This window comes from Rhinolophus sinicus, linkage group LG03 (assembly GCF_036562045.2).
Source record: "Rhinolophus sinicus isolate RSC01 linkage group LG03, ASM3656204v1, whole genome shotgun sequence".
Lineage (NCBI taxonomy): Eukaryota > Metazoa > Chordata > Mammalia > Chiroptera > Rhinolophidae > Rhinolophus > Rhinolophus sinicus.
Window position 1 is genome coordinate 65,869,669 of NC_133753.1, and position 576,716 is coordinate 66,446,384.

At 38.9% G+C, this 576,716-nt stretch overlaps 3 protein-coding genes and 2 long non-coding RNA genes across 8 annotated transcripts; 3 read left to right on the forward strand and 2 right to left on the reverse strand.

Moving 5' to 3' along the window:
- The first annotated feature begins 18,538 nt into the window (after positions 1–18,538).
- LOC141570362 (uncharacterized) lies at positions 18,539–254,413 on the forward strand. The gene is made up of 3 exons (XR_012494363.1): positions 18,539–18,629; positions 146,134–146,205; positions 254,339–254,413. It is a non-coding gene; the product is annotated as an uncharacterized LOC141570362 (long non-coding RNA).
- Positions 254,414–271,897: 17,484 nt separating this feature from the next.
- RASGRP1 (RAS guanyl releasing protein 1) lies at positions 271,898–348,182 on the forward strand. Of its 2 annotated transcripts, none has more exons than XM_074327920.1 (17): positions 271,898–272,018; positions 276,933–277,114; positions 315,627–315,732; positions 321,414–321,476; positions 322,392–322,523; positions 324,483–324,636; positions 327,795–327,968; positions 329,374–329,490; positions 332,195–332,470; positions 333,945–334,025; positions 335,313–335,417; positions 336,224–336,333; positions 337,053–337,197; positions 337,911–337,947; positions 338,659–338,811; positions 340,013–340,389; positions 345,530–348,182. In XM_074327920.1, the coding sequence occupies exons 2-17, from the start codon at positions 277,039–277,041 to the stop codon at positions 345,662–345,664; spliced, it is 2,241 nt and encodes a 746-aa protein (XP_074184021.1). In that variant the 5' UTR covers positions 271,898–272,018; positions 276,933–277,038; the 3' UTR covers positions 345,665–348,182. The 2 variants fall into 2 exon arrangements, with proteins under 2 accessions (XP_074184021.1, XP_019581073.1); XM_019725514.2 differs by lacking the exon at positions 271,898–272,018 and adding an exon at positions 272,149–272,450.
- A 140-nt stretch (positions 348,183–348,322) lies between these two features.
- On the reverse strand, positions 348,323–383,084 carry FAM98B (family with sequence similarity 98 member B). The gene is made up of 8 exons (XM_019725518.2): positions 382,931–383,084; positions 375,835–375,980; positions 374,129–374,263; positions 369,282–369,460; positions 362,956–363,036; positions 362,255–362,371; positions 354,083–354,250; positions 348,323–351,969 (listed from the first exon to the last, which is right to left on the reverse strand). Exons 1-8 carry the CDS (start codon positions 382,999–383,001, stop codon positions 351,610–351,612), a joined length of 1,257 nt encoding a protein of 418 aa, XP_019581077.2. The 5' UTR covers positions 383,002–383,084; the 3' UTR covers positions 348,323–351,609.
- A 53,298-nt stretch (positions 383,085–436,382) lies between these two features.
- Positions 436,383–551,478, reverse strand: SPRED1 (sprouty related EVH1 domain containing 1). 2 transcript variants are annotated; one of them, XM_019725519.2, is made up of 7 exons: positions 550,258–551,478; positions 501,551–501,725; positions 479,470–479,638; positions 476,816–476,865; positions 464,382–464,534; positions 442,609–442,710; positions 436,383–441,428 (listed from the first exon to the last, which is right to left on the reverse strand). In XM_019725519.2, exons 1-7 carry the CDS (start codon positions 550,287–550,289, stop codon positions 440,778–440,780), a joined length of 1,332 nt encoding a protein of 443 aa, XP_019581078.1. In that variant the 5' UTR covers positions 550,290–551,478; the 3' UTR covers positions 436,383–440,777. The 2 variants fall into 2 exon arrangements, with proteins under 2 accessions (XP_019581078.1, XP_074184023.1); XM_074327922.1 differs by lacking the exon at positions 550,258–551,478 and having other exon boundaries at positions 501,551–501,763.
- A 139-nt stretch (positions 551,479–551,617) lies between these two features.
- LOC141570600 (uncharacterized) lies at positions 551,618–574,819 on the forward strand. 2 transcript variants are annotated; one of them, XR_012494787.1, is made up of 2 exons: positions 551,618–551,929; positions 574,544–574,819. It is a non-coding gene; the product is annotated as an uncharacterized LOC141570600 (long non-coding RNA). The 2 variants fall into 2 exon arrangements; XR_012494786.1 differs by lacking the exon at positions 551,618–551,929 and adding an exon at positions 565,507–567,835.
- Positions 574,820–576,716: the final 1,897 nt, after the last annotated feature.

A 576,716-nucleotide genomic window follows, 5' to 3' on the forward strand; every position in this document is an offset into this window, starting at 1 on the left:
TTGATTTCTGTATCACTGGATTTCCTATAGTCCAGAGCTATATAGTGAAGAATGTTCAAAGGCTATTTCAGTACAAGTTGATTCTTAAATTATATTTGTTACAGTTTAATCTGTGATTAAAATTTTGATTATTTTTAATATTGCTCCTTCTACTTTTCCTTATGCTACTTTGGAGTCTACCTAAGTGAAACAATGGTACTCTGAAGTAATAGGTATCAAGTTCCCCTTCTTCTGAGTTAGATATAGTTTTTAGAAAATATGGGAAGCATTCTAGGAAGCAAATAATCAAAAGTGTAATAAACTAATACCAATTTAAAATTTAAGTTGCAGTATTTTACAAGCAATTTAAAAAAAGATTTTTTCTTTTCTTTTCCAGTTTCTAAATATAAGAAAACCTTTATTTTACAATCTCGGAGAATCTATTTTTTAAAAGTTTATAGAGTATATTTATATGAATTATATGTATGTATTTATATAATTTTAATTATTTGTTGCATGGGTTAATTCCATGGGTTAATGCCATATATATATATTTTTTTTTTAATTTAAATAATTTCTTCAATTCGGTAATAGACTTTTGTCTCTGACCATAACTGTTCAACATGAAGTTAAAAAAAATACAAGTGACACTAATTCTGACAGAATTCTTGACTTCCAATCATTTTTAACAGCATGTAGACGTATAACAACATAAATATCTGCATAGTAAACTGTCAGAATATTTTCCTTTGCAATTAAACATAAACTTAATGAACAAAATTATCCATTTTAATTTAATCTGAAATGAGACCTAGATTATAAATACCATCATGTGTATAATTTCTAGTTATAATAAGGTAATAAAATTTTTCTATCTATTTTCAAATTACCCTCAAAGTATTTATTTTCCTACTGAAATGTTTATAGTAATTATTAAGTAAAATACTTAGTAAAAGTTTTCTCTCTATACCATAATTCCCCAGAAATGCTCATGTCTGAAAGGGAAATGTTGCAAGACAAAAATAAGATTTTTAGACAGTCATATAATGAAGTTTCCATGAAAACATTTTCATGAGTAATGAAGGAAATATTATGAGCAAGTTCTTAAGCATATTCCTTGGGAAGTGGTTTAAAAGGTGTGAGAAAGCTAAGGATACTCCAGAATCTACTCCCCTTTTCCCAATTTAAATCTTACATACTATGATATAAGCCTTTTTTTTTTTTTCATTGTTTTAGGTGCAACTCCACTACCAAAAGTCACCCTGACTCTTAAAAGTTCAGACACATTTTGATAAACCTTTAAAAACAAAATGCTTCTTACAAAATTATTATTGCTTTAAAAAAGTTGGCATTTTTAATGTAGAACTTCCTTAGGCACATGGGAGATTGTTTTAAAGGATCACAAAGTATAACAAATAAACCCTTAAAAATTGTACCTATATTAGTTTTAGAGAAAACATGTAAGTAATGAAAATAACTGTTAGACTATGACTGTGACTGTGGAGTCTTGCAACTTACATACCTAACATAGATAGAAAACAAATAAAAGGACATGAAACACATCCTCACCAAAGGGTTAAGATTGGTCATAAATATCATACCAAACCAAGGAATAATGGAATCATTTATTGTCTGCAGACATGTGCCTCTGTGTATTATGAAGCTTGATCCTAGAGCTATTAGTAAGTTGAAGTTTGGCTCCTGAAATGGGCTTCAGTTCAGCCAATTCATAATTATTCATTTAACATGTCAAATCATTGACTCAACTACACAAAGACTTGATTGATAAGTGCTGTTACTAAGACAACTGCCAAAGGTATGTTTAGTTCAAGGTATACCAAGTCAAGACCGAGTCTCTCACCGCAGGATTTGTAACATTAGGCCAGCATCTGCTTAGTGAGCTGGTCTCTAGCACCCTTCAGAGATGGATTAACTTTTCCAAGCCATCAGAATCCATTTCCACTTGCAGCCTGCTGGGAGACCAAAGAAAGTAGAAAAATCAGTCCTTTGCTCTTAAATTGATTAAAATCTGAGTAAGAGACAGCAGCTATACAGTAAAATATATTATCCTTCATGGTTAGAAAGAATTCTAGATAAATATTATAGTCAAGAGTCCATGTATGTTTAGGGAATTAGAAATAAAAATATAGTCTTAACTCCACATGTCATAACATAAAATATAGTAATAATATATATCTGTAATGATTCAAAAAGCACTTCAGAATTTTACAGTCTAAAAGTCACCATTGCAACCAATTGTCATATTTATAACCAGTTCAGCCTCAGTGGAAACTGAGCCCCTATTAAAAAAAAAAAAGAGAGCAGACGTTGTGGAGCTTTGCCTCAGGGGTTGTCTCCATCTGGGCCTTTATGACCTACCCCCAAGGAGCAGCCTCTCTGTGAGCTGGTGCCCAACTGTGACTCCTTATACTGTGATCTGTTTTCTGTACCTCTAGGCCCTGTGGCCCTGTGATGGAATCTTTTGTTGGAAAGGTGTCAGTATCTTGCCAGTCTCATTCTGTTCCAGATGCTGTCATAGGTGCTTCTTTTGTTCTCTACATAAGGCCTCCAGCCAGGCTTTGTTCAATTGCTTGCTGATTTCTGAGAAATGGAGATTGGTGCCCTAGGAGGAGCTGTCCTACATTACACTGCTATTGCCATGCTTTAACAGCAACGGGATTTCCTATGGCTGCACAGCAAAAGACAGACATACATGTGGGAAGGAGCTAGGGAGCAGAGTAACCCAGCCTGACAGAGCCAGCTTGTCCCACAGCTAGTGCCTCACACTTGAATGTATATGGAAGCTTAAACTTTATACTTGAAAAGTACACAGGGTGCAGAATTAACAATCATCAGCACCATTAATAAGACAGATTTGCTGCATAGCTGCATATACCATATATGGTACTAATCTGGGGGTGACATTCCTTATCACCACACCTAGAAAGTGACAGGCGTATATGGAATTTTAGAGGAAATACACAGAAGAACATTTAGGGAAATGTTCTCCTAAATGCTCTAGAATTTAGTTAAGAAGATAAATGGCTAAAAGTACTGGAAATATTCTTTGGGATTAATTCCTTTGAAGAAAGTATTCATTTACACTGTTTCAGAATAAATACAAGAAGACTCAACTCCTTGTCATTTTATTATTGTATTTCTCAAATTATCAAGTATGTCTCAAATTATCAACAGCGGTCTACATCATAGTACCGACATATGAATGACACTTATCATTCGTAAGATTTTTTTTCATAAAATATTTGAAAATCAAATGCAGTGCAGGCAATGTTTTTATCATCATTGAAAACTGACGACTTGTTTCCTTGTGAAAATCCTATTTACGTATGAAAACAGCACTCTGCCTGTCTCCAGAGGAGAGAAATAGTGTTCAAATTAATAAGACACTTAGATCCCAGCAGAAAATGTCACAAAGAACATGAACAAATCACAGCTGAGAACAGTTCACAGACTAAAACACAGTTCTTTAAAAAATGTCCTTCCACAGTAATAATAAAAAACACTGAATAAAGATAGTAATAATCATTTTCTTCATTTAACAGTAGCAATTACTTTTTTTTAAAAAAGATAATACTTTGTTCTTGTAAAGATATGGAAGATAAGAACTGCTAGAAGTGGGAACTGCTGAACTCTTTCTGGAAAGCAAGTATGCAATTTTTATCAAGAGCATTAAAATGATTATAACTTTTGATGCAATAAATCTACTTATGAGAATCTATGCTAAGGAAATAATCAGATGGTGACAAAGATTAGTACAAAAATGTTCCTTTATGCATTGTTTATAATAGCAAAAAAAAAGTAGCCTGAGTGCTTAGCAATAGGAAAATGGATAAATAAATAATGGTAATTGTGTAAAAGGAAGTGTTATTCAGTCATGTATAGAATTAAAAAAATCAGAGACATAAAGAAATGTTCAGAATCTAATATTTGGTTTAAAAAGCATATGCATATAATAAAAAGCATGTAATATAATTAGTTATTAATGCATAGTATATATCATATTAACATTACTGATTATATTAATAATGTCTTAATTATATTATCTATATATTATATATATATGTGTATATATATACTCTTTGGGGAAATGTAGCAGAACAGCGCTCTTGATTCTTACTTTTAATGGATGTCAGTTAACAGTACAGTGAAACAAAATATGTTATATCCTGAGGAAATTTAAATGTAATAATGGCATGTTTATATAAGTCTTGTTGTGTATCCCTATAACATGTTTTCATCAAATGTTTTTTTAAAGTCAATACTCAATTACTTTACACTTCCTCTGGGCCTAATGTGAGATTAGCTATATTTGCCACCATTTGGGAAATATCAGGAGAGAGAAGGAAAAATGAAAGAAAAACAAGCACTGGAGTACTAGTTTGTTATTCTACTCTACTAAATGGCAGTCTCACAGTATCATTTCTCCTCAGCATCTCCAGGTTATAAGGGTTGGGAAGAAATGTTTCTCCTTTTAGTAAAATGACAGTGGAGGAATTTGCTTTGTAAACGAAGTCAAAAAATTAAGTGAGGGAATGTATGTAAAGTCAGAACATATGCCTGTAAGTATGTAAAGAGAATAAGGTAAGAAATGAGAGAATGTATGAGTACATTGCCTGGCACAAACCATGTATCAAAACCGTCAGTAACTATTATTCCTGAAGCCAGATGGCTTAATGCCTTTGAGGTCTGGGCTCTAATCCCAGCTCCGCGACTTGCCTGCTGTGTTGTCTGCAGCAAATTGCTTTATACATTTTAAGCCTTACTTTTTATTTTTTTAAATCTGCCTAGCTCTGAGCACTATGATAATGATTAAATGAGATTATTTATACTCTCACATATATCACTAGAGTGCAATATTATAATAAAGCCATGTTCAAGATATGAAATATTTTATGAAAAAAATGTTGTTTTGTCTTATAGAAAATACAAGTATTGTTTTAGAAATCAAAATTTATAAACCTTGACTCTTCACTAATATACATTAGTGACATTATGCATTAAAATGTTTTATTTGAAAAATAAACTTTTTTAAAATTAAAATTTATTGGGGTGACAATGGTTAGTAAAATTACATAGGTTTCAAGTGTACAATTCTGTAATACATCATCTATATATCACATTGTGTGTTTACCACCCAGAGTCAGTTCTCCTTCCATCATGATGCATTTGACCCCATGTACCCTCTTCTCCCATTTTTGTCCCCCTTACCCTCTGGTAACCACTAAACAATTATTTGAGTCTATGAGTTTTTATTTCTTTATTTGTTTGTCTTGTTCCTTTTTTGCTTTCAGTTTTATATCCCACATATCAGTGAAGTCATATGGTTCTCAACTTTTTCTGTCTGATTTATATCACTTAGCATAATAATCTCAAGACCCATTCATGTTGTCACAAATGGCACTATTTCATCTTTTCTTATGGCAGAGTAGTATTTCAGTGTGTGTATATACCAAATCTTCTTTATCCATTCATCTATTGAAAGACACTTTTGTTGTTTCCATATCTTGGCCACCGTAAATAAAGCTGCAATGAACATTGGAGCATATATGTCTTCATGGATAAATGTTTTCAGATTTTGGGGGGTAGATACCCAGGAGAGGGATTGCTGGGTCATATGGTAACTCTATTCTTAATTTTTAGAGGAACCTCCACACTGTTTTCCATAGCAGCTGCACCAGTCTGCATTCCTACTAACAGTGTATGAGGGTTCCTTTTTCTCCACAGCCTCTCCAACACTGGTTACTATTTGACTTGCTCATGATAGCCATTCTAATTGTTGTGAATATTTGCATTTCTCTGATGATTAGTGAAGTTTGGCATCTTTTCATATGTCTATTGGCCATCTGTACTCATATGTCCTCTTTGGAGAAATGTCTATTCAGGTCCTCTGCCCATTTTTTAATTGGATTGTTTGTTTGTTTGTTTGTTGTTGAGTTGTATGAGTTCCTTATATATTTTGGATATTAGTCTCTTATCGGAGGTGTTGTTTGCAAAAATCTCCCATTTGGTTGGTTGCCTCTTTATTTGTCGATGGTTTCTTTTGTTGTGCAGAAGCTTTTAGTTTGATATAGTCCCGTTCAAAAAATGAACATGTTTAAAAATTAAACATAAATAATAAATAATTTTACTTGGTTAGATTACTGGAGTCTAATTGATGGAGTTTAACATTAGTGGGAGGGAGAGAGGAGCAGAGATGGGAAACATACCAAAATTGGTTTTTCTGTAAAGTTATGGAATAGTTAGCTTCTTTTATTTTCATTTTCTTTTTGTGATTTTGTTTTATATTTTCAGGAATATTTTAATGACAAAGCATTGCTATTATAATTAAAAAATGGCAACTAAAATGATCTCATGTTTTAAAGTATATTTCTAGATAAATTACCTTTCTATAGGCCACAAAAAATAGCTCCTGGATGAACTGAATATGCTTTAGTGATCACTAGGATGCCTGAACTCGGTCCCCCACACCACCTCTAATTCATAAGCCTTCACTTCTAACCCTCTTGACACCATAGTTTTCCCTGTACTAAACCAGGGGCTTTATGGGAGGTGTTGGGTTATGTAGCAGGTTGAATGGTGAACCCCCAAAAGATATGTCCATATCCTAACTGCTGGAACCTGTGAATGTGACTTTTTTGGGGAAGGTTTTTACAGATGTAATTAAATTAAAGATTTCAAGATGAGATCATCCTGAATTATCCAGGCTCACCTAACAAGTGACAAAAGAGAAGAAGGCACAGATGAAGAAGAGAAGGTCCTGTGAAGACAGAGACAAAGAGTGAAATGAGGCAGCCACAAGCCAACGAATATCTATAGTCACCAGAAACTGGAAGAGGCAAGGAAGGATTCTCTTCTGGAGTCTTGGGAGGGAACGCAGCCCTGCCAACACCTTGACTTTGGACTTCTGGTCTCCAGACTAAGAGAATGAATTTTTGTTATTTTAAGCTGCCTGGATTGCGGTAATTTACCACAACAGCCTCAGGAAGCTAATATAGGCTACCAGGAAATTCACCTTATGAAACACATGAAATAACTTCTCTAAGTTAATGCCAAGTGAGCCACCTTTGTAGTTTCATTTTTAAAGCAACTATCTTCTTAGAGCTTCTCTCCAAGGCTGACTGCAGATCAGTGAGTGTCTCCTTATTCTACTCGTTTGTCTTGTTTCTTGATCTTTGAAACAATGGTTCTTCACCTGTGTGTCATAGATGCTTGGGTAGAGAATTCTATTATAGTCATGTGTCTGAACCCCTCTAGGCAGGCCTTTTGTGTAATATCTAATAAATGCATTCAATTTCTGCCACTATTAGTAAATGAGGTTATTGAAATTACAAAATTTTATCAAATGGTTATCACACTACGGTAGATATGTGTTTTCTCAATTAAAAGATATTAAACATATAGGTACTATCGTGGGGGAAAAGGGGCACCCAAATCTTTTTAACAAAGAAGTTTTTACATTGAAAAGATTGGGCCACTACCTTAAAATCACCACACTGAACTTTCATCTTATGTAGAATGAATCATTGTTTTCTGCACCAACATAGGACCTATTTCACACTAGTATCAGATGTATTATTAATTATAGTATTGAAGGAAGTGTGGATAAATGAACGAACTTCAAAAACCAGTGATTTCTCATGAGTAAGTATTGTATGTCTGTTAGGTCCCAGAATATACAAAAGTTAATGTGTGTTAAATTGAATGGATTGAACATTGTAAATTATCATTTATCATTGTAAATTGATAAAAAACACAATAGTATTACTGTATATTGGACCACTTTTTAGCTCTGGGGAATTTGGGGCTAGCTACTTAATCTCTTTCAGCCTCAGTTTCCTAAACTGTAATATGAACTAGTCTTACTGAGTGTGGAGAGGACTAAGTGAGATGATAAATGTGAAAGTCCCATCAAAGGGCCCAATACACAATAAATAGGATAAAGTCACTCCCAGTCCCTTTTGTCCTGTATCAATTGTGCTCATGAATGGATGACTTTGCACCACCAGAGTAACTAGGGAGAAACGCAAACTCTCCCAAACCAAATGTTAGAGTTATTACTTGGTCCTATTCAGTGCTCTTGACCAGGCAATTTACCTGAACAGAGTTTGTTTCCTTACTCTTTCTTAGGAGAAGGTCCAGAATCAAGTTCAAGCCCATGTTGGTTCCCATGCCATTAACAAGAAAGACCTGCCTTTATCTAAACATGTCCTTAGAAATTCTAGTAATTGAAAATTGATCACTTTTTTGTTTGTTTTCTGAATAAACATGTATTCAAATTTATACAAGCATATCAGTTTCAGAGACAAAATAATTGACTAAATGTAAGGCCGATGGAATGATAGGGTGAGGTGAAGAGTTTTCTGTCTCAAATTTATCGAACTCGAGGGCAGGTATATGCTTCTGGCCTTCTTCTTAGTGAGACAAAACTGGTCTGTTTATTTGGTTTATTTAAGTAATTAGTTATAAAATTAGGTTGGGATTTTTTTAAGCCTATGGTAGTTACTCTTTATGGGTCTGGGCCCAGAACAAAAATATTTCTTTAAGTTTTTTATTTGAGAATTGCTTTCTTCAGGTGAGCTCTGGCAAACACTGTTAAAATGTATAAATCTGGAATGCTAGGAAGTATAGAAAAGGGAAGGAAATTACCTCAGTTTGGCAGGAGGCACAATGTTACTTTCTTTAATAAAGTGTATCCTCTGTCCTGACTAGGCCTGATGCAGCCCAATTGAGCATTTCATTGTATTCTGTCACTTAGGCCTGCTAGCCAGAAAAAGCAGCTGACACTGTGAACCTGAGGTTACAAAGAACCTATGTGTCCCCACTCCGGTTTTCACATTCCTCAGAGGGTTTGAGGGGAGAGCTGCTTTGTTATTTTTCTCAAGTCCTGTCATAAATGGTCTTTGACAGGCGCCCAGAAGGTCTGAGCAAAAACTGCTGGAGCTGGTTGGCGCCAGAAGTGCCAGTGCCCATGGGGGTGGGGGTAGGGGACGGAAAGCGATTCTGTCTGAAGGAGCCCAGTGACTGTCCCCTGGATCTGGCAGAGAAAAGCCACTTTTTATGGGACAAGCACACATCCCTGACTGGAATGGAAAGGAATTACAGAGAGGAGGACAAGGCCTGGGACAGTACAACAACAGGTCACAGAAGCCTCTTGATGCATCAGCTTCTGGTTTTGGGCTACTGTGGTTTCCAGGACATTCCAGCCAATCAAGTGGCCAAGTTTTGCAATGGGAGAACATTTCCCTATGTATGCTTCCACGCATTTTCCCTACAATTCCAAATGAGTCTTATATCTAATGGGTACAATGATAAATAATGTCACACCTATATTAGTACCACCTGCTACATGCAGCCAATCTTTCTTATTAATGATTCCAGTGATGATAATTATGCACCCTTGCATTTCTGCATATTGTGATCAGCACAATTCATTGTAATTTTTATTAAGAATTAAGCTGTTAAATACAAATCTTAAACATATTCCGTCGTTATCAGACTGCATTTAACATATAATACTTTCTTAATACACAAGCGACCTTCTTCTGTCTTGAACTCCCTGTTTTAGTCCTAGAGGATTAAGTGCAACCAAATCTATCCCAGCCTCTGATAATGTGATTTAAGGAGCATGTGACTCACTTTACCTCCCCATCTCAGCCTCCATACTTGCCAGTCTTTTCTCACCTCAATGTCATTGGCATGTGGTAAGGATGACTGAATGTCACATGCATTTATCCAGGCTGGGGTACACTTCTGAGAAACAGGCAATTCTTTCCTTTACCAGGGAATGTGTTCAACAAGTCTCTTCATAGAAATGACAATCTCAAGATAGCAAAATATTTACTTACGTATTATTGTTGAGGATTTCATGGTCATAAAAATATATATAAGTAAATTGTCATGAGAAGAGTCCTTGTAAATTTGACAAAAGGAAATGATGTTTGACAGTAAAGGTGATTAATGGAGCAGTGAAACAGGGGCCAATGGAATCCATTGCTTCTCCTTTCTCAGGAGAGTTGTAACGAAGTCAGTGACTTTCTCCAGTTCCTCCAACAGTGCAATTTTACTTTGTCAATCATTGACTTCTCTCCTAATGAAAACAAAATAGAACACAGTTATTCGAATTCTTGTTACGAATGCTCCATTTGGTTTTACAAGGCATTCAAAGAAGAATAATCAACACATCCACTATGTGATAGCAGAATCATGAACAGAACTAATGTATGTACGAAATGACTTCCTTTCCCTCATTTAAAAAATCTGCTTTATAACTCTGAGTGAAATTTGATACAAAGTGAAGGAAGTAGTGATTATATCCCTGCATCCATATGAATTTATATGAACGTATTATGGAAGAAACAGGTGTTGGAATGGGCATTAAGACATGGGTGGGATTTTGAGAGTTAGAGATGATAAGGAGGGAATTATGGAAATGAGAATAATATAAACAAATATTCAAGATGGAAAAGTATGGGGATTGTTGATTGAGGGAATCCACTATATGTGAATTGGAATATAGAAGTGCGAGATGAACGTAGATTGGAGAATATTGTGGCAGACTTTGAACGTCTAAGATAGAAGGCAATTCTTTAGGAGGCAATAGGAAATTAATGAAACTTTTTGAAACAAGAAAGTGATATTTTTGAAGTGTTACTACATGTTGGCAGCCATGGTGTAGAAGGGAGAGATCCGGCAACAGTCATAGACTCATTTTGAGATCTTTTGAAATAATCTGAGAAGTAATCAGGATTTGAATCAAGATTGGAATGATGGAAATAAAAAGGAAAGGACATAGGTCTGAGAAGTTACAGAGTGAAACTACCTAATTGTCTTCTTCTTTGATCCATATCTTCCTTCGCTTCTCTACATCCAAAGATAGCTCTATAGCTTAAAGATAGGAAAACTAAGGGCGCTATGGGTGAGATCTTTAAAAAGGATTATGAAAGGGAGAAGGTGGACGAAGATGATTTCAATGGTAAATTTTTATTAACTACTGAGTTCCAAATCATCTTGCGCAATTGTGCTAAGTCCAACAGAGATAGAAGAAAGCATGCTATGCGTTTCATGTTGTGACATTTGACTACCAATATTGTACATGATACAAAGCCAATATTCTGCACAAATTAAAAAAGCAGCAAAGTAAATTTTTCTACACTCCTACTAAAGTATAGATGTTGAAAATGATGTGAAGTAGATAGACAAAGCATAAACCATTCTATACAGGGATACTTAGCTGTCACCTTTTTTTGTTGTAGGACGAGAGAATTCAGGTCTAATGTTGCCCACAGCTCTGTTCCATCCTGCTGAGGGTACTTTGGATAATTTTAGACAAAATGGAGATGACATATTCACTTAATTGTATTAATACATACTTTCTGTTTATGACAAAGTATGCTGGCTTTATATTTATAACATAAACATAAAGTTTTCTTTGTAGACAATTTTAAGTAAAAAAGTGAATCAATTTAAAGGAAAATGTTAGATAAAATAATAGTACAAGAATATGGCAAAAATATGCAGGTGGTTTTCAAATGGGTAACGTTTGGAAAAAACATTGATTTAGATAAACAGGACTGACTTTATCCCCTAATATTATGTTTAGCTGCACTATACCCGACCTGTGCAGTGATCCTCCTCAAATCTTAAAACATGAGGCTGTCTGGGTGGGGCAGGGTCTGCTACCAATTGCTTCACAAAATAACAACAACAAAAAGGTAAAGTAACCACTGCCAGCACTGTAAAGTTAAAATTAGCATAAATCATATGTTCTGTTCTTATATTATTCATAAGATTACATTTTGTCAACCTAACGAAACTGTCATCGCCTTAAGGCGAGGGTAGGTGGAAGCTGTGGTGGACAAAGCAGAAGTTTATAATGGAGCGCTGGCTTCAAATCCTGGTTCTGTCACTTACCCTCTGTACTGATGCCAGAAAGTCACCTGGCCAGTTGGAGCCCGAGTTTGTATAGCTTAAAGAGGATAATAATGCTCTAACTCTGGGGTTGTTTGTCTGAAGATTAAACGAGATGACGCATGATGCACTTACTTGGAGGTGCCATCAACCATGCTTAGTCCTTCCTCGTGGCGCTCATGTCAGGCATGGCTCCTTCCTGCCTCTCTGACTCCATCTCCTCCAGGAAGTTGGTCTCACTGTCATTCAGCCTCCCTGGTCTTCTCCCTGTCCCTTGAGTCGCCTTCAGATCCCACCCTGGGACATTTGCATTCTCTCCTGCTTAGAATGCTCTTTCCCAGATCTTTAGGTCTCTGGCTTCCTCATTTCAAATAAGCTTTCCTTTAAACATGATCCCCTCAGAGAGGCCTTGCCTGACACTTTATTAAAAACAGCCTCACTGCCGTCACCCCCAACACCCCTCATGATCCCCTCTCCCACTTCAATTTTATTTCTAGCACAGATTACTACCTAAAATTGCATCCTGTATTTATCTCATTAATTGCCTTCCCCCATTGAATACAGGTGTTTGTCTTGCTCATCACTAAATCTCCAGCCCCTAGAATAGTGTCCGATGTATTTTGGGTACTTGGTAAATATTTATTTAATATTATTATTATTAATGAATGAATAAATAAATGGAGTAATTCTAAAGGAATTTTGAAAAATCAATATAAAATTGCTAAGTACTAAGTGGAGGGAGATTCTGAGGCAGTTTAAAAAATAGTTTGCCCTAGACAGGTAAAGAAAATAAAAGCATAAGAAATCATCTTATAAGTGATATCATTTGGTATTTGTCTTTCTCAGTCTGACTTATTTTACTTAGTGCCCTCTAGGTCCATCCATGGATGGATGTAAAGTACAGTATGGGGAATACAGTCAATAATATTGTAAAAACTATGTATAGTGTCAGATGGGTACTAGACATATTCGGGGGAATCACTTTATAAATTATATGTCTAACCACTACACTGTACAACTGAAACTAATGTAAAATAATACTGAATGTCAACTATAATTTAAAAAATAGTCACAGGGATATATAGTACATCATAGGGAATATAGTCAATAATTTTATAATAACTATGTACGAGGTCAGGTGGGTAATAGACTTATTGGGGTTATCGCTTTGTGAGGTATATAAATGTCTAATCACTGTGTTGTTTTGTACACCTGAAACTAATTTTTAAAACGGTCAAAATCATTAGAAAAATAAATCGTCATATGATATTTTGGCCTTGTTTTCTGATTGGAAGTTAATTGGTGGAATATTCTAGACTGTAACTACAGAGGGAGTGCAGAGAAGACACAGAACATGCAGAGGAGCCTGGGGAGGCTTCAACATGGAAAGGATGGGAGGGCACTTGAGGAGGGTCCCCAAGCTGGTGATCAGTCTCTTTAGAGCACTGTTGGAGGTCCTTATGACAGATCGCATTGAAGCCACACGTGCCACCTCTCTGCTGACTGCCTGGTAATGGCACATCCGTGGGTGAGAGGATGGGATGTGAACCTTTCACGCCTTGTGTTTTCCACATGTCTCCAGTCGGGCTCTTTGGGAGGTGTGTGTGAGTGTGTGTGTGTGTGTGTGTGTGTGTGTGTGTGTGTGTGTGTTTCTTTTCCTTGGCTCCCAAGTCACATCAGTCCGCTCCTGGTACTTGGCAACCCCACACACTTCCTCCCACTAACGACAAGCCTGTCTGCAAAACAGAACAACATCTTTGAGATGGGGTGTTTATCTGGGCAGCACACAGCTCCTGCAGCCCACAGGGGCCCCTCCTTCAAAGGCATTGCTGAACGGGGCTCACCTGATGAAAGCCTGAACTGTGTATGCTTGACTTGATTTACGGGCAACGGCCAGCTCATTAGGCGCTCTGGCCTGAGGAAGCCAGTCGGCTGTGGGGACAAATGTTTGTGTAGCTCTGTGGTGCCCACAGGACCGTTTGCAGCTTGGGGGCTGGAGTACAAAGGGGGCAGTGATAAGGTGCTCTGGAATCCATGCCTGGCTCAGGGAGCACTAACTGCCCAGGAGATTGATATCTAGGGTGCAAAGGCTAAAAAAATTAGATTAATTTAGCTCAGCTGTGCTCACTGCAGGATTGGATTGCAGCTGGTGCTGAAACATTAGCCATCAGACCTCAGAGATCAGGGGTCAAGTCTCCAGTTGGAAGGAAGGGAGTAAGATGGATTGCCTCTCAGCATGCCTGCTCCCCAGGAAAACGATAGCCTACAAAGGCAGCCCGGCATTACAGATAATTCTATAGAACACCAGTCTGAAAATAAGTTATGTGCATCTTGAGATATGGCACTGGAAATTGGGAACAATGTCTTCTAATCCTGAGAAATTCACCTAGGGCCAACTACGTTAAAAATACTCTCAATTTAAGTCTCTTCCTCCGTGAAATAAGACTAAACAATAACAAATAGTTTGAGGTAACCTGAAAAACAAGACTCTTCTCTGAATTTTAGTATTTCATTATGAGATATTATTTCTAATATCCCTGATTGTATGATTATTTTTTCTGTGGCCCTGTCTCTTAGTCTCTCAGTTCATGTCCTTAAAACATATCTTCAGCTGTAAGTTTGCCTACAAAAATTCTTCATACTTCCATTTTGGTTCCTAGGTAGAAAGTCTACTAGACTTCAAATGCCACTTCACATACAAAAAAGAAAACTTTGTTTTTCACCAGAAACCCATTACCTCTATGTTACTTTTTAAGAGGCTGACTCTTAAATGTACTCTTTAGTAAATTATCAACTCTTTTCACCTCTTTTGATAACTTTGCTTTTATAAGTTACCATTTACTGAACACTTTCTATTCTGCCAAGCACTGTGAAAACACTTTAAATAATGAAGAGTGTCATTGTCCCAATTTATACATGTTGTTTAAGACTAATAAATAATCTTGCTCCCTGTCTCCAAAGGGTCTAGGTTTGGATGATAAATTTTATGTGCGTCCTATAGATAATTTTAGAGATTAGAGTTTATGTGTATTGTTATCTAAATGCTCAACCAGTGGTGACAGAGTGAACTCTGATAAGGTCCCAACTATGAAACTGACCATGAAAAATGGAAGAAACAAACTAGGGGAATAAAGACTCTCTCCTTGCAATGTTTCTCATTCAGATTGTGAATGTCATTTCGGGGTTAGACTGAAGCTGATACAAAAGACCACATGGGCTTTTAAAACAAAGAACTGTAAAAAGCGTAACTCAAACAAGGCAGTGTCTTTTGAGGAATGCCGTATTGCATGGTGGAATTAAGACTAATCTGGGAACTAGAAAACCAAGATCCCAGCCCTAGCTCATTCATGGACGAGTCCCATGATACAAGGCAAATCACTTCTTCCTGAAAGTTCCTCTTTTGTAAAACATAGATATCAAATAAGATAATACACAATGAATTTCAGTAAAAATTGTAAAGCCTTAAACCGATGAAGAAATTATTTTCAACAATTGTACATGTCAGAAAATTTTGACATTTCCAAAGTCACACATTTACTAAGTAGTGAAGGAGGGAACCAACACTCATGTCTCCCAATCACCAACTCAGTACCTCTTCTGTCACACATTCCACATCCATGAAATGACTGGTAGAAGTCCAGGTCCTTAATGGAATTCAAAGTGAAATCAAGGAATAGCCACAAACCACTATTTAAATAGAGCCACAAAATCAAACATTTACAGAGGGCAAAATTAACATTCTTGGATCAGGTTCAGTGGCAAGCAAAAGGGTGTGTAACCAGAACTGCTTTGATATAGAAATTTATGGGATGATGATCCAGGGATAATAGGAGATATGTTACCTCTCAAGAACAGGAATCTCATTTAAGTGGCCCCAAATTCAACTAGCACAGAACTATAAGAAGGAAGCCTCTGTCCAAAGGTCTCTAATGATAGCACATAAGAAGCCACTCTTAACATTTAGGCAAGCTGAGTTGTAGTGCAGAAATCAGACTTTGGAACAGGAGATTTAAACCCAAATAAGTGCCTACAAAGACCAACCATTGCATAAGTGAATGAAATAGGCTGAAGGTAAGAGACAGAGAGAATGTTTGAACGGAGGCAAATTGGAAAGAATATGCCATATCTCTACTCAGCTTCAGTCAACTGTAGTCATGTCAGAATGAATGACCAGTGTGGTTTGAGCTTACCATTTTTCCAGAAAAGACAGAAATGAGGATTTTTATGTGAATCCCCTAAGTTTATTTCAATGCTCACAGCAAAACACTCTTCAGGCCAAACAAAACACAGGATTTGAGCATCAGTTTTGTAACCTTTGCTTCTGAAAAAGGAGAGGAACTAGAAGAGCATTGGAATTAAAAGAGCAGGAAATGGATTACCAAGGTTTGAAGTTGGGTAGGGAAGAATGAAATGAAAAGTTCCAGGAGGAGAAGTAGAGCCAAGCCCAGGTTGTTAGGTAATATAGAAAACTTATTTTTAATTGATTGAATCTACGCCTATATATTATGTATAAGATGTACACAAATATAAAGAGAAATCTTCAACCTGTCTTAATTGTTTTTAACGAAAAAGATATAAACTATACATTTGGTTAGGAAAAAAGTTTCTGAAGGCTAGATAAATGTTTTCTTCCTAAAGTAGACTATGTTATTCCTGTCAATGGTTCATAAGTATTCTGTGGAGCTATATTTCGAATTAAACTGTCTATTAATTAAATATACTCTTGGTTTAAAAAAAAGTGGTAAGTCAAAGCTCTACATAAAGAATACTAAAGTTTTAAATTGCTTATAACAGGCAGACTAAATGAAATCTTTAAAAAACGGTGCACCTTTAGAAATGACCAGAAGTTCTTTCTGAATAACTCCATTGACTTTGGGTATTTACATTGGCTTTTAAATGCTGGCTTCCATTCTTTCAAAATGATGAGGACAACTAGGACGAGAAATGTTATAGTCAGAAGGTAATTTTATTAATTAGCGTATTTGCTTATCTAGACTGAAACAAGGAGTCTTTCTCCCTAAAATAGTGTTTTCAAAATTACAAAATAAATATAAGCTTAAAAAATACCTTTTTGTTTTTCAGAAGGTCTCATAGAACGTGGAGTCTCAAGGTTGAAAGCAGATAGAGATACGTTACAAATCTGATACTTAAATTTCTTAGTGCCAGTTAATTGGAAATTATTTTCCAAATTTTTGTAAAATTTATGTTTTTCAGAAAACACATACTTGGAGGCATTTATAGGAAATATATGTATAAATAAATATTACCTTGGGTACATATCCTTCTAGAACGATTTTGTTTTTCTGTGTTTTATGATTGATGGTGGTGGCTTGATTTAAATATAGGAATGTCAGGGCTGCACCTTCTCTGACTTTGGGACTCCAGCCTGTGTTGCCTCTCAGTCAAGAGTGTACTGTGTTGCTCTAGTGGTGGTAAACAAAGGAACCAAAATAAAAGGTCACTCCGTAAACATCCAGGTGAATTTCTTCAAACCATTGCTCACTGGCTTTCCAGAGGAAATTGTATCGATTTACAATTCTAGCTGCTACTTTAAACTAACATTTGCCTGGAAGTAGGTGAGCAACATTAAAAAGAAAAAATACACACACACACCTTGAGGGAAGAGAGAAAAAGTTCACTGAGCAAGTCCTGTTCTTTCCCTAAGAGAATGGACTTGCTGTCGTGACAGTCTCACAATTAACCCTCTTCAAATTTATGAGGATTCCAAGAAAACATACTATAAAAATGGTGCATTTTAATGTATTTGTGGCTTTAATTTACTAGGGGGTATTTTCTTTGTGCAGTTTATTGTACACTCATACACAACTATGGGAAATGTGAACAAATTCAAAAAGTTCTTCAGAGTCAGGGTTGTTATTTTTATTACACACTGAGGTAAATTTCTGTAAGACTATATTACCCAAGTTAAAGCATATATAAAGTGGGCATGGTAGTGATTCAAATTATAAACATAAATTTCCTTTCCTGATAATATTCAGAAATGCATCTAATAAATAAAGTGAAGTCAAATGTACTTTACCATATGGTACAATCACTGTCATGTAAAAAAATAGCTTGAGATTTAACTTAAAGCAACAGTTTAAAAACTGTGAATTAAAAGTATGAATAAGATAATTTACTCTCTTTCTCTCTGTTTTTCTTTCTTTCCATGAAATTTAAGTTGTTTTACTAAATTATAGACAATCTCTCCTTTTCAATTGTCCACTTTCTGTTACTATCTCTCCACGAATATAGTATTTCATTTCATTGGGGGATGAGAGCAAACATAATAATCATGTGACTAGTTAGTTCTTTTTTGAAGAGGGTATCAAGAATCAAATACCTAGAGTAAGATTTGATTTGGTTAAGAATACTTCTTTTCTCTTTGATGATTGGGTGTTTTTATCATTCTTAATTTTCTTATCTATTAATGAGGTTTTTTTGGTGATAACTCCTATGCCCTTGTGATTGAGAATGCTTTGCCTTCACCTAGGTGATAGGTAAGATTTATGTAATTGTTGATATTTATCTGTTTTAATCATACAGGTGCTTCAAATACAGTTTCTCTGATGTCAGACTGTCAAGGAAGCACATATACGCCTCTAATTCATGAATTTTTGCTTTGTGTCACAGGTTGCCAAGAGCTCACCAGACCAGAATATTATTATTAAAGATGTCCAAGGAGAAGCACCTGGAAACAGGAGGCAAGACTCATTGGACAGGTACACGGTTCTAGTTCTCTTGCCCCAGTCCTGTACCCATCATGAGGTGCGGGCTGTTAAGGTGATTGAAGGGGGTTGTGAATGGCAGTGGGAAGAGGCATTAACTTCTATTGTTATAAACATTGTCTGGCAGGAACCATGGCTTCATTACTAGCTCTGTCGTCCTTGCACAGCCCTGAAAATAGCCAAAGGGCTGTGGTGACCAAGGGGAGGGTGTGTTGGTACTGGTAATATTAATAGCTAATTCAGTTTAGACCATAGTCTTTCTCCCTGCAGGCTGACTCATTCCTATCTAGTATGAAGTTCAGCAATATGTTAGGAGAAAATCTAGTATCCAGTTCCCACACTCATGGAAGTAGAAGTTGGGGTGGGATTGGGTTCAAATGGGAGTGCCATATGTTGGGAGGCAAAATCAGGGACAAAGCAACACTGGGCCAGAAACTGGTGCTTGAAGTCTAAAAAGTAATTCAGGAGGCAGGGAACTCAGGAGCATCGCCATGAGGATGGGATCTAACAGCAGAGAAGGGTACAAAGGTCCCACAGAAGGTAAGTTCCTCTTCATTCTCTTGATAGTCCCCATTCCCACCTTCATGAAATGAGAGTGGTTAAGACGCTTGAACAGAACTGTGAAGTGACAATGGAGGATTTTTCATTTTTGTTTTTAATTTCACTAAATGTTGCTTACAATGTGCTCTCTTGATCAAAACTTAAAATGTATATAATGTGTCCTCATGGACCAGGGATGGAAAAGGGTCTGTGGAATAACTGGTCTGTACGAATGTGCAGCTATTGCTGCTTTGTATATTGTACGCAGCAGAGCCAAATGGAGAAAACACTGTGATATTGTGATTGTAACCCCAGAGATCTTTTCCACGATATATATTTTCTTCAAAGCTATAGCACTAGCCTAGGTACCTATATGAGAATTTGATTTCTGGTCTTCCCACTGCACAATCTTACTATATATACAAATAACTACTGAACCCCAAGCTGATGCCCCTGTCGTGCCATCCTCTGAGTTGTTTACTTAGTAACTAGAATGACTTTGTTCTGATCGTGCCAGCACCACCTTAGGCAAAACCCATGCAGTCATCACATGCCGTCCCCTTGCCTTAGGGTCCATCTCCCCTGATGCCACCTTCAGGCATTGATGTGCTGTTTGACCCACACAGTTATTCCTACCGCCATGTTATACTCAAGGCAGGATCTTTCAATTTGAACCTCTTTATCCAATCAAATTGTGTTTATCCAATTTTCACTTTCTTTGGGATCTTCTTCAAAAACAAATCATGGAGAAAAGTGAAGCCCCATGTGAGAATGAAATGTGTGATTTTGGCCTTATTAGCACAGCTTTCTAACCTGCTAAGCACAAAGGCCACATTTAAGTCCAATACAAACACCTTGTCCTTATATGCCCCAGCCCCCACTGAGGAGGTTAAAATTGTGCTGATGTGTTTTAAGACTGAAAGTAAAGGAAGGAAACCTTAAGCCAAAAAAATTGGAAATAAATATTATCTTTATCTACGGCTGTACCAGTGTGAAAAATCTCCTTTCAAGAAACAAAGTTTGCTATTAGTTCTCAACGTGCCAAAAAGTCAGCAATCGTAGTCCCTATTCCACACCTCTCCTAAAAGAAGTCAGTAGATGTTTTTTCTCAGATTGTAAACTCAGCGTTATTTAGAATCTCTTGTAAACTTCTAGCAATCTAGTGTTCAAAAATATTTAAGTTTCCAGCTCAAAAATAAATAAAGAGGGTTGGTTTTGAAAATCTTTTTGGCAGCTTCGTCTGCCTAAATAAAAGTTTAGAAACCTTAATTTTATAAGTCAAATTCTTTATGGTAAACTTCATAGAAACACATCTCAATGCCTGAGTAGCATTTTAAAATGACTGGAATGGTGATTATGGCCATTGGATCCAGGAACACACAAATGTCAAAACACTACATGCAATTGACTTTTGCTTTCCTGTCTGAGCCCAGGAAATGTACAGAAATTAAATATCTGAATCAAAAAGCATAAGTTACCTAAGGTTGATGTGGCTCTTGACTTTTCTCAAAGCATTTGGGAGGAGAAATGGATAAAGCAAAAGTAGGCTGACAGCAAAATACTTTTCACAGTGGGCAAGAGGGTGTTCTTCTCTTCCCTTTATTTAGTGAGGCTTCCTTCCTTGCTGCCATTTATTTTTCATTATCAGCTAAAGTTGGGTACTAGCTTTCCAGTGTATTCACTTTGTGTATCGAATGAGGGAAGTAACCTTAATTAGCCTTCTCTCCAGATGTACTTTACTGATTTCATAAGGAGATCTGGAATAAATGTTGCAGGAAGATCACTCCTTCACACAAACATGCCCCGCTTGCATGTTTGGGTTATCTGTAGCATTCATTCATGGCAGGGTCCTCCATCTCAACAGCCAATGAGCCCATGGGAGGTAGAGGTCAAACTGTTTCCTTCGGGAGGCTTGTCATTTATAACCACTGGAAATCTTTCCAGAGACACTAGTAAATTTCTCCATCTATCCTACTTGTTCCAGTTCTTTTTCCTTGCATTTGGTCAAAAAAAGTCAATTAGTTAACTTTGAAAGTTGTTTGACATTGGAGATTATGAGACAGATACTCTTTCTTTATTTGGGAAAATGGTAGCTTCTTTGTTTCTGTTTAATAGCAACCCATTCCTGATTTTAAAAGTAACACTGTCCTATTATTGACCATAAAAAAGGAACAACTACAGGTCATTTTGTGTGTGTGTGTGTGTGTGTGTGTGTGTGTGTGTGTGTGTGTGTGTATTTGAAGGCATACTGAAAATGTGATTTTGAATACTATATGTTGTGCCAATGTATGAGCATTTACTCCCATCCCTAAAAGCAGTCTGTATAAATGATATTTAATGGCCACATAATATTCCATTGTGTTTCTTCTACTGGATTGAACCATATGAAATTACTGACAATCTTTTTAACCTACAAAAAATGGCAGTTTGACACAGCTCAAACTAGTAAAATTTACTTAGAATTTGTTCTCCAGTTGGATATAATGTCTAGCTTTTTTAAACTATTAAATAACAAACAAATGAACATTTATGAACATAATGATATTTTTCACATATTTAACCATTTCCACAGAATAATTACCAGAAAAAGAGAGAATTGATTTGTAAGGTATGAAAAACATGGAGACACTTAACACTTATTTTGAAATTCCTTGCAAAGAGTTTGTAGCATTTTATGTTCCTTTTGATTATATACAACAGTGCTAATTTTACCCTATCATCATGAAAATTGAGAGTTATAACATTTTTTATCTTTGCTAATCATATAGGTAAATATTAGAGGTGATATTATTTAACTATGTCCAAAATTAGCATAATTAATATTTGCTCCAATTTTAGATGAAGATGAAAAAAATACAATTGGTATTTTTGTATGAAATTTGTTGAGAGGCAGAGCCTAAAATCTAAAATGGAATTGGGTTTAATGTCTGATGTTGAGTTACTCTCCTATTACCCTGATCCATGATAACAGAATGTCTTTGGTGAAATATAGGAAACTATAGAGGTGACAATTTAGTTGATACTATCTTTGATTTGATATGAGAAGGATGTCAAATTTCACATTGCAAGTAATTTATTTATATGAAAAATACATGTGTTTATTTGCTCTATTTCTTCAGCAAATGAGATTTTTGTTTGTTTGTTTTTTGTTTTATTACAAATCCTCATTTACAATATACAGAGAGTGCCAAAAAATGTATTCACATTTTAAGAAAGGAAAACACTGTATTAAAATTACACCAATAGTAACTTTGAGCACCTCTTGTAATTGCAGAAATCAAACGTGACTTGTATTCATGTTTTATTATTGGTATATATTATTACAATTTTTATACAGTGTTTTCCTGTCTTAAAATATGTATACATTTTTTGACACCCTCTGTATGTTCTTTTCCTGTCCTTTGGAGTTATTTTAACAGTCAAATAAACTCTGAGCATAGCTGAATTGTGATATGAGTTGGTTCATTGAAAAGATAAATAAAATTGATGAACCTTCTAGTCAGATTGATCAAGAGAAAAAAAAGATAGACACACAAATTACCAACATCAGCTAGTAAAAGAGGAGTAATCACCCTGGATGCTACAGATATTAAGAGGATAATGAGAGTACTATGTGGTGCTTTATGCAAACACATTTGACAACTTGGATGAAATGGATGGATTCTTATAAAGCACAAACTACAAAACTTAATCAAGAAAAAACAAATAACCTAAAGAATGCTATATCTTTAAGAAATTCTGAGAACAAATCTTCTCATATTAAATATGTACTATATATTGTACATTGATTATAATACAACAAACAATCAAACACTAAAGCAACACTTCAGGCCCAGGGGATTTTACTGGTGAGTTCTACAAACATTTAAGAAAACAAAAAAAATCTACACAAACTCTTCCAAAAAAATAGAAGAGAACACTTCCCACCTAATTTTTGAGGCTAATATTACCTGATACCTAAACCACAGCCATTAGAAAATAAACTATAGACCAATATCCCTGATGACATAGACACAAAAAACATTAACAATATACCATTAAATTGAAACCATTGCTACTATATATAAAATAGGTAATAATACATCATGAAGAAATTGAGTTTATTCAGAATGCAAGATAAATTTAACTTTCAAAAATTAATCAATATTTTTCTTCAAATCAACAAATAAATAAAAGAAAGGAAACTTTCTCAACTTGATCAAGGACATTTGTAAAAAAAAAAATTTGCAGATAACATTTTATGTAATGGTGAAACAGTCATTTCTTTCACTCCCTAAGTTCAGGAACAAGGCAAGAATGTCCATTCTTACCACATGTATTCAACATTGTACTATATGTAATAGTCACTGAAATAAGACAAGTTAAAAATAATTAAAAGCAATACATATTGCAAATGAAAAGATAAAATAGGCTTTATTCACAGATAACATGATTGTGTGCATAGAAATTTTTTTAAAAATCTACAACAGATATTTGACCTTGAACTTGGCAAGGTCAAAGAATATAAGGTCGATATATAAAATCAGTTGTATTTCTATATTGTAGCAAAAAACAATTGTGATATGATGTAATAAGTATTTGTTTGGTTGTTTTTTTTTAAATCTCTTTTGTTAAATGTGGATTGTGGCAGGTGATGGGGTATTCAGAAGAAGTGCATTTAGGGAATTTCAGTGTTTCAGCAGGTAGTAGTAATCAGTCGGCCTAGAGTGATGGTGGAAGTTGAGAGTAGGCTGGCTCCAGAAATGCGTAGGAAGTAAAATTAGTAGGACTTGGAGATGAATTAGACATAGATGAAAAGAGAGGTGTTAAGGACCACTGCTTTTCCTGGCTTGTGCAAATGGATGGAAGAAAGTGCAATTCATTGACAAAGTGAACTCTAGAAAAGAACCAGATTTGAAATTAAGATGATGTGTTCAGTTCAGATATAACCAGCCCACTGTGCCTTTGAGACTCTAAAAGAAGGAATCGAATAGATATCAGAGGATTTGACTTAAAGTCAAAGTGAGTAACCACCAGTTGTGGTTCAAACGACCTAGGTAGAGAGGATAGAGTTGAAAGAGAACATAAACCTAGGACTGAGCTTACCAAAAACAAATTTAAAGGCTGAGTAGAGAAGTATAAAATTAGAAAAAAGGAAAAGAAATAGTTCGCAATTTCTTGGGGGGAAGGGCATTATTTTGTCTTAGAGGCTAAGGGAAAGAGAGTCATGAAAAAGTTAACTTTTGTGAAAAAAATGTGCTCTAAAAATATCTGTTTGATGCTTTGCAATATCATCTCAAAAATAAGAGAAATTGGAATGGGAAATAAAGTCAGTTAAGTGAACAAGGATAAATAAATGAAAATAATTTTAAACATCAGAGATGATGTCATGCAGATTGTGCTTTTTTCAAAAGAAGATGACAATTTAAAATTTTATTTAATGCCTTTACTTCTTGTCCTAAATTATACTTTGTGTAATAATAATTTTCCTAATGCTGCTTTATTTTTTTCCAATTGTCATTAATTTATAAATTTTCTTTTCAAGTTTTTCTTTTGTATTCTATTTTGTTGCTGTAGGTGTAACTACAGAAAATATTTAGAATAGGCAAAGGAATAGTGTTGATGGGAAACAGAGGATCTTCTTTTGATTATTAGATAACCATAGAAAAGATATTAAACAAAATTTAGCAGTGACCATCTCCGGGTGTTTAGATGTCAAATATAGTTTTCATGCCTCTTAGTATTCACTAAATAGCTTAAGATGAACATATATTAGTTTTATAAATTAAAATATAAATTATAAAGTGTTAGTGCAATTTAAAACAAGGAGACACCATTTTCCACCCATAGTATTTTCTTGTTTACTGATTACTTGTTTCTCGTTTTTGAGTTGTGTGCTGTAATATTTTTCCACTGGATTTTTGGCCTTTTCCAAATTTATTTAAAGGCACTCTTTCTATATATTCTGTTTATTGCCTCCTTTCTGCTATACATATTGTTTATAATTTCTCCCAGCTTATCATTTTGTTTTAATTTTTTTCATGTAGTTAGCCATATAAACGTTTCAATTTACATTTCATAAACTCTATCTTATTGCTATGTGTCTTACTGGTTTATATCAATATTATTTTAATAGTAAAAGGATAATAAATGCTTTAGATGATTGGTCACATAAATGGCAATATATCTAACTGACTGAAAGCTAGAAAGCAGACAATCATTTAGTAGCATTACAAATACTTACAATTTTTTTTACTAAGTAATATAATAAATGTAAACAATATGATTACATATTTTTACCATGTATACATATAGATAAACACATAACACATAGGAAACAAAGACTGAAAATACATAAATAACAATTATCTGTATGGTATAATTATAGATAACATATTTTCTTCTTTATGCTTTTCTGTATTTTTCAGTTTTTTTTCCTTCAATGTACATACAAATGGCTTTTAAAATAAGTAAAAAACTAAAAAAAAAGTTATTTTAAAAATAAAAACAACATATATGAAAGTGATTGTAATGAAATAATGTACAAGAGAAAGTTACTGAATGAATAAATGATGATTAAGGGAAAGAGACTAATCTCTTCCTAAAGTTTTGACTCTGGAAGCCTAAAAGTCAAGAACCCTTGACAAATAGAGTGTGATAGGAGTCCAAATGAGGAAAAAAAAAAAAAATGAAGAGTTCTGCCTTAGAAATGTTGAGTTTCTGTTGACAGTGTACTGTCCACATATAAGTCACTAGGAAATGTGGGACTGAAATTCAAGGTGAGAGATGAAGAAATAAAAAGCCATGTGAAAAGAAGTGAAATGTAGAAATTCTGATAATAGATGATTCCACAAGGAGATATATCAAGAGAAGATGCCTGAGGCCTAATGCTTAAGAAACAGTCACGTTGGAAGGATAGAAAGAGGACCTAACTAAGGAGACAGAGCTGAGGAAGGAGAATCTGGGTGACATAGACCTGAGTCATCCATTTTGTGGATGATGGAGACAGAAAAGTTTTCATTGAGCATGTGAACATGCTGCTATGGTTAAGAATGTGACTTTATTTCTGCTCTCATATTTCTGAGTGAGAATAAATATTCCAGATCGCCCCCATCACCTTTCATCCTAAAGGTTCCCACCTGGACTTTTTTTCCTCCCCACCACCTCCATTTCCTACAACCAGTATGTTGTATCATTGAAATCAAGAATAACAGAGGAGCATTTGGGGATAGAGATCAGGAGAGTTAGGTTTAGCTGGTGCTGAGGCAGTGAAGCTCTGTGATTAGCAAAGAGAAGGAACAACATTTGCTCTTGTCTCCTCGCACCCCATTAGAAGTAGCAAACTTTCTCAATGACCTGGGCCAGCTTCTGTAGAGAAAAGGACTGAGAAAGAAGAGAAAAGAATCTAAGTGATGACAGAGAAAGACTTAGAAGTCCATTACTTAGAAGGATATGGAAGACCAGATCTCTTCTTTGAAGACTCCTGTCAGGGTAGAGACATCTGAAAGCCCTTTCACAGGTCTTTCATGGGAGAGAAGTGAATCACCTACCTCTTGCTTAGAACATTTGTCCACAGAAATGTCAGGCATTGCTGGGCAGTTCTGTGTGAGCGTGGCCAAGGCCAAGTCCCAGACTACTCACCTGAGTGACCAGTAACTCCTGTGAGACCAAAGCCAGCTGAGGAGCTCTCCTCCCCTTAACAAGATGGTTATCAAGATGTCTGGATGTTTTTATTTTGTTTTTGTTGTTTCCTCCCCTAATAAAGAGAAAGGGGACAAACAAGTGCTCTTTTTCTTAACCCTCTTTGGAAGTTAGGAAAAGATCAGACTCTCTGAGGAGAAACAGGTGGCATCAGAAGATTCCAGCAAGTTGTTAAAAAATACTAGCTAAAGAAAGAAGTATATAGATCCAGAACTGAAAACAAATTTAAACATTTCTCAATGAGATTTATGAAAGAAAATTTGTTTTACAATTAAATGTATACCTGCCCTATAGATGACATGATAAACCATTGTCTGATTGGATATATTATAATTGGTTTTCTTGGGGACAGAACAAGAGTCAAGGATCAGCCTCATTGATACAACTCAGATAAGTTGAAGGCAAAGCAAAAAACTCAGTGGTCATGATTGGAGCGACAGCCTCCTTAGGAAAGGAGGGCGCATGCATTTTTTCTCTTAAATTCAAAATGAAAAATAAATATTAAAAATGGACAGAAATTTGATTTTTTTAAACTAGAGTTGCTCTTGGAAACAGGTAACAGGACAGTTTGTTCATTGCAGCAGGCCTAATAAATTTAAGGCACCAAATGTGTAATTGGAAGTTTGTTATCATTTGGAAAGATCTTTCTTTTAAAAAGCACAGGCCTCCTCCAGCAGTAAGTTGGTGTCGAGCAAACAGCCAAACCAAATAGTGGTTGCTTACTGTTTGGCATGTAGCTGATGGGGCCATCACACCATTTCGCAAAGTCCAGACTCCTGGGGAATGCCTGGGAGGAGGAAAGAAGGCAGGGCATTCGAAGGGAGGGTGGTGGGGCCATAATGGATGTGTGGAAAGAATGCCAATACATGTATTGGAATTGGGGACAGAGAAAGTTTTACAACTTTTGACTCTAAATAAGAAAGCCAAATATTGCTTAAGTAGACACTGATACAGGCGATGACTTATAATCACTAATCATGGGTGACATTTATTAAGTATTTGGTATGCACCAGATAATATGCTAAGCACTCTAAATGTCATATTGAATTCTCAAAACAACTCAATTTTGTTGATGAAAATTATGATTCCTGGTGTGATAGATTAACTCACCCACATTACATAACTAGAGGCAGAACCAACAATTAAACCCACATTAGTCTGGCTTCAATACCACACTTCTTAAAACCACCACTTCTTCCCCACCACACACTCAACTAAAATGAAAGGGTTTTGTTTGCATCAATTTTGTTTTTATTTTCTGAGATACAGTGAAAGTTGTTTGCTTATCCCCTCTTTTTTTAGAATCCACCAAGAATAAAAGGATTTTGTCAAAATTGCTGAGACAAGCTCCTCTGGTTGAGGGAGAGATAATCTGGAAGTTTTTGCTTCTTTTGAGTTGTGCTTCTGTTTTTGCTTTTTCTCAAAGTCAACATGTAAGGCAAAAAATAGAAGTATTTAGTATCATATGGTTTCAGTGGACACTCCTAAAGCAAGCAACAGAAGGGGCTGTAAGGAAAGCAGACATGAAGATAGATGGGACTGTGGTAAGAGGCGTTGGGGCTTTTCCTAAGGCTCAGTGAATCCTCATGTCTCAGGTATGTCTTGACTTCCACCAAATACATCACAGCAACGGCTGCAGAGAGGTTGGAAAAAAATATCCCACGGGAGTAGTCTTTTCTTTCTCTGCTCCTTCAGCTCCAACAGGAGACTCACTGACAAAGTGTGTGTGTGTGTGTGTGTGTGTGTGTGTGTGTGTGTGTACGCATATGAGTATTGCATACGCGTGCATGAGTGTATGTTTGTGCATGTGTGTATGTGCGTGTGTGTGCATGTGCGTGTGTGTGCATGTGCGTGTGTGTGCATGTGTGTATGTATGTGCGCATGCATGTGTGTGTTACTCCATGATGCATGCTGCTTCTTATCCTGTTCATGGGCCTTTCCTAGAACTGATCTAAGGCAGAGGATGGAACATTAAGCACAAGGGGTAAAGCTACTTCCCAACAACGGTTTCCACAACAGTTATGACGGTGACTAAACATGCACTGTCTCAGGAAATGTTGGGAACATTCAATCCCTTGCACACAATCACACAGTTAGTGACGGGTGCACAGCTTATTCACAGGGCCAGCTTACTCTGATGCCTGACCTCTTAAACACTGCATCATACTAGTCTCAATTGTCAGTTGCAAAGGAAAAAATGAATGTCATATCACATGCAGAGAGAGTGCCTATATTCATGAGAGGAGGAAAGATGAGTCTCCACGCCTCTCTGCATGCTCTGTGCCCTGGAGACTGACCTGTGTGACCCGCTGCAGCTCCTGTCTCCTTCTCCACCTGATGTTCTCCACTGGGGTTCCAATCACTACTCCCCACTGCCTTTGTCCCATCTGGCTGGGGTGGAGATGCTTCCCCCATCCGCGGCCCCCTGTGGCTTCCCCGCACTCCGCCCACACCTGTGAACATCATCTCTTTGTGAAACTCTCCTATGTTACCCATTTTAAGGATTCCATCTGTTGCTTGCCAATACCCTGACCGATTCACTCTTACCATATTACATTAAAAATAGAAGAACTACTTTATACCTATTTTCTGACAGTCAAGAAATGTTATACCAGCAGGGACTATATAAAGTCCTCGCTTCCCTTCATTTAACCCCGCCTTTCCCACTCTGCCCTTTCTCCCTCAGATTGCGTACTTCACACTCACATCTTTGTCTTGTGCTCTTACCTCTGTGGGACTTGATCTATATATGTCAATGCCCCTAACTTGCATCTTCCACCCCCTCTCTCACCACGTTCCTCCCAGATTGCCTATGGAACTATCCACATGGACTACATTTTTTCAGATCTCTGTCAGCTTCAGAGTGCTGCCTTAGAGGGGATTTGAATTTGTCAGCACCTCCCAAGGACTCTGTTCCTCCCCACTCCCACCACCAAAGCATAATGATTCCACCCTTAAAATTCTACTTCAATTACAAAGACTCTATTACAGAAACAAGGGCTGTTTCTATAAAACATGAGGTTCTTTCACACTGCTAACCTCTATACAACTAAACAGTCTTCTCCAGCAAGTCATACCTGTTCCAAATTTGTACTCTTAAATGAGTTTTACACACGAATTCAAATCTGTCCATTTGCTTATATACCTGCATACACTACTATGTGTTCTTGGGCTAGTCATGCTTGTTTTTTAATGTGGTGCACTGTCACTGGCATTGGGGGCTCAGTATCTGCTGATCAGGGGAAAAGGAAATACATAGTTCAGGTTTCTTTTTTCTCTCTCTCTCTGTCTCATTAAAAGTGAGTCCCTAAGTGTTTGTCTCACTAGGTTTAGTTTTCAATATATAGGTCATTCAAATACACTTTCTGCATTTGAATTCAGCATGGAATGTGTAATAACAGGAAAGAGAAATATACAGACTCTCTGTGCTGAGCATGGCAATGTGTCATGCGGCTTGGGAAGGTATGTCTGGGAGTATCATATGGCTGGTACTCAACCTGAACACAGAAGAGCTTTGTATGGCATCCTTCACTGTCTAGCCCCAAATAACAGACATTCAGCTGAGCTGGCTCACATCAACTGTGAGAAGTTTCAATCGAGTTCATGAGATATTTTTTCAACTGCAAAATATTCATTTTTTTCCAAAAGAAAAAATTCAATCCCTCCTTTATCCTGACCCCCAATCCAAGGTCATTTTTTACTTTGTGGGACCCAGGTTTACACTCTGAATATAACAGCTCAACTTCCTCAGTTCTCACAGCACATAAGTGCCTAGAGTGCTTGCCTTTATTTTCATGCTATAATTAGCTACCGTTAATTGAATGTTTGTAAATGCTACAACAACCCTATGAAGGTGGTACTATTATCACACCCATTTTATAAATGTCAAAAACAAAGCTTAGGGTATTGGAGAAACTTGCCTGAGTTCACAGTGTTAATATGTGGGGATCTTGAATTCAAACGCAGGGCTAATTCCACATACCAAGTTCTTTACCATTACACTATACCAGCATGTTAGAGCAGACCAACATTCACTTTTTTCAGTGAAATGAAAAACTAAGACAATGTATTCCAAAAAGTCTCTTAAGACTCTTATTTTTCTAAGAAAGTCATCAAGAAAGCTATACCACGTAGCAGTGGGATAGATTCATGAGCCAAGGACAGTACTTGTATCATTTCAGACAAGGATAAGCAGAAAATTCTTGGAGTAGTTTGTGAACCTTTAGCCAGGAATAGCAAATCTCCCCTGTCTGCTTCATATCAGAGGGGATGGGGAGCTTCACTGCCTCTTGGATCACGTACCCCAAAAGATTTTCAATGATAAGGATTTTCCATGATGGAGTCAATTTCCAACAATTTCAGATTTTTAACCAAATCTCCGATTTGTCAAACTTTGTTGAAGAGTTCTGTCAAGTTAAACTGGTTTGGGTGAAGGGAGAAGTCATCAAAGCCAGTGGGATCGTCACAAAATGACAATGGCTGCAAATAAGGAGAGGTTGCAATTATGTGACTCCAGATCACTGACTAGCCCTTGTAGTTTTCTCTTCAAAGATCATAGCCACGGCCGTGAGGAACAGGACCCAAACACAACATCCACAACAGAATTTAAGTTGCTCTAAAACTTGGCTTCCTAACTGCCAGGGCACAGGAAAAGAACCAGATCCCATCCACCTCATAGCACCCAAAAAGGGATATTTGTGTCCCACAGTTTGCAACTTGTGAGGTTCTTTCCTTTGCCTAATGATGTGAGAGAAATAAATTCAGAGGCTGTGTGGTTAACCCCCTGGCACTTCCTGTTTTGCACAAATGCAGCTATGGATTTCTCTAAGAAATCAGTTGGAACCATTTTATCACATGCTTTATCACGACAACTTGGGGAACAATAAAAACAGCTATCAGGTGGTCCCAAATCCCAATTATTTATGTCTCTAAGCAAGCTATTTTAACTGACACTGAATAAACAATTTAACCATGAGAAATACTTGAGACCACCCAGTGACTGTCCCTCTCTCCCCAATGGTATATGTAATCACATGTATTCATTGTATATAAACCATCTTTCAGAGCCAAAAGACCCTCCCCATGGCATAGTCTGCATGTAAGTGTGATTGGATGCTCCAAAGCCGTGCTCTCCTCCCTCGGGGTATGTGAGCATCCTGAACTGATGTGACCACACTGGAGTCTTTTTGGGTGGCCTGGCTGCTTGCCACATTGTCCTATAGTGGCTTTCATTCCTAACACCCCACAGTTTAGTCTTTAAGCCATTAGGTAAGCTTCAGTATTGTAGAGCCTGTCTACATATATAGCTATGATGTATCATGCCCCTATCACACCCACTAACACATTTTTAAGCCTCACAATACCTGTTACAGTCACAACCCCTCCCAAGTTCTAAGGCCCAAGCTTAGAATTTGGGTGAAACTAGCCATTCTCCTGCTGACGGTAACAGCAATCAGGGCACAAACCAAAGTAACTCTCTATACGCCTCCAAAAACTATAAATAAGAAAGACCCATAGCTCAAAGCTGGCTGAAATGCTGCCATACCAGGGCATTCCGCGTCAGATAAGCAAAAACCAAACCACATCCCATATTTGAAGAAGTATAAATACCTGGTGAACACAAAATCAGTGGATCACATAAGGTCAGGCTGCTGTAGCAAGAGCAGCAGTTACTCTGTGGAGTCTTGAGACTCCTTGAGAGCCAGAAGGACTGGGCTACTGATGAAACCATTTCTCATAATACCCCGCATTTCAGAGCATCTGTGCAGCAGATTGCCATTGTGAAGCAAACCTACACATTTCATTTTAAAGAGCCTGATTAAGACAGTATCTATTATCTCACTTCAACCTAAAAAAGATAAGCAAACAAAACCATGAAGTAAGTGTTCGAATGCCATTTTAAAGATGCAGAAATTGCCTCAAAGCTAAAGTGGCTTGCCCAAAGTCAAATAGCTAGAAAGTAAAAGAAATTCTAGGTGCCAGGCCCTCCATTTTCTTCAAAGCCAAGAGGCTGCACCCGTCTCAAAGGCTAGTCCAGCAGGAGTGCTTTGTCTAAGACCACCCCAGGGCTCACCTCCTGGTCCCGTGTTCTCCTGGGAATACCTCCTCCAGAACTCCAGCTGTTGACTCTATTCTGGAATGTTTTATAGACCGCTCTTTAATGAATTCAAGTCCAGTTATTTTACGCTTGGGAGATCTAATCAGCTAACTACTGGTAAAGACATCGAGATTGCTGCAATGGTGCAAAGGAGCCCTGCCCACTCTCCTACCTTGGGCTGTCACACTCCTCCAGGAGCCCTGCCCCCAGTTCTGTGGTTGGACTTTTACTCTAATATTGCCGTGTCAGGTGTGGTGGAGAGGAAGGCAGTGTGATTCCAGGCTGATGGTGCAGATACTATTTTGGGACAAGTGTGATCCTATAATGTGCTCGGAGAGTTTCCTGTGTGACTACCTTAGTTGTAACAGATTTTAGTTGTTGAGCCTTTTATCATCATTCTCAATGAGATATTCATTAATAAATATAAGGCATTCTCACCAACACTTAAGTTTTGGGAAGGAACTAGGCTTTATAGAGAAAGAACCTTGAAATATTATTTTTGTAGGACAGCCACCTTTGCTGGTTGCTGTGAAGAGAGACAGCTGTTAGCTGGATATCGAAGCAGCAGGAACAGACAGTCATCCTGGACTTGTCTCCTGCCTCTGAGAGGAAGAAGATGGTCCAGGTACCTTCCAAGAAATAAAAGAATCGGCTGGGAGGGAATTCTGGTGCTTTGAAGGACTCCACCAGCATCTGCTAAATGAGGTTAAGAGAGGATCTATCAAAAGCCCGACACGTGCTGGTCCCTTGACAAATGGAAGTTCCCTTTATTTCTTCTATGTTGACAAAAAGAATAGAAGAGTCTCACATGGTGGTTTATACATGAAAGCACTTAGTAGATTTTCACTGAACAACATATATTATGTGAGCATCCAGAGAGAAATAAATCCTAGGTAAATATTGGAGGACCAATGAAATAAGAGCAGCTATCTAAAATGTAGTTGTTACCTCCAGTCATTCCTATACCATCATGTTTATTTGTATAGCCTCTGTTGCAATCTTAAATTAGCTGTTTTGTTCACTGTTATATCCCAGAACCTAGAACACTGCCTGCCTACCATACAGTATTTGCTCAAGAAATGTGTATTGAATAAATACATATATACATACAGTATTGAATAAATATATATTGACTCAATCAATAAAAGTAAACTATTAAAAGACCTATGATACAATAGGTTAGTTCAGAATATGAGTTGAAAGGACTTTTTTCGGGGCCTAATTAAGCTACGTTCTGAATATGTAACCTTGGGTAGATCACTTGATGTCTCTTTGGTTCATTCTTCATCTATAAAATAACAATAATATCTATCTCACTAGGTTGCTATAAAGATTAAATTGTTTAACACACATAAAAATAATGTATAAACCATAGACACCATACAAATATTAAGACTACTATCATGGTAAAAAAAATAAGCAGTGAGATAATAGGGTTATTACATACTTAAGAGCCCAATTTAGCACAACTCATACCCCTGGAAAGTAGACCCTCGTTCTGTATTCCATTTTTCTAAGCAGTCCTTTCAGCTTACTCCTTCCTGATCTCTGAATGTATATGTACACTTCCCCCACCTACTTTAGTGATGTGCATGAATAACAATCTTAATATTTCTCTACCTAACTCTTACTCATCCTTAAAGTCCCAAGTCAGGTGTTGCTGCCTCCTGGAAGCCTTTGCTCCTGTTGTCCTGTAAGAACATGCTGTATACACAACATACCCTAAATTACATGTTTCTCATCTGTCATCAGATAACAATCTATGCATATGTCTTTGCTTGGTCACCTGGGACTGAACCATAAACTTCTCGAGAGTTATGTCTTTCCTCTGATTATCACCTGTACCTAGCACAGTGTCTGATACAAACCAAGAATTCAGTAAATATGGAATGAATTAGCTATGAGTGAACGAGACTCAGAAAGGTTGTACCTTCCATTGGTTGGCATCGCATAAAATCTCCTTACTAAGGCAAGTTAACAGTTAATATTCCAAATATATTCTAAAGACTAACTCAGACTACTTCAGGAATGTGTGTCTTTGAAGGATTAGAAAAATGTCAAGCTGGGCATGACTGTTTATCTATTAAATAATATTTTCTTCCTTTTATTTTCCTTATATGTCTCTTCTTGTAATAAACAAGGTCTCTTTTCTTACCATGGCATGAATGCAGAATTAACCACAAACTCCACACATTCCTTTTACTGAAGAACTGTACGTGTTTTCCCAATGACAAAAAAAAAAAAAAAGTTAGACACAAGATGTAGAAGTCATCAACAATTTTGTAAGGTCCCAAGCATCCCGAGAGAAATTAACATTTGCAAAATCACTTTGAACTCTGATGTTGAACAGCTTTTTAAAAGTTCCATACAATGAAAAGTTCCATTCCCATAAAATCAGAAATACCTTTCTGGGCTCATTTCATATCAAAATGCAATAAGGTTCATAAGTGTCTCTGTGAAGTTTGAGTATAATAAAGTTTAGCTATAAAACATTTAATACGCAACAGGCTTCGAGACCAGTGGAAGTACTGACTGTGTTTAGCACGGCTCCCTTTACAACATACTCCATCAATAACGAGAACAAACATAAAAACAGCGCAAGAATAATCTATAAATGTCTGCACTACAACCATCAAAGGCTTTTACTCTTATTACTGATCAGGCTGAGGCAAGCTGACATTCACAATCACTTCACCCAAAGTCCATGCATAGAAAGCTCTGTAACGCGGTCCCCAACGAGCACGTAAAATCCACTTTTTATTTGGATATGTCATTCAGCAAGTGATAGATATTCTCCAACAGCTTCAGCAGCAACCTTTCCTTCCAAATTAGTTTTTCCTTTGGAAACCAAAGAAGCAGGTTCCTTCCAATTGTCCCAAGTTGTCTGTGTACCTCCCGTTTAACCCAGACCCAGGGCCACCACCAAGCCACTGGACTCTGGATGGAGCAATTCCATTCACAAAGTTCAGTGTGTAATTCTAGTTTGCAACTTGGGCTTGCAGGCTCAGGGTGTCTCTTTCCTAGAAATGACCATCTCAGTCACCTGGGGGATCCCCTCTCTTTTCGTGCTTCTCCAAAGCTAACAGGACTGCCTCTATAAGGGTTTTAAGGAAAAACAATATCACACCCAAAACTCACTTTCTCACTTCATTCAGATTTCTGCTGAAATATCTTCACCATATACAGTGCTTTCCTGACCACCCTGATTAAAATAGCCCACATATTATTCTATATCCCCTTACCCTAATATTTACTCATTAGTCGTCTGTCTCTCCTCACTAGAATATAAGCTCCCGAGGCCAGAGACTTTGTTTCACCCACTCATTTCTGTGTTCTTGGAGGCTAGAATTATTTCTAACACATGGTTGATGCTTGAGAAATACCTATTGACTGTAGCATGAATGAATAGATGGATAGGTAAAAAGACAGGAAGTTTTGGACAAGTGGGAAACATATATTGTAGTCAGTCCATTTTGAAAAACAACATACAGTCACATGCCTGTTTCTGTTCATGTTGGTCCCTCTGCCTATGATGTCCTGAGTCCCTGAAAAAGGACCTCCCCTTAAACACCCGGTGCCAATTTCCCCTACTCTCTGGAGCTGCCCCAAACCTCAAAAGGCAGAGTCAATCATGTTCTGCTCTAGGTTTCAAATGCATTTTAAACATACCTCTATGAAATCTTTTGAACTAGTTCTCCCCTTCCTGTTTGCCTCCTATATAACACAGTGTATTTCCTAAAGACATGGTCTGGCAGAGTCACACAACATACATTGATTGTCTCAGGTGCCTAAGATACACCAGTGAGGAAAGTAGACAAAGACCCCAGCTTCACTGGCATTATATGCTCATAAACGGGTATTAAATATTTGTTTAAAAAATGGATTTTCATCACTGATATCTGACTCCACCTTCTTATCCATGAACCTCAGTATTTTACTCTCTATATCAGAACACTCGAGAAGGGCAGGTGCTTATTGAGTGGACAAGGAGAAAGACAAGTCTTCGTTTTCAGGGATTTCTGCTATTTAGTATCATTTTAGAGGTTCGATTGAGAAATCCAGCTTTTAGTTGGCAACAAAAGAAAAAAGGGAAGTGGGAAAGTCAGAGATTTCCTTAGGAATAGGGTAATGTCCACAGCATAAAAGGCACCCAAGACAGCAGGACCAGAGTAGAAAGTTGAAGTAGAGGGCGTTGATCGGCTGCTCATTCCAGTACCTGCCCTTACCTACAGGAACCAAGCATTGTGAGTGGTCCTGTGGCAGCCATAGAAAGCAGCCTGAAAATTTGCTACAGTATCTGTATATGAGGCGTGGGAAAATCACTCCCGACTAATGGCAGCTAGTTTTTAAGTACACGATCATCACTTAGACAATTTGGTGTGGAACTTTTTTTTTATAAAGAAAGAAGCATTAAAGCAGGGGTGTCCAAACTATGGCCCGCAGGCCAACTGCGGCCCATGATCCATTGTTAATTAGCCCGCAGCAAATTCCAAAAATATATTTAGTTTACTTAAATAAACTAGGTGAGGCAATACGTGCTTCACCTCGAGTGAGTGGCCCGGCTGTTTGTATATTTTACCGCATATGGCCCTTTGTGAAAACCATTGAAAAAAGTTTGGACATCCCTGCAATAAAGGAAGAGGTTTCCTTTGGTTTGAAATAATTGAAGGCCAAAGGAACTGAAAATGACACAAGACATTAGGAAATCTAATCTCTCCTTCATAGCCTCTACATGTAATGGCTTGCTCTTTTCTTCTCTGACTCCTCCTTGCGCTGTCTGTAACTTGTATTAAATCTCAAATCAAAGTAAGTCAGGTGTCCAGCAGAAGTGGCCTCACCAACAGAAAGTGAGGAAGTTTAAAATCAGAACTGTCCCATAAGATATAGGGTTATGGGCACCTTACCTATAAAAGAATGACCCAATCTTACAACAAGTTTCTGCTGGGGAATATGGGCAGCAAAATTCATGCTTTATCCAGCATCTATCTCCACATCCATTAAAAATGACAACACACTAGTTCAAATATTCAAACAGACATAAACTAAGTAAAATAATAGAATTTTTTACCTACAAGGGATTTTAAGTCATCTCGTCCATCTTTCCAACTAGAGCTTACATATTCCTTCTGAGTGAACACTCAGCTTCTCCTTGAACATCTTCAGAGATTACTCTTTGTTCATTTGTCTTCAAACATCCTCAGATAGTCCCTGAGGATATTTCATAGTTGATGTTTAGATATCTGCAATGACATATGCTGTTAAGAAAGAAAGAAAGAAAGGAAGGAAGGAAGGAAGGAAGGAAGGAAGGAAGGAAGGAAGGAAGGAAGAAAGAAAGAAAGAGAGAAAGGAAATGGATGGGAAGGGAAGGGAAGGGTAGTAAAGGAAAGAAAGGAAAAGGAAGGAAGGAAGGAAGGAAGGAAGGAAGGAAGGAAGGAAGGAAGGAAGGGAGGGAGGGAGGGAGGAAGGGAGGGAGGGAAAGAAAACAAGAAAAGAAAAGAAAAGAAAAGAAAAGAAAAGAAAAGAAAGAAAGAAAGAAAGGAAGGAAGGAAGAAAGAAAGAAAGAAAGAAAGAAAGAAAGAAAGAAAGAAAGAAAGAAAGAAAGAAAGAAAGAAAGAAAGAAAGAAAGAAAGAAAAGAAAGAAAAAGTTTTAAAAGTCTAATTCCAAATGTTCCTTTAAGAAAGACATTTTAATAGTCTGATTTCCAAACGTTTCTTCAAAAGAGAAGTGTGCGGTGAAACCGAATGGTAAACATCACTGACAGGGTGGAGGCTGCACAAGAAGCCGGATCAAGAGGTCCCAGCACAGTGCGCCCTATTGTGCCTCATAATCACAAGAAGAATTCACTGGGGGTTAATTCAATCTGTGTAATGTTCTCAGAGGAGGAAAGAAATAACTTTTCCCCTATTTTTCAAGCTATTTACCTTTATGTCCCCTGGAACCTTTTAAATAACATTGCTTGAAAATCCAGTCTGTAAGCTGCCCTTGGCTCCAAGAATCGTTAAAGAATTTATAAGCTGTTTTCTCTCCTATCCCAGGAGCTACTGCCAGGGGAAGCAAAATCCAGACGTTTGCAACTCAACACCAGTGAGTGCCTGGCTAATCTGATCAATGAGGAGGCAGCAGTCACAGTCACCTCTGACACAGGGCACCTGACAGGCATCCATATTCTGCCCTTGCTAATGCTGCTTCTGGGCACCCACCCATCTCTTTTCCACTATGGTGGAGCTCTGGGCTTTAGAGTCATCCAGGCCCAGGTACCAATCCAGACAGCTGACTTCTCATGTCTGCCAGGGCTCTCTGGAAGGCTCAGGAGTACAGACTGTCTTGAGACGCTTCCAATAGTTCCTGCTGGTGACATCCAAGCAACGATGGCAGTGGCGTGTGATATCCCCCTGAGGCCCTTGGGGTAGTATACAACCCTGTTGATGCAGTTCACACAAATGTCCCAATTTAATCATCGAATGCTGGTGGTGGCATTTGGAATCTCATAAATCATGAAAAGAAAAAGGTTTTCCTGCATGAGCTCCTCACAGAGTTTCTAACAACAGAGCTATAGCCAGACTTATGCAAAGCCAAAGACTTCTTTTTCTCACCTGTGTGTGATGGCAAACCTGGGGAATCCCGAGTCCTGGGAAATAGCCAGTAGTTCCATTACCACAGTAGTGGAGGCGGCCATTTGTCTATTCATGACGGGCATCTTGTACCCCACCTTCCTGACCCTCAGGTAGGGAAGGGTTTCTCAATGGAGGCAGCAAGGAGACAGGCTACAGTGGTCTGTCTTTTAGGTTCTTTTATTCCTTTTATATTTTTAAGTTTTCTTATCCTTTCTTCACTTAAAACTTATCTAAGAATTCCTGTGGAAGTAAGAAGTAAGGATCTTGGAAAGTTCTAAATCAAAATAGGATAGGACTCTCTACTTCTTTCCCTGACCAAAAATAAAAGCCTGTTCATTAAAGTGTGTATGTACACACACACACACACACACACACACACATACACACACACACACCACTAAATTAATTGGTCTGAATCAGCTCTTCTATTTTTCACCAGTCTTTTGCCTGATTTATATTCTTCATGCAGAGGCAATAGCTGTAAGTGTTCTTTGGCTATAAGAATGGCAATCCACATAGTCAACAGTATTATACCAATTTACTTTACTGAATAAGGTGGAAGAAGTAGTTAGGATGGCCCACCTAGTTATTTCACTGACATACAGCCAGGACCTTTCCTGGGGCTGAGCATGCTTTTTTAAAAAAAGTATATGAAAGACATTAAAGGACTAACATCCCACCTTTGTACAAAAAAGCTGTAACACACTGTAGCTGTGATGATATGAATGGCCCACTCCATACATTCCATCAAACCCCAAGCCTTGACCATCTATAGTTATGGGCTATTTTCTACTTGCTTCATGTACATTCATCTTGTCAAAGAAATTGCTCAAGTGCCCTGAAAGCAGGAATCAAGACTTCTGTTTCTTGTCTTTTCTAGTAGCAAAGTATGACAACAAAGGGTCTTGCGACATCCTCCATAAGACATATCAGGGACTCAGTAAAGGAAAACACCTTCTAGGAAGGGAACTTTTCTCTCTGAGATGAATTCAGTGCATTTCTATCTAGAAGAATGAACCAAGGGCCTAAAGAGAAATGTGGGTAGGAACTAATGATGCAGCGGATTAAATAGTGAGCTGATTGGGACTCTTTTACCTCTACAATTATCCTAAAAAGTGTTTGCATCCTCTGCCATATGTCACCAAAACTCATTTCCTTTTCCTTCTGGATATATGGTAAACTGTATTTTCCTGCCTCCCTTGCACTTATACGTGACCATGTGACAGAATTTTAACCAATAGAATGTTGTCAGAAGTGATGTGCACCACTTAGCTGATAAAACCCTTCTATGTGCAATCCTGTCATTCTTTCCCCATCCATCAGATAAAGAGAGAAGACTGTGGATGTAGACGAGATTGGAATTCAGAGATATATGAGTTCCTGAATTACCCTGTAATACTGCCCACCAAATACCCAAGGGTTTCATGAGTGAGAAATAGCCTCCTGTTGTTTTAAGGCTATCATTTTAAATCTGAGCTTGTGTGCTACATCAATTAGCCTACTGTGGCTAACATATCCTATATGAAAGCAGATTTCTCTTCTCAGGCCAATGACATGAGTCTGTATCTTGGGTGCAGTTTGGTGTATACTGCTGATATTACTTTCTATCTTCCCATGTTTTTTCTGGCCCTTAACCAATTATTTTCAGTTAGGACTCACCCTACGTAATACCCTCTTCCCTTCTTCTAGGCATTTCTATAGTTTCCTTGAAACGAAATATGGTTATGAATAACATTTTTAAAAGTCTCTATGTTCTGTAAGCCTCGTCTTAATACTGTTAGGAGGGAGGAAGTGTTTGGGAGTAGAGGTGAGGGAAGGGGATGGTAGGTATAAAAAGCCATACAGAATAGCTATGCCTAAGAGAAAGTTGAAAAGCTCTTCTGATCGTTACAATAGACATCGATGATAAACTGCTCTTCTTACTGAACTATGGACCAGAAGCCATGACTCAGATCAGCACTAATGAAAAACGATTTGGCCTTTCCTTCTATTTTTGACAAAGGAAGAAAAACCACATATCTTCTTCTTTGAGAACAGTTAGAATTCCACATCTTATTCCAAGAGTCAAATCACCCACTTTATGAAAAAGAGAAAGATATAAAGAAGGAATATTTGTGCTTGGGAAGACTGTGGTTTTTCACAGAGTCCACCATTTACTCAATCTTCCTAGGACAGTGCATGCAGGTGGGAGATGGGAGAAAACAAAAATAGACTCAATAAGACACAGGGCTTTTATAAGAACTAAGAAGTGCCAGTAAAATTTACTCCTGATCCAGTTTGCTGTAAGCTTCACATCCTTCACACTGTCATAAATAATGAACAGATTAACAGAATGTCTATAAACATAAAATCCTTCTCAGAAAGCAATTTTTATTTTCAGTCTCCGGGAGCCCAGATTCTTGAACAGAATTCTCACTGGGAGCCAACTCAGCCTGATATGTTGGCATCTCTCCAACATCAGGAGTCAACAAAATGGTGTTGACTTGAAGACTTGACCAGGGCTGCAGTTAAAGTTCATCAGGCTTTTGTGGGGAGATTGTTGTCTAAGAAAACAAAATTCTGAGTGCTCTCATTGTGAAACTAGGGTGGCAAAATGCAAAACTAATAAAAGGGAAAAAAAAATGTCTTTTCCTTTCACTCCCCTGGAAAAAGTGACCCATCATATTGTTTTGATATTTCTTTTTCAGTATTTGAAAACTAATTCCATTGTCAACTGGGGAGGAAAGGATAACATGAAATAGATTCTCAACTATTGAGATGACTCTTCTCGACACTCACCTCTTCATTTGTTTATCACACAGGGACTGTTTTCTATGGTTTACATCTAAGTCCAGCCCTGGAAAATGTTTATGTGGATTTATCTCAAGGTATTTCCACCCCTCTATACTGTTCCTAGTAAATGTTTCCATTTGATAATAAATGAGTTGGGACACTAATGACTGAAAGAGCATCCAGGCAGCCCAAAGTACTGATGGGGGATGTCTCACCTAAAGAATTAAGTATCACACAGCTATTTGCCCCTCCAGACACTACACTGTACCCAGAAGTCATGTTGGCCTTGAGTGGCATCTTGTCTGAGACGTACTGCTAACCAATAAAACCCTGAAGATTGCATTGCATAAGGCTAATAAAAAGCAGATAATGACTTAAGAAAACATTCATCCTATGAACTGTTGAAAGACACACTGAGGCATTTAAAATGTTTAAGGGTTTATCTGAGCAAAAAATTGATTAGAATCTGGCAGCACTAAACCAGAAGTGGTTAAGAGTGCTCTACCAATAGGAATTGGGGAGAGACTTTTGTAGAGAAAAGAAGCAGCAAGGTAAAGAAATTGTTGATTGGCTATAGCTTAAAGCCTAGTTGGCTGTTTATGATGAGTTGTCCTTAGGTTTTGATTTCGTAACCTTGAGGGAGTTATACAGGCTTAGATTTTAGTTTGTTTATGTTGGCTGCCATAGCATCAGAGCCACTTCAGTCTAATGAGCTCCTTGCTTAATTAATTTAACAATATACATAGAAAAAGAGGGAAGACTTTAACAGTGGATTTTCCCTGAGAGGAAGAGTTATCAATAGTTTATTTCCCTCTTTTTCTTAAGTTGTATTTTATTTTTTTAAGCAAAGAAAATATATTATTTGAACAATAATATAGGTTATGAAGAAAGAAACAATTATTCTCCCTTTTTTCTTTGCTTTTCTAAGTGGAAAGTTGGCATATGACAGTTTCTGAACTGACACCTGCATTTTCCTAGCTTAGGAAGATACAGTGTGCTTAAGGAGGGCGAGGAATAAATGGTTTTAATAAATGTAGGCAAGACCAATGTACCGTTGGTGGGCTCAGGCCACAGATCAGATTTGTTATCTGTGCTGGTACCAGGGTGTGGTATGGAGTTCTTTGTTTTTTTCTGCATCTTTAAGAAAAACCTGTATACTTTTTTCTAAATGCATGCAGGCACATCCAACTGTCCAAACTAAAAGTACATCCAGGATTGAAGACAGCCTGGAAAAGATCATTTTGGGTTCCAGAGGCTCTGAAGTAACACAAACACACACATACTTTTGAAGGAAAGTGAACTGGATGTTAAACACCAGTAAAACTTTAGAAAGAGTTCCATTATACTCAGAAAAAAGATGTGTCACTTTTACCACTTTTATTGTAATTGTACTAAAAGACAAGTCAAAATGACAATAATAGTAGTAGTAGTAGTAGTAGTAGTAGTAGTAGTAGTAGTAGTAAAAGGTATATATAAGACTTAGAAAGAATCAGAAAAGACTGGCCCCATTTTCAGATGTTGTGATAGTGAACATAGAAACTCCAACTACAAACTAGTACAAATAATAAGAGAATGCAGCAAAATTGCTGGATATAATCAACATACAAAATCAACAGTATTTTTAACCAGTATTGTTAATTAGACCTATTGTGGTGATCACGTCACAATATACACAAATATCAAATCATTGTGTTGTACACCTAAAACTAATATAATGTTCGATGTGAATTACACCTCAAAAAAAAAAATCAACAGTATTACTATTCATGACTAATCACTAATTAGAAAATGGCATAAAGATAAAAATAAAAATCTTGAATAAATGGAAAAAGTCATGCACATTGGGCCAAAGTAGATGTCATAACTTAAATTATAAAATACAGAACTAAGTGACATATAATACTACACTTAAAAACATGTAGTATTATATACATACAGCTAAAGCACCACTTAAATAGAAATTTATAGTCTTAAGTGCATGTATTGGGGGGAAAGAAATACAACTTAATGTGATAGTAAGCACCCACTTAAGAAAAAGTAGAAAAAGAAAATAGCTATAGCAGAAATTAATGCAATATAAATAAACATATAAAAGAGAGGATCAACAGGTCCAAAGTTGGCCTGGTTTTGATCTTTTTTTTAAACTCGCAAAATAGGCTTTACCAAGATTAAACAAGAAAAAAGAAAGAAGCCACTAATAATTATTAGAAATGGAAATATGGATATAACTAAAAATGCTGCAGATATTCAAAAGATAGTAAAAGTATTATAAATAACTTTGTGACAATGTATTTGAAAAGCTTAGTGGAAATAATCAAATTCCTAGAAAAATATACCTCATCAAAATTGATTCAAGATAGACTATTAAAAAAATTAATCAACAATTACAATTTTTTTGACAAAGATAACATCAAATGGTTTTACCAGCAAGTTCTGCCAAGCATTCAAGAAACAAAGTAATTTCAATCTTAAACAAATTCTTCCAGAGACTAGAAAAAGGGGGAATGCTCATCATCTTATTTTATGAAGCTAGAGTAAATGTGGAGGCCAACATTTGACAAGGGAAGTATGAGAAAGGAAAATTGCAACCCAATCTCTCTCATGAATAGAGATAGGGGAATCCTAAAGAAAATATTTGCCAACCAAATCCAAAAATAAAAAGAACTGTGTGCCATGATCAAGTAGGGTTTATCCTAGGAATGTATCCTTTATGATAACTTGCAGGAAAGCAAAATATATGGATTCAGATGCAGTGAAGTAGAGGATTTGGGGTTGGGAGTCGGTGGAAGTTCTCTTCAAATTGCTTCAATTTTTTTCCCCAGTCAATTAGGAAAAATGTTATTGGTTTTAGATGCAGATAGAGGAGCAGGTCTCAAAGATTTGAGGAGAAAGAAGGTATGAAATAGTCTTCTAGGAGAGTGGGAAAATAAATGGGGGATGGTGTGATTGCATCAAAACTCATCTGAGGTTCATGAATTTAAAGATCATTTACTAGAGGCCCCACCTTGCACAGTAAGAAATAAAAAAGAAGGTCTAAGGATTAAGAAGGAAGACACAAAGCTCTCATTCTTGCAGGTGATATGCTTATTCCTAAGAAAACCCGAAAGAGATTATAAGATCAATATATAACAGTCAGTTGCATTTCTATACACTAACAGCAAATAGTTGGAAAATGTAATCTTAAAGAGGATCCCATCAATGTGTATATATATATATATATATATATGAGAAGACCTAAATATAGGGAATGATATAACCTATTCATGAATAGATAGAATCAGTATCATAAAGAAATCAATTCATTCACCCCTAAGTTGGTGTATAAATTCAGTGCAATTCTAATTAAAACCTCATAAAGCTATGTTGTTGGTGGAAAGGCAAGAGAGGCCTACCAGAAACGAAGATTTATTTTCATGCTATCATAATTAAAGGGTATTGTTCCAGGCATAGACAAAGAGTTTAACAGAATAGAAGAGAAAGTTCTGGAAAAACAAACAAACACATATATAGATATTTAATTTATAACATCACTGGAGGAAGGTAGGAGCAATTCAAAAAATGGTACTGAGACAACCAGCTATCCAGATTTCTTAAATTAAAATTAATTCCCTACATTATATCACACATAAAAACATCTACATAAATTAAAGACTTAAATGTAAAAAGCAATTTTTAAATGTGTCCTAGAAATATAGATCATTTTATGACATTGCAATACACAATATTTTCATAAATAAGATAGATAATGCACAAAAAGAGAAATATTTGAATTCACTAAAATTAAATTTTTCCATATGATAATGTGTCTGGGCTTCAGCGTTCAATAGACTTGAAGCAGGAGCCCAAATAGGAAAAATTGAGATCAGCTATAATTTTAGCTATGTTAGAAACTATTCTACAATAGTCATGCATAAAAGAGCAATGTTTCTCTACTTCCTTTTGGTAAGATCAAACAGCTCGTTTCCAAAAGGTAATATATTACAGGCAAAGGTGAATTATAAAAAGAAATAGAGATGTACCTTTGTAGCAGTTGAGAAGTCCTTGAGAATCCAAATGAAGGAAGTTAGATCTAGATCGTAAGCACAAACAACTGAGAACTGAAAGAGAAGCTGGCTTTTAAGGGAAAACCAAAGAGAAATGGATAAATGATAGGATGAATGTGAATGGATGGAAAATAAATCCAGGAGATATTAGTCCATCCTTTATTCAAGCCATCATCCTCTGTATTTCCTAACTTCTCACAGTTGACACCCCCAGTGAACATGAACCAAAGGTCAATTCATGGCAGTCCTGCAATAATTCTAGCAAGGGTTGAGTTAACCTCAACCCCATCATCCATCAAGGCTTAGACTGAAACCACTCACTCAGCCACGACCAGTGGGTTATATTTGCTTCCTGAAGTCCTCCACTGCTCAGACTTGGGACCCAGCTAGTCCCACTCTGTTATACATATTAACTTCTAAAATGGAGACCACCGTTCCCTCTACCATGCCCCTACCCTCTGCCACCGTGTAGTTCTGACCAGCTTCCAGTATTGGTAGCCAAGTCTTCCTATTACACCTGAGTCCCTGCTGCCTCACCTACCCTCTGCCTAAGGCTGAATTTTACATCTTTCCCTTGCTGCCAGAATACCACATAAACACTCTTAACTCTCCCCGTTGTCTTCTTCCTAGTGGAGGCACTTTCTGTTAAGAGGAGGAAGAAGTCATTTAAGCCAAAAAGGAGAGTCTGCATCTCTGAGACAACTGTCCCAAGGCAGCAGTGATAGAATTCATAGATCCCAACAATCAGTCTCCCTTACCCGATTATCCCCAGAGCATCCCACAGCCTGCCAATAGAATGCAATCTGCAGATAAGAGATATTTGCCAGGGATGGAGACTCCTGATTCAGGCATCAAGAGGTAGAAATGCAGTACACCACAGTTAACTCAACTAGACATCTTCAGAGTTGAAATGTCTCACCTTGTGTGTCTGCAAGCCATCTGCTGGCCCATCAGGACCAGTTATGAGAGGGAAAAACATATTTTCCAAAAGCTTTTCTAAGCGTTTGCATGGCTAGCTGCCCTTGCGTATTCTTCTGAGTACTCGGGACACTGGAAGCCACAAAAACCAGCTGGTACCACTTCAATGACTGGTTCCCCAGGGAAAATGATGGTGTGAAAGGTAAAAGGAAATTATGGAAACCAGCTGAGTCTTCATGGAAGTATCACCCTGGGTCTGTACCAAGCGTTCAGTGTTTTCCAAAGTCTAATTTTCTCTCCAGCCTCAGAGCCAAGGACAATGTCTTAAGAGCCTGAGATGGCCCTAACCAATTCGGTGAAGTAAACAAAATGTGACCGCTTACTATGAACTGGACCCTTCTTTTTATTTCAAGGTTTATTTATTCCACAGATATTTCACTTATTTCTATACTATACCACTGGGTGATTCCATCTGGGAACTATCAAACTCTGAAGCGCTTGGGGCAGGGGCAAAGATATAGCAATTAGTGTTATCTGCAAATTAGCTGGAAATTCAAAGAGATATTTTACGGGAAAGTCAGGTCTGGATATGAGAATAATACCCTGGCAGAAAGAAAGGCTGAGAACTACTCCCTGGGAACCTTCAACATTCAAAGAGTACAAAGAAAAAGTAAATTCAAAGTAAATGAGAATGAGTGCCAATCACAGGAGAATCACATGCGTGCAGTTCCAAGACGTCGTTAATGCCCCCAGTTATAACACATGGTCACTTGAACAATGCCTTCCAACCATCTCAGGCACAGGTGCCTTTACTTCCCTCAAATTATACTCCATAAGCAAACAGCCACTTGATCTAGAAGTGAGTTGGGCCTGTATACTGTCCTTCCTAATGGGAAGTAACCAAGGGTTGAGGATTCAAGATGGGGCCCAGCGGCCTTCCCAGGGAACTGTGCGTTCGGACTGAGGGCAGGGTTGGCTCTGTGCCAGGAGTTCAGATTTCAGTTGTTGGCTGCAAATGTGTGCCACTTCCCAATGGAATGTTACAGTTCTCCAACACACCCTCAAGTCGTAATAGGTCACAATTCACAGAAGTTTCACAGTGCCTTTCTGTGGATGTTTGGAATCAGAAGTGCAGAGTCACAAAATATCTGCAGAGGATTTAGAGAATCTCCAGAGTTCAGGCTTCTCATTTGATACAGGAGAGAGCTGAGTCCAAAGATTATTAATTTGGCCAGGGTTACATCACAGTTCAGTAGCATAGTTAAAGCAAGTAGGCTTTAGATTGAGAGTCCCTGGGAACCTTAAGCTGTGTGCCTTTGGCAGGGCTCTTAGTCACTATGTCTCAGTTAACTCTTCTGTGGAATGGAATAAAAATAATACCTATGTCACAGGTTATTTATGATAGGAATGAGATAATGAATGCAAAGCTCTTAGCATAACAACTAGCATAGGATGGAACAGCCAATTCTGAAAGCCACGCCTTCTGACTCCTAGATCAGAGCTTTCCCTGAGCCATGCTCCCTCCCTTATATAGAGAAGTTAGAAATGAATGTACAGAGGCACTGCGCATGTAAAAACTCATCACTATGGTACATTACTTATGCATTCATTTTTTTAACAAGTACATATTAGTCGGGCATCTGTGTACTGGGTGCTCTCGCTGAACAAGGCCTGGTCTCTCCCACTAAGGAGAGAGATTGTGCCTTATGGTAGCCAAAGGTGAAGTGGATTTTCATGGAGTCAAGAAGAGTGGGGAGAGTCTACAGGCAAGGAGATTGATGGGAGATTCTTGCCATAGTCCAGGCCTGAGGCATCAAGGTTCTGAATGACCCTGGCGAAAATGAGAATTAAGGGAAAGGAGAAAGTACTGAGGTAGGAGTATAAGACTTACCTCTGACACATTATTATAACCATTGTAATGTGTCTTTGAAGCATTTGTTTTTATGTGTTTCTGACAAGGAGTTTGCTTCCAGAATTCTAAAATGAAGCCAGTGGTACTCCGTATGCAAGAAAATGTTGCCTACTGGTTGTGCACAGAACAGGACAGGGAATGCACGTTAGGCTTCTTGCCCGGGGGCTCACACAGGATGCAAGAAGGCCCACATACGAGTCAGAGCTCCAGACCTGAGGTCTGTGTAGCTAGGTCTACCTCTTGCTCACCCAGCAAATTAATTGAGGACATGACTGACCTCATTTAGGTGATAACAAAGTAAGAACAGCAGAGCTGAGCAAAATAGACAAAAGTTTATGTTTTGCAGGACTGTGTGTTTGGCTTTGGGGGCTGCAGCTGTCCATTGGAATCCATACTTGGTAAAGTCACAGAAGGAAGGGGCTCAGATAACACCCTGAGTTCTTCACCTCCACGAGTTTAGCCCCACGTGCCAGGATTCCAGGCTAAAACACGTCACGCTAACGGCATCAGGCAGAAATGTCCACTGGTCATTAAGCCTCTACACCTAAACACTGCCCACCCTGCCCACCCTGTTCTCATTATGGCCTTGCTTTCCCACCCTCCCCCACCCCAGACCCGCTGTCCTCCCCAGAAAAGGGAGAATGGTTAGCAACTTTCAGAAACTAAAACAAACACCAAAGTTTGCCAACATTAAAACGCTGCTTCACAGCTAAATGGACCATAAACTTTCAGGACCTGGAACAAAACTCTGATTCAACCCCCTCTTACAGGTGCTGTGGGCACAAAGACTGCACAGTATATTTTGCCCTGGAAAACAGTCTCAAATTATTTTTGTAAAAAAATAAAAATAAAAAAAGGTTGCCTGGAAGAAAATTTTATCCTGTGCTTAGAAAAATAAGCCCAGAGGCAATGCAGCCCCCTTTCTCTTCATTCTCACTTCTCACTTCCCTGCACTCCCATGAGAAGGTCCTGCCCCACCTGGAAGCCCACAATAGATGCTTCAGTAGAAGTCAGACATCTCTCAGGTTTCAGATGAGCATCCAGGGTAAGGCGCGCGCAGACCACCACTGCCAGCCTGCAGTCCACCATCTTCTAAAAGGCCCCCAGTCATGATACAAATTACATTAGTAGAAAGCATGGGCCTGAGAGCCAGAATCTGGGCTGTAGTTCAGGTTTACCATCATTTCCTATGCGACCTTGGCATGTCACTTCATCTCTCAGGTCTCACATTCCTCATCCAAAAACCTCAGGATTTGGACTTAGGTCCCTCCTGCCCCTAAAATTCTGTACAGGAGTGGCATCGATCAATAGAGTAAGCAGATAAATTTTTCGTTTAAACCAGGAGAGATGTATGAATACAAGAGGTAGCTATTAATAATTATGCCTGGCATTAACGAGGAGTGTGCTGGGGAACCAGGACCCATGGTTCCCGCAGTCAGTACACCCCTCGGGCAGCTGTCCAGAGAGCTCCGCTGGCCCATTCATCCAATACAGGCTTTGTATCCTGGAGTCCAGTAAAAGAGGACCAGAGAAAGTTCTTAGTGTCCAGTGCCTTTCCTCCATTTCCAGCTGTTTCTCACCCATACTCTTCCCTCTCCACACTCACACCCCATCCTGGGCTCACCACATTCTAAGTTACCTTGGCAGCAAGGCAGAGGGATTGAGAGCCAGGTTGTGGCCTCAGACTGTATGGATTCAAATTACAATTTTATAATTTACCATTGATCTTGGGCAAGTTATTCAAACTCTCTAAAGTATACAAGCTTTCAAATGTTTTTTAACTTCAATGCATAGTAAGAAATATATTAAACATAGTACTGTATATATATGCACATATATACATATATGCACATATACTCATAAATTGAAACAGAAGTATAGTATAACAATAATTATTTTTTATATGTTGTAAGCATTTACTATTTATTTGATTGATTCTATTCTATACATATTTTTGTAAATGCTACTCATGACCAAGTAAATTGACTTCATGGCCTATTAATGGGTTGAGACCCATAATTTGAAAAATTGCTCTAAGCTTTAGTTTCCTCATCTGTAAAATGAGGATAATAATAATATTATCTTTCTCATGGAGTTGTTACGAAGATTGACTAAAATGTTCATATAAAAGTGTTTTGCTTGGAACATAGTAAGTGCTCAGTGAATATTAAATGTTATTACTCACAGCAGGGTACTGGTAGGAAATAAGTCTTGTCATACCTCAAGTCCAGAAAGGAAACTCCCAGCATTCATACCCCTCACGAACCTGTGTGTCAATCAAATGGATTTTCACATGGGGCTTGTATGACAGCAAACAAGACTGAATTTAAGCTCCTCTCATGGGTGCAGTTAAGTGAGGACAGGATGTTTGGCACTGTGGCAGCAACCATCTTGCAACCATAAGGTGACACACCTGAGGAAGGAAAAGCAAAATGATGGAGGGCGTGCATTTTAATGATATTTCGAGTTGCTGAACCAATCCTGGAACTTCCACCTGAGTCTTAATTTTTATTTAAATTGGTAAAATTCTCTAATATTTAAACTTCATTTTTGTGCATACCAGCAGATTACTGGCCGTGATCTCCTTTCTCTCCCCAGCAGGGAGTGGTCCCACATTTAAATTGCCCTTCAACTCTTGAGAATGACCATTCCCTAAACCCTCACTCTGAGTTCAGGATTCTGAAACCACAAAGATATCACATAGTAGGAAATCCCCCTTTGGTTCCTAGACCTTCTTTCTTTTTCTCACCTTCTCTATGCAAGGCTCATAGAAATAAAAGGAGTACCTGGGTCCTCTCATTTAGCCATGGCCAATGGTACCACTGCACTTCTTCAGGAGGGAGATGGAGGACTCAGGAGCCCCACCGCCACTCCTCAGTGAGGTATCACTGACTCCTTCAAATTCTGACAGCTAATTGAACCTAAGCCACTAAGAGGAGAAGCTCTGTTTCAAGACGCAGGGCTAGGCTCACCCTGGCCAGCACTCAGTGGACAGAAGAGAAAACAACTTGTAAATTCTTCAATATTGCTTGGCTCAGAAGGCAATTAGCTTGCTGGCTGGCTGACTTTGCAACTACTTTTAGTTAAGGGTTCTAAGGGATTGGAAGGTAAATAACCAGTGAGGTGTCATAACACTGAGGACAGAGGAAAATGTTATTTCCACCCTCCTGTGACCTTGGTGGCCATTTTCCAGCTTCGGAGCAAATTTGCACATGACTGTGAGTGGCATCTGAAGGTTGGTTCTGGCACAGAATGCAAGCGGGTGACAGTTTAGGACTTGAACCTTCTATCTGAGTCATTGGTGATCCTTGCCACAGATTCCAGCCAGGGGAGTCCAAATCTAGTCTGTCCTTTCTTTCCCTTATGCTGTAAACTTTCCCCTATTTTAGTCAAAGTATGCCAGCTCAGTAATTCTGACAGCCACAGACCAAATTTTGAACCTCTTCAGTTTCCAAATAATTAAGACAGAGAGAATGAGTTCAGTGATCAGATTAAAATAACCGATTCAGTATTGCAGAAGGAGATTTAAAGCTGAGTCTAAGATAAATGCCTAGCCCAGAACCCTGCAGTGGACATATGATAGACATTAAGTTGTTTTTTAAAAGGTGCACTTTAAGCTGCATTCGATGAATAAAGAAAGGGGAGATGGGAACAAATATTTATCAGGCACCACTTATCTATAGGGTGCTATCTATATATTCTCTCATTAACTTCTTACAAAATACATGTATCCTAGCTATTATCATTCCTATATTTGAAAAATGAAAATAAAAAATAAGTTGCCCAAAATTGTAAAGCAAGTATCAGAATTAGGATTTTACACTTAATCTTTCTCATGCCAGAGTCATGCTCTTTCAATTACACTACACTGCCCCCCAGTAAAAAAAAAAATGTAGAGGAGTGCAAAGAAGAGAAAGGGGAAGAATCTAAAAAGAAGGGGCGGGGGGGGGGAGAGAAAACGGATAAAAATAAGAAATGAGAAAGGAAGAAATAAGAAAAAAAAAAAAGAAGAAGGAATAATGGTTGATGAGTGCCTTGACTTTTTGGCGGAATTTGATGATTCAGAACTAGAAATGTGCAGTAAGTCCCTGCGGATTCCCTGGGGAACCAAGAGAATTACAGAGCTGTTCTTTCCCATGTTCCAGGTTTAAACGCCTACATTTGAAGCAGAGCTGAGAGCCCATCCTATCTTCTTACTCAGTCATGACCAAAAAAAGTTCAATGGAGTTTCAGACAGGACTGAAGGAACTATTTCTTTAGTTTATGGTTACCAAAAAGGAAGCATTTTAGGACCTGCCCATACTGGACCTGACTTTTTCTCTGAGCTCAGCCTTCCTTTGACTCTTTTATCTACAATGAGCAGGTGTTTAGGGCAAGAAACAGGAACCAGCCTAAAATTTGCTTAGTATCTATGTTAATTACTAAACTATTGCATCTCTAAGCTCCAAATTCAGCCTTCATCCTGGGCGGTGTGATGCTGGGAGTAGGCCTCTGCAAACCATGTTTCTGAGTTACCCGCTGGATCTCCATTAGGATCTGTCAGTAGGGGGCGCTAGAGAAAGACTGGAAGACAGGAAGAGGAAGAAGGGACTTGTTCCTTCCTATTTTCTTGCTGGTCTTGTCAGTTCCACCTCAGCAGCAGTGAGATCCAGTTTTCAGTTTCTTCTTCAATCCTAGAACCAGCCTCAACTCACTCCTTCAGTGATAGCATCTGTTGTTGGCATCCCCTCCTAGATGGTGAGTCCCTGCTCTGAGAGTCCTTCCCACCGAGTTCTCAAGGCTCCTGTGCCAGCCAGCCAGGCAACACACCTCCTAGTTCTGGCTTTCAGCTCTGCGGGGCCCTTCTCCCAGCTACTATATGCCAGTGGCCATAACCTCTTCTCTTTGTTCCCCTACCCTACCCTACCCTACCCTACCCTACGCTACCTTACCAAAATTTTATCTTATGACAATTGTTTAACATGCTTGTTTTAGTTAAGTAATTAACTTAAAATGTCAAGAAATGCTATTCTGAACCAATGGAATTTAAATTTTAAAATAACCCCTGAAAGGAAAGGAAACTATAAACATACTTAAAACCAAATTAAGTAATAGAAACTCTGTGGACAACTTGTATCTGACAAAAAGGAAAAAAACCTACCCAAGTTGTCTTCTCAAAATCCTATTTTTATCACCTCCAAAAATGTTCTCATGCCCCTTTGCAGGCCATCACTCTTTCTGCCCCTGTACCCAGGCAACTACTATTTTGCTCTCTGTCACTACATATTACTAGATGTAATTTTCTAGAATTCCATATAGATGAAATCATATAGTACGTGCTCGTTTTTGTTTAGATTCTGTCACTAAGCATAATGATTTTGAGATTCTTTCATATTGTGTGCATTAGTAATTTATGCCTCTTTGTTGCTAAATAGTATCCATTGTAACTATATTTGCTTTTCCATTAGCCCATTGACGATAATTTGGATAATTTCCAGTGGTTATTTTAAATAAAGCTGCTATGATCATTCATGTATAAATCTTTATATAGACAAAAGATTTCAGTTCACACACACAAACAGATTAATGACTTAAATGACGTTTAAAGATAGTGATAGAAAAGGTAACAACAAATACTATAACTCAAAATTACTTTGTAAAATAGAAAAATGAAGCTGTTGCTATGATGATTTGGATAAGCATTAAAACAAGAAAAGGGTGAGCAAGAAAAATAACAATGAATTTCCCAACATTTAATTTCAGTAGACTTGTGATCCATTTGTCCCATTTGCACTTTCAGTTGTGAGTCTCAAACAATGGACATGAAAGCATCAAAGCTTTTGTAACATTTTTCAAACACAGGATAACAAATTCTCTACAAAATCAATGGAGTTTTTTTACAATAAAAAATACAAATTAATGCTCTCCATTTCAAAATGGATTAACTTACTCACTAAAGGCATGGAAGAGAATTAAACTACAGATATGTCTTCCACAGTTGCACACCTCATAGCCAAAAAAAAAATTGAACTCACACTATTGGTAAGAAATGTATTAAGCCAGCCACAAAGATAATGATTACTATTATGTTCAGAAATAAATCAGAATGAACTATTGGAAATTACTCTTGGAAATGACTCTACTACATGTTGCCTAATGTCTCTGGCATACATTGTAGAAGAACAATTAATTAGAATTATATCAAAACATAGACATGATAAATATGGTCAACACTTAGCATTGTAGGGCTCTCATATGAAGGATGAGTGCTTGATAAATTTCTGTAATTTTAGTCATTAAAAAGCCAGACTACAGAATTAGAACTTTTTTCACTTAATTGACTCTTGTTTTATGTGAGATATATGTTTACATATTTGAAGATATAGCTACTTGAAGAAGAGCAGTGGCTCCTGAATGATTGACTGCCTGCATGTTATTGACAGAAAATAATCACTGGCCAAGAAAAAAAATCTCCTGATCTTCATTTAGTGTTGACGGAAATGGTGAGAATATTCAATATTATTAACTTTCAGGCACTGAATATACTTATTTTGAGAGCACTATTCAAAGAAATGAATGCCAGATATAAACAGTGCTTTTTTCACACTTAAATATTCTGCCGTTGAGGAGAAAAATACTCATACATCTTTTTGAAATGAAGAATGAGATAAAAATATTTTATCATGACTACAATACCAATGAAGAGTAATACTGATCTCAAGGGACCTAAAGAAATAACATAGCCTGTAAGATATTCAGTATTATGAACCTTCTAAATCTGTCTTTCAGAGCCAAGGTTCAGGATTAATATTGAGGTAGTTGGGATTTCTTAAGAAGGACCACCATGAGGGCCAGGGCTTGATTGCCCAAAGATGCTTCCCCAGAGCCTAAAGATGTCCTTCCTTCTTCAGACAACACAGTGGATAACTCCACTGGACCTTTCAAACACCACATCCAAATGCTGCAACAGACGATGGCACTTTCTGGGGCAAACACAAGTAAACAGTGTATTCTAAAGCCATTGCTACAATTTCCAAGGTTGAATCATTCTACTTTCCAGCTTGGAAGGGTGATATTCTTACCAATCCATGATCTGAAGAAGCTCTAAATCCTCCAGTAAGAAATTATCCCGTAAAACTCATATGAGAACATCAGGAAGACCTAAGACTCAAGATGAAATTTTTGTCCTTGAACTGGACAAAAATTCCTTGGTAAAGGATCACAAAACAACTATTTTTGATAAAATTTTTAATGTTATTTTATTTGAAAAGGTTCACATATTAAAATTCACTTAAAATTGGTAGGTTATTAATGCACTAAATGTTAATTAAGTGATTCAGAGATGCTGAATATTTGGAAAGCACTGAGGTATTCCAGGTGGCTGTTGGGGAAATAAAGGAGATTGATCTGAGATATTTTCGTGAGTAAAAGAATGTGAAATACAATACTCTTCAATCAAATAGGAATGTCTGGTCATAGTAGTGCCACTTGATGGGTGAGTGTCTCAAATTTGGGTATCTGGGTTTGCAGCTGTTCAGTAAGGGTATGATTTCCTGTGACTCCATATAATGGATGACCCTGGACTGGATCTACCAGGGTGCACACTCCTCTCTCATCTGAGCAAACACAGATGAGCCCTTTGTTTCCACTTAAGCCCCATAAGCCTTCCTAATAACAAACTGAAGTCAGCTAAGTTCAGGTGGCTAAAATGGTGCTTTTGTTATGAAAGCAGTGGCCAGAAAATGCAAACTCTTTGAGTCACCCAGCCCAGCTATTTCCTTCAGAATCCAACACTGAGCCAAGCCATTTTTATTTTGTCTTCTCAAACGAGGTAAAGCTCCCTTGTAATAGACTCTTGGATAACCACAGGCAGCTGGGGGCACACCCCACTTTTGGTGTGTGTGTGGCGGGGGGGCGTTCAGACCAGATTTAAAACCAATTACCAGGCTTATGTAAGTGAGGGCATCAGCAAGAGCCTGGCATGAGTGGGGTAAGAGGCATTTAGGAAAAGAGGCACAAACAGCTAAATAGGAGAAAGCCATTGGAGAAAACAAACAGAAGGAGCCGCAGCTGGCGCCAAATAGAATAGAAGATTGTTTTCTGACAGAATTTACCGACATCAAAAAAAAGAGAGGGAGAGAGCAAAAAAAAAAAAAGCAATTTCGTCTTTTGTCTTGGCTCAGCCACATGGCTGTTGCATGGGTCCAATCTAACCATGGATGTTGATTGTTTCCTTTCCTTCATTTCTGTTAACATTTTCTTCTTCTTGGCCTGGGGCCGTTTCCTAAATTTGTTTGTTCACTGAGGCACAGAAAGAACCAGCATTTCTGCTCTCAGGCTTTTCTTGAAGAGTTGGGGAGAGAAGTGAGTCAAGGAAGAAAGACCACCTCAACTGAATAACTTCTCTGCCCACCCCGTGTCAGGCCCCAGGGCCCCAGATGTAGAGCTTTGGATTATAGGAAGTGCCATATCCTTCTTGCGGGCCTTCAGTATTATGATTTACCTGTAAACAAAGCATTTGCTAGATATTTAGCACTTAAAATAATTTCCCCTGCTTTGAGGTTATAAGAATGCTATAGTGGCCCACTAGTTTCCAGATTCTCAAAGAACAGCACCAGAGGAAAGAATCTAACATTTAGTCCTTACCATTCAGCAAATCACTCACTGTATCGTCTTCTTCCCAGAAATCTGTAAAAACAAGCTACAGGGGTAAAGACTATGTGGCTATAGCAGCAGGCTGGTGTTTTTCCCATCTCTTTACTTCTGGTGATACCCTCTTTTGAACACTGTTTTCTGTAACAAAGAGTAACAGGGTGGGAGGTGATTTTGGTGGGGGAAGCAATTCAATGAATGTCTTTTCAAAACACAGGTCTTTTGCTATTATTGTCAGAGAAAACTTTGTCCCTAAATGTTCAGCACACATGTGCTCCCACATAGCTATAAAAGCGTCCGATTCCAAATTCTCTAGCAACTAGGTCAACGGGTTGGCTTTGAAGCAGAAGTCCTGGTAAAAAGGAGCAAAGGTTGATTTTCAAAGTGAACAAGTCCATAGTGTTATTTGGTCAGGACTTTTCACGATAAAATGCAAAAATGTCAAAAAGAAAAAGCCACTCTTTTCAATCTGGCCAGTAGAGAGAGTTTATTACTCCTGCACTCATTCCATAAGCATGTTTTGAGCATGCCTAGAGAAGGCATGGACACTCTGTGCCCCTGACCCCACACCTTGCCCTATGCATCTCTTCCATTGAGCTATTCCTGAGTTGTAGCCTTTCTAATAATCCAGTTATAGTAAGTAAACTATTCCGGAGTTCTGTGAGCCATTCTAGCAAGTTATCGAACCTAAAGGGCAGGGGGGTCATGTGAACTCCCAATTTATAGCTGATTGGTCAGAAGTACAGGAGTCTGATGACTTGTAATTGATGTCTGAAGTAAGGGCAGTCTTGTAAGACTCTGCCTTTAACCTGTGCGGGCTGCAGTAACTCAACGTAGCTAGTGTCAGAATTTAATTGAATTATAGGATACCCAGTTGGTGTCTGGAAAGGTGGACAAATAGGTTGGTCTTGGGGGGGTGGAAATTGCTACACATTTGGGGTCAGAAGTGTTGTACTATTGCAAAAATGGTCAGGAAGGCTATACTTATAGATGAGATCAGTCTTCATGAAAGAATTGATTTGTGCCAACCGAAAAGGGACCAGGTTTGGAAAGTCATGGAGATATCTGGGAGCTTGTCACATTGGGGGATCAGTGAGACAGGTGGAACATAGGGGTGTGTGCCATGGGAAACCACTGGGGATAGGCAGGAAATGAATCTGAGTGAGAAGCCAGGACTTGAGCAGGACAGACTTCAAATGCTGTACAAGAGGGCAAATCAGTAAACAGAGGAATGACATGGAATCTGAGATTCAGAGAACTCATCCTGACTGATCACATGGAAGAAGTGGAGAGAGACCATTTAGGAAACCACTATACTGTCCAGGTCCTTCCAATTTGTTTTAATGATGAGGGCTTGAACTAAGTGACTAGCTATTGGATATGAGGAGACAGGTCAGGAGATAGTAATGAGTTAAAATCGATTATGGCTTAGTGGCTGATTGGACATAGGAGGGAGGGAGGAGGAGGAGTTCACTGGGGTTCACTTTAGACTTGAATTCTAGGCAAGTGGCACCTTTCCCTAATATAGGAAATATAGGAGAAGTGTGTTTTAAGAAACTGTGAGCCTGTGTTGTGCATACCGAGTTTAAGCTGTCGGCAGTACATTCAGGAGCAGATATTTCAAGATCTGGACCATGGACTTAGATCTGAAAGAGATTTGAGTGCAAAGACCCTGTGAGTAGATGAAATAGATCAGAGAGCCCAGGAAACAGTGCATAGCGAGCATGACTTCAGACATTTGAACACTGCTGGGTGATGATTTTTTCAATAATTGAAAGAAACTTGATCAGTGTCTCAGAGAAAGTTCAGACAAAATGGCTAAAGAATAAAGCAAAGGAACTCTGGCCTGAGTTCACTAATCGTCATTTCTGGCTGTGAGCTTTAGGGCCAGATCGATAATGAGTAGCATCTTGAAATCACATATGCCCCAAATTAGATCATCAGGTACATTTTTGAAGCAACAGTGCTTGTTCCCTTAGGCCCCTTGTCATTGCTGGGATGTCCCTGGGCCAGAGTCTGTTGGCCAGTTGGAACTTTCCTCTGTTTGTTTAGGCTTCCCAGGCCCCCTCAGCCAGGAGCCGCCGCTTTCCCTATCTTCCAAATCCCCTATGTAAGTGAGAGAGTTCCTTTACGTGCAGGGCCCTCTGAGCCTCATTTCAGAGAAGTGACTCACCAGTCTTCCGATTTTCTAAACCAGGACTACATCATATTGAAACCAGAAAAAGTGATCCCTCTTTTTCCCAGATGTACTTTCTAGCGGAAATGGGAGGAACCAGTAAAAATTAACCTCCTCATTTTGACCCGATGCCCTGACTACAGTACGTGATCTCCCTAAAAGATGGATTCTTAACCTCACTGATCAATCAACATGCAGGAAAAGCTTGACCCGGGCTCTGAGCAAAAGTGGCGGCCTAAGCTCCGGGATGAAGGCTATGCCACGTTCTTTCTGTCCCTGGAGTCCCCATGCTGATCTACAAAACCTCCTGGGAGAATGTCTCTAAAGGCACATCTCCAGCCAGGAGTCTTTGTGTATCAGTTTTTCTATAGTGTATGTTATGTGGACAAACGACTCTGCTTTCCCACTGGAAGTGGCTTTTGGACTCCTGCTGTGGACCCACTTATGGAAGAAGCAACTCAGGCTGACCATGGTGTGTGCCCAGCAGACGTGGCCACTGGCTTTGGGTGAGAAAGTATTTCTGATCCATCAGAAGAATGATTTCAGTGTGTTCTCAGCAGCTTCTCAATGTGATCCCGCGAGGGTACCCCCATCCCTCTGCACGGTATGTTGTACTTGGAGTCCTTCCCCGTTGCTACTTCAGTATCAGTCAGAGGGAAATAGCAAAACAGCATTCCTTCATGTAGATAACCAGTAGGCAGCTGGCTACTCCTGGTTGCTAACATAACTCCACCAGTGTATTCTGGCAGCTGGGTTTACTTAAGGGAGAAGACAGACAGTCCCCTGCTTAGAAACAGAGCTGCTAAACATTACTCCCGTAGCCTTCTTGCTGTCTGCAAAAAGTAAAACCCTTAGGAAAAATACCAGTAAGGGACCTGTCTTTGATTCAGCCCAGCACAAATCTCAGATCTGCCACTTACCAGCTGTGCGGCCTTATTCATGCATTTGTTCACTGAAGAAATATTTATGGAGCACATAACACGTGTTAGGCACGCTTCTTAGGTATGTTAGCTGATCTCATTAAACCTCAGTTTCCTCACCTGAAAAACAGGGATAACAGTACATACCTCCCAGGGCTATGTGACAACAAAAGTGAGGTCATGTGTGTAAGCATGTAGCACAGGGCTCACACGAAGAAACTCCTCAGGAACTGTGACTGCTGCAGGTACTCTTCCCTTTAGCCCAGCCTGTGCCAACTTCCTACCCAGTGAGGAGCTCCTGAGAATGCCAGCACCTCTCCCAGCCCTCAGCTGGTGTGGAGTCCACCTTTTCATTCCTTCTGTCTTTCTATAACATGCATTGACCTGGAGTTGCCCACACTAAGGGCCGTGTAAATAATGGCGGAAAGCACAGTCTCTGCCCTGGCCTCAGAGCTCACCCTTCTGTCAGCCGCTCACCATGCTTTTCTGATGGAATCTCTCCAGGGTCAGCACCACATATTCATCTGACACAACTAACTACAGATATAGATACACAGATATAGTTTCTAGGTATTACTTTTTTTTTCCTGACCCTAAATTGAGTAGATTTCTCAGTGATGGGCAGGAGAAAGTGATAGACATTTGGAAAGGAAAAGCTGACCCAATTAGCAAAATTAATACAGAAGCTAAATTAGGCTTCAGCAGACTCTAGCTTTGCCCAAAAATCTTCTCTAAATATCCTCCAGTCCATCTGGGGTGATATTATAATGTGGAAGCAGGAATAGCAGATCATACTGAAAACAGCGCTGTTACAGCCCTGACCACCCTTCAAATTGTCCAGTCCCATTGGAAGTGGGACTAAGGTATATGCAGGCAGCGTGGCAGTGATGGTACCTATTAAACCAGAGTGGGCCAGATGCCACTCCAGTTAAAACCAGCCTTCCTGCAAATGTCACTAATCTCCATAACGGGCTCAGTTGACTGCTACTGCCAAGCACAGGTCTCCCCAAAGCTCTGGGTGAAATTCAGACCCTAATGAGATGACTTCCAAACTCTGGTTCAGTAGTTCTGCTCTGAATATCAATCGCACTTATTGTAAATTTTATTCTGGTCCTTTTATTTATTCAGCAGATATTTATTGAGCTCTTACTAAGCACCAGGCATTGGATCTAGTACCGCAGTTCTAGTCATTTCTTCAACTCCTTAGGCACCTGTTGCAAGTCCCTGGGTCTTGTGTCCCCAAGACTGAATTCTGCCTTAATCTTCTATCCACTCTCCAGCTCCTCAAAGGCTTGCTGTCACCCACTCTTTTCACTGTGAACCTCAAACTGTCTGGGACTCTATGGACACCATCGGCTAGATTACAGGTTCCCCTGTTTCCCCTTATGTCAGGCTCTCCATTTCAAGCCTCCTCCCATCTGCAGAGAAATCGCTAGTTACCCCTTACTGAGCTGCCCCACATTTGATTACCTAGACAGAGACCTTGCATATAGTGAGCACTTAATCAACATTATTTTCTCCATTTAGTAAAGTAACCCACTCGAAAAGAAGCATTTGTCTGACTTATTCACTGATGTGTCCTTACCACCTGGACTTTGTTTAGCACATAGTAGGCACCAGAAAAGTGCATGGAATGAAGAAGTTTCATTCTAGCCTTTTTTTATTTTAAGAAAATGTAGAACTGTAACCAGCCCCTTGCCACTCAATGATGCTGCTGAACTGGAAGCAGCAACTTCTGCCTCTGATGCCTCTTTTTATTGAAAGCACCCCTTAAAGACACCAGAAAGTGGGAAGTTCATCCTATTCCAAATTAACTGCAACAGTGAGTACTACACCATCTTACTCAGGGGCGAAGCAACCTGGGTAATGTGGTTTCCTGCTCAACTAAGCAGAGAAAGGAGGGCTGTGCATAAGAATGGAGACTATTTCAAGCACAGTATTGCTCTCCTGTGCTTTTTATCCACTGCAAATGTGCACAGAAATGACAGGTAGCAATTTCCCTCACCTGGCAACTACACTTTCAAATATATCCTACAGAAGAACATTGGTCTCCGTCTCTTTTCTCCCTGTCAACTGTCAAGAGAAGTTCTTTGACAATGAGAAGCCATGCACAAGATCTGAGTTGAAATCTTGAAGGAAGAGAATTAATTAAATGATGCATCACTTTGATTATTTTGAAGTTACTTAAAGAGAAACTAGATATTTCTCTCCAGATTTGATAGAGTTGGAAAATCTGTAAGGTAACGGGAAAATGGATTAGACTGGTTTGTGCAGATAAGCCTAACTCTCCATCAATATATAATTCCCAGTTCACTATCTTCTCAGGCTTATCAACCTGCCTTATTCCAGTAAATGCATGCATTGAGCAGACTTCACTGTCTAAGGTATGGGTCAGCCACAGGGGTGCGGGAAAACATGTGATGACAAGATAATGCTGAATTGCCATGATAGTCACACATTAGATAAATTTTTGGCATTAGTGAGGAGGGGATCTAGAAGCAAAAGAAAGAGAATAGAGTTTATTATGTGCCAGGCATGGTGCTGGGTGCTTTATATGTAATACTGCAGTATATCTTATTTATACTAATGATCATATAAAGTTGGCATTACTATCTTAGACATTAAAAAATTGAAAACAGCTCAGAAAAAGACAGTAACCTGCCTCAACCCCACAGTATTTGAGTTATACTCCTTTCTCCAAAGCAAAATTTCCTATATCAGTAAAATAATCACGACTTCTACCATGTTGCTCTAGCTCTTTGTCCATAATTCTATGGTACCAGGTGTAAATTCCATTTTAATTTTCTATATTTCCATGTCCCCAGCCAGCCTTATCCCTTGGCCTGCTTTATTTTTCTTCATAGAAGTGCATCAGTTAGGTTTCAACCAGAGAAGCTGAAGCAATAGAAAGTAATAGGAAGAGGTTTACTGCAAGGAATTGGCTCATGTGATCACGTGGGCTGCTTATTACTTAAGCATATCCATGTCCATAGGACAGGTCAACAGGAAAGGCATGGGCTGCAAGCTGCTGTCCACAAATGTATTGCTTCTCTCAGGGAAAACTCAGCCCTGCTATTAAGGCCTTTCAGCAGAATGAATCAGGCCCTCCCACTTTCTCTCGGATAATCTCTCTTAAACTGATTACGGACTTTATCTACCAAATGTCTTCACAGCAACATCCAGATTAGTGTTTGTATAATTTGGGACTACAGTCTAACCAAGATGGTGCATCAAAAAGACTATCACAACCTGATATATTTTACTTATTTACTTATTTGTTGTTTATTGCTGCTCTTCCCTCACTGAAATGTGTGCTACATGACGACATCAGATTTTTTAGTTTTATTGACTGCTGTATTCTTCAGCAGCTAAAACACTGTCTGGTGCATGAAAAGCACACACACACACCCACACACACACACATTGAACTGAATGAATGAATAGCTGTCTTGCAGGAAGGAGCCTCCCCTCTTCATATGGTCTGTCCAGCATCCAGCGGTTCCCAGAACACAGCAGGCGATCATGATCATTTGGGATTAAATTGCCAAGAGAAGCCCAGTCTATTGCCTGCAGAATCCCACCACTTGGTGCCTGGGTGTTGTGGCAAAGATGGGCATGGAGGGCCAGAGGACAGTTCACACACCTGATATTACCAAGGTGAGGAAGGAGGGGCGTCAGCACCATCACACTCCTGCTGGGACTGTGGGAACTGAAGACAGGAGGGGATGTAATCGCAATTTGGCAGTCATGCTTGGAGAGATTCAATCTGGCATTGGCTGAAGGGGAGCAGGAAGGGTCATAGAGCGCATGGCTCCTGGATGCTTCTTCTGAATGAAAACCCCCTGATTCTGGGTGACAGCTAACAGAAAAGTCACTGTCTTGGAGTATCAATTCCGATTATTAGAGTCAAGAGAGGGAATGGAATGAGTGTCTATGGTCCAGCTTCAGTTCTGTGGTCTCTGGACAGTTGTCCTTGAAAGAAAAGGGCATCTGATACCATGGAGTTTTGTTTCTTTTGGAGACCCAGGGCTGTGAGGCGCTTTCTCCTAACCACGGTGGAGTATTTTTATTTATAGCTGGGATGATAATTATATGTACCATGCTTTTAATATGGAACACAATTCCTACTTTTTATTCTTAAAGAAGAAAAAGTTTTCCTACCAAATCTGTTATTACCAAGTGGTATTTTCTTCTTCCCGATACACAGTGGACCTTCCAGTCTGCCAGCTCAGCAGATGCATGCAAATATGTGCAACACACAAACACACACACACACACACACACACACACACACACACCTCACAAGCAATAGTAGAGAAGTAAACAGGAATAGAGATGGAAACGTGGGAATGACCAAGGAATAGAATGCTTATTTAATGCGAGTTCTGGTGTTCTCTGGACTATAAGGAAAATGCACTCAGAAAGTTCAAAAGTAAGTTGGCTGAAACATTTGTAGACATAAGACTATGAGTTTGGCACTAAAAGAGGCAACAATATGTAAGATGGGGTCAGTGGACAAGAGAAGCAATAAACCAAAATATCAGACCATAGAGCCAGGCTAGGAAATTCCCTCCTTATAAAACTCTATGAAGGAACTAGAACCAGAGCCAAAACTCTGGGAGAAGATGTGGTTAGCACCTAATACAATAGTCACCAAATAAATGCTTGCTGAAGGTAAAGTCCCATAACACCTGTGAGAACAGATAGATAGGCTTCAAAGAATATCACTGGAGGATTTTGAAATGCAAAACAGATGATGCCTCTGAAGAGATGTAGATTTCTCAGCTCCATGAAATTTCAGCAGCCACCACCACCACCACCATTCCATAATTCTTTTTCTGACAGCTCTGTTGATTGGTATTTTACAGCAATCAAGTGCTCAGAAGCATCTGCTTGCTCTACTCCTCCACAAGCAAAACATGACGACACAACATCATTCTTCACAATCTAAGGAAACACTTCAGTGAAGCACTGAACCAATTAACAATGAGTGTTAGACTTTGCCCCTAGTTATTTGGGAAGAGAATACTCATTAAGCTGAACCAGAAGGCTCAGGGATCAGTAGAGTCTGGTCTCTGGCTGTGTTCCAGAGACAAAGTAGCTGTTCAAAATTATGGGATTAATTTAAATACAAATTGAAAATAAAAACATCTGAAAAATAAGTATTAGTAGAAGATGGCAGTGATAAAAATAATTTTCAAAAATCATTTATGTTGGACTTTGCCATGTTTTCATGGGTTGCATGAACCTGAGTGTTTCTAAATTATAAAACTCTATGTTTCAAAGCAGATTGTACAGCCAAGCAGGAATTGAATATTTTTGCAGGATGTTATTTGTTTATCTATGCCCTACCTTGTTGCTAAAATGATTTAAGAAATTTATAAAGATGCATACAGTGAGGTAAGATAAAATAAATTTAAAACAACTAACAGGGGGAAAATAAGGTTAGACAAATAAGATGGAGCCAGAAAAGAGGTTAATATCCAAAAATGAGTTTTCTAGACACTAGATGACATAGGAGGATAAGAAAGCTCTCCAGCTTTTCCTCCACCTTCTACCATCATCCAGTCTCCCCATTAGTTCTCTAAATGTTGTGGACGGATGGTATAAAGTCACAACACCAAGCTTCTCTATCTCTATGGTAGCCAATTCTCTCATTTCTTTCTGGGGGAAGGGGTAGAGATTAAGTGGTAGCTAGATGAGTATGGCAGGAGAAGGGTCTCAAATATCCTTCCACAATGTACACCTCCTTCACATAAGAGTTAATAAATGAATTGGATCAATAAGTATGAGTCTTCCACCACAACTAGGCTTTAGAAAAGACAAGACAAAACACCAGTAATCCAAGTGTAGATAAGAGAAAACCAGTGATCCTATCACTTGTAGGTGTTCAGGGGTTAAGTGATAACATTTGTTTATTCCCCTGTTAAGTTCAAAACCAAATAAGAGATGGATATTTTAATTTCCATCTTTCTGATTCCAACCTCAACAGGAGTCAAAAAGATCGAAACTGAAACATCAACTCTATTCCTGAGGTGGCTGAATTTGAGACCGCAGCTTGACCTACAACCAGATATGAAATTTAATGAGTCTCTTATAAACAGACTGTGCAGTTTAAAGCACAGTTGTCCCCACTGCAGAGTCACAGTATAGCTGGGTGAGCTCCAAATTCATGAGCAGAGTGGTGGGATCCTGATGAGATGTGGCTCCAAATACTAGAGAGGATCAAGAAGAGGCCGAACCTCATGTATTCAGAGCCTCTGCTCTATGTTGCCAATCAGATGAGTCTCTCCTCTCATTGGTGGAGGCGGAGTTGTGGTGGTAATGAATGAGGCAAGAGAAGAAAGAGCCCACAATAACATTTCACATGCTTCTCAAACCTCCACGGGGTGGGACATAATCATTGTCCTCAAAGGACCACCAAGCAATGGTACCATCCTCAGTTGCATCAGATAAATAACACTGGGATGCATAGAAAAAGATGGAAAGCAAAATTGTACAAGTGTTGATTCATTTGTAAAGTCTATATCCAAAGCTGCAGATCACATGTACCTGAGTGTGCGCTTGAAGAGGTACATGGAGCAAAAGTATTTCTGGGTTCTTCTATCCCTAGAAGGCTAAGAAGCATGCGAATGCAGCAAATAGTGCATTAACATAAGGCATCTGTCAAGGGCTCTCTTCCTGGTGCTGTCATCCCAGGATAATTGGAGCATTAAGTCATCCTTCCCCATGAAATCCTTCAATTCTCTTCGTTGTTCTCAGGTTTAAATTCCAACCTCTTAGAATATCCTACAAAGCTTCATCCTGTGGTCTAAGACCTGTCTACAATGAATATCTCATTCCTTAAGGCTGCCTCCCTCACCCTCAACTTCACGCTATTTCTCGGAAGTACCAGCACTGTCACATGGGCACTCTCCTGCACCTGGAACATTCTAGTCCTTCCACTTGCTCCAGGTAACATCTGCTTGGTTAGGAACACCTCCTCACGGGGTTCCCTTGTACCACCCCTCCTTGTATCACACTGATGCTCAGTTCGTTTCTCAACATCTCTTATTAGAATTTACACTTCACAAAGTCAGGTACCATGTCCATCATTTTATTGTTTATTGCCAACATACAGCATAGTTTGTTATATCGAAGGTGCTGAATAAATATTTACAGATTACATACTGACTGTCCCCCAACCGTAGGACCCCAACCCCCACCTCAGCTTCCTTTCCCTTCTGCTAAGGGACTTAGATTCAAAGGAATGAGAAACATAAATTCCAAGATACTGTTTCTTAATTAAGTGTTTTTATTGTTGTTACTGTTGCTGGGTAAAGTCTCCAAGGACAAGAGAATTGGAAATCAGCTGTTTTCCTTCTGTTCTGCCAAGTTAAGGGAGTTATAGTTCTCTTCTCCCAAAAGGACACCCTCCCAAGTGGCTTATTAGCTCCAGTAGAACCCAGGAGCCCACAGATTGTCTTTGTTTAAGTGCACAGCTATTGCTCTGTTTCAGCCCTCATTAGCCTTGCCCTTCTCCCTCCAAGGATGACTTTAAGAGTGAGTGCAGTTTTCTGTCAAAGCTCAAGCTCCTAAAATATTTAAAATCCAAAAGTTTCTGCCCCTTCCACCCCCCACCCTCCACCCTCTGAGCTGACCATATGACCACTCTCTTTCTGCTCCTGCTCCTGCAACTCCCAGGGTAATTCTCTAGGGAAAGTGACCTTCCCATGTATTACCTGCTAACTCAAAGAAGAGTCTTGCCTCTATAGAAGGTTCTTAAATTGATTCAGAGGTTGGCTTCTAGGTTATCTACATGCATTTGCAAAATTTGTGAAAACATACATTTGTCTTGGGAGGGGAGGGGTCTGTAGCTTTTACTAGAGCAGCCCAAAGCCCTACTGCCCTATCAATTCAACTGGATGCTCCTTTCACAGCATCTTCCAGCTGATCCCAACCAATGGCTTTCTCTTTCCTAAACTGTCTTTAAATGAGGCCATAGGCTTGGAAAACCTTTCATCATTCACTGGATTCTTTGTCTCAGCTCAGTTTGCTTCCATCTTAGTGTCCCTCCTAAGGGAGGAAGCCATGAGGGGAGAGGCTGAGTTGCTGGAAGACCCCATGGCATCATTTTATGAAAGAGCCCACTAATAGAAGTTTAGGGACCTGGGTTATACTGTGGACTCTGCCTCTAAATATATGTGTGACCATGTGCAAGTTACTTATTCTCTATATTCTTCCGTTTTTCTATCTGTTGAAAAGAAAAACAGTATGGACTAGATAAACCCTAAAGACTCTCTGAGCTCTAAAGCATCTATAATCACATGAAATCAGACCGTATGGCAGAAGTGATACTGTAGGTAATGAGCTGTACAGGTACAAGTTGTGTTAACATATTCTGCTGTGCTCCCTGGTCTAGAAATGCATGCACGTGTTGTATATCTAACAAAGTAAACTTAGTCTGTTTCTTCTGTGTTCCTCTTTCTCTGTATTTTCTTTTTTGCTGTATCATTTTTCACATGCTTTAGATGTCAGCTATGGCAGAAAGATCTCAGAAGAATAACAAGAGTCAACTTTCAGCTTTTTAGGTTTCAAAATAGACTTTGAAATCTGCAGCCTAGAACACAGGTTGAATAGATTTATAAAGAAGCCACAGTAACACAAGAGCTTTATTTTATTTCTTGCTCCAGACTTAATAAAGATTCCTCAGAGTGGGGAGGGAGAAAAGAGATGACGAGACTACTTAGACATAAGCGTGTCCTTGGGGAAAGGGACCTTCACACTGTCACTTTTCCCAAGGCAATACTGGATTGAAAGCCCAAATGCAGAGAGGACCTGTGTTAGTTTCCTGGGTGGGTCTTGGGAGAGTGAACAAAGTCCTAGGGTTCCCCTGCACCCCAGCAGTAGAGCACATGGAGAACCTTCTCTGGAACTTCCCATTAGATTAGCAGCTTCTGTGATCTCTTCATGCTGACAAGAGAAGTGGGATTCTAGCTCCTAAGTAACTGCTCTTTGGTGGCCAGTGACAGCTTATTCTGAGGTCAACATAAGATATATTGAGAAAGATGGCGTTACCAAAACCACCTCTGAGCCTTTCATATTTGGCAGTTAGAGATCCATCTTCTTAATGCAAAGAGTTATATTCAATGAATAACACGTCCCAATAGTTATTTTTGGAAATACTGACTTTTCTACACTAAAATCACCAGTGGGTAATTCCTTTTAAAAGCGCAAAATGTTTCATTGCTTTTTTACATGTATCAAGATGTTAATCCCATGCACACACCATAGCAAAGCCTTGGCAGTTAATGACACAGCTCCTTCGCCGTGTCTGAGCTCAATAGAAAAGTACCAGGCTCTGATGCCGACCATGTCTCTGAGCGCTGCAGGCTGGCAGGGCTGGTCCTGGGTTTGAATTTATCCACACACCCAGAGAATATGCCACTTGGTACAGTTCTGGCTGCGGCCATAGACAAGAGGCGGCTCCCACAATGCCTCTCCTCCAGGGCATCACAAGGAAAACAAGCTGGTGGATTGAAACTACACTGATGCTCATTATTTTAACACCACAGGGACAGAAATATTCATCCAGTAATGTCACGTTTTGAAAAGATCCAAAGTATGAAACCTGGGATTTTACACTTGAGGAAAGAAATAGTATATTTGCAGGCCCACATTTAGACCCCCTGAAGAAAAGTTTAAAAATGACAAGTACAGGACCTGACAGATCAAGGTCCACAGAATGTATGTTTGGCCTCTTGGGCCACCTCGAACATGCTCTTGCAAAGAGAAGGAACATAGTGGAAAACATCTCTCTGCCACCATAATGCACTGTTTATGTCAGCAGCTTCCTTGACTTGGGAATGAAGAACACATTTTTGTCTCTGTAGTTCTGATTCTTTAGGTGAACAAACCAAAGTATACAACCTTTGTTTATGATAGTTTTTCTTACTCTTTACCCTCTTTTGTTGTTGTTGTTTTTTTTGTTTGGTTTTTTTTTTAGAAATCTGGCTCTTTTCTCATTAAATATCATGTAGTAACTTTGGCCATGTGAGATTTTTGCAAGGCAATTTAATCTCCTTCCAATATTCCCCTCATCCCCCTCTCCAAAAACAGTGACCAAGATATCTCATTGTCAAGATAGCTCACGTGGATGGGAAATGTTATGGGAGTTAAACAATGTTTGTCAAAAACCTTTAAAAATATGAAGTGATTATTACCATGTCCCAGAAAATCACAGCTTCCCAAAAGCCAGCTGGTTACTTTCAGCATGAAGAATAAGGGGAGGCAATCGTGGGACACAAAGAAGGACACCCTACAAAGAGGCAGCACCAGACAGCCATGGGACCTCGTCCAGGGAGAGGCTAGGAGCCGGCAGAGGTGTGTCTCCACATTCTGGGTCAGCATTTGTGCTGACAAGGACCAGCAGCTCAGCAGCAACTTCACTGGGGGACCCAGACACTCACCTGGGGCTGAGCTGGGGCTTCGGCCTGGACCCAGCCCCACTGTCTGGGATTGGCCCCTGCCTACCTCTCCGACTTTGTCTCCACTCCCCTTAGCCAGCCTGCAGTTCTTGCAGGTCAGAGAACACACCAGGCTCAATCCTGCCACTTGGCCTGTTGTTCCCTCTGCCAGGAACACTGTTTCCCTACTAGATACTCAACATGGTCACTTCCTTATTTTGACTTTTTCCTCACATGTCACCTATTGATCTTGATCGCAAATGGTAAGTGCCTTCCCTGTTCACCCTATGAGCAACGCCACCCCACACTAATCACTCTTTATCTCCTTACTCAGCTTTATTTCTCTTTCAAGCCCTTAAAGCTAGCCAACATATAAGTATGTCAAATATGTGCATCTTGTTGTTTTGTTTTATTAATACTTGTCTTTCGCTCTAGAGTGCATACTCTGTGAGCTCAGGAACCTGTAGGTGTTCGTCTCTTTATCTCCAGTGCCTACTGTGGTACCATGTGTACAACGGGTGCTTAATAAATATGTGTCAAATGAAGAATGAACTAACTGATGTCTGTCATTCAGCATTCTTCTTGCTCACAGTTTCCCTTAAGGGGAGGGAGAAAACCATTTCCTAAAGAGACGTCCTCCCCAAACTGAGGCCTGCAATCCATTGAGTTATTAGTTAAAAAGTATTTATTGGCCATAGACCACATACAATGATTTGTTAATGCCTGTTTTGTGTGAGGCTGATGTCACCCTACAGAGTTTACTCCTTATTAAGACCATCCTCATTTTCCATTTAGCAAAATTGTTTAGAGCATTCAGTTAATTGTCTAATGCTTCCCTTCCGTTGCTCAATTGTGAATGAACATCCGCCTAGGTTCTATATGCCTATGTTATAGCATTTAGGGATAGACCAGAGGATATTATTCAACCCGGGGATATACACTCCTGTTTTTCAATTATAACAACTTCTTTTTTTAATATATCATCAACAAAATTCTGTCCTCTGGTGCCATCTCAGAGTTATCACAAAAATGCTGCATGTACTCTTCAGGGAAGGAATGCCCAACTCTACTTTGGGTAATAATGCCATTAAACTTGGCTCCTTTGCTCCTTAAATGCCATTAAAAGTGGCTTCCCAGTGGCCTCACCTTCTGTTGGTGATAGCAGGTTCTATCCACGCATGGTGGGGTGACTGCCCCCTGAGAAGGAGTCTCAGCTGGGGCCCAGAGTCCTTCTAAGCACCTCCATGGCTGTCTGTGCTCTCCTACCCCTGTCTGCGTGTTTCCTTGGCATGAGCTGGTACTGGCATGAGTCAGTGCTTGTAATGAATTTAGTAAGTGACACCAGTAGCCTCTTCCAGAATCTCTGATTCCTTTAAATGGACATGACCCTTCACTCACCCCACTGGGCACCACATAAGCCAACACCCCCAAGTTTGGAAGCACAGCTTCCACTTGGTGCTTCCCATTGTTTATGGCTTCCTTGCCAAATTCTCAAGCCCTGTGAACTTGTTTTCATCCAAAGCAATTGAATCCATTCAGCAGGAAACATTTCATGACGTAGAGGAGTTCTCCAAATACGTGTTGCCCTCAGCCAGGACTGAGCTAATTCTTTTAAAAGCAGGTCACTCAATGGTTTTTGCTGCTATTTCAATACAAAATCAGGAAATAAAGATAAATCATGGGTCCTGTGAGGAAGACAGGAGGAAGTATAGCATTCTTATCTCCCTCTGCTGCCGGCTTATATATGTCTTCCAGTGAAATGAACTTTTGGTTTGGGACAGTTAGTAAGATTTAAAAAAAAAAAAAAAACCCTCATAAATAAATCAATTTTAAAAAAAAATCCAATGCAAGAAAAAACAGACTAATCTATATGAGAATGTAACCAGACAAAGGGCTACTCTTCAATTTGCTCCATTACTTTCTTAACTTACCAAATGAATATCTAATTCTCAAATAAGACAATATAGTGGAGCCTAAACTTTCTCTCTGAGCAATCTCATTGGGACCAGCCTTACTAAGTCCTGGGGAAAGCCCTCTCCCAGATAGAGCCTTTGAGGTCAGCAGTAGTAGAGGATCTATTAGAGCATCACTGTCTGGTAATCACAGGCTGAGTGTCTGGGAGAATGCCCTTGTCAGCTGTCCTGTGTATTCATAACCCTGGTCACAAAGGGGATGAGGCCACAGAATGTGAGTTGCTAAGAAATCGCACCACAGTAGAAAGACCAGTTCAGCAGGTATGCGCCACTCCCGGAGGTATCTTGTTTAAGAGAGCTGAGGTGTTAAAAACAGGATGCTAGTTATTACCTCTAACATCCCTGACTACACTTGAATTTCACAATGTCTTTTTAGTGTCCCAAATAGGATAGGTCATATTTGCATAATTCCATGCAGGAGAAACTCTCCACAGAGGGAAGGAATGATGGTGACTTAAGAAGGAACAGAATTAAATTTCACTTGGTTCTTTTGTTTACCTAATTGCCTGAGCAGGTAGCTGCATGCTAATCGTCATACTTCGTTTGCTATGATTCCCAGACCCCAGGTTTGATTTGGCCAATGAAGAATAAAGTTATCACCAATGTTCACTTGAACCCTTCTTAAAACCTGTGACAATTTTATGTGTTGGCTTGGAAATCTATAACTTTATAGGTCTTAAACATGCTAATAATGCATTTTTTTTTTTTGCTTTCTTTCTTAAACAACATTCTCACCCTCTCCCCAGTTGTAAGAATCCATTTTAGAGATGCATAGTTCATCCAGTTAATTATCTTTCACATCAAAATCTGGCATTAAACTGACATGAGCTTTCCTTACAAGTTTTATTGTGAGTATATATGTGTATACTCTTTCTGGGGAATGTGCAGTGGAATTGGGGCTGGGGTGGAGGCAGGGATTGTCAAGAGCATCAGCAGCATGCTTGCATGTGAGTGAGCCTGGATGTACCTGTCATAGAATTCTCTCTAATCCTTAATCATAGAAATGTTCACTATTTGAACTCTTTTTCCCCTGAGGTGTGGTAAGTCAGATATTTTCTATCCTAACATGAGCAATTAAGTGTTGAGTTGTTTAAGTATCCTCATTTTACCTCATTTTATTGGAAAAGGTTAATGACATAGATCATGGAGCCACACAATTGTGTTAATCAAGGCAGGCGCGCTCAGTGGCAAAACTAAAAACAGGAAATGGAAAACTTGTCTCCTACTTGAATCATTTGAAATGTATGAAAAAATCAAGCAGTATATATCAACCTAAGATTAAAGCCAATTAAAGTGTTAATGACACTAAATCTCTTATGTAGACACAACTCTTGTAAGAGATTCAAAATAGACTCATTTCCAGTGAGTATGTCCTCAATCTATCCACCACATAAAACAATGTATTCCGATACCTTTTCCAAACACAAAGTCTATCTCCCATTTTTTTCCCTTATTGCTCACAATATTTTCATGCTGGCATGAATTGAGAAGTGTCTGTTCCACTCCAATAATTTCAACACTTTTTGTATTTCTACTTTTGCTACCAGGAAATATTTTATTGCCACCTGAGAATCTTTCGTATCTCTGCATCCAAAATGGAGAAAGTGATAGAATCGTAAATAGCCAAACCACTAAAACTGTAGAAGGCAGCTCAAAAACTTGGCAATGTCTTATTTTCAAGTGCAACCATTATTTTGTTCCTTCATTATTTTGTTCCACTTTAGAGTGACCCATCGACCATCTACAGCAATTTTCCAATGTGAAACTGACCCATCCTCTGCCAGATGGGAAGGTTTATACCTTTTTTTCCTCCTGGAGAGAAGAATTTGAGACTAGGTGGTAGTGGAAGAATGCAATATTGTTCTTCCAAATTGTGTATATTTCTACAGAAGTGTTTGTACCAGTCCATGACTTCAACCCACAATGCTTCCAGCCAGCATGAAAGAACAAGTTAAAAAGTTACTTAAGGACTTCAAAGACACAGACTCAACTTCTCTCATTCTCTACTTGACCTGTGGTCAGTTTTACAATTTAACATACTTTTTGGGGTTAGGGATTAAGACGAAAGGGCTAAATCGGGTTGGATAAAATGTTTAAAGAATGGGAATGATTTTGCTTGATGAGGGGAACTATCTTCAAGGCAACCAAGGGGGTTATGATGAGAATGATAACCGGGAGTTGTACATTTTCCTTGAGCACCAGGCAAAAGAAATAGATTAGCTTTTCACTGAAAACAAGATAGAAGTAAGCGAAAACTGTCTTACTTTATATTGTTAGGCTTTTCATTGTGTTAAAGATACTTTCTTCGTCATTATTTTTTTTAAAAAATCTGTATTCTTTTTTTCTTCGGTCATATCTCTACTTAAGAAAATGAACTGAAGGATTTTTCAAGCTTCTTTTTTGCTAGCCCTGAGAAATAGTCAATCTATTGTGACTTCAGAGTTTCAGAAGCAACTAAGAAATAACATGCATCCTGAACTAAGGCAGGCAGACTCATATGTCCCTTTCTCTAGCTCTCTAGATAATTAATTCTAAGAACAGGAATCTTTGGATAGAATTGGAGAGTTTTATTGTCCTAGGCAGATGGGCTCCCAGCCTGAGCTTTAGGGCCGGCCTGCAGAAACACCAGTTTCCATTCTCTTTCACCATTATCAGAAACAGGCAGTAAAATAAATTCAGGCTCGGCCTTGAAATCCAGGGTTGCAAGGCACTTTACTCACAGGTTGGCCCCTCAGATTCCATCACACCACAGTTGGGTGGCAAGAGGTCAACATACAGCCATTTTTAGGACTAAACGATAGTGAGCCCATAGAAATTGCAGACTATTTACTGTTGTCCCACAGTAATTATGGGAAGAGTTTTGGAAGATCATCTGAGAAATCCAGTGTAGTAAGAATGGAGAGAGAAAGCCACAATTTGAATAAAGGAAACCCAAGAGGGCTGCAGGAAATAAAGAAATGATGTGAGTTTCTTCTCCCTTGTGGCAGGGCCTGCAAATAGCCAAGCTTTCCGGTACTGACTGACAACACCTCATGCTTTGGATAATTATTTAACAACTTTGTTCAGTTTGATAGACATTGAAATGTTCTAGGTACCGCACAAGTTTCTAGGGATCTAATAATGAATTATGTCCAATGCCTCTCCTCACGTGACCTAAACTCTAAACAACGCTATGGATGTATTTCAATAATCCGTCTTCCCCTTCTGTCTCGACCTGGGTAAGTCTAGCTCAGCTGTCCAGGTGCAGCTTACCTGTCACCTTGTCAGCAAAAAGCTTCCTTGACCTCACTCACCAGGCTTGGTCTCTGTGCAAAAACTGAAAAGAAAAGGAAAGGAAAAGAAAAATAAGGAAAAAAGAAAAGCTTTAGAATCCAAACTGGGGTTACTTAGATAATCCCAGAAATGACTAAGTCCTGGGCTTTGTTTTATCAACTGAAATCAGTCTTTGTTTTCCTGTTCCTATTCCTCAAACTCATTCGCTCAATTACTTAACAAGGACTGGCCTTGCACTTGACCAGAATTGTGCTAGGTGTCAAGAATACAATGGAGAGGGAGGGAGCAAGTTCCCTAACTTTGGCCCCGGTTTGGTGTTATTGTTGCAGTCTGGCTCCGTTGTTCCACAATAACAATAGCATCAGAGAAAGTCCCCAAAGGTGCCAAGCAGAGTCCATTGTGTGTGCTGTTTCCAGATTAGCAAAGCTTTCCCGCCAGACCCCTCATTCATTCAGTCCTTCTCTGACCACTCTGTCATCATCTCCTTAATTCTTCCTTACTTGTGTCACTTCTTCATCTGCCTCCACGAGAACAGGGACTTTGGTTTTTCTACTGGTGTATTTCCACCACATAAACATTAGCTGACACCTGAGGGCTCAGTAAATATTTGTTGAATGAGTGAGTGAATGAGTTAGTGCTGTGAAAGGGGAAGGACAGGACGTTATGGGAATGCAAAGTTGGGTACAAACACATGCCTGAGGAAGGGAGGCAATAAAGACAGGCTTCTCTGCGGAAGTGACACTTACACAGGCACCTAGAAACCAGTAGGAAACGTCAGGTAAAGAGTGTGAAGGTAGGCCTACTGTGTGCAGGAAGATGAAAAAACTGGCCTTGGTCAATCAGAGGTCACTGCTTTCCTCAGCGTATCTTTTGGTGACCCCGTTCTATTCTGTGACAGTACCCCCACCTCTCTCTTCTCTGTGCTCATTCTACCAAAAGTGTCAATACTAATCTGACCTGTGAGGCAGCTTCTCCTTCTTTTAATCTGGTCTCAGGCTCCCAAGGCTGACTAGGAATTATTCCCTACAGTGTAGGGCTAGGAGCTTGACATAGGAATTCAAACCCCCATTACATCACTTACTAGCTGTGCGTCCTTAACTAAGTCTCTTCACCCCCTGAGACTCTTTCTTCCCCTAAGAAAATCTGTCTGATAAGAATTCTTATTTCACAGAATTGGAGCAAAGACAAATTTATACAAAAGCACTATAGAATCTGCCATTATTTTGACCACACAACCCAGACATAAGGCATGAGCTAAAAGATGGCAGTCACAGGAACGAAGGTTGTCTGTAGTACACAAAACAACTGCACCTTGTCAGCAAAAGACCCTAGAGAGAAGATTTGGGTTTACATTTAAAGGCTTTGTTTATCTCTACTGCAGTACAGTGAGGATCACCATATTTCACGAGGAGCAAGTTTGCTGTTTAATATTGCAGCGTTCTACAGCTGCACCCGACAGTCCCCTGTGACTTAGCCCTTTCTTCAAAGGGTAATGTTTAACAGTGAAAGTGCTTGTGCTTTCACACTGGCACTAGCATTTATTATCTGAGTGGCACAACTTCTCAGTGCCTCAGTTTCCTCCTCTGGAAAATGATGCTAATGATACCTACCTCGTAGGGTTTTTGTGAAGATTGAGTTAATATTTATCAAGTGTTTAGAGAAGTATCCGACAAATGGAAAGTGCTTAAACCATTTTACCTATTATCCTCCCATAGTCATTGTTTCTATACAAGCCAAAAACTGTTTTGTGCCCTAGAGTTAATTCACCGTAGCACAGCATAGGTGTCACTGGCACTCACTGCCCCACTGTCAGTGCCAGAGAAGAAGGGACAATCCCGTTTGAACCTGAAAAGTGGTGAAAAAAAGAAAAAGAGAGAGAGAATTGGAATTTCTCACTCAGAATGTGTGGCTGGGAAGCAGAATGCAATGAACTTACTGCTGTTTCACCTGGGCTTTCCCACCTTTACAAGGGGACTGGCATCCAAAGGAAAAGAAAAACATTCAAAGACCAATCATCTGCTATTAAAGAAGTTAAAATTGTATCAACTTTTATTAGATCTCTCACATACTCTTCTTTCCAAAAGTACTTGAAATTTAATTTAGTCAATGGCTGAGCAAAGGGAGAATGTGATCATTGTAATGTATGATTCACCCAGTAAAAATTAAACTAAATGTGATAGCAAGAATAGTGATAGCTAGCATTTATTACATACTGATTGTGGTCATTGTTTTACCATAAGTGCTTTTACAGACAATAAATCATTGTAAACCTCACAAAAACCCTAAGTGGTATTATCTCACTTTACAGAAAACTGTCTCCATGGTTCCCAATAACAGGAAATCAGGGAGAGTTCAGTAGAATAGTCAAACCAAGAAAAATATGAATTCAGCACACAGTAGGAAATCTGACAGGAAATGACTCGGAATGCCCAGTCACTTTATCCCCCCACACCGAGAGCACTTTGATTTACTGTATCAGTTTCTAAGAATGAGGCAACCCTTTCAGTCCTCAGAAATGTCCTGATAAAAAGCACGTTACATGAAAGGCTATTTAAGGTTGAGTCACTTTTTATTGCTTCAAAATGTAGATACATCTTTCAAGATTGGTTCTGGCATGTCTACGAGTATATTAACAGGAGTTGTACTCTTCAAGTTGTTTGGAAGTGGTGTTGGTGATCAGTCACACTTGTATAGGCTTTTCAATGTACAAAGCACTTCTAACACATTTTTTAATCTGATCCTTTCAATGATGATGAGTAATAGGAGTTTTTATTTCCTTTTTACATATCATATTGAAGCTCAAGGATGCCCGCAAGCACCAGAGGTAAACAGAATTGGGTGTAAAAGCCATGTACTCACTTAAGTCCACCTTATTTCCACTTGTCATGCTTTCATCTTTGTTTGATTATTAGTTAAGTATAGTTGGTATACAATATTAGTTATATTGCTTTGGGTGTACAATATAGTGATTCAACAATTTTTATACCTTACAGTGTGATCACCCCACTAATTCTAGTAATCATCTGTCACTATGTAAACTTATCACAACATTATTGACTATATTCCCCTTTACCTTTTCCACCCTCTCACCTCTAGTAACCATCCCTTTGATCTCTGTTTCTATGAGTCTGTTTCTGTTGTGTTTTGTTTGTTCATTTGTTTTGTTTTTTTTAGGTTCTACATGTAAGTGAAACTATACAGTATTTGTCATTCTCTGTCTGACTTATTTTCCTTGGCATAATAGATCCATCCATATTGTCTCAAATGGCAAGGTTTCATTTTTTTTATTGCTGTGTAATATTCCATTGTGTGTATGTACCACTTCTTTATCCATTCATTTATTGATGGACACCTACATTGCTTCCATATCCTGGCTATTGTCAGTAATGCTGCAATGAATATAGGCGTGCATATATCTTTTCAAATAAGTGTTTTCACTTTTTTCCAGACAAATGGCTTTTAATAAGATGGAGAAATCAGATCTCTACACAGAGTAAAATTCAGTTTCACAGCCCAGCCATACGCTAAGTACCCTAACTGGCCAATGAACTTATAAGAAATGTCACTGGCTAGAGGGGAAGTGTATGAAACAGAAACTGTGGATGAACTGGTGTGTCAGACTGGGGCAAACCCCAAACTCTCCTGCAAACAGTCAACCACATCATTATGACATGTAGATGCTTTTTATGTTCCAGGAAACAGAGACTTTGGAAAAACTCAAAGGAAATTCTGTAGATATTTTCCTTTTTCTTCTTTTGGCTTTAATCCAATTGGACAGTAGCCAAAGGAACAAGGTAGTCACCTCCTCTTCTGGTCCCCAACATTTCAACTGAAAAGACAAGCATTTACATTGCATTTTATAAAATAACACTGAGTGATTTGGGGCTTTGAGACCTTCTTTGAGGTCTAGCAGAGAAAAGAAATGAAGGCTCCTGAACCAGGAGTCAAGCCACAATTCACTCATCCCTGATAGGTAAGCAGAAAAAGAGTTCCCATTAAAGCTGTCCAGTTTCCCTCTGGAATGCCCCTCTGAGGCTGTGGCTGAGTGTGGGGAAATCCATGTCATCACCCTCCCACCACTGAATAGTCACAGTTATTAGTGGCTTCCAAAGGCACTCAGAGCCAGGGTTAGATCACATGGAGCCAAACAATGGGATTCCTGCTCCCAAGGACAGAGGAAGACTTTAATTTCATTTCACAGTCAGCACGCATACTACTTTGTGTCCAAAGCACTGCCCAAAGTGAAGTGTCGTCGTGTGAACTATCTCTCTGTGGCCTCTGAAGGGACTGGGGTGTGACCCTGCCTGCTTTTCTGCTCAACAAACAAGGACTTCCAGCCCTGAGCTCTGCTAGCTTCCAGGATCTTGTACCTTCCAAATGACAGGTACCTAGAAAGGCCCTGGCTCCTTCTGCGTGTGGTGTTGCGATGCTGTAAGACAAGAGCTTCAGTGGACTTGGAACTTGGGATTCGAGCACTTCACAGCTGGGACCTATGGCTTCTTTAGATGGGGAGCAAATAGGGGAGGTGGAGAGAGGTACAAGAGACAAGTGCAGCTCTTGGGAAAAACTTCGTGATCTCTGGTTAGAAGGATTTCGTTTTGTTGTTGTTGTTGTTCTTGTTGTTGTTATTTTAAGGCCTTGTAAAGAAAGCGCAAAAGACAAAGCATCACAAAGAAACTCTTGATTGCACGTACCGTGACAATATTCTCCTCCCCGCCATATCCTCTGCCCTTCCCCTTGACATAATGTCCTGGCTGATGGTAATGCTGGTGATAAACCACTTCATTGCCACAGCAAATCACTCCTGAGCAAGTTGCTTTAACTTATTTAGTTGACACTTTAGGACCCTTATATCTCAAAGAGTGATACTCTTGTGAGTCTGTCCTGTTGTTTACATGTCCATATTGTCCAGACAATACCCATGTAGCTGGTTTAGCATATCATCCAACACAGAAAATCACTCTCCCATGCGATCTAAATCCCCCTTCTTTATGTGTTTTCTTGCGTGAGCCCAAGTTAGAAATTATCAGAGGCTACTGTGCACTTTTTGAATCCCATTAAGCTATCACTGATGCTAAAGGGAAACAGCCCTCTTCAGCTGCCAGTGAAAAACCTTTCTTTAGGCAAATTCCCTGTCTATAATTATCTCACATTACTTTCAAGATTTGGCAACAGTAACAAATGGGTCATTTCACATATGAAGATTTTAAGACCAAGGAAAATGAAGGTAGGACGACGTAACTGTTGATAGAGACACCCACCTCCACATACTACATAGAGTGTACGTCCTGTCATTTTCTTATCTGTTGAAAGGAGGCAAAGAACCAAGAAACAGACATGGCATCTGACTCTGAATTGCAGCCATATTTTTTTAAAAAAACACTTGCCTGAGAGATTGACTGCATCATAATAAAAAATCCTGTTCTCCCACTAGAATAATCAGAACTGTTCTTAACACATCGCAACTGAAAATCCTTTTGCTTCAATACTCCATGCCAGATTCTTCCTCCAGTCTCTCTTGTCTCCCTAGAATGACTTAAAACAGAGCACCAATAAAACTCTGATGCTGCATCCAACCTCCTAACCCAGGGGAGCTTCAGAGCATACAAGCACATCCAAGATTTGCCAAGCCCCTCCCAAGCTCAACTAGGGAGGAGGGTGGAAGGAAGGGAACTAACAGTCCTTGAGAAACTAACCTGTCATGTTACAAGAGCTTCAGGTACACTGTCCCATCAAATCTTCACAACCACCTTAGGAAGTAGAATTTTCTCCATTTTACATATGAGAAAAATAGTCATGAAATGAGTTGAATAAATTGGCCAATGTCACATCACTCAAGTCTAGGTCTAAGGTCAAACGCTCTTTACAACCGCACCACACTGCCCGTGGAGCACATGCACAGGGCACAGGAAAATAAGAAATGCTTAGGCATTGATACCTTGTCTCCAAAGCAAGAATAAATCAGCATTTAGTTTAAATATTTTGTCTTACATATAACACTCTGGAAGAATGTAGAGAACTTATTGAAGAAGGGTAAAATTGAACATAAGGAGCCCAGTAAAAAAGGCTACTGTAATATTCCAAGAGCGTGTGTGTATGGGCTGAAAATCAAGCATGCACCCTGTTTCCCTGAAAATAAGAGCCGGATAAACAGCTCTAATACGTCTTTTGGAGCAAAAACTAATATCAGACCCGGTATTGTATTGTATTGCATTGCATTGCATTGCATTGCATTGCATTGCATTGCATTGCATTGCATTGCATTGCATTGCATTGCATTGCATTACATTACATTACATTACATTATATTATATTATATTATATTATATTAATGACCCATTCTTATATTAGAGTAAAATAAGACCAAGTCTTATATTAATTTGTGCTCCAAAAGATGCATTAGAGCTGATTGTCTGGCTAGGTCTTATTTTCGGGAAAACATGGTATCAGTTAGGAGTGCATGCTTTTAAGCAACGTAAACAAAACAGACATTCAGACCCTTTGGCTCCTTTGGAACAGCCCTTATTGGAAGGATTTGGTGGGCTCACAGGACTGCCAGGAGGTTGGAGAGTGAGACTTGAGAATGTACCGTAATATAAAGTTTCAGAAGGCCAGGGCATCGAAAAAAGAGAGACCCCCATGTAGTAGGCCAATCTGGGATGCTTCTGCCATCACCCTGCAAGAAGTGACCACCAACCATCTTCTGTCCTTTGTCCCCTCACTCAAGTTTCAGAGACCTGGAACAGAGCAGGTACTGGGCCAAACTTCGGTCACGCCAGAGATCTAGTCGGGGAATTGGGAAAGTAGAGGATGGAGCTTGCACTCTTGGATTCCACAGTGGAATGCAGGTACCTGGAACAATGAGAAGTAATGAGCCCCAGTGGAAATCAGGGTAATAGGCAGAAAGTGTAATAGATGCTGGACAGCCAAACAATGATTAAGAAGCTCTCACGAGGAGTTTACAAGAAGCTCTACCAGCAGATTTAGGGAGGATATAATGGCATTTGAAGTGGAGGATATCATCAGCATTGAACACTTGAGGGTATCTGTGCAAAGCAATGAGCTAGGTGCTATTGAGATAATAAAAAACTCTAACGCTCGCGTGGAATATGAAACTGAAACACAAGAAAAATAAATGACAATACTGAGTCACATACGTTAGGATGCAGATGATAAGGCATGTAAGATTCAGAGAATGGAGATCATCAAATCTAACGTAGCTAAGAAAATCAACCCAAGCATTGAGGAACTTGCACAGTGTGTAGAATGTGGGCCAACAGACAGGAAAAGAGAGAGTGTTCTAGGCAGGGAAGTGGATCTGAGCAGAGCCATGCAGGTGCAGTACAAGAGGGGGCACTTAGAAATCAATTCATGCCCCATGGTCTAAGGGGAAAGGTTCATATAAGGAACCATTCCTGACTGAGTCAGTGATATCTAAGCGGCACAAAAATGCACAACTTCCCTCTTCTTGTTTAGCTGAACTTGGTCAATCACTAAGTAGTGCTGTTTCAAGTCTTTAGGGAGGAAAGGAAGGAAGGTGTTGTATTTGCAGGACTGAGGGGTTGGGCTCGAATGTGTCAGTGGTAGTGAGAGGAGAAAGAAAACAGACCGAAGGTGGAGTGGCATTACACTTCAAGTTCCTGACTCCCCTTGCTGGACCCGGGCCACTTGGGTTGGGCTGAATCCATCCAACTCATTGTCACGCTGCCAAAAACCCTGGACTCCTCCAGCTGCCCCATTATCCTTCCTGCTCCTCCTGCTTCCCACTCTTCAGCAACATGTCTCTTATTAACCTGCAAAGCCACAGCCCAGAAGAGGAGTGGGTCCAGGTCAGGGAGAGGTAACCTGGCTCCTCCTGGATCCTGGCTCCCCAGTGTCAGGAGTTTCTTGCCCTGGCCGCTGCTCCAACACCCGTACCAGACCTAATGGGACCACCACTCCACTCCAGGGTTTGTTCACGTTTCATGTTCCCACTTGCATTAAGTGATACTATGGATGGTATAAAGGGACAATGTGCTATTTACACCCCCAGCTGATACTTGCAGGAGTCATTTAGGCCTCCAGAGCCCAGTCAGCAATTCTATTAATAGATGCTTTCGTTTCCACACACCTGCAGACTCCGGGAGGTGGCCATCTGCTTTTCTCTCCCAGTTCTGGGGCTTGACACACCAAGCTCACTGTGTTGGGTCATTAAAATGGGATTGCAGAGAGTCACGATGTGCAGCAACCACAGGCAGACAGGTAGCGCCAGGAGTAGGCCTTTCCTTTAAGAAATCTCAGAGGAGTGGCAGGATGCGTTTTTCCATCAGAGAGGGAGGGCCCAGGCAGCTTATTCCCTTCCCACCTCTCTATTTTCCCTGTGGGTCACGGTGACATCAGTCACTTTAAAACCTAAGCCCGAATTTGTAGCAAATGCTAACAGTAGAATATGTAAAGGCTTTCCATGTTTTTAGTCCTTTGCACCAGTGGACTGATCAAAAGAAGCCAGAGATTTGGTTCAGGCCCTCAAGTAGCCCAGTGGAGAGACAAAAATCTCATTGCACAGAATTTACCACTGAGCCCAGCTTGGGGACATCCTATTCCATTCGATGACTATTTGATACCTTATCTAAGGGGAGTCACAGAACTCTTGGGCACAGTTGGAATGGAAACAAAGCAAGATTTGTACAATTCACCATACAAGTGCTTCTGTAGCTGTTGGCTATACAAATACAAAAATGCATAGCATACAAACATATATACATATACATACACACCAAAATATATAAACAAACAAACAAATAAATGGGTTTCTTAGTAGAGCATCCCAAATGTCCTCTGCACTCTGACTGTGCTAGATTCTATTACAAAAATGTCCTCAATTGTCACACTCTTCACAATGTGACTTTGTATCAATAGCTCTTCCCATGAAGAACTGGAGACTATCTCCCTCCTCCTTGAATTTGGGCTTAGCAATGTGACTTGGCGTGTCTGATACAATGAGGTAAAAGCATTGGTATTCCAGTTCTAAGCCTAGGCTTCAGAAGCCTTGCATGTTTCTACTCGCTCTTTTGCAACCCTGTCTCCATCATGAAAATCATCCCAGACTTTATTGTTGGATAATGAGAGACTACATAGAAAAACTGGGATGACAGGTTGAGGCCTCCCAGGCCAGCGGCCCCCAATTGACTTAGCAGCTGACCACAGACACAAAAGGGAGCCCAGCCAAGACTAGAAAAACAATCTAGCCCAGATTTCTAACCCACAGAAACATGAGCTAGATAAATGGTTGTTTTAAGTCAGTGATTTATGGGTTGGTTTGTTACACAGCAATAGGTAACTGATACACCCATCCTTAGGTTTTTAGACACCCTATTTTTTTTTGGACATCAGGAGTCAATGTAATTGTACCAACCACATGCTAAACTACTACCACTTTACAAACCTACCCCATGAGCTCTGCAGATACATCCAAATCATTTCTGAACTTTACAGTTAACACGTCTGAGATTTCTATTTAGTTTTGCCCATGTTTCCTTTCCATCCCTATTACCATCAAGCCTTCCTTTGCTTTGCTGGACACTGGAAAAAGGATTCTAATTGGTCTCTGCATATTTTACCTTGTTCTTTCTGTGATCCCTCACTGTTCAAAGGATTCGGTCTAAGTACCTTATTTCAGGTCAGGACAAAACAACAACAGCAAATGGTATTGAGTACCCACTATGCATCATACCATGTTGAATGAGACAGAGAAGCTTAAGTCTACTGGGGTGATAGAGGCCCTCTTTCATCTAGTCCCATTCTCCCTCTGCAGACTCCTATTCCACTATGTAGCTACTTAAGACATCTGCCCTGTCCCTTAAACATGGAACCTCTATATTGGCATTTTTGCTCATGTCACTTAACCCAAAACCTGCCACCTAACACGTCCTCCCAATTTTTCACAGCTTCTCTAACTCTTTGTTTTCCTTCAAAGTCCAGCTTAAGTCCTATCTCCTCTGAAGCCTCCTCCTGCTGCCCCTGCCCAGGTAATCTTTCTCTTCTGTCTCTCTTGCCTCAGTTCCTATAGATCTCTCTTAGCTGTCAGCTATGGCATCTGCATGGCTCGTTACAAACTCGCCTAGAGATTAGGGGCTATGGCCTGTCCCCTCTCCAGGACCTAGCACAGTGCCAGACATACATGCCTGCAGGTGGGAATAATGCTAGATAAAGATGGATTCAATTAAGCAACTCTCTCCCAAGACAATGGAATGTATTGGCTCTTCTTTCTTAATTTGGGCTATTGGATTTGAGGAAAAACCATAGACTCTCACCATCTCTGTCACGCCTCACAAGGAGTCAGATAATGGAAAGAAACTATTCCTGACATGTAACTACCCCTTACTGAACACTCACTAAGTACCAGATACCACCCTTGACATTTCATGTGTATTATATCGCTTAAATCTTACAATGGTCCTATGTGGTACATATGATTGCCTCCATTTTATAGTAATGGGAACTTATTAACATGATTGAATACCATCTAATATCCCACATCCAGCAAGTGGCAAAGTTAAGATTTGGCTTCAGGTCTGTCTGAGTACAAAGTGTGTGTTCTTAGTAAGCTATAATGCCCCTGACTTATCTAATTATTTTGCTCTTAGGATATATGAAACAGCCTTTTATCATTGTTGCGTTTCCTCATCAGTAGTCCTTAACGCCCAACCCAGATTTCAATTCCATGGAGGCTACCAAACCTAATACCTTCTGTAATAGGCAGAATAATTCCCTCACCCCAAAGGTGTCCATGTCTCCCTTCCCAGAACCTGTGAATATGCCATGTTACATGGTTTGGGGGAAGACTGCAGATGGAATTAAGTTTGCTAATCAGCTGACCTAAAGATGGGGAAATTACACTGAGTCATGCAGGTGGACCCAGTGTAATCACAGGGGTCTTCATAATCAAAAGAGGGAGGCAGGGGGTCAGAGGAAGAGGTATAAGAGAAGCACAGATGAGAATGATGCAGTTGTCAGAAGGGGGTACCAAACCATAGAACACAGGCAACATCTAGAAGCTGGAAAAGGCAAGGAAACAGATTCCCCCGCTAGAAACTCCAAAAGGGATGTTAGGGTTTACTCCAGTGAGATCCACTTAGGACTTCTGACCTCCAGAACTGTAAGATAACAAATTCCTATTGTTTTGAACCACCAAGTTTATGGTATTTCTTACAGCAGCAATAGGAAAACTAATAAACCATCCCATAAAAACAATTAGGGCCACTTCGTGTCCAATAGCATGTCAAAACTTCTCACAGCTCAGAAGCTGCAGTCTGAATGATTATAAGGAATTGTTTTTGATTAAACCCCTATTATGGAGGCATTATTAATTGTTCCCACAAATAAACAAGAAAGTCTTTGAAGAGCCACTTCAAATTGCTAAAGAAAGAAAGTTGACCCCTCTCTGTTCTCCTGGGTTCATACATGGTATAGGACCACGTTCCATTAAGGTTCTGATTAGCTGAGATTTCCTGTAGAACTAATGTGTTCTTGCTAGTTTCCAAATGATGTCTCTCTCTCTTCTCAGTAAACTCAAGAACTGCCAATAAGGTAGAGGCCAGCCTCTGGGCCCCCTCTCCCTCACACATACCACATACACAAATAGGAAGATGGTCTCCAAGGCTGTAATTTCCTGGCCAGCAAGTGTCTTGGGTTTCACTTGAGTGGTTAATGATGATGTCACCCGAGTACCTTAGTATGGGGCATTTCCAACCTTCAATTAAAGGACTATCATTTACTCTATATATTAACATCCAGAACAATAAACACAGTGGAACACAGTCATTAGAGGCAGCCATAATCCATGGCCTGCTGTGTATTGATGTCAACCCTGCTGTGTTTGACATCTGAAATAAGTCCAAAAAAAGCACTGCATTTTCAAAGCTGGGACTACATTGAGATAGATATCCACCCCTGGCTGTATTCCATCTTCCCACCTCCATTTTCTAACCTATCAACATCTTGGGTTCAACCCCAGAGTTAAAATCCCCTTGTCTTTTACGAAAGGACAGCCCGGCCAACATCTCCCTGACTGGGAATACGGCCACATTGAACCTAGTGGGCCTTCGCTATAAGATAATAAACCAATTCAGGATGTTATGATTCCTAATCTAAAGAATGTCCAAATGTAGTAGGCCTGAGATATTAAAAAAGTAAAATAAAAAACTGATCTTACGATGCACAAAGGGAGCAGAGTAGATAATATTGAAAACCAGAAAAGCAAATGAACATTTTACTCAAACTCAGCCAAAATAGCTTATCTCCAAGTCCTCTTCAGTTTTTTCCCTACGTATGTTTCCCACATTGATTCAGTGCATATTAACTGATCACTTATTGGTGCCAGGAAGTAGAGATATGTTAATAGGATCACATAGTCTAATGGAGGAGACAGTCAGTCACTATCAATATTTGTCATTTATCTAGCACTTACTATGCCTGGCAGTCATCCTGCTAAATGTCCTACACAGATGATCTCATTTAACTCTTAGAACAACTTCCTAACCTAGGTACCATGAGTCCTGTTTTGCAAATGAGAAAAGGGAGCCGTAGAGCACGTAAGTCCCTTTCACAAGGGCTAGAACTGGAATTCAAGCTCAGCTGGGCTCCATAATTCTAGAAGTCATGTGAAAAGTGCAGTGGCTTTTCCTGCACCTCAGGACCCATGCTGTCTCATCCTGTCAACACAGCACGATTGCAATTTCTGGGGGTCTAGCCATCTAGATTTCTGAGGTGAACTCTTACTGCGGAGGATGCAAAATTAAAACAGAATTCAGAAGGCTCCTCTGTCAGGTAGTGCGGGTGCCAGGGCAGGGAAGTCTTACAGTGTTTATTATACACTTCAGGTTGCATGGAGAAGATGTACTTGGGTCACTGAGGCAATGGAAAGATGCTGTCGAGTTAGTTGGGGAAATGGGGATACAAAGAAAGCCCTCTCAGCAGTCTAGGGTACTCTGGGACCCATTGACTCCATGATGAGGATACAAAGCAGGCCTTATTTCTGTCTTCAGGGAGCTGGCAGCAACTCCCTACTGCCTGACTGGGTGAATCTTACACATGTACTTCCCCAGGACAGCACCTCATATGGTCAGTCATCACACTGAGTCTAGTGCACCCCTGTGGGAGGCCTGATCAATTCATAGGCAGAGTCTGCCCTCAGCCCACCATAGGGCTGCCGATGGCTATGTTGCCAACAGCTGGCCTGTGGATGGCAGCAGAGCCAGTGAGCTCCCAGGACACAGCACAAGCAAACAAGATGCCCCTAGGGCAACATTCGTTAGGAGGCTTTTGAACACAGCAGGCATGTATGCGCCCTGTGTGCATGTACCTTTAGAGTCAAATATAACTGATTTACTGCTCTTCTAAATTATCTGTGCATTGGTTCCTCTACACCTAGCATTTTGTTTTGTTTTGTTTTGTTTTGTTTCACTTTGTTTTCAGTAAAGTGCTATTCATTATCCTTGGGTTTGTAGAAGCAGATCAGAAAGTCTCAGCACACCACTCAGCATTTCTCCTCTGAGCACAGGCTCTGGGGACTTTCTGGAAATGACTGTCATCATGCTGTGTTTGGAAGAAAGATTTTTCCAAGTTGCCAAGTGCACTTTTCTTAACACCCAGGAGCCCTGATGGGGCTGGAGTGGGGAAAGCCTCCCTCTGGTGGAGGCTACCTGGGCTCTCCCGTGAGGCATTTACTACACTTTTGTATGGGTCCCTGTGCACTTCCAAACCTGGTAGATTTGCTTTTTCAAACCATTCTAGCTAGCTAGACCCATGGGCTTTCGCTGCGTGTGGCTGCCACCTGCTGGAACCAGCCTGGAACTGACTGCAGGGCCATGTGAGGCAGACACCTGACCAACTCAGGAGGTGTGAGAGAAAATTGTCAAGGTCCTTCCATGGCATTCATTCCAGAGGGAGCCTCTAAACAGGACTTGACACACAAGAATCTGTTTTTTAATGGTCTTTTGGAGACCTGAAATCTACAAATCCCTCTGATAACTCATCTGAGAGTTTAATCACCTTCTCTCAGAAATTTTTCTCTATATGTGATCTCAACGACGCTTCTGTTTAGGTTAATTTCCTGCTGATCTGTCTTGATCAGGGATGAAAAGCAGCTGCTGTCAATTCTCTTGTAAAAGTCTTTCTTTATAGGCCTGGAGAAAGAGCAATGAATGTGCCTCACTTCTCTGGCAAGGTCCCAAGTTTTGCTTTTCATTAAATTGACTTCCTTTAGCCTACTTTAAAACTTATTTATCTTTTCTGTGGCTCTCCTCTGAATGCTCTCAACTTCTCAACATTTCTTCTTACTTGAGGACACAATACCCTTAGTGTGGATCTGGCTAAAGCCAAGTGTACGTGATGCTTCCAATGTCATGTATACCTTTGTGGGGGCAGAGCCCCAGAAAGTAGTTTCCAGGCTCTCGGCCTCACATAGACAGGTGCTGGCTCAGGTAGTAAATGGCCAACTGTGATTGCATGGCCATCAGCTGTGGCTAGTTGGCTGTCAGCTGTAACCAGTGAGCCATTGGCCACTAATATAACTGCTGTGGCTACGCTAGCAGAGAGAAGGGGGAGAAGAGAGAAAGAACGGAGGCTAGCAAGAAGATGGTGGCTGGGCTGGCAAGTGTGAATGGCGGTTTGCGGACAGTGTGGATCCAGCCTCCAGTGAGAGTATAGTGCCGCCAGAGAGAATATAGTGGTATGACTCCCCTACCTATGGCTCCGTGGGTGTTCCTCTTTGGCCTCACCATATCCTGTGTTCTTGTATGGGGAGCGGGAGCAGAGACCCTGCAGGCCACCCAGCACGACAACCTTATTTCTCTTTTAAGGGAAGAAACTATATTTCACAGTTCTTTTTATTATAGTTAGTATTTGTTATGCTTTAAGTTCTTAAAGAACTCTGTGTAGTTGTGACCCATACAATAATGCTGCAAGGCAAACAGTGTCTTAGGACTTCTTTGGTTGCATGTGAGTGAAGCCCAGCTTTCTGCTGCTGAAGTAGAAATGGAAATTTAGTTCACTCATAGAACCAAAGGAAGAATCCAGAACAGATTTGGTGAGCTGAGGGACTAGAGTATGAAATTCAGTGCCTCTAGTACTTCAATGATCATTCCTTCTCTCGGTTTCCCTCCTCATCTCTCTCTTACTTTTGTGTGTTGCCTGCATCCTCTACTGCTTCCTTTGGCTTGCTTTGAGGTGGAATGCAGATACTCTTTTCCCATGTCAATGTGCATAAATCCCACAGCCTCAACAGGATTGCAGGGTTGGATGAAGGAATAATTCTCAAAAGAAAGTCAAGTTCTGCACCAGAAGAAAAAAAGGAGGACACAAGCATACAGAAAACAAATCTCCACTGCAGCAGATTGCAATTATTATTATCCTCTGAAAACTACACTGAAACTGAAGTTCAAACAAATAACACTGCTACTCTTTAGCACATTCAAGATGAAAAATTATTTACCAGAGTTCTTTCCCCTACAATACACTATTTCAGTAGCTAACATAGGGTCTTCTTCATAGTAAAATACTCAAGAAAAATTAGTCAATAGAAAACTGATGAAAGGCATCTCTAATCCCATGTTTCCTTTCCAAATTGGAGTATTTAGGGCTGTAAGAGAAATCCCTATAAGATAATGAATCTACTATGCAGTAATTACAGTGAAATGTAATTTGGAAACTGTTACAATAACAATTATAACAGCAAAAACAACAAAATCTGACAATTCAAGTGTTCAATGTATGTCAGGAACCATTGTAAGAGATTTGCATGTGTTAATTCAGTTATTCCTCACAACGCCAATGGGAAAATACTATTATTGCCATTTTACGGAGGAGAAAAGCGAGGCTTAGAGAAGTTAAGTCATACCTGAAATCACACAGATAGCTGATGGCAGGACAGGAATCCAGAGCCCTGACTGTCTGACAGTGAGCAGCCCTGGGCTCCTGTCCACTTGCTCCATGGGCTTCGCATAGGACTGTTCATCATTCTAGTCCAGTCATTGCCAAAGAGGGACACTTCCACATGGCACTCAAGCCTTCCCCTTTTCTGACTTGAATTTTTACCAGTCTGATTCCCGGATCACCTTTAGATGTGGAGGAATTTGAAAGGAAATTGAAAGGAAATCTTTGGAAAGATAGATGATACAGGCAATAGACATTCCTAAAACTCTTATATTTACTTACTTTTATTCTTTTGCCCAAGCTACTCCCTCTTCCCGAATCTTTAATCTCTCTGCCTAGCAAAATTCCACTCACTTTCAGGTCCCACTCAAACATCTTCTCTCTGGCACTTTCTTGACTCACCCAAGAAATCTCTGATTCCTGTATACTCCAGCACTGGTCATACACGCTTCATATATATAGCCTGGCAAGACTATGAGGGCCTCTAGGGTAGGGGCTAATTCTCCTGTGCCTTATTGGTATTTGGGTCTCCAGTGCCCAGCACAGAGCCTAGTACAAAGAAGGTGTTCAATGAATGCTTATAGAATGAATGGATATGTAAATGACAAGCACATCGCGATTATTTGCTTGTTTGGACAATCCACAAGTGGATTCCAAAATGATTTCCAATTCAGTCTCTTGTTACTTAGAGGTATACCAAAACTGAAGTCCTGGGAAGGAAACCAGTGGTCTTGGAGGGGGTTAAAAAAAAAAAAATAGTCCATGTCTAGTCCCTGGCATTGTTATGTCTGAAATGCCAAAGGAAAAAGAAAGAAGAATAAATATAAGTTAAGCCATGTAACTAGCAAGATGCTATAATCAAATTATTTTGGTCCCTACCTCTCAGTCCTAACCATAGAAATCCACAAAGATCATCTGACTTGTCAAGTACAGGAGAATGCTGGTGGGTGTATTTCTCCTCAGCAGTGTGCACAAGTAACTCTTTAGCTCTCTCATGGGCATGGCCCATATCATTGTTTGTATTTTCCCTGACCTCCTGTGGGAACTCACGTCTCTGGTTCCCATACCTGCACAGTGCAGTTGTATATGATCTCCGTAGAGCATGCTCAAGAATGAACTTCAACTTCGCATATCCAGAAAGGTGAAACTCACTAACTCCAACACATATTGGAAGCAAATCACTTTCTGGGAGATTATAAACAGAAATAATAGAACCATAAAATTGTAGACCTAGAAGACTCTTGGAGTTCATAGAGTATCCCTTATGCACTCACAGAAAAATATTATTTGAGGGCTCAGGTATCTTCCCAGGGTCACACAGCTAATCAGGAGTACTGGTGATATACCCTTTAGAGAAGTTTATCCTTGTGCTTGTAGAAAGAGGACCGTGTTTGGTAAGAATGACCCAGTACTGTTGTATCTTTTCACAATAATACCTTAAAATACACTCTAAGGTTACAAAACTTTCTGATACAGGCTAAATTGAGAATAGTTCATCAGAGCATAGGGTAAATTTTTATTTAGAGTACTGTCCAAGATATTCTGGCCTCTTGCAGAATCTGGATAACCTAACTGTGCTACAAATGAAAAGGTTTAGGAGATTCAAGATGTAGGATCTTGAAAGAACAACCAGCTTGGAGATTAGGAGAGTTTGTGAACAAGAGAGAAGTAAGGTGAATGGATGATAGTTGAGCCTAGTCATTCCGACAGGGTGGTAAAGGCTACTGTTGACCAATATTTGCTACCCAACCACGGGGGAAGAATGTGATTGATTTTTTAACATTAGGCTTGGCCATATGGCATGTGTTAGCCAAAGATCTGTAAGTGGACGTGACATGCGTTATCTCCAGGGAGCAGTTGTAACAGTGAGGGGCTAGTTCAGCATGTTCTCATTTGCCTGACTTTTGAATCATGGAAATCTGTGTTTGGTTTAGCCTCTATGAGCTAGATGCCAAGTGGCTACAGTGAGTAGTCCTTTTGCAAGTCCCTAATGCACACAGTGTAAGAAATATGGCTTCCTATTTTAAGCTTCTGAGATTTAGGGGTTGAGATTTAGCATAATGTATCCTATCCAGTCTAAAAGGAACTAGGGAGTCTAACAAAATGGGGAGTCTGTTCATTCTGAGAAGCATGGTTTATAAATCAAACTGTGTGAGGTTGGAATCCAGCTGGCCTATGTACCTGCAATTTGCCTACATGTATACCACTCACATCCTGAATTTTCTGGCACAATAAAGGATTTCGTAAATTCACTGCAGTGTCTCATGGTGAATGATGACTCTCAACAGAGAAGAGGGACCAGAAAAGACAATGGGGGAAAGCTGGGCACCCTGCCTGCTCAGGCAAAGTCCCTGGACTCCAAACATAGAGAAAACCAGTGTCAGAGCAAGAGGCCACACATCCCATTTACATTTTACCCTCGGCATTGCCATCACATCTTCACACCCATTTCACATCCCAGTGCTTTCCCACCTCATCTTCAGTGGCAATCGATGGGACTGAGCTGGCCACTCTGCTCGTTTGATTGTATATACATGAAAGTATATGTGTGCCTGAGTGAGCACACATGTGTACTCAAATATTCAGAAGGTACTGGCTAGATAAAGAGAATAATACTGTGTACTCTTCTCTATAAATGTGTGCTTGCTAAACTGTCCAGCTTCCACCTAGTCGCATTAACATAGATCTAACACTTAATCGTGGTTTCCTATTAGACTTGGGGCCGTGGTTACAGCCGTTGCCAGTGGCCCAAACCCAGAGTATTATCTCACAACAGGTGCCACCATCATGCAGGAAGAAGGTAACTCATATATCACTTCAGTCTATACCCTCCTCCAAGGAGCAGATGCAGTATAGTAGGCAAGTTAAGCAAGCAGCACTGGAAATTTCTAAATCAGACATTTTAAATACGAGATAAAAAGAACTAGCTGATCCATAGAATTCAGAAGCCAAAGCTGAAGTTCACCACCTAATGGATCCATTCTATGTATTTTTATTCTCGGCTTCACTTTTATGTAGAGTCCACCTGTACGTGAGAATCCCAGAGAGTTAGTGTAGAGAGATGCCCTGGTCCAGGCTCCTCATTTTATTGATGAAGAATCTGAAGCCCAGAGAGGTTCAGTGCTATGCCAGCGCCAGCGGGCTGCTGCATCCACAGGGGTTTGGGAGAAATCCCAGTACCGGGCAAGCCACCATCTGATTTATATATGAGGAGACCAACCTTTGAAGCTGAATCTTGATTGCAATGAACTTGCTCCTTTCTCTCTGGCCTTTTCATCAGCACAACCATCATCAGCCTTTCATCATGTGCCTGTTTACTTTGTGTTTCACTAAATGCCCTTTACAGGACTTACAGAGGCTATTTTTGGTAGCTTCCTGGACACAGAAAATGTTTTGTTTAGGCCCCACCTTGTGTTCAGGGTGTCTGGGGCCTGTTGAAGTTGAGAGAATTTGAGAGAAGAGACAAGGAGTCAGACACACAGAAAGAGATAGTTATAGATCGGTTTTCAAATCTTTCTCCTTCCTGCCCCCCATGCCTCTCTCTCTGCTCCTTCCTTCACCTCTACAGTTAGAATTCTGTATCGGTCCTTGTTCTGGAGCTGAATTGGAAAGAATCTTGGAAATAAAGCTCACATCACATGGACAAAAGAGTCGCCACGATATGAGAGTTGCATCCACTTTTGCGTCTTAAATCAGAGAGCCCTTAGGAAACATCTCTGTCTATCACAAATTATAACTATAAAAGTTTTTCTGTAACAAGTGACTTTCCATGAAAACAATACCTCTTAATCTTTCAGGATTTCCATTGCAGTTGGTTTTTTAAAGCATGGTTTTAAATGAAAAGAAGACTTCAAATTCCCTAAGCATGGTGCTTCCTCCCCTCTCACGCTCCCAGATTTGTTGGTTTAAATGACCTACAGCCTATATTTTTCCATGACAAGAAATTACAAATAAATCATGGTGCTCACTCTGGATCCTTCCTAAAATAGTCAGAACACAAGTCTTTTTCAAGACTTGGAGTTATTTATATTTTCATCTATGATGATTTTTTCCCTTATAAATAGAAACTTTTTCATTTATAGTTGACATACAATATTATATTCATTTCAGGTGTACAACATAGTGATTGGATATTTATATAACTTACAAAGTGATTGCCCCAATAAGTCTAGTACCCATCTGACACCATGCATAATTATTATAATATTATTGACTATATTCCCTGTGTTTTACTTAATCTTACAGAGCTTGACTTCTCAGTAGAAACCCATCTTCGGAAGGGAGCTTATTCCTGGAAAAGTTTTACTGACTTTACCCTCCAAAAAGCTAGGTGGGTTGATTTATGAACTGTTCACATGTCTAGAGTCTTTGGACAGAAGAAAGGAACCAACCATTTTCCCCTTTTGCTGAAGACAAGATGCATTTGGGTCCAAAATGGAACTAAAAATTAAGATCAAATCTTAGAAAATCCACTGTTACGGCAAATACACATTAATATGGATCTCCTATGTTGGAGAGAATGTTAGAAAATATCTTCCTATGCTACATACAATTTAGGGATCTTTAATTTGAATTAGTTCAGATGGAGTCTTGCCTAAAGACAAGGGTATGCATTAGGTATTTCATCACAAAAGTCCCTACGACTCTGATCCCAGATCCTAGATAAAAATAGTAGAAATCAAGACTTCAAGGTAGAAGAAGACCTCACTGAGCAGAACCAAAAAGATCAGTCCTCACCCAGTCAACAAGAAACAGATTCCTCTAGGAAAATCCCAATCTACTCTGAGTGGACACCCTGGACACTAAGGCAGATGACAAGAGTTCAGGACTTCATATTCTGGTGCTTTTTAGAGCTTGAATTTTTTAAGACACAAGAATATAATTTCCCTACTGAACACTAATCAACCAGTGAATCAAAATAGTCACCTGTAAAAAGCAACCAGTAGGCAGTGGTGGGAAATATTTGCATAGCACTTTACTACTTCCCTTTTGGGGCTTAAAAGTGCCTTTATTTTCTCATTGCTAGGAGTTGGAAATCAACTTTTTTTCAATGTACTAAAAATCAATAATGCTATTTCTATTAATGTATACATTTTTTAAAAATGATCTATGTATCTTAACAATAGACGATTTGAACATCTTAGGAAATGCCACATGAAGGTTTTACCTAAAGTCTATGAATAGTTTTCTAAGTTACTAAATGCCACTTTTTCACCTAGAGAAGTATGTCAGTTTCTCCATCAATACATTCTTATTTCATGTTCTGCCCCAAAGAGGGAAAAATAGCATCTGTGTAGAGGCTCAGGACAAAAAATCTATTACTCCAATAACTGGGTCCACAGGTCTCTCTAGCTGACTTTTCAAACTCTCTGTCGTCAGTTTGGCTGCAGTTCTAGTGTATTTTGGCCCATTCCACTGGCTTCAGCTCAGCTCATGCAGACACACATGGAGGGGGCTGAATTCAATATCAGGGTAGACAATTTATAAGCACTTATAATCGTACACCACCCACGTGCAATTAAACCTGCAAAAAAACTGTGGATATCCTTTGCTACAATGTGAAAATCCCTATCCTCCCCACACCTCACTTTTTCCAGATTACCTTTTCCAAGGCCTGAGTGCTCACAGTCTGGAGCCAGGGAACGGGAAGCCATTTTTCACAGCCTGAAGCATTCCTTTGATTTCAGCTCTACTGTGAGCAAGATTTTTCCCCTATGGGTCTTTCCCCTTCCACCTCATGTCACAGTGATTTTTCACACAAAACTACAAAGGGCTGAAAAACACTGACCACACACCAGCCACCCAACAATGAAAAGGCACAAATGGGAGTGTCAGCACGCACATTTTAAAATTTGACCTTGCGTTGAAAAAAACAGTGTAAGGAGGAAATGCCATTGCTGAGACCTACCAGAAATGAGTTATATCTGGAATAAATTACTTTGCTTTCCATCCCCTACTCTGTTGTTTTAGGTTTCTTCCAATTTCCATTTTACAAAATGGGTCTATTGACGCACCACCTATCTGTCCGTCAACAGGACTCTCCGTAGAATGATGGTAGCAGCATGATGAGTGAGAGCTGATTGACAGACATCAGGATATTCACCTAGGAAGTGGAGGAATGGAACTGAGGTGAAAAAGAAAAAGATATGGGCCAGAGAAAAGGAGGAATTAAATCTAGAGAGATGCCTCCATGGGAGGGAGTCCTGTTAAACAGAGGCTGTGAGTTGAGATGCAGCTGAGATATAGCAGACCAGCCAGCCCAGTCATTTCAACAAAACTTGGCCCAGCAGAGAGATCTAGAGCAGTGGGACATGGGATGTGAGATTTTTCCAGAAGAGGCTATTGGGCAGATTCTAACGGACAGTTAGATTGGTATTGTGATGTTTCCAGAGGTTTGACATGGAACTGAGGAATCTAACACCTCATTGAGTTTTCACAAGTTTCTAAGTGCAGATGGTTTGGGGAAGAGAAAGGCCGTTGTTGCAAAGATCACACACCTAGAGATTAAACTGCATTGAGCTAAATATAGGGAAATTCTGTATAATTACCTACATTTTTATCAGTTTTCTAATTCTTATTTTTATTCATTTAATAAGTATTTATTGAACTTCTACCACAGTGCTCATAATATCACAGAGAAGAGGGCAAGGGCTTATTCAATTAAATTAGAACTCCATAATGGTAGGGTCTCTATTTTGTCCAGTTCCATATTTTCAGGGCCTAGAACAAGGTGTTCACTAAATATCTGTTGAAGGAATGAATGGAGCTAGTTTATAGTCTAGTAACAGACTATTGTCACCCCAATAAACTTTGATTGGAAAAAAAAAAGACCATTGTCTTTCCTACCACTGGAATACTATGATAAATTTTCTTTGCTCAGTATAATGCTAACAGAATGAACAATACACCCATTTCCAAGTTCAGAGGACATGGTCAGGCAGGGGCAAACATTTCTTAACCTGTAAGGAGGGAAATCCTTTTCCCTCCTGTAGTGGTGGTTGTAGAAGTGACCATAGCCCAAGGAAGAGAAGCTATCTTTGGATCTCTCCTTCTCTCAGCATAAACACACAGAACCACAGGTAAGCAGTTTGATATACGAGCATATGAGCTGGGTAGAGGTGGAGAAGGAGGGATTCCCTAACCTAAACGAAAGAGCATGACCTTGGGTATTATACTAGTTAGACAAGATGGATCCTACCAATGGGTGACCAAAGAGAGTTTCATGAGAGGGCCATTTTTAGAGAGAGGGCAGAGTTAAGGGAAACTGATAAGACATGGTGTTGGACGCCTTTAACTGAAGACACAAGGAGAGAGAGTGGTTGCTGAGACCTGGCAATAATTGTAGCTATGGGAGAGGACTGTCCCCAAAAGGTGCCCTCACACTGGAAAGAAAAAAGTGGCCACTGCCAAGCTGTGGCCCAGGCATGAATGAGCCCGGGAACAGACAGCTTGGTCTTTCTCGCCTCCAACACTTGTCTGCCATTGCAACTAAAATCAATGGGAATGGGAACCTGGTTAAAACAGTTCAGGGAGATCAACCTCTGTATGCATAGTGCTAGGGAGAGGAGGATGGAAAACAAATCTGGAGAGACAGAGAATACCTAACATATTTTTATGCCTCAGCACCTACTTTTTCCCTTTGGTTGAAAAAGCATCTGTCCCCAGTGGAGGAAACACATAGTTCCAATCTGTGGATGTTTCATCAGAGGTGCTGCGAGTTCTCTCATACCCCCACACAAAACATAAAAAGCAAGCTGCCATCAGTGTTCTCCACATAATGTAACACGGAGGGAAAAAGATGTGGGTGGGGAAAAAAATAACAAACAGCATAACTCCTACTGTGCTTGCTTTTGTACCTGTCATGGGCCTAAGTTAATAACCATAGCTGCTTCTACTACTCTTTCCCTGCCCCTGCCCCACCCTAGAAGCTCCTTGGCCAGATAAAATCTTTACCTGGTGGTGAGACTCAACCTTATTTACACAAAACCCAAATCCATGGTTGTCTTATATATATTTGGATGCTGCAGTTTTTCATAGACCAGTATGGTAGGGAAATGCTAAGAGGAGCTCCCATACATTCTCTGTGCTCTTTTTTCTCCCACTGGGTTTCAGCAATCCACATTTCCTTTATAAGCTATTTCTGCGAATAAAAATGGCTATTGCCTCCATGATGAAAGGGGTCTAATAATATGACAGTAGGTTGGTCCCCCTAAGGAAGGATGCTATATCAATGGTTCAGCATTGGTCTCTGCTATGGATAGGTTGGATACTGAGCAGTGGCCATAGACAGATCTATCTTGAGGAGGGAGACCACATTGATGGACTTCAATTCCTGCTACAATAGCAACTTTATCACAGGACCCATTGGACAAGCACCATGTTGGCTGAGAAATATTCTGACCAATAGCCACGGGATGATTTCATCTTGTCCACCTTATTATCAAGAGCCTCCCCACAATGAAATGCTCTCTGGTGGACATTTAGATAATAAAAGAATATTCCGTGTCCATTATGAGAAATCTATCCTGATACATTTCCCTTCATCATCAATCTTCAGATCATGTTTTTTGAAAGTTCCTGACTGACTGGTTAAGTTTTTAGCCACTTCCTACATAGACGTAGGTACAAACCTCAAGCCGTCTTCTGCTGGCTTAAGTAAACAGTGCAATGTACTGAGTAAAGCTCTACTAATTGAAATAATTCCTCTTCACAAGGGTCTTTCAGAGCCATCCTAACTGGGACTCTAACACAGTGGCCTTGTACTTCTGGCTTTGACCACATATACAGTTGAGCCCAAGTTTTTTCTCCCAAGTCACATTATTCTAAGGGACTCCACATAAGGCCAAAGATATGAACTGAGATCGAGGAGGCAGTGCACCAGAAGTGGGTGTTGAAAGAGTGAGCCATCTGCTCATGTTGAACCCAATCTTTTATATACCATTTCCACTTGGTGGGTTGCTGTTGCACATTCCCAGTTTTATGGATGGTGGGTCAGATAACACCTAGTTCATTAAGGGCAGCTCAGGTCACATGGTCACATGATTTTCCATAGTCAGTGTAATGGTTTGAATGGTGCCCTCCCTGCAAAGATTTGTCCCCTAGAACCTGCAACTGTGACCTTATCTGGAAAAAGCTTTTTTTGCAGATAAAATTAAGTTAAGGATTTTGAGATGAGATCATCCTGGATGACTGGGGTGTGCCCTAAATCCAATGACAATGTTCTTATCAGAGACAGAAGAAAAGACAGAGAAGGCCATGTGAAGATGGAGAGCGATTGGAGTTATGCAATCACATTCCTGGAATGACAGAAGCCAGAAAATGAAGGATTCTCCTCTGGAGCCCTGAGCCAGAGCGTGGCCCTGCCGACACCTTACCTCAGACTTCCAACCTCCAGAACACTAAGAAAACCACCAAGTGTGTGTTAATTTGTTAATGTAGTCACGAACTTAGTTTCTGCTAGGGCCCCGTGGCAAGGTGGAAGCTGTTTAAAGGGAGAATAGTTATCTGCAGAAGATTCTTTAAACATTTCCAGAGAGGCTATTTGATTTTCCACTTATGCCCTGAGGTGGGCATTCGAGGCTGAACTTTGTCCTTTCCTCTGTTTATGCTTTCTGGAGTTTCATAAGGAGCCAGACTGTGGCACAATCTATGTAACCTAAATCACCTGACAAAACAACAAATGTCTCAGTCACATGATCTCCCAATGCTTTGCTCTTCACCTGCACCATCCCACACAACAGCTATTGTATTATCCATTTCACCTTGGCAAAGAGATTATCTGTGCCCTCATCAACTATGGGAGCAAACTAATCACAGATTCCCATTCTGAGGATCTGTTTTCAGGAACAAATCCTTGTTTCATTTACTGGATCAGCCAGATTCCCGGAGGCAAAGAGATGTTACACTTAAAAGGGATATTCAAAGAGAGTTTAATGAAGGGACATTTACAAGAGTGTGGGCAAAGTTATGTGAAGCCAGCAAGAAATGGTGAAGCACCTGGCTAGCAAGAGTTTAGAATGCTGTTACCACCCCTTATCTTGAAGGTACCAGGGAGGAATTGTTTGCTGGAATTTGGAGCTGAAGTTGTAGGGAAGGCCATCCAGCAAGGAGCTGTGCCTTTGGGTATAGGAATCCATCTGCTGCAAAGTAGCTGTAACAGGAAATGAACCAGGGAACCAAGTGATCTGACATTTCTTCCCTCACACCTTCTAATCTCCAGCTGATGCTTCCCTTTGGACAAACCCAATCAGAAGCCAGAGGGAAAGGGACTCTGCCAGCTCATAGAATCCAAGGAAATTAGCCTCACAAGACACAAGGCAGGATGGAGAAGGGCAGAGAGTAAATCTAAAGGGAAAAACAGAGCATTTTCAGCAGTGTGTTTACTGACTAGCTTTGGGAGCCAAAAATCACCTATATAGCAGCCGCCACTATGTCAATCCCCTCGTCTCACACAGTCAGTCACTGGGGTGTGAAAAAGGTGTGGTGGAACCAGAGCTTCTGGTGCTTCAACTCCTCATCTTTCCCTCTGTGATCACCAGAACGGGAGGAGGCGAACACCGTGCCACCTCCTGAGGTTGAATATGAGCCTTTGTGTGCACCTTTCCCTACCGTGTTTCCCCAAAAATAAGACCTAGCTGGACAATCAGCTCTAATGCATCTTTGGAAGCAAAAATTAATATAAGACCGGGTCTTATATAAGACCCGGTCTTATGTTATAGTAAAATAAGACCGGGTCTTATTTTAATTTTTGCTTCAAAAGACGCATTAGAGCTGATTGTCTAGCTAGGTCTTATTTTCGGGGAAACACGATATTAAACTAACTTTCAGGGACTGGGAGGTACATGTGCTTCAGAATCAAACATACTTGGACCTGACTGTCAGCTCTGACATTTACAACCAAAATGACAATGGGCAAGTTACTTAGTTACTTTGAACATTAGTTGGTCCATCTGTATAATTTGGAATAATAACCACCCTAACAAAATGTTGCAAAGAGTAAATGAAATAATGGAAAGTTCTTAATAGGGTTTTTCACACATGGTAAATACTCTTTAAATGTTCCTTTTCCATATTGACCTTTTTCTTGTGCTGCTGCAGCCCTCATGTAGAACATATTTGTAACTCTTTTTACACGAGAACACATGCCAAGTTCCAATCAGCTTATAAAACAAAATCCTTTTGAACACCACTTGTTTTTAGTTGAGAGGGGCCTGTGTTTAGACAAAATGGTTAAGGAGTTGATCATATTTTCAGAAATGATAAGATCACATGAACAGGAATAAAGCGAGTTCTCTGCAAGAAGTAGATAATTATATAAGAAAATCTACATAACAAAGAGAAAATAACCTGAAATCTATGCATGTTCACTTAGTAAAATGCTCTGGAAAAATATCCACAAAACTATTCACAGTGGATAACGCCGAGACCATAGTGGGACTGGAGAGCAATAATGCAGACTCACACTTATTTCTCTGCATACTTAAATATTGCTTAACTATTTTACCATGAACATACATAGTTATTCTGTCCAACTTTTAAAAACATTTAAAATTCTTACATGGTTCAAGTGTGAGACAAGATTCAATATTATGGACAAAACAGAATGTCTGTTATAGATGCAGTTCACTACATCTGTAATGAACTACAGATAAGGAAATGATGAAAGGTAATAAATAAAAAGGTATAGAGCTTATTGTTTTAACAAAGAGGGGAAGTATTTCAATGATTTAGCATATGGTATATAAACAAATGCTGCTACTCATTATATTACACTGTAAGCTCCAGGAGGATATATCTTTTTATTCTTATTTATCCCTAACACCTAGTCTAATAAATATTATATGCTCAGTAAGCAAGTATTGTGTGAAAAATGAATAATTTTTTAAAATTGAGAGGCAGAGTGGTTTGTTGAACAGAACACAGTTAAATCACCTATTGTGGGCACTTCTCAAATTTCCTGAGCCTCATTTCCCTCATCTATAAAATGGGGAAGTTGAGAACATGAGAAATTCTGAGACTGTAAGGTTAATAAACCCATAAGTGTCTAAAGTTTTGAGAACTGACATTGAATCTCCAATTATTTATTTTACCAAGTAAGGATTTTAAAAAATCATCATCCATTGTCAATATTATCTTATAAACAAAAGGATATTTTAACATAAAAAATGTAAGATATAATTCAGAATAAAGAGCAGTCCTTCCTAAGAAAGAACAATTGTCAAGTTCTTTCACCAGTGCATGCGCACACACACGCACGCGAGCACACACACACACAATTGTATAATAAATTTGACAGAGACTCACAGCAGATTTTTTAAAATTAAATTTATTGGGGTGACAATGGTTAGTAAAATTATATAGGTTTCAAGTGTACAATTCTATAATACATCATCTATATATCACGTTATAGGCTCACCACCCAGAGTCAGTTCTCCTTTTGTCACCATATATTTGACTCCTTTTACCCTCTTCTACTATCTCCCCTCCCCCCTTACCCTCTGGTAACCACTAAACTATTGTCTGTGTCTATGAGTTTTTGTTTCTTTATTTGTTTGTCTTGTTCCTTTGCTGCTTTCAGTTTTATATCCTACATATGAGTAAAGTCATATGGTTCTAGACTTTTTCTGTCTGACTTATTTTGCTTAGCATAATAATCTCAAAATGCATCCATGCTGTCGCAAATGGCAGTATTTCATCTTTTCTTATGGCAGAATAGTATTCCATTGTGTATCTATACCACATCTTTTTTATCCAATCATGTATCGAAGGACACTTTGGTTGTTTCCATGTCTTGGCCACCTTAAATATGGCTGTGATGAACATCAGAGTACATATATCTTTACAGATCAATGTTTTCAGATTTTCTGGGTAGATACCCAGGAGGGATTGCTGGGTCATATGGTAATTCTATCCTTAATTTTTTGAAGACCCTCCACACTGCCTTCCATAGCTCGATTCACAGCAGGTTTTGAATCAAAGGATTAAATTACTTATGGGGTCTCTTCATCTCTAAGATTTTGTGAATGCTTTTTTATTTTCCAAATTTACTTAATGATTTTATTTTTCAATTAGAAAATATATACTTATTTTTTAAAAAAAATACAAACAACACTGATGAATGAAGCCCATTCAGCACCCTCCACACTCCCCAAGTTAACTACAATTAAAGTGTAGTGTAGCATCCTCTGGGCCGTTTTCTGTGAAAATATAAACATAGTACTACTATAGCTTTTTTCAAGAAGTAGAACATATTCTAAATAGTCTATCAGTTTGCAGAGTAGAGAGCTACATATGTAGTAATGATCAACTGAGTTGGAAATCAATAACAATTAGGGAAAATATTTGTTGGGCTTAATTCAGGAAAGTGGCTTTTGCCATACATTCCTCATAGTTGGGCAGGTTTTCTGATCTTAGCAGGCAAGTTATTCCTGTGTGCTGCATATGAGATCCCAAGATCTTATCTTGGGATAAAGATTGGCCAAGGAAGATAAAAAGATGAGCAGTGTCCAGAGGCAGGAGAACAGGTAGCTATTTGGAACAGAACTGAAAGGGGTCAGTGAAGTCATCCCCCAAGGCTAACCAGAAGTTTAGAAACAAGAACCGGGGTGTGGAAGCGGGGTAATGACCTTCATCAGAGAGCTGGACATCTATGGCTGTGTCTGGGGACATAAACTTAGTGAATGGAAGGAACATTCATATCTGGAAGGTCCCATCATCTAATTCTCTGAATGCACACATCGGAACTAGAAAGCATGTGGAAGTAAGTCCCGAGAGGCCTCTGGGAGGCTGGGGCCATGGCTCCCAAATGCCAGCAGATGTTCATCTTTTCCCTAGTTTCAAAATGTAAAAGCACCAAAATCTAAAAGTTTTCAAACCACTGAGTTAGGGCTCCAGATTTGGTCACAACCACTGGCCATGTTTGCATAGACAAAGGCAAAGACAAGTAGAAGTTTCCTGGATTGGGGCATGAATAATCCCTATTAGCTCTCACCATTTATTCAAATTTAGCAAATGATTGCACACTTTGACTGGGTTGAGACCACCTCAAAGTATACAGTCTACATAAATGTATCCTTCAAATGTCAAGACTACTATTCATGTTTAATAAATGAGAAAGGAGAAAGAAACCAGTCACTTGGTAGGATGACTTTGGGCAAGTATATTCTTTTCTGTGCAAGTAATTTCTTCCCCTACAGAAGCAATGGCAAACACTGCCCTCACACAACACTGTGCCTCCATCTTACATACGGCAGTCCTTTTCAGGAGTCTTACAGAACTTGAATCTGTTGATTTAGGACACAGCCTCAATGTCTTTCTCAGTCCTCTCAATGTCCTTCCCGGGCAGCCTCTGTCAGTCAGAGCTGGAACCACATAGTAAACCTATTTGCTACAGTTGGACTCAGGATCGCTAAGATCCCTCCTAGATTGAGCCTATGGTTATTCTGAGAATAACACCTCAAAAAGGGGAAAAATAATATCCTCAAAATAAAAAAGGGTCCATATCAGTATTTAATCACAGATCATGATTAACAGGGAAATTCAGTCAAGGTGTTCAAAAGGAAATCTGACTTTTCACCAGCATGAGTCAGTGGTTCTCCATCCTAGCTGCATGCAAGAATCCCCTTGAGATATTTTCTAAAACACCCATGCAGGGGACTCGCCAGGCCTGGGCTGGCGCCTGGACACTGGCAGGCTTTAACAGCCACACAGGTGATTTCACTGTGCAGCCAGAGGTGAGAACCGCTCTCTGAAGCAAGGGAAGATTCTTCACTCCTACATTATCCAGCCTCTGGGTCTATGAGTGAAATGTCCAGCCAAGAGGTTTTCCACATGCTAATTCACAACTGAGGTTTGCTCACAGCCTCGCCTTGAGCATGGAGCCAGAGCCAGCAATTCCAGTCTTCCTTCTGGGCTTCTAGTTGCCCCAGGCTGCCTTACTGACTTCCGTCTCCTTCTTAGTACTTGTTGTCAATCCAAAAAAACTGGAGAAGCTAAAGTGAAATCCTTCAATTTGTTTATGTGGCAGCAAGCTCAGAGTCTATGCCGAAAAAATGTCCTTGGCTTTGGACAAAGCCGCCTTAGAGATGCCTCTGTCTGTTTGAAAGACGCTGGAACCCAGGGCCCGCCCCTAGGAGCCAGTCTGCTGAATCAGCCCATAGGAGCAGACAGAGATGGGAGGATTCAAATGCAAGGGTGTTTTTGACATTTTTTGGTATCATTTAGCTTCAGAGGAATTCAGAACTTTCAAGGCAGGAGTGTGGAGAATAGGTCAAATGGAGATTGAGCTGTGAGATTGATATTTTGGAATTCTTGGAATATAATGATGAGGACTTGGAGTAGGAAAGGAATCAAGGCTTTATGACATTTGTTTTAAAGAAAAGGTCTCATTATTAGGAGACCAATGTTTTACCTACCTTTCAAAGACTTGGAGGAGAGTTTACTGCTAGATCTTTGAGCTCTCAGACAGGTATCCAGGAGACAAGGAAAAAGAAAGCATGGCCTCAATTTTACATATAAAAAGAAGGGAAAAACAAAACAATAAAGAGTTCAGTTTCCTGTTAGTTGTCTGACCCATCCCTTATTAGAGAGACGGAATATCTGCCTATTTCAAATCCTTAAAAATTCCTACTCCCTTTGGCTTTTGAGAGGCTTGTACAATATGGCAGAGCATGTCATTTCCCACATTGCTCCTCTTCTGTACCCTCACCTAGGTAGAGAAAAGTCATTGAAAAACAGAGTGGGGGGGGCCGGCCCGGTGGCTCAGGCGGTTAGAGCTCCATGCTCCTAACTCCGAAGGCTGCCGGTTCGATTCCCACATGGGCCAGTGGGCTCTCAACCACAAGGTTGCTAGTTCAATTCCTCGAGTCCCACAAGGGATGGTGGGCTCTGCCCCCTGCAACTAAGATTGAACACAGCACCTTGAGCTGAGCTGCCACTGGTTCGACTCCCACAAGGGATGGTGGGCTGTGCCCCAAAACGGCAACTGGACCTGGAGCTGCGCCCTCCACAACTAAGATTGAAAGGACAACAACTTGACTTGGAAAAAAGTCCTGGAAGTACACACTGTTCCCCAATAAAGTCCTGTTCCCCCTCCCCAATAAAATCTTTTTAAAAAAAAACCAGAGTGGGCCACAGAGACTCATAGCTCTTCACCCTCAGACCTGCCTTGGACCCCTGGAAGATGTCAAAGTAGAGACATCTTTAGCAGTGGTGGACATTTGTCTAGATGGCAAATAAAATATTGTCAAGAAACAAGACTCATAGGTGTAGCATCTGTTTTTACTCCAAGCAGATTGATAATGGATAAATAGTGGCTGTGTTCTTGGGTTTCCAGCAGTTAAACGCAGACTTAAAGAAACGGCAGTATTTCATCTTTTGGGGGTCAGTATTTCATAGGCTTGATTGGGGGTCAGAGCAGAGATCCTGACTTTATTTCTCACTGGTGTCTCTGGTCATAGAATGGGGGTTAGACAAATCAGTCCTCATCGAGGGAGAAAAGGGACCCTGTTTCTATTGATTTGAGGGCAATCTACTGATGGCTCTTGAGGCCAACTAAACTAGAAAATAGCACATCAGCTAATTTTTTTCAGCCCAAAGACCAGTTGTCACCCAATCTTACTCCCAGGGACTTGGCCAGGAATGCTGCCGGACTTGGCAGAAACTTTTCTAAATGGCCATCAGTTTCCTTACACACACACACACACACACACACACACACACACACACACACACTCACACCCTCACATACACACACCATGAAGAAAGATTGGACCTGCTACATTAAAATAATTAAAGCTTTCTTGATTCTATCATCCCAAACCACTAAAAAACCTAGAATTCCTATTAAATAGACTGACCATGTAGACAGTTTTATTTGAAGCCAAGTCTCAAACTTTAAACCTGACTCCAATGCAGTTTTTGCTTTTTCCCCTGGGGGCTTATTCTGTTGACTTCTAGGCAGTTTTACAAGTCTCCTTCCTACCAGCTAAAGATGGTTTCATCAACCTGCCAGCCACCTCCACTAGCAGTAAGTACAGAAACAGAATACTAAATTAAAGCCAAGAGTTTCTCTCCCTTGTTCTAAATTTAAAAATGAGACCAGATCAGCCAAGAAATAAACATCTACCATTCAAATTCCAAATCCCAGCTCTGCACCAATTTAAAGTGCAATTACCTGGTAAACGGGGCAGTATAGAAAAAGTCTAGGTCAGGGCTCCCAACTAGTATTCTGAAGTCACCTGGTGAATGGAAAACCTCTACCTAGTCACTAACTTCTGGGACCACTGCATGCAAGGTCATCATTGTCATGATAAACACACTCAGATGGTTCAAAGTAAGAGCAGATGGAACAACAAATAAGTCTGCTGGATTCAGGTCAGAGAAGGCTTTATAAGAGAGGTGCATTTGAGCTTAGACAGTAGTAGATGTTTACAAAGAGCATTGCATGAGAGAGCATGATTTCCTTCCATGAACACAATGACAAAAGTTAATGGAAAAAATGTAAGCATATGTCAATTATGTTAAAAGTTCCTGATTTTAGTTCCAGAATAGATTAGCTTGTCTCTATTTATCTTTTCCCAGTCCAAACCTTTGTAATTTCTGTCATGTTTAAGGAAGAAATTTTAGGAGAGCTGACAGTCTCATTTCTTCTGAATGTATCCCCCTGGTAATTTATTCAGTTGACACCTTGAAATAAAGACCTGAACTTGCATATCTACAGTCAACCCATAAATATTCCCCTATTTCTATTACCAAAGTAAAGGAATCGGCCATGTTTCTTCTACTCCCTCAAACCACCACCTTCTAATGTGTGTGTCCTCTTAATTTTCTCCTTCCTACTGTTTTTTTGTTTGTTTGTTTTTTGGTTTTTGTTTGTTTGTTTTTAATGTGGAAACTGAGGTTTACAGCAGGACAGTAACTAGGTCAAGAAAATACAGCTGGAATAGAGGGGACGCATATTAGTTTGACTTTAAAGCCTGGTTTAGCCACTACAGTACACTGCCTGAGTTTTAGCTGAACTTTAAAGGCATCCACATGATGATGGAAGGGCAGGGGCCCCAGAAGAGCTTGATGTGAGAACCCTGAAAATTCCCTTTGTAGAGGCTGCTCATGTCTTGTAGTCTCCTGTTCAAATCAACTTGAGTGCCTCACGGTTTCCTTGCATTGTATGCATTTTACTTTGCAGTTAGAATTGGTTGGATAGTACACTTGGCACTGACTTCCTATTGCTTTCAACCTGCCTCGAAGATTTCACAAAAAAGAAAATTAACGTTTAATTTTCAAGGCTATAGAATATGTAGAAGTAAATCCTCATAGAGCTGATCACTTATTGATTGAGACAGAAATGTTAATAATTACAATATTAGGCAGAAAAAATTCTAAACGAGAGCTAGTCTTGTGGACAAAAGAAACCATTAATTCTGAACAGACTTCAAAATATTGAAGATGCTGGGAGTCAAACTCTTGAAGGTAGAAGAACTTTCTTACGGACTGAACCTTCTAGAAATGACTCCGGGGTTAGCAGGGTCCCAAACACAGATATGGGCAAGCCAACAAATGCTACTTATAGAATTAATTATCAATTGATCTGATGTCATTTGCTATTATATGACGGTGACATATTCACCAAAGCATATTTGGTCAGCACTTTAGGTGTCTGGAGGGTCCTCTCGGTAGCTCTATAAATAAGCACATTGGCAAGGAGCTCAAGGGCAGAGACCCCCAGACCTAGGGAGAAGGGTTTTCCTTTAGATGTGATTTGTGGTAACTCCTTTGCCTGTACCAAAGAGCACTGACAAAGGACATTCTTCTTTATCATTAAGGATTTGCTGAGAATCAAAAAGCTTAAGAAACCGAAGTTTCCTTCACAACCTCCTCCTTAGAAGCAACTATGGATAGAATGAGTTCTGTATCCAAGGACCCTCGGGAAAAGTTTCCTTTGGATGAACTCCAAGAATTAGAGAGGTCAAATAAGTTGGAATACTGTCCTCATCACTTTTGGGAGGCTCAAGGCTACCTTCTTTTTTCTTTTTTTCCCCCAAATCTACATTATTATTGAGGAGTCAGAAACCAGCATTTCATATATCCACATTCCTTTCATTGTGAATACCAGAAATGGCTACTCTAAATGGTAACAATGGGACATCTGATGACTTAAGCCCACCTGCATTATAATTCTCCCAGGATAGACCTCTTTTCCAGGAATGATCCCTAAGAGAATGACAAATAAGTGGGCATATAAATCCCACTTATTGACCTGGCACCAAACTCCATTTGCCGCCTACTCTAACTCAACGCCAAGCAGCTCACAAATTGAAAACTCGTTAGGGTGTCTCCAGACGTCTTTGTTCTCTGCATATAAAAAGTGGCAGAGAACATTCTAAATTGGCAGCCCTTATGCCCAATCACAACCCCACCCTCTGTTACCATACACACTGAGTACCTCTGCAAAATTGAGTCAAAGAGCAGCCATAAAAATCTTTTTAGACAGCCACTTGGGACTGCCTACTATGTTGCTCACTGAATTGTCAGCTCTTCATCATCCTTCCATATCCAGAATCCAGCACAGTGCCTGACACATAGTAAGGACTCAAAAAATGTAAGGACTGAGGAATGATTCCATTCTAATAATTCTTTTATCTGCTCTAGTCCCCCAAATCCAGCTCAGTTCAACTGCTGTTTTCCATGTATGGAAGTTACTTAAGTTTATTCGGTCTGACCATATCAGACATGCAGCAAATTTGAAGAAGGTGCCTAGTAATAATCGAGAGCAAAATTGCAGAGAGAAGCCAGTGGAAGTATTAGAGTCTCTAGAGTTCTCTGTTTTAATATTATATTAATCCACCTAAGAGAATCCATAGCTCAATACCATTTATGTATGTATAAATATTAGTTGCCATTCATAATAAGAATTCTTATTTTAGATTCTCAGGAATCTAAACTAGCTTGGCATTAGAATCAACTTGATTTCTCTGGCTTAATATGGCCCTTATGTATCCACTTCAAAAACTGTGTACCACACTTGGGAATTGTGTGTCCAAACAGCTCTAGTAGATCTGAGGGACAGTAGAAAAGAAGAATAGAAGATAACTCTGTTCAGAAAGGAAGATCATAGAATTAAGACCTTGGCAGTAGAGGCATTTCTAATAATGGTCATGTGTGCAGGGAGATGTGGTAGAATGAAAAGAAAGAATTAAGAACAAAGAACCATAATGCCAGGGTATTGAAAGGTCAACAGGATTGCGTTAGTCACCGAGAATAATGGCAGTGGATAGAATAGAGGGGAGGATTGAATCACAGACTCAAAATTAAGGTAAAATTTTTGGGAGTTCGAGAAAGAGTAAGATATTAAGATATGAAATCCTAAAGTGGAAAGATTGCTAAAAGTTTATGGTGTAACCAAAGTTTAAAAGCCACAATGGAGATTATTATAATGTTCTAGTCACAAAATATAATATAATGCTTCACCTATTGTCTTGCCTATACAGCTTCCTAAAAAAAAAAAAAAGGAGTAAGAATAGAAAAAAAGTAATATTTATTAGATGCCTACTGTATGCCAAGTCCTAGACCAGTAATTTTTACCACTATAATTTCGTTTAGGTTATAGAATTGGCATGATTTGTACTTGATCTTCCAATGTGAATAGTACTTCTATAAGTGTCATGTTCTTAGTTTAACTCCTTCATATAGCAATGTAATGTAGTTATTCCTCTCTGAAATGAAGTGAGGAAATGTACTACAGAAAAAAAGTACAAAAAACAGCAATACCAACACCAACCAGCGAACTATTATATTCCTGACACTGGCCTGTGTGATTAACCTAAATTTATTTTCATATCCTCTCAATAGCCTTTTAAGGTAGGTGATATGGTTCCCATTTTATAGACTATGACACTGAGACTCAGAGATTAAGAAATTTGCAAAATGTGATAGAATTCATTAACAGATGAGGGCTTCAAACAATTTTGTTTGATCCCTATCCATGCTCTTTCCAAGATGTCTCACTACCTGTCAACTGGAGAGACTTTCAAAGAAAATAATAATGGTGCTATTTACAGCTACAATAAGCAGGTAGAAATAACTTTCAAAGGAAAAGCTGAAAATGTAAACTCCTCCTCACAATGGACCAGGATTAGTGTTAATAACAGGAAGAGGGAAAAGGCTGAGAAGAATTGGCATTCTTATTTTCAAGAGCAGAAAACAAAGACCAAGGAAGAGAGGTATTCTGCAAGTATGTATTTGTAATCGATAAAGAAGGCTTATTTCTGATAGTGTCTATTCCATCCTGTCTCCACTTCTGTAATACGTCTGAACATAGAGAAGTTTGTCCCATGCCTTTCACCTATGGTTCGAATGGGAAATCAGTTTGTTGTTAACACACATTATTGGTAGTCACCTCTGCCAAAAAGACACACAAAGTGCATATTCTTGGGGGTCCCTGAAATTGTCCACCTTCCTTTATTTCAAGATTAACTATGATCTTGTATCACTTCTCCCAGAAATAGTGCAGGAAGACAGCTTGCTTCTGGGTCTAGTTTGCCTCACTCTTCTAGGCTATTTGTCACAACCCCAGATACACATGAGAAGGACCTAAAGGATGTTTTGTTTTGGTTTTTTTTTAAATACTAAGTCCCTAGGCTCCATTCAAGAAGATTCTGATTCAGTTGGTCTGGGCTTGGTCCTGGCACTGGCATTTTTAAAAATTCTTCCCAGGTTATTTTCATGTGCAGCCAGGATTGAGAGAATCACTGGCCCATGCCCATTGCCTCACTCCTGCCAGACACACATACTCCCACCTTCTAAGATCCCAAGCTGCTGGAAAATGCTAGAAATTAATGAAGGGCCAGTTACCCCTCTTTTTGAACATTTCCCTTTTCACTTCTTTTACTTCCCACATCTCTCTCTTTTGCAAAAACATTTCACTCAAAAACTATACTCAAAAGTTATTACAGACAAGTAGCTCAGAGAGGCGAACAATACCTTGCTTACTTGCCTCAGCTTGTGTCTCCATTCTTGCCTATTTTTATATTTTGGGGTAGCTAACAGAAAAATTAAACTCCCAAGATTCTTTGAAGAAATATCCAAATAGTTTGGAAACTTGTTTGATTGTTCCATGGACTTAATTTCCTGGAGTTGCAATATTATTGTTACGAGCTTCCTTTTGGGGAGAAATGTGGTAAACAAGGCTAGACTGCCTCAATTTCGTGAACAGACAGTGTGTCGTGATGCCAGGCTACTGGGTGGATCCAAAAGGAGAGAAAGAGACACTATAATGATCAAAGTCCAGTCATCCCCACCATCTATATGTGCTGGTGACACCAGGAGATCTGTAGAGTCAGCACAAGATACAGCCACCATACACAGAAAATTCCAGATCTAGGTGGAAATTCCATTTTTACACATGAGAAGATAAATGACAGCATATGCTAAAACTCTAACAACGGAGAGGGAGGAAGGGATTACATATATACATATTTTTAAACACGCACTTTAGGCTTTCTCACTGAATCATTAGGATTACCCAACTATCTCTCGTTCAAAGATGAAAGAACTAAGGCCCAAAAAAGTTAACCTGGAGTCAATACAGCACAATAGGTAGGAAATCCAGGTTCAATCCTGACAGCATGATCTCCTGCAAGTTATGTGATCTTGGGGAAGTTCTTGTTTCCTTATCCATAAAATGTATGCCCTTTTACAGTCGTGGTGAGAAGTAAATGACAATATCAAAGTCATGTAGCAATCACCAATCATTTAGTAACGCCTGGTATGGAGTGGAAATTTAGTAAATGGTGTGGTAGCTGAAATTTCCTCAGATAACATAAGAGTCCCGGCCAAAATATGAACACTGGTCTGTGGAACCCCATTCCCTTTCCACAGCACAAGAGACAGAGACCAACAGAGTTCAAAGGAAGAAAAAATGAGGTGGATTGAGAAATTCAGGGATGACTCTAAAAAACTGAAGAGATAAGAAGTTTAGCTGGGTTTCATAAAATATACCTAAATAACAAGACTTGTATGTTCTGCCCTTGGGGCTGGGTAATGCCAGAAATATTGCTTTTTGGCATCCAACATCAGAAATTATGTTTTAATTGCTCTTTGATATACAGTTACCAACTTTAGCATGATGCTAAGCCGCTATGAGAAAGAGCAGAGAACACAAATTAGGATGACAAATTCATCTATCTTAATTCCAAATCCCTCTGCTAGATCTATTAACACATCGGGCATTTGTTCTCCAAGCTCTGGTCACTGAGCCAGGCCAAAGGGCAAGGTGTGGCCACACTTCCGTCTGCGGGCAGACGCAGACAGAACAGCTCTCGGAAACTCTTGACATCTGTGAAGTCTTTGAGTGAAAGGGCATGTCTTGGAGCGTGCCTGCTCTTGCAGCTACCTTCCAAAGGTGCCCAAGCCACTCCTCTGACTTAATGAACTCCACATGCTGCCACAGCTATTTATAGTATCAGCCCCATGTGTGTGTTTTTGTAAAAGCCTCTAGATCGTATTTCTTAGCTTTGCAAGTTTATTTCCTACAATTGGTCCATTAAATTTTACCTCCCTTTCCTTCTCCACCACATTCTTGGAAATCCACAGTGGACTACACAAACAAATGTGCGGGATTATCAAAATATTTTTAAGCCATTATTTGCCCTCTCTGTTTTTCTTATGCTCCCATTAGTGTGGATTTCTATAGCATCACTCTGCCTGGAAACTTAGATCTGACAGGGCTTTCTGACAGGAGGTTAAGTCAGCCGAAGGGGCAAGGAAGGAATCATCTAGGAGGTTCGCACAGCTGTCACTGAGCCTGCTCCTGACAAATCTTCAGGCAAAATAAAAGTGCAAACAAAAGGAGAGAAAAGGGAAACAGGCTGAAGTAACCAATTAAGAAATGAAAGAAGATTTACCTGCAGAAAATGGAGAAACTGAAATAAGGAGCCAGGTCTATGAGGAAGCAGAAGAGGAAGGAGTAGAGTCTGAGTAACAGAATACACCTTGTCTTGTAAGCGGCCCCTGTCTCCCTTCTCGTACAATCCAAAAGAACATTTTTTAGCCACTATTTTGTAAATGCAAGTATTTTAGTAGCTCTCAACTCGTTTTTTTTCATGAGGGAATTCCACTTCATCCCACTCTTAAAACGTACTTAGGTAAGTTCAAATGCTTTCTGTATAAAGGACGTGAAATCTTGTGCTCGTTGTTTATTTCTCTGTACAATCAGAAAATAGTGGAATACTGAATCACAGGAAGCTTGGACTGTTTTAAGTGTCAACTTAACATTCCTTAGGTTGGGGTGCCTATTGAAAAAGCATAGTAAATGGCAATTTACTGTTACAGTCCTGCCAGTGACCCCTAGAAATCTGGCGTTGTCCATCATCTCTGCCTCTCTCTGAGCATCTACCACCACCAACCACATCCTAACAGTTCAGTCCCTCCACGTGCATCTCCACAAAGGCTTCTCCATCCAATCCCCTCCTTCTGTCTTTTCCCCTTGTCCTGCAGCAGGCTCTCCTGAGTCCTTGCCTAGACCACTGCAATAGCCCCTATAGTTGAAGGAGATCTCAGGATTTCACCTCAACATAGCCAAAGCAACGAGAGCTTGTTCAGAAGGACCCGGACAAAAGGGTGATACAACCTTTGGGCCTTGGGAAGATCTGGAAATGAGGAAGTGAATGTTCGCTCCCCTGCCTCTACACCCTTGTTTTTCTGCCTGCATTCTCTCCATGTACGTGGTATCCCCCATAAGTCAAGAAAACGACCACCTAAGTCTCCCAGGAGTGCCAGCCCACAGCTTCTGCAACCAAAAGAGACACCTCGTTCTCAGACTCTGTTTGGAAAAAAGAAATTAAAAAAGAATTCCAGAGAAGCATACCTCTAGAGCAGTTAAACATGGCCAAGGATCAGGGTCAGGTAAGGACATGGAAACACTTGCTTGAAACTGGAAGAGGGACAGTTCCCAGAACAAGCTGCATGCTTTTTCAATGACTGTGGACTTGCTTTGGTTATTCCCCCCTCTCAACCTGAATGGATAGAAAGCCCTATCCAATTCTCCAGGGCCATCTTACATATAGCACCTGACCAGGAAGCTAGTTCTTTCGTTTCTAAGAGACCTCTCCTTTGAAGCCCCCAACCCTCCCTAGTCGTTTCTCCCCTTAGAGCACTTTTCATTATTGACCTTGCATTAAGGATAGTGTTGGCTAGTTTGCTGGCACAAATAAATTCCTAGAGGGGAGAGGTCAGATCTTAATTACATTTATGTGTGTATTCCCCAAAAATGCCAAGCAAAATATTTACCTGTGACAGGTACTCAATAACAGTTTGCTGAATGGTTGAGCAAATGAATATCAATGACTGAGAAAAGTTTCAGTAACCACGCTGGGTGTTAGGTTCCTCATCAAACAGTGAAGACTCTTTATAGTGTTGCTGGAGTGATGTTCTTTGTTGGGGAGAGCATGCACCATGACTTTTCTCTTAAGAGGGTTAGCAATTTACTAATCTAGGTCAGATGAAAGCATGGTTCAACAACCCAATTCACATATCCATTGATACCAGAGAGATTCTTTTGGATTCATTTGGACTTCAATGTTCCCTTGGACTTCCCGGGGCTTGATGCAAGCTGCATGTGTAAGGTCTCAGTTTCCTCTTCTGCTGAAAGGAAGTAACAGTAGCTCCTGTCCAGCGTGGTTCTTGGGACTCGCAAGATAATCACCTGGGTTGGCTTCAGGTCTTGGGACTTGCAGAGTCACATAGGGCCCTTGAGGTTTAATGCTCTACAGTCCCAGTCCTAGAACTTGAGTTTTTTAAGTGAAGTTCAAAAACCACAGAGGAAGCTTGGTGCCTCTGTTCCACTGGGGTTCTCCCTCCCCCCTCCTCCCAGGGAGGGGTTATTGGCTACCAGCTTCCCCACTCTCTGGTGCCCTGGGCCCTACCTGACCTCCCTTTCCCTTGACCCCACAGCAGGGTCCTACACACCGACACAGGGCAGGTTGGGGGCAGGGCCAGGGCACATGTGCAAGAGTAGCTCTTGGTGACGCCATCCTGGCCCCAGGCTAGCAGATAAAAAGTGCGTTTATTGGGCAACCCAGCAGGGGCCAGCCTGTCACCCACCCATCTAGATCACCTGTCCCTGGATTGGGGAAGGGGAGATGCCTGGCTCGATTTGCCCACGTCAGCTATGGTATGCACATCTGCCCCAGCTGTCAGTGGAACTCAAACACACACACACACACAGAGGAAGTTGTGGAACAGAGTTCCCAGGAACTTACAAGGTCTGTATTCACTCTGCAAGTATCCCCATGCCTAAGTGAGTGTAACATTAAATAACAAATACAAAACCACATGGACAGGTAGAAAGAGAGCCCATGGATGAAAGGGAAACGTTTTATTATTTTTTAAATTAATGTTTTAAATTGAGACACAATTGACATATAGCATTGTATTAGTTTTAGGTGTACAAAATAATAATTTGATGTCTGTATATGTTGCAAAATGATCACCACAATAAGTTTAGTTAGCATCCATCACCACACAGTTACATTTTTGTCTTGTGATAAGAACTTTTAAGATCTAGCTTAGCAACTTCCAAATATACAATACAGTATTGTTAACTATCGTTTTATATTTTAATAACTTTAATGGCACTTTTTCCTTTTTGAATAAGGAGACTCACATTTTTATTTTGTACTGAGCCCTAGCACTATTCCAAGTACTAAAAAGTGTTTAGCAATTGATAGCTGTTGTTTTTTTATTATTAATAATACATATTCACGCAAAGCCTGACAATTTTACAAAATAACAGGTTTCCAAAAATATCACATCTCTAATCTCATTTCATCCTCTGAGTTAAACAGGATATGGATATTGTATCGATTTTGTAAAGGACGAGATAGAAATTCAGAGAAGTCACAAGGCCACAAATCATGTCATAGATTAGTGGCCAAGCAAGGCTTGCATTCCAGGGCTCTGACTTGCAGCCCCATGTTTTTACCAGAGGACCTGCTTGTCAGTGACCCATGGGGCCACTAAGGGGCAGATAAGCGGTCTTTTCCTCACTTCTGTGGAGGGAAAAGGAGCCAACAGCATCTATCCGCCCTGGAAATTCTGCCGGGTACCATGGCGCTGTGAGCATTTGCTCCACCACTGCGACAGGGGTCCGCCTTTGCCCTGCATTTATTTTCTTTCCCAAACCGCACAAAACCATAAAAACCAAAGACGACTCCTAAGAAGCCAACCATCTGACTCTCCGAAAGCCCAGCCCAAGGCCCTGGATGGCAGGGCCACAAGAGCTGTTTCTTTGCTCCTGTTGACTCAAGTCTGTTTACCTGGCTCCATCACTCCTATTTCCTTGCCTCGGAACTTGTGCAGCCCTCAGATTTATGCTCCAGGCGGAGAGGGGATTTATGGTGTGTTCATCACCCATCCCACCCCAGGACACAGCACCTCTCCCTGCAGCTGTCAAAACCACCCACTCGTACCCAGTAGAGTGTCAAGCAGTTCACGGAGGGGAAACTCATCAGAAATAGTGCCCAGTTCTGGTCCAAAGGTTTTGCCCAATTGCCCAAGCCCTGGTGATAAAAATGCCAAATATAATATAGACTGAAAAACAGAGGTCAGACTAGCCCAGAGGGTGGGGTGGGGCAAGAGTCATACACTAGAATTAAGGGATAGAGGAGGTTTGGCAGATGCCATGCTCCTGGCTTTGCCCTTATGTGCCCTGGCCTTGGAGATGTGGGGAGTAGATGGAGTCATACTCCTGGACCTGTGCTGAAATCCGAGGTGCTCTTGGGATGGGACTAAATCCAGATTGGACTAAAACCAGCTTCCCTGGGTCCTTAAACTGGAAAACACGTTAATAATAACAGCATATATTGAATTTAAGCCATGTGCCATCCACTAGTCTTTGCACTTATTGTTTGTACATAGTATTTGTAGTCCTCACAACAGCTCTGGGACCATATTTGTTATTAAGCCCATTTTAGTGATGAGGAAACTGAGATTTGATAGGTAGCAGAATTTGCCAAGTTCACGCAGTCAGTTGCCAATATTTGAACCGAGGTACAACATTTCTACAAAGCAAGGTCAGGGCATGATCTGTCCACTGAGCCTCACATTGCTATCTGTCATGGAAAGAGTAGCAATGGTCACCACTCCTGGTATCATGCGGATTTACCCAACCTGCTTCGCAGGAAGACAGCCAGTCTCTCACATGGCCAATGGTCTGGGCCTCTCGCTGGATGAAGGAAGTGTAACGTAAGCCTCTCTATTGCTGGAGGGGAGCGGGAGCAGACATTGCCAGGTTTCCATTCACCAATTTATTTTGTCCCTTATTTCTTCTCTGCACTTCCAGCCATTTTCCCTACTTATGGTAATGTCTCTACCAGTGGCATCAAATAAAGGCCAAAGAGATCAATTGAAATGTTGTGATTATGTCTGTCACTACGTCTGGTAGGACTTGGCCAGTAGGGAATGAAAATAAAAATCCCACCACCACTATTACCAGGAAGGATTTTTTATCTGTTGAAACAAATTCCATTTTAAAATTATCAGAATTTTATTAACTCCCGCTCTTGTTTCCCTTATCAGCTTAGACAACTGAGAGGGCGATTACATAGACAGTCAATAAGGACGATCCCTGCAGAAGAAGGGACTTTAGGGAAAAATAAAAGATTTCGAAGCCCCACAATGTATGTGAATAATAACATCAAGCTGTAGGGCAACCAGGAAGAAAAGCATCTGCCCTGATCACCCTGTAAAGGATTGTCATTGTGACATACTGCGTGTAAACGTACCCTGTGAAGAACTACACAGAACTAAGGGACTTTCATCAATGTTCTTATTAGCAAGCCTGGTAGCCTCTGTAATCAACCTGCCTGGGTTGGTACCTGTGCTCTGCCACTTACACAATGCAACTGTAGGTAAATTGTTTAACCCTTTAAGCTTCAGTCAATATATGTAAAAGGTTAAATGAGTCAATATGTGTAAAGTGCCTTGCACATTGTTCAGCACAGTACAAGGCCACAGAAATGAGGTGTTGGTGTTAATATTATTAAACCATGTTCACTAGTACATCTTAAAACTGTCATGGTATTCAAAAACAAGGAAGTTTGAGAAACCCTCGTTGCCAAGAGTAGCCTAAGGAGATGTGATTAGCAAACAGAGAGTGGTGTCCTGGATAGAGTGCTAGAACAGATAAAGGGATCTAGGAAAAAGCTAAAGATATCTGAATGAAGTATGTGCTATAGTTAATAACAAGCTAACAATGTTGGTTCAATAAAATTGTGACAAATGTACCGTACTAATGTAGCATGTTAACAGCAGGGGAGCCTGGGTCTGGGGTATGTGGAAGTTCTCTGTACTATCTTCACAACTTGTCTATACATCTAAAACTATTCTAAAATAAAAAGGTTATTTATAAAAAATAGCATCATGAGGATGTAATCATATCAAGAGAGCTGAGGAACCACAAGAGAAAGTCAGCCAAAGTAACCTTTGCCTGAATCACAATTTGACAAGGAGCTAAAACTGCCCAGGAGAATTTTCATTAGGAAGAAAAGACAAAATTAAATGGCCACTATTCACCTATATTCTTTATAAAAAATAAAAACAAATTATAAATTGCCAAGGTCAAATATTGTAGTGTGTTACCACTGGTTATATTACGGCCAATAACGCTGAGAATGATTATGTATTTTCCTCTTATATGAGTAAATCCTCTATCTAAGAAGGTAGGGACTCATAGAAACTAAAAGTCTACCTTCAATTGGAGAGAGCTATTGAGTACATCGTCCACTTTATTTTTCAAGACATAATGAGACTACTCTATTGAGAGGACCAAAAACAGCCCCAACACTTATTTCCCATCCCTGCTTGTTTTTGCCCTTAGAATTTGGGACTGTCAAAACATGATGATTTTAATTGCATTGTTAAAATCCACATCATCTCTTTTCCCATCACTGCCTCCAGCTGGCCTCTTGGCTGGCTTGCTGGGAAAGACAACTGGACACCTCATGGAAAAGTCAAGAAACAACCTCAGAAACAGTTCTGCCTGGAGATGCTGAACAAGAGCTCAACCCCTATCTGCTCTGGATAATCTTGTCATTGTCAAATAAGATTTATGGAGGGGTTTATATAGTTCCAGATGGGATTGTAAATGCTCAAATTTCACAGAATGTTGGATCTGGCAGCAACCTTATAGATTCTCAGTCCAATTCAAATCCATGGCCTACGGGAAGGAAATAGAAATCCAGAAAATCACACAGTAGAAATAATCAGGATGGAAACTAGAGTCCTGTTTCCTGGCTTCCAGAGGAGTGAGGTTGGTGCTAAGAAGACACTTGTTCCTCTAAGCTCTTGAGCTACTAACCAGGGGAACTACTTCACTATGTAAAATTCACTGAAAAGAGTTTTTCTGATGATTTGCTACTGCAGACCTGTTCCTGCAGGACTTAATGATGTTTAAGACAGAGGTAGTGCAAGAGGGAGAAGGGGAGATCTGGGTAGAGGACAACCAGGCCACACCCAGCTAAAGTGTGGATTGGACAATTTATATGTAAAACCAAATTCCAGTTCCAGAAGTGCCCCAGTCGCTCTAACTGAATGACGTTCTAACCACATACTCGTCCGTCATCTCTTCTTGTTCCGCACAGCCATTAATTCTCCCAACACAGTAAAAAAGTAGAGAGGGGGGCGATGAGGAGGCAGAGAAAAGAGTGGGTCATTGGCCTGACCTGTTTAAAAGCCATAATAAGGTTTCAATTTTCAGTACTAGTTCATTTGCTACTATTACAGGTGGCATGTGACATGATTTAGTTCATTGTTGTGAATCGCCGATTTCCCTACCTCTAGCCACACCTACAGCCCAGCCCGATTTGTCTCTTGTGGATCCATCAGCTGCTATCATCACTGGGAATCAAAGTAAACAGGTATTTATTTTTAACTAGTACCAAGAACTCTTCTAATAACATCTCAGGCAGCAAGCGTGCCTTTCTAGTTCCCCTTTGAAATGGTTTCTAAATGCATTAATAATCCGCCCAACTTTGTTTTTCTGTCATACTTTCTGTTTCTATAAATACACAAGCATGTGTCCTAATTAAGTTCTCATGCGACTTGTGTTAAGTCTGTGAGTTTGGGTTACTGTTAAAGTGCTCTGTGGTTTTGTCCTTTTATTTCAAGAAATGCTTTTCTAAATTATCCTCTCTGTGGTTTGTATTCTGTGTGCAGGAAGCGCATTTCGTTGCCAGCTGCTATTGCTCCTTTTCCTCTTGACTGGAGGATGACGGGTTGACTATCCAGTTGTGAGACATAAAAGAGGGAGGCATCTGCCCTCTATAAAAACAGCTTTGGAAAGGACAAACAACACCAACATGTTATCAGTTATCAACTTCCCAGTGGATAGTTGTCACTGATAGTTGGGGTGCTATGAATTCTCTCATCTGGAAACATAAATAGCACAGCTTTCAACTATACGCTATGCAGCCTCAGAAGATTGGCCAAGCCCTCAAGGCAGTGTTTTAAAGTTTCTAGATTTCAATCTATTGTACTTAATCCTCAAATATAAAGATTATCAATTTGGAGTTGCTGAACCCTAAGGCCATGACAACAGAGATAAAGTTATAGTTACTATGCTATTCCCCCAGTCCCCCCTAAAGTAGACATGCAAACAAACGGGTGGGATGGCATTTGATGAAATAATGAATTATTGAATATTTATCACTAACCAAACTCAAGCTTTTCCAGACTCATTCTTTCATTTCTGCTTCTGCATTGGTAACCGTTGATGCTTTTCTAAAAGCTTGTCAATTGCTAAGGGCGAAAGGAAATCCATTTTTATCAAGCCTGAGCCTCTTGAGTCTCTACTTATTCATATCTTTGATCAACAATTGATAGAAGATGTAGCTTTCACCAATTTTGGCTGCATTGCTAAGGCAATCCTTATGTTCCTTTTGCATCCTTATGTGTGGTGGCCGAAGTACACAGAACATTGAATGGGCGGATGGATGTGCTGAGCTCTCAGACCATTAAAGTGATGGTACAAAAAATAGTATAGTGAAAGGGCAAGATGCTAGAAAGGGGAACAAATCATTATTATGGGAATGATAGAATTAAAGGGATTGCCCTCTTCAGGGTGCCCAAGTCTCCAGTGAGCGATTAGGATCTTTAGTAAAGAGTCCTAACCGCACCCCCTTGAAGTCGTTAATTGACTGCAAAGTAAACTGGGCATGAAAATTTCCATCCAAATAGGAACTTGAGAAGTGGAGAATCAAAATATAGTTTATAACTCAAATCTTCCTTCCTTTATTTCTCAAAACACAGCCCCTCAAATAAATTGAGGTTTGGTAACAAAAGCAAGAACATTCTGCTCTCTGACTAATTTCTCCTAGTACGGTGACCAACCTTTCTGGGTTGCCCAGGATTGACCTGATTTTAGTGGTGAAAGTTTTGCTTCTCAGAAACCTGTAGCCGCAGGCAAACCAGGAAGGTTTGTCACCCTAAGAAAGGGAAAGCAACAGTGCATAACTTTTTTGCAACACAATCCTCACTTGCAAGAAAATATAGCAGTTCTGCAGAATGGATTGAGCCTACTCTGATATTTCTGGGTAGCTGAGTATCATGTCATCCAGCTGGCCACAGAAGGTAATGAGTATGGGGATCTGTGTGGGAGTGGGGGGGGAGCACAGCACCTATCTTTTCAAGAGTTCCAGGTATCTGGTATATTATCTCATTTAGATTCATTCTTGTGAGGGACGGAAGGATAGAGATAACTTTCCCTTTCCTTCCATTTATGGATGGGGAATGGCCCATGGGGAGACAGTGCAGCTTGCTCAAGATTTGACAGGCAATAGAGAGCCCATGTGAAACATTTCTTCAGTCAACTTTACAAAGTAGTGAACTATTCTAGTTCCCCTGGTTAGTAGCTCAAGGGCTTAGAGAACAGTTCTACAAGTCCTGAATCATGGTCCCCTGATGAACACTGTGATATGACAGGAACTGTGACTGCCTAGAAAAATTATACCAGGCCCGATTTAGGGATGAAGTGGGTCTGAATATTCAACTTCTAGCCCCTCAGGCACCAGTCTGAGGGCAAAAGCATTTGCTGTGGAGGCCACACATGCAGCCCTCACTCCAGTTTGCCTAAAACAGGCTCTGACTCGAGTTTTAAGTCACACCTTGACACCCTGTATAAGCTGGTCATCATCCTACCCTCAACCTGAGGCCTGAAAGCCGTAGATTGTGTTTAGGAGCAGAGGCCTCTGGGAACGGACAGCCTGGGAGATGCCTGGCTCAGTGCCATGCACAAGTCCACCCTCTCGTGCATCACCCTGAATCTAAACCCCAGGTACAGCCGAACCATGGATCCAGGGGCCAGTGCCCTTCATTCCACCAAGCCTGAGATGGCTTCCCCGCTGGGCACCATGCTGGGATCCCGCTGGTCAAGCTGGATGGGGAGAGTGAGCCACTCAGATTTCCCTCAGAACCACCCAGCTGGCCCACAGGCTGTTTTGCCTCTGGCACAGTTTTTCCACTGGCACATTGTTCCCCCTTTATGTTTTCAAGAAAATGATGCTGAGGAGAGCACAGTGTATTTCCACAGAGGTTAAGCAAAGTTTTCCACCTCTGGAATTCACTTCCACAAGAAGGTGGTGGCTTCCAGCAAAAACATCTGTATGCAAACTCTAAGGTGGCAGTGCTCACATCCTTGAGAGGCTTAAAGGAGGACGGAGAGTGGACCTGGTTCCTCAGAGTGGAGAGGGGCTTCCTTATGAAGGCAGGTTATCCTCAGTGAGTGAATTGAACATTCTTTCAGCATTTAGTGTGTATAGAGCCACGGAACCTTATGCCGTGAGCTGAAGTGTAAGAACTAGAAATTAGAAATGAAAGAATTTAGACAGAGTGTTTCCTCAATGAGTTTTTAATCAAACATTGGGAAAATCAAGGAATAAGCATAGAAAGCATTTGAGAACAGTAGAAGTTACCTAGGTTGACTTCAAAGGTTGCGATGTCAAACAACATAGGGCAAAAATGACAAACTGACTTTACCTCACATGTAAGCTGCCTGGATTCTTGGCCTCCCAAGGGAACTCAGTCCAAACTAGGAAGTTCTGTGGGTCCCTTTGAACATTCATGGCTGCCAGATCCTTCAGGTTTCACATTACTTTTCCCAAGGGACATTTGATACTAAGAGATTAAGATTGTCTGTTGTCCTGCCCTGGACACAGAAGAGAACTTCTTCCTGAGAGAAGAGCCTGTTCACCGCTATGTGTGCATGTCCTGAGCCAGGTTCTATGCTGTGCTAAGGGTGTAGAGATGAAAAGACTCAATTCCTGCTTTTTTGTGGGGTTTATCATCAAATCCTCTGCCCTCAGGAATTCCCTGGCCTGAGATGTAAGACATTAAAACTTACTAAGTGTAAGGGGAGGACAAGGGAGGGAGAATGGAGAGGGAGGCCAAGGGGGCAGAGACTATTGCCAGCCAGAGACCTTCTCTTACCTTCCATCCCGCCAGGGGTCTCCAAGCTATTGCAAAGCTCAGCCTTCTTATTAATACAAATATGTGAACAACTGGTAGGGACAAAGCTACATAGAAGAGGCCTGTGACATTGTGATATAAGAAATAGATACTTCAATGTGGCCTTCATCCCCAGGTCCTGACACAGAGCTCCTAAAACCTTTGTTATCTCCTGAATGATGAGGGTCAGAGGGACATCTTTTGTTATTCATAAGCCCCTTTCAGACATACTGGAGTTTATGCTAATGAGGTGACTTTTGATGAGCCCCTAGTTAGCATCAGGATGGGGGCTGCTTGCCAGAGGAAACAACCCTGTGATTAGAGGGTTGGAAATGTCAGCACCTCCCACCACTCACCTGCCATCCCCAACCTCTCGGGGAGGAGAGAGGGAGTGGGAACTGAGTTACTCACCAATAGCTAATGATTTAATCAATCTGCCTAAGTAATGGAACCTCCCTAAAATCCCTAAATGAAAGTGTTGGAGAGCTTCCAAGTTGGTGAATGCATCCACATGCCAGGAGGGTGCCATACCCCAAACTCCACAAGGACAGAAGCTCCTGTGCTTGGGACCCTTCCAGATTTGATCCTATATAGCTCTTCAGCTTAATTAATTAATATAAGACATAGTCTTATTTTACTATAAGATTTTACTATAATATAAGACCCAGTCTTATATAATACAATATAAGATAAGACTGGGTCTTATATTAACTTTTGCTCCAAAGGACGCATTAGTCTTGCTAGGTCTTATTTTCGGAGAAACATGGTAAAAGGTTTCCCTGGGTTCAGTGAGTCCTAATAGCAAATAATTGAACCTGAGGAGGAAGGGCTCATGGGTACCTCTAATTTGTAGCTAAATCGAACAGAAGTGGGTAACCTGGAAATCCATTACTTGCAATCGGCATCTGAAGTGGGAAGCAGTCTAGTGAGACTGAGCCCTTAACCTGCGCTGTCTGCACTACAGATAGTATCAGAATTGAATGAAATTGCAGGACAGAAAATTGAAGAATTGCTTGGTGTGGAAAACCCACATATGGTGTCAGAAGTGGTATGAGTAGGGCCAGAATTCCATCCATGATTCTGTCATTTGTTTCTCCAGGAGAAATTTGATATCAACAGATAGCACGACCTAGTTTAGTAAATACAGTTTGAGTTCTGACACCACCTTCTGGGACAGGGAAAGCAGTTGGTACCATTTATAATAATGATGGTGATGATAGTTGCCACCTTCATAGCATAACGAAAGACAATACCTGTACTGAATACACTTGATCAAGCAGAGCTGTAAACTGGAGCCATACTATCAGCGTGCATAGCCCTGAAGACCACAGGAAAGGAATTCCTGCTCTACACCCCAAACGCCAAGACTCCTTGTCAAGCTGCAGATGAGCTCTGTGACGCAGCAGCTTGCTTAGGGTCCTCCATGGAACAGCCATCATGTCTCACATTCTCATGTGATGGCTTGTTTCCATCAGAGCACTTATCCTAGTTTTTAATACAGTTTTATCAGAGCAGGGCTAGATCTGTTTTTATTCTCCATTGTATTCCCAAGCTCAGTGCCTCAGGAAGAGTGCACTCACGACAGATGCTTAATAAATGTGTATTGAATGAACAAATGAAGCAACAGACAAGAGAGTGAAGGATTGGTTCCATGAGCTTTCCCAGAGGCACTTCACTAAGAGATGTAGGAGTGATCCAAGAAAATCCCCAGCCAGCCGACTTAGGTAGGCTCTGTTTATCACAGAATGTATGGCTTGGCAAATGTAGCTGATCAGAAAAAGAAAACATCCAAACATGTGCTAGTGAGAAGTAGCGATGAGCTTATTTTTCTTTTAATAAAATCAGCCTTGCCAGGGATCCTGGGGAGCCCACAGCTTGTGTGATGAAGCCACAAAATAACTGCAAGAATAGCAGATGGGGTGGGTCTAGTCCCACAGAAGCCCCGATCCAACCCACCAACCTAATTACAGCATCCACGGTACCCAGTGCTGTTCACTGTTTGTTACCAGAGGCATGGGCCAGATCAATTTAGGGACATGAAAAACAAAACAGCATTTTTGCCAAAGCCTTCGAATTTCCAGGCCTTGTGGTTTTCCTTCGTCAAGGATTGCAGGCTTCCATTGCCTTTGTTATTTCAATCTGCAGTTGAGTCCAACAAAAAGAGAAACCTCAAACCCTCTCCAGCTGAAACTGGGGAAGGAATTCCTGTGCCTGGGCCTATGGGCCGGAGGGACTGGGCCTCTGCTGTAAGCGCCATGCTTCCATTGCTGCCTGGGTGGCCTCAGCCAGGTCCTGTGCAGTTCCTTCCTCTGCTTATTGGCCTGGAAAAAGGGAAGTGAGGTTCACCATGGAGAACCTCTCCAAGGGAAGCTTTGTGACTTAATGAACCTTTGGAAATGGTTTCACTTTTCACACCTGCAAACAGTCCTTGGTCCTTCGGTGTGGGTCATGCGCCTCAGGACTCTGCACGTTTCTTCTAGTTTAGGGTCTGACAGACTTTTCCACTAGGGTCCTTTTTCTTTGGAACTTCTATTCTGCTTATCTGCTGGGACTAAGGAGGGGGCCTCTTTGCTGGACCATAGGTCTTCCCGATATATGCAAATAGAAGGTTTCTTCAAAAGTAAACTCAATTGATGTCAATCATGGATAACTTTTGCCAACACCATCATATAAGAGAAGAAAGAAAAAGTATTTAATCTGTGGTCGTGGCCACTGCTTCCCAACAAATGTTTTGGTCCATATCGATGTGTCTTTGCGGTCCTAGGGTTCTTTCTTTCCCTTTGACCATACTAGACACATGACGGCCACATCAACAAAGGGTCTCTAATTTCACCAATGTGTTCTGGAGTCTTATTCAGAAATAGATTTCACGGTTGTTAACCAAATCTGAAACCGATGAGGAACGGTTGAGTAAATGATAGGGAATCTATGTGATTCCATTTTGAAGAGATTTCAATCACATAGGTAAAAATTTATCTGTTAAGTAAAAAGAAATCAGGATAAAAATAGTATATACAGTATGATCTCAACCATATCCAAAAAATAAGGGAAAACATCAGCACATAATGATGAGATTATAATTGATTTTTCATTCTCTTCTCCCCAATTCTTTTTTGTACTTTTAAACTTTCCACAGTAAATATGCATAGCTTTCTTTAAAAATATTTTCCTGATTATAGAAAAAATGCAAGCATAATTTTTTATTAAATTTATTGGGGTGACATTAGGTAATAAAATGATATAGGTTTCAAGTGTATGATTCTATAGTATACGTCTGTATAACTTTATTAAAAAATATTTTCCTAACTATAGAAAATGCAAGCATAACATTTTATAATTTTTTTCCTAAGGCAATATAACAAGTGACTCTCAAAGATAGTAGAATTTATATTCAATATACTTTGAGAATTGAATCAGTTTTTTAAAATACATAATAAATTCAGCAACTATATTAAGTATGCATTAATATAAATATAGTAGTATTCATATATACTAAATGTCAATATATTAAATCTATCAATATATGTTTAATATATATTATATATTGATAGTATATAATATTATTTCACTACCCAAAATTCTTTTCCCAAAAGTAACCACTGTTAACAGTTTGAGCTATAAATTTTTCCATAAATTTACATATGTGTACATTTTATATTTGCACATATATGACTTGGGATTCTTAACATTAATGGAATCATTTCACATGTGTTGCAACATAATTTTCTTTCTCTCACTTAATAATATACCTTAGATGTTGAACGTGTATCTCTGTATAGAGAGATCTACCTGATTTATTTTTCACTGTCATATTATTACATAGCATAGGTGTGCCGTAATGTTTGCATCCATTTCCTTATTGACGCACATTTGGCCAAGTTCCAAGTTATCAGTACTATATTCTTGAGTGTACAAACAATTACATGTTCAAGGATGTTCACAACAGTATTACAGTGAACCCCCTTTTACACATAGTTTTGTGCACATACGTATGAAAGTATCTCTGAAGGTTAGATTTCTAGAAATAGAAATCCTTGGTGAAATGTCATATACATGTAATTTTTAATTGATACTACTGAATTTTCCTGCCAAAAAGATTGTATTGACCAATTCTCCAATCAATAATAGCATAAGTTCATGCTTAGGAAAATTTTTCTTTTCAGATTTAGAATGAGGGCTTCCTCGCAGATTCTACCTGGTTAGTGTGATTTGGAGATCAAGACAATAATCAAAACAAAAGCAAGTACAGACACCCATTATTACGTTGCTTGAAACAAGATGACGTTACAGTAAACTCAAGAATTAAGAAAATGGGGCTGTTCTGGGAATGACTGAGGAACTTTTAAAGAATTGCAGTACAATAATTAACGGTTTAGTTCAATCAGTCATGATTTAATAATTTTTAAGTGATTCAGAAAATAATATCAGTTTCAGGTGTATATTATAATTCAATGTCTGTATACATTATGGTGTGTTCACCACCAAGAAGTCTGCTTTCCATCTGTCACCATATAATTGACCCTGTTTACTCATTTCACCTGCCCTCTACCCCCTTCCCCTCTGGTAACCACCAACTGGTTGTATCTATGAGTTTTGTTTTGTTTGTTCATGTGTCTCTTCTTTGTTTTATATTCACATGTGAGTAAAATTGTACAGTTTTTGTCCTTTTCTGTCCGACTTAGCGTAATATCCTCAAGATCCATCCATGTTCTTGCAAATGACAATAGTTCATCATTTTTATAGCTGCCTACTATTCCATTGTATATAAATGTCACATCTTCTTTATCCATTTATCCATTGATAGACATTTAGGCTGTTTCTATATCTTGGCATTGTAAATAATGCTTCAATAAACATAGGGGTGTGTACATCTTTTTGAATTAGTGTTTTCATATACTTTGAATAAATATCCAGAAGAGGAATTGATGGATCATAGAGCATTTCAATTTTCAGTTTTTTTGAGTGATCTCCATACTGTTTTCCACATTGGCTGCACCAATTTAAAATTCCACCAACAGTGTACAAGGATTCCCTTTTCTTTACATCCTCTCCGATGCTAGTTATTTTTGGTCTTTTTGATAATAGCCATTCTAACAGGTGTGATATGATATCTCATTGTGATTTTGGTTTGCACTTCCCTAATTAGTGATGTTGAACGTCTTTTCATGTATCTGTATGTCTTTTATAGAAAAATGTCTATTCAGATCCACTGCCTATTTTTTTCATCAGGCTGTTTGTTTTATCGTTCTTTATATTTTTGGGGTATTAACACCTTATCAGAAATATCATTTGCAAATATGTTCTCCTATTCAGTTGGTTGCCTTTTTGTTTTGGTGGTGGTTTCCTTTGCTGTGCAAACCTTTTTAGCTTCATGTAGTTCAATTTGTTTACTTTTGTTTCCCTTGCTATTGGAGTCAACTCCACAAAGGCATCCCTAAAACAGATGTCCAGAAGCTTAATGTCTATGTTTTCTTCTAGGTATTTTATGATGTCACATCTTATATTCAAATCTTTAATTCATTTTGAGTTAATTTTTGTATAGTGTGTAACATAGTTGTCTAGTTTTATTCTTTTGCATGTGGCAGTTTAGTTTTTCAACACCATTTATTGAATAGATTTTCCTTTCTCCATTGTATGTTCTTGGCTCCTTTGTTGTAGATTAGTTGTCCAAATATGAGTGGGTTTATTTATGAGCTCTCAGTTCTGTTCCATTGGTCTACGTGTCTCTTTTTCTGAAAATACCATACTGTTTTGATTACTATAGCTTTGTAGTACAGTTTGAAATTAGGAAGTGTGATACCTCTGACTTTTGTCCTTTTTTCCTCAGCATTGCTTTGGCTCTTAGGGGTCTTTTGTGGTTCCCTACAGTTTTTAGGGTTTTTTTTGTTGTTCTATTTCTGTGAAAATGCCATTGGGATTTTGATAGGGATTGCATTGAATCTGTTGATTGCTGTAGATAATATGTATATTTTAGCAATGTTATTTCTTCCAATCCATAAGGACAGAATATCTTTCCATTTGTTTATATCTTCTTCAGTTTCTTTCAATAATGTCTTGTAATTTTCAGCATGTAGTCTTTCACCTCCTTCATCAAATTTATTCCTAGGCATATTATTGTTTTTGTTCTGTTCGTAAATAGATTGTGTTCTTCATTTCTCTTTCTGATAGTTCATTGTTAGTGTATAGAAATGCAACAGATTTTTGTATATTGATTTTGTATCCTACAACCTTGTTGTATTCATTTATTATTTCTAATAGGGTTTTTTTTTGGGGGGGGGTAGAGTCTTTAGGAATTTCTATGTATAAAAATCATGTCATCTGCAAATAATGACAGTCTTATTTCTTCCTTTTCAATTTGAATGAATTTTTTTTTCTTACCTAATTGCTCTGGCTATGCCTTCCAATACTATGTTGAATAAAAGTCTTAAGAGTGGGCATCCTTGTCCTGTTCCTCATCTTAGAGGTAAAGCTTTCAGTTTCTCACTGTTGAGTATGATGTTAGGTGTGGATTTGTCATGCACAGCTTTTATTTTGTTGAGGTACTTTCCATCTATACCCATTTTATTGAGAGTTTTTTATCATGAATAGGTGTTGTGTCTTATCAAATGCTTTTTCTGCATCTATTGAGGTGATCTTTCATTTTGTTATTGTGGTATGTCACATTAATTGATTTGGGAGTGTTGAACCATCTTTGCATCCCTGGAATAAATCTCACTTGATTGTGGTATATGATCCTTTTAATGTATTGATGTATTGGGTTTGCTCATATTTTGTTGAGGATTTTTGCATCTATGTTCATCAGAAATATTGGCCTGTAATTTTCTTCTTTTGTGTTGTGCTTGTCTGGCTTGGTATCAGGGTAATGTTGGCCTTGTAAAATGAAGTTAGGAAGCATTTCTTCCTCTTAATTTTTGGGAGAATCTTGAATGTGATAGGTATTAAATATTTTTTGAAAGTTTGGTAGAATTCACCAGGGAAACTATCTGGTCTTGGACTTTTGTTTGGGGGAGGTTTTTGATTATTGATTCAATTTCCTCAGTTGTGATTGGTCCATTCAGATTTTGTGTTCTTTCATGATTAAGTCTAAAATGGTTGTATGATTTTAAAAATTTATCAGTTTCTTCTAGGTTGTCCAATTTGGTGGATTATAGCCTTTTATAGTATTCTTTTGTGATCATTTATATTTCTGTGGTCTCCTTTGTAACTTTTCTTTCATTTCTGATTTTATTTGAATCTTCTCTTTTTTTCCTTAATGACTCTAGCTCAAGATTTGTCAATTTTGTTTATCTTTTAAAAGAACTAGCTCTTAGTTTCATTGATCTCGTCTATTGTCTTTTTGGTCTATTTTTTTTTTTTTTTCACTCTGATTTTTATTATTTCCTTCCTTATAACTGACTTTGGGCTTTGTTTGTTCTTCTTTTCCTGGTTCCTTAAAGTGTAAGTTTAGAGTGTTTATTTCAGATTGTTCTTTCTTCTTGAGGTAGGCCCATATTGCTATAAACTGCTTTGTACCACTTTTGCTGCATTCCAAATATTTTGGTATGTCGTATTTTCACTTGTTTCCATATTTTTTTTTATTTCTTCTTTTATTTCTTTATTGACCAAATAGTTACTCAGTAGCATGTTGTTTAATTTCCACATATTTGTGGGTTTTGCAGCTTTCTTCTTGTGGTTGATTTCTAGTTTCATACTGTTGTGGTCAGAAAAGATGCTTGACATAATTTCAATCTTCTTAAATTTATTGAGACTTGTTTCTGTCCCAGCGTATGGTCTATCCTTGAGAATGTTTCATGTGTACTTGAGAATAATGTGTATTCTATTGCTTTTGGATGGAATGTTAATCTATTAAATCCATCTGGTCTAATGACTCATTTAAAGCCAATGTTTCCTTGTTGACTCTGTTTGGATGATCTATCCATTGTTGTAAGTAGGATGTTAAAGTCTCCTCCTATTGTTATGTAGTGTCTGTTTCTCCCTTTATTAATAATGGCTTTATATATTTTGGTGCTCTTAAGTTGGGAATAAATATATTAATAAATGGTATGTCTTCTTGATGATTGTTCCCTTTATCATTATAGAATATCCATCTTTGAATAATTGAACAAAATGAGGTTATAAATTCCAGACCAATTATTATTTACTCATCACCTTTTGGTGTCAGTTCTAAAGCAGAAATGATGTTCCCCAATGTTGGGGTCATGATCAACCATGTACCTCAGATCCTGAAGTTTCTGTTTAGGAAATCATTGAAAGCAAATGTCAAACTGGAGGTAGAGACAGATAATCTTAAATGGCTTTCTGCTTTACTTTCCTGCAAAACGATTGGGGGAAATATTCAGTATTAACTTCAGTAAGAAAGAATTTGTCCACCAAAAAAAAAAAAAAAAGACAAATAATCTTTTAGCTACTGATATTACATAACTCTCAGTAAAACACATGATTATAATTAGACTGTAAATAAAAGGGAGGTGGGGTGAATATAATGGTTTCCACATAGCTGCAACACAAAGCTTGGCCTGAATTTTGAGGTTTAGTGTGCTGAATATCTTCCATTTGTTTTTTCAAATTTACTTTCTGCCCTGCTACAACTCAGGCGGCTGACATGTATGGATTCCATCAAGGGGTTCCATTGCTATCTGACTTCCAATTAGGTTCAGACAATGGAAAGCTCTAGCAAGAGAGCAGATAGCAGGAGAAAAGTGAAGTCAGAGTGTTCCTCCTCTAGCTCCATTTTTGATGGTTGCTCCCTCTACTGAAGGCCACAGTCCTGTTGGGAAACCTTATCTATACAGTTTTTTCCTGTCTGGATTCCAGCAACCAGTCGTTCCCTTGCCCCTTCAGGCCCCCAAATTGACTGTTGCCCCATCTGACAGCTACAGATGGTATATGTTGCCATACCCTTCTATTACTACCTCCCCACCTCCCCATGACCAAAAATATTCCCTATGTGTATGGTAAAAGGGACAGGAAGGAAGAGACATAGCAGTTTACTGCCACTGCTTCCAGCATGATTCTTCGAGCATTCCCTACTTGGGGATTACACAGGTAGATTTCTCTAGGGTAGCAAGACCTCTCATTTTACATAACAGACCCCCAACATTTAGGTCATCTGCCCATGTGGACTCTACAGTTTGCCACATTTCTCTTCCCTGACAAGTGGTGACTAGATGAGGAGTGGACCCAACTGCATATAACAAACAAATCGTAAACCAGGTCAGTAAATCTGAAGAGGCAGGAGAGAAAGTCGCATATAAGACATAGAGCTAAAACCAAGAAATAAGGGGGCTCAATAAATTAGGTAGTTCATAATAGGTAAAAGAGAATTGAGCTGGAAAAGTTTCTCAGCATTTTTTTATTATTATTATTATTTTACTGTTCCCGGATTTACTACTGTGGACATTAAAGAATGGGCTACAGTAACTGCACAACATTTTCCCAGAATTTTCCAATTTTCTTCCTCTTACAAATCCAACATATTTCTCTCAAGCATCCCCTTAGTGGTTTCACACTGCAATTCAGAGAGCCCTGTGTTCCATAGAGATACCAGAGGGGCCTCTTTTGGGTTGAGGGAGCTGAGTAGGTGGGGCACCAGGTCAGCAGCTGCCCCCAGTCCTGTCCACTCCAATTGTTCTTTATTTTTCCCAGTTAGGATTTATATAACATTTAATTTTTGAAAGGCAGGAGGGAGGAGCCTGTCACTTAAAAAAACAAGAATAAAAGAAATGAGAACCACTGCTCCTCTCTCTTCTCTTTGATCCACTTAGTCTCCTTAGGGGTTGCTAAGGTTGAGGACAATCTCATGATTCCTTTTTTCCCTATTTCACTGCCTCTCACAGAATGGGGGTGGAGCTGAAAAATTACTCTGAAGCTGAGCATCTCAAAATTGAAGCAACTCTAGTGGTCATCTCCTGTAATCCTTCATTTTATTACAATATTTTTCATAAGGAAGCAATGAACCTCTGTTTGAACACCTCCAAGAACAGGAAGTTTTCTTTCTCTCACAAGAGCAACACTTATTCAACAAAACGTCTGCAGTTATGTGATTTCGCATTACACCTCTTTATGACTTGGGTCATTTTGTCTTCTGAGTATACAGAGTAAGACTACATGGCAATACTTCCAACATTTAAAATCAGCTTTTAAAGAGTAAGACTTTTCTCCACTCTAAAATTTCCATTTAAGTTCTTCACTATTCTTACATAAGTCCTTGTTTATTCATGTCTACTTCAATAAGTAAGGCCAAAACTGGAATAATTGTGATGTGGTCTGACTAGGAAAAGGAGAATTAACCTAGATACCACACTAGAGCTTAAAATGTTATTACATTATTTTTAGCAGTTCCATCATATTTGGGATTCATTTATACTTTGTGGTTAGTTTATACCAAAATCTGCTTTTAAGCCATATTCCTCTCTTTAGTTCTTAGTCAAATTGTTGGGTATTTTTTGTCTAAATGCAGGATTATCCCTATTCTATTTCATTCCACCTATTTCAGTATATCACTATAGCTTGTTGGAATTTTATTTTTTTAATTCTGTTTCCATTCTCCAACTTAGTTTTGTGGTGTACCCATAGTTAATGAATCAGAAGGTTAATTTATAGTGCTTTACTTCAACTAACATCAAAATCATGAAGTTACCAATCACTGCCATATTGCACATATGTAACAGGTTAGTCAGATGTACTAGAAAATGATAAATAATACCTTCCATTAATTGTTGAAGGGGAATAAATAAACAAACCTTAAATTTAAACAAGACCCCAATACATCATGACACCCAAAGGAAAGATTATCAATGCTCCATTAAGATAGATAAAGGGGCTGGCCTGGTGGCTTAAGTGGTTATAGCACCATGCTCCTAACCTTGAGGTCGCCAGTTCGATTCCCACATGGGCCAGTGAGCTGCACCCTCTACAGCTAAGATTGTGAACAACGGCTCTCTCTGGAGCTGGGCTGCCGCTGGCTGCTGAGTGCTGCCGGGGCTACCAGGAGCAGCTGGGGCCAGTGTGAGTGACCTGCTGCTGCTGTGAGTGGCTGACAGATGACTGGCAACCGACTGCCTCAGCAGGGTAGGGGGGGACGCAAGCCCATAATACCCGCATGGGCCAGGGAGCTGTGTCCTACACAATTAGACTAAGAAACAACGGCTTGAATCTGAGTGGTAGGGGGAGGCGGATGAAGGGAAGAGAAATTTGGAAAAAAAAAATAAAAAGAGAGAGATAAAGAGTTGGGAAACTAGCCAATGAGCTGGACCTGCTATGAGGAACAGGCAAAGACATGAGCAAAAATGTATTTCCAGGCCCTCAGGGCATGACAGTATCAGATCAAACAACAGAGAATGTGGCCTTGATCCTTTCCACATAAATAGAAAAAAAACTATCTTAAAATTCATATGAAAACAGAAACAGACCCCAGATACTAAAGCAATCTTGAATAAAGAAGAATAAATATGGAGGCATCACACTTCTGGGCTTCAAACTATATTACAAACTATAGTAATCAAAATTGTATCGTACGGGCATAAAAATAGACACATAGAATAAGATACTTATGAACAGAATAGGGAACTCAGAAATAAACCCATGAATACCCAGTCAACTAATTTTTGACAGAGGCACCAAGAATATACAATGAGGTAAAGAAAGTCTCTTCAATAAATCATTTTGAAAAAACTGGATATCCACGTACAAAAGAATGAAACTGGGCCCCTATGTTACACCATATAAAAAATCCACTCAAAATGAATTAAAGACTTAAATGTAAAACCTGAAATCATAAAACTCCTAGAAGAAGAGGATAAGCTCCTTGACATTGTTCTTGGCAACCATTTTTTGGATATGACACCAAAAGCACAGGTAACAAAAGCAAAAATATGTAAGACTACATCAAACTGAAAAGTTTCTGCACAGCAAAGGAAACAATCAACAAAATAAACTATGGAAAACAGTATGGAAAACAGAATTTCATCAAAAATTAAAAATAGAACTATCATATGATCCAGCATTTCTAATTCTGGGTATATGTCCAAAGGAAATGAAATCATAATCTCAAAGAGATATATGCACCCTTACGTTCATTGCAGCATTATGTACAGTAGTCAAGATATGGAAATAACGTAAGGGTCCATCAATAGGTAAATATATAAAGAAAATGTGACATATATATATATATATTATAAGAATGGTAGGAAGGAGAGAGAGAGAAACACACAGTATCTGTGTCCCCACAACTTACATTAGTTCATCTGTGAGTTGACTGTAACCTAAGTTCCGTTATCATAAGATGATTCTCCTTATTATGACATTGGCCCAACTTAAAATAAAAAGACTTCTCAAAACTTGCTATGAAAATTTCGGAATTATGGATTTATAGTCGAAGAAAATTACACAAATCTCCCCCACTCTGGCCCTGGATCCAGTCCAGTTCCAAGGCCCACTGTATGCAAAGTCTTGCTATATCACTATACCAACAAATAACTCAAATCTTGAGCTAAAAAAACAAAGCATCTCACTTCCTGACTTCACACTGGAGCAATGGCAGACTGTCTCTATTTCTCTTTACTTTTCCAACAATGACGAAGTACTCAAAGAATAAAGTGAATTTGGTGGAGTTTGTGATGGTTTAGGCTCAGGAACCAAATTGCCTAGCTTTGAGTGTTCTTCCATGACTTTATTAGTGTGATCTTGGATAATGTTCTTAAGTCTTATGATTGTGGTTCCTTGTCTTTAAAATGATAGTAATTATTGTATCCACCTCACAGGGGTTTTGTGAGGATTAAATGAGTTAAAAATCAAAAAGTGCATAGAACAATGTCTTGCCTTTAGTGAGGATTCAATAAAATTAGCTATTGTTCTAATTACAATAAAGTAGCAGGGGCTGAAAAGGACTTTGAAAAGCCAGTCCTCAATTCAGATGACATGTACTTTATGAGTGAAGCTACGGGTAATCATAGGTAAGGTGGATGGAGAGAGGATGACAAGAATAAATAGGGAAGTTCACTGTTGTTAGACTCTGCCTGTGAATTGTCTGCATCAGGGTATCTGGAGGTTACTCAAGAGACCAGAATGCAGGTCGTTTGAGAAGGGATATTGGGCTTTTTTGACCTGGTAGGGTCCTGAAATCTCAACTTCAGAAAAATCAATGAGATGAGTGGTGGTCTTCTCTCTATCAGCCAGGTAATAAGCAGGGTTCTTGTAGCCCCCGTCAAATCTTCCTTGGGATATTTCTTTATGTTTTGTGGTGTTTGCCCATAATGGACAACTGGCAGAAGTTCTAATAAGAGTTGAAGTGATGCCACTACATAAATAAGCTATGTCCTTTTCTCAGAGAGTTTGTAAATGTTGCTCTTTACATGACAGACCTTTAGGGAATGACTCTGGGGTTATTGAGAACAGTTCATTATTGGTTCTCCATACCATTCCTTACGCCTATAATTTTGTGTATCTTGTAACATAGGTGGTGTAATGTAAGGGAGTCCTGGACTGCAAGTTAGAAAGCCTGGATTCCAATTCTGGCTGCTAGTGCGACATTGAAGTCACTTAATTTCTCTAGATCTCCACTTCCAAATGTGTCAAATGTGGAGTAAGACTACATACTTGTTAATGATTCTTGCAGCTGTAATATTTTACCACTCTTTGTATAATATGCCCCAATATCTGGGGTGTCCTGTCATCATTAATTTTTTCATATATTGATTTCTTTATTTAATATTTATTTTTTAATTTTTATTTTTTAATATTGTTTTGCTTAAGTTATGGAAATGTTTATTACACACACAAAAATAAAAAAAATACAAGTATTCATGCATCTACCATCCAGATTTAACAGATGTTAATATTTTGCTATATTTGATCCAGATTTTTCTTTAAAAAGAAATAAAACATTCCAGATAATAAACCCCAGAAATAACCACTATCTTGCAATTAGTCTATGTTCTCAATATATAGTATTGTTTTGAATTTTAAAAATGTGCAGAAATAGTAAACCATAAATTTCTTTAATTTTGCTGAACGTTATATTTTCCAGGTTTAGTCACTATACATTCATTCATTTTAACAGTGGCCTAGTATTCCATCATATGAATATACCACAGTTTATCCATCCCCTGTTGATAGCCTGTTAGATTGTTTCCAACATTTTGCTATTAAAAATAACATTGGAATAACCAACTGTGTAGAAGTCTCCTTGAACACATGTATGAGAGTTTCCCTAGGGTAATTACCTGAAGCAAAATTACTTGGTGGTGGGGTATGTTTATATTCAGTTTTTCTAGATAATATGAAATTGCTTTCCACAGTGCTTGTGGATATTTATACTCTCATCAGTACTATATGATGTCTTGTTTTCCCACATCCTTGCCAGCATGTGTGTTGTGAGACTTAAATTTTTCCAGTCCTATAGGCATGAAATAATATTTTCTTGATGTTTTCATATATTTACTGGCTATTCAGGTTCCTTCTTTGTAAATTACCTGTTCATATCCTTTGTCCTTTTTTTTTTATTCTTCTTATTGATTTTAAGGATATCTTTGAATATTCTGGATATTAATTTGTTTTGGGGGTGAGGTTGAAGAGTTAGAAAGATCTTCAAATTTGTGACTTGTCCTTTGATATATTTGTTTTTTTCACCAGAAAGTATTTAACTTTATCGTAGTTAAATTTACCAATCTTTCCCTTTGTGCTTGGTACTTTTCATGCCTTATACAAGACATTCTTCCTTACTCCAGTGTTATAAAGATATATTTCTGTATATTCTTCTAAAAGTTTTACAGCGTTACTTTGTTCAACATCTAAGTTTTTAATCCACATGAGATTTATTTTTGCATAGGAAACTAATTTTATTGATTCTACATGAATAGCTAATCGTCCTGGCATCATATGTTAAATAGCCTACCCTTTCTCCATTGATTGATATTGCCACCACTGTCATTCACAAAATTTCCGTATAGATGTGGGTCTGTTCCATTAGTGTACTGGGTTAACCCTGTTTGAATTACAGTAGCTTTAGAGCAACTCTTGACAACTAGTATGGTAAGAATTGTTTTTATTCTTTTTCTTCAAAAGTGTCTTAACTGTTCTTAACCCTTCACTCATTCATATGAGGTTTTTGTGTTTTTTTTAATTTTATTAAATTTATTGGGGTGACAATTGTTAGTAAAATTACATAGATTTCAGGTGTACAATTCTGTATTACATCATCTATAAATCCCATTGAGTGTTCATCACCCAGAGTCAGTTCTCCTTCTATCACCATATATTCGATCCCCCTTACCCTCATCTCCCACCTCCCACCCCCCAGTTTTACAATCAGTTTGTCAATTTCCACCAAAAAAAAAAAAGTGTCAAGATAGTGTTTGGAATGGCATTGAATTTTTTGGTAGAATTGAGCAGAATTATTATCATAATGATATTGAAACTTCCCAACCATGTGTCCAAAATATCTCTTTATTTAGATCTCTTTTCTTGTTTCTAATATGTTTGGTAATACTTTCCATAAAGTTGTGTCCATCTTTTGTTAATATATTCCTGTTTACCTGATTTTTTTTTGTTTCTGTGTACATAGAATTGTTTTCTAAAATTATACTTTCAAATATTTTTCTAAAATTAAAATGTCCAGCTTGCTGCTGCTGGAGTAGAGGAGGAATGTCATTGATTTGTGTGTGTGTGTGTGTGTGTGTGTGTGTGTGTGTGTGTGTGTGTATTGATTCTTAACTTGCAATTTTGTTTGTCTCTATTTATGCTAATATTTTTGTCTGTTTTAGAATCTCTTAAATTTTCCATTTAGGAAATGATATCATCTACTCATACTGAAATTTTTTTTTCTTTTCTGTGTCTTGCCCTTCATATTACTTCTCTTTGTCTTATTATGCTGGTTGAGATCTCTACCACAACACTGAGTAGAGGGGGTGAGCAGGCAATACTCAGCATTTTTCTGGTTCCAAAGGGAGGAAGGAAGGAAGGAAAACAGTGATCAATAGCATGCTTTCCAAAAAAACCATCACCAGTCATCTGAAATATGAATGCAAACTCTTGGTAATTTTGTGTCAGGCATCACCTAATTCTCTGGGGTGAGAGTCTTACCTGAGTAATGTGTGGCCATCTCAATGGTGACATAATGGGGCTTAATAGCTAAGATGACCATATATTCTGGTTTGACCATCTATACCTGGCTTATGCATTTCTACAGGCCTATTAGTTAGTATTGCAACCCTTTACTCTAAAAAAATGTCCTGGTTTGTACGATAAGCTGAGCAACTTTATAAGCCATTCTTGGCAATAAGTTACAATTGTCTGTTCACTGACTCCCCTGTTAAAGAGTGAACACTTCAAGGGGAGGGGCTATCTATATCTTATTCATCTTTGTGTACCCAATTTTTATCCCAGTGCTTGGCACTTAACAGGTGCTCAATATTTTAAGAATAAAAGGATAAAATGTTACCTTAAGGAGTCCTTCTTTGAGTATTTGATTAACAAAAATACCCCTGGGAACAACATTTTATGTCACTTTTGAGCACCTGAATGAAGTGCCTAAAACTGGATCATAGGATAAACCACCACCACGCCCTTCCCCAAACAACAAGGAAGGCTATAGGAGCTGTTATAATACATGAGAAAATACTTTTAAACGCTGATATGTAATGAACAGAGGCAAGTTGTATGCTTCACTGTTTGTAGCCAAGGTTAACTTTGAGCCTTTCTTCTTCATGATGCCACTAAAAAAAAAAAGTGCCATAGTAAAAATGATTCATTCTGCCCTTTGAGATATTAAAGAGAGCTCTATAATTCTTAAGGGGCCTCATGTCTCAGCCCTATAGTTATTCTGTCTGCTGTGAGAACATCTGTTGGGAAGGGCACACCCTTTTCTATACTCTGTGCAGTTCTGCAGATAGAATCATAACCCTACCGCTGGAGGTGGCCTTGGAATGTTTAGTTCCAATCTCACCCTAACATATAAAATTGGCTCAGGCAGGTTGAGTGATTGGCCAAGCCCACAGAGCTAGTTCGTGTCAGAAGCCAGTTCAGGTAAAGAAAAACTCTCTCTAGGGTTCCTCCTATCCTCAAATATCATTTTTAAATCTAATTTATGTCTCTTTCTTGAGCATCCCGATTTCAACCCCTTTCCTGCTTTCCAAGACTTACATGGACTTAGGCTTTTCCAGTTGGAAAAGTCATGCTTTGATCAGCAGAACTCAATGTGCACAAAGAGGGAATTCAGGGGCTCAGTGGCAGAGGAAAACATTGCAGACCAATTTCTAAATAATTTTGGAAGGACTGAATGGCTTTGGTTCCCTGCTGACTCTCTTGAAGGGGAGGTTGTTTGTCCTGTACACCAAAAAAGAAGGGTGAAGGGAGCCCTCAGACAATTTGGGGGCGTAGAAGGAATGTAATTTCCCACAGGGTGGGGAGAGGGAGAATCATGTTTCCATATCGCACATATTAAATTGACAACAATTTCCTATGTGGCTCTAGAGGTGAAGGCAAGTTCTTTCCTTTGTGTGTAACCCCAGCATAAAAACTGACAGGAACAGATGTTCCATCCATGAATTTTGAAGTTTGGCAGTTAATAAAGGATCCTGAGACATGGCGTAAATGAAGGGAGATCATCTTGGCTGCCCATTCTGTCATGTGGATGGAAAAATGTGCTGGGTGGAAGTAAACAGGGCTTCAGGATGCTGGGTTGGCTAGGGAGGGTGGTCCCCCAGGTGGGTTGAGAAGCTGACCTTTCCCCCATCTCACTCAGACCTGTCTTTATTAACGACCTTAGGGAATGAGAAAGGACTTGAAAATGAAATTTACAGATGACTCTGAATGGAGAAATGTGACAAACACCAGCATAAGCAAAGACATAACCTAAAGGAATTAGGAAAATGGGACAGGCAGGGACAAAATGCAAATCATCATGGAAAATGCAAATGGATATGTCTGGGGCAAAATAATCCACAAACCAGATATTCATTGGGCAGGAAGATTTTGAAGCACATTAAGAATAGAAAAGTCTGCTCTAAAATGGTTGCTTCTGATAGTAGCTGAGACCAAGGTGGAGTGGGCAGGCAGGGAGGAAACAGGCTTGGAAGATGGGTGGTCTTTACAGGAGGCTTGCTTACAGGGTGAAGTGACCTCATCACAGGTCCTGCTCCACCTTTCTCCTCACCTAATGTGTTCCTGGCCCATTTTAATGCCCCTCTGGGTTGGCTGGGGTGAGTTGCCTGTCTTGCTGGCACTGTGAGATATATGTCTGGAATAAGCAGGTAACATTCCAATCACCAGACATCAGCTTTGGAGTAAGCTTTTCAGACTGTAGTCATTTTTTTCTTTTTTCACTTTTATTTTTACTACTTTTTTCTTTTTAAAAGATAGATTTCACCTATCAAACTATATCCAGACTATTCTTTAGAAGAAAATGAGAACGTGAAAAAGGATTTCTGTTAAAGAAGAAACATATCCTATTTATGTCATGGAGAGTAACAAATCTGGGATAATTTTGTCTTTGTTATTTTGATTTGAGAAATTTGTTACCCAAATCCTTCCTTTTAACCTCACTTGTAAAACTTCAGCAATTATAAACTGATGATGACCAGAGATTCTCACATTTTCCAAAGCAGCCAGCATGTTTATTACTTTAGAAATTGCTCTGTTTTGGAAAGTCCCGCCTGAGACCCTGCTGAAGTGTTCTGTATTGATGTAGGCCTTCAGCCGAAGGAATTCTGAAGAAAACCAGAGGCCTCCAGTCCTATCCTATTATAGTGGAGTCAGAGGCCCCTGGCACAGGCCTACTTTCCCTGAAAGTTCATCAACTTGTTTTGAGCAGCTCTTCAATTTGAAAAGCTAGGCCAGAAATCAAGGTCTTATAACTGTTGACTGAAATCACTAACGAAAGTACGGGAATAACAGTGCGGATTCCTAGGAACGTTTTTTAATCCTCTGAGTGGATTAATCCAGAAGAATTATTGCAAATATATAAGCTGAAATGGCTTATCTAAGCCTGCATAATTGGGGAAGGTGCTTCTCACTGCAACAGGAAACCGTTTAATAAGATTTTTTGGTTTTTGGTTTCAAATCTTTTGCCATCTTCCTTGAATCACATTCATTTTCAACAGGGCAGCAGATCAGAATCACCTGAGGAGCTTGTTGACGACTTAGGACTTGGTTTCATCCAGGACAACGTTGTGGTGAGTGGGATGGAGACTGGTGGTTAGATGTGGTGGTAGAGAGAGAGGCAGGCAGAGTTGCCATGTGCAGCCGAAACTTCCCAAAGCTACTTGACCTCCCACTGATGACCTCACTGGGGCCAGTGGACTAAAGAGTATCTGGATCTAATTACCTGCTGATGAGGAGCTTCAAGGTGCAGCTATAGACACTGATCCCGGGAGTCTGGATTTAAGGCTGACTTGTAAATCATGGCCTAGATAGATGACCTTGGTTCAACTGTCAGAGAAGGAAACCTATTGTCATATGGCTCAGCTTCCTGCCTCTCATTCCCACCCTCTTGTAGTAACCCTGGAGGCGCATTCCTGGTCAGTGGCTGGGCTGGCTCAAGCTAGGGTGGGCTCCCAGGGCTGGAGCTGGGTTGGTTTGAGTGTAGAAGAGGAAGGGGAGGTGAGGGTTTATCTCTAGGAAGCTAGAATTTGTTGTCAATTCCAAGGGGCCAGAAACAAGAGGCAAAACCAAGAGGACCTGAATAAAGGTAGACACTGCAGTTAATGTGGGAATGAAAACATAAAGAGAATTGCTCCGTTTTATGTTTCATAGTGAGTGTGTTTTCAGCTATTGGCTCTGGAGTGGGCATTCTATTAATAATTTACAATGTCAGGGTTAAGAAAACTGCAACTGACTGCATCTCTTGGCTGAAAGCCCAGTTCTGCTTCTGCAGGCCCCACTGAGTATGACCTGTCTGACAGAAAGCTTTGGACCCCCACAGGGAAAGCAGTGAGGTGTCCAGCAGGTTCAGTCCCAGGTGGCCCAGTATCCGTAAAGTGACCCCTGTAATGTGAGCGTTTACACCCCAGGACCAGTCCAAGCAGGAATGAGTAGAACTGAGCTACCTGGACTAGGGAAAATGGGTGACCAGATGGGAAGAATGTGGGAGCCAAGAAGCATCAGTGGGTTCACCATGGGAGCTAGCAGTCATTTGGACTGAGGTGTGGTCAAGAGCAAGATGAAGGTGGGTGGAAGCAACCAGAAAAAGATGGAAGCTGGGACTATAAGAGGCGTGAGAGGTTGAATTCAGCCTCCAACTGAAGGCTGCTCCATCTGCTATTCTTTTCCTCAGTTTACTTGTACGTGTTTCTTCTCCCAAGGTTAAAAGCACTAATTACGGCTCTTGACAGATTCACATGCTTTCATTTTTTCTCCAGAGAGGAGGTAACCCTGGGTACCTGTCTCAACCCTCTTCTTGTCTTATTTTCAATATAGCATGCATGGCTATGCTGATATATTATTATTACTTGTTTCCTTACTGGGACTTCCAACCCCCTACACTGGAATGTTATCTCCATGGAAAAGGAATTGTGACACTTCCCACTGTGTCCCTAGTGTATGGCACATGGCCTGACATATAATTGGCTCCTAATAATATGTTAGATGAATGGTTTGATGCCTTTTGTACTTGTCTCCTTGGACAGAAGGAGGCTTACAGAATGGACATAGAAGGTGCTTTCTTAGAATTTTAAACTATTTGGCTCTGTATGTATTTAGTTGATGGTTTTTATAATCCCAGAGACCCTCTGCCAATGACCTGTTTCCAGAGACAACAATGACCTAGCGGAAGTGTTTTCTCCTGAGGTTCTGTGTGGAATGAGGGCTTTGAGGCCCCCCAGATAGGCACTTCCTCTACTGGGTGAACCTTTACCTCTTTCAGAGGCAGAGGGCGTGGTGGGCCTGAATGCAGACCTCCCAGGTTCAGGCCAGGCTGTTTCTCACTGTGTGACCACTTGACCTCTGTTCTCAGTTCCCTCACCCATAACATGATAACAAAACATTACCTATTTCTAGGATTGACTGTGGAGATTAAATGAGTTAATATGTGTAAAGCACTGGACCACAGAAGGCACTATATATGCATTAGCTCTCATCACTATTAATATGACAATTATGGAAAATATGGACTATCTAATAAAAGCCATTGTCGTACTTAGGACTATTACGTATTGAAAAGATCTTCATGTCCCACACTGCCATTGATATGTATTTGTTTTGTCACTGGTGGAAAATTAATAAACGGGAACAACTTTGGAGCGACTATAGCCAGGAAAGCTATTTAATGAAATTACCTAAAAATAGAATAGAATAAACTCATGGTGTTTCTTTTTGCTTAGTAGGGGAAAACCATTTTCCCAATGAGTCACACACCTGTATGACGCCATCCCTTGAGTATGGATGAGACTTGGGACTTGATGTAAGCCATAGAATATGGCAAACATGAAGGAATTTTGCAAATGTAATTAAGGTCCCACATCAGTTTGAGTTATAAGGGAGATTGCCTGACTAGACCTGACTTAATCAGGTAGAAATCCTTAAAAGTGGGACTGGGGCTCTCCCTGATGTGAGAGACTCTTCTGCTGGCCTTGAAGAAGCAAGAGGCTGTGAGTTGTACAGCTGCAAGAAAATAAATTCCACCAGTCCTCATTCCAGGCTGCGGGAATGTCAGAGTAGATGTTTTCCTGCTCAGCCTCTAATAAGAATGTAGCACAGCTGATGAGCAGAGGACCCCACTTAACCATGTCCAGACTCCTGATCTATGGAAACTGGGATCATAAATGTGTGTGGTTTTAAGCCTCTGCATTTGTGATAATTTGTGAGTCACCAATAAAAACTAATACAAAAAAGCTGATTATTTGATCTATTATATCAAATAATAATATGCCTTGGGAAAAGCATGATACATATTTTTATCTTTATTAATGGTTATTCAAATTTCAGGAAAGTGTAGAAAACTGTATATTTTTCCTGAAGCTTTCACCTCTGGTTTTACCTCATCAATAGTAAGTTAACCCTATGAGGACAGTAGAAATATGAAGTAAATTTTATACTCAATTATATTGAGTATAACACTGTATGCAGAGAGAAAAAATAGAAAAATATGAGTAAATGATTTTTAAAGATGTAATATAGAGCCAATTTGGAAATGACTCTTTTTCCCCATGACGTGGTCTGCAATCCTTCTTTTTATACACAGATATAGAGATCATAGACAGGTGAGAGCACAGATACAGGAGAAAACACTAAGAGGGAAAGCTGTATTGTCAAAAAGGAAAAAACTTTTTAAGTTAAAAAGTAGTATAGGAAGTGAGCATGCCTAGGATTGTATTGTGAAACTGTTGTGGTCATCAGCTGATAAATATGACATTAAAAGTGAATTTTGAGAATATACGTAGAACTCTTGCAACTCAATAATAAAAATAAAAAAAACAACCCAATTTAAAAATGGGCAAAAAATTTGAATTGACATCTCTTCAAAGATATCCAAATGGTCAATAATATATGAAAAAACCCTCAACATTATTATGGAACTCTAAATCAAAATCACAATGAAACACCACTCCATACACACACTAGGATTACTGTAATAAAAAAGACACACACTAAGAAATATTGATGAGAATGTGGAGAAATAGGAACCTTTATACATTGATGGTGGGAATGTAAAATGGTGTGATCACTTTGGAAAACAGTCTGACAATTCCTCAAAAAGGTAACATAGAGTTACTATATGACCCAGTAATTCCACTCACAGATATATACCCAACAGAATTTAAAACATATGTCCACACATAGATACACACACACACACACACACACACACATACACACAAACACAAAACAACTTGTACAAATAGTTTTCATAGCAGCATTATTCATAATAGTCAAAAAGTGGAAACAATCCAAATGTCCGTCAACTGATAAATGGATAAAAAATGTTGGATAGCCATACAATGGAATATTACTCAGCCATAAAAAGGAATGAAGTGCTGATTCATGCTACAACACCATGGACCTTGAAAATATCATCCTAAGTGAAAGAAGCCAGGTGTAAAAGGCTATAAATTATATGATTCTATTGAAATGAAATGTCCATAATGAGCAAATTCATAGAGACAGAAAGTAGCTTAGTGGTTTCCAGGAGTTGAGGGAAGCAGAGGATAGGGTATGGTTGCTAATAGATATGGGATGTCCTCCCATATCTATTAGCCTGGGATGGCCTCCACCCCTCACTTCCACCTGGGAATATGCTTCCTTTTCTCTTTCCCAGTTTGTATCCATCACCATATCAGGATCTGTTTAGGCTTCAGATGTTTGGTGCACTAGCGCTGAATCACAAATTAAACATGTCTTGGGTTCAGTAAGAAATTGAAAAAGCATAGTATGCATAAAGGCTAGTCACATTTCCTTGTTGTCGGAGGCAATATTCTATTGGTTATAGTTGATTTCATCAATGAATCCTCCAAATTCCAAATAACTTACCTCTTAAATGTGTCTACATTGATTTGGAGAACCAATACATATCTGCAAATTAAACAAGTCATTTGGATATTTACTATAAAATAAATCATACATGGTCCATCTTCTTTATAAGCTTTTGTGTTAGTTGGGGAGCTAATTCACAGATAATAATTAGGCGTGGGTGCATGTTACACACAGTGCTAAAATATATTACTTAATGTCACTCAAGAAAGCTATGGCAGCTAAAGGGCTGTAGGGCAGGAAGCTTTAAACTAGACAGCAGTGATCAGGGAAGTTCCTCTGAAAAAGAGATATTTGAGATGAATCTTGAAATCTGGGTTGATTTAAATAACCAGAGAGAATGGAAAGGAAACTCCAGCCAGAGAGAATAGCAGACATAAAGATACAGAGGTCAGAACGCTCACGGCATGTCCTGGGAAGCGTAATTTGAGCAGCTTGCCAAGGAAGGTTTGCTTTGGGAAGTAATGAGAGAGAAGTTTGGAAAGGAACACAGGGGGGAAAGGAACCCTTATTTTGAGATGGAGGCACAGTGAGAGGTATGTTCTGTTCTTTTGTAGGTTGGGGCTAGATTGGAAATGCCATAGGAGGTTCACCCCTTTAATTTGCTTTTCTCTCTCACTTCATAGAGGAAAAATGAATCTAAGCCTTCCCAAACCTTAGCATTAACTACATTTCACCAGAAAAGACTTCCCTGCATCCCCAAGCAAACCTCAGGCAGCACAAGCAGAGCACTGTCTGCACTCATGACGATGTACGTTGAAAGCTTTCTTTGGAAAAGTCTTGGACGGTGGTGGTGTATGAGCCCAGTATTTATTCTATGATGCAATTGTCCTCACACAGGATGCTCTTGATTACCAGCTTTGTCTACAATGATGCTATGCATACACGTTGATGTGGACATATAGACCAGGTTTTCAGCACTGCTGGCTTACAATTGGCTGCCAGTCAAATTCTCAATCCAACTCGTGCACAGGCAGCTTCTCAAATCTCAGACAGAACAGCTTTGTACCTACTGCATCACCTTGAGAGAGAAATGCACATTTTATGGTCTTTCTTGGCTTTCGTTCTTGGCACTTTAGGGCCTTTTTCTTTGGAGACACGTAGTATGTGGCTGTGGCCATTAGGGGAACTCTGCTTTTCAATTCTGATGCCAAGGGGGTGGGGGTGGGGGGATGGGGGGGAGTATAACTTCTTAAATCACATGACTGTGTGAATATTTCCCTCAAGTTAGAGACCTGTTGTTTATTAAAGAAACTTGCCTATCACTTACTTAGCACAGGAAAATTCTTAATTTACAAAATTGCCCACGGAAAATTGATGCTTTAAGCAAAAGATGAGGAAATGAGCTGTTTTCTCCTCATTTCTATCTTTGATTGCCTTATGATGGTGGCAGTGATGGGCGAAGGGCCATGTGAGTTACTTTCTCCATAAGCAAAGCTCTCTGTGAGCCATGGAGATGCTTGGGTGGTTTCTCTGGACAGACTCTCTGGGATTCCATCCAAACAAAACTCAGAGCCCCAGGTGGGCCAGTCTTCTCTTTGACACCTCATGCCACCAATACTTCTTTCTCTACACCTGTACTTGTGCTTTTTCTCTAGTGAAAATACCCTCTCTCAGTCATATTTTATCTCTTTTATGCTCCAAATCCCATATCATCCTCTTTGTGAAGCAGTCACTGGTTATTTCAGCCCACAGGAATGACCACCCCTCTGACTACTCCTAGCCCTCCCCAGATGCTCTCATGTTTGTATGTCGTTGTTTTTTTCTTGAATGGATAGTAAACTCCTTGGTTATGGGATCCTTGATGGAGTGAATCACAATGATTCGAAGGAAAGTGAAAACCTGTGACTTTGTAAGAGCACAGTGAAAGCAGTTACACGTTTGTTTTTCTTCTGGAAAGAAATGTAAGTCATGCAGGCTTTGCAGAAACTGTCACCATTAGTAGAACATCGGCAAATGGCTATCAAAAGAGGGTAGCCTGCAGCACCACATTCTGGTTTTGGAAGCAGGTTCTTTGCCCTTCCCAAACAACTCCCTTAGAAAGGCAAGAAAGGGAGGAGCTGGAGCCAAGGTTGGGGCTGATGCAGCTATTGCTGAAGTCACAGCATCTAGAGGGAGAGAGAGACAAGAGCAGCAATATTGTCCGGCTCTGGAGCCATAGGTGTGGCATCAGAGGGACTCTCTGTCCTGCTTTATGATGATTTTACACTTTTAAGATGCAACGACCTGGGACTCTCTTGCTCACCATTATTTTTCTACTACCTAATAAACAATCTGGCAAATGTTTAGTAAATATTTGTAAAGTGAATCAAAAATGACACAATGATATAATCTACGAGAAAGGAATAGGGTAATACTACTGAAAGTTAAGGAAAGGTAGTCAGCCCAAAAAGTGTTACCGACTATGCTTGAATTGCGGCTTAAATGAGAGTAACTTTTCTAATACATTCCAAGAGAAGAACATAGGTGGCCATTTCTGAGCTTTCCCTTGGGGGAATTTAGGTATAGCATAGGCTTGGAAAGGGCAGTTAAGTCTCTATTCAGAATATCAGCTGTTCAACAACCATTGTTTTGTCTTAGCCCATGAGACCTTGTGAATTCCAAAGAGCCCCATAAGGCCTTTACCTTCAACTTCAAAGAGAGCTAAGCAAATGGTAGTTGATCTTATAAGTCAAGTGGCTTTACCAACAAATATTAAAAACCTTGCTTGTAGAATAAGCCAAAGACACACGATAGCTGCCTACATATCTCTGGCTTGATTGAGATTTAGACTTTCTCTGACATAGCCTAAAACTTTTATAGTTGCTGTATTTGTGCCTTATAGGGAATTTAAGGCTCAAGAATTTCCAAGGATTTCCTGCAACACAAATGTCTTTGTCACTCACAGAAGGCATGGATCCCTGAAGCTGGCCAGTGATCTCGGCAGCCAGGTCTCTCAGGAAATTCCAGGTTACCCACAAGCATTTCAAGAGTCCTGGAAATTCTCTAATGGACTAACCCAAACACACAGGGGCAGGGTTTTAACAGGGCTAGATGGGCCCAGAAGGCATGGCAATATTTACTCTGTCGGGCCGCTGTGTGTGCTGGGGGCCCATAAGTGGGGGCCTCAGGCAGTATGGCGGCTTTTCTTTGGTGTCCAGCAGCTCTCTCTGAGAAAGTCCTGTGCTTGCCTGGTGCACCCCCATTCTTCCAAGATCTCCAGAAAGTGTTTTCAGTTGCTGTTTCTGAGCACGCAGCAAGAGCCAACAAGAATCTCAAGGCTCTTCTCGTCTCAGCTCAGCTGTGTTCGCTGCCCCCCAGCCTGAAACGCATACCTGGGGCGAAGGGTGTCTGGAGGCGGGGAGAGCAACGGATAAGCTTCTCTCACTGTTGGCTTCACCTCTAACCACAAGAAAATTTTCCACCATTTCCATTATTTCTGGCAAAGAGCCACACTGTAGGAAGACAGACTTTCTGTTCAGAGAAGAGGAAAGATGGGGTCTGGTGAGGGAGTAAGTGAGGCAGGGAGGGAGGAAAGGAGAGCTGGAAAGCAAGAAGAGAAAAACAAAGACAGTCAGAGGGAAGCAATGCTTGCTGGTCATTAGTGGTCAGGGCCAGAATGTCTGAACAGGTCTTGGAATAGCAAAGTGTGTGTAACTAAGTTAGAGCTGTCTAGTTTATCATGAATCATGTTCAGGCTGTACATTTGGACTTCACTACACTTGATAGAAATTCTTTTTACTCAAAAAGAATCTACTTTAGAAATTCTGTGTCACTCAAAGTAACTGTAATATTCATGAGGGAAAGGGCTGTGGATCTCAAGCTTACCTGATTCATTATTAAATAATGTCTGGCTTTTTTCTCTCTCTCTCAATAGCTCCATGATACAGTTCCCACCTCCCACTCTGAAAAGTGATAAATAAACCAGATTGACTGTGGGTTATGTTCATTTCTGATTCACTTCTGCTCCAGAAAACATAGGTATGCAAAGAGTAAAGATTACTGATTATAGGAATAACTTGTAATCCTCTCTGATTTTATTTTTTAAGAATCATCATTCACACAGTTCGATGCTAAGATTATTAATGATTGAAAATTATTTGAATTGCACCTCAGAAAGGATTGAGACACACTGCTATGACTTGAGACTTATAGCTCCCACCGCTGACCTTCCCAAATGTTCCAGGAATAAAGATTATTGTTGTCTAGATGTGGGGCACAGAGTGAAATAGTTCCCCTCCACTCTTGCAGGAACTACAAGAGAGGAAGCCATGCCATCCTGAGAGTTAAACTTTAAAATCCGAATGGATCAGGGCAGACAGAAGCAAAATTTTGAGGCACTCTGTGTCCTGGGAAAGAAAAATGAGAGGAAGGCTAGAGATCCACAGTTAAAGGGAAGAAGAGATGCCGAAGCACCAAGGATTTCCACTAAGAAGGGGATGATGGCACACATACAATTACATGGGAAAGAGAAGAATGGGGGGTTAGCAGGACAAACAAGGGCATGGAAAGTAGCTCTCTCCTGCCCTTGAGGAATTTAAAAATTTCTTTAGATCATGAATCATCGCAGTCTTTCAAAGGGTAAATTCTATGGTTCTTCTCAAGACACATCCCACCCTAGCAAGACATTTCTGGAAAAGACTATTAAGAACTTAGTCATTCAGACAATTTTTCCATTATTTTTCTCATTATAGATACCCTTATAACACTTGCTCTCTAACCCGTAAGACTGACATTGTGATTACTTCTGTGAGCTCTTTAGAAGTTTCAAATTTAACAAAATTAATCATTATAATATAATGAAATAGTAAATAAGGCTTTGAAAATGTAAATGATAATTTTAGTATCTATTAATGCTCAAAAAGATATTATCTTAACCTCTCACATCTACCTTTGCTATTTAATCAGGAGATTGTTGGGTGCTCCTTAAGCTCTTAAACCCTTTAGAATCCCATCGGTCAGAATTTCCTAATCTACCCAAAGACCAGTCCTCCTTTGGGTTAAAACTAGGGAGAAAAAAAGAGAGCAAGGGTTTAGCACCTAACACCACCTGGTGGAGTGAGGGCTGAGCTTGAAGAATCCTGACAAATGAAACCAACAAAAGGTGCTAGTGCCAGATCAGTGGGCCAGGGGAATTTTTTAAAATATAATTAGAGTCTGTCACCTTTTATCTTGGGTCAGTGGACGCATTTGCCCCATTGACAGCCTGTTTAATCATTCCCTCTATTCACTTGAATGTTAGAGAATTCTTTGGTGAGGAAGAGCTCAAATAATTGATTTAAATAAAAAGAAATGAGAGGGGAAATGGTTTTAAAAGTCTTATGACAATATATTTAAAACTCATTACCTATTGATAATGATGACATCTCTCCTTCAGGAATTGGGGGTCCACAGACTCTGTCTTCAGCCCTCTGCAGCTCACTCTATACTCACCACCTAAGAGAGGTGAGCTCCCAAGCACACAGGCTCCAAAGTGTATCTCTCACCTCAGGCCATGTTAGGAAACACCAGAATGAGAGCTCCAGGAAGTCCCAGATCAAGCACCTTTTACTTGTTATCCAGCGCCTAGCACCATAACCCACAGTAGGCAGTCAATAGATATTCAGTGGATAAATGAATGAATGAATGCTGTTTCCAGTTGTCTGTGGCTGAGTCTGTTCACCAAATATTTCCAGGCTCAAACTCAGTCTCCACCTCTCTTGCCCCCCTGACGCTATTCTACAAGAACCCAAAATTTGAACCTTGCAGTCAGCTTATGTTTCCCTTCTCTGGGCCCTATATTTGATCCTACCAACTTCTCCTTTCATGTATCTGGTTATCTCCTTTGTCCTCCTGCCAACACCCAAGGCTACAGTACACAGCTCAAGCTTTAATATAGTATAAATAGCTCTCCTTCTGATTTTCTATTTTCTCCCTGTTCAATACAGCCAGAAAACTGGCAGAGCTTCTTAGCTTGCTGACCTACAATGGCTCGAGGTTTATGCTCAGACCAAACACAGGGGCAGGAATGTACAAAGAGCAAGCACTAAATGACCTTCTGCCACGGATACCGTGGGAGACCCTGGGAAAGTTCCCACACCACCCTGAATCTCCATCGCCTCTGTAAGACATGAGGTTTGGAATAGACGATTTCCAAAGACAAGTCCACACTAAAACACTGCAGTTAGTATCCTGCCAATTCCACACCTTCCTCCATTAATTTCACATTCCTCATCCATCCATCCCTACCCCCACTGCATACAGACCAGTGGGGGGTAGTCTATACCAATAGGCTGGATTCCAGCCCTTAATCTTGGTTCGTCTGACTTTTTTTCTCCACGTGATACACCCCATTCCACTTCCTTATCAGTCCAAATTCTGCACCTCCTTCAAGGTCCAACTCGTGTGCAACTTCTATGAAACCTTCCCTACCTCCCCTGTCTATAGTAACATCCCCTTTCTCCACATCCCTGTAGCAAAGTGCCACATTGTTTCCCCAAGGCAGACACTCCTGGAGAAGAAGGGAAATAACAATGAACCTCCAAACAAAGGGAACAACAACAGGTTCTGGACTTCTAAATGCGTGTGCCCACGTTAAATATTTAAAACCAATTCTTTATTTATATTTTGCTTTCATGCTATAGGTATAGATGTAGGTAGAAAAATGTGTCCTCTTGGTAATTAACTATGGAAGAATTTTCCTTTGTAAGAAAGAATAGTATACGAGGTCTGACAATTAAGTTCATGAACTTATCCTAGAAAAAGTGCTGCATACCTCATTACTGAATATCACTATGGTCACCTTAGAAGTACTCCCCTTGGGAAGCTATGCACCAACGCCAGCACCTAGTCCACCCTTCAAAGCAGTTTTGGAACTCTTTTTCTGGAATGACCATCAGAGCTGTCGTCATATTACACTTGATGTCCTGAATGTCATCAAAATGTCTTCCTTTCAATATTTCCTTTATCTTCGGGTAAAGAAAGAAGTCATTGGGGACCCGATCAGGTGAGTAGGGAGGGTGTTCCAGTACAGTTATTTGTTTGCTGGCTAAAAACTCCCTCACAGACAGTGCCTTGTGAGCTGGTGCATTGTCGTGATGCAAGAGCCATGAATTGTTGGTGATAAGTTCAGGTCGTTTTCATCTAACTTTTTCATGCAGCCTTTTCAGCACTTCCAAATAGTAAACTTGATTAACTGTTTGTCCAGTTGGTACAAATTCATAATGAATAATCCCTGTGATATCAAAAAAGTTTAGCAACATCATTGCAAGAAGTTTGCTAACTTGTCAAACCTCGTATGTGTTGCAAGAGATAAGGGGGATCCTGTGAAAGGATGAAACCCCAGAGCATATTCTCAAGTAACAATAGATGGATCCCTAAATGCCATGTCAGAATGCTCATTCCTATTAACTGCAGGACTTTCATTTTGCTGAGCACTAAGGTGAATGGAATATTCCTCTGTAACAGGCTATCGAATGGGTCTTTCCCTGTTGTCTAGAATTTTTGACATTGTCCCAAGCTGAGAACAACAGGGGGAAAGGTAGTCTCACATTCCAAAGAGAGATACTAAACACACACACACAGAACTTATAAAAAAAAAAAAAGGAACACTGACCTGATATTCCTAACCTCCCTACATACCTGCTGCCTATTGGAGCAAAGTATGGAGGCATATCTGAATGCAGAAATTGGAACCTGCTCCCCTCTCACAGAATTATAAGTATGTAACCTTATTTGTGGGGGAAAGGGGAATCACAATGAAACTCGGTTGTTTCGGATAAGTTATTGGCCATTTAGGGTAGGATGGTGTTTAAGAACATGGCCTTAGAATTATATAGGCTGGGGTCAAATCATGAGTCTGCTATGTGCTAGCCAGAGAACCCCAGAGAAATTCCTTCCTCTTTGTGAGCCTATTTCTTCCCCCTTAAAAATGCAGATAATAACAGTACCTACTTCACAAGTTCTGTGAGGAGTAGAAGAAACGATCCGTGTACTGCGCTCAGCATAGAGCCTATCCCTTGTCAATAAGTGTGATCTATTATATGTACCAGACATTCAACCAGCCAGCAGCAGAAACTCAGCTCAGGAAGGCACTTTATTCTCCATCTAGAACACAAATATTTATTCTTTACATGAAAAATCCCTTCCCTGTTTCATATAAGATTTCGCTTCCCAAGTAAACAACCATAAATCTCAAGTATACATCTGAGTCAGAGGCTAATAGAGAGACAGCATGCAAAAATGATGAAAAACCTGTTTTGCAAAGATTTCCTAATTTTGCAGATCATGGGGGCCCTCCAGTGGGAGAATCACCTGCTCAGTACTAAGTTCTTTCCTGATTCTATCAACAAGCATAGTTATCTTTCCCTTTCTTCCTAATTGTTGTGTGTTTCACAGATAGTCACATAGAGATAAAACTCTGAATTAGGAACCATAGATTCACGCTTTATTCTTGGGAAGCGGATTGCCCTATATAGACAAAAACGGCTCTACTGTTGATGATGACATCATTGAGTGACTGTTCTGTTGTGTATCAAGGAACATGGAGCCATGCTCATTATATTTTTCCAAGTTACGAATAACACACATGTTGCCTGGGTTAGAGCACATTCCTCTTGGTGCGTGCAATACGCAGGCTCTCTAGTCTCCAACTTGACTGATCCTGCCGCAGATGGTCACTGTGACCTTGGATGTCTTCTAGCCATACGTAAACCAACTGAGCTAATTGACTTAGACATTCTTAGGGATGATGCCGGGATCCCCACCTCTTCAATAACACGCTGCTTCTAAAATGGCCTGTGGGAAATTTACAGGGTCATGGTCATGTTATTTACATGCAAATAGGAAAAGGAAATCCATTCCAGCAGGCCACATTCTAACTACAAATACCAAGAGAAGTTATAAATACACCAGAGGAAAACCAAACAGTCTGTTAGCATTATCTCAGAATGCCTAGGAAAGTGAGCCAACTGAATTAGTGGTTACAAAGGGCTTGGGCAAAATCCTATAGCCCTTGACATCAGATGTTTTCCTTATACTAATTTTGTAGATAGCAACTTTTGCCTGACATTTCCATGGTGAAACCAAGAACAGAAGAAAACATATGTATTTTTTTGAAACTCCATTTAGATCAAATCACTTCTCTGTGCTGATCTTAGAGTAGCAGGAAGCCCTAGATTGGTCTCCAGGACTTCCTCAAAAGTTTTCTCTGACCTTTTCCGTAACAACGGGAAGTTACCAGTAAACACTCAATTCATTACCTCTTCCAAGTTCAAGTTCAATGTGAAGTTCAGACTTGAGGGCTTTAGAGCAGGGTTCAAAGTCAGTCCATCATAATTCATCTCTAGCTAAAAGTTAACATTTTATTTAAATACTTCATTAACGTGCTGATTTGAGCATTTTATTAGCCCCAAAAGGAAAGGAATGAAAGCTTTATCTTAAGCTGTTTCTCCTGGGTTCTGAGAAAACCACCTGCCAGGCAGGATGCTGGGGAAAGGTTGAACCACAGCACCATCTGCTGGTCTCATTTGGGTGCTGCACTGAGAGAGTGAGAAACGTCAGGGAACTGCTGAACACTTCTAAGAGTGAATTTCAGGCCTTTAAAGTACACCAAGCCAGCAATGGTGTCAATGAACTACACCTAAAATATGGAAGTGTGAGCGTGGCCATCCCAACAATCCCCAGAACATTGAGTGGTGCCAAGTATTACAATCCACCAATGTAATGTGAACCCAGGGACACTAAAACCTGGCAAGAGCATGCAGGTGTTAAAAAGGAAAATGAAAAAACTCCTCTGTAACACTGTGAGAAAACTTCCAGTAGAATACTAGCAGGAGGATAAAAGTAGAGTTTCAATTGTGGTCATAAGCATATAAAAAGAAAGAAATGAGGAAAAGTGACAAGTGGGATGTACGAGTATTAAGATGACAACAATGTGGTTGATTTCTTTTTCTCGTATCACTTAACATTACATGTTGTATGTGCAATCTCACTTCCTGATGGTGTGTCATATTCACAGGAAATATTTTCCAAACAGAAACGCACCAAGTGCACCCAGCTGACACATGGTGACCCCTGTCAACCCTACGCTACCAACGATTCTGTTTCTCCCCTAAATCAGCTGTAGATCCTGTGGGAAAGGACATTCCTGGAACTGAAATCACCTGAGAGCATTAATGCAGTATCACTAACCGCCAGGGATTTTATCTGCCAATCCCACAGTCCCTGCAACAGTCATTTCCAAACCTGGCTTACACAGACGCCCTTGGAGAGCTTTTTAAAATCAGATTTTCAGGTCCCACTCCCAGAGCTACTGCAACAGAATCTCTAGGGCTAGAACCCAAGAAATTGCAGGTTCAAAATGATCCCCAGGTGATTGTAAATGCAACCCTGAGTCCATGAGCTCACAATTGGGACCCTCTGGAGGATCACAGCTGTATCTTACTGAGAAGGGAAGACAGACTCAAAATCCCTGCATTGTCAGTTCGGCACTGCTTAGAAGGGACGTGGTTTCAGCTCCAGGTTGTCAAAGCTAAGCGTTCTTTACTATAAAAGTTTGCTTACAGTTAACAGGTTTTCTTGGGTAGACTATATTCAAATGAAGAAATAACCCAATTTGTATATAATCTGTGGCTACTTTCTTCCCCAAACCTTTTCTTATGAACTATGAAATCAGGATCATTTGAATGTTGACCAAAGTCTGAATCCAGGTAGAAAAATATCTTGGATGATGGTGACTGGGGTACACAGTTACCCAAAGGAGGCACCCCTTTTGACCTAAGAACTATCTGGGTGACTGGAGCATTTGTTGTGGTGCTAGAAGGCTCTTAGTAGAACAAGGCTGGAGGCTGGAAGATTAATTAAATAAATGCACTTGCAGCAAATTTGGAGTGAATCAATAAATGCCAGAACTAAGATGAGAGTTGAAAGGAGGCAAGTTTTCTTCAAAGTAATCCACAAGTCCTATTTCCAAGAAAGTGCCTCCCTATATTGCTCCCTCCCCACAGTATTAGAGTTGACTGGGTGGTATGTATCTCGACTTCCTGTCCATCAGATTCCAGGGTCCAGAGGACAGAGCTGCACTCTCACGTTTGCCTGCCCTGATGCAACTAGTACAGGACTTAGCCCACAAGGAAAGCTCATAAATGTTCGCTGAATTTTTAACAGAAGTTGGTGACTAATTCAGTTAAAGGAGCAAGAATGTGTTGCCACTGAAGGTGTTGATTAGAACGAGCACTGTGTTTTAAACAACCGGAAGTGCAATTCCTAATGACAGAAATTACAAGGGAGATAACAGACGGTCTTAGCAGAAGTTGTCACCAGCAGACTCAAGTACGAGTATTCTTTGGCTGAAGCTCCTTAGCCATGACTGAGAGAGGAATAAGAGCCCAGGACAGTCTCCCTAGAAATACCTTCTCGACTGGGCACAGAGCAGAACAGGGATTATGAGGCTTGAGGAAACCTCTAGATTTCCCACTATCTGTCTGAAATCTCACAACTCAGCCTTCTGACAATGAAAAAGGAAGGGATGCGTGTAGATGATGGGGCTCTGTGAGGCCAAGGGAGGGAAATGAAATGGACTATAAAATAGAGAGAGGACATCAGGGCCCCCTAAAAGCTGAAGTGTTCTGACAGCCAAAGAAGTTCTGTGGGGTCTGTTGAGTGAGCTACTAAACCTTTCTATGATTCTGCTTTTATTCATGCTGGGAGGGGAGGTTAAGAGGAGAACGGAAACTAACAACTAGGAAAAACAGACGGGGCAAAACAGGTAAAGAATTTTCATAACCAGAAATACCATTGTTGTTTTCCTGTCAATCAAAACATTTGTGTAACTTACATATATACAGTTAGTCAATTTCACAGAACACCATTTTCATTTATTTTATTCAATTTCTCTCCAGGAATGTCTTGTAAGCTAGAAGACATTTACTTTAGTCCCAATCCATGAGCACATTCTCTGACCACACAATGTCCTACCATGTGTGCTGGGTACCACAGCTTTACAGAAAGGATGGGCTGATTCTCATCCTAAAGTGCCTTCGTCTGTATCTAATGAGACACATTTATGAAACTATCAGTGAGTGAAAAACACCGCACGGGCTTATTGTGTGATACAGTCGCAGCGCGATAGTAGACTATAAGACATACATTTAAAGTACTTGCTTTTAAAAAGATCATTTTAGGTCACTAGTCACAGAATGATCTCATTTATTATAAATTCATACTATAGGTCTGCCCCTTCCGACATCAAGTAAACCTGATACACATACAAATTTAGATTTACACCAGCTATAAATTAGGGAGATGTAACTCTTTTTATAAAATAAATGTTCACTTTAAAAGAGGATTTATCACAGCTCCTTTGAAATTTTTTGAGCTCACGGGGCAATTTGATAGCAGGTTTTGGTGATTAACAGCACACGCCCCCGAGCCGGACAGTGGGATTCAGTGTGAGCTCTGCTACTTTCCTGCTGTGTGGCTCTAGGCGAGTGAGGCAGTGAGTCTGTTTCAGTGCCTGCATTTGTAAAAAGGAGGTAATGACTGTGTGTCCCCATAGAGAAGTTCCAAAGATTAAATGGGTTCAAGTCATTAAAGTTCTTGGTGCCATGCCTGGCCTTCACCTACTGTCAGGACCAGGTGAGTGGGATGCTCCTGGACTAGATAGAAAATTTGGGGAGTAAACAGAAATTTGTTTTCTCCAGAAAGATCACAACATCATTGTTTGCCTGTCTCCTTGAAAAACAAATGGATTTTATTCCTTTGGGAGATGCAGGAAGAAACCACAAGGTCTATTTCCATACATATCGTTCCCCCTTTTATCTCAATCGTATAGTAGATGGTACATACTTATTGGCATCAAATTGAGGACATGATCTTCCCCTCCACTTCAGAGGCAATCCTAAGATAGACAGATAGACAGGTAGAGACAGATGAGAGACAGATAGGTAGGTAACAGACAGACCAATAGATAATAAATTGCTCCTCAAGCAATTGATGCTGGATGATAATTATATCTAATTTTTGTGCATAGAAAGCTATGCTTTCTGATCTTCCACACATTAACAGTAAGTACATAGCTGAAAAAACAATGATCATAATAATTATTCTTTTCATTGAAATGAGACCAATTTTGAGCTAAACGTAAAGATAAATTTAGCAAAAACTTAAGGCAAATGAAACACTGGTTCAGAGAATACTCTTATGTTGTGATTTTTGTCTGGACCTAATAGAGTTTAAAAATAATGGTCCTAATAATTCTAAGTGCTTCCTTATAAAAAATAGCGGGTAGAGTTCAAAATGAATAATTTCACAAATATTCTAAGTATTGGTGTGAATTCAATTTATTCTGGATTTTTATTTCAGTCCCTGATGCTTGTAATTTTCTTTTGTGTGTCTTATCCCAGCTAAATTGTCCTTGAAAAATCGGTAGGGGCCATGTCTCCTCTATTTTTAAATTTTCGTATTCAAATGTAATAGAAATATGAAAAAAGGTACAGATCATAAACATACAACTCAATGAATTTTCACACACTGAACACAACTGTATAACTAGCACCCAGATCAAGAAACAGACTTCCCAGTACCTCAGAAGCCCACTGCCCGTCCCCTCCAAGTCACTTCCCAAGAGTGACCTCTGTCCTGACTTTTAACTACATAGTTTACTGTGTCAGTTGGCTATTGCTGCATCACAAACAACCACAAAACTTTAGTGGCACACAAAAACAAGACTTCATGGGTTCCGCACCTGGGGTGGTTGGACAGGCAACTCAGCTCAACTTGGCTGAGCTCCCCCATGTCTAGAGGCGGGGCGCATCTCCTTCAGCCGGCCGATCAGGGCATAGCAATGGTGATGGCAGAGGAATAAACAATTGACAGAAATATGCAGGCCTCCTATTTATGCAATTCAGGGTCTGACCGCCAGGATTAGGGTGAGGCTAGTAAAGTGAGTCGTGCAAGTGCAGGCTCAGCACCTGTCTTTATTGAAAAATTTGGGTATTTTGGTTCGCCATGGATTTTTTTTTTCCACATTAACTTTGATTTTTTAAAAAAACATTGCATTAATATTGTACCTTTGCTGACTACTGAGGTTTCTGGCAACCCCTTAAACTTTGGGCCCAGGGTAAATGCCTTACTTGTCTCCCCCTAGTCCTGGCCCTGGTGGGGAAATGCACTCCACATCTCTAGTGAGAGGACCTGCAGTTACATGGCGAAGGGCATGGATATCAGGGAAGATGAAGTATCAGAGCTGAAAAATGCAGCCAATTACCATGATTAGTTTTGGCCATTTTTGTACTTTATTATTTGGAATTGTACAATATGTAGTCTTTCAAGTTTGGCTCCTTTTCCTTAATATTACGTTTGTGGAATTCATCCATAGGGTTGTGTGTAGTCGTCAGTCACTCAGACTCGTTGCTGAATAGAATCCCATTGTGTGAAGACACAACAGTGTTGTTGAGCATTTTGTTATACTCACAGTTTAGAGCTGTTATGAATGATGCTGCTTTGAATGATCTAATGTAAGTTTCTGTTAAATATATATGCATCTTTGTTGGGCATATATAGGAGTGGAAATGCTGGATCAGAGGGTGTGCATATACTTATTTTCAGTCCGTACTGTCAGTTTTCTAATTAGTCATTTCTTTATCTTTATTATAAGTCTTGATATCTGGTAGTATAAGCCTTCCAATTTTGTTCTTCTTTTTCAAGATTGTCTTGGCTATTTGTGGCCCTTTGCATTTCTAAATAAATTTTAGAAGTAACTTATCAATTACCACAAAAGAAAAGAACCTGATAGTACTTTTATTGAATTTGCTTTGAATCTATAGACCAGTCTGTGAAGACTTGACATCATTGTAACATGCTTCCATGTCTTAAGTTTCTCTCAATGTCTCATACCTTTGTATATTTACTTTGAATGGAATAGGTAGCCAATAAATACATAAAATGTGTATGCGGTCAACAAATGCATTGTCAGTACAAAGCTTTAGACTGAACTATATTTGTCACAGCACACATCTCACCAACTCCTGAGTTTGTCCTTCTTTCCCACCCCTCTGGACCTTGCATGTGCTCTTCCTTCAGTCAGGTAGAATTCCCTTGGGCCCTCTATCCCTCCTACCTGACAAAGTCTCATCTTCCTTAACCACTCAACTCAAATTTCACTGCTCTACAGAATTAATAGTTCCTTCTTATAGTCTCCCACTGTTTTCTACTTTACCCATTTTTAAATCATCACAGTGTATTGTGATGAGTTGCTCTAGTATCAGTTAAACTTTTGGGGTGCTGACCAGAGCCAGTCCAGCCCTTGGTAAATATGTGTTGGATAAATGAAAACAGCCATTCTTTTTGTTGTTGTTTGGTTTAGGTGGTTTGTTTGTTGGTTTGCTTATTTAGTTTTTGTGGGACTTTATTTGAATTTAACTTTAGACGAAGAAAAAATTATGTCCTAGTTCTGCAAAGCGGCGTACGAGTATGTCAGTCTGATTTTTGTTTCGCTATTCATTGTGATTTGAAAATATTCATTTACACTCAACCTCTTTCCAGTAACGATTTGAAGCTGATAGGTTGTTTGGTCTGATTCAGATCTCACCTACTCAGTTGGTTTAAAAGAAAACCATCAACTAAATTTTGTTTCAGGTACCAGTAACATGACTTCAGGGAAAGGCAGTCACACCTCCGAAGACCACTAGGTGGCAGTTTCACTTTCAATGGTATGATCAGCTTCACAGTGTCTGGCGCTGTCATTCAAGAGACGTCGTGTAGGCAAGTTGAACTATGGAGTAAAACCTAACTCAGCCTGTTGGCAGAAAAATGAAGGCCAAAATCAGCCCTGAAGAAAATGGAGTTATGGGGAGTACAGCACGTGGAAAATGGAAAGGAATGTCATTAGACGTTATATCACTGAAAGGTTTGCAAAAATCTCAATTAACCACATCCACAAAGTCAGTAAGAAAGACGTGTAAGACCGGAGACAGGTCAGACAGTGTTGAAAAGCAAAGTAGTCTCCTGTCAGCCCTCCACAGCTGGAGCCCAGCCCCTTGGGGGTGGTGGGAGAGGAAACAGGGAGAAGGCAAGTCTGTGGTGGGACTGAACTGCTGCTAATGTTCTTGAATTCTCCTGAGAGGAAGGAAGTTTAAAGGCTTTAGACAACATTGGATAGGACGCTCCCCAACTGTTTGTAGTTGAAACTTCTGTTCGCTCCAAATTTATCAGAGAACCGTGCTAAAGTTTTGTTCCGTGTTTGAGGGGTAGGGCCACAGAACATTCATTCATCACCTACTTGTATTCTGTGTAAGAAACGTTATGGATTTTATTTCATGTAATCCTCACAAAAACTTTATGAATTAGGGAATCTTATCCCCTCGTCACAGATAAGAATCCCAAAGCTCAGAGAGAGTACACAGTTCATTCAAAGCCACAAAGTAAGAGGCTGAGGGATTGAAACCTAGCACTCTGACTGTTGCCATGACCCCAAGCTGATTCCCAAGGAAGCTCACCTCCTTCTCCTGGGAATAACGAGAGCATCTCTCTCCTCAGGTCACTGTGGGATGAAGGGAGATAGTTCTCATAGTGAGCCCCGCACAGCAGCTGAGGCACAGCCAGCACTCAGCACACACGTTCCAGAGGCACACAGTCCTGTGTCACCAGGCCTTCCAAACTGGAAGCTGCAGCCATTTTCTCTGGGCCCTCAGAAAAGACAGTGGCCTGGGGGTGGGCTTCCCTGTTGTACCCATGTTGATCTCACCTAAAAGTGACATCATCCAAAGAGGAACCTCTCAGAGTATGAGGTCCTGGCCGAGGGGAACCGAGCCAGAGGGCCGTGACCAAACTGAAATGACTGACCTCAATTGTCTGTAAATCCAAGACTGGTTGGTTCTCCTCTTCTGGGCAGCCACAAGAGGAACCCCTGAGGGGCTCCAGTTCCGAATCTTATTTTGACAAGGGACTTTCCAGGCTCAAAGTGTAAATCAGGGCCAAGGCTTATCTTCACAGAAAACTGAGGTGGCTCCTAGAACAGCAAATCCAGGCATTTCAAGGGCCTGTGCACAATAGGCCACATATGGACCCTGAGGAAACTGAATAATGAAACTTGAGGAGACTGCAGGCTGAAAGCATCAACCATCTTCTATCAGGACTGGGTCTTTTTTTATGCCATGAATTCCTTCTGGCCTAGAATAGGGAAATGAAGGCCCAGAAGAGGCAAGTCACGAAGTAAATCTAGCCTGTGTGACTGTGAAGGGCACCGAGATCGGCCTGAGAAGACAGAAGCCCTGGGTGAAGCTGTCCCGCTGATGCCCTAGTTGTTATGACACAACATCCACTCATAAGCGAGTGATAGCATTTTAACTTTTGCACACAAAGAACCTGAGGAATCAAATTACCTGTTCTTTTTTTTTCTTTCTTTCTTTCTCTGCTACCAACCCCACACAGACTGCTAAGAACAAAGACACTCTAGTCTAGACCACACTGCGCCATCTGTGAGTTAATAAATAGTAGGGGTTACAGTCTGGGTGAATAGGAGCGGCTTCTTTATTTGTCTACCTGCTGGGGTGTGAACCAGGGAGAGGGACAGAAAAGATTAAAAGAAGAGCTAATAAGGCCGTGCAGCTTCTCCCCTGCCATTCACCACCACCAACATCGACCCTCAGGCCTTGTCCCAAGTTGGGAAGGAAGGAAATAAGCAGGAGTCCCACGAAGGATTTGAGGAGAGAGATTGCATGCTCTCCCTCAGCTGCAGCCCCTACAGACACATCTGCTACTGGGGTCATGGGGAGACAGGAAGTGGGGAGAGGGCAAGGTGCAGGCAGGTGGGAGGGGCCAGAAGCCACTTCCGGACTACCCTGGAGTTTAGTGTTGTAATGGAGGAGGTCCATCAGTTTCCTTGGATCCAGACTGGTCCAGAGGCATTAGCTGGAACCTGAGACAACTTGCCAGTCCCAGAAGGATACTTGGAGGAGAAGAGCATGCGGCGGGGTATGGATCAGCTTCCAGGACTCAGGGGCCCGCAGCTGCCACTCTGAAGCAGCAGAGATAACAGGAAGAAGTAGGGAGCCCTATGTGCTTCCCAAAAAGGCCAGCATTTAGCAACATCTATCCCAGAAGCCAGGCAGGTGGGGATGCCGGCAGCAGATAACAGCAGAGAAGTAAACGTGGAAATGCCTAGAAGCATGTAGGACCAGAAGGAGGCCCACCCTACCCCCAGAACCCACCCAACCATGAAAAAGAACTTATTCACTATTCACAGTCACCAAGGAAATTAAAGGTGTCAGAGGCAAGAAAATTATGTTCAATTAGAAAATATATTCTACTTTGTAGCCGTTTGTATTAGTTTTCCATCGCTGCCATAACAAATTACCATAACTGTGGCGGCTTAAAACACAGATATAGAGAGGGTGCCAAAAACATGTATACACATTTTAAGAAAGGAAAAACATGTATTAAAATTGTAATACTCTATAAAAACCGATAACAAAAGGTGAATACAAGTCACATTTGACTTCTGCAATTACAAGAGGTGCTCAAAGTGGTTACCATCAGCATCCAGACACTTCTGATTACAGCACACTACTGCTTGAGCAACACTGACCAAAGTGTCCACTTGTATACATTTTTTTGTACCCCCAGTATTATGTCCTAGTTCCGCGGGCCAGAAGTCCTATGAATCTCATGGACTACACTCAAGGCATCGGCAGGTTTCCATCCCTTTGTGGAGGCTCAAGGAGAGAAAGCATTTTTTTTGCTCAGTTGTTGGCAGCTCCACGGTGCTGAGGTCCCGGTTTCCTGCTGGCTGTCAGCATGGGTTACCCTTAGTTCCTGGAAGATGATCTCTGGCCGTTGCATGTAACCCCTTACATCTCGGAACCAGCAACAGAGCATTAAATCCTTCTCACGCTGCCATCTCTTTGACTCTTTTCCATAGTTACATTTCTCTCCCTGACCTCACCCAGGGAAGATTATCTGCTTTTAAGGACTCACGTGATTAGAATGGGCCCACCCAGATATTCCAGGATAACTTGTCCTTCTCAAGATCCATAACATTAATCACACCTGCAAAATCCCTTTTGCCATGTAAGGTAACATATTCACAGGTTCAGGGGATTAGGACGTGAATATCTTTGGAGCAACATAATTCTGCCTACCACACCATTATATATTCGACAAGTATTAGTACCTTAATAAGCGAGGTAGAGTGTAGATCCTGACTTAAGATGTCAGCCTCAAGGGTGTTAGGCTGGGGAGGGGAGCTGGGTGGGGTGCAGCACTCTAGGACACAGCTGTCCAGGGCTCCTCTGCAGTATTCCAAGGGGCGCCATTTACATAAAATATGAGGTTGGTGCAAAAGTAATTGCGGTTTTGCAATTAACCTTTTAAACTGCCATTACTTTTGCACCAACCTAATACAACGTGGATTGTACCCTCACCCCCCCCAACCCCACCCCCTTGATTTCTCAACCTTCATCCTTGAATTATGCAGGCTGCATAACTCTGGAGAGGGTCACTCCAGTTCCCTTGAAGCTGGAGCTAAGCTCACCGAGGGACTGAGGTGGAAACCTGCTAGATCCAAGTTCGGCCTTAGCAGAAAGACCAATAAGCATGGTGGGACTTGCAGCATCCCAGAGAGTCCTGGAGACAGATGCTGTCCAGCCCTTTACCCTGTTTCCTGACCTGGTTTTATGGTTTCCCAAGGGATTAGAGAGGGACATGCCCAGGGTCTTCTTAGGCCCTTTGTAACTCCAGATCATTAAAGAGAGATGGGGAGAAGACAGAAAAAGTTTGGTTTCTCACTAACTGAAGCCCCTTCCGGCTGAGGCTGCCTGGCCTATATTTTGCAGCCCCAGCACTCGTAAGAGCCACCAGCTTGCTGGTTTTTTCTCAACCACAAGCATGGTGAGTCAGCACAGCAGTTAGCGCTCAGCCGGGAGGCCACAGCCCCCAGCAGAGTTCCAGGTGGAGCAGCCTCTTGATCAGCCTGGCCCTGGTCTTGACCCCATGTTCCTTCTATCTTGGGCCTCCCTGGATTGGCTGGCACCCTGGCTGCATATCCAAGCAGCCATTCATCTAGCTGAGTGTAGAGCTTCCAAAGCCATGGCATGAAAGGCGAAGGTGGCAGATAAATCAGAAAAGAGTCAACAGCTCTGTCTAACGAGCACAGGACAGCTTTTCCCAGCAGCATCTCAGGTTCTTTGCCCCAGGCCAGACTTGAGCTAAGAGGGAAGGGGTAGGGCGTTGTGCCTTCCTCTGCTCTAGAATCCATGTCTGGAAGCCAGGCCCTGACTACTAGAGTCCTCCAGATACAGTCCGTGTCCCAGCACTGCATTCTGGCCAACCAGACTTCCAGTGGCAGGGACTGCTACCGAGAAGAGGTGCTCAGGACCTCTTTATTAAATGGCTCTTTATTATTCACATCATAAAACCCTCAATGGCAGTGGTGGTTGTCATTTCTGCTCCTACCAGTTGAAATTTACTGGTAGAGGAGACGGGAATACCCTCATGAAATAGCATTTCTCTTTTTATCTTTCCTGTACCCAGCTACAGGGCTACGTCACTCACAGTTGCCGAGTGACACCTGCTTGGTTGGTAGCAAGGAGGAAACTTGTTAGCAGTTACAAGCTCCAGACAACAACTATGTGGCTTGGAAGCCAAGTCTTACTCTAAAGATCTCCCAACCCCACCCAGCTCTGTTTAGGTCTTACAGGGTATGTCCCTGGGTTTCTGTTTAAGGACACTGGTGTCCAGCCGAGCCTGGGAGGCAGCTTTCGTCTCTGATCTTCCCCCAAAGAGCACCATTATAATGACTAGAAGAATAAATGTCTCTAATCACATGCACACTTTAGCTTTAGAAATGGAGAATGAAGGAAAACATTAACAGGAAGAGTTATTTGACCCTCTGAAGTCTCTGATTGCTGATAATAGGCAGATGTGGCTTCTGTTAGTAATGTTACATAATTTCCCTCTCTTGCTCCTGATCTACTTTTAGTAAAATATCCCTGGAAAACTTTGCATCTCCTTAAAATATCCAACACAAAGGTATCTTTACATTTTCCTACCAACTTCCCACATTTCAACTTCAGTGGGTTCCTAAACAAGTTAATAGTTCAACCATCTGACAAGCTATTACATAAGAGGGATTGTACCTCCCAACTCAGAATTGCACTCAGAAACTTGACCCCCACTCACCTTTTTTGCATCACCTCAAAACCGCTGACTTCATCTCAACCCTCTGACTTTCGGGAAATAGGGAGAAATCCTCTCTTCTTTTTCACTGTGGTGAACCTAGGTCCTAGACCCAGTCTCTTTACTGGGGACATAGGCTAGCTGTCTTGAGCACACAAATCAATAGCAAAAATTAAGTTGCATGTCACAGGACATCTTCTACTCAGGAGGCTCAGGAGAGAGCTCATTGTCTGAGAGCATCTGCAGTGCTGTGCCCCAGCCAGGAAACTACAGAACATGCTGCCCCATCCTCTCGTCAACTGAGGATGTAAGACAACTCTCGGAGCACAGGAAAAGAAATTCTATGTCCCATCATGAAGCTAGAGATTCACATATAAAGTATTTAAGAAAACGACAGATTTATAATGAACCAGAACCAGGGTGCCATTAAAAGGAATGTTGCTGTCCTTGGGTTTGAAGGTGAGATCCTTCTAGGTGGGCAGCTGTCACTGAGGGAGAGGCTCATGTGCTGCCATAGAACATCTGGGAAATTTCTCAACTATTCCTTTACCTACTAACATCCAGTCATATCCTGGGGTTGGCCTGATGCACATGCACCCTTGGAGCAAGCTTGGACACTATTCTCTCTCTGCCAGCTTCCTAGCCTTCTCACTGTTCCTCCAACACCCCAAGTTTGTTCCTGCCTTGGAGGCCTTTCCTGCTATTCCCTAGTCTGGAACGTTCCTCCTCCAGCTCTCTGCATGGCTGGGTCCCTCCTGTGATTCAGGCCTCAACTTAACACCTCCCCTCAGAGAGTCCTTCCCCACCACCATCTCTGAAGTAGCCAACCAACCCCAAGAGTTCACTATCCCACCATCCTCTCACGTTTTCTTCTTATCACTGTCTGACATTATCTTAGGTCTGATTTGCTTATTGTCACCCTATACGAGCGTGAGCTCCAGGGAAGCAGGGCCCTCTCCATCCTGTTTGCTACTGTGTTCCCAGGCCTTCAGATGGTGAGTGGCATATAGTTGGCAGCCAAAGACCTCTATTGAAGGAACATTAAAGGTGTAGTCAGATGGATATGTTTGATGGCCTGGGAATTCCCAGAGGAGCCGGATTTGAGAGAGAGAGAGAGAGAGAGAGAGAGAGAGAGAGAGAGAGAGGCGGGCGGGGGGGGGGGGGATCCCCTGAGTGGACAAGGGCTCTGGCAGAGAGGACAGGACCAGGCATCTGGGCTTGGATGTCTTACAAAACAGCTTTCCCAGGTCAAGTATAAGGCTGTGTTATGTCATTCCCACCCCAAAAAGAGCTCTGAAATGCACAATAAAATAGGGCCCTCCAAGACCATGATGGAAACCCTTTGGAAAGATCTTATTTCCAGAGAGCTTGCATGGAAGACCTCCAGGAACAAAGGCACTGGATGCCAGGCGTCTGCATCTTGAAGCATCTTCAACTCGGGACACTCAGGAGAGCACCCCAAGTTTGAAAAATAGCTATTAAGGAGTACGGTTTATGTTCGCCATAAAAAGCTGTCTGTGTCCCTCCCTGCCCATCCCCCGCCCCTGGATGTAAAGCTGCCTAGAGAAGAGGGGGGCAGAGAATGCTTTAGAAGAGTGGTGAGAAGTAAGGTATAGCCTTTCCCCCTGCCACCACCACACCCTGAGGCCTTGTCCTACATGGGGGAAGGGGACTGAGGAAAGGAAGAATGACCTAATGGTGAATCCACGAGGTTTGGAGATCTGATGAGCAGGTCCAATTGGAATTCTTCCCTCTGCCCCATCTCAGAGTTTTCTAAGCTGCAACCCCTGCAGACATGTCCTACAAGACATGCATTATGGTTCTCACTTTCCAGACAAAAAGTTGAAGACTGAAAGTGCAATGGATGCTTGTTTGCCTGATAAATCGCCATCCCCATCTGACCTCCTATCTGTATTAAAACCCTGATTTTAGGTACCAGGAGGGCAGGGCTCAAGGGAGGCTGAGCCCCGCCTCCTGCCCAGGTAAGGGAACCTTGATTAGACTAAGCCAGTGGTCTAAATGCTGGCTGCACATTAGAACCATCCAGTCCAGTTAAATCAGCCTCTCTGGGAAGGAGTCATAGGCCTCAGTAGTTCCATTGCTTCCCAGTGATTCTCTTGTGCAGCAGAGCATCACCCACCCAAACTACAAACAGTAATTTCCATTCTCACCAGCATGGAGGGGAAGTAGTCTGGGGTTTCTAGTAAGGCAGGATTCTTTTCTTTTAACAACACAAGTATTGTGTTGATGAAACAGGCTGTGCTGCCCCTAGATGCGATGCCTGAACTGTGGACACCATCGTAAAAACAAAAGCCAGTCCACTAAGGTTGGCAGAGAAAAAAAGGGGGGTTGGGGGGAAAGCTGGATACTTAAGATGTTATTGAGCAAATGATTTACCCAACCCTGGAACTGCCCTCTCTCTGGATTTTCTATTTAAATGAGTTAATAAAAATTGATTTGGCCAGTTTCAGTTGGGTTTTTCATTACTTGCAGCTGAGAGCGTCCTAAATGATACGATCATACAGAAAGTGGCAGAGCTGAAAGTTAAACCAAGTTTAATGCAGAGGCAGCCAAGAGACGGTAAGGGTAAGGAGAGCCTAAGGGACAATGGGAAGGTATTTGGATCAGATCCCTGGATTTCTAAACAGTTTTCAACTAATGAAAGGTAGTTTGTTAAGATTATGATCTATTACCTTGATTTTTTTCTTTTTCTTATTCATCAGAATCCTAACCTGAAAGTGCAGGTGAATATTATCTAGATAATTAATTGCCAGCTTCTGTTTTAAAAATCATAATAAAACACCAGGTTTGAAGTTTGGAAATTTATCAAAATTAATAGCTAAAATAAGGGATATAGATTGTCTTGGATTTTAATTAAATCTCTACTAAATCTACTCTAACCAGTAACCTCAATGACTAATGAGTTTAACCAGTTATTTCAACTGAATCGAATCTTCAGTCCAGTAATTTTCCACTGAGGGCCCCCAAGCTAAACATTAGAAAGGCCATTTGCTCTTTGGTCATTATAAAATAATCAAATCTCCAGTGAAAAGCAGTTGCCAGAAATACAAGTGTTTCTTGGAAGGTTCTTGTACCATATCCTTTAAGGAGAGGTGGTTGTATGTTTCAGCTCACAAAGTTGGGATGGCTAGAAATTTCCACAGCAGTAGCGAGGGGCTGCCTGAAGGTGGCGCTTGAGGGTGCTACTAACTGCATCTGATCAGGCAATTGCAGCAAGTGGAAAGAAAAGTCAAGGCTAGTCTTTCTTTTCTTGCGGATAAAGTTAATTTCCTTAAGTTAACGCACAGCATAAAACTTTGTGGCACAAAAAGAATAACAAACCTATAAAAGGTATAATTTGGAAGCTTTGTCAAGAGCTGTGATGATAAATGTTCTGAAGCATTAATGCTCAGTGACGAGTGTGTCTGAAGGAGGAACAATGCCTGCATTAGTATTCAGGCTCTGGAGACGAAAAAGCTTTTTGGTCTGCAATTACCAGTCTGCTATTCTTTAAAACACATCTACTTGATGCTTGCTATTTTTTCACACATATTTTTCCCCTGATAGTTTCACATGTACTCATACGTTCACATGAGTAATATATGCTTTTTACAGTTTGCTGGGTGTTGAAGTTGCTGCCTCAGGGAAAGGCTTTGGTCCTCACCTTGCAGTGGCTTTCCCTAACGCTGTGTTTGTGAAGTTCCAAAGTGCCAAACACACTCATCTAGACAATAATGGAAGGCCTCCAAGTTTGCATTTTCTGCCCGACTTCCCAAGCCTGCATCCTCATGTGTATGCCACTCATGTTCTTCGCTTTGAAACCCTATAAAAGGGTGCCCTCCCTGCAGAGTTAGCTGCTTCTGGAATAGGAGCTGCCAGCACTTTCTGTTATTTAGGCGGTAACAGACCTCCCAACTCCCTTCTGGGTTCCATGTCACCACCACCCCATGTTCCAGTACTTTCCCACCTTGGACTAAGACCAACATGGAATTGATCTCCCAGGGTGCATCCCCCTGCTTTTAGAAGTTCCCAAACTCTGAGCTAAGGCTGTTCTGGTCCTTGGCTTGTTCTCCTGAAGATCAGGTCAAATCTTCCCTACTGAAGGAAGGTTCTTTTGAGGAAGAAAATCAGAGTTTACCTTTCTATGGAGAGCATCCCATGGCAGGTCTGAGAAGAAAAGTTGTTCTGATCCCTTTTACCTTCATGGGCCATTGACTGTGATGGACTGTTAATGCAGAAAGGTGGCCAAGATGGAGACTGATAGAAATGGATAGCCAGCAAGCATTGGTCTAGCCTCACACCTCCCATGGCTCCTAAAGCTACAGCTTCCTATAAGAAGGAAGAAGATCTTCCTTTTATCTTATCTTCACCTCCACAGCCTCATGGCTTGGCCTGGTTGGTTGTCTTGGGTTCTGTTCCCTTGGGTTCTTTATCCCAGAGTCAGTCATCTTCCCAAGGTTGCCTCCAGAGGGAAGTAGTTCAAAAAGAGAGAAGTCAGAAGGCAGACTTGTGGAAAGGAGGTGAGCCACAAAGGGGGCTTGAGAAAGAAAATGGCTTTGGTTGAGAAGTGCATTTCCCACCTCAAGTCTCAACTCTTTCCCTTAATTCCCATGCATGTTTTGAGTTAGGTAGATGTCAACACAATCCCCACTATTTCTTCTTTCTGACCAATACATATTACCCAGACTAACTATAGGTCATTGTAGGGGTTCCATTGAACACAGTGACCCACATCTTTATTCTTCTTTGATAGGCCCTTTGGAAAAAGCATCCTTTCCAACACTTTTCATCCAGAAGCAATTTTCACAGCAAGAGGAAAGGCTAGCACAACCTCTCACCTGTGCTGGGCATATGACTGTAATATTTTGTATTACCTTTCCATTTGAAATCCTCCTTCTTCTCCATAAATCTCCTAATCAAATCCAGGGGTTAAGCAAGGCACAGAACACTCACAACTCTCAGGTCCCCTGCAGCTGTGCCCTAAAATCAGAGCCTGTGTGGATGCCCAAGGATCAGAAGTCGCCTGTCAGTGGCTGCAGTTCTCCAGGTCCTCACTAGAGGGAGTCTTAACATATTTGTTCTCAAATGTACTTGAATTTACCTAATGTTTATGAGGCCCAGCCACTCTTACCAGGTTGCTTGATTCCCTTACAACGAATGACTGTAACAGCCTTTTTCTGAGGTGCTTAGCATTCGAAGGGCTTTTACATATTATCTCAGGTGGTCTTCATAACATTATCATTCCCATCTTACAAATGAGGACACAGGTGCAAAGAAGGTGAGCAACTTTCCCCGAATAAGTGACATGATAAATTATGCATAAAGCACCATGAGAACACTGATGAAGAAACAATTGAATAGTCATAACTAATGTTGATTGAGCTCTGTATCATTACAAAGTATCAAGCCCTATACCAAATGCTTCAGAAAACTTTCTTTCAATCCTCACATCAGCTGGTCTGGAAATTACATCAGAAGCATGGGCAGGTTCTACCAGTAAGGAGCATAAACACATTAAAGAAAGGCCTTATTTTTCGATGATCTCCTCTTTTGTCTCTTGTTCTGACCACTAATGTTTCCAATGCACTTTGAACAGACCCAGTTTTCCCACGGCTTCCTGTAATGTCTTGCCATCTTAGTCTTAACAATAAGTCATATCTGGAATAACAGTTGTGCTGCCCCTTGCTTCCCCTCAGAACCTCTAGCTATGCCACTGGGAATTGTTGTTACAGTCATCCCTCCCTTATCCACCGTTTTGTTTTCCACAGTTTTAGTTACCCATGGTCAACTGTAGTCTGAAAATATTAAATGGAAAATTCCAGAAATAAACAAGTCAAATTGTACACCGTTCTGAGTAGCCTGATAAAATCTCACACCATCCTGCCCCATCCCACCTAGCTCATGAATCATCCCTGTATATGCTACTCACCTGTTAGTCGCTTACTAACCTTCTCAGCTATCAGATCAGTTATCACAGAGAGAGAGACCATATTCACATAATTATTATGTATGTATATTGTTATAATTGGTCTATCTTATTAGTAGTTATTGCTGTTAATCTCTTATTTTGGCTAATTTATAAATTAAATATTATCATAGGTATGTATGTATGGGGAAAAAACATAGCATATAAAGGGTTTGGTACTCTCTGTGGTTTCAGGCATACACTGGGGGTCTTGGAACATATCCCCCATGGATAAAGGGGAACTACTGTATTCCCAATTTGGAGATGAGGAAACTGACGCTCAAATAAACTAAATAACTTGTACAAGTTCATTCAGCTTACAAAGGAAGAATTCCAGAGTCTGGGGAGGGAGGTATAAACGTAATGTCCACTCCAGAACAAACAAGGAAAGTTGGAGCATGGCAGCAAAGGAAACAGCCTGGACAGAAGTGTGAAAAAGTGTGTTTGATGAAGAAGCCTGGATAGAGGTGCACAGTGGGAGTACAGGGCACTGAAGGGGTGTGAAGGGACGTGACCTTGCAGTTGGTGGTGAAGGAACTTGCACACCATGATGAGAAAACGTCACTATCCTGTGAGCGAAAGATTTTGCACAGAGTTTCAATGTGATCAGATCTACTTATTACTAAGAACTTTAGCCAGAATATTTCAAAAGTAATTGACTACTTTGAATTGATTTAGTTAACAAAACCCATGTGTGGGGGCAGAGCCCCAGAAAGTAGTTTCCAGGCTCTCGGCCTCACATAGACAGGTGCTGGCTCAGGTAGTAAATGGCCATCAACTGTGATTGCATGGCCATCAGCTGTGGCTAGTTGGCCGTCAGCTGTAACCAGTGAGCCATTGGCCACTAATATAACTGCTGTGGCTACGCTAGGAGAGAAGAAGAGGAGGAGAGTGAAAGAGAGTCGCCGGTGGGTTGCAGACAAAAGGGACAGCAGGTCGCACGTCCAGTGAACCCAGCCTCCAGTGAGAATATAGTGGTATGACTCCCCTACCTATGGCTCCGTGGGTGTTCCTTTTTGGCCTCACCATATCCTGCGTTCTTGTATGGGGAGCGGGAGCAGAGACCCCGCAGGCCGCCCTGCATTACAAATGGCACAGCGAGCAGGGTCTCCCGCACAACAAATGGCGCAGCGAGCAGGGTCTCCCGCATGGCACCATGAGACAGGATAACACCACTATTGCCCCATTGTATGGATAAGGAAACCAAGGCAGAGAAGTTAAATGATGTGCTTAGGATCAGAGCTTGTCAGTGGCAAAGCAAACCTTGTGCTCTAATCTTCCAACTTCTCCTGAGTTCTGTCCCTAACAGTGACCCAATGCTTGACTGCGAGAAAACTGTGACCCTGTGCTGAAAATACAAAGACAGCGGAACCCCACCTGCCCCAAGATCACCTACTTATGCTACTATGTTGTCTCTGTGCACGCACTTCACAGTTTAGCAGAGAAGTTTCTGCCACCCTCAGTCTTTTCTGTGTTTGTAGGTGCAAATGCTTATTTGCACAACAAGAAAGAAAATTCAAAACATTTTTCACTCTGAATTGACTTTTGCACTTTGCCGGTCCAGGTCAAAGCAAAAACAAAAAAGTAATCCTCAGCAAACTGAGTTTCAACAAGTTTAAAGCATTTCACTGAAGAAGATGCGCTTCAATTTGGCGTTGAGCTCCTCAGTAAGACCCTGTAAACTTATAGCACTGAGTAAATTCTTTGAAGAATTCAAAGAATCTTCTCACAGGAAAGGGTGGCTCAGGGGCCTCAGGCTGTTCTCTCTGGGTTTTTTTGAGCTCGGAGTTTTGAAGTGTGGGTGGGGCCAAGAAAAGATGGTTTTGGGGAGAGGGAAGGTAGGAGGAGTGGTGATCAAGCGACAGAAGAACCAACCATGCAAAACCTTGGTTAGCCAAATATATCACTTCTGGCGACAGTGGGCCCCTCCTTCATACATGGCTACATCCTAGCCCCACACACAGCAGAATAAACATATTTTGATGATGTTGATTATGGCTCTATATCACTAACTATGCAAAGCAGAAAGGACGAGGTGCAGGGAAGGCAGCATTGAGAGACAAAATGAGTCACTAGGAATACCAGTGATGCTAGAATCTGGGAGCTAGGATTCAGGGTACGGGAAAGAACAGAGTGGCAGTTATATAAACCCTCTGTGAAAGCCAGGAGTCTGGATACAGAAGGCCCAGAGTGAAATCCTGGTCATACCCCTCCTAGCTGCATGACTTTGGGCAAGTTATAGAACCTTCTGGAGCCCACCTCTCTGTAAAATGGGGATCAAAGCCACATTTACCTCACAGAGCATCCATGAGAATTGAGGGAGTAAACCATATAGAAGCATTTAGCCTGGTACCTGGCACCTACAAAGTACCCAATAAGTGGGAGTAATTTTTAATTAAAAATTCAAGATTGTACTCCTTGAGTCCAAAAAGTCTGTCACCTCAGTGAACTTTGTCTCATAGTTCTTTTCTTTATTATGTCTAGAAATGGTATTTGCAAGGTCTATATATGTTTGTAATTCTTTGTTCCCCACCTTATCCACATTCAGTTAGTCAGTTCCTCATGAACAAAGCAAACTTCTCAGCCCGCTATTGTCCTGCCTCCTTTTGCTCTCCTCGTTGTTTAACTAAGTTTTGTTTCCTACTTTCTGGGAAATGTTCACCTTAGTTTTCTCCTCCCCAGAGTCAGCAGCAGGGCACCACGGTTTCTATCTCACTACGCACATAATGGAGCATCCTGGGGAGATAATGGAATCTGGAGAGCAAGGGGCCACTTACAGGGAAGAGCCCGGAGTCTCTGGATAAAGGGTGACAGAGCAGAAACCCCACTAATGCACTCCTTCCATTACTGCTCTCCAATTTTTCCTGCTGCCCATTATTACATTCAATTAAGCTTTGCTCTTTAAAACCCTTCGTCTGCCCCCCAGTGTCATTCGCTTTCATCTGGCACAGCAGTCAGCAGCCAGTGCTGGCCCTGGCACTTCTCAGAAACCTAAAAGTTGGGGCCCAGATAATTTTTTAGAAACCTCCTTAGCGTGGTTCTTTATCTTGAATGTTTTGAGCTTTGACAAAAGCTCCTTGAACACGGAGCCTGAAGAGGTAATGTACTAGAAGGGGGGGGGGGGGGAAGTCTATAACTTTATTGTTTTCAGTAAATGAGTTTACTTTGCACCTAATTTAGGGTGGAGTTTTAAATTGTATTTTGTATTTTAACTCGTTTTGTCTAATAGGTCTGAAAAACCGGATTACATCAAAAGCCCTTTCACCAGCCTAATTGGGGAAGGGGTAAAACTGGGGTGGGGTGAGAAATGATAGGACAACTACTCGATGACATCCAGACATTCGTACTCTAGAGCATTTTTCTACTGAAATCTTGGGACATTCTCTTTTTCTAACACTCTGTTCCACTTCTCCATACTCTCACTTGCACCCCCACAAAAAGAATTGAAGTCCAAGTCCTTAGTTTTCTCTACATAATTTAAAAGGAACAGCTCCTGTAATATGCATATATTGCCACCAGATGGCATCAAAGGTCACAGTTCCATTGGTGCACTTTGTGCCAGATACCTTGCTGGGCATTAAAAATCAGTGGTGAGTAAAAAGGAGAGTTCCAACATATGCCCCCACCACCACCCCCTAAAAAAGTTCCAAATCTAGCAAGACAGACATTAAACAAAGTATTATAAATAGTTAAATTGCAATGCTGGAAGGAAGTGTCTGGAGACTAGTGCTAGGGGTGGGCAGAGAAGGCAAAGTTCACCACATGCCCCATGGGCTTCTCCACATTCTCCAGCCACCTTGCAGTTAGGTGGGGCCTTGTAACTAGTCCAGGGCAATGAGATATGATTGGAAATCACATGCAACACTTTAGAGCACAGCAGAGAACAGTGACTATAATTTCTTCATGCTTCTGTGTTTCTTTGCTGTGATAGCTGGTGACGTGACAGATAGTAGAGCCTCTGTTGGCTGAACCCCTGAGTGACCACGTGGAGCAGAGCCATCGCTAACCCCCATGTTGCTTGACCGCAAACCTCTATCACTCATGTTGGATAGGTACCACAAATCTTTATTGAATTAAGCCATAGAGACTTGGGGGTTAATGTGTTTTTGCAGCATAGCCTAGTTAATTTCTCTGACTAACGACTAATGTTCTAGTTGCAAAGATGGAACTAAGAGTGAGGTCTTTTTCCTCTAAGTGGGTTGGGCTTTGCACAAGAAGTACAGATTTGTGAGGATGGAGAAAACAAAAGCAAGTTGCATTGCCTCCTCCAATCCTCCTAAGACCAGTGAGAAGAGAGGGAAGCCTCCCTAATAAAAGAGGTGAGGTATGGTTACCATTTCTCACCACTGCAAGTAGGACACTGAGTATACGATAACACACCACAAAGGGATGATTGTCCCAGCAGGCCCAGGGGCAGGCCAGAGAAGGGCAGAACTCTAGGCTGCTGGTCTCAACAGGAGTAACTCCTAGAAAGTTGTCTCAGGCTGGCCACAGAAATGGCTATAAAGTCTCTCTATTTACAATAGCCACAAACAAGGAGAGTCATCAGGGATTTAGTGGGGGGCTAACCAGGCACCAGTATCCCACCAGTCAGCTTTATATATATATATACATATATATATATATATATATATATATATATATATATATATATATATATCACTTATTCTGATATAATTTCACACTTACAGAAAAAAAATAGGTAAAAGAACACCCATTTATCTTTTGCCCATATTCACTAGTCCATGTAAAAAGGGTTTCTAAAAACCAATTGAGCTCTGATAGCTTTAATATCTAACTCAAAACTTTGATATTAAATTCAAGTTCCATAAGCCAGTTTTATACAATTATTTAAGACTTGCAAAATCTATAGAGTAACCTTAATATATACAAAGTTATTTCAAATTCCTGAAGAAAAAGTAATACCTCTTGGAAAAATAGGCAAAGGCCTTAAATAGCCATTTGACAAAAGAAGTGGAATTGACAAAAAAAAAAAATTACATAACACTTCAACCTCTCTAATAGTTAAATATAAATTGGAACCTCATTTTCCACCTAGCAGACTGACAAAGCTTTACACGAATGATAATACTTGTGTTGGAGACCATATGAGGAAACGAACACTCTCACACAATAGCGCTGATTCTGGAAATTGATGCAACACTCTGATTGGCTTATCTGGCAAAAAAAATTGGGAAAGTTTTTTAAATGCACTTACCTTTTAACACAGCAATTTTAATTGCTAGGAATTTATCTTCGGAAATAGGCATCTAAGTGTCCCTGACCCTTCCCTGAGAAGAAGGGTATTATTCATCACCGTTCTCAGAGAAAATATCAAAAAGTAGGGACTTGGGCTAAATAAATAATGGTGTTTCATACAGAGCACTAACACTGCCTATACAGCACTGACTGAATTCTAGGCTCTCTTCTTAACACTTTGTATATGCGTATATTAACGCATCTAGTCCTCCCAACAGGTAGGTCCAACAATTACCATCAGTATTTTATCGAGGATGAAACTTAAGTACAGAGAGGCGCACTACCTCATCCCACATCATAAAGCCAATAAGCGTGGAGCTAACATTGGTACCCGGGCAGTCTGGCCCCAGAGTCTGCCCTCTTACACATGCACTATCCAGTTTCTCATGTGGTGCGTAAGCCTGTCTCTGCAGCCGCTAAAATAACATAGTAGATTTGTATTCACTGTCATGGAAAAATGTGCGTAATGCAGGCATACTTTGGAGATACTGCAGGTTGGGTGCCAGACTAGCGCAATGAAGCAAGTATCACAATAAAGCAAGTCATAATATTTTTACTGGTGGAGGGTCTTGCCTTCAATGTGTAAAAAACACAACATCTGTAAGACACAATGAAGCAAAGCACAATAAAACAAGGTATATAAAGACATATATATGTCTCTATATATATATTGGTATATCTATATATCATATATATGATAAACAGATGATGAAAGATTATGTACAGTGTGAAACCATTTTTTAAAAGGGAGATATGAACACGTTTATATAAGAATGTATAAAACATACTCTGCAATCAAAAGAGTAGCAATATTAGGATTTGGGGGGAACTTCTGCTTTTTTTTTCTTCTCTTTATTTTCTGAGTTTTCTACAATGATCATGTAATTCTTGTAATACAAAAATATGAGTGACTTCTCCCATTACCCAATCCTGCTTTTTCTTCTTCCTTTCTTCGGATATTGGTCCCAGGGACACTCCCTAATAAACATCCTGTACGCTAAACTCTATCTCAGAGTCAGCTTCCCAGACAACTCAATCTGTGAAGGCTGGTGCCAGGAGTGGTCCGAGAAAGAAGGCAATAAAATGATGTTTAGGAGCTGGGTCACGCACCACCCCACTGGCAAGGAGGACCCCATCGCTGGAGGGAGCTGGAGCACAGACAAATCTGATCTGCTATTAAAACTTCCCTGAGGTGAACTGGGATAATGCCTAGGGAGAAGGGACTGCAATAGCTGATGCTATGTATTTGGTGTGAGAAAAATATTGGGGAAAGAGTAACTTTGCAACACTCTGTTGGAACTCTCCAAAAAGAATATAGCTGAACAAAAGGCTGAGAGCAATTAACAGGCAATTGAAAGCCAAGTGATAGAGCCAGAGACTTTCCATGAAGGCAAATGAAGAGGGTTTCCTCCCCTGCACAGGGAGGACAGGGAAAGTGGGGACCCAGGCCTTCATACTAAGTGTACCCCAAACTCCAGTGAAGGTTAAAACTCTCAATCAAGGCAGGTCCATTATGCCAAAGTCAGGAATTTGGTTGGGGAATATGAATCCTGACCCATGGGATGGAATATCTGGGTTTATTCCCCCCCAAACTCTTGAATGACTTCGTAGGTCCTTATAAACTCTCTGAGCCTGAAGAAATGATCCTCCTCTGCTATTAAGAGCTAGAACCACTCCCTTGCTTGAAGACAATGCAGAGGCCTCTACTTTCCTGGCTAGTCGCTTGGCTTGTAACTAGGATTAAGTTGCAGCCTCACCCGGCTGCAGACACGCCTGATAAGGAAGAAAAGGGACTCCACCCCCAAAGGAGCTGCCAGACCTACCTAGCAGGTACACCTACGGGACTGGATTCTGAGGGGACTAAAGCAAGGAGACTAGAACATAATACTGAATAAGAGGAAGTTTAGTGATTTGAGAGTATTCTACTAAAATACGGATTTTAACATCCTGACAAAGACCCCAAGAAATGGTACATACTTGCTACTAAGCCGTTTTCTAGATGTATGGAAAAGCAATAGTCCCTGATAAGTGAGGGTGAAATGCCAGAATTACTGTCGTGGATGCTGGAGGAAAGGAGTGAAAGGCTCATAGAAGTGGGCGTGCTAGGGTAGATATCCTATGTTAAGCCAGAATACCCTCTGCATGATCATATCCCACAGGAGAGTCATCAGTACACGGGTGAGAGGCACACCAGCATAACTATATTCAGTGGTGGCTCTCCTTTGTAGACGACTGGTGGTGGTAGGAAAGGCAATTATAGAACTAAGCTAACCTCCAGTAACAGAGATGGTAGGAACCCCACCCACACCCAAAATAGAGGCCAAGTAATGGTGCCTAACTGTCAGAAATCAGATGGATCTAATTATCATAACGAGTGGCAAGATTGGGGTAACAGCAGAGGGCCTGGCTGAGACAATTATGGAAATAGTTAATGGAACACAGTAGCCCTAGGGGCAAAACAGATGGGATTCAACAAAGGCACTCTTCAGCTTACCCTCAGAATAAACCAAAAATGGGTGATCAAGAAGCTGAGGGCAGTTGCCCCAGTAAAAATCCAAGATCCCTTGCCTAGTTACTGGGCCTAATCTAGGATTCAGATTGGGACCCCATGATGGAAGGAGGTGCTGGGTTCCCAGAAGGAAGGGCTTTCAGAAGAAAATCTACAAATGCCCAATTATTCATGAAAAGCTGCTATTATCACGTGTCATCAGAAAAATGAAAATTAAAACCATGATGAGATACCATTTCATAGGCACTAAAATGACTATTACCCAAAAGACTGACATTACCAAATGCTAGCCAAAATGTGGGGCATGTGATTTGGGGATCAAAACTCAATCTGATAATCAGGTGGTAAACCTACTGCAGTCAAAGCACATGATTAAAGGCTAATATTACCCTTTCCCACATCCAAAGAAATGTGCAAATTGTTCAGATTATAGATGCTTTCTTCCATGGCTTTTTTTTTCTTTTCATTTATTTTAAAAATTTTACTCCCATCAAGAAGATATATAACCTCTGAAAACCTTTTGTGTGTCATCTTCTGGACTTTTTTCCATTTATCCAAGCTGTTTAGTAACCTATTTCTTTTTTTAGACTTATTTTTAGATTTAGAAGCTAGTACAGAGGGTTCCCATATACCCCTCATTCAATTTCCCCTATTATTAGCAGCTTACATTAGTACAGCACATTTGTTATAATTAATGAACCAATATTTATACATTATTATTGACTAACATTCATGTTTTATTCAGGTCTTCTTGGTTTTTCCCTAATGTCCTCATTCTGTTCCAGGATCTCATCCTGGAGACTACATTATATTTAGTTGTCATGTCTCCTTAGGCTCCTCTTGGCTGTGGCAGTTTCCTGGATTTTCCTTGGTTTTGATGACTTTGACAGTTTGCGGGCCGTTGGTCAGATATATCACAGGATACCCCCATATTGGAATCTGTCTGATATTTTCCTCATGGTAAGGCTGGGATTATGAGGCTTCCTTGACTTTTTTATCCTGTTTTGGGTAACTTCAAAAATGGTCCCAATTATTCACTGTATAGAGAGTTTCTATCTTTGGAAAACCCCAGTTTCTTGCTGCTTTAGTAAGTTGAATTAATTCTGAGTAGAGTCAGAAATAGTAGAACGGAAAGTTTTGGAATATTTGCTTTTAAAAAAGACCTACTCTTTACACTGCAGTACCTGTAAAGAACCCTAGCAATTACCTCTAGCTTTTATTTGATTAGCATTTGTTTGAGTGGAATGGTACTGCTTTCCCCATTGCGAGGGCACATAAGTCTTATTTCAGCTGAATAAAGATGTTCTTCTAATCACTTTATAATCCTTGTCTTTTAATACAGTATCAAGGAGCAATTAGTTTTTGTGCAGGAAATTGGCATTAAAATATTACGTGTGCTTGAGATTTTGTTGTTTTTCCTTCTTTAAATACATAGCAGCAGAATCACATGATGGAGAAGGCAAATCTTTGCATGTTTAATTGACTAACAATAGAAAAGCTGGCAGCTGCTCTTCTTGATATACATTTGTGGCACTTCTGTTGTCTTATAAATACCTCAAGCTAAACAAATGAAAATACATTTTTTTTGAGGAAAAATGGTTTGCTGTAGGAAAAATATCTGATTTTTTTTAACATGGAGGTATAACTACATACAGTAAAATACACAGATCAGTGATCAATTGGATGAGTTTTGACAACTGTACACCCATTACCCATTATCCCAAGCGAAACAAGGAATATTTGCATCATCCCAGAAAGGTCCCTTGTGCCTCTTTCCAAGAAATTCACTCTTTCTCCTCCTTAGAGGAATCACTATTGATTTCCATCACTGATTTGTTTTACTCACCCTTAGACTTTGTATAAATGGAATCATACTGTTTGCATGATCTGTGTCTAGCTTCTTTCATTGAACATAATATTTTGAGATTAACTAGCCAGAATAGCAATTTAATGCCCAGCTCAGGACAACTCTCTTTAGGTGAGAGACTGAAAACCTAGAGTGTCTCCAGAAGAAGACTCTGGAAGTCAGTTAAGACTGAGGAGCAGCTGAGAGAATTCAGACCTAAAAAACAGACTTTTATGAGAAAGAATAGAGAAGAAAAAAGGGGACAAGAAAATGGTCACACAATATTAGATGGGTTGTCATTTGAAAGAGGAAATAGATTTTGTGTGTGTTGTTCCAGAATTGGAAATTACTGGGAGACAGTTTTCAGCTCTACATAAAGAGGAGCATCTTTAACAAGATTATTGGGGCACCTGGAACAATAGTTGAGTTTCTCATCACAGAGACTGTTCAAGAAAGCTAATAGCCTTTGATTATGGATGCTATTAAAGCGAATCCTCATTAGGTGGGAGAGGACATCGTCCTATGACTTGTGTTTTTTTTTATTTAGGCAAAACTGGGCTTTACCTCCACTTCATACTAGTTGGTTGGTGTGATTTGTTATCTTGTACATTTCACACTGGCAATGAGGTCATAGGGTTTTCACTCCAAGTATCTCAGTACCAGGTGCTGCCATGAAGACTTACTAAGGCTGAGTAGTCAGGACCCAGCATGGATTTTGTGTTCTTACTTTCAAAGCATCCTTTGTAAGAGAGGGTCCTTCTCTGCCTTGTTCCCCAAGGACCCTGCCAGAGAGCCACAGGCAGTGTGGGGTCTTCATCCCTAACAAATGTGAACATGGTATCCACAAGGGCAAATGCTACCGAAGTGTTTGCCTTATCCTTCTTTAAGTTCCAGCTTGCAACTAAAATAAAAAATCAGAGCTCTGCAAATCTTTTGCAAGATGCCCTCAGTGAATTGGATAAATACAAAAGAGGAAGTGATGAGAGGAGAGGAAATGTTTATGAGAAGGTGGTTGTCCTGTAGGTAGCTGAAAGGTCTCCCTAATCTGCCTACAGCATCGCACACACCCATCTTCCCCCATCTCCCAGACCACTGCAAGTTAGCTGACGTCCAGCAACCTGCATTACTTATCTGAATGCAGGCTCCAACCCCAGGCAACTGTCCTCAGAAGAAAAGAAAGCAGAGGAGATAAGTTGATCATCATTATTAGACCCCAGGTTGGCCTCTTATCACCTTCTACAAATCCCAATTTTAGCAAGCAGCTTCATTGTTCTTGCAGTCTGTCCTTTGCATTTGCCTTCCCTCACTACTTTTAAGGTCCTATCCATCAGAAAAATATTTCAATATCATGCATGGAACAGCCCCTCCTTTCTTTTTTAAAACCGCCATCTCTGAGAAGCCTGCCAGTGAATCTCACCCACTTGCTTCACTCCCTGACTCCACCTCTCAGTTTGTAAACAATCAGGGTACGCTAGTGTCACCTCCTTTGCACAGTGCCTCAGAAACACAACAATGTCATTTTTAGAGATATACGTGATGTTTCATAATACCGACGCAACAAAAATCTCCTTTTTTTTTCAATCTACAGACATTTGACAATGTGAGCTTTGGGATGGAAGCAGAAAGGCCACCCACATTGCAGCCCTAAGTTGTTCACTGACAGAGTACATTTCCAATGCCTTGTTCAAGGAGGCTTGGTCGATGGTGGCTCTCTCAGCCAAGAAATATCTGATTCTGGTAGAGTGGCTGTTTCCTCCCACGACATTTGCATAAGGCTCTGCCCTAGCCACACACCTTGAGGAGAACTGGTGGGCAGGATAGGGCTAAATAAGCATTCAGATGGGCGTGCAAAATAACTACAGCATCCTTGGCTTTTCAGAGCTGAGTCTGCTTTCAGAGACCATCTATCTAGCTGACCCATTCACTCAGAAAGGGGAAGTGGCTTATTCAATGCCTCTTTGTTGAGGAGCAGAGCTAGGGCAGGAACCCTCATTTCCCAATTTGTGCATAGCTTGCCTTGTGCAAGGAGCTAAACAGGGAAAAACAAAGGTTATGGTATCAGTGGGAAACTGATGTCACACCCAAAAAATTGGAATTGACTTGGTCAATTACTACAGTCTGACATTGACTCCCTGAAGCCAGTTTCCTCAACTGTGAAATGCAGCATTAATACCTCACTTACAGCTTCTGTAAAGGATGAAAGGGCATCCTTAAAGGATGTAAATGGCCTACTGTTTATTGACATTTACCACATAAAGATTTTTGTGCCTTTTGTAGTAATGTAGCCAGCCTCTGGCATTCATTCCAGGTTTAATGTCACCCCCAAACATACCAAAATTGCCTCAGATATGGAAATATGAAGCTTAGCTGCTCTGTGCAAAATTAAAATCCTCTTTAAAATGAATATTTTTTATGTTATTTTTCTAGATTGTCCAAGCCAGAGTCAAAGTTAGAGGAAATTTTCCAAAGCATTTCGTGGCTCTTAACTGCTGAAACATCTGAGGTTTGGTTTTCACCTTGGAAGAAGACATGGTCTTGTAATTTTACACTTTATAGGACATCAAATACATGGGTATGTTGGCTACAGGTAGCACACATGAAAAAAGACAATCCTGATTGAGTGATACCTGGATGGAGACTTCTCCTCCCTGAGCATCTCTTGTTTTCATTTCCAAATCCACTTGTAGAGCATAAAGACCCTGCCAGCATGGAGAGGGGGTGGTTGAGACAGAGAAAAACACTGTGCTTTGTTGGTAGCAGATGGGAAATAGTGGGAGTCTGGGGGCTCTATAGTCATCCTTTGGGTCTGGGGAATGGCCCGGAGCCTGGCCTTTGGGACACTCCCACTGGTTCCCCAGGTAAGCAGTGACTGAGAGGCAGGAGGCGTGGAGGAGCTGAGGCCAATAGTGAATGACCTAATATGCCATCAGCCAAAGCCAAATAGTTGGGCCTGCTCTCCCTCGTGTCCTGTCCCCCAATAAGCCCACTGCACACATGTCCCCAAGCTGTAGCCTGTCCTCTTATGACCTCCCCTTCAAGCTGCCTTGGTGTTCTTCATAACCTGATTTCACTTCTAAAAAACATGTTGTGGGGGAGGAAACACCAAGAAAAATCTGCTCCAGCTCTGTATCACCATCCCATCCCACTCCAGATGGTTCTAGTTGCAAAAGTTTACATTCTAGGCTTTCAGATAAGTTTATATTCTGCCTTGAAAGGCTACTGTGCTTCACCTCTCCTCTATCCCTAGCCCTTCAGAAATACCCCACTGTCCACTCAGGGGGACCCTGTATTTGTGCTTCTCTCTCACGTAGAGGACTATTGACTTTGTCTCAGCATCCTGCGTACATTGTCACTTTTTAATCCTGACCCTAAGAAGAATGTACTATTATCCTAATTTGGGGGTGGGTAGACAGAAACTTTAGATAGAAGATTACTCTTTCAGTACAGAAATAGGATTCTCACCAGGTTTGTCTCCATAATGTTGCCCATTCTATAGTCTTTTCTCCATAAACAGAATCCTCAATGAAAAGAAATTTTTATCCTTTCTATCTTAACAAAATAAATTGATGCCATGTGTTTGTTTTTTAAAGCAATGCAATGACATTCCTGGGTGTCTATCCAAAAATCTAGTGCCATCTTCCTTCTTCCTTATATAACCCCAAATCTGTTTCTTATACCACATAGCCGATGTCTCTGAGAGAAGTTGATCCCAGGATGGGACAGACTGATATAAGAATGATCTCATACCTTTTGTCAGTGATTAGTTCAGAAATGGACACGTGACCCAATTCTGGCCAATAAGACATGAGGAGAGATTTGATGGGGCCTTCTGAAAACTTTTGTTCTTAAGAAAGAGCCACATATAGTGGTTCTCTCTCCCATTGAATGTGAACAAGGAAGCAAACAGCCACAATTGTTACTGGCAGCCTTCCTGTCATAAGAAGAAGAGTTTAGAATGAAGACAATTACTGTGAATGTCACAAGAGAGACATGAAAATAAAAAGCCATCATTTAATGATATCACCAACCCTGAAGGCAAAGTTCCACCTCTGGACTTCTTGTCTAATAAGCAAATACATTTTCATATGATATGAACAGATTTTACTTAGTTTTCTATTCTCTACTGAAAGCATCTTTAAGTGATGCTGGCATCTGTCACATCTCCTGTATTCACATAACTGTGCCCTCATCATTCACATCTTGAATGATGGTTAAAAGGTACCACACAACCCTTAGTCAACAAACAAAAGTCAGGTTTGGATATGGCAAGTTTTGTGTGGTGCATAAAGGATGGCCACAAATGCTTCGTCTTTGGGAGGCCATAGAGAGATGAAGTCTATTTTCCCTTTCCTTGAGTCTGAGCTGGCCATGTGACCTATTGTGACCAACAAAATACAGTGGTAGTGATGCTGGGTAACTTCTGAGGCTGGGCCTTAAGAGATGTGCAGTTTGCAACATGCCACTTGGAACACTCCATCTTAGACCTCAGCCACCCTGTGAGACATCCACCTATCCTGTGACCACCGTGCTATGAAGAGGCCAAGAGGGAGACAGACCCTAGCACATTGAGGTGCCAGACATGTGATAAAAGCTTCTCAGATGCAGCCCAGTAAATACCAGCAGATGCCATAAAAAACTAAAGAACTGCACAGCTGAACCCTACCCAAATTCATGACTCACAAACAAAATGCTTGGTGTTTTAAGCCACTAAAGTTTGAAATGGTTTTTCTCTTCAGTAGAAAACTGAGACAGGAGGAAAATATAGAAACTCTTTTTTCACAAACGTCAGTAACAGAAACAAAAAACTTTCTGCTGAACCCTCATTTATCTAGAAACTTCATTTGTCAAGACAATCTATTCCCAAGTGCCTCAGCGAATCCCAGTTCTAAGAATGTGTGCCCATATAATAAGATGTGCACATGTAGCCTGTGAGAAAGGCCGATATGCTTCTACCTTGTTCCTTCCAGTTCTCCTCCATCTTAATCGGGCCTTGGGTTCTCAACAAAGTTTTCAAAAGACTAAACAAAATGTGTAACAGAATGATAGATAACTAAGGGAAGGCCGTTTTCTTGATCTCGTCTGCATTCTCAGTCTTCACACACACACATACACATACACACATATCCCCCAAGTGAAAGTTCTGATCAGTTCCTACCTATTCACTGTGCTTACTTGGCAGAACAGCAATTTTTCAAGCATTTGTGCCATAAAAAGTCATTAGAATTTGAATTAGCCATCAGTTTCTTTTTAAGCTGAACTGACATTTTGAGTTAAATTTATTTTAACTAGGGAATTATGACAGAAAAGGAATACTTCTAATTAAATAAGTATTAGCCTCACACAGTGTGAATAATGACCCGTTGGAAGTTTCTCAGTCCCCTAATAGCTAATTAGCAGCTCATAACTGGGTTCCCTTTGTGTCCCAAGGCAAGTGTGAAAAGGAAGCCTGGACTGATTAATGAGATTGGGTCAAACTGGATTAAAAATGAAAATTGGCTTTATGGACTCCAGACCTGCAAACCCAGTCCATGTGAAAAGAAGAGATTATTTTTAAGGCATCGTGGGCAATCACTGTGGGAACAGAGAGTGCACAGCCAAAGTCATTGATCTGTCAGTACCCTCCAGGTGACCCATTTCACAGCAGGCTGGACAGCAGACAAGACAGCCAGCTGTGAGGAAAATGGCCTCACCATTGTCATGGTGTCTACAGGTGGTTGAGAGGGAAAGCCAAATAGCCTTTGTAAAGACTTGCTCTCCCTTTGTCATGTTTTCATTTCAGATATATATTAAGGCAGATAGACAGCAAATTAGGAGCCAATAAATACCAAGGTCCATCTCTGTGATCCCATATTAGAATGTGTTAGAAACTGTTCTCCCTCTCTCAGAGCCGAAGACCAGCTCTTCATTACTAAATGAGTTTGTGCTTGGCCTTCCTGAGACGATAGTAAGCCTGTACCATGCCACCTCCCACATAACACTTCCTCTGGCACTTACCAGAAAGTGTTTTTGCATAGGCTGTCATGGACTCTGGAAAAAATGCTGCATGTATTTTCAGAAGCTTTTGTCTGCTGGAGAGAACCATATCCTTTTCGTGGAGCTGATAGTTGTGGTCACACTGTCTAAGCCCTACGCAGGCCTCTGCTTTTACCACCACCACCCCTCAGAAACTCTAAAATAGTACATGGAGCCAATATTAATTGCCCAATAGAATTCCATTCAGTGTGTGGGAATTGCTCTTAGTCATGGTGGGGTAGTGGTGGGGAAGGGGTCCCATATAATCATGAAATTTAAATTCCTCTCAGAGCAGCCAACCCGCTCCAATGCCCCATTGGAACTGAGAACATTGTTCTAAGGGTGGGCAGAGCAAGGCCATGGTCACAGAGGTGATGACCTGGGATCACCACAGGAGACTTGTGTATCTTCCTCACATGGTGACCCACAAACTGCAGACTAAATGTAGAGGGCGGAGGAGGAATAACTTCCTTTCTGAGTTTATAAATAAAATTTATGATCTGCCATAATCAGGAAATGAGATGCTTTCTGTTAACCAAATAGATTGCCACTGTTCAAAAACTTAGGAATTGAAAACTTTAGTGAGAAGACTTAGTGAATTGAATCTTTATGTGATTTTTTAAATTAATTAATTAATTTATGTTTGTTTATTAATTTCAGGTGTACAAAACAAGATAATGATTAGACATTTACACCTCTCACAAAGTGATAACCCCCCCCCAAGTCTATTACCCATTTGACTCCATACATAGCTATTACAATAGCATTGACTATACTCCTTATGCTGTACTTTTCATCCTGTGGCCACTTATATATATACAGAGGGTACCAAAAAATGTATACAAGTGGACACTTTGGTCAGTGTTGCTCAAGCAGTAGTTCACCATAATCAGAAGTGTCTGGAGGCTGATGGTAACCACTTTGAGCACCTCTTGTAATTGCAGAAGTCACACATGACTTGTAGTCATCTTTTGTTACTGGTATATACTGAGTGTTATAATTTTAATAGTTTTTTCCTTTCTTAAACTGTGTATATATATTTTTTGGCACCCTCTGTGTGTGTGTGTGTGTGTGTCACTGTGTGTGTGTGTGTGTGTGTGTGTGTTTAGTTATAATTGACCCTCCATATTATTTTATATTAGTTTTAGGTGTATTGCACAATGATTAGGCATTATGTGATGATTTGAAAAGCCAGTGGAGATTCTGTAGCACTTTCAAGTTTTCATAATCATCCTTATCAAAAAATGAATAAGAGATAATTAATAGATCAAAAGATTGGGAGACTGATTTTACCAGCCTGATTGTCTTGCGCCTACCCTGCATCCCAGAATATTCCTAACCTTCCAATATCTTTAGTTTCCTCCCTGCCATCTTACCATGACCAAGATAGAACAAGGCAAGATTACACAAGTATGTTCCCTCTCCTCCAAGAGTATCCCTTCTATTCTGTGCTCTTTACTTTCTTCTACCCACATCAAAAAAATAGATCAGAAACCAAGAACCATCAGACCTGGTATTGGACAACACAGAAATCAAATCTACATCTAAAAAAAAATTGTATGGAGAACACCTAGCCTTTATCTAATCCTTGCTAGGCTTAATGCCAACCTATTTGGTTTACTGCCAAAAAAGGTGTTAACTCTCAAGGGAGGTGGAGAGACACGAGATAGCAGTTAATTAACACTCCCTGGAGGTGAACAGAAGTGCTCTTCTAGGTTGGAACGAATCTCATTTTCTTTCAAACCTGTGACTTGGGACTGACATTTTAAAATTGTCAACAGTGATTTGGGAAAGGGAATGTGTCTCTTTAGTTATTTTAATCAGCAGCATGTACTGAGCACACTTTCATGAGAATCCTATCTGCATAAGCTTCTGTGGGAAGATAAGAAATAACAATTTGTCTGATCGGGTTATGTAGGGAGTTAGGACCAGCACAGATTACATTATAACGAACACAGGTAAGCCCATAAAAAGTAATATTACATTACTGTAATTGTGCACGTATGGAGTAAGAGTAACTAAAAGATGGTCGTCTTTAAAATTGTAGTTAAGGTCTTCAAAGATGAGGGCATCTTAAAATAGAGTATTAGACACCTGAAGCTAAAGCTGAATGATAATGAATGTCAACTATAATTTAATATATATATATATGGTCACAAGATGTGGAGTACAGCATAGGGAATAGAGTCAGTGGAATTGTAACAGGTATATATGATGTCAGAGGGGTAGTAGATTGGGGGAGGGTGAATTATCACTTTGTGAAGGGTGTAAATTCTAGCTATTACTAACCTGAAACTAATAATAAAAAAAGAAAAGAAAATATAAAAATTCACTGAGAAAAAAAAATATTAGTGGAAGTGTTGGATGAGGATTAACAGCAGAGAGGGGGGTACACGAGTAAATCTTGTGCAGGGAGTAGCCAGAAAATTTGATAGAGGAAGAACATTTATGAGGTCCATGGTTTCATAGAACAAGAGAAAGAGAAAATTATAGGATTTAAAGTTATAAAAGTAATGAAAAGAAGAACAACAATCAATAGCATTAGTATCAAAAATTGGAAAAGGCATGGGGAGTTGGGAGATAGTGAGAATGATCTAAATCCTGACCTTTCGTAGAAAGAAGATAAATATTTTATCTAAAGTAAAGAAATCAAGAAACAAAGTCATCAGCATAGTATTTATAGAGGTAACCCCCAGAACAGCTAAAATCATAAATCATTAAAAGAAGAGGACTAAGAGGAGTCAAAAATTGATTGTCATTTTGAATTTTGCTGTATCGACTGATATTTTACCATGTGTATGTATCACCTTGATGATTTTTAATAGACAGTGGCAGCCCCCGATGTTCCAAGAGCCTTTACAATCTTGTTGCATGGTTTACCGTCTTTATGATGACCTCCCCAGTATGCTAGGTATGACGGGGGGTGGGGGGGGAAGGGGGAATTAACTACTTCAAAATCCAGTATTTAGTAAGAAAAAGAGAAGCTTCAAGTGTTCTTTCTATAGTATTCATCTAAATAAATCTTGATATAGGGTGCCTCATGACTGACAGTATGTTTTGAAACCATCACCCTTATTTCACTTTTAAGAGCTATTGGTTATGGCCAGATAGTAAAATTGGGCATTTCCATTTAGAGAAAAGTCAGCAAGATTTCTGGGGGACTTGGAAATATTACCATTTTAGAATCCTTTATCCTGACTGTTAAAACACTAAATCCAAATTGAATCCAAATTGTTCATTTTCTCAAGGTCTACAAAATGTTGATGTGATATTTGGTTTCTAATCATTTTCTTAACTCCCTCTGATATCATATTCCAAGATGATAGAATTCTAGGACTTAAGACTTCATGTTAAGGACCTGCCTCCCTCATTTTAATAAAGGAGCAAAGTGGGTTTCTCTGACTTCCCTATGGGCATGAACAAATTAGTAAACCTACCTCTCTCAGGGGTGTTTGATGCCTATGATTCTGAGGGTCCTTTTCCCCCACCTCAATGAAATCCTAGGAAGAAAGTTCTTAAGAACAGTAAAAAGTTACCTTCACCACAATAAAGAGGTGAATCATGTACCAAAATTTCTCTTCCACCCATCACTTTTTATGCACTTCATCTTATAACATCATTTTTATTTTAGGAAGAAAAAACTGCTTTTATGGGGTCGGGTATTCTTAATTCATTCAATGTGGAAAGGGAGAAATGAAAAGGAGCTCTCCAAGGATAATCACAATGAGAACAAAAGCTTTTCCAAATTATGCAATACATTATAATTATGCTATGAAATTGCTCTTCAGCTGGAGGTGTCAATGGAGAGTGGTGTGGTTTTTAAATAGTTCTGTTCTTGATGGAAATTCACGAGCATTTGAGGTGTTTGTGTGTGCATACATATTTAGGCAAACCATGGTACTATAAGCATTCATCCAGAACTCTGGTATCTTTTCCCACACAATAAAAAATAAAAAAAAAGAGAAAGAAGAAAAAGCAAAAGAATTGTCTAGATGTACGTGCAGGCCTTATGGTAGGATTCTTGAGGGAAAAGAACAGTAGCTTTAAATTTAACACATCTGAAGATATCTAGGGCTTCCCAAAGCTATCTGGTTTGAATGTATTTGCCTTAAACTATCTGTCCACCTGCAGATTAAGCCGATGGAGGAGTAAGCAGTGAGTATGTTCCAAAAGTGAATGAAAGGCAATGCTAGGAGCAAATCAAAATATGAGACTACAAAATATTGATGTTATCTAAGTACCTCTCTTAGCACAGCATTTTTGGAAGTATGAGAAAGAAAAGACTTATCTGTAGAATTGAGGAAGTCGATGGTTTTAGCTACTGGCTCTTGCCATGCCTGTAATAGAGTCGTGATTTACAAAGATATTATTTTTAAGGGTTGTTCTGAGTTTTAAATTCCTACCTTAAGATCGCCCATTTTTTTCTGCCTTACCTTAAACTTTGACTGAATCAACAATTTGTTGTTGTTAATGTTTTTGTTCTTATCTATCAATTGTTCCCAACTTGGCCTCACATTAGAACGCCTTGAGGAATCTTTAAAAAAAAAAAAAAAAAGGCCCCCCCGCTTTCCACCATTACGACTGAGACCAATTATATCAGAATCTCTAAGTCTGCAAATCGATGTTTAGAAATGCTCCCTTGGTGTTTCTAATGTGCAACCATGAGTGAGAACCCCTCTTGTTATAGGTAGTGTAACAAGATCATTCTGCAGAATCTTCAGTTAAAATCAGTTTTGCCTATTAATTTAGTCAAAAGTTCTGGATATGTAACAGGCCCAATGTGGGACATAACACCAGTGGTACCTATTTCAAGATGTGTAGATGTCATTGGATGACTCTAGGGTCCATAGAAAAATCCAGAATTTAGTTACTTCAAGTGTGGGACCATTTTCTGATATGGACAATGCACTCTGGTTTGGGCTACATTTTTATCTCATTCTGTGGTTTTCTAAGACAGTCTCTTGACAAAATCTTTTTTCTGGACTGACCACAAGCTCTTCCCATTCACAATGGCTCTATAAGTCCTTTTGCAAAATAGCCCTGTACTAGCCAGATAGAACTGGTAAGAGATATAATGCATCCTTTCCCAGAGCCTAGGTTTTATGTTACTTCAAGAAGAGGGGCATAAGCTCATGTGATATCAGTTGCCGCTTTCAGTAGCATTTCTCTCTCCACCTTGACTCTGCAAACTGAGTCTACATGGAGTACAGGATGGGAGACTCTGAAATCAGGTGGGGATAGAGGGCATAAGAGGATAGTACTGAGGATTAGAGACAACAGCACGTAATGGTGCCTCATGAGTGGCATGCTATGTGTGAGTGACCATGGAAACCTGAACTTTGAATATTTGTACTGGAATCTCTCTTTTGAATATAATTTTTTATGAATTAAAAAAATAAAAATAAATGAAATAGCATGACATGGGACGGCATGGAAGTGCAGGCAACAAATGATAAGAAACAAAGTGCTATCACAGGACATTTTCTGTGGAAGAATTTTAGCCTTAACTTTACAACTTAGGAGTGTCACACAGTGGATAATCATTTATTTTATCTAGGCCTCAATTTCTTCATGGTAAAATAAACATAATAACTGCCCTGCCTCCAGAGGCAGATTGTTGTTGAAACAGCAAACAATCATTGGGTTGTTTCAAGATTAGAGTAAGAGCTATAAAGGCAGAAGTGCCATATTTTCTAAGATAGAACTCTGTGGGCTGTAAATAATTTCCTGATAAGAAATACAAATCAGGGATCCTCAAGCAACTCTCCCCACCCAGTTTTATAGTCTCAACCTAGAATGACATTGTCTGTCTTCGATTAGTCTGTATGCTTATTGCTTCCAACTTGGTGATGCAATGAGAATTCATGGGGGAGACTCTTAGCTAGGTTGATGTGGACACCATGAAAGGAGAAGAGTAAGAACTGAGACAATTTACAACAGGTTTTGTTTCCCAGAATATCTGAATAATTTAACTCCTTCATACACGCTACAACACAGACCTCAGCTGAGACATTCAGCCTGCTTCTGCAGGAGTTGAACATTTAGGGGAAACATTTGGTATATGTATTCAATATTGAAGGGCTGCAAAAGTCATAAACTGGGGCTCTTGGAGGCAGGGAGTTTTTCTTATGTATGGGTAATTTTTTTTTCCCAAGCACCTTAAATAATTTCTAGCACATGATAAGTATTTAATAAATGCTGCTGAATTAGCTAATGAATAAAGGATTAATCATGTAGATATATATGGAATGGTATAGTTAATTTCCTTAGCTCAAACTGCTAATATGCTGTGTATGTGAGCACACAAAAACTGTTCAAGAATGGGCGAATAGATGAAGGATAAATAAGAAAGTAAAGATTCAAGGAGCTCTCATCCCCATCCTCAATCTTCCTCTGTCATCCTCAATCCAGTCTAACATGCCACTCTGAGCTACCACTGATATTCCTGTGCAGTAAATCACTCCTTAAGCACTGAGTTGAAAGAAATAATTTCCCTATGCATCTCACCTCTACCTGAGAGTAACTTAAGTACTACTTCCTATTGCCCAGGGTATAAGAGCTGAAGAATGGAGAGTATTTGCAAAAGGTAGGAAATTTGTCATGACATCCTACATTTGTATTATACCTTATACTTTTTAAAAATAGACTGCATTTTTTAGAGCAGTTTTAGGTTCACGAGAAAATTGAGAAACTGCAAAGATTTCCCATATACCCTCTTCGTTCCCACATGCAATGCCTCCCCAATTACCAGCATTCCCCCCTTGGTGGTACATTTGTTACAACCGATGAACCTACACTGTCACATCATTATCACCAAAGACCAGTTTCCATTAGCGTTCACTCTTCGTGTTGTACATTTTATGAGTTTGGACAAATGTTTACTTGTATACATTTAATACTTATATACAAATATATACCTTATATTTTTTCAAAATATGTTTACTGTACCATTTCTCAACAATCCTCAAAACAAGCTTACGAAGTGGGTAGGATTTTTATCTGCATTGAAGTATACAGATTAGTGAAGTGGCTTATCCACCATTATGAATGAAAAGAATGTGGTCAAGACCCCATGTCACCACAGTGAGGGGTCTTTCAACCCCTGTCAGGTATTACCTGTGACCTCACTGTACACAGTGAAGGGTCCAGGTGAGTCTGCCCTCAGTTGCCATACCAGGTGTGAAAGCGCTTAGCTAGGGGCTAATGCTGAGGCTCAGACCTATAAACATTACTTACAAATAGATGGCAGAGAAAGGGCTCTTTCTCAATTACTGTCTTGGGGAGGGAAGTTGAACAAAATAATTTTCTTTTTTGTAAACTTCATCAGGTGAGACATTCTGTACTGCCGAAGGAGCTGGGAGAAGCAGGGCGGAGGGGAGACTGACAGAGTACAAGAATAGAGCATTCTAATTAAAAGTTATAAAGTGAGAACTTTTCAGGGCTTTTAATTGGGAGTACCTTTCCTTGAAAAGAGATGTAAATTGGAAAATTCAGAGAAAAACAATAATAGATGTTGGTGTAGGGACTCAACTGGACAAACTGTGCTATGTTTGCATGTGTCACACAAGGAACGCTGGCCACTCAAAATGATCTTTGGGCCCTGGATTCCTCTTGACTCAAACTTCATGAAAAAGGTGACACGAATAAAGGAGGAAAGAGCCTATGCGTGTTACCAATCCATCAGCAGAGCCAAAAAAAAAAAAAAAAACATGGTCATCTTGACTGTCAGAGGGTTATTAACAATTTGAGAAACTGAAGAGGAGCACATTTGAAACAGAACAATGCAAGCCAAGAAGTACTAAGTGCTTTGGAATATAGATAGAACCAAGGTTCTTTGATAGGGAGCGCATGGACCCTGAAGGGAGAGGTGACACTGAGAATCTTCACCTGGAATCTATGTCAGATAGTCAGTCATATATCCTGAGGGAAGAGTGGGATTTTTGCAAGGAGAAAGAGTTGACTGGCTGATCGATTTTTCAATAATTGTGACAAATGGATTTATCTGTTCTTACATGAAAGTATTTACCAATTAGTTAGTAAAAACTAGATAATATAGCTCCCACAAAATGGACAAATGCCATAAAAGTTATTTTGTAAATCATCCATGGACTTAATATTATTAACTTTAGTACAAATTAGCGGTAAGAAAATGGCAGGCTGACATCTTCTGGTAAAAGCTCTTCACCAGTTTCTGGCAGGTGTCAACAAATTTTTGAAATTATTGAAAAAAAGAAAAAACATTTGAAATGTAGATTTACATCCACTATTATTAACCATGTCCCTAAGTGAATATTTTCCCGTGAGAGATAAGCTAATAATAGCTTGAAGACATCACAATTCGTATGCTATTTTAAAATATTATTTCATTTTATCTCATCTTTAAAAATTTTTCTCATTTCTATATAATGTTTTAGAGCAGTTGTAATATGTATTTTTAAAAATCAGTAAATACATATACTGAGAGATATGCTCAAAAATGCTCTGCTGGTAAGGATACACAATCAGAAAAGCAGAAATCCCTGGTTTAATTATGAAACAGTAGAAATTCAGAGGTAGATAAATCTGTAGGAGCCAAAGTCAGGGAGAATTTCATAGAATTTGAATTTGAAGGATTGGGGTGCATAGGAAAGGTGCATTCCGATGAAAGAAAAAATGTCAACAAAAACATAATAAAAGCATAAATAAAAGAATGTTAGATAGCAGATCTAACTGATCTGGGGGCTGGCATTAAGACAGAATGAAGGCATAACAGTTTAGTTTGGGACATACCTGACTTCTAACAACAGGAAGTCAAGAAGTCTTCTAGACTTTTACTGCTTCCAGTCTTACCCTATACTCGCTTCCTTAGCTCTGTCTTTTCATAACCTCAGCTGTCTTCTCTGTAGATGGCCCCACAGACATAGCTTTATCTCTAGGCTGACTTTTCCAGGTACCAGTTGGTTATTTCCTCAAATCTCTACGACTTGTCAAATTTCACAAATTCAAGAAATTTTATTAGCCTGAAAGAACCTCTTCTCCAACCTCCACCTTCAAACAGCCTACTTTTTTGCATGCCATCAAGTAGAGGGATCAGTTGAACTAGTATCTATTTATTGTTCCAAAACCTACATTTAACATCTGTTTAAAGAACTAAAAGCAGTTACTCATTCAACAAATATTTATTAATATCCTACCATGTGCCAAGTACTGATAAAGGCACTCAGGATACATCAGTGAAAAAGAACACACAATGACCCCTGACATTTAGAAGCAAGGACATCTAAATTTAAGAAAGCAAATAAGCAAACATATAGGTAAAATGAAACTTCAAGTTCACCAATTAAATGACCTTTGAGAAAGATTTGTCTGAGCTATTTAGCATTAGCATCTTTTACTTTACAGGGACAATATGCTGGTTTTTTGAAGTCTGGTTTTAAATCTGTGTTAAAATTTCAGCTCCATCGCTAATAAGCTAATCGATAGGCAAGTAATCTGAATTCTGTTTTCTCATTTGCAAGGTGGGCATTAAAATACAAAATTGGGATGTTGTGGGTTTCTATGAAATAAAATCTGTAAGTACTTGGTTGGTGCTCAATAAATGTTACTTTCTTTTTCTTTAATAAATATGCTCATGTTGGCTTCACTGAGAAATGGTATGTATTTGTGGATGACATACAAATAAGTCAAATTGAAAAGATAATTTGGGATGGGAATATGAGGGAAGAAGCCCTACCAAATTACTGCTGCCTCCTCTATGGAAGCTTCTCAACTTTTCAGTAAGAATTCGTTTTTCCTGGACCCACAGTATTATTTATAGACCACAGTGATTTTTACTGTCTCTATACTTCTTGAAGGCGCTGTCTTGTCATGTTTTGGATTTCCTTTAGCACCCAATACGGTGCCAACCACAAATGCAGGCCTCACTGAATTCAGGTAGCAAATGAACACATTAGTGAAATATCCTGTTTATTGTGTCCCAGCAAGACATTCTATATGACTAAAGGAGAGAATTGTGGGATAGGTTCTGTATTAGCCAGCTTGGGCTGTCACAACAAAATAACAGAGACTTACACATGGCCTTTCCTCTGGGGGGATGCAAAGAGCTCTGTTCCCCTTATAAGGATACCAGTCCTATAAGATTAGTGCACACACATTCCCCCCTGTGACCTCACTTGACCTTCAATGTCTCCTCAAAGGCCCTGTCTCCAAATATAGTCAAATTGGGGGTTAGGGCTTCAACATATGAATGGGGGAGAGAGCACAATTCAGTCTATCAAAGGTCCCTAGCTTTATTTTTGTCTACAAAGAAAAATGTTAATTAAAGAAAAAGATTTGTGGGCCTTGATCTCATGAAACTCACATTTATCTTTATCAAAACTTGAAGACAGAGCTTGAAATGAAGAGAAAGTTAGAAAATAATGAGGAGCCCCTGATTCCACCAATAATGCAAATTGTGTCACCAGGATAGAAAAAAACATTAATCAGGGAATTAGGAGTTCAGAGCTAAATGCCTGCCAGGCCATTGACTTACAATGTACTAATCTCAGGCAATGCATCTAATATCTCTACTTAATTTTCTATTCTGTAAAATGAGGTTAAGACTTCCTGCTGCAAAAATAATGATTCTGTGATGCAAAAATTAACAAGGCAATGTTTTCCATTTTAAATAATCTCCTTTCCCCTTATTAACATCTTCACACTTACAGCCTTTGAAAATATTTTTGATCTTGGTTGTTTTTACATTGTTTAATGCTTGGGATGAATTTGCCCCCCAAACACAGGCAATCCTTTTGTATTTACTGTCTCTTCTTTGCAATGCCTGGTATCTAAGTAGAAATTCTTGCAGTGAGAAGCTGCATCTTTGATTTTCTTGCCAGAGGGAGCAAAAAATACTGTTCCTCCTATTTGAACTTCGTCTACCTGAAAATTTGTCTCTCTGGGCCTTCCCCTCCAGAAATTCACAGGCAGCATTTCCTTAACAAAACAGGTGTGGCCCAGCTTCTTTATGAAGTTCAACGTGGTACTCCATTCTGGTCCCTGGATAGAATTTGAGTTAACCTCATAACAACCAACCAAGGTCAAAAAGACAGTGAGATAGCAGTGCTGTTCACCAAGTTGTCCACCTCTCGGCTTCCTTTTTAGGTACATTGTAGAATTGCACTTCCTGGTCACTTTGGGATTGGGTGTGGCCATGAAACTAGTTCTAGCCAATGAAGGGAAGTGACTTGTGTCACTTCTGGGTCCATCATTTAGTTGTGAGACCATCCAGAGCACTCTTTCCCCTGTCTTGGTGACTAGCAGTGTTTCAGACAGTAACTGCTCTGTCAGACTGGAACAGGAGCAAGGGTGCAGAGCAGTGTCTCTCCATCTCCCCAGTGTCCCCTTCACCGACCCAGGTTGGACATGTAGCATGAGTGAGAAATAAAGTTTTCTTGGGTAAAGACACCAACATTTTGGGATTCTCTATTACTGAATCAAAACCTAGTCTATCCTGACTGATAAAGATAGCAACGATCATTTCTGACCCTTTCTTATGTTCTTATAATTTCCTAAAGAATATAGTCTCTCCACCGCGGACACTACAGCCCCACATACACGGTTGTTCAAGCATACATCCCTAAATTTTGCAAGAGAGAACAGACTCTCAAGAGCAGTTAGAACACGTGTTTGTATAACTCAGTTGTCTGGAGTCAAATTTAAAGTGCTGAAAGTTTCCATAAATTGAGGGAACTTGTTCCAGACTTGTGCTATCCGACATGGTAGCCACTAGTTTCATGTGCTATTGAGCATTTGAAATGTATGCAGCTAGTGCAACTGAGGAACCAAATTTCTTATTTAATCTAATTTAATTAATTCAACACTAAAATTCATGTAAACTATTTCAAACGCTGCTTATATCGATTATGTATTGCAATGGTAATATTTTGGAACTAAGTAAAATATATTAATAAAATTAATTTTACCTATTCTTACCTTTTTTAAATGTGGCTACTAGAAAATTCATATATGTACAAACTTATATATGTAGCTCACGTTATATTTCTATTGTACAGAGCTGGTCTAGAACCTAACCCTGAGGATTGCAATTGTTTATTCAAATCCCACTTCTTTCTTCCAGTCCCATGTAGAACTGTGCTGTCAACTCACTTTAGTTTCTAGAAAAGTAAGTTTTCCTTTGGCCCTAGAAACCCCCAGTTGGCTGGGTATTGAAAGGAGTGTTTCCCCTGTTTCACTAAGTCCTGAAGAACTCATTCCTAAGCATTCTACTGTGTGATTCTCTTCTCTGAGGCCTGCGCTCAGTCCTCCTGGCCGGCCTTTCTCCAGCTCTTCCTCCTTGGACTACTGCATGACGGTTTCCTGTTTCCCCATGTGCCCTTTTCTTAGAACTATCCCCTAGATTACCCTGCTTAGACATTATTTCCATTTTGCATGATGACTCTATCATTCGGAGACATCACCGTAATCTTCTCCTTGAACAAGGAAATTATGAAAGATCCCTGTATTTATTTATGTTTTAATCCTGGTTTTTTTGTGTAAGGTTGGGTGGGAGTGTCTATGAGCTGACCATTGTGTTTTAGAAAAGGGGACCATTTATTCTTACCTTCTTATGAAGAGATTTGACTTAGATGAGTCTCAGAAAATAGGTTTCTCCTAGATACATTCCCCCTGTTAGAATGGCTAGAGAGTGAGACTTCTGTGGGACCACCTTGACATTCAGCAACATCATTCCAGTATCTGTCCATAGATTTTTTTTCCTGAAGCTTTTGCTGTCTCTTTCTCTTGGCAATGAAAGTTTGAAGACTTTTGGATGGTTTAAAGCCAGGTCATTGAAACACTCTTGCATAATCTGCCATAGCCTGGAGAGGAGCTAGCATGATGAAGGCCTGGACTCCTTCCACTACCCTCTTTTGCATCAGATATTTATCTGGTCTTTGGTGCTTGGTTCCCCTTTGGAGCTGCCCCTCTGAATGTCAAGTAGCTGACCCAGGGTCACATTCTTCAAAGACAGGTAAAAGGTACCCCCACCTACCAAAGGCCCACTGAAGCTGGTTATCATTTTCAGCGCCTGCAAAGATCAAATAATTCTTTTACAGTTACTCAGACAGCCACAGAAAAACTCCACCTCCCTCCCCAACCTAACTTCCTGACCCCAAAACCCAGAATCTAATTACTGAGCCAATAGCTGTAAGTTTGGGGTTTTGGCAAATACAGAAAGCCAGGCTACAACAAAGTGGCTTCCAGACAAGGGTAGAGGAGGCTGCACGAGAGGTCCTGCAGGTTTATTCACTTTTAATCTGCCAGTTCTTCTAATCTACATGTCGCTTTGCATCCATTTTCAGTTTGAGTTCTCATTCCGACCACTGAAGTTAGTTCATTTCAGGGATTAAAGTCAGGGAGCCATCTATTTTATGAATTAATCAGCAGGGCAAGACCTGAATGCATCTTTCATGGTCTGTGTCCCAAAGTAGGGGTCACAGAATACAGAGGCTGACACGGGCCAGAGATTCAGATTCAGACAGGCTGCACTGGGATTTGGGCCAAATAAAACTTTGAATGTGACATACCATAGTGTAAATGCATTTTATCAAGCCCTAAGAGCTATTCTGAGAGAAGAAAGAAAGAGAGTTAAGGTGCTTGGGGAAGTATTTGAAGGCGAGAAGGTCGTGCTGCAAGTTCCCCTGGCAGTGCTGCAGTGGGCCAACTCTGGGTGAAGATGGGAATTGTGGAGGCAGGAGAGAGGGGAATAAGGGAACTGGGCAGCCAGGAATGATCCCAGGTCTGTTTTCTCTTTCCTGCCCCGTTGCCCTCCACTTCAGCTTGCTTGTTGCTGGAGTGTAGAAGCCAGACCAAGGAAGGTTATCTTTGTCACCTGGAGGGGAAGAAGATGTGGTTTTATTTTAACTTCAGCTTCCTTTGCATCTTGGGTGCAGCTCTTACAAGTGCTAACTTGCTCTGCCTGTGGGAGCTGCGCAGTTGCTACCTGAGCCCATGTAGTTTGGCAGAAGAGGAAAAAAACTATCCCTTTGAAGTAAAGGTGGGTGAAAGAGAAAGCCACATTAAACAACCAACCAATGTTAAATTTGGGCTTGCTCCTATTTGTAAGAGATTTAAAAATACCCTAGGCCATTTTCTGCTTTTGCTCTTTTTTATTTAGTAGCTTGTCCTGTTTCCAAGTAGCTCTGTGTAAAGGCACTTCCTCTGACTTACTTACTCCTGCCGAGAGCTTTAATGTCAGTTATCGAAAGGCTCAGAGACTCTAGAAACTCCTCTTAGGAGCTTGAGGACTCTGGCCCCAGCTAGGGAAGATCTAAATTCAAACATGACAAACAATAGTGAACTATTCATCCTGCCCCACCCACCTGCCACTCGCCCCAATTAAGCCAACCTAAACCCACACTTGAGGGGTGTGTCCCCGAGGTGCTTACTGAAAGATAAATTGATTTAATTGTTGTGAGAGAGTTGCAGAGTGTATTTGTTTGACATGAGATGGGGGTTTACAACTCTCAGGAGAGGACCTTGGTTTGCCTGTGATAGTTGAGCAAGTTATAGAGCCCTGGAGCTCTTTGTAGGAAATAAAATCTTTTCTGTGTCCTATAGAAATGAGTTACTAAATACTATACTCAAAATGAAAAAACAAATGGGAACAAACATCAGTAAAGAGTGGGTTAAATATAATATGGTGTAACCATAAATGGAAAAGTGAGCAGTTACAAAAAAACAAAAAATGAGGAAGCTCTCTGGGCACTGACATGGAACAATCACCAAAAGATATTAAATGATAAAAAGTAATGTACACAACAATGTGAATCGTCTGCTACTACTGTTTTTTTTAAAAATTCTCCTCCTTTTGAACACTCATAGATTATCTAGGATCCACAAAAAATGATGTGTTTTACACTGTCTCCCAAAGTTCCAGAATGTTCGAGCCCCAGACTCCCTCAGGGACTCATATATTGAGTGCTTACTGTGTGCCAGGCACTGTCTCAAATAGATAAAATCCAGATACACTCACCATTACAAAGAATAACACAATAAACACTCAGCTACAATAGTCATTGTCCCTCTTATTACATCTATAACCCCATCCATTGCTAAACCACCTCCCTCCCCAGCACATACACATACTTAATGTTATTCTGAAGGAAATCACAGACATCACATCATTTCATCCATAAAGATTTCAACATAAACTTTAAAAGTATAAAGACTAAGTTTTTAAACCTAACCACGATATCTACACTCACCAAAATTAACAGTCATTCTTTAAAATCATCAAATATCCAGACCATGTTCACTCTTATAGGATGACCAGGAAAATTTGAACACTAACTGAATTTGATTTTTAAGTTTAGAGTCTATCTGTTTGAATCAGAAGCTAAACAAGGTACACTGACATTTGGTTGATGTTGACCTTTAGTCTATTTTAATCTACATGGGTTTGGGGTTTTTTTGAAATTTATTTGTTGCATAAACTGGGTTGTTTGACCTATAGAGATTCTCACTTTCTGGATTTGGCTGATTGCATTCTCACAGTTTTGTTTCAGTTTTGTCCATTCAACTTTCTATGTAAATTGGTGTTCAATCTAGAAGCCTAGTTTGATTCAGATGTAATTTTTTTTTTTTACAAGAATACTTCATAGGTGGTGGTGTGTGCCTCCATCAGGAGGCATGGGATGTCTGATTGTCCCTGTTTTAGTGATATTAGCAGCCATTGATGATCATTACCTAGATCCATTATTTCCATTAGGAGTTGCAAAATAGTGCTATCCCAATTCTGTCATTCTTCCTTATTAGCTGGAATACTCCTATGGAGAGAGAAATTTTCTCATTATTTGGTTACCCTGAGATAGAGTTCTCACACAAAAGGAAGGATAAATGCCTAACTTTTTCCAGCTGCTTGTGGATAATTCAGGATAATGAAGTGGTCCTCCAGCATCTTCCAAAGATGACCCATCACCCTTATGAATTCATGGGTTTTAATATATCTGATACATTTTAATTCATTGTGATTTTCAGCTTTTCTGACACTCCAATGCTCTGCATCTGGCCAATGGGAAGCTCTTCAAGTTGGCTCCTGAGAAATTTTGACACAAGTGTAATCATCTTTTATAACTTCCTTGTGTTGTGATATAACCAGATATTCAGGTTCCTCTTGTCCATTGTCTGCTTTCAGACCTGGAACATCCATTTCCTCAAAATCCCTGTTTCTTTTACTAGAAAATGTTACTAGATGCTGCAATCTGGACAGAAGGGGTGCTTTTAGTTATCAGGTTCACCTTTTTATGGATAGATCAAGAAAGAAGTATTGTTTTAATTCATCATAGGTTTATACTGATAATTCTTAATTCAACTTTAGGATTACATGGCTTTATGTGATTTTGTGTCCTTTTTTTCTCTTACATGGCAAACCTTAGTTCCTAATCTCTTTAACATAATCATTTATTTGCTTTATACTATTATACGTATACATATAACCATTTCAGATAACGGTACAAACAGAACCATCAAGTTTTTTGTTTTTTGTTGTTGCTGTTTGCTTGGTTGCAGTTCTTTTTATCTTGACAGTTTACTACACCCAGGACTATGTACTCACATGATTGTTTTAAATCGCTTGTTATTTATTTTTTTATTTTTAGGAATTACACCTTTAATTTTGATTTAATTGTTTTTGTACTTATCTAAGAGATTTACATTGTACCATTGTTATATATACAAAACAAAGTACATTCAGAAAAGTCTAACTTCCATCTCTGTCCCTTTACCCTCCTCCTTAGTATTCCTTTAGATAATTGTTTTATTTATTATATGGTTATAAATGTTAGCAAGTACTCACAGAGACACGCATATCACCCTTCCTTAGATAAATGTTGAATACTATTTATAATTTTCTATCTTAATTTTTATCACCAAACATCTTATTGAGCTGAACAGAAGAGATAGTCCTCTTCTTGTTTATAACTGCATAGTATTCTACTGGGACGATGTTCCATAGTTTATTCAACTAGTTTCCAATCTTTTGCTATTACAGTATAAACAATTATTCAGTATATAGTCATGTGTAAAAGCTTTGTTTTGTTCTTTCACAGCATATTTTTAGGTAGATTCCTGGAGGCTGAATTACTAAAACAAACGGTAAATTCCTATGTAATTTTACTAAATATGTCAAATCCCCATGCACTGGGTTTGTACCATTTTGTATTCCCACTAGCAATGCATGAGAATGTCTATTTCTCCACAACCAATAAATATGTTGTCAATCCTTTAGATTTTTGTTAATCTGATAGGTAAGAAAAATGGTATCTCAGTGAAGTTTTCATATGTCTTTCTGTTATTATAAGTAAGATTGAGAATCTTTTCTTATGTTTAAGGGCCATTTTGCTTTCTATTTCTGTGGACTGTCCACTCATATTTCTAGCCCATTTTTCATAGGTGTATTTGTCTTTTCCTTTACTATGTTTTTAGAAGCTTGTTTATGATTTCTTTGTGATGTAAGGTGCAAATATATCTTTTCAGTTTTAATAAGCTTTTTAAATATATATATTTTGATATCCTCAGATGAAAACATTAAAGCACAAAAGAGTTCATTAAGGAAGCTCCCAAAGGCCATGAAAAAAGGCTACACTTTCACTGATAATAAAGTATAAATACACTAGTTCATTACCAGTGGTTTATCTCTAGACCACGGTTCTCCATGTCAAACTTTGGATAGCAGCACATTTAGATTCAGAGAGCCAGATTCTAGATAGGCTTGGATAATCTACAATATGTCACCTCAATGCTTTGTGCTTTTGGTCTCCATGTCTGTAAAACACATAGCCGAACACGCTTTTCCATTTTATCAAGTTCATTTGCTCAGCAAACATTTCTAGATACCTTCCATTTAGAGTGTGGCAGTCAGTCAAGGTCTCTCTGAGAAGATGATATTTGAACAAGGTCTAAAACGAAAGTCCAGCCAGTGTGAAGATCTAGGGAACAGATTTCTGGACAAAGGGAACATCAAGTGCTTAGTCGCTCAGTGACAGAAAGCTTGCAATGTTTGAGGAACAGCAGGCATGTGAGAGCGTAGGTGGAGCCTGTGGGAATGAAGTGTGGTGGATGAGTTTGACAGCAGAGCCCAGGTTCCGAGGGCTTCTCTGTTAGGGTTAGGAGTTTGGGTTTTAAGTAGCTTCTACTCTTGCCTCTGGATGAGTTGGGGATTTTTTTTATTTGTTTGTTTCCCCCAGGAGTTAATTATTTTCACTCTATCCTTCTGACCTTCTACAACATTAGCCCTCGCTCTCTTCTACCATTTAGTGCCCATTCTCTGCCTTGGCCTCTGAGATTTGGACAACTGGGCTTGTTCTCCTGGGACCATGCAGGGCTTCTTCCTGGAGCAGAAAAGCAGTGTGAATGTTACCAGTTAACATACACAAGCACATGGTTTTGCACCATTTCATAAGAAGCAATTTATTTTTCTGCACGGAAGGGAGTTACATGTTCACACTCGCTGAAAGCACATATCTGGGCTGTGCCCAATACAAATCAATAACAACTCCTTGTACATTTGCAAGTGGCTTCTTGTGCAGTTTATCCACATAGTTTACAAGTTTCTGATGGGAGTTTTATTATCTTTTGCACTCTCTGTAAATTCTTAGAACATTACCACATACTTAATAAACATCAGCTGCTGCTTATTTATTAATTAACTTTCCTTAGAGTTCAGCTCTAAAGAAGTCCTATTTCTGCTGTCATGCTACTATCGCAGGCAGTAACAACAATTAGCGAGGCCAAGAACACCGTTCAAAATAAACATTTTCCCTGTTTATCACCCATCAGTCCTACTCCCCTCTAGCCCCCCACTGCTAATAATAAATGAGTCTCTCCCTACCTTAGGAAAAACTGTAGAATCTGGAAAGAGCAGTGAAGAGCTAAATAAATAATTCTAAAGCAAATTATACAGCTTGCCAGGTGTACAGGAGACCTAGGACAGGATTTCAAATGATGACTCTTTTTTAATAGGACTCTTATTTAATTGGGGGTATTAAATATTTATTCTGCTTGAGAAATGTGTTCCCTAATCATGTTTTATCTTTGGCTACAAATGACATTCCTCTTCTTCTTGAGAACTATTTCTAACGTAGTAACTTGCCTTTCATTCCAGCAGACACTTATTCTCACACACAGTTGAACTATTTAAAAAGAAACCCAAAATATAGATGACTTCCATAGATCCAGTTAATATTTAATGAGTGCCTACGAGATGCCTAGTACTTTCACAAGCACTATTTCACTTTCTCCTAGAGTAGTCTAGTTTTTTCAGTAAACTTGCATTAAGCACTTATAAGTGCCAGCACCATGCTAAATGCTGCAGCTTTGTATCAGTCAGATGGACTTGCTTCTGTTGTGGTAACAAACAACCCCACCCCATAGAGATTTAAAACAAAGTGTATTTTATAGTCACACTAAATTTGTATCATGAATTGCGGTGGGGATCTGCTCACCACCTTCACCATCCTCACTCTGGGTCCTAGGGTGACAGAGCAGTCACTCTCTGTACGTTGCCAGCCAGCCAAAGGAACAACAGCCAATCTAGAGGGTCTCCTATTGGCAGTTAAACTCTCTGACCAAGGACTGACACAAATCACTTCCACACATAACTCATGGGCAAGGACTAGACACATAATTTCAGGGAGGTCAGAAAGTGCAATCCTACCACATGCGCAGAAGCAGAGATCTAGAAATAGTCAGCGACCAGCATAGAATAGACCATTAAAATGACATGGTTCTTGCCTTTGCTGGAACAATCAATCCAGTTGGGGAGAGAGACACATAAACAGAAATTTTCTAATACTGTGTGCTAAGTGCCAAAACTGAAGTCTGCAAAGGTGGCTATGGGAGCACAGACGGAGGATGGTGAATCCAAGATGGGAGGCATGGAGGGTAGCAAAGGCTACTTAGTGAAGGTAACAGTGAAAGTTGAGTGAATAGTGAATTGTAGGAGGGATCTAGCAAGTGCAGGGGGCAGGGGATGGCTCAGCCCTCCAGGCAGATGGAGCCAAGACAGGCAAGAGATAGCTCAATGTGTGCAGAACAAGAAGTAGGGCATTGGTACAACATTGCTGAGTGTACAGCGCTAGGCCAGGAGGAAGAGAGGTGAGACTGAAGGTATAAGCAGGGGTCAGATCATGCCACTGTAGGGAGCTTGAGCCTTAGCCGGGGAGACGGGAGCTATTGAAGTGTTTTAAGCAGGGAAGTACTATCGTCACTGTGTCATCTTTTGGGACATACAGTCCAGTGTTCCCCCTACAATTCTTTGGAAATGAAAGAGCGAGACGGTATTTAGAGAAATGTTATGAAATCCATGCAAATTAGATCAAAGCCAAGAAACAGTTACTTAAAGAAAGAATGTCTCTCAGGCTTTAGCCGACTGGAACCTCTACTAACCAATCTAAAGATTTTTGGGAGTAGAGGAAGTGAAGAGATGTTCAGCCTTAAAAGCCGAAAAATAATATTCACAGAGTCAAATGCAGACTCTACTCATCCAGCTCTGTCCAGAGGAGAGAAAAACTTCACAAATGAACTTTGAGAATTTCCAATCACATTGCCAAGGTCAATCCAGTTATGAAACGGCTTCCTTTGGTGTTATCAGAGCCTGATGCTATTAAACAAAAGCACTGTTTAAACTATGCCACTTAGTCTAATTCTGTGCTCACTAAGCAAACCTCTCAGGATTTCTTTTCCAACATTATAAGCCTAAGAAGACGTCCATCAAGCAGGAATATTTAGATTGCTGTAACAGTTTTCTCTCTGTGAATTGATTTGCCGAAAAACCTAAATTATGAGCCTGAAAGATCCAGGTTCATGTTAGAGTCACCAAGATAAGGTCATTCTGTGAAATCTTATTTAAAAAAATTATTTCCTTCCCTAATCAACAGACACACTATACATTACAGTGGACACAAGACCTAATTCACTTGTGAATGTATTTTTTGTTCAATTTTTGAAATATGAAATATTTCAAATATACAAAAGTACAAAAATCATATAGCAGCTATCCACACAACTGTCACCAGATTTTACCATGTCGATACTTTGCTATATTTGTTTTAATTTTTAGAAATAACAGAATTATTGTTCTGCGTTTTTAACCAACGTAAATATAGTATATATATTTTTTGTAACTGGCCTTTTTTCTCAGCATTATCTTCAAAAGATGTATTCCTATCTATATATGAAAATACAGTTCATTCATTTTTAATTGCTATATTATAGTAGATCTCATCCCTGACTGCACACGAAAATATCTTGGGAAACTTTATAAAAAAACAAACAAACAAACAAACAAAAAACCTGATTTCTGAAATCCATCCAAGTCAATTCAATCCAAGTGGTCAATTTTGGTAAATTCTAAAATTGCTCTTAAAATTAATGTATATTTTCTAATTGATGGATACAGGGTTACAAACATCCATCAGATCTACTATACTAATTGTATTAGTCAAAATTCCTATGTCCTTACTTTTTATCTTCTTGATATATCAATTTCTAAGCAACACATGTGATACAATTTCCTTCTGGGGTTGCTGATTTATCAGTTTCTCCTTGTAATCTTCAGTTTGGGATTTATATACTTTGCTACTGTGTTGTAATAGCTTCCTCAAAAATCGCTCCTTTTTACTGCTTTTTATTCTAATAATATTCATTTACAACAATTTTTTTTTTGTTTTAAATTCTGTTTTATTTGATACTAAGGTAGCTAGCTTTCTTTGTGTCAGGCTTTTCATGGTATCTCTTTACCAGCATTTTATTTTCAACTTTTTATGACATTACACTTAACTTATGTATTTTGAAAACATCATACATCCAGATTATAAGCTATAGGGTTTTTAAAATACAATCTGAGCCTCTATATTTGAACTGGTGAATTTAGACCATTTATTGTGATCATTATTGCCGATATATTTGGCAGGTTCTATTTCTATAATTTTATTTTGTGCTTTTTATTTGTCCTTCTTTTTCACTGCTGCTTTTTTTTCCTCTTAAATTCTGTTGGATTTATTTTGTTTTCTATTTCTTCTTTTGCCTTTTTCTGATTTGGAAGTTATATTTTTTATTTCTATATTTTGGAAATTACTCTTAGAAGTGTACATACATGATCAATCAACAAAATCTAAATTTAACCAATAGTTTTAACTTTCTCCCATATAATCTAACAATACTTGGGCTTTTTTAATTAAGTAAATTCTCTGAAATCCTACATGTTATCTTTTTCTTTTATTTTAATTCCACCTTGAAATTGTATCCCCACAATTGTCATCATTTTGTTGATGCTGTTATTGTTATTGTTTATACCACTGCTTACCAGTTTATGACTAAGTTTCAGATCGCTTATTATGCATTTTGAATTCCTGGATCATGTTGGCAATATAAATTTGGATATCAAGTCCACGTAAGCCTTAGGTCTGTGGTTTCATATTTTCAGGTCAGACTTTTTTTCCCCACCAAGAGCCATATCGAAACATAAAAGTTTCCTTTCTGAGTTTTTGGCCACTGTGTAGACTTTTTTTCTCTTTTGTCCTTTCACTGGTGGTACAGCCTCAGCCTCTGGATGTCTTGGCTTTTGCAGACACCTCAGATTCACTCGCCATATCATGCAAATTCTGGCTTCTTATTTCACACACTGTGGTCCTGCACCGCCCTGGTTGCTGGAACCCAAATCCCCACACCAAGGGCAGCCAGTGTCAGTTGAGGAGTTTACTGATCTGGCTTTCAGTTCCCTCTTTCTTTCTGGGATGTAGGGATTTCCCTTTTTTTCTTGTAGGCTTAGCTATAAATTTCAAAGAATTTTCAAACATTTGATTTAGCTTTTCTCAGAATTTGTAGTGGGAGAGTTTCAGTTTCTCCTAGTTTACTCTTTCACCAGAAGCCACTAATTTTCTATATAGTTGTCTGTATGTGTATATATATTTAAATATACATGTATGTATTTGTATATGTTTTCTATGTGCCTTTATCTTATATATTTTCTATATATTCTACATGTTTGTACATACATGTAGGTATATATATATATATATATATATATATATATATATATATATATAAATATATATATATATATATAAAAACATATACCAATAACATCTATACACAAAAATACAACACAGGTACACAACTGCAACAATTGCATATAAACTCCCACAATTGCATATGATCAAATTTCTGTAAGAAATTCTTTATTATCATATAATGGTATAAAGTTGCTCATAGTGGTTTCTGCTTCTCTTAACCTCAACAAAATTTGGTACTGGGAATGGTTTGGTTGGTTGCTTCTAAATGTGCTTCAGGACTTGGAGAAAGCAAATGATGAAATTAGGGCTTTAAATTCTCAGCTTAAGATCTGCATAAGGGGCCTAAAATATATGACTTCTTAACAGAAACCTGTATCACCTACAACCTTAAGGCTTCCAAAACCACACTCAAAGCCTACTCTTGTAGGAGGCTAAATTACAATGTAGATTTATTTCCTGGACTTATAGAGAGTTTCCCATGTTAGAGTTAGAGTATTGACAAAGAGTGGGAATCTGAATATTGGAGTGGAGATTTATGACCAAATTCCAATGAAGCTGGGCAAGTTGAACCCCTAAACTCTACTAACCCTCCTTTGCCAATAGCAGCAGCCTTTCCTCCCCTGTCGAAATAGGAAGTCTCCTTTTGCCTGAAGAACCTGTCATCACTTCCCCTGAGGTATTTTGCCTTGTGAAGAATTGCTGATCTTCCTTAGGATCTAATCACCCCACTTTTTACTGCTCTTATAACTACACCCAAGAGGGCAAGATACAAAGTATGACTTATAAGGAGATATAATACAATAAACACTAATGGTATTGAATGACTTTGCCTGTTTGCATCAAAAGAAATCTAAATGACAACCAATTCCCAGACTTGAGCTAGTTCGTAGACCCAGGACCCTTTGAATGGAGAATGGTCCCCTTGAACAACGGCACTGCTACACAGACAAAAAATTTATATTGTAAATCTTCTCCTAAATGTCCCCAAAGGCACCCATGGCCATTTATCAAAGTGACTACACATTGGAGAAGGAAACATAATCAGAGTTTTCAGAGATTTCTGGGCATTCACTAATTCCTGGAGATCCAAAGCACCTCTGTGTCCACTAGTAAGAATACGATTTTATGGAGGTTGGGTGGTGAATGGAATTTTGGCTCAAGGCTGTCCCACAATAGTCTCAGTGTATACCCTAACTTCCAACAAAATCATCATTGTATGCCACTGAGATTTTGTGGTTGTTATACAATGCTAGTGTGGCAACAGATAACTGATACAATTGATTTAAGAAAATTTAAGGGAGGTTAAATTCAAAGGATCTTATTTTTAGATGTGATAAGTGGTATTAGTCCTATTTATAGATAATGAGACTGAAGAATAAGGGAAAAACAAATTACTTGTCTAAGGTCACAAAGGAGAATATGAGAAGGTGTCAGTTATTCTCTGGTATGATGACGTGTATAACTAAGGTATATTTACAATGCAGGGAGGATGGCATGCCCCATCTAACTAATAGACATTTGCAAAATAGGTGGTAGGAAATAAAAAATTATGTTCTAATTTTCTTTACATTTTGCTATAAGCTAACTGCCATTTAGCCATCATGTTCATTGTTACCTATCTCTGTCTCCCCTTCTCCACCTAGTATCTCACAAAATACTGTCAATTTATATCAGAGCATGCCAAAAATGAAGAGTCACCTTTTCCTTTAAGATGAAGTAATAAGTCCCAAACTTAGCTGCCCAAGGTCATATAGCTAATTTGTGGTCAAGTGGGAGCCCAGCACCAGTTCTTCTAATTCCCAATCTATTCATTATTTTTACTGTTATATCACTGTTGTTCTCTACTCCTTGAAATTGGCAGAGTAAGGAGACAGTGATTTTCAGAAGCACAACAAATCAACTTGTCCTAACTGAACACCCCCACTGGCTTCCCTAAGTACCTGCTTTCTACCTTTCATTACCCCTTGGGTTCTTATATTAAAAGGAGCTGGTAAAATTCAAATATTCCTTGAGAAGGGTAACATAAAATACAGGTGTGAAAGGTTTTCTGCTACTGGGGGAGGTTGGGAGGAAGGGAAAGTGTGTGCAGGAGAAAGTCCAACTCCATTGTGGTCGATAGAAGGGAAGCCCAAGTAGATAGGCAATCCCTCTGCCTGGAGTCAGGGTGACCTTCAAGAAGCTCCTTGGGAGGGATAAAGGAAGTTTCGGAAGTAGGTTTATCTACTTCTTCATTTGAAGGAGGCAGGTGGCTTCTTTCTAGGAGTCAGAATGGCATATGATGAATTTCAAGGAGTCAAGAACCAAAGTGGTAAAACAGTAAACATAATTAATAGATTGAGAATTAGAAGAGCTGGTGCAGGGCTCCCACTTGACCACAAATAAGCTGTATGACCTTGGGCAGTCACTAGACCTCTTTGGCCTCACTCCTCATCCTCCAAGTGAGAATTTTCAGAGGACCTCTCCTTCATTCAAGTTGTGAAATGTCCCCTGGTAGAGCCCCTGTATCTAGACAAGAAACACAAGAGAAATGTTTTTTTAAAATCCCAGCAAGTCCCAATGTCTAGCTGCAGTTTGTGAGTAGGAGGGTTGTGTTTAGCTGTCAGAACAACCACATCTAGCACTAACAGACCCAATTCCTTATCACTGAGGCTAATGTGCATGTGACTCGTGGGGTCTTTGCCATCACTGGCGCTGGCAGCCCTTGTTGACTTAACGGCACTGTTTCCAAAGATTACTGCAAAGCCATCTTTGCTATGGTGTTCAAGGTAACAGGTGGTTGTGGTTTCAGAACGGGTCTTTGTATTCAACCCTTTGCTTACTCAAAGTTCTTTTCAAATTATATCAGTCTCCTGGATGATAGATGTCCTGACTCTTACCACCAGTTGTAAGACCTGTCACTTCACACCACACCAAAGACATTGTTGCTAATCTCTTTGCTCCCAGGCTTTAGAGTTTCTTTACCAAAGAGGCCCACAGCTAACCTATACTCTCCTTACTTGGAGGAAATGGCTGTTATACTGCACCCTTTAGCTGCTGTCTAGTTTTCAAAGGTCTTTGTAAATTGTTTGCAAATGCTGATTAAGTCTCTCAACAGACCAGTTATGAAATTCCTATAGAAAAAAAGTTTTTCTATATGACCAAACTGAGACATAAAGACCATGAATGGCCCTTCAGTACATCATAGGTTGGCCTGAGACTAGATCACAAGACACCCAAGTGACATGATGTTCTCTCTCATAACTCTTAAGTCTCTCACATTTAGAAATCCCTTAATTATTACAAATGTCTCAGTCTCTATCTTCACAGCTAAGAATATAAACTTGGTAATAGATGTGGACTGTGCCAATCTCAGTCTATGAACATTTCATGTTAACAAGTATTTGTTACGCTTTGTTTAGCATACTCCTACTCACAAGAAACATACACATCTTTGTACCAACATGTAGGAATGATAATCACAATCAGTCTATGACATCTCTCACTCTTAGGCAACAACACAAGACTTGCCCCAGCTAATATGTTAACACATAGAAAATACCAGATGGATCCAAAGTTTACTAGGCCAGTTTGTGACTTCAGAGTGAGGAAGAAAGTCTTCCAAACCTGTCCTACTTGGGATACCCATCTTAATTCATGTCAAGTTTCTGGTAGAAAATGCAAATGTTTCTCTGGAAATCTTTGGCTCTACTCTAAGCAAGTTTCCCCTGGGCAACCTGTGAACTTTATCTGAAAGTTCCTTTACCAAAGAAACCCACACTCCCCTAACTTTGGAGGAAATGGCTGGAGTGGGGTCAACGGGGCGGGGGGGGGGGGGGAAGGGGAGAAGGAAATATCTACATATATGCAAAAGGACTATTCTCTTGAAAGCATAGTGGGCCCTTGAACAACAATTTAGGCTCAGATGTACCTTAGCAGGCATTTGGGCAGTGGATTTGCCCAACCTCCTACAGAGTAACTTGTATTTTTTTCCCATAGTTCCAGCAGGAGTAACGAGATCTGCCTGAAAATTTAATCAAGTTAGTCCAACCCTTCCAAACAATAGCCTTCCTGGCTTAATGCAAGCGTTAATCTTCAGTAGGAGACTTTCTCTCCCCCACATGTTCCGTTAGTAAACAAATTATTTCAGGAGATAATCTCAAGGTTAAATCTATCCTCTCCCTTCATTGTAACTGCCCATGCCCTAATTCAGGCTCCTGTTACATACATCTCATATGGACTCTTGCATTCTCCTACATGGACTTTGGCCTCTAGTCTTGCCCTCTAATCCATTCTCTGCGTTGTCACCAAAGTATTCTTTCCAAAGTGAATTGTCATGGGTGCTGTACAGAATGAAGTTTGAACACTGTAACTTGGTATTCAAACATAGTCATAACCCAGATTTCCAATATCATCTACCATTTTCAATCTTCATGTCTCCTATTCTCCTGATGTGTCTAAGGGGATAACATCAATCATTTATTGTCACTTTAATTCTGTGTAACAACCTAAACTCAGTGGCTTGAAACAACAATAATTTATCCTCAGACTACCAGGTCTGTAAATTGACTGGAGTAATTACTCTGTTAATGTATACTCCTTAAGGGACCCAGGCTGAAAGGATATCACTTACGAGGGCAGCAGCTACCAGTTCTTCACAGAGGAGAATAAAAGCTCCCAGAAAGGTGAGCAGGAACACACAATACATCTTAAGGCCTACATAGCTAAAAATGTACATACTGTCATATTTGCCGACATTTCATTGGCCAAAGCAAGTTACATGGCCAAGTTCAACATCAATGGGGTAGGGTAATATATTTTACATCTAGTAGAAGTAACTGCAATAATGTCTAGCAAAGGGCATTGATGCAAAGAAAGGTAAAGAATCGGGAACAAATATTTACTGCTGTATAATAAATTATCCTTAAAACTGCAAGTATTTATTATCTCACAGCTTCTATGGGTCAGGAATCCAACAGCAGCTTAGCTAGGTGGTACCGGCTCAGTGTCTGTCATGAGGTTTCAATTATGCTGTCAGTCAGAGCTGCGGTTACCTGAGGCTTGATGGCTGAAGGATGTGCTTCCAAGCTCATTCCCATGGTGATTGGCAGACATGTTCTTCTCCACATGGGCTTCTCCAAAGGTTTCCTGAGTGTCCCCACAACTTGGCAGCCAGCTTCCTCAAGAGTGAGTGATCCAAGAAGGAGAAAGCGAGAGCCCAAGACAGAGCATCAGAATTTTATAACTGTCTCAGAAGTGACACACCGTCACATCTTCCATATTCTATTGGTCATACAAACCAATCCCTCTACATCGTGGGAGGGGACTATACCAGGGTTTGAAAACCAGGAGGCAGGGATCACTGGGGGCCATCTTGAAAGTTATACATCATATTTTGATTTAAAATACCTTATTTATTTACCCCTACAACCTGCCAGACTGTTTCCACAGTTCAATATTAGTGGCTCTAACCTATTACAGCTAACCCAGCCATAGCAGTTGCACAGAATTCTTTGTCAAATTATATTAATTTTTATACCAAAAATAGTAGCCATGAACATCAATGGATTTTCATCTTTTGGCTTTCATTTCCATATGTGTCTTCCTGTCTGTTAGTTTTCTTTCCACTGGCACATACCCATTACCAGTTATTCTCTATCCCCCAATCAACCAGAGCAACTCCCAAAATTACTTTCTGTTAAGCCAGGACATGATTGTCTTATGTTCCCCACAGTACTTTGTATATACTTCAATTAAAAGCCCTCAATCCACCATAGAGTATGTGTTTTCTTCTCAATCTCCCTCACTACCTTATGAGAGTTCCACGGCCCAATATTCGGTATAATAGCAACTCAGTAAATTTTGGAAGAATTTATTCCTCTCCACGAGAGGGAGGACAGGAGAAATGGAGAGAACACAGAGCTATATGCTGTCAGGCTTTCAAAACATTGGTTTCCTACCATCTGCTGGTTAAGTGCCTTTGTTGTGCCAGGCAATGTTAGAGGCTGTCGTAGTCACCCTCTCAGTCAATCCTTGCAATAATCTGCAGAGCTATTTTGAGAGGGTTTGGTTTACAAGTTCAGAAAAGTTAAATTATTTTCCAAGAAGGTGGTAAAATCAGAATTTCATCCTTCACTCTTGCATTCCAAGGACACCTTTTTCATTCCACTCTGTGCAGCCTCTGCAAGGTAAAGCCCCATTGCTTTCATTGTATCCACTACTGACTAAAACTGGTTCTCTTAGTGATCTTCCTGTCAGTCCCTGAAAGTCACTAATTAGGCTATTTCTTGACTGACTGTTCTCTTTTCACTAGAGACTTGATTAGGGTTCCAGAACAAACCTGCAGCCAGGGAAAGCCTTGACGCTCTCCCTTTCATCTAGCAGGGTGAGTTGTGTCTGAGGGAGAAGGCACATTACAAAGCAGCCTAAGAAACCCGAAGCCCTGCAGGCAGGAAGAACCCAGCCGCATGTCCAACTCCCTGAATAAACTCATGCTAAGACAGAAAGGGGCTGATCCAGGCATCTCCCTGCACATGTCCATCACTGGAGCCAGGCAGAGAGCCCTGTGGGCTTTGACATTTAAAGGTCACATCTCCTAGGAAGTCATAAGGATGAAATGAATGGTATACATGAAAGCATTAAGAATTCTCTGAGAGAAGACTGCTATATAAATTCAAGGTAGCATTAGCATATTTTTGAAAAATGTTATTTATGTTAATTTCTTTTTCTCCCAGCCAGCTAACTTGGGCATATATGTATACACAAATATAAAAATAAATATACATAATACATGAATAAATATATACATAAATAAATATAATATTAATTTTTTAAATTATAAATTGAATCATGTCATAGATATGGGAGGGTGTGTATTGCAGTCTTCTCTTTGTTTTTTCTTTTTTGCTAGCCACCTCCTCCTCCACACCGCCTACCCCCAGAGTGCTAAAAACCTGAAAGGTAACTTTCTGTATCTTTTTCTCCATGTTCACATGCACAGTCTGCGTATACTAAAGATGGGTCATTACTTATTTAACAATAATGGAAATCATATTATACAAGATTTTCATCATCATGCATTTCTCAATCAACAATATGTCAATATGTCATAGAAATTCCCCCAAGTAAAATGGTGTAACATGTTCTAAATTCTTTTTTTGAAAGTTGCACAATATGTAGTAATGAGATGAGCCCATAATTTTTTTATCCATTCCCCTCTTAGTAGCACTTACTTGTCTCCAGATATCTTTAAGCACTACAAACAAGGCTGCAATAAGACCTACTGGTAGAGCGCCACATTTTGCTGTTTTATTTCTGTGGGAAACATGCCCAGGAAAGGATTGCTGGCTCAGAGGGCATATATATTTTGGCTCTTAGAAATTTTTTCCAGTCTCATGGGACTAAAGAGATAGCTTATTGTTACTTAGGTACATTTCCCTAACTACTAATAAGAATGAGCACTTCTTCAGGTATTTGTTACCATTTTCATTTTTCCCTAGTGAGTTGTTTTTTCCAACATTCTTTGCCTTATTTTCATTGGATAGTTTGTCTTTTATTACCTTATCAAAGCTCCTCAGACAAAGTCTTACACTGTCTTCTATATCAGAGCTATATATTTCCATATTATTTGTTTCTTCACATTATTTATGGTCTCTTATAGCATACACACACAAATATATATATATATATATATATATATATATATATATATATATATATTTGTATATTCTTGTATAGCCTCTGGTTTTTCTGTCTTAGTTAAGAAAGTGTCCTCTATACTAGATTATTCATGAAGTTTTCTAGATTGTATTGTATTTTCTTTTTTTTGCATTTACATCTTTACTTCACCTTAAATTTGAGTTTTGAACATTGTATAAGATAGAGTCTAATTCTACCTTTATCTAGATGAAGAAAAAGTTGTGCCAGCACCACTTATTGAAAAATCCATCACTTCCTCATTGAATCACCTTTGAAGTATGTAAAATCCTCACATATGCTTCCATTGTTTTCTAGTTTCTTTATGCTGTTACGCTGGTCTATTTTTCTATTCCTTTGACAACATCGTATTTACATGATTACAAGTTGTTCTGATATCTGGTAAAGCAAATCCAACTCAAGAAAAGCCCCTCCTTCTTTTTATTCACATTTTTCTAGCTATTCTTAGACATTTATTCTTCTATGTAATGTTTAAGATTATTTTTATCAAATTCCAAGGGAGAAATCTATTGAGATTATCATTAAAATTTGTCTAAATTTTACCTTTGTCTTAGGAAGATTTATTTATAATACTAAGCTTTCCTATCCAAGAACAAAGTACGTCTTTATAAAGATTTGTAATTGCTATTGCTACTGAGAATAGACTGTTTACTCTATGTCCATTTTAGGTGCTTACGGTAATATGGCAGAAAGCTAATGATCTATATGCATTTATCTTATAGAAAGCCACCTACATGATTCTTTCATTAATTCTAGTATTTTTTTACTAGACATTTTGATTTCCAAGTCTACGATTGCAGATGGAGCAAAAGATTATTTTATTTATTTTTTCCCAAAGTTTACACAAACTATTTCACTTTTAAAAATATCATTGCATTCACTGGAATCTCAAAGCCAATATTAAGCAATGATATTGATGACAGGCAATCCCATCTATTTCCTGATTTTAACTGGAATGGTTTTAACAAGGTTGTATCATTAGGAAAAAGAATTCTGTGACTATCTAGGATATCTCATGTCCCAAATACTCTTCTCTTGCTGAGACCTGTTTTCTGGGGTTTCCCAGAAAACAGCATGTTACCACTTTCCTGCAGGTTCATATGGAAGAGAGACTGGAAAGAAGAGGTGATCAGAACTACCAGGAGTAGTGAAACTCCTTCTCCCGGCCAGAGAGGAGGGGCTGCAGCACCACATTGTAAGCTAGAGCACGGAAGTCAGAGCACAGGAAGCCATCTGTGCACTAGGTAGTAAGAAACTCTCCACGGTGACAGTTTTTCCCCTACCTCCACTTACAAGATTGCTTACATTCTATCAAACTCTCCTTTAGTTTGCCCCAAACCAAACTACTCATTCCACAAACCTAGGCATGCAAAGCCCAGCCCCATTCCCGCTCACCGCAGACTTTCCCTTCCATCACTCTAAGGACTCCAGAAGTCCCGCCCCTTCTTCCAAGTGAAAGCCACTGAGCATGGGTTTCACAGGTCTCACTATTTACTACTAGCCAATGATAAAGCCCTGCAATAACAGACACTTGACTACAAATCCGCGTGTAACATTATCTGACCACCTAGGCACTGCACGGGAGGATCATCAACCATCATTACAGAATTAAATCTCTAGGGCAAGATTTCTCAACCTTCGTACTAACGACATTTGGGGCTGGATAATTCTTTGTGGTGGGGGGGACTGTCCTATGTAAATGGAGAATGGTTAGCAGCGTCCCTGGCTTCTTTGATAGACAGTAGCATTCCCATTTCCAGTCATGACAACCAAAAATGTCTCCAAACATTACTAAATATTTCCTGGTGGGGATGGGGGTGGGCAAAAACATCCCAGTTGAGAATCACTGCCCTAGGCTGTAAGCCCTGAAGCACACCACCTGGAGTTGCCTGTGTATGAAATAATTCATTTGCAAATCATTGCCTAGAAGTTGAAGTATCTGCCTTTGTCACTTTCAATTTGGAACTTACTTGAAACTACTGCTTGTTTTGTCTATTCAAAGAGTCTTAATACATATAGTTGCTTCTTCTGTCTGACAGTCACCCAGGTCTCTTATTGAAGGATAATGGCTCTTCTTGTAAGTTAATTTTGTGTGTGCCATAAGTGGGGTCATTTCACACCATTATGATCTATTTTCAGTTGCAAGAGTAGGATTATTTTTATTTGGCTTGCTGGTATATCGCTCAGCACGAAGATACGTGTACGTTGGTTCCTATTGCTGCTGAAGATAAAATATCTGCAGCTTTCAGAATTGCAATTTTCAAAAGGAAATTAGCTTTCCTCTGAGCAGCCTGACACTGCAGTTTGGCTGATGACATCCCAGTAAACAACCTACAGAAAAACTCTTGACTCTAGAAATAAGTAGGAGCTTTTTATAAGAAAGAAATTATTTTCAAGTGGGTAGATCAAAGGAAAAAACAAGCTGAGAAAAGTCAGCAAGGAAACTCCCATTTACCCAGTACCTTGAAGTGAGGAACTGCAGGTCCATTTGCCAAAATGGAAAGTCTGCATCACTATTACTAATGGAGGAATTGATGTTTCAGTGAATTTTCAGCTTGTTGAAATGTCAGCCCAATTTGTTTGACACAACCACAGACTCAATTCCAAACAGAAAACCTAAAGACATATTCTTTCTTTTTTTAAATTAAAGTTTATTGGGGTGACAATTGTTAGTAAAGTTACATAGATTTCAGGTGTACAATATATCGCATCACATGTTTACCACCCAAAGTCAGTTCTCTTTCCATCACCATATATTTGATGAATCCATATTGTTAAGGCTAAGGAAACAAACGGATTTCAACCAGGATCTTGGAACCACCTGAGGAAAGAGTGAATGTATACCTTCCCCTGATAGCTATTATCCAGACCACCAGACATGACCAAACCTCCTAGCACCCATCTTCCAGACCTCCTGGCATCCATCATCCTGATTGCTTGTCATCTGACTGATAACCGTCCTGGGCAAATCCTAAGGCTAAGAATGCAGGTCTGATAATTCTTAAGAATGTACATTTTACTATAAGAACCTCTGGAATACTTCTGGGTTTTTGCCTAGCTGTGTTTATAGTTTGCAAACTCTAAGACCCTTGAATAAATCTCTATCGTTTCTTTCTAGCAAAGCCTCCAGACTCCTTTTGAGTTTGTTCAACACATCAATCAAATGATGTGTATCCTAGCAACAGGAATGCCTGTAAAAGGCCATCTGCTACGAACGTGAGGTTTCCCATTCTAAGGTTGTTTGAGGTACGTCTCCATGTGCATGTGCGTGTAAAGGCCCTCGGCATTCTGAAAGGCTGTCATGTCACTGCTGCTCTCTTTTTCGTTAAGGAAAATTTTAAAACTTTGAATTATCCTTGGAGGAAGTCTAATTTGGGACAGGGTTCAAGTAGCTCTGAAGCCAAGGAGGCAATATCCTGAAAGGGGCAGTTTGGTGGGCTCTGCAAAGGCAAAGGATGATTCTAGAGGAAGTTGAACTGTTTGGTCATTGGCCAGAGATGACAGTCTCCTTCCCCAGTGGCCTTTCCGGGCTGCATTTCATGGCGTCTGGCTCTTATGTCTCCTAACGTCACTGGAATTGAGCTCAAGGCAAAGAGCAGCAGCTAGTTGATGGGAAAATTGTGGCCCATGGTTCCCAGAGGACAGGGACAGACTTAGATGGCAGTCATCTGAACGTCTAAGACCTATATCTAGGATATACAAGTATACCTCATTTTATTGTGCTTTGCTTTCGCGTGCTTCAAAGATATTGCATTTTTCACACTTCGAAGGTTTGTGGCAACTCTGTTGAGCAAGTCTACCGGCACCATTTTTCTAACAGCATTTGCTCATGTTTTTGTGTCACATTTTGGTAATTTTCACAATATTTCAAACTTTTTCATTATTATTATATTTGTTATGGTTCTCTGTAATCAGTGATCTTTGATGTCGCTATTGTAACTAGAAATGGAGGTGCCATTCACCACACCCATATAAGATGATGAACTTAATCAACACATGTTGTTTGTGTTCTGACTGCTCCACCCACCTCTCTGCATCTCTCTCCTTCTCCTCAGGCCTCCCTATTCCAAGAATTCCAAGACACAGCAACATTGAAATCAGGCCAATTAATAAACCTACAATGGCTTCTAAGTGTTCAAGTGAAAGGAAAAGTTGCATGTCTCACTTTAAATCAAAAACTAGAAACGATTAAGCTTCATGAGGAAGGCGTGTCTAAAGCTGAGACAGGCCAAAAACTAGGCCTCTTGTGCCAAGCATTTAGCCAACTTGTGAATACAAAGGAAAATTTCTTGAGGGGATTAGAAAATGCTACTCCAGTGAATGCACAAGTAATAAGAACACGGAACAGCCTTATTGCTGATTTGGAGAAAGTATGAGTGGTCTGGACAGAAGATCAAACCAGTCACAACATTCCCTTAAGCCAGAACCTAGTACGAAGCAAGCTCCTAACTTTATTCAGCTCTGTGAAGGCTGAGAGAGGTAAGGAAGCTGAAGAAGAAAAGCTGGAAGCCAGCAGAGGTCAGTTCATGAGGTTTAAGGAAAGAAGACATCTCCATAACATAAAAGTACAAGGTAAAGCAGCAAGTGCTGATGGAGAAGCTGCAGGAAGTTATCCAGAGGATCCAGCTAAGATAATTAATTAAGGGGTTCAAATTAGACAACAGATTTTCAATGGGGATGAAACAGCCTTATATTGGAAGAAGATCTAGGGCTTTCATAGCTAAAGATGAGAAGTTAACGCCTGGCTTCAAAACTTGAAGGCTGACTCTCTTATTAGGGGGCTAATGCAGCTGATGCCTTTAAGTTGAATCTAATGTTCATTTACCATTCTGAAAATTACCATCCCTTAAGAATTATGCTCAATTTACTCTGCCTATGTTCTATAAATGGAACAACAAAGCCTGGATGAGAATACATCTGATTACAGCATGGTTTTGCTGGATATTTTAAGCCCACTGTTGAGACATACTGCTCAGAAAAAAAAGATTCCTTTTGAATATGACTTCTCATTGACAAGAGCCTTGGTCACTCAAGAGCTCTGACAGAGATGTACAGTGAGTTTAATGTTGTTTTCATGCCTGTTAACACAGCATCCATTCTGCCACCCATGGATAAAGGAGTAATTTTGACTTGCACATCTTATCATTTAAGAAACACATTTTGTAAGGCTATTGCTGCCATTGATAAAGATTTCTCTGATGGATCTGAGCAAAGTAAATTGAAAACTTTCTTGAAAGGATTCACCATTCTAGATGCCATTAAGAATATTTGTTCACGGGAAAAGCTCAAAATATCAACATTAACAGGAGTTTGGAAAAAGTTGACTCCAACCCTCAGGAATGACTTTGAGGGGTTCAGGACATCAGTGGAGGAAATAACTGCAGATTTGGTAGAAATAGCAAGAAAACTAGAATTAGAAGTAGAGCCTGAAGATGTGAGTGAATAGGTACAATCTCATAATAATACTTTAACAGATGAGGAGTTGCTTATATGGATGAAGAAAAAACATGGTTTCTTGAGATGGAAACTACTCCTGGTGAAGATGCTGTGAAGATGGTTGAAATGACAACAAAGTATTTAGAATATTACATACACTTAGTTGATAAAGCAATGGCAGGGTTTGAGAGAACTGACTCCATTGTTGAAAGAGGTTGTACTGTAGGTAAAATGCTATCAGTGCATTGCGTGCTACAGAGAAATCAGTCATGAAAGGAAAAGTCAATCAATGCAGTAAGCTTCATTGTTATCTTATTTTAAGAAATTGTCACAACCACGCCAACCTTTAACAACCACCTCCCTGATCAATCAGCAGCCATCACCACTGAGGTAAAACCAAAAAAAGATCACAGCTTGCTGAAATCTCAGGTGACAGTCAGCATTTTTTTTAGCAATAAAGTATTTTTAAATTACGTACATTTTTTTAGACATAATACGATTGCACACTTATTAGACTATAGTACAGTGTAAATATAACTCTTGTTTACTGGGAAACCAGAAATTGTGTGATGCTTTATCATGCTATTCACTTTATTACAGTTGTCTGGAATCAAACCCACAATATCTCCGAGGTACGTCTGTATGGATATTGTCAGTCTTGACCCGGGATCAGCAGTCCTTTTCTGTAGAGAGCAAGATAGTAAATATTTTAGGCTTTTCATGCCATAAGTTCTCTGTCACAACTACTCAACTCTATGTAATCAGTCCAGACAATATGTATAAGAATGGGTATGGCTGTCTCCAAATAAAAATCACTTACAAAAAGACGTAGTGAGCTGGATTTGGCCCACAGGCCACAGTTTGCCAACTCCTAATCTTGAGGAAAGATGTCAAACACAGCTAATTCTCCCCATCTGAAAAGGCCACTTCTTCACATCTTTCCGGCCCCAGTCTTGGTCATTTTCTCTTCTCTCTTAATGCCTCCTCCTCACCCCAGTCTTTCCCTTCTCCAATAAATATGTTCCATTGCTGACAATATTATCTTCTTAGAATATATATTACCTATCACCCCCACCTCAAAAAATCCTTCATAGTTCTACAATGCTTTCTTAGAGTAAAAATATCTAAATTCCTCAATGCAGCATCAAGTCCCTCCACAATCCACGATGCCTTTCACATATGCATCCTGATTTCCTGCCATGGCGGCCACGGTGCCACTTGTCAAACACGCCAGGCAGTTACCTACCTCCAAAGTTGATCTAGACATGTTCTCTGCCTTGCACGACCATCCCCACTGTCCCTACCTGCCAGTCACTCTCATCCTTAAACTGTCACTTCAAATTCACCTTCCCAATGACACCTTTCCTCTCTGCCTCCTGTAAATGATATGCCCCCTTCATTAGCTCCCACAGAGTTGATTGTATCTCTCTCTTAAAACAGTATGTCTTAAATTAAAGTTATTTCCATTTGCTACCCCCATTCAATAAATCATATGCTTTCCGGTCATTCCTTGTTTATCTTTCTATATGCCACAGTATGCTCAATTCCATCATTTGATCATTCACCCACTAACAGATACACTTTGTGCAGCTACTGTGTGTTTTGGGATATCCTCAGTGCTGCGGAGAAAGCCATAAACTAGACAATGTCCCTGACTTCAGGCTGACATGATAGTGGGGAAAGTCAAATGTAAATAAACCAACATAGAAGATCATTTCAGATAGCGATAAACACCACTGGAAAAACAACACACAGTAATTTGTGAGAAGGAGTGAGGGTGTGGGTAGGTGCAAAGCTACTTTTGCTATGGGAAACAAGGAAGGTCCCTCTGAGATGATGATAATTGGACTAATACTAAGTCTTGACAATGAATTGAATATGAAATGATGAGAAGCAAACACTTACGCAAAGCTCTGCACAGAGAAAGTACTTTTAAGTGTCCCTTACAAAATGATAGAAAGTATTCCTATAATTGAATAAATTATAATATGTTTTTTTTAAAAAATGAGGTAAGTGTATCTATATGCACATATATTAAAAGAAAAGATATTAAGATACACTGTTAAGTGAAAATAAAAGCAACTTTCAAGAGGATGTAAAAGATGTTTTCTTTTTGAAATTTAAAAATTTCAGATCTATACATATGTTAATCCATGCCCAAGAAATTTCTGGAAGTATACACAAGTGAAAGTTAAGAGTGGTAACTTCAAGGGATGATAACGAGGGGTTATGATACTTTTGCTTTCCATTTTACACCTGTTTGAACACTTTGAAAATTTAATAAGCATGTATCCCTTCTATAATTTTACACACAAAAATGTCTATTTCTCAAGGGAAAAATTTATGAAGTCTTCTTTAGCTTTTTTCAGTTTGTAACTAATAGGTAAATTTTCCCTGACATACTGGAAAAAAAAATTCTCATTCTCTTTATCATTATTGAAACATTTGTCTCCCTCCTCACTCTCTCTCAAGCATCCCAACCCTTTCAATAACACACACACACACACACACACACACACACACACACACACACACACAGATGCAGCCCTCGCAAGTCACCAAGGGCATCTTTTTAAATATACCACAATATCCTGAAGCACTGACTGAGATTCACTCTTCTAAACAGGCTAGGGTTGTCAGATAGAATACACGACACCCAGTTAAGTTTGAGTTTGAGACAGACAGTGACTAATCTTTTAATGTAAGTAGGTCCTAAATATTTCATACTAGAAAATGGTACTAAACAATCATTCTTTGTTCATCTCAGATTCATATTTTTGTGTGTGTCCTGTATTTTTTATTTATTAAGTCTAACAACCCTAAAACAGGTACACGTCCTGAATGACAGATGCTAAAATCTTGGATGAAGGACCTTGGGTCTTCTCCATGAACATGTCTTCCATGGAGTTGAAAGAATAATGAGGCATTTTTCCAAATCCTGACTCTGTCCGAACATAATCCCCGTGGCTCCCTTTTCATTGCCTTCTCAAAAAATCATCTACACGTCACAGGGCTTGCCTGCGTGTTTCAGTATTTATTCTATCATCCTTCCTTGAACCTCGTCTACCTCCATGCTGCCTTAGTTAGAGAGCCCAGCAGAGAAAGCCCTTCTCCTCACACGATCCACATTTTCATGATGGTGACACTCCAGAGCCAGGACTCCTCTTTTTCTTGGGCAGTGGTGCTGAGACCTGACTGCATGCACGTTAGGCTCACCCAACAAACCTTTCAAATGAACCCATGCCCAGACCACACACCGAAAGATTAATGCAGAATCTGGAGCAGTGGGACCCAGTCTTTCACATGTTCTGAAGTTCAGCCAGCATTGTGAATAATTGCCCTAGGACCTAGGCCATCTGTATGCCACCCTCAAGCTTTAAGTGCCCCCAAAACAGTGTCTCTCAAACTTTTTTGCACACAGATAAGATTGGGATACAGGTTCTGATTCCATAGTTCTGGGGCTTCCAGGTGATGTTAATGCTGTTGGGTCACTGAGACACACTTTGAGGAGCAAGGCCATTTAAAAACAAAAACAAACAAACAAACAAACAAAAACAAAACCTCCAGGACTAAACCACCTTAAAATCAAAGTCATTGCCACCTTTTACTTTATAATTCATATAATAGGCAAATACAAATTGTAATGAGACTGGTAATAAAACTCTCTTTGGATCCACAGTCGTCCTGAGACTAGCACCATATGTGCACTCCAGTTTCAAGTAGCAACTTCCCTGCATTCATTTCCGATCCGTGGGAAGCTAAAGAGAAAATAACACGAGTTCACATTTCAGCACACAGATTTTTTTTCAGATACAAATAAAAACCTCAGGCTAAAAATTCCTGTACAAGGGTCATGAAACACCAACAGATTTGTGAGACTTGGCTGTGGAATGATCTAACTCCCAACTATTTACAAATGGGAGTGACAACATTCGAAAGGACCAGCTGAGTGATATGCTCCCTGGAGGCAGGGAAATGGGCGAGGTGACCTCAGGAGGGCCCTGCAGCCCTACAGGGGTCATAAATAAAGCCACACTGCCTTCCCCACCCCAACTCCCTCACCCGAAACAATCTGAGCTGACTTTCCAAGCAAAGATTCTATATGTGATGGGCAGCAGTGAGGCTCTAAGCTCCCAGGTTCTGCTTTGCATCTCCACTCCTCACTGAGCAGTTCTGTGACCTAGGACAAGTTATGTCATTTCCTTAAAGGAGATCTTTCAGGTATCTGCTGTAAAAATGGGAATACAAACGGGCATTGAGATGGGATTATTTATAGGTAAAGTGTCTGGTACTTTAGTAACATTAAATCTTATCTGTCATTACTGTCTGTAAGTCAGATGGAAATACTAGCCTTGGTGTCACGGACAGAAGCTGAATTGCTGCAGTCACGTACAGGACACACCCCAAAGCCCTGCTGCCCTCACACTGGCTTTTGGTTCTAGCCTGTGTGAAGGACGCAATGGTGTCCACCAAGAAATACAATAATAACTACATTCTTTCTGCACATACTTAAGAAACCATATCAGGCTTGAAGGCAAACAGCATCCAGCAGATTTTTCTCCCATATCATGGAAAAGGAAGTCTGTCTTGTGACCAGAGCTACTTCCTTTTAAAGCCAAGGAAGAGGGAACTAAGGACAGCTTGAGTTACTCTGTGCTCCCTTTATAGGAGCCGAGACTTAGAGTGTGATGCTATTAGCGGGGTCTGCAAATGGTAGGGGAGCGGAGCCAGGGAAATGAAAAGTGCCATAGCTTTTTAATATGGATGAGAAGCTGCCCGCTCTCTCCTAAGCAAACGGGGAACAAGAAAAGCAAGAAAATTAACCCTATTTACAGGTAGTCTCTGGAATAAAGGAATACACAGTAGAGGTGATATTGGTCACCCCGTTTCAGTGCAAAACCTACCAGGATGGAGCCTGGCAACTCAGAGACAATCTCTGACTTGTTAGAGCAAAGAGACGATAAAAATGTAAAAATAGTAGATAACCCTTGAAATGCCAGTGTCAGCCCCAAAGAACAGCTTCCAGAGATGAGGAGTGGGTGGACTTCCAGATACACAAATTCAGATTCTAACTTTAGCCTGAACTTTCTGAAGCTGCTCAGTAGTTCTGGGGAAAAGATTTGGTGTGAAGGTGGCTAAGAATAGCAGCTCAAATCAGACTGTGGAATTAGATGAGTTTCAATCAGCTTTGTATGTCCCCCAATGTCTTCCCTCCTCTCCAGCCTCAGTGGAATAGGAACCAACCCCCGTAAGGCTGGAGTTGGAGCTATGAAACGGGGCTTAGACCCGTAATAATGATAACAAGAGCTGACATTTATTGAGTGATTAGATCTTGCAGGCCTTATGCTAGGCACTTCACATAGATCGATTCATTTTATTTTCTTTCTAATTTGTGTGTGTGTGTGTTTGTGTATGTGTCATTTTATGTCGGAAAATTATTTTTTTAATTTCCATCCTGCCATCCCCTCCCCTTTGGCAACCACTAATGTGTTCTCCATATCTATATATCTGTTCCCATTTTGTTTATTCATTTATTTTGTTTCTTTAGATTCCATATGTGAGATCATTCAGTATTTGTCTTTCTCTGTCTGTCTTATTTCACTTAGCATAATATCTTCTAGGTCCATCCATGTAGTCACAAATGGCAAGACTTTATTCTTTTTATGGCTGAGTAATGTTCTGTTGTATATATGTACCACTTCTTCTTTATCCAACTGTCTGTTGATGGACACTTAGTTTCTTCTATATCTTGGCTATTGTAAATAATACTGCAAAAAACATAGAGATGCATGTATCTTTTTGAATTAGTGTTCTTGGTTTCTTCAGTTAAATACCCAGAAGTGGAATTGCTGGGTCATCCAGTTCTATTTTTAATTTTTTGAGGAACCTCCATTCTGTTTTCCATCTTGGCTGCACCAATTTACAGTCCCACCAACAGTACACAAGGGTTCCCTTTTCTTCACATCCTCGCCAACACTTATTTGTTGATTTGTTGATGATAGCCATCTGACAGGTGTGAGGTGATATTGCATTGCGGTTTTAGTTTACATTTCTCTGATGATTAGTGATGTTGAGCATCTTTTCATATTTCATTTAACCCTCACCCCAATACTAGGAATACCTCCATTTTATAAGTGGGGTATTTATATTTAGAAATATCAAGAAACTACTCCAAGTCACTCAACCGGTTAAGTGGTAGACCTTAACAAAAATGTACTTGGAAATGGAAAGTAAAACTGAAAGACCCAGAAGATCAAGGGCATTGACAAAGAGGGGAAACCTTCAAGTATAGAAAGGGCTAAATGATCGGGAGATGCAGTGATTCTCCCGCTCTATGATAAAAGAATTGAAATTTCTTACATTGCAGCAAGGGGCAAGGAATTATATTAAATCTAAAGGGAAAAAAACTTCTGGATTGAGACATTGTGTAACATAAATATTCATTATTTAGGGACAATGAGAAACTGGCTAAGTTAACTTAAAAAAAATAGGGTAGTTTTGTGCTCCTCCGGGTCTGTCCCAAAGAATACTAGTTCTTTAAGACATTAATAGCTATAATCAAATACTTTTAGGAAATACAGTGCTAAACAGAGTCAAACAAGTTTCTTCACTGGAAGAGCTCCAAACAGCTTTTGATTAGCTAATGTAAATTGTAAATCTCTAGTACTAGAATATAGTAAGTGGTGTTTACCAAACTTATTTGAGGAACTTTTTTCAAACTAGTTTTTTCTCAAATATGCATGGGGTTTTCAAAGATGATTTCACGGTGGAACTTCCTGGAGGCTGGGGACTGGCCTTCCTACTCAAATTGCAGTCCATGCACTTTGTCACCGGTATATGTATCACTTAAGAGCTGGTGAGAAATGCAGAATCTCAACTGTATGCAGACCTACAGAATCAGAAGTTGCCTTTTAACAGTGTGCCCTGATGACTTATTTGCAGATTAAAGCTTGAGAGACTCAAAATTTCTTCAAACCTCAGGATTTGGTTACATAAAATTCCATAGCAACAGCAGCTTAATATTAGCCTTCTGCTGTTTAACAAACCACACCCCAAACTTACTGTGGTTTGAAACTCTGATGAGTCATTTCCCATGATTCTGTAGGTTGACTTGGCTCCGTTGGTAGGTTCTTCTGCTTCAAGCGGCATGAGTTGGAGTCAGTCAGTAGGCTGCATTTATGGGCTGGACTGCAGAGTCCAAGGTTTCACTCAGATATCTGGTGCCTTGATGCTGCTCTCTGGAGCTTCTCTACGTGGGTAGCTTGGGTTTCCTCAAAGCACAGCCTTCTCAGAGTATTGAACTTCCAAGAGGAAACAGATTCAGTTAAGGCCTAGGCTTGGAAGTCCCAGAACATCACTTCTGGTACGTTCTATTTATTAGTCAAAACAAATTACAAAGCCAAGTAGATTCAAGGAGAGGAGCAACAGTCTCCACCTCGTGATGGGTGAAGTGGCATGCATACACAAGGAGGGAAGGGATTGATGTTGGCCATCTTGGGACACTGTACCATCCTGCCCCTCTTGGGTGATATTAGATGCTAAGCATGGGCCCTCCCTTCCTAAACGTTAAGTGCTTGAAAAGTGTTCTAATGTGTGTCCTCAACTGGCTCTTCCTCCAAAGTAAACAGGCATTTCAACCGAATTTTTACAAAGGAAAGGTATGTCCTATCCATGGAGCGTGTCAGTGCCGGGGGATGGAGGAATGGGTTGTCTCATCATTCATCAACACCAATCAAAACTACTTATTTTTTGGGGAGGCGGGGTGGGGATAAGGGGGAAGGTGAGGGGATTAGAAAACAGTCAGTAACCACAAGATGGCCACGGGGTTTTGAAAATCAATTTGGGGAATGTAATCAATAATGTTATAAAGATTTTGTAGGGTATCCGATGGACACTTGTCCCATTTGGGAGACCACTCCCGGGATGATGTAGATGCCTGATCACTGCACTGTACACCTGAAGCTGAAGCTGAACAATAATGAATGCCAACTATAATTTTATATATGTATATACATATATACATATATAAAATTATATACTTACAAGAAGCGGAGTACAGCATTAGGAATAGAGACAGTGGAAATGTAATGGCTCTGTGCGATGTCAGAGGGATAGTGGATGGGGGGAGGGGGGTTCACACAGTGTGAGGGATATAAATGATAAACGTCTAAGTATTACTTTGTCTTGTGCACCTGAAACTGAAAAAAAAAAAAAACTGCTGCTGAGATTTTCATAAAGATTTCATTGACTCTGTAGGCAATTTGGAAGAACATTAACATCTTAATAATATTAAGTCTTTGGATCCATAATCATAGGATGTTCTTTCCATTTACTTAGGTCTTTAGTTTCTTTCAAAAATGTTTTGTAATTTTATTTTTTATCAGCTTTATTGAAGTATAATTGATAAATAAAACTAAGGTGTTTAAAAAAAAACAACTACTTATTTTGAACCTACTATGTGCCAGAAACTTATCTCTGAATATAACAGATAGCAGTGTGTGATACAGTCACAAGCATACTCTCTGAAGCTTACATTTTAGTAATGGGAAACGGTCAATAAACTAATAAACTATTAAATAAACACAATAATTTTAGGAAGCGATAAAGACAATGAGGAAAATAAAATAGGGCGATCCAATTGTGAGTGATTGTGAGTTAATTTAGATTAGGAGGTCAAAGAAGAAACAGAAGGAAGGGCATTTGTATCTGGAGCACGTGAAGATAGGCTGAAATGGAGCTGGAGAGGTGAGTGGGGGCCCGGGCTTTGTAGGGCTCTGTAAACCAGAGTAGGAATATAATGACCAGAGTAGGAATATAATGTAATTACATTATATTCTAACTGTAATGAAAAACCACTGGACAGTTTCATGCGGGAAGTGCATTTTTATAACAAGACTCTGGCTGCTCTGTGAGAAACAGATGGTAGAGGGAGATGAGCAGAAACAGGGAGACCAGGCCGGAAGCTGATTCAACAATCAAGGTGAAAGAAAATGGCAGTTTGCACTAAGGGGAGGCTCTGTGTGCCGTGGGGCCATATGGAGTACCCCCGTCATCTCCATCCTCCTACCACCAGGGAAATGCAGCCAGACAGCCTCACATCCCCTGTGGTTATACACGTACATCGTAATTTATGCCTTTGCAGAGTAGAATATTGCCCTGGGTGTCTGTCTTTTCCATTTTATTGGGTTTAGGTGATGAGGGATTAGAACAAAATTTTCCTACATTATCTTTTTGTACCTAGAAGTATGTGACTATGAGACACTTCATTTCCTTCTGCAATCTTTCAGTCTTGATCCTAAATCCAAATTGGTCAGAATTAGCAGAAGGTGAGTGTATTACCTCAATCAACTCTGGTAGCAGTTGATAACACCAGCTGATTAATATTAATTATCTTTGTTCGTGTTTCAAATACTTTGGCAAGGTCATGCCCTCTAGCCTTCTGAGATTAAACAAGAAGCTGCTATATGATTCTCCGCTTGAACTCAGAACATTCATAGATGCATTAGCTAGCACCCAGCCCAGTCTCTGAGCTACTCCTGAGCTGTGACCACACTAAGAGACAAAGTATGTAGTTATTGTTTCTAAGATATTTTAAATCTTTTACATGTTTCATCTTCTGATTTTGCAAGGCATGAGCATGACATTACATGTTTAATTTCTGAAATCACCCTAATTTTTATGTACTTATTCTTTCAATAAATGTGATTCATTCAATATGTAACAAAACAAATTTTCATATTTTTACTGTTGTAGTTTCATTTATGTTCCAAAATCAGGAAAAGCTACTTGTAAATCCCTGTCTCCAAATTTTGTCTCTAAAATACAATCATCATCAATAACGTCTGCCTCTGAGAAAGTTGTTAAGTGTAACCATGTACATCACGGACGCCTTCAAAATAAAGCATTTGTTACATACCAACTATGTGCTAGACTTGTGCTATGTGCCCTCAGGAAATGCACACTCTAATGCAGTTTCCACTATGATGTTTTAATCAATTAAGAACTTAATAAATGACCTTTGGTCATCATAAAGTAATTTCTTTCTTTGTACTCTTTTGGGTAGAAGTTGTAACAAATAGCCTAGAGAAACTACATGACAAGGGGAGAGTCCAGGAGAACAGGAGGATCTCGCAACAATTGACTTATTTCTGCCTTCATTTATTTCCCCAAAACCTTCAGAATAGGTCTTCTAAAGATGAAACACTTTGGTTTGTGAATTATTTGTGAAAGCAATTGAAACCCTGCAGGCTCACGAGAAACTTTTATCTCTCCCTTGAAAAATTTAAATTATTGTCCTTGACAATATTAAGAGTTGTCACCAGAAATAATTTTTTATGACCTAGCTATAAGGTAGGGCAATGTTCTGTCCTGAACATCTGTTCTTCTTATTGTTCTGCAATGATCCTCTGAAGCCCCACAGTGACTTACCTCATCCTTAGCTCAAAATACCATATGTACCTCATTTTCCTTTCTGTCTCTGAACTTCTCATGTATGTGGGGGTCTCTGACTCTATTATGTATGTGAAGTTCCCATACGTAGGTATGTAATTGAATTTGGTCATTTTCTTTTCTTAATCTGTCTCATGTCAATTTGATTATCAGACCAGCAGGGAGAACCTAGAAGGGTAGTGGAAAGTTTCTTCCTCCCCCGACAACAGATAAGAGGAGAACAAGTTTGAGATCTCAGCCCTAATGCCCACTTACGCACAGCTTGCTAAGAGTAAAGGGACTCAGTTTTTCCAGGAGTTCATCAATAAAGGTAAAGAATGGCTCTCTTTTCCTTATTCCTCTGGGAGCTTGGAATAATAGTCATGATTTTTGTGCATTATGTCCTAGAAGCTGTTACTTGCAAAGTAAGGGAACAGGGTTGATGGTAAGCTAGGCTGATAAAGGGAAGGCACAGAGAGAGAGAGAGGAGAGAGGGAAGAGAGCGGAGAGAGAGAGAAGATGTTTAAATAAAGAAGGAAGGAAAAAAACACAGTGATAAGAGAATATTAGAAAGGAAGTGATGAGGTCAGGATAACAGAATCCCAAACCAGAAGTGCAAACTCATTTTCCCAACCCTTTCTTAAAACATAAAGAAACTGAAGCAAAGTGGCAAATGTGGGATTAGATTCTCAGAGCTTTTTTCTCCCACATTTACTTTATTACATTGCGACTGAGGAGTTTAAGAAACTCTTGCCATGTATAACTAAGGGAGGCATAGCATCTTGCGTTGCGTGGAACTCTAAATAGTTAATGAAACTAACCTAGATCGTAATAATAAGCACAATCATACCAGTATTAGCACAAAGGTTTCCTCAGATCCCTGAGTAGTTTTCAATAAGGAAAAGTCAATGATGAGGGCAACAGCCAAGGTATAGAGCCTTGTCAAGGTCTGTTGTTTATCTTGGGCTTGGAATTCCTCTCAGTTTCAGAGTTCTTTTTCAATGGGACTTTCTCCCTAGTAGCTGCTATGTGCGATGCAGATGGTTGTCAGGAGGACAGGGAGACAAATGAAAGAATGAATTTTAGCCACTCAAGGTCAATGGCATGGGCACATTTCCAACTAGTGCCAAAAGGGAAAGGTCTCTGCCAAATGCCTGGCATGGGGCATTCTGTAATTGTATAAAATTTTGGTGAGTAAATAAATAACCCTGCATCCTGCTCGATCTCTCACAATACAGTCCTGGGTGTGGAAGAGAGTCTTCAGCCCACAAAGAAGAAGTAACAAAACAAAAAACGGAGGGACTAAAATAATGCCATGTCAGTTTCTCTACTGCCTATATGTCTAGTTCAAAGAAGATTGATTTAATAGCTAGGAATGTCTCCCCTGAAACTGTGATTTAAACATCTAAGAACTGATATGTCAGCACTCAGTGGGTGACTGAGGTGAGGACAGTCTGTAATGCGTGGGGCACCTGTGAAGGAACAGATAGAACAAAAGCAAAACAGAAAGAAGAGCCGAGCTTCTTCACATCTCCTGATGCAAAGGGATTCAAGGATCAAGTGCACTAATGGTACCCAGAGATTTTAGAGACCCTGGCCTCAGTGAAGAGGAGAAGGAGGAGCCAGTAAAGAAGATCCTTAGTTTTAGGTGCAGATGGGAGTGAAGGCAGCTTTGCCAACCCCATCTTTGAACTGTAATCCTCACACTGACCTGAGCATGTGGAAACCCTGCAGTAGTTTCTGACGCCTTGATTCACACTTAGCAGGTAGAGTGAAGTGTAAAGAAGAAGGAGAGAAGGCCGTGAGTCATAATTTGTTTTTATACTGAAAGGTGAACACTCAGACATCCAAGCAAACAGTAAGAAAGGAAACCCAATTTTTGATACAAAGAGGTATCCAAAAACTCACTGCTGACCCCTTTAAAACGAGAGGGTTGTATCCAGTGGAGAACTCTACAAAGGCAGGGTTTGGCTGTACCTCCTTAGCACTTACATCTAGAGGACCACATACCGTGAAAGTCCTCACATCATCTCTTCTATGAGATACTAAGTTTCTTGAGGGCAGGACCCGTGTCTCTTTCATCTCTGTATCTTTCACAGTGTAGAGCACAGTGGATTGCACAAACAGCACTCTGTTGAATGATTGAATTATTTATCATGGAGGAAGGCTATTCCCATAGGCTTTCTAAGAGGTCCCTCATCCTTCCTTACTCAATCTGTGCTTTATTCCAAAGCCAGATTAACCTGAATAATATACAATTCTGAGTATGTCCTATCTGTCTTCAAAGATTCCCAGGGTTCCCTAGTAAACACACTGTCCACTGTCAGTGGCTAATATGTGTGCCCAACCTACCATGCCAGTCTTGTCTCACACATCCCCCTTCAAACACCCTCTGCTTTCTTCCCTCTATCTGCACCATTCCCTGATTTCCAAATACTCTCCGTGCTTCCCCAATTTAGTGCCTTTATACTCACACCCTCCTTCTGCCTGGAATAACAGCAGTAGGAAGACCAGACTAGGAGTCTGGACACAGGGCTTGAAATCCTACCTCTATTAGTTCATTAGTTATGTGAGCTATGGCAATTGTTTTAAACCACAGAGTCTCATTTCCCCATCTTTAAATGTAGAGCTCATCAGCCTGCTGCTGGTGAGAGCTGTCGACTGAGGACCCCAAAGAACGACTGCCTGGGGGGACGGGGGCAAGGCTCATAATATCAGCATGGGCCAGGGAACTATGTCCTACCAACTAGATTGAGAAACAACAGCTTGAACCAGAGTGGTGGGGGAGGCAGAAGAAAGGGGGCAAAAAAATTAGAGCTCATATTAACCTCACAGTGTTGTTGCAGAGAGAGATAAAATTAGATAACATTTGTGAAAGCACCAAGCACAGTAGGTGCCCAATCAACATTTATCCCTCCTCTTTGTGATCCTTCAAGCTTGAACACAGATGTTACCTCATTATTGTGGGCAGAAGAGCCTCTCCCCACTTAACCTGAGCAAGTAGTTATGGGGGATGTTCATACAGCAGGGAGGGCTGTTCCATCTCCAGGTCAGCCACGTCCACCTGGGAAGCAAAAGGGCGGACAGATGACACAGCCTCATGTCCTCGGATGCAGAAACCTGGAGTCGTAGAGCTAGAAAATCCTTACACATTATCTAACTAGATCTCCAGTTGTATAGATAAGGAAACTGAAGCCCAGTAAGGAGCCAAGACTGGACTCCTGCCTTTTGTCCTTTACTCTCCACCATAACATGAATAAGGACCAATACTGGAGTCACTTTAAGTAAAAAAGACATTCTCACTTTGGTCATAACAATGTCCGGCCCCGTGTAATAATCAAGAGGCTGAACTTGATTTGGCATTGAATCCTCTCTCCTCTCTCCTCAGGTCTGCCTCAGGCTGGAAGCCTCTGGTGGGAAAGGAGGCTTGACTCCTCTTCCTGTTAAATCTTCCCCACTCCCTCACTGTCAGACCTGAGAGGAAAAGGAGAGATGAGGGAATAGGACAGTACTTGACTGGGTGGCTCTGTGCTCTCTGGGCCTAGCACATGGCTCATGCCAATGCTCCAGGGTAGGGGAAGTTTCTCTCATAAAGTGCTTTTGCAGTTCTTCATGGGTCTCCTGCTAGACTCATTTCTCCTGCGGTTCCCTTTGACCTGGTGAATATATCTCTAGTCTTGGTGGCCTCTTACAGCTCTTTCCTCAACTCCTGGGCATTGGGCAATGCACCTCTGGCCATTTTCAATGGAGTTTCTCCTCTCCTCTGACGATAAGACCTCTCCTATTGGACTAGACCAAAAATGGCTCCACTTCATCTCTCTCCCAAGTGGCCTTCATCGAGTCCACAGGAAAGGGAACAACGTGTATGGCATCCTTGCCCTGAAAAGTCGTTAATCTGGCTGAGGGGGCTGAGAGACATGAAATATGTCCTCAGAGTTATTTGTTCTGTAAATCGGCAGAGAATGTGGAGGTGGTGGGTTTTATTTCCTACTCCCTTTGGTAACTGATAACTATTATGTTGGTGCCTCAGTCAAAACAGAGGCAGGAATGGTTTCATTGTAACATCCTGCAACACATGTTTTCTAGCGCCATGTCACAGAGGTTTCCCCTGACCCTCTGAGTCCCTCGGCAATAGAATTCATGCTTACATTGTTCTCTTCCATCATTGTCCATCCTCTTCCCATTCTTCAAGATCCAGCTCATCTCCCACTCCTTTGATGAAGCATGAAGTCTTTCTAGGTCTTTCTGACTGTTTAAAATTTCTCAGTCTTGCATGTTTCTCAATCTTTCACATATCCCTGCCAATTTGCCTCCTCCATGAAGCCCTGATCTACCTGTATGCTCTCCAACACAAGGATTGAGCTCCCTCCTCAGAGCTCTCTTAGGACCTTTACATACGAGGTCTGACAACGAAGTTCGCAAACTCATCCTAGAAGAAGTGCTACATACCTAATTGCTGAATATCACTACAGTCACCTTCGAAGTACTCCCCTTGGGAAGCTATGCACCAACGCCAGCACCTAGTCCACCCTTCAAAACAATTTTGGAACTCTTTTTCTGGAATGGCCATCAGAGCTGTCGTCGTGTTACCCTTGATGTCCCGAATGCCGTCAAAATGTCTTCCTTCAGTATTTCCTTTATCTTTGGGTAAAGAAAGGAGTCATTGGGGGCCAGACCAGGTGAGTAGGGAGGGTTTTCCAAAACGGTTATTTGTTTACTGACTAAAACCTTCCTCACAGACAGTGCCGTGTGAGCTGGTGTATTGTTGTGATGCAAGCGCCATGAATTGTTGGTGAAAAATTCAGGTCGTCTAACTTTTTCACGCAGTCTTTCCAGCACTTCCAAATATTAAACTTGGTTAACTGTTTATCCAGTTGGTACAAATTCATAATGAATAATCCCTCTGATATCAACAACATCATTGCAACAAGTTCACGAACATAATTGTCAGAACTCGTACATCTATTTCTATATTTCGTGTTGTTTTTGCCCAACTGTTTGCCTTAAATATTAGCCTGAGAACTCTTCAAGGACAGCTGCCATATCTAAACCAAGTCATACCTCTAGTCAACTCATACCACACAATACTTTGTCAGCTCATACCTACAGTGCCATACTCAGTCCATTGAAGACAACCAATTCATCCAACATGGGTTTATTGAATAACTACAACAAGCACTAAGGATACCATGGTAAACAAGACAGACTCCTCTTTGACTTCATGGCACTTGAAGGAACCCAAGTGCATGTGTGGCACCTCATTGAGTCCTCCTCACTGAGGTCCCTGTCTGTGCTGGGCTCTTCACAGGTACATCCCAGAAGCACAGTGAGATTCTCAACTACTTAACATGAAAGTCCAGCACACATCTAAAAAATTGCCACAACTATTTCTGGAGAACACTGACTTATTCCACGAACGTGGACTCATCCATTCAGTGATACAGTTTATTTAAAAGAAGACCTGCTAAGTGTCCAGGAGGTCTAATATTGGGGAATCTTTCATGCTTCCTGAGAAGGGCGATGCTTCCCAGGGTGTGTCCTTCCCCATGAGTCACCTGAGTATACACACAACCCAGGGCTCCGCAGCAATGACACCAGGTCTGTGCATGCAGAGAGGGAGAAAAAATATGCTTACACAGCAAGTTTTCTTGTCTTCACTTCTAATAAGAGAGCATGGCTCATTGAGGCTCTAGGTTATGGGACTACTGTTTGGTTGCACTTTTTTTATGTCGGGGGATGGTAGGACAGGAACAATGAGGCCCATCATACCTGAACACTGGAGGTGAAGACTATGAGTCTAAATCTGTCAGTGCTAAGAAATGATATGCATCTAACTCATTGACATCAACAATCTCCTCAAAGAAGGCAACAAAAGGGCCATAGGGCCTGGAAAGGCCCTTCTACCCAAAAAACATTTCTCCCCTCACTCTACTTCACAAAGCAAGACAATCTCACCATGGAACTCCACGTAAGGTAAGATGTCTCTAGAGGCTCTGTGTTTAGATAGCCACGACGAACAGTGAGCATCAAAAACTCCAGTGGTGGTTGTTGACAGTGCAGGTCCCTGGGCCCTAAATATTTTGATTCACAGAGTAGTCAGAGCCCCAAATGCTGTGGGATTTGTTATAGCCTTTGCTGTGTTTGCTATAGGATTTACTCTGCATAGATTCAATTTGATGACTGCTTGTGCTTAATTTCAAAGGAACAGGATAGGGGAGACCTGACAAGGGAAAAGTTGACAGACCATGTTCAGACTTAGGGTTGACACAGAGAAGAGCATGTGAAGACACAATTGTGGAGGCCAGGCCCCGAGGAGGCCAGGCCCTGGATCCTTCAAAAGACACAAACTCCACATCAGATCAATTCATAGGCTGCTGGTGCCGGGGAAGAAGGGAGGCAGCTGCCCTGTGTTCAACATGGAGTTATATACAGCAAAGACACCTATTTTTCTGTCTTTCTAGTTTCTCAAAAGCCTTCCTGAGCTAAGAGTCCTCTGTCTTCCATAAATCTTTCCTGTAAAAGAGGGTGTCAGTACCACAAAACCAAGTTGTGAGTCAGCTGAGCTGCCAACTTCCTGGAGGCCATCACCAAGCCCCTAAGCAGGGCTCAGGTTGGACTAAACTGGCTTTTCCAGGTATCTTGACTTAACCAGCCAATCCAGAACTTCCCTGCAAGGCTCAGGTATCACTTCAGCAAACACCATGGGTCCTCTCCTCTCACTTGGAGCTGGTTTTGCTGTATGGCACTGACAATGGAGATTACTAGTAGAAATGAGACATTCTCAGACCTAATTCTAGGTTACCTAGCTTTACCACCAGGACCAGCAGGGGCAGTGCTCCACCCACTTTACAAGAAACTGCTACAAAAATAGGCCAAGATGATGTTGAATCTGCAAACGTAAATGCAAAATGTAATCATGATACTCTGCCTCAGTGGTTCTCCCTTTTAGACTGGCTGCTCCTGTTTTATACGTCTCATTATTTCACACCCCTCTCACCTATCCCCCAACAGATGCCATGGGGAGTCCAAATTCCCTGCATTTGCTCCTCCTGGTCCCCCAATCTGGAATGTCCCCCCTTCCCCCTCTTTGTCTCTCTGTCTCACACCTACTAAGATCCAGGTCTAATTTTCAACCTTCTATCAAGGCATACTTTTCTACTGTGAACTCCAGAAATCCTAACTGCATTTATAACATATAGTGGTGGTTCCAAAATCTGGGGCAAAGCAAAACTCACTGATGAGCTTTTTAAGTATTTACTATCACTCTCGTCAGACTTGTCTGGATTTAAAATTTGGGAAGTGAGAATGGGAAATCTGCCTCTTGGTTTTGTTTTTGTTTTTTAATGTTCCCATAGGTACTTACTTAAGAATCATTGGTCTACAAAGAAACATTTTATATGTGAGATATACTATCAAATTGTTTTTCAATTGTTTTGAGTTTGCTGCTTTTATTTTACCTACAACTCATCAGCTCCTCTAGCCAAGGGCAGGGCTTCTCTCTCTCTCTCTCTCTCTCTCTCACACACACACACACACACACACACACTACAGTGCAATACTGAGTACAAGGTGAAGATACAATAAATTGTTGATGCTGGATTGCCGTACCTGATGAGAAAAGAAGAAAATGCAATGGTGGTATAGTGAATTGTTTATGTTGTCTTCTGTTTTTGTGATTCCATGAAGAACAAATCCTGCACATGGACCAGATAATTTTCTAAAGAGCTGGTCTTAAAAGGGAAGGGTTGTCACAAAATCCAGTGCACTGACAACACCAAATGCTGGTGAGGATGTGGAGCAACAGGAACTCTCATTCACGGCTAGTGGGAATGCAAAATAGTACAGACACTTTGGAAGACTGTTTGGCAGTTTCTTGCAAAACTAAATATACTCTTATCATACGATCTAGCAATCACACTCCTTGGTATTTATTCAAATGAGTTGAAAACTTATGTTGGCACAAAAACCTGAACATGGATATTTATATCAGCTTTATTCATAGTTACCAAAACTTGGAAGCAACCAAGGTGTCCTTCAGTAGGTGAATGGACAAAAAAACTGTGATACATCCAAACAATGGAGTATTATTCAGTGCTATAAAAGAATCAGCTATTAAGCCATGAAAAGACATGAAGGAAACTTAAATGTATATTTCTAAGTGAATGAAGCCAATCTGAAAACTCTTCATACTGTATGATACCAACTATATAACATTCTGGACAAGACAAAACTATGAAGACAGTAGATCACGAGTTGTCAGGGGTTGGGTGGAGGGAGAGCTGAATAGATGGAGCACAGAGGACTTGGGGGGCACTGAAGCTATTCTGTATGATACTATAATGACGGATATGTGTCATTATTAATTTGTCCGAACCCACAGAATGTTAAACACCAAAGTGAACCCTAATGTAAACTATGGACTTTGGGTGTTGATGATGTATCAATGTTGGTTCATCAGTTGTAACAAATGTACCGTTGTTACAATGAAGGATGTTGAAAATGGGAGAAACTACACATGTGTATGTGTGTGTAGGGGGTGTTGTATTTATATGGGAAATCTCCATGCCTTCTGCTCAATTTTGCTGTGAACCTAAAACTGCTCTAAAAAATAAAGTCTATTTTTAAAAAATGGAAGAGAGGTTTGGTTAGTTATAACTGTGACATTCCCATCAAGTTACACTCTAGTAACAGAAGCGTTATGATGAGGATATAGAGAAGATGGAATTGTAGAAAAGGAAATGAAATGAAATCAGGCTGGCTTGGAGACAGGTATTGATCCAGAATCCAATCAGCCATCGCCAGGACTGCCACCCCAGAGCTGTGGGTGGTATCGGCAAATTGCTTGATATGGCCATCACACCAGGACATCACTTATATTCTTGAAACCAGAACCCTGGAGTAGGTATTGTAAACTTGCTAGTTTCCTCACATGTAGAATCAGACTAACAACGGTTTACCCCTATGGTGCTATTATGAGATTTAAAGGTATTAATCTACGTGAAATGCCGAGAACAGTGTCTAGCACATGGTAATTGCTATGACTAGCACTATTGTTCAAGCTGTACTTCAATCACTTTTGCTCTGGTTTTCCGGTATGCTGTGCCCTTAACTCCCAACTTATCTTCTTTGCCTTGTCCCACCCTTTTCAAGAGCATGTGCCTCAACAATTGCCAAATTTAACCATCTCTGGAAACACATCCTTTTCCAGTGCAGATTTGGTAACATCCTTAGACAACAAAGGTAAATGATTTCAAGTCTGAAAGCATCCAGGTCTAGTCTGAAATGATCCAAACCAATGCTAGCTTTTATCTTTGGGAAGCTAGTTTCAAAACCATGCCCTAAAGAAAGCTGAGTTCACAGAAGTGATAGGCAGAAAAGCCCTGCAACGAATTCTGCCCCTGAAGGCACGTGTTTTGTCCTATTGGTCCAGTTAACAAGGAAGCAGTTCATTAATGACCATGAAAAACAGGCAAAAAGGACTATCAGACTGAGCTTGTCCAGACAGCCGGCATGAGTTAGGCACTTGCACAATTCCCCTAAATAATGCCACCACAGCAATCTGGGGAATTTAAATATTGACATTGCTATGGATCGCAGCATAGCTCTTCTAAAATCAACCTAAGCAGTGCCTTATACAAAAAAGCATTCAGACTTCTGTTGACTTCATAGAAAATAAAGAAAAAGGAGAGGCACAGCTGACATGAAGCATAATCCAAACAAAATAAAAGATTTCTTAATCCATACGTCATAACAACCACCAACTTACGTTTGTTTATTTCAAATTTCTCATTTGATATTCCCAACTATTGCCCTACAATCAAAGTAAGGCCACTGTTCTCCGGTTTTACAGATGATAAAATTGCTACTACTTGGCACAGCCAGTAAGAAGTATGTAGGACTAGAACCCGGGTCGCCCGACTAATATGTTGTCTCATTGACCCCATGATATCTCTGTGTACTGTGTCCCTGGTGAAACCTATAAAAGGAAACTTACCAATAGTAAAATCAATTGTTGAAAAATATTTGGCATCTCTTAAAGTGTGCTCCTTAAATTACTATTATTTCATGATGCTCTGAGAATAAGCTTGGGAATTACTATTCACCAGACAGTCCATCTTGATTTATAATTCACATTAGCTCATTACAAGTCCTGAAAATTTCTACCAGAAAGAAACCTAATTTATATTAACCCTGTGTACCTCAAACTTACTTGACCATAAAACTCTTTGTATGAGTATTATTTATTAATATCACACAGAGGAATATTCTTTGGAAAATATTTTAGGCTGCATTAAAAACAATTATTCAGTGACGTAAGTAAATTAACTGAAAAATTATGCTTCCTTCTATTTTGCCTGATCCCCAGTTTCTTACGCCCAAACTAATTTCTAGAAGTCATACTAATTCTAGGGAAGATTTCTGGACATACAGAATGCTATTAGGAAGGCTAGCTTAAAGAATTGAAGTAGGCTTTAGGAGGGCCGATTCATGTTGAAATAGAGCTTTTATCTCCAACCTCCTGATGGCCTACAAAATCTCCAGGTGGCCATCTCTCTTCATTTTTCTCTCCCTACCTGCATAGCTTTTCATCTATCTAGACCTATGTCAGTAGTGTGAGGAGTGAGACATTTCTCCTTTCCTTCCTCACCTTGCGGCTTTCCCCACAAAGAAAACAGCCTCTAATCCTCTGGGAGAAATCTCTGGCTTCATGAAGATCAACATCTTTTATATAAAGTGGAAAGGTCACCCTGTGGTTGCCAGGAACAATGAATGGTGGCATTAAGAAAAAGGGAATGTAACTTTCATGCCTTTCAGTAACCTCCACCAAGAATCAATTATCCAACCAACTGAAATTCATGGCACAAACAGAGGGAGCCCTTTCATTATGAAACTACTTCCTCACACCTTTTTATCCGTGGCTATAGCTCCCCAATTACCTACTAAAGCACTAAAGCAATTTCTCTGAAAGAATTAATTTTGAACTCCTTGAATCCACCCCTTTAACTTAAACTCATTGAATGAAGTTGCCAATTTACGGCACGTATTTCCCACTTGGGGAGATACATGTGCGTTCTTCCCTCTGGCTGGTCCCAGGAGCAGTCGTGTTTGAGGATGTTTTCTCTAGTCTTTGGCTTCACCCTGGGCCACGGGAGAGTTGAGATTGGCTACTTTCTGCAAAGTTGTGTTTTCCTTCTCATGTGGTCCAACATGGCCTTGGCCTCCCAGAGACCTTTCTCTCACTCAGGTTCTCATCTCTCAGGTTGCTTCTTTACTGTCAGAGCAGTTCTTCCAGGAAATAGTCTCCAAGTGCAAGACAACATGCCCGAGTTCAGCCCCCACCCCCTCCTGCCTGCAGGCTGCAGATTCACTTCCTTAGTGGCACAGGCTTCTCGCCACAACCAGGGAAGGTATTTATTATAGGAGAGTTTCTCAAGAGTCAGATGGGTTAGTGCCCTCCTGACCATCAGCTGGGTACTGGATATGGGGATCCACAGCCCCCACTCCCACCTTCCTTGCCTTCTCCTCCATCTCCTGGGTCCCAGTAAGCAGATGTTTCCCAATAAGATCCTTTACAGTCCCTCTCTGAGAACTCAGGCCCTGGAGCAGAAACCACCTCGCTCCATTGTTTGGTCAGAACTGTATGGCCAACACTGAGCACTTTTTAGTCACATTTCTGGAGAGTCCAGTATGCTACCATCTCTTTTATCTCTCTCTCGCTCAGGGCAAGAGAAAACTTAACTTTCTAAATATTACAGAGTGTAAGATTCTGTCTTGAGGATTTTATCCACCCACCCAGGGCAGGAAAAAAACCCCTACCATTCAGCCAGCCTTCCCCTCATGCCTCACTGGCTTAAATAGGGTCATGTGACCACCTCTGAGCCAATCGCTGGTGGTGGATGCCATAATTGGTTTGAACTACTCAACACTTACCCCTGGACTGAGAGCAGAATTACTTCCCCAAGAACAGGGTGATAGGAGGACAAACACCTAACCAATAGTAGGACTTCATGGACAAGGAGAAAGCAGTAGCTGGCTGGAGTTTAGGCAACTGATGATGTTTATTATGCCATCCTACCAAATTCTCATGATACATAGATGAGATTATGGATGAAAATGGCCCACTAGTGCCTGACACATGGGAATAATAATAGCAGGTAACTTTTGGGAATGGCACTTTATAGGAACACTCTGATTTAATTGGTAGGCACCATTATTGTGCCCATCTTACAGATGCAGTGACTGGTGCCAAGGTGAATTAGGTAACTTGACCAGGGCAGAGCCTGCATTCAAACTCAGGCAGTCTGACTTCAAAGCCCTACTCTCCTGCATCCATTTTCTAAGATTTACTGCACTAAAACGGTAATCCAATCCATCACCCCATCTCTTCCCTAATCTCAAGAAACGTGTAAATTTTGAGTTCAGTGGGATTCACACTTGTGAAAAATTAGAGAACAGTACAATACAGCAGCTAGTGACAGTCTCAGTGGTATAACAGAGGAAAGAAGTAACCAACACGCTGAGTGAGTGTGGGGGAGACAGTCAGGTGGTGTCAGGGAGGCAGCAGGGGCTGGGCTCCGGGGAGGTGTGAGTTGGGGTGGGGGGGCAGTGGAGAGCGTGCCAGACTGGCGTCGCTGCTTTTAGTTTTCAGTAATAAAAACCTACCCTTACGTGACGTGGGCAAAGGAAAGTGGCTTGGGAGGAGTAGTGAAGGGTTCTAGCCACATTTGACTTTCGGAGAGACATTGAAAGCTATTTTATTCATGAAACCATGGGCTCATGAGCTGCATTACCGTGGACTCCATGAATCATAAAACTTTTCTGCAAGGGAAACCCAATCCCATTGCTAAACTCTAGAATATTCCTAATGTTCTCTTATGATTACTGCAAATGATCCCCGATCTATAGCATTGTAAACTTGCAAGACATTGGTGGAAGGCCTGTAACTCCCCTGCCCCCCACCCCACCCCCAAATCATGGCAAGATCTCTTATAGATTTGAGTTGCACAAAAGGTGGTGCTAGAGTTCAAACTCAAGATAATTATGCACATCTCCTCCTCCTCAGCCCCTTATGTCCCCAAGGACTATATCTCCTTATTTATAGTTTGGGTGCCCCAATCTTCTGAATGGCTTTGGAGATTTGAACCTAAACCTCACATTTTTATGAACAGTACGCTAGGTTCCCCAGTCAGAGAGAACATTAGAATGTTGGACACTGCATGGTATTTCCCAGAGGAATCTGACATGAGGAAGAGGCTTTCTCTTTATATCTTACACCACTTCCTGTGGCACCAAATTTCAAGCCAAGAAAGGACCTCCAAGGTTGTGTTCTGGGCAGTTTCAGGTCATGTTCTGTTCCTAAATTGATGTGTTTAAATCAAATTGATGTGTTTATGTCTTTTTAAAAGTCTTGTCTCTTATCAGGTTCCTGTTCATCAAACTTTACCTTATTTAGTCTTAAAATTACTTCCCAAATTCTTCCACAATCTGATATTTAGGCAGCAGGTAACTTTCTAGGTTAATACAATGTATCCAAGTTGGGGAAGGATGGTCTTTGGTGTCAGAAATTGAGTTCAAATCGAAGCATTGTCACTCACCACTGGGGCCTCTGGACCCAGGACTGACTTTGGGAGGCAAAGACCTCATGTGTGAGACAGCACGATGCCCACCCTCATGGGGTGAGCAAGTGTAAGGCAGATACCTAGATAATTGTCCGGCACATAATTGGTGTTTTAAATGTTCATTTCTTCTTCCCCTCTTTTCTTTTCCCTTTGTAGGGGAGAGGAAGGGGAAGTTCAAACACAGTAAAAGCAAAAGAACATTCGTGTAGTTTTCAGGATGCCTTATTATGCCACTAAGTTACTTTGTGCCCTGGGGTGAGACCCTTACCTTTTCTGGCTCCTTTTCCTTGTTTACAATCGAGGAGGTTGGATTTGATATTCCCAAAGTCACCTATATATTTAAAGTTATATTTTTTATTATAGACGGTCTACATTCCCCAAGTTCTGAGTCACAGCAATTCCCCCCAAGCCATGTGTCACATCCAGACTCCAAAGTCATCTCTCTCAAATGGGTGTAGCCCAGATTCTTTCCCTTCAAATTGGCCTGCAGGATCCCTCCTGCTTCTGATCTGTTGTGCAATGGCTGCTATCTAAGATTAACTAGTACCTACTGACCACTTAGGGAAAAGGCACAATGGGGACCCAGCGATGGAATCTCAGACCTGACTAGACAGCCAGCAATTCAATCAAAGTGCCTGATAGCAAAGATGTCAGTAGAAAGAAGCATGAGGTCACCTCACCCTGTGGTTTGCAAAGTGTGTGCCTCAGAGACCCGGAGGTTCCTCAGAGTCCCTGCAGCTGAGGGGATGGGGAGGCACAAACAGACCAGCCCAGGCCCACTCTACCAGAGTGGGTTCACCTCTGACTCACTTCCTAGGTTTCTGCAAAAGTTCCTGCTGGAAGAGTCTACTGGCTAAAAAGAACAGAAAAAAACCTGAAAGTCACCCATTTCATCTAACCCTTTCATTTTACAGATAAGGAAATTGTACTTCATACTTCAAATGCCTCAGAATAATTCCCACACCCTTTAGATCCAGCAATTCCACATCCAGGTAAGTTTTATCCTAAGAAACTATTTATGGATTAGTGAACGTCTCAAGAAGGTTCGTGATACTATCGTTCAAAATAGAGAAAAAAATGGAAACACCAGCAAAAGAGGAGTAGTTGAACAAATATTGGTACATCTCCAAACATAGAACACTAGGAAGTCTCACATATCATAGAAGGAAATAATCTATATGAAAAAAAGTTTTCCTATATATTGCTAAGTGGAATATGCATGCACGCACACACATGTTTTCTGCCTCTAATGTCTTTTTTTCTTTTCATAAGAAGACTGTCTGGGAGCTTCTCAATGGGGCATCACGGTGCCCATGGTCATCAACAGTTCACCTGTGGCATTCACCTGTCCCTTCTCTTACCTACCAGCGCTCTCATACAACACCTGTACCACCAATTCCATAAGCGTAAGCATGTCCGTGTGACACTGCCACATCAAGATGCCTCAACGCTTCCATCCCTGATACATCATAAGTCTGCCGGGTTCTTGGCAAAAACCTGGCCAAAAAAAAAAAAAGTAACTCTGAGCCACATTTTCCCCTGATCTTAAAGGGGAAATGTGCCTAGAACCACACAGCCTTTCTTAAATGGTTCCATCCATTTCTTGCCATCACTTCCTATCCAGCAGGTCTCAAGTTCAGTTCTTCGGCCAAAACTAGAGTAGACATCAAAGAACCTTCCACTCTCTCTTCCTGCTTTTATTTTTCCTTCCTCCAACAAGAAACAAACCACAAACTCTTCACTATTCCTCAACTTATAACAATAAACATTTGCATGTACATAAATGGAGGCAAAAGGGTCGGGAATATCTTTTGGGTTTGGGAAGGTGTAATAGAATAAGGGGGGGGGGGCAAAATTTCCACATCCTGATCCTTGGAACCTGTGAATCTGCTAGTTTACATGACAAAAGGACTTTGCAGATGGAGAAGAAGGAGCTTGAGATCCTTCTCAAGGGAAGATTATCTTGTAGGCCCAATGTAATCACAATAGGAGGCAGGAGGGACAAAGTCAGAAACAAGAGATGTGATAATAGAACTGAGAGAATGAATTTAGAAGTGAGCAGCCATAGAAAGAAAAAAGGAAAGAACTGAGAAAAAAAAAATTAGGCAACAAAACAAAAACAAGAAAAATCAAAATATTACGTGAAAATGAATCCTCAGACACTTTACAAATCTATGTGAAGGAGGCAGACAGAGCCAAGGTCAATCAACTGAGCAAATGCATGACACAGGCAGGATGTGTATAGCATCTCCTTTCAGCAGACTCTTTAGTATTCCTCCCACCAGTGCATCCTATCCGGGCCCTCCCAAGAAGCAGCTCTTTCTGCAGATTTTTCCTAGCTCTTTCTTTTCCACCAAAATATACCTATATTATTCTAAGGATAACTGTCATAGACATATCATTAAATCAATGTCTTGGGGAAAAAAGGAAGGAGACCCATTCTAGAACCAACTCTGCCCAATAGAAATATAATGCAAGCTACATATGTCATTTTTAATCTTCTGATGGTCACATTAAAAAAAAAACAATATAAAGAACTAGGCAAAACTAAATTTTATAATATATTTTATTTAACTCAATATAGCCAAAATATTATTTAATCAACAATTACGCTAATGAGATAATTTACATTCTTTATTTCATGCTAAACCTTCAGAATTTGATGTATATTTTGCATTTAAGGCACATCTCAATTTGGACTAGACACATTTCAAGTGCTCAATAGCTACCTCTGGCTGGTAGCTACTCTGTTGGTCAGTGCAGTTCTAGGTTAAAAGAAATTAAAGAGACCTAATTACCAAGTCAGTGAATGAATCTAGTTTGGATCCTAGTTCTAAAGAAAAGGGCTATAAAAGACAATTATACAACATTTGAGAGGGCAACTGAGAACATTAAAATAGGGAGTGAACAACTGGGAAAAAATGGACTATGGACCAGTTATTAGATATTATTATACAATTATTGTTAGTTACAAGTGAAATATGGCTATGTGGGAGAGTAGAGTGTCCTTATACTTAGGAGATTTAGGCTGAAATATTTATGGGTAAAGTGTTATGAGGTCTGAAAATTCTTCTTGGAAAGAATATTTTTAAAAGGAAGAAAGCAAATATGGCAAACTGTTCATTATTGAATCTAGGTGGAGGCTAGATGGCTGTTCTGTATACTATTCTTTCAACTTCTCTCTATGTCTGAAGTTCATAATAAAACAGGAACACACACACACACACACACACACACACACGTGCCCTAGACTCCGTTCTAAATAAGCACCATTTATCTTTTGAAGGCTGTGAATCTGTTGATCTAATTGTGCTAAAATATTTTTTAGGGTAGAATATTTTTGGAGGAGGCAGCATGGTTAATTGTAAGAACACTAAATTTGCAGACAAAAGATCCAGATTCCAGTTCTAGGTTTACCATTTACTAGTTATCTAATCTGAGTAGCCCTATTTTGGAAGGCTTTAATTCCTATATATACATAAATTATTACATTAAAATATTATCATATATTATTATCATATAGTATATAATATATATTACCTCATGTAATATACTTATATATTATATATTAATTTATACTCATATAATATATACTATATTATACAATATATAGAAAACCTCACATTATATATAATATTAAATTGCTTCACAAAGGGCAACTAGTATGGCCTTTTAAAGGGAACTTTGAACGTCAAAGTCTCTTCCTATAGGAATTCCAGGCCTTGAAGCCAGTGAGTGAGGAAGCTATTTTTATTTGGAGGAAGAACTCGGTGATATCATTTTGGTATCTGTCCACTTGATTCACAATGCTGGTATCCTGAAAAGAGAAAGGTTCTCCAAAGCCCCTGCCCTTGGGCACCCGCTCCTGAGCTGTGGTGAGAAAGCCTTTGCGATGTGCAGGTATCAGCCCCACCGCTCCAGGATTGATAAGCAGAACCAGCAGCGAGAAGTAGAAGCGCGGACTGGGTTAACTGAAATGGCTTTGAAACTAGAAAGTGTCTAATAAATTCTGAAAATAGAAAATTACAAACACTATTGGAAGGAGTCACTGCCGTGGACAAAGAATGCTTGACGTCCACAAAAATACTTGTTTCTGGATGGTAATCTCATTTATCCTCAGAGTAGCACAGTCAGCATAAGATGATGAGAAAGCAGACACGTGCTGTCCATATCTGTGATTTTAAACTCAGACTTGGAGGAGTTAGGCAATTTGTCAGCAGCAAAGGGCTGAGTAAGAAAGACTCTACGAACTACGCGAAAAGCTCCTAAAGGAGCTTTGCCTGTCTATGTGCTCCCTAAAAGCTAGTTGAAATGGACTCCATTTTTTTTACTCACTACCAGAGTCAGGAATAGAATACAGGTCTCTTGTTCTAAGACACAAACGTCAAAACTCATTTATTATCCCTAAACATAAACACCATCCAAATGTAGAAATAACCGTCTACCTCAGAAATTCTGCTCTGATGGGTTCCATTTTTTATTCTGCCAAAGATCTTAATATTTATGAGGAATTTATGTCAGCCTCTTAACATTCCCCTTTATTTCTATGTTGTGAAGTCACTCTTTCTTGCTTTTACTTAAGTTCAAAATTCTGATATGATTTTTCCTCTTCCATACAGGTAACTTCTATTGCCCTTGCTCATTTCCCTGCGTCTTCTTCCTTAAACTCCTTTCACACTGAAATCTATCGTCACAGCACACACACCTGCATGGTGCACACACCCACACACATACAAACATATGCACCTAAAGAGACTCACACATTTGAAAACCACACTTAAATCCCAGAGGTTCTTAGATTGCCCTCAAAAAGTCATGGTCCAATAAGTTATTCCAAACCTTCTGTAACATTATGACATCTAGCCAAACTTCTCAAGCGTGGACCAATTGATGTGAAGGCCAATGTCATATTTTTTTTTTTCTTAAGTCTCATCTACAGAATATCTTTAGAGGTATGGAGTTTTCTGTTGTTTTAACTTCAGAGGACATATATTAATCTAAGATTGTTTTAGAGTGCTGCTCAGTCTATTTTGCTAAACTTCTCTGTAATTAGTAATAGCAGCATTTAAAAGTATTTGCATCTTCAAAGGTAGTTTTCTTCAAGCAGGTTAATTACCGTGTTTTCCTGAAAATAAGACCTAGCCAGACAATCAGCTCTAATGAGTGTTTGGTAGCAAAAATTAATATAAAAAATTAATATAAGCAAAAATTAATATAATATAATATAATATTTGCTATAATATAAGACCGGGTCTTATAAAATATAATATAAGACTGGGTCTATAATATAATATAATATAATATAATATAATATAATATAATATAATATAATATAATACCGGGTCTTATATTAATTTTTGCTCCAAAAGACGCATTAGAGCTGATTGTCTGGCTAGGTCCTGTTTTCAAGGAAACACGGTATTTGCTCCTACAATCATATGCTTAGGCTTAATAAACACTTTCTTCACAGATGTATTTTTAAAATAGTAAACTTCATCTCATATTTCTGGAATACTAATCTCTCAAAGTGCAGAGTCTGGATTAATGATGCTTTACTGCAGGGGTGTCCAAACTTTTTTCAACGGTTTTCACCAAGGGCCATATGCGGTAAAATACACAAACAGCCGGGCCACTCACTTGAGGTGAAGTACGGATTGCCTCACCTGGTTTATTTAAGTAAACTAAATATATTTTTGGAATTTGCTGTGGGCCAATTAACAATGGATTGTGGACCGCAGTTGGCCCGCGGGCGGCAGTTTCGACACCCCTGCTTTACTGTATCACTTATCTAATTAAAGAGCATGGAGTTCATCAATCAAAATTAAGGAGGTGAAAATTAGCACAGATGCCACCACCTGGAGCAGACTGAGGAAATCTGAGATTTCAGAAGTGAGTGACTTATCTAGTGTGTTAAGCAAAGAAACAAAGATGGGAACTATTATAACAACCTAATACTAAACGTTCACTTAAAAGCTGAGGAAAATGCTGCAAAACTCAAAGTCTGAAAGCCCTTGACCCCTCTTCAGACCCTACCCTTTTTGAAACCAGTTTATAGGTGTCCTGGCTGGGGCAGCTCCAGAGAAGGAGAGAAGGGACTAAACCTCTGAGACCATCTGGCCCCTCCAGAAATTCATCAGATTCCTAATCGAATATTTTTCTCAGCAAAACAAGTTATGAAATTAAAAAGATGTTTAACATTATATTCATAGTAAAAAGGTATGTATATTTTCAGTTTACATATATAAGTCCCTGATTGAAAATCAAAAGTGACATATTCAAGGTCAACACTAAAACTGCTCTTAGGTATCAAGTACTTGCTTCCCTAAACTAAAGACCAGGTACAGCACAGAGCAAGGATTGCAATAGGGATGATTTCCAGGATATAACCAGTTTTCATATGTCATTTTATTTAGTTTTTATTACATAGATATCTGCCTTTTTCTTTATTGGGGGATATTGGGGAACAGTGTGTTTCTCCAGGGCCCATCAGCTCCAAGTCATTGTCCTTCAATCTAGTTGTGGAGGGTGCAGCTCAGCTCCAAGTCCAGTCGCTGAATTGAACCAGCAAACTTGTTAAGAACTCTCACTCTTAACAAATTGAGTCATCTGGCTGCCCCTCCCGAAGTTCAGCGGCAGCTCATTGTCTTCAATCTAGTTGTGTAGGGTGCAGCTCACTGGCCCATGTGGGAATCAAACCAGCAACCCTGTTGTTCAGAGCTAGCACTGTAACCAACTGAGCCATCTGTCTGCCCAATATCTGTCTTTTTAGTGAAACAAAATAGCTCAGCAGAGAGGGAGCATATGAAAATCAAATTGTATAATGTGGATCAATTACAAAGGCTAATCAGACATTTCAGATAATACCTGCTAAAAACCAGGAAACAGAAATGAAATGAGGAAAGGAAAAGAGAACTGTGACATAATCTTTTCAAGAAAGACTCGATGATATTTTGGTCAAGAAGCCAAGCTAGACTGAGACATGATGCAATTCTCAACTTGTTAATGACTCAGCCTGTGGGCCAACACAAATCACTTATCTCAGTGCTTTGGGAAGGACTCTTGTGAGCAACGAACAAAGAACAGGGGTGGAAAGTCCTCTGTGAAGTAAGAGAAATCACCTGTCTCCTGAAATTCCAAGAAAAATTTAGGAAATTTTGGGATTCCCCGCTACTCAACCCTGAAAGTCTGGAACTGCCCTGTTTTAGACATGCCCCAGTTGAGAAGGCTCAATCTACCATGTTTCCAGGGGCCTCTCACGTCTTGAAATCTCCCCCAGGGAATCAGTCCATCTTTAAATGTCCATGGACTCCTTAGAGGTCTCAGGGTGCTGGGCCTCCCCATCCAGGCCCAGACAGGAGTCACTTCCTAAGGTCAACACCACAATTGATAAGACCCTCCTGAGTCCTCCAGATGAGATCTGAGTTAAATCTTAAGAAACAACTAGACCTCAACAGCTTTCAAAATGAGTTAAAAAAAAGAAAAAAGAAAAGAAAAAAAAAAGCATAGGGAGGAAGGAACCTAGTAAACTGGAATGATAGTGTTTTCTATTTGCTAGTTACCTGTAATTACAGTCATTTCCCTTATGAAATACAAGATAATAATAAGTGCAAATAACAGGAAAGGGTTATCAATTTCTGCCCCTTCCAGATAAACTTTATGCCAAGCAATGAGCAGTTCATATCCTTAAACGGCAGCCGACCTCCCAAGCCAAGTGCCCTTGCATTCCAGAACGCAGTTTCGTGTGCTTTCTCTCTGCAAAATGAGCAGCCTTGGTTCAGTGAGCGCTGAAACCCTGAATACCAGGCACTGAAAGGACTTTTGTTTTTGACAATCTTTTGAAACCTTAATTTTCGTTAGATCTAGACTTATTCATGTCACCCAACAATGACTTACTGTCCAGAAAGAGCTGCACCGGCCCAAAACATTAGACTGGGAGCATCTGAATCAAAAGCCACCACTGACTGTCAGAAGCCTGTCTGAGGTTTGGGATACCCATAACCTTAGTTAAGATACAGCATAAAAAATATTAAGACAGTTGTCTATCTTAGGCAGCTCAAACCTCTGGTCCCAAGTGACAAGGACAAAAACAAACGTCTGAGCAGAGGAAAAATCTTTCCCCAGAGCACGGAGTAGGGTGGGACATAGTTAAATAATTTTCCAGGAACCTGGACCTATCATACTTCTTTGTATCAGAAGCTAGAAAGTGGGTGAGCCACCCTACTCACTGCGGCTCCATGTATTTCGTTATCTCTAGCCCCCTCGTCTGGTTCATAGGCATCCTGGGTAGTTGACCATCTGATCCTTTCTCTGTGTGCTCCAGAGTTTGTAAGGACAGGATTTGGCATGCACTTTCAGGGCTGTCAGAGATGCCAACCATCACGTTAAGTAGAAGATAAAATAAAAAGTGGTCCTCGAATGTTCCAGAAAAGGAAAAGGAAAAGTGAGACACTGATGGAATAGCAGGTAATAGAAGTCTATGTGAGTCTTCCCAAGAGGCTGGGGACCAGGAAGAAAAGCAGCACCACTGATTCAGGAACATCCTAGCATGTGACATGTGATTTGCCCTCTATTGAGAGCAAGGCAAGTAAGAGACCCTTTTTCTTCAGTGCCCAGATGTCTGTCAGAAGCTGTAAGCAGGCTGGGTAGGCCAACAGGCAGGAAGATACTGAGAACTGTGGGTTTCTGTGATGTTCCAGGAAAAGATGGCCCAGGCTGGGAACTTGAGGGACTGGATAAAATAATCCAAAAAGGAGAAAAGTCAATATCAGTCTTAACACCTAATTTGAACAGATTCGACCAAATGTCTGAATTTACATCTGCACCTCAGAAAAATATTCATACCTCTTAAAAGTAGATTTTGAAATTGAAGTATAATTGTATTTATAGCTCAGTCATAAGAATTGTTTTAAAAGTATACAGTAGTCCCCCTTACCTACCTTTTGCTTTCTGCAGTTTCAGTTACCCATGGTCAACTGCACACCAAAAGTATTAAATGGAAAATTCCACCTCACTTCATCACATCACATAGGCATTATATTATCTCACATCATGATGAGAAGAAGAAGGGTGAGTACATACAGTACAATAAGATATTTTCAGAGAGAGAAACCACATTCACATAACTTTTATTACTGTATACTGATTGTTATAATTGTTCTATTATTAGTTACTATTGTTAGTTTCTTACTGTGCCTTATTTATAAATTAAACTATATCATAGGTACGTGTATATAGGAAAAATATATATATAGAGAGAGAAATGGGGTTCAGTACTATCCATGGTTTTAAGCATCCACTGGGGGGGTCTTGAAACAACCCCCATGAATAAAAGGGGACAACTGTAATAATGAGCTAAAACTCTTGTTAAGTAAATAAATAGATAAAACTTCTTGGGTTGTAATAGGAAAGTCCTAAGGAATAATACTTTAACCACTTGATCTAATAAATCCCCATTTCTTAAAGAGAAGGACCAAAGCACCTAAAAATAGAATCATGAAGAAGAGAATGTAGCAGGAACCATTGGTTTTAGCCCAATTTAAGGAAATATTCACATGTGTAGACACACACACACACACACACACACACACACACAAGCTATGGTACCTGTCATTTGAGAACTAATACATAAAAGTAACAGCTCTGACCAACATATTAATAGCACTTTGACAACACTTTTACTTTCACTTTTCAAATAACTGAAAACTTGAGGTAGAGCCTGAAGAAGTCTTAAGTCTGGGGTCCCCCTCCCCCATCAATGACCAAGTCTTTTTAGAGACAATTTTAGCTTGAGCGGAGCTGAGGAGCATCTATGTAACGAGACCAAAATGTTGACCCACTACGTACGGTCAAGGTTGTAAGTTGTGGTTGTTAAGACAGCTAAAAGTTTATCACTTCTTTGAGACCATCAACAATATAGTTAGTACTTGTTACTTACCCTCTTTACCTCACCCAGATGTTCATAACAGGTAATACCCAACAAGCTCAACTGTTTTGGGCGCAAAATCGAACATATTATGAGCAGGCAGTGCAGCAAAATAGTGATAAGCTTGCACTCCAGAATCACATTTTCTTGAAACCCAGCTTCACTTTTCACTAGCTATGCATCCGTGGGTGAGTTACTTTCTGAGACTTGAATGCCCCATCTATAAAGGGGGGGCCACAATGGTAAATCGTCATAAGGTTTTTTGTGAAGATGCAGTGAAATAATGTATACTGATTTCTTGACACAGTGCTTGACATGTAGGAAGTACCCAATATAGCGGCTTATATAATCATCATGACGAATTTAGGATCAACAGATATACAGAGAAAAAAGTAAAAAGCATTCTGTTTGATCAAAGAAAGACTCCAGCTCAGCATAGTTTAATATATGTCAGGCCATTTATTGTTTGTTTTTGCCAACCACCAATTGTGTGCAATCGTCTAGTCGACTTTCTGCAATAGTTGGAGATTGTCAGGTCCTTTCTGGTTCAGCTTCTGGATGGTAGCTCCAAGTTCAAGTCTAACATGGAAGCAATAAGTTCTTACTCATTCCCTGATACAGGACAAGCATCCCTAATTCACTGTGCTGACAGACAGTTGGTCAGTAAGTACTATTTTTTTGGCCCCTTTAATTTGGCCTCTCTGGCCTTGATCACCCTTCAGAAGCCCTATTTTAATCAGTGTCATGTGTTTCTCTCTCCTTCCCAGGCAAGCTGTCATGCAGGGTCTCTGGCCCTGCTCCCCGCACCAGAACACAGGATAATGGTGAGGCCAAAAAGCAACAACAGAGCCATGGATGGGGGGTTCATACCACTATAATCTCGCCTGGAGGCTGGTTGAGACACAAAAGCAAACATCCACCAGTACCCCAACAGGCAGTCTTCCTGCACCCCAGTCTCACTGGCGGCCGGACAAGACACAGGAAGTAGGATCCACAGGATCCGCAATCCACAATTCACTTCTCTGCCCACCAACAAACCCCCTTGCTAACAGCAATCTGGGCTTGCTAGCTCAGCCACGGCAGTTTTATCAGTGGCCAATGGCTAACTGGTTACAGCTGATGGCCAACTAGTCACAGCTGATGGCCATCTGCTACCCGAGGCAGCACCTTTCCACATGACGCCGAGAGCCTGGAAACTGCTCTCTGGGACTCTGTCCCACACAAACCTTCCCTTTTCATCCCATTTCTCACCTTACTGCTCTCCAGGCAATCTTTCATATTCCTCCCTACTGCTTGCCCACAAGGGGCAGAGAGGGTGCTCCTCTTCGAAACTCACCTTTCCCTTCATTTTACACCATTTCTGAACAGCCAGAAGCCATGAACTCTCCTGGAGCCAAGAAAGAAAATTTTGTCTTTCATGAAGGAGCCAGCCAACCTCCCAGGGCCGACTAATCCAGGAGAGGCAGCGCCTAGAGTCTATGGTACTTATCGGGGCCCATGTCAAATTAAGTAAGTGTTTTAGTTTAATTTCTTTTAAAATCAGAAGAGAAATGAATATGATAAGAATGGATATATAATAATGAGTCCAGTTTGGATTATATTCACCTTTGTGCCAACACAATCATAAAATATTTTTAATATATTTTTATGAAGGAAGGGCCCATGAATGTTAAAATATGGCCCTGCCAGTCCTGCTGAGTTTAGAGTGGTCCTAAGTGGAGAAGGTCTGAGCAACTCACCCTCCTCCCACTCCTCCCTCCAATTTGACCCATTTACTTCCTCTAGCTGTTACAGGACAAAAGTCACTTACTGACTTAGAACTTCAAGAGGATTTTTTAAACAACCGCCAACATTGATTATATATAACTGGTCTATTTCCATCATCAGTCTCACCCAGATGTCTTCAACCCCCGACCCAAATACAAACTAACAACATCAAAGCAATAACACGACAGCAGGATCACACCTGCATGGGCCAAATTAAGATCCAACATGAAGTAACCTTGCTCAGGGAGCAAAGCCTCACTTCTGGAGCACTTGAAAATCACACATAAATGGGCATTAACTGGATTTATCGTAACATATGGCAGTGCTTTTCATTGCTTAACTTAATTTAAAATCAATTAAGCTGAACACTTGGTTGACTATCTTGATTGACCGTTAGGTCTCCATCTGTACTCATGAAACCACAATGCAGACTCCGCCAGCTGCATGCTTTGTTTAGAATTAAGTTCTCAGTTTGATGCAAGATACACACACACACACACACACACACACACACACACACACCAACCCAATACAATACAAAAAGGACAGTTTTCTTTTACAGTAAAATTTGGCTATCATTTGGATGCACACTGAGAAATTACTGTGACCAGGATGTTTGAGTCAGTTGCCAGTTGCACACGGGGGCAGATCAGTCTTGATTGATACTTGCAGCAAATTTAAGCTTTCAGTTTTGTTTTCTAATCAGTGCATTTCTAATTTTCATGACGCTCTCTGGGCTGTGACTTTAGTATTTGTGAAACACAAATTCTGTACTCAGAGAACACAGTTACCCACAGGGTTACACACCCTCCTTATTAGGGCTGCAAGAGCCTCGCTTCCCGCTTCCAGCCAGAGAAATAGAAAAGATTATTCTATCCCAATTTAGATTTTCCTAAGGCCACAACTGTTTCACTCCCAAGTCCCATGACAAAGAAACAGACTGAATACAAAGATACTCACCCCCCATGTGGGGTTGGGGAAGATTGGGCTTTAGCACAGGGGAGTGGGATGGAGTATTAGAACTCCACTATTGAAATCAAGAGGTAAAATGCTTGTAGGTTGCATGTGAAATGGCATAATTTGGTATTTCTGAAACATAAGTAAAACATTACCCTTTTTAAAGGGAAAAGAAAATTCTTCTAGATACTTAAGGATGCATCTGTAGATGATCCCAGATTGAGAAGCACCCACCCATATGAATTTACAATGATTTTCTCACTGCTCACCGGTACACCTATTCATATTGAGGAGTTTTCGCTTCAGTGCAATGCTTATCACAGTACTTTCTTCAATGCATATTAAATAGTTTTTGTACCCAGACAACCACATCCTTGGGCTGGTCCAGGCTATTTGAATCTTTCTATGAACTGGGTTTTGTTTTTGTTTTTTTTACCAGCTTTTATCCATGTGTCTTTGTAGGTGTTAAATTATTAAGTAGTATTAATGTTAGTATGGTGCCGGGTGCACACTAGGTGTTTTTAAAATAGTGGTTGCATTACTAAACTAGTTTTAGTATTTAAATTATTGCCGTTCGATTGCAATGCCAGCCATGTAAAAGAAGTCCAGTGTTGAATTTTAATTAACTCAGTCCTCTTTTCAGCAGCACTCATCTCAAGCACCCCAAGACAAACTTGAGGAGCTGTGTTAATTGAATCATAACTAAAGTGGAGTGAGGGGTGTGTAAAGAGCCATGGGGGCTGACTCTTCAAGGTGTGAAGCCTCTGGGATTCTGCAAAGGCAGTAAAATTAAGTCAGACTTGAGAACCTTATTTCTATATCGGCTGGGTGGGGGGGGGGGGGTGTTGCATCAGAATTAAGTTCCTGAGTCTTATTGTTCAGCAAAGCACTCTGCTCTTCCTTTCCCTTACCTGCATCTTCCTTTTCTCTGCAACACTCACTTCTCCTCTCCCCTCACTTCTCTTTGGCTCATTATTCAGCTCACCCTTTGCATCTTAACCTACAGCTTACTTCCTCTGAGAAGTTGGCTCCATCAACCAAGAACTAGGATAGGTGTCCTTTGGTTGTGATTATGTGAGTACTTCCTAGGTTCCTGAAACATTCACCTTGTATGCCCACAACCTGGCACAGAGTAATCAATCACAACATTAACATGTCTTCAGTGGTTGCTACAGGTTAGGTGTAGACCAGGTCCATACAATCATTAGCAAAGTTCCATGAGGTATGCCTTGTTTACACCCATTTTTACAGACATGGAAACTGAGGCTTAGAAAAGTTAATTTGCTCAGGGTCACATTACTAGGAGCATTGAGGTTAAATTCAAAGTCAATCTAACTCCAGAGCTTACACTTTTAACCACTGTGCCATATGTCTCCCAAATATTTGTAAAAAATATATGCATTGTTTGATTTTTTTTTTTTATAAACTTGAACACAGCGAATTCACTGACAACTTACCTTTGCTGGCCCCAGCTTCTGATTTTTTAAAGCCATTTAGGTCAGAATCAAAAAAACACAAAATTTTTTCCCATGATTCAAAATAGGATTTATTTATTGAATAGATGCATGCACATAACACAAAAATAAAAATTACAAAGGGGAAACAATGAAAAAATTCCCCCTCTACTCAGAGCCACCTACTTCCCATTTCCTGAGGTAACTATGGAGACCTATTGTTAGCATGAGAGGTGGACCTAGAGCTGCATTTTGTAAACTATGATCCCAACCCAGTAATGGATTACTTTAGTGGGTCCTGACCAGCATTTATTTTTCAATGTCACTTTTCAAAAAAGATTTGAAAGGATCAGAGTGGACCACATGTAGCGTGGTCCTGTTTCACACAGCTTGTGTTTCAGTTTTACACGTAACATAAATGTACAGCTGAGTCACAGAGTGTAAAATTTGACTTTACTCTTCTTGCCATAGAGTAATGTTCAAAGCAGTTTGAAAGCTGCCGACCTGGCAGACCCACCCAGCAGGAAATTATGAAGGCCATTTCCACCAAGAACCTCCTGCCCTTACTTCCCAAGAGTCACTTTGGAACTCAGCAGCCTGAGTGATCCTATAAAGCAGAAGTCAGATCCTGTCCCTCATCTGCTCAAAGTTCTCCAGGGACTCCTATGTCGCTAGGAATAAAAGCATGAGAAAACATGTATTTCTAGTTGTTCGTTGTATTAGCATCCTAAAAATATTACAAAATCAAATTTGTAGAGACTATTGAGACCAATCTAACTGAAAATATGGGCTCTGATGTAAATAAATATGAACAGAGGTGGGGGGGCTTTGGGAAGGGACTTCACAGAAAAAGGCAGCACTCTTCACAGCGGGTGAAAACAAGAATAGATATTCACATTTAGGGCCTATATGTCGGATGACCTATATTAAACTGGAATTGATACGACATTCATAAAATTCCCTTTGGAGAATCCTGGGAGTACCTCAAGGAGACAGAATACTCCGCAGAATAGCTGGTCCACAGTCAGAGAGACAACCTGCTACATCCATGAGAAGATGCCCAGGACAAAGAAACAAGCAGGCATGCAACCAGGAGCCCCCCATCTATAGGCAATGAGCAAAAGGAGACGCTGCTCACGTGGGCAGTTCCTCTAGCGTTGGTCCAAGGTGAACAACAGCAGGGACTGACAGTGTCCAATGTGCTGCTGTGATGGACGGCCAGTCACAACCATAAAATAATGAGGCCAACACTCCCCGCCTCAGAAATAGGAGTAGCACTCAGCAGCAGAGTAAAGGATGGTGCCACACCCCCTCCCTCTTTTCCCTCTCCATCTCTCTCCACTCTTCTTTGCAGCTGTGTGCCCCCAAATATGGCAGTTTTGTCCTCATAGGTCCATGTGGGGGCCCCAACTGGGATAGGTCATGGTGTCCCCATGAAGGCAGGGTAACCCAACTCTGAAGAGGCAGCTCCTGGAAATCAGGGTGTAAAACCGTGGTTTATCTGTTTATTTGTTGACTTGGTTACTGTCTGTTTGTTAGACACGTAAGCTCCTGTGAACCAGGATCTTGTCTGTCTTGTTCTTTACCAGGCTCTCAATGACAAGGACAGCATCTGACCCTAAGTAGATACCTAGTGAATATATCTTAAATGGGTGAATAAATGGTAGACAACAGATGGAAGCTGTGGTAGCCAATAGGTTCTCCAAGCACCACCAGTCATCGGGCAGATTCTGAAAGGTGAGTCTGCACCCCTCTGCACCTGGGAGGCAGCTCTATGTGTTCCCTCTAAGGTGACTTGCCAGTTTGACATGAGTTCGGTATAACTGTGCCTTTGTGTGTTTCCCAGGTGAAAACAGATGTCAGGCAGAAAGAAGTACACGAGCAAGAGCACTGAGGCTTGCAGGGGCACAGGACACAGCAATTACCACATGTGACCAAGGTGCACCCTAAAAGGTCAGGTGCCTGGGAGGGCGTGGCTGGAGGCCAGGCTGGACAGGTAAAGTCCAGCTGTGAAGAGGCACGATGTTAATAAGTTTGTACTTTATTCTGTAGGAAACAGGGGTTCCTTGGCAGCTTAGAAGCAGAGACATGACATGATCAGGTAACTCTGTAAGCAACATGAAAGAAGGATCTGTGAAGACAAGAGGAGGTTCTGTAATTAGGGAGGCCAGGTTTGAGGCTATTACACATGTCCAGATTCTGAGATAATTGGGGCCAAGATCAACATGTGGCCATGGAGATGGAGAGGAAGCCCTGTGGAATAATTAAAGGAGTTGGTGACCAGTTGGAAATGTGGGTGTAGATGTTAGATATCAAGGTTGGATATTCAGACATAAGTCATATGGATCCTGTTGAAGTCATAGAAGAAAATAAAAATACCTAACTTGAGCAATGGATCATTTAGAAAATCTGAGGAAAGCAGGTATTTCACAATACCCACCAAAAAGCCAAATAAAACTCCATGGCCATCAGTTAAGAACGCCTGAATGAAAAGAAGAATGACAGAGAAAGAGTCTTAAGGAATGACCTCACCCAAGGGGTAGGCAGAGGAAGACAATGGTCCCCAACCTTTCTCAACTGGTACAGAGACATTGACTACTGCCCATCAAAGCGGTTAGATAAGCAGAAGAGAAGGTAAGAGGAGAGGATGAGAGAAAAGAAGGAGAACTTTGTTCTTGAGGTCAGAGACCTCGCATACAATGCCAGGGAGACTAATCACATGGCAGAAGATGAAAGAAGAGATTCTAATTTTTCAGATGTCTGGAAAAAACAAATTGTTCAAGTAGGAACAGCCAGAAAGCCTCATCAAAGAGTTCAGGTGGGCAGAGAAACAGGATCTGGTGCAAGTGGAGTGCAGAGCTCTCAGGAAGCTGGAAAGGAAAAAGCTTCCAGGCCAGAAGCAGGCCTCTTTCCCTAGAAAACTTGGCATGACTCATTTCTTGAATAAGCTAATAATTTCTATACTTATATACATACGGACTGCAAGTGTATAGGTGTGTGCAGCTGCCTATATTTGTGCTTAGTATTGTATGTATGCACCAAATAGCCTATCAATCTACACATACACACATTTACATATAATTGTGCATTTACATAAAGGTATATGTTTATCCATTTGGCATATATACATATACAAATACAGTGTAAGTCTAGAGGAGTGTCATTATTTAATATTTATTAAACATCCACATGCCCCTTCTATATGTATATGGCTGTGACTGAGGATTTGGTTCTTTCTATCACTCCAAGTTCATGAGGATTCTCTAGAGAAATTTCTTTCTGGTCTCAGTATCAACAAGGGCTGATCTTCTCTTGAGCAATTTTCTTTCTTTTTTTTTTTTTGTTTTTTGTCTTGCATGTGACAGGAATTGAATTTTAGATAAGGCTTCCTTTTGAACTTGACTGCTAGAAATCCAGGAGACAAGTTTTTGTCCCACTTGTAGCAAGTGTATTGGACTCTATGGGGTGCATTTCTATGGAAAAAAAACAAACACCTTTCATTTCTGGCTCCATTTTATGTACCTTATTTTTCACTTTTCATTTCGCACATTTCTTTTGTGGGTTACGTACCTCTGTAAGCTATCTTGAATGCGTTTTTCTAGGACAAGACGGCATATAAATATAAGGAAATGTATAGATAAAGTCGCAAAGGGAGGCTTTAAGGTCCAAAACATTATAGCTGGGAAGAGACCTATTATTGTGGCTGGAGTTATGGCATGTGACAATAATGGGTGAGTTATCTGGACAGTCCAGCAGTGATTGCAGGGAGTCAGATCTCAGCCCAGTCATACTTCTCTCAGCTGTTTACTAGTTATGTAATGGGAGGCATATTATTTTGGAAACATTAATTTTCTCATCTTTAAATTAATGACCTCTTGGTATTTGGGGGAGATGGATTAAACGAGGCAATGCACAGAAAGCACTTAGCACAGTACACTCAATCAAATTAGTTCTCATTGTTATCTTCACTTGGACGCAGGGGTAGGCCGCCATCCCTGGCCAGATCTGCTCTAAGAAAGTTCTCCCCACCTCGATGTCCCCCTCCCCATATCTCCTACACCCACAGAAGCCAGGCAGCTGTCTCGCACCGGATCACGGTGGGAGATCACGCCCCAGAGCGCACCTCCAAACCCGCCGCCTCTTGCAGGGTACAGTGCACGTATCTCTAGCCCAGTCTTGCAAATCGCTACGAAGAAGACCCCCAAAGACGCAAGCTAAGGCAAATCCACAACTGTGTATTAGTTCCTTACCCCGCCCCCGGCTCTGCACTCTGATATACAAAAGAGGCCTGCAGGGGCACAGGGGGTCCTCGCGAGCCAGGACTGAAATGCGGGACGGCAGGGGGGCAGGGGTTCCCCCCGAGAACCGCTGGGCGAAGCGAATTCCATCGGGCGCACACCTGCTCTCCTAGCACAGGTTTCGTGGGATCCAGGGCACCTGGAGCCTCCCCAGCCCTCCAGCTTCCCTCCGGACGGCACCCTCCGGCTGGAAGAGGTAGGTGGCAGGGGTAACGGGCGAGGACTGCGAGAGGCGCCGGCCTACGGACCCTACCGAGTACTGGGGGAACATTTCGGAGAAGAGCTGCTGAAGAGCGCCACACACTTCCTACAGCCGATAACATCAGTGTGTCAGGTGGTTCGTGCGGGCGAGTGTGTGTGTGCGCGCGCGGATGAAGGCGAGAGGGCGCGCGCACACAAAGTTTGTGCCTGCGGGTGCGCGTCGGGCAGGCTCACCCGGCTCTGAGAGCGGCGGGTGGGCGGCCCGGGGGTGGAGAGGCCCGGGGCGCAGGACTCCGCAGGCGGCGGCGGCGGCGGCGGCGGCGATGCGCTGCGCCCAGCCGAGCCCGACCCGCCGCCCTAGGTGAGGCGGCTCCAGGAGCGCGGCCGCGGCCATGGGTACCCTGGGCAAGGCGAGAGAGGCTCCGCGGTGAGTAGGGGCTCAGGCCCTCGGGAGTGCCAATTTCCATCCTTGGGTTGGGGGCCACTGCGCCAGCGGCCCTCTGAGATCTCTCGGGGATGGGAAGTGCTGCGGCCCACACGGGCGCCTCTTCCTACGGGAAGTTGCCCGCTGGGGTGCGGACGGCGGCAGGCCGGGGTCTCCGCTGAAGTCCGGGGAGACGCGCACAAGGGACGGACGCGCTGGGAGCTCCCAGCGCGTCGCACCCGGCAAGTAGGGGAGGGAGCTAGACTGTGAGGTCTGCGTGGCCAGAGTTCGCCCAGCGAGCTCCAGAATTGCACTGATGGACCTCCTCGCCGCCGCGTACCTGGGACTCCCACTCGCGGACTTTCCCGGTCGCCAGCACCTGGTGCGGTCGCGGGGCTCCGGCACCGCCACCTGGCGGCCAGTCCCGGCCCTGCGGATCTCGGGAAGGCTCGGAAAGGCCAACTGTGCTTGCAGGAAGCAAGCATAGGGAACCATATAACATTCTGGGTGGAAACCTGTACTCTCCTCCACCCCACTGTGATTCTAGAGAGATATTTTAGAAGGATCTTGGGGTGACAGAAGATGAAACAAGAGTAACTGAGTGAATGCTCTTGGCAGGAGAAAGGCCTGGAGGGGCCAGGCAACTTTGGGTTTGTCCTCCAAAGGGCCAGAACCAGACAACTGGCTGGATGAGGGCCTGGGTTCAGGACAGGGCTGGGTAGATTGTGCCTTTCCCACCTCCATCCGCATGGACTCTGGCGTGACTGCACCATGCCCAGCCTGCACACGCGTGCCCATTAGAGGCAGGAAGCTTTGCTCTGCTGGACTTTCTGGAGCTAAAGGTTCTCAGCCCTTTATGCACCTCCCCATCCCACCCTGTATCCCCTAGAGTCCAGCACTGTACCTTGCACTAGATTGAGGGGAAAGGCTTTAGTAAGTTAAATTGAGTCTATATTATGGGGGTGGGGAGAGGACAGGCCTGGAAGGAAGACTCACTAGAAGCCAATAAAAACCGTCTTCCACTGCAAAGAAAGTCATGGAAGATTCTATAAAAAGTTCAGCCTTAAATTGTGACCTCCTCTGAGGTACCTGTGCCCTGAGAGGATTTCACTTGAACCAGTTCCAGGTTTTGACAATCTCCTTCAGCAAACTTGAGACCTTAGCCAAGTTTAGCCTCAAAAACACCTTCAAGTTAATTTGTTTCTCTTGCGACTCCCCCCACCTCCTTTTTTTTTTTTTTTTTTTTTTTTTTTTTTTTTTTTTTTTTTAATTCACCAGGGAACTGGCCAGGAAACACTTGGCTACTATCCTTTAAAAGCAGGTCTTGGCACTCTAGAAGCTATTCGTTCTATGGATTAAAACACCCTCAAGACCTGTCTATAATGAAACATTTTGTAAATCCTTATCTACAGCCATTTCACCAGAAGAAGCAAATGATTTGAAGGTTTGTCACAAAGCAGCCAATCAAGAGACTGCACAGCAGAAAAGCTGAGTTTCCCTGTTTATGGTGCAGATTACCCGCTTCTTCCTAGACCTCTCAGGTTGCAATTTGGTTTTCAGTAGTTTTTCTAATCCCTGGTTTCTCATGCCGAAGCTGTCTGAGTCTCTCTGGGCTACAGACTTCCCAAATTGCATCTCTTAGCCTCCCCTCCCTGCCTCCTTCAAGATCTTTCTTTCTACTTGAATCTACCCCAGTTCCTCCTAGTTCTGGTAAAAGCATCTCACCTTGTGAACCAAAGTGGTTTCCCCTACTGCTGACACTAGGAACCATTTCTAGAATGAGAACCAGGGCAGTTTTCAGAGTCCAAATGGTAAATGCCACCAACTGAAAGAGAAATGGAGTTTTCCTTGGATCTTCAGCTGAGAGAGAGGTAGACACTTCCCAGCCCCAGAGGGAAGATCTGTATGTGGGGGCCCAGACTCTTCTTACAAGTGCCTCTTCTCCAGGGGCCAGGAAGAAGTAATGTGGAAGGCCTAAGAGAAAATGAGGCTTGTACCGAGAAGGACATAATTTTCAGCTTTCCCAACTCTGCTTTGGGTAAAAAGGTTGTAGCTAAGGCAGAAAGCTGGTTAATCCCAACCTAACAACCAGCCCCTGGTTTAGATTGTTGTCAATGTTTCCTAGAAGGGGAGGGAGCCCAGCTGGGGAGCATGGCACATGGGCACAGGTGGCCTGACTTCTACCTGGCTCAGCACCTGTGGCCAGTCATGTTGCCCTTCTGAGCTTGGACCTCCACACCTCTAGGTGAAGGGCTTGGTAAATGACCATGCAGAGTCCATCCAGCTCTGGGGTCTGAGAACTGTTCCAGGGACCCGCAGAAGGCCTCGGGCCTGACATTCAGTCTCTATGTTAGCAGCTCTGCTTTTGGAGGATGTTACTTTTGTTTTAAGTCGAATTGACCTTTACAGCCCCTCTTGCTAATTCTGATGCTCAGTTCCAAACACAGTAAATATTTATTAAACAAATAGAGCCAGAGAGGCGCCCAGTACAAATCCCAGATCTAGCACATATGAGTTGTACAGCCTTGGCTTTGTCATTTGGCCTCTTTTAGACTCAGTTCCAACATCCTGAAGAAATGGAGATTTCTTTCTGGGCCATAAGCTTTAAAGATCCCCAGCACCGTGTCATGGGTGGCCATTATTAGCTCCTCCCATTTACAGATACTGATACGATCCTGGGGCTATCATAGGGCCTGGGTAAAAATCAGTAATGGCCAGAAGAAACTTGATCAAGTCATGTTAACATCTACTTGACTTTTCAGAAATTATAGCCTGGGTTAGCAGGCTCCCAATAGCCAGTTGCTGACTCGATGTCATTGGGCCCACACTAGGTGGGAACAGCCCAGCAGCCACTGCCAGCCCAGGGCTTTGGAGCTAGTTTGGAATGAAGCATGAAGGGCAGGGTGTTCCGTCCATAAGCCTGGCTGGGTACTGAGTGGCCCCGTAGTTCGGTAATCTTTTCATAGGTCGGCTGGTTTCCCAAATTCCATGTGTGCCCCAGCATTTTATTTTGATCTCATCACTTCTTCAGCCCCTTCTAGGTGAGATTATATCTTATCAGAGAAGCTTCCCCCAGCCCTCGACCTGGAACTGGTTCTCCCTCCTCTGAGAATATCCCACTTCTTACCCTTGATACTCACAGGACACTTAAGATCGATAGATTTGTCTTTGTCATGGTCTGGGGCTGATTCTCCAACCAGATTTTTGTTTTAAGGAACTGCTAGATGATCTTTATACAACAGCTCACATCTAACAAATACGTTTTACAGTTTATAAAGCGCCTTCACATAGACAATCTCATTGGTCTTCTCTGGCCTATGACAGTGTCATGGAATAAGCATTATTGATTAATTGATGCCATCATGTGTTCATCAAAATATACAGTGAGTAGCAAAAGTTATGGATCTGAGGCATAGTTCTTGTTTCTTCTTGACTTTTTGTAAACTATGAAATAACCAAACCACAGTAGGGACAAGAGAATTAACTATAGAAGTTATCAGCAACAACACCTATCACTATTAAACCTTTAAAGATTATAGAAATGTATCTGCGTATGTTTATCTTTTTTAATGGAAAGGAAAACAAAATGCTAATTAACCTTCATATATCATTTTGCAAACAACTTGAATTATACTGAGAGGTCATGGCCAAAGGTAAAGCTAGATGAGAGTGGCCAAAGGTGACTTCTCAGTCTCCTATGCCATTTCCAGGTCCTGGCTTGTCCTTTGGCATTTTAGTTTTGGAATAAAGCTCTCCTAGGCTCTGTTTTGGTTTCTGTTTTTCAGTAGGTAAGAACCCAAGTAAGGACTTGATAGAACGATGGTTAAGACTACAAATAACTCCTAATGATTACTGTCAATCATGAAAAACAGAATCTTAAAACCAACCAACATCTGTGAGACAGGCAGGACTAGCTTAAAATCTAAATACCACACTCCTCCCCACTCCTCACCCCCTGCACATGAGTCCTCCATCTCTGACTTTACCACTGAAGCCCTTGAAGATATTTCTGAGGCCACCTGACCTTCTATAGCATCTCTGGTGTTGCTCAAGATGACTCAGTTTAGCTGAAGGTGAGACTACCTGAAACTTAATTCTTAAGGCCAAAGTCAGCGGCCTTGAGGCTAAAGTTTAAAATTACTACTAGGTGCTGAGGACTGCCGACAGCCCTGCCTCTGCCTCTCCCCTACAAGAAATGGAGACAGCAGGCCAAAGCATTCCTAACCCCAGGAGGACGAGCCCTAGCTGCAACCCTGAAATCTCACCTTGTTATTTGCTTGGGAGATGTCTCTTTAACAGCCAACCAGTCCGTTTGGTGCATTTGCCAAGTGGGAGGGGTATATCTTCTATCAGCCCAACTCCCGGGATTAATTGTTTTATCTCTACTCCTTTCCTCTCCAATCTGCCTCCAGAGCACGGAGTTGCCAGGTTGTTTGTCCCCTGGCTGCTCTGCTTGCACTCACTGCCTCCTCTGTTTTGCCCCAGGAAACCTCATGGCTGCAGAGCTGCCCCTAAAGCAAAACTAGAGACGAAGCCAGCCCGCAGCCCCTTTCCCTCCCATCCCAGCCTGGCCCAGATCACCCAGTTCCGAATGATGGTGTCTCTGGGACATTTAGCCAAAGGAGCCAGTCTGGACGATCTCATCGACAGCTGCATTCAATCTTTTGGTGAGTTGGCTAACTGCCCACATGTATAAAAATCACTATATTACTTTGTTCTTCCTTAAAAAGTACTTTATAGAATAGCAACCTAGATTGTATTTTGGCTTTAAAAATAGCTTTTGAGCCTTTGAAATGTTGGAGACTGTGCAGTGCCTATGGCACATGACTATGTGGGTGTAATAGGTCGTGACGCGAGGTGTGATTTCAAGTGAGAAAAGTTACTGAGGAGAGTTTGCATCCCATTTTTCTTAGGACAGAGTTTTTCTTCTGGCGAAAAATGTCACAAAATGTTATTGAGCATCTGGCACTTTGACTTGTTTCTGTCCTTGTGTTCTTGGGGCATACAAAGAATAGGTTACATGATAAATACTGTTATCAAACAAATTTCAAAGTCTTTGAATCATTTGGACAAAAACGTCTTAAAAATTCCCTTTAGAATCTGGAGGGTAATTATGCTGAAATAGGAGAAGATCGGGGAAAGCCAGAATGTCTGGCTGGCAGGTCCTGGTTAATAAGCGTTGCGACTGAGGTTCAAGGACCTGGGGAAGAAGAGTACAGACACACGGTGGCAGTGAATTATCTAGACGCTGCACTTTGCCTTCACCCGGACTCACTATGATGGATGCACAGTTTAGTGTAGCTGACAAGCAATTATCTGCAGAGATGCCTTTTTTTTTTTTTTTTTTTTATAAGCACGGTCTTTCTTTTGATTGTTATTTGTGAAAGAGTGATTGAAAGGCACTAAATATTTGCTCCCCTCCCAAAAAGGAATGATCACAATTGATGGAAAAGTCATAGATTTCCAGCATCACCAATGCCCTCTGCATCCCTGCACCCCCTTTTGGAACCCCTCCCTCTCCCACTGTGAAGCAGATGAGCTGGTGGCTTAGCTCAGAAGTGCCTGCCCAGCCGGCGCCCCGGCTCTGGGAGTGCGGGGGTATCTTGATCAGATCTCAGGTAGCACAGCGTGCAGATCTGTGAGAACTCAGAACTAGGGAATCCTGGCTGCACTTGTTCAGACCTTCCTTATAAAATTGGAAAAGATTTGACATTTCAGGGGCACTCCTTTAGTACACTTGAGTATGACATTGAAAATAATAGTTTTGATGATTTCAACATTGGTTTAAAGCAATCATTCTCAAATGTGAGTGCAGAATCACGTGGAGATTTTTTTATAATGGGGATTGCTGGGCCCCACCCCCAAAGTTTCTCTCCAGTAGGCCTGGGTGGGGCCCAAGAATTTACATTTCTCACACATGCCCAGGTGACGCTGCTGCACTGATCCAAGAACCCTGCTTTGCTTTATTGTTTGTTGTACGTTTTTTAACTTGAAGAAGAGGGAGCATTTTTATTATTGCTAGTTTAACCTTAAAATTTAATTAAATTTCTATTTATTATAACTTTCATCCTTCACTTAAGGATGACTTTGGAAGCAGAATGAATGGTTTTCTATTTCAAAATAATCTCCTTAGAAAATATGCATGCCACAAATTATACTAGGAGACCATAGAGACTAGTGGAAATATGGCTCTGGTGAGCTGTTATTCATCGTGTACTTTCCTTTTACCTCATTCCCAATTTGAATAAACTGCAAAGTTCCTCACAAGGCTTGGTAGTCATATTTACTGGTCTTCAATGGGACAGTGTGACTATTTCATGAATAATGATTTTTATTCCCTTTTCCCTTCACTGTTGAAAAAAGAGGGACCCACAGTGTATTTGTCATGATTTCTTTCTTCCTTCCATGCTACTCATGCAACTGCTGGCTGAGTCCAGGGCCGTTTTCCTTCAAATTATTATGACATCAACCTGAAAAATACAGGACCGATTCTGAAGTCCTTCCCTAAAAGAACCAAGCCTAACCCACTCCCCTCAACAAGTCCGCCAAGGGAAAAAATTACATTGCTTCCTGGAATATGTTGAACTAAAGAAGTACCTTCACATCCCAAAGCTATAAAAATCCCACTGAGCTTAATAGTCTTTTATCCATTATCAAGAGGCATTGATGAAGCCCCTCATGGCATCTGACGCTGTGCTAGGCAGTGCACAAGGAGAATTAGGGACCGAACCCCTGTTCTATTTCAGCTCAGAATATCTGAGAAATGCAGTGGTCAGGAAGAAAACAGATACAAAAGACAGGGCAGAAATAAACGAAGCGCAGGAAGAATAGATTCTTTATATTACGTTGGTGCAAAAGTAATCGTGGTTTTAAAGGTTTTAAAAAGAAAATTGCAAAAACCGCAATTACTTTTGCACCCACCTAATATCACATAGAGTCTGAGTAAATTCACTTCAAGGGTGAGGACGTAGATTAGGGAGAACAGCCACTGTTTATGCAAACCCCTTTTGGGGGCGTGGGAATGCTGCGGGAAGGCAGGGAGACAAGACCTCAGGGCTCTGCGTATTATGTACTACAGTTTCCTGACACAGAATTTACACGAAAGGGGCAAAAATGAAAAGGTACCTAGGTCTGGAGGGAATGGGAGACAGCACTTCACCTATGATTTTGACTCGTAGGTTATCAGTTGATGTGTCTCGTGGGGGAAGGGAGTGGAGTTTGAGCCACAGAGATAAGTGGGGCTGGGGATGGGTAGCAGCAGACAGAGAACAACCCGAGGCAAAATATGTGCATATGGGTCTCCTCAGAGGCGATCTGAGAATGGTACAGAGTGAGGCTCATTTCTCTTGAACCTTATCTCACTGGTTATTTCCTCAGGTTTGTGTGGAAAACTTTTGCTGTAGAATAAAGCAATCTAGCTTAGCTTTTTGTTAATGAGTTTAGGTGCTGTCTCATTTTAATATGCATGAAAAGAGAGGGAAATAGTACAGAGGTGTGGGGAAACTATTTTTTGGTAAGATCTCTCGCTTCAGACCCTGATTTCTGCCATTCCTCCCTCCAACTTGAAAAAAAGAGGAGGAAAAAACCTGTTATGAACACAAAGACTGACTAATTAGTTAATTTACTTTCTATGACTCCCCCAACCTTATCTTCATCCTGTTGCTTTGAGGAGGTTTGAATTGGCTAGAGCTATTCTGTCTGGTATGGTAGCCCCTAGCTACATGTGGCTGTTTACATATACATTTCAATGAATTAAAATGAAATCAAATGTCAAATTTAGTTCCTACGCTTCACTAGTCATATTTCAAGTGCTCCATAGCCATAAGTGGTAGCTGCCTCTGGACAGAATGAATAGAAAATATTTCCATCCTCGCAGAATGTCTGTTGGGCAGTGCGGGACAGGTAGATGGCTGACATGAAGGGGAACAGCAACAGACAGATCTTCTGGAAACGGTGGGATTTGCATTTTTATAGCATCTCTAGGGAGTAGTCTGAATACTTCCTAAGGTAGCATGGACATTTGGCAATCTTTACTGATGGCTCTCTCTTTCATATTATTAGCCATTAATTATCACCCACTGTTTGCAGAGGGAGGGCTTACTACAATGCTTTTAAGAAGCGGTGATCCGCATGTACAAATTAAGGGTACTCTTGAAGGTCTCTAGAAAGCCTCCCAGTGTCACATACAAGGTTACAGATCTGTGATGAGAAACTCAGAGCCTTGAGGCATAGTTCATTGCTTTAACCATGGAACAACCCACTCACACCTTCTGTTTTAATCAGAGGTCATGCTTTACACTCTCAGCATATTATTGTTTGTTAATCCACTCTTCAGCTGAGCATAATGAGGCAAATCATCACAACCTGGTACGTTTATGTCAAATGTATGTGAATCATACCATCTATTTCAGAGGTAGAAAAGACCTATGAGATCATCTGGGTGGGTTTTTTTTGTTTTTGTTTTTTAATTAATATTTTCGCTTTGTAAGAGGGCTGCCAGCATTTGGGGCTAAGTGCAAGGCTTCAGATGTCCAAATTCACAAAGCTCTTCCCTGTCCCCTTCTGAATGCAAGACAACTTTTGACAACATCAGAAAGAAAACGGCCTACATGTCCCTCAGCAAGCAGCCCTCCTGCTCCCCGCTGGGAGGTGGGAGGGAACTTGATGTCTGTCTTACCTGTCAGTGTGAAGGGAAACAGCTTAGCCTAGTATCTTATATTTAGAGTGTTGTTTATTTTTTCTTAGAGCTCTATAATATATTGATTTTCTTTTAAACTCAAAACAACTCTGAAATAGGCAGATCAGATATTATTGTCTCCTCCACTGGACAAATGAGAAAATAAATTGAGCCCCTGAGAACTGAAACAACTAGCCTCATGACTCCGGTCTGAAGAGAAAACGTGCTGCTCACCTCTGCCCCCTGTGCCCCCAGCAGCCACTTGCGATCCGGGTCCCTCTGGCATATGCTCGGGTCCCTCTCCTAGGACAGGGGAGATCTGCATGCCACACAGGACAGGCCTGTGCCCTGGGCCCACATTCTGCAGGCCTGGTCTTCCCTGGATTAGAAATTAAACTCCGTGAAATATAAGAAATACATTTATTGGACCCCATCTTTATGCCATAGGTGTCTGCCTGAAAATTCTTTCCTGAATGAAGTGTTAAGTGATTAAAATTACCATATACATTGTATTGATGCTATCCAAAGACCTGCCAAAGTATAAATACCTGTAAGGTAATATATATATTTCCCACAGCATGGAACAGTTGTATAGACCGTAGTTTATTAAGGGTAAAACACTACACATGTTTTTAAAATAGGAGCCATGAAGGCAAACACATACTAGTTGGGACCACACACATGACAAGGGAAGGTTAGGTATTCCTTACCACTCTGCAGCTTAGAGTCTGTGCACCAAAGCGAGGTACCCAGAGACAACAGGAACACAAGACCAGAAGCCCAGGGCCATGACATCAAAGGCCACTGGGGTCCAAGAATGGGCAACTCCAAGGAACAAAGTCAAGTGCAGGGTCAGAAAGGGGCCTTGGCCACTGTTGATGACAGGCATTTCGTGAAGAAGACCATGGCTGTGCCAATAGCCTCCTCAGTGGAACACCCATGACTGGGAGTCATGACCACAAGTTTCACCTGTAAAGGAGAGTCCTGGGCACCCACATCCTAACTAAGGCTTCTAGGCATCAGAGCATTTCCCAGCAATGCCTGTCCTTAGCCCTCTGCAGTGAATCAGCATTCTGTGATCAAAGTGCTGTTTATTCCAAGGAGCCTTTTGCTGCATCTTTGACAGGCTGGCATCATCCAGTCCCCCAGGCTGGCATGTCTGCCCTCTCGTGTGTGAGTTTCGGTGACTGCCAGGCCTGCGAAAGGAGGTGATGGGAAACCCGCTTCACTCTCATCTGTGCTCTCTTGTGTGGCGGCGTTTAGAACAGATCTCTCTGTGTGGTAGAGAACAGAGGCAGTCATAAAAATGTTTATTCATAAGCTGGACAAAGTCTCAGGAATTCTGAGCATTTTAGTTCAGCAAGTCCATCCAGAGAGATGAGATTTACTGCTAAGAGACCAAGACAGACAGTCAGACAGACAGAGAGTAGACTGATGGTGGTTGAACAGTTGCTTACTGTGGGTTCTGAAGGCTACTGGGCCTTAACCTGAATTGGGCCCACTGATTTTCACAATAACCCTATAAGATGGATATGATTTTGCTCCTTTAATTAATAGAAAATTGAAGCACAGGGATGTTAAGAACCTGTGGACAGTGGCCCCACGCACTAGTGGGAGAGCCGTTGAGATCTGGTCTCTGGTCAGTTTATCCCCAAGGCTCACGTTCTTCCCACTGTACCAGAGGTTCTCCAGCTTAATTGGAGCAGTACTCTTCAGGAGTTGGATCGTGTGTGTTCGATATTCAGATTTCTGAGTGTCCACTCCAGAGATTTCCATTCAGCCAGCAGTTACTATGGTTTTGATGGAGACGACCCCCATGAACTGATTTTGAGAAATACTATCCTATGGTACACTTGCTTCTTAGATGTCCCAGAGCATTTTCTTGGGCTTTCTAGGAAAGCATGGAAAGCCTGAAGGGTACAAATCCTATGAGAAGTGATAGAGCAAATAGGTTTTTCAACTCTATGAATTAGAAAAGCACATGGTGAAGCCAGCCTTCTGGGCATCTGTAAAGCAATCTGGCCAGATCTAATTAGAGAGAGGCCTGCCCCTGAGCAGGTTTGCAACCCTGGGTCCACTTCTACCAGATTTTCCCACATCTCTATCCATTCTCAGCTGCTGAAACTCTCTTCAAAACTTCCAGCCAGTTAATCTTTGGCCATGGAAATGAACAGAACATGGGTGTCTGTTATTACTACACTTGCATTCTTTGTCCTCAAAAGCAGCATGCCTATTCTGCATTTCCAGCTGGACAGCACAACCAGACCGGTTTATTGTGGTGCTGTAGGGCCTTGCTCCCTAACGTATGCCTGTCCCCCATGGGTCAGAGGCCTAGAAGTAGTGGCTTCGCTGGGGGGCAGCGGGAGAGGGGGAAAACAGGAGAGGTGCTTCCTCTAAGTACTTCTCCAAAAGTGCCACTTTTCCAATAGATTTTTTAAGGCCATAGGTTGACATGAAGGTTTTAAGTCCATGATAGAAACACATTAGGAAGTAGTGTGAAAGCAAAAGCTGTGTGTCCAGTAATGGACTGAAACAGCAGTGATTGGGCAGTGAGACCACTGAGGAGGTCATCTGAAGTGCAGGCCCCACCAGCAGACCCGTCTCCTGAGGGTAGGATCTGCCGACTTCTGCCCAGAGCAGTTCTAGCTGCTGGACTTTGTGCCTTGTTCTGTGGGTAGTTTGGGCTACTACCTAGTTGGGGTTGTCCTATAGTGGTTGGGAGGAAAACAGCCGGGAAAGAGCAGAAGTGTACACAGGGCCAGCTTCGTGTTCACGGGCACACGACCTGTGCAGACACACAGGGTATCACACTTGATTTAATGCTGGCACAGTCTTGAAAGTTTTCATCTGCGAAAGCAGATTGTTAAATCTTCAGAAATTTTTGCAAGCCAGTTGTTGAACACAGCCATCATTAACCATTATTGTATAAACTTGCAAGATCAATCCTCAAAACTCATCCTTTCCTAGTATATTGCCACATTTTACTACCATCTATGCTCTTGAGATTAGATCTGTTGTATCTATGTGGTATGACTGCTATATAGTCGTAAGCTATGGTACGGACATCTCTTCTCAGCTCCATGTTCAGTGAAGTCAGGCTAGTAGCTTGAAATTGCCTATGTTGGGAGTATTTATACCAGAAAATGGACAAACACTGCTAATCAGGGTTTCCTCTGAAACCCCATCCCTGGAGAGGCCATGGTTAAACATTTACCAGCACAACACTTTCCCCAGCTACAGAGGGTGCTTACAAAGCAAAGTGTTGAGGTGGGAAGAGGGAGCTAAAACTGGACATTTGGTTTTGTGTCACCTAATTAGGAGAAGGTAGTAGTTGCTGTTGTTTTGCTCCTTTCATCTACGTATTTTATAAAACAAATTCTCCATGTGTTCTTCCAAAAAGAAACAAGAAACAGTATACCTTAGAAAAAAGGAAATCAAATATCAGTGAAGCTGAGAAATTTTCTCAAAGAAGTGACAGTGGGACTTTAAAACTGAGATTCTCATTCTGGAGTCGAAGTTGTCACTCTGTGTTTTTGTTTTTTTAATTAACCTCCTCTAAAAGTTCTCCACGATTTAACTGACCTTATTTCTGACCAACAAAATCTCAGTTTTGTGAACTTTCTGTTCTTCGTGTATTATATGCTGTCTCTATTTGTTTCTGATTCCATCTGTTTAATCATTTGCCTTCATTTCCTGCTACGTGGTAACAGGTGTTATTGATATATCTATATAACCAGGCTTTTGTTAAGTGTGTTTTCATAAGTTTGTTTGCTAACTATATTTCCAATTTTGTGAACTGTCTGTTCATATCCTTTGCCTATTTATCACTTGCTGCTTAATGTTTTTATTATCAGAGGTTTGCAAAAGCTTTTTATGTTAAAAAGTGATTAACTCCTTGACTATCTCTTACTATGGGCATTTTTTTTCCTTATTCTCATTTCCATTTTTATATTGGTTTTGGGATTTTAATCGATAGAAATTGTACATTTTTATGTATTAATAGTTAAATGTGCCCGTGTTTCCTGGTATCTTTTCCTTTATTAACTCTAAACTTGAAAATAATATCCCTATGCCAAAGAGTTGGTGAATAGTCCATTGTTGTTTTAATCAAAGTTTTATTCAGTCCAGTCTGTGGTGTAGAGTAATTCTGTAATCCACTGTTGTGGATGATCAGAAAAGTGTGTCAATAAGTTTTTGCTGGAGAAAAAGAAGCCTTCAGTTTTGTTTCTGGATTGTCATTGGCTTAAAACCAGAGTGCTTGGACAGTCACTTTGTAACTCACAGCCTCAGTTTCCCCTCAATATGATACTGCTGAAATGATTTCTGAGACTGAAAATATCTGGGAGAGGGTCTAATGAAGTTTCAGGCATGATGTTGAATGTGAATTTGAAGAAAGTCCTTTAGGAATTTGTACGTTTAAAGAAAGTACTTTTGATCTGTTTGAAGCGTCAATTTCCTTAGGTTGGAGACTTAGAAAACCAACCAAATTTAAATCCATTATTTCTAAATTATTAATATACACTGAGTCTATATTGTTCTAACATAGACCATTTATTATGGTAAAATGTACATCAAATTTACCACTTGCATAGATTTTTTAAATATTTGAGTAATAGTTAACTTGTGAGTATTTACTATGAACAGCAGTGTTCATATGAGTATATTTCATAAACTCATGAGTATATTTCATATTATTTAATCCTACTGTTTTATAAATTCTTATATTTACAAAGATGTAGCTTTAACCCAGCTCTCATATTTACTTTTTAAAATTTAATAACTTTAAAAATTATTCCTGCACTCTATAGAAAACTTAGAAAATATGGGCTAGCAAAACGAAGAAAATTACAGTCATCCATTCTACCACCAAGAACAAGATAAGCAGTACTATTTAGCATTGTTAGGAATATCTTCCCACATTCCCTCCTATGCATATTTACATGTACTTTAATCACATTAACTTTTTAATGGTAGATTCTCTATAATTAACTCTGCTTTCTGTAATTCACATTTTAAACAATTATGCTCTTAAAATCAACATTAGTATTTATAAAGAGGTATGCTAGCACAGAAAGTTGCTATTCTATCCTAAAATTGATTTTAAAAAAATAATTCTGACATAGTCCCTTCAAATATGGGACTTAAAAGTGAAGGTTGCTTGGCAACTAAAATGATTCTAATGAGGAATTAAAGACATTATCAGAAAAGACATTATAAGAAAAATGAGTAGTTACTCATTTCTTTCCAGGGCCAAATGCTAAGTATGATAACCATGTGATTGTAGTTATAAGAAATGAAGGAAACAAAAAAAAACAAACCATGCTTCCATTAGCTTAAAATTCCTAGGTGGGCTTTTTTTTATGTATAGGGAAATTCAGATGGGTTTTGTGGAAGAGAAGCTTTGCTTTCAGAAACAGTGAAAAACTCTTGTGTCTTTACTAACTTTCTAAGAGACACTTAAGTAGCAACTGGGAAAGATACATAACAAAAACACAAGATGCTACAATTTGGTACATCTGTGATTCTTCTGCAGCATAGAAGAGATGGTGGGCGGTGGTGTGGGGGAGGCCGTGTTGTCTACTTTGGATGTTTCCTGAGAGTGGTCAAGGACCCTGGGCAGATTGCTGAAGTTCTTACCAAAATTTTCAGTCAGAAGATGCTGCCAGGATGGAGCTTGGGTTGGAGGGACACCAGTGATTAACTGAAACGGGCAAAAGGAGTATGGACTAGAGGCACTGTTCTTGAAGGGGCGGGGGAAGCAGAGCGTGCCAGTTTTGTAGTGAAGGAGAGAATGGAATAGCCAGAGTACTGAGGCAGTCAGTGATGAAGTCATCTGGGAATTTCTGGGGTGGAGGAGCAAAGGTAACTATGTCTGGCTTCCCGTCACTGATTTCTCTGAACCTCTAACCAGGACTTGTTTTCGTAATCTTGTGAGCAGTCCCATTTTAAGGGGGCACCGAGGGCATCTAGGAAGCCCAGAAATGTGCCAGCATTATCATTGATGTGTGTATCTTGTTAGAATGTAGTTACAGCCTACGGAGCGTCCTTCCACCTAATGAGCAGTTCATCGCTTTGGTTAATTTTGCATTCACTTATTTAATGTCAAATGCAGAGGAGCATTATCAAGCTTCCTTTCCCTTTCTCCCTCTTAGCAGCATGGGTTCCAGATTTACTGCATCCAAACCTGCCGTGGTGGGATCACCATTTACCTCACTCCCAGGTAGTTCCAGTTCAGGCCACACAGCTGTAGTGTCACTCCAGCCTCTGACCTGCTGCTTCCCAGAAGCTGTAGTGTCCACACTACTGGCTCCTGGACTCTGTCTACAGTTATAGCCAAGGATGGCTGTGTGCTTGGTCTCAGCGAGCGACACTGGGCTTCACTGGACTGGCATTGCTTTAAGCCCCTAGGAAAGCGCTCCCCACACTGTGCCTGTGGTTCCCCAATCTTCTCTGTTCCCAGTGCTTGAGTCCCATTACCTGGTCAGCAACCACCAACATCTACCTAAGATGGACTTAGCTTGTTAACTGAGAAAGTGTGCCCTCAAAATTGCAACTGAAAGAGACATGAGGGAGTTCTCAACTTTCCATAGTTTGTGAACCTTTCTTCTAAAAATTGTGTGTGTGTACACAACTGCTTGTGTGTACTCGTACACACACACACACACACACACACACTCATAACTATATAATTATAGATACTTGGAAATTTGTATGTTGACTGCATATTTGATATTAGGAATTACTATTGGTTTTGTTTTAGGCATATTAATGTTGCATTGGGGTTTTCTTTGAGTCCTTGTTTTTAAAAATATATACTGAAATATTTACTAATGAAATACCAAGTTTTGGATTTGCTTTACATAATATTGGAGGGAGAAGTGAATAGGGAATAGATGGATCAAAACTGCTGATCACTGTTGAAGCTGGTGAGTCCGTGGGGAGTCCTTACACTGCTTTGCCTACTGTGGGATGTGCTTACCTTTTTTTTTTTAACTTTTCAGTGATAGTTGACATACAGTATTATATTAGTTTCAGGTGTAAAACATAGTGATTAGACATTTATATAATTTACTAAGTGATCACTCTGATAACTCTAGTACCCACATGAAATCATACAGAACTATTACTATTGACTGTATTCCCTATGCTGAACTTGACTGTGACTATTTTTATAACTGCCAACTTGTACTTCTTAATCCCTTCACCTTTTCCAGCCAACCTCCAAACCCTAACCTGTCTGCCAATCCTCACTTTGTTCTCTGTATCTATGAGTTTGTTTCTGTCTTGTTTGTTCATTTATTTTGTTTTATAGATTCCACATATAAGTGAAATCATAAGGTATTTGTCCTTCTCTGTCAGACTTATTTCACTTAGCATAATACCCTCTACATCCATCCATGTCACAAATGGCAAGATTCCAGTCTTTTTTATGACAGTAATATTTCATTGTATATATGCATCACATCTTTATCCATTCATCTATCGATGAACACTTAGGTTGCTTCCATATCTTGGTTATTGTAAATAGTGCTTGGTTATTGCAGTGAACATAGGGGTGCATATGTCTTTTCAAATTACTGTTTTGGATTTCGTTGGAAAAAAACCCAGAAGTAGAATTGCTAAGTCATAAGGTAGTTCTATTTAATATTTTGAGGAAGTTCCATACTGTTTTCCATAGTGGCTGCACCCATTTGCAATCCCACCAACAGTGCACGAGGGTTTCCTTTTCTCCACATCCTCACCAACACTTGTTGTTTGTTGATTTATTGATGATAGCCATTCTGACAGGTGTGAAGTGGTATCTCACTGTGGTTTTAATTTGCATTTCTCTGATGATTAGTGACATTGAGCATCTTTTCATCTATCTGTTGGCCACCTGTATGTCCTCTTTAGAGAAATGTCTAGTCAGGTCCTATGCCCATTATTTAATTGGATTTGTTTTTGTTTGTTTGTTTGTTTGTTTTTGGTATTGAGTTGTTTGAATTCCTTATATATTTTGAATATTAACCCCTATTGGATGTATCATTGGATATATTTTGGATATTAATCCCTTATTGGATGTATCATGGGATGATTCAGTCTTCGAAGAGTGCACATTTCTAGGAATTTATCCATTTCTTTTAGGTTGTGCAATTTGTTGGCATATAATTGTAGCATTTTTGTATTCCTGTGGTATCAGTTGTCACTTCTCTTTCATTTCTGATTTTATTTATTTGGGCCCACTCTTTGTTTTCTTGATGATTCTAGTTAAAGGTTTATCAGTTGTGTTTGTCTTTTCAAACCAGCTCTTGGTTTCATTGATTTTTTTGTCCTATTATTTTTTAGACTATTTTGTTTTTTCTGTTCTGATCTTTATTATTTCCTCCCTTCTACTTACTTTGGGCTTTGTTCTTCTTTTTCTAGTTCCTTTAAATGTAAGACTAGATTGTTTACTTGAGATATTTCTTGTTTCTTGAGGTAGGCTTGTATTGCTATGAATTCCCCTCTTATAACTGGCTGTGTCCCCTAGATTTGGGGTTGTGTTTTCATTTTCATTTGTGTCAACGTATCTTTTGATTTCTTTCTTTATCTATGGTTAACACATTCATTGTTTCATGGCATGTTTCTTTAGCCTCCACATGTTTGTGTGTCTTTTAGTTTTCGTCTTGTAATTGATTCCTAGTTTCATACCATTGTGATCAGGGAAAATGCTTGATATAATTTCAATCTTAAATTTTGTGAGACTCATTGTGTAGCCTAACATGTGGTCTCTTCTGGAAAATGTTCCATATGTACTTGAAAAGAATGTATATCCTGCCGCTTTGGGGTAAAATGCTCTAAAAATATCTATTAAGTCCATCTGGTCTAATGTGTCATTTAAAGCTTCTGTCTGTTGATTTTCTGTCTGGATGGTCTATTGATATAAGGGAGGTGTTAAAGTCCCCATACTATTATTGTTTTACTGTCAATCTCTCCCTTTATGTTCATCAATGTTTGCTTTATATATTTAGATACTCTTGTGTTAGGTGCATAAATGTTTGCAAGTGTTATATCCTACTGTTGGTTTGATCCCTTTATCATTATGAAATGCCTTTGTTAGTCTCTTGTTACAGCTTTTGTTTTAAAGTCTATTTTGTCTTATATAATTATTGCTACCCAAGTCTTTTTTGTTTCATTTACATGAAATATCTTTTTCCACTCATTTACATTTAGTTTATGTGTATATTTTGCTCTGAAGTAGGTGTTCTGTAGGCATAAATGTACAGGTCTAACTTTTTCTTTTTTAAATCATTTCAGCCACCCTATGTCTTTTAATTGGAGCATTTAGTCTGTTTCCATTTAAAGTAATTATTGATAGGTCTGTAGTTATTATCATTTTGTTGATTGTGTTCTGATTGTTTTTGTAGTTCTTTGTTCCTTTCTTTTTCTCTTGCTCTCTTCTCTTGTGTGCTGATGACTTTCTGTAGTGTGTTTGGGTTCCCTTCTCTTTATTTCTTGTGTATCTCTTGTAGATTTTCAGTTTGTGGTGGCCATGTGCTTCACACTGATTAAACTATGTTTACAGCAGTCTATTTTAAGTTTTATATTTTAAGTTGCTGGTTGCTTAAGTTCAAACACATTCTAAAATCACTACAGTATTTACTTACCCCTTCCATGTTTATGTTTTTATCATTGTGTGTGTGTGCTTGTGTGTATCCCTTAATTTATTGTTGTAATTATATATCATCTTCCTACTTTTGCCTTTTAACTTTTGTACTGGCTTTTACAAAGCCAGTAGGTAGTAGGTACTAACTTTACAGTTGACAAATCTACTGCTTTACTGTTTGCCTCTGTCAGAGAGAAGTTTTTCCTTTCTTGTATTTATTTATTCATATTTTTGATCTTCTTATTTAAAAAAAGTCACTTTGACATTTCTTGTAATACTGGTTTAGTGGTGATGAACTCCTTGAGCTTTTTCTTTGTCTGGGAAACTCTTTATGTCTCCTTTGATTCTAAATGATATCCTTGCTGGGTAGAATAATCTTGGTTGTAGGTCCTTGCTTTTCATCACTGTGAATACTGTGTGCCAATCCCTTCTAGCCTGCAAAGTTTTGGTTCAGAAATCAGCTCATAGTCTTATGGGAGCTCCCTAAATGCTTTTCTCTTGCTGCTGTTAAGGTTCTTTCTTTGTCTTTACCTTTGGCATTTTAATTATGAGGTGCTGTGATGTGGGCCTTTTTGGGTCATCTTGTTTGGAACTCTGTGCACTGCCTGGACTTGTATATCTATTTCCTTCACCAGATTAAGGAAGTTTTCTGTTATTTTTCAAATAGGTTTTCAAATCCTTGCTCTCTCTCGTCTCCTTCTGATACACCTATGATGCAAATGTTGGTATATTTAGTGTTGTCCCAGAGGCTCCTTAAATTATCCTCATTTAAATTTTTTTTTTTTTTAATTTTTCTCATTGCTGCTATGATTGGGTGTTTTCCACCACCTTGACTCCCAAATTGCTGAGTCAATCCTCTGCTTCATCTACTCTGTTTATTCTCTCTAATGTAGTCTTCATTTCAGTTATTGTGTACTTCATTTCTGACTGCTTTTTTTTTTAATGTTTTATATCTCTGTTGAGTTCATGTATTCTTCCCCTAAGTTCATGGGACATCCTTATAATGAACGTTTTGAATTTTGCATCTAGTAGATTGCTTGTCTCCATTTTGGTTAGATTTTTTTCTGGAGTTTTATTCTGTTCTTTCATTTGGGACTTGTGTCCCCTCATTTTGGCTGACTCTCTGTGTTTGTTTCAGTGTATTAGGTATATCTGCTATGTCTACTGATCTTGACAGAGTGGCCGGATGTAGAAGGTGTCCTGTGTGGCCCAGTGGGGAAGTCTCACTGGTCACCTGAGCTGAGTGTTCCAGGAGTGTCCCTTGTTTGGGTTTTGTGTTGTAATTGAGCCTCCATTGCTCTTGGCATGTCAGTGGGTGGGGTTGTGTCTCAGGCTGACTGACTGTGAGGCCTGGGTGTGACTACAGTAGATGAGCTGTTGTGCAGGGGCTGACCCATGGAACAAGAGTCACTTCAGCGGGGCTCTAGGGCCAGTCGAGTCCGCCTTTCAGGCGTGTCATTTGTGGAGCTGGCTGGGTGGTGCTGTGAGGTGATCTGAAGGCAGCCACTAGGTGTGTTGGTTCTGGAGCCTCTTGGGAGGGACTCCAATTCAGGCCATGGTCAGCCATGGGTTGTGCCAAGCTTGGGACTGCTTAGTAGGAGCTACAGAATGATCTGCAGTTGGTTACCACTTGCCTTAGGCATGGAGATGCTTGGGAAAGGCTATGCTGTGAACCAAGGCTGGCTGCTACTTTTCCTGGGGTTGGCACCCTTTGGTGGGCACCAAAATATGATCTGAGGCCAGCCCCCACTTTTGTCAGAGTTGTGCTGTTTAATTGAAGCTGTGTTCCAAACCAAGACTGGCCACCATAAATGCCAGTCTTGGGGTCACCTGATGGAAGTATAATGCAAATTGAGACTGGTCATCACTTGTGCCAGGATTTGGAATGCTTAGCAAGAGGTACAGGGCACACCAAGGCCTACCACTGCTTGTTTGGGGTTTTGGGATCTTTGAGATACTTTAGGAAAGTCCTCAGCACAAGGAGAGGTAGTTTGCTTGTGTGGAGTAGCTGCTAGAAGAGACTTGGGCAGATGAGGGAGTTTGGTGACTCCCTCACCAAACTCAGGGAATCACCAGAGGAGGGTGAACATTGTTAGCCAGGTGAATGGAGAGCTCATATTTGGCGCCTGCCTGTGCCTGCAGGCCGAGTGGGAGGAGAGTTAAACAAAGGAACAAGAGTGCCTGGCAGTACTCTAACCCCAGAGAGAGCTGCCCTGACCCTCCAGCTCTCTCCCTGAAGCTAGTCAGTTTACTTCATCCCCGTATGTCCCTGGTGCTTCTCGAGCTGCTGTCCCTGCACTGGAGCTCAGAGTGAGTGAGTCTGTCAGCGAATAAGTCCGTGCATGGGCCCTTTAAGAGGAGTGCCTGGGACTCCAGCAGCCCTCGTCTCACTTGGATGCAATGCCCACTGGTTTTCACAACCAGATGTTATGCGCGCTCTTCTTCCCAGCACTGGTGTCCCAGCCTGGGGAGCCCGGTGTTGGGCTGGGACAGTTCACTCCTCAGGGGGGTCTTCCGCAGCAGAGATATCTCTCCTGACTCTTAGTCACCACATCGTGGGTGTGAGACCTGCCCACCCTGTGTCTCCATACCTTCTACAGTCTCAATGTGGCTTCTTCTTTATTTCTTTTGTTACAGGAATTCTGTTCAGCTGTACTTCAAGTGGTTCTCAATGATAATTGTTCTATGATTTACTTGTAATTTTGATGGTTTTGTGGGAGGAAGCAAGCACAGTGTTTACCTCCTCTGTCATCTTGACCGGAAATCTATACTTTTCCATATTAATACCTAAGAAGAAAAGTGTCCTCAAGACCTAAGAAAAATAGATGATTAAGAATTACAGAAAATTCAAAGGAATCAATTGTTCTCATTTTTTTCGATGATGAAATAGAGTGTCATGTTTGTATTAAAGAGGGAATAGGAGAGTGAAGAATAAAAATTGGTGCTTTGGTTACATACCACTGAAATAACTTATTCATGTCCTGTACTTGGCATCCCACATCAAATTTAGGCTTGTTTGGGGTTTGCAACACTGAGATGTTGCATTTCTGGTAGAAATGTCTTGTCTGGTAGAATGACAAGAAATAAAACTAGAAACTTTAACCTTCAATCCTATTATCAGAGGTGGGAGTTGGAGTGAAGTAAGTGAGAAAATGTAATACTCTCCTCCCCACCCCATCTTACCCACATATACACCCAATTTGAACGGGGAAAGACCAGGGCTATAATAAGCCTGATTTCAGCAAGGCAGTGATCGGATTACAGAGGAGGCCATTGGAGGCCACACAGCATCATGGTCTTTGGAATCAAATCCTGAATCTACCGTTTATCAAATATTGGCCTTAGATAAGTTAGTTGTTTTACTGCAGTTTTTTCATTTACAAAATGGATACTAATGCTGAAAAAAATCTTATCAGTGCTAGGAAATTTACTTATTTTATTTTTAATTATAGGTGATGTACAGTATTATATCAGCTTCAGGTGTACAACATAGTGATTCAACATTTATATACCTTACAAAGTGATCGCCACAATAAGCCTAGTAACTATCAATCACCATACATGTTTATCAGGATATGATTGACGGTATTCCCTATGCTGTACATTACATCCTTGTGACTTATTTTATAATTGAAAGTTTGTACTTCTTAGTCCTTTTCCCCTTTTCTCCCACCCCTCATCCCTCCACACTGGTAACCATCAGTTTGTTCTCTGTATCTATGAGTTTGTTTCTGTTTCATTTTGTTTGTTGGTTTTTGTTTTTTAGATTCCACTTTTAAGTTAAATCATACATTATTTGTCTTTCTCTGTTTGACTTATTTCTCCTAATATAATACTCTCTAGATCTATCCATGTTGTTGCAAATGGCAAGATTTCATTCTTTTTTATGGCTAAGTGATATTCCATTGTATATATGGACTATATTTTCTTTATCCATTCATCTATCAATGGACATTTAGGTTGCTTCTATATCTTGGCTATTGTAAACAATTCTGCAATGAGCATAGGGGTGCATATATATATTTTCAAATTATTGTTTTCATTTTCTTCAGATAAATACCTAGAAGTGGAATTTCTTGGTTGTACAGAAGTTCTGTTTTTAAATTTTTGAGGAATTTCATACTATATCCCATAGTGGCAGCATCAATTTCATACAATCCCACCAACCGTGCACAAGGGTTCCCTTTTCTCCACATCCTTGCCAACACTTGTTAGTTCGGGTTTTCCCAGAAGCAGATCCTAAGACAAGGATTTGAATACAAATACTTAATTTGGAAGATGATATTAGGAAAAACTGATAGAGGAATAGAGAACACAGCTTCTAAAGGGTGCATTGTCAGGTGAGTTGATTCTCTGAAATCAGAGTAGAAGAGATCAGAACGGTTCCACCCAAGGCAAAGGAGCTGGGTTATTTATATAACAAGTTCCATCAGTCACTGGTTAAGGGCTGCTTTTAAGGGGTGTTAATTCTGTAGTGTGTCTGGCCTGCCTTATGCACCTGTTGAGGTGGGACGGGCTTCCAGAGAAAGCCCTCAGGCAGGTGGAAGTTGAGTGGGTATACGTTATAATGGTAAGGCCTGAGAGTATATGGGTGGGACCCTGACAGACTTGTTATAAAGCTAAAAAGTAAATGCTCAAAAAATGTTAGACAGGCACATATGAGCTACATAAAAATCCAGATAAACAAATTTATAGCTGGTTAATAATCATACTCAAGGAGTGTATACAGGTGTGAGCTTAGATGGATGTCAGTCTGTAGGTATAAGCATTTATGAGTGGCTCTGGACATGTTCATCAGACTTAAACACAATCTATGTTTTTGTTAGACACAATGATGGAAATAGTAAATACTTTAGATGAAAAGCAAAATTCAGGAAGATGAATAAGGTAAAGCAAAGAACTCTAACAAACAGCATGTCAGTAGGAATAAATGTCTTGCACTTAAGTTTAAAAATATTGATTCATATACGAGTATGTTCTGCATAGAGAAAAAGTGGATTGTCATTCATGTGAAAAATACCAAAAGATTTTAGTGATTGTTAACTCAGTATGAGCCAATAATGCCATGTGTCTTCTTAAAAAGTTAAAATATTCTGAGATTGCACTAATAGAAATAGACTTTCCAGGTGAAGGGATTAATACCCCGATTGTATTCTGAGGTCCAATCCTAACACTGGCACATAGTAACTTCTTGCCCTTAGCAAGTTTCTTAATGTTTCTGAGACTCAGTTTCTATAAACATGAGCATTAATATATATTTTATTATTGTTGTGAAGTAGGTATCTTAGTAGAAAAAAAGAATTTATGTAAAATACTATCAAAACATCATTACATAGGAGACACTCAAAAATAGTAACAGTCATTATTACTGTTAGTGTTTTACTCCCTCAGATTAATAATGCAAGCTGTCAGTGATCCAAAATACATCCTGGTAATACAAGGTGACAATACCTGGTTGGAATAGCTGTGTCAAAAAATTACTGGGATGTTATCATAATAGACACAGCAGGTATGAACTCAGTGCTCTCATTTTAAATTTTACATGAATTTGGGCTATATTAATATCTGTTCAGTAAATAAGACCCCCAAAAATAATCCTCTCATTTCTCAATATATTAGTCAGGACATTTTCAGAAATCCAGCATGAACTATCTGATGGAATTTATTAGAAGGAATATAGCTATTTCATATAACAGAAGCACAGGAAGAGTACAGGATACCTATAGGCCTTGGGGACATCTGAAATTAGGGACTAGAATATCATCAGCAGATGCTAGCATGTACCCTATTTCCCCGAAAATAAGACCTAGCTGGACAATCAGCTCTAATGCATCTTTTGGAGCAAAAATTAATATAAGACCTGGTCTTATTTTGCTATAATGTGAGACCAGGTCTTATATAATATAATATGAGACCGGGTCTTATATTAATTTTTGCTCCAAGAGACGCATTAGAGCTAATTGTCCACCTAGGTCTTATTTTCGGGGGAACACGGTATTTCAATCTCTCTCTCTCTCTCTTTCTCTCTCTCTCTCTCTCCCCCCCTCCCCTTCCCTCCCTTCCTCCCTGTCCCCCTCTTTCTTCTTTCTGTCTCTTTCTCTCTCTCTCTCTCCCTCTCCCTTCCTCCCTCACTCCCTCCCTCCCTGTTTCCCTCTCTCCCCCTCTTCCTCTGCCTGCCCCTCCCTCTCCTCCCTGTCCCCCTCTCCCTCCCACTCTTTCTCTCCCTCTCCTTCTCCCTCCCTCTATCTCCTGTCTTCTCTCTCTGACTTGCTTCTCTCTGATTGTCAGCTAATCATTCTCTTTCACCAAGATTTGTTTCCTCCATGGACAGGGAATGTGGCGCTAACAGCTACAAATTCTGTATCTCTAACCATTAGAGATGTAATATTTTTTCCTCAAGTTCAATCAAAAAATTGCCAGCGAAGAACTTTGATTTAAATGGGGGCAGGTAGGTACTGCTTGAACCAAGCAACTGTGGTCACATGAGTGGAGTAATCTAAGAATGGGACATTTCTCTCTAAAGTCACACATGGAATTCAGGGAAGGAATTTCCCAAAGGTAGGCTGATGTTCTGGGCATCAAGATCTTAGACTAAGATGTGACCAAATACTAGACTCCAGGGTATTGTTAAATTCAGGTTTAGTTTTTGGGTTTTAAGATAGGAATGGAAGGCTGGATGAGTACAGAGGAGATAAATAGTTAAGAAATAATAAAGAAATAAAATCTATGAGGATATAAGGTGACAGCACCCGAACAAAAGAAAAATAGGTGGCCTTTTCTTTCTTCTTGGTCTTAATATATATTAAGGTGTTAAGCATATGTATATCTTGAGAATGTTAAGCGTTAAAGATTTAATACGAGTTATTTACCTGCAAGAGGACAGATAAAAAGTTTAAATGGATTCAAATTTCAGCAAAAAACTGTAACTTCCCATTTATAAATGTATTAACATCAAAACAGGAACTTCCAGTTCTGACCATAATGGAATATTTGGTATTGTAATTATTTTCCTGCTGTAAACAACTATAAAACTGGAAAAAATATGTGAAGCAACTAGTTTCAGACATTAGAAAACAGGACAGACTTGTGATTGTGGATAAAATGAAAAGGCAGGAGATAAACTCAAAAATACATCTTGGCTTTCTGCCTAGGGGCACTTTATAAATTGTGGTACAGGGAACGAGATCTCAGACAGCAGCATCTTGCCTGGCAGAGGAAACAGAGTTCATGTTCGGGGCTTCTGGGATAGCTGGAATTTGTGGAGTAGGGTACTGGAGAAAAGGATCGCCTTGAGTCTTTGGCCAAATACTAAACTGTGTCTGAATATAGTAATACTCCATGACACCAAATAGTTACTGGGGGTCTGTGAGTCAGAGGAAGTCTCATATCACAGTCCAACCAGCCAGAATGGAGAGATGTTACAATAAGAGCTACATTTGACCCACACTAACAAAACCTAAATCCCAGCCTTGACAAGATCAATTTAAGGCTTATGTAAATTAAATGCCTCAACATTATACCCACAATGCATAGTATGTAATATAAAATTACAAGATATAAAAAAGCAGGAAAATGTGATCCATAACCAGACGAAATAACATTAATAGAAATGAACTCAGAGTTGATGCAAATATTGCGTCATAGAATTAGTCCATACGGAATTAGTCCATTAGGAATTTAAAACAGCTATTGAAGTAAGGTAAGCAGATGGGTAACCTCAACAGAGAAATGGAAACAATAAAAAGAACCAAATGGAAATTCTAGCAGTGAAAAATAAAATACACCAAATGGAAAAATTCACTGTATCGGCTTAATACAACACTGGACACTGAAAAAGGAAAAATCAGTGAATTTGAAGGTAAATCAATAATTCAGAAAGAGAAAACTGAAAAAGAAAAAAACCTAGAGTTTCAGGCCATGCATCTAGAGCTTATGTGGAAATGAAAAGAACTGAAATAGCCAAAACTGTCTTGAAAAAGAAGAATGAAGTTGGAAAATTTACACTATATGATGTCAAGATTTACTATAGCGCTATAATAATCAAGACCATATAAGGATAGACAAATGTATCAGTGGAACAGAACAGTGAGTTCAGAAATATACCTCCATATATTGGCAGTTAATCTTCAACAAAAGCACCAAATCAAGTCAATGGAAAAAGGAATGTCCCTTCAACACATGGTGATGGAACAACTGATACCCATGAGAAAAATGACTGTGACTTGTATTTCACACCACACACAAAAATAATTTGAGATGAATCAGGGATCTGGATATAAAATTAAAGCAGTAGACTTCTGGAAGCTAATATAGGAGAAAATTTTTGCAAACTTGGGGTAGATATTTTTAAATAGGATGCAAAAGACTTACAGTACATAATGTATTTAATAAATTGGACTTCACGAAAATCAAAAATTTCTCCTTGTTAAAAAAACCATAAAAGAGATGAATGGCCAAGCCACAGAATGGGAGAAAATACTTGGTAATATATAACTTTGACAGGAACTTTCATTCAAATGTAGAGAGAACTTCTTCAACTCAATAATAAAAAAACAAACAATACAATTAAAAATGAACAAAATAATTAAATATTTATATCACAAAGGAAGACATAAATGTAAATAAACAAAATCCTCAGCGTTACTATGCACTAGAAAATATGAATTATAAGCACAATGACACTGCACTGTACACCCATCGAAAAGGCTGAAATGAAACTGACAACACCAACTGTTGGTAAATTGGTAGAGCATCTGGAACTCTTAAGCATTACTGATGGGATTGTAAAATGATGCAATCACTTTGGAAACTGCTTAGTAGTTTCTCATAAAGTTAAACATGCACCTACCCTATGAGCCATCAATTCCTCTCCTAGGTATTTACGTAAGAGGAAGGAAAGCATATGTCTACAGTATGACTTGTACAAGAATGTCCGTAACCGCTTTAGCCATAGAAATTCAAAACTGGAACAACCCGTATATCACTTGACATCAGAAAGAATAAAAGTATTATTGATACAGCAGCATACCTACTCATCAATGAAAAGGAATGAACCACTGATATAATTAACATTGGTTAATCTCAAAAAACATTTTGCTTCATGAAAGAAGCATTACAGAAAAAATACGTACTGTGTGTTCCAATTATATGAAGTGCTAAAATAGTTAAAACTAGTCTATGTTTTTTAAAAACAAGAATAACGGTTTTATGGTGGAGTGGTGTTGGAGGAACTGACTGGGAAGATTAGGGAACTTATTGGGTCATAGAAATATGCTAGCTCTGGAGAGGGGTTTGGGTTACTTGACTGTATGTATTTGTCAGAAGACATCAAACTGTACAATGAGATGCCTGCCTTTCACTGGACTCAGTAAGACAGAAAATGCAGGCTACCAAAAAAACTGGTTTGAGTTCCTTCTGTAGGAACTGTAAGTGAGGGGAAATCTCTTTTTCACAGTCCATGCCTATGTGGTAGCGCTTGCTAGAAGGCGGAGCAAGACTTTTCAAGGTAGCAGCAGATGACAGATGAAGATGACTAACTTCTGCTTCACTTTTGGTTTAATTCTTTGGGTTACACTGTGATGTGTGTGATCAAATGCGTGAGGGCAAAGAGCCGAGGCACAAAATGTTTAGTATCAGAAAACACAGCCGCCTTTGATGACTTGCTGGGCAGGCATGGGGAGTAAATAAAAACCTGCCAAAAAGAACGTCCTTCTGTAGTCAGGTGACCTGCTGCTAATGAAACATTCTTTGGAACACCCCCAAGAACTAAAGAGGTGAAATGGCAAATTACTTGAAAGTTAATTCATGAGACCATGCAGTTCAGAAGAGGGGTGTATTGAAATTTATCAAGTACCCACACATTTTAATCATCCTTTTAAAACTGTTCCAATTGTTTTACCAGAGTTGCTGAAATGCTGTAAAATAACTAGCATTCAGTCCTCCGGTGGATCCTCTCTCTGGCAGAAGTGTTCTCAGTGGTGAAAGTCCCAAGAGTTGGATGGTGGGAAAGGGAAAGGGAAGTGTTTTAATGTCCTGGATAAAATGGCCCTGTCCAAACAATGTCGAACAGGCTCATCCCCAGAACTGAGCTTTTGGTATCCCTTCATTAATGCCAGCAAAGTGATAGAGCCCAGTGGACATTTTCTCGGCTACCAGAGGCAGAGGGGAAAGAGAAGACTGCCCAGATACCACACCGTGTTTCCCCGAAAATAAGACCTAGCCGGACCGGGTCTTATATTAATTTTTGCTCCAAAAGATGCATTAGAGCTGATTGTCCGGCTAGGTCTTATTTTCGGGGAAACAGGGTAGGCAAAGATCCGTGACCAGGAGAGCCTGGGAAGTCCACCGGAGACCTGATATCATTATTTTGGAGAGTATGAAGGGCCAAGGCCTCTGGCTTCAGGAATAAAGCATCACCTCAGAGTATGGCTGTGCAGGCCCGAGAGAGAAGGGAGCTTTGCTAATAATACAGTAGAAAACTCCCGTGTGACGCAGGCCAATTTCCTTTGATCGTGCTCCTCTGGCTCATCCCAGACTGATTTCTGATGGCGCTTTAGAAATTGGGACTAACTAAGCCCCACCAAGGAGCCTGTAATGTTGGCAGCAAATCACCTATTTGTTAAGTACTTCCCTTGTGTCTAGCCCTGGAAACAACTGAAAGACTTCCCCCACTGATTTCTGAAATCGGAAGTATCTTCCCTGGGTCTGGTAGTAGCTCGTACACCTACCCCAGAGCATGGAATGAACTACATGTTCTAATCAGCCCAATCAAACTTGACTGATCATCAGATCCCTGGAGAGATTTTGAAAAATACAGAATTCTTTGCCTCATTCCTGGGTATCTCGATGTGATAGGTATGAGATATGAACTTGGAATTTGTTTGGTGGGGGGGTGGGGGGTGTTTAGCTTGTTTTTTGTTTCGTTTTATTTTTCAGCCACCCAGGAGGTCTTGAAAAGTCAGTCGGATTTAACATGTTTATTTGCTTCTGGATAAGCCTGAACATATTCATCCTGAGATGTGAAATGATTGTTTTCCCCCCTGAGACTCTATTAAATTAAGACACCCCCCCCCAACTAGAAAAAGAAAAAAAAAATTACCCACTGAAGCCCCAAATTGTGAATTTTTCTTTTCATTGTTATCTCCTCTCAGAATGACTATTGTTATGCAAATATGACTTGAAGAATATTGATGTCTCCAACACCTTAGCACAGGTAGATCTTTCCTATGGTTTCCATAGGCAATCACGAGGTGTGTGGAAAGATGGGAAGTAAAGGGAAGAAACACACCAACAGGGAAAGTAGTGAAGTCCTGGCCTACTTCACAATCTGCTCTAGACCTCTCTGGACTGGCTACAGGGTTATAATTTTCCTAGATCACTAGCATGGATCATGGGTAGATGTACTATGTGGTGTAGATGAGGGACCAAAGATGAAATTATGGTATTTACCCCAGTGGGATAAAGCTCTTAGCCGAGCAGCTGAAGCCAAAGCCTTGCCAACTTTCAGCCCATCCTGCTGACTTCTTGTCCAGGTTTGGGATCTGACTTTGTCTGAATGTGAGTGATCCAGTAACTCGGTGACAGATCTGGGAAGACCTAGAGTTGTTGCTCCTTGTCATCATGGATGGCCTTCCACTTGGTTGCTCAGCTTCTAAAGCTAGCGGGGAAGAGTGTGGACAGGGAAGGAAGTGGAGGGTTAAGATGCTCATGCTGGCAAAGTGAGGAAGGAAAAATAACTGCAAGTGGCCGAGCTTCCTAAATAACAACAAAATTAGCTGGATTCAACAAAATCCAACCTCTATTTCATACTGTGATATGACCTCATTGTAGCAGCAAGTGCACACACGTACACACACATACACCCTCACACACTTTCTAGCCTTCCTGTGGTGGCTGTGTCTTCTGAGGGGCTATGCAGTTAGGGAAAGATATAAAAGTAGAAATTAAAATAAGGTTCAAAGTTCTTTAAAAATGATCTACTTTGAAAAGAGCCCTTAGGGCTAACGTCGTAACATGCAACAACCTGAACACTAGGTGAGGGCCTACTGCTTTCCTTTTTCTATAGACCGTCTGTTTTTGTAGAATTTTAAGACAAAGATCAGAGTAAGGGCAACTCCCCAATTTACTATGTGAGGTTCCCACAGTATGCCCCTGATCTACATTTCCACACTTCTCTCCCTACCTATCAAGTGCTTTCTTTTCTTTCTTCCTCGTTTTTTTTTTAAATTGGGGAACGGTGTATTCTTCCAGGACCCATCAGCTCCAAGTCAAGTTGTGCTCAATCTAGTTGTGGGGGGAGCAGCTCAGGTCCAAGTCAAATCATTGTTTTTTTCAATCTCGTTGTGAAGGGCGCAGCCCACTGTCCCATGTGAGAATCAAACCGCTCTGACCGACTGAGCCAACTGGCCGCCCCACGAGTGCTTTCTGATTCAACCAAACTGGACTTTACATCCTTTCCCGAATATACTTGTAACTCTCTCATCTGAAAGTAGAAACCATTTCTCCCCCACCCAGAATACCCTTACCTCCATCTTAGTCTGTGAAAATTGGACCCCTTCTTCTTCTTTTTTAAGGCCCACCTCAAATGCTACCTCTTCATGAAGGTTGAGCCATTTCTTCTTGTCAAATCTGGCTTGCCGCCTCCTCCATACTGCCTCTGTTTTGTTTGCACCTCCCTCCAGGCCATTATTGTATTCTCTACTGTAACGTGGCTGGTAGCTTCTGGACACTTACTAGGACGGGATCCTGGTTATCTCTGCACCCCCCATAGTACCTAGCACAGTGCTCTTTGAACAAGAACCATGGACTTGTGGAGAGAACATCCAAGCCTGTAACTCCAACTCTGCCACTTGGTAGTGGTATTATCCACGGGCCAGTTGTTTATTGGGGTGGTATTCAAAATATTTAATAACTGGTGCGGCACAGGCCCCCGTCAAAGTGAACAGATGCAACTGGACACATTGAACATCAGCCCTGTAGGAACTTTCTCATCTGTAAAATAGATATAGTCCCTACCTCCCTCACAAGGATGTTATGATGTTCAAATGAGATCATATGTGGGAAAATATTTTGTGAAATGTTATGCAAATATGTCAGGTGGTTGTGGGATTTCCTAGGCTAGTGTGAGGGTTTGGGGGCCCTGCCCTCAGCATTCCCTTCTGCTCTGCTCAGAACAGGCTCCTAGGAGCTGACTAAGGAGGTTTTGATCAGTTGAACAGGACACAACAAATTGGAGAACTGTTAGATTCCACAGAAACTCAGGATATCAGCTTCAAGCATCATTTCGGTCCTGAAAATGTCAGTTTTTTTGGTAAATTTTGGAAGATCTAATCAAGCCCAAAAGCCCAGAACAGGATTTTTGAACTTTAATTAAGCTTTTTCTTTTCACTTGAAGACATCTTGTTCTATTGCACAATGACCTTAAAAGTCAGAATCCTAAAGACATGTGAATCTCTGATTCTCATTGTGTATCAAGGGGCTGATCTGTAAATGAAATTAAATGCCAGTGACATTAACATAGATTGAAAGAACAGTCTACTCCTTAGTTCCTATTTTGTCCATAGAGTTCCTTGATTCTTCTTTTTCCCTTTTCTTCTTAAAAACTGTGCTAGTTTCCTCACCTTCAGCTCCCCGCGTCCCCTAACATCTCTGGATACTGGGAATACACATCCTTAGCTATTTCTTCCTTCCAAAAGCATTAGCTCTTACTCATAGTAAGTGTGCAGCTGCTGTTGTGTTTATCAAGTGGTTGCTAGTTGATGTCTGTTCTTATATATGGTGATTTAAGTGAAGGACACGGCCCCCGTGTAATGTGTACAGAAGGAATGATTGGAAGTAGACACACCCTTTTTCTTATCCTTTGAGGATCCCCAGGACTGTCATAGACTGAAAACCCTAGAATCAGAATGATAAAGTAACCAGGACAATAATTTGCAGCCCTTTCCTGCCACTTCCTAGCTGTGGGACCACTGATGAGTTATTTGACCTCTCTTCCGTCTGTTTCTTCACGTGTGACACAGAGAAATACCTACCGCGTGGAGCTGTGGTAACAATTAGAGAAAATGTCTGTAACATGGCCTTGCCCATATCTGGCACATGGGATGCTCAGTGAAAGGTAGTGACACTGTTGCTAGTATTCTAGTGCTGAGGTAAAGGATGTACCTTTAATCTTCACAGCTCTCAGAGCAAGAAGCCCTGGGATACTGTGGAAAGGGCGGGGCTTGAGTCAGAGGACCAGAACTCAAGTCCCAACACTGGCACTCAGGAGCTGTGTGATTTCAGGCAGGTCACTTCACCTCTCTCTCCGGTTCCTCACCTATAAAAGAATAAACATAATACCCACCCCCCAGAGTTGTCTTGAGGCTCAAATGCACTAACATGCATGGGTAGGGTACGCAGCAAGAAAGCACTAATACATGTACGTTATGAGGGCTTTAACAACAGAGGGAGGGTTTCGTGTGCCTACGTGACAACTGTCAGGCAGCCTAGATATTCGGGACCCACAAGTCAATCAGAAATCACAGTGGTTTGGACTCAGTTCAGGCCCTTGTTCTCCCTAAAAGATATCAAAGCTCTGTCTTATCTTGACTGATCTCCTGATTCTCTCTCTGCTGGGAGGGATGGGGGTAGGACATTGTCAAGCTCTCATTCTGCAAATGAGCCCATTGAGGCTCAGAAACAATCAGCGCTATCCCAAGGCTGCACAGCCTGGGTTCGAATCCCAGGTCTGCCACTTAATAGCGGAACTTGGGAAAGTTACCTTTTGCTTTAGTTTCTTCATCATCAGATGACAGTAATACCACCTGTCTCATAGAGTTAATACACGTAAAGACTGTTTCTGTGCAGGAAGCATTCCATTGTATGTAAACAAAAAGAGAGCAGCAGAGAAAGACAGATAGTGAGAGAGGGAGAGAGAATCAGGCTAACCTTTGAATATAGTTAATTTCTTCTCATCAGATGCTGCATTCCCTCAACTACCTCATATTTCTCTTGGCTCTTCCTTCTCCCAACTGGTATCAATTTTGTGAGTTTCAGTGGTGCATTTGGACTCTTTCTGTAAGACGGTGACACAGCACCAATTCATGACTTGGGTGTGTTGAAACCTTCTTATCCAGTTGTTGGCTCCTTAGTAGAGCACAGTTTCGTCTTTCCTTCTGATAGTAAGAGATTCCTTACCCAGCCACGCAAGTCTCTCTTTCAGAGTTGTTCGCCAGGTCCTTACGCAGATTTCTCTCTAGCACCTCAGTAAACTCTAAGAAATCCTTTCGTCTTAAGGTCTCGGGGGGGTGCACTTAAAACCTAGGATTGGAAGGAAGTTTTGAAGGCCCCCAACTAACTCTGCCACGGAGTGGAACCATGCGTGAGGGGAAGCCAAGTCCAATCTGGCACAGACGGAGTCACAAACACAGTAGACAGGCATTCTTTGAGTTTTAGTTATAGTCAGTGTTTCGTGAAAAATCATAGTTTTATTTAGGCTAGCTGAAGCAAGGAGAAAGTCAAAATCATGTCCCAAATCCAGCAAGAGAAATAAGAACAATTCACTGTTGCTGTGCCTCAGTTTACTAAGCATTTCTCTATATTTAATCAAATGTAATCAAACTACAAACAAAGAAGGGGAGAGGAGACTTTCAGAATAACTTTTGATTACAAGACATTGCTCAGTTACTTGTACCATTCATGGTGATATGATGATGTTTTTGGTACAGGACTGTTCCCTGCGGAGAATTATAAACCAATGACAGTTTTTATGGTGAAAGCACAATTTGTGGTGAGACTGTACTTGGTGTATTGCTATTTTATGTCAACATACACCAACGGCTTCAGTCCTGTTACGCCCTGGAATGAAGTTATCTAGGCATGTAGGTCTGTTAGGATCCAGTCACATTGAGAAAAACTTTGTGAAGAAGGCTGAATTTGAGGCTAACCAGTTTCCGCGAGGCCTTGTATTATTTCACTATGTGAGAATTTGGGAAGTTCCTCGAGTTGCTTCTTAGTACCTATTCAGTCTGTCAACAAATATGCAAAAAAAGGCCCAGAATTGAACAGATAAGAATGAGGCCAGAGGAAGGTGCGCTAGTGAGCAAGGAAAGAACGGCGCCCCAGATTTTCTTCCCTGTTTTGTTTGCATTTCTGTTTCTCCTGGCCCACTCCCCCTTTGCTTACCTCTCTCCCGGCCACCAGCTGGCCGCTCTGTGTCCTCTGGGAGGGTTTGCCCTCTACCAGGCACATTCCTATGGTGCTGTGGTGGGGAATGATCACGGTAAGCCAGCCAGGCTGGGTCACCAACAATCAAATTGCCACTTAACTTCTCAGCCAGATAATTTTATTTGTTTCCATGGAGTTCCATGGGCCCCAGAGAAGCAGCTGTCCCAGGGTGTCCAGTGGACATTACCTTTCAATAATGGCTCTGAGGGTTTGAAGTCATAGCATCGTTGTCACCTCAGAATCGGATCACTGGGTCTGCCCAGGACCTGTCATTTCTCCTCCTTCCCCTTGTCTTTTAGTGCCAGCCCCGCCCCTCAACCCCCAGCCCCAGAACTGTGTCCAATTTGCAGAACTGAAGAGGACAGCTGCCCTTGCGACTTTTCAGGCCCCTCATTCTTCAGATGTGACAGGTCCAGTCGAGATGGCAATTCCCAAGGAAGGCCAGCTCTCTTGCTCAGCAGAGGCAACACAGCTAAAAGCTCTTTTTCACTTTAGGCAATTCATGCGCTTGGTTAGACATTTATAGATCGCAGTCGCTCATCCAAAAAATCTAGGTCATCCTTTACACAGCGCTTCACGCTTCAGAAGCAAAGCCATGCCCAGGGAGGGACGTTCCTGTTGATGCCTGGTTTGGCTGATGGGGTGGAGAGAGTGCCTGCTGCAGTGAGGGGGGGTGGGGGGGAGGTGGGCCAGCACAGGGACTCGAGCCCCCAGCGGAGCTCTTGTTTTCACCCACACAGGCTCCCTGGCTCACAGGCTCTCTGGTTTCTCGTTGTCCTAGCTAACTGAGGACAGGAATAGCTGCCTTGTGGTGGTGTCGGGAAAAGCCATGGCTTTAAGGGTTCAGCTCTCCAGAGAGATTTTTAGAGTATATGTACCGAATTGCAGTGAGAAGGGTGAAGAGGTTGGTCTGTATGGGTGTAGGGCTTTTTGGGGAGAAAGAAGTGGAGGGTGGGTAGGAAGTTCAGTTTGTGGCATGAATGGCTGTAAGTTAGAGCTTTTCCCTGTAGAACTAATCTTCACCCCACTCATCTCCTAATCCCTAAGAAGTGGCAGGTGCCAAGGAAAGGGCCCTGGGCTGGGGACCAGATGGCCATTCCTGTCCAGGAGCCTCCACTCATCAGCCCTGGGATGGTGGCCAAGTCACAGTACCTCAGTTTCCTCATATTTATAATGGAGCCAATGGTCCCTACTGCCACACAGAGTTGTACAACTCAGGTTCAGCACAGGTGACTCTGCTTGTGCTGAACCTAAGTGTTATGAAAACATAATGTACAGCTATCAGGTGTTCTCATCTAGGAGAATAGTGGTCCTCCAGGGCTGGCTTGCTTCGGGGATGGTTTGTGTGTGCAGGTGCACGTTTTGTGTCCGTGCCGGTACCTGCATGCGTGTATCTAGATGTTGTGCCACTTGAAACACCTGCCCCTCGCCCACCCCTGGTCCCCGCTCCACCACTCTGACCCAGCAGGACAGTGAATAAATATCAGTAGAATGCAGGGAGAAAGCACGGGATCTTTTCCTTCACCAAGTGTCTCCCCAGTTGGTCTCTGGGACAGGAGTCGAGGGAGGCCTGGTTAGACCAAATCCCCTTTATGCAGGGCTCGAGGAGCCAGGCTTTCCCCTTCTCTGAGTCCCTGGCTTTGGCCATCATCACCCCCAGAGGTTAGGTGGGAGCAGAGGGAAGAGGTGAGCCTGACTGGCCCCCTTTCCACTTTTTTAAGACTGCTTAAGGTCCTGTGGCAGAAGTTTGAAGTTGCAGGTCATGGTTACATTGAGACTTGTGTGTTGTCCACATCATGGGGCCCCCGGCCATTACCGATAGATGGTTAAAAGCTAATTGTAACCACGATACTCAGAGCTCCTGGACACTGTATTGGGCCAAGGAATAGAAAATATTCTAGCTAGACATACACCTTCTCACTCATGTGGCTGGCCCCACACCATCGGCTTGGTGTGATATACCAGGTTCTCCCAGAGGCACCAGGAGCAGGGCTGGGTTTATAAGGAACTGGGTGGGACACCTCACCTCACAGTAAAATGGTTGTCTTTAGGTTAGAGCACCGACCTGTTCTTTTGTGTCATGCCCCCAACGCTGACAGACTCCCTCCTCTCAGTACACCAATTTCTGATGTTCTGCCTTTGGTACATTCAAAATCCCTTCACACGTCAAGAGATTGCCATGGAAACCAAAACAAAGGAGAAGAAAAGACTGTTTTGGAGTCTCTCTGGTGTTGGAAATGTTTTATGTCCATTTTGCAGCAAGTTGTTTCTGCCTCATGCCCCAGACAAGCCTTTACTGTAGGAAAGTCTCCCCAGCTCTCACCAGCACGGGCAGGGCCTGGAATGCAGCCCTTTGCAACTTGGCTCTCACGGGATTCTAAACATCAGGGAGCAATGCATCGCTGTCAGAAACAAATAGCTTATTTGAGGTGAAACCACAGAAAGGAAAAAAGAGTGTGCAGGCCGATTTAGAGGAAGAGGGTTGGACCATATGGCTTCTTGAATCTTGAAGTTCTGGGTCACCTTATCACGGCTATCAAGAGACGTTTCCTGAACCACCACACTGCATGGCGTCTCTCCCTTCTCTGCACTTCACCACCACTCAGCATGGCTTCACACTTCACAGTTGCTGCCGGATATTGTTCGGTGTCTCAGATGTGTGTCTCACTCCCCCAACTAGATCGTGAGCTCCTCCGTGATGGGTTTTCTTGGAGCGCTTCAGATCTGCTTGGGGACCTGGGACAATGCCTTGCACAGAGTCGATTAATGATCAGTATTGGTTCGCTGTGTCCAAAACTGTTTTTAATGGCAGTAAAATGATAAGTTGCTGAAATAGTTAGGGAGATAATGGATCGGATGGAAGGTCGAGGTGGAAGATGCCTAAAGTCTTTTCTACCCCAAGATTCTATGGTTCCATGGAATGTAGCTATTGCTGCCACTGAGTCTAATTATGGAAAATGGGTCATGGCTTCATAGACAAATGACTTTCTAGGCGCCACATGACTTTTCTGTTTGCTCTGTGGAGTAAATGGTTCACAGGTTGGGTGGGTCTTTAGTATACTTCTATAGCAGCACACATTACTTCCTAAATCAAGTGACAGAGTATGTCACTTCACATTTCATACCCCACTGAGGTTTCAACCCTTTAAAGAAGTCTTCCTCTGAAGTGTAAGAAAAAGCAGATGGTAACGAGAAAATATGCATATTTTATTATGCATTGCACCTTTTACTTATTAGAATTTTTAGTGTGATACCCAGCATTTTTTAAAAGCCTCAAGATGCAATCAAAATAAAATTATTCATTGAAATATTTAAATCAGCTTACAGCAATTTTATCAAAATAACACCCAGCAGTCTGGGAGGGTAGATTCCCTTTGACTACCCACATTGAAAGCTGACTTTCAAAAGAAGACTTTTCCCCTCAGAAAGAGAGGTAGGTGCTCTGGGAGATGAGGACAGGAAGGGAATGCAACCTCATGAGGTCACATGGAAGTTGAAGGTCATACGGGGGAGAGATGGTGGTGGGATAGAGGGCATGTGAATACTCAAGACATTCTCCTGTTGAAAAAGGAAAGCCAAGAAGGGGCTTCTCGACCTCAGTGCAGAGGTGCTTCTTCTGTCACCCCGCCTCTGCCTCCCTTTGCTGAGTGACTCATCCCCTGCTAGCATGACCGTTGGCCAGCCCTCACTCCACAGAGAGCACGTGAGGATAAATAAGCTCAAGTAGGGAAACATCATGCAATTGTGTGGAAGAGGAGGTGTGAGGTACAAGTGAGTGTGAATAGGATTGCGAATGTGAGGCATGGCAACCTTCTCTTAAAGGCAACGTCAGTGGTCAGTATCAGTCATCCAGCGCTTACCCGAGTTTGTCAGAAGTCACCCAAGTACAAAAGCTACTCTTCCAAATGCATATCGATTCCAATCTAATGTCCCGTGGCATCTTTTTTGTTTTTAGCCCTAAGGAGTGGAAGAGATCTGAGAGCTCATCCACTTTAGCCCCCTCATTTAACACTTGAATTCCTTGTCCTGATAAATGGTTACACAGCGTGCAGCGACTGTAGTGGACAGAGCAGGGGTTTGGGAACCAAACAGACCTGGAGCCAGATCCAAGCCCTTCTACCCATTGTCTCTCTGACCTAGAACACGTTACCTGATCTCTCCAGGCTTTAATTTCCTCCGCTGTTAATAGTGAGCAATACCAACATTGCAGAGTTGTTGTGAAAATTAGAAATAGCTTTGTCAAGTGCTTAGCCCAGGCCCTGGGATTTTTCATAGGATTTCAGTAAATAATAGCTGCTCTGCCAGTTACAGTCATGCTTATGAAGTGTCCCTCTCCAGCCTCCTCTCGAATGCCTCTGTGATGGGAATGCTTCCCTTGTTGGGCAGTCCTGGTGGTTAGACGTTCCTGCCACATGTTGTGCCCCATTCTTTCCTGTAACTTCTATTCATCCTCTCTGGTTCTGCTGACCCCACAGAACAAGTCTAAACCTTCTCCCACAAATAACACTCCAAATATTTAAAGACAACTCTAATCTCTCTCCCGAGTCTTATCCATAGCAAGCCTATTTAGTTCCTTCCCTATGTGACTTGGTTTTCGTCTCACCCAGGATACTTCTAAGCCCCTTTCCCTAATATATGAGCATCCATGGAAAGAGGCTAACCAGCCACAAAGAACAATTGAGATCACTAGTCTTAGATACTGTTCATACTGAATAAGCCTGCGACTGTGTCCATAGCTCCTTTGAACATTCTAATGCATATGCTACAAATGTATTTCACAGTTTCTCCTGCCATTTACCGTAGTATATGGGAATATGAATGCTACTACTTCTGTGAGGAAAGCTGCATTATAAAAACTATTATTTTCAGATGCTGAATTTAAAAGTTACCTCCCCATAACTGTAGTAGAGTTGATTGCATTATGCCCCCATCTCCCAATTTTTTGCCTTCTCTGTGTCAGTGATCTTTTCCATTTTGACTGGATATTCTGCAGTATAACTTGCTTTGGCCAACAGAACAAGCCAGAAGTGACAGCATGCCAGTTCCAAGCATAGGCTTAAGAGGCCTTGGATATTTCCAGTGGGACTTTGGTGCCTTCCACCACCATGAGAGAACATATCTCAGCTAGCCCACAGGTCCAAGGAAGCTGGGGGCATGTAGGGCAGGACCCCCAGCAAAGGTCAGCCGATCTCAGCCAACCCCCAGCCATGCCTCAGACACTTGAGAAAAAATACATGAGTTTTGGGGTGGTTTGTTATGCAGATTTTTTTGTGGTAAGAGATAACTAATACAGCAATTGTGTGGGCTAGAAAACACAGCAATAGCAATACTAACCCTACCTCCCCAGAGTATAAGTTTAGAGGAATTAATGAAAGATCCACCGAACTATAACCAGGCTAGCTGAATACTTCATAAAAATGATTTGTCAAGTTTTAACCTTGAGATTCTTTTGTAAACTGGCCAAGAAGAAAATAAGTATGTATATTACATATCATCAATGAAATAGCTAATGATAAAAGTGAACTCAACATCCAAGACATGTGAAAAGTTAAGGGGTCCTCTATTTGATACAGTCCACTCATTTACTCAACAGATGTTTAATGAATACCTACCATGTATCAGCCCTGTTCTAGGCCCTGGAGAGACGGTTGTGGGGAAAAAAGAACAAGACTCAGGTCTTATGAAGGTTATATTCTAGTGGCAACTCAGAAAATAAAAATTAACCAAATAGAAACAATAACTCCAGATAATGGTTAGAGCTATGAAGAAACCCAGGCAGGGTAATGGCTACCTTCGGTAGTTTACGGAAGACCTCTGAGATTGTGACATTGAAGCTGAGGCCTAACTGACATGAATGGGCCACGGGAAGCAAGACCATATTACAAGAAATAATACAAAGGCCATGAGGTAGGAATAAACTTGGAGGGTCCAAGGCACAAACAGGTGGGGAGAGGAGCAATGTGGTATGAAATGAAGTGGGAAATAGTAAAGGGGACAGAGCTTGTGGAGCTCCATTGGCCATAGCATGGAGGTAATGGTTTAATACATGTATCGTGGAATCCATTAAAGTGTCTTAAGCACATGACCTGATGTATGGGTTTTAGGAGCTCACGTGCTCCTGGCTTCTGTATAAAAAATCGATTGTAGGTGGACACAAGTGGAAGCGGGGAGGGCAATTAGGTTATTGCCTGGTGGTGATGGCTACAACTAATAAGATGGCAAGGATGGAGAGAAATGGACGGATTTGTGATACACTTTTGAAGGTAGAGTCAAGACTTGCTGATGGGTTCAATGTGAGAGAAAGTGAGAGATGAAGGATGACTGCTAGGTTTTTTGTTTGGGTGACTGAGAGGATAGTTGGTGGTGCCATTTCCTAAGATGAGGAAGAGTGGAGGAGGAATGCAATGGGGCAGGGAGAGGTCAAGAGTTTTGTTTGGATGAGTTAGGTTTGAAATTAGACGTCTGAGTGGATTTGCCAAGTCGGATGTTGGACATACTAATTTGGTACTCAGGGCTGAAGATGTAAGGCGGACAGTCGTCAGCATATATAAAGTATTTTAGCCAAAAGACTAGATGAGTTCACTTAGAAAAATAGTTACATTTTTTTCTAATTTGAAATTTAAGAAGTTTTAAATTTTAAAAATTGTTAGAAAAAAAGAAGTGGGAGGAGTAAGCCACAGAGCATGGTGACATTTAAAAGCTCAGCAGAGGAAGAGAAGACAGAAGAGCATGAGAGAGAAGCTGAGCGTGTGTGATGTTATGGGAGCCAGGAGAAGAAAGTGTGCTGGGAAAGAGAGAGTTGTCAACGTGGGTTGAGTTGGGTTGAGTGCAACTTGAGTCATAGAGTAAGATGAGGACAGAGGCATAAACTATTGGATTTGGCAATGTGGAGCTGGCTGGTGACCTTGAAAGTAAAATGTGTAGTAGAATAATAGAATTAGAAGTCAAAGTAGAATGGTTGAAAATGAACAGGAGGTGAGAAATTGATGACAGTGAAGTTTTAATGAAAAAGAGAACAGAGACATGGAGAGGTAGCCATGGATTTAAGGTTTTGTTTTATTTCATTTTGTTTTAAATAGGAGACTATGGGGCATGTTCAATGCCAATGGATGTAAATCAGGAGAGAGAGAGAAAAGTTTATTACGCAGGAAAGAAAGTGGACAAAGGCAGGATAAAAGTCCTTGAGAAAGGAGGAGACCAGAGCACAGTGGCAGCGTTGGCTCCTGAGAGGCCTTCCTTGGAAATGGAAAGCAAGCAGTAAGAGTAATAGAGTGCGGGTATTTGGTGGGTTTGGTGATGGGAAGTGCGTGGTCCTCTTAGTTTACTTACATTTTCTCAATGAACTATGACTTCAGGTCATCCTTTGAGAATGAGGCAGGACTTCTGAATCCTCGGCCCAAATGCACTACGTCCTTCATTTACCATTTGGTACACTTGGAACAAAGGACAATGACAACCCTTTATATAATGTATTTTAAAAAGCTATCCAATGATCAAGCCCAATTCATATTTTATTCTTTTCATTTGATACTTTACCCTGAATTATTCAAGTTCCCAGCCGGGAATAGAATTCACATGGTTTGTTTAAATGACCACACTTTACTGAAGGAACTATTTACAGAGATGAGAGTGGATTTAGAGAGCTGCACCCAGAGACTACCAACAGCCGGAAGTCATTGCCGGCATTAGGGCCAAAGGGCCAAGGGAGATGAGTAGTGTCAGACCCCAGTGAGAGCTGGAGTCCTGAAGGAGGGACCAACCAGTGTGAACATCCACCAAGGAGACCTGTAGCTACTGTCAGGCAAGTGGTGCCTGAGAAAAAAAATATCCTGACTTCTCTCTCCTTTCATCTCTTTCTGATGCCTCCCAATGGCTGAACCCAGCTGGAAGCTAGCTGGCCATGGTGATGCAACCCATGGTGAAGGACAAAGAGATCTGGCAGCAAATAACCAGCACAGCCTCTAATACTTCATGCCATAACTGTTGAAAATATTTTGGAAACCACTCTAAGGGAAATCTTTATACCCAACACCAGTGTATAGAATGCATCTTATTGTTGCTACCACCCAGGATTTGGAAAACCTAGCTAACCATGCTCTTTGATACGAATCATGGCTGCCTGTAACCCACCAATAATCCCCAAATGTAATGTTTGCCCATAGTCTTCCTCCTTTGTTTGCATCCAGAGATACACAGCCCAAAAAACTAGGGAAGCTTATGTTTCACAGCTCCTCCAAGTCCATGGGAGAGCCCTAGAAATGGATTTAGATGGTCATACGTTTCTGTAAAAATTGCGAAAGTAAGGTCATTTATCTATAAGCTATTAAGACTACAATTTTTTTACTCTGACCCCAGATGGGACCCCCCCTCCTGAATTATACGCACTTTAGGCCCCACAAAACCTGTATGTGCCTCTGCTTCCAACAGAGACTCGTGTACTGGTGCAAATTTTATTCCTTTCCCAAGATTCTGCCACTTTTCAGGCGGGGTGATTAATGAACATCAAAGTGGACATTTTGGGAAGGGGAGAATGCAGTAGGATGATAAAAGCAGAGAAGGGAGGGATGTGTGGTGCTAGAGGCAGTGGAAGGAAATCTCTGCGGGAAGAGCCCACAGGTGGACTGTGCAGCCCTCAGACGGGGCCTCACTCAGCTGCTGCTCTTTATGTTTTCAGATGCAGATGGAAACCTGTGTCGAAGTAACCAACTGTTGCAAGTCATGCTGACCATGCACCGAATTATCATTTCCTCTGCTGAACTGCTCCAAAAAGTGATCACCCTATATCCTTTTAGTACAGTGACTGGCTATCCCAAAATGGGATTCCTTTAGAAGTATCTTGAAATTTGAAGTGTCCTTTCATATTGGTTTGGAATAATCCTGAGAGGTAAGTGGGTTCATATGTCCTTTCAAGGTGTGTGTGCGTGTGTACACATATGTACGTATGTATCTTCTGTTGGGTCGGGCAATATTATTGATTGCCAATTGCTCTAGGAAGTAGTCAAAGAAATCAACATGCAAAAACAGGCTTCTTCTGTACCTGTCGCAAGTAAACATACTTTTCCTGTAGAACAATCAAAATTCATATTCATCCTATGCAAATTGACAAGCGTGCAAGCATGACTCAAATGATGAACTGCATTCTGGCTTTCCTGTCCAACTCTGCAATCTTCCCAGATTCTGAAGAAAGCTTCCTAATGCCATAGCATCTGGAGAGTCTGCTGGTGCCTTTTTGCTCAGGCAGCAAGCCCTGCTGGATTTTAACCTTCTTATGGGGTGTGAACTGAGTAGGGGAGATAAAGTGCCTGCCCTATCCCTCTCGCTGATGACACTGTAAGCTGTGACCCCTGAAGAAGAAGGGCCGTAGGTGGGGTGAGACTGTTTAGCACCTGAAGCCCGGGTCTCTGGCACTGAGTCACAAGGCGGCTCTTCAAATTTTGTACCACTCTCCTGACCCCTCCCTTTTCATCTTATGGCACACAGAAAAAAATAAATGCCATCAGGACTGAATCTTTTCTTTAAACCTACTTAGAAATCTTTACCACGCATCTCAAAGGAGGGGTTCCCAGTGGCATTCCAAGGGCGGAGCCTTACGAGAGGTCCACAGCCTAAGAGGTGCAGGTAATAAGTGGGTGTCTCATCAGCAGAGAAGTTCAAAAGTATAATAAAACCGCCTCAAAGTCGGTCTGCTGTTTATTAACTCAATGCACCAGCAATTCTAAACAATGTCAGGGTAATACTTCTCACTGGAAAACTGTTTGCTGATCTACGGACTAAACTGTACCTGAAGTGCCTGCCCTTGGGACACGGCCAGCTGCCTGCCCACAAGGTGGATGCACTGCTCCCCCCTTCCCGTTCCTCCCTTGCGCGTCTCACAGAATCTTACCCGTCAGTTTGTGTCCTCTCTCCCCTATACTGTTAAACTCTGCTTCTTCAATGGCACCTGCCTCTCAGCCTAAAACACATTCAAATCTCCCCAACCTAAAAATAAACTCTCAGCCCTGCCTCCCCTTCATTCCATTGTTAGGGTTAGAAATTTGATGTGCAAACTTCTTAAAATAGTCTGCATTCAGTATCTCCAATCTTTCAACTCCCACTCGCTCCTTAATTCAACTGTGGCCCCCACCACTGCACTCAAACTTTCCTCTGATGTCACCGATGACCTCCTTGTTGCTAAGCCCCAGTGGCTTTTTTCCATCCTTGTTTACTTTGACCTCCCAGAAGTATTAGGCATTATTGACAAACCTGTGCCTCTCCACTCTCCCTCCAGGGCTCCGGAATTGCCCCTTCCTGGCTCTCCTTCTTCCTGGGCTCTCTCTCCTCTACCATTCCATCTAGCATCTTCTTTGAGCACCTCTGAAATATAAGGATAACATCCTGGTTTTCGTCTCACTCTCCTTCCTTCCCTGAGTGATTTCTCACCAGGATTGTCACCACCATTCCTCTGTGTTGATGACTTTCTGAATTTCTCTAACTCAAACCATTAATATATATATATATATATATATATATATATATATATATATTTTTTTTTTTTTTTTTTTTTTTTTTTTTTAATATATATTTGGACTAGTTTGTGCTGTGGACACTTCAATCTTAATATGTTCAAAACTTAACTCATTAACTCACCACCCCCATCCCAAAACACTACCCCATTAATTCTGCTGTGACATCTGGCTTTTCATTTTCCGTTTCAGTTAATGGTGTCATTACCCATGCAGTTGCCTAAACCAGAGACATCAGAAGTACTCTCGACTCCTCCCTGCCTTTCACCTCCTACAGAGTCCATCACCCAATCCCAGGTTTCTACTCCAGAAATGACTCTTACTAGGTCTCTTCTCTCTATTCCCATGCCGCTGCCTTTGTTCGGGCCCCCATGGTCTCTCTCCTGGGCCTGTGTCCCCTACAATCTTCTCATCTGCATGCCTCCCCCTCCCGTTCATTACCCACCTCTGAAGTTCTTTCCTAAGAAGCAAATCAGATGCACCATTGCTTCAGAGGGATAACATCAGACTTCTCAGTTGCCAGGAAACGGCCCTCCACGGTCTGACCCCAGGGCACCTCTCCTGCTTCATCCTGCAGCTCTCAGAAACCCGTTCCCCTCCACACTGAACTTCTCAATGCACCAGACTATCATGGGCCCTTTTACAGTACTTCCCTCTTCCCTAGCAAACTCTTTGAAGGACCCCTGTGAAGTCTTTCCTGACTTTCCCAACCCCCTCCTTTTAAGAAGACATCTAGTGTTTGAAAATGGTATTATTGATTGAAAATCTATATAATTCCTAAAAGTTTTATATTGCTTAAGTCAGAATAGCCCTCATATCTTTGGCCTGGATGTAATCTGCCTTGAAAAGCTTTTCATCTATGATTGCAGAAAGTGTGAAGTGTTTGTATTCTGTTAGCTAAATAAATTGATCTACCTAAACTTCAGTCTGTAAGTTTTGAAATGTGGTATCTACATACTCTGGGCTTTCTGTATAGGTGACTATTTTAAGTACACTGCAAAATGTTCAGGTCTCGTTTGTAATATATAATTTCACAAGGGTACTGAAAAATTAATTAAATTACATGTTACTGTAAGAAAAACTATAAATATATTTTTAACGTAGATTTAAAAATACATACACTGTATTGTAAATGACTTGTTTACGTGTGGTGTCCCCCACTAGGGCAGGAAGCGAGGCTTGTTTATCTTTGTTTCTCTAGAACTTAGCTTAGAGCCATCGCAAGGCAGGACACAATGAATGTTGCAACATGGTGGGTGCGAAACACTGGGATACTTTTTCTGTATTTGTCAGGACTTTTAGGTGAGAAATCTGGGCTTTGCTCAGGTCTGGGGCAGGGGAAGGGATTCTAAGAAGGGAATATGAAAGAAGACTTCCCATCATCGAAACCCAGGTTAAACATTGAAGGCAAAACGATAGTTTGATTGCACTTAGGTTCCCTGTTCTCTGTCTTGGAAGTAATAGAATTGTTAGTTCAGGAAGCTCAGCAGGGTTCCTGTTTTACCACTGTTAAAAAGAGAGAAAGAGAAAAAATTTTAAAACGTGCTTTGAATTGTTCAGATGCCTGAAAACTACAGTCAGAACCGCCCTGGTACTTCCCAGTGAATAGTCGCTATGAGAAGGACAGGGTGTGAAGCCTGAACTCCCCGCGCCCCCTACCCCACATAGGAGGACGCTTACCGCAGGGGGCAGAAGCCCGAGCCTCGTTACCAGCCTGGGTAAGGCGTATGTATCTCCTCATCTCCTCAAGTGGGAAAGCCGTGCCTGCCTCACCAGGCTGCCTTTGCTAAGGCCGAGGAGCTCTAATGACCTTGGGAGGTCCTGCCCTTCTGCCTGGCATTCTGCTTGCCCCTCAGGGCTCAGCCCTCTGATGTAGACCTAGACCGACTGGATTTACAAAGACACTGCCGCCAGAAGGGACATTGGAAGAGAAGGATAAGAACTACCAGGAGAAAGATAAACACAGTAAAAGGCACCATGTTGATTTAAATGTCCACTGAGTTGTTTGAAAAGAGAAATGTGGTTTTTGTGCCTTCCTCGTAAGAAAGGAAGAATAAAAATGTCAACGAGTGGATCAAATAACAGAAATATAGAATCTAAGATATATTTATCTAGAATGTGCCTTAGGCTTGAATCTCTCTGCATTGAGGGGAATCTCTGCATTTTCTTAGGATGTGGTATAAAGACACAGTCATCTAATTCTCACTCCTACCTTCTATGCCCAAAGAAAGGCAGGGCTGAGGACCTATTACTTCATGAGGTTTGCCAGGTGCCTGGGCTTATTTTTATTACCTTTGTTGATGCATGTGTGGTTTTGTGGTTTTGTTTTTGTTTTGTTTTGTTTTGTTTTGGTGCCCTCAAGGACAGATTTTATAGGTAGTAAATCTATTAAAATATAGGTTTTTTAAATTAAAGTTATTTTATTAAAGGTACAAATGTCACAACCATAGCTTTTCTTTAGGGGTTCAAGTTTAGCTTGCAAATCTTATATTATTCTTTCTATAAGTCTTGCATGTTTCACGAAGCATTTTTATGGGGCCTTGAAAAAGGTTTGTTTAATTTGGACAATGCTAATTCATTAAATACTGCCAATGGTTTTAAACTACAATTATGAATTCTACATTTTAGATTATGTTTAAATATTTCAGAGGACTGCGTGAATTCTAAATAGTTTCTATAACTCTAGTAGTTAAAGTTATAAACACAAAAGCTAACATTATCTTAGATGTTCCAAAGCTATGCATAAGCTTCCTGAGATTTCAATTTAAAACCACAAGTATAAAACAATTATATATTCCAAATTGAAGTTTCAAGGCTATCATTCTAATACGCTCTAAAACTTTGCAGACATGTAACATCTCAAAATGCAGAGATTCCTTCCTGATAAAAAAAAACAGCTATACCATGATTTGGACTGGCTTTCACTTTGCTATTTTTAATTTTAAATATTCCAGGGGTTACAATAGGCATACACACTGAGGGAAGACCCCTGCTGCCCCGGTTAATTGACATCTCCACCAGCTTCTCCCTGGGTTCCTCTCAAGGGCCCTGCTGGGATACATTGAGCCCTGTATTGCAGTAATTAGGGCACAGTTTTTAGAAGAGAAAGAGGGCGGAGTCTTGCAGGGCACATAGCCCACCAGCCTGATTGCCTCAGTCTGTTGACGGCAGATGGTTGACGGAAGATGCCCCACCCAGATTCATCACTGGATTGGATTTTGCATTTCTTTCACTCTTACATGAATGTTCTTTCCATATATCTTGAGAGACCCATGAACTTGATGGAATCTTGCTGTTCTTTCATATTCTTAGGATGGCACCATTCATGTAGAATATTTCAAATGATATCTTCATGTGATCTTCAGTTGTATTTTGGATTATTCACATGGCTTTGTTGGATTTCCCATCAGAACATATAAGGTCAACCTACTGATATTCTCTAGGCATATATTATCATTTTCATATTATTCTTATAATCATGACAATATATCTGAATACTTATTCCATCCCTTTCTTCTTATTCACTGTATAAATTGTTTATCCATTTTAAAAGTTAAGAAGGGGCTGCTCTTTTTCTCTCCATTGGACTCCTGGTCTCCGGGCATGGGCAGGAGGTCGTTTGCCCCTTCCTCACTTCTTTTAGGTCACCTGTGCTGGACTCTTTCCATGCTGTTGACTTCCTAGCTCTACTTCTGCAAAGGAAATGCTGCAGCCTCATTCCATAAGCTATTTTAGCATGGGCCAGATAGAAAGTCAACATGTCACCCTTCTAGAGGATAACAGGCAGACAGCTGCACATATCAAGTTGGTTTTTATCCCATGGCTGGAGAGAAAAGAAAACACTGTCATTAAAAAAAATAAGAATTATTGGGGGAGGGGTAATTTTAGCAAATGCTTCCACAGATGTGAAGTTGTTTGGTTTCTGTCATAGGCTCCCATTTGCCTTAACCACAGCCCACGTATCAGGATGCCTTGGCAAAGAACTCACCAGGCCTTTGCCTGAAGATCTGCTATTTTGTAAGGTAATGTTTCTGCATGCACGTGGGGCTTTGTGGAGGGGTGGGGTGAAATGAATGACTGCAGCAAGGCGACTCTAGCTCTTGTCCTCCCTGCCTCTATTTCTGACCATCTATCTATAAACCACTGCTGGCCAGGATGGCAAGGGCAGTCGTTAATACTCGAAATTCCTCGACACAGCAGTCAATTTTTTCAAGTGTTCCTGAGCTTCATACCTTCTATGTATATTTTCCTCCGTCTTACATTTTGGTATCAAGTGACTTAGGGAGACATTACCTTGTTTGTTTTTATTCCTAATTATAAAAGTAAATAGCTCATATTTGTGCATTTTGAAAATGCAGAAAAGAATATAACTATAGCAATACTCACTCACATCCAACTACCTATTTTGGTATATCTCCTTTGTCTTTTTTCCAAGCAAATTTTAAAAACATAGTTGAGATCAAAACACATATAGTTTTGTATCCTATAGTTTTCACTTTTATATCATAGTACTCTTGTCTAGTCATTAAAAACTTTTTGTAAACATTGTTTTTAATGGCCTTATAATAGTCTAAGAATTGATAAAGTGCAATAATTTACAGAGACATTGCCTCATCTTTGGAATTTGGTTTGTCTGTAGTTGTCTTATTTATCATTTTATCTCTGATTAACAGTTGTGCCTAAATCTGCCATGGCTCCCTTGATTATGATACACCTTATCCTATCAGAGCATTTAGTATATGGTGGGGCAGAGACTTGTCAACGGGGGGTTGTCTTCCCTTCCCCCCACCCCAGCCCTTTTCTATATTCTATCTTCCCAGAAATACAGGACAAACCAGCCTCTGTCTTTTTCTGAGTACTCTTTGTGGGAAGAACCCACCAAAGTATAAGTCCTTGCCTTCCATTTTGGATTGTGTTTTCTAACTTCCATCTCGTAGGTATTGGATAACAGAATTTTGGATCATGTTTAAAATGGATGCCAGCTTGACAAACACTATGGAGGAGTTTCAGGAACTGGTGAAAGCTAATGGTGAGGAGTTACACTGCCGCCTGATTGACACAACTCAAATGTGAGTGTCAAGGTTTTGACGAATCTTTCAAAACCACCTCCCTCGTGTAACACCATCCAGGCTGCTCAGCTAGGCTCTGACTCCTGGCTGTGACTGCTGCTCTCTCACCACTGACACAAGCCCCTCAGACAGGCACATTCAAAGTGCCTCACCAAAGTGAAAAGCTTGACATTTAACAAGCAAGCAGAGAAGCCCCCTGGTGATAAAGCTGTGGGTGACTAATAATTCAAGAGCAGAAAAAAATGTAAGTCCTAGTCAAAAAGAAATCAGGTAGCACGATAATTGACTAAAATGTATCCAGATCATGAGAAACTGAAAGTGCAGTGACTAAACTTGTGCTTCTTCAGCAGCTAAGGCCCAGAGGCACCCCCCCAAAAAAAAACACTTGAAAATGGGGAAGGGACTGCTGAAAAATGCATTGAGCACAGGGCTTATAACATATGTGGATTCTATGAAAGACACTTAGACTTCCAGAGCTGGAAGAGATCTCAGGAATATTTCACATTATTCCTTGGATTTCTTATTTATGAGGTTGGTCCACTCTGGAAAAATGAGTGCCTCCCCTCATTTGGGAGAACAGAGTACACACATTGGATGCTAAGATTTTCACAACGTGGCCACTTTATTTTGGAATAGTGCAGAGCCCTAGGATATAGAACTCTAGAACTGAAATGAATTCTAGAGCTCATTTCCTTCAACATCCTACAACACTGAGGCTCAGCAAAGGTGTCTGACTCGGCTGGGGTCACACAGCTCGCTAAGTTAGTTGCAGAGCAGAAGCTGGACTCAGGGCCTTCATTCACTGTGCCACAGCCATGTAAAAATGATTTCAAAATCATATTTCATAGTCCCAAATAAATCTATTTATCAGTTTGGAGTCTCTGTACTCTGCTTAGAATTATACAACTTGAAAAGTAAGAGATTTCCAAGTAACAATTTCCTCATTTTACAGATGCAGAACTTAGGCTCCAGGGTAGGTCTTAAACCCAAATCTCCTTGTCCCCGTAGGCCCCTCGATGACTTTCCTCTCCCAATATTTCCCAGAGAATACTGTTTAGGAATTAGTGGGATGTTGTCTGACCAGATATATTTGAGACGTGGTGAGATAAACTTGCCTTTTGCCATGCATCTCAGAGTATGTAATGTGCTCGTTGGCCACGGAGGCTATAGAATTTGTAGCATTTTCCAAACTCATTTGACCACGGAATCCTTCTGTAAAGAGACAAGGTTCTCAGGAATACCAGTTTCGGAAACAGACCTGCAACCTTCTACCTCTCCAATGGCTGCTTCCCTTTCCTTTCTTAGTGTAGGAAATTGAAACTGAATCAGGAATACAGGGGTTGATTACAACAAAATGAGGGTTGGGGGGCACTCTAGGGACAGCTAGGCTTCCACGGTCATTTCAGAGGCTGGGGACATTTGAGGAAAATGCCACAAGTCTGCCCAGAGTGACCACACGTCCCTACACGTAATTCTGTGCAACATGACATCTCCTCTGTGTGATTCTCTGTGCTCTTCTGGCATGAAAACTGCCCTCTTACCTTGAGATTTCCAACCAGATAGAGTTCCCGTCACCCTTATGAGTATGAGGGGACACACAGGATGCGTGGAGAGAACAGACGTGCCAGGGGTTAGATGAAGGATCCGTGACCAACGGCCAGGAAACTGATGGATGCCTGCGGCTCTGTCCTTCCCATGGCCTTAAAGTAAACGCATTTTACCCAGTTCTCCTGTGCGTTCAGAAGGTTCATAGAAAACCAGCAAGGCTTCCTAGTTGCCGCCATAGAAAATAATTCATTTGAGGAAACTCTGTTAATGCATTGTTTTGGCCATGGAAACTCAGCTAATGATTTTTTTATATATTCTTGTGGGAAACATTAATGGATTTACTTGCATTAAAAAGCAATTTCGATTTCTAATTTTTCCTCATTGTCTCTCTTTCACATTTAACCACAAAAGCAATGCCCGTGATTGGTCCAGGAAACTTACTCAAAGGATAAAATCAAACACCAGCAAGAAACGGAAAGTCTCCCTGCTCTTTGACCATCTGGAACCAGAGGAGCTGTCGGAGCATCTTACCTACCTTGAGTTCAAGTCGTTCCGGAGGATATCCGTATGTACCCAAGGGGCAGGAGAAAAGCTTCCCTGGCATGTATTTCTGAACATAAGCAGAGAAATTCAACAGCCTGTCCACCTCCAACCTCTAGAGCCCCCTTCCGTGACGGGAGGCTTTCCCATCAGATGTGCCGTCCGGAGAATCAGTACACTCTGAATTCCTTTGTTGCTCCTGCTGTGCTTCCCTCCATCCTCCGTGCCTGTCCCCACCCTACCACCCGCTCAAGTGACAACATGCATATGTGAGCGTATACACACACAACCTTTTACCCCGATAATCATTAGGCTTCCAGAAAAACTTTTTAAAATTTTCCTCCCCCCAAAAATGGAGATATGTCCTCTGAGAGTTTGAGTTCATTCTAGGATAGGTTTTGAATGGCTATGGGAATTCCCAAAATAAAGTAGATGTTACTGGTCTAGCCCAGAATATACCTGGTGATGACATGGCCCAGCACTCACCCGTGATCCTAGAGATAAACTATACTGACCCAAACCGTGCTCCTTAAAACTCTCTATGTGATACCGAAAAACACTGGTACCAAAGAAGAGAGCTAGTCGACATGTCAGATGCCACTTACACCCTCATGTGCCAATATGCTTTCCTGAGAAATGTTACCTTTACTTAGCCCCCACCCCGACTGAAAGATGCAGTCTTCAGCTTTGTTCTAAAACTACGGGCTACCTAGTTGTTGGGTGCATTTCTTAGAATGACGCCCTGTGTTCCCTGGATGAGGGGACGGAGCCCAGGGGGTGGCTTGAACAAGGTCATCCAGCTTGTTAGAGCCAGGGCTGCGGCTCAGATCACATGCAAGTCTCAGTCACTCGGCACCAACTTATTGAGCCCCGTGGTATCTGGAAAGAGACCTGCAAACCCAGTTACAGAGGTTGTTTCATCTTTTCTCCCATAATGGTGACATCTGTCCTATTTTCACACAGCTGTTGGCCCAGGCAGCCAGGACCCCCCAACCCCCACCTCCAGGTACCTTGGAAATAAGTCTCCAAGCATTATTCTGCACTAGCCCCCCAGTCCCCTCACTGGCACCCCTCAGACAGAACCTCAGGCCCTGACTTGGAAGCTCCACCTGGGGAGTTTCCATTTGGCAGTGCCTTCCTCTGTCACGGGGAGGGACACTGAAAGGAGCCATTATCACACTGGAAATCGGAGCCCAGCTGGCAGGGCTGCTCAGTCAGGCCTACAGGATGCCTGCTCGATGCCTGCGCTCAGATCAGCAGAGGCACAAGTGAAAAATCAGTGTAGAACAATGACTCTGAGCCTATGGTCCCCTTCCAGGGCTCCCCTGCCACTGAGGCAGTGTTCTATTTGCAAAACAAAATATCAGTTCCAACCTTAATTGCTTTTGAATGGCAAGGCCCCTCATAGAAGACTGGGGGACTTTTTTGTTTTCCCTAAAACAAATGTTCTAAACAGTTTTCCCAAACAATAATTTTCCCTCCAACATGGGACTGGAGGGAAATTGCTCCCTGTTGTGAACTGAGCGGCATTTGCTATTTTCTTTTTATTACAATACTTTGGAGGGTGGGGTGAGGGAGATCACTGGGATGAATCTTTTAAAAAAACAAGTGAATTCAACATGTTAGAAGGGTATATAAATGTGTTCACTGGAAGGAGCACGGGCATTTTCTCTTAGCACCAGTAAGTTTTGCTTTGAGTCTCTCCTAAAGAGTAGTTTTGGTCCTACTCATAGTTTACTACCCATCAGCAATCACGGCCCAGTAAAACAGGAATCAGTTCATTTGCATTTATTTTATTTAGGTTGTTTTCTCATTAGTATATTACTAGTCAGGCGGGACTAAGGTATGTGTACTGAAATGACAACTCCCCGAGTCCCTCCCCCATAGTTTCAGTGGCTTAACAAAGCAAAAGTTTATCTTTCACTCACACTACATATCTAACATAGGTCAGCAGAGGATCCGTAATTCAGAGACCCAGATGTGGGAGGTTTCATCTTGACACACTCTCTGTAGCGATGGAAAGGGAACATGGCAAATAATTCCCTGGTTCTTCTATCTTTCCCTCGAAAGTAACATCACTTCCGCTCACATGTTACTGGCAAAACTATGCCACATGGCCACACCTGATTTCAGAGGGGAGAGCTGGAAATATGGGGGGTACAGCACCAAAAACTTCCATAGAGCACTGGAGCAGATAGACTACTCCCTATTGGTTATCCTGTTTGAGCAGGATTGGTTGTGACAAAGACACAAGAGCTACCATCATTACTTATACAGTGATCTGGGATCTTTCTAGTTTCGTATATGCTGTTTCATTGTCAACCATAGTCAGTGCTATTGTCCAGCTGGGAAACTGTGGTCACAGAATTAGCTAACCAGGTTTCATGTATGCTACTCACTTGGCTTCTGTTCAAGTTCAAAGGAAATCCAAACAGGTTTGCTTTCACCTGAAGTTAATAATTATCCCATTAGCACCACCTCACATGTATGTAGCACTTTGAAAAATTAAAGTGCTTTCACATATTATCATGTTTGATCATAACAATTCCATGTGCTAGATAGGGAAGATTTTATCATCCCGTTTTTAAGGTAAGAAAACAGCTGGGGGAGCGGGAGAGGGAGAGGAGGGAAAGAGAAAAAAAGGAGAGAAGAAAGAAGTGGAAGATGGAGAGCATGCAAGGGAGGAACAGGAGAAAAATAGTTTTATAAGAGGAATATATATATATATATATATATATATATATATATATATATATATATATATATATATAATATATATATATATATATATTCCTAGTCACTCAGCCAATATATATACATATTTGCCCTTCAGCAGCAGAGCTGGAATTAGTATGGAGATTTTCCTTCTATTCTGTATTCTTTAGAATTTAGAAGTATGAGTATCAACCCAAATACAACATTTGAATTAACTAATGTGTTGGATTGCCAGGTATACATCCACTTATGCCTAATGACTTGTGGTGTACTGACCATGCTGTGGGTACAGTAAGAAACATTTCCGCCCTACCATTTTTCAGCCAAGCAGAGGGCATGACAGGGAGGAGGCCCCAGAGCTCCTCTGTCCCATGGCAGTTCTGAGCCATCAGCTGCACAGAGAGGACATGCCACTCAGGTCTCCCAGAACAGCAGAGCAGCCATCCTGATGGGTTTCTTTCCCCCCAGTTCTCTGATTATCAGAATTACCTGGTGAACAGCTGCGTGAAGGAGAACCCCACCATGGAGCGGTCCATTGCCCTGTGCAACGGCATCTCCCAGTGGGTCCAGCTGATGGTGCTGAGCCGCCCCACCCCGCAGCTCCGAGCTGAAGTCTTTATCAAGTTCATCCAGGTGGCCCAGGTGAGTGATGGAGTAAAAGTTTGGCCTGGGCTGTGGGGTCAATTATCCCCTCTCCTCCCCTACCCTGCCAAGTCTTTCCCTCCTGAAAGACTTGGGGTTAGTGTACCTTAAACTGTCCTGAGATCTAGACATGGTGACTTCTATTTCCCAGACAAGGGCAACGTGGAGAGGGCCATCTCAGGGGTCAGGATATGGTTTTAGACCTATTTTAGATCGTTACCATTTTTCAGATGCTTACCAGCCTGCATTGTTTTCCCAAATCTGGCCCACATGGCAAAGGAAAGGGTAATTCCAAGTTTGCCTGGGGCTGGAGTTGTCTTGGGTCTTTGAGCTCATGCTGTGTGAAATGTCTGGGTTTAATGTTTGAGGAGCAATGTGTAAACATTTGATAAGAGGAAAACTGTACAGTAAGTCGTCACTTATCATCAATAGGTTCTGTGACTTTACGAGAAACGACATATAATGAAACCCCTTTTACCATAGGCTAATTGATATAAACAAGACTTAGGTTCCTGTGGCATCATTATAATGAAATGATGTTGACTGAAATGATGTTATTCGAGGGCCTGCAGTGCTGTGGACACATTATTTTAAATTCACCAGATTCTAGCTTCTCTGTCCCAATTACTGACCTCTGTAGGCACTGGCATTGCCAAGGAATTAAGACAAAGTCCTTACCCTCAAAAATAAGTCTGGTTAATTTGGTGTGAAGGATATAAAAGATTACACTTAATGAAACATTTTTCCAGCTCCAGATGGTCTACACCAGTGTTCCTCGAAGTCTGGTACAGGGACCACCTGCTCTGATATTAACTAGAGGTATATTAAAAGCACAGACTCCTAAGGTCAACCCCAGACCCAGGCAATCAGAATATCTGGATTTGGGTCCAAAAATCTGGGTGTCAAATTAGTACCGTGTTTCCCCAAAAATAAGACCTAGCCGGACTATCAGCTGTAATGTGTCTTTTGGAGCAAAAATTAATATAAGACCCGGTCTATGTTATAGACTATAATGTCTTATAGTAAGATAAGACCGGGTCTTATAATATAATAACACCGGGTCTTATATTAATTTTTGCTCCAAAAGACGCAGTAGCGCTGATGGTCCAGCTATGTCTTATTTTCGGGAAAACACGGTACTTTCGGTGGTTCTTAGAAACCACTGATCTAGATGGTGGTCAGACCAGCAACACGAAAGGAGGTAGATGTGACACCTTGTCTGGCTTGGCACCTAGTGGTCTGGAATTAAGGCTAAGAGGAGAAATCAACAGGAAATTGCAACACCTGATTGCTAGTCTTTGACCTGCAGAAGGAAGACGGGACACAGAGATGAGAGGCAGCCTGTAAACTCGCATGTAACTGACATGTACAGTGACTCTGTTTCCATCTGTTTTATGTGTCACAGAAGCTCCACCAACTACAGAACTTCAACACACTGATGGCTGTGATAGGTGGTCTCTGTCACAGCTCAATCTCCAGGCTCAAAGAGACAAGTTCGCACGTCCCACCCGAAATCAACAAGGTCAGTGCTGTCTCCTCTGCGGCTCCTTAGCAGCATTCTTAGGACCAGTATCAGTGTTTCCTCCGTAGGGGCAACCCAGGAAGCATTTGTGAACCACACCATCCCACCCACCAGGCAAAATACGGAGGAGGTAAACCCCAGTAAAACCCACAGGATAGGGACGTCACAGGTGTGAGTGGCTGTGATTCAGTCTTGGCTCAGTGCCACTGCACACATTCCCGCTGGTCAGCTGAAATAATGTGCTTTCCCATGTTCATATGCCACTGGATATTCGGTCACCGTCTTAAATACTGACTCCCTTACTCCAAAATGTTTTCCCGCACAGAAGAGTGGTTCAGTTGACCATAGTTCAGTCTGCACATCAAGTGTAGTTACATAGTGACACATTAAAACCCTACCTCTCAACATCCCTTGGAGAATGACATTCTGGATAAATTTACCCAGATAATTGGAAATGAGTTTTTCAGGCACCATTGTGTAATAGAGTGTTTCACTGAGGAATGTTTTTCTTAAATATCCTATGCACTTTTCTACATTCTTAGATTTTACAGAAGAGACTTTAATCTTTTATAACATAAGGCCGTTACTAGAAACATAAGCCACTATGATATACTGAAGATATCGCTGCAGCAATATATGGCATGGGCTAGACGACTGCTCTTCTGAGCATTTCCTCTCATTTAAGTGGACCAACCAGCCCTCCCTTCCTAAACTCAAACCCCCATTCTCCCAAGCTGGCACGGAGAGACATTCTTAGGGAGAGATGCCTGCGCCTCATCGCCCCATCTGTTTTTCCCAGGTGTTTCGCTCCTTTGGGAGTCGCTTACTAGTCATACATGCTCTCACAGTGCTGGGCTCTGTGGAGCTCCCCTACTCCCACCCATCAGTGGTCTGGTCACCTTGTAATTCCCTTAGTTCTGTGGAGACCAGGTGGAACTGAAAAGATTGCCCGCGTCTCAGATGTGACAGAGAAAATACAGATTAAGTTGTCTCTGTGTCATTTCACTTAGAGCTTGCTCCTCTTCTTCAGCTTGGGGTCCCCCACCACAGTGCTTCCCTGTCTGCAGCTACTTGCACCTCAGGCTGGTCTACGTAGTGAATTAGTAAGTCCCGGGTTAAAGCGAGTGTACCCCCCGGTAGTTTTGTTTCACCTCCTAAGAACAAACATCTCTCCTTTTTGCTCTTCGCCTCTCGTCTGAGCACCTTCCACACTTCACGCTCATCTGCACTGTTAGCTAGAGATGTGTGAGGAAGAGGTGCTCTTGCCAGCTCAGGGACTGAGGGAGGCCGATGCCAGAACCTCAGAATCTTCAACTGGGGAGAAATGGTACTTCTTAGGCCAGTTTTATTAAAAGGATTTCTGGCAGTGTTTAAAATGGTAATTTTGAGTTGTAACGTGACTGGCAGTCTTTACTTCCTGTCTTTCTTCCCACTCACACACGGGGAGTGGGGTTGTGAACTGCGTGCTGCCTGGAACCAGGCGTGTGTGACAAGACCACATGGGGCCGCTCCTTTTCTGTGCTGATGAGCAGCCACGCCCGTTCCAGGGCCGAGGGAGTGGGTGAGCTCTGATGAAGAGCTGCCTGGGGCTTCTGCCTCATTCTCTTGCGTGTCCTTTGCTGGGAATTGGTCTAGGTGATTTAGTCTCTCTAGTTCCAGCTTTTAGTTAGTGAATGGAGTGCCAGCTGCCCAGCTGCTTCCTAGACATAGGCCCATTTTTGTTTTCAGAATCACTGAGGTGGCCACAGAGCGAAGAACATGCAATGGCCTGCTGATAAAGCGCCACTTAACACAGGCCTTTCCCCGTGCCAGCAAGTCAGCACTTCTGACATCCCATTTCAGCTACATCCCATTTCAGCTGCTCAGCAGTGCAGTGTCTCTAGAAGCATTCAGATGACACGAGGGAGGGGAACTGCATGGCTTGGGGACAGAGGTCAGAGGGACACTTACTGTTCACTATATACGCGTCTAGCTTTAATTTTTACATCAGGTCTTTCTTTCACTCTCCTTTTTATTTGGGGAAGGGGAACAGGACTTTATTGGGGAACAGTGTGTACTTTCAGGACTTCCTCCAAGCCAAGTTGCCGTCCTTTCAGTCTTAGTTGTGGAGGGCGCAGCTCAGCTCCAGGTCCAGTTGCTGTTGCTAGTTGCAGGGGGCGCAGCCCACCCTCCCTTGCGGGAGTCGAACCAGCAACCCTGTGGTTGAGAGGACGCACTCCAACCAACTGAGCCATCCAGGAGCTCAGCGGCAGCTCAGCTCAAGGTGCCGTGTTCAATCTTAGTTGCAGGGGGCGGAGCCCACCATCCCTTGCGGGACTTGAGGAATCGAACTGGCAACCTGGTGGTTGAGAGCCCACTGGCCCATGTGAGAATCGAACTGGCAGCCCTCGGCACCAGGAGCTCCAACCACCTGAGCCACAGGGCCAGCCCAGGTCTTACTTATTTTTTTAAAAGACAAATTTTAATATAAAAATGATAAATAAGGCCTCATCTCAGGTTTTTTCCAGTTATGTAGTGGGCTCAAGTAAAACACCTTCTGTGACGTTTGACATAATCCGCACCTTTCAGATGAATCATCCCCTGGCCGACAGAGTAGGGCTGGGGTGAAGTGATGGTAGAGGCGGAGAGTCAACAAGGTGGCCCCTGTAGACAGTACACCTGCCTGGAAAGGTACCTGTGAGTGGGTCTCTTCTCTGCTTTGTAGGTCCTGGGGGAGATGACAGAGCTGCTGTCCTCCTGCAGAAACTATGACAACTACCGGCGTGCCTATGGGGAGTGCACCCATTTTAAGATCCCCATCCTGGGGGTGCACCTCAAGGACCTCATCTCCCTGTACGAAGCCATGCCGGACCACCTGGAGGACGGGAAGGTGAACGTCCACAAGCTGCTGGCCCTTTACAATCACATCAACGAACTGGTCCAGCTGCAAGAGGTGGCCCCGCCCCTGGAGGCCAACAAGGACTTGGTACACCTGCTGACGGTGAGCCCCCCCAGGAGACGAGGGCCGAGCACCTGTGTGCCAGGGGCCACTCTGCACCCCACCAAACAGAGCTCAGCTAATCCTCATAGGAACTATAGGAAGTAAATACTGTTACCTGCATTTTCTGGAGGGGGATACTGAGGCACAAAGACATAACCTGCCTGAGGACCACACAGTCAGCAGCAGAGCCTGCACTCAGACCCACGTGCTGTATGCTCTCGGGACTCCTAGGGACATTTCCCCCTCCCTGCAAAAGCAGTCCTAAGCTCTCTGGGAGGAGCTGACAGCCAATCAGGACACAGGCTTGGTGAGAGACGGAGACAGTGTGTTCTCATAAAAAAAGGACAAGGCAGTGAATTCAAAAGAAAAACAGGTTCAGTATTTGGCCCCTGCCCCCACTGGCCTAGATCCCTGCTCCTGGAAGCATGTAAGCCAAGGGAAAGCGACACACTTGTATCGGTGCAGGAGACCAGGATTTGCACTTTGGGGAAATAGGGAGACCAGACGAGCTCCCTCCTTCCAGACGTGCAGTTCTGCAGCTTACTAGCTGTGTGACTGTGGGCATGTGACTAAGTCCTGTTCCTCCTCTGTAAAATCAGGGATTCGTGTCTGGAATGACTTCTAACTTTTCTGGTAGTTCTAAAATTACACAATTTTTCATCCACTTTTGTTGCAAAATGGAATAACTAGCATAGCCTCTACGTATATCACAGGGTGATTCTGGTCGAGCCCCCGGCTTCACATCCGGCTGGTGTCTAATCCCAGCCTTTTCACTAACTGGCAAGGTGACCTTGACAGGTCTCGGCCTTTGATATCATCATCAGTGGAAAGAAGTACAGAATCTTAACATTTTGGAATCACAAATCCTGTAATGAGAGCTGTGAACATTCTTCTCCGAAAAATATACATGAGCCATATATGCAAAAACTTGTATGTTTTGGAGTTCTGGACCGCCTGAAGCCCATCCACAGACTCCAGGTTAAGATTATTTCAAAGACTTCTCACCTCTAAAATTTTATAGTTCTAAGATAAATGGAACTCATTAACTCTGAATCGTCTAATACTTGTTATCATTCAAACTGGGTTCTGTTGCTAGAATCAAATTTTAATATCAGGTCATGCAAACGGTCCTTTCAGGTCATCTGTCTGCTTTGGGAGAGAACGAGTGAGATGTGGACCATCTGAGCAGTTAGGGCCTAAGCTCTATGTAAAGGCTTAGATATTATAGTTTAAATGAGAGCATCTTGAGAAGTTTCCAAAATTCAAAAACATTTTAACGAGAAAGAACTAGTGCTTGCGGTATTGCAACAGTGGGTGTTACACCCTCCAAACTTTGTGAATTTTTAAATTTAAAAGCCAACTCGTAAGAGCCTAGACTAAACCACTAGAGAGGAAGAACTAAGAAAGAAACACATCAGCCCTGGGCAAGGCAGACAGCATCCAAACAATTACCCCGTTCTCCTTTGATCTGCAGTTATCCCTGGATCTCTACTACACGGAGGACGAAATCTACGAGCTTTCCTACGCCCGGGAACCAAGGAACCACAAAGCCCCAGTGAGTTTGTCATATTAAGACTCCTACAGGTAACAGGTGGTGTACAAGCTGCCTATCGACGTCATTCATCTGAAGGGACTTTTAGTTCAGTTAGTGTGTTGTTTCTACTATGTGCCCAACCGTGTGCTAGGAACAGAGAAAGCTTCAATGTACGTATGCATGAGGACTAGTTCCTACCATAAATAGCCTGTGGTTGAAGGGGTAAGATTCATGTGTGAAAGGTAAATAACTAAATGCCATAGGGCATTAGAATGAGCAGTGAAATCAGTCGGTGGTTTACAAGGTAGAGAAGGGAGGCAGTACTGTGGGCTGGAGTGACCTCTCCCTCCCATGTAGTACGAAGTGTCCCCACATCGTTCTTTCCCTTCTGTGATTTGTTGATGATAATGAGAGCCATATGCATACTATCAGAAGCCGAACTTCAGCAGATTTCCAGCTTGGTAGATACACAAGCCCCGTTATCCAGGAGTCACATGGGTCAGAAAGAGACCTTTGTGCAGAGCAGCCCTCCAATAGCGGGGTGGGTACTGCACAGCAGGAGCTTCACAGGTTATCTGGCCCCGCCTCTCCTGCAGGCAGGTTAATAATGGCAGTCTTCCTCCTGAGGGACCAGTAATTGCCAGTGTCCTGGGAAGCTTCCCAGGCCCCAAACAAGTGGTACTCAAGGGGAGAGAGTGCCCCCACATAAGAGACACAGCTGACCTGTCAGATGGCTAAATTTCATTGTCTCTATACAGATCAAGTTCTAGCTTCCTATTGTAATGAAAGATGTTCACTGGTAGGTTCTTCTTCAGAAAGGGTACCTTCTCTTGTTTTTAGAAGAGATTTTAAGTCGGGTCAAGTCTTAAATATTTAAGGGTGGAATCCATCTCAGCTTGTCCAGGCCTTAGACTTTTTTCTTGTGTCTTCCTGCCTTTTAGCTATTTTTCTCCTCATCTACATCCCCACTAAATAGTAAATAAGTGATCTACTTTACTCTTTATTGATAGCTTTGACAAAAAAGTTTAATGGGGAGGAAACTGAAACTCAGATTAAATTGAGAATTTTACATTATCTGTAGATGGAGACAATGTGAGGAGCATTTTGTAAACCGTAAAGCACAGTAACAGTGTTAGCCACGATTACTGTTCTAAATTTCAATGACCTGGGCTCTCTGCTCCTTACCACACACACAGGTGGGTGTTCACAGCTGTCAGGTAGATGCAGCCATCGGGTAGTGGGAAAGGAAGGAACCGTAAATTACAGTGCATTATAATCATGGAGATTTCTCTGCTTATTTCATTTTAGCCACTAACACCTTCAAAGCCACCAGTAGTTGTGGATTGGGCCTCTGGAGTGTCTCCCAAGCCTGACCCAAAGACTATAAGCAAACACGTCCAGAGGATGGTGGATGTAAGTACAGCTGTTTCAGCAGACAAAAGCCAGGCACTGCCAGGCTTAGTTTTGTATGTTGGGAGAGGGGGAGGGGGAAGTGGTAGAAACACAAGGTGAGAAACTTGAAACTCATTCCTGTGTGAGCACAGGGAACAACTTCTCACATTGTGGCTGCAGAACAGTTCAGAAGCTACATTTTGCCAACACAGGGGACCTCATTATGGGGGGATCTCTGCCTTCTCTTAAAGACCCAGCAGGAGTGTATATATTGAAAGGTTGCCAGTTGATGTGGGGGCAGAGAGATGTTGGAAAAGGTCTGAGTATAAGTAAAGGTAATAAGGAGAATCTAAAATTGAAAATGTTGGCACTGCTTGATTCAGTTCACTGTGCTAGATGCTGAAGGGGCACTACATAGGTTCATATTTCTACATTTATCCTGTGGACCACTCCAGCGTTAACAAGAGACGAGGAACAATGAGTGGTAGAGGACTGAGCTGGTTAGTAGAAGCTTCAGAGATGGTGCACTCTGAGCTGAGCGATCAAAGGGCAGAGTGGAGGGAGAACGCCCCTCTGTGCAGGGTGACGGATAATTGACATGCCAAGGGATCGAAAGCCTTTGGTCACCCTCCAGATTCTGGGACCAGCAAGGACCTGGGATGTGACCCACGCATCTTCGCAGCAGCCTAAGGAGCATGTTTCCTGGTTCCTCTCATTCAGGCTGAGGAGGAGGCTTTTACCAGCTGCTCCGGCCCTTGTCATTTGGCTAAAGGGAGAAATGACTGTTTTCTCTTCAGTAATCACCAAAGAAATTCCTTTTTTCACAGTCTGTCTTCAAGAACTATGATCACGACCAAGATGGTTACATTTCTCAGGAAGAATTTGAAAAGATTGCTGCGAGTTTTCCATTTTCCTTCTGTGTGATGGACAAAGACAGGTGAGGGTTTGTGTATGGAATACACGGTTATAAGCCCTTAGGCACAAAAAGTTTATGGGCATCGCTAGGAGAATTTATCTTGGATGTGTTGCTGCTGTGATCACTTAATGATATTTGGGCTAAGATACTGGGGCTAACAGAGCAATCATCAGATGAATGCCTGTCTGGCTTTTGTTAGGACCACAATAAACTGTGAAATCAGTTTAGGAATAGTCAACTGTAAATTTTAAAAAGTTTAAGTCTTCTTTCTTGTTTTGTACTTATAGGTTATGAGAAACTAATAATTAATAATTTGCATATTTACTTTTTGCACAGTTATGTAAGTTTTATCTTGATTCTCCATATAAAATCAAATGTATGGTTGGTGGGTTCCAGTTATGTATTATATTCTGAAGTCTGAAGTCAGAAACTGCTGCGTAAGGTATTTCTCTCTATATACACAAAATGTCCACCATTTCTTTTTCAAGTCATATAGACAGTGGTGACATTAGGAAAACAGTTTAGCCAAACAACAACTGTAAAGATGAGTAATCCCATCTCACCTACTTATTACATGCTATTCATGTATCCTTATTAAGGGGAAGGCTCCTGGAGGTAATTCCCAGGTAATACACACTGTACTACCTACCACTCAAGGATAAAAAGAAAGGTGAGTTTCTGAGGCTCGAAGCCGCCCTTGCTTCCCCCCTCACACCCTTCTCCGTGTCATTTGCTGGCAGGGAAGGCCTTATCAGCAGGGACGAGATCACGGCCTACTTCATGAGGGCCAGCTCAATCTACTCTAAGCTGGGCCTGGGCTTTCCTCACAACTTCCAAGAGACAACCTACCTGAAGCCCACTTTCTGTGACAACTGTGCTGGATTTGTAAGTTGTTCTTAGAGTGCTTCAGGGTTGAACTGGGGAAGAGTATGAGACAGGTTAAATGAGTAAGCCAGGCACAGACCTCACAACCCCCAATGACTCAGACCAGCTTAGAGCCTAAGCAAACACCCATAACAACCTGGTCCTCACATACATGGTTTTTACTTGCACCCACCTTTTCCCATTCCTTCCTGCTTTATTTTCCCTCTGGTGCGTTGAAGCCTTGGATAAATGGTAAAGAAATATTGAATTGGGATATACTTTTTAAGTATCACAATGCTGTTCCAAATGTTATGAAAAAGCAGTAAGAGACACCCGCGCCCGTCCCCACTTTAAAGGGAACTGCCTGTAAGAAGCCCTCCAGGCTCTGCCCTTCCTCTGCCCCACCCGGGCCCTGACCCCAGGATTCTATATCCTTGTTCTTTAGTTTGGAGTCCTGACAAGCCTGTTTCTCCCATGATTCATCCTCTTCAGGCTTGGGGAAGGCCTGGCTCCTAAATCTACTGTAATAAGCTTCTTAAGAACATTTGACCTTCATCAGCATGAACTTTTCCTGTTTGCAACTTAAGGTCACGAGGGACAATACATGAGAAATAAATGAGGTTCCCCTGCCACCTGAAGTAGAAAATAGAATGAGGGAAAATCCAGACTGGACGCCAGTGCCTAGCCTCCTACCTGATGGGTGACTGTGGTGCATTGTCTCGTTTGTCTTGCAGCTCTGGGGAGTGATCAAACAAGGATATCGATGTAAAGGTAAGGCGCCAAGCTGTCGGCTGCATTGTTTCTCCGTGGCTTAGCGGCTCTCCTACAAAGCACTTTACCCACAGTAGTAGTCCATTCAGTCCACAACCTCTCAGCATAGCTCACCCCCAAACTGGCTTCCCTAGAGCACCCCGCGAGTGGCTGCCACCAGACAGTCGAGAGGAGTGCCAGAGTGACCAGTTATGCAGCTTCCCTTTATAAGATCCTCTCTCTGCCTCGGCAGTCCTAGAAATAGAGATGGCTGGTAGGAGATTATACTCTCACATGGTCATGGAAAGGTAGATCCCCAATGAAAGGCACAGAATCACTTTTGGAACAGAAGTGATTACCAAAGACCCTTGTCGGCTTTCCTTTTATCGGTAGATACCTTGTGACTAGAAAAATTCAGGGCTGAAAGAAAGGAGTCCTTTCACTGTAAAAAAGAAAGAGGACCTAACCGCTGGGAGCCCCCAGTCTCCTTAGAGTAGGCAGTGTGTGGGATAACCAAGATCCCACCTCTACCCTCCAAGGTAACAGGATGCCACTTAGGTGACTCAGAGATCGGGGTGGGCCAAGGGAAAATGCTGGGCTCATTCGGAACATTAGGTGTCCCAGCTCCAGAAAATAGGACAGGCATGTGTGCTAAGAGAGCTGCATGGATGTGGTTTTGAGACCCTAAAGAGGGAACCGAAAGACTTACTGACCAGAGTGTCTTGTGCACAGACTGCGGGATGAACTGCCACAAGCAATGCAAAGATCTGGTTGTGTTCGAGTGCAAGAAGCGAGCCAAGAATTCGGCAGCTCCCACCGAGAACAGCACCTCTGTGGGGCCGGCGTCCAGCCTTTGCTCACTAGGAGCCAAAGATCTGCTCCACGGTAAGTACCAGGTCCTGGGAACATTCATCTTGGAACGTGAAATGGAAAGGATCAGATTTTCAAGGAGGAAAGAGTAACTTTATCCTCTCTCTCTAAATAGAAACAAGCACAAATACCACTGTGGAAGACGTGCCCGAATATTATACACCCTGTATTTTAAGAGTAACACTTCACTTTTGGGCACCACAATTCTGTCACATAAAATGCACATTTTCATGGGCAAAAAGTGGCCGAGAACAGCATACAAGTCTGGAACCTCAGCGTGAAGCCTGGAAAGGGGCTGCACCTTTCTACATTCACCTACTTTTCCTTTCTTGAAACTTACAGCTCTCCTGACTTTTATAACATTGTGGTCTCCTAGAACTTTTCCTGCCATTTTAAGGGCTCCTTTTCTGTTGCTTTTTAATTTGCTTTCTTCCTTTTGCTCCTAAAATGATAAGAGTGCCTAAGAATCTGTCCCAAGCTTTCTGTATGTCTAGGAATTTGACCTAAATCATAGAAGGGTTTATAATTTGGGCTGGTAGGAATATAACTATGTTACAGAAAAGTTGGGAAATGAAGGTACAAAATATCACCACCCATAATAATCCTCTAAAAAAGACAGTGTAATTATTTTAGGATGAATATAACAATTTAAATATTCTGGTGCTTAAATAACAGTATAATTTTGAGCTTTATTTGGGTAAATATTTAATGTTAATTTAAATTATGTTCCCCTAGGAAAAAATTACACTAGGATACTTAAAGGTTTCTAATATTTCAACTGTTGTTTCAGATTACAAGTGCTAATTAGAGCACTTTTGAAGTTGTCCAGAAGCCATTTTGACTATACCAATCCCATGTCTTGGCTAGAAAGTTTAGCGATAGCTCTCTCTCTCTCTCTCCCATATATGTAAAACATTTTATACCTTAAAATTACTGCTGAGTCTTAGCAAAGCAAGAAACGTAGATGTTCTGCAGTCTATCTTAAAGCCTACCGCCCTTACCTCAGGGTGGATGTAGTCTAATACCAGCTTGGCCAGCAAAGCACCTGAATTTCAGCCCCCTTCCTCCCCTAAATCGGGTGCGCAAAAAAGGAGTCCATCTGGGGCCTGTGGAATTCCTGTAACAGTAAGAACAATCTCCTTTGAAACTAATGTGTCGATCTTGAGTCTCTGCTTTTCTGAGGAAGAGAACTAAGCTGTCGTGTATCTTCCTACAGCGCCCGAAGAGGGACCTTTCACATTCCCTAATGGGGAGGCTGTGGAACACAGTGAGGAGAGTAAGGACCGGACCATCATGCTCATGGGAGTGTCCTCACAGAAGATTTCTGTCCGGCTGAGGAGGACTGTTGCCCACAAAGCCACCCAGACTGAGCTGCTGCCTTGGGTGGGCACCGAGAGCACTTTCGCGCTGACTTCCCCAAGGAAGGCAGCCCAGGACACGCTGTATGTGCTTTCCAGTCCCACGTCTCCATGCCCCAGCCCAGTCTCACACAAAAGGCGGGCTTTTGTCAAGTGGGAGAATAAAGAATCCCTCATAAAATCAAAGGAGGAACTCCATCACCTCAGACTCCCAACCTACCAAGAGCTGGAACAGGTACCTTCCTTTTTTTCAGACTTTCTGAGAGAAGTGGGGCTAAACCAGGAGAGGGCATGTAAACTGATGATTAAGACCAGGTTGATTTACTAGCAGGATAAAGCAAAGAAAGGGAAAAAAAGGATTCCGGGGGCCCTGGTTCATATTACATGAGTAGAACAGGATAGACAGGGCTCCCTTTATTGCCGTAAAGGTACCATTTGAAAACGTTGGTGCCAGGGCCCCAAACTGCTCACAGAAGGCTCCTTGAGAAAAACCAGGATCTACTATCAGCTTTACTGTGCCGACACCACCCCCTTTTTCTAGATGGAACTTAAAATTAACTTGCTTGGTTCCGCAGAGGTCTTTGCTACTCTATCTATTCGTCATGGTTATGTTTTGGGCCTTTCATGGATGTCTAGGTATCTTCCTAAGAGAAGGCAGGTGATTTTTGTGCTACCAAACAAAATAATAATGGTAAGTATCATAGCTCAACCAAGGAAAAGCCTCTCTTCTAATATATCCTATAAAATGGTAATGATTGTGGTACCAAGAGCTGCTTTTCTCCTGTTAGGCTCACAACGTCTAATGAGGTTAAAGAAAAGATAGCAAAGTAGGAGATGGGATAACTGCCTGTTGCCCCAGTACTCAATTCCATAGGGTCAATTACTCATGTACTTCTTTTGTTTAGAGTACAAAGCTCACAGTGAGCTGGCTTAGATAAGACTTCTTGTCATGGGGACAGTAGTTTCTTACCAATAACAGGTGCGTTACTTTAGAGACAGGGAAGCAAAAATATATTAGCTCCAATGTTATCATTCACTTTATTAAAGGGGGGGAATGCCTATCTGTCTTTGTTTCAAAACAACCAGGATGGCCATGTGTTTCTGGAGGCCTATCAGTACAAATATAAAACCAACATCCACCTCAGTAGAATTCCTTACTTAATTCCACGTAGTGCTGTGGGTAGTAGACTGTGCATGAGGGCCTCAGGATTCCCTACCTTATTCCTTCACTCCCAGGAACTGAGAGACACATATGAAGAAACTTTTGGTTTGGTGCCTGGAACAAAGAACATAGTATTAGGAGGAGCACATGAAAAGAGAACAGACTTTCTGAATGAAACATACTCTTTTGCTCAGAGTATTCTTAAGACATGCTTTAAGAATCAAAACACTCAGAAGGTGGCAAAATGTGGGTTACACAAAGCCCTCTCTCTTTAGGTATAGAAACTGCCAAAAGCAACTTTTAAGGAAGAAATCTTGAAAAGTGAACTAAATGGAGCAGAAAGAACTTTGGCCTTGGGGACGAAGATTTGTGTTTCTAGTCCCAGATACATCTACTACACTAGCTAGTGAGCTGTCTCTTACACTCTGTGAGCTGTTTGGTCCTCTGTAAAACACAGGGCCAGGAGTCCGTGCCCTCTCTACCATTTGCTTTAGATATTGACATTTTACATGCCCATGAAAAGGAACAGTGTAGTTGGCAGCAATGACTTCTTGCTGCAAGAAGTGGTGGTAGAAAGCTTTGAGATGAGTTAGGTCCAGACTACTTCCTACCCAGTAATACCAGAGCTCGTAAACCCTCTCACCATCCTCCCAGCTGCCTCTCTTTTATCCTGTCAGAGACCTAGGGATAAGACTTCATTATTACCTTAGAAGAACAATGAGTCCCACTTTCCCGCTAAGTAAAATCCTTACAATGACTTATCTATCTGTAATTCAAAGCTCACCCTGAGCTTTGTACTCTAAACAAAAAGAAGTGCACTGACCCAACAGAATAAAGTATTTGGACAACTGCCTGTTGTCCCCAGTTTTCCCATCTCCTACTTTCCTACAATACTCTAGCAAAGGTGAAAAACAGAATTAGAAAACTATATAATAGAATGGTGTATTAACCACTTAATTATAGTATAAAGGGTTAAAAAGGAGTATTACAAGGTATAACAATGGTAAATACATACACAGCCATAACTGGAACACTGAAATATATTAAGCAAATACTAACACATCTAAAGGGAGAAATAGACAATACAATAATAGTAGGGGACTTCAATACCCCACCTGTCAGCAATGGATAGGTCATATAGACAGAGAATCAATAAGGAAATGTTGGAATAGAACCACACTCTAGAACAAATCGACTTTACATACATAGAAAATTCCATCCAAAAAATTTCTCATGCTTCTTGAGTACACAGGGAACATTTTCTAGGAGAGATCATATGATGGGGCACAAAATAAATCTTAGCAAATTTAAAGATTGAAATAATACCATCTTTCCCGACCACAATGGTATGAAAATAGAAATCAACAATAAAAGTAATGCTGGGAAATATACAAATACATGGAATCTAAACAACCAATGGGTCAAAGAAATCAAAAGGGAAATAATATAACATGCTTTCATGATAAAAAATCTCAGCAGATTGGGTACAGAAGGAACATATCTCAAGATAACAAGGGACACATATAACAAACCCCCAGCTCACACTGTACTCAATGGAGAAAAATATGAAGCTTTTCCTCTTAGATCAGAAATAGACAAGGATGCCCATTCTCGCCACTCAATATAGTACTGAAGTCTTAGCTAGAGTAATTAGGTAAGAAAAATAAATAAAACACACCCAAAACAAGAAAGGAGTAACACCATCATTATCTGCAGATAATATGAGTCTGTGTATAGAAAACTCCAAAGACTCAACCAAGAAACTATTGTAACTAATAAACAATTTCAGTAAAGTTGGCAGGATACAAAATCAACATACAAAAATCAGTTGCATTTCTATACACTAAGGTTGAAACATCTGAAAAAGAAATAAAACTATCCCATTCGCAATAGCATGAGAAACAGTAAAATACTTGGAATAGATTTAATTTAACCAAGGAAATGAAAGATCTGTACCATGAAAATGACAAGAATTTGCTGAAAGAAACTGAAGACATGAACAAATGGAAAAACACCCATGGTCATAGATTAGAAGAATATTATTGAAACACCTACACTACCCAAAGCAATCTATAGATTCAATGCAATCCCCATCAAAATACCAATGGCATTATTTAGACATAGAAAAAAAAATCCCCAAAACAGTATGAATCCACAGAAGACCCTGAATAGCCAAAGCAATCCTGATAATAAAAATTTTAAAAAAAGCTGGAGGTATCACACTTCCTGATTTCAAACTATACTACAAAGCTATAGTAATAAAAACAGCATGATACTGGCACAAAAATAAACATAGATCAATGAAACTGAAAAGAGCGCCCAGAATTAAACCCCTGCTTGTACAGTTAGCTAATATTCGACAAGGGAGGCAATAGTACCCAAGGTGGAAAACATAGTTTCTTCAACAAATGGTGTTGGGAAAACTGGAAAAACACTTGCAGAACAATGAAAACTCCTATGTTACACGACTCACAAAGTTTAACTCAAAATGGATCAAAAACTTAAACATAAGATACTATAAAACTCCTGGAAGAAAACGTAGGGAAGAAGCTCCTCAATATTGGTTTTGGCAATGATTTTTTGGATATGACACCAAAAGCACAAACAACAAAAGTAAAAATCAACAAGTGAGACTACATCAAACTTAAAAGCTTTTGCACAAAAGAAACAAAATGATAAATGAAACCTACAGAATGGCAGAAAACTTTTGCAAACCATACATCAGACAAGGGGTTAATAGCCAAAATATATAAAGAACTCATTACAACTCAATAACAACAAAAAATCCAATTTAAAAATGAGAAAAGACATTTTTCCAAAGACATACAGATGGCCAAAAGTTACATGAAAAGTTGCTCAACATCACTTATCATCAGGGAAATGGAAATCAAAATCACAATTAAATATCACCTGACACCTGTTAGAATAGCTGTCGTCAGGAAGACATGCGATAGTAAGTGCTGATGAGGATGTGAAGAAAAGGAAACCCCCGTGCACTGTTGGTGGGAATGTAAATTGTTATATCAATGTGGAAAACAATATGGAGGTTCCTCAAAAAATGAGAAAACAGAACTACCATATGATTCAGCAATTCCACTTCTGGGTATTTATCTGAAGAAAACAAAAAAACTAACGCAAAAACATAAATGCACCACCGTGTTCACTGCAGCATTATTTACAATAGCCAAGATATGGAAACAACCTACGAATCCATTGATGAATGAATGGATAAAATGTGATACATATATACAATGGAATATTAAAAAGAATGAAACCTTGCCATTTGCAACAACACAAATGAATCTCGAACACATTATGCTAAGTGAGATAAGTCAGACAGAAAAACAAGTACTACATTCTACCATTAATATGTAGAATATTAAAAAGTCAAACTTGTAAAAACAGTGAATAAAATGGCAGTTACCAGGCAATGGGGTGGGAGGATAGAACAGATGTTGTTTAAGGGTACAATCTTACAATGAGTGGTAAATAAGCCCTAGAGATACAATGTACAGTATAGTGAATATAAACAATACTGTATTAAAATCATCAAACTCGATAGAAACTAGAACTTAAATTCCAACTACTAAAAACAGGATAATTACGTAACATGATAGGTGTTAATTATAGCTACAGTGGCAATCATATTATAATATATAAGTATCAAACTAACGTGCTGTACACCTTAAATTTACATAATGTTATGTGTCAAATAGATTTCAATTTTTAAAAAGTCAAGACTGGAAACCAACTGCTGCCTCTATAATTAATTCACGAAAATTAGATAACGAGATCCCAGTTTAGAGTGTGGGATAAAATTTCTATCTTTATCAAGACTCCATTAGTTTTCTGAGGCGCTGCTTTTATACCTTAGACCCAACCAGAGACTGTTTCTGCCATGTTTAGGTCTCCTGTTACACAACAGTCAAAGGTTTTGTCATTATCCACCTATTGCCCAGGAATGGTTTATTCTGCCTTAGGCACTCACATCTTCGATATGAGTAACAAGTAACAAAAGCAAACACTGCTGTTTGCTTATTTAATATTTAACTTGTTATTTTCTATTCAGGGCAAAATAACTGTTTTGAAAATAGTTTTTAATTCTCAGCCACAGTGAATGGGAAGTGACAATCAAGTGTGGTACTCCTGATATTGTGATGATCTGCTATTCATTGCTGCTTTATTAACATGCCTCATTCTCCTTTCCCTTTAGGAAATAAGTACCCTGAAAGCAGATAATGATGCTCTAAAGATTCAACTGAAATACGCAAAGAAGAAAATAGAAAGCCTCCAACTTGCAAAAAGCAACCATGGTTTAAATCAGATGGAAAAGAGTGACTGTTCTTAGCCCAGAAACTCTAAGGGGCACCACAATCTGTAGATGAGTGCATCAGAAATCTCAGTTCCCAAACGATTGACACAAATACCCAGGGAACCTTAGGTTGACCAGCTTTAAAAAGGGTACTTTAAAAAAGAAAAGCTAGTTATTCTTTTTTTTTAACCTCAGAGTCCTCTTGTATGGTACTGTTTTCTTTTCCACTTAGCTGAATCAAAGGGGAGGAAAACTGAAGGATGCAAAATTTTTACCATTCATACCACAAACTTTTTTTCCCTGGGACGAATAGCAAAAGTGTGATAAAAACATGACTATAGTTTTCTGACAAGGTAGCTTCTATGTGGCCTGCCTGGCTGCTGCTTCCTTAGAACTAAAATCCCTAAAAAATAAAATTTGCTTCCTTCCCCAGGGTTTTCTGTGAACTGAGGGATTTACTTTGTTCTATCCAGAGCTTGCTTATATTAAAATACCCACATTCCAAAAGTAGATTCACCTCTCTACATTCCAGCATTCTTCACAAATCTGGTTCCCACTTCACTACCTCAAATCTAATCAGTTAACCTTTCCGTCCTCCTTCCTCACTACACTCATGCATACACACGAGGACACCTACCTAGGCAGAAGTGAACATCTAGAGATACAGCCACAAATTTCAGGGCAGGAGGGTGCTGATTAAACAACATGCCATTATCCAATTGCAGATCAACTCATAGTTTTAGTCTCACAGTCATAATAAAATAAGTAGCCAAATTAAATACCTGAAAACATGGCTATTATCATCTCATACATGACTGGCTAATTAGCTAAAAATAAACAGACTGCAAACATGTTTGTCCTCATTATCATCTACAGTGGATAGAATTAGGACTTTATGACTTGTTTTTAAAGTGTTTATTTTAGTGCTTCATGTGCCATCTTGACCCTTTTTTTGGAAGTAACTATTTTTGAGCTGAATTTGTGCTTATACCGTCTTCACTATTAATACTATTTAGAAATAAGCTAATTGGATCACAGCCTTCAATAACAGCTGACAAGCGTGTACATATACGTATATATATATATTATGTATATACAATAGCAGGCATGTATGTGACTTCAAATTTGTTTCCTCTTTCATAAAATGGAGGAAGTGAATTAAACAACTTTTAGTCATTTACACAAATATGAAGTTCAGTTTGTTATTAGATGAAGAATTTACTCACAATGTAAATGGTATTGTTTGGCTAAGTCACAAGTAAGAGTCCTATGAGTTATCTATTGATAAGGTTAATGATAAATGGGCTCATTTAGTGGTCTGGGCATCTGTTCACAAACTCCTTTGTCAAATTATTTTGCTAAAAAAATTCATATGGTCATTTTATTTGGGGGGGTAGGACTTACCTTCCATGCTTGGAAAGCCTGGTATCAAAATGACTTGGAATTCATAGACAAGCTGACCAACTGCCAAGAATATAATCTCAACAATTAGAAGTTCCAAACCTAAAGCCAACAACACGTCTTAATCAGAATATAAAATATATATGTGTGCGTGTGTGTGCATGCGCTCGTGCGTGCACACACACACACACACACACACCGTAGCTTCCTTGGAGGATTCAGACCATTTAAGAAGCTTCTTTGATGAAAGACCAGTTACCATTTGTGTACCTCCTTATACTGAGCTTTAGTGACAAAGCTAGTGACTAGCTTTCAGTTAGTGTTTTTCAATAATTACTTGACACACAAACTTACTCTTTTCTAAATCCAAATTCAAAAATCGCACAGCGGGCTGCTGAGGTCCACCACCTGGTATGGAAACTTACAGAAGCACTTTGCTACTTACCTTATATGGAACATTAGTTCATGATAATCTTTAAAATTCATATTCTTCATTATTCTTTTCTTCTGATATAGACCAAAGCTGGTACCGCTCAATTTCTTTGAATAGTCATGTAACAATTAAATTTTTTCATTCTTCTTACCTTCCATCCAGGTTAGTTTCTATGTAAATAATCTGTAATCTACAGGAATTCAAAATGTCACAGTCCCCTTAATTAGTCAAAGTAACATGGTTACAGGGTCTCAAGCATGCCAGAATTTATCACTGAAATGGATAGGAAGCAGCAGTTTCATCACAGGTTTTTACAGTCCAGCAAGGGCCAAAGAAGTATAGTGTGTACATTAATATTATTTGCACTGAGCTACATGGGATTAGTGGAATCTTCCAAAAATAATACGGAACAAATTTTTGGTTTATCAAGCCTAGGATACAAATTTTTATGTCTTGTACTTACTTGAAATAAGTTTGGGCATATATTTATCTGTCAAAACAAGGACAAATTTTGTTTTGTTAACAGCAATGTCACGTCTCATTTTCTTTGGTAATTGACTTTCCTTTTTACTGACTATATGTGAATTTCTGTCTAAAGATGTATTATGTAAAAGAATTGCAAGGAAAGACAAATGTATAGAATGTAAAGTTTTTTTTATACCTAATGTAAGTTTTCTTTGTGTAATATTTATATGATAAAAGACATTAGGATCCCTACAACATAGATGTCTTGTATTTCTTTTAGTTCATGAATATGTCGCCTGAATTTTGACTATAATCCACAGCTGAGACCACGCCCCTATCCTATTCTATTAAGCAGTTTTCCTGGAAGGAAAAGCAAAGCAACTAATTATTCAGTGTAAGTTCTTAGACATTTTTTAATAACATGACAAAATAACAGTACAGAAATATTCAACCTCTTCTCATCTTATTGCATAATGACTTACAGTGATCCCAAATATTAAGTTTATAGATACTTAACACTGAAGGAGCCAAATTTGAGGTTGTCATTTCTTAGTGGTTTTCGTCTTTACACAGTTCTAAGGAAACTAGCAAGTATAGAAACTTTGAAGCTGTGGGTGAGATTAGTAGAGGATGGTTCAATCCAGTGTAGACCACCCAGAGTACTTCATTTGTGCTCAAGATTATTTACAGTGAACAGAGATAGCCATGATTTTCCCTTAATCCCCAGCCAACTTTTATTCAACCAGAAGAAGAGACAAATTCCAATCACTCAAATTCCACTGCGGAACGCATCTTAATATATTTGGATGTGGGTGTATTTATCATTTGGGTAATTCGTAATACTTCACACAAAATACTGAAGTCACACTGACAACTTAAACCTAAAGAAGAGATTAAACTGCCTCTCCTCCTCCAGCCCCAATTCCCATCCCAAAGATCTCTACCCGGGCTCCTTACAAGGTATAGACAGTATCGCCTATCAGAACATTCTCTGGTCACAAACCTTTTTTTGGGTTATTGTACCTTCTTTTCACACAAATATAGGCAATTTTTTTGGTTTAAAATGTTTTGTTCTTTGTAAAACCAAAAACTGTAGCGATATTAAATCTTTCAAAATTGTTCTATAGAATTAAATCCATCTCAGTAAAAATCCTACTAGAAAAAAAAAATTACAAACTTTTTTCTGTTTAGTGAGGAAAGCTTTCCCTGATCTGCAGAACACAGGGAATAGATTCAAAGAAAACACTTGATCTGTTCTTTTGCTGACAGCTTATGTGTAATGGTGTGGTGGTTATGTACGGACAGGACTTAATGTTCTTTTTATATGATCCAGATGTGAGGTCAGTTACCTTCTTTAATCCAGAAACTCCCAGTAAAGACATATCTATATATACTATTAGATACCACAGGCTACACCAAGGCAAGAAAAAGAAAAAAGGGAAGGGACAACAAGGTAATAGGAAAAAATGAAAATGAGGACCAGGCAAAAAGGAATGCAGAGGCAGAGAAAATGGTGTTGGGCTTTAGGAAGCAGTGACGTGCCAGGCATCATGCTCTACAACTGCACTGCACTTATTTTGTAAAACACTTTCACATGATTGCCTTATTGCTCAGCGCACTCTTCTACAAATGAACAAAGATTATCATGAAAATCCTAGCTTACAGAATAAGATATTAGGGTCTGCCTAAACCACTCAGCTTTTGATTCAAGTGAAGTTTATAGGAATGTATAAATAGGTGTGGCTCCAGCTACAACATGATTCTAGTAGCAAGTGCTAAACTTAGGTAAGATTTACAGTGAGTGGAAAATTCAACTGCACTCCTATGAAGGTACAAAGAAATCTTATGGAAATTGATAAATTAATGTTTCTGCCATTATTTGCCATAACCCTTTAGTGATAAAAGTTGAAGGCAGTTGTAAACCCTTTCTGTATCAGCAATTAAAGCTCCCGAAAAGAAATGAAGCAGAAATGTAAATGAACATTTTCTGTTTTAACTAATAACTCACTTGAAATATTACTCCAGTGGTCTCTGCTTATATATTTTTCAATATTGTATTTCAGAGTTCACAGCTGTTTCCTTAATTATGGAAAACATTTTTCTGCAATTCTCACAAATGAAATTAAGTCTCTTCATTAACTATAAACATAATAAAAATAATCTAAGTTTACAAATAACCAAAAAAAATTGTTTTCCTATCCTGAACAAATTTCTTTGCAGGGTTAGCTTGAAAAATACATGGTCAAGACTGCAGTATACACAGTACATTTACTTTTAGTTTTAACATTATTTCAAATTTCACCACAGGGTTTATGTAAAACAAAACAACAACAAAACTGGCAAATATCAAAGACCATGTGTCCACTGGTACTCATCTTTCTATCTACTGAGTTGTTTAGAGCACAGAAACTTGTTACGCATAGATGTTGACCGGAAGCCTACTTCAGAATAGATTTTACAGTGGGAAATGAAAAAATTTGTGTGGCTATCTCTTTTTCTCTAACTCTCTATACTAAGAGAAAAATGCATTACTTGGCCAATTTCTTAAACCAGTAAAACAACAGGCCCACTATAAATTCTCAACAAATTTCACTTGTACTTAGGTCTTTATGAAACAACCTGAGTGGCGGTCAAGTATCACATTCCTCATTGACAAATAAGGACAAATCAACCCTTGAGATCTCTGGTCATTTCAGCCCATAGCTAAATGGCCTAGTACTATGATTTGAATTCACAGCTTCTGATCCCTAAGCCATTGACTGCTTCAACCATCAAACCACATATACCATTCCCTTGCTCTGTGTTTCCCAAACCTGGATGTGAATGAGAATTACCAAGAGATGCCTTGGCCCTACCTCTGATCGACTGAAACTGGAAATCACTGCTCAATCCTACGTAATACATCTCAGCCTGCCTTTTAATATTCCGATACCTAAAATGATGCCCAAAGGATGAAGAAACCAATTTATAGGAATATTTTTTATATCATCATGTAAAATTGGTACATCTTTGTCCCTTTAGAATAATCCTGACCCCAATATAACTTTGCTTTGTCAGCCAAACAAAATTGCAGATTTCAAATCCAGTTGGAAAATAAATCAAATATGTATACCAAAAAGTACACACTCAGGCTTCAATTAATGGAACTTTAACAGAAACCTGGCCAGAGGAATCGCTTCCTATAAAAGAAAAAACCAAGTCATGACAACTACCTATTGAACAAAACTATCAGTACCTTTCCCTATTTTGTAAAATAGAATTAACAAATACAAAACACAGCCACAGGAATACAGATGAGGCAATATTCTAATTACAGTAGGGTTATTTATGTGTCTCAAACCTGAATAAAATACAGGTAACAATCTAAATTCCATCATGACAATAAAATACTTTCCATTTTCCAAGTTTGATGGTAATAAATATTTACATTTTTAAAAATAGTTTTGCTCATTTTTTTAAAGACATAACATGCTCAAGGGTACACAGAATATGGAAAAAATCATCACTTTGTCTAAGAGATCAAATGGTAGTATAAAACAATGCTCTTACATATTAATTCAAGAATGATAACATCAGAGAATCTAATATGGTGTTTACCTCAAAGATGACATTCAAGTATGTTATTTAGAACACCTAATGTATCTATTAAGAAGTAAGCACTGCTATCTAGTTTTTGTAGTTTTTAGTATCTTCTATACCCACCACCACCGCCTCCATACGGATCTCCATAACCTCTTCCACCATAGCCCCCTCTTCCTCCATAGCCCCCTCTTCCACCATAATCTCCCCTCCCGCCATAATCTCCCCTGCCTTGGAAACCTCCTCCTCTACCACCCCCTCCCCCACCCCCTCCCCAGTTCCCACCCCCTCCCCCACCTCCTCCCCAGCCACCTCTTCCACCACCTCCCCTACCGCCACCCCCGCCACCCCAACCACCCCTTCCTCCGCCGTCTTGTCTCTTTTGCCAAGGTGGCATTTCAGGGGGTGGTGGTTCAATTTCATTTGGCCGTCCTCCCCTGTCAGGCACTCTTCCCATCAGCACCTGTGTGAAGAAACATTTTCTTTCAGTTTCTAATATTTTAAAAGTTAAAATTTACTTAAATGATTCCAGTGATATTGAAGTTACTGTTCTAATAAAGAAACAGAAGCCAAATATTTAAGGACATGAAAGTATCAGACATGACAGTATGAATTAATACTGAAAATATAAATGTGATGTATGACAACTTCTTCACAATGTGGTATTATTTTTAAACAATCTGGGGAAACATTTCTGAAACTTAAGGGCGTGTTGATTTCTCTTGTTTACCAGATTCTGCAACAAACCTAGTACCCATCACGCTAAGAAATTTTTTAGCAAAACATTTTCAATATACATAAACTACATACCCAACATGAAGTAAATTCACCTCCATTTATACAACAGAAACTCTGAACTTTCCATTGCCACTGATTTGGTAATAGACTATCCAATAAAAGATTGTATTTCTAAGCACATTTTATTTCAACAAAGTATGAAATATATATGATAACGTGGATGTAATGAAGTCAAAGATAAGTATAATAACTATAATCCAAGGTATCATCACTTCAAGGAGATACAAGGATTCTCAATGAATTATTCCTTTCTTATGAGAAACTTAAGCTCACTTTCAATGATGATACTAATTATTATATTATTATAAAGAAAATAAAGACTTGATATACTTCCTTAACCATGTTTTACAATACTTTGAAGGATAAACCAGGAAAGTTTGGTTTCCGTCCCTGACCTTCTGCAGAAAGGACCTACTTTATATGCCCATGAACAGAAAAAAGACAGACAACAGGCCCCCCCGCCCCCCCACTGCCAAGGGGAAGCCAATAGCTTCCTGCTAGTTTCTTTCAGAAAAGAAGGTAAAACAGTAACTGCCTCAAACAAAATGACCTATGAATCAGGTTCTAATTCCCTTGATCATTTAATCAAAACTATGTTTGAGAAATTTATGTCATAAATGAAAGACAGAAAGTACAACATCCTCACTGTGGGGCAAGGTTCGAAATATATAAAAATTCTTTTAAAGTCAGCAATAATGTCCTAATTACCAAATCCAAAAGATAGCTTTTCTTGGTTGTTATTCTCACTGGTCTCCCCACCAAACATGTCATGTTGGTGGGTATATGGGGGACACTGCTCCAAGAACTGATCATAACACTGCCCTTAAATAATCAGACTATAAATTATAAACTAAGAAAAGAGATGGGAAATTTCACCTAAAGAAGTGAAACTCTTGATCCAGCAAAACTAGATCATAACCTGATGCAAGACATTAAGTAACGTATTTAAAGGCAGAACACTTTTAGGAAATAGAAGAGGTTGATCTAAAATGGAAGTAGGGAAGCATGAACACTGGTGCCTAATGGAGCAATAATTAGGCCAATCAAATTTATATACAACCATCCCTCTGATAAAGTATCCTATATCAAGGATATCTTTCTTACTACCCTGAGTAAGAAACAATGTTTTTAAATTACTCAAATCCCTTACTTCTGATTGTTTTGCTCTTTTGTAGTAAAGTTTGCAATAGAGTGCTCTAAATGTTATCTGAGCTGACAAACATTCTAGATTACTTTATTGTTATTGCTGCTGTTAAGGTAAAAATTCACTCTTTGAGCATGTTAAAATCCACTGTCAGAGAAATGGATCTACCTATACTCTGAATCAGGAAATGGAACCTCCAAGAGATTCAGCAATTTGCCCAAGTAAATGAAGGGAGGTAAGATGGGAACCTAGATTTGTATGACTCCAAAGTATGTACTCTTCCCTTTACACCAAGGATATAAGGAAACTGTCAGTACCTGAAATGATTTCTACAGATTTTCACTGACAAAGAATGATTCCATTCTTGGAAAGACAAATAATGCTTTCTAAAGCTATTGATAAAAACAATTCTTAATTCCTCTAATTCAGATAAAACTTTGGTTTAATTTATGAATACAGAAATTCAAATGAACATGAACACACAAAACATAACTAAGCCAACATGGACTGACGCCCCTCTACCACTCTCTTCTAGGAGCTCACAAAGACAAAAGAAAAATGGACTGAAATCTGTAAAAACCCCAAACGGGGATATTATGAATTCATTCTCTACTGTACTGAACGAAAAACCAACCTTATTAATGGCACACGCTGTCTTCTCCCGGCTGGAGCCACTACTTGTCCTAATGATCTTGGATAGGTCTTCACGAGCAGCAAGTAGATGTGCCAATGTAATTGTTGTCTTGGGTGACAAAGCATAACGCTTAGGCTGATAAATTTTTGCTATGTCATCTGTTTTCACCTAAATGACAAGTTAGCGGGAAAGGAACCAAAGAATATGTCAATGAAAAAGCAATAGAAATCACAAATATCTGATAATCTGTATGTAGAATGAAAAAAGCAGACCAACAGATGCTAAAAGAATGCACAACTACCAGTAACAACTTATTTAAAAAGTAACACCAAAAAAGGTTCCATTTATAACAAAAGACAAACCTTAAAAAAGCTTTACCAAAAACACATACATGACCTTTAAGGAAAAAAAATTAGTGAATCTTATAAAAACAAAAGGAAAACTTGAATAAATGGAGAGAAATACCAAGTTTCTTCTGGAGGAGTATCGTCAGTTTTCCCCCAAATTAACTATTAGATTTACTGCAATTCTATTGGAATGGTTTTTGAGAAGATGGTGCAGGGAGGGAAGAGGAATCTAAAGTTAATCCAGAAATTAAATATGTAAGAATGACTGAAAGAATTTTGAAAAAGAAGAGTTCTACTAGATATTAATAGGCAATATGAAATTATCATCCTTGTCTTAACAGCTAACATTCATTGAGTACTTATTTAATGTGCCAGAATACTGTTCATTTAATAGTCATTTCTTTAATCCTCAAAACATCCTTTTAGAGTGGTTGTTTTTGCAGATGGAAAAAAAAAAGGAGGCTTAGAAAGCTTAAACAGTTTCTCCAAAAAGAGAGAGAATCCCAGTTTTGCCCACTTACTAATAAAGAGATACCTGATTGCCAAGCACAGGTATACAGGTAACAGTACACTATCCTACCTCAGTCTAATGACATGGAACTTGGGGAGAACAAAAACATAGATTGATGAAACAAAACAGGCAATTCAGACCCTCATAAATGTATGAATGCAATAAATGATAGAGGGGACATCAAAGGTCCGTGAGAAAAGGGATGGACTATTTTTTAAATGGTGCTGGAATGAGCTGTTGGCTATTTCTAAATATAATAAGGTACACCATACTGGAATTCCAAATATAATAACGAGTTCATTGTGTAAGGTTTTATTTTAAACTGAAAAACTTAACTATATTATAAAGATTACAATTTCTACACACCGAAAGACATAAAAAAGAAATCAAAAGACAACTGGGGAAAATATTTTCAACAAATAAAGCAACTAACTAACTTCCTTAATATATAAAAAGCTCAATCAAAAGGAAAACAGGAAGACCCTAAGGGGAAAAAACGACAAGACACAAATAGAAATTTCAAAAAAGAGGAAATTCAAATGACTAATAAGCTTATGAAAAAAAGTTACACTTTACCCAATAAAATATACAAATTAAAACAATTTAGTCTTTTTTAACCATCAAGTTCACAATAAAATTGATAGTATTCTAAATATTAAAGAGGCTAAAGACAAAATTTCATTTACTTTACTGATAGGAGTTTAAATTTATATCAATTTTCAAAAAAAACCAATTTGGCCATGTGAGTCAAGAGCATTAAGAGTCATAACCTTTGACACAGAAAATTTCCACTTAGGAATCCATCATAAAAATACATTTTGAAATTCATAAATAACAATTACACATATGAATATTCCTGGTATTACACAGGAAAAAAGGTATAAAATAAGAGTTAAATTATGGCATCACTATATAAAATACAGCACAGCCATAAAAAGGATAGTGAAATGTAAGTACAGTTATGTAAGACCACATGGATGAACCTTGAAAGCATTATGCTAAGAAGCCAGACACAAACAGCCACATGTTGTATGACTCCATTTATATGAAGTGTCCAGAACAGGCAAATCCAGAGACAGAAAGATCATAGTAGTGGCTGCCAGGCAAGGGAGGGGGTATTGGGAATGATTGCTAATGGATGCATGTTTCTTTTTGGAATGATGGAAATGTTCTGGACTTGGATAGTGGTAATGGTTACAGAATACAGTGAATACACTAAAAACCAATGAGTTGTACACTTTAAGATGGTAATTATATCCCCAAAAGTAATAAATTACAAATTAATTTTCAAAAGGGTATTGAAGTCATATCTGATAGAGATGAGACTGATCATAATAAAGTCAGTGAAAAAAGCAAACTATAAAATTACACGCACAGTCTTATCTAATATGAGCAAAACAGTAGAAAAAAAGAAACCAGAGTAACCATACTAACAAAGGTATACGATCTTTTTGAAAGGTAACTCTGGAGTATGCATCAAAAGCATTAAAATCATGTCTATTCTCTGATCAAGAAATTCCACTTGAAACACAAAGGACCCTGAATAGCCGAGCAATCTTGAAAACGAACAACAAAGCTGGTGGCATCATGCTCCTCGATCTCAAAATACATGATAAAGCTACAGTAATAAAAACAGCATGGTACTGGCATAATAACAAACACAGAGATCAATGGAACAGAATAGAGACCCCAGAAATAAACCCACATATGTATGGTCAATTAATTTATGACAAAGAAGTCAAAAATATACGATGGGAAAAGGACAGTCTATTCAATAAACAGTGTTGGGCAAACTTGACAGCAACAAGAAAAAGAGTGAAAATGGACCTGTATTTTACAACATACACGAAGATAACTCAAAACAGATTAAAGACTTGAATATAAGACCTGAAATTTTAAAAGTCCTGGAAGAAAACATAGGCTGTAAGGTCCCTGACATCAATCTTGGCAACAACTTTTTGGATTTGACAACAAAAGCAAACACAACAAAAGCAAAAATAAACAAGTGGGACTACATCAAACTAAAAAGCTTCATCAACAAAATTAAAAGGCAACGAACTGAATGGAAGAAAATATTTACATATCATATATCTAATAAGGGATTAATACCTAAAATATATCAATAACTCATATAACAGCAAAAATAAAAATCTGATTAAAAAATGGGCAGAGGATCTGAATAGACATTTTTCCAAAGAGGATATCAAGATGGCCAACAGGTACATGAAAAGATGCTCAACATCATTAATCATCAGGGAAATGCAGATCAAAACCACAATGAGCTACAACTTCAGAACTGTCAGGATGGGTAAATCATCGATAAATCAACAATTAACAAGCGTTGGCAAGGCTGTGGAGAAAAGGGAACCCTTGTGCACTGTTGGAGTTTAACGTAAATTGGTGTAGCCACTACAGAAAACAGTATGGAGGTTCCTCAAAAAATTAAAAATACAACTATTACATGATCCAACAATCCCACTTCTGGGTATTTATCCAAAGAAAACAAAAACCCTAACTCAAAAAGACATATGCACCCCCATGTTCATTGTAGCATTATTTATAATCGCCAAGATATGGTAACAACCTAAGTGTCCAACGATGGATAAATGGATAAAGAAAATGTCACACACACGCACACACACAATGGAATATTATTCAGCCATAAAAAAGAACGAAATCTTGCCATCTGCAACAACATAGATATACCTTGCAGGCATTGTGCTAAGTGAAATAAGTCAGACAAAGAAAGATAAATACCATATGATCACATTTTTATGTGGAATCTAAAAACAGACACCCCCCACCCCACCCCGCCAACCCCCAACAAACACAACCCAACTTATAGAGATCAAATTTGTGGTTGCCAGAAGTGGGTGTTCGTGGGTGTGTGAAATGGGTGAAGGGAGTCAAAGATACAAACTTACAGTTATAAAATAAGTAAGTCATGAGGATGTAATGTACAGCATGGTGCTATAGCTAATAATACTATATTGTATCTTTGAAAGTTGCTAAGAGAGTCAATCTTAAAAGTTCTCATCACAAAAAAAATTCTGTAACTGATGGATGCTAATTAGACTTGTTGTGATCGTTTTGCAATATATACAAGTATCAAACAATTATGTTGTGTACCACCTAAAACTAGCATAATGTATATCAATTATACCTCAATTAAAAAAAAATTTAGGAATACGTCATGGACATGTACAAAAATTTAGCTACTAAGGATTTCATTAAAGGGTCAAACAAGGAATTAAAGGAAATCTCAATGTCAATTAAGAGTATATCTATATGATAACATTTTCGGTAGTTTTAAAATGAGTCATTCAACAATATCAGACACATGAAATAATGGGATAATGATAAAGACATTATGCTGGTGCAAAAGTTATTGCAGTTTTTGCAATTATTTTTAACCTTTTAAACCACAATTACTTTTGCACCAACCTAATATGTTAAATTTACATGAAATTAAATAAGAAAACTAGGGTAAATGCATATACTCATATAATCAATTGAAAAGGATCAAATGAAAGGCCTAAATTGACCCACAGTCTAAGAAAACCATATTTAAAAATTCTTTCTAAATTAAGGAGAAATAAACAAAAACAAAACCTCCTTTTCCTGAAACATGAAAAAAGGACCAAGATGAAAAGATAAATTAAGATAGTTCCTAAAGACATATTTTCTCAAAGTCCCCAAGTTTAAGACTAGTAGAGTCAACATGCCCATAAATCCATGCCACCCTGAATATTCAAAGAAAAGAACATGTCAAAACTCATTTGTTATGGATTTCTCTGTAAACTTAAGGCCAACACTGAAAACATCCTTTCAGTTACTATGTTAAGACATTTCTAATACACTATCTTTCACAGGGGTTCTATTCCTAAATTCCTTTTTCTCATTAAAATTCTATCAGGTTAAACTGATATAAACCTCTATTGAGTTTTCAGAGGTCAGTAAAACTAACCTCCATACAACTGAACTCTACTGAATTTCTTGAGGTCAGCAAGCATGTCATTTATTTCTTTGGTAACTCACAGCTCTTAGGGCATCTGGGCTCCTTGCATACAAGACTTACTCTAATAACATGGACACACACTCATCTCTGGAGTTTATCCTTGTGTACATGCAGAAGAAAAATAGGCTTTTACCGTCTGAGGAGCTGATTAGTTATTACAGATACAGAAATAGTCTAAAAATGTTCTATACTTAATCATATAGGATACTGAAATGCTCATCCAGAACCAGGTATATCACAGTGCTTGACACATGAGATGCTGAATAAATATTGAAAGAAAAAACATAAGTGGTAGTCTTCAACTGTGCCTTATAGCTATTCTATTAATGTGCTAAAAAAATAAAAAATGTTCCCTGAAATAATAATAGTTTTCACCAGCAACCCTGTTCTAGTAACCCTTCAATTTTTCGTATCTGTCTGCCAGGTGTTTGGAAATACACACGAGGGAGTATTTCAAGGTAAATGAATCACAATGACCACACTAAATTATAAAAAGGCATACATATACTAAAACAAAGAGAATGGAAAAGAAGGATACAGATAAGAAGGGAACCAACATCTCAGAAAATGAAATCTGGAGCCAAAAATAGGGGTCCATTCAGTCTGTTTGTAGAACAGTCTATTTCTCCATCCCCTGGTGCCATGCTGCTGCTACTCCTCCTCCCCTGACCAAGTAAAGAAAAGCCTATAGAAAAAATGAGGTTTCCCTTCTTGAAAAAATGAGCAGCTTCAGAGAAAAGAGTTCTACAAGTCAGCATTAGGAATTCCCACAGCCCAGGAGCCAGCTCCAAAGTCTCGTATTAACAATCTCAATCAGTGACTGTAGTTCCCCAGTTTTTCAGTCTTGCTCTTCAATACGGACAATCAGTAACCATCGTGCATTCGAAGAAAGCCACCACAAGAGCGAAGACAAGAAAAACAAACAAACAATTACCCAGGAGAAAATAAAAATAATTGAAGACCAAAAAAGGTGTGTTTTTTTTTTAATTTTCATCCTCATTCAAGAAGATAGCATATTGATAAAATAAGAAAAAATATATGAAAAAGAAAAACTCAAGAATAAAAAAGAATTTCTGAAAACTGAAAAGATGGCAGAAACAAAAATTCAATACCAAGGGCATGTCCAAGAAAGTGAATCAAAAAGGGAAAGAGAGTATAAAAGAATAAATAATGTAACTTAATAGATATATCTGTGATGTCCACTATCTGACTAACAAAGAATTTCAGAAAGAGAAAACACAGAAAATGAAAGGGAAGAAATTAATAAAGGAAAACATAAAAGCTAAGAATATACAGATTTAAAGGTCCACTTAGCATTTTGCACAATGAATGAAAAAAGATCCAGACCGACACCTACTGTGAAATTTCAGAACTCCAAGGACAGAGAAGGGAGTCCAAAATTTTCCAGAGAAAAATAAAAGGTCATCCAAAAGCACTGAGAATGGCATCAGGTTTCTCAACAATAGTACTAAATGCTAGAAAACAATGAAACAATACCTTCAATATTCTTAGAGGAAAATATTTTCAACCTAGAATTCTCTATTTACCCAATCAATCAAATGTGAGAGCAGAATATACATATTTTCACAATGCAAGGATTCAGAAAAATCACTCCTATGTATTCTTTGTTAGGAAGTTATTTGTGGATTTACTGTAGCAGAATGAGGGAATAAACAATGAAAGGGATCCAGGACATAGTGGGGTAGCCAAGGACAGCCATGCAAACAGCCCAGATTGCAATAGGATAGAAGCTTTTTGGAGGGGAAAGTATACAGAAAATGGAGAACTCATTAGACAATGTGATTTTTAAAAGTACATCTAAAAAGAAAAAGCAGAAGCAGGATATGATAGAGAAACACAATGCAAGAAAAAATAAAATCCTCTTAGAAGGAAGATGAGACATTCAGAAAACTGAATAACGGCCCCTAAAGATGTCCACATCTTAATCCCTGGAACCTATGAATACATTACCTTGCAGATGCAGATGTGATAAAGGATCTTGAGATGGATAAATTACACTGGATTATCTGGGTGGGCCAAGTGCAATCACAAGGATCCTTGTAAGAGAGACAAGAGTGTCAGAGACAGGAGAAGTGACACTAAAAGCAGAGAAAGAAAGATGGGAGGATCCTACACTGCTCGTTTTGAAGATGGCAAATGAGGTCCAGAGCCAAGGTACAGACGTGGTACCTGGAAGCTACAAAATGCAAGGAAACAGACTCTCCCCTGAAATGTCTGAAAAGAATACAACCCCGCCAATACCTTCATTTTAGGGCTTCTTATCTCTAGAACTATAAATGAATAAATGTGTATTATCTAAGCCACTAAGCTTGTGGTAATTTGTTACAGCAGCCATAGGAAACCAATACAAGACACCACATGAAGAGACCACATCAGAGCCGAGAAGACAACCAAAGCACCCAAGCAGACAGAACCCAGACATGTGAGACAAGCATCTTGGATGTTCCAGCCCAGCCCAGGCACTAGCTGAATGAAGCTGCGTATGTATCCCAGGTAAGACAACATGGGGCAGAAGAACTGCGCAGTTAATCCAATGTAATAAAGATGACAGCGGGGAGTTAACACGCGCATGATTTCCCCTTCCACCTGAAACAATCTAAAACCAGCCAACCCATGTTAACCAGTGACTTTTCAGAAACTGGACATCAAGGAGCACAAGACAGTGATCCCTGAAACGGGAAGCAAATGATTTCCTATAACTGTCCCAGCTTACTGCCTGGAGAGTTTCCAGAGTATGATGCAAGGTGAGGCAGGGGATCGCAGGTGAAGCCTGGGTACAGGTTAAAGGCATAAAATGGGAGGGATGGAAGACAGCTCTCTAGAAAGCCATCTGAAGAGATACGTATTTGGAGATGCAGGGACATTTCCAACCCCCTCTTCAACTGGACTACACTCCACCGCCTTAAGACACTTTTAAGAAGACTTGTTCAGGCATCAGTACTACCTGTACCTATTCTTATATCCTGCTTTCTTGACCCGTTGCTCATGATATCTATCTCACTGTCTCATATGCTTTCTTTTATGCATATCCTTGCATAAATCACACTGTCTATTAATTTAAAATAAATGTGAAAGATCTGAATGGGAATCAAGATATTTGAAAACAGGGATTTATACAAGACCAGGATTATTATGTAAGATCAGTAGTTGGCCTGGGCATGTGCTTCGCGCAGAGTGATTAAAAAGTGTAGATGTGGCAATTACGTAACATGAGAAAGCCTGAGGAGCTGTCACAGAGCGCCACCTACAGGACGCAGATGGGAGAACAGCCTCACCTTCGCTCGGTCAGACCAGCCAAAGGACTGCACGGTGACATCCAGCCGCTTCATCAACATGCGGCGGCGGCACTCATACTCACTGCAAAGAGCAGCGTTGATTCTTTCCAGCTGTTCCTAAAGAGTTTGGAAACAAATATGATAAATTTGACATACTTTCTTTTTACACAGAAAAGAAATTTGAAAATTGAGGTCAATACTTTCCAGTGATTCAAAAGATTATGTGAACTTGATGAACATTTTCTTTTTTCTGATCCATGAGACTTTACAAAGTACTTAAATAATAAAGAGTATTTGACAGAACACTTATGATATTCAGAAGATAGTAAACATATAAACTCTACAACTGTCATCTTCAATCAAATATGTTAATTTACATAAAACATCTACTTGCTAAGTAGTCTGGACCAATAAGGAAAGAAAATAGCAATAACTTCCCATCTTGCTTGCTTTGAACTACTATCCTTTTCAAATCACAACTATGCTAACATACTGGGCACCATAAATACTCTTGGGCAGGTTTTTAAAAATGTATCTAATTGGAAAAATGTTTGGACCTATTACTCTGGAATATCAATCCATTTTAATTATCCAGAATAATAAATGCATGCCACACATTGTAAATTCTAGATGTCCATTTATCAAAGTAAGTCACATTCACTAATTGAATTACACAAAAAACTAATAAAAGGGATATTTACCGCCTGTTCCAGACTTAAATCAATTTTCAGCAGTGGTTTTCCCACATGATTTTTCTGGACTTTTGAGAGAATATCTTTCACCTAAAAGTAAATATAAAAGATTGTAAAAATGTATATCCCTAATTTAAAACAATCTTATTCTTGCTTAAAATGTTATTTTGAATGCTAGAGAATAAAATGTTAAAGTGAAATGACTAAAATATACCTTTATTTACTAGGAAAGAATATCACCACTATGCAGAATATCTTTTTCAAACAAATATTAGTTACACTAATTTAAGCTATAGCACACCTTTTCCAAAACAAGAAATATGAGTAATGCACATAGATAACTGAAGTAGCTACTAAAAGGTTGTACTATGAGACTCTGTATGTTTTTATGTGAAATAAATTTGGAGTTTCTTCTTCAGATGGCACTCTCTTACATCCTGGTAAATTCTCAGAAGGGATACTAATAAAACCTTTGATGAGCACATTGATTTTTCTCAATTAAGTATGACGTACACATTCCAATTGTAAGTATTGTGGTTTCATTGTTCAGCAAGACAACATAAGACAGCAAGCCCTCTCAATTGGTCACCACATACACATTTCATTCCTTTTGCAAAGCCACTAATTTGAATGACTTGAAACATTTTTATTTTGGTGAACAAGATACTAGGCATTCTCTTTTGCTTTAGCAACGTCAGGGGTCATTCCAACAATCATTTACATCCTGAGGAAAATGACTGAGAAAATGACTAAGTTGGGCTCCCCTTCCTAACTGGAAAATCCTTTCTTATCTAAAGAAAATATTTCAAAACAATGAAATATGTACAGTTTCTTAGTTATACGGTAACTAGGGAAAACAATCAGGGCAGTTCAGATTTTGAGGGGTATGAAGTTTATTTAATGTTGGGGGCACTCTTTAACAAAAAGAATTAAAAATTATGAACACAAAATTAGCTTGAAGACTGGTGGTGGTGATGGGGAGTGACTGTAAATCACAAGGTTTCTTTTGTGGGTGAGAGAAATGTTCTGAAATTAGATTTTGATGATGGTATTCTGCAAATATACTAAAATTTATTGGATTGCACACTTGATATGGGTGAATTTTATGGTATGTATATCTTGAGAAAGCTGTTTTTTAAAAATTAGCTTAGAAAGAACTTGTGCTAATGAAGGGTCCTAAAGCTTAGGCTTTATTAGCTTCATAGCAAATCTACCTCTACAATAATACAATTACTGACACAATTCTAACATATTGTAAAAAATTATTAACTTATTTTCTTAAAATATGCCTTTTGTGTAGATTCCCCAAGTATGTAAATACTTTCAATTTGATTATTTCATATATTACTAAAAGTTTTAGTTGTAACTCCTCACTCAAGAGGGATGTTTGAATGTATACTTACAATTTCTTACATGTAATTGTATTTCCAGGATTTCAACATTAGATAACAATTTTAATAAGTTTGAGAATTACTTGTGACAGTGAGGGAGTGAAAAATATACAGACTCTGGAGGTTGACTACCTGGATTCAACCCTCAGGTCTACCACTTCTACTTAGCAACTTGCTTATCTAATTTATTAAATCTTTCAGTACCTTGGTTTCCTCATGTAGCTGCTGTAGATAACAGTACCTACCTCATTATAGGGGATCTAATAAGTCAATGAGTTGTTACACAGGTACAAACATTTAGAACAGTAAATGTTATGTATTTGCTATTAATATTACTATAATTACTTTAGATTAACATTTAAACAACTTCAAGTTATAAAATAATACTTTCTTCCCAATGGTGACAAAATCTCTGCACACATTACACACAAAAGACAATATGAAAAGTTTTGCTTGTGATAGGAACTGAATGGAGAAGGAAGTTCTTTGAGGTTAATATTTAGCCACAATAATCACAATATCAACTACCTTATAATTAGCCTGCCAGCCCTTGAACACAGGTGTGATAGTCTGCTTGAAGGAGGGTAAAGAGAGGTTTGGGGATTTGTTAATACTAGCTGAAATCCATAAACAGAAAAAAGCCTCTTTGGGATGAACGTGTGAAAGCAATTGATGTGGGAGAGCTCCCTCACTACAAAAGTTTTAAGCCTCCCTCACTATAGAAATTTTAAGTCTCCTTTTCCCTACTGTGTTTCCCCACAAATAAGACCTAGCCAGACAATCAGCTCTAATGCGTCTTTTGGAGCAAAAATTAATATAAAACCCAGTCTTATATATTATACATTATGTCATAATATAGAATATCATGTTATATAATATGATATCATATTATATTATATTGTATAATTTATTATATTATATATATTATATTATTTGTCATGCGGGGTCTCAGCTCCCGCTCCCCACACAAGAACGCAGGAAATCGTGAGGCCAAAAAGGAACACCCACAGAGCCACAGATAGGGGAGTCATACCAGTATATTCTCGCTGGCGGCTGGGTTAGAGACACAGGAAGCAGGAGCCACACGATCCACAGCCTGCCGTCCGCTTCTCTGCCTGCCTGCCAACCAACCAACCGACCAGCATAGCCACAGTAGTTATATCAGTGGCTAACTGGCTCACTGGTTACAGCTGATGGGCAACCAGTCACAGCTGATGGCCATCTACTACCTGAGTCAGCACCTTTCCATGAGGCCAAGAGCCTGGAAACTGCTTTCTGGGACTCTGTCCCCACACTACATCCCCCAGCGTAGCCATGGCAATGGAACTTCATGGATCCGCTGCCCCACATAGGGCGTAAGAATGGCAACCAAGGATCCAAAAGCACCTGCAGGAGCAGTATCCAAAATCAGATCTCATTAAAAGTGACAAGGGTACTCATTTTACAGGGCAAGAAGTGCAGTGCTAGGCTGCCAGGATGGACGTACAATGGTTGTTTCATACTCCGTATAACCCACAAGCAGGTGGCATGATTGGACGCTACAATGGCCTATCGAAGCAAGGCCTCCAGGTGTCAAAACACCCTCCCACGATGCCTGACTGGGCCTCTCGTCTATGGGACATCTTGAGAATCCTGAATGAGAGACCACAGACGGGAGGGCCCACACCAATACAAGCTCTGCTACATTTATCGGCCGCTCCCATTCAGTTACACGTTACCACAAGTAAGACTCTGTTAAAGCCTGGCTACGGCAGAAATGGAAACATTTTGCTGCCAGCACCCACATGCTTGAAAGCAGGGGAACGGCAGCAATGGACTTGGCCCTGGTGGGTCCAAAGCCTCCACTGTCGATGGTTGGGCCTGATGGCCCCATGGGGGGCTGGTTTGACCCATGCTTTGCAAGTGATGCCAGGGGTGGTGGCTGAGTGGTCACCGCAAGTGACTGTGGTATATGGAGGTCCCGAGGCCGGGACAATTTTGCGGGGAACTTATGCGCTCTCGCTATGGCCTATTATGGGGTCCCCTGTTCTGTTACATGTTGAAACTATGTAAGGGACCCCAAGCACTGCCATAAAGGTCTGGTACCACAAACCAGGACAAAAGGCTAGCATGCATCCTCCCAGATGGAAGGGATTTGCCATTGTTGGTTCCTATAATTACTATTTCTTTCCGCGCATAGATGTCTATAGGCTAATACGGCACAGGGCCCCTCGTGGAAGACGCTTGTCTGCTTGTTGCGTAGATTGTCAGGCGACACCCTGGGGGGTGGAGTGAGGGGACAGAGTCTGAGAGAGCAGTTTCCAGGCTCTTGGCCTCAAGTGGAAAGGTGCTGGCTCAGGTAGTAGATGCCCATCAGCTTTGACTGGTTGCCCATCAGCTATAACCAGTTAGTCATTAGCCACTGATGTAACTACTGTGATTATGCTGGTCGGTTGGTTGGTTGGCAGGCAGAGAAGCAGACGGCAGGCTGCGGATTGTGTGGAGCCTGCCTCCTGTGTCTCCAACCCAGCCATCAGCGAGAAACAGTGGTATGACTCCCCTATCTATGGCTCTGTGGGTGTTCCTTTTTGGCCTCACCATATCCTGCGTTCTTATGTGGGGAGCGGGAGCTGAATCCCCGCATGACAATTGTATTACATTGTATTAGACTCTTATTTTACTATAAGTCCGGGTATCATATTAATTTTTGCTCCAAAAGGCACATTAGAGCTGCTTGTCCAGCTAGGTCTTATTTTCGGGGAAATACGGTAGTTTCTTAGCTCCTTAGCCCCTAGCTTTGATTACTCTTCTCGTCAGTTTCTGAATCCTAAAGATTGCTCCTAGCCTGAATCACAGAATGTCTCTCAGATAACTACTTAAAACCCTGTGATTTCCCAACATCCCCCAAGACATTCCAGACCCCCAGGCCAGTATACTTGATTGTAATCATTGAAGCCTAATGTTCTTTCCAACCCCTTCTGGGCCCAGCTCCTGGACAATCGATGCCACCTGAATGACTGGTTGAATGGCCACAGGCTCTATAGAGCTAACGGATTTATTAATTAAAATATTTTTCTTCATTCAGGGATCTTAGGGATACAGAGGATACCCCAGCATGATTGCGAGTCCCAACCAACAAAGCCAACAGGGTCTTCCAGGCGGATCCTGAGACCCTTTGCTCTCATCTGAGTTAGATAAGGCGAGAGTTCCGTGAATCCCCCAAGAGGTAGGGACAGCTAGCTCTGCTCCTGTCCAGCAGGAAGCAGACATTTATAAGACAAGATCTCCTGTCCCTCAACTTCCCACAGAGATTTTATGGGGATCACATCTCTCAAGGGGAAAACAAGGCAGGCAGTTAGAGATAGGCATCGGGTCTCCGCATTCCTGCATAACCCATAATATTCAACTGCCCAAAAGACCTCCCCTCTCCGCCCAAAACTTCCCCCTTTTCGTTGTAATTATCTACTCCTATGGGAAACAAATGGGTACAAGATACCCAACTAGATCAAACTAGCCACTAACACCTGTGCAGTTTAAAAAAGATGAATAGCCTCTTGTCAATCACAAGTGTCAATCAAGCGGTCCCACACCCAGAAAGGAACAGCCCATTTTAGAGAAAAAAAGGATAAAAACTCCAAGTCCTCGCCAGTCAGGCTCTTTTTGAGCCCAGGCCCTTGGCACTTTGGGCCTTTTTGCCTTTTGAGTCTCTTCTTTTGCTCGGCCTGTTCCAAATTCTTTGCAGTGTACTTTTTCTTCTAATAATGCCACCTTGGGCCCTTGAGCCATTGTCTGCTGCTCGGATCCGCTCCTATTTATTTGAAGTGTACCTTCTCTGCTAATAAGCTGCTTTTTCACTACTTCACTACGTTCAATTCTTTGTTCGAGACGCCAAGAACCTGGACACTGTGCCGAGAAGGGCCCATCTTCCGGTAATACAATGGCTGATTAGAGGAGCCCAGAAATCTATCTCAATTTGAAATGGTCCCAGACATTTTAGCCAAACACAGATCATTCTTAATCCAGAGGGAAAAAACTCTGAAGAGTACCTTGTTAACTCCAGAACAATGTTTTTGAGCTGGGATTCACAGACAATCTTTGGTTTGCAAGTTCTATGGGACTCCCCAAAAGTTTTTAATATTGTGTTTCATCTTAATGGTACTAAATTGCTCTCACACTCATTAAGACAAGTGTCTTCCTCAGTTCGTAAATTATCAATATAAAAAGTACTTTATTCAAGGATTTAGCTTAAAGCAGTGTGTTTAAAAATGGAATTTTAGTACCTATTCTTGAAGATGAGAATTTTTTTCCTTGAAAATGAATTCTGTATTACTCCCTAGAAGGCTCCTACAAAACCTAGAAAGTAGCACAGAATTTGTTCTGTGAGAGTAGCATTCTCTCTAACATACACTTGACTAGGAAAAAGTAGTTTAATCATTGAAAAAGTTTTTTCAAAGAGTTTGAAGTACATAGTTTGTGGCTGTTTTTACTCCATTAGGTTACTCATTCATTCATTCACTATACAGGAAACAGTTACTAAACACTTATCCACCAGAAACTGCTTGTTCACTGCCAAAGACAACCACATTGCAATTCCACTAAAATGGTCCATTAAAAAATAATTTAGTATGTCTTTGACTTTACAGTATAACTCTGCTTGTTTCATTATAATGTATTTCAATCTTTTTTTAAGAAAGAGATCCTTAAATTTGCAAAGTGGTTTCTATCACAGCAACTCCCACAGCCTAAGGGCACTTGCTCATTAAGATCTGATTCCTGAGTATAAGCTATTAGGCAAATTAGATGACAGGCATATTAACTCCAAATCCAAAATTTAGTTCCCATAAAGATAAACTTCTCTTGATGAAAAGTATAACTTTTATTTGAAGGAAATATTTTCATTTTTAATACATTTACATGTTAGCATTTCATTGAATTTTGGAAAAGAAAAACAAAACAAATGCATACCTTTGACTCCACTTGATTTAGCATAAGTGGAATGTCAGAAGTTGTTGACTTGGGAATACCAAGGGTATCACAGATAGCTTGAACTTCCTGATAAATTTCACTATTTTTATCTAATTGAGAATTTTTACGTTTCTTGTTCTGTAGTATCTGTAAAGCTTGCAGCTCTGTACTTAAAAATACTGTAAGAAAAGGGAAAAACAAATAATGGTAAATGTATACAAACTCCTTGAAAATCCCACTTGTGGGTATATACCCAGAGGAATTAAAATAAGATCTTGAGGAGATCTGCACCACCGTGTTCCCAGCAGCACTGTTCACAATAACCAAGATACGGAAACGATCTAACTGTTCTTCAACAGAGGAATGGATAAAGAAAATGTGGTCTCGACATACAATGGAATGTTATTCAGCCTTAAAAAAGAAGGAAATCTAGCCATGTGCAACAACATAGATGAATCTGGAAGACACTACACAAGTGAGCCAGAAATGAGGCAGATACGGAAGTACAAATACTATATATATCACTTTTATGAGAAATCTAAAACAGTCAAACTCATAAAGCAGAAAGTAGAATGGTAGCTGGTGGCGGAGGAGAAACAAGGAGTTATCAGTTAAATATAAACTTTTTTAAGAACTGGTATCTGTTTTTGGAGAGACCTTGGCATAGTCCTCATAAGCCAAGTCGGATACTTAATGGTCAGTTACACAAGATGAGCAGGTCCTAGTGACCGCGCTGCCTTACAGCACAGTGCCTGTAGCTCACACCACTCTATTGTACACTTAAAAATTTGCTAAGAGGGTAGACCTCCTTGTGTTCTTAATCACAAAAAGAAATAGAGGACAGGAGGAAACTTAACAAGCAAAAAAGAAAGAGACAGTGCCCACCCACAAACAGTTTAAACTCCAGTAGAAGACTCACACCAGTAAATCAATAACTTAAGAATAAGTGCTCAAGCCAGGGCAGAATGTATAGCTCTAATTGATCTATACGCATAATCTGAATAATTGTTTGCCTTCAGAACAGACCACCCCAGGCTGCTCACAAGTCCCTTTACTGTCACCATTTCATTTAATCCTTTCAATAGTCATATGTAAGAAAATTACTGAAAATTCTTAGATGGTTATTTATAACCTTGTTTTAAATTAACTTTCACTACAGCAGTTAAAATATTGGGGTTTTGCTTGTTTTTATTTGTTTAAAGTTTCTCTCTCTCTCTCTCTCTCCATAATTTAATACTGTAGTTTCGACTTCAGCTGAGCAGAAATAGTATCTGAGAAACTGTTCTAAAGTACAGGTGCCAGGGTCCCACAGTGAGTTTCTGAACCGATAGATCCGAAGTAGGAGTAGGGCATCTATGATTCTTACGGGGAGAGAAAATTGAAAGCCACAGATTTAAAAACTTTTTCATGCAATCTACACGTTACACAGTCCAAAGTGCCCACAAAATGTTGAGACCAATATGTATCAAACTTTGCTTATGAGGACTATGCCAAGGTCCCTGATTTCAAAACCTCATTAAAACAAATCACCAGTTCTTCAAAAATGTGTATTTTGGACAGAACCTTGGCTGAAGTCCACCTTTGTTCTCTGGACACATGCTCTATGTAATAGTACAAACAAGAGTTCAGCCTAGTTTTTAAAATGCTAATCCATGCAGATGGTAAACAATACAGGGAAAAGTCTTCAGATTTCCCTTCCTGAGGCAATCGCCATAATTAGTTCCTTGGCTATCTTTTTAGGCATATATGTGCATGTATATTTAGTATACACATCTACCATTTATTTCTTGTATACAAACAAGGCATACTATGTATGTTCCCTATATTATTTATTTACCAATATATCTTAGAGATCATTCCTTATCAGCACATTTGAACTGTTTTCTTTCTAATGGCTATATAGTGGTAGCATGGCAAAGATACATCATTCCTACTTAACTAGTGTTGTGTCATTGGAATTAACCCCTGGACGTTCGCAAAAGGTGAAAGGAATTCACAGACTCAGCCTGAAATGAGGAGAGCAAGGAAATAAGTTTATTCAAGAAGAAAGAAGCTGGCCTAGACGTTGCCAGGGCAGAGGACTGCACCTAACTTTAGGTTAGCTTTTTCTTATACAAGAAAGTATAGGTAAATTTCCTTATGGCAGAAGTGATGCATAGACTGATGTCATTTGATTGACATATGTCGCTTTTATAACTAGTTTCTTCCAGTGCATGCTCCTACCCAGAATGCACACCGAAAAACCCATGGGGGTGGGGGAGGCGGGGAGGGGGGGGTGGCCAAGTTTTAATGTTCATTCCATTCTAATTGCATTATAATTAGTCTAGAGTTCAACTAAGCAGGTTTTGGCAGTTTGCACATGTGTGAAGAACCAGTTAAAACCAGTTGGGTCTTATCTCCTCTTTTTAGATTTATTTCTAGGTGATGAGCCCACTCAGTTCCTGGGGAGGGGATGCAGCCTGGGTAGTCCCCCTTCAGGTTCTCTTTTATTAACCCTTTTCTGCCTCATCAACTAGGACAATGCCATAATGAACATCCTTTTCGTATATAGCTGTACTCTTGGGGAAACAAATATGTATATGCAGTCACGGAATTTCCAAGTCAAAAGGCAGGTGAATTTTAATTGTAGTATTAATAATTTGCTCTTCCAAAAGGTATGACCAATTATTCAACACACTCTAATGCCTACAGTATATGAGAATGATTTACTCCCACAAACTTGTATTATCTTTGCTGGCTTTTTTCGTATTTGCTAGACCAGTAAGTGAAAAAATTGTATGCTATCATTTTGTTTTTGTAACTCTAACTTTGAGGGATACTGTGCATTTTTTCAGGTTTAAAAGCAATTTTTAAAAACCTTTTCTCTGTAAAAGCCTGTGCATGTCTCATAAACTCGATACGTATTTTCAGTTAGTTATCTTTTTCTTCTTGATTTATAAAAGCTTTCCACATAGTAAGGGATTTGGCCCTTTTTGTTTTATACGTGTTGCAAACACTTCCAAGAAGAACATGAAGAAGCTTCTTATGTATGTATGTTTTAAAGACAGTTAAAATAAAGATAAAGATGGAATAGATGCTGGTAAGATTGTGAACTGGTATAACCTTTCTGGAGCAAAACGTGGCAATATATACTTAGATGACAGATTTTTTTTTTTCAATGTTCATAATTCCTGTCTAAAAGTAATCCAAAATTATGAACAAAGAAATTAATTTAAAATGAAAAAAAATCCAAGTACCCCCAAATTTGAAATTTATTAAAAAAATGTTAGGTCCATAGCATAGAATGTTTATGTGGCCAATTTAAATTCTTTTAAAATATTAATATTAAAAGATGGGGAAATGCTCACAATACATTAAGTGAAGAGAAAGAAAAGGAACTGTATATATAACAGGATCTCAATCTTATTTAAATGTGTGTCTACGAAGGAAAAAGAGAAGGGAAAAGAAATACACCCAAAAGTTATTCATGATTCTCTCTGGGGAGTGAGATTATAAACGACTTTCTTCTTTACAATTTTATCTACTTTGTAAGATTTCTATGATTAACATGTTATATACGTAGTTATATGCTACACATTTAACACTAACTCCTCATCTTACTCCATCTCCTGAGGATGTAGTATTTTCATAATCAGGAAAAAAACTATACCAACTTCTCTTATATCTCCTCTTTACTTTTACTTGTCCCAGAAGCCTATATTACTATTATTGCTGAGCTTCTTAGCAGCTAAGGTAAAAAGGGAAACATGATGGATTACGTAGTTCTCATAGACAGACATCAAGAACATGCAAGTTCCTCTAGACCATGCTTCTTAGCTCCCTTTCTGTCCCAATATACCAAAGGATTACTGTGATCTCCAATTAATAACTTAAAATTCATTAAATCAGTAACTCACACTGAATGGAAGAAGGGGAAAAGTGCAAGAAATGGGGCGGCATAATTTTTATTTCCCACAACACACACAAGGTAACTCAAATGTCAACACGCCTATCATCACCACTCGTTAAACACATACATGCAGTTTTTGCTCTAATGAAACAAACATTACTAACACTAGAGCCTAGAAGAAATATATCACATGGATCTTTTTACAGATGGTATAAACCTAATAGAAATCTTCAATAATAGATGTTAGAAAAAATTTTCAAATGGCCACTGTAGAGCTCTCAAAAAGCATGAAATTGAATTAACTAAGAAATTTTTGAAGGGACCCAATGCAAATAAATGGATATATTATTTAAAATAATTGTTTAGATATAGGGTAATTTATACTCCAAATTCACCCCTGATGAAAATAGACCACACTCACTAGAATTCAAGTGGCCCAAAGGAGCACTTTTTTTTTTTTTTTAACTGATATATCCCTAGTGCCTAGATCAGTTACTGGTACAATAGTAAATAATCAATACATATTTTTGAACCCACTATCATTCAGTGCCTATCATTAAAGCAATATCTGATAATCTGTTTAGCAGCCTAATTTCAGAGAGTTAATATTAAATAAGACTTTGGAGATCACCAACTTTAGCCATCTAGTCATAAATGCTAAGACATGAAGTAGGTGAAAGAAATATTACTAAAATACCATATAAATTACAAAAACAGGGAATTCTATATTGGCCAAATAAAATCATAAGTGTTAGAAATCTCAGTACATGAAAATTTATACTTCGTTTATATAAATATCTGAGTCAGTTTCATATTTTAAGTCAAATGTTAAAACTTTCTAAATATACAAAATGTCTAATGCTTCATTAATGAAACTTCATAAATCTTCACTTGAAAATAAAAAAAAAAAAAAAACAGATCAAACATGTACTTAAATGTTCCAAGAAAGATAACTTACACAGAAGTTTCAAATGGTCATCCTTCTTTTTTAAACGGTCTTTAATATCTCCCGATATGAGTACAGAATAAGGACATGCCATTTCTTTTAAAAAACCACTTATTTCAAGCTGGAAGCTTTCTAGATCATCTGTCCCTTAAAAAGAAAAATCATAAGACATTTACTGAAAAAGTACCATATAATCTGTTACTATAAAATCTACCACTAATTAATTTTACTTTTTACATTCAATTCTATCACTTTGTTGTTAAATTCTTACACGTGTGACCTCGAAGCTTAGGTAAAGGTATCTAAACAATTTCAACATAAAGTAACTCCTAAATTCAGAAACTAATTATAAATTTAAGAACATAAGCATCTAATTATGAGATTATAAATATTTTTATATTTAAATCCCTGGTAAGGATGTTCCAATGTGGACTTTTCATAAACGCAGATAAAATGAAAATATTTTATGCAAGTAACCAAAATATAAAAAACATTTTTATGGCTATAATCGTGAATTGGCTTCAGAGCAAACGATCCATTTCTGTTATATTTCTATGGATTCAAATAAATGAAACCACCTAATTAGCCTCACTGTTTATCTTTTTTTCATAATCTAATTGTGTAGGAGCTTATATCACATGTTTTCAATTCAGCTTATTTTATTTTGCCTCAAGTGAATTCTATTAGATTTGGCAAGGAAAAAAACAGGATAGCTTCAAAAGGGAAGACTACTTTGTCCCCTAGTAAATGAACAATAATTTTTTTAATTTTTCATTTTATTACACTATTATAAATGTCTAAGTTTTGCTTTGTCTTGTGCACCTGAAACTAATTAATAAAAAAAAAAAAAAAAAAAAAAGTATACAGTCTGAAAAAAAAAAAAGAATAAGTCTTACAATAAATAATGTGTCAAAATAAACAGTATCAAAAATTAAACTTTTTAAATAACCAAATTCAGACTCTACTTTTCTTAAGAACAATACTCAGGTTAAGACAGCAGATAAACAATAATTGTTTATAATTTCACACAAATTGAAGAACCAATTTTGAATTAATATAAAATTTAATCCAAAAATATTTAATATAACAAACTGAAGTCCTTCATATTAGTGATTTTTCTTTGTACAGTGAGCACATTATGGACAAAACTGTAAACCATAAACTATTGAGACAGATTAGTTGGTATGTTGTTAGGCTGACAGGAAAGATCCCTGATGAAATAAACAAAAGGCAGCTATATCCGGAAACTCCAGGTTCTGGAACGTCTCCTTCACTCCAGGACAAAGATATGAGAACATGCCTTAAGGTAAATAAATTATCTCAAATCCCTTTTGGCCGGACAAAGGAGCAGATCTGATAGATATGAATGGTTTATTTCGTTAATCCCTTCAGGATGGGCAAACAGGACATTAGAAGGCTCCAACCCCCTCCCCCAAGCAGGCAAGGGAAGGTATAAAAGAACTTTTGCCTCAGTCACTGGGCACCCCCATTCGAGACCCCCTCCTGCTTGGGAGCTCTAACCCTTTGCTTTCAATAAACTATCCTCTTTTTAAAACTTTTTGCCTCTCCTGGGTCCATGTTTCTATTCTTTGGTCACACGAGGCAGGATCCCGGCATTCACTCACAAGTCCCCTACATCATTTAGGAACTCACAGAGACAATACTATGATTTCTTTTTACTATTAAACAGAAAAGTAAATTAAAACACAATACAATACCAGATGAAGTGATACTTTCTTCCAAGTTGCACAGTGATTTTATTTGAGAGCCTAACCAAACACAAAGCTCTGAAAATTCAGGGGAAGATAGTCCACCCTCAGCTGCCTTGGTAAGGGCTTGCTCTTCTAACAGTGGTCCCTTATACCTAGAAAGGAACATATAAAAGGTTAAAAACAAATGTAATGGCTCTGTGCGATGTCAGAGGGATAGTAGATGGGAGGAGGGGGGTTCACACAGTGTGAGGGATATAAATGACAAACGTCTAAGTATTGCTTTGTCTTGTGCACCTAAAACTAATAAAATTAAAACAAACAAACAAACAAATCCCTAATATTCTTTATCATAGGCTATTGCCTGTTTTTGTAAATAAATTTTTATTGGCACACAGCTAATAAACGTATCCATTTACAGACTGTCTCTGGCTGCTTTCACAGTGCAATGGCTGAGTTGAGTAGTGACAAAGATAGTATGGCCAACAAAGCCTAAAATTTTTACTATCTGGTCTGTTATAGTTTGCCGATTTCTGTTTTATATAATTAACATTCATTTGGCTTTTTTTGGGTATTTTAACATTTTTAAAAAGTAAAATTATCAACCAAGTTTAAGAGAAATATTACATAAACACAAAGTCAAACAGAGCAAAGTCTAAAAATCATACTAGGTAACAAGAGTAAGAAAAAGGAAATATAGTGAAGTTGTGAAAAAAGAACAGATACACATTTTAAATTTAAAAAGTTAAAGCTGAAAAAGACCTGAGACCATTTTAACCTAAATTATTTATTTTGTAATTTTATACTTTTAAAACATTGCCACAAAGTACAGAACCTTAAAATTTTTTAATCATTTTGTATATATCTTAATTGAATTGCATACCAGTTTTTTACTTTTATTGTTCTTTCTGCAACTGAACTTTTTTTTCACAATATAATAAAAGATTTTAACATATTCGATGGGTTTTAATCCATTGCAATTATTTTTCTTTTGCTATTCAAACCCTGGTTAGTGGGAGGCCATTCATGTTAGCCAATGAGTCCTGCGATTTATCCCCAGTATTCAGGGAATACTTTCATTGCTTTGTTTTCTAAGACAAGATGTTCCTGTCCCATACCTGTAATCAGCCATTTCTCCAAGAAGCCCTGATTCCTTTTAATGGTAAAGTACACGACCTGGTACTAAAGGTTAGTCACTGTATCTATACCTTTTTAAGAGAAATTACATCAGGAGTTCACATTGCTAGTTCCTATTCAAATTTAGAATTGTGGCTTTTTTATTGTTTTACATTTTTATCTATTTTCTCTTACAATGAAATTCTGGTTTCTAATGACATTTATATAAACCTAAAACATAAATATAAATTATATGTAGTTTCAGAATAGGAAAACCAGTATTAATAAAATTATGCAAAACAATTGATGTTTTTATCATTAAAATATATTCCAGTAAGGATGTATAAAAAAAAGAAATTCCTTCCCCTGTGATTAAAACACCCACTCAACATACTGACAGACCTTTGTTTCATTTTGCTTTTAATTTTTAGGAATTTGTCTTTTTTTTGTTGTGATTTCATTTTTATTAAATTTTGCTTTATAATTATTTAAAACATTTATATGGTTTCAAAACCTAATTTACAAAACAAGGTACATTCAGACAAAACTAGTTTACAATCTTAATCTTGTTCCCTCTACTCTGTTCCCTCCCTCTCCCATAGGTAATTGTATTTATTAGTTTTGGTTTGTCATTCCATGTTTTTAAATATAAACATATATACTTTTTCTTCTTTACATAAAAGGTAGTCTATATATACTGCTCTGCTTCTTACTTTAAACACATCATACATACACATATTTACATGTACTAGAGATTTGTAGAGTTATTGCTCATTTTTACTGTTGTGTAATAGTAGTTCATGTCTGGATGCACCATATTTTATTCAGTATGCTCCCCTGAAGGACATTTGGATTGTGTGTAATGTTTTGCTATTATTAAAAAATTTGGCAAATTTTTGTCAGAGTATATCTGGGTAAATTCCTGTAGGTGGGATTGTTAGGTCAAAGGGTAAGTGGAAATGTAACTTTGCTAGATAGCATTAAATTCTCCCCTACAGCGGCAGTACCATCAAGGTATGAGAGTACCCATTCCCCCATAACTCACCAAAGTTGTCAAACATTGGGACTTTTGACCATTTGGTATCTCAGTATAGTTTTAATTTACATTTTTCTTAAGAACAAGGCTGTACATCTTTTCATATGTTTAAGGCCATTAGCATTTCTTTTTCTCTAAATTCTCTGGTCCTATCTCATGAAGGGTGAGTATTTTCAAATCTCCACGCTGAGGGTCAGAAATTAAGGGTTAACAGAGTTAGGGTACCTGTTTTAAGTAGCAGGCCAGGTACAGTGGTAGGCATATTCCCTTGTGTGTGTGTGTGTGTGTGTGTGTGTGTGTGTGTGTGTGTGTCTTTATATATACATTTATAAATAAATATATTCATTTACTTGTAATTCATTTAATCTTTACAGTGATGCTTTGAAGTTAGCATTATCCTAATTCTGTAGGACCAGAAGATAAGTAACTAAATAATGACATGCTGATTTAAATTCAGATTTGACCTCAAATGCTCCATGTGAACGTTTAAACTCCTATCTACAATAATATGGAAACTAAGCAAATACCTGGCCAGCTGATGCAGCCAAGTAAAGGCAGAGCTGGGACTGGACGGCTGTCTGCTCCTGCAGCCAAGACTGGTTCCTCATTCACTCACTGCCTTTCTTCCATTTCTTACACTACCTCTCATTGGGACTTAATAGAAAACATTTTATTCCTCCTACTTGCTTACATTTCTGAAATAATCATAAACCGTTGAATAAATTTAACTAATTCAGATAGTTATTTTTACTAAAATGCCAACTATAAAATTCAACAAAAATTGATTAAATCACCCAAAATGCTGAATTTAGAGGGTGGAAAAAACCCAGTCATTAATGCCTCAGCTCATCAAATCAGGTAAAAATAAAAACTAAATGCATTTAACAAAGTTAACATCTAATAACAATATTAATCATAACAGCAACTAACATTTATAAATTGCTCTTACGATAGACCAGTGCTGTGTGCTTTATGTATATTGCCTCGTTTAAGTGCCACAACGTCCTGAAAAATAGGTATTGTTATTTTGCTCTTAATTTGTTGTAGTTGTATATACTTGAACTTAATTAGTGCCCCTCTTATTGCAAACACTGGGGAGACCTCCCCTAGGCCCAGACTCCCCCAGGAGTCCTCCATCCACTGGAACCATAGCTGCTGGTCTGACTCTACTTCAAGATGGGGGATCCAATCTTCAGTCTGTGAGGGCCATTGGCAAACATCAACAAAGACACAGCCAGGGCCTAATTTACTTTCTGTTTTCTATTTTCATCAATCAACATATAAAACATGAAACCCTTTCCCCGTCATTTACTGAGCCTATTGGCTTGCCTCTGATCTAGCTCTCCAGTTCCCCCTGCTTCCCAGACCCTTCCACTATGTTCCATCCATAAACAAATCTCCAACATTGTCAATCTCTTCTCAGAAAGATTGTGCCTACACCTCGAGCTTTGGCTATTTTACTCTCTCGGGTTCCTTAAGATCAGATGGTAGGGTTTGTCCTCCTTGTTTCCCAATACAGCATTCATACCACTGCTCCCTCATTATCTTATATTCCTGCTCTCTCTAGGCACCCTCTTTCTCTTGTGATTTTCATCTATCGATCTCTTGGATAATCCCCAATATTCCCTGTGCTCAGTTTTCCTTTCCATCCCCATTTGTGTTACCTTTCTTTAAAGTCCATACATATACCCTATCCAATACCACAAGTTCTCAATTCCCTAACTCCCTCTTTTCCAACCTTCACCACAACATGCCCGTGAGCCACCCCCAGACCTTGTCATCACCTGGAACTGCTACACCTCTGAAATCGCTAATTCAAACATGTCACTTCCCAAACACCACCTACATCTATCCTTTCAGCTTGCTCTTCTGACCACTCACCTACAACTATGATATCATCTCTACCTCCACTCCACTCGTTCCTCTGTATTCTCTGCATTTACTGGCTCCCTGCTGTTTTCACTTTCTTCCCTATTCAATTTAGATTCCAAGCTGTATCTTTTCATGTTGGTACTCAGTAAATACCTACTGAAGAAACGAATCCTTCATATGCTCATCTCCTTCAGTTCTAATATTCAGTCGATCACTAAGTCCTGTAATGCACTTCTTTCCATATCCACTGCCACTAAAGCAACCATCACTTCTTGCCTAGATTACTGACTAAATTCTCCAATCCACTCTCCACCTTGCTGACACAGGTCACTTTTCAAACTGGACAATAAATCCTTTTTATGTAAAATCCTTCAATCATGCCCCACTGTTATGACCAAAAACAAAATCTACAATACAGCCTAAAAGGGGCTGTGTCCTGGTCGTCACCTAACTCCAATCCAATATTCCACCACACTGGCCTTTGCTTTCTGACCTCCAGCCACATTCGCCTTCCAGTTCTTCTAATACAGCATGTTCCTTTCAACTTGGTCTTTCATATTTTGTTCTCAGGACTCCTTTGTTCTCCTTTCCTTCCCAACTTCACCTGGTTAACTCCTATTCACGCTTGCTATTGCAACTCAAATGTCACTTCCTCAGGAACCTATCACCATCCCTTAAGACTACACAGTTCCTCCTGTCATGTTTTGTCACCCTGTTCTCTTCCTTTAAATCACTTATTATAGTTAGTATTTGTGTGATCATGTCTCTCCACTGAACTGTAAGCTCCACAGGGACAAGGGAAAGTCTATTTTGTTCACCACTGACTTCTCAGAACAGTGTCCGATATAGAGTTGGGCTCAATAAATATTTGAAATAAACTTCTCTCCATAATGGTGTTCTCAACCTAGGTTGGGAAGCTTTTTAAAAATATGCATGTCTATAACTGCACCCCTGAAGATCATGATTCAGTCAGCCTGCGGTATATACAAGACTGGGACATATTTTCACAAGCTCTACACATGATTTTGATGCACAATCAGGATTGAAATCCACTGTTCTAAAAAATCACGGACTGTCAGAACTGAAAGAGACTTCGGAAAGCATTTGCTTTGGCTGCTCCTTTCACAGAAGAGGAAACTAAGTCATTTCTACCTTGTTTTCATTTATACTATACTATATCACTAAATTGTTCTTTCACATAGATTTCCTCCCTTTAAATCCTGTTTTATCTGACAAAAACTACAGTATCTTCTCTGATACACTAAATGCTTTAATCACAATAGAAAACACATTATTCACCATCTACATGGATAGTAGTTTAAGTATTCAATTATAACACATATTCTACAAGAACAACTACTCTTTTTTTCACATTTCATTATCATTATAGAAAATTTAAACTTCAAAACCTTCTCCTCAGTTATTCCAGGAAAAATCAACTCTAAAGTGTGTAAATGGTTTTACTTTCCATATTGAATAATCTGAAACAAATTTTCCTTGATAAAGGTCAAGATTATAGCAAACTTCATTTTTCAAAACACTTGTAATACAAACAAAGTCAAGGAATGAGGGAAGAAAAAAAAGCACTGACTTTACCTTTTTCATAAACTATTTACAGAATCCCACTATTCTTACCTGGAGTGCGTCAGAAGTCAAACTGTTTGAGGCCTTAACACTTCCACTAAGTATTTTAACTTCTTGTTTTGGTGACTTCTTTAATTAAGTTAACTGAAAATTTTCAAGGGATTTCACAGAAGTAAAAATACCCTCTAAATAACCACTGGCTCTGTTCTTTCATTTGGCAAACATTTATTCAGAATCTACTAAATGCAAGACTCTGTAAAAATGGGTCATTGCAAAGTAGGTATTATCAGGGTCCAAAAGAATCAGTTGATAGAGGAGCAAGTGCAGCTTTAGGAAAAAATAAAAGGGGGTGAGCGGGGTTCAACCTTCACAATAGCACTACAAAGCACAGCCTATCGTATTCAAGAAACTCCAGCGGTGGAAAGGCAAACAATAATGCAGATGGCTCCAATCTCTTTAAGTGTAGTTTTTGACTCTCAACTATCTGGCCCTATGCATATCTCTGTGCACTCTCTTCTTTAAACGTTTCTTCATTTATTTACCCATTCATTCAACCACTATTTATTGTGCTAGACACCACAATAGGATGGTGTTGGGAATGAGACAGGTAAGGCACCTGTTTTCCTGGAGCTGACTAGAGGTGGGGTTGGGGGGTAGGGAGCAGAGGCATTCAAGAGACGGTAAGTGTGTAGGACAAGATAATCGGGAATAGGGACAAGGGCTGTGAAGGAAAAATGGGATAAGGCTGAGGTAGAGACTATGTTGCTCTTACTGCTCCCCATGCATACAAGTATTAGCATCATCCCAGAAGTTCTCATAGCACTTACCACTCTGAATTGTAAATACTAGTACACTCTTTCTAGCCCCCCCGACTATGTAAACTAGTAATCTGAAACTCTTTCCTCTGTCTAGCACATAAAGATGCATTAATTGAACACCTATTAACACCAAGTAAACATACAGCTAACGAACAAATGAAATAGTTCAATGAATGGACTCGCACTGTACTAAAACAGTTTCTCCGGTCAAGGAAGCACAAGAGATTCTCTCCTGAGCCCCTAATTAAGCCACAGGTTGTACACCGTGGCAGGCAGCAGTGCCCGCTCGCAGTCCGAGTTCCAGCACCTCCCACTAGGCGCGACAACTACGTCAACAAAAACATCACGCGCGGGGTAGGGCCATGCTTCCCGGGAGAACAGAAACTAGCCAGGCCGCTCCGCGCCATCGCCGCAAGTCCTGGCTGCGGAGGTCCGAGGCAAGGAGTTTGGAAGAGGGGGCCACGAGCCCCAGCGTTCCGACCCTACTCCACGCCCGACCCCACAAACCGCTTTATCTCCCGCCTCCCTCTTAACTCCGTCGGCGCCGGAGGGAGAGAGGCAGAGGAGGCCTGCACCGAGCTACCCGAGCCCAGAGGAGACCCGCAGGGAGGAGACTGCATCAGCCGAGCCAAGGGAAAGCTTACGTTCTCGGAGCAAAGACGTCGCCAGGAATACTCACCCCAGCGCCTCCAGTGTGTCCAGCACGTCCCCCTCCATCGTAGGTTCGGGACCCTGCTCCGGCCCTCTCATGGTCCTTTGGCCCAGAGCTGTTCACCGCTCTAAGGAGCCCGCCGGAAACCGATGTTACGGCGCCAAGGTTCCGGTCGGAGTAGCGACTAAAAAACCCTAGGAGCGCTTCTGACGGCCGGCGCAATGGTTCCTGGCCCAGAGGCAATCGACCCTCAGTGTCTGAAACGGTTTTATGTAATAATAATAATAATAATAACTTTAAAAAATAATAATAATAACATATGGTAACTATGATTTTAATATATATATATAGTCACAGGATGTGGTGTAGAGCATAGGGAATAGAGTCAATGGAATTGTAACAGCTATATATGATGTCAGAGGGGTAGTAGACTGGGGGAGAGGGAGTTACCGTATCATTTTATAAGGGGTGTAAATGTCTAATTATTACATTGTTTTGTACACCTGAAACTAATAAAAATAATAATAATAGCATCATTACCCTAGTTTTTGAGTCACATCAGCTGAGGCTCCAAAGATTGAAACAGAGGTAAGCCATCCCCACTGCATTCTTTCTGAATTCTTGACTTACAGAATCCATAAGGATGATGTAAGTTATTTTAAATCTGCCAAGTTGGTTTGATAAGAAGAATAGATAACATGAACTTAATGGTAAAAGGAATAAGCTTCTAAAGGGAAGATAATGAAATGGATGGGATCTATGTTGGGCCACCAGCAGTCACTCTGTCTTGGGCTGCCATATTCACTTTTCATGTTTACTTTCAATACCTACCTTCCCACATTCCGATTTACACTGGTTTTTGTGTTGAAAATTAGTTATATGGAATCAGGACTCCCAGGACTAATGTAATCTTGTTTTCTGTGTGATGCCAGATAGTAAGGGAAGGATGCCTTTGGTGATGCAATGTTAAAAGCATTCAGATCCATCTGCAAAGCTTCCAGAGAAAATGCTTAACACAAGAAGTCAAAATCCCACAAGAAAATATCAGAAAACATCCTCTAAGGAGTAATTTAGGGTAAAATTTATACATACAGCCTCACTCCTCCCATGTCTGTGTTAAAATTAAATTAAATTAGCCAGAGACCACAACAAGCACGAACTTATAGACTGACAAAAATCAGACATAATTGATTTACAGTGAGGGAGCACATTGCAGAGGAACTGTATTAGTCAGGATTCTCCAGAGAAACAGAATAGGATGGATGGATGGATGGATGGACATAGACAAACAGACAGATAATACAATTGACTCATGGTTATGGAGGCTGAGAAGTCCCAACATCTCCCCTCTGTAAGCTGGAAAATCAGGAAAGCCAGTGGAATAGAAGTCTGAAAGTCCAAGAACCAGGAGCTCTGATATTTGAAGGTAGGAGAAGATGGATGCCTCAGTTCAAGAAAAGAGAGTATTTGCCTTTCTTTCATCTTTTTGTTTTATTCAGGCCCTGAATGGATTGGATGATGTCCACCCACACTGGTGAAGGTAGATCTTCTTTACTCAGTCTACTGAATCAAATTCTAACCTTTTTGGCGATACCCTCACAGGCATACCCAGAAATATAATGCTTTACCTGCTATCTGGGTATCCCATAGCCCAGTCAAGATGACACATAAAATTAACCATCACAGGAACTGTGGCATGCCTCTCAACAAGAAAAGGAAACATCTTGTGTAAGGTTTGGATTCCGCTGAAGGATTCTAGAAAGTGGCCATCAATTCTGGATTGGTTGCTACTACTGAGGTGGGATTAGAAGTGGGTATTAACTAGGGATTGGGTGCTATCATGAAGTGTCCTCTGTAATACATGGATGAAGTAGAGTGGGTCCAGGGGCATCGTTGGTAAAAATGCAGTGGTCATTTAAAGTGCAGTTCACTGTGCTGTTGGGAAGAGCAGTGCCCCCTTTGGGATTGCTCATTGTAGGGACTTCAGCCTGGAGTTGCCAAGGGTTATATTATCATCATGTAGCGAGAACTTCCTTGAGGGTAAAACCAATGTGGATTAAATCAGACCTGGGACCCACAGAAAGCCTTCAAGCCAGCTTTAACTGAAAATCCATCTCTTGAATTCCCCATTACAGAAGACAACACATTCTTGTTTAAGCTACCCTTGAAAGCCACTCCCAACTAATACAATCCTGATAACATTTCCTAAGGTTCTGCAAGCCCATCTGGTACCTCCAGACACTTTTTGACCTGAACTCCAAAGAGAAGCTTGCAGCCTGTGTGTGTATCTGTGTGTGTGTGAATGAACATGCATATGTGTGGGGAGAAGGGAGTATGCATTTCATAGTACCTGCAATGCTTTGCTTTGGTGTTGGAGAATTATCATATGTATGACATTTATATGAGGTTATAAGTCTAAGTAACTAATAAATAAGCATCTGATATTCAATAAATTGATTCTGTTTTTTGAGTACACATTTTGTTCAAGTTGCTGAACTATACCCTCAGGAGAAAATAAGTAATGACCTGATATCATCTGTGTCTTCAAAGATATAGTTACCTAGTAAGTCATAATCAAGGCCAAAAGTGATGTGGGCAGTGAGCCTAACAGCACTTCAGAAGAAGCAGAGACCATTCAGGTCAGCAGAGATGGAGAGAACCCCCCCCACCAAGCACAGGATGGAAGCTGGGTTTTGACTGAGGAATAAGATTTAAACTTAAGTGGGAAAGATGACATCTGAAAGGGATTTAGGTGAAGGGGTAGAAAACAATTATAGAAAAATTGACCAGAACAGTTTGGGTCAAGAGGAGAGCTCCTAAAGGGAAAGGAATGGATAAGTTTGGAAATGTAAGTTCAGATCAGTCAGCGGAGACCATGAGGATTCATGTTTTACTTGGTAGAAACTAGAAAGCCATTGTAGATTTCTGACTAGAGTAATATCAAGACAAAAGAGGTTTTTAGAAAAATGAACTTGACAACTTCATGCTTTTGACTGGGGGGAGAAAATGGAGAATGCTGGATGCTATTGTCTAGACATAGGTGATAAAGGTGTGAATGATCCTTGGGGCAGAAGGAATGAAAGAACAGGGACAGCCAGTGTCCTCACTGAAAAGAGGAGAGAGGCTATATGAGGGGATGGAAGAAAGAAGAATCATAGAAGAGGTCATAACATTATTGTAAAGTAAAGAGCCATTGGGGATTACCTAACCTAGACCCATTTTACAGGTGAGCTGAGTTCCAGAGAGGCTGAGTGACTTGTTCAAAGTCACATGTGTGGTCACTACCAGAGTGGAGGAGATGCCATAAAACCCATGACTATCCTCCTTGCTCCAGCCTCCTCTGGGTGTAGACAGGATTTACTGTTATACAATAGAGTGGTGAAGGCTGAAAGAACTCAGAGCAGAGCAGTGAGGATAATAATCACTGAAAAACTAAAAGTGAATGAGATAATGGCCCAGGGAGGAGAAGAGGAGGGTACAGGAGGTTATGTCCACCTCACCACTCCACCCCCATCTCCAGGATAAAACCATCAAGATATTAGAGAGTGGGGCCTCTAATCAGAGAAGTAAAGGGATTATAAATATCTGCGAGTTGGTAGGACTGGGCCTTCTGAGAAATTTGCTTGAAGAGAAGACATTCCAAAGCCCATTTGGAGATGTTAAAGCCCATAGAGAGGAATGTGGGGGCTGCATCTTAGTTTGAACCATCAACTCTCCTTCTAGCTTGTCCAGCTCTGCTCACCAGGAAGGATCAGGAGTTTAAAATCCAAGCCGGGGCCGACTGTCTGACAAGGACCATGTCCAGAGCATCATGGGATTTATGTTCCAAGAAACAATGAAGGAGAAACAATGAAGGATCATTTGCCCATTTTTTAACTGCGTTATTTGTCTTTTTCTTGTGGCACTGTAAGAGTTTATATATTCTCTTTATATTTATATTACAGGAGTCCCCTAAAAGGTAGCCTCCTGGGCTTTTGATTCCTAACAGCAAGAAGGATGGTAATGGTAACAGACATGGGGACTCTCTAGTGGGCAAGGCAGAGGGAGGGAATACAAGGAAACGGAGATTTGTACATGTCCCCTCAGAGCCGTGGAGGCTCCTCCTAGTCCCCCTTTAGCCAACGGGAGACTACAGCCAATCGGGAGCACCCCTACCTCCCACACCACCGCCGACGGGAGCAATTCCAATTGATCTTTTCCTGTTCTCAGAGTTTACAGACCAAGTTAGCATTTCTTTAAACAAAAAATTTCTAACTCAAACATTTTTTGAGAACTAACACTGCAAGGCATCCTCCAGCTGCATTTTGCTTCCCAGTGTTTTGGTGTTATTTGATGAAAAATATGAAAACAGGGATTTGACTTACTTCATCTGCAAGGGCCCAAAAGCAGGGATGTCTGCCACTGAGAAACACCTGCAGAGCTTTCCACACAAACATACATCCAGGCTCTGTCCTCAGAGATTCTGACCCAGTAAGAGACGGGGCCTAGAAATGTGTATACAGGTGACCCTTGAACAACACGGCTTTGAACTGCACGGGTCTGCTTATACACGCATGTTTTTCAATAAATACATACAGTACTGCAAATGCATTTTCTCTTCCTTATGTCTTAATAACATTTTCTTTTCTCCAGCTTACTTTATTGTACGAATATAATGTATAATACATATAACACACAAAATATGTGTTAATTGACTGTTTATGTTATCATTAAGGCTTCTGGTCAACGGTAGGCTATTAGTAGTTAAGTTTTGGGGCAGTCAAACATTGTATGAGGATTTTTGACAGCATGGGGGTCGACACCGCTAACCCCTGTGTTGTTCAAGAGGCAACTATATTTTAAAGTTCGTCAGATGATTCTAATGAAGAGTAAGGCTTGGAAACTACCATTGTACTAAATATTGACATGCATTTTGACTTCACACATAGTGTAAATCAGCTACCTTTCCCTTTAACTTACAGATTTTTAAATATTAAGAAAATGAAAGTTTACAATATATTTCAAAAGTGTGGGGGAGGAAAGGGAAAGGTAAGGAAACTTAATGAGGTACCTTCCATTATGCTTGTCTTCCCAATTCTCCTCAAAATATGCACGTGTATATCCTTCTCTCACCAACTGGTCATTATATGTAACTTTTATGTCTGTGTTCATTATGCCTTTAACACTTGGCCTTTTCTGATTTTGTTTTTTCCTAGTCTGAGCCAAGCCATTGTGGAGTCTCGTCCTTGTTACCGAGGCCAGTGACTCACCAGGTGATTGAGGTGATCAGCCAGATTTGGAAACTGACGCCTAAGTACTATTTTCAAGAGCACACCTTGGCTCTTACCTGTCTTAACACTCGTAAGAGTATTGGGTCTCTTCCGAGTGAATAATACTAAAGGAGATAAACTCTATTTCTTTGGAAGACTTTGAAACAAGTCAACAACACAAAACATTAGTTTCACAATCTGAAACACACTTCTTCACACAGATTATCAATAAAGCCATGGAAACATCTAAACACTGAATACGTGCATGAATTAAAACCTACTTCCTCACACATAAAAGAAAGGATGACTTTTTTATGGGTGAATTTGTGAGGAAAGAGGGATTTGAGTTATGAAGTTTCCTACACTGAGTTAGGAATAACATGAACTCCATTCAAATTGATTAAAAGCATTTTGTTTAAATTTCACTGGATAGTTCTAATCTGATTGGACTTGTAAAGGCAGCAGATTCTGAATTTAAAGTATTGCTTAAAAATAAGCAAATGCTATCATGTATTGATTTAAATTCTGCCCAGCCAGTAGTACCTTCTGAAAATACCTTTTGGGGAGATGAATATTTCAGACTTTTTTAGAGTAAAGGGAAACTTCTGATTAAAAAGACTTCATTTAGATTTTTGTGTTCTCGGAGGCTTTACATGTCTAAATAAACAGTTTTCAGTTTCTAGGATGTGGAAGAAAAGATTGACTTTAGCAACAAATATACAATGTAATTCCCTCAATTGAAATAGCCGTTGAATTCAGAAGGAGATGGACAAGTGCAAGGAAAAAAAATCATGCTAGATAAAAAATATCTGAGCCTGTGCTAGTGATGGGAAAGGTCTGATAGTATTTAATGCAAGTTATAAAGATATGCATATATACTAATCAAACTCCACAACTAAGACATGGGTCAGATTAAAGTATCACTGGTAGGTAATAGGTCATGATTACTGAGAAATACACTATACTACTATATTTCCTTAATTATAATGTAACACTGCTTGGAAAATGTGTTATCAATTAACAGCAACTTTTATCAAGGTGTAGGACATATATGTAGATTGTAAGATTTTTCAAATAGCAAGATACCAAAAAAGTGTACATAATAGAAACCAAAAACTAGGATAATTTGTTCATAAATGAATAGCCTTTAAAAATATGTATTGACAAAAATAAATAATTGGACTTACTCAAAATTAAAAACGTTTGTGCTTCAAAAGGCAATGTCAAGAAAATGAAAAGACAACTCATATAATGGACAAAATATTTGCAAACCATATATCTGATGAGGGATTTGTATCTAGAATACATAAACTCATATAACGCCACAAGAAAAAGACAGATAACCCAATTAAAAAATTGGTAAATGATCTGAGTAGATATTTCTCCAAAGAAGATGTACAAATGGCCAATGAGCACATGAAAAAATAGTGGACATTATTAGTCATCAAGAAAATGCAAATGAAAACCACAACCACTTGGATGGCTATAATCAAAAAGTCAAACAATAACAAATGTTGTCAAGGATGTGGAAAAATAGAAACCCTCACATCTTGCGGGTGGAAATGTAAAATGGGGCAGCCACTGTAAAAAACCATTTAGCAGTTCTTCAAAAAAGTTAAACATAGACCCCGGAATTCCATTCTTGTGCGTGTACCCAAGAGAAATGACAACATGTCCACACAAAGACTCATGTGGATATTCATAGTGGCAATGTTCATAACATCTAAAAAGTGGAAAGAACTCAAATGCCCATCAACAGATGAATGGATAAACAAAATGTGGTATATCCATATAATAGAATATTGTTTGGTTATAAAGAGAAATGAAATATTGATATATGCAACAACAAGAATGAATCTTGAAAATATGCTAAGTGAAAAAATTCAGTCATAAAAGACTATATATTATGATTCTACTTATTTGAAATGTCAAGAACAAGTAAATCTATAAGGACAAAAAATATATTAATGGTTGCTGAAAGGTGGAGCAAGGGTCATGGGGGATTCGGGAGTGATAGCAAAAGGATACAGTGTTTCTTTTTGAGGTGATGACAATAGTCTAAAATTAATTGTGATGTTTGCACAACTCTGTGAATATACTAAAATACATTGAATTGTACACTATAAATGGATGAATTTTATGGTATATGTGCTGTATATATCAATACAGCTGTTAACTACTCCCCCTAAAATAATAGTAAGACATGTTGAATACACTAAATACATGAAAATATATTGAATTGTACACTTTAAATGGATGAATTTTATGGTAAATGTGCTGTATATTTCAATACAGCTGTTAACCCCTCCCCCCAAATAATAGTAAGACATGTTGAATTTGAGTTGCCTAAAGCAAAAACAGAGCTGAAATCAGTACCCTCTACCCCTAAACACTCCTTCTCCTAATTAAAGAGCACAATTCATTCAGTAGCCATGTTGGAAACCCTGTCCCCTCCCTTTAACTCACCTTTCATAACCAACCTAATGTGACACAATTTCTAGGTATATCATGGTCAAAGAAACACAGTCTAGCAACCAAAACACAATTTCAAAGGAACTGAAGTTCTTTACTGAATTTCTCAAACACTGTGGAGGAGACACAAAGTTCTCAGTAAGCCACTCTTAAAACTAAATCCCACATTCCTCTTCCGGGTGCTGCTTTTATGCCTCACAGGTTCTCCAGCATCCACTTGCCCCAAATTGCTCTTCATGCTCTTGGTTTTGTATGATTTTGTCCCCTATTCAGTCCTAAGTCTGCATTTTAAAAGCTTTAAAGAAATCATCTAATAATGACAAAACTTTTTCCAAAGGGCTGGTGTGGGGGAGAAACTGAGTAGTCAAAGCCAGCCCGTTCTTGAAAAAGTGGAGGTGAAGAAAGGCTCCTCCGGAGGAAGCATTTATGTCAGCTTAGTTTGTTAGGGGAACCTATTTAACAGGGCCACGCCTTACAGCCTCCCAGGTGCTCGCTGCACAACCCACACCACTCAATAGACAAAGCTCCGTGTCCCTGGCCTCATGCTTCCATTTGTTTCTGGTCTCTCTGCGCTCTTTTACTCACCTCTATGCAGGAATGAGTTATTTGGTCAATGCAATGGATGCAATTGTAGGAGGCTGATGTGCCCAAGTCAGTCACTTCCTCTTTGTCTTCACAGCTTTGCCCACCTATAGGAAGTGTCCATTTTGTTTGTTCTTTGCCATATGAGAGAGGTTGTCCAGCCACGCCAAGGTCTGCATGTGTACACCTACTTCATGGATGACATATCAGTAAGCCCACGTAGCCACAGATTTAAAGCCGCACTGTCCAATCAGCTTTAGTAGGTAATAAAGGCGATTTAAAAATATACCTTTTCTTCCTCAAAAGAAATAGTATCAAATTATTCCTTACTCTAATAAATCATTATGTAAAGCTATTTTTTGAGAACCAAGTAATTTTCATGTCATTTTAAATGCATGCTAAAAAAAGAGTTATATTAGGTAAGATTTAGCCTTCTTGGAAATGAAGTAATCTCTCAAAACAGAATTAGTATCTTTATACCTTTATATCTTTATATCCGAAATGAGCAAAAGCATAAGTATTTTGCAGGTATTTCCTTGGTCCATTTTTTTCTGTACAGTTTGTAACAAATGTTCAATAATTATGTTTTCTTGAAATGCTGAGATCATAGATGTTGAGCCTATTACATAGAGTGATGAGGTCATGTGATGTTGTTTGATGCAAAGTAGGAGTGAGACATAAAATGGAGAAGCATTGAAGGGACACCCTGGATGTGGGATCACAAAAGAATTTTGGAGAAAGTTTTGAGTCTTATTATATGCAGACTCTATCAAGCTCAGTTGTTCACAAGCAGAGAATGTAAAATTGCTGATCACCCATGTAGACTTTGGAAGCACTAAGTGGACCTCATTATTCTGGTCCCCAAATCATCTCACCCACTTGCTGATTCCACCAGACATCCTGTGTCAGTGCTTTGGCTTGACATTGTGTCCGTTGTGAAACCACAAACACCACTCAGCTCTGGGAAGGATAATGGTTTAGGAGCTTGGCATGGTGGAAAGAACGTCTGTTTCAATCCTAGCTCAATCACAGTCTAGGCTATAGAAACACTTATGGCAGAGATTTAGGTCCCAGTGGTACACGCCACTGTCCTGATGATTTTATAAGAGCTCTTTGAAAGAGGACAATCCTCCCAGCATTCTGCTGCACAAAGAAAGTTTCAGGCTCTCATAAAGCTTCAGGTGTCCCCAGCCTCTTTGAGACCAACCCTTTCAGATCATAATTTGGCCACTCCCAAGGGCTGGGACTGGCTCAAAGACTCAAGCCACATCATCTCTGAGCCAGTGCCAGACTTGTCCACGAATCCCATCTCCTTGCTGCGTTAGGGCAATTTTGTTTCAAAGGACCCTTAGTCAGGGTCCATTTCAGCAGGACTCCTTAACGTTGACTCTTTCAGGATATAGGGTTTGCGATACTAGTTCCTGCTATCCCAGGAAACCCTGGCTGGTCTCCTTATACCAATTTGGTCCACGTCCTCCCCAGGAGCTTTGCTTTCTGGTTCAGATTGCTTCCCAGTTTTCAAAGAGTAACAACAAACTGCGATATCTGGCTAAATGAAAGAACTGTATCAGAAGACGTAGACAACATTGTGTTGTGACCTGGTAACAGAGTTTACTAGGGAGTAGCGAGTATTCTTTCTATGCTCACCTCTCATCCACTTGGGCAAGGTAGCAGTAAAGTGGAGCAGAGGATCGAGACAATGCCAGAGCAAAAGGTGGCAGGCAGTGCAGAGAAGGAGGGTCTTGGTGGAGTCATGCCAACTCAGTGGCGGGGCATCTTGTTTAGAAAAAGCAATGCCTGATAATGATCTGAGATCCATATGATGGATTAGAAGAGGAAAGGGACATCAAGGAGGGTAGCAGGAGGATGCTGGAGTTGAAGGAACGTGCATGAGATGTTCTAGCCCAAGAAGGGAACAATTTCCTCAATGGAGACTGGGCCAGAGGCTATAATTTAGTTGCACTGACTCATAGTCCTCCATCTCAATTTTTTATTTTTAAAACAAAAGCTAAGATGATGGGCTCATAAGACCCGAATGTTTTAAAATTTAGAGTAAGAATCACAGACTCCCATAACAGAATTGGCAGAGACCTTAGGGTTTACCTAGTTGTCTACTAACTCCCTGTGTTAAACTTTTCTGTACACCATCCCTGACAAAGCTGCCATAGCTGCTCCTTGGACATCACTCCGTCAAATGGCAGCATATTTTGGTTGTTAGATCAAATTATCAGTTTGGTACACTCTCTGTAAGATTCCAAAGTGGATGGACTCAATGTCCCCACATCACTACCATTCACAGGTCTGCATCCTAGATTAAAACAAACAAACAATGTCACCGTCTATGAACGGGCATGGTAAGTGCCGATAGTTTTCACTTTGTCCCCCAAGAAGGGGTGGAAAACAAGAATACTTTATTATTAAACATATATATCTCTTCAGGGACTATTTTCAAGTTTTAAATGATTCTGAGGGGGACGAATGCCAAAGGAAATAATGCATTTTCCCTATGAAACCAGAGTTGAGATGGGGTGTCATATACACACAAGTACCTATTCGTTATTTCATTCAGTCAACACATGTTAAGCACATATTGTGCTCAGAGACAAAGGGGGCCAGCACTCAATGGGCTAGTCTAAAATTCAATGGAAGTAATTTCTAGGGCCCCAGAGCCTCTAAGATATACCCAAATAGCTTCGAGAAGTTAAAAGAACTGTTTGTTCTCTTGCAGCATAAGGGCTTTGTGGCACAGATCAACAGAGGTGTGCACAGCGAGAGCTGGGTTTCCCAGGAGTGGACCATTGGAGGGGCAGTGTCCTGAACCCGCACATTCAATGTTTCTGTACACCTGTCCTCTTTTGTGTTCCCTTGGGCAGAACACGGAAAGGATTTGTCTGAAGAGAACAGAAACTAACAATAAGAGGAAATGGAGAATTTCAATTACCTACTGTTTCCATGCTTCAGGGACCTTTTTCATTTAAAGCCATGCGACATGGAACAAAAAGGCCCACATGCAACTCATGTCAAAGAGATAAAGAACTTGCTGTGATTCTCTAATTCAAACACACGGGAACCTCTAGCTGGCAGGGGGCGCAGCCCGACTGAAAGAGGAAGACGCTCTAGGAGGAGAAATTGCTGCAGAGCCACTGGGGGCGACCACAGCTCCAAGGAGCGGAGGGAGACTCCGGCACTCCGAGGGAAGCCACAGGGAGGCTGCATTGCATTCATTTCGTCCTCTAAAATTCTTAACCTGTGGATTTCTGCCTGTTCTCTCCAATATCCACTAACAGAAGACCATGCAGTGCTGCATTTATACATTAAGAACAATCATTAAAAATAGGGAGACATTAAATAAAATGAGCTAACTGAAGGCTCCAGTGAAGGGGCAGGACGTTTAGGGTCTCATCTCAAGCTGTCGTAATTTTATCGTGAACACAAAATAAGAGATAAACGGGGTATAAGCTATTCTGCACATCATTAGGGACTGAAGATGCTCAGGTGGGGTAATGGGATCGCGATGGAGGGTAGAGTCAGGGCCCAGCCCTGCTTCCCCTCGATCAGAGGCCTTAAATGCAGCAGACTGTTCACTACAAACTGGCGAAGAGAATGTCTGAGAGGTGAGAAGCATTTTGATTAGTTGCATCTCAATGAGTACAAGAATGCCTCTCCCTGTAGGACAAGTGCTTAGCCAATAATGCCCAATACACAATGGGCCTAACTCTCAGAAAATTCAAAATAAAGGTGAAATCAGCCAGAACCTATAAAACAACAAAATATGACCCCTCTTCACATTACAAAAGAGTTAACGTTCCCGAAGCACTACGTATCACTGTTTAAAAGGATGTACGTGTTGTGGAATTTCCTTTGAAAGAAATCCTCCTAGTGCATTTAAAACAGATGAATTACTGACATTTAAAATAGGTGAAATTATTAAAATTTTAGAAACATACATTTTCAGCAATGTATTTATTACATACTGAATTATACTACCAACAGAACAAAAGCATAATCGTTATAAGCAATCAGTGCCATTATCATTCATTTTATTCTAAGGTTAGTTTTATGTGCTATGTAATTATCTCATAATGATGGTATTAAAATATTAGATGGAAGACAGCATTGCCATTTAAATTTGAGATGGAAAATGCCAATCAGTTGTTTAAAAAACATAATGGACACATTAAACTCAAGCTTAAAAGCAATGGTAACAAAATTTATACTCCAATTCTTTTCTCCTTTGTTCCTAAAGATTTAATACTCTGACTATTTAACTATGTAAATGCAAGTACTTCCATTGTATTGATGAACTGGAAATTGCTGAGATCTTCAACAATATCATTAATGGAGGAAATAATAATTTGCACGAATCCTACGCAAATTAAAACTATGGGTATATATTTTTCAGGGAATGTTTGAGCCCCAGGTTAATAATCTCTGCTTCAGAAGGGGGTGGGTAACATGCGCTCTAAGAAAGAATGGAATATGTGTGGAATATGTGGAAACTGAAAGGCATATCAACCCCAAAATAGCATCTGTTCCTCCTGCCTCACACGCCCCTCCTCCCCCCAGGCAACCAGAGAGCCAAGCCAAGAATGCCTGTGGCAGTGACTCTCCAGGGTCTACGCTTTGCACAGGAATTACCTAGAGCAGCATCTTCACACAGGCCTGTGGAAGGCTTAGCATCCAGCAGGGGGGCCTGTGGGTCTGCCTTGGGCAGGGAGGCTCCAGTTGACTAGCTGGGCCCCCAGTCTGCTGCCTTCAGTCCAACCCATGCGGTGTCATCTGTTTATGTATTGGGTTCTGAGTACAATTTTATTGAAGGAAAGTTTTTGCTGCTAAAAAACATGTATTAGAGAATTTTGAAGTGCTGAAAAGTTTATCTCTGGGTTTTTTTTTTTTTTTTTTTGGATCATCAGTGGTTGTTTTCCTATTTTTGCTTTCTGTATCTTCTAAATTTTCAACAATGAAAAAGTATTACTTTTGTAATTAACACACACACACAAAGCTATATTAAAAGAATAAGTTTTGCTTACTTCTTCAAAAAGAAGTGCTGAAAACAGGCTTTCCACTGGGATATGTTGTATATGAGTTGCAGTTTTCAAACACAAAGCACAGCTGCTTGGTCTCTTACTCTGAAGCTGTGAAAAAGGGGAAAGATTTTGAGAGCGGTGACAGGAAAAGACTACTGAGAAAAGTGGCTGCTATATCTAGGCTTCCAGTCTCCCCGGCAACACTGTTCTCGGAAACTTTGCCTTCCTATGTGGACTTAGAAGGCCTTTTGAGTGATGACTGCAGAGGATTCATGGGGCCGAAATCAGCAGAGACCAGGAGAGATATAAGACAAAGCAGAGAGTCAAAGAAGGCAGAGAGATGTGACGGACGGTCGGTTTGGCATAGTCAGTGCTGTCTAGAGGTCAGTACAGCCACGTGGTCCCCGGAGATCTGTAAGAAGATAGGAACAGAGAAGTCACCAAGTCTCTGCCATGCAGATAAAGATGAGCTTCCTGACACGTGAGAGGGCCAAAGACCTCAGGAACTGTGGCTGAAGAAAAGTGCAGCTTCAAAGTACAGCTAGAGAGGAAAGGTATACCTAGCCAGCAGTTGGGCAGTACAGGAACACTGTTACATTATAAAAAAAAAAAAAAATGGATACTGGAAATTGGGGGTAAGGATTGATGTAGAGGTGAGAAACTCTAAAGCCACCACCATGACGAAAAACTAAGCCCAGTGCAAGTTTAGAACAGTCATAGTTTTCCCGACTAGATCACAGGATATTTATTCCCAACCCAACTGGGTAAAGCAATTCACGAATGCATAAATGCAATGAAACAGAGACATGTTAGAGATTTAAAAACTAGAAACTTGCATCAGAAAAGGCATAAAACACACATGATGGAAATTGGACTGACTCCAGTACAGAAGAGAGACTCAGTACGCTTCACAGGCAGCATAAAGCTAAAGCAATGCTTCTCAAAGTGCGGTCCCCAGTCCAGCAGCACCAACCCACCCGGTGATTCTGACTGATGTACACTGAAGTGTGAGAACCACTGAGCCACAGGCATTAAAATCACCAGGAAAAGCTACCTATCAAAGCCAGTAAGGCAAAGCGAGGACCATCGAAAGAGGATAATGCCAAATATAACAAACCAAGGGACTGGGATTCAGCCGTAAGCCACCCATGGCTACAATGCTTACCAATCTCCTCACCCTACTTCATGTCCCCATTGTTTGTTGTCGGAACTATAATAACTTGGTGACTATCAGTCCTGGTTTGGCCAGGGAAGTCCTAGCTTAAACCTGTGCCTGGTGTAATGAATAGAAGTCTCCTTTTCACTCCCTAAATTGTCCAGATGTTAAATGTAATTATATGGCTCCGCTGGTAATAGCTTCCTGCCCATTTTCCCTGATTCCACTCTTGCCCATCTCTCCAATATGTTCTCTTCCCAGAAGCTAAAAATGTAAATCATTCATGTCACTCTTCTTCTAGACCACCCTTCAATGACTTTTCGTTGCTCTGAGATAAAACTCACTTGGCTCACAATGGCCCACAGCATCTATCCCTCCATCTTCACTGCATTCCTCATTCCCACTTGCTTTCTTTGTTCCAAGTACATTAGCCTCCTGTTGGTACCTTCACAAGTCAAGTTCATCAGACCTCAAGCTCTCTGGACACGCTGATCCTTCTTCTTGTATTGTGTCCAATCGCCATCCCTCTTCCAATGTCAGGAAGTCTCTTATTTTCATTCAATAACATTCCAAATGATTTCTCAAATACTTTTTGAAGGTGTTATTTTAATGACTGTGTAATTTCCCATCACATGGATATGACATAGTTTATTTAACCATTCCCTAAAATTACTGATTAATATTGTTCCCTATTTTTTGCTGTTGTTAGTAAAGCTGTTATATGAATCAGTCATGGTTCTTGGTGCAACCAACTCAAACTACCTCAGACATAAAGGGAAATTTATTGGAATGATATGGGGTTTCTCCATAAATGGAATAAGAGTTAAATGATTAAATTGTGGGAAAGGCAGGGTTAGAGGAATAACTGGGACCAAAGACATAAATCTTACCAGGACACACTGGATAAATAGATAGATAGGTAGGTAGATAGATAGATAGATAGATAGATAGATAGATAGATAGAATATACATGTATATACACATACAAGCACATACATATATACACACACACATATATATGCATATGTATATATTAAAACTCTCATTCATCTCCTCTTCCTTCTGTGTGCAGGATATCCCTTTCTCATTAGAAAAGACTCACTCCCTTGATGGGTAACATGGCTGCCAATACTCTCAAACCATGGCTCCCACCACCAGAGAGAGATACTGATTCATAGTCTCACGTCCCAAGTTCAAAGTTTCCCAAAGAAGGATTGTAATTGGCTTAGCTTGGGTCGAGTGCCCTCCTTGGGTTGATCAGCTATAACAGCATTTGCACAAACATCATCGTTACCCAGGAAGGTGAAACCAACCAAAAGGGGGCTGGTCTTCCCAAAACAAGGACAGAGAGATGCTGAGCAAACACAAATATAGACACTACTACAGATGAAGATATTTGTTTGTAAGGATATCGGGGAGGGGATTTTTAAAATCACATGCATATTTTTAAATAACTTAAGAAAATAAAGACATGAAAGGAAATGGTTTTTAAAGCCTATAATTTTGATTTCTTAAAAGTCTTTTTTTTTGATAATCCATTCAAATATCTTTCCACATGTATACATGGTTTTATATAGTTGCATTCAAATTAAATATAAAATCACCTATCATCTATCTATCTATCTATCTATCTATCTATCTATCTATCTATCTACCTACCTACCTACCTACCATCTATCTATCTACTGGCTTTCAGCCACTTAGTATTTTATCCAATATTTTTTCATACTTCTGCATTATCTTTCCTGATTTTTCTTTTTATCTCACTAGAAAAATAATATTTGCTCACTGTACTACTACTAATAATAATAATGACTAAAACTTGTGTAGGACTTCCTATGTGCCAGACACTGTCCTCCACACATTATATATTCGGATGCATTTAATTTTGGCCCATCAGCCTGAGTGGACCGTACCAAGTAGGTACAATTATTATCACCATTCTTTAGAAGAGGAAATTGAGGCACGGATAGGTTAAGCAACATGTGCTAGGAAGTAGCAGAATGGTATTCAATCCCAGGGAGGCTGATTAGCTGAAGATCCACAGAGCAACACTTACAGGAAGCAGGGAAAACACCACACACGATCCTGATTCCCTGACGCTATGTCTAATTACATTTCGCTGTATCTTCCTCTCATCTTTTAAAAAAAATTTGCTTTCTTCTCCTGACATAGTTAAAATTATACCATAAGAAGGATGGCAAATATTTTGCAGGTATCACACCATGCCCTAGCCTGACCCTCATCCCACCCCAAACAATGTCATCCCATGTTCATGTCCAGTTTTGTTCACAGCATTCTTTCCCATTGAACTCAGATGTGGCCTCAAAATCTATCTGGGGGAAAAAAAAAAGGCAGTCACTCACACTCAATTCTAGTTGATATAGAAGATAAAAAAACTACATACAATTTCTGTACTATATACTCGTATCATTATGATTTCCCCATGTTGTTAAAAGCCTATAAAACATCACTTTTAAGGCAGAATAATTTTTCCATTTCCTAAAGATAATCATTTAGATTGTTCTCAATATTTTATTATTATAAATAGTACAAAACTATATTGAAATAATATATAATGCTGCAATAACAAATTTTCTCCCATTCAGTTGGTGGCCTCTTTATTTTGTCAATGGTTTGTTTGTAAGGATATCGGGAAGCTTTTAAAATCACATGCATATTTTTAAATAACTTAAGAAAATAAATCCATTGAGGAAATGGTTTTTAAAGCCTATAATTTTGATTTCTTAAAAGTCTTTTTTTTGATAATCCATTCAAATATCTTTCCACATGTATACATGGTTTTATATAGTTGCATTCAAATTAAATATAAAATCACCTATCATCTATCTATCTATCTATCTATCTATCTATCTATCTATCTATCTACCTACCTACCTACCTACCATCTATCTATCTACTGGCTTTCAGCCACTTAGTATTTTATCCAATATTTTTTCATACTTCTGCATTATCTTTCCTGATTTTTCTTTTTATCTCACTAGAAAAATAATATTTGCTCACTGTACTACTACTAATAATAATAATGACTAAAACTTGTGTAGGACTTCCTATGTGCCAGACACTGTCCTCCACACATTATATATTCGGATGCATTTAATTTTGGCCCATCAGCCTGAGTGGACCGTACCAAGTAGGTACAATTATTATCACCATTCTTTAGAAGAGGAAATTGAGGCACGGATAGGTTAAGCAACATGTGCTAGGAAGTAGCAGAACGGTATTCAATCCCAGGGAGGCTGATTAGCTGAAGATCCACAGAGCAACACTTACAGGAAGCAGGAAAACACCACACGATCCTGATTCCCTGACGCTATGTCTAATTACATTTCGCTGTATCTTCCTCTCATCTTTTAAAAAAAATTTGCTTTCTTCTCCTGACATAGTTAAAATTATACCATAAGAAGGATGGCAAATATTTTGCAGGTATCACACCATGCCCTAGCCTGACCCTCATCCCACCCCAAACAATGTCGTCCCATGTTCATGTCCAGTTTTGTTCACAGCATTCTTTCCCATTGAACTCAGATGTGGCCTCAAAATCTATCTGGGGGAAAAAAAAGAGGCAGTCACTCACACTCAATTCTAGTTGATATAGAAGATAAAAAAACTACATACAATTTCTGTACTATATACTCGTATCATTATGATTTCCCCATGTTGTTAAAAGCCTATAAAACATCACTTTTAAGGCAGAATAATTTTTCCATTTCCTAAAGATAATCATTTAGATTGTTCTCAATATTTTATTATTATAAATAGTACAAAACTATATTGAAATAATATATAATGCTGCAATAACAAATTTTATCTTTATTTCTATTTTTTTCCCTTAGTATAGGTTCTAATAGGGAGCATAAACGTCAGACCTTTTATATCACAAGTTACCCAATATTCAGTTTTCCACCTTCATTTATTTCTCAGGCAGCTGCATGGGGTGGGCGGGGGGTGCAGGAAGGGGAGATTGGATTGATGCAACAGGCGGAAGGGGGATGCTTCTTCCTTACTCCGGATGTCACCAGTGGAACACTCCCAGCCCCTTTCCCCATCTCTTGCTCACTTTTCCCTGGATGGGAGTTGGAGTGTAACAGTGACTTACCTGATGAGCAAGTTTGGGCTAAAACCCAGATCTGCTTGGAATTGCCTCACCCTTTCTGAACCAAGCCTGCCGTCCAGAAGCATTTGTTCTGTAGCTCGGCCCCTCCATGCTGAACGTTACTTAGAACAGACACCCGCATGGAGAAGACATTTGTGGGTTCAGCAATCTAGTCCTAGAGTTTAGTCAGGATCTCCAGTAATCCATAGTTAAGGCACATTCTCCAACATGAGCTTTATCAACAACATAAGAAGAATATTTTGGCCCATCTGCCCAACTTCTATTTCTGAATTAGTTCAGAACTTAGGCAGAGAAGGAGGGTGTTATTTACTGAACCCCCAGCCCTCAGTAAGTTGGAATAGTTATAGTAATTTTCATGATGTTTTCCAAAATCTAACATATTTCAAACTATCTTTGCATTTTTACATGCAGTTGTTTTGTATGTAAACTTACTTGTTTTCAACCATTTAACCTCACAACTTTGGCAATTTTGCTTCATTGTTATCTGGCATTTTGTTTTACAAAAGAAAGGTCTGAAGCCAGCCTGGGTGCTGTTTCTTTGTATGTAATTTTTACCCTGCATGAATATTTTTTAAATCACTTTTTATATCATTGTTAATTTTTTTTAATTTTAGGTTACACCCAAAGATTATTCTGTTTTTCATTGATTTTTGTCTGGAATGTGGTAAACTAGTTCTGTTTACATATCATATTTATTTGTTTTTTTTACACTCAGGAAATTTTTCTTTGATCATGGTTTGTATTCCAATTGTTCTTGTTTTTTTTTTTTAATCACCAGAAGCATCTGTTTTTGCTAGATTAGATCTCCAGTTCCTGTCCTCCACGTCAATCATCTTCGCTCTCATTTTCATCTCTTTGTCCTCCCTATATTTTTGAGACTCTTTCCTATCTTCTATGTCTCTGATTCAGTTTTGACCATGTGAACTCTTCTTACTGCTTCTATTCTGAGCCTGGCACATATGTGAATATTAAATGTTTTCTGAATAAATAACAAATGAATGATTACTATGGGATTTCAATTTTTATGTTTGTTCTCGTCTCCTCTCATGTACCTCTTTTCATTTAATGCCATTGTTTTTTCACGTCAGCAATACTTCCTTTCTAGTATTTTGTACCCATTTCATAGTGTCATGTCTTCCTGCATCCGAGGAGTGCGCCAAACAATTCTCTCCTGGTTCTTGTGATAAACTGTTTTTCAGAGGTCTGTCCTTTCTCTGGGTTTTAGAATGTTGCTTCCTTCCTTTTACCTGGAAATGCTACCCCCCTCACCCCCAGACCCACATTTCACTCTCTTTTCTCATCCTAGAATGAAGTGAGCTCCATTCAGATCTCGTGTTGGCTAATATCTACATAGGACACATGCTTTTCAGTTGGCCCCACTCCAAGTGGAGTGGATTGAGTCATCTTCTCAGATCTATGTCTGATGGCCGTGTATGATGAGTTAATGTGCACAATTTTTAGCTAGTTCCCAATTTCTAGCAGGAGTTCATCTAATAGGAATATGCTGGAATGAAATAGAATCTTGCCCTGCCCCACTGTGTGACTCTCAGATGCTCTGAACAGATGGAATTCATAAAGTATGATGGTCCCCATGTGCCGACAATGCTTCCTGACTGCTCCCACCACAGCGCCTTACTTGTGGGAATCAAACCTCCCAGGATGAAATTCCGTCCTCCTTTACTTCCTGCCCAGTTGTTTCCTGAAAGTGGTTTATTCTGCAGAATACAGGAAAAAAAAGAAAAAAAAAGGTACAGATGGGAACCAGAGACAGCACTGGCTGCTTCAAGAGAAAGCGCCAATACAGCAGAGGGAAGACTGCCCATTTTTTCATTTGGTGCAGATCTTCCATGACAGACCAAAAGGTGGGTCGTTCCATCTTTGTTCTGGTTGGCACACCACAGAATAGATCACCAATTATGTTTTCCACATCGGCTTCTTAGTTTTTCTAGTTATAAAGTTTTTCTAGATTCTGGCAATGGGTAATCAGTTGTCAACCAACAATTAGTGATGGTTTTCAAAGTGTATCCTTCTAGAGTCAGAAAGGCTTCCATTTGCATCCTGGTTCCTCCACTCACCAGCTTTTTGACCTTGGAAATGTCATTTTATATCTGCCAGTCTTGTTTTCTCATCTGTAAAATGGGGATGATAATAGTGTTCAGTCTATCAGTATGTTGTAGCAATAATTGGGTTAAGCATTTGTCAGAGAGTAAATGCAGACACTCCTAGCACATACTGTTGTAAGTTTTTGGTGCTAGGTATTGTAAGTTTTCAGTTTTATCTAACTCCATAGGTATTATCAACTAGTTTTTATTTTTCTTATACAATTAATGAATATCCATTTTATGATTTTTTGGAAAATATTGTCAAGAAAAAAGACAAAAAATTAAATCACCTAGAATCTCACCATTCAGAAGAACCACCTGGACATTTTGTATGTTTCTTCAGTTTCTTCCCATGAGTGTGTGTGTGTGTGTGTGTGTGTGTGTGTGTGTGTAGGGGGAGGTGTGTGTGTGTGTGTGTGTGTGTGTGTGTGTATGTAGGGGGAGGTGTTTGTATAAATAAAAACAAACATCTATTTTCTAACTTATTTTTTCACTGTTTTCCACATTTTTCATGTTACTAAATATTCTTTGACATACTTCCAATGGCTGCATAATATGCCATTGTATAGATATATCATAGTTTATTTTATTTAACCTATCATTGAACATTTATGATTCCAAAACTTATTTTACTGCTAGCAACACAGAGATGGATATTCTTATAAATAAACTTTTCCTCTTCATCTATGTTCATTTTCTTAAATAAATAAATTCCTAAAAGTGGAAGTGCTGGCTCAAATGTTGCGTAGGTTGTGTAGGTGCTTCTTACATATAATCAAATTGCCCTCCACAAAATTCATAGCAATTGCCAATTTGTATCACCTTCAAAAACACAAAAATAACTCTATTTTTAGTGTAATTATTAGTAAGAATTAACATGTTATAGGATTATTACTAATTTAAGCTTCTTTACACGTTTTCTATAAACTGTCTATTTGTGTTGTTTTACTGTTTTTAATGAGACATTTTGTTAATTGACTTTTAAGAGACCTCTTTATCTAATAAGCATTTTAATCCCTTATCAGTAATAGATATTTCTCTATTAAATGTTTGGCATAATTCACTGGTGATGTTATATTGTCCTGTAGTTTTGTTTTTTGTGTGTGTAGGGCGGGGGAGGTATTTAATTATAGATTCAATTTCTTCAGTAGATATAGGATTTTTCAGCTTTTCTAATTCTTTTCAAGGAACTTTGATAAACTAATTTTTTTCCTAGCAATTAGTGCAGCTCATCTAAAATGCCAAATTATTTGCTAGAAAGAAATTGATAATATCTTCTTTTTATATTTCTAGCCTATACTGATGTCCCTTTTTTCATTTCTATTGTTAGTAATTTGTGATCTCACTCTTTTTTCTCCCTTTAATTAATCTTGCCGGGGGGACTAGCCATTTTACTAGCCACTTTATTTTTACATGTTTCTGTATCAGTGGTATATTAATTTACAAAAGTTTTATATTGTTATATAAATCTATCCTTTTCTTTCTTTGTGATTACTTTCTTTTCATGTTTTCCCTCAACATGAGATAAATATTGATATGTATTTTCTTTTAGTTGTTTTTTTGTTTCTTTTGTAGTCGTTATTAAATTAAAATTTTAAAATAAAAAATACGCACATATTTAAAGAAAATATGCCAAAGAGTTCAGAAAGGGATAATATAGAAAGTAAAGTTCTCTCTCTGCTCACCCACTCCCAGTTTCACTTTGCAAAACTCCTGTAATGAATTTTTGTGTATTCTTCCAGAATGTAGTTAGGCACAGACCAGCGTGTGTGTGTGTGTGTGTGTGTGTGTGTGTGTGTGTGTGTGTACTACATGTACCATATCTTGTTTTAACACATTTTAGGACAGACAATTCTAAATGCCATACATGTATGCATATGTTGTAATGTTAGGTATCTGCTTGCAAGAATAATGATTTTTGTTCTTCTAAATTAGTGATTCTCAAACTTTAACATGTATCAGAATCACTTGCAAGGTTTTTTAAAACACAGATTGCTGGACGCAATGCCCAGAGTCTCGGGGTGGGGGTGGGTAATTAGCACTTTTTAACAAGTTCCTTTGTGTTTGTTGCTGATCTGCTAGTCTGAGAGCACTCTTTAAGGACCACTGCTCTAACGGACTATTTCAAAGTCCCAGAGTAAAGACCCCCACTCAAGTGTATTTAATGAAAAAGAGCAGAACCTGGGACAGAGCAGTCACTGATCCGGTTTGACCTACTCAGGAATTCCTTCTGTGAATGCCAGCCAACCCTCTTTCCACACAGACACTACTTGCAAAATTGACATCCAAGCCGGAAGTGTCCTTCATTTATTTTCTAATAATACAACCTTGTTGTATAATCAAGTGCTAATATGTGACCAGAGAGACATGAATTTAAGCCTATTACTATATGTGACTACACGTGCCTGGCTCACAGGACACATTGTTTTCGATGGTTGCAGCGGGGAGGTCTTGGGAACAACTGCATACAAAGTGTGACCAGAGATACTTGTTGGAACTGAGACTGCAGAGTCCCACTTCAGCCCTAAGAACTGAATATGGGACCCAGAGAATCTGCATTTTCAAAAGAACCAAAGGCAATTTTTACGCACCCTCACATTTTATAACTCTGGTCTGAGGAATAGAGCAGACACCAGGACAATAGTTAAGGAAGCCTCTGGAAGTGGGGAGTGGCCCAACAAAAAAAAAAAAAAAGAAACTGAAACGAGGGGTTGTCTACCACCATCATGTATTAGGCACCTCCTAATTACCCAGCACTCTTTTAGGTACTTCATCTATGTTTCCTCCTTCAATCCTCACAAACTATGATAAAAACCAGGCTGGAGAGTTGCAGGAAGAACTGATAAATGGTGGTGCTGAAATCTGAACCCATGGGCCTAAGTTCTTTCTCTAATCCGTGCTGCCTCCATCAGCATTTCACCTGCATGAAGCAGGAGGTGGGTGAGTGCTCTCCCACACGTGGACTGTCCTCTGAGTGGGGAGGTGGTGATAGTAGCAGAATTGTTGGTGCTCTTATGCGGATGTCCCAAGTGATAAAGGGGATAAAACTGGCTGAGTCACTGGTGAATGTGGTGGTGTGGAGAACCAACCTAAATGAGCAGAGCTCAAACTGTTTCCGTCTCACTCCAGAAGTGTTTCTCTGGAAAGAGCATCCCAGCCTCTGCCAAGCGCTCATCACCCAGAACCTCTTCAAGGACACCTGAAATAAAAAGAGAATGGTGAGTATTAGCCATAGCACAGTTCCAAGTAGGGAAAGAGTTATTATATCTGAATCCATCACTCATTATTTATTTCGTATGCTCTATTTCCCCTTTGCTTTGCTAGGTTGGTTGTTACCATATAGCTTTCCCAATTTGGGGCTACCGTGAAATTACTAGCATCTAACGGACTGTTTTCAGCAGTCCTTCAAAAGCAAACCCAAATAAATCCAGGGTGAACTGTTCCCTAGTAGGAGATTTCATTTTAAGTTAAAAGGAATAAATTCCTAGAAAACAGTATGGTGATTCCTGAAGAAATTAAAAATAGAATTACCATATAATCTAGCAATTCCATTTTTAGGTATACATCCAAAATAATTGAAAACAGAGTCTCAACGAGGTATTTTACACCAATGTTCACAGCAGCATTATTCACAAAGCCAAATGGTGGAAGCAACCCCAACTATCCACTGACAGATAAATAGATTTTTAAAAATGTGGCATACACACACACACACAACGGAATATTTTTTAGACTTAAATGGAGGGAAATTCTGACACATGCTACAACATGGATGAGCCTTGAGCACATTATGCTAAGTGAAATATGCCAACCACGAAAAGGACAAATGCTGTCCAATTTCATTTATATGAGGCACCAAAAATAGAAAAATTTGTAGAGACAAAAAGTAGAATGGTGGTTGTCAGGGGCTGGGGGAAGAAGAATGGGGAGTTCCTGTGTAATGGGTACAGAGTTTCAGTTTTGTAAGATGAGAAGAGTTCCGGAGATTGATACTGGTGATGGTCGCATAACAATGTGAATATACTTAATGCCACTGAACTGTACACCTTCAAATGGTTGGAATGACAAATTTTATGCTATGGTAAATTTTATGTTATGTCTGTTTCACCACAATTTTTTTTTTTTTTTTAAGTAGTAAGTTGAACCCAAGCAGGTGAAGAGCAGCTAAATTTGAAGTTATTTTTGTAACTCATCAGCATCTGCCGTGGGAAGCCTAAACTTGTTTCATCCTCTACCTTGGAAATCAGTTTTAATTGGGTAAGAATACTAATGTATTCCATGGTTTTTATTGTATCTTCATTGCTATCATCATTATTTCTTAGCCTTCATATTAATGCAGTACTGGCAGGCCTTATTGAGAAACTGACTTAGAGAAATAATCAGTTAAATAGTTCAGTTTCAACCCCCTACAAAGCTTGAGGGATCAGAAAGCCTTCCAAAATAGGGTGCCAGCATAAAGCCAGATTTTTAAATTTGATTCACTAAAACCAAAGAAACATGATCTTAAAATAAGAAGAATCAAGTAAGAAATATAGGAGCACAAACTCATGCTATATTCTTGAAAAAGTGGTGACCAGAAAAAGAGAAAAATTCAGAAGCTGACTTAATAATACTCCTGCCTTACCCCTCCAACATAACCCTTTAAAACAGTAGTGCAGAAAAAAGGAGTGGAAAAATTCCCCTGAAAATCAACAACTTTAGGGTGGGTTGTACTTTTACGTGTGTTATCCTTTAAAATATAGTTATACTCTAGAATTATGGCAAAGGATGATAATCATCCCCTTAATTCCCTTTGACTTTGACTTTTGACCTTCATAACATTTTCAATAAGGCAAGAATTTAGACTGCCCTTGTGGAAATAGAGAGATGTCAGGTAGATATAGAGCATCAGGTCACTCCAGACCAAAGCAATCGCAAAAGAAGAGCCATTGTTCACAGGATCAGAAATTTGTGGTGGGATGGGAAACAAATTTAGCAATGATTTTTAAGAAAAGATAGAGGTGGAAGGTGCCAAAAAGTTAGGGAAGAAAAGTGTGAGAATATGTGAGGGGCTCTAGAGACAACCTGTTGAAGAAGAAGGAAGCAGCTCAAAGACAATGTGGGAGAAAGTTTTCATCACAGATTAAATCCTGGGGAACAAACACATGAATTGTTATACTCACCTTGTGGTTACATGTCTGGAAAGTCGAAGTACAAACTGGAGGACTTGAAAGTTGATCAGGGGAAAGTTTTTAGTGGAAATATGAGAATTTGGATCTTTGCCATGGGAGAGGTTGGGGGATGACTAATGAGAGGATCCCTGACCATTTTCTATCATACTTGTACAAACAGAATAACACCTAAGCTCTCCCACAGTGAATTTCATCTTGAATACCATATCCAGAAACCACAACCTCCATTTGACTCTTAGCCACTGACTGACCAAACAGGAAGCTTGTCCTAATGTCTACAGAATTCAAACTGTTTGTGGAAGGTAGAAGTCTTGCCAGCACACAGTGAGTCAGCTGCCATTAACCAGAGGCGTGAGTTAGGGCAGCCACTTTGGACAATATGTTATTTTGGAAGTGAGGATTTCTTTAACAACATTTGAGCTTGGGAACATGGTGTGCTTTATATAAAGCAGAAAATAAATAAAACATTTCAAGGAATTCCTCTCCCGCATGACCAATTCAAAAACCCGAGCTGACAAACTCAAGTACTAAATAGATTCAATGAGCATGCATTTACTCCAACTTTAAAAATACGATACACATGAAACTACTTTAGGAGTTTTTCTTCTAAAAATGGAGGTCACTGAAATAGAAACTGGCCACAATCACTTTTTTTTTATCAAGTGTATGCAGTGCCTCTGATATATTCCCTAGATATATAGGAAAGTTATTAAGAGATTAAATCTTAAGAGTTCTCGTCACAAGGAGAAAACTTTTTGCCTTTTCTTTTTATTGTATCTATATGAGATGATGGATGTTAACTAAACCTATTGTAGTAATCATTTCACAATATACGTAAATCAAACCATCATGCTGTTCACCTTAAACTTAAAGTGATGTATATCAATTATTTCTCAATAAAGCTGGAAAAAACAGAAGGAATATGTAATAGACAATATATAAAGAAATGAGTGTGCCTGTGTTCCCATAAAAGTTGATTTATTTACTACATTATTACTTCATGTGTGTATGTGTTTTATGGGTGGTGGGTGGGCTGGATTTGTTTGGCTCACAAGCTACAGTTTGCCAACCTCTGGTCTAGAAGAACTGAATTCTCCACACTATAAATCCTGTTCTCTTTTCTCTGGGCTAAGTTAAAAATAAATAAATAAAACATAAACTCTGGAGTAAGTCACCATACTAACTGGATTGTGCTCACAAACGTGGATTCAAAGGGAAGAAAAACACCATCCTTGAACCAGAGCCAGCCATTCCTCACGTCTCCGGTGATCTGCAAACCATAAGGCCATGGTATCTTCAAATCACTGTTCTGTGACATTGATGCCATTAAAACTAGCACATTCCAACTGTAAATAAACATGACCTCTACATCAAGTTGAAAAGGGGGAGGAGAAAGGAAAGGTATTTTTTGGAAACTCTTTAAAAGGAGACATTATTATACATGGTCCTGGACAGAATTGTTTTTCAGTCAGTCTTTTGGTTGTAAATACGTCAGAAGAAATTTGACGTTTCTAATTAATCTTTGTTAATAGATTATTAATTAACCAAAATAAATAAAAGTTAGTAGCAATAATATCTAATATTTAATGAGCCTTTAGTTTGTGTCAGGCATCCTGATACAACATGCTATAGCACATTGAAGCCTTGCAAAAACCCAGCGAGTCTCCCAAAAAACACCCCTATAAACCCTGGACAGAATGCATGCAGCAGCCGTTTGAGGACTCTGGAAGATAAATGGTAGCAGGCGGATTAAAGAAGACCAGAATTCAAACCAAACTGGCTATAGTTACCATTTTTAAAATTTTATTTTTTGTCTCGGGCATCATCGGGCCTGAACTCAATGCAGCCCAGAACACGGAAGTGGCCATTGGTGTGAACAGACAGAGGTGCAGGAGAAGCCCTCTAGATCTGGCTCAGGGGCAGAAAACGGAACTCCTAAAGCTCAAAGAGGATGTGGAGGTCTCCCTCTCCATTTTCTTACACCCTGCAATCCATGACAGTGGTTGCAGAGGCTGCAATTCAACAGGAGCCAGAACTATGAGAGAAGGAAACCTTCCTCTCAAGTTGGCGGAGCTGTGATCCCAAAAGAGGGGCGAAACTGGATGCCTGTTTTTTTCCGCTCTGTCTCCAACCTTCCATCTCTTGGTCGCGTGGACAGCAGAGTGGGATAACTAAAGCCCCGGGATCCTGGCCAGAGGACCAAAGAGAGGGATCCCAAGGAACCAGCAATTACAGGAAAATTGCAAAGATGAACAAGCTCAGGAAAGTGAGCCCATAAAGTTTTTTGGTGAACTACTTGCCTCCCTGCTAGTTGTGCTTGCTGTGCTTGCAGAGGTCTGAGCCTAACCGGCATACCCAAGACTTCGCGAGAACTGGACTAACGATAGACCACTACCCGGGTTGCAGACCGACCACTAGGGGGTGCACATGCAGGGAAGCTGGCAGCTTTGACTAGAATGAATCAGCAGGAGGGAATTTTTCCTGGTACGAAACTGTTCTGTATCCTGATTGTGGTGGTGGTAACATGAATCTCTGCAGGTATTAAAATTCATAACACTGTACACCTATTTGGTATGATAATTAAAAAAATAGAATTAACAACAAGATAACAGTGAGATAAGTATCTCACATTTCTTAGATCAAGCATGAGCATTAACTCCACCGAAGTTAAGCAGAAAAGATTTTTTTTTTTTTTTTTTTTTTGAATTGGCTCAAGAACTGACAAGTATGGCGAAGAATTAGGACTGGGAAGCTGATGCTATAGAGACCTCGGGCTGACACTGGGTGCTCCATCCTATCACAGCCACTCCTCTCTAGCTGCCCCTTGGCTTCTACACAGGTTAGATTCCCAAAATGGCAAGGGGACGACTATAAACAGGAAAGGTGCCAAGAAGTCAGGTAGAAAAAAAAATGCTATTATTAGCCCTTTCTATAGATGAGAAAACTGAGGTGCGCAGACTTTCTATATCTTCCCTGAATTCATACAACTTTACCAGGGCTCAAAACTTGTGCCCCTAACCACTGTCCAGTGATGGCTGAAAATGTGTCCAGCCTCAGGAAACCTGTGTGGACACCATGTTGCCTGTCTGAAAACAAAGAGAAGTAATTTGAAGCGGAAACTCCAACTTCCTCCTGGCTCTGCAATGCAAGGGAATGTTAACCCAGCTGTTCGTTTTTCTTTTTAACAGTTTGTTTTGTCTTTGAAATATAAACAACTGAATTTTTTTAGTATATGCACTTCCTCTGATATATTCCCTAGAGCAGTAGCATCCAAACTTTTTTGATCACATACCAATCAGCAAATATTTTTGAGCATTACCCCTAAAATGTTTATTTATAAGTTGTATATATACTACAATATTTATATATTGTGTGCATTCTTAATAACATCTAAAAAAGGATGAAATCATATTTAAAAATAACGTTTATTAAAACAGTACAAAATCATTTTTTATTTCACTAAGAAATTAATACTATGAGCAATGTTACTGGATATGCTTCAAATATCGGATCCTAAATTCACTTTTTATAACTGATTTTAATGGAAGCTCTACTTAGAAAAAAGTTCACTTAGATATGTAAATCTAAATGAAAGAAGTGCATCATTGGCTATGGTTACAAAAAGGATAGATAGGCCTCTGAAATGGTGAGCTTCTAGTCTTGCCTCAGGATACCGTGGTTGACACTTGTGTGAGGTGACTAACACTCAGCCCTAGCTGTTTCAGTCAATATTTGTGAAGCTTAATTTCTTTTTAAGTTTTTAAATAAAAGTAAAGATACACAGAAGTTCTATTCTTTTTCTCCCATACCCCAGTGAATCGTTACTTATTACTTATCATTAGTGATTTACACCCACTCTAACCGTGGCTGTAAACATTAAAGAACACCTGAGACAATGGTATCCTGGTATTTTAAAATGCTTTTCTCATTTGAGAATCCCAAAACATTTAACCATGTTCCTATAAGCTATATAAATAGTACCTCTTAGCCTTTTCGAGACATGGACTCTGGAGAATTTGATTAATTCTACAGAATATATCTATAAAAATGAACATAAATCTTGCCTTCCTTTCTTCCTTCTTTTCTCCTTCCCTTCTTTCCTTCCTTCCCTTCTTTCCTTCCTTCCTTCCTTCCTTCCTTCCTTCCTTCCTTCCTTCCTTCCTTCCTTCCTTCCTTCCTTCCTTCCTTCCTTCCTTCCTTCCTTCCTTCTTTCTTTCCTCCTTTCCTTCCTTCCTTTCATCCCTTCCTTTCTCCTTCCCGATCTCTCTCCCTCTCTCTCCCTTCCTCTGTTCCTCCCTCTCTTCCTTCTTAGTTCAGTCCAAAACTCTTTGGCATCGGGGGCCTGGGTGAAGAAGTTGCATATGGTATCCCTGGGGGATACGTCAATGTGGGCAGTGGCATCTCAGAGGCAGGTAGAAGGCCTACACAAGAAATACACACTAAGAGGAGTGGAGAAAGAGGGAGTTAGTAGGCACATATATTGCGGATAATGAGATCTAGGCTTCTCACTGTTGAAGAAGACACTTACAAACATGGGGAGGCTAGAATGCACCCTGTTGTGTTGGATTGGAATCAGAGATATCAGAATGAACTTGTGTTTTAAAAATATACAGAGAGATAAATATAGATGTAAATGTTTGTACATCTGTGCATGGATACAATACATGCACACATGGGTCTGTCCATTGAGAAGGCCTTGGAGTAGCAACACCTCAATAACAACAGAGAACCTGCTGCCCAGATCTTGATTTCTAACTACCATCTTCCAGTAATAGGTACTAGAGCTCACTAGGGAAACAACCAGTTCCAGGGTTGGGACCCAGAAAGTACAAGATGAGCCTGGAGCATCTATTGTGCCAGAAAGTTACAAAGTGCTCAAACAACAATGAAGACATGTCAAAGGCACAGAAGTTAATCTGAAGGTGCTCACACTGGCCATATCTGGGACAACAGAGCATCAAAATAAATAATAATAATAATGTGTCACAACACGTTGAAAAACCACGAGTCCATACTTACCTAAAGAAATAAATAACAAACAAATGTGGAAAAGAAAGTTTTACCTAATGGTCGAATGTCAATAATACATGTAGAAATAGATGTGAAAACCAGTAGGGGAAAGTTTGATGACTTTGATGAATGAATAAATAAATGATAGTATTACAACAACAATGAAAAGACAATATTGGGGAAGGCAATCTGCTTGAGTTTCCACTGACCAAAGGTAGGACAATTTGAACATCAGTAAAGGTAATATCTGTAATGGATTAAAACATATCAAATATATTTAAAGCTAAGAGTTCATGGATTTAAAAAAATACTCAAAAAATTCTCAAATTGAATGATTCTAGGGAACCACCTATTTTGAAAACTGGTAAGTAAAAGGGAAGGATGAAGCATTTATACTGCCTGTCCTGTATGATCTAAGCCTCAGGGTAACCAAATAGTTGCTGCACTTCCCCTTATGGAAGCATCCCAGTTCATACACGAAGAGGGAAAGAAGAAACTAGAAAAGCATTCTTTTGCATCCCCTAATAAATCAATGGAACCAGACAGTGAACACTGATGGCTAGTAATCTCTCTCTCTCTCTCTCTCTCTCTCTCTCTCTCTCTCGCACACCAGAACAACAACCCAACAACCACAAATTATGTATCTCCTGATAGAAGCATTCTCCACCACCCATAAAGTCATTTCACTAAGAAAAAACAAACCTGCATCTGAGCAAGACTCTTGATACAATTTCCAACTTACAGAAAATACCAAGTATGTACAATAGCCCCCCTATCCATGTGAGATACGTTTCAAGACCCTCAGTAGATGCCTGAAACCGTGGACCCTACCGCACCCTATATATACAGGTTTTTCCTAAACATACATATCTATGATAAAGTTTAATTTATAAATTAGGCACATTAAGAGGTTAACAACAATAATAAAATAGAACAATTATAATAATATGCTGTAATAAAAGTTATGTGAATGTGGCATTAGGTAAAATAAGGGTTACTTAAATATAAGCACTGTGATACCAAGACAGTCGATCTAATAACAGAGGGCTACTGAGCAAGTAACGGACAGGTAGCGTATACAGCGTGGAGACGCTGGACAAAGAGATGGTTGGCATCCTGGGCAGGATAGCACGAGATTTTATCACACTACTCAGAACGGCACACAATTTAAAACTTATGAATTGTTTATTTCTGGAATTTTTCATGTAGTATTTTCAGGCCAGAGTTGAGCATAGGTAACGGAAAGCAAAATCTCAGATAAGGGGGGAGCACTGTATTGAGGGACAGACAATAAGACACCACAGAGATGGAATCAGTAATACCCAGACTGGGAAATAGAAAGAATAACACCATTTCTTCAACAAACATTTGAAAGAAAAAAGAAATTCAGAGAGGCTTAAGGGACAAACCAACTAATCACAACAGGGAGCTTGAGTCCTGATTCAAATAAGCAAACTGTTAAAAAAACATATTATGAGACAAATAAGGAAATATGACTATCACCTTGGATATTTGTTGGTACTGTTAGCTGTTTTTACCATTTATGGCAATGGTATTGCTTATATTTTTATAGGAGGCCTTATCTTTTAGTGATACATACTGAAATATTTACAGATGAAATTATCGATACAGATTAAATGCAATCCCTTCAGTTTCTTTAAAATATTTCGGGTGGGGGAGAAAATTAAGGTATATATAAATAAGATTAGCCATGAGCTAATTGTTGAAGATGGGTGATTTCCATATTGACTGCTTTATCTTTTTTTTCTTATTCCATCTATTTTGTATAGGTTTGAAATATTTCATAATAAACATCCCCCCTGCCCCCCCCCCCCCCCCCCCGCCCAACTAGTGTGCTGTCTCAAACACAAGGCCTCCACATATGGTGTTCACAGGGCACCAGTCAGGCTTACAGGACAAGTGGGGACAGAAGTGCCACCATGGCCTTTATTACCTAGCCATTCATTTACCTTGGAGGGCTGCGGTGTCAGCAGGAGGAAAAATATTTTTTTAATGGTTCACTTAAAAGGGTTATCTTTTTGCTATTCATGGTGGGATATCATCCTTTAAAATTTTGCATAAACGTGACTATCAGGGGGCTTAGACTGGGTGGCATTCAAGAGTTAGTATCACTGAGGACAACCTCTTCTCTAATGTGGAGAACCCCAACGGAGCCAGCGGGAGAAGCCAGGTAAGACCCAAAGAGAGAAGAGCAGCCAACGCATTTTTTGAAGCAGCGGCAGCAACAGCAGCAGCAGCAGCAGCGGACCCGGTTCACACAAACTCGTGGCCACTAGGCGGTGCATTAGACTCACTGTAGCCTCAGTGATGGGCGGGGATAAAAGGCATTGCCAGTTCCAGAAAGTGCTTTGGGTGAGGCTCACAGCGTCCACCTTGCAATTCTACTCAAGCCCATCCCAAAGGTGGGGATAATCTCAGGAAACACCGGCTTACATAACACTTGCACACACACCACCGTGCCCCAAAGCACTCATCAATTCCTGATCCTCTCAGGATGCTGGCTAATATCTCACAGGGGCGATTCCTACCAGCTTTGTGAACCTGTATATTCCCAGCCTAAATCCATGTTCATTAGGTAACTAAAACATTAGCAGCCTCGCTTTCGATAGGTACCGTTCCAAGTGGTGATTGACTTTTCCTCAGGTCACAATTCTTTCAGAGAGGCTAAAATGTATTGAAATTGCAGGTGGTCAGTTGGATGGATATCAGCCTCATCACATTGTAGCACACGCAGCATCATATTCAAAGCCCCGACTTACACTCAAGCTGGGCTGCATGGCCTCCCACACATTCCCAGGCTGCGTGAGCACAGACGGAAGAAAATGCCAGTTCTCAGACTTGCTGCATAGGGAGGCTGACTCCTCGGTTTCCTCCCTGGTGATTTCCCGACTTGGCTTCTGCAGGAAGCAGATCTGCTTTTCTCCCAGAGGAGGCCAAATGTCATAATAGAGGAAAAGGCTGCTAGCAACAACCCCCACCCCACCCCCACCCCACCCAAGGAGAGAGCAGGGGAAAGGTTGGACCTACGATCCTGAGCAGATCATTTTACTGGAAAGGAGAAAAATGAAAATTTTTCTAGCGCTGATTCATTTACTCCAGATAGTTCTTGTCCTGATATCTCTGTGTTCCTTCCTGGATTCTGTCCCCCACCCCCGTACATCCCCTTCATTGCTAGTTCTGGAAACCAGTGAGTGACAGGTTAGAGTGGTGCTCATCCCACGGTGTCACCTAGCAACATGATGTTCATAAATAGCCACAATCACCTCTTCTCCAAAAAACAGCTACAACTTCTTTTAAAGACATCAGGAAAAATGCTTAGCTCTTTCAGAGCGAGTGTGAAATATTCCCTTGTCTCCTATTCCCAGCCTTCCTCTTCCCCTTCTCAATTTGACCTCCCAGCATGTTTATTGTTTATACTCTGTCTTTTTTTAAATGCACATTTCCTTCTACGGGGTCACATAACAGCTGCCCATGTAAAAGTCTCCCAGTAGTTTTGTGAACTTCTGCTCAAAAACAACTCAAAAGCCAAAAACATTCCTATTTAATTCTCGTCTCTTGCACTTTAGAAAAACTCAAACTAAAAGTCGTAGAATACCAAGGCTGAGCAAAACTCACTTCTAGGTAAATTAAGACCATACTTACCAGACAAAGGTTTTACACTATTATTAAGAGTTTAAATATACAAGAACAAAAAGGGTTCCTTTAACCAGACCAATACCTAGCAAACCTTAATTAATTCATAAACCCAACATACATATTTTGGCATCTATTATATTTCAAACACGGCGCTAGGTCATGATACAAAGATGAATAAGGTTATGTGATGGAAGGGTTCATAGTGGAGTGAGAAATGCTAGGAAATTCTCACTGCAGGTGAACTAAACAGCATTCAGGAGAAGCCCCAGTCTTCTAATTCTATAGTTGTTACAGATGGGGAATCACAGACAAACAACTTTCCTGAAAAAAGCAAGATGATCCAGCAAAATGCCGACATTTTGTAATAGAATCGAGTCTCAGGTGCTTGGGTTGAGCAAGGGGGTGCATGCTGGTGCCACTTACTGGGATGGTAAGACTGGGGGGTTTAGGACAAACAGGAGTCCTGTCTGGGCCATGTTAAAGCCACAGCACAGAACGGTGACCAGCCCTAGGCCTAAAGGGGCAAGTGGAGGAGGGTGGTCTTATCAGAAGCCAGAGAGAACAGCTATGGCCATTGCAGAGTGCCGACCTCAGCAGAGGCACACATCTAACCGATGGTGAGCACGCCGAGAGGAAGACAAGGGGATGCACGCCTGACCTCACTCCCCTCCTGCCTTACCGTCGCTTGTCCATGCCTTCCATTGGGCAAACCCAAATGGAGGCCAGAGACAAGACTGCTTGGTGATGTCGCTCAAACTGGTCAGTGTCACAGGGCACAGAGCAGGGAGGAGACGGGAGGAGAGTGGATCTGGAGAGGAAAATAAAAAATAGCCAGCACTACACCCCAATGGAGATGTTAAGAATGATTTTTTGGTTTTGTTTTGTTTCTCTTTTTGATTATGCAAGTCTGGGAGTCAGGGGAGAGGTCAAAATCAGAGATATAAATTTGGGAGCTCTTCAGTTAATAGATGGTAATTAAAGCCATGTTTCCGGATGAGATCACTCAGCGAAGTTAAAAGAACTGAGGCCTGGGACACAATTTAGCCTCTTAGCAGAGAAGGAGGAGACAATACAATGGGCTGAGAAGGAACTGCCCAAGAGATTAAGGAAAACAAGAAAGTGGTATCCCCAGAACTAGAAGAAAAATGTTTCAAGAAAGAAGGAAGTGTTGGTCCACTGTCCTGAAAGAAGCTGAGAGGTTGAGTAGGAGTGTCTTTCACTAAGACATATAAGCAGAATAATGTGCACAAATGAACCATTCTGTTGAGTGAGCAGGACTTTAAGGTTAAGACAAAGAGACTTTACTCCTTTCTCGCAATTGCCTTAATAATCCTGTCGAGTGGGTTAATTTTGCCTCACCCACATAGATAAAATTTAAGCCATGCCCATGATTTTTCTAGTCACTCTGATATAATTAGTAACTCATGGCTACCTGCATTTTCTTCCTTTTGGTGTTCAGAACTGGAAGGGCCCCGAGAGCTCAGGGACCAGTGGGTGGATGCCCTCTATCTATGCAGGATCTCCAAGCAGACAAACCAACACACAAAACCGATCCTGGGTACCCAGGGAAGAAAGGGTGTCTTACCTGATCTTCAAGCACTTTTCCTTGCCCCTGTCAATGCTCACTCCACACTCTGAGTTACCTGCAATACCAAGTATACAATGATCTTAGTGCCCTCACCTCTAGGTGGTTACTGTCACCGAGGAAAGCAGATCTGAGAACTTCGAGTGTTCTGGTCTTAGGGTACTTGTGCCTCAGGGGAGGAGCGGGGAAAGAGGGCAATGCTTAACACTACTCAACTTAAAAAAAATAAACGTATTGAACTCTTGCTCTGCTAGGTGCTAGGGATTCAAATGAACAAAAATAAACACAGTCCCTTGCCTCCCAGGAGAGGCTGAGTCCAGAAGAACCAGTGGGTTTCTAGCTTGCAGGTGGGTCAGATGGTGAGGACAACCAGTGATTCATGGAGCAAGGAAAGGGCAGAAGACCATCAGCAACGTGAGGGATGTCCTGTTCCTTATACCATCTCTCCGTAGAACCTGCTCTGAGCCATTTCTCTCCTTTGTAGGTTCCTATTCATACAAAATAATCTCCAGTTTTGTTCAGGAGATAGCAAGCTCCATACGAATGCAGTGTTTCACTCTCCAATATGGACAAGGCTTTGCATAAAACACATAAACATTTTCAAAGCATGTTCATATTCACCATTTTATTTCATCCTTCCCCAAATTTCATCAGTTCCCCTACCCTCATCCTTACTTAAAGATCAGCACGTTCACGATCTTGATCAAATCATGGTGAGTATTTCTGGGCACATCATCAAAAACCTGCAGCTGCTAAATCCATTATGAAATCTTAGAATCTCAAGGTTTAAGGGAACATTAGCTTTCAGTTACTTCCAAATCACTTATTTTGCTGAGGCCCAAAGACCTAGCTAGAAGCAGAGCCAGGATTAGAGTCAAATAAAACAAGTACATACCCAATTAATACTCACAATCTCTGATAGGTTACTACCTATCACTATCTTACCTAATTACTACCTATTACTACCACGTAAGGTTTTTAAAGAAATGCATGGAAAATTTAAGACTCACCTAAGCATGTCCTCGTTGTGCTAACAAGATAACCAAGGGCAGCTGACAAATGTTCTTCATTAATCAGCAAATGGTGTGTGCGTGGCTCCCTGCACCATGCTGTGAGCACTTTAGACAGAAAAGGCCCAGTCCCCTCACCTCTGTGCCTCCTGGGTGGGGCTTGATCCATACTAGGCATTGCATGCTTTCAGAAAACTGTCCCTAGGACTCCGACGGAGACCCTGAAAGGGAAGGTGGGAAGTCAGAACTGTCTGCTCTGCTAGGAACCCAGACTTGTTCTTTGAGGGCATGCTAGAGTATTATAAATCGGGTGGTCACCTGGAACACACAGGTTGGGGGGCTTGAAGACAAGAAGATTGCTAAAGGGGGAGATGATGGGTGGTGTGGAAGTACTAAAATAAACAAACACACTAAGATAGACAGATATATAAAATCAACCCCCAGACTCCTAAGACCACAACAGTCTTCAGCATGAATTTTTGTGACTCCTTTACTCTTTAAACTTTCCATTGATGTTTATTTGAATCTGATTTGTTCTGCAGAAAAATGATGGAGGAAAGAAATGAGAGAGGTCCAAACGGAATTTGGCCCAAACTGAAAACCTGTATCCCTCACCCTCAAGGACTCCCTTTTCCTTGGGTCACTAGTGCAACAACATTCCTTGAATACTCCTCAGTGCTAGGCTTTGTGCTAAAGCCCGAGGACTTGATACAAACATGGGAACGTCACTCTCCCTGTCTTCAAGGGGACTATAGTCTAGTGGGGGACTCGGACTGGTAAGCAAGTATAAAAATAAAAGTTCATGGCATGTGAATGCGCTGGAGAAGGTACTAGGAGAGAGCATTGGGGGGCGCTCAGAAAGGAGATGGCGTTTCCATGACTTTGGAAGCGTACATACAATTTGACAGGCAGCCAAGAGCAGAGGGTATAATGTTTCTGTGCAAAGGACACAGAAACATGGAACCACTGGAAAGAGACTGTCAGGTAATGGCAGGAGAAACCAGATTACGAAGGGCTCCTAGGCCATACTAAAGAATAGCAGCAATCCATTGCATGTGCGCTATATATGCTCAGGATCTTGGCACATAGTAGATGCTCATTTTTCTAGTCATGCTGAGGAAAATCTCAGTGGTTTGCAACAATAAAGGTTGTCATTCATGTTACACATCAGCCACAAACCAGCTGAAGTCCAGCAGCTCTGTGGCTCTGAGGTTCTGCTCTAGGTTGCCAGTGGACTGGGTGCCAACCTCACATCCCCTACGAAGACTCAGGCTAACCAAGCAGCCCCTTTATAGCTGTTTTCATGCTCCAGTGGCAGAGCTGAGTAGTTGCGAGGAGCTGTGACAGAAACCATATGACCCACAAAACCTAAACTATGTGCTACCTGCGCCTTTATAGAAAAAGTTTCTCTATCTATGTCTGCTCTAGAGTACAACCAAAGCGATGCTATGAAACTACCCAGGCTAGGTCATAAAGGGTGATGCAGCTTCTGCCCAGTTGACTGAATACTCGACTTTGTATTGGGGGTGAGGAATGATAGTTCTCTTGGCACATAAGTCTGCAGAACAGGCAATAACGTTTGAGAGTAAGCTATTAGAAGTGAGTACAGATCATTTTATAAATTGAGGCCAGGAAAAAACCAGCAGAGAAGCAGAAGTAGCAGAGAGTTATGATGTAGCTCAAAAGAAGCAAGACAGAAGCAGCCAAATCAGATGACCGGTTTTGGGGAGATATTAGTTTGGTGCAAATGTAATTGCGGGTTAAAAGTTTAAAAATAATTACAAAAACCGTAATTCCGTTTGCACCAACCTCATAAATTCCTAATTGTGGTGGAGTGGGAATACGGGAGTGGGGTGGGACCCGAGCTCCTGTGATTCAGTTATATTATACTGTTTCCACGTGGCTTTAAATGGCATGCAGCCAATCATTCGTGTATTCAGCAAATATTTAATGAACTTCTAAGCTGCGATACAAATCAAAATGAAGAGTTTTGTGGGGCTGAAGGATAAACAACGTTTAAATAACAATAAATCCCTGCCCAAGTGAAATTATACTCGGTTAGGGAAGATTGGATATGTACCAAAAAGGATTGCTCTGGACTGAGAACATAAAATTTCAATGGCCCTCCATCCAATGACTGAAATTAGTGAAGGTAGAAGCCATAAGGAAACTGTAATTTCAAAACACAGTTTGCTTGTGGTGCTGAGTGCCAAGGATCAGGAGGTTGGCACATTAAAAAAAAAATACCTTAATGAGTGTTTTTATTTTATTTTATTATTTTATTATTTTATTATACAAGTTAGGTGCTAGGCCCAAACTGGAGAACTAAACCTTCCCAGGCTAGAAATGTAAGAGGCTATTTCCTTTATGGACAGCGGGAATCTTCCTGTCACTCTGTTTTGCTACTTTGGAGGTTACTTTAGAATTTATAGTGTAAATATTTACCAGTCTGCCTTCAAGTGATAACATTTCACTTATAGTCTAAGAATCTTATAATTCCATGTCTCCCCTCCCACCTCTTGTGCTCTTGTCTTACATTTTATTTTTGTATCTGTTATAAACCATGTACTACATTGTTTTCATTTTTGGTTAAACAGTGAATATTGTTAAAAAAAACAAAACTGAATATGAGTAAAGCATTTATTTAACCACGTAGTTACTTCTGCTGCTCTTCATTCCTTCATTTAGATCCAGATTCCCATCTGGTATCATTTTCGTTCTGGCTGCAAGGCTTCTTTTTTGCGTGTGTTGCAGTGTGGACCTGCTAGCAATGAATTCTTTCACTTTCATATATCTGAACAAGTCTTCATTTCACTTTTGTTTTTGAAATATATTTTTGTTGGCTAAAGAACCTAATCTTCTTTATTAGTCCCAGTATATTTGATCCAATCTTGCCAGAGGTTTATTAATTTTATTAGATTTTTTCAAAACCAATGTTGGCTCTGTTGATCTTCTATATTGTATATTTTATAGTTTATTAAAGTCCATCCTTTTCTGTCTTATTTCCTTTCTTTATAAACTTTATTATACTACTCTTTTTCTAAATTTTCATATTGACTCTTTAGTAGCTCATTAGCTTGAAGACTTTCGGTTTTTCAACTGTAATTGAAAACTTAAAATAGGGGGGAAAAGGTGATGGGGAATAGAGGTCCAAATTTCTAGGTTAAAACAAATAAGTCATGGGGATGTAATGTACAGCATGGGGAATATAGTCAATAATATTGTGATAGCACAGTACAGTGTGAGATGGTTGCTGGACTTTCGGTGATAACTTCTTTAGGGATATAAATGTTGAACGACTATGATGTATACCTGAAACTGGTATAATATTGTATGTTAGCTATATTTTTAAATAAAAAAGACTTTCTTCTTTTCTAATATTAGAATTTAAAGCTATAAAATTTTCTCCAAGTATATCATATATCAAATAGCACATATCGAAGAAAAACTTTTAAAATGCTTTAGTTGCATTTTAAATGTTTTTCTTTGATATATGCTATTTTTATCATTGTTCTGGTCTAAAGAATCTTAAATTTTATTAAGTCCCTCTTTGAACCAGTTATTTAGCACTATGATTCTAATGTTTCTTATGTATTTTTTTCTAATTATCTTTTTGTCTCCTACCTTCATTGAAATCAGAGACGTGTCTATAACCAATCTTGTAAATTTATTAAAATATTTTATGGTCCAACATATAGTCAATTTTGGTAAACTTTCTGAGCGCATTTGAAAATAATTCATACTCTGCAATTTTTGGGGTACAATATGTTTTCATAGATCAAGCTTGTTAATTATGTAATTAATAATCCTATGAGTCGCACAAAAAGAAAACTAAAAATCAAGGCAAAATCACTTACATACCAATTTTACATCTTTAAACCTGGTTGCTTCTCAAGACTATATTCATATATTAAAGTCTCTATTCAGCTTCTCCACTTGGATGTCTAATAGTCAACTCAAAAGTGATATGACCTTCCTTCACACCCCACCAAGACTTGCTCCTTCTTGAAGCTTGTCTACATGAGCCTCTCTCCAGACTTAAGCCCAAGGGTTATTCTCTTTCACTGATTCCCTCCTCCTATCCATCCTATTTAATCCATTAGGAAGTGCTTTTGATACCTCCTCCAAAATGTATGTAGAATCTGTCCACTTCTTCTCCCCGTCACTACCACCACCCTGATTCAAACAAGAGTAACTCACCAAGACTACTATAGTAGCCTCCTAATTGCATTTTCCTGCTTTCTGTTTTGCCTCCCTCCTCCCCAACCAATTCCCCAGATAACTGCCAGAACAATCTTTTAGAATTGCAAATTCGAAAATATCATGCTCCATTTAAAACCCTTCTATTATTTCCTCTCATACTTAGAATAAAATCAAAACGTCTTACCTTGGTTTACAAAGCCGATATGATGGGGCTTCTGATCGTCTCCTCATATTCAGTCCGTTCGTCTTCTGGTCTTTTAGGTCTTCCTGTAACCCATCAAGTTTGTTCCCACCTTAGGGCCTGCTTTAGACAGGCTAGTGTAGGTTATGCTGCTGCAATACGCAATCCCCCAATCACACAAGTATCCAGTGGGAGCAGATAATTCTCTAGGGCCACTGCTGTCCATGAGGGAACTCAGTAATTCAGGCTGCCTCAATCTGGAGTTCCCACCATTTCAGTATGTGGCCTCATCCCTAATCGTTGTGATAAAAGGAAAAGAGTACTACAGGATCTTTTATCAGCTTGGAAATTATTTCTATCACATATCCTCATGGCCATTTTCCAGAACTAATCCATAACCCCACCTACTTGCAAGATGTTGGGGAATTATAATCCTCCTGTATGCCAAGGAGAAGCAAGTCAGGTAAGAGTTCCAAGAGCCTCAACCATAGAACTGCTCCCTATTTCTAGAATTTACTTTCCTCTAATTTTCACATGACTGGCTCATTACATTTGGGTCTCATCTCAAAAGTCACTCTTTGATTTAGTTGTTTGTTTATTGAACACCATTCTCCCCTACTTAGAACATAAGTCCCATGAAAGCAGGTGACTTGTCTGTCCTATTCACCCTGGAATCCCTTTAATAAATATTGGTTGAATCATTTAATAAAATAATCACTCAACAATGCAAATCCAATTATGGCACAACCTTCCCATTCATGGATTTTTATAACCTTCAGGATACAGTTTAAATTCTGGCCTGACATATGAGGGGCAACTCAGAAATGTAGAGAAACACATGGGTACTGGATAAGCATGAACAATCTCTGCCTTAATCAGGTCATCAATTATTCCTTCAATCCTTTCTAGCCACACAAAGAACAATCAATCCATTCCCAAGTGAGGCAACCAAAAGTGCCATCCTATTGTTGCATCCAGCCTCATGTCCTGGATCTACGTACTTGTCTTCTTTGAGACAGGTTTCTTCTCCACAGATTGGTGAGCCAAGGGTCAACTTACCTGTCCACCCTCCAACACATCTCATGTATAACACGGAAGCAAAAACAGGAAAACAATAAAACCTCTCCTTTGAAAAGAGGAGAAATAGCAAACATAAAGCAATCAATAGTCCACAGCAATTCTCCCACTTGGGAGACACCAGGTAGGTCTCCTACTCTAGAGGTGGAAAAGCCCCTGATTCTGCTGCGAAACATTCTCTTATCTATTGTTCTCTATGGCCCAATGCTCTGCCTTTTGAGAGGTATATTACTTTTTTTGTGGCTGTTGCAACAAATTACCACAAACTTGATGTCTTAAAACAATAGAAATTTATTCCCTCACAGTTCTAGAGACCAAGTTTGCAATTAGAAATCATTGGGCTGAAATCAAGGTGTCAGCAGGTATGCTCCTTCTGGGGGTGAATCCTTTCTTTCCTGTTTTAGCTTCTGGTGGCAGCAGCATTCCTTGGCTTCGGGCTATATCCTTTCAATCTTCAAATCTCTCCCTGCTCCATCTTTACATTGTCTTTTCCTGTTTGTCACTTTTTTTCTGTTTTGTATAAGGACACTTGTAATTGTATTTAGGGTCTACCTGGATAATCAAGGATAATCTATCTCAAGATCCTTAAACTAGTGATACTCAGAGAGAGTATTTTTTGATACCAAGTAACATTTACAGGTTCGAGGGATTAGGAGCTGTTACCTTTCAGGGCTATCATTCAGCCTAATACAGGAAATTATTCCTTTTTATTACCCTCCATCTGAAGTGGGACTTCGGAGGCTGTACAGCTTTCTCAGCCTGCTTCTTGCTGGTGCAAATTGAGAGGTCCAAGGATTGTTTTAGTTTTGAACACCACTTTTCCAAAGTTCTTGTTCTTGATTCATTTTTATAATTTTGTGAATTAGATGACTTCTTGAGAAGCAAATGGGAGTTTCGAAATGAGATACTATTACTAACAGTAAATAATAATTTAATTCTGGTTAAAGACAACAGCATGTATTATTAGGTTTACTTATATTAAAAATTTCGTGAGGAAAATGAAATACCTAAGAAAAATATCATGCTGAAAAGGAGAAATTCTCTATCAAACTACACACAGATTAGACCTATATTGTCATCAGAAGTAGAAATTTTAATCAAGTGCGGATCAAACTAAAGAAAGTAATAGATGGGTGCCAGCATTTGCTAAACACAATAGACTTAATGCTGCTCCATTACCAGGCAGCAAATAAAGGCCCTCTGTCAGAACGTAAGGCATTTATAGACACATGCTATAGAGGCTCAGCTGCCCATCCTGTTAGTCCTTTTCTTTGTAAGTCTTCAAAGCATAGACTTAATTCATTTAAGTGGCTTTGATATTAATGGTAGTCATGAACCTAATCCTAGACTGTCCTTGGAAAATTGACTGTTACTTTAGTGTCACCGGTGGGTAAGAATGGGTCAGTGAGTATAATAAAATGCAGAATGAGAAAAAATATGAAGGCACGAATTTGAGGGGGAAAGACAGATTGAGCAAAAGCAAGAAAACAATAGAAATCAAAGTGAAGGATTGACCAAGGATTTAAGGAGGACACAATGGAGGAAAACCCCACAAAGACAGAATGGTAGCCAGGAAAGCGTGGGAGTCAGAAAAGAGCAGTTTCATTTCAGCTCCTACACTTACTTAAGAATGTAGGTAAGTTTCTTAATTTCTATATGCCCTCAGCTTCCTCATCTGTGAAATAGAAGTAATCATATCTACTTCACAAAATTATTGAGAAATTAAATAATATATATGCATATGTTCAACAGTGCCTGAGTCTAATAGGAATATACTAAACATGAAGTTCTTCGCCTTGCTTACCTGTTCTCAAAGTACAAGTGGGAGGGAAAGGTACAGAGTAAGGGAAATAACTGTCAAATTAAGAAAAAAATGTAGTGATTCTGAAACCATGATAATGGAAGAGACAAATATTTAATGAACATAAGGTAATACATCAATTCTAAACCTAAAAGACCTCGGCAATACTGTGTATGTAAAAGCCATTTTTCTAATTCTAGTAAGTTAGAAGTGAAAGGAATAAACATGAGTGTTCCATGGGGAAAAAAATAAAAATAAAAGACCTAGGAGTGAAAGAGTGGAAACAGGAAGCTGTTAGGTCTGAGCAAGACAAAATTGAGGCTTGGTCTGAGATGGTCACGGTGCACATGGTGAGACCTGTTCAGATTTGCAATCAATTTTTGAGTCTCTTGATGAGTAATTCTTCCAAGAACTACATAAATTATGATATTTCTTAAAGTAAGGTGAGTGAAGGTGGAATAGGTTTGAAGGAGAAATCAGAACTGATTCGGCCTTATTAAAACTGAAATGTGTATCTTTTCATATGTCTATTGGCCATCTGTATGTCCTCTTTGGAGAAATGTCTATTCAGGTCCTCTGCCCATTTTAAAATTGGATTGTTTGTTTTTTTGGTGTTGAGTTTTATGAGTTCCTTATATATTTTGGATATTAGCTCCTTACGGCTTTTAAACTCTCCCAGCACCATTTATTGAAGAGGCTGTCCTTTCTCCATTGTATGTTTTGGCTCCTTTGTCCACTCTTTCCTGGCTATCATTCTGTCTTTGTGGGGCTTTCCTCCATTGTGTCTTCCTTAAATACTTGGTCAACCCTCCACTTTGATTTCTATTGTTTTATTGCTTTTGCTCAATCTTTCTTTCCCCCTCAAATTCCTGCCTTTGTATTTTTTCTCATTATTCTGCATTTTATTATACTCACTGACCCATTCTTACCCACCAGTGACACTAAAGTAACAGTCAATTTTCCAAAGACAGTCTTATCTGTCCATATTTATGTGGGTTTATTTTTGGGTTTTCAATTCTATTCCCTTGGTCTATGTGCCTGTTTTTCTGTCAGTACCATACTACTTTGATTATTGTTGTTGCCCAGTAGTACAAGCTGAAGTCAGGGAGTGTGACACCTCCAGCATTATTCTTTTTTCTTAGGATTGTTTTGGCTATTCGGGGTCTTTTGTGGTTCCATACAAACCTGAGGATTTTGTGTTCTTTTTCTTTAAAAAATGCCAATGGGATTTTGATGGGGATTGCACTGAATCTGTATATTGTTTTGGGTAAGTAAAAACGACAATGATATTACCTCACACCAGTTAGAATGGCTATCATCAACAAGACAAATAAGTGTTGGAGAAGCTGTGGAGAAAAAGGAACCCTCATACACTATTGGTGGGAATGCAGATTGGTGCAGCTGCTATAGAAGGCAGTGTGGAGGGTCCTCTGAAAATTAAGAATATAATTACCTTATGACCCAGCAATCTCTCTCCTGGGTATCTACTCAAAAAATCTGAAAACATTTATCCATAAAGATATATGAGCTCCAATGTTCATTGCAGCTTTATTTACAGTGGCCAAGACATGGAAACAACCAAAGTGTCCTTTGATAGATGATTGGATAAAGAAGACGTGGTATATATACACAATGGAATACTATTCTGCCATAAGAAAAGATGAAATAGAGCCATTTGTGACAACATTGATAGATCTTGAGATTATAACGCTGAGTGAAATAAGTCAGACAGAAAAATAGAGAACCATATGATTTCACTGATACGTGGACTATAAAACTGAAAGCAACAAAGGAACAAGACAAACAAAGAAACAAAAACTGATAGACATAGACAATAGTTCAGTGGTTACCAGAGGGTGAGGGGGGGTGGTAGATGATGGTAAATGGGATCAAATATATGGTGATGGAAGAACTGACTCTGGGTGGTGAACACACAATTTTACTAACCATTGCCACTCCAATAAACTTTAATTAAAAAAATAAACTGAAATGTGTGACATTCAAGTGGAGACATCAAGTAGAAGATCTGAATGAGATTACCACCAATATAGTTGACAGACAACTAAGATTGGATGAAATCCCCTGAGAGTGGAATACTGCTAAAAAGGAGAGAATCTATTACTATATCCTGAGGAATTCCAACTTATAGAGATTGGAAAGAGGAGTAGGAACTAGCAAAGAGGGTAGAAATCAGTGAAACAGCAGGAAACCAGGGTAGTTTGTGCCAAGGAAGTGAAGAATGTGTCAAAAGCTGTCTCTGTGACTTTACCTCCTTTCATGAGCTGCCTCACTGACCTCTAATCATACTAGCCTTCTTGCTCTTCCTTAAACAAGCCAAGCTTCTTTGTATTCAGAGCCTTTGTGTTTTTGCTCTTCCTTTAACCTAGATGATTCTTTTCCCACTGATTTGCATGGCCTTCCTTGACTATTATATCTAAAACGGTACCTGTTCAACATCCTTGAGGTAAGTGGTCAGCCTTACCTGGAGATGTGACCTTCAAAGGGTGAAACCTATACCAGGTAGGCTATTCTTTATGTTGCTTTATGGAAAAAAGATTTGTAAAAAAGCAAAGAAAATCTTTTTAGTAAGGGCTCGCCTGCTTATGCAGCTATTGATTTACTTAAAATGCCATCAACAATAAGATTTCAAAGGTTTCCAGTAATGGACTCTCTTCTTTCATCCAAGCTTACAGAAAACCACCACAACAAACAATAGACACACTTATATTACATAAAAAAGGGAATGGGTTTTGAGGAAAGGTGTACACACATACAATTTAGTTGATCATTTCTGCAGGTTTGTACTTTATAGTACAAGTTACTCTCAATTCTCCAGGTGGTCCTAGGTGCTGACCTGTCCTTTAAAGTCATCATCACCCGATTCCCCATTCCAACCACAAACCATTTCTTTTGTCTAAATCTGGGGATATCTCAATCTGAAGATCTCAATTTTTTATCACCATTTTGTTATTTTCACCTTCCAACGTATTTAAAATATAGAGCGTCTCTATATTTATTTCATAGAGATGCCCAAGTAATTCAATGCCAAATCTTCAATGTCACTAGTGCAAGACAACTTCTATTAGGATAGCGGCAGTGAGGACAGAGGTACACAGACAGGTTTTAGGAAAACAGGAAATGGAATTGTAGAAAATTAAGAATGGATGGTGAAATGTGAGGGAAAATGAGAAATTAAGAATGATGACCAGGTTACTGGATGGGCAGTGGTGTCACCATATATCAAGACAGAGAAGAGGGGGGGAAAAGTTGAAGAATCGGGAAAACCAATTTGGGCCATATTGAATTTGAGGTGCCTGCAAGAGATGCATTTCAGGTAGTTGGATGTGTGGGTTTCAAGTGCAGGCTGTGTTACTAAGTAAGCAACTGACCTTGCACTGATATCTTAGCCTCCTTGGGCCCATTTCTACATTTGTAGCATAAGGGTGTTGTATTAATAATCTCTAAAGTGCCTCCCAGCCTTAAGACATCAATGAACTCAACTTTATCAATAATCTTAATTTGGGTTGCATTTTTATTTCCTTCTTAGAACTGGATTATCATGCTTGTGCATTTTGACAATTTAACAAGAACTTTAACAGGAAGTATTAACTAGTTGGGAGCTCATAAATCCATAGAACTTTTCTCTTAAATTTTAAGAGATAGTGAAACACTGCTGTCCCCTACTGAAGAAAGACACAAAATTAAGCTTGCTGGCCTTTCTTGAAGGAAATACAAGAATTTAAAAAATAATTATAATAAACTGTTGAAATTTCTTCTCCATGAATTATTCCTCTCATAGATTTGGAGAAGTTGGAGACATTATTCCTGTAATAGGGAAAAGGAAGGAGGAAAACATAGAGGGCACCAAAGAGGTTTATGTTTGACAAGTAATATGCATAAGAGCTTCTATATCACAATACATTTTAAAAAGAAAAAAAGTCATTTAGTTAATACCTTGCAATTTGGCAATGCAAAATTAAGAAGTAATGGAAACAAAAGTTACACACGTTTCCTTAAGTTTCATTGTCGAGAAAAAAATTATCTTATTTCAATATTAGAAATTCTGCAATTCTTCCTGTACAACTTCTTTCCTAACTGCACACAGACTCTAGGTTATTGTGAATTATTTGAGGTTAAAATTAAGTTTGACAGAAGAGGGGACACTAACCTAATCATTCTGATACATGTGCAAGAAGTAGCCCTGATACTAAATGCAACTCTGGTTCAAAGACAGGCTTTCTAGAATAACTGACATATGAATGGCTGGCCATTTGAAAAAGAGAGAAAAAAAATTGTATAATATAGGAAAAGACTCATTTGAGAACATTGTTTTCTACTGCCTTAAGAGAAAGTATTGCTTTGGTGAAAAAGAATCCTTCCGACTCAAAATCGTTAGGGAAATGCTACCAATTGAGCAAATTGAACAATACCACATACTGACTGTATATATGTCTTTAGTGCTTTCTGTTGGATCAGCACACAAGATATACTGGAACATTATCTCAATTTTATTCTCCCGATTTTAAGGATTTCCACATGCATTGTGGATAGTGCACAACTTAGTAAGATAAGATAAAAAGTGGGCCCAGAAATAAAATAAATGTGAGTGGGAATTAAGAAATTATTCCCTTGTAAAATCATTCATTTAAAAGTAAAATTTCAAACTTCTGGTGGCAGAGTAGGTAAATGCTGTGCTCACCTCCTCTCATGACCACATCAAAATTACAACTAAGCTATAGAACAACCATCACTGAAAAACCACCCAATGTCTAGCTGAACAGAAGTTCTATAACTAAGGATATACAGAAGAAGCCACATGAGAAGCCTCCCCCTCCAGGGGTGGGGGCAGATACGGAATGGTCTGACACCACAAAATTGGGAGGGCTATCTTGGCTGCAGAGGCCTCCCTGAGGAGTGAGGGGTCCCAGTCCCACACCAAACTCCCCATCCCAGAGTTCTAGTCCTGGAAAGAGAAGTCCCCATAATTTTTGGCTGTGAAAACCAGCAGAGATTGTGACTGAGTGAGATGGAAGGCTGCTGGAGTCCCAGGTGTTCCTCTTAAAAGGGCCATGTATGAACTTACTGATGGATTCACTTGCTCTGAATTTCAGCGTTGGGGCAGCAGCTCAAAGGGTACCAGAAACATAGGGGGAGGAACTAGTAGATGTCCTGTGGGGCCCAGTGTCACAGTCTCTCACCCAGAATTGTCTGGCTTCAGGGCGAGGGCTGAAGTATCAGCTTTCTCCCAGATAAAAGTGCTGGCAGAAGCCAGTGTTCTTTTGTTGAGCCCTCCCCTCACCCAGCATGAAGACATAGGTGATGGCTATATCTGAGTCTCCATCAACCTAGCTAACATAACATTCGGCACCCCCACCCCCATAATTCCCTAAGACCCTACCTCACCCTACTTGTGGGCTCACCCGAGCTGCTTCTGGTGGCTTTTCCATACAAATGGCCTGTCTTGGCTCATGTTATGGACTTTCTAAATATCTCTCAAAAGTTCACAAACCCCAAACAAAGAGCATCTCACCTCCGTGCCCTGTACTTCTTGCCACGCAGCCCTAAAGCTAGCACTAGATGGCAGCTGGCCTTGGTTCGCAGCTTAGTCATTGCCAAGTCCAGCACAAGTGGCAAACATCTACAGAGCACTTTGTAGCTCATACCAAGTGGCCCGAGGCAGGGCACAGGGAGTGGCTGACCTTAGCCTTTAACAGAGCCCCTCCCAAGAGACCCCCAAAGCAACACACGAGGTGGCTAGCTTCGGACCACACCACAGCACCACCCAACCACATCCACAAAAGGCACACCCAAAGGGCAGACTAGGCTGGCACCAGAATCACACTAAAGTGAATCCTACTCTGTAGGGTCAGCCCCTGCACAACAGCTCTTCCACTGTAGTCATGACCAGTCCTCACAACCAACCACCCTGAGGGTCAATCCCTCCCATTGACGTACAAACAGAAACGAAGGCTCGACTACAACAGGGCACACACAGCCTACACAAAGGACACACGTGGAACACCCAGCACAGGTGACCAGAGACTGTGACACTGGGCCCCACAGGACATCTACTATATAAGGCCACTTTCCTAAGGCTGTGAGAAATAGAAGCTCTGCCTAATACATAGAAACAAACTCAGGGAGGTAACCAAAATGGGGAGACAAAGAAGCATGTCCCAAATGAAAGAACAGAACAAATCTCCAAAGAAGAAAATGGAGACAAGCTATCAGATGCAGAGTTTAAAACACTGGTTAAAAGGATTCTCAATGATTCCAAGGAGAATTTTAACAAAGAGATAAGAAACATAAAAATGAAGATAGAAAACATAAAAAAGAACCAATCAGAAATGAAAAATGCAGTAAGTAAAATGAAGAATACATTAGAGGGACACAACAGTAGATTAGACGAAGCAGAAGATTCAATCAGTGATTTGGAAGGTAAAGTAGCAGAAAACACCCAATCAGAACAGCAACAAACAACAAACAAAACAAGACACACACAAAAAAATAAGATAAAGGGCCTCTGGGACAACATCAAGCATACCAATATTCATATTATAGGGGTACCAGATGGACAGGAGAGAGAGCAAGGAATTGAACACCTATTTGAAGAAATAATGAGGGAAAACTTCCCTAACCTGGCAAAGGAAATAGACATACAAGCCCAGGAATCAGAGTCCCAAACAAGATGAACCCAAACACGCCCAAACCAAGGCACATCATAATTAAAATGCCAAAAGTTAAAGACAAAGAATCTTAAAAGCAGCAAGAGAAAAGCAATTAGTTACCTACAAGGGAGTTTCCCATGAGACTATCAGCTGATTTCTCAACAGCAACTTTCCAGGCCAGAAGTGATTGTCAGGAAATATTCAAAGTGATGAAAAGCAAGGACCTACAACTAACATTAATCTACCCAGCAAAGCTATCTTTTAGAATTGAAGGACAGATAAGGAGCTTCTCAGAGAAGAAAAAGCTAAAGGAGTTCATCACTACCAAACCCAGTATTACAAGAAATGGTAAAGGGACTTAAGAAAAAAAAAAAAAATGGCAATAACTACACATCTATCAACAATTACTTTAAACACAAATGGATTAAATACTCCAGTCAAAAGACATAGGGAGACTGAACAGATAAGAAAACAAAGCCCTGACATAAGCTGCCTACACGAGACTCACTTCAGATTGAGACACACACAGACTGAAAAGGATGGAAAAAGACATTTCATGAACATGAAAAAAAATAAAGTCTGGGGTAGCAATACTTATACCAGACAAAATAGACTTTAAAACAAAGGCTATAACAAGAGACAAAGAAGGACCCAGTAATGCCACTTCTGAGCAATTTATCTGAAGAAACCCAAAATACCACTTCAAAGGGACCTATGCATCCATATGTTCATTGCAGCACTATGTATGCCGAGATATGGAGGGAGCCTGGGTGTCCATCAATGGATGAATAAAGAGGTGGTACATTCCATATATACAATGGAGTATTACTGAGCCATAAAAAGATTCCATTTGCAACAACATGGAAGGACCTAGAGGGTACTGTTCTGAGTAGAGTAAGTCAGACAGAGAAAGACAAATGTCATCTGATTTTACTTACATGTAGAATCTAGAGAACAAGATAAATGAACAAACAAAACAGAAACAAGCTCATAGAGAGCATTTTGATTGTTGAAGGAGTGGGGTGTTGGTTAAGGGGATGGGTGAAGGGAGATTACGAGGTACAAATTGGTAGTTGCAAAATAGTCATGGGGATGTAGAGTATAGAATAGGGAATATAGTCAATAGTATTGTAGTAACTACGTATGGTGTCAGATGAGTATTGGATTTATTGGGGCAATCACTTCTTAAGTTATATACAGGTCTATAACTGTGTTACACACCTGGAACTAATATATTGTATGTCACCTGTAATTGAAAAAAAATTTCATTTTAACAAAACAGCATGCTTATTCTATGAATTACATCTGAAACTCATAACAAAAGGCAAAACTTCATTTTGACTGAAAACACAAGCGTTAAGTAAAATATGGTTCAAATCCTGGTGTCTCTTAAGTGATCTTGGGAGTATTTTCTAACCTGCAACAACATGGATGGACTTAGAGGGTATTGTACTGAGTAAAGCCTAAATCTCTTCTTTAGTAAAATGAGGAGGATAATACTTACATTATAGGGTCATTTGCAGATTAAAAGTGATCATTTAAAAATACATAATAAAAACGAAGATTGCTAGACAAAACACTATTTCAACTATGATTCTGCAGTTTAGACTTTTATTATGAATATAATTTTGAGCCATCATTGCAAGTCTAAAACTGCAAATCTTAGAGGATTTAATTTTAAAGAAGTCAACTCTAGTTTTCATATTATTAATACTGATTTTTTTTTAAGGACCACCGTGTGCATGATACTATATTAATAACAAAGCAGAAACCCTATTTTCAATTTCTCTGATGTAAAAACTATCCTACTCACTTGTGGGTATTAACTTGATGTGAAGAATACAAAACAAATTTCTGAAAACCTGTAAATAGACACATGAGATTATATTTCATAATTTATGGTACAGGTATAAAAGAGTTAATTCTTGATTTTTCAAACAAATATAACTAATATAGTAATCTGAAAGTTATTCTGGTGTTGAAATACACTATGGTTTTTTGGGTACTGTCCTAATAATTTTTCATTTAGATTATTAGCTATCTTTGTTTATATTACAAGTGACACTCTGAAACTGAGTAGGACACACAAAAAAATTAGTAGCAGTCTTGGGTTAAAAACTTCCCATATATCATTTAAGGTGGTTAACATATATATAGCTGTAACATATTCCCAAACCAATAAATATAATGTTTTTAGGTAACAGACTATTAAAAAAAAGTCTGGATACAATCAAAGATGAGTAAGTCATTAAGATGAACTATACATGAGCTTTCAGTTAAAAATATACCTTAAAAAATTATGATTAAAAGCTTCCATTTCTATGGCTTTCTCTTCTGATAATTATCTCTTGTGATAGTTTGTCATCCTCTAGAAGAGTAAGAAAAAGTCCTTTTATATTTCATGACAGGTTTAATCAGGTAATTAAAACAAATTCTTTGATATCATCTGATATGTCCAATTACACGGGTATGATGTAACAAAAACAGTTACAAACTTGTATGTGCATATTTACATTATATACTCAAAACTATCAAGCTAGTCAACTATATCTAAGGAGATACATTATGACATGAGTTAAACAATATTTCATTGCTTATTAGAAAGAATGCAGTCAAGCTTTTAATGGAAATAATATACAAGTGAGGCACTTTTGAGGTCAAGAATAGGAAGCAAATAACACTACATACTGGCAATGTTCACAAAAATCTATGTCTATCTTTAATACAAAAGCTTTTCAACTAGATTATTTTTGAAAATTTTCAAAACTAGCAACTTATGCAATTTAAGGAGCTTTCAGAAACAATGGCTAACATCAGTGTATCAAAGCATATGAAAGTTTTATAACCACCTGGCTGCTAGGCAAACAGTACCTTTATACCTTAAAGCCCTTTTTTTTTGGTTTATATAAATCACTTCAGTTGTGATTTCTTTTTTATGTTTTGATTTACTGCAAAACATCTTATGGTGTTATTATTATTGTGGTTTATTTATAGACCAATTTTTTTAAGTGCAACAATAATGTAAGTTTCTAGTGCTTTCTCTTACACTTAGAAATGTAATCGTACAGGTGAAGTTAAGAATGCGAAGTATTTAGTGAAGAATCTGTTTTCCAGGTGACTAAAGTTTTCAGTTTTATGTAGAAAAATGTTACTCAACGTATCTTTGGGCTAAAATTAAAAACCCAATCTTAAATATATTCCAAAATGTAACCACAAAACCAAAAAGAAATTTCAAGAGAAGTATCCTTAAGATTCTTTAAATTGCCCATGTGGAGGAAAGTATGTTTCCTGTATTTTGGAGACTTACATCAAATATTAAAAAAACATCTCAGTGCTGTTCAAGTAAATGGGAGTGGGAGATAGGGTTTGGGGGGATAAAAGAAAAAGACTTACCCAAGCTATCAGATGGCACTGTAACATGAATTAAAAGTGCATTTGTATTACTTTGAAAGTTCGTATTAGGCACTGCTGAATAACCAATGAAAATAGGTAGTTTCAAGTTTTCCCCTTTAAATTTTAACCCTGCCCCAGTATCCCAGAGACATACACACACACTCTCTTTAAAGTTGTCTTGATATTAATACAGGTGATGTTCATTTTTTTTTAAAAAAAATTCTCCCTGACTAGTAATGGGAGGAAAAATAAGAATACCATTTTGGTAATGATTTGAGCCAGTTAAAAGAATTGGTTCTAGAAATGCTTCAGCACGTTCATTAACTTTGACTGCCAGTTCAAAATATCAATAAATATTTTAAAACAGGTATGTAAGGAAAAAAGTGCTTAAAATCTTCCAGCAACCCACAAGATACATTAGGGATAAGATTCCTTTTACAGTTCCTTTGTGATATTTCTTACTCCTGCTTTCTCCATTTGGAGGTGGCCCCCACATAAATAGCCCTTTACTGGTAACAGTGATGAACCCTGTCAGACCCCAATTGCCACCTCATGTCTCTGGCCTATAAATTATCCAGTAGGTGGTGCTAAAGTTCCACACCTCACGTTTCTTCAGCTATCAAGTGACTCCCCCTACACCTCTTCAAGGCAGGAGAAAAATCATTTAGTTACCAAGTCTGAACACAACAAGCCATCAATCATGCCATCTAGATGATTTCATTTTCCATATTTACTATTACTTAAGCAGTTTTGTTTAGCCTTTTGCTTATACAACCAGGTTAAAAACAAAGAGAAAGGTTTTAGAGGAGCAGCCAATAGGCAGTGCCAAATCTATATGCAGAACGAGAAAATGTCCCTGAACATACCTATACACACGTTAGAACAAGAAATTTAAACTACCTGTTAGTTTTCACATAAGAATTCTAATTTACTCAAGAGAAAATTTCCACATAGAGATTCAGGTAACATTATATCATCAGTTAGTCTTCAGGACCAATTTGGAAACTGGGTGTGTTAACTATAAAGATCCAAGGTGAAATAAAAACCATTTTATCACCATAGTTTTTAATGAAGAAACTTGTTTAAAATTGTAAAGGAAAAAATGGGGATGGGACGGCAAAATCTTAGCAGCAAAGTGGTTAAACAATTTGAAAATATTAATGCACAAACATTAAAATATTAAAGCATATATGTTGCATATAAAATACAGTACAGAACCAGGAGTTGCACTATACTGATTAGTGCTTAACAGAAGAAATGATTTAATTTGTTCTTCCCAGAAGTATATACACAGTTCATTTCCACAGCATTTTCCTATATAGCCAGCAAGTTATTTTCTTCAGTTATTCACACCTTGCTCGAACCTGAATTATAAACTCTGCAGTGACAAATATGAAAATTCATTCACAAGGAAAACCAATATTCCCATTCCACCAATAAAAAGTAATTTTGAAAGTTAACAGTCTATTCTAGGTAACCAAGTTTAGCTGAAAACTTCAGGGATGAAGATCATCTGGTGTAGCAGCATCCAAATATATAAACAGTTAAAAATAAGACTTAAAACTGCTGCTACAGAGTCACGTTTGGATTTAGTTCATCCAATTGATTTTTAGTACAAAACTAGAAATAACCTCTTCTTCATAACATCTATAGTTATCAATATATTTTCTTCTTTTCAATGTGAAATAATACTTCAAGATGATCTATATACACAACGTTGTCAGTTCAAGCTGTCATATAAATATAAATGCTTTCTTAAAAAAAGTATTTTACAGACAGATAGTGTTATATACATTGTTCAGTTTGATATGGGGCAAAAGAAGACCGTTAACAGAAGCTTAAGTGTGAATGTAAAAAGAATGATACATAAATGACATTTAAAATCCTGCATAGAAAATAAGCTTCAAATGGTAGTGTGATTTTAATGTTTATCACTTCTGAAACTTCAAGCCATTAAAGAAAGGCACACTTCTCAACTTTTCCCTCTAAGGGAATGTTCTTAAAGAACCCCTTACGTGGTTAGAGTTTAAATGTAACACTTTAAAAAAAAAATAATTTGACCCCAAAGTACTTTAAACAATTTGTTTGAACATTTATCCAACTACTTTGTAAATAAAACATCCAGTAATACAATGCTCTGCAAAAGCAATAAATTTAATGTACAAGATATTTCATTCACAACGCTGGATTAAATACTTTCCTGGGATAGTTTAACACAGTTTAACATAATTTTTCTTTTGGCCAGTTTAAATAAAATAAAATGCAACTGAGAAAAGTTATTGTTGTTATGTGAATAATAAGCACTGAGGATTAAGCTAAAAAATTAGTAACACAGCTGAACAAATTCTGGGTTAGCGGAATGATAAATGGAGATCTCAGGAGGAAACTTTTACACTAACTATCCAGTTACACTTTTTGCTTCGTAAAATATTTGTAAATGCAATATAATTTCTCGAAGGAGGAAACTCTGAAAGAAAACAACTTGCTGGTTGAATACCACAAAAACAATCCCCAAACCTCATTTTTTTTCTATAATGTTTACTCAGTCTCTTTTTATATAAAAATAAGTGTTACGTTCCCATCAGAACATTAGACAATTACATCTGTGCTTTTAAAAAAAAGTTGGTCACTCAAGGCTATTAGAATATTTTTAAGGATTTTAGATTACCAGAATGTACAGATATAACTCAATATAAACCAGAGCCAAAGGGAAATGAGGATGAAAATATCAAATCATTCACATGAAAGAAAAATGTTATTAACTAGATGAGTAAAATATTCAAAATATAATGGAATGTGACAGTAGATATATGTACATCTACTTTAGAACTAGGAAGGGGAAGAAAAGTTTAATACGTCATAATTCGTACCTTATATTTAGTTAAATATAAACATTTGTTATTTATACATAAAACTGCTTTCAAAAAACAATAAATGATTTAGTTGCACTTGTTTAACTTCTTATAATTTCCAAGTGTTAACTTTTCTTAGACTGAAATCAGCTGTCCCCTAGTGCACTTTTAGTTCATGTCCTAGAATTCAAACCTTTAAACGTCCCATCACCTAATGCATAAATATACAAAAACGCCAAAAATTAATCCCTTTTAGTTGGATCATATTTTATGCTCACTTTCTATAGCCAATAACCAGAAATGGCTTCCTTTCGCAAATACTCTTTACAACCTGTAACAAAACATGCCATGCGCTCAAGGGAAAAGTTAGGCATGGCTAGCATTTGTGAAATGCCAAGAAACCGACGAGTTCTGCTTCCTCCACGTGTGGCCCCAATGACACCAGGCAAGATTTCATATTGCTTGCCAAAGCTTCCACAAATCCAAGTTAGCTAATTCCTGGAAACAAAGATTTTAAACTCATTTTGGCCCTGGACCCTTTCATCCAGCAGCTTTATGTTTCCCCCCACAGCACCCACATGCCTCACCACAACGATGGCACATTCTCAAAGGGACGTAGCAGCACATACATGGTACAATGAAAGACAAAGCTACTAGGGCTAACCATCGTAAGCAGAACTTGTCATCGCTAGTGTCACATGAACAGGGATCAGAAAAATCTCCCTCCGAGTCTGACATACAATGATACAACATGCTCTCTGCACAGAGCATGCAACTAACTTGATATATGCATTTTCGAATAGGGTCTGGAGCATCCTGACATTTCCCCCTGCCATTTTCTTCATGATTAAACCTTTCCTGGCAGTATACGCAGCGAGAACGTTCACCATCTTCTTTTCTTCGTTTTGACTTGTTACATTTTAATGAGGAAGGTTGTGTCTTGAATACCACAGAGTCTTTGAGTGAACTTAACTTAGTCTCATCCCCACAAGAGTACAGATAGTCTGATTTTTTACTGTCCGGTTTAGAAAACTGAGTATTGGAGTCAGTATCATCTCGCTCCAAGTCATTTTTCCACATGTCAGGATGTCTGTAGTCTGCATAACGACGTATTAAGATATCTCGAGGGTTTATTCTGACAATCTCATCCTCATCTTGAAAGCTGACATGTCGGATGGATTTTAAAGGGACCTAAGAAAGAAAGAGATGAAAACTGCAGTAAGATAAGGACTGTGAAAGCTAATTTTATGCGTCGACTTGGCTGGGTCACTGGGCCTAGATAATCTGGTTAAACACTATTCTGCATGTTTCAGTAAAGATGTTTCTTGGATGAGGTTAACATTTAAACTGGTGGACGATGAAGAGTGGAGCAGATTATCCCTCCATAATATAGGCAGACCTCATCCAATCAGGTGAAGGCCTTGATAGAGTAAAGACTGATTGCAACTCTTCCCTGGGTCTCAAGCCTGACAGCCTACCCTGCAGACTTTGGATATGTATCTCCACTATCACATGAGCCAGTTCCCTAAAATAAATCTGTGTGCGTGCTTGCGTGCATGTGCGCACACACACACACCCCTTATAGGTTCTGTTTCTCTGAAGAACCCTGGCTCATGCAGATTTTGGTATTGAGAAGTGGGTTGCTGTAACAAATACCTAAAAATGTGGGAAAGGCTTTGGAACTGGGTAATAGGTAGAGGCTGAACGAGTTTTAAAAAGCCTAGATAGCCTTGAAGAGACTGTGGGTAGTAATATGGACGTTAAAGGTGCTTCTGGGTGAGATCCCAAATGGAAATGAGAAACATGTTACTCGACAGTGGAGGAAAGGTGATTGTTGTTATAAAGTGGCAAAGAATGTGGATGAATTGTATTCTAGTGTTTTGTGGAAGGTAGAACTTGTGAGTAAGCATGTTCTGGAGAAGACCAAAGGTGTGGCTAGACAATCATAGGGTAAGGGACTTTACAGGTGTGATCATGGATCCTATTCACCATCTCAGCTGAAACGCTGCCAGGTTGCATCTAAGGGGACAGAGTTGAGAGGAAATGAAGCAAGGCTGTTGAACTTATAGGATTTATCGGACTGGAAAATAGAGCTTGCTGGCTGAGAACATGCATTATCCTTTAAGAAAAGGGAAGAAGTGGGAAAGTTGGGGCTGTTTCCTCAGTTCAACAGGGTAGGGCCACTTCCTCAGTTTCAGTGGGCCAGAAAGTACAGGACCAAGGGTTTATAAGCATGTACGTAGCAAATTTATACACTAAATTTTTTTTCTAGCTACAATTCAACTAAATGGAGTATTAGAAGGACTAGAAAATTTCACTTATATGTTCATTAGTCATATCCCATATCAGAAGATAAACTAAGATTACTTACCCTATTTTGGGACTTTAGGCTTCCACATTCCTTGGATATTTGCCACTGTACATATTCCATACTTCTGCCCTGAATGTCCAGGCTTGGATGACTGAACGTTATCTAAAATACAAACAATTTCTACTTAAATGACAAAAGAATGCAATTCTTATGTTTAATAAAACTATGTACAGTGTATATTCCAAAATTTCATAACCTATTAGAAGTGAAATTTTTCAAAATGGTTTTAATAAAGCATTATTTGAGTCATCCTATTTATTATTTAAACTTAGGTCTTTCCTTATACATTTAAAATTTAATTTAAAAAGTAATACAGACTTCTGGTTTTGGTTCTGCATGTAAGGAGTTTGGAAGTTGCCATTGTGTCCTAACAAGTAAAAAGCTGAACAGGAGAAAAAAAAAAATCAACACTCATTTTGGGTCTGTAAGAAAGAGAAGGACACAGGGCAAACCACTGCCTATGAGATCGGAGACAGGAGAATAAAGGGAGTAACGGCTTAACAAAGCAGATTCATAGGTGGTAATCGCCATGGAAAAGAGTGCTGGATTAAGAAAAGCTGAATTGCAATTGATGAATTTCTGGAAGCTCAGTGTGGACAACTTTGAGAGTTAACACATTTTTTGCGGGAAACGAGTAAACTCATCATATCGCCTGTAGTTGGAACCGGCAAAAATTTTGCAAAGTAAATAAATAGAGACCTCTTTTTAAACTAAAACACTGAAAGTTTCATAGAAAAATATCAAATAGATCGAAAGATATGAATATTTTACGGAAAGTCTAATTTTGGCGAGAAAATGTCAAAAAAGCCCCGCGGTACGACGCGATTTGGCGGGAAAATGCCCGCTTACAAAGTTAAAAACTCCAGGGGGACCCAAGTCATAGTGAGTCACCCAACTTTCGTGAGTTTATCTGCAGAAGCTCAACCAGGTTCCCAGAATAAATATAAGAAAAATCCCCACATGCTTCCAGCAGGGAGAGAGGAAAGGAATCATTTTGAAATTAGAGAGCACTAGGTTCTAACAAAGTCTGCCCTCAGGAGAAACTACGTAACCAGAGCCTGACCCGCTGGGGTATTATCAGAACCTATTTGACTTAGGGAAAGAGAAATACCCAACTTCAGCCAACTGTGGTCACCCAACCCCTCTCAGCAGAGGAGAAAAAAATGACAAATACTTGAGAAGTTCACAGTCCAGAAGCATGGCTCAGACTAAAAGACATACCTAATCATAGGACTGTAAGAATGCTTCCTCTTCCCACACAGTTGACCACTATATTACTAAGTCCTATTTACAGATTTCCTTTTACTCAGTACATTATGTTGGGTTATAAAAAAAATTACATAGCATACCAAGAGGCAAAAAACAGAATCTAAAGAGACAAAACAAGCATCAGAACCAGACAAGACAGGGATGCTGGAATTAGCAGACCAGGAATTTAAAACATAATTAATATGCCAAGGGACCTAATAGATAAAATAGCATGCAAAAACAAATGAGCAACGCAAGCAGAGACATAAATCCTAATAAAGAACCAAAATGAAATGCTAAAGATCAAAAACACGAAGAGAAAGGAAAAGCAGACTCATGGGTGGTAACTGCCATGGAAAAGCGTGCTGGATTAAGAAAAGCTGAATTGTAATTGATGAATTTCTGGAGGCTCAATGTGGACTGGATAAGTGTTGATTAGCTTAGTAGATTGGACATGGCTGAGGAAAGAAATGCTGTGCTTGACAATGTATCAATAGAGATTTCCAAAACTGAAAGCAAAGAGAACAGAGACCAAAAGATATAAACAAAATATTTAAGAACTGTGAGACAAGGACAAGAGGTGTAACATATATGAAATAGAAATACCAGGAGAGAAAGAAACAGAAGACATATTTGAAATAATGCCAGAGAATTTATACAAATTAATGTGAGACACCAAACCACAGATCCAAGAAGCTCAGAGAAGACCTAGCAAGATAAATGTCCAAAAAGGTGCACCTAAGCATAATATTTTCAAACTATATAAAAAAACAAAGATAAAGAAAAAATCCCGAAAGAAGCCAGAGGAAAAAATACCTTACTTATAAAGGAGCAAAGATGGAAATCATATATGACTTCTCCTAAGTAACCATGCAAGGAAGGATAGTGGAATGAAACATTTATAAAGTGCTGAGTGAAAAAGCCCACCAACCTAGAATTATGTACCTTGGGAAATTATCCTTCAGGCAAACAAAAATTAAGGAAATGTGTTGCCAGTAGACCTACTATAGAAGAAATGTTTAAAGAAGTTCTTTAAAGAGGAGGAAAATAATATAGGCCAGAAATTTGGATCTATATAAGAATGGAAGAGAATCAAAGAAGGAATAAGTGAAAATAAATGAAACCTTTTACTCTTTTTATTCTTAATCTAACAGAGAAGTTTGTTAAAAAAAACAACAACAATTTGGGTGGCCGGTTAGCTCAGTTGGTGAGGTGCTCTTAACAACAAGGTTGCCGGTTTGATCCCCACATGGGTCACTGTGAGCTGTGCCACAACTAGACTGAAACAACTACTTGACTTGGAGCTGATGGGTCCTGGAAAAACACACTTTAAATAAATTAATTAATTAAGAAATTAACAAATAAATAAAAATTAAAATTAAAAAACAGCAACAATTTATTTGATAACGTATAATTATGTGTGTATGTATGTATGCTTATATATAAAGTGAAATGAATGACAGCAATGATACAAGGAATGAGGGAGAAATTAGGAATATTTTGTTAGTATAAGGTACTTGTACTGCCTGTAAAGTGGTTTAGTGTTATTTGAAAATGGACTTGAATTAATTGTAAATATATTTTAAACTGCAGAGCAACCACAAAAAAATGTTTTAAGAAGGTCTGATATACTAAAAAGGAGAAAAATGGGATCATATAAAATGCGCAGTAAATCCACAAATGATGGAAAACGTGGAATACAGAAATAGAAGCAAAGAACAAGGGCAACAAATAGAAAACTGTAACAAATATGAGAGATTAATCCAACTATAGCAATAATCACTTTGATTGATGATGGTGTAAATACACCAATTAAAAGACAGATTGTGAGAGTTAAAAAAAAAGACCCAATTATATGTTGTCTATAAAAAACACACTGCAAATATAAAGGCATATAGTAAAAGTAAATGGATGGAGAGTAACATACATTAATCAAAAGAAAGCAGGAGTAGCTGTATTAATTTCAGACAGAGTAGACTTCAAAGCAAGGAAAGCTTTAAGTGACAAAGAACATTATATAATGATAAAGGGGTCAATTCTCCAAGAAGACATAAAAATCCTTAGCATATATGTGCTTAACAAAAGAGTGTCAAGTTACATGAGACAACAACTGATAGAACTGCAAGAAAAATAAATGCACCCACCATCATAGCTGGAAACTTCAATACTACTCTATCAGAAATGGGCAGATTCAACAGGCAGAAAATCACTAAGGACACAGTTGAGCTCAATAACACCACCAACCAAGTGGATATAACTGACATCTACAGACTACTCCATCCAGCCCAGTAGAATACATATTCTTCACAAGATCACATGGAACATTAACAAAGACAGACCACATTCTGGGCCATTAAACTGACTTTAAGAACAATTTTTTAAAAAGACAGAAATCATACAATGTTTGGTCTCAAACCACAAAGGAATTAAATTAGAAATCAGTAACAGAAAGATAATTGGAAAATCCCAAAATACATGTGGACTAAACACACTTCTAAATAACACACTAGTCAAAAAGAAATCTCAAGAGAAATCAAAAGTTATTTTAAAGTAAAGAGAAATAAAAACACAACTTATCAGACTTGGTCGGATACAGTGAAATAAATGCTTACAAGACATTGATAGCACTGAAGGCGTATATTAGAAAAGAACATCTGAAATCAGTAATCTGCATTTCTACCTTAGGAAAGTAGAAAAACATTAAATCCAAAACAAGAAGAAGAAGAAAAAGAAGAATTAGAGTAGAAATCAATACAGATTAATGAAACCAAATACCAATTCTTTGAAAAGATCAACAAAATTAACACGCCTCTAGTCAGGCTAAGAAAAAAGAGAGAGGGAACAGATTACTAATAGCAGAAATTAAAGAGGGAACATCACTACAGATACCATGGAAATTAAAAGGTTAATAAAAGAATACTGTGAACAACTCTAAGCTCACAAATTTAATAGCCTAGATCAAATGGATCAATTCCTTGAAAGGGACAATCTGCCCAAACTCAATAAACAATCTGAATAGGCCTACATCTGTTGAATAAGTTGAACCAATAACCTTTCAAAATAGAAAGCAGCAGATCCAGACGGGTTTGCTGGTGAATTCTACCAAACATTTAAGGCATAAATTATACCAGTTTTCTATAATCTTGCAGAAGATCCAAACAGAGGATATACTTCCTAATTCATTCATTCTATGAGGCCACCATTACCCTAATATTAAAACCAGACAAAAACATTACAAGAAAAATTTAAAAAACCTTACAGACCAGTACCTTAACCAAACATTGATGAAAAAAATCCTCAACAAAATATTAGAAAGTTGAATCCAAAACTGCATAAAAAGAATTGTATGCCATGACTACATGGGATGTATTCCAACTGGTTGGTTCAACATTAAAAAATCAATAAATGTAATCCATCAAGAGAGTAAAAAAATCACGTGTTCTTATCAACAGATGGAGAAAAAGTATTTGACAAAATCCAATACCCATTCATGACAAAAACTCTCAGGAAACCAGGGATAGCAGAGAACCTCCTCAACTTATAAAGAATATCTACAAAAAACCTACCACTAACATAATTAATGGTGAGAAACTTGAAGCTTTCCCACTAAGATCAAGTGCAAGGCAAGGATGTCCCATCTCATCACTCCTTTCCATATCGTAGTAGAATTTCTAGCTAATGCAGTAACACAGGATAGGAAAACAAAAGGTACATAGTTTGAGAAAAAAAAATAAAACTGTCTTTATTCACAGATAACATGATCATCTATGTAGAAAATCCAAAAGAATCAACAAAATGTCTCCTGAAACTGATAAGGGATTATAGCAAGGTTGCAGGATACAAGGATAATAAAAACCAATCACTTTCCTATATACCACCAATGAACAAAAATAATTTGATATTAAAAACAATACCATTTACATTAGCATCCCCCCAAATAAAATACTTAGTATAAACGTAACAAAATACGTGCAAGATACATATGGGAAAAGCCATAAAACTCTGATGAACAACAACAACAACAAAATGCATACATATTCCCATGTTTATATATCAGAAAACTCAGTAGAGTCAAGATGTCAGTTCTTCCCAAAATGGTCTATAGATTCAACACATTCCCAACTAAAATCCCAGTAAGTTATTTTGTGAATAATTAACAAACTAATTCTAAAGTTTATATAGCGAGGCAAAAGATTCAGAATATCCAACACAATTTTGAAAAGAACCAAGTTGGAGTACTGACATTACCTGACTTCAAGACTTACTATAAAGCTACAGTAATCAAGACAGTGTGGTATTGGCAAAAGAATAGACAAATAGATTAGTGGAACAGAAGAGATGATCTTGGTCATGGTGATGACTTTTCAGATACAACATCAACGACATGATGACACATGAAAGAAATAATTGATAAACTCGACTTCAAAAACTTCTGTTCTACAAAATACAATGTCATGAGAATGAGAATACAAACCACAGACTGGGAGAAAATATTTGTAAAAGATGTCTGATAAGGGACTGTTATCCAAAATATACAAAGATACCTAAAAAAAATTAACAATAAGCAAACAACCAACCTGGTTTAAAAAATGGGCCAAAGACCTTAACAGACACTTCACCAAGGAAGATAGTCAGATGGCAAATAAGCACATGAAAAGATGTCCTACACCATAAGTTATCAGGGAAAAGAAAATTAAAACAATGAGATACCACTAGTCAGTCCTCACTTAACACTGTTGATAGGTACTTGAAACTGTAGCAAAATGACGCTAAAAAAAACAATTTTACAATAGGCTAATTGATATAAGCAACACTTAAGTTCCTATACATCTCATCCAGGTTACAATGAAATGATGCTGAACAAAAGGATGCTATTTGAGGACCTGTTGTATTGTTATAGAATGGCCATTATCCAGAACACTGACAGCACCTAGTGCTGGTGAGGATGTAGAGCAACAAAACCTCATTCATTGCTGGTGAGAATGCAAAATGCTACAGCCACTTTGGGAGACAATTTGGCAGTTTCTTATGAAATTAAACATACTCTTTTGATTTGATCCAGACATTGCACTACTTGGTATTTACCCAAAGGATTTAAAAACGTATGCCCACACAAGAACCTGTACACAAATGTTTACAGCAACTTTATTCGTAAGTGACAAAACTTGGAAGCAACCAAGATGTCTTCCAGTGGGTGAATGAATACACTGTGCTACATCCAGACAATGGAATATTATTCAGTGTTTAAAAGACACGGAAGAACCTTACATACTATTAAGTGAAAGAAACTAATCTGAAAAGGCTACATACTGTATTATTCCAACTACATGACATACTGGTAATGGCAAACTATGGAGATGGTCAAAAAAATTAGTGCTTATCAGGGCTTGTGTGTGTGTGTGTGTGTGTGTGTGTGTGTCGGGGAGGGAGAAGATGAATAGGCAGAGCATAGAGATTTTTTAGGGTAGTGAAAAGACTCTATAAGATGCTATAATGATGGATACACGTCATTATATTTTTGTCTAAACCCATAAAACACACAACACCAAGAGCAAACTGTAAGGTACACTATGACTTTGGGTGCAGGTAATTGTAACAAATGTGCCACTCTGATAGTATCTTCTAATTTTGGGCTATGTATTAATTTACACACACACGTGTACATGCATATATGTGGATCTTTAACATTTTTAAATATTAATGGGACCTTTTGTACTGTGCCTTCCCTTTTTTAAGCTTAATGATACAACATGACCATCTTTTGATGTTTATACGTATAGATCAACCTTATTCTTTTAATGCAGCTTCATATTCCATTGAATGGATGACTTTTAATTTATTTAACTAGTCTGATTAATATACACATAGGCTTTTCCCAGTTTTTTCATGTTATAAACAATATTGCAACACATATTCTGATACAATTACCTTTAACACACATGTCCAAGCATATCTGTATCACAAATTCCTAAAAATAGAATTGGTGAATTAAAAAGTTTGTGTACCTCAATTCAAAAATGAATTTAAATGGATATATCCAAGTCTAACCACCTACTTAGTAGTGTCATAAAAGGAGGAGAAAGTTTAATAAAAATAGTTAAAGACTGAAGAGGTTATCTCATTCACAGCCTTGTTTATTGTAGTTTTGAAATTTTACTTTCATTAGCACTCTAATCACATAGTAGGAACTTAAAAGAAACAAAAGCATTCCAATTTTAATTATGCTATAGAACTAAAGGTATGATGTGCAATGAAGTAATATTTCTGGATTATAGAGTTTAATTTTTCTAGCCTGTCTTTATTATCTATTCTTCTATGCCGTTACCTATACCTATGGAAAATTGTGAGCTAATACCTCCCACTCAGTTTTCTTTTTAGTTTCAATATTCAACAATATATTTGATTTCCTAATAAATGCACAGTACTAGTCTCTATGGAAGGCACACTGAAGCAGAAAAATGGCTCTTACCCTCCAGGGAGGATGATAAAGCATAGTTATGTAACTACATACAAAGTTATGAAACTATAACTTAAGGTTTCCGGAATATGTAAGTTATACAACCATGTGTATACTCATATACAGTTATATAACTATGCTTTATCATCCTACCTGCAAAGGTATATAACTATAACTTAAGGTGGGATATGTAAGAATTCAGGAATTATTGGAGGAAGAAATCACTATGATGAAATGGTCTGGGAAGACTTCATGAAGGAAAAGGAACTTAAACACACAATAAAGTAAGCACGTGCTTAGATTTAAAAAGAGATGCAAGAGCATTATAGAAAAGGAATTAGAGAAAAAATTTTCTGGCTTTTTCCTGATGGATGTATTTCTTATAATGAATACAATGACTACAAATTATACATTAAATATACATTCCCGAGATTTATTTTGAAAATATCCACTTTTTACTCCAATTTCACTCAGAAAAAAGTCAACCACCACCAAAACACATACATACTTTGAAACTACCTAAGTTAATAGAGTCCATAAATATTAATCCTTTCACACATAATCTTTATGTGAGAAGACAAAGGACAATGCTGACTTTTTATAATTCTTAAACACAGATATTGTAAGATACACCTCATTTCACTACTGCTTTTTAATACCTTGGGAATGTGATGCTATTGCTATAGGTCTTTAGAAGAATTTATCAGCTGAAAAAGTCATGAAAGATGCTTCTTCAAAGTTGGTCACAAATGAAATTTTAAAAGAATTTCATTTACAGTGGTACTAACAACAAAATGGTACCAAAAAAAATCTTATAAAAGATATATATATTTTTATGAAGACAATGTAAAGCTTTACTGAGAGATACAGAAAAGCTAACAGAGAGATATAGCACATTCACGAATAAGAAGGCTAAATTCCTCTCCAGACTAATATACAGATTCAGTACAATTGAAATACAAATTGCAAATGGATTGTTCACCAAACTTGATAAGCTGATTCTAAATTTTTTTGAAGAGGAAACAGCCAAAAAAATAATTTAAAAAAATCTAAGAGGATAAAGAAGGTAGAGGTACTTACTCTACAGATATTAAGACTTCTTGTAGAGCTAAATTAACACTATAGTAAAGAAGAAAATCTGGAACTGGTATAGGGACAAACAGACCAACAGATCTGAGTAGAGAAACCAGAAACAGATCTCAACAAATTTGGAAACTTGATATATGATACAGCACTCCGTATCAGTGGTGGAAAGGTTCTAATAAATGGTACTGAAACAATTAATTACATATATGGTAGAAATAAAATTGGATCCCTATCACAGAAGAGAGTCAGTTCAAACCGAGTTATAACCAAAACTAAAACTTTTAGAACAAAATAGGGAGAAAATCTTTGAACCAAGGATACGGAGGAGTTTGTAAAAACAACCAGCAAAAGAATGATAAAGTCAAATGCACTAAAATTTAGAATTTATGTTCACCAAACACCATAAAGAGTGAAAAAGAACACCAAACTAGGAGATACTGGCCACAAAGAAAACTTAAAAAGGAGAAGTAACACTGAAAATTTTATTACTCAGTAGCAAGGTTATTATATAAGAACAAGTTGTCAAAATTAGTTTGTAAAGGAACAACCACAGCTATTTCTGTAATCTTTAAAATGCTCAATATATTATTTCTTGTACTTATGGAACACATGAGTCCGACAGACTAATTTGTCCCACAGATTTTTGTAGCACATCACCCTCGAACACTTATTCCTATACACCCTAAAGAAACTCTTGTACGTGAATAGCTGGAGACAAGGAAGTTTGTACTAGCAGGATGCCTAAAAACAGCAAAAATATGGGAATAACTGAAACATCCACTGGCAGAAGAAAAATAAGTGGTAGAACTATCAAGAAAAAAAGCACAGGAACGCTAAGCAAACAAAGTCCAAGGTAATGGTAACCTTGAAGACAAGTGGATAGGGATGGGGGTATTCTTTTTATAAGTTGTATGGTAGTTTCTCAGGTGTCCATTACATATACTAAATGTCATAAATCTTTAATCATAAGCTCAATGATAAACATGGTCTCATCTCCCATTTCGAATGACCTCTAGGAACTTGAAAATAAGCGAAATTGAGTAAAAGAGTCACAATGGCTTGTAGGCCTATTGGACTTAACTAAAACCTGAATGAGAGCATTTAGCATTTTCAAAGAATGAACCTATCCATTGAAAAGATTCAAATAGCTCATGGAAGCATAGAAAATGAGTCAAAGACAAACACTGGCAATGCCTATTTAAGCATTACTAGGGAAAAAAACCTAAGCCAGTGTTAGGTGGCGATTCTCCATGGGTTTCATTTCTGCAGATCTAATGAGCAGAGGCACGGTTTGTTTCAGACAGTCTTTTCAAAAATGTGTTTAGTGAAGCCCTTGGAAGATATAGTGGTCTCCCTTTGAAGTTAGTTTGTTTAGTATCAAGTATAACAAAAACAGTCTCCCTCCATGGCAAAAGTCAGTCAGGCTTACTGGCCGTTATGAAAGACTTGGGTTCCCTAAGCTCAGGGGTTCCAATGCCGTGATGCAAACCCACTGTGTGTGCAATGTGCACCTCAGCACATCCCCATGGGACAAGGGGAACCAACACAGACGTGAAGTTCATGCTCCTTTATGGGGCTGTGTGTAATGAAGTCCTTTGTCTCTGATTTAGACTGTCTTCTGGCAGCATCCATACAATTGGCGAGTTAACTTGTTAGCTTATAAATAGAGTAAGATCTTAGACCCTTCATATTTCTTGACAGTGAGGAAGCAGGCTAGTCCTTTTGGCAAGGCTGTTCCTCTCTTGTGGAGAATGGTCTATCAAACTATTCTTGGCGAATGCAATCAAAATTCAAAGCATTTAATTGCTCTGTTGAGCATATACACACACGAAACTAGCTTCTGGCAATGATCTAGTATCTCATGAAGATCTGTTTTTTTGCAGACAATGTACTAAACAAGCTGTTACTAGTACTACGATCCACATGATGGCTTAAGTTTTACATTCTGATTTTTACACATCATTTTTTTAAACTTGATTAGTTTAGTCTCTGAAACATGACTCCAGTCTTAATATCATGACAAAATAAGTTTCTGATCTGCAAGTTGAGGGCCAGATTCTGTACTGTGGAAAAATTCACTCTTGAGAGCTCTTTTGGATGACATCCAAATGGACAATTGGTACACAGCACTAACAGTACTGGGCTACGTGCAAGTGTACATCATTAAGAAACTTCTGCAATATTTATTAAAGGTATAGCGAACGTCTCTTGTAGCTTTAAAAGAGAAAAATCTACTTCATTCTAATTTCTAACACATTGAGTTCACTTATTTCAACAGCAAATGTGTAAACATCTAGTTATGCAAACTCATACAACATAACCCTTGTTTCTCTATGTCACATGAATCTGGGAGATAAGGAAAACTCTCAGTAGTAAAAAAGCTGGAGTTCAGATCCAAATTGGTTGGCTGGCTCTAGAAGCCATGTTCAAAATCCCCATACTAAGAGCTATCTGCCAAACTTGGTTCACTTCCCTCTCTGCAGTTCTCTAGCACTAGGGTGTACTTTTCTACATGGCGATCACTTCAACCTCTGCATCTCCACCATCACTGACATTTTGGGAGATTGTTCCCTCCCATCAATCAAAAAACCAGCTGTAAGTTTATATAGTTCCCGCAACCAAAGAAGGTGGGCCAAATAAATTCCTGGGGTCTAGATGATGAATATTAGTCTATTTTAAGTTTCTGTTACATTCACCAGTTTTTTTTTCCTCCCTGCTCAACTAAATGAATCAGGACCTAGCTCAGGATGTATGTATGTATCTCCACTCTCTCGTTCATTGGGATAAGTTTTTCTGCCCATCACTCAAGATGTCAGAACATATACATTTTGTATTTAAAAGTGTTAAAGTGGGTACCTCCAGACTTAACTGACTTATTTCCTAAGATGTCTGAAAGTTTATGAGCAAATATGACTCCAGATATATTGATAACCCAAAATTCCTAAAGAGGATATGCAGATTACTTTCTTCTTTTATTCTTGCTAGTATTTGGCTCAAAGTAAAACTGGTTTACAACTAGTTTTTTCCTTCTGGTACCAATATTTAAATATGATTTTTCTTGCATTTCTTATAAAATTTCATTATAAACTTACACAAAAAAATGCATAAACTATAGATAATTGTTATCCCCAAATGAGGCAGTTTATCATAGTGGTTGTTGTGAGGATTAAAATAAATTATATAAGTGCTTTAGACAGTACCCAGCACATAGTAGGCACTAGTTATGACAAAGATTAACAAATTGTTACATTTAATGAAATATAAAGCTGCCTATTTACCATAAAAGAGAAACATTTTAAACTGAGCTAGCATAAAAAGAAAGAGGAAGAAGAGGAAAAGGAAGAAACTTACCTACCATTTCTAAATAACATTAGAATTCCAATAATTCAACAATTACTAAGCTACTGACTTTATTCACGTACTTAATGATTCTATGCATGAATTTCTTCACTGATAAAGACTAAAGATATTGGCACTGCTCAAATGAAATATTTGAGCTCAATATTTACTGAGGCACCAAAGGACTACAAAATTTAATTCTTATTTTTAACAGTCTTCCTGATTTCCTAAGACAATTACAGAGCTGGAATAAATTATTAAACATAAAAAAATATACAACATTTTAACAGCTATTCTGAACAGGAGAGTCATATCCCCAAAGTAAAAGTAGGATGATTCTCAGAAATTTGAGTGTTGCTTTCAGTAATATTTTTATTTTCTGTGGCAGTTAATGCCAAACACCAGGCAGGGATACTAACAGGTTTCATTACGCCACTTCACATACCATTTCCTCTATAACATATTAGAGGGAAATAATGTCAAGAATAGCAGTATGAATTGTAGTTCTAATATACTGGTGGAACAGAGACACTCATGTGTTTGACAAAACAACACATTAAGACAATCAAACACTATGAAAGAAACAAGAGTCTAGTCTTTTGAGAAAAAAAAAAAAATCCCTCTAAGCAATGGATGACAAAACAAATGTGTTTCAAAAATGGCCAACATGAAAGTGAAAGGGGCTACAAAATCTGATGTGAGTAGGAAAAGTAAATCTTCGCTTAATAATTTAAAACTATTTGATCACAAGAAATACTTAGAACAATCATCAAAAAAATTTAGGTAACAGAATCCATGTTGCTACTGTGACCCTTGCTGAGACCAATTTCCTTTGAGTGACCCACAGTTTCTGGAGGGTTAAAAATTATAATCTTTAATTACTCTGGCCATGGAACACTCCCTTTCTTCCTCAGTGGGACTATAAACAACATTAAAGCTTGCTAGTATTTTACCTATGTCTTAGTGAGTCTGTAAGATCCAGTAAGATCATAAATAAGGTAAATGCTTATAGATTGCTTAAATCACAGAAAAGAAAATTAGCAAGCTTATAGTGCTATCTCTGGAATTAGGCTATTATTTGGCTCAAAGTAAAACTGGTTTATAATTACTGTTTTCTTTCTGGTACCAATATTTTAGTTTAGTTTTTTTTTTGCATTTCTTATAAAATTTCCTCATAAAAAAGACAAAAAAATGTATAAACTTTTGTCCTTAAACTAGATCAACACATCGACCGTGACCCTTCTATCCCACCGCTTCCCCCACCAAACACACAAGCTCACGAGCATATCTATGTGCTGGCAAGCAGTGCACACACACCTCCTCTGAGAGTTGGCCAACTACTGGGTCCTAATTTGAGGCAAAGGCTGTAATGATCAAGTTTACTGATCTGACCTCCTGCTGGCTTCCTTTAGCTCTCTACTTGAGGAAAACTCATCATGTCATCCTTTTCAAGGAACCCTAAAAATTTAAGAGGTCAAATTCCATACCAGTCAGACTCTATGGCTTGTTTCACATAAATAAACAATAACAACAAAATGTATTAACTATTTGCTGTGTCCTACCTATTTTACATTAAAAACAAGCAGCAGCAATTACAAAATTAAAAGCAGTATCTTAGGCTGTATGCATTTCTTCAACTTTTATGTTTTCAGACTATTTCAAATCACCATAATGTTTAGAAAACTTAGTTTTTTCTTTCCATTGTTCTTAGCTTAAATGTATAATTTATCCCTCTTATCACTTTACTTTTTAAGAATTTTGTTCTTTAAAGGATTGGTTTATTATTTTCCTTTTTATGCTACTTTTCTTTAAATTTTTAGACTTAATTTCCACACAAGTTTGGGGATTTTGCCTTTATACTCCATCAACTCTTCGTTAAGAAGTAGTTATCATACTTTTACCCTCAATTTCTCAGTTTCTGGTTCACATTTAGTTTAAAAATTTTAATTTTAATTACTTTTTAAATATTGCTTTTATTTACTGTTTTCATGACTTTTTACATTTTGTATCTGACTTAATGCCAGCTGCCAGGACAAGTCATCTTTTTTATAGCCACTAAATTTCCATGACAATTTATTAAATATGACATACATTATTCAGAATATAAGCAGCTATATGTCTGTGGACTAAACATACAACCTTTGGACATTAGGCAGATTACTTACTCTACGCTCTCTGACAAGAGCGGGAAGTGGTAGCGGTGCTGTATTGGTGGTGACAGAGGTAAGTCTTCCCCAGTCTTCTCCATTCAGATAATGGCATTATCATCTACTCAACTGCTTGGACCTCAAACTCAGAAGTCATCCTTGACACCTCTCTTTCCTGCATATTCCATATCCAATCTATTATTAAGTGTTTTTTTTGGCTCTTCCTCCAGAATTTTCCCCAAATCTACCCATTTCTCAGCTCTACCTAGTCCAAATCATCAATATCATTTACCTGGAAAAAAATAGCCTTCTAAATTGGTCTTAATTCCACTTATGACCATACTCTGTCTGTCCATTCTCCACATAGTGGCCATGTTTTAAAAATGCAAATTAGACGTGTATTAGAGATTAAAAACTTCCCAATACTTCACATTAATACCAGAACAAAATGCCAAGTCCTCTCAACAGCCTACACTATCCAAACACTTTCAAGTTCTCTAACTGTAATTTGTAGTACGACTATTGCCACCTTAATTCACTGAACTACATACAGCCACATAGGCCTTTCTGTTTCTCTAAAATACCAACCTGCAGCTTGGAATGTTTCCCACCCAGATTTTCATATGACTGTTTTGTTTTGAAACATCATATATCTCCATATAAACACCTCTTCAGGAGCTTTCCTCAATCATCTTATATATCTGCAGAAGTCCCTCTCTGTATTTCTACTATTTTATTTCCCATTGTTGTTTCATAGCACTTATCACTATCTGAAACAGTACTGGTTTGTGAATTTATTTGCTGTCCATCTTCCTCACTAGCATTTATATCCTTCACGAGGCTAGGGCTCAGACCTTTCTTGTTCACAGCTATTCCTAGGGCTTAGAATAGGGGCCTGGCACATAGGTGTTTTAACATTTATTGCAAGCTTATGTATCACATACCTATCAATGTATGCATGAATATGAATGCATTAACCCCTAAAATAACACTATGGGATTAGTTTTATTATTATTGCTGTTTACATATGAGGCAACAAGAAGACAGAGAGCATCAATAGCTTTGTAATTTTAACTTAAAAAGCCAAGCATTAAAATTAGATCTGCCTGTGTCTAAAGTCGAAGATCTTACCCACTGCTGCAAAAATTTCTATCCAGGGAATAATTTTTCCCTAATGCTTAGTTTGAGTCTAGTTAGTAAACAGACCTTAAAGAAAAATGGCAGAATAACAAGTCTATGCAGGAAATTTAAAACTCAATAGTTGCAGTTTACAAAAAGTAGCAAAACGCATCTCCTTACTCAAAGGGTGCCATGATTAGCCATGCAACTCTCCTCCCAACCAGCCAGGATTAAACCAGGATTTGACTTGACACTTGACACAAAGGGAGGCAGGCCATGAGCTTGTAAAACAGACTGGAACAAGACTCTGTCTAAAAGTGGCAATGCTGGAATGGAGTATACATCATTTTATCTCTTCTCTACCTAATCTATCCATCCTATAACCTTGAAATGGACAGCTGTATACACTATATAAACCTGCCCTAAGTTGATCCACTCAATTTTTTTTCTTGAAAGAATATGGCACTGGTTTAGACTATATGGATCTAATGTAACCGCAGAATCAGCTCAAAATGGTCCTATCCTGTTTAATGTGATACTGAATTGCTTTTCAGAACAACAGACCAAAACACCACGAGTTACGCAGCTGAAGCATGTGCAGGAGAGAACTTTGACCTACAGCTGCACCTGGACCCAGTCTTGCCTCCCCTCAAACTGAAGCCAAAGGACCAGGACCAGGACCAGTTCTGGAACTTGAACACTGGAACCCTTTCAGAAGCAAAGAGTCCACTGTCCAGGAAGGTCCTCTGTTGACACCCCTTAGCGTAAATGGCCAAGTTCCAAGGTCCACCAATTAAAACCTGTCTCGCCAGTGCTTCCGCATACCTGTGCCCCCTACACCCTTAAAAACCTGCCCCAAACCCTGGATCAGAAAGTTCGGGCTTTGAGCACTAGCTTCTCGTTCTCCTGGGTGGCGCCATTCCTAATAAAATAACCAATCTTTCTCCACTGCAATTCTCAGTGTTTAGTGTTTGGCTCTTCTAGTCCTGCTGGGCTAACTCTTTCTGTTCTGTAACACCAGGCTGGAATAGTATGTAAATTAAAGGGCTAAGCCTAGTATTCTGATAATCATGACTGATTACAAACCAATGAGGCAACAAAGAACCTAAACTATAGAGAAAAAGAAAGAAACAGATGTGTAATGAGAAAAGGAAACAAATAGTCACATGGGATGTGTGGGTAGGATAGAAAAGAGGAGTGGGAGTGGGGAAAGAGGAGCTACCCAATACCTTTCAGATTTCAAAAGTCCGTGCTGAGTTTATTCTTAAAATGAATTCTAAGAAATGCCATCTATGGCATTAAAATAAAGCCTCCTTCCCTTAAGCTAGTTTGAATGGATCTGTTATTCGCAACCAAATTATCCTAAATTAATCAAGTTCCCAACATTGAATGATAACAAGACTAGGAATAAGCTCTGTCAAAACATCATTTGCTTCCAAGGTGACGCTGTGAGCATTTATTCATTTATTCTTTTGACACATATTTACTTGTATTTGTATTTCAGGAACTTCTAGGTTCCTGAACATCAGTGAACAAACAAAAAAGTATAAATAGGAGACAAATATATAGTTAGGAAGTGATAAATGTTATGAAGAAAAATAAAGCAGAATAAGGATAAAGTGGTGGAAGGGTTGCTATTTTATCTAGAGTGCTCATGGAAGGCTTCACAGAAGAGGTGACCTAAAGTGAGAAGCTAGCTCTGTGAAGATCTGAGGGAACAGTGTCCCACATAGAGGGAAGAGAAAATGCAAAATCCCTGAGGCACAGATATTCTTAATATATTTAAAACATAGAAAGTCAGGGTGTTTAGGAGACAGTGAGTGAGAAAGATTAAACAGGAAATAAACCCAGAGAAGCGAGGAGCAAAATCATTTATAGTAGCTTTGTAAAAACTCTGAATATTATTCGAAATGAGATTATAATCTTTTTGAACGTTTTGAGCAAGATGGTGATATGATCTGATTTATATCTTGAAAGGATCACTTTGGCTGCGGTGTAGAGAACAGATGGGAGGGTGGGGTTGAGAAGGATATGAGTGGAAGTAAGACATTATGGAGGTCTGAACAAGAAATCTACTTCAAATGTAGAGCTTATAGAAATGCTGACTGATTGGACGGCTAGGATGTGAGAATGAGAGGATGCGTCAGGATGATTCAAGTTTCTGCCCTGAGCTAATGTATAAATGATACACCATTTACTGCCATGACAAATACTGGTAGTAGAACTAGCCAGGGTAGAGGGAAACAAAGAGCTACCCTAACTGAAGTTCCAAGTTTGGGGGGACCAGGGAGGTTGTCTGAATACGTGCTTCTATCATGGTATTTGCTGAGGTTCTTACAATAAGTCCTGACCATCTGACATAGCCTGTGATATCTGTTTCTTGCGACCTTCAATAAGCCTTATTTAGATCCATTGGCAGGGAACCTTTCACAGTCTGTGTCCAACCTGAATATTTCAAACTATGTTTATATGCTATAGTATGGCTGCACTGAGAGTTGCTAGAAGAAAAGTTCCTAGATGATCTAAACAACCCAGAAGTTTTTAATTTTTTTCATCAACCTACGCCCCACTCCCAATCCCATTCAAATAAGTCTTTAGAATTAAAAAAATAAAAAGAAAGTTAAATTTCAGCATCACCCAAGAATGCTGGGGTCTATAACCCAGAACTGATAAAGTTTGAATTTCATTAAATTTATCTCCTTCTGTAATAAATCTATAATTCTACCTGAACTTCTCTTCAGCACTGAAAGATGAAGTAATGTTACCTCTTTTCATGTAATTCTTCTACCTGCGTCTTTGACGGTCTCCTTTGTACCTTTGTGCTATCATTCTCTGTCCTAAATCTTTACCGTCTCTTCCTTATCCCTCCAAATTATAAGCATATTGACTCCTGGGCCCCACCCCCCTCTAGCTCTATCTATTACTTTCTAAAGGAAGGCCTTTATCTCAAACTTTTTGAAAGGAGCCCATAATTAAAAAGAAAAAGAAATTGTCTGTTTCCTCTCCTGTCATGAATACCCCTAATCCCACTGAAACTGTGCTAAGGTTACCAACTACCTTCATAGAGATGAACTCAAATTTTATTACCATGTATTAATTAATGCAAGACATTAATAAACTACTCCTTCACTTCCTTTCAACTCTTTCCTAGGCTTCTGAGACATTACCCTTTTCTAGTTCTCCTATCAGAGTGACTATTCTTCCTTACCTCTCATAATATTTAGTTACCCGCAGTGTTCTAGTTTTGAAAAACATTCTTACAAAGTAATTCTAACTGCTCTCATAGTTTTAATTTCCATCCTTGGATAATGATTCCTACATTTTCTCTCCAGTCCTTATCTCTTCTTGAGCCTCAGCTCGAGAAACAATATTTGAAGAAACACTGGTGGAGAAATTTCTAAATCTGTTCAGACATAAAGGTACAGATTCAAGAAGCTCTATAAACCCAAACAAGATAAATAGCATCTAGGCATAGCGTAATAAAACAGCTGAAAGCCAAAGACGAAAGACAATACAGGGGACGCCAAAAAAAATGCATACAAGTGGACACTTTGGTCAACGTTGCTCAAGCAGTAGTTCGCCATAATCAGACGTGTCTGGACACTGATGGTAACCACTTTGAGCACCTCTTGTAATTGCAGAAGTCAAACGTGACTTGTATTCATCTTTTGTTATTGGTACATATTGAGTATTACAATTGTAATAGTTTTCCTTTCTTAAAATGTGTATACATTGTTTTGGCACCCTACTATTTCTTAATAGCAATGGTGGAAAACTATGACAACAGTATGATATCTTCTAAATTGCTGAAAGAAAGTAAATTGTAACTTAGAAGTAATAGTCAGCAAAATGTCCTTCAAAATGGAGGAAATAAAAGATGGTTCCAGAAAAACAAAAACTGAGATTCACTGACAATAAGCAGCAAATAATCCTAGATGAAAGTATAGCAATTAACAAGGGATTGAAGAACATCAAGAATCATAAATAGGTAGAAAAAATCTAAATGAACACTATTTAAAATATTTTGTGAGGTTTTTCATACACATAGGGAGAGAGACAAAAAGAGAGAGAGAAAGAAAGAAAGACAGCAATAAAGAGAACAAGAATGAAGTAAAATTCATGACAACACCATAAAAGTAAATGAGAGAGATAAATGCCAATAAGTTATTATAAGGTCTCTGCGTTGTCCAGGAAATGATTTTAAAAAAATCACTTTAGGTAGATTCTAAGGAATCAATGATACATATTGTAATCTCTAGGATAACTACTAAAAATATTGAACTGTATTACTAATTAGTTAATAAAGGGGAAAAATTAAGTAGTCACGTAAACTTAAATAAACAAAGTGAAGGAAAAACGGGAGGAAATACGCAGAGAAATCAATGGGGCAAATAGAAAACAAATAAGATGGTAGATTTATACTTAAATATAGCAGTGATTGCCATGAAAGTAAATGAACAAAACTCAGACACCCTGAGAAAAAAACAAAGCCCAACTATATATGATTTAAAAGAGACATCTTATCTGTAAGATACAGAAATGTTCCAAGTAAAAAGATGAGAAAATATGTACTGTGTTAACCAAAAGAAAACTGATGTAGTAAAACTAATAGCAGACAAAGTATACATTCAGGCAAGAAGTATTACCAGAGATAAAGAAGGATATCTCATAATGACAAGAGTCAATTCAGCAATTTTACAATATTGTAAAAATATTGCAATTTTATAATAACAATTGTAAAATTATGCACTGTGTAACAGCTTCAAAAAGTATAAAGAGGTGATGGAATTAAAAAGAGATGATTCTACAATCACAGTTAGAGATTTGAAAACATAAGTTCAAATAGATGTTTAACAAACTGGTCTAATATATAGAAAGGATACTGTATCTAACCATTACGACTATATATTCTTTTCAAGTGCACATAGCACTTGACCATATGTTGAGTCATTAACCGAACAACAAAAATCTTGAAGGACAAAGTTAAAGGATGTAAGTCCCAGACCCCAGAATTTCAGTAAAGCTATAATAATTTTAAAAAGTCTGGTATAGCTGTAAAAATAGACAAGTAGGAGAACAGAACAGGACAGAGATAAGAAACATCCACATATATATAGTGACATGACAAATCTGACATCGCAATGCAGCAGCTTTAGAAAGCATAGACTTTTCAATAGGTGGTGCTGGATCAGCTGGCTACTGGGGAGGGCCGGGGGTAGGAAATAAACCTTGACCTAATCTCACACCATTTATAAAAATCAAAGAAAAAAATAAAGCTTCTGAAAGATAACAAACTATCTTCATGATTTGGTGAGGGCATTCAAAGAGTTCTTAAATAGAATGTGAAAAGCACTAACCATAGAGGAAAAGATTGCTAAGTTGCTTTTATTAAAAAAAACACACTTTTATTCAGCAAAAGACATTACTGAAAGAGTGAAAAGGCAAACCACAGGGTAGGAGAAGATACATCTGCAATACATACATCCAACAAAGAACTTTTATCTAAAATAAATGAAAAGAATGCCTATAAGTCAATAAGAAAAAGACAACTCAATATAAAATGTGTGAACAACTTGACTAGATACTTCACAAAACAATTTCTAAAAAGTCAAGAGGCATATGGAAAAAGCTGTCCAACATCAGTAGTAATCAGGAAAGTAGAAATGAAAATCACAATAGATTACTTCCATCAAGTGACTAAATTGGTGGTGGTGGTGGTTGGGGGGGGTGGGGGGGAGGCAGGCAATACCAAGTGTTCAGGAAAATTTCCAGCACTGGTAGGAATGTACTGGAATACCACTTGGGAATTTTTTGTTTTTGAGTAAAATTCACTGTGTTTAACCTGTGGTTTCTTGTGTCTTCTGGCACATGAGTATGTAACCCAGGTCTGTGAAGCAACAAACCAGATAAAGTTCAAGGTGTTTTTGCAGAACGTAAAAACACAGAGCAATCTGGCTGTCGTCCTATCTGCCTCTCTTTTTTTCACCTCCCATGCTGGTTTTTTCCCTAACTCATGCATGCTTTTGTTTATGTTGCCCCCTGTTATAAACTAAATGTTAGTGTTCCACCCAAACTCATGAAACACTAACCCCCAATGTGATGGCATTTGGAGATGGGGGCCTTTTGACAAGTGGTTAGGTCATGAGGGTGTGGTCCTGGTCTGATGGAATTAGTTCCCTTATAAGAGGACACCAGAGAAACTGCTCACTTTAGTGTTCTCTCTCTCTGTCACGTGAAGGCAGCTAGTTGCTCTGAATTTGATTCATTATAAATCATATTTTCCTGGATTTTTATTTTGTCTGGTAAAGGGAAGATGGCTTTAATGTCCTTGTCTATATATGTGTGAATAACACACTGAAAAATATTTATCTTCTCACCTGATTGGCTTGGCTTTGCAAATAGACTCTTCTGGCATTCAGATCTTCAAAGGGAGAAGGTCTTGAGCTTCTATAAGGCTCACTGGTTACAACTGTCTCTTGCTGGAAAAGATGATCTTTCACTAGAGAACTGGGAGTATCCTCTTCAGTTGCCTAATGGGAACAATCCCCAACTTATTAGTTGCCAGAATATAAACAACAATAAAACATTAGATATTGCACTCTAACAAGTCTTTTGCAAATCAGTAAGAATGTACCACCACCATTACTATGAATAGCAATTCCCCAAACTTAAATGTACATGACTGGGGAGCCATGTAAAAATTAAATGTGTTTTGTGTTTTTTTTTTAAATCGACTGTAAACTGGGCATTCTCACAGAAAACAACTTAGGAAGAATAAGAAGATTAACCATGCCATGCAAGAGAGATAGCTAAAGAATCTTTTAATTAGAACTAAAAGTGGTATCATGCATAGAAAATTAAGGAAACATTAGGAAGAAAATACAAATCAGCGAAAGTGTTATTTTGCAAGTTAAAAGAAAGGTATGGGGGCGCCTGGATGGTTCAGTTGTTTAGAGTGTGGTGCTTATAACACCAAGGTCACGGGTTCGAGTACCACATGGACCAGTTAGCTGTGCCTTTCACAACTAGACTGAAAACAACCACTTGATTTGGAACTGATGGGTCCTGGAAAAACACTGTCCCCCAATTAAAAAAAAAAAAAGAAAGAAAGATATGTACCAAGGACTGTGCTGTAGTGTGACATGGAGGGGACCAAAAAAAAAAAAAAAGAAAGATAGCAGTCTATGACCTTATTGAATAGTGAATGAATTAAATAGCCTAACTTTGCTTATTACTTAGGATACAGTCATATGAGATTTAGGTAGGAGATATGCTCAATCCATGACGGTCACTAAAGACAGGCCTTTAAAATTTCATAAACAATAATTTCTGTGAAATAAATGACACTTAGCATACTACAAAATGAAAAACCCTAAAAAAGTTTTGATCCCTCCCTCCCTCTCTCTCTTTTTAGAAATGAGATCACTATTTGCTATAACTTTTCCTATTACCATAAAATGATTTGGGAAGAAACAGTGATAGCCAAGTAAAAATGACAAACACTTTCACCGGCTCATTCTAAAATAATTTAGAGTAATCACAATAGGGCTAACAATGTTAAAGGTATAAACCTTTATAAGCCTTTTTTAAAATAAAAAAAAATTAAAATGTTTTGGTGTTACATCTAAAATTAATCAATAAAATTCATAAAATGGGTATTTTAAATTTATAAATGCAAGTTCTAGACTTTGCTCTGGAACAAAGTAGCCTCGTGACATTTAATTTCTTTAGAACCCAGCTGTCTCAGTTATCAAATAATTATGATTCCTATACTGTTTTATGACATGGATTGTCATAAGGGCTTAGTGAGATGATACTATGTGAAAATGTTCTGAAAACTAAAAGCTGTTATTTTTATTAAGGAGTAAGCAATTAAACTTCAGAATATATTTAAGAATCTACTGTCATCTAAAACTAAGTATGTGAAACCCAGTTAATTGCTATATTTAGATAATTTTCAGAATAGTTGTCCAAATGTGTTACAACATTCAATGCTGAGTTATTGGAAGGGAGTTCGCTAAATACTGGTATCCAGCAAACATTCTTTCGACATGCATAATTAAAATCTGGAAGAGTAAAAATAATTTATTTGTTCCAGAGAGCTCGCAAAACAAATAACTCAAATAATTGTCAAAAATTAAGCAAATAAAATAGAAGAAAACACCGGGGGAAAAAAAAAAGTTTAGAGAAAGGGCTTAGGTTGGAACCTTGTATCATCCAACTAGGGTATAAAATTTAAGCAATTCATTTCTCTGAATAACAATTTTTTTTTACTATAGATTGGATATAGTGTTCATACTAATAATCTCAGAGTTAGTTAAGATATTCAACAGAGTAAAAACTACATAAAAGCATGAATTGTAGTACTAGTATCAGTAGTAATTATAAAGGAACTATGCCTTTAATGATGACAACTATTTGGGTCAGGTTGTCTTTACTGAATTCTAATCTAACTGAGGAGTCACTTAAGAATTGTAAGATAAAATAAAGCTTACTTAAAAATCTGTATCTGAACAAACATAAAATGGTTATATAACCTAGTGTTTTACTGTCCTGAATTAGGCTAATTCTACTTATATCCTATATATTAAACAGTAATACATTTCATTTTGATTAAAAACACATTTGTATTTTAAAGAGAAATGTCCAAAGTGTTTATTGTTTCATTATTAAACAAAAAGTGTGTATATTTAGGTAATGAATCATTTAGTTCCACTTAAAAATTTTTACCAAAATTGCTGAAATTAACCTATTAACTAGAACTATTGCATATCACACAGTGAATTCAACTGTATACCTAAATGGGTCTCAGCTAATGCAATAAAACATCTTTCAGGTATCTGATATGGTAAAAACAAAAAAATAAAACCCCTCACTGTATGAGAATGTAGTCTACAACCTATAATAAGGCACACGTTATGCATGAATTGTGAGAAACAAATTGACAGTTTTGGAGAATGATAAACTGGAAAAGAGTATTTTCCTACTACTAATTATATCTCAGCAAGTTATAAATCTAGATGTATATTAAATTGACAAAGTTAATAAAAAACGATAAGGAAAATGGTCACTCATTTATTGTTATTTCTATACACAAGAGTAAAATCTGCAACCATTTCTGAAAAGCAATTTTAGTAAAATGTATCAAAAGCTTTTAAAACATTCACACATTTTGACCACTTCTTGGATCTAGTAAAGAAAAAAAAATACTGCATGAAAGAAGATTTAGGCACAGTATGCCATATTTTGCGGTGTGTAATGTGTTCCCATGTATAATGTGCACCCACGTTTTTGCCCCAAACTTTCAGGGGAAAAAAATCTTTCATTTTAATTTTTTAGTTCAGATTTTTATTTGTTTACATTTAGGTATTTGTTTTGTGTATTATAAAGGAATTTTAGCATTTATTTTTAAAACATTTGATACAAGAAATTTTATGTAACAAATAATTACAAAATACAAGAACAGATACAAGGTACAAGAAATTTTACATACTGGTAACAAATTTATCATATTTACACATCATAGAAGCCCAAGAACTCTTCATTGTTGCAAGTTTGTTGTAAATTCAATAAAACTAATTATCGTATAGGGCATTATTTTGCATATGGATGTCATTATTGATTACTAGAGTTACACTTTTAACTCATAAACATAAATAAAAAAATTAAAAACATTTATATATATAGATATGGAATTAGTACTACCCATGTATAATGTGCATCCATATTTTTCCCTCACAAATTTGGGCAAAAAAGTGTGCATTATACACAGCAAAATACAGCATTTTTCTCAGAATCATTTTTAAGATCAAAAACGAAGAAATAACCTTAAAGTCCCCAAATAATGGTTAAATAAATTATTGTATGCTCACTTAACAGAAGATTGACTGGTCATTTGAAATTAAGTTTATGAATAGTATCTACTATGGGGGGAAATATTTAGTGTTAAATAGCTAGAATATAAAATTTTATTAGAAGTATTATCATAACCATAAAAATACAAAAGACTGGTTTTTCTACTTAGAACCCTTCTAAGGTTTCCAATTATAAAGCTGCGCTAGGAGACCTTGCACATACTGGAGAGGAGAGTAAAGACAATCAATATTATGTGAGGAACACTTTCATAAAATACATAGTTTATACAATCCACAGAAAGGGTCCCTCTCCCCCTGGAAACACTGATGTACAGAATATAAGTCCAATTTTATTTCATAGGGAAAAAATGGACAAAGATATATGAAAAGATGCTGAACTTCATTCAATTAAAGACATAAAAATATAATGCCAATTTCTTATACAGACTAGAAAGATGGAAAAGATAAATAATACTCAATGTTGGCAAGAGTATGGAGAAACAGGGATACTTTTGCACTGTTGGTGGAAGTGCAGTTCTACTTTGACCTGTACATATAGCTACATATACAAATAATCATGGTAACACTATTTGTAACAAAAAAGATAAAAGAAAACATCCTGTGGCTATATCAGCAGAAGACTGGTTAAAAATTATGGTATAAATACATGATAGAATTCTGTGCAGCATGAAAAAGATCTGTATGTAGCACTCACAAGATGCTGTTACATGAAAAAACGCTAGGTACAGATCTGTCAGTATGACATGATCCTATTTGTCTAATTGATAAGACGGGTAGACAGAAATTTTAAAATTTATACCAGGAAGGATATACACCAAACTGTTGATTTCCTTAAAGAAATATTTTATATAAAGGACTATATACATAATAATATAAAAAATGAAATGAATATGTGTATACTTGTCACACAACTTAATAGGATATAACCAATACAACAAGTAACTCCCGTGTGATTCTCCATATTAGCATCCCCCATCTCTACCCTTGGATTACCAACAGGTAAACGTTATCTTAAAAGTTATTGTATTTTTTCATTTTCTTACTCTTCCTTACAGTTTTACCACATAGGTATTTTCCCTAAACAATATTTTAGTTATACATGCTTTTGAATTTTATTTGACCGGTATCATGCTATTTGGGACATTATGGGGCTTCCATTTTTTGCTCAGATCTTTTGGATAAAACTTATTCGTGTTGACATATGTAGCAACAGCTCATTCATTTTCACTTCTTTGTAGCAATGATGACTAACAACACATATTGACCATTTTCTATGTATCAGACATTGTCCCAAATACTTTACATGGGTTAACTCCTTTAATCCCCACTACTCCTGCAGGTAGATATTATTATATCTGTGTTCCATATGAAGAAACTAAAGCTCGAAGAGATTAAGTAACTTGTATAAGATGAAACAAGTTAATTTTTTCCCATTTCAAATAATGTTTCTAAGAACATTCTCGTACAGGCCTCACTGTACATATGTACAAGACTGTACATATGTACAAGAGTTTTTATGGTAACACATCCAAGAGTAGAAATTCTGGATTATAGGATATACATATGTTCCAGTTTAGATAATAAAAATTATTTTCTAAGGTGGTTTTAACAATTCAAATATCCACAAGAATGTTTCATATACTCATAAGACTAGACGTTATCACAACTTTCACTTTTATATATCTAAAGGCCATTTTAATTTCTATGATAATGAATCAGTCTCTGTAAAAATTACAATGTTTTCTTTATATAAATAAGAAATTTTGAGAATGAACAAAACAATAACTGTTCAAACAAAACACAAGTTTTGCTTTTACCATGGCTTCTACTACTGTTTCATTTTCATCTTTTTGTTTCAGAAATACTGATGTACTTATTTCTCCCCAGTATCACCTGATATTTTACACTTCTGACCCTTACATGTCATTTCCTCAGCCCACAACGACTATCTTCAATTTTCTAGTAGAAAAACACCTTTATAACCTCAGCCATAAATGCCTCAAAAGTCTTTGTTGATCCACTCCCAAATTAATCACTCTCTCCTCTGAACTTCCTCAAAAATACTTGAATCTATCACCCTATATTCGAAGTGTTCTTTTTTATATTTCTCCTATGAGCCAGTAATGATTCTGCCTATTTTTATCCCTAGAGCTTAAACTATGCCTGGAACACAGTGAGTGTTACTAATCTGTAATGTGGAAAAATCCACAAATCAAATCACATTATATTAATATAGACCATTGAGAGCAAATCTAGTATGGAAGAAAAAAATAGAGAACTCCTTAACAATAAAAAATCTTCACTCACAAAACAATTAACTTTAATAACTACTGAAAGTACAAATTATTCATTCCATAATCCAACCCCTTGGAATAGCACCTATTATTATTTGACATATATCTGTCTAGACTTCTTAATGCCGGTATATATGTTTATACCCTATGTATAATTTGATTCCATTTATATTTTAGACAGTCTATCCACATAGTGCTTTTTATAACTTCATAATTTATTATGGACCTCTCCACATATCAACATATAAAGGTGTACCTTGTGCTTTGAAAAGGTTGCAAAGAAATTCAGTATGTGTACATGGCATATATTCCATGGCAATACTCTACATGTGGGCATGTAGATCACTTCCAATATTTTGTTATATACATTGCAGCACACCTCCTTATAAATACATCTTTGTACACCAGTAACATTATTTCTTTAGGATTAATTCCTATAAACAGAATTACCAAATATAGGATAGGCATATATTCCAATTATATTACCAAGCCATCCTCTAGCAAGCTTATGTATCATTTGAAAATCTGTCAATATTATATGACACAGAGACCATTTCCTCACACATCTGCCCACACTGGGCATTATCACTTACCAATCTTTGCCAATCAAATAAGAAAAACATTGTATTATTATTTTTCAAAAAGGTTATCTACCATTTCCATAAGTATAATTAATAATAACCAAAACACTTTTTTTTTTGGATACAAATGAGTAAAAAGTGTTAAGGCGCAGGCAAGTTTGAATGTTTTTTACTGGATTATAACCTTTAAAAATAAAAAACTACTATGGGAACATGGACATAATCTAAAGTTAGGGGCTGGGAAATGCCAAAAATCTTCCACAAGAGCAGAAAATATATGATATGCATAAAGACTGTACATACATTTGCATGATCTTTAGCTTAAAAAAATTGTCTATAGTTATATATAACCACATTCAATGCTTTTAGTATCATGCTGGCATAGGCTCATCTGTATTATCTATAAAGCATCCCATGCCAATTTTAATGTACAATGGAAATCTGTTTCACTCTCAGAGGCTGGTATAGTAATTATTCTCCTATGGTTGCTAAGAGATTGTTTAGCTTTTTCTTTTTCCAAGACTACTATAGCAATTTTGTGTGTAAAAGCAAAAGGATGCTGGGTAAAGCAATAAAATAATTCAGGCTGTTGCTTTCTATCAGAACACAAGGCTTGATGACAGTTGTAGAGAAAAGAAAAGCAGACTTTTTGCTTTTCTCCTCCCTTTGTCCCTTCTTCCTTTATTAATTCTGAGGCAGAGAAAACTTAGTGTTGTTCTGCAAACCTATTTTAATGTGTGTTTCCCAATAAATAATCAAGTGTGAAAAAAGTGGTATCAATCTACTTATTACTCAAGGACTTCATTCTTGCAGTTGTGTATCACAAATCACAGGTTTCAAAATGTGTAGCTGCGTCATATCCAACAATAGAAGATTTTAATAATTAATTATTCTATTAATTTTAGCATGATGGAAGAATTTTAAAATGTTCTTTGATAAAGAAATCTTATATTTTAGCACTGCATATATTGAAAATGCTACCAAAGCTATTTTTGGCATTTAATACTATATACTCAAATTATGGAAACTTAGCACAGAAAAGGAAGGAAATTATTAACAATTCCATGAGCCCAACAAAATCACTATTAATATCTTGGAGTAGTATCCAGTAGCAATTCATTTTAGATTTGACCACAATTGTCTCCTATTTATTCATTAGATTTCTGTAGTTACTTTTGATTAGTTACTTATCTAAGGATAAGAATAAACTAACCTTGAGTTTTTAATTTTGTATTTGTCTATGAGCTTTGTCTGAAAACACTAATAGCACACACAGTATTTTGTTTACGCAACCTGAATACAGTAATCAGTGATGAAACAATATAAAAGAAATATGAGAAATGTACCAAGATATAATATCCAGCAACAAAAGAAAAGGAAAACATGTCCTCTACCCTACATTAATCGACAGAAAAACCTAAAGTACCTTTATAATAAAGGTTTAGTGTATCTTAAAAGTGGTACTGGGTTTTCAGGGAATTGTTTATTGTCTGTAAATCTGTTTGAGTTAATAGGCAGTAGTTAAATAGCTCCTGATAACTATATAAATCTTTATACAATCCTTTAACTGGCAAATCTATTTCTAGGATTTTATCCTAAGATCACACTCAGAAATACCAACAAAAATTCATGTAAAAAGTTATGGAAAATAAAGTAAATGTTCAATGAAATGTGAATGGTTAAATAAACTGTAATATAGTTACATGATATAGTAGCTATATCCAAATACTGTGAAGTCAGACTGTGTGGGTTCAAATTTTATGATTTATACTACTTCAATTCCAATCACCACCATCACTGCCATCCCCAATACAAACAAAAATCCTATCAAAAATACAATCAAAATGGAAAAGAGACTGATCCTGATGGTGCTTTTAGAAAGTATGTATTTAAATACAACATGCAAGAATAAAACTAACAAAGAACCTAGGTGGGAGTACATAAAATATTAACAGCAGTTCTATCTGGTTGGGGATAAATGATTCCTGATTTCTTCTTCATAATTTTCTAACTATCTAAATATTCTACATTAAAATGTAGTAGTCTAAGAGTCAAGAAAAAAGATTAAATAATGACAAAACATTATGCAAACAGGTTACAGTTTGTGTTTTTTTCCTCTCTTATTAGATAATAAACAAAACTCAATCTAAAATGTACTAAGATTTTGGGAACTTAACTATAGGATAGTTAATGTAGGATGGTGATAAGTCACAGTAATATAAAATCCATTTCACTAGCTAAATAAAACCCACCCATTAACTTAGATTTAATATCTAGAGCCTTATAAAAATGTTACCATGTCTAAAAACTAGTACATGAACCATTTATATCCCCCTTGCCTACAGCAAAATTACTTTAAACAATAAACATAAGGCACAGGCCTTTTAATCATTTTGGCTCAAAAATGATATTACCTAATTTTAAAAATGAGTTAAGTTAGTGAAGTACTTCTCAGTAGCCAAAGGAGAAAATATGACAACTTTTCACTTCAGATCAATTAGCTGTCACATTTCTTCTGCTCAAAAGCATGAAATCTGAGATTTTTTTTTTTGCTTATAACCTCAAGTCTATTGTGAGGTGAGTTTTATGGGTCCTGTTATCAATCTAGCATATCTAAACAATTAGAGGTATTGTAACTGATATTTTTGGTTGGAAAGACATTGTAAAAATGATCTTAAAACAAATATAAGCTAGCATTAAAAACAAACAAATAAACAAACCCTTAACTGGATCATTAAAAGAGTCAAAGAAAGAAACCAAATAAAAACCGTGTTTCCCAGAAAATAAGACCTGGCCAGACAATTAGCACTAATGCGTCTTTTGGAGCAAAAATTAATATAAGGCTGGGTCTTATATTACATTACATTACAGTGCATTATATGAAACCTGGTCTTATATTAATTTTTGCTCCAAAAGATGCATTAGAGCTGATTGTCCAGCTAGGTCTTATTTTCGGGGAAACACGGAAGAACATTCCTACCTTATTAGTGCTTAGGTTAAAAAAAAAAATCCTAATTTTGAAGATTTTTCTTCAAAAAACCTTTCTTGAGTGCCAACTATATATATGATCAACACTATACTAAACATCAGGGATAAAAGATGGGTAAGATATGATTTTAAATCCAAATGATATGTTATGAAACCCTTCAAAGACAGATATGAAATAGAAAGGTAAACGTCTTCCTGTTAATTTATAACTGATGAGCATATGACATTGTTGAAAGCAGAAAGTTGTCCATCAGCAAATAACTAAATGTCTAGCTAGTTGTTGGAACAAAATAAATAGGTACTCAAATATTTGCTCAATGAATTAATAAAAAACACTCAAAATGGAGAGGATTTCTACTCTGATGTTTAATGTCTTCATGACATTTATGATCCAAATATAGCATAAACATTACCGCTTCTGGGTTTAAAAAATTAGATAACGGGTTACTCTTTTAAAACCATTTTAGCTGCCTTTGCAAATAATCACCAAATAAAGTAAACCTGACATAACCACTACCATAAATCAGTAAATATGTACTCAAAATAATTTCAAAATGTTTATGCCAAGCCGATAAGTCAGGGGTGTCAAAATTGCGGCCCGCAGGCCAACTGTGGTCCGCAATCCATTGTTAATTGGCCCGCAGTAAATTCCAAAAATATATTTAGTTTACTTAAACAAACCAGGTGAGGCAGTATGTACTTCACCTCGAGAGAGTGGCCCGGCTGTTTGTGTATTTTACCGCATATGGCCCTTGGTAAAAAACATTGAAAAATGTTTTGACACCCCTGCTATAGGTGAACTATGAAACAGATATACTCTACTCCTAATAAAACAGTTAAATAAATTAAGAATACTTTATACCTCCAATATATTATTTTAAAATACGAACAACACGCAACAACTTTGGCATAATTAAGTAAATTTCAGTTTCCTTTGGTAGTTTTAATTCTCGATGTTGATTCTTTTAAAAAATTTTTCAACTGGGTGTTCAGAAAAACACCCTATTTATCTCACATATTTGCTAGCATCTCAGTATTTCCTTTTTCTTTGTATGTGTGTTACACGTCATTGAGTCACCTCTAACTCTTGGCGACCCAATAAATGAGTGATGTCCCCATCTTCTTTGTCTACTTTTTTAACTTGAATTTTAACCAAATATACTTTCACCATAGGGAGCAATTCAGAACATGTTTCCCCATTTCCAATTCCATATTTGATACTGGAACAAAATGGAACCTTGGAAAAGACTTCACTAAAAAAATGCATGTATTTTGCATTTTATTCCTTATTTCTAACAACAAATTAACTGCAACTCACTGCATTTTTAAAATAACAATTAACCATCAATAAAATAAATAGATTTAAATATTTAAACACATATAAGAACTCTTAAATGTACAATAGGGAGATTGGTAATTAGGAAACATCTGTTGAAAACAAATTACATAAAAATAAAAATACTGAAAATTATAAACTTGAAAATATATTGTAAAACACAAAAAATAATAGGTTTTTAAATAGGAAAGAAATAAGACTATGGTATAATGGTATCATAATAATACAAGTATATACGCAACTATAGGTATACAGAAAAAAGACCCAAAGGTTGTATTTAAAAATACATGATTACCATGTAAGGTTAACAATTTGTTTTTTTTTCTTTAAACTTTGCTGTATTTCTCAAATAAAATAAAAACATTTCTATATTCTGACTAAAAAAGTACATAAAGCATTTTTCCATGTCTTTTGGTCATGACTACTTTTACAATAATATGACTAATGGATTATGAATACAAGGTATACATACAACTTTGGGTTCTTTTAGTATTATTTTAAAAGTATTAATTCTTATTGCAGTAAACTTTAAAAATACAGAAAAATACTAATAAAATAGCCATATAGCTCAGAATTACACAATCCAAAAGTAACCAACAAAAATATTTAACATTTAGCTGAGTAATGATAACACCATATAATTTTCGTGTTTTTATTACTTAGTATATTGCAAGCAAATTCATAAATAACATTTTAATAGTTGTATGACAAAAACATACCTGTTAATTCAACCATTCCCATTCTCCTATTTAGATAGCTCCTTATTATTATCATGGATATTTTATACACCCACCAATCTGTGTATAAAAAATTGTTGTGCATCTCTAGTTCCTTAGTATACATTACTGGAAAGTGATGCACCAGATGAACAAGCATGAATGTTTCTATTTTTGAGGCTTTTTAATACATATTACCAAATTGCTTTCTAGAAACAATCTACCAATCCACATTTTCTCCAGCAGGGCATCAATCTGTCAATCTCATGGACAGACACAATATGGGGTAATATCAATTTTTAATCCCTTGGTCATTTGGTTAACTTACATTACCTACTGATTAGCGGTGAGATAAAACAGAAGGGTGTCCAAATGCTTATTAACAATTTGCAAGTCCTTTTCTGTAAATTTTTTATAGAAATACCTTGTCTATGGGAATGCAGTATCTGTGATGGTTAATTTTAGTGTCAACTTGTATAGTCTACGCATATGATTGCCAAGCTATTGGTCAAACACCAGTCTATATTTGTGAAGGTAATTTTCAGACGTGCCTAACTTTAAATCAGTAGACTGAGTAAAGAAGATTACCCTCCATAAAGTGGGTGGGCCTCATTATAAAAACACTTAAAGAAAAGACTGAGATCCCCCAAAGTGAAATGAAGTTCTGCCTCTAGAAGGCCTTCTGACTCAAGACCAAAACATCAACTAGTGCCAGAACTTTCAGCATGTCTGACTACACTGCGGATTTCGAACTTGCCAGCTCCTACAATCACAAGCCAATTCCTTAAAAACAATCCCCTCGCCAAAAGCAATCCAAACCAAAACAACCTTCTCTCTCTAATATGTACATTCATACGTATATACATACATACACCTGATTGGTTCTGTTTCTCTGTATTTCCTGACAAATACAGTGCCATAGATATTTTCTTAAAAATTTATTGAGTTGTTTATTAATTAAAGCTAGTCATTCCTCTATATCTTTTGAGTTTAGAAATTCCTTTCAAGCCAAACTACTTACTTGTAAGTCATCTTCTGCTCCTTCGGTTTCATTTTTTAATGCTGGGCATCCTAAGAAAACAGGTAAGAGATAATTAACATAGAATTTTTGTCTTAGATTTTAATATTACTAATTGATTATATTATTACAATACTATAGGAATCTGATCAGAGGTGATCTCTGGCTGCCTGGCAACCAGTCAGATGGTCACTTATACTTGCCCCTTTGTTAGACCAATAAAGAATAAAGTGATTGTTTTCCTCTTCTATAGGTAAATTCTCAGTTACTTACTGAAGAGATGTTTTCGGTCAAAGTGTACTATTTCTAGCAAGCCCTGCTCTTGAATGCTCCGAAATACTAAAACTGCTGGGCAGAGTATACACACCACACTCCTCTGGCGTTTAGGTGATACCCATGTATGATTTCTTCCATTTTTTCTAAATACTCTGACCCAAGAAACAATATTTAGCACCCAGAAGTAGGATTTTAGTTGCATTAGTAATAAAAAATAAATAAATGAGCCTTAATCCATTGAGAGTCAATGGCCAGTTGTTGCTATTGACTTTTATGCATCAATGTCTCTTTATATGTTTTCATTCTGTTCAAGAGTACTTTCAGTTCCCATAAATTAAGGGGGGATTGTTTTATTATAGCAAAGAATTCTGAGTTTATGCTACCATTGAGCGACAGAGCTGACATGGAGATGAGAAATCTGCCCTTTGGAAAGGGTTGTATAGTTTATTCTAGTGTCACATAAAGCTCAGTAAGAAATTTAATGGGATTGTTGAAAGTCTACAATGACTGATAATGCTAACCAGCATGCTTCAAATAATGTTTAAAAATAACAAGACAGGTTGGATACTACAGTCTACACTACTTAGCTAACAGTTTGTAAGCTTCTCCTTATAAACTGTCTTTTTAAACATTAAACCCAATCTATTTGATCCTAGTAAAAGAAGTATATTCTTATAAGAACATAAATATAGGCTTCAAAGTAATTCAAAACTTAACATAAATCATATAAATTCCAACTGCCAGGGATAATGATTTTCTCTTTAAAGCACTGATTCTTCAATGCTAGCTAAACCTCAGAATCAGCTTAGAAACTTTAAAAAATATACTGATGCCAGAGTTATTGAACCAAGTCAATAATGTCAGAAATCTCTGTGAAGTGAGGAGGCAAAGAGCATCATGCATTGTTTTTAAGTTTCTTGCAGTGGTTTGAAAAACCACAACCTCTGCTGGAGAATCTGAAGATCTATATTCATCATTTGTTTTTTTAAATTGATAATATAATCATTCGACTAGGATAATAATTCCCCATCACATCTGATATATCTAGAAACATAATAATAATAATAAAGAATGCCTCAGCTCCACAATCCAGATAGTTTAATTCAAGTGATGTGGAGTGGGAACCAGCTATTCTTTTCCAAAAGCCTCACAGGTGATTCAAATGTGCAGCCATCACTGAGAACACTGATGTAGGGAGAATTTAAGTGCTCCCGTAATTAAGATAAAATAACTGCTATCATTTCATGGAACTTTTTTCTGAACTGGAAATCAAGGGTTATTTGTTTACCAAACTCTAATATTTTAAAGTAGCTAAATATTTAACCACAGTTTCTTGCACTATCAATATAGATTTGTACTAAGCATTTCCATGTTCTTGCCTATGGCCTGTCTCAGTTGATTTCTTCTAATTTTCTGCTTAAAGTGCCATTTTCAAAATATACAAATCACGATGTTGTGAACATTTTGATTCAGTTACTTTATAAAGAAGTTATTTCTATTAAGAGATATAATATTCCTAGTTAATTAGAAAAACAAATCAAGTCTTAGTTATGACTTCTTTTGGAGGAAGCAATGGGTTTTAATGTGATTTCTTTTTAATTAAGTAGAGGCTAGTCTTACACACAAATGTAGTCTTTCTCCCTTTAAAACCTGCAAGCTTTATAGTCAATAATCTAAACAGATCAGAAAGATATAGAAAGGAATAGATGGGGTTGTGGTCTCTGCCAATGCTCAGTAATGAAATCAAATAAAGAGAGAAGAGTTGTACCACAAAATAACTTGAGTCTACATATATTTGATTATTAGAAATTTTCTCTTTATCATTACAAAATCCAGACTATGACTGATAACACACACACACACACACACACACACACACACACACACACACAATTTTAAAAGTTGTACCTGACTGCTGCCCTCTTCTTCAAGCTCTTATTTTAAAACATTTGAATTATCTGAAGACTGCTGTTGATGGATATCTCAAGATAATACTGTGTTTCCCCGAAAATAAGACCGGGTTCTATATTAATTTTTGCTCTAAAAGATGTCTTAGGGCGTATTTTCAGGGGATGTCTTATTTTTTATGTACAACAATCTACATTTACTCAAATACAGTCATGTCATCTTGTTTTGGAACATCGTCATAATGTTCTAAATGCGTCCGTGTGGCTGACGATCTTAACTGGGGCTTATTTTCGGGGAAACAGGTCCATGTAATTGGTATATACAAATATAAAACAGACTAAGGAGACTATTATTTTATCTTTTTCACCTACAGTGCGCTTTCAAAGCCTGATCACGTATCACAAAAGCTGATACATTTAAAGTTACTCTACTATACATAACTGATAAGCAAATTAATAGTTAAGAAAACTTACCTTGAGAAATATCCTCTATAGCTCTTCGAATACCTCTATCGAAAGCCCTAGCATCAGCAGGACTTTGAAAGGTAAGGCCAAATTTCTTATCATCAATCTTCCAGTGGTGAAATGTTGGAGTGACCTTATTATAAATGAGGTCTTTTTTAAGCATACATTCCAAAACCACCTGTCAAAAATTAAATGACAAAAATTACCATACATATATCAAGTGCATTTAATGTAGCTCTTAAATACAAACTGAAGTGAGAAAACAGCTATTACATTTTAGTAAGAGTATTTCCACCCTATATTAATAGAGGTCTTGCTACTCAATCTACTTCACAAAGTGGCTCAATACAGAAATTAAGATGAGACTAAAGAGGATTCTTGGAAGATTGCAGAGTAAGAGCAGCAGGAATCTGTCTTCCCACCTAGACAACAAAATCTGTCTGATGTAACCACTTGTATGTTGGAAGTCTGGAGTCTGGTGAAGGCTTGAAACTTCCAGGGGAAGGCAAAAACAGTAAGTTGTGGTTAATTTTCATCAATTTCAGCTACTAGCATTGTAGCAGCAACTATCCTCCACTCTGGGAGATGTATGTGCGTTCCTGGAGCAGCTTGCACATGGAACCAGGGTGGGTAAAAAGGATCCTGTCCTTCAAATACCAGGTATCTATGCTCTGATCACTGACTGCTATTCCTCATTATAGAGGTGAAGACAAAGAGGGCAGCCATTGCTGTTGTACTTCTCTCATTGTTGCAAGTCCTTTTTTTATTAGAATAAAGTGACTTCCAGGATAGTCAAAGGGCCAGCACCCTTTTTTATCTGTCATTTTTCACTTTCCCCCATTTTGACAGCCATACAGGCAAAAACAACTACATATACGGAGAAAATTAGAAAGTGACTATGCATACCCAGGGAAAGGCTCTGACAAAACATGAGAAGACTTTACAGTTACACCTTACACTGATCCTTGGCACAGAGACAACCAACAACAACAATAAAAGTAACAAAAAACAGGGGCAGCCAAATGGTTCAGTTGATTAGAGCGCGAGCTCTGAACAACAGGGTTGCCAGTTCGATTCCCACATGGGCCAGTGAGCTGCCCCCTCCACAACTAAATTAAAGACTATAAGCTGCCGCTGAACTGCTGGAAGGGTGGCCGGATGGCTCAGTTGGTTAGAGTGCGAGCTATTAACAACAAGGTTGCCGGTTCAATTCCCACATGGGATGGTGGGCTGTGCCCCTGCAACTAAGATTGAAAACAGTGACTGTACTTGGAGCTGAGCTGTGCCTTCCACAGAAAACCCTGAGAAAGGAGACAATTTGACTTACAAAGTTACTACATTATTAGACTCAAATGCCTAGTGTTCAACAAAAAAATCAAACGGCATACAAAGAAAATAGTAAAGTATAGGTGGCTGAAAGGGGGTAAAAAAACCAACAGAAACTGTTCTTGAAAAAGACCTTATAGTAGATCTCCCAGACAAAGGATTTTTTTTAAAAAAACAAAGAACACAAAACTGTCTTAAAAAGTACAATTTGGCAATCACAAAATAGTCACGGGCATATAAAGTACAGCATAGGGAATATAGCCAAAATAACTATGCATGGTGTCAGGTGAATACTAGACTTATCAGGGAGATCACTTCGTAAGTTATATAAATGTCTAATCACTCTGCTGTACACCTGAAACTAATATGATATTGAATGTCAACTGTAATTGAAAAAACTGCCCTAAAGATGCTCAAAAAACTAAATGAAGATATAGACAAAAATCAAGAAAATTATTTATGAACGAAATGGGAATATCATTAAAGAGATAAAAAACAAAAAGAAACAAAAAGAAATTCTGGAGCTGAAAAGTACAAAAACTGAAATAAAAAATTCAGTGGAGGAATTAAAAAATCAGATGTGAGCAGGAAGAAGAAACAATTAGTGAACTTGAAGACCAGACAATCGAAATTATTAAGTCTGAGTAACAGAAAGAAAAGAATGAAGAAAAGCAAACAGAGCCTAAGGGACCCGTGGGGCACCACCAAGGGAACCAATACACACATTGTAGGAGCTGCAAAAGGATAAGAGAGAAAGGGGCACAAAGAATATTTGTAGAAACAATGGTTCAAAACTTCTCAAATTAAAAACAACAACAACACAAAACATAAAATACTTCTCAAATTTGACAAAAGACATACACATCCAAGAAGCTCAACAAACTCCAAATGAGATGACCTAAAAGACATTCACACAGAGAATCGTGAGAGCAGAAAGAGAAGTGAATCATTACATACAAGGGATCCTAAATAAGGATATCAGCAGATTTCTTTTCCGAAACTTTGGAGGTCAGAAAATAATGGGTAAGTATATTCAAAGTGCTAAAAGAAAAAACTGTCAATCAAGAACCCTATATCTGGCAAAACAGTCCTTCAAAAGAGAAGGAAAAATTAAGACATTCTCAGATAAACAAAAGCTGAGGGAGCTTGCTACCACTAGATCTGCCCTGCAAAAAAAAAAAAAATGGTCAGGGGAGTCCTACAGGGTGAAATAAAACGACAGTAGACAGTAACATGAAGCTATATGAAGAAATAAAGATCTCAATAAAGGTAAATACACGGGCAATTATAACAGCAGTATTATTGTAACAGTGGTTAGTAACTGAAATTTTTGTTTCTGTATGATTTAAGAGACTCATACATTTAAAGAAAAAAAAAAACAATCACTAGTATAAAAGCTAGTTATTGGTGGAACTTTGGTTTGTAACCCCAAATATTGTTTTCTACAAAATTTAGAAGACTAGTGCACTTAAAAGAATTTTAGTTTATGTTTCTGGGCACACAATACATAAAGATGTATTTTTGTGACATCAACAATTGAAAGGAGTGGGGATAAAGCTGTAAAGAAGCAAGTTGTTGTATGTTATGAAGTTAAAATGGTATAAATTCAATTAGTGCTATAACTTTAAAATGTTAAATGTAATCTCCATGCTAACTACAAAGAAAATAGCTATAGAATATACACAAAAGGAAATGAGAAAGAATTTAAACATTTGACTACAAACAACTGACTAAACACAAAAGAAGATAGGAATGCAGGAAATGAGGAATAAAAAAAGCTGTAAGGCATATATTATAGAAAACAAACAGCTCAATCACAGAAGTAAACCCCTCCTTATTAGTAATTATTTTAAGTGTAAATGATTAAACTCTCCAACCAAATGACAAGAGATTAGCAGAATGTATAAAAGCACATGATCCAACTATATGCTGCCAACAAGGGACTCACCTTACTTAGATGTAGATGTGAACAGGTTCAAAATGAAAGATGGAAAAAAGACATTCCATGCAAATAAAGGAAACAGGGTGGCTTGACTAATACCAGACAAAATATACTTTAAATCAAAATGTTCACAAGAGACAAAGGAGGACATTATATATTAATAAACAGAAGGTTCAAGAGTGCAAGAGGATGTAACAAATATTTATTCGTCTAACAACATACCATCAAAACACATGAAGCAAAAATTGGCATAACTGAAGGGAGAAATAAACAGTTCTAAGATAATACCTGAGAACTGAAAAAACCTACTCAGAACAATCAATAGAACATCCAGGCAGAAGTATGGAAATTGAGGACTTAGCACAATAAACCAACTAAACCTAACAGACATATAAAGAACATTTATCCAACACTAAGAATACACTTTCTTCTGAAGTGCACATGGGACATTTTTTCAGGACAGACCATATGCTTGGCCATAGATTAAATCTCAACATATTTTAAAATATAGATATTATACAAAGTATCTTCTCTGGCCACCATGGGATTAAGTTAGAAATCAATGAAAAAGGAAAACTGGAAAATTCACAAAATTTTGGATATTATACAACACACTTTTAAACAACCAACTGATCAAAGAAGAAATCACAAGGGAAATTAGAAAACAGAGAACAAAAACCAAAACACAGCATATCAAAACTTATGGGACACAGCAAAAGCAGTGCTAAGGGGGAAATATATAGTTATAAACACCTTAAAAAGAAAAAAAAAGAAAAGAAAAATCTCAAATCAACAATGTAACTTTACAACTTAAGGAAGTAGAAAAAAAGAACTAAACCCAAATCTATTAGCAGAAAGAAGGAAATAATAAAAATGAGAGCAGAGAGAAACAAAATAGAGACTAGGAAAACAAGAGAAAAAAAAAAAATCAATGAAACCAAAAGTTGGTTTTACAAAAAGATCAGAAAGATTGGCAAACCTTTAGCTAGATGGACTAAGAAGAAGAGAGAAGATGTAAATTACAAAAATTAAAAATGAAAGTGTAGATGTTACTACTGATTCTACAGAAATAAAAAAGATTATAGAAAGTTCTATAAACACTTATATGCCAAAAACCTGGATAATTCAAATGAAATGGACAAATTAGTAGAAACATAAAACAGATCAAGACTAAGTCAGCAATAAACAAAAAGGGTGAATAGATTACTAATTACTAATGAAACTGATCAATAATCAAAGATCTCTCAACAAAGAAAATCTCAATCTGATGGCTTCACTGGTGAACTTTTACAAACATTTAAAGAACTAAGACCAATACTCTCAAAGTTTTCCAAAAACCAAAGAGAGAAAACACTCTCGAGTCACTCTGTGAGGCCAGCATTACCCTGATATCAAAGCTAGACAAAGACACTACAAGAAAACTATAAACTAATATCCCTGAAGAACCCTGATATAAAAACCCTCCACGAATTCTAGCAAACCAAATTCAGCGGTATATTATGAGGATGATATACACTATGACCGAATGGGATTTATTCCTGGAACACAAGGATGATTCAACATAGGAAAACTGATCAATGTAATGTGCCACATGAACAGGATAAATGAAAAAACCACACAATCATCTCAACTGATGCAGAAAAAACTTTGACAAAATTGCACCATCTTTTCAAGATAAAAACACTCAACAAACTAGGACTAGAAGGAAACTACCTCAACATATTTGACAACAGTGCCAAAATCATTCAATAGGTGAAAGAACAGTCTTCAACAATTGGTACTAGGAAAACTGAATATTCACATGCAAAAGAATGAAGCTGGACGCTTACCTAAACCACATACAAAAATTAAGGCAAATGGATCAAGGGCCTAAATAAGAACTAAAACAATAAAATTCTTTCTTAGAAGAAAACACAAGACACAAGCTTCAGGACATTGCATTTGGCAATGATTTCTTGGATATGATATCAAAGGCACAGGAAACAAAAGAAAAAATAATGGTATACTACTGCTCACTCCTTCCCAATTCCATATGTAAAGATGTCTACTGACTGAAATCAGCCATGGTGGGAATATATAAATGCTATAAATCAATGCCTTTTTCTTCCCCTGGAGAGCTGATTGCTAAACCTTTAGCAGCATATCACTGAATGTAATGATTTTTTGATAGTAAGTCTTGTTAATTGTGAAATAGGTAACCAAGGTGACTAGATTCTATCTGCCTGCTTAGAGACAAAGTAATAAAATTGCCTCAAGAGTTTTGTTTCCTATACTTTGATAATTCTACAGGTATTACAAAAGAATTAATATTTATCCAGGGCTTTTATGTGTTAGCACTTTGTTACAGCATTTTGTAGAGATTTACCATTTGTTGCGATAACCATTTTGCAATAATAAAATTCATAATTAAATTAAGTTCTGGAATTAAAGAAGTTAAAATTGGTGTTAAGGATTATTGAGACATTTTTACTGTATACATAAACAGTAAGAAAAGCAACATGTAAAATGCTAAATTGGAATTGTTAAAAAGATATAAAAAAGTGAGTTTGGTCTTATAATTATTACATGAAAATATCACTACATTTACTTTTAATACATGAAAATATTGCTGAATTAACTCCTCTCTTAAATTTTCCAAAGTTGTTTTCCAACTATTTTCTCTCAGATAAATAATTAATTTCAGTATCGTCTACACTCATCTCTAGCACTTGTTTACAAGTGGCTTCTATTTTTTAGAGTTCCCCAAAACACATAGAAAAATGATTTTTTTAAAAATGATTTTTAAAGTAAAAAACAGTCCAAAAATTTAAAAATGAGCTTTAATTTTAAAATACACTAAGGAAATGGGAAGTATAATGAACTAGATCTTTGACTCACACAAATACCTATGTAAGAATGTGTTCCACCTATAAGTCGATAAATATTGATTGAGGTTATACACCATACTAAAACAACATGACAACTAATTATGAACTAGATGACAAATTGTGTTAATTTTTTGGTCTATAAAATGGTATTAGGAAATAAGAATATTTTACTGTTTTTATTATATATTTAATGAAGCATAAAAATAAATATCCCTTAGGAAAAGGCTACTATGGTGGTAGCTATTCAGAATTTAAGAATAGGCAATGAGAGAAAAAAGGCAGGTAATCTTTTGGCACAACCATCCACTGTGTTTTGCAGGTAATTTTAAAACTATGCTTCCTAAAACATTCGCATCATCTAAGTGACACAATATATTAGAAAGCTGTTTTGCTTCTGACATTAAGTAGCATTAAAAAAAAAAATGCAATCTCATCACAGAAAGGACAACATACAGCAGGCTTTAAGCAACAAGGATAACTGCCCTCCTCAAATTCAAAAAAGAAAATCAACGAAATTAAAAAGTTGTATTTAAAAAAAGTAGGTAGAAGAATGCCCTGGAAGACTTTTACCTACCATGTAATCGATATAAATCTGCATGCTGGAAAACAAAAATTATTTTAAGGGCTGGAAGGATTCTTAAATATTAGTGAGTTTTCCTGCCTCCCTTCTTCCACTGCCCCTCAACTATATCAGATGATGTGTTCTGACTTTAATCCATTGCAGTTTTCAATATATTTTGTATCTTAAGATAACAGTAATATTAATAAGAATAGGCACGTCGTAGGAAGCAGAATTCAATGTTTTCCACATTCATGATTGGCATATAATTAGCAACCAAATTACAGAAAATGGCAATTACATTTTTGCCAAACAATTACAATCAACCAATCCAATATTAGCAGTTGATTTATTTACTCTGTAGGAAAACAGGTAATGGGATAAATTATTTCTGGCCAATAGGGAGTTAAACCTATTAATTACCAATGTAGTAAACGAAAAGGTACTCTCTAGATCTGAAGTGGTCACGACTCTCCTAGAATACATGATCTATACTTACTCTTAGAGCTTCTTTATATATCTGGTGCAAAATGAATAATCCTAAATTCTGTTAAGACTATCCTAAAGGCAAATGCCACAAGCCAATAAAAATATAATCTGAAAAATATTCTGTATACAGTTGTTAAACTTGAAACACATCTCTAACTAATCCTAATTAATAGTTTAATATACCTCTTCCTGGGGTTGAGGAGTTCTAGGAGTATGTGAATTTCATCAAACCTCCATGGTCACTGCGAAGGACATTTACAAACTAGAGAGTAAAGATAAATTAAAAAGTGGATTTGTGGTCTTGACCTCATTTCTACCCAAAAGAAGTTAGTTTAATAAAAAAAAAAAAAAGGAAAGATATCCAGAGTGCAAACAGCAATTGTAAAGTGAATATTCAATGTTAAGATTGACTCAAGAAGAATAACTACAAAGAATATGTTGCCAAAATAATTTGACTTTAATAACCCTTAATTGATCCATTCAGAATGTGGCTAGTTTACCAATAAGAACAAATTAAGTCACATTTTTAGAATCAGCACAGTACTAGAACTTTTTCAACTTTTGATCACCTACAAGTCTGTTGAGATAAAAAATGAAGTACTACTTATCATAAATGAAAAAAATTAATGTATAATAAAAAAATTAAAACTAGAAAAAGCAACAACAAATTCAAAAGCACTTAAATGTTTGTACTGATTGCATCAAAAAATTTTTTTTCCCAAAATTGTTTTACACACCAACAGACATGACCAGGTTTGACTACAATATAATTGCTGCAAACAGCCTGGCTGGCTAGAGCCAGCTTTAGAAACGTGACTACAATAATGAAGGAAGAAAAATACAACTATGTCCAAGTATTTGGTAGAACAGCTTTCCATTCCAATATGGATCTAAACAGATCTAACTTGGTTAAGATATACAAGTCTAAATTCTTTTCTAGCTACATAAATACTTTTGGAACCATGAATTTTTAAATAAGATCTAAAGTCTTTCAATCTAGTGGTACCAAAAAGAACTTTTTTTCCTTTTGTCTGTTAAAGTTAAACAGATGTTAATTATGAAAAAACTACAGATGAATAGGTGACTTCTAACATTAAGAAAAGTAAAACTACTGTGAGCCTAAATATATTAAAATCTGATATTGATGAAGGGATAGAGGGAAGAGAAGTCATTTCTCTATAGTACCAGACTAGGAGTTAAAAAGAGAAAGAGGAAGAAGAAAAGTGGTTACTGAAAATGGATGTTTACATAAGTGAAAAGTATACAAAATAATAGAAGGAGCAGGAAGAGAGCACATACACTTCCCAAAAAAGAAAAATATTAGTTATAGTGTAAGAGGAATTGGGGATGATAATTAATCAAGCTTGTGGGCTTTGCAACTAACACCAGTTGGGTCCCATCCAGTCTCCATCCCTCATTATCCATCTGACTTTTGAGAATTAAATGAGGTAATACATACGTAATACATACAGAGTGCTGAAACACGCCTGGCACATAATAAACCTTCAATAAGTATTAGTAGCAATGACGATGTTGGTCTCTAGGTGACGTCACTAGCCCATAATAAAACAGTTGCTATGAAAGACTGGGAGATCTTGATTTATGAGGGGAGACATTTTTGAGGATGGGAGTGAGAGGAGTTTGAATGGTAAATAAAGGTACTCAGGACCTCAAAGAGCTTGTGAATAGATTCTGAGGAGTTTAAGTTAATGGATTTTAAAGGGAGTGAAAACATTTCAATATCTAATGGTTTTTCTTCTCCTGAAAGAATTTCAGGGCATTTTACAGAGAAAAAAAAAAAAAAAGGGAAATGCCTCGGTCACTAAACAACTAAAACTTCTGAAGCTATATTCCAAGTTATTTCGGGAAATATAGAGCAAAACTCCCATCACAAAATTACTAGACTTGTTTTCCACAAGCATTTAAAATAGACCAAGCCAAAAATGGGTACAAGTGCATTTTTGTTTCACTAATAACAACTAATAATTTGGGTGAGCAGAGTAAAATTAAATATGTGCCTTCAAACTACTATGTACTTTATTATAGTTGCTACTTTACAAGCAGATAATTACATGTTTACAAATAGTATTATCTAAAAAGTAGTATAGTTGGGAACCAGACTTAAATAGTTTTACTAGTAATTCACTGAAATACCTTTGAATCCAAGGAAAAATCATTTCATTTTTGAAATAAAATTTCCAAATTCAAATTAAATTATCTGATAACCAAAATCAATAACTGGTATCTCAAATAGCTGCCTCATATTATTTACTAACTTTACTCTTCTTGATGACATAAAAACGACTACCCTTTATGAAGGACAACAAGGCATGTTTCATACGAAATTGTATTTTATCAAATACATATTTTTGCTAATAAAAATTTCTATTTAACAGTGTTCTGAGTTGAATGGGATTTTAGAAATTTTTAAAAAGTAACAAAGGGAACCATGGCAGTGCTTCTCGTAGTTAAGCTACTACAAAAGGAAACCAGAATTCTTTAACTATGTCTGTGTCATAAAACACTAAGGAACAGCTCCAGATTAAAGGAGAGAAAGGACACATGACAGCTAATGCTACATGTTACGTGCTCTTATACTGAAGAATAAAAATGTTATAAGAACATTATTATGATGGTTGACAAAACTGGAATATGTAATGTATATTAAAGTACAGTATTTATGTTAAATTTCCTAAATATAATAATTATACTGTGATTATGTAAGAAAATATCTTTATTCTTAGGAAAAATTCACTAAAGTATTAAGGGATCAAAGGAGGGATGTATGCAACTTACTTCAAATAGTTCAAAACCAAATAACTGTTCATATGTGTGCATGTACTGGGGAAGGGAGAAAATGACAAAAACCAAACGTTAAAAACTGATGAATTTGGGAAAAGGTGTATAGGAGGAATCCTTGTACTATTCTTGCTGAAAGTTGATTCTTTGCAAATACTAATGAAATGGAAAAACAAAAAGAAGGTAACGAAAGTACAAATAAACAGTATTAGGAATGAAAAAGGCAACAAAACTGAAGGCACAGCCAAGACTTAGAAAGTAGTCAATACAATGTAAGGTTTTATAACCCCAAATTTGAAAAACTAAGTGAAATAATTGATTTCCTAGAAAGACTATAACTTATCGAATGGATCAGAAAAGAAAAACAGAAAACCATTAGAGATCTGTAACCATTAAAGAAACGGAATTAATAGGAAGTGAGAGTGAAAGGGAGGTGGGGATGGGAGGTGAGACATACAGTGAAGGATTCTAGGAGCGACTCTGGGAAACAGGTCAAACACTATATACCAACCACAAGCAAGGCCACAAACTCCCTGTAGAGATTTGAAGGGATTGCTACCAAAAGAAAGAGGAGGGAACTATCAAAATAATTAGGACACTGCTCTGACTAATTCCTGGTGGCCACACTAAAGAACAATATATAATTATTTGGCCAATGCAATAATATTCCCTGCTTCCTTATTTGGCTCTTTCCCAAGTTCCCATAGGCTATGAGATCTCTGAATTGCCAGAACAAAACTAAATAAGCTTAAACAATTCTCTTCTCCCTCAACTGGGTCTGCATAATTTGGAGAGGGACCCATACAATTCTGATGGGATCGGTCTCAAAAATCTAACAATATAATAGCTGTGACTCCTTATTATTTGATTTATACAGCAATATCTATATAACACAAAAATTATTTAGAAACAAGACTATCCAAAGACATAATGATAATTGGAGAGTTTCAGCCTTTAAGTTGAAGTATACCAAAACAGCATATATAGGATTTGAATAATTTAATAAATAGGGTTTAAAAAGTATGGATGGTGGAATGAAAAAAGGTTTCATACAGTAAGAAACGAAAAAGAAGAGCAAAAAACTCAAAGCAAGCAGAAAAAGAAAATAACAAAAAAACAAATCAATAAAATTGAAAAGGGGGAAAATAATCAATGAAACAAAAAGCTGGTTTAAAAAACAGTAACATTGATAAATCTCTATAAGACTGATAAAAGCGAAGACATAAATCATCAATTTCAGGAATGAAACAGAGGGTATATACAGCTAAAGATCCTGTAGCCTTTAAAAGAATAACTGAGACATTAAGGACTTTACACTCACAAATTAGACAACTTAGAAGAAATGGAACAATTCTATGAAAATCACATATCATCAAAGCTCAACCAAGACAAAAAAGAATAGTTCTATAACCATTAAAGAAATTGCAATTTTAATTTAAAAGCTCTCAAGAACAGAACTCTCTACACTGAGATGATTTCACTGGAGAATTCTACCAAATACTTAAAGAGGAACTAACACCAATTTTACATAATTTCTTCTAGAAAACAGAAGAGAACACTTCCCAATTCATTTTATGAGACTAGTATTACCTTGATACCAACACCAGACAAAAATAGTACCAAAAAAGAAAATTACAGACTCTCATGAACTTAAACACAAAATTCCTCAAGAAAATAGTAGAAAATCAAATCCAATAAAAAGATTATATACCCGGACCAAATGGGATTTATTCTAGACAGGCTGGGTTGACATTCGAAAAAAAAAAAAAAAAAAAAACCACCACAAAAAAAAAACAAATCAACGTAATCTATCACATCATCAAGCTGGCTAAAGATGTTATGCATTTGACAAACTCAAACACCCATTCATGATAAAAAATTATCAGCAAGTTAGGAATAGAGAGGAATTATCTCAATTCTATAAAGACTGCCTATAAAAAAAAATCATATATTAAAAAAAGCTAACATCATACCCAAGGGTGAAAACACAGAGAACTGGAAGTTCTAGTCATTGCAATAAGAAAAAGAAATAAAAGGCATACAGACTGAAAAGAAATAAAACTGGTCATATGTTTCGATGACATGATTGTCTACTTTAAAAGATCCCAAGGACTCTAACAAAAAACCTCATAGTTCAGCAAAGTAACAGGATGCAAGATCAACACACAAAAATTAATCACATTTTCATATACATACAATGAGCATGCACTAATCAAAATTATACACACAATACCATTTATAATTGCCCCAAGAAAAATTAAACACTTAGGTATAACTTAACTAAATACATATAGGATCTATATACTGATGAAAATCACAAAATGCTAATGAAAGAATTTAAAAACCTAAGAAGAGATGTATCACGTTCATGGATTGGAAGATTTGATATAGTTAAGAGGTCAGTGTTCCACAAACTGACCTACCTACAGGTTTAACACAATTCCTATTAAAATCCCTTTAAGAATTTTTGTAGCCATGAACACGATTATTCTAAAATTTATATGGAAAGTCACAGACCCTAGAATAGCTAAAATAATCTTCAGATATAAGAATAAAATAGGAGATATCACTCTACTCAATATTAGGGCTTAAAATATACCTACAATAATACAGTGTGTGATACTTGTATTAGGACAGACAATAGAAGAATGGAACAAAGTGGAGAACATACACACAAATGCTCAACTGGTTTTTAACAAGAGTACAAAAGTAATTTAATGGAGGAAGGACGTTTTCAACAAATGGTGCTGGAAAAACTGGACATTTATAGACAAAGGAAATGAAACTTGACGTATCATACCTGATACAAAAATTAATTCAAAATGGAAAAACATAGGATAAATCTTTGGGATCTAGGGCTAAGCAAAGAGGTTTTACTTGACACCAAAAACATGATCCGTGAAAGGAAAAATAGAAAAACTGATAAATTAGACTTCACCAAAATTTAAAAATACAAAATTTAGCTCTGCAAAAGACACTGTTAAGGAGGTAAAAAGGCAAGTTAGAGATAGGGACAAAACATTTGCAAATCCCATATCCCAACAGATAACTAGTATCTAAAATTAATATAAAGAACTTGCAAAACTCAACAGAAAAAGAATAAGCAATCTGATGAGAAAAATGTCAAAGGGCATGAAGAGATACTTCACCAAAGAAGGTACAAATAAATGTATGAAAAGATATTCAACATCATTAGCCATTAGAGAAATGCAAGTTCAAACCATAGGAGCTATCACTACACACCCATCAAAATGACTGAAATAAAAAAGTGACTACACAAAATGCTGGCGAGAATGCCTAGTAGAAACTAGATTGCTCATACAAGGCTGGTGGAAATGTGACATAATAGCCACGCTGGGGAAGACTTGTCAGTTTCTTACAAAAGAAATCATGCAACTACCATACAATCCAGTAATTGCATTCTTGGTCATTTATCCCAAAGAAATAAAACTTAGGTTCACAAAAAAACTTGTATATGAATGTTTATAGTAGCTATATTTGCAATAGCTCAAAACTGCAAACAGCCTAGATTTCCTTCAATGAGTCAATAGTCACACTTTGGTACAGTTATCAGAATGCTAGTCTACAATGAAACAGAACAAATTGTTGATACACTCAACAGCTGGATGAACCCTCCAGGAACTATGTTAAATGAAGAAAGCCAATCCTGAAAAGTTACATATTTGTAATTCCAATTATATAACATCTTTGAAAGGACAAAATTATAGAAATGAACAGGTGAGTGGTGGCCAGGCCAAGAGGGAGGTGTGGTTATAAAAAAAAAAAGTAACAGAAGAGAGGATTCTTGTGGCTATTGAACTGTTTTGTCTTTTCTATGGTAGTGGATACATGTGATAAAACTCTATAGACCTAAATACATACCCAAATGAGTACAAGTAAAACTGGGGAACTCTGAATATAATGGATTGTACACATGTGAATATATATTCCAGTTTGATATACTAGTTTTGCAAAATGTTACCATTAGGAAAACTGGGTAAAAGGAAAACAGGATCTCTTTATATTATTCCCTGTAAGAGTAATCAATAACCTACAATTATCTCAATAAACAGATCAACTTAAAAAATCTATGAAACATCTGCAAAACCAGATTTCAGAAAAATTAGTATAGTATCAAATTCTGATGGGAAACATAAGAGACGTTAAGGACACTTCCGTATTGAGACAAAGGACATCCCAAAACAACAGCTAACATCATACTTATCTGTGCAACACTAGAAATACCATTACATTAAAAAAAGCCAATATTATCATCAACATTGTCTAATATTATTCTGGAAGTTTTGGCTAGCATTATACAAAAAGAAAACAAATTGCATGAAGGAGCTTTAAGAGATACCAGAAATGGCCAAGAAAAATCATTTACAATGGTCACAAAATATTTTATGTATGCATGAAAAAACTTAAATGAATGGACCTATATAAAAATAGTTGTTTACCATTCTGAAAGAATGAGTAAAAATATACCCAAAAACAGGGTAAAGACAAGTAAGGGGGAACACTAGTATTAGCAAATATTAAACTCTACATAAAATTAATTTTAAAAGTATAATATTCACATAAGAATCAACAGACAAAAGAGTGGAACTGAATAGAAAGTAGTATGGACTGAACTGCATCCTTCTGAAATCTAGGAAGAGACCTCTCACCAGAAACCAAGCCAATCAGCACCTAGATCTTAAGACTTCTCAGCCTCCAGAACCGTGAGAAAATAAATTTCTGCCGGTCAAGCCACCCAGTCTATGGTATTTTTTAAGGGCAGCCTGAGGAAACTAATATAAGTCTAGCACATAAAAGGCACTCAAACAGCTGTTGATAAATGAAAAGAATAATATTAACCAACCAACCAATTAAAAGCATGTTACATTCAGATGACAATTTAGATTCTAATAGGCAAAAGTAGGAACGGAATATTTAGAAAGCTAATAAGGCCAATAATTTGAGATCAAAGAGTTTGGACTTCAGCTATTACGGAAGCTATTAACTATTGTAACAGTGTAATGGCAGCTGGAATGTAATAGGAGGAATATGAAATGTATCACAATCAGGTACAAAAGAGAAAGATGAAGCCAAGATAATCCTGATGAGCCTGACAGACCAGGTCAACCCGTATAAATCAATAACTAAAGAATGATGTTAATAAAGAGGAAATGTAGAATAGTCAGTAAAGAGAGTGCTGAAAAAAAGTGTCACGCTGAAGTTTTCTGAAAAGAGGAAACAAAAGCCACTAGGGAAGGTAATATGGGACATATTCTAAATCTTAATTTTCAGGAAATAGCTATCACATGGCTTCAAAAGAAAGATAACACAGATGCTAAGAGGCAGATTTTTTTCTCTCTCTTCAAGCAATATTGGCAATATTAAAGAATTAACAGTTGTAAAAAACTGTGAAAGAATTAAAGAATTAACTGTTGTAAAACAACTGTGAAAGTCACAAAATTCATGGTTGTACAAAAAAGTCATTAATGGTACAATTTGTCTTCGCTTCAATGGTTTGACCCTAAAATGAACAGTTAATTTTGGATGATGACGGTGATGACGATGATTGTGATTATGAGCATGTCTTCAAATTCCAATCCGTCACAGCAAAACCGATGTGCTCAAGGGGCTTTCTCTTACTGAATTTTCCTAGTTTTCCGTCTGTCACTTAGCTGTGACAATAAAAAGGACATTGTTCCTGCAATTATTATTTCCTCGGGATTAGCAAGCTATCTGTCTACATTCTCTACTCCACATAAACTTTTAATATACTACCTTTATAGTAATTTAGTTAACGAAAAAGAGGAGAGGGCATTTCTGTAAGTTCAATGCTTGCTTTTGATGAACCCTAAGTAACTAAGGAAACATCACGGCAGGACTGCCTTTGGGAACGGGAGGTAAATTCAAGATAAAGGAAGTGCTGGATTATAAAAGTTCCTCCCCACAAAAAACTCCCTATACTCCTTTCCCCTGATTTGTTTTTTATTGCCCACTACATAAACTTTGACATAGCACTTAGGACTGTCCAGCATATTACTCATTTTACTTATCTATTTACTGTAATATTTCTGACTCGCATCGGAATGTATATTCCTCCAGTGCCTAAAACGGTGTCTAGCACACATTAGCTTCTCAATATATATTTGTTGCATGAAAGACTCGCCTTTAAAAAAGGAGTATTCTCTTTTAATAATGTAGGATTCAATGAAATCCAATGAAGTTCATCCACTGTAAAGTAAGGTGAAAACTTGGCATCACACGACCGTATCTACTGAAATATGAATGAGTAGTCTAAATGACAACAAAAATTTAGATTGGTTTAAGAAAAATACTCAAGCCAGAGGAATTTCATGAAATTGGGAGAAAATCAGAGGCACAAAGTAACAGAGTAAACATGAAACTGTAGAGCAAGAGAAGGGGAATAAAAAAGAAACGACAGGAAATTATAAAATTCCTCAAATGGAACAGTTCTGGGTAACAACCAGATGCAGGAAGGCAGCCTGCTGAAATGAAGACCAGAAGGTCAAAACTGCACAGCAAAGTAGCCAAGAATAATGATGAAGTTCAGATGTGGGAAAGTCGGCTATAGGAAGGAACTGCTAAGGTCAGAAGACGAAAATGAAAGCTACAGGATGGCGAACTGAACAGCAGAGTGTCAATCAGGTGATTTATGTACTAGATGATGGAGCAATGCTCTGTCAGGAGAATACGGCACAATAAAAATGGTGATACCATCTCTACTCCCACTCCCACTCCCCTCGCCCCAACTGTGATATTATGGTAAATAGGAGACCCAGTATCTTTTGAGAGACAGAGTTATTGAATCTTAAAGAGAAAACTAGTTAATGCCATTGGGTTTTAGTGGAGGAAGAGTTCTGTAGAAAGATTAAGGTTTCACAATGGAGTAATTCAGAGGCACGGTGGTAAAAGCTAAGTAAGAAATTGTTCTGTGCTTCTATAAAGTTCAATCCAAGGCAGAAAGCTGTTTCCTCTGGTGGAAAGGGGGCAAGTCTCATTTTAAATAAAGCTATTCCTGTATTATAATTACTCTATTTTTTTCCTAGAAAACAAATACTCTAATTTTGTTTTAGGCTCTAATAACTGAAAAGAAACCCCATTTAAAATATTTAAATAGAACTACTGTGTTTCCCCGAAAATAAGACCAAGCTGGACAATCAGCTCTAATGCGTCTTTTGGAGCAAAAATTAACTAAGACCTGGTCTTATTTCACTATAACATAAGACTGGGTCTTACATACTATAAGACAGGGTCTTATATTAATTTTTGCTCCAAAAGACACATTAGAGCTGATTGTCTGGCTAGGTCTTATTTTCGGGGAAACACGATATTAGGTTGGTGCAAAGGTAATTGTGGTTTTTGCAATTACTTTTAACTTGTTAAACTGCAATTACTTTTGCACCAACCTAATATTATCTTATAGGCATTCTTACTTTTACAAACCATTTTTTATCCACAACCTAATTACTTATTGATCCGAAAAACAATTCTTTAATCTCTTTGGCAACTTCTTAAACTTGAAATGTTTCTTATCTTCCCTTTCTTCATTTCATTCACATTTGTCACTGTAAGTTTAGAACGATAGTTCTTATAAGGGCTTTGACATAGCACAGTGCCTTTTCTTGTTTCCACAGAACATCTTAAGTAACCCAGATGTTGTAAGAGTTCTACTTTCTATGTAGCCTATTCCATTTTTTGTCATTTCTTAGCCATAATGTGCTTTTAAAAAGCATAACTTCAATTAAATTAGTAAATTTACAGTATTTTGTTACCTACTACATAAACTTAAGAATACCTAATTTAGATCCCCACGGTTATTAAAAACTGTTTACTAGTAAATATTTTAGCAAAATTCAATGTCACCCTTAACAGTTTATTCAGCTACTTAAAAAGACTCTAACGGTGTATTATAATACAGTGTTTTAAATTTACGTATCATATACAATTCAGCTAAAAATGGTCAAATAATATAACCTACACAAATGGAAATCACTTTGGTAAAATGTTTGCCTATAAAATATTAAGTGTTATACTAACAGAGAAAAGCCACTCTATCTAATGAAAAATGAATGCAAAAGAGGAAGCTTCTATATCATGGGCAATGCGGATGGAGTTTTACAGTAATCTATACAAATTAATGGTTAAATTTTAGCTAGCGTTTTAAAAAATGTGATCCAAGGTAACACTAACTTATACGAAAGAATTAAAGGAAGAAATCAAGGCTATAAAGATTTAGAAGGAAATGGAGGATACAACTCACGTAGATTAAGAAAAGTGGATCTGAGAATCTATCCCTGTCAAAGACCATTCCACCCCCAAATGTCTGGAAGAAACGCAGTGCTTAGATTATCTTAGGCAAAAACACCAAAGCCTGGTGTTTCTTTTGAATTCCTCCTCGATCATCAATAAAGTATGAAAGCCACCTACGTAGAGCACTGTTTTCCAACTTTTTCCTCAGGCATACTTAAAAAAAAACAAAAACATTTATAAGACAACCAAGAAAGAGGAGTTGCCGTTAAGAGGCAGTCAGCCTGAAGGCTCCAGCCACTTTTATTCACGGCACACAGCTTGGGAAGCTCTAATTAAGGGTAACCTATAAAATAAACTCTACCTTAGTGAGCATCATAAAAAACAAGTTATACGTAAGCATCATAAGAAATAATTTCTGATCCCTCTGAATGAACGAACCAATAAATCATTGAGTATTGCCCCAATTACACATGATGCTGCCTTCCTGAAAAAGTCCCAATCAGCCTAGTCTTTATTTGTGCTCCCTTTCTCATAAAAAAAAAAAAAAAAAAAAAAAAAGAGTATAATATAAACCTTTGGAAAGTGTAACGACATATTTTTAGTACAAGTAATTGTAAATCCAAGGCTGGAAAACTCTTCTACCAAAGTGTTTCTTTCACACTTGAGAAAAGCTATCTTTCTTCACTACTATTACCAGTATTCTGACTTATAAACACTCTTTAAAATATTATCTAGTATTTCTTTATTAGCTACAGGTATATCTCATTACTAATTATTCTTTCTTAAAGGACACAAGTTTTCCTTGGGGTATGAGGGGCAGGTATCTCACTTCATTTCTAAAATTTATCTCAGGTGGAGGATTCTAAGATGTGACCCACAGAAAAAATGGGTATAGAAATGTAAGTTTTCAGCAAATACCTTTTATATGATTAACTATTACATCGGAACAATATTAAATTGCAGTTTACTCACCAACAAGGATTTTAAAGAAAACTATCAACTTGGGAAGAACTTTGTAAATTTATAGGCTCAACAGTCACAGAGTTCTTCTTTTTCAGATAAATCAAAAAACTAGAACCCAGAAAAATAGATGAAAATAAAACCAATCAGTTAAACACACACACAGACACACAGACACACACACACACACACCCCGGGGGTGGCAAAAAAATGTATACAAGTGGACACTTTGGCCAATGTTGCTCAAGCAGTACGTAATCAGAAGTGTCTGGACGCTGATGGTAAGTAACCATTTGAGCACCTCCTGTAACTGCAGAAGTCAAATGTGACTTATATTCATCTTTTGTTAATGATATATATTGAGTATTACAATTTTAATAGTTTTTCCTTTCTTAAAATCTGCATAATTTTTTTGGATATGTATTTCTTTATCACTATCACTGCATTTGGGAACTAATATATATATATGGAAATTAATTCCCAAATGCAGTGATAGTGAAAAAGAATATATACTTTAATTCTGTATTACTTTAGAAGTGTATTACCCAGCAAAGGGGGGCAATTAATTTGCTTATTTCAATGTCACTGTTCTATTTATCTTGAGACACCACAAGATTTTGCTGTTTTCAATTTATAGCCATGTATTATTGCTTCTGCTTTTGATCATACAAGTCTCCATAATCTAAAATGCTTTACAATGCAGCTAATCCCTACAAGAAATATGTCAACCTTCTAACTGAATAATGTTTCCTTTATGTCTACACTGAAATATACTTACCATTCCTGTTTTACAAATAACAAGCTTCTTCAAGGAGAAACTGTCAGGTGAAAAAATAGGTGTTCTGATTCGAAGGTCGGTGTTTCTAACAGAAGAACGTATTTTCTTGTTAGTCTTTTATGATTCTACACCCTAGGATTAGGTTAAAGGCTCTTTTGAAAGTGCTGTCATAGGGAATAAGCTTGTGTTCTTTCTGAATCCCAGGTTCATTCTCACTAGTTTTATGTCAAAGCCACACTCCAAGCAACCACCTAATCCATCAGTCTGAGCTGTCTGACCAGCCTCACTCTGAGTTATGCAAACCATGTCCCTTATTTAATTATCCTCAAGTAAACTGGTCCATTAACATAGGAAACATTCTGTTTCACTCTGATTTTTCCCCTCTATTTCATATCCAGTTCATTTTTTCCTTGTTCTTATGCTTTTTCTAGAAAGCTTTTTCCTTCAATTCTTTTTCCACCTTAGACTTTTTTCTTCTCTTTTTCTATCTTTACTATTTTAAAAATGCCTTAGATTGTCACCATTTTACTCAGTTTCTAAAATCTACAACTTCTCCTCCAACTATTCCCACTCATCATTAGCTCACACGAGAAGCATTACCCTCTAGGACAGATCACCATAAACTCTTTCTTAGAAGTCTACAAAGCCTTATTTTAAATAAGCATTCACATATGCCAGCCCCTATGTTATCCAAGGCCAGAATCACCTTTAAATATTTAAACTCTTAGAGATGACGTTAAATTTATTATACACACTTCTGAATTCAACCGGGGTTTCTATAATCCTAAAACCACATTCTGGTTAATTGAGATTCATTGTCAGGAGTGAATCATAAACATAAAAAACTACAGTTGGAAGGCTTTCAAAATGATTTAAGATAACTCTCCTTTCACTGAGGCAGAAACTGGAGCACAGACAAGTTAGGCAACTAAATTACTGAAATAATTCAGTAGTAAAAAATAGTCAGAAACCAAGAACCAATATTAAAAGTAGGTTTATTTAAAATGTTCATGTATGAAAAGTATTTGGAATTTAAAACACATTTTCAATAGACATAATATCATATGTGCCAAATGGGCTTACAAACCATTCAACAAATATGTATTTAAAAGAACCTAGCTATTTTCAAGGGTCTTAGAAATTTTGGGCACTTTATTCTCATTTTGCTTCTAAGTGTATGCTCTCCTTTTGCTTGATACAGGAATGATACTAACATCACTCAACATTTCAGATATAATTACTTGTTTTTTGGCTCACAAATGAAATAAAGAATGATAAAGAGCTTTCTACATTAATTAAAAAGTAAATATCCAACATTATCAAAAGATAGATTCAAATTTAAAAATACATAGGTGTAAGGAAACTCTCATGTGGGTGGAAGATAGTAGAGTTAAAAACAAGGCTGGACACCAGGTACCCTTGTGAGCCAAGACAACTAGATTAATAGGAAATGAAGAGAAAGAACCTGGGGTGGATGTCAGAAAAAATGTTCTGTTTAAGGGATCAAATACTTATGGTCTGTTGCAACTACTCAGTTCTGTCATTGTACTGTGAAAGCATCCATAGATAAAATATAAATGAATGAGCCTGGCTACGTTCCAATCAAACTTTATTTATAGACATTGAAATCTGAATGTCATACAATTTTCATGTATCACAAAATTATTACTCTTCTTTGATTATTTTCAATTATTTAAAAATGCTAACACCATTCTTCACTCATGGGCCATACGGAAACAGATGGCAGATCAGGATTTGGCCTGTGGGCTATAGCTTGCCAGCCTCCAGTCTCAGGGATAATGGGGAGAAGGAGAGGCAGGGTGTAGCCGGTTTAATAGCCAGGGGACTGCCCATGAATGTTCTTGCATTAAACCTAACCAGAAAAGCGGCTCTCTTCGAACACGTGCATGTTACTGTCAGTCCCAGCTGCAAGGACACAGGCATATTACACTGTCCTTAATATTAAAAGAGCTCCAAAAACGTAATCATTGATCCTGGGTAAAAATAATTCTCATAAATTATGGTCCACTAATCATCATTTTAAATATATAACTCGTTCTGTAGAATCTTAAAATTATAGCAATAAATACATTATTAATTACCATTTTATCCCTGAGTCGCTCTCCACGGATAAAAAAGTCAGCACAGCCATTCTCTTCCTGGTGAGGGACTTTGAAGACAGTGACGCAGCTTAGTCCACTCCCTCCAAGTGGTAACCATCCACCGCTTGAGTCATCCCGGGTCATCACCACAGCTCGCACTCGTGCATAACTATTACTAAAATAGATGCAAAGATGAGAAATTAGCTTTTCCATAAACAAAAACCAGCCAAGCTCTCAGTCTTGTTTGAGAAACCAAAGCCCACATTAGTTAATGTGTGGTAACTGAAGTGTTCACTACTTCCATGACAGTCCACAGAAGGTCACCTACTTGAAAGACGTCAAAAACCACAAACTAACTTAAAAGGTTAACCTTTATTTTGACAACTAACCTCACAATAAAAGACTACAGAATTCTTATTTCCATTCATCAGAGAACTAGTTAAAGCTCATGTGATTGCTGTGGAACAAGTTATGAAAAACCCCAGAGATAAACACGCTCAAATTACACAGGCCATCATCAAACTTGTCTATATACTTTCACCTGCTGCAATATAAACAGGACAAATTACTGCTGTATTCTGGTACATTTAATAGTGACATCTCTTAAGTTTCTGGCATTTCTGGAATATATTATAAATAAAATGCTGAAACCCAGATGCCATTTTTATTTCTTCTAACATCTGGGAAGCTAAATCACACAAATCATATAAAGACAAATGTTCTGTTTCAGTAACTTATCAAGCAAATTGGTCTACAGAAACCTTTCATGGCCTCATTTTGGCAGACTCCACTCTTAAGAGACTGCATTATAGTTCCATTCAGAATTACTTCCCAATATTAACCTCAACTGTTCTTTACATAAAATCTTAAGAAATGTGTTTCATATGCTAATGTTCTAGATAACTGACATCTAAGCATTTTAGTTCTAAAACTTTTAAACTAATAATTATTGATGAAATTCTTTATGAAATAGCATGCCTTGCTGACTTCTTAGAAAATTATACTGAATATAACTTAAGCTTGTCTTGGTTATTGTGACTATCAACCGTAGTTCTACATAACAGTTCTGTGCTGCTTAGTGTCTCTATATGTTCTAAGTGATAGGTTGCCAGATGTCACTTCTTGTCATAGTGCTTGTCTGAAATACCGTCCTTGCTTTTTTACTTTACATATTTGTTCTATTGAGGTATACTTTATACACAATAACACATACTGATCTTAAATATACAATTCAACAAATTCTGACAAATGTGCACATTTGCATAACCAATATGATAATCAAGATAAAGAACATTTTCATGACTCAAGAAAATTCCCTTAGGCCTCCTTCCCATCAGATAACCAGGGTTCTGATTTCTAAAATATAAATTAGTTTTGCCTCTTATGGGATTTCATATTAATGGAATCAAACAGAATCACCACTTGTACACTTTATGTCTTGACTTCTTTCACTAATTACGTTGCTGTATTAGTCTTTTTCATAGAGACAGATGTTTTATTTCTCTTAATTACCTAGGAATGAAATTGATGTGTCATAGAGTAGTATGTTTAAACTAATAAACTGTTTTCCAAAGTGGTCGTACCACTATACATTCTTATCAGTAATGTATGATAACTTCAGTTGCTCTGCATCCTTGCCAACATTTGGTGTTTTCAGACTTAAATTTCATCCATTATAGTGAGTATATAGGGGTTACCCATTGTGGTTTTAATATCCATTTCCCTGATGACTCATGATGTTGAGCATCTTCTCATACGCATATTGGCCATTTATCTCTTGATCTTAAGTCTTTTGATTTGTTATTTATTATGCTATCTACTATTACTGATTTTTAGAAGTTCTTTTTATATTCTGGACACAAGTCGCCTGTCAGAGAGCTATACCCTTTTAGAGCTGTATGGTGGTGTGGTTGAGGGAGAAGTCTACAGTCCAACTTTCATAAGTTGGATCCTGGTTCAACAACTTACTAGCAGTATGTCCTTGAGAAGTTACAGAACCTGCCTTTAATAAACGTAAACAATGCTTGACATATAATAAACACTACGTTTATTAATTATTACAACAAAAAATTTTAAATTGAAATAGTTGTCATCCTGGTAATTGAAAACCAGGTAGGACCTGGGAAAGAAAATAAAATTTACATGGTTAACCTCTAATTCTCTATTATTGGGATCAAATAATTCTTTATATAGAAGCTCTGAAAATCTTCAGCTTTACAGGCAACCATTGTATCTAAGCTTTTTATTATTCAGTTATTCAGAGGTTCTAATTCTTGTTTGGGCCCGATTCTTACCAATCTTCAACTTGGAGCACAGCTCAGTGGAGGTGTGTGCCTAAAGGCTGAGCTGATATAAACATCAAATTGGAATCCTCCTCGCGGGATATGTTGGAACAAGTACCTCTACTATAAATAAACATGACATGCATCCCAAGAATCAGAGAAAGCTTATTACAGTGGGAACCAAGCTGGAGAGCTAGAATCAATACTGAATGAAGGGCATTTGGTTTATCAAGAATATAAGTCTAAGGATATACCAGAAGCATAGCTCATAACTTAGACATACTAGCTTTAGAATAAATGTTTGTGAACTCAGCTCATTCATTTAAAGCTCAACACATTTAAAGTTCAGTGGAGTTACAAAGTCACAAAGGTAGAAGTGGGTCAAAACCTACATTCAAGTTCCCAATAACCATTTGTCTATTTTATTATAGGATCCTGATTCTTTCTTCTCATCTAATTATGTAGTAAACTGTGAAATTTAAGAACTTTATACTGGATTCTGTAAGACGTGGAGTATCCAAGGAGTAAAATACCCAATTTAGAAGCTCAGGGTATATTTTGACTTCAGAATATGGGAGTATTAGTTATCCTCTTTAGGGCATAGACTCTTATTTCATCATCTTTGAATTTTACTAATTCTCCTTTATAATTTATATAATGCTTCTCAGGCATATCTTGTATTTTAAAAATATTAAAATGTGTATAATATTAAAGAATATATATATACTCTAGTAGTTATTTTAGGAGCTTGAAATTAGGTATTCTCATTTGAGTTTCTTCAAAAATTACTTTAATTAATACTTATATGTTAAAAGTAATTTAAATAAAGAACCCACATTTTAACTGTCTGTGGCTTTACTCAAGATACTATAATTTTTTTGTTATTTTTAACAGTGTATAAATATGCTTTAAACAAAAGTATCCCAAACATAATTCTTCTTGCTGCTCCCAATTTCTTTCATTTTTCCTTCTGCTTTTTACTTTCTGTTCTAGGAAAATCGGATAAAACAAAGTTTTCCTTCCTAGAAGAGTAAGGTTGCTTGATTCATTGTTCACCTTAAGACAACAAAGGAGATTTTAAAGCTGGCCAATAATTTATATCCACTTGTTTTGAAATTTCATGTTTTCAATTACACCAAATATAATTATTTCGCTTATCTATTCATGTCGATCCTTTAGGCTTTAAAGTATTCCAGAAGCTTATGCAAATCTGTATTCCCTCTATTATAGCCCTCATTAGTTTAAAATTTCACAACCCAGCTTTCAACTTCAAGACCTAAGACTGACTACTTACCATAAAATTCTTCAAGTTGTTCAATAATGTGTTTTGTTGTTGTTGTTTTTTGTTGTTTTATTTTTTTACAAACCTTCATTCTTGCCAAGGTTAAGCTTTTCACCTGTGTTTTTATTCTCATAATCTCCCAGCCTTCAAATGTCTTCCTCTCCCAAATAAAAGCACGGTAATTCTTGTCTAAAACTTGCAACCACTCCCAAAGACTAATGGCAGCTCTTATAAACTTTGTCATACTCTGCCCTGTAGCATAAAATTTGCACTTGTTATCCCTTCCCTTAGATAAAAGTGACTTAAGAGCAAGAAAACAAATCATATAATAAACTATTTTTCCTGATCATGTAAACAATAGAAGCCCATTCTAACAAATGTGGAAAATAAAGAAAAATAATATTTGCCATCATGGAATTGAAATTCAATAATATGTGGGATTTTTACTCTCTCTCGGCATCGTATTTGCTACCTATTAGTCTCTGACACAACAGCCATTTATAATGACAACTTAATGCTTATTGCCAAATTCTCAGAAATTTCACTTTTGATCTTCTTTAAATATGTAGTTGAAAGGCATTTGTTCCCAGTGATTTATCTAAAAAGTCAAAACTGACAATAATTAGTTCTTTAGTATTATTTTCAAAAATACTTAAAACTAAAGCTCTATTCTTCACTTTGGCAACGGACTATTTAACAACCACTGTTTCAGCCTAGCTCACTTCATTCTGATGAAATGAAGAGACTCTTATTGTAAAATGTTGCTTGGTTTCGTTTATTTTATTCAAAATCCAAATTGTACTTCAGCTGCTAATCTCTGATCTTACTTGAATAATTACATCAAGTATATCCTTTCATCCACAGTAGAGGAATTAGACAACCAATGTAGAAGTCTAGGCGAGAGGCTATGTTGGATTGGACTAGTGATAACAATGGACAAAGAGGAAGGGACTGATTTGGATCGATTCTGGAGGAAGAGCCAAGAGGATTTGTGAACAGGGTTATACCTACAAAGTAAGTATTCTAAATTATGTGAAATTCTTAATAGTAACCCTGAGCTTTATTTTCTAGAATTTTCAACTGGTATTTCAATAAAGTTAAGGCAAAAATGAGGACCAAACACAAAGACAAATTTTGCTTGAGTTATACTGACTCACGTAGTTTCTTTTGAAATAGCAATACTATATTATATGATCCAGAATAAATCTAAAGTTGCATTTCATGGATAAATGCAAATTATGGTTACATTTTCAAATTTGCATGTTGGTAAAATATTTCTTATCAAATTAAGGATATAGTTATAGAAAATTTTACAAGCCCTAATACTTTTAACTGTCCAATGTAAAGTGTGCTTGGCTTTAAAAATGGTCTTCTTTTTTTAGTTTCTTTTCTCCCTTTTAGATTCCTCTTGCTCTATTATTACCAAACCCACTGTATATCCACCGAACTGCCTTCTTGCTCTATTCACTCTTTCTACACTATCCTTAATTTTCAGCTGGTTGGTTGTTCTGTTGATCTGCATAAATTCTTTATATTATAGATACTAATTCTTTGTCAGTTATGTAAATTATAAATATCTTCTTCCAATCTGTAGCTTCTTTCATTTTTTAATGCTGTCTTTTGAAGAATAAAGCTTTTAATTTACCACGGTCAAATGCATTTATTTTCTTTTATTATTTGTGCTGTTAACTTTTTGTTAGATCTCATACATACCTATTTTACATCTTACTAAGATAAAACCGGTTTTTTTCTTTTTAAAGTCATTTTAGCAAACAAAATACTCTTATTTTCTGTGAAAGTAAGGAAGTCCCTAAAATCACCTATGTCAGGCAGAGCAAGTATCTGTGTATTTACTGAATTATAGCACACATTACCCTTTTCCATTGCTCAGAAGTTAATAAATCCAATTTGGTCTTTGATTCTCAGCTACATATGTTTTTCTGTTCTCCTGGGCACAGCAAATAGGTCTTCATATGTGTTATATAATGTTGGTGAACTGAAAACTATCACCATGAATTCCTTTTCATATCTCAGGCCCATTTTGTCTAGCATGGATTTGTGGCAGAAAACTTCCCTATCCGATTTCTAAGCTTAATCCAAGTTCTAAACCTTTCTACCCTTCCATGCTTTAAAACTTCCAGGTTTTTGTTTTTTAAACCTTCCTTAATATATTTAACATTACTTCAAATAATGTTCAATTATATCTTCACCAACAAACTGCTAAATTGTTACAATGTTGCCAATATACATCATTTATGTCCTTACCTAAGAAGTTTCCTACCAAAAATGGGTGTTTAATACTTACATAGCTTGAAAGTACAGAAAAAGTTATAACAAGGAGAGACTGTGGGCAGAGATTACTAAGAAAGTTATGATAACAAATTTTACATGGTAAAATATCGTAAAATAGGTATTTATATAGATACTTGTTCATATATAGCACATTGTCACAATATCAAACCTATCTGTAACGGAAGCTAGGAAATGTCTGTATTTCCATGCAACCCTGTACCCATCTAAAAATCGGGAATACTACTACTAAATAAAGAGAAATCAGCAAGCGCTCTAGCAGAAAGGTAAAAGAAAAAAATTACAAGTAAAACTTAACACCCTGGAACCAAACAGCTATCCAGCATAGAGTCTGGAAGTGGCGTGGGATGGGACAGCAGAAAGACAGGAGAGAAGAGCAGAGAGAAAAGCAAAGGAGAAGTGTTTAAGAAATGTTACGTTTAAGAACAGTCAACTATAACATTATAAACGACCAAAAGGCAATTAGAAATGTATACAAATTTAGGAAACAGATCTGAGAAAAAGCCAGAGCTATGTAAGTAATTTTGTTTTGTACAGTAACAGTTCTTAAATTGAGGTACCAGGGTAATCATTGCTGCCATTGTAATCGTGATTAAAGCTATGGACTATCTTCCATGAAGAAAATTCATATATAGCTAAAAACTCATATTTGAATACAATTTGGGGGTGTTCACAGCCCCTTCCAAGAGGTTCACAAACCTAAGATGAAGAATATTTGACTTAAAGGGCAACACTGCTCTGCAATAGATTTTTAGGTCCTATAGTTTAGAGATTTATCAAGATGATATTTTCTAGCAAATGAGTTACCTGAATGTTGGTTAAGTAGAGTTAAACAATCTCTCAAGTATATAAACCATAAAATTATTACACTCCTAAAGGAACAAAATGTGTTAAATAATATTCAGAAAATGAAAATGATACCAATATCAAGTTAATTAAAGAGGAAAAGAGAAGCAGAAGACAGAAGAAAAAAGTCATGAGACAAGGAATACAGGCCTCTAGAAGCTGGAAAAGACAAAAAAAACAAGGAGTCTTCCCGGATCCTCTACCTGGAAGGAATGCAGCCCTACCTACCAATACCTTAATTTAGCCCAGTGAGAATATTTGGACCTCTGACTTCAGACTACAACAGCACCAAGACAAAATAGCCCCAAAAACCTAAGAGAGAAAGGGGGGGGGGGACAGAGAGAGAGAAAAAGAGAGATATTTAGAATCCCTTAAGATTTGTTCATCATGAAAGAATTTATAATACTTTTCCATAGAGGAATATTTACAGTAACAAAACATCCTATATTCTCTACAATAATATTTTAAGTAAACATTACCACCCAACTATTACATGTTATCAGAGACAGGGTATGAGAAGAGGGAAGCATTTAACAGAAGCAGTTTACAATTTATAGTTTTCCTCAGTCACACAGACTTGTTCAAATATAGCCTGGCATTCCAGCCTTCCCCAGATATTATAGAACATGCCACAAATCATGCCGTATGCATGTAATTCTTCTAAAGATGTTAGCTCATTTTACTAAACTTAAAGTGGTGGCTCTGTGGAAGAGTAGACAGCAAATAGGGTCTTGCCAGAAGAAAGCTGGATATTCTCATTTCGGATATACAAAAATAAGCATATCCTGAGAGGAGATATGAACTCAGACGGTAGACAGGCACAGGGGTATGCTTGCACCTTAGCTCAAGATTTTTAGAAAGGAAGAGATCCTTAAAAGGCGTTCCTGGGTGGGAGGGGAAAAATGATTTTCACCCTTTGAAAGCAGGCATAGGTTTGGCAAAGAAGTATTCTTATAGACTCCAAAGTGAATATGGAGAATCTCTAAATTACAAGAATTATCTAACTGTATCTCTTACTCTCCAGAAAGTCTTCCCTGACGCCTATTATTAGGTTATTTTCTTCCATCATGTAAAGTGTGAGTAGGAAACTCAAATAGTTGAAACCTGATGGTTAGCTGTGGTTAATGATTCTTATTTAAAGCAAAAAGGGGACACTGTTCCATTTTCCTGAGTTAGATTAGGCACATGACATCCTTGTGTGTACTACTATGTAGTCACGTGAGAAGTTCCTTTCCACCAGGTGGGAAGAGGGATCGCAGCCTTTTACTCTTCTTTCTCGGTGTCTTCAGTGAAATTATACTGCTTGGTCTGATCTGTGCTACCAAAGACATTATGAAAAAATTGTGGAGTTATAACTAAGATGAAGTATTGATAATACTCTTCTGACTACTTCAGGGCAATGGCAAGAGCATTCAGTGAGAGATCTCTGCTCTCTCTGGTGAGGGAACAGATGCAGGCAGGTTCAGTTGACACTCAGGAGGTAATTCTTTCATCATCAACATTATAAGACGGCTTTTGCTAAGGAAACCAGCAGACTCCCTTCCATTTAATACCCACACATTTTAAATATGTTGCCAGTTCCTTTCATATGGTTCTGTACCTTATTTAGTATAAGCAAGAAACACTCACTTTTTCAAGTACACCTGGAGGCAAGTATTTAGAGTACAACTTTACCCATGCTGAGAATGCATCTTGGCATTTAATGGCAAGGAACAGAGGAATAACAAGGAGAAACTGGCAACCATGCATATCTAGGATGCCAGTTTTTCAGGGAGCAGGCAAACAAGCCAAGGATGCTAAAAAGATATGGAGTCAGAGGCACTAACCCAAATTAATCTGCAGAATATTCTCCTGAGAAAAAGAGATACCTCCGCATACAGTATTAAAAATCACCAACAACTGAGATTTCTGGATATGGCCAACACTTGAAAATAAGTCCTAGCAGTATTTCCATAAAATAAGCATTTAATAAAATACTTGTATAGTTGAATCTAGGGAGAGAAAAAAGAAAATCAGATGAAGAAGCATGAAGAATGCTGAGCTCTTCTTACAAATACCTACCTAGAGTGCTTTTGGAAAGAAGTAGACAGCACAAGGTGACTTCAACACATAATCAAATGAGAATATAGTCAAATTTTAGGAGACTTCAGTAATGCAGGTACAAAATTACACAATGTTAATGACGCTTCATCCTGTAAAAGGAAGTTTAAAGACTTCTTCTGACAATGCTACGCTAGTCCGGAAATAAAACGTATAATGGCAAATAGCTAATCCTAATTGTGCAATTGTGGGACCTTTGAAAATTTTAGAGTTTTCCTTCCAAATGCAACATAAATGGATTCAATTTTCACTGAAAATTTAATAGCCTACAGCAGTGCTGTCCAAGAGAAATATGATGCAAGCCATGTATGTAATATTTAATTTTCTGGTAGTTAATTTAAGAGTAAGAAGAGTCAGATGGCACTGAAAGTTTCTCTAAGGGCCAATCCCTCAACAGAAATACTAAAAAACTGAGCAAAAATTGTCAGAATCAACTTTGTCAGAACTCTAGAAAATAGTCAAAGGTTTACAGAAACCAAGCAATGATAAATGAAAAGACAACTTCAAAACGGTAGGAAAGCTTTGTGGCACTTTTACTTGTCCTTGATCTAAGCCTAGTCCCCACCTCCGCAAATAGCAGTGGTGTTCAAGATGGCCACCTGTGTTCTCAAGCGTGGGATCCTGGTCCCTGTTCCGGAGACAGCAGAACAGACTTCAGTCTCAGACAACTGTGTCTGCAGTTATGCGAAGGACTCACACGAGGCGCTTGTGCTCCTCAAACACACTGTAAAGCAAACAGCTACAAACAACCAGCTACTTCTGGGGACAAAATATTACAGAGGCCAACAATAGATACACCAAAAATCTGGGAGGAAAAGCTGGGGAGACAATTTCTTTGGGGAATTAGAGTAATCAAAACTGATTTCACCACTGGGGAATTTAGAAAGCCACATGCACACCCAGGGCAGAACACATGTTACGAAAAGATCTGACCCTAAGTTTTCATTTTGGGCTGATTTCTAGGCTCAGTATAAGCAGGAAGTAGAGGGTAAGGCAGAGTTGTAAATGGCTAAGCACTGAAGGAGTACAGGCATAATCTGCAAAGATGGTAGATTTTTTCTTTTTTGTTGTTTTTTTGTTTTTTTTTTGGTCCTGGTGTTCAAGGAAATCTCTGTCCAAGTATGAGAGGACCACAGGCTAAAAGGAAAAGAGACTTCAGAGACCACACATGGCAAAGAACAAAGACTTTACCAAATGGTTTAGAAAAGTAAACAAACAACTACAGCCCACAGCAACAAAAACAAACCCTGAAGAGTGGGAAGTATCTGATTTCCAGAGTTATCACATTATAATATTCAAACTGTTAAGTTTTTAACAAAAAACTATGAAGCATGAAAAGAAACATGGAAGTGTGGCTCATTCACAGGCTCTGAGGAAGCATAGACATTAGACTTACTAGACAAACATTTTAAATCAACTGTCTTAATTATACTCAAAGATGTAAAGGAAACCAGGAAAACAATGTATGAGCAAACAGAAACTACCAATTAAAAAACAAACAAACAAATAATAAAAAACAACCAAACAGAAATTCTAGAGCTACTAAGTACAGTAATAGAAATGAAAAATTCATGAGAAGGTTTCAATAGATTTGATAAGGGAGAAGAAATCAGTGAGCTTAAAGATAGGTAAACTGAAATGATCCAGTCTGAGGTATAGAAAAGAAAAATGAAGAAAAATGAAAAGAACATAAGAAATCTGTAGGACACTATCAAACAAACCAACATGTGTAATGGGAAGACTACGAAGGAGAGAAAAGAAAGAGGCAGAAAGAATATTTGAATAAGGGCCAAAAAACTTTCCCTACTTGATAAAAGACATAAATCTATACATTTAAGAAGTTAAGTTCGGGGGGAGCCAGGTGGCTCAGTTGGTTAGAGCGTGAGCTCTTAACAACGAGGTTGCCGGTTCAATTCCCGCATGGGATGGTGGGCTGCACCTCCTGCAACTAAAGATGGAAAATGGCGGCTGGACTTGGAGCTGAGCTGCGCCCTCCACAGCTAGACAATATCTTGGAGCTGAAGGACCGTGGAGAAACACACTGTTCCCCAATATTGCACAATTAAAAAAAAAAAAGTTAAACTCAAAAAAAAATAGAGAAATCAAGACACATAAATAATCAAGTTGTTGAACAACAAAAACAAAGAATCTTGAATGCAGCAAGAGAAAAGCTACTCATCATATATGAGGGATTCTTAATAAAATTAAGAGCCAATTTCTCATAGAAAACAAGGGAGGCCAGAGGCAGTAAGATGACATATTTAAAGTGCTGAAAGGAAAAAAAACTGTCAACCAAGAACTATATACAGCAAAACTATCCTTCAAAAATCCTTCAAAAATGAAGGAGAAATTAAGACATTCTCAAATAACTAAAAAGCTATGGGAGTTTGCCACTAGTGGATCGGCTCTACAAGAAGTGATAAAATGAAAGGACACTAGCCAGTAACTCAAAGCCACATGAAGAAATAAATAACTCTGGTGAGGGTTACTACATAGGTAAATACAAAGCCATTATATTAATGTATTTTGGGTTGGTAACTTCTCTTTTTCCAATAATTATAAATCTACATTAATAGGCACATTAATGTATAAAGACGGAATTTGTGTCAATAACAACATAAAAGGGAGCAGAGAGCTACACAGGACCAGAAGTTTTACATCATATTAAAGCTATGCTAATATCAATTTAAACTAAGTTGTTATAAATGTAAGATGTTCATTATAATCCCCATGGTAACCAATGAGAAAGTACTATATAAGAAATTAGAAGAGAATTAAAAGTACACTACAAAAAATCAAATGCACAAAAAGGGGAAGCAATGGAGGAAATAAATAACAGAAAAAGTATAAAACATACAGAAAACAGCAAAATGGCAAAAGTACTTCATTATCAGCAATGACTTTAGGTTAAGTGGATTAAACTCTCCAATCGAAAGGCAGAGACTGGCAGAAAGGATTGAAATAAAAAATGAACCAACTACATGCTGTCTATAAGAGATTCACTTTACATTCAACACCACAAACAGGTTGAAAATGAAAGGGTAGAAAAAGATATTCCATGAAACAATAACCAAAAGAGAGCTGGGCTGATACAGTATTAATACAAGAGAAAACAGTCTTACTTAAAGTAAAAATTGTTAGAGACAAAGGCCATTCATTATATATTTATAAAAGGGTCAATTCAACAAGAAGATGTAACAATCATAAGCATATATGAACCAAACAGCACAGTCCCAATCTATGTGAAGTAAAAACTGACAAAACTGAAGAGAAAAGTAAGTAGATCTATAATAACAGTTGAACCTTTCAGTACCACACTTTTAATAACGAATATAACATCTATTTTTTAAAAAGAATGAGGTATTGATGTTACAATGTAGAACCTCACAAAATATTATACTAAATGAAAGAAGCCACACTCAAAAGGTCACACATTATATGATTCCACTTATATGAAATATCCAAAATAGGTAAATCCACAGACAGAAAACAGATTGGTGGTTGCCGGAGGATGGGGGTCGTGGGGAGTAACTGCTTAATGGATATGGATGTGTTTTTTTTCCGTTTTTCAGGGTGATAAAAGTATTTTGGAACTAGAGATAGTGGTTGCACAACACTGTGAATGTACTAAATGCCACTAAATGTAGACTTTAAAATGGTTAAATTTGATAAATGGTTAAATTTGTGTATTTTACCTTAACTTTTTAAAAAGTGAAATTAATATTAATAGTATATTTTAATTAATCCAATACATACAACATATCATTTAAACAGATAATATAAAATGAGATATTTTACTTTTTTTCATACCAAGTCTTTGAAATTTGGTGCACATTTTACATATATAACATGTGCCAATTCTGACTAGTGCTTGACAGTCACATGTAGCTAACAGCTCCCATACTGGACAGGGACTCTTACACAGATTATAAAAATACGTTGTCAGGTAAGCTTACATTGAAAGAAGACATTCTTAAAATTTGGAATGCTCACTTTCTATCAGACAACACTTGCAGCTAATACGCGATGCCTTCTCTTTTTTAATAAACTAAACTACCCACTTAACAAATAAATAACTGCATATTCCTACTTTTGATCGTATTTTCTCTCCTGGAATGCTCTTTACATTTATGGAAAAGACCCACATTTAATTCTCATCTTGGAGGCTACTGGGCTTCTCCTTCTGGTGAATTCAATGTATTTATCATCTGTATTTTTCATCAGGCAGTTATTAACCCGTATGATCCCTCTAACACTACCTTCTATTTATTTAATTTCAAACTTCTCCCATATGCCACACCTTAAACTTCCCTGTACTACCCACTGCCTCACATGCAGCAAGAACTTAACATTCAGTATTTACCTGTTCCATCACAATTCTCTCCCTACTACAACTAATGAATAATAGTTCATATGTAGGTAATGATAATACCAAAAGGATGTCTGCAACATCCCCCTCAATGGGCATCCCTCTCAATCAGCTGAACTAAGTGAAGTCCACAAAACCTGAATTAGGCTACTTAGCATCCTTAACTCAAAAAACAGGACAGGAAACACAGCAGGGCAACATCAAGACTTCTCTTCAGTGGGAGTCCTCACAGCAACTTAGGGGCTCGGCTGTTCGTTAGCTCCTTAACTGGTAGTTCAGTTATGAAGGAATAAAACCCCATGGGTATAAAATCTTAAGTATATGGAATCCCTGCAGAGGCTTAAAAGCCCACATTCCATATAGGAACTAATATATCTCATAACAGTCCCACGGACGTAATTTCTTGAAGTCTTGGCAAGGAGTATACCCAGGTAAAAGACTACACCACGCTCAGGTCAGACCAGAGCTCTGATTTTTGTCTGTGTATATAGCAGTCCTCCTCCACATTACCTGCAGCTTGGCTTTCTGAGGTGTTACCGGCAGTCAACTGCCGTCTGAAAATATTAAATGGAAAATTCCATAAGTGAACAATTCATAAATTTTACATTGTGCACTGCTGTGAGTAGTGTGATGAAATATCACACTGTTCCACTCCGTCCCACCCAGGATGTGAATCATCCCTTTGCCCAGTGACACTTACTGGCCATCTCTGTTACCAGATTAGACTATCTCGGTATCGCAGTGCTGGTGTTCAAGTAACCCTTACCTTATTGTCATAATTGCTGTATTTTATTATTAGTTATTGGTATAATTTCTTACTGTGCCTAACTTACAAATTAAACTTTATCATGGGCATGTATGTGTAGGAAAAAAACATAGTATACATAAGATTTGGTAACCACTATTTGTGGTTTCTGGCATCCACTGGGGGGGGGGGGGTGTCTTAAAACGTATCCCCCATGGAAAAGGGGGAACTACCGTAGGTCACTGACAATCCTCCCAAGTCCAGATGCCGTGTACAAGTCAGCAATGTTGCCTAATGACTCAACTGACATTCTAGCTTCATCAGGATTCCAGAGAACCAGAGACTTAAAATTTAACCCAAAGTCATTTTTCCATAAAGAAGAATGGATTTGGTTAAGTCTTTATTACGGTTTGAAACAGAGTAACAACTAAGTAGATGCGCACACATTTACATACACATCTTACTTAAAGGCATGCTTGCTTGCTGTAATTCATTTTATTAATATCAGCTAAATATTGATATTGCCTGATTATATTTCATTTATTCATTATAATACTCTGTGTAAGAATAAAAGCATTTCTTTAATTATCTGAGTTGTAAATCTGAAAAGAAATGCTGCTTTTAACAAATAAGATAGCCTCCAATAACATACCACCTAAAATGTCACTGAGAGGTAGAAAAGAATTCTAGTAGCATTTTATTTAAAAAGGACTTTGATAGAACATTTTGAAACATCAAATATATATCTGGAGTTGAGACAGAGTAGGTGAGAGAGTTTACAAGACCTGCCAACCAATTCGTGCTTACACAGACTTAGTTAAAAGTGGAAAGGCAGGACATATGCACCCCTGAATCAAGCCTTCTGAGGAGCGAGTCTTGGCAGCTGCCAATTAACCAAAAGCACATGGATCGCTTTTGGGGATCAAAACAAAGACACTCTTGATAACATTTCTGCAGTTTGACTAAAATAACTAACAAGATTTAGTTTCAGTGCTAGTTTTTCTTAGTGAGATCCCCTTACCTCTCAATTTTTCCTGACCCAATTACATACATTGTAAGTGACAGAGCACAGAATCAAACGTATGTTTGAATAGAAAGCTGATGTTCTTTATCACCATTACAACCAAGCAAATGCATGGTTGATATAACTCACGGATAAAAATTAGTATTCACATTTATGTGCATTCATCCACTCAGAAATAAATGATTTTATCTCATTCTTCAGTCCCAAGAGGCTGTTGGATGGCTGTAGAGGAAGTAAAAAAGCAATCTCTCTTGCATATGTACACGCACACACACCCCTGCATGGCTGTGGGCACGATATACACATGTCAATGGAAAACTTAGCGGGACCCGGCTTATTGAGAGACTGAAGTATACCAACCATCCTTCAAACCAAAAGGATTTGAATTTTAAATAAAACTGACTTCATTTTAAAGTTGGTTCTGGTTGTTTCCTTATTAAACTCCTCCACCCCATTAGCTCTGGGCACACAAAATCCTGACAGTCAAGCAGACAGTGTCTGTTCTCTGATTTCAAAAGTCCTGGAATTAAGCCTCATTGTTGCTGATTTGTCTGGAGTGGGTTACTGGATAATCCCTGAACCAATCACACCCAGTTTCAAACCAAAAGGCCTGAACATGAAGAAGGGATGATTTCCCAAAGAAAAGTAGGGAGCTTTTAACAGAAGAATCAAGGTACGTTTGGATGGACCATGGGAATGGATTTAAGGTAAATAATAATAATAATAATTTAAAGTGGGTGGCACATCAGGAAAGAAGACAAAAGAGTATGCAATATGTTATTCTTGCTTGAGTTGGAAGATTACTGAAGACAACAAAAATGATTTACCCTTAATAGGAACCCTAGTGGTGAAGGCCTTGCACATTCAAAAGGGAACTATTTTAGGCTTCTGGGTAGGGGCGATATCATTAAACTGGTATCTAAGAATAATTATATTGAAAAATAGGATCAGGAAAGCTTGGAATAGTCAGGAAGCAGAGACAAAAAGACAGCTAGAAAGATGCTATTTCAGTAATGAAGCCTGGGAAGACAGCAGTATCTTAATAGATAGAACTAGCAGGCAGAATCCTAGATTATTTTAAACAAAACTCATAGACAGAACTAGTCCTATGAAAGCAAGAAAAAGGGGGTACAAATAACACAAAAATAGCCTCCAAGTTTGTCAGCTTGGAAAGATTCAGTCCAGTGGTGCTGCATATAGTACAAAGGCTTGTAGATAAGAAACAGTCGTTAATCTTAGAATAAGAGTTCAGTTTTCAAGTGTGGTAAGAAGAACACTTAAAGGAAATACCTAAAAAGCCACTGAGAGCGTAATTCAACAGTCCCTGGCACATAATAGATGTTTGATAAAAAACGAGATGGATTGGATATCCTTTACAAGGCAAATAATATATTATACAGAAAATATCCAAAGATGCAGAAGACAGTCCCTGTTCTCATAAATTCACAATACAACTAACTTGAATAAATAATAAAGGCAATTTTTAATTTTTTAAAACTGCCATTAGAGTTCAGAGGAATAAGTTAATTCTGGTAACGAAAGCTTTAACAGCGAATCAGAAGCCTGTGTAAAAGAAAAGTAGAATATTACAGTAGTACTGACACTGAGCTTTAGGAGAAATAGTTCTTTTAAGGAAGAAGAGAGGACTCATTGATAGGGGTTAGAATACTTAGGAGAGGTGAGAAAATTTGAGGAATAAAGTGTAATGAAAGCCAAGACAATGGTTTTGTCTTAAAATGCAAAAGAGAAGCCTAGATTCTTGTATGATTTGAATGCAAAAATACGAATGAATTGATACCAATAATGTTATTTTAGACCTTAAAGCAGAGGTCAAAACAAACATAAATGAGCAAAGATTACTGCTTTAAGTGATTGATACTTGTGCTGGGGATTGTGATCATGTAAAGGGAACACTTAACACTCCACATTCCAGCAGCTGCCTTATAAGAACGTAGGCTCAGTATTATAAGTATGTGTTGATTTTTTTGGAGAAGCTGGAAATCCTGCCTATGTGAAATCTCCTGATTGCTTAAATACTGGCTCATTTATATGTAAACTAAGGTTTCACCTGCAGTAATCATTGTATCTCAAACAATGATTCTTTAGTTCAACAGAAATATAAATTGGTTTTGTCCGTTTTTACCACTCATTCATGTATCTATTTAATTAGAAAACTACATAAGTAAAAACAGCATATTTTAGGATCTCCTAAATAATGCAAGCAACAAGAAAGATCAATTGACAAATTAGTACTTTATCTTTAATTCCTTAAACTAAATGTCACTTTTTAAAATTTCAAAGCGCTGAATACACTTTGTTCTTAAACATTAAATACGAAATTTAAAATCCTAGCGATTTCACTTAATAAAGACCACGTAAATGACCAGGAATCACCGCCAAACTTGTTATAGATAAAAATTCCACTAGTTCAGTGATACCTAAATTCATTTCTGAGGATTAGCTCAATGAGTATTATCTGGAGAACTTTTTAAACACAGAGATTCCCAAGGTCCGTTCCGATTCCTAAGGGATGAGTTTTAACAATCCTGTATTTTAAATTTCTGAAGTAGTTCTGACGTGTAGCTGCATTTTGGAATAACCACTTAGAACATCAGTAAACGATAAAACTAATCTTAATTTTGAATAAATTAACAGAAAAGTGATCATTATAAAATTCTATTCAGACTAATTTCTTTCCTATCACTTCAAGCAATTAATAGCGAGTTACTCTAGTCTTGGGATTTAGATAATAAACTTTAAGTTTCAAAGGAAAGCACTAACACAAGAACTCAATAGTCAAAGCTAAAATTTTGATTTAAGACAGCCTGGCAATCTAAAATCTTTTAATAGCTCCTTGCCATAACATAAGATACCCCTTTCGACTGCCCCTCCTAACCCATGCACTATCTCCAATCGCAATAGAATTCTTTCCACTCTCTAAACAGTTCCATACACCCCAGGGCCTGTGCACTTCCTATTTCCTTCACTTGAATGCGCCCCTGAGATATTCTATTGGCTGCCTCCTCAAATGGCAGCGAGCATGAATCCTCAAGGTGGATTCACCCAATCTGAACCAGCCGCGACACCCAGCTTCCCTCCACCCTATTCTATCACACTCTGTGTCTTTTCCTGGTTTATTTTCCTCATAATGCTTAAGATTATTGAAATCATCTTACTTAAATTCTTCAGGTATTTACTGTCTGTCTCCTATTAATAGGATTCATGTTTTACACGAGCAGGGCCCTTTTCTTCCTTGCCCATTATTGCATTGAATAGAATGTTATATGAATTGTAGTTAAGTGCTCAATATATGTATTCTTGAGTAAATGAACAGACAAGTATATAAACTCCCAATCTTACTCTGAACTTATTCATGTGACATACCGATGAACCTCTATAAAGACAATAAAAATCTTTTATAAAATTTTAGTCCTAAGCAAGATTAAAATAGGAAAATGTCAGTTCCCCAGCTTCCTCTACCTTCCTACCAGCTCCCTTCCTCATTCCTCTATATCCTTGTGGTCAGATAATTTTTTCTTGCTTTAGGTAAACATAAAAGACCCCAGAAGCAACTCTAATTACCTGGAGAGGTGCAAACAAGTACATTCTTACAACCCAAGCAAAAACCAAGATACATAACTTTTCTCAGTTATGTGTCATTCAGAGAACACTACCTCAGACCTCAGAGTAATTTGCCTTTCTGGGAACCAAGTGCACTCAATCCTAAGAGAGATGAAAGATGAGTAGAGGTAAATTAGAGAGAAGGGGGAAAGTGAAGGAAGGGGAAAAGTAAAGGAAGGGGAAGAAGAATGGTTTTCCGGATAGAAGACTTTTTGTATGCAAAGGGCTCTGATTTCCTCAAGTTCACCCATTCCTTTCTTCAAGGAGCACCCCATCTAAACAGCTTATTAAATAGCATTACAGACAACACAACTAGCAACAACAATGTGCAGTATGAATAAAAATACACAGAAAGAGAAAGGAGCAGAATCTTAAATATAAATTTGATAAACTTAATAAAGTTGGGCTATATTACTTTTACATACTTTGTGTCTCAAGATTCAAATGCTGAAAAGGGAACTAAACTGAGAACCAAAAGGTACTGTCTTAGAAAATCTTTACTACCTTGAACAATGCTTTGAAAAATTTTAAATTCAATACTAGTTCTTGAAAATATTAACATGGTGAAGGCTGTTAAAACTAACTATATATTACCATACCTCAAAGTAAAATACGTGAGCCATTTCTATTACAGTCAGATACAGAACAATACTACTGGGAAGGCTTAAGAAAATTAAAATTATAGTAATATGATTAAAAGAGGAGGGAGGAAGAAAAGAGAAACAAAATATAAATACTAACTAAAAATTACCCTTACTTGCAGATTAAGTAATTGTTTACCTAAAAGGAAACAAGCAAATTTTTTATTAGAAAAATAAGGACTTTTGGTTTCCAGCCTGTAAGAAGCTTGTAAGCCACCAATCTGTGCTAACAAGTAAAAAGCTGAATAAAATTAAGAATCAAGAACGCTTCTTAGATCCATAAGAGAAGTGAAGCCACAGGGCAAACTGCTGCTCCCAAATTGGAGAGACTGGCAAATAAATGTACAGAGAATCAAAACTTACTGGAGCAGAAACCCAAGGGCAGAGATCTCCGTGGGAAACAGTGCCACAGCAGAAAAACAACTGATGAATTGCTGGAGGCTCAGTGTGGACAACTCAGATAAAAACTCCAAGGAGACGCAGTCATCCAAATGTTCCACACTTTTGTGAGTTTTACCAGTTGGAGCTCTACCAACTGCTCACAGTAAATACGGGGGGAAAAACCTCTCATGCTTCCAGAAGGGAAGAGGAAAAGGAAGCATTTTGAAATATATCAGCGCACTCTGTTTCTAACAAAGTTTGCCCTCAGCAGAAATGATTTAACCAGAGCCTAATCTTCTGGAGTTTTATCAGCACCTAACTGATCTAGGGGAAGGGAAATAGCCAATTACAGCCCGCTCCAGCCATCCTGTCCTACCTAGGGATCAGGGGGGATAGAAAAAGCACTTGAAAAGTCCACAATCCAGAGACACATGATCACAAAAAGACTAAGCCCTAAGTAAGTTCTGGAGATCAAACGTACAATAACGTAACTGTAATTAAAAATACTGTATGATATAGTTGAAACTTGCCAACGGGATTATCTTAAGTGTTCTTACAGCACACACAAAAAAGAAAAAATGGTAACTATATGCTGTGGGGGGAGATGTTAATCAGTGTGATTGTGGTGATTATTTAACATTGTATATCAAAACATCATGTTGTACACCTTAAGTGTAAACAATTTCTGTCAATCATACCTCAGTAAAGCTGGGGGTAGGTGTGTGGGGGGGAACTAAGACCTAATAAAGCACTTCCCATACCCCTATACTTTGCCACCATATTACTAAAGGCCTATTTACAGAAGTTCTTTTTACCCAGTACATCAAGTCTGACTATCAGGAAAAAAATTACAAGGCATACTAAAAGGCAAAAAAACACAAATTTGAAGAGACAGAGCATCAGAATAAACTCAGAAATGACAGAGGTGTAGGAATTATCAAACCAAGAATTTAAAACAACCATGATTAATATGCTAAGGGCTCTAATGGACAAAGTAAATAGTATGCAAGAACAGATGGGCAATGAAAGCACAGATGGATATCCTAAGAAAAAACTAACAAGAAATGTTAACGATCCAAAACACTGAAACTGAAATGAACGTCTCTGATGGGATTGTTAGTAGACTGGACATGGCTGGGGAAAGTATCTCTGAGCTTGAGGATATCATGATAGAAATTTCCAAAACTAAAAAGCAAAGATAAAAAAGACTGGGGAAAAAAACAAAACAAAACAAAAACTAAGAACTGTGTGGCAACTAAAAAACGTGCTAACACACTTGTAATGGAATACCAGAAGGAAAAGAGAGAAAGGAACAGAAGAAATACTTGGAAGAAGCACGTCTAACAATTACCCAAATTAATGTTGAGACATCAAACCGCAGACCTAGGAAGCTCAGAGAAACCCAAGCAGGATAAATGCCCCAAACAGTGCACCTAAGCATAATATTTTTCAAACTATACAAATCAAAGATAAAGTATAAATCCTGAAAGAAGCCAGAGGAAAAATACCTTATTTATAAAGAAGTAAAGATAAGCATTACATATGACCACCTCAGAAACCAAGCTAGCAAGCAGAAATTAGAGTAAAATACTTAAAGCGTTAATAGAAAAAAATAAAACCCACCGACCTAGAATTCTATACCCTACAAAATTATTCTTCCAAAGTGAAGGGGATATAAAGATTTTCTTAGGCAAACAAAAATTGAGGGAATGTGTTGCCAGTAGATCTGTCTTACAAGAAATGTTAACAGAAGTTCTGTAGAGAAAAAAAAAAAAAATCATACAGGTCAGAAACTTGGATTTACATAAAAAAAGAGAATCAAAGATGAAATAAGTGAAAGTGAAATAAAAACTTTTATTTTTCTTATTCCAACTGATCTAACAGATAACGGTTTGTTCAAAATAATAACAGTGCATTCATTTATATATGTTTATGTATATGTAAACATTGTATGCATATATGGAACACAAAAAATAACACATGGGTCAAAGAAATCTCGAGACATATTAAAATATTTTGAATTAAATGAAAATTAAAACATAACTTGTTAAAATTTGTGGGATGCTGCAAAAGCAGTGCTTGGAGGAAAATTTAAAGCACTGAATAAATGTATCAGAAAAGGAAAAAAAAATCTAGAATCAATCATCTAAGCTAAGCTACATCTAAGCTACTTTAGCAAAGTAGAAAAAGAACAAATGAAATCCAAAGAAAACAGAAGAGAATAATAAAAATTACAGCAGAAATTAAAAATTTGAATACAGAAAATGAATAGAGAAAATCAACAATGCCAAAAGCTGGTTTTTTGAAAAGTTCAAAAAAGTCTACACAAAATAACAGGAAAAGAGAGAAAATACAAATTACCAATATCAGAAATGAAATAGGAGACATTACCAAAAATCTCATGAATGTTAAAAGGATAATAAAAGAATACTACGAACAACTCTATGCCCACAAATTTGATAAACTACACGAAATAGATTGATTCCTTGAAATTGCCAAAACAAGAAGAAATACACAATCTGAAAAGGCCTATACGTCTATTTTAAAAATTGATTAAATAATTAATAACCTTCCAAAGCAGAAAGCACCAGGCTCACTTAAGTTCACTGACGAATGCTCCCAAACATATATGGAAGAACGTATACCAATTCTCTACAATCTCTTTCAGAAAATAGAAACAGAAGGAATACTTCCTAACTCATTCTATGAGGTCAGTGTTACACTAGTATCAAACCCAGACAAAAACATCACAAGGAAACTACAGACCATATCTTTCATGAACACAGATGCGAAAATCTTAAACAAAATTAATATTTTAATTTTAATTGAATCCAACACTGTGTAAAAAAAATTATACACCACAACCAAGTGAGATTTATCCCAGGTATGCAAAGCTGGTTCACCATTATTAGTAAATAAGCAATTAATGTAATATAATCTATCACATCAATAGGTGATTTTATCAATAGATGCAAACAAGGCATTTAACAAAATCCAACACCCATTTATGATGAAAACTGTAAGTAAACAAGGAATAGATAAGTAACACCTTGATAAAGAATATCTAAAACACCTACAGCTAACATAGTTAATTGTGAGAAACTAGAAACTTTACCACTAAGATGAAGAACAGGACAAGGGAGTTTCCTCTCACTAGTCTTTTCAACAACATATTGGAAGTTTTTGCCAATGCAGTAAAACAAGAAAAAGAAATAAAATGTAGACAGATTTGCCAACACTGTACTTAAATTTCTAGCTAATGAAGTAAGAGAAAATGAAAGGTATCCAAATCAAGAATGAAGAAATAAAACTGTCTTTGTTCACTGATGACATGATCATCTATGTACGAAATCTGAAAGAACTGACATTAAAAACTCCTGGAACTAATAAGCGATTATCGTATAGTTGCAGGATACAAAATATACAAAAGCCAATCACTTTTCTATATTCTAGTAGTGAATGAGTGGAATTTGGAATTAAAAATAATGCTATTTACATTAACACTCCGAAAAATGAAATACTTAGGTTAAAATCTAAAAAAAATGTATAAGATCTATAAAAACTACCAATCTCTAATGAAAGAAATCAAAGAACTAAATAAGTGGAGAGATACTTGACATTCATGAATAGAAAGATTCAATATTGTCAAGATATCAGCTCTTCCCAACTTGATCTATAAATTCAATGAAATTCCAATAAAAATACAGCAAGTTATTTTGTGGATATCGACAAACTGATTCCTAAGTTTATACACAGAGGCAAAAGACCAGAATAGCCAACACAATGCTGAAGAATAATAATAAAGAATAAAGAAGAATAAAGTTAGAGGACTGACACTATTTAAAGTTACAGTACCCAGATAGCATGGTATTAGCAAAAGAATAGACAAATAGATTAATGGAACAATATGGAGAACTCAAAAATAGACTCACATAGATATAGTCAACTGATCTATCCTTTAACAAAGGCAATACAATGGAGCAAAGATAGTCTTTTCAACAAATGGTGCTGGAATAACTGGACATACACATGCCAAAAAAAAAAAAAAATCCATCTAGACACAGACCTTATGCCCTTCACAAAAATTAATTCAAAACGGATCACAGACTCAAAACACAAAACTATATATTAGCTCCTAGAAAATAACATAGGAGAAAAATCGTTATGACCTTGGGTTCGACAATGACTTTTAAATACACCACCAAAGGCATAATCCACAAAAGAAAGAACTGATGAGTCATACTTCATTAAAATTAAAATTTTCTGCTCTGCAAAAGACACTGTCAAGAGAATGATAAAATAGGGCACAATCTGGGGAAAAAAATATTTGCAAAAGGTGTATCTGAAAAAGAACTATAATCCAAAATAGAAACAGAATTCTTAACATTCAACAATAAGGAAACAAACAACATGATTAAGAATTAGACAGAAGACATCGACACATCACCAAACAAATGCATAGATGGCAAATAAGCAAGCATATGACAAGAGTCTCCAGATCACATGCCATCTCACTAAACAATGAGATTCCAATGTGCGCTTGTTAACACAGCAAAATAAAGCCACTGACACCAAACGCTTGCTGAGGATGGAGAGCAACAGGAAGGAACTCTCTCACTGCTTGTATTAGGTGGGTGCAAAAGTAATTGTGCTTTTTGCCTTCACGTCTAACCTTTTAAACCACAATTTCTTTTGCATCAACCTAATAGGAAAGCAAAATAGCATGGCTACTTTGGATGACAATTTAGAAATTTCTTACAAAACTAAACATCCTCTTACCTTACAGTACAGAAATAGCACTCCTTGGTATTTACCCAAAGGAGCTGAACACATGTTCACATAAAAACCTGCACATGGATGTTAATGGCAGCTTTATTCATTTTTTTTTTACAGCTTATAACACAACTTTTATTAGAAAAGTTATACATAACATGGCATCGACTATTCTCAAGAATATTAAACCCAATAAGCAACAAAAACAGACTAACAAAATGTGGAACAAGAAACTAATGCCCTTCCATAATCAAACATTCAATTATCCACACTGCCTTTTCACAACAGGAGGAAAACCCATGGTTTACAGGCACATCGTATTGAAAATAAAGCTACAATAGCAATTTTATACAATTACCATTCTCAAGAAAATGAGTACTCATCAAAACAGTAATTACGAGTTCATAAATTTAAAACATTTCACATAATTTTAAATTATTGGATATACATTGAAATACGGGTTTCAAAAGTGATTTTTCTTCCCCACAAAAGTGCTAACACTTAGGCCAGAACTTCCTGTGTCAGTATTTTTGTTTCAAAAGTTAAGACACGTTTTGATAATCATAACAGTCGCATAATTTCTCGTGCTATCTGGCCTGTTAATAATAAAGTCTTTATCTGGATGTGTTTTTCTTCACTTAAATTATAGGAAACTGGACATAGGATTTCTGTTGCAAAGCTATTAAAGTTCCAAACACAGGCGTGTGCACCGTTGGAAAAAGAGGTCAGTGATAAAACTTATAATAAATATCAGAGAAGCTATTAGTTTTTATAGCATTGTCCACTCAAAGGTTAAGTCAACCATGTGTGTTATTTCCCATCAGTATGTCCTAATTGGCATAGCAATTTCTATTTTCATGATCTGAATACTCAAATATATCCAAACATCTTTTTAAAACTTTGATTTATAGCTCCTGGCAAGTTACAAATGTCTTTTAAATTCATTCTACTCTAAAAAGTGGCAGCTTTATTCATAATTGCCAAAACTTGGAAGCAACCAAGACGCCTTTCAGTAAATGAATAGATAAATAAACAGGTACAGTCAGACTATGGAGCATTTTCAGCACTACAAATAAATGAGCTATCAAGCCAGGAAAAAACAGGGAGGAACCTTAAATGTACATTGCTAAGTGAAAGAAACCAGTCTGAAAGGCTACATACTGGATTGTTACAACTATATGACTTTCTGCAAAAGACAAAACTATTGGAAACATGGAACTATAATGGTGGTACACACTACTGTACGTTTGTCCAAACCTAGAGAATATGGAACATCAAGAGCAAATTCTAATATAAGCAATGGACTCTGGGTGGTAATGATATATCAATGTAAGTTCATCAATTTTAATAAATGTACCACTCTGGTGGGGAATATTGACAATGGTAGAGGCTGCTCAGGTCACATGACTCTTGCTCAAACCCCTAACAAGAGGTACATATGAGTATTTCATTCATGGTAAGAGGCCAATTTAGGAGAAATAAAATTATAAAATGTGCATAATATGTCCTTAAAGAAAATCTGGAAAAATTTACAACATGACATCATCGTGGCTATCCCCCAGCAGCAGTTAGAGGTTACCTTTATTTTCTACTTTTATAATCATGAACAACAATAAAACTACCTAAAATGATACAAACAATCCAAGCTCTAATAACAGTCATTTAATAGTAAATATTTATCTAGCACTTACTATCTGCCTAATCTATTTTGGGTATTTGGTTAAAGTTACTGTCTTTAATTCTGATAATAATCCTACAAAATGGTGTTATTCATATTATAGACGAAGAAACTAAAATTTCAAAGGGGTTTAAAGTCACTTGCATCACTTGTAAGTAACTAAGCAAGGATTTAAAACCCATGCTGTTCTAGCTCTGTTCTGCAATTTAAATAGCTATGAAAACAAAGGGAAAAAGTCGTTCTTTACTCCTAGCTTCATTTATGTAAAAGTAAATATTTGGAGAATACATTCTCTATCAATTATTTTTCATTTTTATACAATTTTATATCTAAAATGTAAGCACCCAGCATCTACTGAACAAACAAGATTCCATAATCATGACTCCCCCTCCTGCAGAGAAATAAATCTCAAAACCTGTAATCCTATTTCACAAGGTAAAATGTCCACCTTGACAACATACCCTTTATATAATGCCCAATACCCCTCAACAGCCCCCAACCCTAAAATGTTTAGCAATCCAGTACCCTTGAAGGTACACCTGTACTAAAACTTAGGAGATGCTTTTTAACTATGACCAATACTGGATTTAAATCATTATCATGGTGTTAAACAACAAAGATAGCATACCATAAGGCCCCTACAAACCTACAAACCATGGTCCTTACTTGGAAGAAAAAACAAACAATGGCAAAATAAAAACCATCACCAAACAAATTTTAATCATCATTGAATTATAACCTATAAACTTTCATTTTCAAAAGTTTTAATGAATAAAAGATTACAGTAAAGATGTATAGAAATCATTTCCCATTGATATTGGGAAATAGGCATAGATAAAAATTTTCAAGCGTTTCCAAGGTCTGAAAATGCAAACTATTCTATCACCACATATCCATCTAAGTAAGGGTAAGTAACTTTTACATGGGACGCACCTGGAATGAATCAAAGATACTATATAGGGCTTCTTGAGCAGAAAAAGGAAATACTGTGTTTCACCAAAAATAAGACCTAGCTGGACCATCAGCTCTAATGCGCCTTTTGGAGCAAAAATTAATATAAGACCCGGTCTTACTTTACTACAACATAAGACTGGGTCTTACATTAATTTTTGCTCCAAGAGACACATTAGAGCTGATGGTCTGGCTAAGTCTTATTTTCGGGGAAACACGGTACTTAATGCACGTAGAGTAAACCCCCACTTATTCCCCCCAAAATGTATTATAATAGAACATGTATGGAATATTATGGGCCATGTATAATCTCAGTAATGCCAGTGTCCATTGGAATATGACAATTCAGAAAGCATCAAAGGTCAATTACTTAAAACAAGAAGTGAAAGCTTTTTCATTCCATAGGTAGTTTTCATAGATATTCTATAGATAAATTTTAAACAGCCACAAAAACATACTCTCTCTACCCTCTAAGAACTCATGGTATGTACTAAAGGAGAAGGTATACGGAAATGGGTATCATGCAGTTCAACATAACTGCATGAATATAAACTGAGTATGTGTGCTTTCCTTTAACCAAAAGATGAATGGGGATTAACTTTTTTCTTTATCCATAAATATCAAACTATTTTATTTCTCTAAAGCATGAAATTTAAGCAGTGATGAGGAACCTAAAAGAACACAGATCTACACAGATGATCGATCCTTTTTGTTTCAGTATGAAAATATGTGGACAAACTCCCAACTTCACGAGACAGAAGATTCCATTATTATCAAATCACATCATTAAAAAATTGTCTTTCGTATATAACAAATACTTACATCCTATCCCCCTTTTAACTTCCATCCACTGATTCCAGTTTTATTCTAAAGGACAAGTGAGTCTAACTTCACGCCTAACATTTTACGAGGCTTTCCATTATTTGGAGACAGCTAATATTTTTCATTGATCAACTCTTCTCCAAGCAAAATAAGACAATGTCCTATGACTTTTCCTCATCTAACCCACTTTCTGAATATCTCATCAAACTGGTAGATGATGAATTTGTCACAATGGTTATGTGTATGGGATGGGAAACGAATAACCTTTTAGATATGGATGTTAGGTGATGGACTAAGCTCACTCACAGCGAAGTGATTCACTGCTCTCCCTTTTAAAGTCCCATTCATTCTACAATTACATTGCTGAATGATGGTCAAGAGTTTACAACGTGTTTCTTTTAGTTTTAAGATAGTAAAAGATATTTAGTTGCTAAATAATTTGCACTTATTCATTCTAACTCATTTAGTTTTGCAAACAACTGCTTTTGCTTACAAAAGTAAATGTAGTTTGCAGGTCCGCATACAGACTCATGAACTTCACGGTACAGTGCCCAAGCAAATGTCCTAAATAACTGAGAATAAAATATCACAACATTTTTATCTCTTATCTCTCTTTAGGTAAAATAGGTTTCATAGCCTAATTCAATTATAATTACCACCATAAAAACAATAATAGATTAAAAAAAAACCCAGGACAAAGATAACAGTGATTAATTTTACATGATATTGATACAGATGACTGTATCATCTTTGCATTTTTTTCTCTTTTAAATTTCTAAAAGAATAAACAAATAAGCAATTCACCCAAAAGCTATAAAACCTATTTCTTACCAAGACTCTGGTGGCTAACAGGAGAATTTGCTTTTAGAAAAGGTTTTCTCTGACAGTGAAATTTTTATCTATGCTTATTTTCCAATATTAATGAAGGGATTCTGATTAAAAGTATTATTATGCTTATCATACATACTCCCTTAAAGAGGCATATTAGATCTTCCAACTTACATTAGCTATATTTTAGAAATCAGTGTTGATTACTGGTATCAATGATTCCTAAAACTAAAGTGGATCACGTCCCCAAATAAATTATTTCCCTGAATAGAGATTGGGGTTTCCCGGGACATGTTGTGGGGGAAAAAATGCCAGTAGAGAGAAATAGTGAATTAAAAGCCATGAAGCCAAAGTTTCCACTGAGACTGACACATGCAACTGGAATATTTTGGGCAAGTTATTTTATCATTCCAGGCCTTAGTATCCTCATCCAAAATATTAGAGACAAGATGCTACTTCAGCAAAATCTTCCTCATTCTGAATTTGATTCCATGAAATACCCAAGTCCTGTAAAATTATCCCAGGTAGTCCACTATAAATGTTTTGTCATATATAATTTAGTATTTATTTTACAGTGTGAACTTCTAATGTTTCTTTTCAATGAATGAATCACAACTGCTATTGACATTAATAGGCAGCTAACACGTCTGTGTTATGTGCACAGTTCAACCCTTTACATGGATTATATTTAATCCTCACAATAACCTTCCAAAACATGTAGAATTCTTACCCTTGTTTTACAGATGCAGTTTTCTAAAGTCCAAGATCACACAACTCGTTAAGTGACAGAGCTGGGCCTTTAACCTTGGCCGTATGAACTCAAAAGCCTCCAAGAAGGTGTACAGAATAGACTAGTTCACCAAACCCGAGTGTGTGCTCCAACTCTGTCACTTTGATGTGTGTGTGTATGATGAACAAGACTTTAAACCTTCGCTTTGTTGTCCTCATCTATAAAACAGAGTTAGTACCACCAACCTCCTCCTAATGCCCATGAGCACACACCTAGCACCTGGATAATAGTTTCTAAAAATAATTTTCCAATAAATGGAATGACTCTAAAGCTGAGGCAGGGAAAATATGAGATGAGCCTGGAACATCTTGTGAAGCCGAAAAGGAGATGCGCAAAAAACATAAACACGTCAAAAAGGCACCGAAGTCAACCTGATGGGCTCCCAATGGCCAAATATGGGACAGCAGCGTATCAAAATAATGATAGCAATGGGTTATAATCCATCCTGACGGAAATACTTAAATAAATGTGGGGAGAAGAGAGAAGAGAAAGCTTGTCTATAGAATTCCAATTAGTAAGAGTGGAAGGAATGACAGAAATAGAAAAATCACCATTTGGCAAATGTCAGAATAGTTGCAGGCAAGTATCAACAAATGTTAAAAAATAGTGGGGGCAAGTGTGTCATAGGAAATAGATGTTTACAATAGTCTCAAAGTATCTCTCTTCAGAAGATGCTTATTTATTACAAAGAAAATTTACCAGCTGAGAAACCTGGCAGACATCATGTTATCCAAATGATCAAATGATCACGTCATCAGTGTGGGGTACATAAATATCATGGACCCCCTGATGTGAAGATGAGGGCACCATCACTCTATAGTACTGTTGCCAAAAATGCTAACTTGAATTTAATCAAAAGTGAGCATAAGATAAACCCAAACTGAGGAACGTTCTACTAAATACCTGGCCAGTACTCTTCAAAAGTTTCCAAGTTATGAAAGAAAGACTGAAGAGCTGCTTCATATTAAAGTACAATAAGGAGACATGAATACTTAATACAATATGTGATGCCGGATTGTATCCTGAACTAGAAAAAGGACATTAGTGGAACAACTGATGAAACTTGAATAAGGTCAGCAGATAATAATGTATCAACATTAATTTCCTGATTTGGCTGTTAGATAGATGTTAACATTTTGGAAAGCCAGCTGAAGAATATATAGGTGTTTTTTGTATATTTATTCCTACTGTTTTATAGGTCTAAGATTATTTCAAAGTGAGAATAAGTATGTATGTGTATACGATATGTGTATATATACTTGGGGTGCCAAAAAAATATATACACATTTTAAGAGATGTTAACCCTTTGGTCAACGTTGCTCAAGCAGTAGTTCGCTGTAATGAAAAGTGTCTGGATGCTGATGGTAACCACTTTGAGCACCTGTCTTACTGCAGACGTCAAATGTGACTTGTATTCAACTTTTGTTATCGGTATATACTAATACAGTTTTTTCCTTTCTTAAAATGTATATACATTTTTTGTTTCTTTGGCACCCTCTGTATACACACACACACAAACACACATGAATTTTCTAAAGGAACACACAATGAGAAAGACTAGCTTATACTTAATATACCAAAAACTGCCACGTCTTTGAATGATAGCTCAAGATATCCTAGGCTGGTAAAGGAAATGACAGATCAGCATATTTACATAATCCCTTCATTGCTTCTTCCTTGACTGGTCACCTATCAAATCTCCAAGTTTTAGTACAAATAACTGAGAAGAAAGGGAGAAAAATTGTAGTTAGGTAAATTCATGACACGTTATTTGAGGAGTCTGGAACCACAATCGTGTGTATCTCACCTAAAATGCCCCTTAGTTTTCCAATCAGAAATCTAGGCTGTTTGGACCATTTATGTGACTTAGAATCTCATGTGCCTACATTAAAGCCTAACCCAACTGGGCTAATTAGTTACAAATTACTCATTTCAAAGCTCTTGCTTAGTAAAAAAATAATTTAAAAAGGAAAAGATTAAAGTCATACATATCCCATAAATAATATCATTCATATATAAAATTTTATTTATAATACATAAAAGTCTAAAGTTATAAAAAGATTCAGTTCACAATATTCACCTGATCCTTAGCCCTGAGTTGTTGACACTTAATCTTTTACCTTTCTTACACAATCCATCCTGCCATACAAACTTCAAAGTAAATCAAAGACAGTTAAGACTGTAGCTACTTTGTCAGATCAAAAGACTACTGAGCTATATGTAAAGTTAAGCATAACTCGTAAAGATGCCTCTTCAAATTTCAAGTCTGAATCCCAGCTCTGTCATTTCCTAGCTTAATCTCAGAAAGCCTCAATTTCCTCATCTGTAAGTGGATGTAATAGTATCTACCCAAAAGGGTGGTTGTAGGATTAAAAGAATTAATTCACATAAAGTATTTGGAACAGTGTCTAGCACATAGTAAACAGTCAAAAAAATTAGCAAAAAATCATTACCAGTTACAGAAAATGCAACTCAAGACCATAAAGTACAGTTTTATACCCATTCTCTCACATTGCTGGTAGGTGTACAAACTGTAAGTACAAGTATGTTGGACACAATTTGGCATTATCTTGTAAACTTAAAAATTCACAATATAATCTTGCAATCCAATTATTTTACTGCTAAATATACATTCAAGAGAACATTTAACTCATATGTATCACAAACATATTATAAAAATGTTCACAGTAATAATATTCATGACAGCAAATACCTGGAAACAACTCAAATACCCTTAAGAGTATCTAAATTGTGGTAACTTCACACAATGAAATATAAGGCAGTGCAAATGAGTAAAAAAGTATACAAAAAAAGATACATCTTAGTAATATACTAAGAAAAAAAAAAAAGCCCCAGGTGTTGACATGTAAGTAAATACATTCCTTTTACAGAATTCAAAACCAACGAGACATTGTTTAGGCATACTAAACAGTTATAAAACTTTTACCACTGTGTAATAAAACTTTTAATATGAAGGGAATGATTAACACACAACTCGTGTTAGAGTAACGCCTGAGAAATCAAGGGACTATGACAGATGCACATTAGATAGATGTTAGTTATCATTATGTCCTGATTCTTAGATTATACTGTGAGTGGGTATTTGTCAAGTAAATAAAAAATTAAAATAATAGACTTCAGAGGTCCACATATACACCAATGACAGTATGAACCAGGATAAAGACTAGTCCAATTGTGTGCACCAAAGGTTTTTTTTAATTTAATTTAACTTTGTTATAGTTGACATACAATATATTAGTTTCAGCTGTACAACACAGTGATTCAATACTTACACATTAATGAAGCAATCACCACAATAAGTCCACATATAGTTATTATAATATTGACTATATTCCCTGTGCTGTACATTACATTCTGTTACTTGTTTTATAACTGGTGTACCAGAGGTTTTTTTTAAAAAAAGGATTGAGGGTTAAGTATAATCTGCTTTGCAGTGAAGGATTAAATGAGATAATTTATGTTTGACATACAGCAAAATGCTTAACATGTTAGCTACCATTCAAAAAAATGTCACGATCTATTGGAAACTATTACAAAATAAAACACATTTTAAAATTGAAAATCACTTCTCATTCTAAACCAACCTCTTCCCTTTTTGCCAAAGCGCAAACCTTACCTAAAAAAGACTGAGAATGACTCAGCAAACTGGTGACACAGCAGAGCTCCCGATTCCCTATCAGTCTAATTCTCCTCCTACCGGATAGGCCTGTCACAGCCTTGTTTTGACACTCATTACCTTCATCAATTTTTTGCCTTATATGTGTGTCATGTATATTATCCAAAAAATGTTGTTCCTAAAAGGACAGGTTTTAATCCCTATAGTCAATTTTAAAAAGCAAAACTATCACAAGCCATAGATAGTAATCACAAAATTTAATAGTGAGAATCACAGTATTGGCTCCTCTATCAGAGATTGAGATTGATATTACTCCTTCTTTATTAAACACACACACACACACACACACACACACACACACACACTAACATTTCAACTTAATTAAAATGCAAAAAGTACTAAGAAAGGAATAATTTGTCAATTTAATTTAATGCCATGTCTGTGATAAAACTAAAATTATCTTACATATCAGGACAAGTTCCACACTTTGGAAAAAGATACGCTATCTCTAGCTAACTCCTTATTTTAAAAAATTTGAACTTTCTTCAACAAATTAGCTCAGATTGAATAGAAAACATGTCATTGTTTTAAAAAATTTGCTGGGATTCAAGATTAGAAACACTCAGGATCTGTGCTATCCAATACAGAAATCACTAGCCGCATATAACTATTTAAATTAAATAAAAACTAAAATTTTTTTTCTTCAGTCCCTCAAGCCACATTTCCAGTACTCATTAGCCAAATAACCACATATTAGCTGCCATATTGGATAGCACAAACGGAAGGAACATTTCCACCATCACTGAAAGATCTATTGGAAGCTTTGCTTTTGATTGTCAAAGGATTCTAATGAGGCCCAAATGGTAGCAAATGGAAATAAAGAAAATTTTAGCAGGAAAAAGAAAAGTATCTTTCAGCAAAGTAATATAAGCAAAGAACTGTGAGAGAATGAATTAAAAGCTAGTAGTAAAAATATTTTTTCTTTTTCTACATACAATTCCTTTAGAGTTTGATGATTTCAAAGGCTAAAGACGTACTAAAGCAGGCGGGAATCCCTCCCCAACTAAGATGATAAGATTATTATTGCAATTGAGGAACTGACTTAAAACTTATAAAGAAAATAAGGTTAAGAGATTGAGGCCATATCTGAATGCATATTGGCAAAAACAGTGCTTATTGTGTACCAAACACTGTTTCAATATATGAGCTTATGAAAACTCTTGTAATTACCTTCATTAACAAAACAATAAAGAAAGCATACTCAAATAATATACAGAATATTAATATCCATCTTTTAAAAATAAAGAGTCTTGTATAATGAATTCTCCTTTACCACCTCATGATCACTTTAAAATGTTTCGGGTCTCCCCCTGCTGCCTACATGATCTCAACACCCTTGTGAATTTATGGTTTTGTTACAACCAATATTCTTAAAGGGCATTTTCCAGTTCATTTGATACACTCAAATTTTCAGACTGATTTTAACTATGTAGATATTTTGCAAAACTTCCCAATATGTAGGTTATATAATGTATGTAGATATTTTACATAACTTCCCAATATATGTTATATAACCTCTAACTTAGCTAATACTCCTTGTACACATCTCATTTATCTCTCAAAACAAGCCCAGACATTTCAAACCTAAGGGCTATGTTCATTTTCCTCAGCTTTCTTCCTCTCTCTAAGGTTCAGATAAAACCTTTTATCTATCTGCCTTCTGCTTTATGTCCCTTTTTATATTCCAGTCCTCTAGAAAGCCTCCCTTTTTCCCCTACAAGTAAATCAAAACTCATGTAGATAAATCCATTTACAGATAATTTTCGTGCAAAAGTAATTTATAGATGGGAAAAGATTACTGTCTTCATTAGCACAGATGCTCAGATAGAAAAAGATCTGCTCTAGGTCACATAAGTAAATAGCAAAACAGATGAGAATCTTAGTTTCCTTTTCTACACAGCAAGGAAGATTTCCTAGAGGCCAATTAGCATAATTGTATTCTTTCCAAGACAGGTAATTCACTGTCTATATAAATTGTATGATCTACCTGAAGTTTTTACAGGAACAACAAATTTTAAGATCCCTTATATGAAATTTTTTTCCCTTTATAATACCTTTAATATGAATAAGTGCACAAAATTTCTTCTTTGGGTGATTTCCCACTGTCTTCCAAATGTCCTACAATGTGATCATATTGTTTTCTATACTTCAAAAAGTTTATACTAATCTTTGCCGAATCCATATGCTCCTATTTTCTATTTGAAAATGGCGGGCCGGCCCAATGGCTCAGGTGGTTAGAGCACCGTGTTCATAGCACCTGGGTCGCCGGTTCAATTCCCACATGGGCCAGTGGGCTGCTCCCTCCCCAACTAGATTGATGGCAATGACTTGACTTGGAGCTGATGGGTCCTGGAAAAACACACTGTTCCCCAATAAAAAAGTTAAAAAAAAAAAAAAGAAAATGGCAGCTGCTATAATTACAGCGCACAATCATGTCCTTTTCTCAGGAGCACACCCTGGATGCACCCCAAAGGCTCACGCTCAAGAGTACACTGACTCTCAGGAATGTGCCACGTGGGCTAGGAACACATGTCATAGGATATACACATGCAAAGATTTCATGGCTAAAGAGCTTTCCATTTTTTCCTAACATAAATAATGAAAAACATTTCATATTGGAAATGCAACTACATTATTGATTAGAATGCAATATTCACATGAATCTTTGAGATAGTTTACTAGATTTCAAAATAATTATATACTTTTAAAAGCTGCTTTTGGGATACATTCTCTTATCTTTCAGGGCACTTCAGTGAAGAAATCTGAGAAGCAATGATGAAACACTTATTATCTAAAATCTAGCTACAGCAATTCAAATCTGAATTCCCCTGCGATTCCTTACAACTTGACCTTGAAATGTACTTCTCTGAGGATCCTATACCTTTTAGTATTATCTTTTATTTCATGAAATAATAAGCTGAACACAAATGTAATCTTCAGTATATTAATAAAGAGATAGATCCTTAGAGGGCAACATCCCACATCCTGCACTGTAGTTTAGAACAGGGGGTTTTTAACTGCAAGGACCTTGACCAGCATTGTATTTTTATATAGAACAGGAGTACAAGAGTCAGCCTGTGCCATCAGTTAAGTCTAAGTTGTTTTATGAAAGTGTGTGTGTGTGTGTGTGTGTGAATGCATCCATGTACATACACTATGTCAAAAGGTATAATGTATTTGCTACTGTCAAAGTCAAAAGTTTAAAAGCCACTGTTTTAGGGCACAGACTTGGAATCTTTACCAGCTGTGTAATGTTTGCCAAATTACTTAATTTCGCTAAGCTTCAGTTTCCTCATCTTTGTAAACGGGGATAATAAAAGTAACATTTAAAAAGGTTGTTATGAAGACTAAATCCATAAAATGATTTCAAGACAATGCTGGTAATTACTCAAATATTACCCGTCATTTAATTATGTACCAGGAACTATACAAAAAAATGACATGGTACTTAGGAACAAAAATGGAATGTAAGAAATATGAAAATGAATTTCACTTGTAAATAATCCAAAATAGAAAGTCAATTTTTGGAAGCAGCAATTTATATGAATAAAAAAATAAATAAAAAACACTTATATTCTTTGACACAGTTATCTCACTCCTATAAATTCATCCTAAGAAATTAACTGAAAAGAAAAAATTATACGCAAAAAAAGATGCTCATTACAATGTTATTTATAATAGCAAAGAACTGGACCTAAAGTGTTCACTAAGAAGATGACAGCTATGTAAACTTATGGTACAACTTGATGAAATACTACAGGCATTAAAATAACGATTACTAAAAAAACTATGCGTAAGCATCGAAGTTCTTTATATTAAGTAGATCAGGTGAAAATGAATAATAAATATTTGTACGTACACTACTAACACAAAGTAAATATATATACATATAGAACTAGAAGCAACTGAAAATTGTGTTGGGTTTTTAATTGATTTCTTTGTTTTGATGTAATTATTGCTCCTTGTCTTCCCCCAAAGAAAAGTCAGTGTCTTCATCCATTCCGGTGCTGTAACACTGATTGGGTAGCTTAAAAACAACAGAAATTTCTCTCTTCCAGTTCTGGAGGCTGGGGAGTCCAAGATGAAGCCGCCAGCATAGTCAAGGTGAGGGCCTTCTTCCTGGTTCATAGACTGGCTTCTCAGGGTGTCCTCACATGCTGGACGAGGACAGGGAGCTCTCTGGAGCCTCTTGTTTATGAGACACTAATCCCATTCCAGAAGGCTCCACCCCCATGTTTTAGGCAACTCCCAAAGGCCCCACCTTCTGATACTATCATCTGTGGGGGTTAGGATTTCAACATACAAATTGGGGGAAGGTGGGCACAAACATTCAGACCGTAACAGTCAGTAAAAAAGATTCAGCTCAGTTTCACTGTTTTCTTCCCACTACCTAGCTACATCGATTTGAGACAGGGCAAAATGCACAAATGAGATGACTGAAGTTAGCCAGCAATTGTAAGTCAAACTTATAGCCTTTTATTTCATGTATGCTGAGGCCTAGTACCTATTATACAAGTTCAGACTCTACAGCAATGGGGTCTATATAACATCTTTTATTCTTTTTCTTTTTGGCTCATTTAGCAGCTAAGTTTGCTCTCTCCTGAAGTATCAAAACTAGGAAAAATTGCTAAGGAAACCTAGGTGGTTAGAGCCTGGCTTGCCTCACTCATTCACCTCCTGTCTTTCCACTTTCCTTTTAAAAATGATCACAATACAAAGTTGAAAAATATCTCGAGTTGATATACTTATTAAAGTTATTTGTTATATGTTATTAATTTTTACTCACTTAATTAAGTTTGATTTATTTGGCTCAAAAAACCCTCAAGAGAAAAAGGATATACATTTTCAACATCGTATTTTTGTTTCTGATTTCTGTTCATTCAAGATTTTGATTCATAGATACTTCAAATTCATTCCTAAACCAAGTTTCAGCAGTTATGTATCTAAGGCAGTTATTTTTGAATTAACACATTAGTCTCAGAATGAGGCTAAATGTCAGGCTAAATCAAAATATAAATAAATTTTTGCTTTAGTTGTTGGTGACTATAAAATGAACTAAACATAATCTTACAGACCTTTTGCTTTCCAAATTAAAGGTAACAGACTAAATTAAGAGCAATGAACTTCCAACTAGCAGATCTAGTCTATCTCACTTACCACTAGGTTCCCTACTAATAGATCTAGTTTGATTACAGTTGCATAAAATTAAATGTCTAAATCTTTAATAAGCTGAAAAAATTCTTCCCCCCTTCTCGCAGATTTCTGCCCTCCATACAATGAATATTGAAATCTCATGCATTCGACTCTGAGAAAGATGGCTTTTATCACTGAAAATGGAGACATCAAATCTACTTACACTTCCAAAATATGCTCAGATATTAAAATCGCTTTCATTAGCAGACTCTAGAAACATATTTCTTTTATAACTAAATAGTTGTATTAAATATCAAACAAACAAAAAACTGTCTAGAGCTAAGTCTTTGCTCTATAGTGCCTTGCCTAACACTTGTTATATCTACCTCTTCACTCAGTGCTTGCTCAGAACATAGACGAAAATGTTCACAATACAGTAGATTTACATTCTTTTCTGCTTGTTGAAATTTTTAGATTTTAAGTTTTTCTGAAAAGCTGCTTTTTAACATTTAAACTAAAATACAAATTTTCCAACAGGTCATTAAACCTTTTTAAAAAGTAACCCTACCTTCAGGCTAAATGAAAATGAGCACTGATTATTTCATGAACATAGCATAGTACCTTTCTTCTCAAGAACTGAAAGTTCTTTTTAATATTCTCTTATCTCTAATCAAACAATGTTATTGGGGGAGGGAAGATTACATTTATCTTAACATCCCTCTGAAGTAGGGACATATTATCCTGGTTTTACAGATGGAGAATCAAGCACAAAAACAGGTTATGTGCTTTGCCAAAGTCTTAATGCAACAGTCAGCAGTAACCACAGAATCGTGTTAATTGTGAACACTAAGTTAGCAGCAGAAATTTAATTAGTGAATTTTGTTTCTACAAACATTAAGATTGGAATACTCAAAGAATACGAAACCTTCCGTCAAGGACAATTATTTGGATAGAAAGAGTCAACATCCTGGTTAGCCTCTCAGAAAAACCTTAAAGTTCTTTTTTTTTTTTTTTAATTTTATTTTATTAAATTTATTGGGGTGACAATTGTTAGTAAATGAACACACAATGGGATTTATAGATGATGTAATACAGAATTGTACACCTGAAATCTATGTAATTTTACTAACCTTAAAGTTCTTGATTCACATGTCTATCTTCCCTTCTACTTTCTAATTCCCAACATTCCTCATTCCTGATAGGGCCATTATTACATGAGATCCTATCATTTCTAATACTCTCAACACCTCCCTGCTAAGTCCTTCCCTTTTCTTATCCTCCTCCAGGACTCCGTCCTCTTCAACCTCCAATTCCAAAATCATATTCCTGTCTCTTTAAATTGTAGAGGCAGATGCAACATTCATACTCCCTCCCACTCTGAGTGGCTCATCCCACAGGCACATGAAGTACACTGGCACTGGCTCAGGATTTCTCTCCACCTCGACTCCTGATACCAACCTAGCAACTTGAACAGCCACATTGTTGACCTTTTTAAATATCGTAGCAGATCCTGGCTCCTCTACTCCAACAACCTGTTTCTCCTTTAATCTTCCCTCATCTGTCATCATTCTGGAGTCTGTTCTCTGATCAAAATCTATCTTTCTATTTTCCACTTCCACTCTACATGCTCTTTATCAAAACTTCCAGTCCCTCAAAACAACTGTCAATTCTGTGTCTACCATTTCAAGCTTAATTTTTTTTTCTTCAAAATCTTGTCTGGCCATTAAGTGTATGAGATACAGAGTAGTATAAACACTGTGCAATTTGAGGCCCAGTTCTACCACTTACTCCCTTGTGGGGCTGCAGGCAACTCACTAACCCTCTCTTAAGTCTCAGTTATCTCTGTCTGTAAACTATGGATATTACTTGGCTCACATGGTCCTTAGGATTGAGTCGGACAAGCAGTACACAGTTTGATAGACTCCTCTTTCCTGGGCCTTAGGGGCTCTACCAATTACCCATCTTTCCTTTTCTTTTTCTTCCTCTTCAGCCCCAACATCTTATCCACCAATCTCAACTCCTAACTTGGCCAAGTGAGTATATCTTACTCTTTGCTATCTCCACTTCATCACTTCCCATTTTGTCTTTAACACTCCCTGTGACCTCTCCTACCTCTCAAGCCTTTTCTCTTCTGGTGTCTCTTCTCATTCTCCCTTAAAAATGCTGGTGTTTCTCACTATTCAGTTTTCCATTACTATTGAATATTCTCCTTGAGTAATTTTCCACTAGCTTCAACTATCACAGATGCTGAAGATGTCACCTCTAACTCTACCCCCTTAACCTTTTTTGGGTACCAAACCTGTCATTAAAATACCTTATGGGACATTTTCTACCATGATACCTAGTATGTACCCACAAATTTTAAAAAAGATGAAAACTGAGTTATTTTCCCCATAAAAAACTTCTCTGCCTCTTCCCACTTCATTTAAAAGCATCACTGCAGCCCAAATTTAAAATGCTGAAGACATCCCATCCTCTTCCTACTCTTTCTTTCATATCCACTCACATAATCATACTTACTGGAAATCTGAACTGCCTCAAAAATTCATCCTCAACAGTTCCAAATGCACTATCTCCAGCTGCTTTTTTTTTTTAAACCTTGACTATTACGTCTTTTTCATCAATTGGAGTTCATTTTCTTTTCCCTCTAATCAACTGTCCAAACAAGCCCAAGTATTCAGCTTGCTACACAAATTTGACTATAAATGGTTCCCCACTGCCTACATGACAAAGATGTAAGCTGGGGCATAAGAGTTATTGTGAAGAGTGGGGGAGGGTAGCTCAAAGAACAAATTTTCTTTGAATGCTTCAAGTTTCATCTGAAAAAGTAATGGGAATCCTGTTCAAAATTATGATTACTAACCAGTTAAAATAAATTTTCCTCAACTTTTCAAAAATAGTTTTGACAGAAAGTTTCCAGGAGCTTCTGTCGTGTTCATCTTGTGGGTCTCATGCTCCAGGCCTAGCCATCACCCTTTTTATCCCAAGGTTGCTGATACACAGTAAAGCCCAAATCTAGACTACTTACAAGCCCCTAAGACTTTATCTTCTCACCTCTCCTCCAAACAAGTGTATCTAAAAACCTACTGCTTTTCTTCAAATTTGCTTCTCCTCCTATGCTTGCTTTTGTTTTATTTCCCCCTTTCTTGGAATGCCCTTCCCCTACTGCCCTCATCTCTAGCTAACTCCTAAAATGCCATCTCTTTTCTGAAGCCTTCCTTCACACGAATTCACACCCTGCCATCCACCCCCAGACAGAATCACCTTCTGCTTGAGCCTGGAAGAACTTCATAAGCAGAGCACTCCACATTTCAGAGGGATCCAGTTCCCTTGTCGGATAGTGAAAGCAGTTATCAGGTTGTACTTATCTTTGTATCTCCAGGGCTAAGGAAAAGTCAAGTGCCTAGTAGGCACTCAAATGTCACTGAACTGCAATTCTTAGAAGAAAAAGTTACTAATAGTATCTATCCTGAAAAACTGTAAGAAACCCATATGTATAATTCAGCAACTAAAATTCTGAAATGCTTTCACATATTATATTAGGGGGGCAAACCCAGAATTGATCCTTAATTCCAATCTCAAAATATCAATGTAATTCACACACACACACAAAATGTTTGGTGACGTTCTGCCAGTTATTAAAACATTTTGATGTGAAAGTTACGGTAACTTTGAAAAGGGGCATCAGAAAAGTCACAATTCACTAAATTTCATCTAAATGTTTGGTAATCCTATCATAGGACACCAATACAGAGAAGCTGTTAACAAATACTGTGCATTTATGAAAGTTACCTCTAAATGTGAATAAACAAACAAGATTTGTCTAATCATATGCAATAGTATCATTAAATACTACCAGGAAAATAATTACATTCTACATTCCAAGTCACAAAGGCCTTTATTTAAATTATAAACTCTGTTGTACAGATAAAATTTAGAAATAAACTTATAAAACTGATCAGATTAAAATTTAATTTCCAATTACTCTTGAATTTACTAAAGCTTATTCTCTGCACTCTAAATGTAGAAAAAACATGCTTTCCAATGTAATTCAAAAATTTCAAACACAAGGAACTTTCCATCAGTCAACTCTATATTTATGAGTAACAGGAATGATATATTAAATGTGGATTTCAGAAACACAAAGAGTATTACTTAGGATTCTAGAACACTTGAACTAAAAGAAATCCCATAGTTGATCAAATCCAACATTCTCATTTTAAATCAGAAAAATTAAAAGTCTAAAATTCTAGGGAACAGAAATAATATAAATCTATATTTATGAACATTTATATTATAAATATATAAATTATGAACATTTACTTCCACACTAAGGGCAGAGATCGAATGACAATATTGCATTTCTGGCATGTATTAAGATTGTATCATTTCTCTCCCTTAATCTTCAAATGTGATAAACTACATGGATTTTCTCATGTGGATCCATTATTGCAATCTCAAGATAAACGCAGTTTAACTGTGAGGTTTTGTTCTGTGTTTAGTTCACTGAGTTGGGTTTGATTTGCTCCTTCTTGAAAATTCTCAACTATTGTCTCTGAATATTTCCTCTCCTCTATTATCTCTTCTTTCAGAATGGTTAGTTGTATGTTAAGACTTGTTCATCTTATCCTTCATGTTTCTTAATCTTCTTATTTTATATCTCTATCTTTGGGTTCAGCCTTCTGGGCCTCAGGATAGCAGGAGATTTTCACCTTTTGTGCCATGGACCTCTTTGGCAGTCTGGCCAAGCCTAGGGCCCCCTTGTCAGAACAATATTAAAAGCTTAAAACAAAATATATAGGATTACAAAAGAAATCAATAATATTAAAATAAGTATCAAAATATTTTTAGTTTGAAATAGTAACAATATATGTGCTTTTTTATTAACATATCAAAATATAAGCTCTAACAATGGTTTAATAACTATAATAATTTCAAACTAGTGATGACTATAACAAGTACTATTTCAAGATATCTATAAACACTGAACAGCAATTGTACTATAAGAAAAAAAATCTAATTTCTATGGTTGTTATGAGTTGAATTACATCCTTCCAAGAAAAAGTAATAATAATGTTGCAGTCCAAACCCTGGTACCTCAGAAAGTGACCTTATTTGGAAATAGGGTCATTGCAGATGTAATTAGTTAAGAGCAAGTCATATTAGAGTAGGGTAGGCTCCTAATCCAATATGACTACTGTCCTTATAAGATGGCCATGTGAAGATAAGGAAATACACCAAAAACACCCTGTGATGATGAAAGCAGAAAATGGAATTAAGCAGATGCAAGCCTAGGAATGCCAAAGTGGCCATCAACCACCAGAAGCAAAGAAGGGAATGATTCCCCCACTAATATCAGAGGGAGCATGGCCCTGCCAACACCTTGATTTTAGACTTTGAATACAGAGAATTGTGAGACAATAAATGTCTGTTGTTGTAAGCCATCAAGTTTGTTGTATTTTGTTACAGTGGCCCTAGGAAATTAATACAATTGTCATCACAAGTACTTCTAATTCTGCTAGTTTTTTGGCATTTCCTTCAATTATCAATGTAAACAAGTTTCAGTTAGAGATTAGTAAAAACAGTCTGAATTCTCAGAACTCTATGTCTAAAGCAATTTTAACACCTCAGTCTAAGATCCATTACTAATGAACTCTGTTTTAACAAAGTAATGAACTATGTTTAAACAAAAATACATCAAATGATTTTTTTTTTTTTTTCATTTCAAACCATTCTGAGTGCCACAAAAATCAACATCTTGCGAGTTTGTAATTACTTTGGTTCTGGATTCTAAAATGAGATGCCATTAAGATACAAAATTTGTTATAAACAGGAAACTAAATCTAAATATTACAGAATGAAAACATTCATTATCTGCATTAATTTCTTAAACTAATGAAATATACAGTTATCCCTTAGTGTTAGAATAACATGACTTGTAAGAATAACCAAATGAAAAGACTTACTTTTTTAGCACTTCTTGGTCAATTTAAGAGTGAGGCCTGGTATCTTGTTAGTGTAAGAATTCCTCTTAGAACTAAGCAGATCGGTATTTAAGCCCAACAACCTTAAAAAGAGGCTTAAAAAGAGCAGTGGCAAGTTCTCCAACTGTGATGTATATATTATCAAAGACACATGGCTATTAAGTCCAAATTAAGAAAATCTTAAAAGATTTTCAAACCTACCAATTGTCTCCAAACTTTTTATCTTGATTCTTCTTAACTCATGCTTTTACTTCATCATCCTACCCTCTACTAGAAGTCTTTTACTTGCTTAAATATGTCAAAAACAACATAATAAAATTAATTTTAAAAACATGTATGTAAAAAATATATATATGTATGTTACAAGTCTATTGACTCACAATGTGCGATCACCCTATTACTTTAAGGTAATTTAGCACAGGAAAGGCCGATATAATGCTTAGTTCAAGCACCTTCATTTATAAATGAGCAAATGGAGGTCCACAGAGGCTGTCACTTGCCCCAAGTTACAGAATAAATTAGTGATAGCTAAGACAGAAAAGCATTTCCCAGTTCCAAGTCCAATGCTCTTTATACTATATTGTACTGCATCATAAAGGTTGGTAAAAGTTACATATATTATCTCCAAATGCCTTTTGTACGATCATGTTAATTCTTTTTATGATACAGTGTTTTCACAGTCTAGTTCCCCAAAAGCTACCTATTACAAGTTTTTGTTATTTTCAAAATCAATTTTATTTTACCGTCCAGCACATTTTAAAAATAGGCACAAGATCTCATTTCCACCTTCAAAATGGGCAAAAATTTTTTTCAGAGAACTAGACAGACATTTTAAGGTATAAGCATTCTCATACACTGAGTTTTATCTAGAGGGCAATTTGGCAGAAAGAATAATGCAACTTAAAGTGAGTGTCTCTTAACTCCATCCTAGACTATTTCAAGGAAAAAGTAATAGATTTGGATGAAGACAGAACTCAGGATCAAATGTAGCAATGTTCAGAAATAACAAGATATATCCAACAATAGTGGAATGATTAAAATTAACGTCTGTTATATATACTGAATATAATATAGCCATTAAAAATTATGTTCTAGAAGGTATTTAACGACAAAGGAAAATATTCACAATATATTAAACTATGATAGTATCTACTATGCAACTGCATTCTGTTGAGAATACACATAATATAATAGATATGTAAAGCATTTATCACAGTGCTTGGCACATAGTAAAAAATCAATAAATGAGTATAATTCATCACCATCATAGAAGAAAGGTTTGATTATATACTAAATGTTAAGTTGTTATCTGAGTAGTAGAAATGCAAAGAAATGATTACTTATTCATTTTAAAGATCATTTGTATGTTATGTAAAATAAACTATTATTCTTGCATGGAGGGAACTATGTTTTAAACTGGCACTTTTAACTCAGTTCCAGTTCCTACTAAAGGTTGGAGAAGAAAATCAGACTTTTACAGACACTTCCTCAAGTCTGGCATTGCATAAGACAAAATCTCACATGCAAGAGATCCTTCAGAAATTCTTGATTAAATATATACTCACAATAACCTCGGGGAGCTATCTAGCTCTCTACACAGAACACTGTTTTAAAAAAAAATAGAGCATGTACTAAAGGGTTTCAAAATGAGGCCTCAAAAGCCTTACTGGATTTTACCACAATGGCTAGAAAAGGTTAAGGTTTCTCAAGATACCGGTGATTTTCCCTTTTTTTAAAAAAGATTGAGATCAGGTGAAAAAACAGTGTTAAGAATATTGTCTACTGTAATTAAATTCCTATTGATTGTGGCTTTAAAGAAAAAAAAGGAAAAAATATACAGGATTTTATAAATAAAAAGGATTTTATAAATAAAATCCACATTATGGGCAGTTTTAAACTATGATAAGGCTTTTATTAGGGCTTTAAGCCTGCCTGCCATAATCTGTCTCTTTTGTTTCTTCATAATACATGGGATTATAAATAAACTGCCATTTCAAAACAGTATATATTAAAGATGAGATACATAAAGTATCAGAATAAAAACTATGTCCCAAAGAAGTTCACTCTTTGAGGTTTAGCTAATGCACAATATTGGCTCTAATAAAAACTGATTACTAGGTAAACACAGCACTTTCTAATATAAAAAAAATTTTAAAGTAAAACCCCAAGAGTTTGTCTTCATGAAGAGTTAACATCAAATAGCAAAATATTATATGCTAAAACATATTATTCTTGTCCTACAAAAACATCTTAAAGCTCATAGGGAATAACATTAATAAAGCAGGATAAATTTGTGAAAACAGAATTGTAAGTCTGGGTGAGTGAGGTAATTTCCAAGTTGTCCCATACTGAGTACATTTAAAATTAAAAAAATAATAAGGCAATCCTCCCAGTAAAAATTGCCATTTGGTATTTCAAACATCAACATTTTGGGGATTAAACCACTGGGAATATTTACTCATTTTTCATGTAACAGCAGTATCATTCACTGACATCACTACACCAAAAACTTACACTCTCAATTTGTCCATGGCAAGTCTTACAAAAAAGAGCCCATTTATAAACAATATATTTTACACGTGTTAATTCACATTCCCTCATTTGTTTTTCTATTAGCTGCATCCAACAAGGAGGTATTCAATATATTACTTTAAATATGGTAATTAGGCTCTTCCCACCTCTAAAATAGAAGTTGACATTTTGATCCAAGCTACTTTCTTAAAAGATACTAATAAAAATTATCGTCATTTCCGTTCAGAATTTTCAGCAGTTTTTCTCCTAACTAAGCGTTATCTGAGATACAGTACTTCTTGATCTCTCTCAAAGTAGGTCTAATCTGCGGAAGGCAGTGAGACAGAGTACTGCACTGTGAATGGACAGCCAGGTATTTTATGAATGGAGGCGATCACGTGATCTCAGCACCTCCCCGAACTGATATTTCCCACATAACTGTGTCAACATTCTGAGAACAGGGGTAGTTGTTTGTGTCAGTGCGTATGTTTTTGAATATAACCTGTAACTTCGAATTCTCCTTACTTCCCGAACTCAAAAATCTACATGAAGGCAATCAAGTTTCGAGTATTTTTCTTAGGAAATTCTTTCGAGATGTCCAAGGTGATGGATGTTTAATTATTTTTTTTATGAATGAAGAGTGTGCTATGCAAATGAGGGCGATTCACAAAAAGAGAGAACATGGCGGCCACTTCTGATTCTAGACTGCACTGACACTGCAGCAATCTACCTTCTCCCACACCCGCTCATCACAAGAGTGTTTTGGGGGGGAGGGGAGGAAGGAGAAACGCTGCTGGGCATTTCTCAAGCTATTTTATGTTAAACAGGCCCCGGCTTTGGACTTTAAAGGTCTCTCACAAAGGTCTGACTCGAGGAATGCACTTTATTTAAAGGACTAGCCCTCGCTCACTTTACTCTCCCCAACCCTTTAAAGATAAAACTTGAACTTAATTACAAGAAAACGGTGGCTAATATTCTGCATGCAATTAAATCCCCGTCTCAACAGAAAGTTGTCGGCGTACCATTCATTATTCCTCTAGGCAGCCGCTACGTTAAAGCAAAATATTTAAGAGATAAAGTATTTCGTTTGGAACACATAAAAGACAGGCCAAAGAGAAACTTTAACCGGGATGGTCTAGAAGTTAATCGATGAAGTCATCAACATGTTCAGCAAGGTAAATACTGTTAAATCAATGTAAATGGTGTGTTTTAATATCGCTGAAGAATAAAAATCAGCATTCAAATATCCTTCTATGCTCGTGATAAAGACATGTCCAATGTCGGCAAAGGTAAAATACAATAGTTCAACCTCTCCCATACTCCATGTGTCCTTAATCCTATTAAATTCTAAAAATGTTTCTCCAGCCCTATTTTTTACAAGAATCTTACAGGTCATAAGTTTAAAAAAGGAGGGGAGGGGGATGGAGGCTTAATCGGTATTAAAGAGTCACTGACTCATCGAATTAAGATTCAAGAGAGTTTGCTGCAGGAGGTGCTCCCACACATTAGTTTCCAAGTGAAATAGCTATAAAGACAGCAGGATGGATATTCAGGGTATGTTGATTGGTGTGCTACAGGGAAAAAGGACAGGCCAAAGGTCTTCCAGGCAGAGGGGTCATTTCTTCCCTGCCTCCATCCATCCACATTACTCCATCTCCTGGACGTAAACCTGCCATCCCACCGCAACACTCAATACCCTTCCCCAGAAGAAAGCAACGAAAAGAGGGGGTGGGGTGGGGAGCGGGGGTAGGGTGCTGCCATTAAATAAAATGGCTAAAGAAATCAAATGTTATCTGCAGAACAAGATGCACCGAACTCTGCAGGGCTGCAAGCTTTCCAACACCCAAGTCTCAGAGGGGTCTGGGGGACAGCGGAGGAAGGCTGGGTGGGTGGTGGTGGTGGTGGTGGGGGGTGTAATCAAGATCAATGAGGCGCTTACTCGTTGTCAGAAGTCGCCGTCTCCTCGCTCATCTTTCCCTCACCGTGATCCGATCTGGAGATGGAGGAGCAACAGCAGGCGGAGGAGCGGCAGCAGCACCGAGGGGCAGGAGGCAGAGGCAGCCGGGGAGGCGCGGGGGCAGCGGCTCAGGGGCCTCACCATGGTGGATGCCTCACCCGGAACGGTGCCCCCCCAGCCGGGAACCCCAGCCACCCCCACAGGGGGGTGGCGGCAACAACCTCTGCCGTGGCGACCCCAGCCTCTTCCCTGGCCTCAGCGCCCAGCCAAGGGATCCGAGGAGGCCGGGAAGGGTGGGTGGAAAGGGAAAAAGAAGGGGGACTGCGAAGGCTGACTGGAGAGCTGCTCCTCTGGCCACTGGGGTGGAGCGAGGCGGGGTCCGGCCAGGAAGGAGCGGGAGGGCGGGCGGAGAACCCGGGAGCAGAGGCGGCGCTTCCCTCAGGGATGCGGTGAGGAGGAAGCTGAGATCCCCTTGGTGGGGGCTGACGGGGGGTTGCCGAGCCCAGGCTCCGGGCGGCGGCGGCGGCACGGTCCTGCCAGAGCCCACCCCACCATCTCCCGCCTCGCCGCCGGCTGCCCGCTCAGCCCCCGGCAGCGAGTGGGGCGGTCCTCAGGAGCGAGCAGAATCGGGCGAGGGGCCTCGCGGCGGCGGATTCCTCCAGACACTCCAGCCGGGACGACTCCACAAGGGGGAGGAGGGGGCGACGGGGAGTGTGTGAGGCAGGCGACCCGATCGCCCCCACCCGGGCAGGCGAAGAGCGGGAGCGTCCGGGGAGCAGGGTCCCGAGAAGCGGCTTCGGAGCGAGGAGAGCGGCTGCAGGTTCCCCGTCAGCCGGTGCCCACCACAAGCTCGGCGGGCCAGCTCCTCACCTCCTCACGCCCGCCAGAGGGGAGCCGCGAGGGGGGCGGCGGAAGCGCTCACGCCGCCCGCTCCTTCCGCCGCCGCCGCCGCTGCCCGAACCGGGGGCGCCCGCGGGAGAAGGAGGCGAAGTAGTCCCTGGCGACTTCTCCTGGCCGCCGGCTTCCCCGGGGGCCAAAGAGAGCGCGGGGTGGGGTTGCCGAGCGGGGTACCCGGGCTGGGAGAGTGTGTGCAAAGGAGGACCAAAAGCTGCGGGCTCCGGGCGAATCACTGCAACTCGAAGTCGTGTGCAGCATAGCAAGTTTCAGGAAAGTAGTTCCCTCCTCCCTTCATTTCCCAAATCGTTGTCGAGCCACTGAGCGGGGAGAGGGAGGAGGGAGGCGGAGGGATACGCTGAGCTCCGTGCTCGGTGTGCGTGCGCGCGCTCCAAACTCTTGGCACGCTGCGAAAGGGGGCGGGGGTGTGAGCTGCACTGGGAGCTGCTTGGGAGGTTGCATTGTTGCGGCGCGGTACACCCCGTTACTCGCTTTGGAATATCCGGTTGTTTGAACGAGCAGGCTAGAATGACAGTGTGCTCAAGGAGGAAATTGGAAGCTACTCTGTTCTGCCGTGTGTGTGTGTGTGTGTGTGTGTGTGTGTGTGTGTGTGTGTGTGTTGCAGCGCAAAGAATGGAACTGGCATGAGTTCATCTTTAGTTGGTGCGGGTTAAAGGAGGGACTGTACAAAGAGAGCTCCGCCTGCTGTCCCTCTGGTTGCATTGCTGCAGTCTCCTAACTGCATGCACATCGGGAATGAGTGAGTATGTGTGTGTGTTACAGAGAGAAAGAGTTAGTTGTAATACCTTGGATTTTTACTGCGCAAGGGGTATGTTGTGCAGGGCATTCATCTCCGAAAGCTAGAGTGGTTGTTAATGGAGAACGACTTCCATTGAAGCCCAGGGTAGGCGTGTTACAAGAATCTGGCGCAGCCTGAAGCACAGGAAATAACTCCTGCTGCGAGTGAGGTTGCATAACTATAGCGCAGAAGATGCCTCTGTGGCACGAACTGCTCTGAACGGAGGCGGAACGAGTATTGAATAGGCAGCTGTCACGTTTGCATTGTTAGAGGACAATGTATGCATTCATCTCAAAAGGTTTTTGCACAGAAACCTGCTGGGGTTTTTAGGTTGGCGTATAGGGTCAACTGGACCAGAGGACTCTGAGCTCTGCAAATTCTATTCTCTCTTTGCTACCTAGAAAGCCAGCCTATACAAGATCTGGCCTAGGGGACTGAATCCCCAATGCTCCCAAGTTTCTGACCCATCTTCCTAGGCAATCAGTCTAGCTTTGTGCGTAATGCTTTGCTCTTCATTCTGAGGTTTGTGCACCCTAGCAATGAAGGTTGCTGCTCCTGCCACCTTGAGGGATAGAACAATTTCTGAGGAACTTCCCAAACAGGCCAGCATTCCTCTTTTTCCATCTGTCTCCAGGAAGTTTCCAGAGTGCTCTCATGAGCTGGTACACAGGAGCCGGTTAACAGTGTTCTGCGCATAGTAGGTGCTTAATAAATGTGTGACGAATGAATAAAGGAGCTAAACCAGTCAGTCTGCCCAAAAAAGCATCCTGTCGGTTTCTGAGGTTTCTTGATTCCTGCCTCCACAAAAGCATTGTCCTTATTCAAAACGAGGATGGGGCAATGCTGGTGACAGGAAGAGGGGATCTGGGATAATCAGATCGGACCTCTGTTACCTCTGAATCTGAGTTGTTTTTTTGTTTTGTTTTATTTTTTATCTTGTTTCTGTGAAGAACCTATAACTGGCAGCGTTGGTGCTGGCCTGCACTCCTTCCAGTACTACTGCTAACCGCTTCAGCTGCTCAGATTTGAATCAAGTCCCATCCGTTATAATTTGTGTTCTAGACAAGCTACTTAAACTCTGTGCCTGTGTAAAATGGGAATAATAGAACCTAACTCATATAGCTACTGTACTGATTAATGAGGTAATGATATACATTAAGCACTTAAAACAGATTAAGAGCTCAGTGAGTCCTCGCGCTCACTGTGATTTTGTAAAACGGAGATAATAATAATCTCCACGACAAAGCAGTGCCAGTTGCTCTGCAGGTTTAATGTAAAGCATTCAGTAGCCTTGTTCATTCATTCAATAAATAACTGGCTTTTTTTTTTTTTTTCTGTGTATACCACTGTTGCTAGACACATAACCTGGCCCTTAGTAAGCCATCATTTTCTTTTGAAGATTTGTATCTGTTTGAGGTTCAAGTGCATCAGGGAAATGATCAATAACAGGCTTTGAGAGAAGACAGGAAAACCGTCTCAGCTGTCATGTGCAGAGCACTGTGCTGGCCACTTTCATACATACTGCTTACCTGAAAGGGCCAGATATGATCAACAGCCTGAATGAATGCTTTTAGATTGTTCCCAGTCCTATGACCAAGAGACAGTCACCAAACAGTTCTTTTTTTAAAGTAGCCCTCGCTTAATGTCCACAGGTTCTGTGACTTTGCGAAACAACGTCTAACAAAATCAGTTTATCATAGGCTAAGTGATATGAACAAGAGTGAAGTTCCTGTGGCGTGTCATAAATGTTATAACAAAATGATGTTTAGCGAAATGACGTTATTTGAGGAACTGATATCCACTGCAAGGACTGCTTTAATGCAGAGTCCTAGATCCTGCTCCAGATTGATCTGCAGATCTGTAATGAGGCTAACAAATCTGCTTTTTCAGAAGCATGCCGGGTTCCCTTAGCCCTTCGCAGTCTACTCCCCCTTTCCTACTTGTGTCATCACATCTCTAAACACATCCCTAATTGAAGCCCAACACAAAAGAGGGTGGCCCAAGGTATATGATAGGCCAAGGTAGACACTGGCTAAGGCCAGAGAACTGGTGCAGCTAAGAAAGATGGACTCAACAAGACTTGAAAAGCTGTGTGAGAAGATAAATACAGATCACAGTTTCACCTGAAGTTCCAACTCCATTCAGTTGGTTGAGCGCTAGTCAAGAAGGATTCTGTGGCCCCATCAGGGTTAGGAATACAAGGAACCCTTGTGTTTGCTCGGTTGTATTATCTCAAGAGGGTCTGTGGGAAGGAGGTTGGTCACAACGGCTGGTACTCACAGGTAGCTCTCAGTACTATTGCCCTTAGCTTAGGAATTAGTTATAGTCACTTAACAACCTGTTATAGATGATTAATTATCTAAAGCATCCATGAGCGAACAGCACAGTTGCCAGGTAATTGCCACTACAGGACTTCATTAAAGTTAAGAAGGTACAAGTTGGTTCTGAGTTCCAGGTAGGTATCAGACCAGAGTTAACAAAACCAGCAAGGTGGCCTGAGCTCATGGAGGCACTGGAAGCTGGCATGCATGCAGCGCCCCAATTCAAGGCTTTCTCCCTCTTTCCAGACCCCTCGGTCCATAGTGATCATCTTTCTTATGAACTCAGAATTTGTCTTCTCAAATACTTTTATTTTTCCCTTTACTGTTTGATGCCTGTGTTAGTAATTCTCCCCCCCCCATTTTTTTCTAATTAACTTTCATTAATATGTGTTTGTTTTTCCAGTTTCATGTTAAGTGTGTTGAAGGCAAAAGCAACGTTTTATATTTTTGGGTGTTCTCTTCAGCACTGGTTTTAACTAATGGAAGCTTTTCAAGTGAAACATGATGCCAAAGCCTTGTGTATGTATAAAAATGAAACTGTATTGACTGACACAATGATGTAAATCAGGAGTCCCCTCTGGCCCCCCATTGTGACCTGAGTACTGCTGCAATTCAGCATTTCACACTGTGCCTTGCACTAATAAGCTCTCAGCAGATATATGTATACTTGCAAAGCCAAAAGAGAAGAGAGCCATGCCAACTGTATATAAAATACATGTTCATATTTCACTTCTGAAACTACTTTTAACATTACCCCATAGTAGACCTTATTAAAATTTTGTATTTTAAAACTGTAGTTACTATGTGCCTAGATCAAAGGGGATACTATTTTCATGCTGTACTTTGTTTAATGAATGACTTTTTTTTTTTTTTTTTTTTAGTGTAACCAGTCTCTTGGCTAATGAGCTTTGCCTCTCAGTGGAATTACTAAATGGTAACCATGTTTCTAAATAGTTTCCTTGCCTCTGGCATGAGTCTGTTTCTCCATCACTAGGGTTTCCATGTTCTTCCAAACCAATACAAAGTATAAAGAAATAAGCTATTTTATTTTTCTCCCAAAGGACTTCAATTGTTGGTCTGGTAGTATCCGGTGAGTGTGAAATCAGTTTACTTTTAATGCTATAACTGCCTTTTACAGGAAGTTTCCACAAGATTACAACAAGTACAAGGGAAATGAGCAGTCTGCGATTTCCTTTATTTTCAGTATAATCTTAGCAGGGAGGCTGCTTACTAGGCCCCACACTACTAAATAAAGCACTCCTCCCTTACCATCATTCTCCCAAGTGGTTTTGGCATGCTCTTTCTTTGAAGGTTATATCCCGTTACAACAAATATGAAGTACTGAAATATCTGTCACATAAGATTTCCAAGGCCATGTGCATGCAACACAAATTCACTATACAACAAAAGTGTCTCAAGTGGTTCCTTGGATTTTGTTGTAAAAATGGAATTTGACTTCCCTCTTAGTGAGTAATAATAATTAACCATTGTATAGGAATATAAAACTTACGATACCCCTCAGGAACTTACCTTCCTAACACCCTTGCTTGCTAGGTATTATTATCAACTCCAATTTACAGAGAGACTTAGGAACTGCAGATCAGAGAGGTTGACTTGCCAGAAGTCACACATTAATAAGGATGCGGCTAGTGCTCAAACTCACATTTTTTCCTTCAAAAGCTCGTATGTGTTTGTGTGTTCGTGTGTGTTCATATATATAACTTGTCAAAGATGGGTCCTTAGTGGGATATTCTTTCCATTTCAAGTCATTATTACTGTGGGTGATGACTTGGCAGGAATCCATCTTCTTAGATAAAGAGAAGATTCAATTCCTTGGCTGTTATCAGCTAGCTGCCTTCTGTGGGCCTCTGGTACATGAATTCCTTTATACCATCAGAGTGTGATCTGGAAACCTCTGGCGTCTCTTTTGTAAATTGGTAGCTAATTCTAGAGCCTTGGTAGGAAAACTACTTTCAATAGGAGGCAAAAAACACCTGGTTGTCTTTTGGTGCTACCAGCAGCTTTGGACATCATGGTAGCCGCTAGCCAGCATCTGTGGCCATTTAAATTTAAATGAATTAAATGAGATAAAAATTTACACCTCGATTCTACTAGCCACATTTCCAGGGCTCAGTAGCCACAGATGGTTAGTGGCTACCATATTGGATAGTTCAGATAGAGAACGTTTCTATTATCACAGAAAATTCTGTTGGGCACTTAATGTACTGATGTGTTGCTGTAAACAACAGAGGTAGTTATTATTAATATAGACACCTAACAATGATTATGTTCTCAAATATGTAATTATTGGTTTGAACTGGGACACTGTTTTGGCCTCAGATTATGTCTTTATTACCATCAACTAAGGGTAAAAGGGAGGGTAATTTCATAATTAAAGTGTTTACCTACAGAAGATATCTATATGGCGAAGCACTAATTCATTGATTTATTTATCTTCTAAAAATACTTTAAATGCTCATGTGTAGTGTTGAAAGCAGCAAAGCTTTACCTGGGAGCTTTTCAGAATGCAGACTCTTGGGCTCCACCCCAGCCCTACTCAATTATAACCTGCATTTTAACAAGATCCCCAGGCGATTCATCTTCTCGTGAAAGTTAAAGAAGCCCTGCTGTAAATAATCTCTTTCTCTCTTACAGTATAATATACCTTGACTAGGTATATTTTTCTTCAGGTTGTCCCGCCTTCAAGTGTATAAAAGTAAGGTAGTTCCACCATCATTTCCAGTTTTTTCCCCGGCCCCCTATAAGAGGGTTTTTTTTCCTATTTCCTTTTAGTCTCTTCTTTCTGGTCCATGATTTAGACCACTGTGCAGCACCTCGGCTTGGCTCTTTTCTGCTTTAAACCTAGAGGCGCTCTAAGCTCCTTGCGGTCCTGGACTCTCTTGCCGCCAGGGGGCTGGACCAGTAAGAGCTGTTTCTTTCCTCCACGCCCCTTCTCATTTCCGTCTTTTCTAAGAAATCTCCCTACTTTCCTAAAGAAAATTCCTTCTTTTTTTCCAACTCTCTCTTTCTGACTTACTGAAGGGTCCCTCCTCTTTCCGCTCTGCAACGTCACTTTAATAGGACTTTATCACACTTTATTAGGCCTGTGGAAAGCCTGGTAGTTCTATACTACCCACTGAGGGAGTCTTAAAGTTTTGCATTTTGTTGTAACTTCTGTTTGCTCTACTACATTTGCAAATCAAAACAAAACTTAAGACCCTCCATTTACATACAACATTGACCCTTCTAGACTTCTACCTGTGTTGGCAATGTGTGTATATATAAATACAGACAGTGCCAAAGAAATGTATGCACAGTTTAAGAAAGGAAACCTGTATTAAAATTGTAATACTCAATATATACCGATAACAAAAGATGAATATAGTCACGTTTGACTTCTGCAATTACAAGCGGTCCTCAAAGTGGTTGCCATCAGCACAGACACTTCTGATTACGGCAAACTACTGCTTGAGCAACACTGACCAAAGTGGCCACTTGTATACATTTTTTTGGCACCCCTGGTATATACCATGTTTCCCCGAAAATAAGACCTAGCCGGACCATCAGCTTCATTTGGAGCAAACATTAATATAAGACTATAATGTTTGCTCCAAATGACGCATAAGAGCTGATGGTCTGGCTAGGTCTTATTTTCGGGGAAACACAGTATAATATACAGCTGAGCAGTTATAATTCAGAGAATACAGACATGTAGGTGATAGAGGTAGGAAGAACACTATAAAGAAATGCCAGTGTTAGAGGAAGAATATAGTAGTTATTTTTATTATCTGTGTTGTATAACATCTTGTGTTACCTAAATGTTTCCTTTTGGTTTTCCATATATTCCTAGATGTATTGTAAGATTTTGAAGACCAGTAAAAAGACTTTTGCAATGGTCTATATAAGGGAACAATTTGAGCACTGGTCAGGAGCCAGAGAAAAGAGTATGGATCCAAGTACATGTAAGTACCATGATCTTTGAGACTACTTTAGCTGCCGGGAGGCCTGCTTTCTGGAAACTTGCAATCTAGATGGGAAGATGTGGAAAATCAAAAGGAAACATTTAGAAAATACAAGATGTTATATGGATAAGTGCCAGGAGAAGTAATGAAAATAACTGTTCTTGTTTCCTCTAATGAGACTAATCTTATTAGCATTCCCAAATATGTCCATTTTGGAATGCTATGACAATAGCTTTAATATCTTTGTATGATAAAATCTAAAATATACACCATATTGAAAAGTTCTGTGTTTAAAAATTATTAGATGCTGAAAACTTCAGTTCCAGTGACATCTGGCCAGTTCTTACCTCACCAGAAGGAGATGTTTCATTCTCCGCGAGTTTTAAAATCCTAAGAAGACACTTAAAATCCTAAGAAGACACTGACTTTCCTTCGCACTTGACAATACCTCCCTCAGCTCTAAAGCCTCTATCAAAAAGCCCTAAAACACTTTACACTCTTATTGTCTTCTGGGTCTTCGCCAATCTTTGTTTATTTCAAGTTTCCTTTCTTTGTTGGATTATCTCAATCTTCCTTTTGGGTCCCTGCCAAGCTGTGCCAAGTATGTTGAACAGTCTCTCTTTACTTGCCTTATTGTCCTTGCTTATTTTAAGTACATCTCCTGGTATTTTCCATAAAGAATTTTAGAATTGAATTGGGGGAAAAAATTGGTTTCTAAAATCTTACAGCATTTGGTCAAATGTACATCTTAGAAATGTACTTATTCTTGATATATTTCATGATACTCTTTTTTACTATGCATTTGTTTAATGCCTATAGGTGTCTGTTGTTTCCAAGTTTTTATAAAACCCAAATATTCATATTATCAAATTATTATTGTGTAATAACTTATAAAGTAAGATGTCTGATAGGTCTTTATCAACATTCTTTTATATAGTAGTGGCAATTTATTAGTCCTAAAGGACAACTTTTAATTTATATTTTCAATTTATGTCTCTGGAGCTCCTATCCATTCAAATGTATAAATGACAGCAAAGATTTTTGCCAAGCTTTCATTCAAATTCATACATTCTATTTCTATTTATGTACGATCCCAGTTTCTTCTTTACTTTTCATATATCTACACTGTCACATTTTCTTGGAAATCACTTGAAATGTAACTCATGGAATACTAACAATAATTATTTCTTGGTTTTTTTATTCTTTTTTATAACCTTCACTTCTGACATTGATCTTTTATAGAACTGAAAGTACTCAGTAAAGGATAGAGAGAAACTTCAGAAAACTATCATTAGAATTCATTAAAGAGTGGTGTTTGGGTCCAACTCTCAAAGGATCTATCTTCAGTAAACTCATAGAAGATATCTATATTGGAAATATTAATTAATTAAAAATTTTATAGGCCAGATTCAGTAACAGAGGTGAAATTAAAGCTGTCCTTGACTTCAAGGAACTTATGTCTAATGAAGATATAAATTGGTAACTTACCATTACCTGGTAAGTGCTATCAGAGTTATGAATAAAGTGCTACGGGAGCAATTGATATTGCTCCACATAAAATAGAGGATTAACAGTAGCTGGGTTACCATAAAACATTATTGTGAAACATAAACAAGACCAATGAAATGAAAAACCATCCTTGAAAATGGCATCATGCATGTGTTCAAGGAGAGTGAATAGAAGAAAAACAATGCTGCTGGTTTTATAACTTCAACCTCCAAAGGGACAATTGGAGCTAAGAGAGTTATAATAAATATTTGGTTCTTTTTTTGTACCCTTTTGTACGACAACAAGGTCAAAATGCTGAAGATGAAACCCCATGAGGATAAAACTTTCACAGCCACTCCCCAAGCTTCAGCCTATTTAAATATGTTACCCTTCCATCTATCTTCATTTTCCCTGGAAGAATGTCTGTGTGTTACCATACAGTGACCTGATGGATGTTTACATAGATGGCTTGTTTTCAGCTATGTTTCTGGCAGTTATTTATTGTACAGGCCTTTTTGGTATATTTTAGCAATCTTCTAATTAGTACCTAAATACTCTGAGAAAATGGTCTTTTACATAATACACTTTGTTTTGATTCCCAACTCAAGAACTGACTGCGGATGCTTTTTGTGTAAGCACACAAGCCCAACGCCACCTGTACTGCTTCTCATTTCATTCATCCTAGTGTAGTTTTCACTGGGCCTTCTATTTCTCTTGTCTCTTCTGAATGCATGTAAAAATTCTATACTGGACAGACTTTTGTTGTGTTCATTTGACTCCAGAAAGTGGTGTTCCTAGGTTCCTAGTGTATGTTCTGAATATCTAATTAACAAAGCAGGGACCTTGCTTTTTAAGATTTCTTTTATCTTAGCCAAATGTCTAGTAGTGTACCCTCAACAAATAAAAGTTGCCTGTTGCCTCCCCAAAATTTGACAGAAGCTCATGTAAACCTGGGTCATTGTGTGCAATTTAAAACAATAATTTTAATGGCACAAAATAATTAATACCAACATGAATAAATCTCAAGATTTAATCAGTTACCTCAAATCAGATATATTGGAGTTGAAAGTTTACACGGACTTTTCATATATCACCCTGGTAAATCCCCAAATGCAAAGGCAAAAATACTAAACTGCCTTTTTGCTTCATTTTTAAGTTAACACAATGTTCCTTGTAAAAACTTAGAACTTTATAGAAAAGTGGCACAGAGTAAAAATGAGGACTCCAATTCCACTTGCCTCAAAGGTGACTACTATTAACACTTTAGAATATATAATTTCAGATTCTTTTCTATATATTTATACACACACACACACACACATACACAATAAACAAACGTTTTGAGTATTATTCTATTTCCTTTTTAACATGCCATGTACATTTTCAACATTAATGTTCAATCTTTTAAATATCGTTATATAGTATTTTATAATGTAGGAATACTATAATTTATCTCTTTCTATAAATAGACATCAATAATTGATTGTTTCTAGATTTTGTTTTTTGTTTTTATTAGACACAATGCTTTAAGGAACATCTTTGTACACTCATTTTGGGGCTTATAAAGGTGACGATTTCTCTCAGATTTATGTAAGTGAAATTGCAAGGTCAAAGAGTGAATATTTTAAATAATGAAAGAAAATGCCCAATCTTCTTTCAAAAACACTGTTCCAATTTTTTTAATCAATTATTTTTTCATCAATAGTGTAGGAGAGTACCCTTTTCTCTATACCTTCACTCAAAGTAGATATTAACAATCTCTTAATTTTGCCAGTACAATACCCCCTCAATGTGGTATCTTATTATTGTGTTATTTTGCATTTCCCTAATCACTTGGTTTAATTTCATTTATATTTCTCCTTCAGTGAATTTCCTAATCCATCTGTTTCTTATTAATTTCCCTTTGCCTCCATTTCCTTAGTTGTACCTTTTGCTGAATATTGTTGTGACGTAACTTCTATGATAATACTCATTTATTAAACACTCATTTATGAATAAATAAATACTCATTTATTATCAATGGGTCATTGTCTTTTCTAAGAAAAATAATAGGTAAAAAAATAAAGTATTAGGTAGAAAGGCTTTTCAAAATTACCTTTTCTGTATTTCATATTCTATTTTTATTTACGTAATTTTAAAATTTGCCTTTTCTCCAGTCACACAGAAACATTGTATACATTGCATTCAGGCTAGCAATAACAATACATCAGGGAGCAATTCAATGGAACTACTTATGTTCTACTACCAACAAATGTACATTTGTCCATAGTATTTCCCCAGCACAGCTTCCCCAGAACAGAGGTGTTAAATAAAACCAGCAATATTCCTAAAAGTGTTATGAGACAGATACCTAACTTTCTCCTCTCAGACCAGTAATATACAATAATCAACTCAATAAATAAAAATGGGCACATGTTGCTGGACTCTTTTATATAAAATTTTTCTTCTCTGATGGAGGATATGAAGATAGCATTTGTTGATGTTATCAATAGCTACCATTTCTTAATTTGTTGGGTGCTTACTGCATGCCAGGAACTGTTCCACATGCTTTACGAATATTAGTGCTTATCTCACACGAGATTGAGTATCATTAGTATCTCCATTTTAGTGGTGAGGAAATGAAAGCATGCAAGGTTAAATAACTTGCTTGAGTAGATTTCACAACAAGAAAGTAGCAGAGCCCTGATTTAAACTCAGAGATTCCAGAGCCTCACTCACAGTCACAATACTGAACTTCCATGGCTAGTGTTTGACTAAAAGAGTAACAGAGGGGAAAGGAACTATAAAGAAGAAGGATATGGACAAGGGGGTAAGAAAGAAGTTCAGGATAAGAGAAGAAAAAAAGAAAGAAGGAAAGAGATAGGAAAGGAAGAAAGAAAGAAATGGGGTAAGTTACCTTTTGATTCTCTCACGCACCAACCCAATGAATGGCCAACTACACAGAGCTTGCTGATACCAGTACCAAAGAAATGCACAGCATTGTGGTTTCGGTATTCCTCATGATCCCTAAGCCCTTGGCCCAACCACCCCATCACACCCACATCAAGGCATAGTGCTTCCAACTTGGGGACATTGTCCTGGCATCTTCCTTTGCTGTACTTCTAAGATTCACAAAAACTGTAGCGATGTGGACTCTTACAAAGAACAATAGGAGTGACTCCTCACGCATCATCTGATTTTTGCTTTTAGGTATAAGATAAGCTGGAAGGCAAATGTTTACCAAGTATGCTCTTAAAAAAATTCTTGAAGAAACATAGAAAATATAAAAGTTCTAAGGCTTTGTTCTCATACTGCAATGGATCGTCCTCCTGTGTGCTTCCTGGGATTCTTCCAACCCCTTTGGAGGCCACTGGAGTCACTGAGTCAGTTCTTTGCTGTATGCGTCAAAATAGGTAACCTGGCCTCTCGGTGCCTCTTCAGTGACTCCGTTAGAAATGGCTATTGTCAGGTCAGTATTAGATACCAATCCCAGTTCAGATCCACATTTAAACCAAATGACACGATAGTAACAGAAGAATATGACTTTCATCTATGAGAGTAGTGCATGGAGAATACGGCAGGAAGGAGATTTGTGCCTCTTACCATCATCGAGGTAAAAATATAGGGTGGCCAGGCAAATCCACAGCACAAGATCCAAAGCATCATGGTGTTTTATTACAAAGGTCTTTACCTTAGAGTCACAAGAAAATATGCTCATAATTCCTTTCCAGTACTTCTCCCCTAGTAGTCACTCAACACGACACATACTGGGGTCATTGAGTGAAAATGTACAATTATTGTACTACAGAATAAGGAAATCTTGGACACACGAATTACATGCAGGAAGGCAAATTCTAAACATAGCATTTAGTTACTTTATTTAACTTAAGATGTCTGTAAAGCTTCTATAATTTTCTCCTGTTTCACTTCTTACCAGTATCCTTGCTTCCTCCCTTTGTGTAAATGGAACTCTGTCTCAGGCCTGGCACTAAGGCGAGGTGAACAAAATATCACAATTTTAAATAACAACAGTGGACTCTGCCTTTCAGCTTTCCTGAAATTGTGGAAATAATATCCACAGTGTCTTGTTGCTCCTTACCTTCATATTCAGACAGTACTTCGTTTAACTTCCTGATGTCCCAAGTGAAAATATTTCTTTGATCCCCTCTCCAGGAAACCTTCCATCAGCAGAACATCTTCTGGTTTCAAGTCTGCTCCAGTTAAATTGCTTTCTGTCAAAGTATAATGTGCCTGGCCTCCCTGCAAGCCTTCATAATCCATAAAATTTTCAACTTTTAGAAATGAAAGAGATATTATAGCATATTGGATATAATAACTATTTTCATCTCAAATAATAGATAATTTAATGGCTAAGTGACTGATTTAATTGTTTTAATGGGAAATTTAATGTGAGGATTTTAAGACATCTAATTGTATAAAGGACAGGAATGCATTGGACCTCATGATCAACGAGCATCATTGATTTAAAAGTTGTTTCTGTCTTTCTTCTTGACTTCTATATCTGCTTCTTTCTTCTATCTTTCAGCTACTTCTACTACTACTACTCAAATGAATTTGGTGAAGGTGGCCACCAACCCGTTGCGGCTTTGTATATTCTCAGTTTCAGCCACCAGAAGGAGGCTGATATTAACTTTTTGGTTCCAGTTCTGAAATTCCTTGGGAAAAAACTCATACTGGCTCAGCTCAGGAGTGCCTCTGCCTGGACCAATCAACAGTGTCCATGAGCAGGGTTAGATTTGACGAATTTGGTGATTGGTAATGTGGTCCCATTGTAATCATACAGATGATGGAGTTGAAAAGGGCCTCCAGTAAGTGGGAGCTTGGCAGAAAAAAGTATCTGTATCTATCACAGAAATAATTTCGTCCAAGCTTTTCATGTAATAGACGATGAAAATGAGGTTCAGGAAAGTGGGTTGACCAAGGTTAGTGAGAAAGCCAACACTGGATCGCAGGTCTCCTGAGTGCCAGACTCATGTTCTTTTATTCAACAGACATTTACTAAGCATTTACTATGTGCCAGACCCGATTTCAGGTGCTCAGGTTGCTTACAACAGTAAAACAATAGCCACAGAAGTACTTGTCCTCACTACACTGCTGCTTAGACCAGACAAATTTGTCTTCTGATCTCCCATCTTCTAAATAACTTCTTCTTTTTCTTTTAAATCACTCCCCCTAATCTCCTTACAGAAAACTCCAGAGCCCGTTCTCTCTGCTCCTTCATTGCTTTCCCACATGCCAATTGATTCTGACATTAGCTTTTCTAAAATCCATATGAAGAGAAATTGATTGCTCTGATAGACACGCAGTCACAAGGTCACGCATTGAACATACACAAGGCTTTTGAAAGGACAAGGATTTTTTCACCATCTAGGAGGCATGTAAGTGGAGAGGAATAAATAAACACCTTTATTTAGTAGTTTTGATGCCCCATTTTCTACTTGGTTTCAAAGGAGAAACATTTATATGTAAGGATTGCAAATTCTTGGGCACTTTTTTGGGAATACCAAGAGGAAAATAAAACAAAGGAACAGACACTATATAAGTTGAGTCTTGGTTTATGGTCAGACATCACACTGTCCGTTTGCTAGCTATGTGACCTTCAGAAGTTCAGTTAACTGCTCTGTGCCTTAGTTTCCTAATTAATAAAATAAGAGTGGGGACAGTTTCTATTGAAATTATTTATAATTCCTACTTTTACTATGTTCTTAAAAGGATTGGAGGAGCCAATGAAATACAGTTCTATTCCAGTTGCAAAATTCTACTCTTTCATGAGAGCAAGTGGTTTCACTTTGCTTTATGCACTATTTGTACACTAATCCAAAGTGATTTAATTATGTTCATTAAATCAACCAGATTTCTTTGAAAACAAGATGGCTTTGTCTCCCAGTGCTAGCGTTATAATGGATTACTGCTGTGATTTTTGAAAATTCTATTTAGGAAGCCAAAACATCTCACACTGGTTTTAACATGGAAAAATGCCATTGTTCCAAACAATTTTTTTCTCCCCATATTAGAAGGCTGAGATATAGTATGAAGATGTAATTCATATTATTCAGAAGTCTCCACACATTTCATTCCACAAAAATCTAAGAAAAGAGGAATGGGAAGGAAAGGTATTTCATTTTTGCTCACTGGATGACTTCAGTATGCCGGCCTGATTCATTTTTGTAGGCCTGCTTTAATTTTCTAATTACCAGGGCACATAGGTCAGTGCGTGTATCTTTTTTATCTGATATCAGAACATTTTCATACTGCATTCTATAAAAAAATGATCTTGGATCCAGCATTTCCACACTGCCCTGTGTTCCCTTGACTACCGGAGATGGCTATGCCTTGATGGGCTGTAAAAGGGACAGCAAGTGAAATGTGCCAGTTCCCAGAAACAGCATACCATCTCTGTGGCTGGATTCTGGATAGGCATTCCTGGAAGCAACCACTCAGGAGTGCTACTTTTAGCAACAATAGCAGCTAAGATATGATGCATCAGTCAGGACTTTGTGTTGTATCTTTCATAAGTCTCTTGAATGAAGCCCTGTTTGTGGGTGCTTACTGAGCTGAGAGCTGAATGCTACTCTTCATGTAACATAGCTATCAGTGTTTTCCTACTCAAAAGTGGACATAGAGCAAAGCTTCTGGAGTGGCAATGGACATCAAAAACCTCAGAAATACATAAAACTTACCTTAGTAATTTTACCTCTTAAGAATGTGTCCTAAGGAAATAAATGTGTAGCATGGTGGCTGACACATAGGAGTCATGCAATAAATGTTAGCTGTTGTTATAAAGATGGTCATCACAGCATGATTGATAATGGTGAAAACTTAGATTAAACCTAAATGCCCGAGAAAAGGAGATTGATTAAATAAATGGTATCATGTCTGTATAATATACTATTAGGCAAACGTTAAAAAGTATGTCAGTGGTTTCTGAATTTTGGCGTGCATCGGAATTGCCTGAGGAAACCTGTTAAAAATGAAAGTTCCCAGGCCCCATCCAAAATATTCTAAGAATAACCAGAAAGTTCTATAGGTAAGATAGAAGTTAGGCTTCATATGAACTCAATATATATTATAGCAGGAATATTAATTTCGATTAAAGGATTATTATTCATGTGAAAGACTTGGTGACTATTCTTAACCAGTCTATCTCACAAATAATACATCTATCTCAAAAGGACCCATTTAAATCCTTCAGGTCTGAAAACAGGCCTAACATGAAGCTATATAGTTCGTTCAGTTAAGTTTTCTTTAAATGAGCATCAATATAGAATGTCGCTGCCCCAGTCCTCCAAATTATGTAATTTTTCTTTCTATACCCGTAGATAGAGCGATATCTCTTTAATAAAAGAATAACATTTTCCTTCAAGAGAATAAGTCCATTTGGGGTAATATTTCACATTTGGAGCTATGTTTCAATTTGCCTCTGTGTGTGTTTTCAAAACATCTGTATTGGAATGAAAAATTATTGGCAGGCTGTGGCTGAGTGTAGTGAAAGCATTGAACTATCAACTCTGACGGTTGTTCCAGCCCCAAGATAAATAATTGTTTATCTATAGTTCCTTTTTTGCTCAAAGAAATATACACACTGAGAAACTGGCCAACACAGTGTTAAATTAATTAAACAAATTGGCCATTAGACTGAGATGGCTTTAATGCCTTAGTAGCATACATGAGCAAACCAGTGCTTTAAGGTGAAGAAATTGAAACCTAGAGACAACCAATCACAAATAGCCAACAAGGCTTTTCCAAATAAGGCAAATGCTTAAGCTATAGCCCATCAGATGAGTTCCTTGCTTTGCTTCTGCCTCTTCTGTATTAAAAGTTTGTCCACTAGCTCTTGTTGATGAACCATTCCTAACCACTTCTGGTTTATCTCTGCCTGATTCAATTTTTGCTCAAATAAAAATGTAATGTGCTTCAGTTTATCTTTTTAACAACAGGATTTCTTTTCTTCCAGATGAACCGTTACTTCAAAGATCAAGATAATAGATTGTATTGACACTGGAAATTCCAACGTGTTCCTCTCTTCTGAGTATTCCTTGCTGCTTATCATTATTGTCCCAAACCATGGAGCTGACCCATCAGCTGCAGAGTACTCAGTGGGTACTGACTGATATGTCATATTTTAGGAAGAGGGTTAAAGTCCTGATTTCTTATTTCTTCCCACGCAACAACTTCCCTAAGGGCAGCAGTTTACATTATGTAATGCTTGGCTGTGTCAGGCACTGCTCTAGTCACTTCACCTAGGTGTGCCTTTACATATTTAATTCTCACCCTGTAAGGTGGCAGCACCATTTTTCATCCCCATTTTACAGATGAGGAAATCTCAAAAGGAAGGTTAAGGCACTTGCCCAAGATCACACAGTTGTACATGGATAATCCATAAGGTTTGAACCCAAGCATTCTGAGAGTCTTTGCATGTAAACGCCAAACCCCAGTCTTCGGTGTACTATCCTAAGGCTGACTTTCTCTTCAACTACTGGAGAAGCTGTGGGTGGAGGAGAGAATGCAAATGACTGAATGGTAGAAGGAAATGCCTCAAGACAAAAAAGGGGAGAGTTCTGGAAGTTGCAAGTGGAACTACCAGAGAAGGAGCCTGTCAGAAACCCTGCTCTTCTCTGCCTCTGATTGGCTAAGGGCTCTTGGAATAGATATTTCATTTTTTTCTGAACCTCAGTTTCCTATTTTGTAAAAAGCTGATAATAGTAGCACTTTCAGCATGTTCTCACAATGAAATAAGGTAACATCTGCACAATAGGCACAAAGAAACCTTAGCTGTCACCTATCCCCACCTCCAATCAAAGGCAAAGAAAGAAACTTGAGATCTTTGAATTTACTAAATTGAAAAGACAGATTTCTGAGTAGACTTTGTGAAGGACAAATCAAACAAAGCAATGAAATAAAAACATGAAAAGTAGGCATTCGTAAACATTAATTTCCATAATTTCAAATGTCCTTTCACTGCTCTCTACAATTTTTTTTTAAAATATTCTTCCTCCTCTTTCTTTTCTTCCTCTTCCTTGTTCATTTTCCCTTTCAGTTCTTAATAGAATACTTTTTGGAAATCTCCAGCTTTGACTTCGCTAAGGGGAAAGGAGGATACATTTCTACTGAAGCCAGAAATCTATGGAAAGCAGAGTGCCCTGGGGGACACCCAGCTGCAAAACAAAAACACAAAAAAGCTGGCTGAGCTGGGAGATGAATATTCTAGAGGAAGTGTGGGGATGACTAAAAATTGCAGATTCTTTCCGGCCTGGGATTGACTTTCCCAAGTTCTACTTTGCTTACATAAAGTTGATTTACTTTGCTAGAAAGTGATCCTTTGCCTAGGCCATCTTATATTTCCTTTGTATTCCCTTAGAGTCATTTAAGTTGTTTTAGGCACATGTGTCTTATTTGCCATCCATTGCTGGTTGGAAAAAAAAAAAAAGAAATATCTTCTCCTTTGATTCTACTTGTGTGTGAACAGGAAAGAACTGGGTTTTGGGGTCTAAGAGTCAGAGGTTGAACTTGGGCTCCATATTTATAAGATAGATGACCTTGAGCACATTACTTAACCTCCCTAACTTTCTTCCTTTGTGAGGTGGGTGTAACAATAGTAACAGTCACATAGATTTGTTTGATTGACATAATACATGTAAAGCACTAGCATAGGAGTGGAGCCTATGAAGTATTCATTATATGGTAGTTACAATGATTATTTTTTAGTCTATTTTTCTCTCTCCCACAAGAGCCTAACTATGTATTCAGTTTAATAATGGTTTGTCAGGTGAACTATATGAATGAAACAAAGATATACAATCAATCAGTGCAAAAAGTATATTATAGTGAAAGGCTTACTTCTTTCCAGGGGTTTGAAGAGTTTCAGTGTCCTAGGTAATGTTTTAGATGGAAACCAGAAAGGGAAACAGAAACATGAAAATAAATACAGAGTAATATCCTTCCCAGTTGTCATAGTGTTTAGGACACCTTATTTACATAAACAATTTTTGATTGTCTTAACTATATTAGTAGACTACCATATTATTTGATGTTTTCATTGACTTGTTATATTCATTCCACTTCACTTCAATAAATATTTTTTGTGTGTATACATGTGCTAGGCACCTCGAATTCAAAAATGAGCAAGTCACAATGGTAACCCTGGAAAATAAAAATAAGATTGCAAATGTATCGAGTGCGTAGAAATTGTGTTTTGGGGGAATGTGATTGTGCTTGTGTGTGCTTATTACAAGGCTAGAGTGTGATCAATCTGATCATTCCTATTGTGTCCTGGTTATAGAACTCCGTGTCCATATGTATTTTCCAGGTTGTTGGTTTACTAGGGTAGGCAGATATTTATTTTCCATCTTGTGAATGACAGTCAAAATTTATGCCCCAGAGTCAGAAGCCATTTGCTAGAGCCCTGAAAACCACCTTTCTCTGTCACACAAGCAGTTGTTGTAATCAACTTGGCTCCATGCCTGGAGCAGGCTGTGTGACTCAGTGACAGTTGCAATCAGAGCACGGAGTTGGAGACAAAGAAGTCATAGATCCGGAAATCACAGTGACAATGGCCAATTAGGATTGGATGGTTTTATGTGAGTGGAGTTTTTTTTTTTTTTGTAGACATTAAAAAAGTATATCATTCATCAAGGACACATTTAATCCTGTTATTTTGCATGAGATTGAAACAATTTTTGTCCTAGTAGTACTCTGTTCGACTCTGTTCAACACATGAGTGATTCTGTATTATAACAACCATTCAGCATTTCTAGTGATTTTAGATCCATGCTTGGTAAGGATATATCTACCTCCTCTCACTTGAATTAGATTTACTTTTTGAAGTCACTTTGATTTTAACATCAATCCCAACCCAAGCTGGATTGAATTCATTCCAGTGAAGACAACAGAATTAATTTCCAAGAGAAATATTAAGTCAGAAGTCTTCAAATGTTTCGAAGTCCACAACATGCATATTTTGTTTTTTTATTTTTATTTATTTTTATTTTATTTTAACCACAACATGCATAGTTTGTAAAAAAGTGATCAAGCACTTAACTTTCATATTTATTACTCTAGTTATTAAGTTATAAATGTACATAGCAACTGATAAATATATAGATTTGTACCTGTTGGTCAACTTTAAGGGGAAGGAGTCTAAAACATTAGGTAAGGACCAATAAAGGTGGGAAGTTGTGGTAGTTATAATACAATTTATTTCTACTCTTTTTATAATGTCAGTTACAAGGTCAAGCAAGATAGAAATACCCTCATCACACCAGAGGCACCATCCTTAATTGTGGTTGGGTAGGACTGCTGTACTACTGGGTAAGGATGAGCGTAACCTGGGGACAATAACAGAGAAAGGCAGGCGCTAGATCTGAAATAACATCCTCACATAAACTTAAAATATTGGGTGTAGGGAAGCAACTATTTTACACTGTGCTTGGTGTGCTCTTGGTGTGAAATGCTCTTATAGCACCTTAACATGGCATGCTAAGGTTCTGCATAAGGCAGATGGAAAAAGCCATTAAAAAAGTGCTGGAGAATTGTGACGCAATTTGAGACCGATCATAGATTTATTTTTCATTCTTCTTCGCTCCCAAAGGAATTTTGTTTTTGTAATTGTCCATTGTTTAAAGATGAAAAAATTGTATTTATTAGGAACATACCCGTCTGTATTGAGCAATGTCTCTTCTTTGTGGTTATTATTATCAATATCACCTGCAGAAACCTCATTCAACAAATATGTATTGAGCACCTGTTATGTTCTAGGTGCTTTTCTAGGGTCTTGGGATACAATCATGAACAAAATGGACAAAGATACCTGCCCTCACGGAAATTATATTTTAGTGTGGGGTGACTGACAATAAATACTAAACATAATAAATAAATTTAAATAGTGTGGAAAAGTTAAACAGTATAGCAGGATGAAGAGAATCAGGCATGTTGAGGTGAGAGTGTTGCCATTTTAAGTAGCGTGATCAGAGTAGCCCTCATTGAGAAGGTATCATTTAAACAAAGACCTAAAGGATGTGAGAGAGTTAGTCATGTGGCTATTTATAGGTAGAGCATTTCTAGGAAGTGGGAAGAGTCAGTGCAAAGGTCCTAAAGGTCATTATTTTCACATGGTTCACTGTCTTCTTTATTCAAAGAGTATGGCGTGATGCTCATAGGGAGGTTATTGTAGTCTACTTTATGGGTTTGGAAGAGAGATACACCTTTCCCCAACTTTCGATCCAGGGTTCACTAATGCCTCAAACATCTGTGATTTTTGGCTCAGGGAGTGACGGTGGCTAGTCTTGGTTATATTTTATGGCTTTTGCCTGCCTCCTTGAACATGTATAGCATAGGAAACCAACTTGATTTCAGGGTATTCATTTTTTTCTGTTAGACTGAACAGTTTGGAAACGGACAGTTGTTGTCCACCATCTATATTTATCAACTATAAGATGAAAGTACTATAAGGATAATTATTATCTCCCCAAAATATAATTGATGAACTTGGCAGCATCATAACTGCATAGTAAATGAATGGTATGGGACACACACACACATTTTTTCTATGTGATATTTTTCTCCAAAATCTATTCTTTGGTAATCTTCAAAGTATATATGTCATATTGATACTATTTAATATCAATTTCAGATGCAGAAATGCTATTTCATACCACATAATAAACTTTAAAATAAAACGTTTCAGTGGCACTGTGGTGTCATTAATATAAATGAATGATGATAAACTGTTACCCTGCACATACTCGTATTACACACACACATGCACAGATATATTATTGAATATACATGCATACATGTGTATGTGTGCACACACATATAAGAGAGAAAAGGACAGTCCAAACTAGGGAATGTAAATAAAAAGCACACAGAGAATACTTTATTCAGCAAACCATAGAAATCATTAACATTTATTGGGCACCTGCTATTGGTGGCTATTGTGGCAAGGGCCCTTGTTCCATTGCAGAACTTGAATTAATTCTGCTTCTAGAGGGAGCACACAGTATAAACAACAGTAACAACCATAGTCACCGCCATGCACTGAGTGCTTATTACTTGTCAGGGAATGCACTAAGTGCATGTACTTACATTATTGTGTCATTGCAACATTATATCATTTAACCCTATGAAGTAAATACTATTACTATAGACAGGTGAGAAAGCAAAGGCTCAAGGATGCTGAGAAACTTGTGTAAAACCTTAGAGCTAGTAAATTCTAGATCAAGGGTTCAAACCCAGGTATTCTGTCTCTGGGGCCCATAAGCTTAAGCACTACAGTGTGTTTCTCTCTCTCTTTTTTTTTTTTTTTAAGATTTATTTATTTATTTATTATTATTTTTTTAATTTATTGAGGTGACAATTGTTAGTGAAATTACATAGATTTCAGGTGTACAATTCTGTATCACATCATCTATAAATCCCATTGTGTGTTCACCACCCAGAGTCAGTTCTCCTTCCATCACCATATATTTGATCCCCCTTACCCTCATCTCCCACCCCCCACCCCCCTTACCCTCTGGTAACCACTAATTTTTATTAGTTTCATGTGTACAAAACACTGCTATAGTTAGACATTTATCATTTATACCCCTCACAAAGTGATAACCCCTCTCCCCCAATCTACCCCTCTGACATCGCATACAGCCGTCACATTTCCACTGTCTCTGTTCCTTATGCTGTACTCCACTTCTTGTGACTATATATATATTAAATTATAGTTGACATTCATTATTATTCAGCTTCAGCTTCAGGTGTACAGTGCAGTGATCAGGCATCTACACCATCCCTGAAGTGGTCTCCCTAATAAGACAAGTGCAGTGTGTTTCTTGAGAAGGATCTCAGATATAGTGTGAGAATACTGGAGTCAGATGAGACCCAGGTTTACATCTTATTTTTGTCTCTTTTGTGACCGTAGACAACTTACTTAACCTTTTAGACTCAAACATTAATAGTACAGATACTAATGTCTAAAGTATAGTATCTACAGTACTATAGTGTCTATAAATATCTATAGATACTAGTATCTAATAGCATAGATAATACTATATACTTGGCCACATTTTCCTAAGAGTAGAGATGTTGTATGTGCCTGCCACATGGTTGCTGTTCAATAAATGACAGCAAATGATTTGACTGTTACCTCTGCATCTAAACAGAGTCAGACGCAGAGAGGGAAAAAGCTATGCCAAAATCAGAGTTCACCTAAACTTTTCCTTTCTAGTTAGGGCTACTCATGACTACTCGATAACTTCTCCCTAGAATCAAGTGTAACCATTGCAAGAGGAAAGAAGACCAGGAAATGCCTATGCCTTCTGCATTTTGCACAACTTAGCAAATGAAGCCCATCTATTTAATTTACATCAGAGCTTTTGACACCATGTAAAGTCTTCCTCTGGAAGAAGCAGACAAGTTAATGTTCCAAGGAGGGAGAAACAATTAGCTTATTCGTGAACTCAGGTTGTAGTTACTGTATTCTTTTGGCCCAAGATAGTAATTTTTTAGCTTAAATCACACCAAATCAAGATTACCAGTGTTACTAGAGAAAGTGCTGCTTAAGAGTAGGTCAAGTCATAAATTACAAAACTGAAATTTAGAGATGTGTGGGATGCTCAGAGATATTAGGATTTACATAGGGGATTTTGAAATAACGATAGAAAATCAAGCCTAAAACAAGCTATTATCCTGAACAACAGAAGTATAAACAGGATCCTAAGTAATGAGTAGTCTTCTAATTTTTAAAGAGATAATATGATGTCAGAGCTGGAAGGGATTTTAGAGCTCAGGTACTCACACTTTTTTTTTTTTTGCAGGTGTGGAAACTGAAAATCAGAAAGGAAATGCTGAGGCCCGTTCCATACGATGCAGTAAAATGCTTCTCATCTTGATTTTCTCCTGGATGAGGTGCTGGGGCTTAGTGAGAAGCATACTTTATAAAGGTTGTTAAAGCCAGGGGCTTTGCCAAATTTAGATTTGGTTCCTGCTTATGTAATTTTCCTTGTGTTTTCAATTATTTATACGAATATATTATTTATATATGTCTGGAACTTGTGCTTTTACCACTCAATAAACAGGAATTATTTATAGGATTACGGAGTGCTTCCTGTCCTTACCTTTCAGAGCATGTTGTTTTGCATTGTTAATTACTTGTTATAGTTCAGCCTTGTGCAGTTTTCTTTCCCAGCAGTCCTGGGGTGGTGTGTACTTAACTAGCCACAAAGAGCTATGTTAGGATCTACCTTTATCTTCATATGCAGGTTCCCAAATCCAGGTTAATTATCCCATTAGCCATTTCCCTAGCACAGATGCCGATGGGGACCCACCAGATCACGTTTCTTACGTAGAGTGAGACCACACTGAAAGAGGAAGCAGGCTTCCAGTCCTAAGTAGAAATTCCCTCTGCTTCAAGTTTCTTCTTTGCCTTTGCCTTTCTTTTTTTTAATCAAATTCTTGAATACTCTTGCTTCTACCCTCTCTCATCACTATTTTCCCTCCTGCTGCCTTGCCTTGACCTCAGGTACCTATGTCATCCTGGCTCGTGGCCATGAGTCTGGATTCTACTGCCAGAAATGATCCCTGATTTTTGCCTCTTTCCTTACACAGCTCACTTCCAGGTGTTCCACCTGTCACCCTTGGTTCTCACTTTGACTTAGATTTCTGAGGGTCTTGCCCTGGAATTCACAGGACTGAATGATAGTTGCTGGAAGAGCCAACACAGCAGGTACCCTGGAATGGTGCTAGTATGTAGAGGCCAGGCAGGGCTTGGGCTGGGTAAGGTGACAACATAGCTTCTACCTCTGCCCCTTTTCTTCACAGCCTCCTCAGCATTCCCCAGTGCACATAGAAAGAGGTCCTTGGTTGTTTCTCCTTGGGCATGGAGGATATACGAGGTAGGACAATTAAGTTCATGAACTCATCCTAGAAAAAGTGCTCCATACCTCATTGCTGAGTATCACTATAGTCACCTTCCAAGTACACCCGTTGGGAAGCTATGCACTGATGCCAGCACCTAGTCCACCCTTCAAAGCAGTTTAGGAACTCTTTTTCTGGAATAGCCATCAGAGCTGTTGTATTACGCTTGATGTCCTCAATGTCATCAAAATGTCTTCCTTTCAATATTTCCTTTATCTTTGGGTAAACAAAGAAGTCATTGGGGGCCAGCTCAGGTGAATAGGGAGGGTGTCCCAACACAGTTTTTTGTTTACTGGCTAAAAACTCCCTCACAGACAGTGCCGTGTGAGCTGGTGCATTGTCGTGATGCAAGAGCCATGAATTGTTGGGGCTAAGTTCATGTCGTCTAACTTTTTCACACAGCCTTTTCAGCCTTCCAAATAGTAAACTTGGTTCACTGTTTGTCCAGTTGGTACAAATTCATAATGAATAATCCCTCTGATACCAAAAAAGTTTAGTAACATCGGTGCAACAAGTTCGCAAACTTAATTGTCAGACCTTAGTAGCTCTCTAGTCAGGTAGAAGATATAGTTCTGTACTCAGTTTTTAGAAGAGTTAATATAGTAAGATACATAAACTTTCCCTCCATGGAGAGGGAGGACAAAGATTTGCAAACTGAGAGGGGCTGTCATTTTTGTTATTGTCCCTCAAAGATATGAGGTCCTTCACTGTGGCTTAGGCCTTGAAGCACAGTGTTTCCTGGATTTTTTCAGTCCCTTTGTTGGAGCCATCAGGTAAGCAGCCCACTCTTAGTTTGTTTAATCTGAAGGAAAGAAACCACCTTGCCACAGTCATGAGTGATTGTGAGGAGATACATAGCAAATACACCATTGACTTGACATGAAAGGACTATAGCAACATAAACAAAATAATTCTTAGGCAACAGGGGCCATCGGGGTAAATTTCTCTTTCCTTTTCTCGGCGTTTCAGCAACTTACTTTCTACCTCGTGACATGGTATATAATAGTCAATCATAATACCAGGCATCAGAATGCACTGAATGAAGGCTCAATAGGTGGATGAACGAGCATCCCA

Bases quoted from the DNA above. Each gene is read 5' to 3' on its own strand.
- FAM98B (XM_019725518.2), bottom strand. From the start codon at position 383,001: ATGAGAGGGCCGGAGCAGGGTCCCGAACCTACGATGGAGGGGGACGTG. The intron at 374,264-375,834 runs GTATTGTATTGT...TTTCTTTTTAAG, and splicing joins AGAAAGTATCACTTCATCTG to GGACAGATGATCTAGAAAGC. The intron at 369,461-374,128 runs GTAAGTTATCTT...CTTTTCTTACAG, and splicing joins TGACCATTTGAAACTTCTGT to TATTTTTAAGTACAGAGCTG.
- SPRED1 (XM_074327922.1), bottom strand. From the start codon at position 501,763: ATGGAAAAGCTAATTTCTCATCTTTGCATCTATTTTAGTAATAGTTAT. The intron at 442,711-464,381 runs GTGAGAAGATAA...TTTGTATTTTAG, and splicing joins TGCAAAGCCAAGCCAATCAG to ATAACGTTCAGTCATCCAAG. The intron at 441,429-442,608 runs GTAAGTAATCTT...TTTCTTTCTTAG, and splicing joins GCCTAAAGTCCCAAAATAGG to GTCCCTTTAAAATCCATCCG.
- RASGRP1 (XM_019725514.2), top strand. From the start codon at position 272,416: ATGGGTACCCTGGGCAAGGCGAGAGAGGCTCCGCG. The intron at 337,948-338,658 runs GTAAGGCGCCAA...TCTTGTGCACAG, and splicing joins ACAAGGATATCGATGTAAAG to ACTGCGGGATGAACTGCCAC. The intron at 338,812-340,012 runs GTAAGTACCAGG...ATCTTCCTACAG, and splicing joins AGCCAAAGATCTGCTCCACG to CGCCCGAAGAGGGACCTTTC.